We start from the raw sequence: 493091 nt of genomic DNA, 5'->3' as shown, positions 1-493091 counted from the left end.
AAACTGTTTACAGATTTTTCTGTTGCGAATTATTAGAAAAAGTTATTATACTTAACCCTGATAAAACAGATTAGATCCCCAGTTGAAATTAGATTGGAGGGTTTGTATCGATTTGGTCATAACATGTGAATCTCGGTTCTTCTATAATTTGATTTTAGTTTCTCTGTTGGGAGTCTGTTCTGGTTATAAGTGACTAAGAATGAAGATAATGTTTTTGGTTATAGCCTTTTATAGCCAGTAAAGTGACACAATGATCTTGCGGGCCAGTGATAAAGTTGATGTTCAGACTTAGATATTGTTTATAATGAAGTTATGTAAATGCTGGCATTAGATGGTAGGAAATGATTGTGTTCGTTTCAGACAAAAGGTTGAGCTCTTACAGACAAGAAGGTTGAGTGTTGCCATCAATTTTTTTTTTTTTTTGACTTTGTTTATTGGCTTGTTATGTTGGTTTGATCTGTTGATTAGTTTGGTTTGTTTGTGACATTAATTAAGTGATTTTGTTTAGTTAACTTGGTAAGTTAGAGTGATCTGTTGGTTGGTTGTTTGGTTTGATTTTTTGGTTTCATTTATTAAGTGATTTTGTTTAGTTAACCCATTACTTCATGAGCATTTTGTGAAAAATGGCTGTTTTCATTGAAAAGCCTCCTGTTAAAAGTTCAAATTGCTATGAAACTGTAAAAAAGAAGGCTTCAATACTGTTGAAACTTGGCACAAATGTTGACTGGACTGTGGCCTTTGTAACGGCATACTCAATCTTAAATTTCCTGTTACCATGGTGATTTTGTTTAGATAACTTTGTAAGTTAGTATGATCTGTTGGTTGGTTGTTTGGTTTGGTTTGTTGGTTTCATTAAATTATTTTGTTTAGTTTGCTTGGTAAGCTGGTTTGATCTGTTGGTTTGGTTGATTGGTTGGTTTGTTGGTGTCATTAATTAATCGATTTTGTTTAGTTAACTTGATAAGTTAGTATGATCTGTTGGTTGATTGATTTTGTTTGTTGGTTTCATTAAGTGATTTTGTTAAGTTTGCTTGGTATGTTGGTGATGGTCATGTTCAACAATGTTCATGTATAGTTTGATGGTGAACACATGACAGCTTGTAATTGTTCAAAAAGTTCATTTCTCATTTGAAATAATGAGCTGAGCCAACAAATTACCAATGAATTAATTCATTTCTTTGACATGATAAAATTTACTGAAACAAAAAAACAACTCAAAATACAGCTAGAGAAATGACCTATGTTTAATAATTTTTATAGTTTCACCAGTTGTCTCACTAGTTAATGTTGCTTTACCAGACAAGTTTGTATTCATTTCAAAAGAAATATGCAGATAGACAGTTGGCTGTGATTTGTACTGTTGAATAATTTGAAAATTGTTTAAAATTTGCCAATTTTGGAAATTTTAGACATTTTGACTGCATGAATAGGAAACGAATACCAAGTTTAACAGGAACGATGTTTAATTTTTCTCAGGCAGTGGCTCTTTAGTTAGGTTTAGATTTATACAGTGTCTGCTTATTTTCTAATTTGTGTCCACAAAATGAAACTTTTTGACGCCTTCTAGAAATAAGAGATTATTTTTTTCACCAAATCTGAATAACTCATTAAAATTATGCAGTCTGAAACAAAAAGACTTTTGTTCCTAGGAAAAGTATTTCAGATTCTGACAGTAGTTAATTACCCAGTTTATGCCATTTGGGGATTCCAGCAATCCCTCAAATCTCACAAACTCACACACACAAATAAGGCCAAAAAAAATTATTTTGACAATATTATAAACTCTTTCTCTTTTAACTTTAATTAATGCACTCTTTTTGGAAAATGTAACATCGCTGGGGGTTAAATTAAATTTTGATATTTTTGTAGTAAAATCCTATGTATAGACAGTTACAAATCAAAGAAATAGGAAGTCCATTTCACCAGTCAGTGGTCAAAGAGTTATATTGTTTTCTATATTGGCTTTTTTTCTGGACAAAGTTAAGTGCTTGACAAGATTAACATGAGTTTTACATTTGCAACAAAAGTATTTAGTACATCAGAGAAACTCTATCTATTGTATTGCCAATTTTATGTAATTTTATGTATTTTATGTTGAGTGCAATCATGGAATAAGAATTTCGTATTTGTCTTCTGAATTTCTTCACTTTCTATTATAACAATACTGCAAATTTTGTTTTTCTAAAAAAACTTGATTGTAAGCTTACAAAGTCTAGACGGGGCCCCTGGCTGCTTCGGTAAAAAAAAGAAGAAAAAAGACAAACCCTGTGAAACGGGAATTTGTTACCAGTAATTCCTCTTCCAATTTCTTCATTTGGTGTAATCTTAGTGGCTCCGAAATTACAGGGTTGTCGGAAGCTTTCAGATTGTATTTTATGGCTCGCTTCTGGAGACACCAGTTTCCTTCTATATTCTATAATGACCATTGATTTCAAGTAAACATCACTATCAGGAAATATGTTAAGCTTCATTATTTCTGTGGTAATTTCTTACTGCAATAAAATATTGATATATCAGAATTAAGGCACCGCCAAATAAGTTATTATTGAGCCATAAACAGTGCTAGTTATTTGCTGAATAAATAAGAAATCAATAAATGGCTAGTAGAAGAAAGTACAAAATAAATTCATTAATTTTTGCCATATGCTCACTAATAGATAGCTTGTTTAGTCACTGAATTGCCAAGTATCATAGAATCGTTACTGTCAGCGTATCTCCGGGAAGAAATATCTTTTCATTTCATTAAATATGAAAGCTGATATGTTATATTACTAATATATATTTTTTTATCAACAGAGAAATAAGTGCACATGTATAATAAAAGAACATGCTCCATGAACAGTAATAATTGTGTATGTTGTGACAATAGATGAGCTTTTTCTGTCATTTTTATTGTGTCACATATTGTAACATTTGTTAATTTAGGATTGCATTATTCAATTTGAATGGTAACAAGCCCTGTACTGCCAAGCCCTGGTAACTGGAATGAAGGGGGAATGAATTTTCCTTACTACAAATAGCCTCATTTATACCAGAAAAAAAAACAAAACAAAAAAAAACAAAAACAAAACAAAACAAGTAACTTGTTTGCTACTACAGATAGTGGCACACTTTGACAATGGGTATGAATATGCCAGAAGGGTTTGGCAATTTACTGGAGGGTTGTGAAAAAATTTTGCTATTGAAATGTAAGTTTATACATGTATCCGAATCTAAGAGAGGTTTGACATACTAGCCAAATTCCAAGGGGGTCATGATTCGGTCATCCCTAACCCCTGCTCTCAATCTGCACATGAAAAGAATAGTTTTCTAGCTTATATCACATTATTTCACTATTTTTTGTTATACTTTTAACACTATCAAAATGGAAGATGTTTCCAATATGTAGAAAATGAAAAAAAAAACAACAACAGAACATCATAAAAGCATGATAAAAGTTGTATTTCTTTTAATATTACGAATATTATTTTTTAATTTCAGAAATACATCAAGACAAACAATTGGTCCAAGAATTAAACATCGAAAGACCTGATGTAGTGAAAATCATTCCAATAGAAACAGACTCCAAGGATGTTCATACAAACATTCTTCTTAAAGACGTTGAAACACAACACAATCCAAACGATATAGATGTTACATTGGAGGGGAAAATTTTACCCGACATTTCTAGTCAGAAAAATTCACCGGAACAGAATCTTGTTTTAAACAATGTGAAAGAAAATTCAAAACAGTCAGAGAGTGAACTGAAGAAAGTGACATTCGGGGAAGGAGAGATAAAAGAAATAAAAGGTGTTGATTTTGACCCTGTTACTGCTGATTCGGACGATAAGAATTCTAGTCCACATTCTATTAAGATCGTAACTTACGATCAAACACCCGAAGCACCAACTCTTGAAACAGACAATTTACTCAACTCTGAAACATCAGGTAATAATGAAAATCTTAAGAATCTTGTGCCTAATCATTTACCTGCGTACACTCAGTTAAACAGTGGTGCCATTAGTGGGGAAAAGTGTGACGAGTTCTCTTGTTTAAATGATGGGAAATGTGTGGACGATGGAACCATTTACAGGAACAAAGTTAGATGCGATTGCAAACTTGGCACCATTGGATCTAAATGTGAAAAAGGTAAATGCTTAAATAATGAAAACTCTGCTATTGAATCTTTAACCCTCAACCTTCTGAATCTGGAAGTTATTATAAGTCTTTGCCATCAGTTGAGAGTAAATTTTGGACCGGCTGTTCCAAACTCAAAGCTTGGAAAATCCTTTTCATAGATAAATCCATTACATCAGACTTTTGGTGGTTCTACTCAGGTGCACATTAGTGACTTTAGTAATGCATGAAAGGGCAAATAATGTCTTCCTCCACCAGTAAAGCTGAAAAGTCACCATATATCTTATACTGTGTCGGTGCAACGTAAAACCGAACCATTTAATTCAACAGGTTAAAGGTCAGAGAATTATCGGTGTACAGAGGTGGATGATGTCAAATTATCTGCTTGGTAGTTGGTATCATAGGTTATTCAGGGCATTCTCTAGAAACAACGGTTGGAGTATTAAGGCATTAGTTGATTATTGAGAAAAGACAAATGTCGGAGTAACAGTAATGATAGTCTGTGTAGCGACTTTCTGATGAAATTTCAAACCTTAATTAAGTTAAGGCAGGAAAATGTTCTAATTGGATCGCAATCACTTGTCAAGCTTTTTAGAATTGTTGAATTTTAAGGAAGGAAAAAAAAGTATGGTATGTCGGGGAGACATTACGACTCTGAAAATAAGGTTTTATCCTTTTTACCAGGTTTTTATATCAGCAAAACAAATTTTAAGACGTCTTATTTTGTCTTAGTAATGTAATAACAAAAAATTGTATTTTTGGTGGGTTTGATAATTGACATCTCATGATTGCTTTGTTTCAATGCAGAGCAACAAAATAATTTGTTTTTTTCTGCAAAACTTTACAGTACTTGCCAGCACTCTAAAATTGGACATATTAAAAAAAGTAGTCACACTTTCTGCTAAAGACAAGGTTGTCTGTCCAATCATGTATTCTAAAATTGTTCTTTATATTTGTGACTTTACTTTTAGATAGTCTTTGCACAGTTCAAACAGTATGTGCAGGGCCTGTACCTGCTGGAATTGAGTGATTAGCCTTTGTCTTCAATATAGAGCCAGACCACAGCCTGCACACCTGTGTTGTCTGACCGACTCTATACTTTTAGTAGTTCAATTTTTTGTATGAGTGATATTGAAATGCTTTTAATCTGGAATGGACTGTTCCAAATTCAAACCAGTGCAAATCCATTACACAAATATAGCAGGTTGATGGTTCAATAAATTACCGGTACAGAATTTCAGTTATGCAGATATATTTCAGCTAAAAAATTTTAGAAAAAAATAAAAGGCTTCTGTAACAAAACACTATGTTATATTTATTACAAGAGATAAAGTTTTACTTTAGAGATAGATATCTTAGAATAAGTTTACTTTATCTTCATTAGGATTGTATGTCATAAAATGCTGTTAGTGTCGTAGCTTATTTCCCAAGAGTCGCCATTTTTAGTACCGTATAGCGTGCTTCCCTATAGTTTGTCAACATCATCTTTTCAGATGATTTCCTATAATTGTATCTCAGACAGCTAAATTTCTAACTTTATGGTGCTTTTACAATGTACAATGGACCGAACGGTAAATTTGCTAAATATTTTTCACATAAATAATGGAAAATAATGTGAGAAAAACAAATAATGTTAACCCGCCTATCACATGCTGAATTATTTAAGCAGGCAAGGAATTGTAGAATATTTTGAGGAGATTTTTTCAAAATTTTGTGTATGATCATAAATGGACGATTTCACTACTTTTCGTAGTTAAAGTTATTAAATTTGAAGATAATTTTTGCCTTTACTTTTATTTAGTAAAATTTTAAATAAGCATCCTTAAATCTAAACCAGTGGATACCTTCAGCTTCCATTTTTGGATATGTCAATAAACAGTTTCCGAGATATCAAGATGAAAAACTGTTAACAATACAGAATTTAGTCAGATCCCACAAATGTATTGCTATACTATTGGTGTTATCCTGAACTCTGCAAATGTTGGTTTTTCCTATCCCAGGGTACAAATGGCTACATCATGCACTACTGTTAACTTTAGTGTGATCACTAATTATCAATATATTTACAAAGTTGTAACTTTGTACTAAGAAAACGACACATTTTCAGAGTTCCAGAGTATCTCTTTTGGCAAAGGTCAGAAACTAAAGGTTCCAGCCAGTAATGTATTAAATCTTGCAAATTGTCTCAATTATGTTTCTTAGAGCAACAAAAGTGTGGGTTATACAAGAAAAAATTGAAGCATTAGGAATGCCTTTATATACATTGTAATTGGCTGTAACTTAATGTAAAATATAAAGTACCAAATTATTTCATTAACATTGGAGTATAGCAAGGCAGAAGGAGCAAAGCACAACCATGTTTCTTACTTCTTATATTTGATGCTCCAATTACATAATGATTTATTAATTTCCATCAAGTTATGAGTGATTTATTTTATTTTACAGAAGTGGATATTCGTTACCCTCGTTTTTATGGAAACAGTTACCTAGCACTTCCTGTATTGAAGAATGGTTACAAAGAGATGAATATATTTCTTGAGTTTAAACCCACAGGGCAGTTTGGTTTACTCTTGTTCAGCTCGGAGTTTGAGGACGCTAGGTCGGACTTCTTCTCCATCGCTCTAATTGATGGGTACTTGGAGTTCAGGTGAGATTTCTGCAATTTATCTTAAAGGGAGCTCCACTTAAGTCCAAATGCCTGCTTTTATTAAACTTACATTATCTGGTACACTTAAAACTGAAAAATATGCAAAATACATTAAAGAAATATACTCAGATTAAGTAATTTTGCAATTTCAAGCTACTTTTGAATTAAAAAGTGTTAAATGTTTTTTCCATTTTTGGGTCATTTTCCTCAAATTAAATGATTATTCTGGAAAAAAACAGAGTGAGTGAAGGATCTGAATCTTTGCACACAGGCAATTAGTTGAGACCTCCATCAGATGATACACAAACTGTCAAAAAAATATTTTGTTACATACCAAAACCTCAGTGGCGTCTCTTAATTAAATGGTTATTCAGTGTACTTGTGTACTGCTTTAAATAAGGAATTGTTCAGTGTTTGTTTGTGTTTTTCAGTAAAAAAATTTAGAATTGATTATTGCACTCTTGCTTTGACTCTTTGTTTATTGTAAAGGACTGTCTGTATAGAAGTTAAATTTGCATTTACATGTATAGGGTTAATTGATTAATACATTTTATAATTAGTTAATTGATTTTACATGTGATATTGATCATGTGATCTTAAGTTTTCTTTAAACTATTGCATGATTTCTAGTGCTAAACATGTTTCATTAAGGACAGTGGTCTTAATTATGTTGCCAATTAGGTTTGAAATAAAAATTGAACAAAAAAATGCAGACACACTCCGCTCAGCTTCAAAGAATGGTTTTACATCAGTGAATGCCACAGCAGAAACAATACATAACAGTTGATTTTCTTTCATCAATATTTTAGTTAGAGAAATAAAAGGAGAGCTAGAAATAGTAAATAATTGTTTGTCTGTTACAGATATGACTGTGGAACAGGTATGGGTGTTGTTAGGTCATCAAGTCCTGTTGTCATGGATACATGGAACACTCTAAGGATTCATAGACAAGAAACCATGGCAACCATGTGGCTAAATGATGAACAACCAGTTCAAGGGTCATCACAGGTATAAGACAGTGGTCATTGTTAAAGAACCTTGTACCAGCCTGCATAGCTCCTTCGGTTAGAGTTTCAAGACTTGTAGGTTTGATCATCAGGCTTGTCAACTATAATTACTAATCAGTCTTTTGGATGAGCCTTTAAATCGAGGTCCCATGTATAAGTGCTTAAACACTTGGCACACTAAAGAACCAGAAGTTTCTGGAATTGCTGTATCATTCTGTATCTTGCACTAACCTCCAAAATGTAAAATAACTAATACTATTCTGGAGGACTCGCTGGTAACCAGTAAAAATAAACTCAAATACACACACAAAGAACTTCTTTATTTATTTATTTATTTATTTATTAAGCTCTGTGACTAAAATAATGAGCTATTTATCTACTACAGTGTAACCCCGACATAGTGGCCATCTGTAGAGCAATTTACCTCTTTACAAAAACAGTATCAATTCTTCCATTGTAAGATTTCACATTAGTTTGAACCTCTCTATAGTAAAACCTCCCAGCATCAACCAAAGTCTTTGTCTCTCAAAGGGTGTTGCTTTGCAGAAGTTTCACTGTAATGTCCCCTGAGCTATTGAAGTTATGAAAATGTTCAATATTATAAATGTAGTATATACATGTACGTGTTCTACATGAAATTGTTTTCAGTGCACACTTTCCATCAAACAATTTCTTTGTCACAAAACATTTGTTATTCTAGAAACAGCAAATATAATTTAAATACTTTAGTTTTGGGAATATGACAGGATATGGTTGCTGTCAATTCATCATGTTGTATGGAAATAATTCAATTTACAGTAGTTTACATATTTCAAAACAGATGCTCCCTTGTTCTGTTAGACAAGAAAACATAGCTATATGTAATTTTTGCAATGCATGTGTCTGACAAAATTTAACTTATTCAATTTCCTGTACAAAACTTGTGAAAGCAATTAAGTTTTAAAATATACAGCAAGTATAGGATCTGAGCTAGAAATACAAAAAAAACCCAGTTTTTAAGTTCAAAACTGTCTGGAAAACTGTTTTAATTTGAAATGTAATATTTTGTAACCTAGCAACAGAAAAATAACCAGAAAAGTTTTTCAAATGTCGGCCATATTTTTATGTATTTGAATATTTTTACTGGTTAATAACACAATTTTGTTACCATGGTAATCAAAATTAAAATACATTATACATTGGTAGCCTTAGCTCTGCAGATTTGTCCCACTTTGATTTTAGAATAGTCCATTTAAAGTGGAAGGGATTTTGATAATGAAATATGAAAATTGAGCTACCAACAGTATAGAGCCTGGTTTTTACTGACCCTATACTGTTGGCAAAGGCTAATGACTTGCAGTTTTAGCAGGTTAAAGGTTAAATGAGAAAAAACGTGGTTGGAAACTTTTGATTATTTGAAAATCTCCTGTAAAATATAACACTATTCAATTGTGGAATACCATTTTTATGCAAATCACCCGGGAATGAATTGAAAAATAAGAAATTGATAATGAACATTAATTGATAAATGATAATGAATGATAAAAATTGATAAATGATTGATATTGAATGACATATTATATAAATAAATCAATTAAATTCTATTGTTTTTCATTGCCATTATAATTGCTTTTTATAATTCAACTAAGGACTGATGATATATTTGTGCCATGTAGCCATATTTACGATTGATTATGTTGCTTTACAGGGGTCTTATTCTCGCCTGACCTTGAGGTTAAACCTTTACGTTGGTGGATATGTGAACATAGCCCATATCCAGGAAAAGATAGGCACAGCCAAGGGTTTTGTGGGATGTATTGAACAGGTCATCGTCAATGGTTACAAGTTTGACCTCAGAAAGGCGGAACTTGTTGGAGATGCTCAATTCGGTGCTAATGTTGGTATGTTCATGTTTTTCTCATAGAATATTTTGTTATACGTGTGCTGCTTCTACGGTATTGCACGGCCGTGCATATATTTTGATGTTATGTCATTTGAGTTATACAACCGTAGAGTACAGAGATGCTATATGTATGCATTACATTATAAGTGTACTTGTCAATGAAGAATGACTTTATTTTACTGTAAAGTTATAATATTTATAAAAAATTGTTATTGATACTAAGTGGTTGTCCTTTACAGAGAATCATTAACAATCAATGTGGTGCTTGTTAAAAAAAAAAAAATTGTTGACAGAGGCCATATTTTTTATATTCCATCATAATTCTTTACACATTGGGTTGACCATTTTAAGTTTGATGTCACTGTATTTTATAAAATATTTCATTATTTAATTTTTTTTATTTTTACACATTGAATATTACAGGTGAATGTAGTGAAGGCCTATGTGAAAATGTTGTCTGCCAAAATGGCGGGAAATGTCAGGTGAAGTCTGCAGACAGCCATGTTTGTCTGTGCCCTCTTGGAAGTGGAGGTGAAAGCTGTCAGCATGGTGAGTATACATGTACAATCAATACATTCTTGGTAAATCCTTCATTCCTCAGAGGGCTTCCGAGGCCGAACACTTGACATTCCTAACTGCCAATCATTTGTCCCTCGCCCCCAAGGTTAGGATCAGTCCTGGGATTTTGATTTCTTTTATTTAGAAGGAAGTTATTTTATAATAAGCCAGCTTACAGAACGTCTGTGCTTCGGATAAGGTGTCATTCATGCCTAGAATAATTGCTGGTTAGTCTATGCATAAAAACATTTCTTTTCAAATTTGTAAAATAACACTCATTATGGCAAGACATTTTATATTTCCCCCTTCATTCGAGTAAAAATGACATTATGTCCATAAAAAGGTAAATATTGAGTCAGGTGAAAGTCAAAATAAGTTAACATTCGGCCATAATTCCTTTCAATATTATAATCTACTTTACAACAATGATGAATAACTCAAAGGCCCCAGAAGGTAATTTCTGTAAATATCTGTTGAAATTAACTGTTTTCCAGATTTAATTCAGGACACGTACTTAAACAGTAAATCCTGCAAGTAAAGGTAGAAACCACAAAATATTGATTATTAAGTAGTACATGTATTTGTTTAATTATAAAAGTATCTCATTAGGAAAGATTTTTTTTTCTTGACCCACATTTTAAAAACTTAACAATTTACTGCTGACTTAGCAGAAATAATGAATTTTTCAGTCTAGACCAAAAAAAGGCTGTAGACTGTCTTAGATTGTCTGTTTAATATTCAGACATTATGTTCCTAAGTCTGCTAAGACAACTAGTGTATAGTAATGAATAATAAAATGAACCAGTCCTTGTAAAAAGGATATATGAAAAGGTGGAAAAAGGTGCAGTCTACGAGTTTATCCAAAAATGTGTTTTCCTTTGTTTAAAAGTAGGGGAAACTATATTCAGAATGGCTTTTGGGACATGATTTTAGGTCACTATCAAGAACCAATGACTTTAGCATGGACCTTTTACCTGACTATGAACTTTAGATTTTTCATCATATCCTAAAACTCGGAAACTATTATTTTGAAACCTCACACATGGCTAAAGTGTTAGAATTGTAGGTTATTTGCATGACCAATGTAGCATGGATTTAAAGTGAAGTATTCCCTTGTGAGTATATCGCTCTTAGTTTTACCAAGCACTGGGAAGTGCTGTTAAGTGTGCTGTACAGTGACAGTTTTTGTGGTGTAATATAGGATATCTTTGATGCTAAAGAATACATGGACATATATTTAGTTCTTCATGAAGAGCCTTTTATACTTTTTATGGAAGGCGGGAAAAGTGTATTTATTTGTTAAGTTTTTGTATGTAAGCTGGTATCTCCATAACTACTGAAGGGAATGGATTGAAACTTCACACACTTGTTCTCTGTGATTTTCTAAGATGATTGGCACAAGTCCCATAACTCTGATTTGCTTTTTTACATAATTATGCCCCTTTTTCGACTTAGAAATTCTTGGTTAAGTTTTTGTATGTAAGCTGGTATCTCAATAACTACTGAAGGGAATGGATTGAAACTTCACACACTTGTTGTCTGTGATTATCTAAGATGATTGACACAAGTCCTATAACTCTTGATTTGCTTTTTTACATAGTTATGCCCCTTTTTCGACTTAGAAATTCTTGGTTAAGTTTTTGCGTGTAAGCTGGTATCTCCATAAGTACTGAAGGGAATGGATTGAAACTTCACACACTTGTTCTCTGTGATTATTTAAGATGATTGGCACAAGTCCCATAACTCTGATTTGCTTTTTTACATAATTATGCCCCTTTTTCGACTTGGAAATTCTTGGTTAAGTTTTTGCGTGTAAGCTGGTATCTCTATAACTACTGAAGGGAATGGATTGAAACTTCACACACTTGTTCTCTGTGATTATCTAAGATGATTGGCACAATTCCCATAACTCTGATTTGCTTTTTTACATAATGATGCCCCTTTTTCGACTTAGAAATTCTTGGTTAAGTTTTTGCGTGTAAGCTTGCATCTCCATAACTACTGTAGGGAATGTATTGAAACTTGAAGGGTTTGTACCTTTTTGGACAATTTTATGTATTCATAAAGGTAAGCATTATTATATTCAATGAAACACCCTTGTGACAAATTTCCGAATAGTCGAGCGTTACTGTCCTCCGACAGTTCTTGTTCATAAAAGGTCTTTCTTAAAAATAATTTTATTGTTAATGATACCTTATTTTTAATCATTTTTCAGTGATAGATGTTCATATACCAGAATTTCAAGGTCACTCATATCTTGAGTTTGAAGGTCTAGGTCGATCAGCTCTTCTCTTCCTGGAGATAGAAATAGTCCTTAAAGCAACAAAAGCAGACGGATTGATATTATACAATGGCTATACATTGGACAGAATGGGAGATTTTATATCCCTAGCTTTACATGATGGCTACCTTGAATTTAGGTTTGACCTTGGCACTGGACCTGCTATTATAAGGTAATTACTTTAATTTGATTCTTATGTTTGAAGTGTTGATTAAATTCTTAAGAATCTGCTGATTGAATTAAACTTTTTTACATTCTTAAAAAAGGAAGCAATTTTTTCCTCTTAAAAATAAAAGTATATTGATTGTTACCTTTTTATTTCTATGCAACTTTAAATAAAATGTAACAGATCAAAAGCTCATACATGTATCACTTTTATATCACCCTCTTGAATCTTGTACATGGTAACAGGTCTGAAGATCGCATCACTCTGAATAACTGGCACTGGGTGAAGGTGTCTCGTACTGGTATGGAAGGTATATTGGAGATAGATCATCGTATTGGAGCCATTGGTCAGTCACAGGGTGCTTTCACTCAACTCACTGTGACACAAAGCATGTTCATTGGTGGACACAGAAATTTTGATGAAACATCACGCCTTGCTAATGTTTCTATGCCTTTCGATGGATGTATCCAAAAGGTAAACTCTGTTCAGTTAAACTTTTAAATGAAGAATCATAAAATGGATAGTGAAAACCTTTGATCAACATATCTTTTACCTGCTGAATTTATGTAATCTATTTGCCCAGCTTTGAATTTGGAACAGTCCATTCAAAGTTTAATGGATTTTGATTTCCAAAATATAAAAATTGAGCTACTTCTTGGTATAATGCCTGGCCAGACTGCACAAACTAACTGATAAACTTACCTCTGTACTGGTAGCAAAGGCTAATCACTTTATCTTCCAGGAGGTTAGGAGGTTGAAAAACAAATAATGTGGGCATTTTATCTTTCCATTTGAAGCAAAATTATTCTTTGAGAAATTGTAATATCAACAAAGGGCACCTTCTTCCATTTCCAAGGGTAGTTTTTATCTGCAGATTTAAAAGACAAGTTAAATAGATTATTCATGGATTTTCCAAGCTCTTTCTTTTGAATTGAAACTGTTCATCCAATCTTACTGCTGAACTTAAAGAGCACATTCAATCTTGAATGATTGATTGATGATGATTGATTACTGATGACTGATAGAAAAGCACATGGAGGAACACTAAAAATAGTATACTTGTACATGTAATTTAAAAGATTGATTACATCTGGAATCTTGGGCTAGAAAGTTCGAAAGTTTCATTAGTGAAACATTTATGCATTTTTGTAGATAAGACAAGAAATTTTAAACATTTTGTTATGCGCTTAGTTCATATTGTCAAGAATGGGGACTAAGATCATTTTTACATGTACATTTTTGTTGCTGATTGCCAGAAATTTAGACTTAAGTCATTTTTTCAATAAAGTAAATTATGAGCCGCGTCATGACAAAACCAACATAGTGGGTTTGCGACCAGCATGGATCCAGACCAGCCTGCGCCTCCGCGCAGTCTGATCAGGATCCATGCTGTTCGCTATCAGTTTTTCTACTTTTAATAGGGTTTGTAAGCGAAACAGCATGGATCCTGATCAGACTGCTCAGATGCGCAGGCTGGTCTGGATCCATGCTGGTCGCAATCGCATTACGTTGGTTTTGTCTTGACGCGGCTCAATTTATATAGATCAGTGTCTGGAATTGAGACCATGGTATTAATGTTTTCTTTTTATAGCCAGTATAAGAAGGTTAAGTAGAAAACAAATTGATATTGAATGCCTCCAGGATTGTTCTGCAAGTAAAATTACTAGAAAATAACAACATGACTATTAAGGAAGTGTCACTTGGGTAATGAGATAACATGTGTTTTGTGCTACTGCTGCTGTAAATACAGGATTTTGTCAATAAGATATTTTCTGTATTACTAACTGTATATCACTCATTGTAAAATCTTGAATAAAATTTTGTTTGTTTTCCGCTGATACAAAATATCTTACATCAGCATGAAATTTTTCCTGTTTTGTACTCATGCTCTGTGTCTTGCGTATGAAGTATAGTTGAAATTTCACTCAATTTTTAGTGAGATATATTAAAAATTTTCATGTATATCAACGGCAAAGTAAAATTTATAATGTATTTGTTTCCCTTAATGATAATACTGAAAAATCATTATTATTAGCAACTAACTTAAGATTCAATAAAATTTAATTTTGTTTGCTGTACGATAATTTATATTACATTATTTGCATTTTACTTTTTGCAAAAAACAGAAAATTTGGGAACTTAATATACCATGAAAATGTCCTTTTTGACAAAACCACTAAATTTCATGCACATCAAATTTAGTGAATGCACAGTAGTATTAATCTGTTGTTGATTTTTCAGCTTTTAATAAACAATCGACCAGTTGACCTGTTACATGACGCTCTGTCTGGTGTCAACATAGAAAGCTGCGAACATCCATGTGTCGGAAAGCCGTGTTTGAATGGCGGAGAGTGTGTACCGAGGAAAGATGTATACTTGTGCTACTGTCCCCTTGGATTCTCCGGAAACAACTGCCATGAAAGTACGAGCGCACTTATATAACATGTATTACACAAAATATAAATTACTGTATAAGTCAATATTTCCGCGCGTCAAAAAGTTAGCGAATTTAAAATTCCAGACATTTGGCATGAGGAAATATAAGCAAATCATGTAAGGGTAGAATTTAATGGAAGCTTGGTTGATATCAATGTCAATTTGTGTACTTCGCCAATATTTTCACGTCGCTAACTTAACCGCATATACTTGTACAGTATATATAATGTTTTTACAATGTATTTATATATGACCTAATATAATACGATGAGGATTAAGTATTTCAGGCTCTTTTTTGGCCAAAATGTTTTATGAATCTTACAGAATCATGTGCCTACACAGTTTTACTGCTGCCACTATAGATAGTACATTACCATATCACCATTATAGACTTTGTGTGTCTATAAAATGCAACTACAGAAATAATTCATATGGAACTATCTTAAGAAAATGTAATTTTTACACAAAATCCATAGATTTCAGAAATGGTAAGATGAAGACCGTCTGCTCGCATATCCATACATTAAAATACCAATCCTTTGTGTCATCTAGATGCATATCACATATTATAGATGGCATTATTTGTGATTTATTGTCACATTATATAGATATGTAAAAGATGTATCGAGATATTGTCGTCTGCAAATATAAAACGCAGATCGTTTAAAGATAAAGCAGCAAGGTCATCAAAGTAAGATAAGGGAATTATTCAAAGAGAGGAAATAAATTTCAGACTTATCTAAAGTTCTTACAATATGGTCTCTGTGTAAATTACTGTTATCTAATTTGCTAAAACAGTAAAGGAAATTAGAGTATTTCTTTGAGATTGCATAGAATTTTTTTACGTAAATTATATTTATTTGATAAACAAATTTGGCGACAGGGATATTTTGTAGAAAGGAAATTCTATTTAAAGCTTTCTTTTGAGAATAATTGGTAAATTGTTTCTATTTGAGTTACAAATGTAGTGTAAGGAAAAACAGAATAAGAAAATTCTTTCTTCTGTACAACTTTGTGTGCTCGCTGTTAATTATTATTCCCAAACCAGATAAATGTGGAGGGGACTACATGTATATTGGATCCTTTTTGTAGTGTTTGTTGGGCCAGCTGTCCTGACCAGTCTGAGTTGTTCGCTGTAAAATCCTCTACATGTTTTGAAGACTCATCTTCAAACATAGCTAACTAATACTGCTGATGTTCAGACATAAGGTCAAGGTCACCATTGAATGTCAGACCATTTTGTGTCCGCACTATAAATCCTTTACCCCATTCAAGGATTTTCTTCAATTTTTTCAAATGTTCACATATCACCAAGGTGATGTGCAGAACCCAATACCTGGTTGTGCTGCCTCAAATTCAAGGTCACATTCTCAAAAATAATGATAAATAGACTACAATAAATCTTAAAGATGCCATAAGGATGGTGGGGGTATTCCTCACTCCTGTTTAGTTCCGTTCAAATACATGTGAACTTTTTTCGATGATCAATTGGGAGATTTTTCTTCCAAAAGAGGGAGATTTTAGAATTTGCAATAAACAAAGAAGAAGGATCTGACATCAAAAAGAGGTAGATTTCTTTAATTTGTGAAAATACCCCTTATTTTAAGAAAAATCTTTGAAAATATGGCTGCAGAAAGTGGGAGTCTCCCTCTTAAAGTGGGAGAGTTCACATATATGCAATCAGCCTTAAGAAAAGGGCATCCAAAAAGTTCAGTTTTATTGCAAAGATTCTTTTGAAAATACCTCTGCAGTAATGTACACAAACTGTAAATATCAGTTGCTGTTACAGATATTGATCTTACACATTATTTCACTAAAACATCCCACATTTATTTTTGTAGATATAGAAAAAGACATGACTAGACCAAAGTTTTCATCGGAAAGCTATTTGATATACAAGCAAAAAGAAGTTGCAAGAAAGTAAGTTAGCAAATTGTTTCTTTTTTTTAGCTCATATTGTTACAGTACATTGTGAATTTTCTTTGAACATAATGTAGAACATATAGAGGTCCCTTGTGGCTGAAGAGTTGCCTTTAAGGGTTGAGGCATTATAATTGCAGCCACCATTTATCCTTGCATGATGGTAGGAGGCGACTAAATGAGTTTGAATTACTGGAGTCTATGTATCTCTTAGCTCCAGCAGGTGAGATGGTTTTGACCCCTGGTGTAAATTTTGTAACACCTGAGGTTAAACCAATATCATCGTTCCTGTTTCAGCACCATATTGACCTAAATTGTGTTGGTGGGCTATTAGACCAAATACACAAACAAAGTCATTCAGAGATTGGTTACCAGTATGTTTGATGAAAGATTGAATATGAACATACATGTGAACTCTCCCACTTTTAGAGGGAGACTCCCACTTTCTGTAGCCATATTTTCAAAGATTTTTCTGAAAATAAGGGGTATTTTCACAAATTAAAGAAATCTCCCTCTTTTAGATGTCAAAACTTTCTTCTTTGTTTATTGCAAATTCTAAAATCTCCCTCTTTTTGAAGAAAAATCTCCCACTTGATGATCCAAAAAAGTTCACATGTATGTATGAAGATTTCTTTTATTCTACTTGGCTTTCTGTACATTGGCGATGTTGACTTGCCTTTGCTACCAGTCTACAACTATGTCCTCATGACATGTTTCAGGTTGATCATACTGAATATTGATGGCTGTTAAAGCTTAAGATTTTGACTTTGAAATTCCTTAGATAAACAGTTGTCAATGCCAAATTAAAATCATGCCTAGTTCAATATACATGTACATAAATTTATCATGTTGAACTTTAAGTAGATTACCATGATTTCAAGTCTGTATTATGATTGAAAATAAATGAATTTTTAAGCCTGCGAGGATATGTTTTACATGATACAATGTAATTTCCAAATTCTGAAACTTCAAAAATCCGGAAATCTAAACATTTTTCAGGATCCCGCAACCTTTCCTTCTGATTACTATGCAATTATTTCCTGAACCTCTGACATATGGAAATTGTAAATTCCAAACGCTTTTCTGGAAAAATTAGGGATTTATCAATTCTTCCAAAATTCGGAAATTGAAAAAGGTGTGAAGGAATATTTTAATTGAGATTTTAAAACCCTCAAAATGTCAGTATCTTTCAAGTAGCTATTTGAATAAAAATCCCTCAAGCATGTCAAACCCTTAATAAAAAAGTGTGAAAAATAAGAAAGTGATAACTAACATAATGCTATTGTGTTAAAAAGTCATGGGTAAATAATGAAATTTATTAAATTTTTATTTTTTTGCAATTTTATTAATTTTATCCGGTTCATATATTAAACGAATTTTATCAGTTTCATATATTTTTCATCATGTCCTGCTTAAACAATGTTTGATGTATCTAATTATTCAAATAATTCTGAACTTCTGAATTCTGGAAACTTCCAATTCCAAATTTTTTTACTAGTCCCACAAGGGTTCGGTTTTTGGAAGTTACACTGTTAATAATTTGTTATTTAATTTTGACAGAATTGGTGGAGACAACATTGATATAAAGTTTTCAGTAAAGCCTACATCAACAAACGGTCTCTTGTTTTGGTGTGGTCCAGATGTAATGCAAGCAACCAGTGATTATATAGCTCTGGGTTTTAAAGATGGAGCTCTGCAGTTCCGATATAATCTTGGTAGTGGAGAAGCTGTGATTGAACTTAATAATTCCAGATTGTTTGATGGAAAATGGCATAATGTTCATGCTCAAAGGTATAGGAACTTCTTCAATTTCAATTCTTTAGGAATAGTTGGTTTTTTTTTTGCTAATGTTTTGTTTATGCCACCAATAAAGAGCCAGGTTATTGTGCAAATCCATACTGTCTGACTAGACTGTGTTCTGATGGACTCTCAATTTTATTTAAAAAGGCTCAACTTTGCAAATTCTGCAGGGTATAAACATTTACGTATTATAGGCTTTTTTTAGCTCACCTGTCACAAAGTGACAGGGTGAGCTTTTGTGGGCGTCCGTCCGTCCGTAAACTTTTACTTCAAATGACATCTCCTCATAAACCACTAAGCCAATTTCATCCAAACTTCACAGGAATGTTCCTTTGGTGGTAACCTTTAAAAATTGTTCAAAGAATTTAATTCCATGCAGAACTCTGGTTGCCATGGCAACCGAAAGAAAAAACTTTAAATATCTTCTTTAAAAAAAACCTAAGAGCTAGAGCTTAGATATTTGGCATGAAACATCTTCTAGTGAGTGTCTACCAAGTTTGTTCAAATAAAAGCCCTGGGGTCAAAATTGGCCCCGCCCCAGGGGGTCATTGATTTTCCCTATATGCACATAGTAAAAACTTAAAAAATCTTCTTTTAAAGAACTCAAAGAGCTAGAGCTAAGATATTAAGCATGAAACATGTTCTAATGGGTGTCTACCAAGTTTGTTCAAATAAAAGCCCTGGGGTCAAAATTGGCCCCGCCCCAGGGGGTCATTGATTTTCCTTATATGTATATAGCAAAAACTTAAAAAATCTTCTTTGAAAAAACCCAAATAGCTACAGTTTAGATATTAAGCATGAAACATCTTCTAGTGAGTGTCTACAAAGTTTGTTCAAATAAAAGCCCTGGGGTCAAAATTGGCCCCGCCCCGGGGGTCATTGATTTTCCTTATATGTGTATAGCAAAAACTTAAAACTCTTCTGTGAAAAAACCGAAATAGCTAGAGTTTAGATATTAAGCATGAAACATCTTCTAGTTAGTGTCTACAAAGTTTGTTCAAATAAAAGCCCTGGGGTCAAAACTGGCATCGCCCTAGTGGTGTCATTGTTTTTAACTATATGTGTATAGTAAAAACTTTAAAAATCTTCTTTGAAAAAACCCAATGAGCTCAGAGCTTAGATGTTTAGCATGAAACATCTTCTTATGAGTGTCTACCAAGTTTGTTCAAATAAAAGCCCTTGGACTAAAATTGGCCCTGCCAGGGGGGGGGGGGGGGCCTATATACAGGTGAGCGACCTCAGGGCCATCATGGCCCTCTTGTTTTTCTAATTTTTATTCTGTACCATGCTCTATACATACCATTGTAATCCAATCATAGACTGTATTTTCTGTGTAATACAAACTATAATATAAATTGGGAGAAATATGAAGTAAATTATTTTTCTTGTTTCATTACTGACCACTAAGTAAAGGTCATGCGATTTAACGCTGCATGCGTCCAGATGAGCCAAAATATTTGTAGGAAATCAATTTTTAGAAAATTGTACTAAGATTTTAAGAAAAATAATAAGATTTAAGATCTAATTAATAATTTACATGTGCATTTAATTATATACATGTACATTTTCAAAATTTTCATGAACATTAGCATGAAGCTGGATACATGTTGCTTTAACCCATTAATGCTGTAGAATACTCAAACATTTTATTGAATTATAAACAGTACGAGGACCGTTATAATACACTTCTAAGTCTTCTATGTAATTTCTTCTCAAAATGAAAATTCTTTTATTTTGGAAGCAGTACAAATGTGATACAATTTTAACCTCTGTATACAGACATGCTGTATGATGATCACTACATAATGGCATTGCAATCATACCAAAAATGGTAAAACAGTGCTATCACATTTCCATTTCTGATCTTTTTCTCCCTCTCTCTGTTTCTCTCTGGAAATTACATTTTATGTCTCAGTGAAAAATATTTTAATGGCACATCTGCTGCGCTGCCATGCATTCATGCATTGTTTTGAATGATGATCGATGCTGACAATTGGAATTGTTTAAAATCTCTTATTTTGTTTCCCTGCCAGCAGACGTAGTTTACGCAGACATCAATTTTAAGAATTCCTTTCACATTAACACAATAGGAATTGTTGAAAGTCATTAAATTTTCAAGCGTTGCACTGTGGGTGAGGTTGAACTATAAAAGGGAGATGTACAGATATTGACGTCTGCTGGTGTTGAACAACAAAAAGTTAAGCTCGTATTACTACTGATATGATCTGCTCTTTCTTGTTGCTTTTTGTTTGATTGAAATAGCTTGATGTTTTTACTTGAAAAATGATTCAATGATTCAAGTCCCATGGGAATTATTTGCGAATCAGCTGCAAAGAAATGTACATATTTGTCATCAATATATAAATCATTTATAAGGTGCTTGCATGTATTCTAAATATGGTATTGATAGATTTTACCAGTATATAATTCTATACATGTATATAGAATGAGTCAATTTTAATGGTAAGAAAAGACTCGCAATGTAAGCTTTTTGGTATTTTTTAACCCTTAGCCTATTAGCAACCAAATCTACCCATGTGACCTGAGCAAACTAAGATTACAATCATGGTTAACAATCTGATCATGGTCTGCACTGTTAGCCAGTCAGTCAATACATATTTCGTAATTGTCCCTAAAATTGGCTTAAAATGATAAATGGTTCTGTCAGGAATGGAAGATGGACAAGTCCATTTAATTGCAGGGTTAGGGTTAAAGAAATAATGACAATTTTCAGTCACAGTCTGTTTTGAAACTATTCCTTATTCAAAAACAAGACATGTCTGTTAAAAGAAGGTTGATGTCATAGTTTTTATTAAAGCAGGCTTTGATTTAGTAATGTATAATGTTGAAATATTTTCTGTTTTCAGAGATAAACAAAATGGCTTTTTGTCTATTGATGGAAGAGACATAGTTGAGGGAAAATCAAAGGGCAGCTATACCATGTTAAATACAAATAAAATACTTTATATAGGTAAATTATATTTGTATACTTGCTTAATTTTTCTATGGTTACAGAAACATTAAATACAAATAAAATACTTTATATAGGTATAAATTGCTTGTATATTTGCCTAATTTTTCTATGGTTACTGAAACATTAACTTTTAAAGCTTCAGGGCCTCTATGGTCATATAGTTATAGTCATTGACATAGAACCTTTTGCCCTGCCCTTGCAGCGGATTCAAAACCCATAAAGGGTCATTGAAATGTGTTCATGTCATCCAGCTAGCTTATAGAGGGTTGGTATTTCTACTGTTGGGTTGCTGGTGTGCCTGAAATTATGCACAAAGGGGCACTGGAGGTCTTTCCTCACCTGTAAAACTGGAAAATCACAATGTGACCTTTATAGTGCTGTTTTCATTTAAAACCAAACCCAAAAAGCAAAATTAAAGCTTTACTATCTACAGTAGAGTTGGGTTGTGAGAGAATTTTTGCATAAAGGATAATCTTTTTTGTCCTTTCACAATAAAAAAACAAAAGCTTAACAGTGGTGACAAATTAACAGTTTCAAAATTCAAAGCAGTGCAATGGTTAATGATTAGTGAACTGTCTTTTTAATCATTGAATTCTTATTGTAGATTATTATAATCTTATTATGAGTCATTTCTTTTTAGGTGGCATGCCAGATGTATCACAAGGGACGTTACGCAAGTTTAGTTCAGGTTACAGTGGCTGCATTCAGGAAATGGTCCTAGATAACGATTTCTCCTTATCACTCCTTCAGTCCGCAGACAGTGGTAGAAATATTGTACCTTGCTCATAATAGCAATTGCCAGATTTGACGTAAATAGTGATAACTTACTAAACTCTATTGAAGTGACTTATATATACTTATCAGAGATACTTATGTGCAACATTATTTACAGTCTGATTTAAAAAAAACAACAACAAAAAACAGATGTTGACACAAGAGTTAAGCTCATAGTGTAAGGTCTGGAAACAGTGATTTCAGGCCTGTAATGAGTGCTTTTAGAGCACGGAAAAGTGCTTTTAGTAAGGCCTGTAAAGAGTCTTTTAAAAGCTAGGAAAATGCTTTAAAGCATAAAAATAGTGCTTGCGGCAATGAAACAGTGCTTTAATGCCTGAAAACTGTGCTTTATGGCATTGAATCATTGCTAAAAGGTGCTGAAAAGGTGCCCTAAAAATCTGCTTTAAAGCATAGAAACAGTGCTCTTAAGCATCCAAACAGTATTTTAAGGCCTGATAGTTTTCAGGCATTGAAACCGTGCTTTAAGGCCTGGACTGTTAAGGCTTTGAAACTGTACTTTAAGGCCTTGAATCAGTGCTTTGAGGCCTGGAAACTGCATTTTAAGGCATGGAAATAGAGTTTTTAGCTCTTGTAACAGGTTACTGATGAAACAGTTGTATAGTTCTGAGAAAGAATTGTCTCTGTCATGCCATTTAACAAATTTTATTTATACATTAATGGCGATGTTTACTAAACATACTTAAGAATTTTCCTCTCTTTTTTGATATTAATAATGAAACAGCGAAATTTTTACGAATGACTGGTCAACATTTGTATGAACTTGATATAATTATGTTGTGCAATATATTATGTGGGACTGTACTATAGCTTTGTAACATGAAGTTTTATTGTTTTGTTGTATGATCTTACTGTTACTTTGTAGTTTAAGGTAGTCTTACTGTAATGCTTTCCTCGAAAAAAATTCTTACATCTGTCAATACTGTAGCAAATCAAAATGTTTTTTTTTTATAGATTATTTACATCATTCATCCTTTATGGCTATGTACTATATTGCGGTTATAAATGTTTAAAGATAATTGAATACCGAAGAGTGTGAAAAATGACGTTCCAGGAATGATCGATTTATTAGGATATTGGCCGATGTAAGAAATTTTGGCGGGAAATCATTACAGATAATCTACCCCTGTAACTATATAATGCTCTATTATGAAATAGAGTTTTCTTAAAATATACATTTCACAATATACACTGTCAAACCAGTTTTATTGTTAAGCAGAAAATAAGTAGAACATACCTTTAGATTTGATTTGAAAAGTTGATTTTCAACACTCACTTTCAAATTATTTTTTTTCTATAAATTACAAAGAAGTGGCAGCAATGGATGTAATTTTTTTTCTTTTCTGAATCTGAAGTCATTGATCTGCCTTAATTTAATTTATGTTCATGGATTTTGTTAAAGATTTGTTAGAGATATAGAGATACTGGACAATTTCTAAGTCTAACACCTTCTTTTATGTAAAATGTCAGTTCTTGTGTTTTGACTGTGTAAGACTATAAATTTGTCAGCCTTACTTGCCATCAGTACATTTGCTTACTCCTGCGAATATTTGAAATGTGTCATTTTTTTTTTTTTGAAAATATGTGAAAATATGATTATGATGAATTACTTATATGTAGGATTGTATGTTGGCATGTGTATATGAAATATATAATAAGTTCGTTAAGGCTTTATGTTGTTATAATTTTAAGGATGTTTTTTTTTCGAACATAGAAATGAATGTCCTTATAGACAGATTAAATTATTTATTATTTAAGTGGAATTATTGTACCAAATGGTACAGATTGCTTGTAACCAGTTTATAGTTTACAATAAATTATATTTGCGTAAAGTTACTATGTAACTTTTTTTTTAAAATTTATGATAAGAAGATGTCTAACTTATTGAAGATGTCTAACTTATTGAAGATCAGTAATTCAATATAAGTGCTTGCTTGTAAATGAAGTAATGCAACAAAATTGCATTTTGGGTATTTGACAACAACAAGATCTTTAAAGTTATCTTATAACAACAACAACAACAACAACAACAATAATAATAATAATAAAGTCTTTATTTAAAGAGGCTACACAGTTGCAACAAAGGCAATCTACTCTGTGGGCCTCAACAGGGTAGATTAACAACTACAGTATCTTTCTTATGTGTTTCTTTATGATAAGAAAAAGCAGTTAAAAGCAAGTAATTTGTTGTGACAATATAAGATATGGAAATGTGGTCTTTAAGGGCAGGTCATCTTTTAATTAAAGGCAGTTGTGCTTTAAATGGTTTGATTCGAAATATAAAACGATGGCCTTTCTAGATGATCTTTAACACAAATTTTTCTGTAAACCAAATGATGAATGTTGGAATAACCTTTACAGTTTACAGTATACCAAAGACTTTCTCTAGAAAATCTCTTATGTTTGAAAGTTCAAGTAATTATTACACTGTATAATAATGTATAACATGTGATGAATTTTGTAGTGTATGTATTTCGTACAGTGATGAAATGTTTGTGCCATAATCTTTGATTTTTATTTTGTGATTTAAAATTGTATAAAGTATATTAGTATTTGACATACTAGAAATAACATGTGCTATGTTCTTGTAATTTTTTCTAATTGTGCATATAACAGGTTCTGATATCAAGGGGGTCTCCAATGGGTATAGATCTGTCATGTCACCTTAGTGCAATAACTGGTCAACTCCTGTTAAATTTAGGACTTAACCCCTTTCTGCATTAAGATGGCAATCACTTGTCTCTCAATGTTATGGGTTCAAATTCCCTTACATTTTGAATTCTTTCATGTAAAAAAGCTATCCGGATAGCCTACAGAAGGTTGGTGGTTCTCATAAGGTGCCTGCTTGGGCCTTAAATAATGCATATAGGGGTACCTAAGGTCATGGTTCAACTGTACAGGCCGTAAAGTGGTCATATCATTGTAAGAGTATGACTTGAAAAACAAACAAATAAATTAAAATGTTCAGATTTAGATGTAATGCCAAGTCCTGGATTAACCCTCCCATCATATCATTGGTGCTTTTATTGATGATAGTGACGACTTTTATTATTATATCTACATTGTTATTAATATATAATACAATATTGTCACAGGTTTTTGTACAGATTCTTATTCAAATTTTTTTTATTGATCTGTAAATGTACTGGAACATTCTCTTGCTAAACACATCACATGTTAAGTATACTGTGTTTTTTTGTTTCAGAAGGAGGTGTTTATAAACTTCCCTTCTACAGTCTAACTTGCCCATGCGACCACATGTATTAAGCGACTTTTGTCTTAAACGACCACTTTAAATTCCCCCCGATCATTTTCTCTCTATATCCTTAATGTATTAAGCGACTTTTGCTCAACGCGACCAGCGACCGCTAATTAGTCACCTAATTGAGATCAATCTTTTCATTAAACGACCACTTTTACCTGTCAAGTAATTGTGTTTTTAGAGAACGCCACCTCGTAATGTCACAAGTGTCAACAATCAAAACACAACAAATAAACGTGTGAAAAACTCTATTTCCCAAACCGTTTTAGCGTATGCAAATGAAGTTAAGTATACCCGTGACGTGTATTATCCAATAATATCGGATAAACAATGCAACGCTCCGCCCCTACTGAGATGGTGTACACGCTTCGCTTGTTGACATTTAGACTGCATTGAATTGACCTTGAACTTGATCAGCAATTAAATTAATCGTAACAATTAGATGTAGTTTGTTTATTTCAAATGAAAAAATGCACAACAGAAAACATCTTCACTAATAGGGTTTTCGTGTTGCAGACAAGGAAAAACAACGGAGAAGTTAAAAAACTCTGGAAAAAATGTCAAATATGTACGTAATTTGTCAATAAATATCAGAAAGTTATTTTTTACGTTTGCATCCATTTAGATTATCGTAGCGTACTAATTATTTAACATTTATATAAAAATGAAGTTGAAAAACATTACCACTTCATAAGAAAGATGTCATTTATAAATTTTGACTTTTATATCATGCTGACTGTCTTAAGAGACCGTTTCATTAAGCGACCGTTTTGGGTGTTTCCCTTGCGCGGTCGTTTAATACACGTTTGACTGTATATTAAATGGCAGGCATTCAATGCACACTTGGGAAAAACACATTCCAAATTGTTTCTTCCTAAAACTAGCTTTCTGCATGTTCTTAACTGTGAAACATGGGCAAATTTGTTGTTATTTTGTTAGAAATGTAGTATTTACTGGAGAACAAGACTTTCTGAAACATTAAATTCTTCTCGAACTGTATATTCAGTTTCTACTAATTTCCGTATCATTTTGTTATATGTTCAAAAATTTGATTACAAGCAGGTTATATGTTCAAATAAAATTTATTCCGTCTGCAGAGAAGTTATAAATTCCCATAATTCTTAGAGAAAAGGTGGCAAATTAAGGATAAATATGGTTTATGTAGATGTGCAATTTTCTGTAGATGTTCTGAATGTGGATTTTTATGTTCATGTTTACGGAGAAGTGCAATCTAAGGTTTATTTTTTTGTCTCTCTTCAGATTATTGTTCAAACTGTAATCAACATTGAAAATTCACTTTATGAACATTTTTTACATTTGTGATTTAAGTTAATCAAAAAGTCTTTTTTTTTAATTTTTATTTGATATATACATGTAATTATCTTAATTTATTTTGAAACATTCCTTTGTATTACATTCCAATGTTGAAATGTCATTCATTTGATTTTTTTCTGTATATTTCTGTATATTTATATTTTGAAACTTTTGCTATAATATATAAACAAATGGTGTAAATGTATATCAAGGGACATAATTACATGGAAGACAAAGAAAGTATTGTTTTCCAGATTTGTTTCCCTTTAGACACTTACAAAAAAGTTGATCTTCTTTCACATTTTACCATAGCCTGGGATTCAGGCGTTGATATTTTTTTATTTATTCATAACTTACGCGCTATTTCATACTCGATCGCCATAGATAACACAACATCTCTGGTTTTGATAGTATCAACGCCTGGGGAAACCTGCGGGGTTTCCCATGTAATTATCGACTAAAGATAATCCTATTAATAGACCGATTAGCACGTGACCAACAAATAACATGATTAAATGGAAATCGAGGCGAAGATGATAAATGTTGAAAATTTGACGCCATTTACCATTATAAATTGAGTCCAGCACAATTATCTGATGCTCACACACTTTATCTTCTTTAACTAATCACATCTGTTGATCAAATTCACTTATCATGCAATAAACTTTGTCAACGAGTGTTAGTTTTTAATCGGAAATGGTGTTTTGAAAGGGAGGCTCCGTAACTGTTCGTTGAGCTTCGGATCACTTCGTGGAAATTCCGTTTCTATTTTTAGAAACTAGTTTGTTGTTGCATGAATTATTGTTCTTTAATAACACCTGTAATTTTCGGGGTGTATACTAGGTGGCGCTTCGATCGAAAATTGTATTTCCCCAGGGTGTCGATTTGCCGAACAGAAGCACATAAAAAATCGACAGACTGGAACCCAGGCTAATTTTACCATATCTTCATGCAACTACATAATGTAAGAAAATTATCTAAACTTAGAGACTTTAAACTGAATAATGTTTATGTCAGTTCTCTTGTACCCCTTTAATATGACTGGTTCTGAATAATTCTGGCTTTGAATTTTGACTTTATACTTAATATATAAGCATTACATTATAAACTTCATGACATGTATTTTTAAAAATGAAGTTTCTCCTCTTTAAATTTTTTTATGTATCAGCATATCGATAGTATGTAAATAAACACTTGATTAGCGTATTTTTTCATAAGCGAAAAATAAACCTTGCCACTAGTCTTAAACATGCTTTAGATATTGTATACATAATCACTTATATGTACATACAAGATATAAGAGTTCAATAGTTTATAGATACATTTTCTAATCTTTTAAAATATTTTCATTTTCCTATTTATATATTTTGTCTAATTAAATAAAAAATGGCAAACATACGTTTAATAGAAATGTCAACGAAATAGTCAACATACAACGTTAATCACCCCATCTGCATTCAAGTTGCTTAAAGCTGCATGCCTCCAGATGAGCCAAAATATTTTAAGAAACTCATTCTTGAATAAAATGTATTATTATTTTAGGAAAAGTAAAAATATTCAAAATTAAAGAAATAATTTGAGCCGCGTCACAACAAAACCAACATAATGCGCAGTCTGATCAGGATCCATGCTGTTCGCTTTAAGTTTCTCTACTCGTTATAGGGTTTGTAAGCGGACAGCATGGATCCTGATCAGACTGTGAGAATGCGCAGGCTGGTCTGGATCCATGCTGGTCGCAAACCCATTATGTTGGTTTTGTCGTGACACGGCTCTTTTACACGTTACATGCAATTAATGACTGATTTTGCAATATTTATCACCCCATTTCTACTGTGTGACTAACACATGAAGGGCTATTTTTGCATATTCTAACCTATTTTTGGAAATAATCATAGATTTTAAGTGTCGTTTACAATGTATAAATTACTTTCTTTGTTCACCTGACAATACCTTTAAAAAAATTACATACTAAAATTTCATGAAAAATCAGCATGAAGCTGCAGGCATGCTGCTTTTAGCTTTTATATTAGTTTTAAATCCTTAAATAATTTTATTAAATCTAGCTAAAAATAATGATGCCATCAAGTTGTTTTAGTTTTTTTTTTCAACAATTAAAAAAATCCATATGCTTTTTGAATACATGTATTACAGTATGCTTGAAACAATATTAAAATCTGATTCAATGGAAAGTTAAACTTACTTTATTTCTTTAACAAATAAAAAGGCTTTAGTTCATATAAATAAACCAACATAAAAAAGTATTTTGTATATTGTCTCAAATACTTATAAAATAATCACTCCATACAACAAATGGTATTATTTTGAAGAAAAGAATTGGTTTCAGCATTTTAATAATTTCTAAGCATATTTTTTCTTGATTCATTTCATATTATGTACATTATATTGTAAAAAGATGTTAATACAATTTAACTGATTTGTTGTTTTGTGATCTAAACAAATTATAAGTTACAAGAAGTTATATGAGACAATAAATTTGAAAATGCTGGATTTGTTTCTTTCTCCTTTCTTAGCTTTTTAGCTCACCTGAGCATGCTCAGGGTGAGCTTTTAGGATCGATGATTGTCCGTCGTCCGTCGTCCGTCGTCCGTCCGTCGTCCGTTCACATTTAGTTGTTAACACTCTAGCGGTCACATTTTTGCCTCAATCATCATCAAACTTGGTCAGGATGCTTATCTAGTTGATAGCTCGGATGAGTTCGAACATGGGTCATCTCGGATGAGAAACTAGGTCACAAGAGCTAAAAATAGAAAAACCTTGTTAACACTCTAGAGGTCACATTTTTGCCTCAATCATCATCAAACTTGGTCAGGATGTTTGTCTTGGTGATAGCTCGGATGAGTTCGAACATGGGTCATCTCGGATGAAAAAGTAGGTCACCGGAGCTAAAAATAGAAAAACCTTGTTAACACTCTAGCGGTCACATTTTTGCATCAATCATCATCAAACTTGGTCAAGATGCTTGTCTAGGTGATAGCTCGGATGAGTTCGAACATGGGTCATCTCGGATGAAAAAGTAGGTCACCGGAGCTAAAAATAGAAAGTCACCGGAGCTAAAAATAGAAAAACCTTGTTAACACTCTAGCGGTCACATTTTTGCATCAATCATCATCAAACTTGGTCAGGATGCTTATCTAGTTGATAGCTTGGATGAGTTCGAACATGGGTCATCTCGGATGAAAAAGTAGGTCACCGGAGCTAAAAATAGAAAAACCTTGTTAACACTCTAGCGGTCACATTTTTGCATCAATCATCATCAAACTTGGTCAAGATGCTTGTCTAGGTGATAGCTCGGATGAGTTCGAACATGGGTCATCTCGGATGAAAAAGTAGGTCACCGGAGCTAAAAATAGAAAAACCTTGTTAACACTCTAGCGGTCACATTTTTGCATCAATCATCATCAAACTTGGTCAGGATGCTTATCTAGTTGACAGCTCGGATGAGTGTGAACATGGGTCATCTCGGATGAAAAAGTAGGTCACCGGAGCTAAAAATAGAAAAACCTTGTTAACACTCTAGTGGTCACATTTTTGCATCAATCATCATCAAACTTGATCAAGATGCTTGTCTAGGTGATAGCTCGGATGAGTTCGAACATGGGTCATCTCGGATGAAAAACTAGGTCACAGGAGCTAAAAATAGAAAAACCTTGTTAACACTCTACTGGTCACACAATTTTGACTCAATTGTCATCAAACTTGGTCAGGAAACTTGTCTAGGTCATTGCTGGGAAGAAATTGAACATGGGTCATCTCGGATGAAAAAGTAGGTCACCGGAGCTAAAAATAGAAAATCTTGTTAACACTCTAGTGGCTACTGTTGTGATCCAAATATTCTGTTAATTGGTCTGAAAGTTTGTTTTGATGATTTCTAAGTCAAGTTCGAACATTGGTCATCTTGGATGAAAAAAACTAGGTCACACCGCCCAAATATGGAAAAACCTTGTTAACATTCTAGTGGTCACATTTTCGACTCAATTATCATCAAACTTGGTCAGGATGCTTGTATAGGTAATTGCTTGGATGAGTTCGAAATCGCATGTGGAACTAGGTCACCGGAGCTAAAAATAGAAAAAATCTTGTTAACACTCTAGTTGCTACTGTTTTGATCCAAGTATCCTTGAAATTGGTCTAAAAGTTTGTTTTGATGATTTCTAGGTCAAGTTTGAATATGTGTCACCTGGGTAAAAAACTAGGTCGCACTGCTCAAATATGGATAATCCTTGTTAACACTGTAGTGGTCACATTTTTGACTCACCTGTCATGAGACTTGGTCAGAATGCTTGTCTAGGTAATTGTTTGGATGAGTTTGATAAATCAGGTGAGCGATCTAGGGCCATCATGGCCCTCTTGTTTTAGCAAAAATTAGTTGAAATATTCTAAAGTGAACCATGCTCTGTGTACATGACCTTATTGGTAGTCATTGTATATCTCAATATTGTCCCAAAAAACAATGGTGTGTATGCACATGTGAAAAATAACACCAATGTTGTGTATGCATACGTAAAACACTTAAAAAGATACCAAGCTTTTGTAAGCACATGTGAAACACTTAAAACAACACCAATGTCGTGTATGCACATGGGAAACACTTATAATAACAACCCAATGTTGGGTATGCACATGTGAAACACTTAAAATAATACCAAGGTTGTGTAAGCACCTGTGAAACACTTAAAATAACAACCAAATGTTAAGTGGGCACATGTGAAACACTTTAAAACAACAACGTTTTGTATGCACATGTGAAGCACTTAAAATAACAACTATGTTATGTAAGCACATGTGAAACACTTAAAAAGACACCAAAGCGGTGTAAGCACATGAGAAACATTAAAAATAACCAATGGTGGGTATACACATGTGAAACACTTAAAATAACAACAATGTTGTGTATACACATGTGAAACACTTAAAATAACTGTAATGGTGTGTATACACATGTGAAACACTTAAAATAACTGTAATGGTGTGTATACACATGTGAAACACTTAAAATAACTGTAATGGTGTGTATACACATGTGAAACACTTAAAATAACTGTAATGGTGTGTATACACATGTGAAACACTTAAAATAACTGTAATGGTGTGTATACACATGTGAAACACTTAAAATAACTGTAATGGTGTGTATACACATGTGAAACACTTAAAATAACTGTAATGGTGTGTATACACATGTGAAACACTTAAGATAATACCAAGGTTGTGTAAGCACCTGTGAAACACTTAAATTAACAACCAAATGTTGGGTATGCACATGTGAAACACTTAAAAACACAACAATGTTTTGTATGCACATGTGAAGCACTTAAAATAACGTTTGTTTGTTTCATTTTACGCCTTTTCCCAACAGAATTTCAGTCATATACGCGGGTAGTTTCCTAACCGTCGTTCCTGGAGAGTTACACCAGTACTAGACTATCTTCCTTCGCGCTAAACTACCAAAGCATCTCCCAGGGATCACAAACCCACGCCACAGAGGCAACTGGATTAGAAGTCATCGACTCTAACCCCTCAATCACGGAGGCGGTACTTAAAATAACAACAATTTTATGTAAGCAACAATTTTATGTAAGCACATGTGAAACATTTAAAATAACAACAAGTTTGCTTATGAACTTGTGAAACACTTGAAATAACAACAACATTGTATTGAAATAACAACAATGTTGTGTATGCACATGTGAAACACTTGAAATAACAACAATGCTGTGTATGCACACATGGTGACATACTTGAAATAACAACAATGTTTTGTATGCACATGTAAAGCACTTAAAATAATTCGAAGGTTGTGTAAGCACCTGTGAAACACTTAAAATAACAACCCAAAGTTTGGTATGCACATGTGAAACACTTAAAAGCACAACAATGTTTTGTATGCACATGTGAAACTCTTAAAAGCACAACAATGTTTTGTATGCACATGTGAAATGTTTAAAATAACAACAAGTTTGTGTATGAACATGTGAAACACTTGAAATAACAACAATGTTGTGTATGCACATGTGAAACACTTAAAAATAACAACAAAGTTGTGTGTGTACTTATGAAACACTTGAAATAACAACAATGTTGTGTATGCACATGTGAAACACTTAAAAATAACAACAAAGTTGTGTGTGTACTTATGAAACACTTCAAATAACAACAATGTTGTGTATGCACAAGTGAAACACTTAAAAATAACAACAATGTTGTGTATGCACATGTGAAACACTTAAAATAACAACAATGTTGTGTGGGCACATGTGAAACACTTAAAATAACAACAATGTTGTGTATGCACAAGTGAAACACTAAAAATAACAACAATGTTGTGTATGCACATGTGAAACACTTAAAATAACAACAATGTTGTGTGGGCACATGTGAAACACTTAAAATAACAACAATGTTGTGTATGCACATGTGAAACAATTAAGATAACACCTATGTTGTGTAAGTATATGCTTGTGAAACACTTAAAATAACAACAATGTTGTGTATGCACATATGGTGAAACACTTAAAATAACATCTATGTTGTGTAAGTAAATGCTTGTGAAACACTTATAATAACAACAATGTTGTGCAAGTACATGTGAAACACTTGAAATAACTCAAATTGTGTATGCACACATGGTGAAACGCTAATAATAACAACAATGTTGTGAAAGTACATACAAAACACTTAAAATAACACCAATGCTGTGTAGGCACATGTGAAACACTTAAAATAACAACAATGTTGTGAATGCACATACAAAACACTTATAATAACACCAATTAATGTTGTGTAGGCACATGAAAAATACTTGAAATAATACCACTGTGGTGTAGGCACATGTGAAACACTCAAAATAACACAAATGTTGTATATGCACATGTGAAACACTTACAATAACACCAATGTTGTGTATGCACATACAAAACACTTAAAATTACACCATTGTTGTGAAGTCATATGTGAACCACTTAAAATAACACCAATGTTGTGTAGGCACATCTGAAACACTTGAAATGATGCCAATGTTGTGTAGGTATATGTGAAACACATATAATAACACCTATGGTGTGTATTCACATATGAAACAATTGAAATAATACCCATGTTGTGTAGGCACATCTGAAGCACTTAAAATAACACCAATGTTGTATATGCACATGTGAAACACTTATAATAACACCAACGTTGTGTATTCACATATGGAACACTTAAAATAACACCAATGTCGTGTAGGCATATGATTGTATACTCAACAGAATATTGTAAGATATGATTGCAGGCAGAACAGACATGATTGTATACTGAACAGACATGATTGTAATCAGAACAAACATGATTGTTTACAAGTAGAACAGATATGATTGTAAGTAGAACAGACACAATACATGATTGTCACTAGAACAGATATGATTGTAAGCAGGGATGTTTATTATACAAGCTTTTAAGCTTGCAAGTTTATTCTAGAATATTTTGCTGGAACAGTATGTGGTTCGTTTTCACTGACCACAGATTTGACATATTTTGGGTGAAAAAATGTTATCTAATCAAATTTTGACCAATGTTAACCGGCATCGCGGAAATACACTAGACTATTAAGGTCAGGTTGAAAGAGTTATTTAAAGTTTGACATAGACCTCTTACAATAAAGACTGTTTGTATAATTTATTACGTTCACGCCATTATAAACTGTGTAGGTTTGTATTTCCCGCGGAAAAATACTTCGTAAAAACAGTTACGTCCCTTTACAACAAGTGCGCTGTAAATTGACGTGGGGGCGCTAACAGAGAAATTTGACAACTAAAACTTGTATCCAGCTTGAAGTTGTATAGTTAGATGAAACCGGTAACCAATCTTCATATACATGGTCTTCTGAATTTTACTTCCTGAAATATATGATAAAGAAAGACATATCACCGGAAAACTTTTGTTGTTTAAAAACGAATCGATGGTAGGTTTATAAGATTATCTTTATTAATTCAATAGTTTGTAGATGTTTATTGAAACTTTCCTTATTTCAAGAATATTTCGCTTATGAGTTATGTACAAATGAAATGGGAGGGTATCCCAACGTACAATTTAGGGGAATTTTACTTCCTTAAAAATAAGATGGCAATCGACATATATATTTTAAATTAAATGTAAGTTGTTTTCGAAAACTCATAGTCGGTTTAGAGTAGCGGCTTGTTTATTTTGTCTTGCCAGTTTGTTTATAGTCTCACAATCGGAGATCTAAATTGTGTTGTAACGTCTATTTTTAACAGTGGGGAATGGTGTGAACTTTGACTAGTCTTGCAGGGGGAAGCCTTGCAGGGACAAATGGTACCTGACCTGGCTATTGTAAATAAATCAAACAATTAGACAGCCAAAGCTAGATTTCACATTCAAGATCATTTTTTTTTATTTTTGGTCAGAATCTGCTTCTTAATTGAGGAGGAAACATCCGCTGCATTTTTGCTACAAAACTAAAGACAGTTTTCACCTGGCTGTGTGGGACAGTTTGATGGGTTTTGTTAGTTGCACTTTGACTCAATTTCTTTGTAATACCCTTCAACCAAGGTGACTTTAAAACCTGTGATTGATAAGATATTCTAAAATATCAGTGAATACTGGATTGCAGTGGTGAACAGAGGTGCTCAGTTGTGTAGAAAATAATAGTTATATGAGCTGCGCCATGATAAAACCAACATAGTGCCTTTGTGACCAGCATGGATTTCGCTATCAGTTTCTTTACTTGTTATTTAAAAGGGTTTGTAAGCGAACAGCTTGGATCCTGATCAGACTACGCGTCAACTGTGTGGATGCGCAGACTGGTCTGGATCCATGCTGGTCGCAAACACACTATGTTGATTTTGTTGTGACGCGGCTCATATTATTAACGTTCTTCTGGAATTAACATGAACAATAAATATATCTTAAATTGTACTACTGCTATAATCGTTGAGGCCATTTTTCCAAGGTTTTGTAAAAGCTACCAACACCATTGGATTTAGGGGAAAACAAAAAAGCATCATATAAGTCCTATTTGGGAATTTTAGAGTGACTAACTGAAGCTGCTGAACATATAATAAATGAAAAAAATTCTATTAATAATAATAGCCTTTGAATTCATGTTTTCTAGTATATGTAAATTTCAATTGATTCCCTTTCAAACAAGAATACTTTATCAAAGAATACCAACAAAATATTGATACATTCACACTGACCTTTTGGAATTTTGTGATCTACATGTATACTGTTACTTGGAGAAATTCACCTCACTCTATACTGTAACATTGTTTTTGTTTCCAAACGTGTTTGACAAACAAAAAAATAGGTTTAACTGGAAATTTACTTTTACTTTTACAAACGTTTTTTTAACACAAAGGACTAACATTTCGTAGATTAAGTTTTTGTAGGCATGCTTAAATAATGTCCGAATGGTAGGAAAATGTGTTGGTTTGTGATTCAAATTTTTAAACTGTCAAATCTTCACATTTATAGAGATGATACCCAGGTCAATGTCACAATGGCCTCCCTTTAAAAAATCATGCAGGAACTTTTCCAGCTCTTTTGGGAAAAGGCCCCCCCCCCCCCCCCCCCCCCCCGGTTTTAAATTACCAACAGGTTTTAGGTTCTTAAATATATTAAAGGAATGATTTACAGGTTTTAACAGTACGCAGAATTTAGCAGACTGTTAATTATAGCATAAACTGGGAAGTAATGGTACAGAAATTTGGGACGTGCATTATTAAACTTGCTCTAAAACTCAACAAAATAAACACTGGTACGTGTATAAACAAAATTTATGTTTTAAACTGAACAGTAGGAAGTAAAATGAAATGGATAGAATCAAACTTGTTACTACCACTATACTTGCACATTATCTGTAAATGGTCTTGTTCCTCCATTTCAAATTCTTAATCTCTGTTTTACATTTTTGGACTGGTCTTATAACTCCATTTCACATTCTTCCACTATTCTTGTTGCAGTGTTTTACTGAGAGAATGTAGTTTGGACTTGTCACTCCATGTCACGTTCTTCTACTGGTCTTGTTGATTTGTTTCACATTCCTCAATTGGTCTTGTTGCACCATTTCACATTAATGGACTGGTTTTAAAGAAATGTTTTACATTGATAGACTGGGCATCCGTGGCCGAATGGTTAAGGTCGTTGACTCAAACCACTTGCCCCGTACCCCTGTGGGTTCGAACGCCAACAGGGACTTTGGATTTATTCATGTGAGGAAGCTATCCAGCTAGCTTACGGAACGTCAGTGGTTCTACTCAGATGTCAGTTCGTGCCTGAAATAATGCACGGAAGGGCACCTAAGGTCTCTCTCCACCGGTAAAGCTAGAATGTCGCCAAATGACATATACTGTGTCGGTGTGACATAAAACCCAATCAAACAAACAAACATTGATAGACTGGTCTGTCTATTATTCCTTTTTATCTTCGTTTTTATTTTGCCAGTATACTATATATCCAAAACATTTTAGATTTTGACTTGCCTAATAATCGTTAATGCCATCAGCTTAAGTCAAGGCATGCACAACAATGACCCTTTTCACAAACAATGGACAATAGGGCTACATATAGTCCATTGTAGCAAAAAGGTTAAATATTAAATCATTAAGATGCCTAGTTTTCTAATTGACATGTTATAGTAAACCACCATTTTGTTAAAGGGGTTGAGGGGTTGTGATGAAGTGAAGTAAATATTAAGTGGTTGGACATGACTGGTTACTGGCTGTCAAAATACACAACAATATTTTCTATACTTCCTGGTGAAGAGTTCACACTGAAAAATATACCGGTAGTGACTGGGTGTACTGATCGAAATAATCATTGGAAATTATAGTGTTTTACTTTTTTTCATGTGGAATTTTATCTTATTCAGTGCAGTGAATAGGGTTTAAACTCAGGTAAAATGAGATATTGTATTATCAATCTGCTTTTATCTGTATTATACTAGTTTACATGATAATTTTATGATATGATTTTATATATGCTATGTTATAAATTTCTGAATAATCTCTTGTTTAATCATTATATAAAGTGAAAAACTATAGAATTACATGTTGTAGGGTATACTGTATATCAGATTGTGCAAAATGATATAGAAATTTAAAAAAAATAGTTTAATTTGTGCTAAAACCATGTGATTACTCATAAAGAAAATACAATATTTTCTTCGAGCTATTTTTCTTTTATTTAAGTTTTTAAAATCTTACTTATAACTTATGTAAAAAAATTGTGTTTCATAAGATGAAGCTGTTAATTGTAACTGTATAGTATTCAAAATACAAAATGTAATACAAAATAGTATTTAAAATTTTGAAAAAATATTTTCAAATCAACCAATGCAAGTTCAAAATAATGAGTAAAATACGTCAACACTAGGGCAAGTTTACAATATTTTATTAGTGTCTACTAGTTTCGGTCACTTTATGATCTTTATCATATTTTTAAAATAAGTTTTAAGGGAAGATAACGAAGAATAGAAATATTGGATTAGACTCAAATAGCTTACAGGGAGGATTTCCACAATTTTGTTTTGACAAAAGACAATATACTGAGGTATGAAGTGTATTTAAATTTAGAAAAATAAATTGGTCATAATATATGATGTATATATAGACTGGAATTTATTGGGGTTTGTTTGAAAAACTTTATGTTGGTGAATTTAAAATTAATGTGTTTGGAAAAATATAGGTAAACTTTATTATAATAATTAGCCACATTTGAAAACTGTAGGTTTTTTTTATGATTTATTTTTTAACCCTTTCCATGCTAAATATCCTAAATGGAACTTGTCCGTCTTTCAGTCTGATCAAAGCCATTCATCATTTTAGGGTATTAAATATCAAAATAGTACTGTTTACTATTGAACAGTGCTGGCTGGTCTTGGTCTGTACTGTTGACATGAAAGGTTAAGAGATGTAAAAACTTGATTCTATCTTCAGACACAAATTGTTATTTTGATCAAAGAATTGGTTCATATAAGATATATGACATTGGTTCAGAAATGATTTATTAAATTGGTTCATAGAATGCTTTTGAAACATTTTTCAATACTTATAAAATAGCAAATTAAAAAAATACAGTGAAACTTATGTATGTACATTTTGTCCCTGTGTACTTACATACTTTAATAATATTGCCGGTATATTTTCAGAACAGGTCAAAGTAAAACAATGTATTGTCATTTCATATGATAATTAGTCAGATTCACCCACCAGATACTTAACCAAGTAGTGTTATTATAACTTGTAAATAGAGTAGGGCATTATTTACTATATATATATATACATATATATATATATATATATATATGTATATTAAAGACAAAGAGGGAGTGAAGAGGGTCAGATAATTTTGTGGTTTTTCTGTTAATGTCAAAATAAAGGGGAAACACCAGCACTTGAGTTTATTGTTCTAGTAAGCATGTTTGTAAGTGATGATTGATAAATCTAATTGACTAGGATGTAAATTTTTGTTGTTTCATGTAAATTATGTTGTATGCTAGGTTATTTGTATACTGTAAGATAAGCAGGTGTTCCTTGTTTCCGTGTGAAAATCTGTCAAACTACACATGTTTTTTCCTGTGAAAATCTGTCAAACTACACATGTTTTTTCCTTTGAAAATCTGTCCAACTACACATGTTTTTTTCCTTGTGAAAACCTGTCCAACTACACATGTTTTTTCCTGTGAAAATCTGTCAAACTACACATGGTTTTTTTCCTGTCTAACTACACATTTTTTTCCTGTAAAAATCGGGTAAAAACATCTTGTTTTTCCTGTGAAAATCTATCAAACTTCATATTTTTTCCTGTGAAAAACTCTCTTACTACACGTTTTTCCAGTGAAAATATGTCTAATAACACATTTTTTTTTCTTGGAAAATCTGTCAATTTTATATATGTTTTTTGATTGTGAAAATATGGTTTTTTTTTTGTTTTTGTTTTTTTTTTTCATGTGAAAACTTGTCTAACTTCAAGTGTTTATTTGTATGAAAATCTGTCTAACAACACAGTCATGATGTTTGTTCTGTGAAAATCGGTCATTTTTTTCATGTGAAAATCTGTCTAACTACCAATGCACATGTTTTTCTTTTGACAATCAGTCTAATACCTCATGTTACAATCAGTCTAATACCTCATGTTTTATTTTATTTTCATTTATTCTTTTTTGTGAAATCTGTCTTAACTGCACAATCATGTTGGTACCATGATATTCAGACAAGTTTGAACCAGACTGCCCTGTACACCCATGTTGTCTGATCAGAATTCATACAGGTGCCTGTCAATTTTAGTAGTTATAAGGAACTTTAACTAAAGACATGTATATCAGGGAAAAATAGATTTCCTTATCGGGAAAAAGTGAATCATGTTGAAACAACAATGTTTCCTCAATTGTTCCATCAAATGATTTAAGTAAGTCTAAAAGGTCAAGCACATTCAGGCGAATATTTATTACCATGATATAAAAAATGAGGAAGTTTTAAAAAGAATATTTTGTACATGTATATATTTTTGTAAAAATACTTCAAGAAGAACTGATTATGTAAAACTGAAACGATCTTTCAGGAGGATTTACTCTGACATTATATGATTTATTAGATCTGGTTTTATTGATTCAGTCCAGAATATACCATTGATATATCTATATTGGTGACAAATTTCACTTTCTTATGTCAGTAAAATACATGTTCAGCGTGTGTAAAATTATGATGTGTATGTGCTAAGTCTCCTCAGTGAAATCGTCCATTAAGTAACAGCGGTATAGTTTTAGACATTGCCTTTAGGCAAAGTAAATAGCTGCTTTTAGACATGGCCTTTAGGCAAGGTACCAAGCTGCTTTTAGACATGGCCTTTAGATAAGGTACCAAGCTGCTTTTAGACATGGCCTTTAGGCAAGGTACCTAGCTGCTTTTAGACATGGCCTTTAGATAAGGTACCAAGCTGCTTTTAGACATGGCCTTTAGGCAAGGTACCTAGCTGCTTTTAGACATGGTCTTTAGGCAAGGTACCTAGCTGCTTCAGTGAATATTTGTCATTATTTAGTGAAAATTATAAATTTTCCATTTTCTAAATCTGTGTCAGTAATCAAGTGAGAAAAAGATACCAGTTATATGTTATTATTGTTTCTATCTGTGATTGCTGTATGTAAATTAGGTTGCTATGGGCCGTTAGTAATTAAACACTCCCTGATGTTACAAGTATGTGATGGTAATCAAAATTTATGACTGATACAATTAACTAACTCTTTCCTTGTCAATTTGTGTAAATGATTTGCGGACTTCAAATTTGGATGACCATTGTTTTGTATGCAAAGTGTTTGATTTTGTGTTCAGACTGGTTTGGGGTGTAACAAAAGCAGGTTATTATTGCAATGCAGTTGCATTTAAAAGATAAATTTATATATGATTTTACCTTATGGAATCGAAAGTGATATATCTTTGTTACAACTTTAGAGCCATGTCTGCCTGCACATCCCCTGTACATGTATACTGTTTGTAGGTCAATATTTGTATTTTGATCCTGAAGTGTCTATAACTTTGAATGGACTGTTCTAAAATTGAAATCAGTGCAAATCCAGTTCAAAATCCACAGCAGGTTAAGGGGTGATTAGATAATAATAATAATAAAAATAAATATCTAAATGTAATAAAAAAAATTGAAAAATTAAAAGGCAGGATATGCCTCAGAAATAAATGTTACTTTCTTCTTGAGAAAGGGCAAACTTGTAAAATAATAGATTTTAATCATATCAGAGGCTAATCACTGTAAGTAAGTAGCACTGGATGTGAAATAATTTGTCATATAGGTAGCAAAACATAAACAAAATGGAATTTTGTTCTTCCGATCACAAACACTGTACTAATTGCTGAACAATTTTAAATGGTTCTCATCTATATGGCCAATGAGTTCTTCTTCAGGAAATATAACATGACATCAAAAATAAAAAGTTTTAATAAATGAAAATAATTGAATTTTTGGGGCATAATGGGTCTTTATGGTAGAGTATTTAATCAAATTTATATAAGATATCAATATTACATAAGAACTTATATTTTGGTTATTTATTAACTAACTTAAGTAACTTGAGGGGAAAAATACTAAAAGGTCATTGATAAAATATCTTGGCTTGTCAAAAATCACTGATTGATAATATGTTAATAACCAATAATATGTATCTAAAATAGGTAATAAAAACATACACAAATGCTAGTTACATGGAGTGAAAGACATTATTCATTTAGGAATGTTCAGTGTTAACAAACATTGTCCATAAAAGCTGACTTTTATACTGACCAATTTGTCAGAAAAATTAGACCTTTATTTATACCTTGATTAGTTTTATATATGTTTTATTGCCTGATGTGTTACATTTCTCTCATACCAACTTTCACCTGGCTGAATTTGTGCTATGGACTTGCCCTGGTTAAAATTTGCAGTTGTTCATTGTTAATTCAAGATATTTCAATTTTATAATGGTATCACATTAACTTGCCTGAAAAAAAAATCAAAATTAAGGTATTTCACTGTTATAAATGCTAGCCTGAAATGCTCCTACAAATTTTTCGGCAGTAAAGACTTGCAAAAGAAACTTCTTTTAATTTTTCATTATGATTGAATACTGTTCACATAAGTTTGTTGTCTTGCTTTAATAAAATTTTTATAAAAAAACTCTCTAATGTAATTGTATATGATTTATTTTTTTTACCTTGATTACAATTTTCTGTACACCAGAATAGAATATAGATGTTATCCTGAACTTGGCAAATTATGGTCCCCCCACCGGTACAAACTTTATCATCATAGTTTTCACTGTCACTATAGAATGATATATAGCTTTCATGTTTGCCTCTATATTTAGTTTACTCATGGAGCTAAAATAAACTCTTTTCATGAATATATGGGCAGATCTTCAGCAGACACAAGGTCTGAAGAATCTTATTAAGGTCTGACGCATGTCAAGTTTGCTCAGAGATTGACAGCCAGTTTAATAGGAGCTGCTTGCACTGAATTTAAGAAAAAAACATTTTTCTTTTCATGAACAAATAGATCATCACTAAAGGACGCAATAAAATTTTTCCAAATGAAATTGGCTAGTGATAGTCTTTTAGGGGCCAATAATTAAGAGCTGTAAATAGAAAACTCCCGGCAATTCTTTTGAACCAATGGATGTATCCTCAGCAAACTTAATTTTTGCATCCTTTTAATCCTAACCATGTTGAGTCTTAAAGGATTTAACATTGAAGGTTCAATGAACTAATAGTTTGTTATCAATAATAAAGGTAACAAGTTGGTCAGCCAAGTCAACAGTAGTGAGCCTAGTTTATAAGCAGCTACAACTAAAAATAGAAAATCTTTAATCAGTTTTGATTGCCATTTCAGTACAAAATGCTATTCATCATCCTTTAAAAGGTCTTTTAGTAGGTTTTCTAAAATAAAGTTGGCTTAGACATAGACATATTAAAATGGTTACGCACAGAGTAATGGATGGATTTCCTCCAACCTTTGTCTGTTACAAAAAACCTGGTCTTGTTCCTCTATCAAATGTGTTCAAGGAAGATGGCATTTCCTTTCAAATGCTCAATATGGAGAATGAACTAGCCTTGATTTGAATTTTGAACAGTACATTTAAAAAATAAATGATTTTACTTTCAAATTACAAAAATTTAACTTGAACAGTATGATAGCCTGGTTAGACTGCACCAATGGAGGTGACACTGGCTTGCCCGGGCTCTATACTTGTGGTAAAGGATAAAAATAAATCTTTTATAACTAAATTTTTTATAACGGCTACTTGTAATAATAATCTCACCACAAGATAAAATGTATTTGATTATTACCATACAAATAAGATAAATTTACTTCCTTTTTTATTTGCAGATAAGTCAACGTCACAGTGAGGAAAAGCGGTAGGATTGAGAATGTAACACATTCGTTGACTGGATTTTATTTCATATGAAGACGGAATTTTGTAGATTTTGAAATGGGTAATTGTTGTGGCAAAAGTGACCAATCTGAAACTAAAGATAAAGAGTTTGATAATATAAAGGGTAAAGACGATGTAGTAAAACAACCAAGGAAAAACAGCTATACAAAAGATCCAACAAATTTACCAACTCCGGGTTCCGGAAATGAACAGTTCAATGAGCTTGACTTATCTGGTTCTGGAGGTGAGTTTATTTTGGTAGTGAAAGTCACGTCTTTTATTTTTGTAAGTTGATATTTATTGAAGCCCATGGATGTGATTATAAATTATATGTAGGGATAGTTCTAGTGTCCCGAGCATATGAGTCTATACAAATATATGTACATTATAGCTTGCAAATATTTCAGATCAAGAAAAACATATTTATAGATTATATTTATTTTTTAAAACTCTTCCTCGTGAACCTAAACTTTAGACTTGTTTGTTACATTCATGTGTACATTGTATATGACATTAGCAATCTTTTCAAAGAGCTTCAATAAAATTTCTTGCTTTTGGCAAGAGCGAAAGATTGAATATTTGATTATGTCAATTAAAATTTGGGTTTTTTGAAAATTTACTAAACCAAAAATACATTAAGGGAAAAATAAATGTCAACAAATGGGTTGAAAAATAAAAAAATTGGGTTAAAAATTAAATTTTTAACTTTATTTTTTTTATTTTTGTGATCAGTTTTGTAATGAAATGATTACAAAATACATTTTCGGGTTGGGCCCCCTATCATTTCTGTCCTTCCTTAAAATTTAAATTCCTATAATTGTTACCTTTATTTAAGGGCCCTTAAAAACTTAATGATTAGATAATTTTTTTTATATGATAAATTTTTCAAGATGTTTTTAATGTATTTAAAACAAAATATAAACAAATTGTATAAACCTGCCTTGTTTAAATTTCTATGAACTTGATAAACACAGTATCGCTGTATGGGTTGGGTTCAAACCCCATCAGGGGCAAGATGTTCTTAGAAAGTTTGCCCACGCAGGAAATTTCATCTGGCAGATGAGTCAGCGCATGCTATACAATGGTGTTATTTTCACGCATGTTATACATGAACCACGTTAAAATAATGTCATTTTGGCATATTAAAGATTGAAACTACATCCTTAGGATAACATCATTTCGCCGTTATGAATTTATACATTATTGTAAGAAAAAAGTTAATGATGAAATTAGATTATTTTCCTTGAAAATATTTTTTATATTAAGGTAAGGAATTTTTAAAATTTGATAAAGATGGTAAAATATGCAGGAAAAAACATCTGAAAGAATATCCGTCCCTCTGTACCTGCCCAAAGGCAGTCAAGCATCATATGTCGTTTCCTTGAGCAAGAAACTTTACTCTTATTGCTTTGTACTGGTTGGTTCTAGGAATTGATTCATGAGTATATCGATAAACTTATAGCTTCCTTCACAATTGAACTAAAATAAATTCAGTGTAACGGTAAACTATAAACTAACATATTATTATCAGTATATATTTATGAACAAACAGAGTCAGACTAACATGTTTCAGTTTTTATGAACTTGTTCAGTAATAATATTCTCATCAGTTTATATGACCAGTGTTTGAGTTTTTAGCTCACCTGAGCATGCTCAGGGTGAGCTTTTAGGATCGATGATTGTCCGTCGTCCGTCCGTTCACATTTTGTTGTTAACACTCTAGCGGTCGCATTTTTGCCTAAATCATCATCAAACTTGGTCAGGATGCTTATCTAGTTGATAGCTCGGATGAGTTTGAACATGGGTCATCTCAGATTGAAAAAAACTAGGTCACAAGAGCTAAAAATAGAAAAACTTGTTAACACTCTAGAGGTCACATTTTTGCCTCAATCATCATCAAACTTGGTCAGGATGTTTGTCTAGGTGAATAGCTCGGATGAGTTTGAACATGGGTCATCTTGGATGAAAAAGTAGGTCACCGGAGCTAAAAATAGAAAAACCTTGTTAACACTCCAGCGGTCACATTTTTGCCTCAATCATCATCAAACTTGGTCAGGATGCTTATCTAGTTGATAGCTAGGATGAGTTCGAACATAGGTCATCTCGGATGAAAAACTAGGTCACAAGTGCTAAAAATAGAAAAACCTTGTTAACACTCTAGCGGTCACAATTTTGCCTCAATCATCATCAAACTTGGTCAGGATGTTTGTCTAGGTGATAGCTTGGATGAGTTCGAACATGGGTCATCTTGGATGAAAAAGTAGGTCACCGGAGCTAAAAATAGAAAAACCTTGTTAACACTCTAGTGGTCACATTTTGGCATCAATCATCATCAAACTTTGTCAGGAAGCTTGTCTAGGTGATAGCTCGGATGAGTTCGAACATGGGTCATCTCTGATGAATAAGTAGGTCACTGGAGCTAAAAATAGAAAAAACTTGTTAACACTCTAGCGGTCACATTTTTGCATCAATCATCATCAAACTTGGTCAAAGATGCTTGTCTAGGTGATAGCTTGGATGAGTTCGAACATGGTCATCTCGGATAAAAAATAGGTCACCGGAGCTAAAAATAGAAAAACTTTGTTAACACACTAGCGGTCACATTTTTGCCTCAATCATCATCAAACTTGGTCAGGATTTTGTCTAGTTGATAGCTTGGATGAGTTTCGAACATTGGTCATCTCGGATGAAAAACTAGGTCACAGGAGCTAAAAATAGAAAAATCTTGTTAACTCTAGTGGCTACTGTTTTGATCCAAATATCTGGTAAATTGGTCTGAAAGTTTGTTTTGATGATTTCTAAGTCAAGTTCGAAACATGGGTCATCTTGGATGAAAAACTAGGTCACACCGCCCAAATATTGAAAAACCTTGTAACATTCTAGTGGTCACATTTTCGACTCAATTATCATCAAACTTGGTCAGGATGCTTGTCTAGGTAATTGCTCGGATGAGTTCGAAATCGCATGTGAAACTAGGTCACCGGAGCTAAAAATAGAAAAATCTTGTTAACACTCTAGTTGCTACTGTTTTGATCACAGGTATCCTGGAATTGGTCTGAAAGTTTGTTTTTGATGATTTCTAGGTCAGTTTGAATATGGGTCACCTGGGTAAAAAACTAGGTCACACTGCTCAAATATGGATAATCCTTGTTAACACTGTAGTGGTCACATTTTTGACTCACCTGTTCATGAGACTTGGTCAGAATGCTTGTCTAGGTAATTGTTTGGATGAGTTTGATGGGTCAGGTGAGCGATCTAAGGGCCATCATGGCCCTCCGTTGTTTAGTTAATAGTAAATACTGGTTTATTATGTAGGTGGATTGACCACCGAGATCTGTTCAAAGATGTATTAACATTGGTGTAAAAACACCAAAAAAAAACAAGAAAAACAAGCAAACAATGTTTACGTTCATAAATTTTTTTTTATAAATTTATATGAGTATTATAAATAATGGTAAACCAGTTTTGTTTAATTTATATAAATTTTTTACAAAACAAAATTTAGATTTAAAAACATATTTGTGTATTATGTTCAATTTATTAACTTATTCAAAAAATTTATAATGAATATGAAATATTTGTGGTACTTTATACGAGGTATGTCCGGAAAGTTCATATACTTCTTCATTTTTTAATGTATAACAATACATTTGTTGTACTAAGTTTGTCAGCAAAAATATACATATCTGGCGAACATATTTATCAAAAACTACTTATAGTCTGATTTTATTGACCTGTCAATTATGAATACATTATAGCACTCATTTAAATATTCGATCCCACTTCGGTTTTTTCCGTTTATTTTACGAGAATTAATATGGAGTATATCACTTACGTTTGGAAAACTCTCACTAGATTAATGTAGGTTCTTGTAACATCCGCAATAGCACAGTTGGTTAAGTGATTACCTAATGCATGAGGGGTCCGAGGTTCGATCCCCTTTTTTGACATTCTTTTTAGACTTATTCTTTCTTTTTTTTAAGTATAATTTTATGAAATGGTCAAGCGCTTGCAATTTGTCTACACGGATATGAACCAACTAAGAAACACTGAATTGTCACATTTTATATTGTATAATTAACATTTATTGATTTTAATCGGAATGAATTTTCAAGTATTTATTCTTAAAAACATTGTTTATAAAATGTATAGTATTTACAAAAAAGGTGCAAAACATATTAAAAAACGAACAACATAACTTAAAAACAAATGTTGAAAATCGTTATGAATAAAAAAATCTGGACATACTCTGTTCTCGATCCTACAACACGTTGAACATTCAGATAAACTATATCCAGTGGTTTCCCTATTGCACCATATAACGTCAGTGTAACTATTCTAAACAAGATCGAATTTAATCACATTTTACTGCGCACATCTCACGGAATTTACCGAACATTTTCGAATATTAATATATTCTGTTGCATTGACCGTATAATCAGTATGGAATTGACAGGTTAATAAAATCAAACAATAACTGTGACTTACATTTGTATTTTAACAGTAATTACATACAACATACATACCTCATCATGGAGCACTTTGACAACGTCAACGGCGTCAAATTAACTTCACGTTTACCCGCTATTTAATTTCTTCCAATTTCAACAGCCATGGTACCTGTCTGGCGTATACTTAATACATGTTATGTTACTTTTACTTTATGAATTTCATATTTAAAATTATTTAAAATCAAAAATGTCACTGGTTCTCCTACAGTGTGTGAGATGTCTGTCTTTTCAAAGGTTGTTGTAACGCAATACACGATATTTTGCCAATGCTACCTTTGGTAGTCTGTAGCGTTTCTTATACGATATACTGTCATCGCCGCTTCTTAATCTTGTTTGACATTGAAACACAAGTTGCCTAAAATATTTTATGGTTGGTTTTGTTTTTAAAGAAAAGATTAAAATCTCAGTTGTTGCCATATTAGCGTTGCTGTGAAGTTAAATATCCTTACGTTGCTCCGTCTGTGAATTTGACATCATTTTTGCAACTCAAAATTTATGCACCTTCATTGCCTATAATCGTGCGTAAACAAGCTGTTTATTTGCGTATGACGTCATAATTTTTCACTAAAATCATGTAATTGTATCTGCATGATGTCAAAAATTAAAATGACACTTTGCATTAAAATTACAATTTTAGCAATTTATTATTCGAGAAGCTATCGTCGTGAAATCAAAGTGCTCCGTGATTCGATGATCATGTTGCCATGGTGATCGGCGCTTTGCAAATATTACTTTAATCATGTTTTTCAATTTAGAAATATGTAGCAGATAAATACTTTAGCAAAATATTCAATCATCATATTGATATGACTGTTAATAATAATTTTATAGCCTTGTCTACGAACTTTCCGGACAGCCCTCGTATTCAAGTTTATATGAACTTATTCACTAAATTATTATGATATATGAACATATTGTGTGGTACTTTATGTTTAAGTTTATATGAACTTATTCAATAAATTATTATGATATATGAACATATTGTGTGGTACTTTATGTTCAAGTTTATATGAACTTATTCAATAAATTATTATGATATATGAACATATTGTGTGGTACTTTATGTTCAAGTTTATATGAACTTATTAATAAATATTATGATATAAGAAATATTGTGCTGATACTTTATGTTAAATTTATATAACCCTATTATTAATTTTATGATTAGAACATTGAGTGGTATTGTATGTTTAAGTTTATATGAACTTTTTCAATAAATTTTTATGATATATGAACATATTGTGTGGTACTTTATGTTCAAGTTTATATGAACTTATTCAATAAATTATTATGATATACATTGTATGAACATATTGTGTGGTACTTTATTTTCAAGTTTATATGAACTTATTCAATAAATTATTATGATTTATGAACATATTGTGTGATATTTAATGTTCAAGTTTATATGAATCTATTCACTAAATTATTATGATATATGAACATATTGTGTGGTATTTTATGTTTAAGTTTATATGAACCTATTTACTAAACTATTATGATATATGACCATTTTGTGTGGTATTGTGTTTTAAGTTCATATGAACTTGTTTAGTACTTCTGTAAATTGTTATTGAAAAAGAAAAAAAGCAAGTGCATTATTTTTAGAACACCAAAGAAAATTTCAAGTTTGATTGATAAAAGTGGGTATAGAATGTAAAGTTTAACAGTGATAGGATAAAATGATATCAGTTTTTCAAGTTGGATCTTCTCCAACTTCCTTGTTCAGATATTGCTTATAGGTTGGGTTGACTCTCACAGGGGTGTATAGATTACATATGAAAATATTTAAATCTCTATTAGTAAAGAAAAGATGTTGAGATATTTCTTCAATCTATGTAATATCTAAACAGAGGTCAGGATAATCATGTTGTTGACCGAATCGCATGTCAAGCTCTGATTGGCTGTATATTAGGGCACTCTTCAATTTGAAGAAGCTATCCATATTATAGCTTGTGAAAGTTAGGTAGTTCTGTCCAAATTAAAATTGTGATACTATAGCTGGTGCCTATTGCATTTTGGGTAATTTTTCATTTGTGAAAATGGGAAAGTTAGGTCTTTCAATCTTATTAATTGTCAGTATGATATGATAAAAGAAACCCAAAATTCAGAGACAAAACTGAGAAATGCAAATTTACTAAAATAAAGTAGCTTGACAACTAACTGTAAAAAAACCCAAAAACTTTGTATTTTCCTATTTGATACAACTTTACTAAAATTAGGCAATAATTTATAAACAATCTTTTCTAAGTAAATCAAAAAAATCTTGAATAATATTGTTTAATTAAGATTAATTTTTTGTGTAGCCTTTACCTAAAAAAACCAACATATTAATATCATTGTCACAATGTTTAATATATACCGATATAGAGCAACGGTGGGTAATGTCGACCCTCGTATAATATCGACCCCCTCCCGTTAAACTTCATTAATGAGTTTACAATTAAGGTTATGTTTGCTGTCCATCAATTATTATTGATGATGTCATCGATTACGTTTTAACGCGGGCCATTCTTAATGTTCTCTTGAGCAAACAAGATCACGACATTTCATGTAGAAATCGAACAAGGTTTTAAACAGCTCGTTAAGGGGAGTGAGTTATTATTTCTGCTTGTTCAATTTGTAAAAATATTGTTTGGGTTAGATATTTTAACTCCGGATAACTGTATATAGTCTTTATATGTGATTAAAAAATGATCTCAAGGTTATTGCTTTTTACTTACAGAGGATCACGCGGGGTTCGAAATAAAAAGAATATTATTTCAAAATCTAGTTATATCGACCCCATCGTAAAAATTACATAAACTTGTAAATCGAAAAGATTCTTTGCTGGGGCAAGATGATATTTCTTAGTTGCCATGACTAGATCTAAACATGTTTAAAAATATACACAGAGTGACATACAATTTATATACTGCATTGACAAAATATAGATTTTTTTTCTATTTTCTTTTTTCTCATTTTCAGGTATATGTTTGGAAAAAGAATGTCATCGCAGATTTTGTGCTAAGAAAAGGGTGGCAGTACAAGCCCGAGGCAATGGCTTTAGCTATACAGATGGTTAGAAGTGGCCAAATGAGTAGGAAAGGAGCGGCAAAGGCTTACGGCATTACCTAAGACAACGCTATTGGACAAACTTTCTGGTCGAGTACCTGAGTCTACTTCTCTTGGACGGAAAACTGTACTCACGCCGGCAGAGGAAAACGTACTTGTAGCTTACGCTAATTTGATGTGTGATATTGGTTACCCGCTTACAAAGAAGGAGTTTGTTTATGAAGTCCAGCATATTTTAAACCTCGACGGACGTGAAACACCTTTCCGTGATAATCTACCGGGTAAGGACTGGTTTGTTGGCTTTCAAAGGCGTCATCCTGAGATGGCATTTAGAAAGCCTATGTCTCTCGGGCATGAGCGCGCGGCAGTTACAATAGAAAAAGTAAATTAATTGGTTTATACTGGTGTATATATGTATTTACAAAAGGAGTTTTCCTGACACTTATGATTGCATTATTAAAAAGACCCGCGCCGTCTTTATAATGCTGATGAAAGCGGTTTCCCGCTGTCAGTAAAACCTGGCAAAGTTTTGGCTCCGTCTGGTGCAAAAACATGTATATAATGTTGTAGCTAGCACTAAAATGCAAATTACTGTTATGGCTGGCTTCAATGGCTTTGGGGAATACCTGCCACCAATGATTCTTTTTCCTGGGGAAAGACTCCGTGATGTTGGTTTAGCAGTTTCCCGGAAGCCATTTATACGACAACCCCTAATGGTTGGATGACTTCGGACACTTTTGTTGAGTTTTCTAAAAGTCCTTGACCAGTCCTTAATTAAAACAAATATTGCACGTCCTGTACTCCTCTTTGTGACGGACATTCCACCCAACATGACACTAGAGGCTGCTCAATTTTGTAAAGATCATCAAATTATATTTGTATTGTCTTTTGCCAAATTGCTACACATCTTCATGCAGGCAGCCGATGTAGGACTCTTCTCACCCTTTGAAGTCCGCCTGGCAAGCGGGGCTGTGAAAACCTGGCAAATGTCAAACATTGGCCAGGCGGTCACAAAGAAAGACTTTCCAGGCATATTTAAGCAAGCTTGGAGTAAGGTAGTACTACCTTCCAAAAGCTGCAAATGGCTTTCGTAGATCAGGTTTGTTCCCCTTTAGTCCACGGTATAGACAAGACAAAACTTGGTCCTGCTAGATTAGTTTCCAACACTCAAACAGTAACTCAAAAACACTGTTACTGATTCTGAATCAAACTCTGTTGAAGCTGGCAAATTTCAAGCCATGTGTCCGATGTGATTTTGTCAATGTAGTAGGCTCTTTATTCAAGCACGGTTCCCCTTTCTACTGTCAACAATAATATTTCAAATTACGTCTAGTAACAAAAAACGTATGTAAAACCGACGTAAATTCCCGATTTGTTGACACTGCACAACAAACTTTGCCTGTAAGCACTCATTCAGTAGTCTTTTCCTTTGCCAGTTCTATTTCTGCTATAATACAATCAAAAACACCCTTGTGTTCCCCTGAGGTTAAGTACTTCAGATGCTGTATCATCCAGTCGTTTGGCCTTTACTGCCTTATTTCCCCAAACCTTCTTCATTCCCCAAAGGTCTATCAAAAAAAACCCGGCAACGGATATCTTCTTTCTATTTCTGCTCATTTTCAATACTTCTGCATACTACGTGAGCCAGAAGTAAAAACCAAAAAAGAAAATTGTTCAGCTCCGGCATAAGTTGCCGAAACGTTATCAGGGGATGAAGCATTAAGTATGTTGAAAGAAAGAGAAGATCGTAAGAAAAGAGATTAGCGAGGTTGAAGGAAGAAAGAAAGTGTCAGAGAGAACTTAAAAGAAAACAGAAAGAAGGAAGAGAAAGAAAGACGCAAGCGAGAAAAACAGGAAAAACCTTAAAAAGAAATTATCATCAAAACCAAAGAAGCAAAACTCCAAAGAGTAAAAAGGTAACTTATAGCTCTGAAAATCTGATACAGATATGTCAGATAACGATATTCCATACATGGATCACGACAGTGATGATTTTGAGGAGAGCTTTGTCGATGTTTGTCCTGTAGTGCAAAACCTGGAGATCTTCTGAAGAATTACAAGAAAAGATGGTATTTCTTGTGAATCATGTTTGTCGGCAATGGCATGTAGTGTGTGCCGGCTACACAGATTCAGAGGTCAATGAAAGCCACGTTTGTCTTTGTGTGCAATGCGTGTGAGTGAAATGTACTATCGTGCATATGCAACTGTTGTTTTTGTTGTTGTTGCTTGAAAAACTGTTATATTTAAGATAAATTGAAATTGAAAAGAAAAAAGAGAATGAAATAGATATCTTCAAGTGTAATTTGCGTTTGTATTCTTATTTTTTAAAAAAAAAGTTATTCATCATGTTTTTTAGAGGTTTATATTTAAACTGCCTGATATGTGTTAAGGTCTTGTTTATATTTAATAAACATAAATAATGACTACATGTAGTATAATTATAATGAAATTGTTGGGTTGATAATCGCACTGTGTTATTAACGATACACTTTTCTTTAAATCTTATAGCCTTGAATTGTGTTTATTTTTAAAAAATTGAAAGGGGGTCGATATTAGCGAAAAGGAGGTCGATACTGACAGTGTCACGTGTAATATTGGAAAACATATGCCACTGACATTAAGAAGGTAAAAACGGACGACCGTATTGGTTGGAAACAACCAATAGAAAAAGCTGGTTCATATGCTTAGGTCATATGCTACTAAATTCTTAAATCAACATTTCATTGAATAGTATCGCGTTAAAGGGTCGATATTACCCACCGTTGCTCTATTACTACGAAATGTTTATATATAAATATAGTATTTTGATAAATCTTGATCAAAATTATACAGTAACATTCTAATATTGTTCAGTATATAAGCAAAATTTGTTTTGTGGAGGTTTTTATCAATTTTTTGTTCAAATATATCCGAAAACAGATATCATAGGTCAAAAAGTTTGATGTCTCTTGAACAATTTAAACAACTGAAGTAAATTTTTTAAGCTTTTCATTTTTTTTTTTCAACAATTTAAAAGTGTGATTTAAAACAATGTATCATCTATGTGAGTCCCTGTGAGTGTAAATTGTACTTAAAGCGTTTTGTTATATGTTTTGTTTGACAGATATGTAATCATCTTATCAAGTAGCGATGCTTCTATTTTAACATATTGATATTTTAAATTCACATGTACTTAGTTTTATTCCCACTTCAGATTTATAAAATTAAATAGGTGAAATTTCAGACAGTGAGAAAAAAGTCCTACTTCTGAAAAAAAAAACTGTCATGCATCATGTAGGATGAATAGAGTGCAGATTTAATATTTTACATATTCTTAACCTTTTTTTACATACATGGATAGAAATGCATTTTTTTTTCAAATCTGGACGAAAGATTTTAACATAGGATGGTTATTGAGTACAAGCAGCATAAAGAAATCAGGCCTAAGGTTAATCAGATAAAGTTCAGGATAGTAACACTTAAGCGTGCATGACTGTGTGGTTATCACATCGGACCAGTAATCTAAGGATCGCTGTTCGACTAGGTTCAAACCCTGTCAGGAGCAATCATTTTTTCCTTGAGCAAGATATTTACACTTATTACTCAGTATTGGTTGGTTTCAGGAATGGATTCGAGACCTTTTCTATGAGCTTTATGCTTGCTACACAATTGAACAATAATGAATTCAAAAGAAGAAGGAAAAAAAATTTAGTATAAACCAACATTGCAGAATCATTAAAGAAGTAATTAAGCATATTATAAAATATATAAATTGTATTATATAATCATATTTACAAATATAAAAAAGAAGAACGAGGAACCAATGTCAACACCTGGTCAAGTTTAAACTGTATTTATTATTCCACCAACAACCTTCATCAGAAATAATTATATAATCATATTTGTTTAACATGCTGGATCAGAATGTGATTAACCTTTTCCGCCAGTGTAGATTCAGGCTAGTCTGCAGATCCATGCAGTCTGACCAGACTCAATATTGTTGGCTATCGGTTTCTGTAATTTGATTTTGAAATTTCTTTATAAGTAGTAAATCTGTTCAAAATACAAAGCTGGGCATATCCATTACATTAATTTAGCATTTTTAAGGGTTAATATTATCCATACCTCTCACATTTGAGCCGCGTCATGACAAAACAAACATAGTGCGTTTGCGACCAGCATGGATCCAGACCAGCCTGCGCATCCGCACAGTCTGATCAGGATCCATGCTGTTCGCTTACAAACCCTATTACAAGTAGAGAAACTGATAGCAAACAGCATGGATCCTGATCAGACTGCGCAGATGCGCAGGCTGGTCTGGATCCATGCTGGTTGCAAACCCATTATGTTGGTTTTGTCATGACGCGGCTTAAATTTTGTCTACAATATATGTAACCAATGTGATTCAACTGTTCCTCAAGTTTGTCTATTTAATAGTATAATTGTCACATTTCCAGGCTGCGACAAATGTGCATACAAAACAAACCGGTTTGACAAATGTGATTTGTAATAAATATGCTCTGAACAGACTCTAATGTCTACTTTATTGTCATATTTTCTTTATTAAATCCCTTTCACAAACAATGGAAACTTCCAGATTCGAGGTCTATTACACAAATTCTGCAGTTCAAGAGCCAAATTAATGTTATTGAATACTTTTATGATATATTGTTAGTGTCATTTATTCACATTGTGTTTTTCTGTATATTCAGGCCCACAGCGTAAAATACATGCTTTATATGATTACGATGCAAGAACGGAAGATGATCTGAGTTTCAAAAAGGGAGACACTCTTGTCTTACTGGACCAGGGAGCTGAAGAGTAAGTAGACATTATTACCACTTGATGGGATGCCTCTGGCATAACAATAATAATATGAGCCGCGTCATGACAGAACCAACATAGTGGGTTTGCGACCAGCATGGATCCAGACCAGCCTGGGCCTCCACGCAGTCTGATCAGGATCCATGCTGTTCGCTTACCAACTCTATAACAAGTAGAGAAACTGATATCCTGATCAGACTGCGCGGATGCGCAGGCTGGTCTGGATCCATGCTGGGCGCAAACGCATTACGTTGGTTTTGTCAAGACGCGGCTCATATATTCGAGGTTGCATGTGTGTCCATGCCACCTGACCAGATTTTATACTGTTTGCTACTCAGTTATAGTATTTTTAGCTTAAATATTTAAAGAATGGGGAGAGCTATTGTGCTTGCCCTAGCGTCGGTGTCGACATTGCCTTCACAGTTTTGTAAAAATTTTGTGTGCAAGTTGGTATCACCAAAACTATTGTAGGTTATGTGTTGACACTTCACACAGTTGTATTTTTTGTGATTATCTAACATGGTGGAACAGGCCCCATTACTCTGAATTACCTTTTTACAATGTTATGCCACTTTTTTTACAGTCAAGCACTGAGAATAGTCAAGGGTGCTGTCATATAGATAGCTCTTGTTTTAATTAAGGGCAATTCCAAATTCAAAACAGGGCATGTTCATTATGCTTATTCATTAGGTAAATGTATCAAAACAAATTTAAACAATAAAGCATTTCATTTATTCTGTTCACTTTCTTAAAGAGTTTTTAATAGATTTTGGTTCATATTGAATAAAAAATCATTGTTTTATAAGTACTTTCCTCAAAGAAAAGGGAAATATATTGAAATTACGAAAACTTTGGGAGGAGTCATTATGATGCATAAGTGGTTACTCTACTTTAAAATGAGCTGTGATATTGAGATATATAAAAAATCAAAGCACTGAAAGTACTGTAAACCAGCCAAGTTTGTGAAACTGTAAACCAGCCTGAAACTCTGTAAACCAGCCAAGTTTGTGAAACTCTGTAAACCAGCCTGAAACTCTGTAAACCAGCCAAGTTTGATAAACTCTGTAAACCAGCCAAGTTTGTGAAACTCTGTAAACCAGCCAATTTGTGAAACTCTTTGAGCATTTTATAATACTCTTGGCATCAGTACTGGCACTCGTAAACAAAACTTGTTGGTAGCACATGTTCTTAATGACTGCATTAAAGCTGAAGAGTTCTGTCAAATAGTTGAAAGCTTTGTTCTTATTCTGATGATATCTTCTCAGGACATCACAACTGTGTGCTGCAACTATCACATATCAAGATTATTTATTAATATGCTATTTTATTGCAACACATGTCATTCATATTTTTTATCTGTTGCCTCAAATGTACTTTCAACGCTGAACTATTTCAGTACAAAATTGTAACATGTACTCTTGTAGATGGCTTGAGAGGAAGGTTGGTGGAAAATTAAATGAATATTTTAAAATGTTTATCAGTTTTGAGATATGTCTACCAGAGGCAGTAACAAAAATGAAAAAGAAAAAAACAAAAAAACAAAAAAAAAACACGTTTACAAAATAAATTAAACATCTGTATATTTGTTTCTTTTTATTATTTTTTTTTATTTATTTTTTTATTAATCTTTTAAGTAATACCTTCTGATTTTCACTGTAACATATAATCAAATGTGACTGATATTAAAGAAAATTATAGACTGTGAGAAACTTCCTGAATTTGTTATTTCTCATGCTTGATAAACTCTCTTTAACAGAAATGTTTCCTTTAAAGATTATATTAAGAGTATTTGTGAATGATATGTTTTATAGTTTGAATAATTCATACAAGATTATAACTTCATATTTATGTCTTGTATGTACACTGCCACCATTTTTCTTAGCACCTCTGTATCATGAACAGTATCTAAGATATTTGGTATGTAAGCACCTTGTATAGACCTCCAATCTTTGTAGGGGTTTTAAGATAGACCTCAAACCTATGGTGGGAATTATAGGTCATTTGTTTCAAGGTCACTAACACTTTAAAGAGATTCTTCTTCCTTATAATGTGGCTGACCAACATATTGAACTATTTAATAGCATGTGATTTTAATTATCTTATTGAATAAATTGATTTACTACCAGTATGAAGTGCTGAGAATAGTAATTTTTTAATGCACTGTTTCTATGACAGGACTTCTGTTTTCATTTTAGTAAACTACCAAGGGTCCGGTCCGTAAAAAAAAAAAATGAACATTATTAGTAAATTTCCTTTTTTACTTTTAATGACTTTTCTAAATGTTTATGTTTATAGGAATGAAGACTGGTGGTTTGCTCGACATACAGATCCAAGTTACCAGAACAGTAAATATGAGGGATATGTCCCGAGGAACTACGTGGCTATTGAGGATACAATAGAGTCCCAGGAGTAAGTCATCTATATTTATACCACAGAAGATAGAGTTATACCACAGAAGATAGAGAATTAAATTATTACCAATTATATACACCAAATTCTTCTGTATATTAACCCTTACTATGCTAAGTATCTTAAATGGACTTTTTCAAGAACTGACTGAACCGCCTCTGTGGTCGACGGGTTAGAGTCGATGACTTCTAATCCAGTTACCTCTCTGGCGTAGGTTTGATCCCCGGGAGATGTTATGGTAGTTTAGCCCAGAGGAAGGTAGTCTAGTACTGGTGTAATTCTCCAGGAACGATGGTTAGGAAACTACCGCCTATATGACTGAAAAACTGTTGGGAAAAGGCGTAAAATGAAACAAACAAACAAGTACTGACTGAGTAGGAAAAAGTTGTGACTAGGATCAAACATCCTTGCCATCTGATCTTGGTCAGCACTGGTCACAGTGGTAGATTAAGTTTCAGCTAGAAGGTTTAGGTTAATTTGAAACAACTTGCTCTTGACTGTTGTTCTTATAATTGGCTAGGGATATGTAGTTTTAAAGGGACTTAACTGAGGTTGTTTTTTCTTTTACATGAAGGGACTGGAAATATTTTTTTCAAAAATTGGTGTACTGCTTGATGGAAGTCTAGGCTAAGAGTGTGTGTGCAAAATTTCCTCATTCTGTTTTTCCAGAATAATTTTTAATTATGCAAAGTGACCAACACTTTTCACTAAAACTGGGCTAGACTCATACTAAAAATAAATTTTTAAGTTAAGTATATTTCTTAATTACCTTTTGCAGATTTTCCCATTTTAAGTGCATGCATCTCTTGATATATGTAAAAATTTCAAATTTTGTGCTTTTAGGTCTTTTGACCTTTTTGACCTCAGTGGAGCTCCTTTAATATATTCGGAAGCCGTCTGCTAGCTTGTACAACTAAGTAACAGAAGGTGTCGTCTGCATGTGTCTTATAATGTGCATCTCCAGAATATCTAGATGCATACATGAATATTCTTAAAGTTTCACAACTGTTACAGTATTATCACATTTACATGTACTTCATATTATTTATTGGTCAACTTTTTAAAAACAATTGCTTATAAGGAAGTTTTTAAAGAAAGTAAATGTTTTTTTTATGATTTGATAAGAGCTGTATAACAGTGCAATCTCTGCAGATATCATAGTTACTTTCATATTCAGTGCAGGTCACTTTCGTTGTTATTGATCATGATATCTTTTCTATGGTCATTCGCGCTGTACCTCTGCTCTGGCATGTACAGAAGTTATCAGTTCCTTGCCAAAGTGAAGGCAACTACGGTAGTACTGGTAAACTGCTTGGCAGTCTGCCAAAGAACACTGTGGTGTTTGAAAGTTGCTCTGGTAAATTTAAAGTGGCTTACTGCCGTGATCCGGAGTTGAAACTATCAACACACCAGAGCAAACCCCGTTTGAAGACAAAGACTGTGATAGTTGTTTTTTGATAATTTATGCATTGTACTATGATATACGAGAAAAGTAAAAAAACTTTTTGTTGATTTTTAAAAATATTTTGCACTTAAAACATATCATTGCAACTTAGAATCTTTCACCTCTGTTATTTTAAAGAATCTGAGACAGAATTTTTTTTTAATATGCATTGCGCTATGATATACGAGAAAAGTATAAAAAAAAACTTTTCGTTGATTTTTAAAAATATTTTGCATTTAAAACATATCATTGGTGTTCTAGAATGGCACAATTTATTTTGTTTTACAGATGGTATTTTGGGAAAGTGACACGAAAAGAAACAGAAAGGAATTTGTTAGCTAAAGGAAATGAAGTAGGGACATTCTTGATTAGAGAAAGCGAGACTTGTCCAGGTATCAGAATATGTTCTTGTATATTTGACCAGTTAAACCCTTAACCTGCTTGTACTGGAAATGATCTCCCTTTGCCACTAGTATAGAGCCAGGCAAGAGTTGACATCGGTGCAAACAAACAAGACTCTTATACTGTTGGTATCTCAATTTTTGTATTATGATATTGAAATCCCTTGAACTTTAAATGGACTGTCCCAAAAATCAGTGCAGGGCAAATCCACAAGTTAAGCAGGCTCAAGGGTCAAAACTATGATACAACTTCATAAAGTACTCACTATTTCAAATTTGAAGCATTATAATAGAGACATATAGATATACTAGTTTGATCAATTATAAAATTATTAAAGTGCACTTAACTAGGACGGCCTTTTGTTAACGAAAGCTAGAATTGACTGGTGACATTATGTTGAAATTTAATTCTTAAGAGACTGAGTGTGAGGGTGGGTCATTGTTATTTTTGTGCCAATAGCTAAGTTGTTGGTTGATTTTGTTATTGTTGAATTATGTTATATTTAAATTTATTTGACTGGTTCACATGTTTTGTTGGCCTTGATTTGGACATATTTGTTAAGTGCAATAAGGAATAGTATTTTTTATGATGAATTTTACATAACCCAGCCTATATGTCCCTTCATTTGTGGTCTGCATTAAGTGGAGAGGTCACCTTAAAGCATTATTGAAAGCTTTTTGCACCAAGAAGAACACTTAGTTTATCAGTTTTAGGCTTTATGACAGTGTCAAGGGATAATACTCTGTAGGCAAGTTCAATGACCTTCATTATTATGCCAGCCTTCGCACCATGTGCTAAAGATCTTCATGTAACCTGTCCCTAACAGCTTTGGGAACTAGCCTATGTGTGTATATTATAAAAAAAGCATCACCTTAAAGGAACTCCACTGAGGTCCAAAAGTCTAAAAACTTAAAATTTGAATTTTTTACATTGATCGGCTAGGGCACATGAAACAGAAAGCTTTGCAAAAGATTATTAAGAAATATATTCAAAACTGTATTGAAAATTGTATTTTTGTGCTATTCTTAGCCAAATTTGAGTGAAAAACATTTCATCACATTTGGAAGTTTAGGTCATTTTGGCGATAAGGATTATTATTCTGGAAAAACAGTGAGCAAATGATGTGAAATTTTGCACACAAGTTATTGGTCTAGACCTACATCAAATGGAACATAAATCTCAAAAAATTATTTCCAGTCCCATCATGTATAAAAATCTAAGTGGAGTCCCTTTAATGTGAAGCATGCATTCATCCTAAATAACCTGACACTTTTGAATTAAGTCAAGACACTTTATTTACCTTACTTTGGGCTTGATGATTAGATTGAATACTGTGAATTTACTTAATTTCATGGTCATGAAATTTTGTGTTTTTTCGCATAGAACATTTTTTAGGGTTCTAAAATTCATAGATTGTCTGTTTGCTGAAAAAGAAAAGAATCAAATAATGCAATGCAAAATAATCATAAAGCACACAAAATGAAATAAAGCAGGCAAAATGAAATTTTGTTGGATCTTAAATTCGTTGACTGATTTATTCATTAAAACCACCAAAAATTAGTGCCCAATGAAAACTAATGATTTTGCAATACATGAGCTGCACTGGTGGATTATAAATTTAGCTGAGAGACTTTCAGGCTGTCAACAGCATAACATGATGACTGAAAAGTTATGTAATTGTAACTCAATTTCAGTTTTATTTTACCAGATACATTAAACATGTTGCATATGCATGATGTTAATCAATTGTTTGTCTGGACTTTAGAGGTCATTTCATTTTTGATAATTGTTTAATGGTTGAATATCTACTGCATTCCCAGTATCAATTGTAAATTTAACAGAGACACAGGTGGGAACAACGCTAGTCGGGACAAATGCACGAACAGGAGTAAAAGGTGAAAAATTGAGGATGTCTGCGTAATGCGTAAAATTTTTGATATTCCTCATTGTCTATTTGACTGGATTTATGTTGACAATAGTTATATTGTCAATATTTTGTTTCTTATCTGAAAACACTTGTTAAGTAGCACATTGCATGATCAGCTTGATATTTGGATCCTGGTTTGTGCGATATTTCTGTTGACAGCGTTGACATTTTGTGTCCTTGTGTAATTTTCTTCCATCATGTTTACTTGTATAATGTTTGTTTTGTTGTTGTTGTTCTTCTTGTGGCTGTTGATGTCAGTGCTTATTGTGATGTTTTTTTGTTTCACTGTATGGACGCCATTGACTGTTGCCACTGATTGCAGTTGTTGCTATGACTACTTGTGTGCCTGGGTAATTCGTTAATCAGTTTTGATTTAAATCCATGAGCTTTTCTCACACTTTCCTGGCACTTGTACCAAAAAACAATACTGTCTTGATTTATTTCATCTTTGTCAATGAAACTACTGTCAGTAGCTTTTCATTGTAATCTAATGTGACAAATGCATCTTTTGTGTCCATGCCCTACTTTTAGCAGCACTTCATTTGTAATTTTGTGATAAATGCATCTTTTGTGTATTTGCCTTGTTCTTCATCATTGAACTTGCGAATAATGGATTTAATGATGTCTGCACACAACTGCCTTGAATTCATCAAAATTTTTCTTTCAATTATCAGCATCATCATCAGTAAAGGGTTCCCATGTTGCCTGAATACCTTTTCCATTATCATTTACACATATCGGCGAATAAGAAACTTTTCCCCGTAAAATTTTGTCCTTCGGTGGCCCTGTTCAGTTCAACATTATCTACCAAATTTTACCCATAGTTCAAAATTTTTTTTACACCTTCCAGTAAATAACACAATTCAGGTACAAACAGTCCTGTTAAATGAATTTTACTATTCTTTAAACTCCAGTTACAAATTTTGAAACCATGCAATATTATTTATTTTCTTTCTATGTTATTAAAAAGTTGTGTTTTTGTGATTATTGGTACATGTATAATAAATTTAATGTACATTCATATAACCTTTTCAGGAAGGGTCACCTTTGGAATGAATTGTATATGTTAAGTCGTATAAAATTTTTGTCATTTCTAGGGAGCTATGTATTGTCAATTAGAGATTATGACCAAAACAAAGGCGATTGTGTGAAACATTACAAAATGAGAAACATGGACGATGGTGGTGTGTACATTGCAGCTAGACGACCCTTCAAGTCTATTATGGAACTTGTTGAGCACTACAAAGGTCAGAAATTTTTTTTTCTTTTTTTTAAAAATATTTGTTCATTCAATATTAATAAAATGTGCATTTATTCTTCATTACATTAAAGTAACCCTTAATTTTTTACAGGTTTACTATTGTAAAAAATAAATACAGGCCTATGCTACTAGTATAGAACCACCAGACCAGCAGTCTGGCGAGATTCTTTATTGCTGACTGCTTGACACAAGCTTTTTAATGTTAGGACCATATCATATGACCATTGGCAATTTCAAACTCAAAATCAAAACTATACAAATTTAGTAGGACAGGTGTCCAGCTAGCCTACTTAAGGTCAATGCTTCTGCTAAGTTGCCTTCTTGTGATTAAAATGATTCAAAGAGGGTTAGTTTGGGTTGTTTTATGGTCATTGAAATGTCACCTTTATGCCTGGTACACAGTTTGTATAGCATTATATTATGAAAACAAAACTTGTTAGAAGTTCCTTCAAATATTTAAAAATTTCTCTGAAAATGCAGACGTAAATTTTAAACAGGTAGCGCAGACGGTTTGTGTCGATCGTTGAAGAGTCCGTGTCCAAGGGCAGCTCCTGTTATGTCCGACTTGAGTCGAGAAACAAAAGATGCATGGGAAATCCCAAGAGAGTCTTTACAACTCATGAAAAAACTTGGTGCTGGACAGTTTGGGGAGGTGTGGAAAGGTGAGATATTGTGCTTGTTTAAACCCTTAACCTGCTGGACAAAAGTAATTAGGCTTTGCCACCAGTATAGAGCCAGGCCAGCATACACTTCTCCTGCAGTCTGACCGAGCTCTATACTGGTTGTAGCTTTATTTCTATATTTTGATATAGAAATCCCTTAATCTTTAAATGGACTGTCCCAAATGCAAAGCTTGGCAAGTCCATTAAAGAAATTCAGCAGGTTAAGAAGTTCTCTTTAAATGTAATAGTTACATATTTGGTCCTATCTGATACATTAACAGATCTCCTCCTATTTTCTTGGTCAGTATCAAATCAAATTTTAAAAGGTTTATTTTTATCATTTTAAAAGCTGTTTTGACATAAAGTGAATATAAGTAAAGCTTTGAGAGCTAGTGTAGCAATATTATTTATGTTCAAAGTTGCACACTTCCAGATGAGTAAACAAATCATCAAAAAAAATCAAATTATCTTTACAGTTAAAAGAAATGTATAAATATTTGTGATTTAGGCGACTTTTTGCTTCTGCAAAATATTGCAGAATTTTCTATTTTCATCTCACAATTTTTACCCCATATCTGATGGTGTTATGGCAATTTTGAATGTATGGACATGTTTTTGGACAGTTTTTGTGGGGTAGGAAGTGCCTTTGGCAAGAATAGTCAATTATTTATTCACTCGACAACATTTTTACAAGTTTAGGAACTTTCAAATTGTTGTAAGAATTATTGGAAATTTTGTGACATTCTGCTTCTGAATACTTACAGACTATTTGAAGGCCATACATTTTGAAAAGTGAAGTTTGAAAATTCATTTTGTAAATTTATATCTTTAAACATTATGATCAAATTTTGTAGACTATGTGAAGGTCATTTATTTTGAAAAATGAAGTTTTAAAGTACTTCCTGTTGATTTTTTTTTTTAGCTTTAATGTATTCGTATTTTGTTGACCGTGAAGGTCATACATTTCGATTAGGGGAGTGTGAAAATATTTTCGCGGAATTTTTGTTGATATAAAACTTGTCTTGTGTGACGAGAGTATTTGATACATTTACATTGTTGTATTTAGTTATACTTCCTAGTGTTTTAGCAATCGTGAAATCATGACCGCGCTTCATGTAAAATTTCATATTCAAAAGCATCTACTTGAATAAATTATCCTAGACAAGTGCTGTTTCATATTTTTACCATTTTTTCCTTGATAGAAGTCTTAAAACCAATGAAATGATGTGTTTCATTTTAACCTCAGGGATTTCTTTTAATTCTAATTATTTTAAATTACTTTTTAAAAATTGCTTCTTCCTTTTTACATTTTGGTTGCAAAAGGCATTATTATATGATCTAAATATAGCTGCAATCTCATTTGTCCAAACAGTAGTCAACAGAACTATTTATAAAATCATATTCACTGGGTGTAGTGTCATATTCACTGGCTGAATTGGAGTCTAAAAATAGGTTGAGACTCATATTCAATGACCATACATCGTAGACTGTTAATTTTACATAAAAAAGCAATTGTTGCGTTTTGTTGTTTATGTCATATTTCTCGATTATATTTTTATATATTTATCATTACCGCAATATTGTGTATAAACTTGAGTTACTTTTGTTTGTGCAGCGTTCACGTAGTCGTTGAATGCCTGACATCATCTTGTTTAAAGTGCCTCTTTTTCCTTGCGCTTCAAAGAAAACAAGCAAACATTATGTTTTGTATTTCCTATAAGGTTTTACTTTTTGTTTGTGTGTTTTTTACCCCCAAAAATGAAGTTTGGGGGGGTATATAGGAGTCACCCGGTGGTCGGTCGGTTGGTCGGTCGGTCGGTTGGTCGGTCCAGCGGTCCGTTGCATTTTCCTTGTCCAGAGCATAACTTGAAGACTAATGGTTGGAATTCAATATAACTTCATACAATGGTCATGCACATTGAGAGGAAGTGCAGTGCACAAGAACCATAACTCCATCTTGACTAATTACAGAGTTATTGCCCTTTGTTACTTTTCCTTGTCCGGAGCATAACTTGAAAACTACTGGTTGAAACTCGAAACAACTTCATACAATTGTCAAGCACAATAAGGGGAAGTGCAGTGCTTAAGAACCATAACTCTATCTAAGGTAATTACAGAGTTATTGCCCTTTGTTATTTTTCCATTGCTTTCTTTTGTCCGGACTATAACTTGAAGACTAATTGTTGGAATTCAATATAACTTCATACAATGGTCAAACACATTGAGAGGAAGTGCAGTGCATAAGAACCATAACTCTATTTTGACTAATTACAGAGTTACTGCCCTTTGTTACATTTCCTTGTCCAGAGCATAACTTGATAACTACTGGTTGAAATTCAAAACAACTTCATACAATGGCCAAGCACAATAAGGGGAAGTGCCATGCACAAGAACCATAACTCCATTTTGACTAATTACAGAGTTATTGCCCTTTGTTACTTTTCCTTGTCAGGAGCATAACTTGAAAAACTACTGGTTGAAACTTGAAAACTACTGGTTGAAACTCGAAACAACTTCATACAATTGTCAAGCACAATAAGGGGAAGTGCAGTGCACAAGAACCATAACTCTATCTAAAGTAACTACAGAGTTATTGCCCTTTGTTATTTTTCCATTGCTTTCTTTTGTCTGAACTATAACTTGAAGACTTAAAAGTTTGAATTCAATATAACTTCATACAATGGTCAAGCACATTGAGAGGAAGTGCAGTGCACAAGAACCATAACTCCATCTTGACTAATTACAGAGTTATTGCCCTTTGTTACATTTCCTTGTCCAGAGCATAAACTTGAAAACTATTGTTTGTAATTCAATACAACTTCATACAGTTGTCAAGGACATTAAAAGGAAGTGCATTGCACAAGAACCATAACTCCATTTTGACAAAATACAGAGTTACTGCCCTTTGATACTTTTCCTTGTCCGGAGCATAACTTAAAATGTACTGGTTGGAATTCAAAACAACTTCATACAATGGTCAAGCACAATAAGAGGAAGTGCAGTGCATAAGAACTATAACTCCATCTTCAGTATTTATAGAGTTATTGCCCTTTGTTCCTTTTCCTTGTCTTTCTGGACTTATTACAGAGTAATTCAATAAAACTTCATCAATGGCCAACCACATTGAAAGGAAATGCAACATACAAGAACCACAACTATCTTTAATTGCCCACAACCATAACTCTATATTTCAATTCTTTTACAAGGTATTCTGTTACTAGTAACATCCTCTTTTCCGAAGTAGTCTTGTGGGGGTATTAATCACATTTAGTGATAGTTCTAGTTAATCTTTGCCTTTTCATCATAGATTAAAACAATTATTGACTAGTGAGCTATTAAATATGATGTGATATTCACAAGCAGAAAATCATATTGACCTGGGCAGTATATGTATAGGGAAAAAGAGGAAGTTTTAGTGTGACATTCCTCATTACAACTCAATAGATAAAAGTTCATGTAGATAAAACCTCTGACAGTAATAAACTATGCTTTAACCAACAAGGAAGAAAAAGTCTTAGTCCCGGCTTTGTAAACTTGATAACAGTGAAAACATTTTAGTCATAATATAAACTTAAACAGGAAGATGCAAAAGGACACTTTATGTAAAAGAAAACATCGCTTAAGGGTTTTAAGAAATATTCAAGTCCATATTAAGAATATAATGAGGGTGTTCTTATATCCTGATATTGTACACTAGTATATTTCATGTATTAATATTAAAGGGAATTCCCTGATAAGTAATCAACTTAGGAAAAAGAATTGTAATAAAAAGAATGGTAACTTTGGTAGCTTTAAGTGATTATTTAAATCAACTTGCCTGTAGATTCATGGTAGTTTTTGTGAAACTCTAAATAAATATTGCATGTAACGTCAAATAAAAATGCAGAGATTTAAATATTCTTAAGTACCATTACTTTCAACTGAAATTTCCTTATAATGTCAAAATTAAAGATATACTATGCTTTGATTTTTAGAAATATTAATATGAAGTAAACATGTTTCAACTTCATTTAAAGTAGATATGTTATGTTTTGAACTCTACACGCTACAGGTGGTCACAATATAAATATATAGTGTCATTAAAAAAACTGGCAGTTTTTTAAGAAAAGACCAACTAAATTACTTAACCCGTAATAGGGAATGCAGCTCCCTATACATAGTTTATTCATTATTTTATTCAAATTAAACATATTCAGTAAGAATTTCATGAATTTCAATACATTTCTAAGATAAAAATATTTTACCCAAAAATGAGCATAGTATATCTTTAAATATGATATAAAAAATATTGTCAAAATGTGCACAAAATTGACTTATTTGGACCTCCATACAAATTACTAAAATCTGACTTAAAAAAATGTAAAAGAAGCAAAAGATGGCTCAGCCTTATGGCCAATTAGTAACTTCTTGCAAACTGTAACAGGACACCAAAAGTATAAACTTTTGGAGAAATAAAAAAAAAGTGTTTTATTTTTGGTGCTAAATGGGCCTTTAAGTATAATTATAATAATGATGGTTTACAGTGACGGGAAATTTTGCAACATTGAAATAAGGATATAACTTGTAAATTTTGTTTCAACAGTTATGTTAAGATATAATTAAGAGAAATTGAAACATGATCGTGTAATTGGTTGAGTTAATTTATTCGCAAAACAGTAATGTCATTGTTATTTCACGGCATGTTATACCTTAATGTTTATTTTGTTACTTCAAGCTTTTAAATACATGTATAAAATTTTTACCTAAATCACCTTTTCTTTTAGTTTAAACTGTTTGAGTACAAAAAGATTATTGTTTTCTGCTATAGGAATGGATTGTTTTACGCCTTTCAAAGTTAATTTTTTATGCTTTTCAACCATATATATTTTATAGATTTTTTTTCCGAAAATATTGTAATGTTAAATTTTTTGCAGACATGAATGTTAAGCTAAGGACAGAATGACTTATATAAGTACTTGAATATGATCTTAGATAATTACTTAATTATAAATTGAGAACTATAAACTACTAGTCATTCAGTCTTAACCATTACCCTGCTAAATATCTTAACTGAAATTGTTTATCATTAAATCTGGATAAAAAAGCAAAACAAAAAAACTTCATGATTTTTAGGGAAATTTCTGATATATTTACTGACTGAAAAGCGAACAGTGCAGACAATGATCAGAAGGCACAGATATGCCAGCTGGGCACATAGGTAGTATCAGTTGCCGCTAGCAGGCTAAGCAAATGAGCTTTTCACCAAATGAAGGACAGGGCTTTGGTGATGCATGTCTCTGAAATATAATGAATGACTCTCATTAGACATGAAGTCAAAGAAGCTGGGCTAAATTTTATGCTCCAAAAATGGGGAGGCATATAATTTTTGTTGCATCTTTCTGTCCGTCCGTCCATGGGAACTTTGTCCTGTACATACCTGTCATGTGGAAGATCTAGGTCTGAAGCTAAAAAGTAAAGGTCACACTCTGATTTCAAAGGAAAGTTTCAATAAAAATGCACTGATGTTTGTTTCCAATCAAAAATTTTGTCATTGATGGATTAATTTTAAAAATTGTATGCATAAATGTGCTGGGCATAATGACAATGTATCGCACACAAAAATTGTGTCATGGTCATGGTTCCTCTACTAGGCCCTGCTTTGGCATAATGTATAATTGTTGAAAAAATTTTTATTATAATCAAGGCATATTTAAAGAAGAGCAAGAAGGGTTGGGTTTTTTTTATTTACAGTCAATTTCTAAATTTATGATGAATGAGGTCATTGATAAATATTCCAGTATTCCAAATCTAGATCCAAATATTGAAATCCCTTTGAATAACAATGGTCAATCCTGAATTCAAAGTAGAGCAAGTCCATTAAATTTTCAGAAACATAGGCGGGTAAAATTAATAATGTGATCATGATTTAATGCAGAGAAAGGAGTTTGTGCTGTAAATTCACGTAATTCCGTGGGCACGAAATTTCATTGTCTCAAAGAACAATTTCATGGGTAATTGAATTCATGGTTTATTAATTTTTGCCAAAAAAAAAAATGCAAATAATGTAGTGGGGAAGAAAATCTAGCAGCAAATGAAATGAAATTTCTTCAGATGTTGAATTTATGTAGTAACCTATCCACAAAAACCATGAAAAATTAGTACCCCACAAATAATAATGATTTTGCAGTATATGAATATGTATAAATATGAATAAGGATACACAACAGGAAATAGGATGAGTAATTGACATGCAGGAAGGTAATACAGTGTAGGTACTTAAGTTTGAATCTATGTACCAATGTGTATAATAATGAAAACACTCAATGACATAGTTGTATTTATTACCTAATATGATTGCCTTCTCAGTATTGAGTACTTCATATGTTTTCCTTAGCAGTATTGTGTTCCTGGTATGATATTCTTATCAGTATTGGGTTCCTGATATGATTGCCTTAGCATTATTAGGTTCCTTATATGCTTGTCTTAACAGTATTGGGTTCCTGATATGATTGTCTTAGCAGTATTGGGTTCCTGGTATGATTGCCTTAGCAGTATTGGGTTCCTGATATGATTGCCTTAGCAGTATTGGGTTCCTGATATGATTGCCTTAGCAGTATTGGGTTCCTTATATGATTGATTGTCTTAGCAGTATTGGGTACCTGATATGATTGCCTTAGCAGTATTGTGTTCCTGGTATGATATTTTTATCAGTATTGGGTTCCTGATATGATTGCCTTAGCAGTATTGGGTTCGTGATATGATTGCCTTAGCAGTATTGGGTACCTAATATGACTGCCTTAGCAGTATTTAGTTCTTCATATGATTGCCTTAGCAGTATTCGGTTCTTCATATAATTGCCTTAGCAGTATTGGGTTCCTGATATGATTGTCTTAGCAGTATTGGGTTCCTTATATGATTGGCTTAGCAGTATTCAGTTCTTCATATGATTGCCTTAGCAGTATTGGGTTCTTTATATGATTACCTTATCAGTATTGGGTTCCTGATATGATTGCTGTAGCAGAATTGGGTTCCTGATATGATTGCCATAGCAGTATTTGGTTACTCATATAATTGCCTTTGCAGTATTGGGTTCCTTATATGATTGTCTTAGTAGTATAGAGTACCTGATATGGTTATCTATGGTTAAATTCCCTCATTCATTGTAATGCTGAAGCTAAGTTGCTCTTTTGGTATTGTTCATAATGTAATAAAAGCAAAAAATGGGGGGGTATAATAGAAAAAAGGTTTTAAAGCCCCACATTTATGTTTTTTACCCCGGGTTTTTTGGAAATTATTTTTAACTAAATTTAAACACTCACTGCATTTTTTCCCAATTTAAGGAAAGTGGAACAAAACAACAGATTTCCCATCAAAATTAAACCGGGAAATGAAAGGAAGATTTTTAAACCCGGGCTCAGATTATAAAAAAAGGGGCATGATAAATTGTGCGTTTTTATGCGTCTTTCAAAGGGAAGAACCATATAATTTAACAGATTTTTAAAAAGACATTTTGCTGAATTATTTGCGAGAAGGTGATGGGAGGAATCTAAAATTCCCAGAAATGGTTGATATGGCTGGACAGGTAAGAATGATATTCTTAGAAAAATATGTTTATATAAATACAAAATTGATGCGTAAAATTAGTGGTCACTTTGTTGTATATACATGTAACATTGCACAGTGTGTAAATGTCTTTTGGTTGATAAAGGTCAATTCGATATGAAAGTTGTGTTACAACAGATTAATTCAATATATTTGAAAAGTACGGGTTATATTTGGACACATTGTGATGTTATGTTTTAATGAAGAAATTTGCAGTACTGTCACACTAAGAAGACTAAGAAAAGAAAGTTTGAGAAGTTTTATGACTTGCTATCTCTTGTGAGAGAATGTAACAGAAATGATGTTACCTTTCTTTTTTCACAGACACTTGGGGTTACGTGAGTGGCTCCGCTTCTTGATCCGCACTTGTATACACCATGTAAAATTTTTTTGGCAAACTTTACGCCCAACTATTTTTGCATACTATTACAACTTGGTCATATGTCTTGGACATGGTACTTGTTTTCGGCTATTTTGACAATGTTTAAAAAAACTCCCTAAAATATCATTCTTTCAGGAAATTGAAGCATGCGTAAACAATTGAAACGTTTTTAAACATTTTTAAAACATTATGAAATTCTATTCAAACTTGTTCACATGTTAGACAGTAGACCATGTTATACAAATATTTAAAACAAATTAAGACTAGTAATTGCAAAAAAATAATGGTTTTAATTTTTAACATTCAGGGGCGTGGGAAGGGCGTGTCTAGACTCAAAGTGTCTGTGCTTTTCTTACTCTTTTTCAATTTATTTATAAGTTTAGAAAACAAGTATCTTGGGACCTAGTAAAGGTACAGATATTTTTATTTTTGCATATCAGACAGGATTATCTCCTGTTAACACCGGTGGTAGAAAACCCTGTCTTACATCCCCCATGTAAGACAAATCGCGTCGTTAATGATGTCATTGCTTCACACCTTTTATGAATGAATTGCATTCTAAGGATGACATCATTTTACTGTTATGAATGAAGTTTGTAAGTTCATACGCTACTATAAGAAAAAGGTGTGTAATGAAAATATCAGTTTTCGTAATTTCTGTTCGAAAATAATTGATATTTAATATGCAAGAAGAATCAAACACTGGCTGTCGGTGCAGACAGGAATATCCAGCTCATGGTAAACTGCTTAGCAGAATTTAGGCAGAGCCTCATTACCCCCGTAAACAGTTACCCGAGAGCTATTAGATATTCCGGTCTGTACCGGCAGCCAGTGTTAGATTCTTATATTTTACAACTTTTGTTATTGTCATGACATAAAAGTAAGCTACAACTATTTAACACTATGTTTGCATCATATAGATATGTAATGGAATGTCTCATTTTATGAGAAAATGTACATTTATGTTGCAATCATTGAGCCGGTGAAACCTGTGCAACTGGTCTGGAGCCAGACCAGTCTGCACATCCATTCAGCCTTGCCGAGCTTTTTAATTTCTGTCTCATTTCTTTTACCTGACATGTCCTTTAGAATAGAAGTCAGACAAATTGATGTTGAAAATTTAATACATAATGGTTTAAACACTGACCAATTTGTTGAATATTTCAGATAGCAAGTGGCATGGCTTATTTAGAGAGAAATAAAAAGATCCATAGAGATCTAGCGGCCCGAAATATATTAGTTGGTGACAATAATATTGTCAAGGTCGCTGACTTCGGTCTGGCTAAGATTATTGAGGATGATGAATATAATCCTAAACACGGTAATCTTCGCACATTGACGGCATATAGCCATGTTTGTCTTTAGTGGTTAACCTTTGTTGTATTTCTACTACACAGATGTTACAACTGATTGTGTTACACCTGAATGTGTTAGTTTATGTGTTGAATTAATCATAGAGACTTACATGATTGTGTGTTGTGTAAACTACTTTCTGTGCATAGAACAGCATATACTGTAGTTTTTTGGCATATTCTTTCTAGATCGAGTTGAAATAGACAGATATATATAGTATCATGTTTATATATCTGTAAATAATCTATGCAGTAATGTATAGGTATTTTTTTCGACAATTTTTGAAAAATTAGGTATTTTTTTGTGAATTATTGATTGAAAAATGCTGCAAAAATATGGGTTTACACAACTTACAATTATATTATATATAAATTAAAAACTGCTTTGCAAATTCATGTTTATTCAGTTTTAAAAGCTCTGAACAAAGGATGAATATTTTTAACACAAGTATATTTAGTTGATAAACTATTTTGGGAAACATGTTGCCATACATGTATAATGAAAGAGAATATAGGCAATTTGTTGAAGTTGAATTGTTAGAAATTGACATCCTTTGTATAGAGTTGGGTAAAGGATTGTTTTATGTTACTCGGCTGCACCATAGAGCTTTCATTAATTTAGTGTTCTTCTACCCTGATAGAGATTGTTACATACTGGTACCTTTGCAACAAAGTAGGCGGAGCAAAGCAGATTGGCATTTACTTCTTTTGTTTAATAAAATCCCTAATCATTGGATTATGCATTATCAATTACTACAAACTATGTAAACTAAGTAATTACTAAGTAAAGGTCTATACAGGAGAAACACACATGTTCTGTCCTATAACATGGACCTTTTGTAAAGAAGAGTTATCACCTTGAGCTATGTGGGGTGGGAAGTGAAAGTTTTAGCTCAAACTTCTGACGGCAACAGCTTAATTAAAAGTAATCAACATTGTACAGGATTTTTAACCAGGTTTTCAACGGAAACCAGGTTATTGTAATGCCGAAGTCGGCGGGCAGGCGGGCCGGCGTCAACTTTTGGTTTCCGCTCAATAACTTTAGTTTGCTTTGGCCTATTGACACAAAACTTGGTGTTTGTAGGTAGCTTATATCAAGAGGCAGCTTAAGATTGCTACCCAGGTGTCTGTGATCAAGGTCAAGGTCACTGTTACTAAAAATAGAAATTCAGTTTCCGCTCAATAACTTGAGTTTGCTTTGGCTATTGACATCAAACTTGGTGTATGGATAGCTTATATCAAGAGGCAGCTTGGGATTGCTACCCAGGTGTCTGTGATCAAGGTCAAGGTCACTGTTACTAAAAATAGAAATTCAGTTTCCGCTCTATAACTTGAGTTTGCTTTGGCCTATTGACACCAAACTTGGTGTGTAGGTAGCTTATATCAAGAGGCACCCAGGTGTCTGTGATCAAGGTCACTGTTACTAAAAATAGAAATTCAGTTTCCGCTCAATAACTTGAGTTTGCTTTGGCCTATTGACACCAAAATTGATGAATGGGTAGCTTATATCAAGAGGCAGCTTGGGATTGCTCCCCAGGTGTCTGTGATCAAGGTTAATGCATTTAGTTTTCATGTTATAACTGGAGTTTGCTTTGATCTTTTGACACCAAACTTGCTGAGTGGCAGCTTTGGATTGCCACTTAGATATCTGGGAGCAAGGTCAAGGTAATTTTCTTACAATAGAATTTTCAGTATCTACTCAATGACTTCAGTGCACTTTGACCTATTGATTGCTGTCACAACAAAACTTGGTCGTTGAAAACCTGGTTTTCGTCGCATTGCGGCGCTTCTTGTAATATTTATTTTCGAAGAAATATTTTAAATTACTGTTTATATTTAACATACAAATGAAAAAATGAAAGAAAGAAGTAAGGGAAATTTAAGCTTAATTGGCTCTTGTTTGAATGCTGATGTTGATTGGAAAGGTCCTTGTTGTCGTCACTGTTAGGATGAAGGATGTTAAACTGTCTATGTAGAGCTTGACAGTTTGACATTTCTTTTCCTTGATAACTGCTTATTTTAACAATATAGGCTATTCTTGAAAAATTGTTGGTTTGCAGCCAAAAAAGAACACCATTAAGTGATACTTTTTATATTCCTCGCTTGTGTGGCAATGTATATTAACTTTGTAGATCACTTTAATGTTGGCCATAACAGCTTCTTTGTATAATTTAGATCCTTGATAAGTGGAAGGAACATACCTCTAGTCCAGAAGTTAATTTTGACTTATTACAATATGATCTTGATCCTTAATTGACCTTGCCCCTGAAGGTCATAGTTCAAAGTACAGAAAAATTATACTTCATCTTTGACATTTGTGAACAGATGTTTGATTTAGACATACAATGTTAAAAAAGGAACTGTAGCTACCTTATATCTACGTGTACCTTAGTTGTCTGCAAAACAACAATTTTTATGGATGGCCTTATTTCTATTTCTTCTAGAGCAACTGCTTGTAGGACACTATATTCTTCAAACATATAGCACTAATCCTTAATCTGCTGAATTCCACAAATACCCGTTTATGGAATTTTCTTTTGGGGGGATCATTTTGGGAATATCAAGATGTAAATAGACTTACTCCAGAATAAAGAATATTTTGGGGTTTTTTTCCCAGCTAATCCGAGGGTACAAACAAACTTTTACACTTACAGCTTCTAAAATAAGCGCAGTAGGTAAAACAAATCTAATGTTACTGCTAGTGCACCATAAAGCTGTTATGGTAAAAGTTTGTTTTGAATGGGGGATTAGTTCGAAAAAACCCTCATTTGCTGGGTTACAGAGAGCTTAAGTATAGAACCAGGTGAGAAATTGCACTACAAATTGCAACAATGTGTAAACCAATCTGGCTGTGCACTGTAGGTAAGGGTATATTGACTTGGGGTCCAGCAGGTTAAAGGTTAAGGTAGCAAACTGTGTTAATAGTTCATTTAATATTACTAATACCTTACTGTATTATCCCACCCATTATAGATAGCTAGTGGTATGGCATATTTAGAGCAACATAAAAAGATTCATCGAGATTTAGCTGCACGTAATGTGTTGGTAGGCGCAAATGGTGTCGTGAAAGTTGCAGATTTTGGTCTAGCTAAAGTAATAGAGGATGACGAATATACACCGTCATCTGCGGGTAAAATATTTAGACATGATCTTGTCTGTATTGTCATTTGCATTCTTATTCCATTTGATTCAATACTCAACCCTTGGCCTGTTAAATTTGTGTGAAAGATTTGCCTTTCTTTGAATTCGGAACAGTCCATTCCATGTCAAAGGGATTTCAATATCAAAATACAAAAATTGAGCAACCAATAGTATAGAGGTTGGTCAGACTTCACGGATGTGCTGGCTGACCTGGCTCTATGCTGGTGGCAAAGGCTTATCACTTCTTGTTCTAGCAGGCTTCGGGTTTGAACTTTTCATTTCATGGAACAGAGGGTTTTTATGCTCCCCGAAAAATTTCGGGGGAGCATATAGTCGGCGCCTTGTCCGTCTGTCCGTCTGTCCGTCCGTCCGTCTGTCCGTCCGTCCGTCTGTCCGTCCGTTGTCTTGTCCGGAGCATAACTTGAAAACCCTTGGAGATAATTTGTTGAAACTTCATACAGTGGTAGAGGGCATCGAGGGGGAGTGCAGTGTCAAAGAACCATAACTCTATTTTGCCCAGTTTTTGAATTATCTCCCCTTATAGAAAAATCTTGTCCGGGGCATAACTCTAAAACTATAAGAGATATCAACATGAAACTTTGTAGGTGAATAGATCTCAATGGGTAGATGTGCAGTGCATAAGAACAATAACTCTTTTCATCCTAATTTTGGAGTTATTGCCCTTTGTTAATTTTAATACTTTGAACTTTGTCCGGAACATAACTTGAAAACCCTTGGAGATAATTTGTTGAAACTTCATACAGTGGTAGAGGGCATTGAGGTGGGGTGCAGTGTCAAAGAACCATAACTCTATTTTGCCTGGTTTTTGAATTATCTCCCCTTATAGAAAAATCTTGTCCGGGGCATAACTCTAAAACTATAAGAGATATCAACATGAAACTTTGTAGGTGAATAGATCTCAATGGGTAGATGTGCAGTGCATAAGAACAATAACTCTTTTTGTCCTAATTTTGGAGTTATTGCCCTTTGTTTATTTTAATACTTTGAACTTGAACTTTGTCCGGAACATAACTTGAAAACCCTTGGAGATAATTTGTTGAAACTTTATACAGTGGTAGAGGGCATCAAGGGGGAGTGCAGTGTCAAAGAACCATAACTCTATTTTGCCTGGTTTTTGAATTATCTCCCCTTATAGAAAAATCTTGTCCGGGGCATAACTCTAAAACTATAAGAGATATCAACATGAAACATTGTAGGTAGATAGATCTCATTGAGTAGAGGTGCAGTGCAAAAGAACTGTAACTCTGCCTTGCCTAATTTTAGAATTATTGCACTTTGAACTTTTTCCACGGACATAACTCTGAAACTACAAGAGGTGTACTTTCCTGTGTCCAAAACCTATTCGGGGAGCATCACCCGGCTCAAACCGGGCTCTTGTTTTCTTTTTCTTTCTTTCTTTTTTTTTTCAGTGATACTTATTGTGTTTGCATTGTTTATTAATTGCTAGATATTTTGCTGTAATTCATTTTATTTTTACTGAAAAGTTAAGCTTGAAGTCTTGGTCTTTTTTTCCCCATGAACAATGGGCACTTTTCATAGATTTTTTTTCTGCATGCAATGGACAGTTTTCATTGAGTTTTGCTTGGATTTGTCTTTACAAATTGCATGAATTTCATCATCTTGAAAAATTTTGAATAAAGAATTCTTAAAAGCAAACTTCAGATTTGGATGAAATCTATGTATTAAAAAGATTAAGTAATTTATTTATTTATTTAGAAATGTTTACAGTATTTTTCTTTTTCTTAAGAAATTCTATTCTACTGTTAATTTTGAACCAAAAACTATAAAAGATAACATTGAGGCCATGAATATTTTAGGCAAACTTACATAGGACAAAAATAGGACAAATTTTATACAGGACAAGAATAGAGTCAAACAAATAGATACATGTGTAATTAGGACAAACATAAGATGAAACTTATATAGGCCAAGAATAGAGGCAAGAATGGAATCAAACTTATGTAGGATAAGAATTAATGCACATAATGATAAGAATGGGAATAAAACTTACATTAGAAAAGAATTGGCGCAAACTGTCTTAGACAAGAATATGAGCTAACTAACATAGGATAAGACTAGGGACAATGCAACATAGGCCAAGAATATGGCAAGAATATCAGCAGAGTTACTAAGGACAAGAATAGGGGCAAACTTAACTAGGTGTTGGTATGACAAGAATAATAAGGGCAGCCTAACAAAGTACAATAATATAGTGAAAAGATCAAATCTTAGGACAATAATATGGTCAAACTTAAATAGAACAAGAATAGAGCTAAGTTATGTATATTGTACTTCTTAATTACATCTATGCTCAATTTGTTTTTAAAATACACATACTACATTATAAATAAATGAGGAAATTTGCAGCTTGTAGACAAATATAATAAATGTTAAATATCATTGGATACATCTGCATGTATAATAGTGTTTATTTCCACGATCTCTGATCATATTTTATGTCTGTTTCATATAACAGTCCTGCTTTTACATCAGCTTTATTCTTTTAACCCTAATTTCTGCATGCTTGCCTAGAAGATTTTAAATTATTATTCTTATTTTTCATACAGAAATTCCTTTATTTTATTCATTTCAAGGTTTTAGAAGGTTAACATTAATCTTATATACCTCATTCCTTTGATGATAAAAATTATTCAGATGCTTATTATAGATTTATTACGATGGAGAAGAGGTCAAGGTCAAACTTACAAGGTCATTCATTTTCTGGTGACTGTGAGATAGGGATACATTATCTTGATATATACTTACTTTACAGCGTTGTTACTTAACAAGGTCTCCTGTGTTTTTATGCCCTCAAAGGGAGGCATAATATAATCGTACCATCTGTCTGTCTGTCCATCTGTCCGTCCCTCCGTCCCCACTTAATTCGTGTCCAGACTGTAACTTTGTCATACATTGAGGGATTTTGAAATAACTTGGCACAAATATCTACCTCATCAAGACGATATGAACCACGTCCCTACCTCAAAGGTCAAGGTCACACTATCATTTTGAAGTTTCACATTATCGCAATTAGAGTTAATAGGAACACACATTTGTGTCCGGACTGTAACTTTGTCATGCATTGAATGATTTTGAAATAAGGAAGCATAAATGTCTACCACATCAAGACGATGTGTCGCGTTCAAGAATTATGTCTCTACCTCAAAGGTCAAAGTCACTATATCATTTTGAAGTTTCACATTATTGCAATTAGAGGAAATAGGTACACACATTCGTGTCCGGACTGTAACTTTGTCATGCATTGAATGATTTTAAAATGACAAGGCATAAATGTCTACCACATCAAGACGATGTGTTGCATTCAAGAATTATGTCTTTACCTCAAAGGTCAAAGTCACTATATCATTTTGAAGTTTCACATCATTGCAATTAGAGGAAATTGGTACACACATTTGTGTCCAGACCGTAACTTTGTCATGCATTGAATGATTTTGAAATAAGGAAGCATAAATGTCTACCACATCAAGACGATGTGTCGCGTTCAAGAATTATGTCTCTACCTCAAAGGTCAAAGTCACTATATCATTTTGAAGTTTCACATTATTGCAATTAGAGGAAATAGGTACACACATTCGTGTCCGGACTGTTACTTTGTCATGCATTGAATGATTTTGAAATAAAGAAGCGTAATTGTCTACCACATCAAGACGATGTGTCGCGTTCAAGAATTATGTCTCTACCTCAAAGGTCAAAGTCACCATATCATTTTGAAAGTTCACATTATTGCAATTAGAGTAAATAGGTACACACAATAACTTTGTCGTGCATTGAATGATTTTAAAATGACTAGGCATAAATGTCTTCCAAATCAAGACGATGTGTCGTGTTCAAGAATTACGTCTCTACCTCAAAGGTCAAGGTCACACTATCATTTTGAAGTTTCACATTATCGCAATTAGAGAAAATAGGTACACACATTTGTGTCTGGACTGTAATTTTGTCATGCATTGAATGATTTCAAAATGACTAGGCATAAATGTCTACAACCTCAAGACGATGTGTGGCGTCCAATAACCAGGTCCCTACCTCAAAAGTCAAGGTCACACTCATTCTCTCAGGAAGAGTTTGAAGATACACATTCATGTCTGGAATGTTACTTTGTCATGCATGAAAGGATTTTAAAATAACTTGGCACAAATGTCTTTCACATCAAGACAATGTGTCGCGGCTAAGGCTCATGTCTGTCTGTCCGTGTTCACCCACTTACACAACAATCATGTCCAGACTGTAACTTTGTCATGCATTGAGGGATTTTGAAATAATTTGGCACAAATGTCAATCTCATAAAAACATTTTTTCGCATCCAGGAACCACAAGGTCACACTTATATTTTGAGGGTTCATGTTATCACAATTAGAGATTACTGGTACAATAATACAAAGAACAATATTCAGCAATTAGTTACTTTCATTCTCTTTTCTTTTCATAATACCTACATGCTTAAGAAACCTTTTTGGGGGCATTCGTCACTTGGGTGACAGCTCTTGTTTTTATTTATTTCCATATAAATATTTCTAAAAGAAAAATTGATATTGTGATTTTGATTTTAACTTTTGTCACATGTAAAGCAAATTGTACACAGGTTTTTCAAAAGCCATTAAGACATTGAATTAAGTGGTACACTTGAAATTTAACTTGAACACTGTCACATTGATAAAAATCTTGAATAAAACTATTCACTGACAAGAGATTTATTAATGATCTAATTATCTGACATATAGATTGATTTATTTTGATATTAATATATTTTCAGCTCTATACTGTTTTACTGTTGAGTTATCAACTATAAATATCTACTGTTTACTGATTTATTTAAATTTTGTAAATTTACATTCAAATAAATTTTGTTACTAAAATTGGTTAAAAAAGATGTTTTTCTACACTTTTTGATATTTTTATGTTTTAAAAATCTTTGTAGTTTAAAATCAAAGTATAGTAGTATAATTAACATTCATCTCGAAGAACTGAATAATTCTATTTTTGTCTCAGAATCACTTAATCGAGTAGTTATGTATTGATTGTTTTATTTTCTTTTTAAAGGAACAAAGTTCCCAATCAAGTGGACCGCTCCAGAGGCTGCAATGTATCAGAGATTTACTATAAAATCAGATGTCTGGTCATATGGTATTTTACTGGTAGAGCTGACTACACATGGACAAGTTCCATATCCAGGTAAAATATCACCTATTTCAAAAAATTTAACATATGCTACTTCCGTAGATATTGCATTTTGTTCATTCAGTAGTAAAATGTACAGTTTCCTTTAATTTCTGCTCTATGTATGCATTTGATTAACATTCAGTTTAAACCAGCTATTTAGGCAAAACATTGTTTCCATCAGTCTATTTACAGTATAAAAATCTGGTTAATATTTTGTTAATTATATCGTCAATAGCAGAACAAGTAAATTACTTGTAAAAGAATTGTTTTTATAACATGTATATTAGCCTATACTTGAACAGTCTGAGTAAATTCGGTTTATAAATTTTGAAAAGAAGTTGTATTTGTTTTGATATTGATAACTTAAAAGTGCAATATTTTTCATAGCTATATTTATTACATTTGTTATGATTATGTGTTATGCCTGTATGTTTATATGTCTGTCTATTCATCTGTCTTCTGTATACATGTATATCATTATATATTGCTTGTAAACATTTGACTGTAAAATTTAGATAAGATAAGATAACTCAAGAATGCAGGGAGTTTTAATATAAACAAGTTTAATCTGAATTCATCAACAACTAACAAGTCTATGTTTTGTCACCCCAAAATAAACTTCTTAATATACATGTACAAAAAAAAACATACAAGAATTTCAATAAAAACAATAGCAATGTTCTGAGTTCTTCAAAAAACTATAAGTAAGCTTTTGAATATGCCATAATTAACCTTTTGAAAAAAAAACTTAAGTAAACTTTTGAATATACTAAAATAGAGCTTTGAAATAAACAAAAAGAAAGCTTTTGAATTTACCTAGTATGCTTTTGAATTTACTAACATTAAGCTTTTGAATAAATGACAAGTACTCATCTGAAAATATCAAAAGTATTTTTTTAGTGAACTAAAAGTAAGCTTTTAAGTATACCAAAACTAAGCTTTTAAAGAACTTAAAAGTTAGTTGATGAATTAACAAAAAGTACCCTTTTGAATTTGCTTACAATAAGCTTTTGAATGAATGAAAGGCATCTGTAATTTTTTTAATATATCAAAAGTGAGCTTTTGAATTTACCAGAAGTAAGTTTGATATTATCAAAAATAAGTTTTTGAATTAACCAAAAGTAAGCCTCTGAAATTACCAAAAATAAGTTTTTTAATTTACCAAAGAAAGCTAAAAGTAAGCATCTTAATATACTGAAAATTAACATTTGAATGAAGTTAAGGTAAGCCTCCCAGTAATCTGAAAGTATGCATTTGAATTTGCCAAAAGTAAGCTTTCAAAAAATGAAAATTAAGCATCTGCCATTAATATACCAAAAATAAACATTTGAATACAGTTAAGATAAGCTTTCCAGTATCTAAAATTTACCAGAAGTAAGCTTTAAAGTATTAATTCCATAAGCAGTGAGGTTACAAGCTATTTTGAAGCTACTGTTCATATTGACTGTTGTGTGAACTTCACAAGAAAAAAAAAGGCAACAGAATATCCCAAGCTTTTCGCAGTGTTTGGTATTATTTTGCCAAATTTATCAGTGTGTTTATAATAACATTTTTGTGCTCTAAATATGCTAAAATGTGCCGGTTATGATTGTAGCGAAATGTAAGAGCATGGAGAAGCTTGCTTGAAATAAAAAGGAAAAAGGCAAATAGGCTTATAAGAGTTTTTATGCTCCTTTTTGTGGTGTCATACAGTTGTCCCTTTGTTTTTGAGTAGTTCTGTTGCCCTTTTCTGTTGCCCTTTTTTGACAATTCCTCCTAGCAACTTCATTTACAGACTGATATCTTCCGTATTTTGTAATTTATTTGATCCTCTAAATTTGGGTGAAATTAGCATCACTTGGGTCAAGGTCAATGATTCTAAGAATAGAACATTACACTTTTGCTCATAAACCTTCTGTTCGTTCATTGACTGATGTTGGTTAATACCTTTGGTTGTTTTTAAACTGTGGGCAGGTGGAGTAAGGGGTCACATGTGTCAAGGTCATCAATGCTAAAAATAGAACCATTACATATTCCTATAAATTTTGCATCGAAAAATTTGATCTACAACATTGTTAAGAAAGAAAATTAAAATGGCAGACATGGATGAGTTTGTATAAACTAACATTTTAGAATACCCATCCCCCCCCCCCCAAAAAAAAATAAAACCCCAAAAAACCAATACACATGCACAAAAGTAAAATACAATGGTGTGTTAAAACAAAGAGGAAAAGGGAAAGAGGAGCAAAATATTTGCAATGAGGCAGTAAAGTAATGTATTATGATAATTTCATCAGGGAGTTTGGACACCAGGCTTGCTTTAAGCTTATGAATAAAATATATATACCGCATAAAACAATTGATTACAGGAATGACAAACCGAGATGTGATAGATCAGGTGGAGAGAGGGTACCGACAACCGCGACCACCAGTCTGTCCGAAATCCATGTATGAAATGATGCTGAAATGTTGGGACAAAAAACCCGAAGAGAGACCTACTTTTGAATTTCTCTTTGGTTTCTTTGACGATTATTTCATTGCTACTGAACCAAGCTACAAAGAATCTGATCCTTAGGTATATCATTTCTGCATGCTATATGTTATATTTGACTGAAAGCTTGATTTGCTGCCATACTTTGTGTACATTTCCGATGTTACCTTTTATATTTATGCTTCTTTAGTATTATTTTCAAATTCAAGCTTGAAAGAAGACACTGAAAAAAATTGTAACATTGCATGCTGTGTTACTTTTCCATAAATTCACCATTTTCATTCTACAGTTGCTATGGGAACTGGTTATCAAGCTAAGTTGTAAGGAGTTGTAATATCAGTTGACTGTCTTACATAAATCATCTGCAGATTTGAGTCCCTCCAAAAGTCTGAGTTCTTTAATAGAAAAAAGACTGTATGGCTCATTGAAAATTGGTTCTACACAGTTGCATCTTAAACTTTAAATTGATACATGAAGGTGCAAGGTTTTGTTTTTTTCAATCATTGAAAAAGTATAGAGTCACATGAAGACCTGTGATCATCTCATAATTTCTTGCATATCAGACAGGATTATCTACTGTTTACAATGGTTCTTACCCCCCCCCCCCCATTAAGGACAAGTTGCATGTTTGAATGATGTCATTCCAACTTGTCTTTTATGAATGAACTGCATTCTTAATATGACATCATTTTGCCGTTATGAATGCAGTTGTAAACTCATACACTACTTAAAGAAAAAAAGTGCTAAATGAAAATATTAGTTTTCGTAATTTCTTTTCGAAAATATCATAAATTTGTAATATGCAAGAAAAATAATCAAACACTTGCTGTCATAACAGACAGGAATATCTAGCTCTCGGGTAACTGTTTACCGGAAACTTGCTGAAACTTGGCAGAGCCGTGAACTATCAACCTCAAGCTAGATAATCCAGTCTTATGCAGCAGTGAAGATTTATACTTTCATTATACCGTAATGTGAACTCAGACAGTGGTATATAGATTTATCTTTATTATCATTGTATATGAGCCGTGTCATGACAAACAATAATATTTGCGACCAGCATGGATTAGAAGCCGCGCATCGGCAGTCTGATAGGAGCCATGTTGCTTACAACTTAACAATTAGAGAAAATGCTACGAAGATGATTTTGATCAACTGCGCGTACGAGCTGGTCTATCCATGTGGTCGGAAAGCACTAAGTGTTGTACGGCTCTAATTATGATTATTGTTTTCTAGGTATGTCAAACCGTGAAGTGTTAGAACAGGTACCACGTGGCTACCGGATGCCTCAACCGGAGAAATGTTCTGACCACATGTATGAAATTATGTTGAAATGCTGGGACAAGAAAGAAGAACTAAGGCCAACATTTGAATATCTATGGACATTTTTCGATGACTATTTTGTTTCCACAGAACCAAACTACCAACAATCTGATTAAAAGGTTCTCTAGAATAAACATTTGAATGTGTCTTCATAAAGATATCTTTTTTTCTTATCGTAAAAGACTTATATATTTTTTTAGTACAAAACCAAAAAGATTTGTCTGTCTCTGGTTTTTGGATAAATCCCTAGATCATTATTGCTTATTCATTTTTCACCATTTTTCCTGCTGAATAAAGTGATTTCATGAGAAGAATTTCTCCTATTTTGTATGTAGGATTGCACATAATGATTAAATGGATTTTAATATTTGATATTGGTGACCTAGGAAAGACATTTTTGCATTCACAAAGTAAAACATTTTATAGTAACTTTAAAAATATAATGTACTTTTTTTAAGTTAAGATAAAAGAAGGCTATTTGGTGTTTCAAATGGAAGCCAGTGACAAACATTTTGATAAAAATTTTACCTTAAACTGCTGAATTTCTTAAGAAATGATCAATTTTGGGGATATCAAGATGAAAATTGAAATTTATCAGCCGACAGTTTAGAGCCTGGTCAGACTGTATGGATGTCAAGGCTGGCCTGGCTCTATACTGGGGGGCAAAGGCTGTGGTCACGTCCGATTTCAGCAGTGTTATGAAAAATTCTATTTGGACAAAATTTTGGTAGAACATCTTTTTTTTCTTTGTCTGTATTAAATATATGTATAACTAGTGCATAAGATAAAAGGTAATCTTTTTATATGTTTAGTCTGCATTTACAAAAGTTTTTTTTGTTATTTTTTTTTTTCTCAATTCAATGTTGGTCGAAAAATAGGGCAAATACAGTTGCACGATTAGAATGTAATACATAGTTTCATGTTAATTTTTATCTGATTTGAGTATATTTACAGATAAACATTTACATTGAATTCTTTTTTGAATTCATTAGAGCATCATTTACACATGTTATTTAATATAATTGAACAAATTATATAGATATATTTTTATATCAAACTTACAAATTATCTTCTTTTTTCGAGAAATGTTGACCTATTCATTGATATATTTCACTGTTTTATTGATACATTAATGAAACATTTAGACTTGTATATCTCCTTGTAAAGCACTGCGAAACTGGTCTTTAAAAAAAACAGGTACTTTTTACCTAGCTGGATAGTTCCTAATTTAGCAGTCTCTGGAAAGTCAGATACGTTCGCTCACTGCCCTTGCTAAATAGTAGCAGGTTTACAATTTTTTTGACAGCATTCTCTACTGGAAAAGCTGATACTTATTACCAGTACATGTATGTCAAAGTAGCTTTTAGGGGAAATGTGCAGCAGCTTTGATAAAAACAGCCATCATGACCTGCCCTTAGTAACTGCAACAGATATGCTTATAATTGTTATAACTCTTGAGGACTGTTATTTTATTTCTAAGTCATGTTGATAAAGATTCTTCTTTTGTATGTTGCCAAGTAACATGTCTAGATGTATCAATATTTTCCTTTAGTGACTTCTTAATATTGTTTTCACAAAATCAAGTGCTAGGCCCTGTGACAATTGAAACTGATTCTATGTGGATTTTTCAGAAATTAACGATGTTTTATAACGTTAAGAATTTGAGCATTGCATATGAAAAGGTACCTGTTATTATATTTGATAAGTTATCTTTATAACTATAAAGATAAATATCTTTATACATCAAACAATTCCAATCATAACTCCCTCCTAATTCTTTTAATGGACTTGTCCTATTTTGAATTTGGAACAGTCAATTTTGAGTGTAAGAAAAATGTTATAACAAAGTGCTAAAATTATGAAGCCAGCAGTATAGTGGCTGTTCTAACAGCCTTCATCATTGAGAGTGTCAGTTTGTGTGTTGCCATGTCCTTCATTATATTTGTATATTGTATTATTTTTGAGAGAAGAATGTTTAATATATGTATATATTTGTGTTAACAGATAGCTATTATATTATTAAAAATATAAATTTTGTACTATTTTTTGAAAAAATAGGATAGTTGTTAAAAACTTTGTTACATAGAATTTTAATATACATGTATATGGCCAGTTCGTGCCATATTTTGAAATAGCTTCTATTTTCTTGTTTCCTACAAAAGCTTCATTTTCATAACCTATATATATATGCCACACTTGTATATATACATATTTGTATAATTATGTAAATGGATAAATTTAACAATTTATTATGTGATACAAATCTTAAATGATTTGAGCCGTGTCACGACAAAACCAACATAATGGGTTTGCGACCAGCATGGATCCAGACCAGCCTGCGCATCTGCGCAGTCTGATCAGGATCCATGCTGTTCGCTTACAAACCCTATAACAAGTAGAGAACCTGATAGCGAACAGCATGGATCCTGATCAGACTGCGCGGACGCGCAGGCTGGTCTTGATCCATGCTGGTCGCAAACCCATTATGTTGGTTTTGCCGTGACGCGGCTCATTTTTTTTGTCTTACATAACTTCAGGAAGATCAATGTTGCTACAAGTGCAGATACCGTATTGTTTTCTATAAAAAAAAAATTAAATTTTGGGACCTGTAATTTTTCAAGAGTGCAACTTGTGAAATAGGAAAAGGTACTTCATGTAACCACTAAATATGCCATCATATTTATACAGCTTTTACAGATATGGTTTTTGGTGTTAAATGTTTCATGTTTTAGTTATTGGCAGTTTTATTGAATGTATATGTCATAATTGAGGGGACTAATATTTCATAATTAAATTAAGTAATAGTGGTGATATATAATAAATACCCTGCATTTCCTTATTATTGAATTTATTTACTTGTTTTGTGGATTGTATAAAAAGATATGAAAATGCCCTGAAAGGACCCAAAGAGGTGGAAATTTGAGGGGAGCTTTTATATGAAACAATACGGTAGATACAGAATCGGGTACAGTAGTTGCATGTACATGTATATCAAAGTCATTGTACAGTTATATCTCTTTTAGTATCAAATTTTTGAAATAAATTCTTGTATTGTTAATGAAGTTATTTGATTTTTTAGAAATCTCCGTTAATTGTCATATAATAAAAAAATTAGCAAATGTCGTGACCTTAGTGCAGTAACAGGTTAAATCCTTCTTAATTTAATAGGAGTTAACCAGTTATTGCACTAAGATGACAATATGTGTATAATAAATAAGTGGTGAATGTTTATTTTTGTACACAGAATCCATGATTCATACATTGTTATGTAAATATTCACTGTTGAACCATCAATTACAGTTTACTAATTGACCTGAACTGCGTAGGCTACTATGATTTCTGCAGGATAGCTATAAGTAGAGAGTTATTCATTGTTTTGCGCTGTTCATATTAGACTTTGTACTAACAGTTATCAAGAAGTCATAAAATGTGCTGGGCACAGTCACGTTTGTACTTTTATATAGATGTTTTTTGTCTTTTTACAATATATTTACCAGTTTAATGAATCCTAGATAAACATGATTCTATTTTGTGTTTGTTTGTTTGTTTTTTTAGAATTATGTGACTACATTTTTTAGAGAGAATTCCAGATATAGTTATGTAATAAAACCAGAAATTTTCAAGGTAGATTTTGCCATGTACTAGTTATAAAAATATAACAAAATGTTATGACTTTACTGCGTCAAACTTCCTTATTGAACCATTTTTATGTGCTTCCAAAATAAATATTTTCATTATTGTTTGTATCTGATCGGGACAATCATTTCCTGTATTTGTTTTGCAGACTGCTGCACCATCTATGTAATCATGCAAGGGAGATAATTTATAACTTAAAATCTTTCGAATTTAAGACAGCTTTATAAATGTAGCTTGTTAGAGAATCTATTTTTAGCAACTGAAACATACATACCGGTATTTTGTTATTTAGTTGTGACGTGTCATGTGAAAGATACTAGTGTTGAGTATTATCTCTATTATTTCCCTTGACAGTAAGGGACAAATTAGAATAAACCAATCTCATATTACAATAAGTTAAAATTTATTACAATTAATTTTGGTCAGAAAAAAACCCTCGGTCAAAAAAATGTACAATGATTGACAAGATTTTTTTATTCTGTTATTAAAGATAGAAAAAAGTTTATTAATAACAGAATAAAAAAAGTTTACATATATGGTATTTGAATACCAGTTACAAACAAATCCTTCATTTATGATGTTGTTTATGTTATTAAAAACAGGTAAATACCTATCTTGTTTATGTTATTGAAAATACCTAAATATAGCATAACTGGTTTCTGTTCACATGATGTGTCACATTGACATTGATTTAGATTCATGTTGCTATTCATTCATTTCATATATAGCTGAATTTCATAACAAAATATCATTCACCATAGCTCATAAACTTAAATACCAAGTTATTTGTTTCTGCTTAAATTTCATAGATGCCGGTTGCCACAGTTATCGGATGTTTTTGTTTGTTTTTGTATTTTTTTTCCTTCCAGTGTTCTCTTTACATTCCATTATTATTGAGTATAATTCTATGTTAAAATCTGTATTGATTTTTGTACATCCGTCATATTTCCTGTTGAGCCAGTGCTACAAAAATAAACTTGTTATACATCATTAATGATAAACAAAAACACAATGATAATTGTTGACCATTCCAAAAGCAAAATCGCGAGATAATTTATTTTCATTACTTGCAACTGGTTACTGCCCATGAAATGAAATTATCATAAGAAATAATTCATACAAAGTTTATTTACTATAAATTCAAAGACACATGCTTATGATGAACAAAATGAAATTATGCTATGAAATAATGCACACAAAATATGATTATTTTATAAAATTATGCAAAGAGAGGCAACTGTGACCTTTACCTTCACCAGTAAATGCTGGAAAGTCAAAGTACTATGACCATTACAATGTTGCCATGACAACAGACAAGACATAAAAATAGACATGTTATATATGGGTGTAAATATTTAGATTTTTGTAACGATATTTAAAATCTAATATCTTGTTAACTTGGAATGTGAGTCAGGAAAATTGAATGATACTAAAAAAAACAAGGCATCTAAATACATCATGTAAGGATTATTTTATGTGCTATAACATTTTAAGAATGAACAAACTTATTTTACTAATACTTGGATGGTTGGCAATAAATGTGGCCTGTAACATTAAAGCTCAAAAAATATACAAGGTTTATAGGTTTTTACAGATTATTATATAATATAATGTGATCAGAGATTGTAGTTAGTTACTACTTTACCAGTAACAGTGAACAAAACATTTAACCATGCATGAAATGCCATTAACTTTACTATTTCATCCTCTTTTTTTACATCAGTATTGATAAAAATTGTAAATAAAATCAACATATATAAACTGTTATTGTTTTGATCCATGATCCAGAAAGAGTTCAGACAATTCTGATATATAAACCAGTGTCATTTTACCCCAGAGTCAAGAAAATGCTGATATATTATACAAACAACTGTCGTTCCACTCCAGAGTTAAATCAATTCTGATATATTGTACAAACAACTGTCGTTCCACTCCAGAGTTCAATCAATTCTGATATATATTATACAAACTATTGTATTCATGCTTCAGAGTTCATACAATTATGATATACAAACCAGTGACGTTTTACTCCAGAGTCAAGAAAATGCTGATATATTATACAAACAACTGTCGTTCCACTCCAGAGTTAAATCAATTCTGATATATTGTACAAACAACTGTCGTTCCACTCCAGAGTTCAATCAATTCTGATATATTATACAAACAACTGTCGTTCAACTCCAGAGTTCAATCAATTCTGATATATTATACAAACAACTGTCGTTCAACTCCAGAGTTCAATCAATTCTGATATATTATACATACAACTGTCGTTTCACTCCAGAGTTAAATCAATTCTGATAAATTGTACAAACTACTGTTGTTTATCTGGTACCCAGAGTTTAATCAATATTTATAAAATATATATGGCGCTATAGCTCAAGTAATAGCGATAAGTGGCACGATAGCTCAGTTGGTTAGACCACTGACTGTCACTCCTAAGGTTCTGTGTTCGATCCTGGGTTACACCTTGGGATTTTTTAGAAACACTATCAGTTTTTCCCACCTACCTAGAGGTATACTGGTACGAAACCCATGTAATCCTCACATGTATCGGTGCTATACAGTGGGCAGGGATCTATTCAATAAGAGCTAAGGACTGGTTCCCAGATTCCCTTGTATCTCATAGCTGTCTCTAGTGTCTGCTGAGGTGAGGACCCTACTGGAAATAAGTGCTTGCACTTTCGTAGGCTATCCTTGACTGCCTGGTCTAAACAAAATCATCATCATCATATTATACAAACCAAGAATTCATATAAATCTGGTATATATTTACACAAATCATTGTTGTTTTTTTATCCGCCGCCGAAAGGCAGTGGGGGATAAAGAAATAGTCTCTGTCCGTCTATCCGACATTTTTGTTCAGAGCATATCTCAAAAAGTATTTAAGGTATCAACATGAAACTTCATAGGTGGATAGATCATATTGAGGAGGAGTGCAGTGCACAAGAATGATAACTCCACCCTGCATAATTTTTGAGTTATTGCCCTTTGTTATTTTTCAAACTTAATTTTTGTCCAGAGCATAACTCAAAAAGCCTTTGAGATATCAACATGAAACTTCATGGGTGGATATATCTCACTCAGGAGGTGTGCAGTGCACAAGAATGATAACTCTACCCTTCATAATTTTTGAGTTATTGCCCTTTGTTATTAATTTTTCACCTGAGTGAAGCATAACTCAAAAAGTCATTGAGATGTCAACATGAAACTTCATAGGTGGATAAATCTTATTGAGGAGGAATGCTGTTCACAAGAATGATAACTCTACCCTTTATTATTTTTTAGTTGTTGCCCTTTGTTATTTTCATACTTTATCTCAAAAAGTGTAAGAGGTATCAACTTGAAACTTCATAGGTGGATAGATCTCATTGAGGAAGAGAGCAGCACACAAGAATGATAACCTACCCTGCATTATTTTTGAGTTATTGCCCTTTGTATTTTCAGCCATCAGTATTCACATAGGTTTCAAATCTGTAATCACTTCAGCCATCAGTTTTCATTACCAAAAGACCTCTTTAGATTGAATTATTCTGCTCTACTACATATACATTCTTCCAATGAGCAAACACATTTGGCGGGGGATGGCCATGTTGACATGGCTCTTGTTCTCCTGGGTCCAAAAATTGCAGATATACAAACATCTTTTAACTCCAGAGTTCAGACAATTCTGATATATTATACAAACTTCAAAAAGCCTTTGAGATATCAACATGAAACTTCATGGGTGGATATATCTCACTCAGGAGGTGTGCACTGTGCACAAGAATGATAACTCTACCCTTCATAATTTTTGAGTTATTGCCCTTTGTTATTAATTTTTCACCTGAGTGAAGCATAACTCAAAAAGTCATTGAGATGTCAACATGAAACTTCATAGGTGGATAAATCTTATTGAGGAGGAATGCTGTTCACAAGAATGATAACTCTACCCTTTATTATTTTTTAGTTGTTGCCCTTTGTTATTTTCATACTTTATCTCAAAAAGTGTAAGAGGTATCAACTTGAAACTTCATAGGTGGATAGATCTCATTGAGGAAGAGAGCAGCACACAAGAATGATAACCTACCCTGCATTATTTTTGAGTTATTGCCCTTTGTATTTTCAGCCATCAGTATTCACATAGGTTTCAAATCTGTAATCACTTCAGCCATCAGTTTTCATTACCAAAAGACCTCTTTAGATTGAATTATTCTGCTCTACAACATATACATTCTTCCAATGAGCAAACACATTTGGCGGGGGATGGCCATGTTGACATGGCTCTTGTTCTCCTGGGTCCAAAAATTGCAGATATACAAACATCTTTTAACTCCAGAGTTCAGACAATTCTGATATATTATACAAACTTCTGTTGTTTTACTTGAGAGTCTGGAAAATGCTGATATATTATCAAAACCACTGTCATTTTACTTCAGAGTCAAGAATAGGCTGATCTGTTATACAAACTGCTGTTGTTTTGATACAGAGTCTGGAAAATGCTGATAAATTATGCAAACTCCAGATCCAAAACAATACTGATATAATAGACAACAATTGCTGCAAGAGTTAAGAAATGTTGATATATGTCAAGGGGTAAGAAAAATGTGCAGCTTGACCGGGATCCTCGGAATACCGTACCATGGCTCTACGGACTGAGCTATCCGGCCGCTTACACATCTCCCCTTAATAGTGAATAGTCCAGAACCGTGACATACTCCCATGCTATATTTGTCCTCGAATTTCACAGTTACAGAGCAATGCGAATTAAACTCAGCTATATACAGTCACAGTCCTCTGTTGGGTGCCAAATATCACAGGGTAAAAAATGTGCAGCCTGACCAGGACTCGAACCCCGGATTCTCAGAATACCATACCGTGGCTCTACCGACTGAGCTATCCAGCTGCTTACACATCTCCCCTAAATAGTGAACAGTTCTGAACCATGACATATATCTTCTTCTTGCTTTAATTCAGACTTAAGACAATAGTGATATATCATTCAGACTATTGTTGTTTTACTCCAGAGTAGACGATATTGATATCTTATACAAACTATTATTGTTTAACTCAGTACAGAAAATGCTAATAAATTTTACAAAATGATAACAGAAACCCTAGTTGTTACGCCCCCACAAAGTGGGAGCATATAGCATTGCACTTGTCTGTCCGTCCCGAAATCTTGTCTCTTAAACTGGTTGGCAGATTTTGCTTAAACTTCCAGAGATGAACAACCTTAATGTGTATATGGTAGTAAAGGAAGGAATTTTCGCTGCGACCAAATTTAACATAATTATGGCCCTTTGTTGATTTTTTCACTATATACTATGTAGAAATTATGTGAACGCAACTCCTCTTAAACGGGATGGCAGATTTTGCTTAAACTTCCAGGGATGAACAACCTTAATGTGTAGATGGTAGTAAAGGAAGGAATTTTCGCTGTGACCAAATTTAACAGAATTATGGCCCTTTGTTGATTTTTTAGTTTTCAACTTGTGGCACATGTAGTCCAAAAAATGTTTGACCTAGAATCATAAGATTGACAGAACAGTGGCGTGTGGGGGCATCCGTGTCCTATGGACACATTTCTAGTTTTGTTCTAAATTCCAGTCAATACTTACATACACGTATATTATATACAAATCAATGATTTTTTTTTCTCCAGTTAGACTAAACCAAAATACAAAACCATTTTTCTTCAAATTCTTCCATCAGTATAGGATTTATAGAGCGGACACCACATAATGTTTAATATTTGATTGTATGAAAATTTGAAGACTAGACTTAAAAAGGGGCATAACTTTGTCAAAATGAAATACAGAGTTATGAAACTTGACCTGCATATCTTAATTGTGACAATTCATATAAATTTTAAGTTTCAAGCATATACCTTCTCTAGTTTCAGAAATATTCAAATACATGTTAAAATTTAAGAATATTTTCTAAGTCAATTTTTGACCTTCAAGTGTGACCTTGACCTTAAACCGACAAAAGGGTAACATGGGTTCTGCACATTACCTTGTTGAGGTGAACATTTGAGCCAAGATTGAAGAAAATCTTTTAATTAGTGTAGGACTTACAGAGCAGACACAACATACTGTTTAATATTTGATTGTTTGATATTTGACCTTCAACTGTGACCTTGACCTTGAGCTGACACATGGGCAACATGGGTTCTGCACTTCCCCTTGTTTAGGTGAACGTTTGAGCCAAATTTGAAGAAAATCCTTCAATTGGTATAGGATTTATAGAGCGGACGCAATAATGGAGACGGACCGACAGACGCGACAAAGCGAATCCATTATAGCGCCCCCCCCCCCACATTTTGTGGTGGGGGTATAAATATAGGAAAATAGAATTTAAAATTGAAATAAAACATCTTTCTATTTGAATGTTCAAACTACTCATACTCGTAGCCATTTCTGATATCGATAAGCGCTTTTAATGTAATGTAAGTCCAGGGCTTGAGCTGGGTCAAAATTTTAGGGAGAAGTGACTTCTCCCTCCAGCTGATTTAGGGAGAAGTGAGGAGACTTAAGGGAGAAATTGGGAGGCATGTTAGGCGACATCTGGAGAATTATAAGCTATGAAACTTTACCATACAAGAAATAAAAAACACCTCAAATAAAACAATTCTTTTTTAAATCTACTTTTCATAAATGTATACCAATAACAAACACAATATTTACATATACTGTATACATGTAGTGAGTAACTATGTTTAGTTGGTAACAATATTCATGGTAGATAAAGCAACAGGCAAAGAGTCCGACTGGTCAGTGTCTATAACTTTCGTTTAGTGATTTGCCCACAAGCCAGGATGTTAGAGACATTTAATTTATTATAATCAGAGTGTTAACTTTATGGAGTTCAATGTATTAATGAATTGTGTAAAGTGTCAAGCTGATAGGAAGATAAAGTGCGCAAATAAAATTCAAGAGACCAAAGGAACTGTAACAATCGGAAAAGATTTGAGGCTGTCTACGAGAATTTTTTTCTTTTTTCTAAATTTCGTTAAAAAAACAACAACAAAAAACGTAGGGTAGGCGGCAAAAAATAGGGTCGGTCGGGTAGCGTTAACAAGCAATTTCTTTTTCTTGGCCTTATACAACAATGCTGGAAGTTCTTATTTCTTCAAAGTGAAGTTCAAAATAAAACTTAATTTTTTATAAAACCAGAGACTCGGTCATCTTGTAGGTATCCTGAGGTCATCTTTGATATCAATTTGATTTCTTTTTGTGAGTTATAAAATAGTGAAATATTATTTCAAAGGAATAAATAGCCGAGTTCAGTTTATATGGATATCACAGTCTGAAGGCATTTATATTCAGATTAATGAAACAATAACAAACTCTTTATAATATTTCAAATATTAATTTAATCTACAAGAATGAACAGATGTGTACAAACTGTAACATACATGAACAGTATCAACTTTACATAACATGATAAAAAGACCCAACAAACAATGGTGTATTGTTTTACTCCTATACAAAACAGTGGTTGGAAAGTGTAAGAAAATATTCCCTCTATTTTGCATTGAAAGGGCATTGCTTGGTGTCCTTGACATTTTGCATTGAAGGGCATTGCTTGGTGTCCTTGACATTTTGCATTGAAGGGCATTGCTTGGTGTCCTTGACATTTCTGTGAACTGACACTGCATTGACACGGCATCATACTAGTATATATTTATCTAATCAATTAAGCTCACACTTAAATTCCCTTAACGGCACTATACAAATGTTACATTGCTCAAAGTGATCATCAAAAATTCAATAATACGATAAATATTTTATGATAATTACATGAAAACAGTACTAGTACTAGCATTGATTTTAATGTCAAAGAAGAGAAAACACAGATCCAGGAAAACAAGTTAACAGATTTTTTTGATTTTTTTTGATAAATAAGTATAGTTTTTGTTGAATTTGTACAGTATTATATGAAAACTGTTCATTTAAACATCATATATTTGTTTCAATAGATGAAATTTTACAATTAAATTGCAGCAGAAGTCATATTGTCACCTTAGTGCAATAACTGGTTAACTCCTATTTAATTTAGGACTTAATTAACCTATTACTGCACTAAGGTGGCTTTATAAGCATTTAGTATACTGTTAACAATATAATTAACTTTTAAGCAATATACAGCATGTGGTTACAATCACTTAAAATGTGACCTTTGCATTAAGCTCAGATGAAAGTAAATTTGTGTGCACACTGTTCAATGATCACAGAGACTTTAAATAAATGATGGATAAGAAGAAATGGGGTTTCCTCATGGTAACTGACTACTTTTCTTCACACATGTTTTTCTTCATCTAGAAAATCTCCTGTCGAACATTGACAATAGAAATTATTCCCTATCTACCCTTTTCTATCTTCCTTAGGGTTTTAAGGAATTCCACTGAGGTTCAAAAGCCTAATAACAGATAGTTTGAATTTCTTACATAGATCAACTGGGTCACTTAAACAGAAAGATATTCAAAAGAAAATAAAGAATTATACTTAGACATACATTGAAAATTGTACCTTAGTGCTAATATTAGCTGGATTTATGTATCGCTTTTCAATTGGGTCATTTTTCACGATATGAATAATGAAATAATATTCTGGATAAACAGAGTGAGAAAAGGAGCTGTAATGTTGCACATAAATTATTGGTCTAGATCTATTTCATTTGGAATATTAATTAAGGCAATTTATTTCCAGTAATGCCATGTCAAGAAACCTCAGTGGAGTCCCTTTAAAGTTACAATTTTTTAAACAACAAGGCCATTTGGCATTTGACCTTTTCATTCATACATGGCATGTCCCCATTTTCTCCAAACATGATTATATACATACATAACTAGTGAAAGGTGGCCAATCAAGTTTAAGATAAAAACAACCTTGTCATTAACTCATATGGAGGGAAAAAAATATATTTAACATTTTTAACAGTGACTTAATGAGTACTATCAATAGTACTTACTATCAATAGTTTAAACTATCAAACTTTACATCTTGTACAAGAGGCTATAATGTCCTTCATTTGCTCTTTCCAGTACAGTCAAAGAGTAACTGTCTAATATAGAGCTAAATCCATTTTATTAACAATAAATTCTGGTGAGGCAAGTTCATTTACTATAAGAGACGTTTACCAAACTGCCAGTACTAGATGATAATTTTCCTTTCTACTAAATATTTTCTTAAATTGAGCAAGAAATCTAAACAATTGTCTTTCAATTCATAAGTTTCTTGAGCATAAAAAATAACAGTTTGAAGCAGCATGTTTCCAGATTTGACTTAATGTTTTATGAAAATGTTGTAAATTATTTCAAGTGAATAAAAATATTGTCGAGTATTCAAATTAAGTGACTTAACCTAGCCTTACACACTAACTTTTCCAAGAAATTATCTACAATTAGGGTCAAATATTAACGATTTTCCCTTATTCCATTATTAGAATTATGGGGTAGAATTCTGGTGACATAGACAGTAAATTATATCATATTTTGTTTAAAACATTCAAAATTTCGCCCATATTGTGAATACCTATAAATTTCTTAAACTATAAATATATTTTTTTTCAAGTATGATCTTTGGAGGATTAATTCAACTTGTTAGGAGGCATGCCACATTTAAATTCAAACAAACCAGTGCAGTGTTTTGGCTTAAATATGACTGACCACCTTCCCAGGATTTTGAACATTTTTTTTTGCTTTAATTTACAAATCAACAAAAATACATCAAAATATGGATTTTTAATCAAAACATAATAACATCAAAGATAAAATACAAAACGAAAATGTAATTTTAATACAAAACATGCAAAAATATAGAGAAAAAACAACATAGCACAATCATATAAAAATACACAAGAAGAAACTTCAGAAAAAAAAGTTCAATCTTGTTAGAATACATAGATGTAACGCCATCTTATAAATCAAAGAAGTTTTTAATTACTTAATTATGTAACGAAATTTCATGAGAAAAATGAATGAAATTTCAAAATTATGCTACCAGGATACACAATTTTATTCTAGTTCACTACAAAAATATTTCATACCTAATAAGTGTATCAACTATGAGTCTATGAACTAAACAATTCAATGTAATTATTTCAATTATGCCCTTATACTTATAGAGTAAGTTTGACATATGCGTCTCCAGGGCATATTTACGGTAAATACGGTACAGGTAAATTATTTTGCTTTATCAGTACGGAGTGACAGACATAAAACAGAATTAATCTATCCACCTGATAACACATGACGGAGATTACTCACCTTGTCCTAAAAATAAACCCCCAACCAGTACAGTCAGGGGCACATGACATTATCATTATTAAACCACAATGATTTATCTTAAGTGTGTTTGATATTAAATAAACCGATAAGTGGGACATCTCTAACTTATGGAACATTTCATATGATAAACAATTTAAATTTTACTAGTAAAAAAAATGTTGTATTTTTTTTATTATTTACAATGACTCGGTACTTATTTATATATATACAATGAAGTGTTATCACAAGATAATAAAAAATATCTTTGCTAATACACTGTTAGCTGTTTTGGTTATCATTATACAATAACTTCATATATATTCATGATGAATATATCTGCAATTTGATCTGTTCAGTGGTTTCAACATCTAACTTATTGATCTAATATTCTGTGTAACATGCAAGTGTATCCTGGTACAGAAACTGATAGTGTTAGAGTTATTTAGGGAAGGACAAGTGTTACACTATAACAAGTGTAGCTATACAATCAGGAAGTATTCCTGTATGTTTGCAATCAAAGCAGTTTTCAGAAAATAAAATTTCATTTCCTGATCTCTTTTTTGGTTGTAATATTGTTGGTTAGGACTTGGGCATTATTTCTTAAAAATTTTCAGTTACATTCTTTTTGTGTGCAGTTCTATTATTCCATGTAGGTGTAGTGTAGTTATTCAATTGTCTCCTTCACTTAAACCTAATTGTTTAATAGTTCTTGTGTTGCTGTAAATAGTTCTTGTGTTGCTGTAAATAGTTCTGGTGTTGTTGCTGATAGTTCTTGTGTTTGTTTTTTTTATTTCTCTACTGAATCTATTACAAACCACACAATGACTATAAATTCAATAACAGATTTGATTCAGAGAGAGTGCAATCAAATCAATACCAAGAAAGATCTTAAATCAAAGAAGAGGTTCACACACACTTCTTTCAGTAGATAGTCGAGAGATAATTAATGTTTTAGGTTGGTTTAGATTATCTCCATTACATTCACATGGAAAGAAGTCTACCACCAGTGCTAAGACTGTTATATTTCAAGTTCAATGTACCACAAACATTTACAGATCTGGTATGGAATGGTCCATGAATTTTTTCACAATGCTGTTACCCATACTGAAAAAAAACAAAACAAAAAGTTAAGGATCTATTATCATAAAACATTAATGACATTTTTTTTTAAACTGACCATTTATTTTAGAAATGTTCAAAAACAATTATTTTAGAAATGATTAAAACAATTATTTTAGAAATGTAAAAATACTTATTTTAGAAATGGTTAAATAACATTATTTTAGAATTATAAAAAACAACATTTTTTTCAGAAATGATTGAGACATTTATTTTTTGTAGAATATTAAGATATACAGATTAAGGCCAATTATTTTCTCCAAGTATGTCTCAAATTCTCTGAGGGTTTATCATATTATTATATTTGTATCATATTATATTATAGAACTAATTTAATCAATTGCAGGAGACAAAGCATTTTCCTTAGAAACACAACAGAGAACTCAGCAAACATGTAGTTTTGTTATGCTATATTTATGCTCATGTTTTCTGTATATCAATATAAGCTGTTGACTGTCACATCATGAGAATTGAAATAGCTTTGTAATGTTACAAAAAAAACAACAACAAGAGTTCATTGAGGACTTACCATTTGACAATATGGTCATATATAACTGAAGGCATCACTGTGATGGTGATAGTACGTCCACCTGCTTCCATTATCTCACTGATTACCTTATCCTGTAAGTAAAATTATACTTCAAATTCATCCTGATCATCCTAAATATTTGTAATGGACTTGCTCTGTTTTGAATTTCAGAACAGTCCATTGTGATTTATAGGGAAACTAATAAAACCTACATGCTGGCCTGGCTTATACTGGTGACCATGACAATTCACTATTGATGTAATTAGACAAATGAATATGAAACTAAAATCAGTCCTTTATTTGTCTTTGTAGAAATAATATACTTCTTAAATATAGATAAATATGAACACTCAAATATGTACGGAACTCAATAAGCTCAACAAATTTGACCAAATACAAAATTGAAGCATACAGGTCTTTTATGTTACCAATCAAGCATTTTTTCTTCTCTTAATTACAAGGATAAGAGAACAAAAATCCTTGCCCATGAGGTAAATTATTTTTTTCAATGCTTACCTTAACACCAACAACATTCTGACCGTTGACCTCAATCAACTGATGCTCAGTTAACACACCATTCCTTGCTGCGGATGAATCCTTCACTAGAGACTTGATTTTACCATCCTTGAACACAAACCCGATGTAACCATTACTGTCCTTCTGCATTGTGATGGTCCTTTCAAATGGTCTAAAATGAGAAAATAAACATCAGTTTATTTACATAACATTCATTTAAGGTGTTGCAATGTATTATGTACAATTGTATATCCAAACAAATGGTGATACAATCAAAGCCATACAATTTGTTATAAAAACTCTGTTTTAATATATTAATGATAAATCACCTAAAATAGGCAAAAAATTCTGAATTTTTACATTAAATCACTAAAACATCATACCCTACAAAATCAAAACAGCCTAAAATCAAGATCAGCTTCTTATAGAATCTTTTTCAATATTATTTGACATTATATTTAATAATATCTACATGTACCAATATTTTGGAATGTCTAATACAATACGCTCAGCACAAATTTTGCCTTATTCAAGATACCACTGTTAACAATTTTTTAATGGGTGTCTGCAAAGAAAAGACTAACTTCCCCTGTGATCTGCGGTGTCCTGTTGTTTCAACTACAGACTGAAAACCGATGACTGCAATCATATTATCTGTAAAATCAGTCATCCAAATTTTTGAAAATATTACAATTTTCTAACACACTGCTACTCACCTGTCTCTAACAGCAAACGAAATCCTGTCTCCACTAGCCTGTTTAAGCACCTTGTGAGCCTTGTCTGTATCCCAACCAGCAACATTTTGGCCGTTGATCTGTAAAATTTGGTCCCCAAACCTGAGACCTGCAAGAGCGGCTGGCGAGTTCTGCTGTACCAGAGCCACAAACAAACCCTGGATATAAGAAAACATATTTGGTTACATAAACAGATTCTTTTGAATGTATTTGTTTGTCATATACTTTTACAAACTTTTTAAATATGATTTTGTTGAAAGAAATTTAAGTTACTATTCATATTGTTTATTGAAAGAATGGCTAGTTTATATCACAATAAAACGCATCAATGAGATTAGTTTTTAAAAAAAATATATCTTTGCCAAAAAAAAGCAACAAAAAATGCCGGTTTAAAGTTCGGGCTGAAAGAGTATAGTATGTAAAAACTCACATTGTTAACATGTCTGATACGCAGTCCAATTTTCCCTTCACCATCTTTGCAAGCAACAATTTCTCTGATTCCTTGCTTGATTTCAGCTCTCATGATTCCTGTATTGTTGCCACTTACAGGGGCTACTTGCATGTTGCTGGGCCGTGTCTGTGGTATAGCAACTTGCTGATCCTGTAAAAGTTAAAAGGCAGGAAAAATATTAACTTTATCCCATAGCCTGTTGGAAGTTTCAGATATTACCAATGTCCATGCCTTCCAATCATGGTTTGCACTTTTCACAAATCAGTCTGTACATCTTCAATTTCATTTTTTCCCTAGAAATGATGAGTGGTTTGGTCTGGGTATGAAAGATGGACCAGTCCATTTAAAATTATAAGCATGTTAAGTGTTTTCTGAATAAATTAAAGGGAATTAAACTTATATCATTACATTTTTTACAATTTTTTCATTCTTTCAATATTTGCTTTATAGAAGGTTCAGTAAAAAATGTTTTAAATGAATTAAGTAATGAACCTAAAGGATATAATATTCTATTATGACATACATAAATAACAAATGTTTATAGTAAAAAGGAATCATTTTTCACTGACACACTTGCATTTAACGCGCCTTTACATTACGTTTGTATAATGCAAGTGATGTAACATTAATGTTTACAGTTTTACTATACTTACAGAGGCTGGTATATTCTGTTGGATGAAAGCTGGAGTTAACTGGAGACCCATGTACTCATCCAATGTTGGGTACAAGCTCCCAGAGCTACCAGCTGAAGCCATTTGAGGATATGCTGGTGGTGGGTACTGTTGTGGCGCCTGCCCTGGGTATGATATAGGTGCTTGGGCTGTCTCATGTTGCCTTTGGGCCTGAAGAAGTCATAATGAAAGTCTATAAATAGTCTAAATTACTGAATCAAGGAAAATGCTTACCATGAGTTTGATACCAAAACATGATATTCTAACTATTTCATGAACAACTGCAATTCCATCATATTATAATTGCATATTGCCCAAAGCATTCAATCTACATGTATAAACTTTTACTGTACACAAATTGAGATAAAATGCAATTATAATGCATGCATATAAAACATGTTTAAAGTTTAAAAATTGATTAATTAACATTTCAGTAGGAATTGATTCTTACTTATTTTTGTTTTTAAAAGAAATTGGAAACTTTGAATGATGTTCAATTATTTCAATAAATCAATGAAATACATCTATAATATATATATTAAAACAGCATTATAATGGTGCACCAACAAAAATATAAGTAAAAAAGTACAAATCATTTCCAATTAAGTATTAGAATATGTACCTGAGCCATCTGGTCAACCTTCATATCTTCTAATGATGGGTAAAGAGACATGTTTATTTCTTTTTTAAACTTTAGTAACCTGAAAAAAATAATCAACTTTTACAAACTGTTCTAAAATATTATTGAATGTTTTTTTTATTTTATTTAATCTGGAAAAGATGTCACCTTAAATGCAAAGGTAATGCTAGTTTTAATTTGATCTTCACAATTATCAATTGAAATATATGACACAAAACTCTTAATAACAATTACTGTATACAATCACAGTCATCGAATTTAGCACTGACCTGGTGGCCCATGGCCAGTGTAAATTAGTTTGGGCCAGAAAATTTAGTAAAATATATAGCAGAATAAATTCAAAAATTTCTGGAATTCTGGTCAGTAAATTCAAAATCTTATATTCAATGACTGCAATCAGCATTGTAAGGTTAACAAACTGGTTGGAGCACAGAATAAGATGCCATATACAATGTATGCATATAATTACTGAAAGATAAAAAACCAAAACCTTAAGGCACTAAAATATGCATTAATTAATTCTTTTTACTTGAACAAAAATTAACTGAATTGTTTAACAAATTTGGAACAATCCAGATCTAAGTGTGAATAGAGCTATCATCAGTATAGATCCTTGTCATACCTCATTGTTGTACAGATTGGTCTGGCAATATACTGGTGGCAATTGCTAAACACTTTTAGACATTTAATAGTTAACAGACAAACCCCCTAGACCTAATACCCTGCCACCTATATTCTGATACTGGCACAAGACTTGGATATTAAAAAAACATTTATTAATGTCATATAGTTACTAGCTATTTGAGGAGATTTGATTTTTGGAAAATGCCACAAAAGTATTCAATGAACATTGAACCCTGCCTTCACATTCACAGATTAAGTAGAACTATTTAACAGAGTTATTGATTAAAATGTAACGTTATTATAACACTGTATAAATCTTAAAGTTTAAACACAACCTACCTTGAATATTTCTTTAACACAATAGTTATTTCTGCTTCAAAAGATTTTATCAATTTGAATATACCTATGAAAATGTGATATTTATTATGTTTACTATCTTGCGAAATGACAAATAAATGTTATCAAGACACATTCATTAACAGTATGTGTGACGTCATTGGTCATGCGCTCATGACACGAAAATGAAAAAGGTGGCTAAATTTAGCAGTGGTAAACAAAGCATAACATTGTACGGTACATGAGCCTGACAGTTGCACACTTAACAATAAAATGAAACATGTATGAAGAACTACATACTTAACTGCATTACTTACCTAAAAACGACAAAGGGAAATTAAATATTTGTTTCTATTTTCACTTCCTGGAATTCAGACGTTTGCGATAGTCTCCCTTTTTTGTTTATTGGATTTAGCTCAATACAGGATTGGAGCAGTACCTCTAGACGCTTGCAGAAATCATGATCACAAAATAGACAAATATCGTTTTTTTCGCCGAATTTTACATTTTTCCTTGATTATCGTACTTGATTCGGTGTGAAAAGATGAATTAGACCTGTTAAAGTTCATTCCGTTGGGTAAAAAGACAAGATTTTAGCATTTTATCATTCAAGCGCCTTGTCCGGTATATACCGGAATACGGTATTTAGTGTGGTGCTCCAATCCTTTTTTTAGTCACAGCCTTGTTTATTTAGCTTGTTTTAATTCCCGTATTCGGTATATTCGGCACAAGTGATGTTTTGATTGGCAACGCTCGAGTGTTTGACGAAGCAAAGGGACTGCATAGGACTTTGGATTGCGCGGGTTATTTGTGGGGGAGTGAGATAAGTGTGATGTGACCCCAGAAAGTAGGGATTATATCCCGGGAATTGGCCACGTGCTAAAGGTGTCATCAATAAATTATCGAGTAATAATAATAATAATAATAATAAACACTTTATTTCATGAAGGTAACATATTAAGAAATACAATTCTTATTTACAATATGGCCTTCAATTAAACAAGATAATGAAAGTCACAAATATGTACACACATATTAAAAACAACATAAACAACAACCATTCAAATTTACAGACACATGCATGCATCAGATTCATTTAAATTGTATATCAATCAAATATTTTTTCATATTTCTTTTAAAAGCATATAGAGACGAAGACTCTTTAATATATAAAGGTAAATTATTCCATACTTGCATTGCATTATTTCTAAAAGTTCTTTTAACATATTTCGTATTAGATCTTACATGTATTATGTTTCTATTTGTAGTTGATCTAAGTGTATACGTTTGATTTTTCGAAAACACTATGATATCTGAAATGTAGGAAGGAGTTAATCCTTGTATAGATTTAAATACTAATAATGCTGTATGATACGTGCATCTATTTTCGAAAGTTAACCAGTTTAATTTAAGGAAAAGCTGTAAAGAAGGCGTTTTAACTGGTTTACACAATATTATCTTTGCTGCGCGTTTCTGCAGTTTATTCACTTTTTCAAATTCAGTTTTATTACAAGTACTCCATATAATACAACAATAATCAAAACAAGGTAAAATATAAGCATTGTAAAACATTTCTTTCATTTCAGCGGATAAAAAGTACGATATACGCTTTAATAGAGCAATTTGTTTTTGTAATTTATTACAGACGTGCTTTATTTGAACATTCCATTTTAAGTTTTCATCTAAGTAAATACCTAATAATTTCTGTGATTTCGTTTGACTTAGGCATGTACCTTCTATATTTATATCTAAAGAAGGTTTTGATTTTAATTTATTTTCTGACCCTATTATCATACAAGTGGTCTTTTTCGGATTTATTGCCATGTTGTTTAATTTACACCATTTGCTTATATTATCAACATCACATTGCAGAGTTCTCTGAATCACTTCAATTTTTTTATTTGATACATGCATAGTTGTATCGTCAGCATACATGTCTATGTTAGAGTGTGTTGTACTAAAAGGCATATCATTAACGTAGAAAATGAAAAGTAAAGGGCCTAATATAGACCCTTGAGGGACCCCTGATTTCACTGTTCCACTATTTGAATGACTATTTCCATATTTGATAAACTGTGTTCTATTTTCAAGATATGACTTGAAGAGTTTAATTGAGGTGTTTGAAAATTTGTACAATTTTAACTTATGTAACAATATGTTGTGATCTACCAAATCAAATGCCTTCTTAAGGTCTAAAAATACTGTGCCTATCAAACAGCCCTCATCTAAATCGTTAAGGAAGGATTCTATGAGTCGTATTAGAGCTGTTTGACAAGAATGGTTTTTTCTGAAACCCGACTGACTTTCATGAATAATATTAGTTTCGTATATATAACTGTGTAATTGTGATGCAATATGCTTTTCAAAAATTTTTGATATGGTTGGCAAAATTGAAATAGGTCTATAATTATTTGGACCTTCTTTTGGTCCATTTTTGTAAATTGGAAGTACATATGCTTCTTTAAGTTTATCAGGAAAAATGCCATTTCTAATGGAATTATTTATTATAGAAGCTATAGCTATGCTTAAATAGTCACCACAGGCTTTAAGAATACGCGGCCCAATTCCATCATTTCCTGTTGACTTGTTTACATTTAGTTTATCAATAAGTAGTTTTACTTGGAATGGGCTGATTTCATCAATTATAAAAGTATGCCCTTGAAGTTTTTTGTTCAGTTGTTCTTCAAGTGATTTGAAATTTTCTGTTTTGAATTTGGATTTGTTTAGGAAATCAGAAATATTGATAAAATGATCATTGACTGCATTTAAAATATTATTTTCCCCAGTTATTATATTACCATCTATTGTTATGGAATTAGGCAATCTGATATTCCCGTTAGTACCATTATCGTTAGTAATATCTTTAATATTTTTCCAAAGCGTACTCGGGTCTTTCTTATCCTTGACGGCATTATTGAAGTAATTTCTTTTGTGTTGTTTAATTAAATTATTTGTTTTATTCCGCCAAAGTTTATATGAATCGCACTGATTAGATTTTTTATAATTATCTCTTTTCAAGCGTGCATTTTTAATTTCTTCATCGTACCGATGTGGCTGTGTGTCCCTTTTTATACGTTTAATTTTAAATGGTGCATGCTTCACTAGAATATTATTTATCATGTTATAAAACAATTCTATAGCTTCATTTGGATCATTAAATGTCTCTATACAATCAAAATTAGAATCAATTAGATCACGTTGAAACGATTCTGTATCAAATTTAGCAAAACTTTCTATATTTTATAGTGTTGTGATTACATGCAATGTGTGCTAGTATTTCCTCTAGTGAAACATATTAAATAATGGTCACTGACACAAATTTGTGATACGAAGTTTTCATTAATTTTATCAAGATTATTTGTGTAAATGTGATCAATTATTGATGAACTGTTTTTTGTCACTCTTGTAGGTTTATTAATGATTTGCCTAAGGTCGTATTTCAATAAAAGAGATGCCCATTTATTGTTTAAAAACCCTTCTTCTGAACTATATTGTATATTAAAATCACCTAGAATGTGCATTTCTAAATTCATCTGATCAGCCATTTCAAGATGTTTTTCATACAGGTCAGCCCAAACCTGCTTTGAATCAGGGGGTCTATATACAAAGTTTAAGAGAAATGGTTTACATTTCACAAAATTAATTTCTATCCATATCGATTCAATTTCGGCTGTTTCTAAATCATATCTTCGTTTAAAAGGGACGCTGTCTTTTACATAAACAAGTATACCCCCTCCCTTTTTACCAACTCTGTCTTTTCTCTCAAAAACGTAGCTTGATATTTCAATGTCTTTATCAGATACATTCATAGTTAAAAACGTTTCACATAATCCAAATACATGCGCTTTAAATTCGTTTAGAATTATTCGAATTTCATCGAATTTTGGGAGTAAATGCTGTACATTTAAATTCATGACATGAAAACCCTTTTGTTTAAATTTGACTCTTTCGTTATCAATATACGAATTATCGCAATGGTCATTTTTACTTAACATTATATTAGAAATCCCATCAGAGGTTCTCGAGTTGTTATTAATGCTAGATAGTTTGTTGAAATGATTACAGCTGCTTAACGTACTATAAATAGTAGATCCTAAATTATTTAATCTTTTACATGTATATGCAAAAATATATCTTAGTTCAGAGGATGATTGTTCCGAATTACAATTGTTTACAAAGTTGTTATAATCATAAGTACTTTTTGAATTTACCGAAACGGAATCGGAATTGCTCTGTTCGATAACAAATTTGTTACATATATTACTATAATAAATATCATTATCAGTAGTATTTGGTGTTTTAACTGATAGGCAATCGCAAGTACATTGCTCTAAATTGCATTTGCTACAAAGATTTATAAATATGCTATCTGTATCAAATTGATTAATAAACACGTGCCTGTCTGCTTTTTCCTACCATTCACGGTATCTACAGTCAACAGTTTTATGATTGTTCCTACCACATATTTTACACAGAGATCCAAAGATTTTATGTTCTGTTCGGAATTGCCAATATCCATTTTTCTGTTGTTCTTGACGTTTTGTGTTCTGTGTATCTGTATGATATCTACCAGTCATTGCTGGTTTCGTCTTTACAATAGTCAGCGATTTGTTAATACACCTTACCAACGCACTAGACCCTCTTGTATTATGATGAATTCCATCACGATGATACATATGTTTCACTACATTTCCATCTCCATACACAAATGAACTATATGAATCTATCAGTGTTGCACCTGTTTCATAACAAATTTTTCTAATGGCAATGTTCATCGGAGTTACATCGACGTCTATTCTCGGGCATATTGTACATAAATATACGTTAATGCCATGATGATATAAGTAGTTGATGGTCTTTGTTAACTCTATGCTACTTACAGTTGTTGGTGTGCTTGAAGCAACGTCATTTCCGCCTACATAAATGATTACATTTTTGCAACCAGATATATTCCAGTTACACAACTTATGTGATATATCTCTCACAACAGCTCCTCTTATGCAGTATGTCTCTGTAAAAGTGTGAAGCCCGCGTTGATTTATTCCCTTATAATTGAATCGCCTATTATAAAGCGTTTCCGGGATTGATCTTGAAACTGGTTTTTCTGGTGCTGTACTGTCTGATATATCTATAAAAGATCCACGTTGTCGTTTTATCATCTCTGTATTATTCGTGACACTTTTAGTATTACTGTCCGCAATATTAGTTTGAGTATATCGAATAGTTTTTGGTATTGTTCCGTCCATCGTTTGTTTTTCATCATGTTTCGGTGATTTTTCGCTAATGTTGATATTTTGATTTATATCATCCTTAGAGACATTCGTTTCTTGCGAATCCAAAAAACTGCACACCTTCATCTTAAAGAATATCTGTTATAGATTGTAATTTTTTGTGGATAGAATAATCTACCGATTTCACTTGTGTTTCGATGGATTTTGCCGCTTCATTGATCACATCAACTTGCTTAATTAACGAATTGGATTCAAGAGATATCTTTTTCTTCACACTCATGATTTCATCTTTAATGTGCACGAACTGTTCCTTTGAAAAATCAATGTTTTGTGATACTTCCTGACGTAATTCATTTACACTACTTTGTAATGCAAGTACAATTTCTTTCAAAATCACTAACTCAGAATATTCATGTCTTTCACTTACATTTTCATTGTCCTCAGTGATTTCATCTTCATTAGTACTAGTATTATCTTGTGTATCAAGTTCATTGTCACTAACGTTCCCTTCCGAAATTATATTTAAATTTGTAGCCGTTTCGGGCGCTTCGTCATTCTGCCAATTGTCTTCAGAATTTAAATTGTTTAATATCCATTGTTTGATGTTTTCATTTACTTCTGAGAGGGATAAATCGTTTGATAAAAGACTGGCTTCAATATAATCCAACATTTTCGGTAGATCAGTTTCAAGAAAGTGCCTTGTTTGTTTTCCGTTAACAAGGCATGTGCACTTTGAATGATACATATTAAATGTATAAAGATGCGTCTTACCGTTTGATACTTTATATCTTGTTTCTACCAATCTATCTTTCTTGTCATATACGGGAATTATCTTCCGGTTATTTTGTGGAGAACTCACCGCATAAAAATGTTCTGCAGCCGCCTTTAAAAATTCATGAGTTCCAGTATTGAGCGTTATTTTTACTCCTCCACCCGTCTGTTCAATGTTCATCTGAACACGCTCTGTCGCTTGCAATTTCTTTCTCATGGCTGTTTTCTCATTCAAGATGTAGGGTTTTAAATCCGCTGTTTGATCACGCACATTACTATGATTTCTATTAATGCTCGTTTCAATCGCTAAATGTTCATCATCCATTATTGTAAAATTTTGTCACATAACATTCATCAAAATTAATGAAAAATACATGAAAACGATCGTCTTTTAATTTCTCACATTTCTATTGTTTTTTCTTTTGAATTTAACGTTTTTCATACTTTGAATAAATTATTTTTCTTTTTTTACGTCGCAGATTTAAAGTTGTTTACGTCCAACCGGACGTGACGTCATATCGGAATAGCTTATCATTATGCGTTATGTTAAAGATATGCTTAATTATAGTTTAAAGTATATTTTCTTATTCTTCTTTGGAAGGTTTAGATCCATATAAATTAATTTTTAAATGTTTATGTTTGCCATATTTATTTTTGTACTTTGGTGATATCTGTACAGTACATGACATTCTGGAACATTACTGCTTAATGTTCAATCAATTCTGATTATGACTAGCAGGCAACATATTAGAGATGTTGTTTTGTTTTAGTTTTTTTGTGTGTTTTTATCCTTTTTTTAAATATGTTGCCAATGAACGCTATTTTTATCATTTAAAGAAAGAAAGGATTTGCCCATTTAATCTACATTGCATCAACTATGCCCATCAAATCTTCATTGCATCAACTATGCCCATCAAATCTTCATTGCATCAACTATGCCCTGCATCAACTATGCCCTGCATCAACTATGCCCATCAAATCTTCATTGCAACAACTATATGCTGTTAAAATGCTATGTTGAAAAACGTTTCTTGTGTATTTAAACACTCTTTATTTTGGCTTTGTGATAAATAGAATATTATATATTCGTGTAAGTTCAATACTGAATTTATTTAACTCGTTGAATAAAATAATGTTATGCTCGCCAGAGGCTCGATTCGCACAATAAATTCAGTATTGAACTTACACTCGTTCAATATATTGAGGATATTGAATGAGTGTAAGTTCAATACTGAATTTATTGAACGAGTTGAATGAAATTATATTATCACATAAACCGTGGCGCAGGAGTGTAATAAATATACATTATTCATTATACATAAAATTATATTTATTTATACATTCATTTTTCTACCTATGCATGTCCTGTTGTTGTTGTTGTTTTTCTATTTCAGAAGGCCACATTGGAAATAAGATATATATGATTGCTATATTGTATGTTCTTAATGTGTAACCTTTAAATAAAGATATTACTATTATTATTATTATTATTATTTTTTTATTATTAATAATAATAAAGCCATGTAATAAAAACGAGTGTAATAACACTTTGACGTGACGTCATTTGCGCTATATAGAAACATAGCGTTAAAGCGCGCTAATAATAACGTTACACTATAGGCGCGTCATTGAAAAATTACTCATTTTAACATTTGACTGTTCTTATTTTATATATGTAATGAAAAGAATATTATATTCGTGTAGATTCAATACTAAATTTTTTGAACTCGTTGAATAAAACAATATTATGCTCGCCAGAGGCTCGCATAATATGATCTTATTCAACTCGTTCAATAAATTTAGTATTAAACTACACTCATTTAATATTCTCTATTTATGCGAGCCTCTGGCGAGCATTATATAATTTTATTCAACGAGTTCAATAAACTCAGTAATGAACTTACACGAATTTAATATTCTATTTATCACATACTATAAATAATTAAAGACCGTTTTAAGTGAAAAAGATTCATTTTTCATATGACGCTAACATTTAGCGCGTCTTTACACTATGTTTGTATAACACAAATGACATCACGTCAAAATATATGCACGGCTGTGCAACACCATTTTTACGGAGTCGCAAAAGCGACACGGGTATGTGATAAACTCTATTTCATTGACGCGACTATATATAATCAAAGGGCTGCAAGCTCTGTGGTATTTTCTGATCTTTGCAATCTAAATCGCACTGTATGTCTGTATGTATTTTCCTGTATAAGCTTATTTTTATATACTATAATTCATCTTACAGGGCACCGTGATGCAGCGACTGCGTTTAGATTTTTTACTATAACAGTTTGAGTTTGATACATACGGAATTTTGCATGACTTGAGTTGCATCAAGAAAATCATATATGTTCATTTTTTATGACAGCCACACTTTATCCTTGTATATCGTGGTTACTTTCTTAAAAAAGGCACTTAAAAAGAATAGTTGCATCGACTGGGATTTGAACCCAGACCTCTCACACCCTAAACGAGCGCGACAGTGTTACAGACGGCTTTAATAAGCAATCGTATATTGGACCACAAGGGTGTGGGATGGATATAATTTTAATGACTTGTTATTTGGTATAATGATAGCTTTTTCTTCACGATTTGTTCTGTTGACATTTTTATAAAATTAATTAAAGCACGGAACTTGAGGCTTGCTCAAGGGAGGTCATACCACGTGCGTGTATCCCGAAAATTCTGATACCGCGAACACTTTATCAACCGGTATTTTGAACAAAAACGAGTCATGTTAAACAATCAGAATAAATTTGAATTTAATTTCTTTTGCAAAGAAGAAGCCCTTACTTCTAATTTTTGTATTCCAAATGCCTTGACACAACTCTTCCCTTTCTCGTCAGTATTTCGCGTTGAATGCGATTTTGATTCTGGATACTGCACACTCGGCATTGAAATGTTACAGAAATTGAGAAATTAGTACTATGTAATAGACAAAAACAATTAAAAGGATATAATCCCGATGTAGTTTACCATGTAATGATATCCAAGTATAATTTTTGATCCAAATTATAGTGACAATAGGCATATAATGTATAACATCTGCAATGCATGCTTAGCGGCAAGGCGACAACACGCGAACGCCGACAAATTAAGAAAATTAACATTTCTTCGTTCCCAATCGTGTTGTCGCTTTTGTTTTGAATGCAGAGGGCGACAGCACGAGATAACGCCAAATATTTAAGAAATAACATCGGCCTGAGAGGTGTATATCGGCTATTTAACACCGGTTTGGAGTTTTGATGCGTAGGAATTGACCACGAAGGCCGTACGTAGGCCTGAGTGGTTAATTTTGTCGCATCAAAACGACAAAACCGGTGTTAAATAGCCGATATACACCTCTCCGGCCGATGTTTTTTCGATTCTAACACGATATAAAGTTTCCTTTTAAAAGGAAAGGCTTGCTCAGTTGTGCCTTCATCCCAACCCTTTAAAAATTTTTTTTTTTTTTTGTTTCAATTTATTATCACAATTTTTTTTTGAATTACGGTATTTGTATATCATAAAGGGTTTATTTTGTTGTTGTTTTTTGTCAAAACGAATATTTTTTGTCAAAACGATTTGAAATCTATTCTCTATTGTATGAAACTAATAAAGAAAATAATCAATCGTAAAAATACTAACGTGGAGATCTATCTATCATACTGAAGGGAAACAATTAAGTGTGCACATGTTATTTCCACTTTTTTCGCAGAGAAATCATTCGTTTTGGCAGTTGCTAATTTCATTTATATAGCAGCTTTATAGACAAGTAAATGCAATAAAATACTTTGTTACGTGGTACCAATTTATAAGCATGTATCAACTCACGATCACAGATACGATGCGCTATCTGTAGATCAGCACGTGGTAAGGTTAATGATAATTATGCATGGACTATTTTTAGATTACCTCACCAAGACGTTGAATTGCGTTCAGTAGATCTAAATATAACTCGATCATGCACTAATATTCTGTGTGATTTGGTAAGCAGGACCACCCCTTGGAGACGGAATTCTAACTACAGTTAACCATTCTCTATTGTATAAAAGCTAATACAGACAAAAAAAAAAACAATTATAAAAAGAAACTAACTTTTTGCGTCTTTGAAAAAGAATTGAAACGGAACAATTTCGTTTATAATTTATAACGGTTTTAAGTAAAAATAGAAATCTATTGATATAACAAACTGGGATTACGTGAGTGTTAGGGCACCAACACGTCGAATATTGGACGACAATGCGATAATTTTATCTTCGTGTTGTCGCATTTAAATCTGGTATCGGCGCTTTCTTATTTTCGTTTTGTCGTGATGTCGCGTTTGAAAGGCGCTGACACAAAAATATTTTGAATCCAGTGGAACAGATTTCTTTGGATTTTCAGCAAAACTAAATATGTAAATGTATTTTAATGCATTTTCATGTATGAGGTCAAAGTCAAATATCGTAATTGACGTAAATGAACATAGAATCAAGATTTGATAAAAATAGATGCCTTCTATTTTCTTTGCTTGCTAACATTAATGGTCGAACAACGCGGTAAAAATAAAATGTTTTAGATTGCTATGCGTCAAAGCTATGCGGGGGCATTCTCTGTTTTTCAAACGACACAAACTCAGAGTATTTAAAATGGAAAATCTTATATAAGAATCAAATGATAAGTCTGTTTGAAAAAGACCCTGGATCTAATTGAACCTGTTTATTTTCGGCATTGGTTTATCGGAAGAAATAAAGAAACAGTTATGTCCTGCCCTTTTGCTGTGTCACTTTGATTATTCTTCATCTTCTTGGTACGATGGACTGAGTAAGTCACTGAAGCACAAACTTCAAGTAGCTCAAAATAAGGTTGTGCGCTTTATAAAAGACTTCACTCCTAGGACTTCAGTGACAAATAAGGTTCTGTCCGATCTTAAATTATTAAATGTCAATGATAGAGTTAGACAGTTAAGACTCAACCACATTCATAAAGTTTATTACAACAAAAGCCCTTCTTATTTAAAGGAATTGTTTAAGGTTTGTAGAATATCCAATTTAAGATCTAGTAATTTTAATTTTGTTTTGCCTCAAAATAATTCTTGTTTTAAAAATACATTTTTCTACAATGCCATAAAAGACTGGAATTCTTTACCAGACAACATTAGATCAATTGACAATATCCGAACATTTAAAACGAAAGTAAAACTTTTTTAAGTAATGAAAATGATAAACAAGTGAATAATATGTTTATTTATTATTAAATTGATGTGTAACTTATAATAAGGTTTTGTAACATGTTTAATTATGTGTACTTGATATGTTTTAGTTTAAACGAAATTTATTTCATTTTGTTTGTGTACAATGTACTTGTCTTATTATATATTGAAAAATGTGTCTTGATTGTTGAAAACTGTCATTTATTTTAACTTCTTTATAACTCATTTATTATTATGTAAGTTAGTGTAATAATTTTACAGAAAATGGACCCCATTGGAAATAAGCTTTTAGCTTAATGGGCTATCCTAGGGTTACATAGAACTTACGCATTCATTAATCTTATAATTAATTTTTTTTGCATTTATATGTGTGTGTTTTTATATATATGCAAGTTGATATCTGTGATAAAATTGTATGTGTATATGTGTATATGTCTATTCCCTGAATAAATCGATACGATTGGTAAATGCCAATAATATTAAGAAAAGTTATAAGTCAAGTAAATAAAAGAAGACGTATACAAAATGTTATATATATTTAAATAAACAGTAGGAAATGTATAGAGTTTGTTAAAAGTGAAAATTAACAATCCGACATACATGTAGACCTATGTGTTATGGTGGAATGTGCTCAAAACGAAAACTGTTCTTAGAGAGAACGGAAATTCGTAGTAGTCTGTCTGGGTATATATGCTGCCCCTAACGGGGTGAGATAACCTTCCATGGCGAATATATCATGCGTGATTTTGTACATAAATCAAAGCCTACTTCCTGTTTCCGCAAAAAAAGATATAGAATAAGTTAGAATATATAGAGGCTCCCAATAAAGATACACTGATGGGAAAGAAGTCGATATGGTATACATTTGTACACTGACTTCTTTACTGAATTTGAACAATCTTATAAATTTGAGTGATATATTTTAGTGTCAAATATGTTAACTCATAGAGCTAAATATAGCTGCATTTATATATGTGGTTAACTCATTAGGGACATGGGAATTTATAGCTAAAGAGACTTCAGCGAACAGGTTTTATAGTACTGCTAGACCTGTTTACTGTCGCACAACGTCAAAATAAATGCGGCATATAAAGTTATGGAAGCCAGAACTAGGGAATTTAATGATCTGCCATTAAAACAATAATAATGAAAGTGTGATGATTCACGTCATGCAAAATCTCACATGCTCCTTTTTTACGTGCAAAATAGCCTACAATTCTTTTTGAGCGTGAACGATTTGGCAGGACGACAGCGATAGTAAATAATTTTCATTCATGAATAGATTAAACCGGAAGTCAGATAGCGAGAAATGGACACCAAAACAGAAACAGTTGAGGAAAATTCAGTTAATTCAAAGAAAAACGTTAACTTGGATGCCGCTTCGCTTAAAAAGGATTCGTCAAAGCTTGAAAATAGTGAGGGTAAATTTTATTGGGGTTATTTTTAGTGAAAATAATATTACATTTTACAAAATACGGGCAGTCGTAAGTCAGGGGGAATAATTTTTTTGATGAAAATAACGGTAGCAAGACACCTCACCCCCCAGACACTTCACCCCTCAAATTTTGAAGACACTTCACCCCTTAAGACACTTCATCCCCCAAAATCAGTAAGACGCTTCACCCCTCGTTAAAATATAGTGTAAAGACGCGCTAAATGTTAGCGTTATACTATAGGCGCGTCAGTGTAAAATGACTCTCATTTCACTTTAACAGCCATTCTCCTATAATTGAAGCACTTTTTGATAATTCCTGTCTCCACTTTTAAAATCGTAGTAAAATGTACAGACGAGCTTAATCCTTTGTGACAAACATTTAAATAAGTACACCAGGATGTTCTCAGCAGCTTAACTTAAATTTTGTAGCGTGGATGCTCCTCACTATGTTTCCATAATGACTATTTTCCGTAACAAAACGATCATCCGAATTTCGGTACTGTATACGTTTCAATTGATGGTGTGACTTTTTTGCCTATCACCGCTCCCAATGATACGTCACTTAGAGGTATGCATGCAACATCTTAATTGACTTTTATGATACAATTAGGCAACTGGAGGTAATTGGCAATCACTGTACTTTATTTTTATTAGTCTAGACAATGGGTTAAAACAATAAACATACTCAATCACTATTGAATGTATTTAACATTATCTACATAAATAATTGTTAAACACAAAATAAGAAAAATGAGGGGTGAAGTGTCTTAATCAAATTTCTTAAAATAAGGGGTGAACTGTCTGAGGGGTGAAGTGTCTGCAAAAAAGGGCCTAGGGTGAAGTGTCTGGGGGGTGAAGTGTCTGTAAGCCAAAATAACGTATGATCGCGAGACATTAAAATAAAATACCTTTTCATTCCTTTGCAAAACGCTGTTCACGACACATTTCAGTCCAGTTTACACATGTTTAAGATAACTTTTACAGTTAACATTATTCTCATTTCAAGCTGTCAACATTAATTTTTTGTTGAATTGCTTTTTTAATTTTATCATAATTTTTAAGCTCTAATTGGTGAAATTTTGCATTATGTCTATACAATAAAAAATGTGCAGCCTGACCGGGACTTGAACCTGGGACCCTCGGAATACCGGCTATCCGGCCACATTCACATATACTCCCCTAAATATTGAAACAGTTCTGAACCGTGACATACTCCCCTGCTTTGTTGAAATTTGTCCCTGCAGAGCAACGTAAATTAAACTCTGAGCTATATCCAGTCATGAGCCCCTGTTGGGCGCCAAATGTCACAGGGTGAGAAAAATGTGCCGTCTGACCGGGACATTTGGAATACGTTCCACGGCTCTACCGACTGAGCTATCCGGCCGCTTACACATCTCCCCTAAATAGTTAACAGCTCTGAAACATGAAACAAGAAAAATCCTTACTCTTGAAATTTAGCATCAAACTTTGTCATTGTGCTCATTTGTGACATAAAACTTTACCACAATATGCAACTTTGCCACTTTGTGATTTTCTAGCAATCTTATGAATTGTATACAAATAAGGTAAAGTTTTTAATGTGTTTTGGGTTTTTGAACAAAGTTATCTTGAAGTAATACTACTAGTAACAGGGCTTGAGCTGGGTCAAAATTTTAGGGAGAAGTGACTTCTCCCTCCAGCTGATTTAGGGAGAAGTGAGGAGACTTTAGGGAGAAGTTGGGAGACATGTTAGGCATCATCTGGAGACATGTTTCGTGTCATTTTTTGTTTGTTTTTGGAATTAAATGTAGGAAACTTTATAAACCATAAAAGAATTAAGAAACACCTCTCAAATAAAACAATTCCATAATAAATCTACTTTTCATAATTGTTTACCAATAACAAACACAATATTTACTGTTTACATATATACATATGTAGTGATGTAATTTTCGTTGAAATGAAGTTTTGAGCGATTCCCTAGGATGTTAGAGACAATCACATTTAATTTTGTATATTTATGTCAGCGTGTTAACCACGGAGCTCAAAGATTAATAAAATGATAGATACAAATCATCACATAATTTCTACAGTTTTGTGCTGGGTAGGTTTTTAACAATCAAGATTTCGCTTATATTCACAGATTTAAGACGTTGGGCATTGTCTAACATTTACTTGCCAAAACACCGCAACAATTATGTATATGCCGGAGTCTTTAATCATGTAATCAGCTAAAAATGATTGTGTCAATCGCCATTTGTGTTATTGTCAATTAATAGCTGCAAAATTTTAGTATTTCGCCGATTGGTCAATGCGAACTGCCCTAGATACAACGCGTGTTCTGATTCGCCAATCGCATGAATAAATAATGAGAAAGATATACATAGTGAACTGTTGCCTTACAGGCGTGTATTAGCAGTATATTAGACTTTGTTGAGGTTGACACGTGTTCTAAATAAGCGAATTAATGGTAATTGGTTGTAATTGAGATGTAAACAAAATAAAAACAGACCTAGCGCCGTAAAAAGATATGACAGAATATAAAACATCGGGCGACTTCGAAATCACTTTGAAGTTTGTTTTTGGTGAAGTCACTCTTCCAAAGGCAACTTCTTTGCCCTAGTCAACCCCTAGCTCAAGCCCTGAGTAATCACTTGTTTAGTTATTATCTCGGTATAAAATGAATATTGTCTGAAATCCTCAGCATTGACATTGTGGAAAATCGTTTTTAATATTAATTGGTTTTTTGAACAAATATATCTTGAAATTATAGAAATGACTTTAAAATCTCATTCTAAAATGTTTATTGTTTGAAATTCTTGTCTTTGACATTGGGAATATTTGCCAACAGCTAGTATGGTGTATTGTAAATCTCTGCAACTGCAAAGAAGGAAAAATTATTGCCGATTTATGGCAACTGTTAACACACACTGTAATTTGTACACAACCTATTTTGGTTTGAAGGCTAGATACCTTAAATTAGATTCTATTTTTAAACTGAAATAGTTTTACATTGGATTCATTGACTTTTAAGCATAATCTAATACCATAAAAAATTAGCGAGCATGTAAATTTCAACAAGTCATTGCAATTCTCTCCCTCACCCCTTGCAATTCTCTCCCTCACCCCTCTATATTCTAGTATATATCTAGGGTCACATAATTGGTTCATTAAGTGTACTGGACTGAGTCACTGACATATATTGACTGCAATTATGAATAAATAAACTTTGCATGTGTTTCTTGTAAAGATGTGGATCACTATCTTATTGATTTATCTGCCCCTGAAAGTCAGTTTCTTGTGCAAGACATAGTCATAGGTTTGTGGCAAAAAGGTCAAACATGGAGAATCAATATCTTTATTATGTGAAGTCCATAAGTTTGTCATTCTTAAATAGTCTTGAAAGTAATTTTGCACAAATTTCCCTCATTAAATGATTAGAAATCTAAGACAGACTCTTTGACATTGTATGAAATTTGCAGTCTGTGAAATTAGGGTTTAAAAATTGTTGTCATGCGGGCAACAAATTCAAGAAAATCTGGTTGTCCGAAGCAAAAACTGGTTGCCCGAATATTTTTATCAGAACATCTTCAAGCAATTATTGATCAAATCTGCAAACTTATCTTCAGTGAGAAACAGTCATAAATGTAAGCAAACTAATTGTATTTGATATCTTGCATTTTATCACTTTTCGTTGACATTTTGATAAATACTTTCTGCAAAGTTTTACTTGTCCATCAGGCAAGTAAACTTATAAAAATTGTTTGTCCGGACCAAAAAATGGTTGTCTCAGGCAATAGAACAACTGCTAATTTCGCAGACTGAATTTGGGATAAACTTTATTTCGAATATGTAAATATTGGTTGGAAAAAAAATCAAATTTTTTTTTTTTGTTATCTTTAACAATTATATATTATCTTTCCACATTAAAGATTACTTTGAAACTAAGGAAAAACATTTCATTTTGTTTAAAATATACAACACAATAGAGCAAGCATGTATAAAAGAATGTCTGATCAACTGACCCTTAACAATTTTGGTCAAGGAGTCACTGGCTTGTGAGATTCAGACTCTACAGTAAGCCTTGCACATATTTGTCAATTTGATATGTGTTAAAATGATCAAGATGTTTTGAATAGAAAATAGGAGTATCATTGTTTAATGATAGGGAGTTTGATGTTTTCATTCCTTTTAATGCACTAGTGTCTACATTGTTGCATTTTCTTGCAAAATTATCAAGCTTTTTCTCACTCAATAAAAATGTTTTGCCCCCTCCCTCCTTTCCTCTTTGTTGGTGAAATCATGGATGATAAGCTTCTCTTGCTGTCTTTTAACTTTCAAGTTAAACAAAAACTATCCTTTCAATGTGTATATAAATTCTCTTAATGTCTCATTGTCTAGATAGGAACAAAAGGAACATTTTGTCTTATCTCTTTGCAAGAATAGTAGATTCATAAATCAGCTCATAACAAAGAAATAAGTATGAAATAATTAGTTTATATATAGACAGTCATTCTCCAATCCTGAATTCCATTTGATTTACCATAGAGTTTTTGAAGACTTATAAATGTAATTCCTTAAAGTTTTTTTTTGTAATTTTATAATATAAACATGTGATTTAGACCTTAAATCTTTTAATAAAACATAATAAAGTCATAATAGAAACAAAGACAAGACCAGCTGTTTGCTTTCCTGATTTGATCAGGTTTATTGATGAAAAAAAAATGTGTTTTAACTTTTATGACCACCCATTAGCAAAAAGACAATTTTTTTTCTGATTTCAAAAGATTATTATTATTATTATGATATATGGGTTTGATGGTAACTTGCATTTTCCATCTATGAATAGTCTCAATCACACCGAGCCTGCAACATTTTCAATTTTGCCATGTTGGGCTTTCTTAGGGATCCTGTTATTCTCTATTTGACTGTATGAAGAATTGATAAATTCCAGCAGCCCAGCTTGTAAAAAAAGATAAACATGGAGCAGAAGTTAACTTTTAAAATTGTCATTAGCTAGTTTTAACTGGTCCTGACACAAAATGTTGCAGTGGTTTAATATTGTGTAGGATGCTCTCAGCTTTTCAGGAAATTTAGTACTCCTACGCACCACCATCTTTACTGTAATTGCACCATTATATTGCCAGTAGTAGTTTAGTATCATGAAATAATTAGGGACTAAAACTTGCACGTGTCTCACTGAGGACAGCCTACCTTTATAAGAAGCTTAGAATGTTTATATTAAGAACTAATTTTCTCCAGTATTTAAAGTTTACTAGTTTGACATTTATTTCCTTTCTATAATTAGAATATATCTAGAGTGACTACATCCTTTGTGTAGTGATTGCATATTTAATTATTATGTTAGACTAGTACTGCTTTAATTAGTTTTTAAGAAGCTTTCAGTCAGTGCTGCGTCCTACTTTTTTTTATCGAGCCAATTTCTCTCATTGCATAGGCTGCTTAACTGGCTAAAGTAGAGATTGTTTCAATTTGGGAGTGATTAATTTTTGTTTATATTTGTAGAGTTTTGTATTAATGAAATACTTTTTCAAATTCAATGCATAAGAGGTGGAATAAAAATTTTTTTTTTTATATATAGCTAAATGCCGTGTTAACATACTGTTGGAAGAATGTCAATGCAAAGATATGTTATTTCAAGGTTAGCTGTTTTCATTAAGTGTTATATAATAGGTTTATGATGGCACTTAAATGTAATAGTGTGATGTGCAAAAGACCTGTTAGAAGCTTTTGATATTTGTTCGGCAACAGATGATCTCTACACTGTAGTCCTTTACATTAATTTTTTTTTCATATGAATTTATACAACCTGCCATCAATTGGAAATTTTATTGTAAGGTTTCAAAGTCTCGCATATCTTTTTAGGGTTGCTGGTCTATTTCATTTCTTAACTTCTAGAATGATGCATTGAAGACCTATTCATTTATACTCTGTCTGAATTAATCAGTCTTAGCATAAAATGAATTTGATCAATGCCTTAGACAGGTAGTTTCTAATGTAAATACAGTTGCATTTGTTGTATATAAAATAACATGGGTAAGATAAGATTTGGTTTTTCTGTATTAAGTGATGTAAACATTTTGCATGTATATTGAGAAAAAAAAACTTAATATATTCCAAATAGGAGTTAATGATCATAACTTGAAAGTAATTATATACATTCAAGTATAGTTTTTCCTGATAGGTTATTGTCTTATTTGTTACATCTAGAGTTTAGTACCAATTATTTTTCATAATCTACTAGATTTCATAAACAATTAAAATAGTATACTGTACAGTGCTGTTTAGTGCAAAATTTTTATATGACATTCAGCCCAATTCAACTCTCCAAAAAAGTCTATATATTCCACTATTTCTGAAAAAAAGTTTAATATTATTTTCCCCCTGAGATCAGTTTTATCCAGACAGTGGGACAGACACAATATTTTCATGATAGTGTTAAATAAAAATTCCAGAATTTTTCCCAATATTCTCTTCCAGGATGCACAGTGGGCCCTGCCACCATTCCCCTAGAATTGAAAAAAAAATTATGTTTTATGTTGAAAAGGAACCATACACTTTTATAATGTAATGTTTCCTACTGATTTTGAATGAGAGTGAAAACAGGTTTTTTATATGTTAAGTTTTTTTTGCTGAATATATTAAAAGAGTGTGGCTATCTGTCTTTATCTGTCCACCTCATGTAGATAAAATGCATGACACCCCTCCTGTACCTTGCTGAATGTTCACAAGAGTTTTCTTCTTTATTTCTAATTCATTTTTGCTTTGCTTTATTTGCTGTTTTAGACGCTCTTACCAGTCAACTGCTGTAGTCATGTTCAAACTAGGAGGTCACAAATCAGGTTAGTGTATACCAGCAGTTACCTCCCTTGCACTGTTCTCCAAAGAATGCATCTCTGTTGAAGGGAAAGTACAATGGGGGATTCTTGTTTGTTTTGTTGAATGTTTGATTTATTTTAATCAACGTTTCTTTGGAATGGTATTTTCAATTTATGTAAAATGATATTGGTAATATTTTATTGAAATTATTGGCAGGAAATGATATCTGAAAGAAGTTATTATTTGTAATCATTTGAAGGGATATGAATACTTTCAAAATCTGTTTTGGTTTTTCATACAATAATGCAGTATTCAAAGCTGAAACTATTATATAAAGCAGAAATTTGTGAAAATAAATAAATTTAGATAACTTTGAATAAATATTATAGTTATATATTAATGAAGATACGATTCATTTGTGATAAACAAATTAAAAAGATAAGTAAGTCATTGTGGATTTCTAAATCACTGTGGGTTTATCTGAATATCTAATTTTGTTGGGTAATGCCACTGGTTTGAACTTAATTAACCCTTAACCTGCTGGAACCCAGTGAAGAGCTTGTGCCACCAATAAAAGAGCCAGGCCAGCCTGTATGTCCGTGCAGTTAGGTCAGGCTGTATACTGTTGGTTACGCTCAATATTTGGATTTTATATTGAAATCCCTTGAAATTCAAATGAACTGTTCCAGCTTCAAAGCAGGGCAAATCCATTACTTAAATTCAGCAGATTATGGATATTTTTAAAAGTATCTTTGGAGGACATGTTATTCTAATCAGAAAGATGTAGATTCAGCAATGAAACAATATTACTTTAAAACTTTTCCTTTATATTATTAAAAATAATGGGAAATTTTTGAGAACAATCTTTCTGAGAAGAATCCAGCAACATAGATTATATCCAGGACAACTCTTGTTGTGGATTATTATACTGACATACTGTACTGTATATTTCAGCATTACTAACACTTAATGTATCTTGTATATTCTAGACAAAAATCTCCTCAATAATCCATCAAACTTGCACTCTCTGCTTGCATACTATACAATCTTATCTATATTATATATTTATATAAGCTTTTTAATCAGCTAGTTCTCTAGTTAAGTATTAATAGAGTGACAGGTGAGGTAGACCACCAATATGAAATTTGGGTTCTGCATGCAAATGAAAAATACCTTTATTAAGTTTTTAGCTCACCTGAGCACAACATGCTTAAGGTGAGTCCATATGATGAACCTTTTTTCTGTTAACAATAGTGATGATGTTTTACAGGACTGTTCCTTAATGGTCCTCTTTAGAAATTACTCAAATTAGATACATAGAGATACATGTAATGACATGCCAATGCCAATATCTGATTTGTACATCCATGCAAACCGAGTAGGTTATATACTTAGTATTGACTGCTAAATTTCATTCAATAGCTCAATTGTTCCGAGAATAAGACTAATCCGGGCATCTGAGTTGCATCACACTTCATTAAGTTATAACTCCAATATGACTAAAGAGAATAGGTTGAAACTTCACACCTTTGTTTTCAGTGATTATCAGACATGATAGATACAGGTCTCATAACTCTGAGTTAACTTTAAACGGAGTTATACCCCTATATTACTGTCAAGCACTGAGAATTGTCAAGCAGACTGTTTTACGGACAGCTCTTGTTAAACATTGAAATCTGAGAAGTTAATATTGGACAGTTGAAAATTCAAAGCAGGATAGGTCAATAACATTACAATGTAATTTAGCAGAGTAAAAAGAAGAATACACAATGTATTAATAAAAAATATTTTAAGTGTGTTTGATCCCAAAATGTCATGTGGTTACTTCACCTTACCATTATCTGTCACACTTTTCCACCTTTTAAATCAGCATGACGGATTGTAGACTTGTGTATTATAAACCTGCTTACATCATATACAATATTATATATGTATAATATATATGCTTGACACTTGTTTTATGACACGCATTACTTATATACATTATGTACAAAGTTTCTGTAGTCTGTATATCATGTATTCCAGACACTTGTATGAAAAAAGCTTCACACTAGTTTCATATAATTTATATAGAGACAATACACATAAACATGTTTATATATATATAATAACATTAATATACTTATAATACTTATAGTATGTTTATGCAGTAATGTACTTGTATATTCTAGTGTTAGTACTTTTATAGGAAAGCTATTTTAGAACTCCACTAAATTAAATAAACATTTGTTCTTAGTAATAAATGTAAATTTGTTGTTTGTTAAAAAATATGATAATGCACCAACTAATTGTAACTTGTAACCTCCGCCCTGCGCCTAGGGAACATTGCACTAGCAGAGTCTCTTAAATCCCCATTAAAGGCACGACACTTGTGGAGACAATCAGATAGGAAAGTCTCCACTGAATGCCCTCTCACTACAGCATGTGCATATTCAGCATGGGGCTAAAGGGGGTAATTCCCCTTGTCCCCATGGCATTTTGCTAGACTGTGGAACCTCTCTCAACTTACTTTATAAAAAAAGTATCACAAACAACAAACTGCAGCTATTTTGGGGCAAAAATAAACCACTGCATTGAGTTGGTACTGAGTGGATAGTCAGAAGGGAAAATCTGTTTACTTTTCCGTCCATTTTCCCCTGCTTTGCCCTTGCAGTCCCTTGGGTGAGGGGACAGGGTTACAAATGGTGCATTATGGATATTAAAACATTTTATTTGTTATTTTTGTTGTTAACGTATTAAGGAAGTTTTTACCCTTTCATTTTTTTTGTGATTTTAATGTTGTTTTAGAGAATATATTTATCAAATCATTTTATGAAACTTTTTTCTTTGCACTGGGTATGCAGGTTGTTGGCTAATTTGCTCTCTTTTGTATTTACATCTAAAGCAACACTTATCTAAAGCATCTGGTTCAACATTGATAATTTTTGATAAAATTGCCAGTAACGGGTGTGGTCAGGAAATGCTCTAATAGATTGCTGTAAAAAAAGTTTATTTTCAACTGAAATGTATGATTCTGAAGCCAAGAAATAACCAAGAAATACCACACAATCTTGCACACAATGTATTATTCGTGTAAAAATTTACCTGAAAAAAGTGATAATTGTAACAAATACTTATCTTTAAACTTTCTACTAAGTACCCAATTGTTTTTTTTATCTGTATTACATGTATATGGGAAGTATATATACTGTAAAAACAAAGGAATTGAAAAGATAATAATTTTTATTTTAAACAGTGGAAAATATCATTATAAGAGGAAAACAGAATATTATATGAAAATGTTGAAATGAATGGGAATTATGGAGAATCTCAGTTAACCACTATACTTGGTCTATCTTAATGACCATCTTAATTAATATTCATGTGAACTGTAGAGATAGTTAATGTCCTTCAATATAAAGTGATTAATATTGAATATGTGTCTGCATGTAACAAGATAATCAATTTATAATTAGACAGTGAACTGACTGTAACCATTATCTGAGCCGCGTCACGACAAAACCAACATAGTGCGTTTGCGACTAGCATGGATCCAGACCAGCCTGCGCATCTGCGCAGTCTGATCAGGATCCATGCTGTTTGCTTACCAACCCTATTACAAGAAGAGAAACTGATAACGAACAGCATGGATCCTGATCAGACTGCGCGGATGCGCAGGCTGGTCTGGATCCATGCTGGTTGCAAACGCACTATGTTGGTTTTGTCATGACGCGGCTCAATTCTTAATTTTGTGTCATAACCAGCTGTCCTTGTGACAAGTTATAAGTTTACTTCAGCGGTGGAAAAGAATGGTGCTTTGCAGAAAGAGCTGTTTGTAGGTAGGATGTTTTTTAATGTTGGAAAAATGCTACCCAGGCCATGTTTCAACACCTGAAAAGATTCCCAATTCTATTCACGTACCCATGCACCAAACTGACCCAGACAGCAAAGTGGCATTTTCATATCCTAACGCTTCATTAACAAATGCAAAAATTGCTTAATTTTTTGAAGTACATAACAGTTGCAGAGGACATAGCTTGCATTACTCTCTGTAAAGGAGGGTGGGGGGAGGTAAAGGTTCATTACAGGACTGGAGCAGTACCTCTAGGGCCCTTGCAGAAATCATTATCATAAAATAGAGAAATATCGGATTTTTTTCACCGATTTTTACATTTTTCATTCATTATTATACATAAATCTAAATCGGTGTAAAAAGATGAATTAGACCTTTTAAAGGCAAGATTTTAGCATTTTATCATTCAAGCGTCTTGTCCGGTATATACCAGAATATACCGGAATATGATATTTAGTGTGGTGCTCCAACCCTTTTTTTAGTCTCACTCGAGGTTAAATGATTCATTGTTGAATATCTGCCCTTTCATGTTTGTAAGAGTTTTATTCTGAATGTTTATCATATTTATTCTAACATAAGAATATATTTAAGAAGAAAATTTTTAGAGGATATGATATAATAAACTATATTAAACCCTTAGCAGCCCTTAGCCTACTGATGGCATCTGAATGTAACCAGTGCTGATTGATCATGGTCTGCACTGTTCGCCAATCAATCAGTACTATTTTGGAAATTTTTCCTTAAATGTTCAGATTGCAAGATGGACAAGTCTATTTAAGTCATAATGTTTATTTAAGTCTTATTAACAGGGTTCGTACAGTCTTAAAAAGTGCTTAAATTTGAGTCTCTTTCTTAAAAAGTGCTTAAAAATGTAAAAAAGTGCTTAAAAGTCCTTGAATTTGATTACTCTCTTGAAAAGTGCTTAAAAAGTGCTTAAATTTGCTAAAAATGTGCTTGAAAATGTTTGAATCACAGAATGACATAGTTTTGATAAAAATCAACGGTTAACAAAATTAAAAAAAAAAAGATCCAATTTAGTATCAAAATCAATGAAATGTTTACTCAAGGTAACAGTAAGTTGACAAATTGCAGTTGTTTTGAACTAATCTGTACTTGATGCGCCCTTAGTTGTTCTTCTATAATGTTATTCAACAAAAATGGTGAACAAACTATCCATCATAGGTTGAAGATTGTGGCGGTATATGTGCAACAAATGTGCTGGAAAAATGGGAAAACGTGCTGAAGTAGTGCTTAAAAAATCCTTGAATTTTGGCATTGGATGTCTGTACGAACCCTGAATTTAAGTTCATTTAATTTTTATTCATTAAGTCCATTAAAGTCTTATTAAGTCCATTTAGGTCTATTAAGTCCATTTGAGTCCATTAAGCCTGTTAAGTCCATTTAAGTCTATTTAAGCGTGGTTAAGGGTTAAGTACTAAAACATGATAAAAGCTGAAACTGTAAGTATTGTTCGTTTCATTGTATGTTATCTATGAAACATGCAATTTAATAGCTATCAAGTGTTATTTGATACGGTATTTTATTCTTGATATGTTTAAGCATGCAATTCTTTCACAGTTCCTTAATTAGGCTAATTTACGATTGTTTAAAAAAAACAATAGCTAACACTGTGATAAGTCAAGTGTTAAGTGTTATATACAATAATTTGTACAAATGTAAAAAGTATGGAATTGAGTCATTAACTTGTTTGTTTTGTGCGAGTTTGCACGCATTGTTAATATAGGAAGTAAAGTGCCAATTTTAGTATGGAGTTTTATAATAAATATTTTACTAATTTAATGGGACAATCTTGTAAGTATTAATACTTGAAAATTTTAAAATAATAACATTATAAAAGGTTTCATAGCAGATTCAGAAAATCTGTTGACTATGCAGCAAATGATAATGAAAAATTGACTTAAATTTGGTTTGGAAACTCTATAATGGTAAGATCCAGTATGCTTTTATAAGATTTAATTTGTATTTGATCTTTTTCCAGCTATTTTATAGAATTATAATATTTTTTATACTTTGTTAGGAACTTTGGGTGTGAGAATAAATAGTTCACAGTGTCCGACTTTGATTTCTGTCCTGTGAGGAAGTTGTTCAGCTACATTAAGCTATGTGGGGAACTGGTGGGTCTTCTTACATGTACAAATGTAGGTCCCTGCTTGTACCTGGTGAACTGGTTGGTCTTTTCAGGGCCCTTCTTAACCTTTTCCCTTATATAAGCGTGTTTCGACGGCTTTTTGCCCCCCCCCCCCCCCTTTTTGAGGTCTCAAACATAGGAAAAATGTCCTATTTAGACCCCAAACACTGTTTTTCGTTTGAGAAATGTTGTTAAAAAAAGTGACCATTTTTTCGGCGCCATCCCCCATCCAAATAATACATCAGGGGGTTGCCAGAAGGGGGATGTGCCCTCTTCTGTTTGGGGGGTTTGAAGGGGGGCGGAGTCCCCCTCATTGCCAAGAAAATTTTGGACTTGTCAGAGGCTTAAAATGACCACAGGTTGATCATAAGGTAACGTGTAACCAACGCTGAAAAGCCTTTGACTCTATCTCAATCCCTTGAGAAGTTGCAGCACTTTGAAATAAATTTTGATGGAAAATATCGAGGCAAAAAAGTGATTTTTGGCAATTTTGAGATGTCCCCTCGTTGCCATGGTAACAGGAAATTTAAGACTGAGCATGTCGTTACAAAGGCAATGGTCCAGTCAACATTTGTGCAAAGTTTGATTAGTATTGAAGCATTTTTCATAGTTTCATAGCAGTTTGAACTTGTAAGAGGACGCTTTTCAGTGAAAATGGCCATTTTTCACAATATGCTCATGGGGGAAAGGGTTAAGTACCTGCAATAATGCGCAAAAAGGCACTTAAGAAGTCTTTACCAGTGAAAAGTGAAAAATGGCCTTATAAGTTACGATCTTAAATGTGCTGATTCTATTTCATAATTTTACATATATTTATAATTAAGCATATAGATGAAATGACTGCCTCACTACTGACACACATTGTCAGCAACAATATTGTTAATAAATTTATCATTCATGCTTCATGTTCAACGTGATACTATATTTAAAGTATTTTAATTAACATTATTCATTTTATCTTTCAACATTTAGATTTCAACAGGAAAGGAAAACTTCCGACAAAGTTAAATGTAGATCTATAAGGAGGTCTATATTTAACAATTTAAATTATATATCTTTTAATAAACATTATGAATTAACTTACCAGTCAAAATGATTTATGTTGGATATAAAATTTTGATGGGTTAAACCTTTGGGACCATTCTAATGATTACTAAGAGCTAAAAGGGACATCAATAACTTGATAGGCTGAAAGGTGAAAGTTACTAACTTTAAATCATTACAGCTTAACCCTTACAGTTGTAGGTTCGATTCTCACAACTGACCTACAGACTGAATGATTTTAAGAGAGGAAGATATCCAGCTAGTTTAAGCAGGATGGACGGGTCTAAATTTTGCCTTGTACACCGGAGACAGAAAGTCATATGGTTTTAAAGATGTGGTTAAAAAAACTTCCTTGTCTTTAAGAAATGTTTGATAATTAATACAGAATAAATAATTGCATTATTCAGCAGTTTTAGAAGGCAGAATTTATTATCAAATAATATAGAAAATACTGCAAAAAAAATTACATATGATAGTAGATTTTGTTACTGTGATTTTGAAATATTTTGGCTCTGTTTGTTACTTTGTATGGAGTTCATGATTATTTTAGAAACGTTTATAGAAGGTCTGGTTAGCTCAATAGGTAGAATGTTGGACTGTGAATCTGGGGACCCTGGTTCAATTCCCGGACGGCGCAGTTCACTTTCGTTGTGATTGATCATGAAATCTTTCCTACCGTCATTCCCACTGTGTAAGTCTGCTCTGGCATGTACAGAAAGTGAAGGCAACTAGTACTGGTAAACGGCTTGACAGCCTGCCCAGGAACGATGGGGGTGGCTGAACTGTGCTCTGGTAAATTCAATGTGGCTGACTGCAGCAATCCGGGGTGAAAACTACCAACTACCAACAAGACACACACAAGGTTTCCCTGATTCTTTGATAAGTTGAAAGCAACAAAATGTTTGACTCTTTGATAATCACAGACACTTTGGAGGTCTGTGTAGGACCTATGTTAAGGGCTCTTGAGACTCTTGGTAACTTTTATCATTGTAACACAAACGTAGCATCATTCTCTGTCAATAATTAAACATGTTTAAATTCAATTTGCACATTTAATAATTAAATAAAATATTTTTTACCATCAAGTTACAATTATTAATAATTGCAGTGTCTATTCTAGGAGGTGGGATGGGGGGATTCACTCCTATTTTCGAGAATTCCCCTCTTATTTTTTCAGAGGCAGGGTGAAAATTTTACATAAAGAAAGAAGGAAAAAATCAGTAAATGCAATAAATTCTCACTTTTCGATAAAAATCCCCCCTGTTTTTCAAATCCTAGAATAGACACTGTAATTGGATGTTTTAATGCATCAAAATAAGTAAGTAAATGAGACAGATGTTCCATTTGTGTAAGTTTATAAAAAGTTACTAAGGGCTGCCTTGATATAAATGATCAAGGTAATGGGTCAGGGTCTGATCCTCCAAATGGTTATTGAAATGAGTTGCCTATTCTGCTAGTTAAGAACCAATCAGGTCAGTGCACATGTGTAGGCTGACAATGCTTGTATTTTTGGATATAAAAAATTCCTCATATTAACAAGAGGCAAATATACAAAACTTGTCAAGTATACAAATTCTAAAAGGAAGTGGATTGAAATTTCATAGTTGGTCATTCAACTCACTTTAGGATAGTCATGGAAAACTATGTACAGTCATGAATCTGTGTATATGTATACAGCGTATGAGTCAATTAGTACATGTATGCCATATATAGACATATTGCAGCATTCTAATTAGACGTACGTATATACACTAAACCTGTCATGTGGTTTGATACAGATAATTATATTGCTGTAGGGAAAGATGGCTGGCAATTGGTCAGTTTCAATTTAAAATGTCATCCATTTCATTGAAATTGATACTTGCTTAATCGTAAGGACATTTTAATATGCACATAATCAAGAACATGCCTTATGGCAAGTTGGCTTTGTGTTATGAATTCTTTGAAACAAGGTTTGCATACTGTTAAATTTAAATTAGCAAGGGCCTTAGGCTTTGAAAATTAACTTTCTAAAAATGAAAATAAAAATGAATTAAAGATGCTTTAAAGTAATACAACATTACAGTTGATGTTATCTGGAAGATGATGAGATCATGTGAGTGGACAGAAAGCATTTTAAATGATGTGGACTTATTACCGGGCGGTAGTTCAGAATTGTGTCAACACTAGCGGTTTTATTGCAAGTTGATAATGAAGGAGGATGAAAGAGAAAAATCAGCAAAAATCAATCGCAGAATTCAGTGTCCTATCTTCCCTATAGACCTTGTCATCGTAGCAAAAATCAATCGTCTATGTAGTAATTTAATACCTGTTGAACATTCTCTGTCACATAAATTATATATATGGTCGCCTAATTGGCAAAACATCAGAATGAGAAAAGTTTCCCGGTAAGTCTTTGATTTAGCGTATTGTTAAAGCTTTCGTGTCAGCAGTGCATTACTTCAAGTGTTCTATAAGAAGTTGGTGTTAATGCACTAGATCTTTGGCTCTTTAGCTTCATTGTGTCAAACTGCATTTCATTAACAATTTTTAACTTTTTGATAACTGTGTGATAATTACTTGATAGATGAGTCTGATTTAGCATGCATAGTTCTAGCTATACCTTGGTACCTTCTAAATTTAAGTATTAAGTTGTTAATTATTAACGACCCTGAAAATATCTAGATTCTGACATGGCATTATTTTTAACCGTTTTTAACTTGCTGTGACCACAAGTGATTTGTCTTTGCCATTTCCAGTATAAAAGCCAGGCCAGCCTGCACATCTAAGCAATCTGACCAGGCTCTATGCTTTTTGTTGCTCAGTTTTTGATAAAACTTGAATGGACGATTCTTTATTAAAAAAAACATGAATACAGCAGGTGAAAGGAACTTTTTAGTAATCAAGCTTGATGTAGAAAATGAAACATTTACAATGATATTAAGTGAATCTGTTCTATACAAATTGATGTATCAGATTCTGTTTATGTAATGACATTTTGTCATTGATTTCTAACGTTTTTCATTCAACATTGTCATTAACTAGATCTCATATCTTTTTTATGAACTCATTTGCCCCAGCCAGCATTGTTGATGAGGGTCGATTATTAAGCGTTGCATAAGATTTCTGTTATTTTGTCATTTAGTGAATAAAGGTATCACTTTTTTGGTTGAATATGCGTGAACTCAACTTGCTAACTAATTTACAAGTGTCAGGGCTCTCACACTGGCTTTGTTACACTGTGTGTTAATTGTGAAAATTTTTATAAATAATTATGATGAAAGTATGAATGATAATGATATACTATAATTCGGTATTGACAGGATTTGACATAAATTGAATTGACAAAATCTAAACTTGATTTATCATAGGTTCAGGTTGATTAATCTTTGTCTTGGTCCACCTGACATTTTTGACAGATTTGCTTTGTATACAGGTAGATTCATAATTGACTCTTTGTTCTAAAGTCTTAACATTACACTAAATGGGCAAGCTTTATTACACTGGACAGCAGAAGAGGAATGCTGCTTGATCACTCTAGTTTGTTTGTATAGGACAAGTTTGGGTTCATTTCAAGTAGTTTTGGGTCATTTCAGATTGTTGGACTTATTTCAAAATTTGAATACTCTATTATTGTTTTAGGCATTTATTGTTAAAAAAAAGTAAGTTTGTATTCCGCTTACAGAGAATTGAGAAAAAAAATTGAAATTGGATGGATATCAAGTTGTAAAAGTAAATTAATCAGGTGAAACCACTGTACCTTTTATGAGTTATTTGTGACTAGGACACTTACTGATCAATGGGGACTAGTCAATGACAAGCTCATATAGATGGACGCTCTAATATAGATGGACTCGCTAATTGAGAATATAAGATTGATGAATTGGTGCTGTATTGATTCTAATCTTGGATGTAATACAGGGAAAAGAATGATATTGTCCAGGTAGTTATTATACATGAAGCTTTAAGACAGCTTTGTTGTCACTATCATTGATATATATGATATATATGTGATAATGTTTCAAATTTTATCTATGTGACAATTTAATAGGTGTTGTTGTGTTTTAGCCTTAGGTGAAATGAAGGAGCGGAGCTGGTGTGTCTAAATTACATTATAACCATCATATCATCTGTCTATGTTATCAAGTTACCTTCAAAGTTTACTCAACTGTAAAACAGTGAATGTTGGTATAAAGATGCAGTCCGCTTGCCCTGGTTTTCATGTATGTATATAGACAGACATACGGTATGCATGTGGTGGTGAATAGAGAGAGAAGCAATGTTTATATTAATATAATATATATGGCAACAGTTTTAACAGGTTTTATAACATACTTCAGTAGATGTGGGTAGATAATCGTTGCCTAATTACTTTGATATCTGCTATCTAACATTGTCAAGGATGAAACTGTTATACATGCTGGAATGTTGTGGGATTAAGTTAAACTTTTGATAACTTCAAGGAAATATCCACACTCGCACTGAAACACCTGAAAGTATTGTGACCGTGATTTCAATACATGAGGACATAATTATATTTCAATAAACACTTTATGTTACATATAAAGCGTTTTTTTAAAAGCAGTGTTTGTTGTGGTTAAATCTTGTTGTGATTTTGGTCTGTGATCATTTATAACATATTGGATTTATATATTGTTTTTATCAAAGCCGTGGTGTTCAATATATATTAAACATTAGCCTGTGTATGGAATGAGATTTCGAAAGAAAAAGAAGGCAGGTCTGTATGAATTTTACGAATTTTGTAGAGAATTATTACTTTCTGTTTTTAGTTTGATATCAATTTGTGAGTGTAATTTGCCAAGCTTATAATGTGTTAATTAAACATTATAATTTTTATTTTTAATTTAGATGTTGATTTTATTATATAATCTTTTTTTTTCTGAAATTATTTAACCCATTACTTCATATACACGCCTTTTAACGCCTTTTTCACCCCCCCCCCCCCCCTTTTTTTGTTGTCTCAAATGATGAAAAAATGCCTTATTTAGGCCCCAAACACTTGTTTTAGTTTGAGAAATGTTGTTAAAAAAGTGACCTTTTTTTTGGCGCGGCCCCCCAACCAAAAGATACATCAGGGGGTTGCCAGAAGGGGGGATGTGCCCCCTTCTGTTTTGGGGGGTTTGAAGGGGGGCGGAGTCCCCCTCATCGCCAAGAAAATTTTGGACTTGTGAGAGGCTGTAAATGACCCCAGATTGATCATAAGGTAACGTGTAACCAACGCTGAAAAGCATTTGACTCTATCTCAATCCATTGAGAAGCTGCAGCACTTTGAAATCAATTTTGATGGAAAAAATCAACGCAAAATAGTGATTTTTGGCAATTTTGAGATGTCCCCTCGTTGCCATGGTAACAGAAAATTTAAGCCTGAGCATGTTGTTGCAAGGGCAATGGTCCAGTCAACATTTGTGCCAAGTTTGATTAGTGTTGAAGCAGTTTTTATAGTATTATAGCAATTTGAACTTGTAACGGGAGACTTTTCAATGAAAACAGCCATTTTTCACAAAATGCTCATGAAGTAATGGGTTAATGAAAAAAATAAAAAAATCTACAAAACAACACTTTTTCTTCAAATTTATATGACAGGCCATGTTTAAACATGAAAAAACGCGATTTAGGGTAATTTCAAGTATTTTCATCATTTTCTGTTAACCCATTACTTCATATACACGCCTTTTAACGCCTTTTTCACCCCCCCCCCCCTTTTTTTTTTGTCTCAAATGATGAAAAAATGCCTTATTTAGGCCCCAAACACTTGTTTTAGTTTGAGAAATGTTGTTAAAAAAAGTGACCTTTTTTTCGGCGCGGCCACCCAACCAAAAGATACATCAGGGGGTTGCCAGAAGGGGGATGTGCCCCCTTCTGTTTTGGGGGGTTTGAAGGGGGGCGGAGTCCCCCTCATCGCCAAGAAAATTTTGGACTTGTGAGAGGCTGTAAATGACCCCAGATTGATCATAAGGTAACGTGTAACCAACGCTGAAAAGCATTTGACTCTATCTCAATCCATTGAGAAGTTGCAGCACTTTGAAATCAATTTTGATGGAAAAAATCAACGCAAAATAGTGATTTTTGGCAATTTTGAGATGTCCCCTCGTTGCCATGGTAACAGAAAATTTAAGCCTGAGCATGTTGTTGCAAGGACAATGGTCCAGTCAACATTTGTGCCAAGTTTGATTAGTGTTGAAGCAGTTTTTATAGTATTATAGCAATTTGAACTTGTAACGGGAGACTTTTCAATGAAAACAGCCATTTTTCACAAAATGCTCATGAAGTAATGGGTTAATGAAAAAAATAAAAAAATCTACAAAACAACACTTTTTCTTCAAATTTATATGACAGGCCATGTTTAAACATGAAAAAACGCGATTTAGGGTAATTTCAAGTATTTTCATCATTTTCTGTTAACCCATTACTTCATATACACGCCTTTTAACGCCTTTTTCACCCCCCCCCTTTTTTGTTGTCTCAAATGATGAAAAAATGCCTTATTTAGGCCCCAAACACTTGTTTTAGTTTGAGAAATGTTGTTAAAAAAAGTGACCTTTTTTTCGGCGCGGCCCCTAACCAAAAGATACATCAGGGGGTTGCCAGAAGGGGGATGTGCCCCCTTCTGTTTTGGGGGGTTTGAAGTGGGGCGGAGTTCCCCTCATCGCCAAGAAAATTTTGGACTTGTGAGAGGCTGTAAATGACCCCAGATTGATCATAAGGTAACGTGTAACCAACGCTGAAAAGCATTTGACTCTATCTCAATCCATTGAGAAGTTGCAGCACTTTGAAATCAATTTTGATGGAAAAAATCAACGCAAAATAGTGATTTTTGGCAATTTTGAGATGTCCCCTCGTTGCCATGGTAACAGAAAATTTAAGCCTGAGCATGTTGTTGCAAGGACAATGGTCCAGTCAACATTTGTGCCAAGTTTGTTTAGTGTTGAAGCAGTTTTTATAGTATTATAGCAATTTGAACTTGTAACGGGAGACTTTTCAATGAAAACAGCCATTTTTCACAAAATGCTCATGAAGTAATGGGTTAACAGCCTTAGCTACTTACCTTTCGAAAATTAATTGAAAGTTAATTTTATTTAGATAAGTTTGATTATGAGTAGTATTTAGCTTTTTTCATGCAAGGACTCATTGTTCTAATAAATAGATTTCACATGTGCCGGACATTTTCTGAATACATACATATGAATTTGCTTCTTCTTAAATTATACCAAGTGAAACTCTGTTTTTGTTCAGAAGAATTAAATTTGAATTGTTTCCTTGTTGTTAATACTATTTATGTTTCTGCCTCTTTCTATTATAAGGCTACAGGTTTATTATTGTGTTGGGACCCAGGGTCTTTTCTTTGAGCTTTAATACCAAATACAATTTCAAGATCAACTATGGATATGACATTTTGCAGTATCAATATCATTATGGTTAAAATACTGATTATTTTAAGAAATGGACTTTATCAGGAATACACAAGTTTTGTTTTCAGAAGGAATTAGGTTTTTTGTATCTTATCTACTAAACTTGTATTTTAGATACTAAGATAGGTACAAGCTGGCCTGGCTCTGTAGCATAGATATAGAGTGTAATTAGGGATTGAAAAAGTAAATACTGTCAGAGCTGGCTCAGCCCACCTGCGGCAGGAATGGTTGGGAAGAAGTCTTATGAACAGATTAAATGTATTTTCCTTGTCCTGCTGCAAATTCTACTTTTCAATACAAGTAGACAGCAGCTGAGTGCAACTTTCTATCTCTGATGTTAGCACTCAAAAGGTTAAGTATAGGTACTCTGTAGTATCTTTGTATATCATTCTATAAAAGGGTTTGTCTTTGATCTTTATCAAAAGGGATGCATTAAGAATGGGCAATGCTATTTTATGTTCTTGTGAAGTGAAAAGATCTTCTAAATTGTAGAACTATTAAAACATAGAACATATACAGTCAAACCTTGGATTTACAGAGGCTTCCCAAAAGAGAGGCGAAACATGGTCCTTATATACAAGTGGTCTTTATTTGGGGGTTATTCAGGTTTATTTAATTAATGAACTGATGCAGAATATTAGCCTTTATGTAGAGAATGATCTTTATTCTGTGGTTTTACTGTATGTACTTATACTCACAGATCAGCTTGTGAACAAAAAAATCATGTCAACATGTAGTTATTATTTGTATTGAAATCGCATCCAGGTTTTTTGTTACTAGAAACTCAACAGGTGTTTCAGTGAATACAATGAAGTTGTGATGTTTTGTATCATACAGGTTTTATTTAGTTAGGATCTTTTGTAGGATATATTACATGAAATTGACACTGTTATATATTTTAAGGTCATATAAAAACACACTCATTCAGTTGAAAGTCATAGTACCATTGTATCAACATCATGCAGGAAATGTCAAATCTTATCATACAGTTAAGTTATCCTCTTCCATTGATTGTTTTAGGTTACAATAATACAACAACCCGGCATTCAAACTTCCATATTGTTGAGAAAGATGTGAAGTTGTTTGGCATATTTTGCACTATAAACAGACTTGAACAGTTTAGCTCAGCATTTCTGGTAGTTATCACCTAATTAACTATTTCAGGACATGATTCGTGATTGATCTATTTATCTTTGAATCAAGATTGTAGGGAGGCTTTTTTGTTTGCCAGACTTTTTGTATATACAGGTTCCATCAAGGGATGTTGATAAAACAGATTTTGATATTAATATAGAGACTGGAGAGATGATTTGGCATAAAGCTTGTTTCATTAATTGCTAGAAAGCCAATATGTAACCCAATATTAGTATTGTTAATGTTCTATCCAGCAACAATTCCCTGCTCTCTCTTCTGCATGCCAGGATAAAATTCATAAAAAAAAGACTTGCCCAGTGTTTTGAAATTTTGAAGATTTTAATTTCAAAATTCTGAAATTCAGGAACTAATAGTAGGTACAAGCAGTTTGTTGAAAAAACAAATGAGTCGCGTCATGACAAAACCAACATAATGGGTTTGCAACCAGCATGGATCCAGACCAGCCTGCGCATCCGCGCAGTCTGATCAGGATCCATGCTGTTCGCTATCAGTTTCTCTACTTGTAATAGAGTTTGTAAGCGAACAGCATGGATCCTGATCAGACTGCAAGGATGCGCAGGCTGGTCTGGATCCATGCTGGTAACAAACCCATTATGTTGGTTTTGTCATGATACGGCTCAAATGTCTGAGCAAGATCAAACTGTAAGGATAATGACACAAGCTGTCAAGGTTCTATACATGTACTTAAGGCATGCGCTACTCATTATCGCCTCTTGTGCTCAAAGGATAAAAAATGTTCATGACATTTTAAAACTATCAATGATCCTGCTTTTAGATATAAATTGCACCTGTGTTGATTTCACTAATGCTAAATTAGAAGTTGTGCCAAAATAAATTTTCTGTGATGTACTTGAATCCGGGTTTTATGATATGGCAAAAGAAACCTTTTTGATACCTAATGCACTAACAGGATATAGAGATACCAGTCTGACTACATGTAGCAATATGATGTAAATGCCAGCCTCTGGGAATATATTTTGCTTATCTAACCTGAAGGTCAAGGCAGAATATGTTTAGACAAAATGTTTTGTGTGTTACAAGGCACAGTTTGTTTATACATGAAGTTTAAAATGTTAACTTGATTCATTTCTAAATTTAGCCAAAACACATGTTGTATTGTTTAACAACCCAAAAGACAGCAACATTTAAGACTTGCATTAATATATGCCACCAAAAACAGAGTAAAGCCATCATGCACATGATGTTTGTCCATGTACGGTATCTTTGCTTTACACCAGGCATGTTAAAGAACCAGGGTCACCTCTGGATTGGGCAACTACTGTATCTGGCATTACCCCAAACTCTTCAGAGAGACTTTTTGCTGGTAGGCCACACGTGACAAATAAATAATTAAAGAAAAAGAAGAATTGGTCTTAGATCAGTATGCAGTTATAAGCTGGGCCAAGTACCTTACTTAGTTCCAGTTGAACTCTATAAATGGGAGAGACAATGCTTAATAGCTTTTCTTTCAGTTTTAATATATATTAACTTTGAAACCTCAAATATTTAAATTGGCTGTCCCATATCAAAAAGAGAGCAAGTCTATGAAACATAGAACAAAATTAAATAAACCATTCTAAAAAAAAGACAAAATTATTACATAATGAATTTTATTATTTCACCTACATGTACATTGGTTAATATGATTTAGACCATAAGAGTTTTCAATTGCAGAAATGTTTGTATATGATGTTACCATTGTAAAGGGTGGGGATATATTTTTTTTTTGCTTTCTTCAAAATCTGAAACATTCTTTGATTTGGAGAGCCTGTGATTTAACTTTATCCATAATTTGTAATAGAGCTGCATACTGGTGATGTTACCGTGTAATCAAATTTGGCTCTCATGTCTCTGGAGATTATTGAATTATTTAATTACATTAATGGGCTACAATTATGATAATCATTTTTGGCATGGGATGTCTGGGAGGATATTAGTTTATTAAACTAACATCAACGTCCCTAGAACAGCTTCCATGGGAAGATTTTGAAATAAAGATAGAAAGCCATTTGAGCCGCGTCACGACAAAACCAACATAATGGGTTTGCGACAAGCATGGATCCAGACCAGCCTGCGCATCCGCACAGTCTGATCAGGATCCATGCTGTTCGCTATCAGTTTCTCTACTTGTAATAGGGTTTGTAAGCAAACAGCATGGATCCTGATCAGACTGCGCGGAAGCGCAGACTGGTTTGGATCCATGCTGGTCGCAAACCCATTATGTTGGTTTTGTCGTGACGCGGCTCATTTTAAGGATTCTGTAGTTAGTCGAATGATGACAAGAGATTCTAAATACTGGACTTGACTCACATCATGTCACTATGACAGCTGTCAGGCCATGTACAGTGGTTGCAATAAAGTGAGTGGTGAAAAATTTCAGCCAGTCTTGTTTGAATTTTGGCGAATCCTTAGACGCTACTTCCTGAAACATAATGCATCTTAAGTATTCTAGTGAATATTATATTCCTTAATTGTAGTCTTTACGAAATCATTAATACAAATGCTGATTTTATTTCCTTGGTTTTAAGTAGAGTGCTAAATTGCTAATTTTAGTACTGTGGGAAAATTTGTTTTTCTTTTAAGAGTTATGTCTTTCAGTCATTGCTTTTTTCCGGCTCGACCATTAAGACAATATATGGAAACAACAGGCATGGTTTTTAAAAGAAACAACACTTAAATCCTTTCATTTCATCTTTGAAGATTGTGCTGAATTGCAAAAAAATGATTACTTTAAATATACTTTATTACTCCAAGGTTAAGACTATTTTGGGTTTTTCCCATTAAATAGGACATGCAAAAAAACTTATAACTTTGAAAGTAAGTTATAATGAATGATTGTGTGCTTTGAGGCTATAATGGTTCAAGATTGTTTATACTGGGGGATTAGCTTGGAAAAACCAACATTTGCAGGCTGCTGGATAACCTCATTTTGATACCAAATATAGTAAAAAAAATCCTACTAAGACTTATGCTTGTGTAAGAAAGTAAATCTTTGAAGGGATGTATCTGTCTGACATAGTCCTTCAGAAAGAGAAATGGAAAAAATTGTTCAATGAAACTAATAGTATTATCTAACTTTGAATCCAATTTTGGTAATAGAATAACCCTCTGTTTCAAGAATGAAGAACGCAGTGCACAATGCCAATGTCATGTCATGTTGTTGATAGGAATCGGAGACGGACAATTAAGAGAAATGGATTTAGGAATTGGTAATGTTCAGTAAGTGGTTGGCTTTGTTGACAGCGTGTTCTAGTTATTGAGAGGAGTTCAATAACTTCCTGCTTATTGGAGAATGAAATCAATCAATGAAAAGCATTTGTTTCCTATGCTATTATAAGCTGGTCATTTACCTGATTAAAGGTACACGGGACCAATTCATAGTGTTTACTAGTATTTGAAGAAGCAATCTTTGTGGTAAGATTTTAAGAGGCCATGTTAGGTCATTGGTGGGTCGATGACATAGTACTTATCTTATGTTTTCATTTTCTTTACCTATGGAATTTTGTATTACCTAACAGATAAGTAAGTATAAAGTTCACTGAAAGAATTGCATATCATCGGGACTGGTGCTTTATGCAGAAAAATTCTTGAAAAATATAAAGCTCCTGTTGTTTTTTTGCTTGGGAATACTAAGATAGTAAAGATACAGGATGAGGACACATCTGTGCTTGTGGAATAGACTAGAGGACTGTAAGTTGTAACAGCTTGGTTTTCAAGTATTTGGAATAAAGCTTAATATAGAGAGATAAAAAATCAGCAAGAAATTATTGATTCATGAAAGTAAATTTATGAGTTCATAACGGGTCAAGTGCATGATTATTCTTGAGTGCTAAAATTAGTTTTTAGTTTGATTTGACTTAAACAGTTTATTGTTTTATAAGAGGAGTATAAGGACTTAAGATTTTTGAGGCTTTGTGGACCAGACAATTGGTCAGGAATGATGGAAGATTGTAAGTTTTGTTTGTTAGGCATAACAGGTATAATGCAAAAAGTAAAGAGCTGTTGATTTTATATGAGCAAAAGTTACAGCTTTTTGTCTTGACTCACGAGTCACATACAGTGTGTGCATTTGGTTAACTTTTTGGTTAATATTTTGTTTAATGTTATTAATTTGAACATTTCAAACTGCAATCATGTTGTCTAATTGCAAGTACATTTGTATTATGAAATTGTATCGTGATACAACCAAGATAACATGGTAATAATATTATGATACATTTTCAGCTGCGATCCTCAACCCTTGCCAGGACTTTTATTTTCTTATGCATCTAAGGATTCTAAAACACAAGAATTTGACAAGTTGTAAGCAGGTTTAGTGTCCCTATAGCAGGTTTAGTGTCCCTATATAAAAGGTAAAGTTAACACATAAAAAAATCAAAGCTTCCTTTTTTGGAGGGGAATTTGTTACCTTAAGCCACAGTTCTTAAAGAGAGAAGAAAATAAATACAAAGGTTGAAAGCATATTAAATTACATAGGAAGGTCTTGAAGGAAAAATTTGATAGACAGAAAGGCTATTAATGTACAAGAGTTGTATTAAATGAAACATTCACTGGATGCAATAATTGTTACAGTATAGAGGGTATGGTATCTTATGTCATTTTAGGTATCAACTTCAACATTTCTTTGTAAACATGGTTTGAAATTACCAACTAATGAATGAATCTAAATCAAATCTGTGTAAAGTGATAAAATCTCCATCGGATTTATTTTGGTTGTATTCAATTAACTGTTTCCTTTAACAAGGTTTTTCTATTCAGTGTTAAATAAATGAGAGAGAAAAAAAAGGTGGAGAATTTATTTAGGTTTGGAAAGGGTTTACATAAAACCTAACACCACTCGATGAGCATCTAATGTAAGTCCAACTAGTTTTAACTACCATTTATTTACTGTTTTTAAAGAGCAATATTCTGACTTAAAACTAGTCTTCTGCTTTTCTTATATACTGAAATGTAAGTAAAAGAGATGTTATTATCAAACCACATTATTTGAGATAACATTTACTGAAGTCTTTAGATAATCTAACAGATTATCATGCATTCATAGGTTGACATTATATTGTTAAAAGTCAACAGTGACTTCAGCTTTCTGACCTCAAACTACAAGTGACTACATCTTGTTGACCACACTCTACACTGACTAAAGCTGTCTTACCACACTCTATAGTGACTACAATTGTCATTGTCTGACCTCATTCTACAGTGACTACAACTGTCTGACCATATTCTACAGTGACTACAACTGTCTGACCACATTCTATAGTGACTACAACTGTCTGTCCATATTTTACAGTGACTACAACTGTCTGACCTCATTCTACAGTGACTACAACTGTCTGACCACATTCTATAGTGACTACAACTGTCTGACCATATTCTACAGTGACTTCAGCTATCTTACCACACTCTACAGTGTCTACAATATTCTGACCACATTCTACAGTGACTTCAGCTATCTTACCACACTCTACAGTGACTAAAGCTGTCTTACCACACTCTACAGTGTCTACAATTGTCTGACCACATACTACAGTGACTACAGCTATCTTACCACACTCTACAGTGACTAAAGTTGTCTTACCACACTCTTTATTGACTTCAATTGGCTGACTACATTCTACAGTGACTTCAGCTATCTTACCAATTTCTACAGTGTCTACAATTGTCTGACCTCATTCTACAGTGACTACAGCTATCTTACCACACTCTACAGTGACTAAAGCTGTCTTACCACACTCTTTATTGACTTCAATTGGCTGACTACATTCTACAGTGACTTCAGCTATCTTACCAATTTCTACAGTGTCTACAATTGTCTGACCTCATTCTACAGTGACTAAAGCTATCTTACCACACTCTACAGTGACTAAAGCTGTCTTACCACACTCTTTATTGACTTCAACTGGCTGACCACATTCTACATTGACTACAACTGTCTGACCATATTTTACAGTGACTACAAGTGGCTGACCACACTCTACAGTGACTACAATTGTCTGACCACACTCTTCAGTGACTACAGCTATCTTACCACACTCTACAGTGACTACAATTGTCTGACCACATTCTACAGTGACTACAGCTATCTTACCACACTCTACAGTGACTACAATTGTCTGACCACACTCTACAGTGACTACAGCTATCTTACCACACCCTACAGTGACTACAACTGTCTGACCACATTCTACAGTGACTACAACTGTCTGACAACACTCTACAGTGACTACAGCTATCTTACCACACTCTACAGTGACTACAATTGTCTGACCACACTCTACAGTGACTACAGCTATCTTACCACACTCTACAGTGACTACAAATTGTCTGACCACACTCTACAGTGACTACTGGTGTCTGACCACACTCTACAGTGACAACAGGTGTCTGACCACACTCTATACAGTGACTTCAGCTGTCTGACCACACTTTTCAGTGACTACTGGTGTCTGACCATACTCTACAGTGACAACAAGTGTCTGACCATACTCTACAGTGACAACAGGTGTCTGACCATACTCTACAGTGACAACAGGTGTCTGACCACACTCTACAGTGACAACAGGTGTCTGACCATACTCTTGCCAGTTAATTTTAGTGTTTCAATTTTTGAAACTCTTCAACTCTTTTCAAAAAAGGACAAGTCTATAGGTATAGTAGATCTATTAAGTGACACAGCTGACTAGTTTGTTCATGTAAGAGTGGCTGTCCGAATACCTTATTTTATACTCTTCCTTGAAATCTAAATCACGAAGTCTGACTGATGATAGCTATAAATATACTATGATAGTAGATGCAAATTTGAGTGAATTTGTGAGGTAAATTATGATTTAATTTACATAAATTGGTATTCAAACTTGAATTGTAAAACTAGGTCATTGGTGTATTCATGATTCTCTCCTTCAAACTGTCAAGTGTGATTAGTTTTGATGAGAATTTCACTGACATACTCTTATTCATATAATGTAAATTAATGTGCCATGAAAAATATAATAATGTCAACCCTTTGAACTTCTCAAGTGGCTTACATGTCAAGGTTGAACAGGTCCGTGAAATTAAATGATGAAGTCAATCATTGGTTTTCAGAGTCATGGTCATTAATCTTAATTATCGTGCAGAGCGAAACTATCATTCTTTTTTTTCCCCTTTAGTATGATAATTATTTTATTTGGTTTGTATTTTTTTCTATTATTGATGTGTACTAAGTTGAAATAGAAAATGTTTAAATGGAAAATGCATCAGATATACAACACAAAACATGTTATACAGGATTGTTTTGCAACTCATAATTTCTTTTATAATTAATTATTTCTATTCAAGGTGTTACGTAACTTAATGTAGTTTTTAAATTTAAACAAAAAAGTCTTAATCTTATTTTGTTAAATTTTATATCAAATTCTTGAAAAAGAATAAATGTTGAAACTTCCTTTCCTGAGCTTTTATGACTTACCTTTGTTTCCTTTTACTGTATAAATCTTGGGTCTTTTATTGTTGGTTGCATGCTTCAACTTGATATTTAGTTTAGATATTTAGTAAAATCCCTTAAAAAACTTACTTTGTATTGACCCAGTGTGTATTCTATTGCACTTGTATATTTACTAACAATGATCCCAAATTCAAATGCTGTTAACAGGGTTAAGGAAGAGCTTGCACGGGCAAGGCCAAACCACAACATTACTATTAGCAAAATCATTTCAAAACAACATTCAATACTGAAGTTTATTTTTATGTTTTCAGATAAAAAGAAAAATGGTGACTTGAAGTCAAATTCAATGGGAAACAATAACAGCTCGGTGGTAGCTACTCCACCTCCTGAGAGAAAGTCAAAGTTTGCAGCAATAGGAAAAATATTTAAACCTTGGAAATGGAAGCGAAAAAAGAAGAGCGAGAAAATTGAGAAAACAGTTGTTGGTAAGTTAATAAGGGAAGTAAATCTGTAGGGGAATAGATCATTGTTGTAAGAATGTTTGCGAATGTTTTCTCCCTTGAATATATCTTGTAATCTATGAAATTCAGGCTTAAATCTAAAAAAAAAATATACAAACTATGTATGGGAAGCCACATTCCCTACTAAAGATCCAGTCAAGTTGGTCTTTTCTTAATAAAAAACTGTCATTTGTTTTCTTAATGACACTGTATATTAATATTGTGTCTACCTAAAGTGTGTAGAGTTTAAAACATAACATTTCTACCTTATGTGAAGTCAAAACATGTTAATAGAGACTGTGTAGCAATTAGAAACTTTTTCAAAAATCAAATTTTAGTAAAGTATATCTTTAATTAATTGATTAATGATATGAATGACACAGGTTATCCCACTTTTGTTGACAAATTACATCAGAAGTCCTCTATGCATTCTTTGCTTACATGTATTAAACTAGGCCTGTATTCATCATGTCTGGAAAAAAAAAACCCAATCCTTATCACTCTAAATATCTTAAATGGACTTGTCCATCTTTGAGGTTGGACAAAACCATTCAACATTAAAAGGGACAACTTGGGAAAATACATGTATGCAATGACTGAATTGTGGTTAGTGCAGACAGACACTGGTCGCATAGGTAGAGCCTGTAGCAGCCACCAGGCTAAGAGTTAATGACTGTTAAAATGTAAATTTTTTTCATATTGCTCTATTTTGTTGTATAATACACCAACTATTTTAAATTCATCTTCACCTCCTCTGGCCAAGTTAGCTGTGGCTGCATAATATCCAAACGATGATCTTGCATTTTATAGATGTTAAGAAGTAGAAGCTGAATTTGAAAAATTAACAGAAATTCTAAAACTAGACAAAGCCATATGCAAAATAATGTTTATTTGCATCTTTTAATGGAAGTGAGTTTGCATGAATTTGATATTGTTATATTAAACTTGATTTAAATTGGTTTCATAATGGTAAAACAAAGGGGATTTTTATATAGACAATTCATGTCTTTCTGTCGACGTGGAGAAGTGGTGTATGGGATTGCTCAAAAAGTACAAACCAATAATATTGTCTTATAAAACTTTAAACCGCAAAATAAGGAAATAAAATTAAAAACCAAATAGATACGAGTGTTAGTAAATCTATAGATAAGATATGTGCTGATAAGATAATGTTATATGCTGAGCAGTATTCCATGATATTTGAAAAATTATGCTTTTAGTTCTCCTAGAATATGTCATTACTCTTACCCAATCGATAGAGTATAAAATTACATGATATATTTTCTTTATAAAAATCAACATCTTTTAAGTCACTTAATGAATTGAATGATATGACAGTGTGGTCCTTTATTGTCTGCCAGTGATGATAGACCTATACCACTAGTATAAAGCCAAGCCAGTCTGCACTGGCTGTCTCTGCACACCCATGCAGTGGCTCAGCCGCTGCCTGCACACCCATGCAGATGCAGTGGCTGCCTGCACACCCATGCAGATGTAGTGGCTGCCTGCACACCCATGCAGTCAGTTGCTCAGCCCCTGTCTGCACACTAATGCAGTTACAGCGTCTTCCTGCACATTCATGCAGATGTAGTGGCTGTCTCTGCACAACCATGCAGTCAGACCAAGCTTTGAGTGAAGCCATCAGTTCATGTTCTGTACTGTTTACTTTTCAGTCACTTCATATTTTTCAAATTCTTAAAAAATGATTAATGGTTTAGACCATTTAGTCCATATTGAAAAATTTGTCCCTTTTGAAAGATTAACATTAATATGTTTTTCTAGCATGGTAATGATGAATGTTGAAATCCCTCAAATTATCATTGAAATGTCAGGATAAATCTGTTAAACACAATCTTTTCTTTTAATATTAGTGTAAGGTTAAAATAAGAATTACCTTCAAGTTAGTTCAGACATTCAGTTTGTATCATCTTTAAAAAGGGAAACTTGATGCTATTTTTCTACTTACTTATCTCCCTTTTTTCTTACCAAAATAATGGTCGTCAGCATATGATTATACTCTTAGCAATTATTATTGGTACACAGATGAAACATAATAAAATATAGGTCCAGTCCAAATTTGGCTTAAGACAAGTTAATTTTCAAATCCTTTAGATGGCAAGTAGGTTTTATGAATCACCTGTGATAGTTCTAGTTTATGCAGCCTTAATATTGAAATTATATTTAGAAATATTGTATTTGGTCATCATTATTTAGTAATTTAGATTTATTCTGGGAAGGAAGGTTGGTGGGTGTTGTGTTAGCATGTAATATAAGCATAGGGCAGGCAGGAACTGGTACAAATTTCATACATTACCAAATATGGTATATTTTCTTGTATTGTCAAAGTAAAGCCTCATGTACCTTAATAAGGAATACTAGGCAATGGCAAGATTTTACCTTTTGCAGCAAATACTATTATTTCATATTCTGGTTTCTGTGTAGGAGTGATATTTCTGCTAATATAATTAACATTAATGTTAACTAACATTGAATTCTCTTAACTTTCCCTAATAAGGTCTTATATGGAAAATAGTTATGAAACAGTTAACTTGAATAGCCATTTGACATTTACTGCGGTAAAAGAGATGATTGAATATTTTGCTTATGTCATTGTTCTAGCTCCGTGTCCCCCTGGGGGTGACAGTATTTAGTTATCATTAAGTCATTCTTCCGATACCTCCATCTTTTTACAGGATTTTCTCCGAACATAATTATTTAATTATTTTTGTATGATGGGGATAGTTTTGTTATAGCCTTATTTGAAACTGCAAGACACAAACAACTTGATGTGATGTAACAAGTTATATTTTTCTAGCTATTCTTTTAGTTGCATAGAATCTTTTCCGCCATTAATCGCCTGATTTGAAATACTCATCTTTTGGAAATATGAAACCTCTTCATTCTGAATGAAACCATTTTTTACTGTTGAATAAATCACCCAATGTTCCGAGGAAAATCTCTAAAATAAAACAAGATTATGGTCAGTTTTGCAATGTCATCATTTTTTGCCAATTCAAACAAAAGCAAAGGATAACTGCAATATTATTCTGAGTTATTATTTAAATAGCATTCTGAGAAGATAAATTTTCATATATGTTTTGCTCGCAAATCAAGGAACATGTGGGGTTGAGGGAAGGCAAGGTTTGTTAGTTTAAGGAAGGTTGATAAATTTCCATTTGGTTGCTGAAATAATGTATGGAGGGACACTTCAGGTCTTACCTCCAGTATAGCTGGAAAGTCATCAAATTACCTTTATAGGGTAGGTTGCTCACTAAACCCAGTCAAAAAAAAGTTTGTTGTGTTTTTGGAAATATATTTGAGAATTAATGTCCTGTTGATATTTCAGAATTGGAGAGGAAGATATCAGTTCGCTCTACAAGGGAAGAGCTGATCAAGAAAGGTGTTATAAAAGAAAGGAAAGAAGATGCTATAGAGGAAGGGAATGAGAATGCAAGTGCGGAACCCGATTCTAGTCAAAGTCAGTCAACTACAGCAGTTACCATCACAGATACACAAGAACAAGATAGGGGTAAGTTAAATGTTACACTTCTATATTGCCAGGCTTGTTGCTACCAGATTTTGAGAGCAAAACAAACATCTGTTATGAAGTTCTCGTTCGAAACATCCATGGAGTATGACAAGGATTTATCCTATTAAATGCTCAGTATTGCCATAGTAATGATTGAAATTTGAATTGAAAGTAGTTCAGTTCCAACCGTCCTGGACATACATTAATTTATGCAAAATATATGGACATTCGAAACATTAATTTGTGCAAAATATATGGACTCTTGAAACATTAATTTTATGCAAAATATATGGACTCTCGAAACATTAATTTATGCAAAATATATGGACTCTCGAAACATTAATTTATGCAAAATATAAAGACTCTTGAAGGTCAAGAAATTTTGCTGTTAAAGGGACCTAAACATCCTTGACAAGAGCCTTTAGTTTTCAAGAATTCTTGAATAAAAATTAGTTAAGAAGAAGGCAGTGAAAGTTCATTTAAACTTAAAGTCTTGTGGGTTGTTCTGATATCTAGAGATGGAAAAAATATCGAAAATTTCAAGCATTTTTTTTTCCTTCATCATAATTACAATGTTATATACATGTTCATGATACCTGCTTACAGGTGCTTTTCAGCATGCATGTAAAAAGATACATACATTGTAAGGCTTTTGATTGTTTGAGAATCTTTGTATCTCACAAGAGGGTAGAAAACCTGAATTGTATTGATAGTTGTACCTGGAACCAGACATTCTGTTATGTACAAGTATAATTTAAGCCCTTTAAACTTGCTTTGATGTTCCAGGGAAACAGTTTGGATAGCATGAAAATCGAATATTTAGGGCAAAATCATAATAGAAATTTTATTGAACAGAAAAAAAGATGTACAACTATATCCCATAAAGGAATAATTATGTATTGTCTCTTTGGGAAGAGAATAATGTTTTTGACTTCCATCAATAAAAGATGCTCAGGTTATATGAGGAATGGTAGAGCCTTGACTTCATGATATTTAGAGTAAATGATCCCAGGTTGAATGCCTTAGTCAGATTACTGTGTTAAATTGTATAAAGTTATATAAAGAATAAATGGTACAAGTTTCTCCTGTGCTCTGCATTTAGCATTGTTATGTTTCCCTCCCTTAGTCTGACCAGGAGAGGTCCATTGCTTAAACCCATACAGGTTATAACAAATAAGCCTTTTGTCATATGACAGGTGAGGCATAAGTTTGGCTGACCTAGGCTGTCAGTGTAGAGCCAGGCAAGCCTACATAACCAGTCAGACTGAACACACTTCTTCATTCAGCATACTGCTCAGCTTTGACCTTTAACCTGCCTGGGTTATAGGTTTGTCCACAATTGAATTTGGAACAGTCCATTCCTAATGTAAGGGATTTTAGTATCAAAGTTCAAGCAGTATAGAGCCAGGACTACAAGACATGCAGACTGACCTCCCTCTATTCCTATTGGAAAGGCTAATTATTATTTTCGATTCCAATTAGTCTTTTGTTCAAACTATAATTTGAAAATGTCAATTCTAAATATTCAAAGTCGGGTTAGTCAGTTTACATAAAATCTAGAATTCATTGAAATCTTAAGTTTTCTTCCACTCTTGCTTTCCTTAGTTTTGTAAGTTATTGCAAACGTTACAAGTTGAAGATAATAATGGTAACAAATTGCATCTTACAAGATAGCTTGAAGATATAAGGTTGGTATAATTACTATGATTAGCTAATTTACCAGTATATTTAAGTTGTACAGAAAATGAGTTTCCAAGTTTCCCTCTGATCTTATCAATGGTACCTGCTTTCTGTGGAATGTTTTGATGTTTTTAAACTTGAATATAATGAAAATAGATAAAATTAAATATTGGAATCCGGATGCTGTTTGATATCTTGATAATAAGGTCATACATAGGTATGTACAGAAAAGGAAGGAAAAAATAGGCCATGGTTCAAACACCATATAGAATAAGTCTTTTGCTCTATATGGTGAAATGTAAAATTTTAAACTTGAATTATAAATTATTTTTAGGCTTTATATTACAAACTCATATTTAATAAAGATTTAGTAAGAAAATAAATTAAATAAAGATTATTTTTTATCTTGACATTTCAAGAAAAATTAACAGCTAGTTCATGGCGTTGGTCTCATCAACCATTCAACCATTCAAGATGATCACTTAAAATCTTCTCAAACTGTTTCACTGATCATATTTTCAGATCACTGACAAAAGTTTGTTACTCTAGTGTTGACTTTCACTGAAATATTGCCCCTTCAACATTATCCAGGGTCATGTTTGACCATCCAGCACTGAGAATACACTGAACTCTGATTAACTTGTAGGCTCATAGGTCTTGTTTTACTCTAATAACGACTGTTTTCTGCCTCTAGCATAGAGCCAGGTCAGCTTGCTTTACTTTACAATATACATTGTATGTCCAAAGTTTGTACTTATAACAACCCAATTTGATTGCTTTAATTATTAAATCCCTTAAATTTACAATGAATTGTTCCAAATTCAAAGGAAGAAGAGTCCATTGTACAAAGATCAGGAGAAACTGGACATGACAACCTTGTTAATAGTATGTTTAGGGAAATTAATCTTGATAAATAGGCTGTAATCTATATTTACCCCTCCCATTATTTAAATAAATCATAATCTTTTGACATCTGTTTTGTGGGAATGTCATGAATGTAATATAATGGAATGTGATTCATAACCCATGGGTTTTCAGAGAAGCTCTCGGATCATCAAACGTTTAAAATACCAGAAAAAAATAAAAATTACCGTTTTATTATCACCGGCTTCAGTGACCTGTAACATGCTATTTTTACCGCAATAGATGTACATATTACATTGTATTAAATTGTGTCTAGGTGTTGCCTGTAAAATACTATGTTTTACCTGTAGATTGCATTAATTTATCTTTTCCATGGGTTGTTTTTTTCTTTTTATGATATAGTAGAGGTGGAATGAATGAATTCACTGACTGTCGTAATTGTAGGGAAAAGCCAACAGGTGTCTGCTCCAATCTGAACCTATTTCCTTCAAATTTGTTAAACCCACCGAAAAAGCATGGAGCTTTTATGGATAATTGTGAATCGGTTTGGTTTATGGATTTCTTATAATTGATACAAATGAGGAAATTGTTTCAAGAAATTTGGATAACCATGATGTTTTTGGATATTTGGCTGCTCTAAATTTAAAAATGTAAAAAAATAGTTAACATAGAAATGTGGAGTAAAAACAAGAAACAAAATGGATTTAGGTTTAATTGCCTGTGCTGGCGAAAAGGTAAGAATGTTTGTGTGTTTAAAAAAAGAAGAAGAAAATTTGTTGTTTTTGGTAGGTTTAGAAAAACAGAATACATTTGAATATATGCAAAGATTTTCTCTAAGGGGATAAGTTTAATGTTATGGTTGGTTAACATCTTTTAGAAGAGAATTGAAAAGATGGATCTTCCCCCATGACTCTTATTTCACGAGCCAAGATGTATTCATATTACAATAGTTTTCATTCAGTAATGATGACCTACTGTATACATTAATTGTAGATTTAGCATGCAAAATCCCATTTAAGTAATGAATGTTGGTCGCTGTGAAACTGAATAAAATAGACTCTTGTTTGCCTAAATCTACACATTGCATGTAAAACGAATTTCATCAAGTAAAAAAAAAACAACACAGTTTTAAAATTTTGAGGTAAAAATTAGCTATAGCTTAAAAGCTTTTAGTTCAGAGTTTTACCCTGTGGTGATATAAAAGGCACTATTTATAAAAGAACTAGTATACAAGTTATCGCCTACGACCTTGGTATCTTGTATGTCATGTTAAATTCTTCATATGGAGGGCTGAATCTTCACTTTTCAGGCAACTTAGTAACTTGTCTATGCCACTAATGTTAAGCCAGGCTGGTTTGAACAGTTATGCAGTTGCAATTCCCACTGTTGCATAGATCTTTATATATTTAATAAAAAAAATTTGTAAAATCTATTAAATGGTAAAATTTTATTGCTGGTTGAAATTCAAAGGATTGTAAAGGAATGTCCCTGTTTTTTTAACACACATGAATATTGTATGTAAACAGAATACAGTGTTCAAAAACAATTTATTATGCTGCCATTTTAAGTGCGGGTTTAATATTTAGCAATGATTTTGTGCATGCCCTATTTGCTCATGAGAAAATTTACAAATTTAGCTGGGTGGAAGTTAAGCTTTGCTTTATAGTGAAGTGTTTGACTAATGGTCTAGTCTAAGAAAACAGCAAAGTTATTTTAATATTATGATTAATAATCCCAAACAAGCTGGACTCCTTCACTGGAATTAACATTATCAACATTTCGCTGGAAAATTCTGAGATTTTGAGGAGTTCTGGCATTTGTTACCAATAAACAAAGTTGCTCTCTGTACCTGAGGTTAGTTATAAATGTTGCACAATGGTGTGTATTCGCCTTGGAAATCATATTTTTCTGGCATAATACATTTCAGAGGATCAGAAAAAGCTATTAACATTATAAACCTATTTTCTTAAAGAGATCTACAGGGAGACAACTGCCCTCAAAAGATTGTGTGAACAGTGCATCACTGTGTAAGATGAATAGTAATATTCATATTTTATTGCTCCATTTCAAAGTTTCCTGAGATAGGGTAGTATGTGTACTATAATTATAAAGTCTTTGGAAACAACTTGGCTCTTAGGTTCATGGTCTTTTTAGGGGAAAAAATCATAACCTTAATTCCCAGTCTTGGTGCCTGTGAGATTGACTTATAAGTGCAGGGATGCAAAGTTTAAATTATGTTACATAAATTAAAAATATTGAGCTTTGGCGTAATCACTTATGTTAAAGTTTTTGTAACACCTCAAATATTTTCAAAGTCCATTGACATATGGTCACTTGTTCACCATTATGACCCCAACCTGTAGACAAAAGGAGGTAACTCTATCAAGCATTTTGACAGAATTATGCCCCTTTTTCGACCTAGACAGGTTAACTCCTTACGTAATTTAATAGGTAGGAGCTAAAGTGATGAATTCTAAGCTAAAATGGTAGCAAAGGTATTTTTTTAGGGGGAAGGAAGAGGGATGGTGGATTTCTTCTATATTCATGAATCCAACAAATAAATTTACATGACAGATTTGAAACATTTTGTTAGGACAGACTTTTATTTAAAGGCATTAACATTCTGTATGTTATTTTGAATAATTCATAGCTGCTTTCAAAGAATAAAGACAATACAGTAATGCTGCAGTATGAATACTAAAGAAAGATTTGCATGGTACATGTAATTTAGTGGAAATTGTTTGTGTCAAGTGAGTCACTTTGTCAATATGTTTTGTAATGGTATTATGCAGCATGGCTTGAGTAATAAGGCCGGGTTGTAGGGTATTGTTTGTTTCTTAGACAGATAAACAATTAGCCTACCCAGACAAAAGCTAGAACCATCTATAAACCATATGTAAACTGTATGCTAGAACTGTCAATAAACATCCATCTATAAATTTTTGCTAATCTACAACCTGTTGATTTAAAACTTTTACCAAGTGACAACTTGAAGATCTGAAACTATTACTTTGTTACAACCTATAGATAAAAAACTGTTATTAAAAGCTTTAACTTAAAGTGAGTCACTTTGTCAATATGATTTTATAATAGTATCTATCATGCAGGATAGCTTGGGTTATAGACTGGGTTGAAGACTGGAGCTTACCTGAAACATATACTAAGTAACAACCTTTTGAACTTAAACTCTTACGAAGTTAAAACCTGTTGATCTAAACCTCCACATATAACTAAGTGCTGGTTATAGTGCAGATCCTCATTTAATAAAATTCTGGTTATAGAGCAGTTCCTCATATAAGACAGTGCTGGTTATAGAACATTTTTTCATGTAACACAATGTTGGTTTCACATATAACTAAGTGCTGGTTATAGTGCAGATCCTCATGTAACAAAGTTCTGATTTATAGAGCATTTCCTTATATATAACAGTGCTGGTTTTAGAGCATTTCTTCATATAACACAATGTTGGTTATATAGATTAGTTTCACACATAACTCAGTGCTGGGTTATAGAGCATTTCCTCATAAAGCACAGGGCTGGGTTATTGGTCAGCTCCTCATATAATACAGTGCTGGGTTATTGGGCAGCTCCTTATATAACACAGTGCTGGGTTATTGGTCAGCTCCTCATATAATACAGTGCTGGGTTATAGAGTAGTTCCTCATATAATACAGTGCTGGGTTATAGAGTAGTTCCTCATCATATACCTCAGTGCTGTTCATTGAGCAGTTCCTCATATAACAAAGTGCTGGGTTGAAGGGCAGTTCCTCATATAACACAGTGCTGGGTTATAGAGCAGTTCCTTATCCTCATATAACCCATTGCTGGGTTATAGAGCAGTTAATCATATAACACAATGCACGTGTTAAAGAGCAGTTCCTCATATAACACAGTGCTGGGTTATAGGGCAATTTCTCATATAATACAGTGTCGGTGAAAGTGTAGTTCCTCATATAAGACAGTGCTGATTATAGTTTAGTGTAGGAGTAGTTATAAAATATGCTAAATATCTGTCTTCTTGATCAAGATAAGATGAATGAATTAACACTGTTTACCTTTTCGTTTACAATTTAGGTTCATAAATACCAGTATGTTGTAAAGTATTTCTAACATGTCACTCACACATGTTTTAGCTTTGATAAGAAACATCCATCATCTGCAAGATTAATTCATTTATTAAAGCATTTTTCTTGTATTACCTGTTCAAGTGATGGAGGCAATTATTGCTTGCCTATGCTACCAGTATAGATGTCTTGCTGTCTTGAACTTGAGTACAGTCTTTCCAGACTTAAGTGTCGTCTGCTCAATTTTAGTATTTAAATGCTGAAATCCCATAAACTAGTACTGTTCCAAATTCAAAGCAGGGCAAATCCATTACACAAATACTGCAGGGTCGGAGTTAAATCTTTCTCTGATAAGGTTGATCAAGAATTTAATATTTTGTGAAGTTTAATATGGGAAAAAATCATCAGCAGCAATTTTTCAGTGATAATTTTTTTACAGGAAAAGTTGTCAGAAAAATAAAAATTTGCACCTTTTTTCTGAGCATAATTTATTTCAGATTTTATTTGCACTGATTTTATCCTGCTAATGCACAGTATCTGTTACTAGAGGGGAAAATAATCAATATTTGATTTGCTAGAGATAGTATGTATATGGCTGGAAGAGCAAGTGACTGGTGACTATTTAAGGAGGACGCATCGGCTGTATTATGCCATATTATTCATCAGTGTTCAATGTTCTGAATCATAACGTGACGTGCACACAGTGCTGTACAATCTTGTATCTAATTCTATGTTTTGCTGGCTTTTCTAATATTACTTATAAGTGTATTGATTTGTGCCTAGTATTTGAGTACTAAGTATTTTCTTGTATGGATTTGATTATAGTGTTGTCGGTAAATATTTGAATTTTTATTTTTATATTTTCAATTTTGTGATCTTTAAAGATATATATTATATGTATTGATATTATTGTCTTTAATGAAAAATTCTAGGCTAATGTCAGAAATTTGTGATCAGGTTAAATATTAATATTCCTTAAAAAACTATACTGGTGGATGTCAAGTCATTTTCATGGCAGGCAGGCAGGCTTGGCTTTTTACTGGTGCACAGCTAGTCATTTTCATGGCAGGCAGACTGACTTGGCTGACTAATGACTCAATAATGGTGGAATTGCAAGTCATTATCATGGCAGACAGGCTGTCTTTGCTGATTTTGTTCTATAATGGTGGAATGGCAAGTCATTATCATGGCAGGCAGACTGACTTGGCTTTTTACTGGTGCACAGCTAGTCATTTTCATGGCAGGCAGACTGACTTGGCTGACTAATGACTCTAAAGTAGTGGAATGGCAAGTCATTATCATGGCAGGCAGGCTGTCTTTGCTGACTTGGTTCTACAGTGGTGGAATGGCAAGTCATTATCATGGCAGGCAGGCTGTCTTTGCTGACTTGGTTCTATAATGGTGGAATGGCAGGGCTCGCGCTGGCAGGAGCCAATGAGCAAATTGGCTCCAAAATAATTAAATTGGCTCAAGAAAATCACGATTGGCTCAAACTTACTAAAAGTATGACTTTTGGAATCTCCAGTCTAAATTTAGCATTTTCTATTTTAAGAATGGAAAAGTACACATCTGGTTTTTCATCTACAACTTCCGTTTTATCACTTCTTGTCTCAAAACACAGCGACACAGTCTACTTTTTGTGGGTCATTGACTGGTTTATATTTGTAACTTCCGTTCCGAATGAAATATTTATATGAACAGTAACACAGTCTAATACACTGACCTCAGGGTATGTTTACATGTTTATCAGCTGATAAATACGACACTAATTGGTGTGGCAGATTGTTGAATATGCACTGGATAATTGGTCTTAATATTCAATATGAAACAATAACTAGCGGCATCTCCAGATTATCGCTAATCACATCAGCATTTTGGGTATGAAATGGCGACAAATTATGTTCTGCAGTTGGCAACTTGACCAGAAAATTTTATCGTTGTTGATAAACAGATCGAAGGAATTACGAGTTGATAGAGTTATTGTTGTTGATTTTTTTTTTTGGTGGTGGTTTGAGGGGGTGTTATTGCCAATAAAATCCAGGGCCAAAACACCATTTTTGAGGAAGGGTCTTGGGGAAATATGCGTGATTTTAGCATACTTTAGGAAAAGGGGTCTCAAATTTAACACAAAATTTTAACAAGTTCTTCAAAATAGAAAAGCAAAAAGCAGTGGGAATGTTCTTCAAAATAGGACAGCAAAAAGCATTGGGAAAAACTAATAAGGCAGTAAAAGACCTAAATTCAACACAATCATTTAATTTTGTTCTAAGTTCTATGGATAATTTCAAAAGACTGGGGGATTTTTAGGACCAAACTGGGGGAAAAAGAGGCTAGTTTGGTTTGGGAAGCAGCCTTTATTGGGCCACTACAAAGAAGGGTATTTTGGCCCTGAAATCTGACCTAATTATGGCTCCAAAAATATAAAATTGAGAAGGAATTTATTTGACATACAGAGTATTCCTGAAAAAAAAAAAAGATTGACCTTATGTCACTACCATGCCACAGACTTAGATTTTAAGGGAACCTTGCTGCCTACATGTAACTTTTGGCAAATGTTATAGTTACTGACCTCTAAGCTTAAAATTATGATTACTGACTGTAAATTATACTCATATATGTAAGATTTGTTAATGTAATAAAAATGTAGCTACCAAAATTAAGTTGGATAATAGTTAATGCTTTTCTAAATATCCCATGACATACCATTGCCTGATTTGAAATTAAAAGACAGGCAGGCAATTTTCGCTGCGAAGAATTGGCTCAAAGTAAAAAATTGCCAGTGCTAGCCCTGGAATGGCAAGTCATTATCATGGCAGGCAGGCTGTCTTTGCTGATTTGGTTCTATAATGGTGGAATGGCAAGTCATTATCATGGCAGGCAGGCTGTCTTTGCTGACTTGGTTCTACAGTGGTGGAATGGCAAGTCATTATCATGGCAGGCAGGCTGTCTTTGCTGACTTGGTTCTATAATGGTGGAATGGCAAGTCATTATCAGAGCAGGCAGGCTGTCTTTGCTGACATGGTTCTACAGTGGTGGAATGGCAAGCATTATCATGGCAGGCAGGCTATCTTGGCTGACTAATGACAATAATGGTGGAATGGCAAGTCATTATCATGGCAGGCAGGCTGTAGTTGTGGTTTGGTTCTATAATGATGGAATGGCAAGCCATTATCATTGCAGGCAGGCTGTCTTTGCTGATTTGGTTATATAGTGGTGGAATGGCAAGCCATTATCATGGCAGGCAGGCTGTCTTGGCTGACTTATGACTCTATAATGGTAGAAAGGCAAGTAATTATCATAGCAGGCAGGCTGTCTTTGCTGACTTGGTTCTTTAGTGGTGAAATGGCAAGCCTTTATCATGACAGGCAGGCTGTCTTTTATTTGATTCTATAATGGTGGAATGGCAAGCGATTATCATTGCAGGCAGGCTGTCTTTGCTGACTTGGTTCTATAGTGGTGGAATAACAAGCCATTATCATGGCAGGCAGGCTGTCTTGGCTGACTAATGACTATAATGGTGGAATGGCAGGTCATTATCATGGCAGGCTGGCTAATTAAGCTCTGTAATAGTGGCATGGCAGGCAGGCTGTCTTGGCTGACTTGGCTCTATAATGGTGGCATTACAAGTCATTATCATGGCAGGCTTTCTGTCTTTGTTGATTTGGCTTTATAATGATGGCATAGCAAGTCATTATCATGGCAGGCAGGCGGTCTGGTTGACATAGATTTAAATTGGCGGCATAGCAAGTCATTATAAAGCATACAGACTGACATGGATTTATATTTGTGGCATAGCAAGTCATTTTAAAGTATACAGTATATTGGTGGCATATCAAGTATTTATAAAGCATCCAGGCTGACTGGGATTTATAGTCATCATCAGGCATACAGGCTAACATAGATTTATATTGGTGGAATAGCAAGCCATTATCATGGCAGGCAGGCTGACTTGGATTTAAAGTCATTTTCAGGCATGGAGGCTGACTAAGGTCTATTTTTATGGCAAAGGGAATAAGCATTTTGAGGGTTGAAATTTATTTCACTGTAAGAATTGTTGATCTTGATTTGCTGTACATAACATCTAGGTCAAATTCCAAGATTCACTTCCCAATGTTTCTAATCAGATGTAGTAAAGTCTTTGGAAAAAGTAAATTCACCAATGATGATGGTAAGGTTTTAATATATATTTTGTAACATTTTATTAGTGAGTTATGGAGATATTTTTATGTGAATATAAGAGATAAGAGTGTAAGTTACTTTGAATATTGCATTTCTCATGTATGCTGTATTAGCATGCTGGTTTGTCAGGTAATATGTTTTCAAGCACATTTACCTTCTTATATAAATACAGACAGCACATACCCCTGTAAGCTGGCATACAATGTGTAGTGCTTTTTGGATTATTTGAGATGTATGTTGTTAGTTGTGTAGATTTATAGGTAAGTTGAAAAATTATTATTTTGTAATATTTATTGGGTAAATCCAACCAAGACTTTTTTTGTAAAATGCCTTACAAAATTAATGAGATCTGGATAAAAATGATAATAGAATTAAAATAAATATTTCAAATATTGTCTATTGTTAATTGTAGATTAATGAAGTTAAAATGGATATGCATATTAATTTATGCTTACATAGAGAAATGCCTGAAAATCAGCAGTGTATTTTCTTGTAAAGTCCTCTTTCACCATAAAAAAAACTGATTTAAAAGTAGCATTTTTTGCTCCTCTGTCTTAAATAATTATAATCACTGTGTGGCGGTATTAAAACATTGTTGTTGTTGTCATAGTTCAAAATCTTTGATGTAGCCCATAACTCAAATAGCTTTAAAGGTAACTGTTTGAAACTTTGAATACTTGATTATCATGACAAAAGGCAGTTGTAAGACAAGGTGTATAATTATAAAAAGTTATATTTTTAATGTAAATGTGCGTTTTTCCCATCTTATCCTGGGCACAAACAAACTTACAGTTACAGCTTGGTAAATATATTAATTAGAAGCCCAACACACTGATCACCCTCTTGTGATTTGTACTGTGAAGCTTTGATGAGGTTTGCCGAGTCCCGGGATTTTGATAGGGGTAAAACCTGCATTTCCTGAGTCCCGAATATTATCTACTATGAATAGCTTTACATTTCTTAAAATGTTAATATACATCAAGTCAGTTTGATTTTACAAGGTATGCCAATTTACCTTTAACAGCTGTTCTAGGAAGTGTGTATTATTAACCAACTTTTGTCACACTGTTACCCAGATAGTTTCACTGAGAGAAATCATGGATATGTGAATTTCAACAACAAGGATTATTTAATGATGGGGGAAAATATAGATTTGTTTTTGTCTGTCTGTCGCATATGTTCCAGCTATGATAATTTACAAAAATATATATTAACTGATAAACTGTTTTCTGTAAATAAAGGCCAGCCTTATGTGTTTTTCCGTGTTGCCAAGAGAATTTCTATGGCTAAAATTAGCTCAAAATCGTCTTTTGTCGTCAAAGAACAAATTCAACATATCTGTTTATGAATAAATAATTAGATAAAATAGTCTGGTGCTGAGGCAGCAACTTATTTTGGCGTTGCTTTCTTTTTTGCCCTTTTAGGCTTTCACATCTAAATTTCATGGAAAAATCAGCATGTTTAACACTTTTCTGACATGTCTTATAAATAACATAAAAGCCATGATAAGACAGGAGCAATAAAAAATCATGTCATCTTGCCACTTCCCAAATGGAAAGAAATAATATATGGAAATGGATGACGATTGTATAATAGCTACTCTTGGTGGGTTGTTTGCCTAGTCAGTATTTAATGTCTCAAAGGAAACAACATCATTTATCAGTAAGACAATATAAAGAATTTTGTGCCAACAAATTTTCATTGAAGTCTAATAGTTGACAAATCTTGACAAGCTCCCATTGTTTATGACAAGAATTGTTGAATAACAGCGAAGTTGTATACAATAATGTATTCTTGACTACTGTTGTTGTCTGTTATGGAAATCAAAGGTTTATAGTTCAAAGTTAAATAGCCAAACAAATTATTGTTTTCTGCATTTAACAGCTGAGAGAGGATGATAATCTGTATGGGAAATTTGCTTCTGTGCTGTTTTTAGGGTACTTTTTCACTACCACAAGGGGGAAATATATGGCCATGTTCCCATGAATAAAAGTGGTGATGGGTTCAGTAAAAAAAATTCAAATGCAAACAAAAAAAATTAAACTGTTTCAACTTCTGAGAAAATTTTAACAGATTTGACTTGTTTCCCTTAAGAAGAGACTTTTTAATATTCTTTAAATTTCCCAAAAAGGCTGCTTGTTTATTTCCCCAATTTAAGCCAAGGGCCTTTTTCCTAAAATAGCTGGAAAAGGCCCTAACTTTGTTGTGTTTTACAGCTTGAGTTATGCCACAGTTTTTTAGGGGGAAGTCTTTTGTGAGTTTTTTACGCAGCTAGATTTCATATCAAAATTTTTGTGTGCAAAAAATATGTTTTTGGCTATAACTGACTCAAGTGACTTCTGTTTTTGTTGAATTCCACGTTTTAGTGGAGAAATTAGTTATGCAGACTTGGTTTTCTATTAAGAGCATTGAGTATTGAGCTAGTGGAAATGGACAAAGTTGATTATGGAGTAGATGTTTGACAGGGAACTGCTAATTGTACCCTCCTCTCTATTTCTGTTACCTAGAATTTTCTATTTTGCTTCCAGCATTATTGTCATTGGTTCTCTGACAATCGATAGTATCTAGTATTTCCTGGATGTAATCATAATTTGTTCATATAAAGTTCCTCGCCACTGTACAGTGTATATCACAACTTTAAAAAAAAAGAAGGGAAAAGTTGGCTTCAGCTGGTTTGCAAAGTTGTGAGCTTTATGACAGTTTCATAATGTACAGGTGTGTGATAAGACTTGAGGTAAGATGATATTCTATAAGAAAATCCTTGCAATAAACGTTTTCTGATTTATTAGCAGTGAAATTGATTATAATTTTTATATCTTTTTTTGCAGGTGAAGGTTTCTTTTTCGTAATTAATACTAGAATTATATGGAGTTTTGCTACAATTTTCATAATAATTTTTTTTTTTGATGATACCTGTATTTTTCAGTCTTAATTGATACTCTTTGAATTTTGTTTCAACTATGGCATCATTTATGTTTTAAATGCATGGTTAAGTCTGTTTATAAAAAACAGTGGTTTTTGTTGACAGGTGGTCTACTTGAAAAAGAAAATTGTTAAAATGTGAATTTATATGCAGTGGCACTTATTGACAAGTTTTTCTGTATTTGGTCTGTCTCTTAGATGATCTAACGCTCTTATTTGACTGTATATTTCTTACCAAACTAAACATCTTTATAAACGTGAAATCTTGATATTTGTTATTAAAATTTATTTAATCATGTAAAGATCAGATTACTAATATTTCCCTGGTAGTTTTACCTGTTTGTATTGATTTAGTGAAATAGGAAATTAAATCACGACACTTGGGTTACATAATGATATGAGCCGCCTCACGACAAAACCAGCATAATGTGTTTGCGACCAGCATGTGTCCAGACCAGCCTGCGCATCCGCGCAGTCTGATCAGGATCCATGCTGTTCGCTTACAGACCCTATAACAAGTAAAGAAACTGATAGCGAACAGCATGGATCCTGATCAGACTGCGCGGATGCGCAGGCTGGTCTGGATCCATGCTGGTCGCCAACCCATTATGTTGGTTTTGTCATGACGCGGCACATTTGTAATATTGTTGTCTTATATTAAGTCAAGGAATAGCAGGAGCAATATTTTTGCCTAGGATGCTGCCTGCTCTCAGGTAGAGGGAATAATTTGCTCCTTGTCCAGCTTACCAGACCAGGAATTACAAATTTGGCAGTTATAGTTTTAGCTAATGTTATTGAGAAATAAAATGGAGCTATTGTAATGGATAACTGGGCATCGGCAGTTTTGGTTACTGTCATCATTTGTTCCTATAATTTTTAGGTTTTTGGTGAAGTATTCTGTTGTCAATGCTGTTATATTGAATCTAGATAATTATGTGGTCAGTTCTAACTGCCACACCCAATTTTAGGCCAAAAGGTCAATGATCAAGGTCACTGGTATGTGTAATAGGAAAACATAAAATTGGTCATTTAATCAAAGTGCAGTACTATATCCGGCACTGAGAAAAGTGGAGCACACAACTCTTGTTGTAATTTGATGTTGAAATCTCTTTTAAATACCAAGCATACATTTTTATAAGTACATTTGTATAATGTGGCCTGATTGCACAGATGTGCTTGTGATATGATTATGTATAGCATTAAATTTTAAAGGGTAAAGGACTATGATTTCAAATATTTTATATAACTTTTGATATTTTAATAATAAAAAAAACTACAAAAAAAACTAGCTTCCAAGATATTGCTTTTGCATTATATTTCTATTCATTTACTTATATTTTGTTATCATATTATGACTTTGTAGTTTGTAAAATAGTGTAAATTCTAGAATTTGACCTAGTTTGTTAAAAAAAAAAAAAACGAAGATACAAGGTATCTGCGAGGACACCTGCAGAAAATTTCCAGGAAATGTGCAAGAGTAATTTACAGAAAGATTACATAGAAACATTGTTTATACTGAACTATTTTTTTGTACTGGACGTACAATTAATGACTCTATTATCAGGTTAGTTACCATAGGAATGAGGTTTCCAAAGTAAATACTGTTTGATAGGCGAGAAATCTCTGGTTCTTGTCTTGGTGTAATAAAACAAGCTTAACATATCAGGATGAGAGCTGTTTATGATGATACAATAATGAAACTTGATTAACAATGTCATGCGCCTGTTAGAATTTTTTAGATTATTTTTAGAAATATTTTGAGTACTGTTATGTCATTCATTGCCCTAGATTTTAACATCTGCATATTTTCAGATTATCTCCGATAAGTTTCTACTTTTGATAGCTAAAGATGAAGTTAATCCAGTAAAGCTCTTGAGAATCATACACACTCTCATCCTCTTCTATTATTGTGTATACCTTTTCTCAAACAAGTTTAAAGACAGAAAAAATGTAATGGTTCTGGTGGAGATGAGGCGCCAGTGATTGTTGCCTATTTATACAGTGCATGTCCTTTTCACAATTTCAATTGAGTATTGAATGGTATTTCTACTTTGAGGCTTTCCTATTCATATATATATATATATATATATATATATATATATATTATATATATATATATAATATATATATATATATACTATACAATTCTTATGCCTATTTCTTTAATCGAGGGGTTAGAGTCGATGACTTCTAATCCAGTTACCTCTCTGGCGTGGGTTTGATTCCCGGGAGATGCTTTGGTAGTTTAGTGCGGAGGAAGGTAGTCTAGTACTGGTGTAACTCTCCAGGAACGATGGTTAGGAAACTACCCGCCTATATGACTGTAATACTGTTGGGAAAAGGCATAAAATGAAACAAACAAACAATCAATGCCTATTTCTACAGTGTGGTTTTCTTGACTTGCTTCTTCTAGTATGTTGAATGATGATGGCATTTTCTATGTGCAATTTCCTTTGAAAAAAAATTCATTGTTAATGTCTACTTTGCAATTTTTCTTTTGTAAAAAAAAAAATATTGTGACAATTTCATTTGGTGAATTTCTGTTTGTATTTGCTTTCTGCTATTCGAAATTCATTTAAAATGAACACATGTTATTTTCTGTGTTCTATATTTTTGCTGAATGATATTCTTACAAAAGGATGTACTAAATTAAAGGATTCAACAAAACAAAAAACCCACATGACAAGAGTGTTGTATATTTTTATCCTGTTCATAACAAGCTTTTGTTGTAAATAGTATAAGTTCTTACATTAAATGACATTGCAATATGCTCATTAGTTGTGCTTTTAGATACAATTATATCCTGCAGGGTTTTTCTGAATTGAAACTAAATCTCAAGTAATTAATGCATTAAGTTTCCTGGATCATAATTTACCAGTATGATATTAGAACAATACACCACTGCAATTGTTTTCCACTATTTTGAGGTGTCAACATTTTCTCCTGATACCAGCAGATATTGCGATTTAAAACTCAGCACTCAGCTCGCCCACACATATTAATGGATTTTCTGCCCACAGAAGCTGTTAGTAGCTGGAAACAGTGGGTAAAAAAACTATTGTGAAAAAAAAATCTGTTGTCTGTTAAGGTTACATATGCTGCATGAAGACTTTAGTGCTCATTAATGTCTTGTTCTACTCCTATTATTTGTTTTCTGTTAGAATTTATCGTCTTAAAGTTGTTAAAATTGTCTAAGACCGTCTTTATACGGGTTTCCTAGTAACAGATATATTATGCCATTGAGCTTGTATATTTTATACTACTATTACGTACATTTGTTAATGTTAGTTTTCTGTCCCTGTAATTAACGTGTTGAATAGATGCTATTACCCTTAAAAATATTTCTACATGCATCAATATTAGGGATACAATGTATATCATTCAGAGTGCAGAAGGATATAGCTTTGTCATTTTCCATTTATCTGTCTGGAGTTGCATTGTGAAAACGGTTTTTGAAATTATTTTAACAAAATTTGTTTATTTCATTTACAATTATAGGTAAAAACTGATTGTGTTAGTTTTTTCTTTGGATCTCTTGAATATTTCAGGAGTTATCGCCCCTGGACTGATTAATAATTACAATTTTAAGTTTCAACTGCTTATACAAGTGGAAAATTTTGTTATTGAATATATCTGCTTTTGTTTGCAAACAGAGAAATGGCCAAAGGGAATTGCTAGTTGTTTATAAAAACAAAAACAAAAAAAACAAAAACAAAAAAAACAGTAATTCAGGAGTTAGCCCCCCTTCATGTAAAGAAATTACAGACAGAATATCTATCTTCAGATATTGCTGAGAAACAAGTTTTGGATTTAAGTAAAATATGTGTGGTGTATTATATGAAATTATATTCAGGGACAGTGCGGCTCTGTGCCTTGTATTGTATGTGGTGTTTGGATATCAATGAATCAGTTGTTGCTTGTTTTATCAAGAGTTGTTAATTAATCATGTGTGATAAACTTCTTATAACATCTAGTTATTGCATTGATATTATAAAATATACTGTAATAACTTTACATATATTGGCTTTGTTAAAACATTCTATATTAATATGACTGGCAATTTTCTTGCAGAAACTGTGTCCAAAAAAGCAGATGATTCCAGTGATAGTGGTAAAAATGTGACAGAGAATGGAACTGTGAAAACTGTAGACCAGAATGATGCTTCCAATATCATAACAACAACTGCCGAGATATCTCTGTTACAGAGTAGTACCACAGGTTAGTTTCATTAGATATCTCATTTACACCTCTTTATACAGTTACACTCAGATCCCCTTTTATTGTCAGATATCTCACTACCAGAGTGACACTATAGGTAAGTTTTCTTGTCAAATATCTCATTACCAGAGTAACATTACTGGTCAGTTTTCTTGTCAGATATCTTATTTACAGAGTAACAGTACAGGTCAGATTTGTTGTCAGATATCTCTTTTACAGAGTAACATTACAGGTCACTTTCCTTGTCAGATATCTCATTTTCAGAGTAACACTACAGGTCAGTTTTCTTGTCAGATATTTCATTTACAGAGTAACACTATAGGTCAGTTTTCTTGTCAGATATCTCATTACCAGAGTATAATACAGGTCATTTTTCTTGTCAGATATTTCATTTACAGAGTAACAATACAGGTCAGTTTTCTTGTCAGATATTTCATTACCAGAGTAACACTACAGGTCGGTTTTCTTGTCAGATATTTCACTACCAGAGTGACACTATAGGTCGGTTTTCTTGTCAGATATTACCAGAGTGACAATACAAGTCATTTTCTTGTCGGATATTTCATTACCAGAGTAACATTACAGGTCAGTTTTCTTGTCAGATATCTCATTTACAGAGTAACACTACAGGTCAGTTTTCTTGTCAGATATTTCATTTACAGAGTATCACTACAGGTAAGTTTTCTTGTCAGATATCTCATTTACAGAGTAACAATACAGGTCAGTTTTCTTGTCAGATTTCTCATTTACAGAGTAACACTACAGGTCAGTTTTCTTGTCAGATATCTCATTACCAGAGTCAAACTATAGGTCAGTATTCTTGTCAGAATTTCATTACCAGAGTGTCACTATAGGTCAGTTTTCTTGTCAGATATCTCATTACCAGAGTATAATACAGGTCAGTTTTCGTGTCAGATATCTCATTACCAAAGTAACAATACAAGTCATTTTTCTTGTCAGATATCTCATTTACAGAGTAACACTACAGGTCAGTTTTCTTGTCAGATTTTTCATTTACAGAGTAACCCTACAGGTCAGTTTTCTTGTCAGATATCTCATTACCAGAGTATAATACAGGTCAGTTTTCTTGTCATATATATCATTTACAGAGTAACACTACAGGTCAGTTTTCTTGTCAGATATCTCATTACCAGAGTAACACTACAGGTCAGTTTTCATGTCAGATATATCATTTACAGAGTAACAATACTGGTCAGTTTTCTTGTCAGATATTTCATTTACAGAGTAACAATACTGATCAGTTTTCTAGTCAGATATCTCATTACCAGAGTATAATACAGTGTCAGTTTTCTTGTCATATATATCATTTACAGAGTAACATTACAGGTCACTTTCCTTGTCAGATATTTCATTTACAGAGTAACACTACAGGTCAGTTTTCTTGTCAGATATTTCATTTTTTACAGAGTAACACTACAGGTCAGTTTTCTTGTCAGATATCTCATTACCAGAGTAACAATACAGGTCAGTTTTCTTGTCAGATATTTCATTTACAGAGTAACATTACAGGTTAATTTTCTTGTCAGATATTTCATTTACAGAGTAACATTACAGGTCAGTTTTCTTGTCAGATATCTCATTACCAGAGTAACACTACAGGTCAGTTTTCTTGTCAGATATCTCATTACCAGAGTAACACTACAGGTCAGTTTTCTTGTCAGATATTTCATTTACAGAGTAACAATACTGGTCAGTTTTCTTGTCAGATATTACATTTACAGAGTAACACTACAGGTCAGATTTCTTGTCAGATATTTCATTTACAGAGTGACACTACATTGTCAGTTTTCTTGTCGGATATCTCATTAACAGGTCATTTTTTTATTTGATTGTATATTGACAATATCTGAAGCTTCCTCTTTACTGAGGAATTACAGGTAGTTGTTACATGTTGAAAAATCAGGTTGTTACTTATATAGAAATTTACCATTAACCTGCTTGAAACTCTACTATTTAAGGTATCTTTACGTACTTGCTAGATTATGATGGCAAACATACACTGCTTCAAATAAATGTAAGTCCTACTCCTGAAACTTGATTGTCATGATGACTTTTATATGAGTGCATAATTATAATTCCATTTGATGAGATTGTATGGCAACTGTTGAAATTTAGCCTAAACTTTAGAATTGTATCTTTAACTGGTGGTCATATAGCTAAAAGTGCAGTTTTACCAAGTGGACATTTAGGTTGTCCAAAAACTGAGACAGGTCATACATGTGTATTATTTATTTTATTATTGATTGTAGTGTTTATGAAATATACACTCCTTTGAACCTGTCAAGTTGTTAAAAGTATGATAAATTGTTGTCATGACAACAAAAACTTTGCTTTTATTAGTGTCATTAAACTTGTGATGATAATAAAAGGACAATATTTCAAGTGCTCCTCATTACAGATTTTTTTTTCATATGCCCCAAATATCTTCTATCCTTTTGTCATAGTTGTATTCTTACAAACAAAATACTTCACAATTTTGGGTGATCAAAAAGATTTGGTCATGCATCAATCACAAAACAAATATATAAAATTTAGAAGTTTTGAAGCATTTTGAAGCATAGATTACAAAGTTCAACTTGTGATAAGCAGTATTAATGGGGCATCCATGGCCGTTGACTTCAAACCACTTGCACCTCACTGCTGTGGCTTCGAATCCTGACAGGGACTTTGAATTCTGTCATGTGAGAAAGCTATCCAGCTACCTGGTTCTACTCAGTGGCCGTTTTTGCCAGAAATAGTGCACAATAATGCACGGAAGAGCATATGAGCTCTTCTCTGCCAGTGAAGCTGGAAAGTTGCCATATGACCTATACTACCATATACAAGTCTAGCAGCTATAATGGAATGCCTATACCACTGATGATGAGTATAGTAGCATGCAGAAAGTTGAAATCGGACCCAAATCTATGTCATATTAGTATGTAAGCTTTTAACATTAAAGGCACATTTTGCCTCAGAAATGACTAAAAAAATTACTTCTTTAGAAAGGGAAAACATGAATTTTATATTGGTTAAAAAATGGCTTTAGAGAATGTTAGGTGCTTGTTACCTGAAGAAATTAAAGCTAAATGTGAAATTATTTGTCATAAAAGTACTCAAATGTAAACAAAGTAGTATTTTGTCTTCCATTCAAAATACTAAATAATTATAACTTTACTTATTCCTAAAAAGAAAAACAGGAGAAAAACGGTTCAGTTAATTGGCCATTTGTGACATTTTGGAAACTGTAAAAATACACCAAAATTAAAAAAAGCTTTTGAGAAATAAAAACAAAAGCATTTCTGGGGCATAATGGGCATGACATTGACAGAACAGTTCAAAGCTTGGCAAATTCATTATACAAATTCAACATCTAAAGGTGTTCAGACAAAATAATGATTTCTAGTTAATAACAAAGGGAATTTTTATTGTATTCAAACTTGTACATCACGATGGGGTAATCTTGTGCCAAATAATACTGAAGTTAAAAGATCCGACTTGTGATTGTGATGTTTTTATTAAAAGACCGCTTTTGCTTCTGTGTTTCCAGATAATGGGACATCAGTAACTTCACAACAAGACCAAAACACAGTTTCTACTGCACCAACTGGTTAGTTTTCATCATTTTTAACTGTCTCTAAAGGGATTCCACTGGGTTATTTTGACCTGACTAGGACTGAAAATAATTTGTTTGAGATTAATGTTTAATTTGATGTAGGTCTAGACCAATAACTTATGTGCAAAATTTCAGATCTTTCGCCCACTTTGATTTTCCAGAAGAATTATTCTTATTGTGAAAAATGACCCAAGATTGAAAAGCGTTCACTCAAATCTGGCTATGTGTAACACAAGAATATGATTTTCAATTTATTTCTGAGTATATTTGTTTATGATCTTTTGCATATCTTTCTGTTTGAAGTGTCCCCGTTGATCTTTGTAAAAACAAATTTAATGGTTTTTTGGCTTATGGGCCTCAGTGGAGTTCCTTTAAAGTATTTATGAATATTCCCATAGTCAGTTTGCCATCATTCCAATATATTCGAATATTCGACTTTTATGTAAGATTCCAATTGTTATCCGAATTTATTTTGATATCCAAATACTGGTACTGTTTCATTCAGCTGTGTATTGTTTGGGAAACTGTCCAACACTGACAAGATACTGAATAACAAAAGAAATATAAACAAATAACATACATGACTTTATAACCATATATATGTAGATGTGTCGACTTTTATATTTGATGTATCATAAACATACATCATTACATGTACGAGGGACATAGTTATTTAGTTTTATATGTAAGCATTGTGTTAACATTATGTTATCTGGTGTAATTAAAAGTATAGGGGAAATTTAAATAATTATTTAAGATTATCTTCTTCAAAGTAACAAATCAACATTGCAATGTATCTTATTCTTACAAGATAGGTAAATTCTTTAGGATAATAAGTCATTTTTGTACATAAAAATATTTCAAACAGGCAATGTAGACCACAGGTGGCAGTATCAGTGTTTGGACACCCCACCCCTATCTGCCCCTGGACCCCTACTACAACCCTGAAAAAAAATAATTCAACACTCTAAGGCTTACTAAAAGGTACCAAATACAAAACCACCGATGAAATTATATAAAAAAAAAAATTTTTCCACTATCAAAATTATAGTTATATAGAAAGGTGAAAAGCCTACTATATGTTTATTTGCCAAACAATGTGGAACACGGGAAATCGTCGTTTCGGCGACTGAGGCGCATTCCGGCGGGATTTCGCTGCATCATTCATTAACATCAATAAAAAGAACTAGAATTCCACAGCTTATCTAATTCAAGTCCAACGAATATCACTATCATTCCGATTTTTTCTGTTTCACGGTATTTTTAACCAGGTTTTCAATTTTGAAAATCCTGGTTATTAGATTGGGGTATGGCGGGCGGATGGGCGGATGGGCGGGCGGGCGTCAAACGAAATTGTGTCCGCTCTGTAACTCTTCAACCCTTTGAAGAATTTTGATGAAACTTCAGACAAATGTTTACCACATCAAGATGACGTGCAGAACGCATGTTCCGCATGGCTGGCTCCAAGGTCAAGGTCACAGTGACATTAACATTGAAAATCCTGTCCGCTCTGTAACTCTTCAACCCTTTGAAGAATTTTGATGAAACTTCAGACAAATGTTTACCACATCAAGATGACGTGCAGAACGCATGTTCCGCATGGCTGGCTCCAAGGTCAAGGTCACAGTGACATTGGGCGGATGGGCGGGCGGGCGTCAAACGAAATTGTGTCCGCTCTGTAACTCTTCAACCCTTTGAAGAATTTTGATGAAACTTCAGACAAATGTTTACCACATCAAGATGACGTGCAGAACGCATGTTCCGCATGGCTGGCTCCAAGGTCAAGGTCACAGTGACATTAACATTGAAAAATCCTGTCCGCTCTGTAACTCTTCAACCCTTTGAAGAATTTTGATGAAACTTCAGACAAATGTTTACCACATCAAGATGACGTGCAGAACGCATGTTCCGCATGGCTGGCTCCAAGGTCAAGGTCACAGTGACATTAACATTGAAAATCCTGTCCGCTCTGTAACTCTTCAACCCTTTGAAGAATTTTGATGAAACTTCAGACAAATGTTTACCACATCAAGATGACGTGCAGAACGCATGTTCCGCATGGCTGGCTCCAAGGTCAAGGTCACAGTGACATTAACATTGAAAATCCTGTCCGCTCTGTAACTCTTCAACCATTTGAAGAATTTTGATGAAACTTCAGACAAATGTTTACCACATCAAGATGACGTGCAAAACGCATGTTCCGCATGGCTGGCTCCAAGGTCAAGGTCACAGTGACATTAACATTGAAAATCCTGTCCGCTCTGTAACTCTTCAACCCTTTGAAGAATTTTGATGAAACTTCAGACAAATGTTTACCACATCAAGATGACGTGCAGAACGCATGTTCCGCATGGCTGGCTCCAAGGTCAAGGTCACAGTGACATTAACATTGAAAATCCTGTTTACATGATTTTAACTTGATTTGGCAGTCAAAGGTCATATCATCTTTGGAGGTAATTTAAAAAAGATATGATATATTATTTCATGTCTACTTTGTAACTTGTTTTTCATTATACAGAATTATCAATATAATTATAGTGAACAAATTCTTCTGTGCTGAACTCGTCCTACATTTCTCAACGGATTTTGTTCAAACTTTCACAGAAGCTTTGTCATCAAGCACCCTGGCACATATTGTCGGGGTTTTGTGATTGGATAGTTTTTGACCTAATTATGGCCCTTTGTTTTTTTCCTTATACATAATATTATAGTGAACACTTCTTCAGTGGCAATTCCTCCTACATTATTCATGTTTTACATTGCACATAGTTACATTGTTTGTTGCTTGTATTTGTATTTCAAATACAACATATTTATCTACAATGGTGATAATTGAAAACCTGGTTTCATGGCATTGCCATGTTTCTTGTTTGAATTGTCGTAGCCATTTTGCAGTCTGATACCTGGGTTGAAATACGCGATCTGATTGGACGAGCCAAATTGGACGTCCAATCATATTGCGTATAACACATGTAGGTATCAGAATCCAAAATGGCAACGACAAGTAAAAAATTACCGTGAAATAGAAAAAATCGATGTAATATTGATATTCGTTAGACTTGAATTAAGTAAGCTGTGGAATTCAAGTTCTTTTTATTGATGTAAATGAATGATGCAGCAAAATGTCTTCGGAATGCGCCTCAGTCGCCGAAACGACGATTTCCCGTGTTCCACATTGTTTGGCAAATGAACTTATAGTAGGCTTTTCACCTTTCTATAACTATAATTTTGATAGTGGAAAAATTTTTTTTTTTATATAATTTCATCGGTGGTTTTGTATTTGGTACCTTTTAGTAAGCCTTAGAGTGTTGAATTATTTTTTTTCAGGGTTGTAGTAGGGGTCCAGGGGCAGATAGGGGTGGGGTGTCCAAACACTGATACTGCCACCTGTGATGTAGACATGTTTGTAAAGAATATTCAATATTGTTAAGCAAATATCAATATTAAAACAAGGATATTCAAGATATTTTCCAACATATCTATTGGAGAATTTTATCAGGACATTAATAATGTTGTTTCTAAATTTGGTTGGCCAGTTTTCAAATGTTTTCTGTCTAAACATGTTTAAACATATCATATTTATTTGTTGTTCGGTTTAAATTATCTTTATTAGCTTGAAAATCCCAGTGAAGTTCTGGTTGCCATGGCAAAATTTGTTGTTCTTCTTTTTTTATTTAAAGAAAAAAACAGAACAGATGAGATCTGTAATCAGAATTGATACTGTTTTCAAAATAAAGTCCCTTCCAAGAAGATTTTTTTCTCTTAATAAAGAATGCGTTCTAATGAATTATTCAAATGACTTTAAAGCAATTTAGAAGCTAGTTAATTTTAACTAATTGCCTATTCACAGTTAAACGAGTTCCAGGTATGTTGCATCAATTTGACATTATCTTCAAATCATAGGTAAGCGTTTAAGTGATGGTAAAATTATGACATTATTTATAGCATGATATTCATGTATAGTACAAATTTAAACATACATGAAAAGTAAATCTAAATGTCCCATGTTTATATTTTCAGCCTCAGCATCTCAGGCACGTCCTGTGATTATATCGTCACTTCCCACAAGAATCATTCCAGATAGTCAGGACTCGGGACAGGGTCAGGTAGGGATCGGTGCGGGAGATTCCACCCCACAACCATCCGCTGAAGAGACGCGGACATCAGAAAGTAGTACACGGACTGTTATGACAACATTTTCCAATAACGTATCAACTATGGAGACACCAAGATACAGACCTCACTTTGATGATAGTATGTAGAATTTTGACCTTCTCAATTGAGGTGTTAAAAGGAGACACCACCGAGGTTTCTTGACATGAAGGGACTGGAAAAAAAAAATTGAAACTTGTACCATTTAATGTAGGTCTGGACTAATTACTTGTGTACAAAATTTCAGATCATTTCCTCACTCAATTTTCTGAGAATAATTAAATTAATTTGTAAAAATTACAAAGAAATAAAATAAAAGGGTCATTTAAACCAGGCAAAAAATTGTGCCCCCCCCCCCCCCCCCCCCAAAAAAAAACAACTGATGTATCAATTCAATTTATGAGTAAATTTCTTTATTATCTTTTTAATTTAAGTACATTGCTTTATCTATGCAAGAATTTCAGTTGTTTTTAGGCTTTTTGACCTCAGTAGAGCTCCTTTAAAGCCTTTTGACCTCATTGGAGATCTTTTTAAGCATTTTGCCCTCATTGGAGATCTTCTTAAGCTTTTTGCCCTCATTGGAGTAATTTTTAGCTCACCTGTCACAAAGTGACAGGGTGAGCTTTTGTGATCGCTTTTCGTCCGGCGTCCGTCCGTCCGTCCGTCGTCCGTCCGTCCGTCCGTAAACTTTTGCTTTAAATGACATCTCCTCATAAACCACTGAGCCAATTTCATCCAAACTTCACAGGAATGTTCCTTTGGTGGTCACCTTTAAAAATTGTTCAAAGAATTTAATTCCATGCAGAACTCTGGTTGCCATGGCAACCGAAAGAAAAATCTTTAGATATCTTCTTTTAAACAACCTTAAGAGCTAGAGCTTAGATATTTGGCATGATACATCTTCTAATGAGTGTCTACCAAGTTTGTTCAAATAAAAGCCCTGGGGTCAAAATTGGCCCCGCCCCGGGGGGTCATTGATTTTCCCTATATGCATATAGTAAAAACTTAAAAAATCTTCTTTTAAAGAACTGTAAGAGCTAGAGCTAAGATATTTGGCATGGAACATCTTCTAGTGAGTGTCTACCAAGTTTGTTCAAATAAAAGCCCTGGGGTCAAAATTGGCCCCGCCCCAGGGGGTCATTGATTTTCCCTATATGCATATAGTAAAAACTTAAAAATCTTCTTTTAAAGAACTGTAAGAGCTAGAGCTTAGATATTTGGCATGAAACATCTTCTAGTGAATGTCTACCAAGTTTGTTCAAATAAAAGTCCTGGGGTCCAAATTGGCCCCGCCCCAGGGGGTCATTGATTTTCCCTATATGCATAAAGTAAAAACTTAAAAAATCTTCTTTTAAAGAACCCAAAGAGCTAGAGCTAAGATATTTGGCATGAAACATCTTCTAGTGAATGTCTACCAAGTTTGTTCAAATAAAAGTCCTGGGGTCAAAATTGGCCCCGCCCCGGGGGTCATTGATTTTCCCTATATGCATATAGTAAAAACTTAAAAAAACTTCTTTTAAAGAATCGTAAGAGCTAGAGCTTAGATATTTGGCATGAAACATCTTCTAGTGAATGTCTACCAAGTTTGTTCAAATAAAATCCCTGGGGTCAAAATTGGACCCGCCCCAGGGGGTCATTGATTTTCCTTATATGCATATAGTATGGGGCGGGGGTCATTGATTTTCCTTATATGCATATAGTAAAAACTTATAAAATCTTCTTTTAAAGAACCCAAAGAGCTAGAGCTAAGATATTTAGCATGGGACATGTTCTAATGGGTGTCTACCAAATATGTTCAAATAAATGCCCTGGGGTCAAAACTGGCCCCGCCCCGGGGGTCATTGATTTTCCTTATATACATAGCAAAAACTTAAAAATCTTCTTTGAAAAAACCCAAATAACTAGAGTTTAGATATTAAGCACGAAACATCTTTAAGTAAATATCTACAAAGTTTGTTCAAATAAAAGCCCAGGGGTCAAAACTGGCCCTGCCCAAGGGGTGTCATTGTTTTTAACTATATGTGTATAGTAAAAATTTAAAAAATCTTCTTTTAAAAAACCCAATGAGCTAGAACTTAGACGTTTTGCATGAAACATCTTCTTATGGGTGTCTACCAAGTCTGTTCAAATAAACAAATAAAAGCCCTTGGGTAAAAATTGGGCCGGGGGGGGGGGGGCGGGGCTATATACAGGTGAGCGACCTCAGGGCCATCATGGCCCTCTTGTTAAGCTTTTTGACCTCATTGGAGATCTTTTTAAGCTTTTTGCCCTCATTGGAGATCTTTTTAAGCTTTTGGTCCTCATTGGAGTACTTTTTAAGCTTTTTGACCTCATTGGAGATCTTTTTAAGCTTTTTGATCTCAGTGGAGCTCCTTTAAGCTCTGAGTATTTATCATTAGGTGCACATGTTGAAGAGAAGGGCATCATATGGTCGTAAATTTTCAATACTTTTTATGTCGGGTTATAGAAAAATAATTATCTGGAAACTGATACTAACCATGCAACCAGTGCAGACCAAGATCAGCCATATTTGTGATCATGGCCGGGACTGTTTGCTTTTCAATCAGTACATATTTTGAAATTTTTCCCTAAAATTAATGAATGGTTTTGTCCAGAATTAAAGATGGTTCAGTCAATTTAAGATATTTAGCATTGAAAGGGTTAATGTAAAATCTTTTATTAAGGGGATTCATGATGTTACATTCATGAAGTTAGAACATTGACACATGATACTTTTAGTATTTCTATTATTTTCTCTCTGGTAACATATATATATATATCAATATGAATAAAAAAATAAGTTTGCAGTGTAAACATTGTATAACACAAAATTGCTTTTAACTATACAGGTCATTGAGCATTATTTCACAATATTTATTGCCTGTATGTCAATAAAATATGGAGAAATAGGCTAAAATGATTATGAGCCTCGTCACAACAAAACCAACAAAGTGCGTTTGCGACCAGCATGGATCCAGATCAGCCTGCGCATCCACGCAGTCAGATCAGGATCCATGCTGTTCACTTACCAACTCTATTACAAGTAGAGAAACTGATAACGAACAGCATGGATCCTGATCAGACTGTGCGACATGCAGGCTGGTCTGGATCCTAGCTGGTTGCATACGCACTATGTTGGTTTTGTTGTGACGCAGCTATATAAACATGAATCTGTAAACTATTTTTACCTCACTAGGTGAAGAGTCAGAAGAGGAGAGTAGCGAGGAGGAGCCCGAACCCGAGCCCCGCCAGGTTTTAAAAACTCCTCGTGTTTATGAAGCGGAGATCTCGGAACCAAACTTAAATAAACAGCCAAAAAAAAGTGCTTTAAAAAAGACTCCAGTCAGTGTGAATTCTAGAACTCTACAGACTAGTAATGTAGCTGGAGATAATGTACAATCTAGTGTACAAACTAACTTTAGTACCCCTGGGGCACAGGATAATGTACCCCCAGAGTCAGCAAATAATGCTATGCCCTCACCCAAAGCAACACCTGTGAATCAAGGTCCTCCCAGACCAAAACCAAGGATCACACTTCTCAGGTATGTATATTTTCTGTTGTCATGGCAACGTTAATACTAATAAATTTAAAAAAAAAATTCATGGCCACACCTAGACAAAATCAATTTATTATGTCATTGATAGAGTTAATATCATTTACAAAAAACTCATTCTTCTACCGTGTCATAAGTTGTCTTTGGCTCTTAAAATATTGTCTTTTAATGTTCTAGTCAATGTCTTTATGTTTGTTGTTGTTGTTGTTGATTTTTGTGGTGTTTTATTGTGTAGCTGTAAATATCTTCTTCCAATTTTTACCAAACTGTTAAAAACTCCTCATCATAGTCTTTATATCTACACTTGACAACTTTGTAAGCCATAAATGGTCACTATAAACTAACTAAAAGTGAATGGTTTCTTTCATAGGTTTTATTTTGATTTTTCCCAATTTTTCAAATAAATGTTATTTGACTTGAAAGTTTTGGCCCTTTGCAAATTTGCATTGTAATATAAAAAAAATAAAATCACAGCATCTATGTAGAACAAAACTGGCTGGTGGTATTTATTTAGAATTTATAATTAACATTCATAAATTATCTTGATAAACATTATAGGAGGGTGGTTTGACATTGATATGCAGTATTTATTTATTTATTTATTCATTCATTCATTATAAATATCACATTAAAGACATTACAACATTAATTCATCAAGACTGGTGAAATGTAAATTTTGTTTTAAGTGGTATGCAGTTTGGAATTCATTAAAACAAAGAAAACTCAACTTCATGATTGTGAATTTTGTCATAACAAGTTTTGATAGAATTTGAATACAAATGTTAAATCAGTGTGCTCTCGGTATGGCCTAATAAGAAAAAAACATCCCAAAAACTTTTTCCATTACTTATGTACCTTTGCTGACAGTGTTTAGCTCTGCTCATGAATTTGATACTGTTAGCTGCTTAATAAAGGTCAACAATTGATATTGAAGTTTAGTTTAATAATAATTCATTGCATATATAGATATACATCAATTCTTTTACGGAATATACAAAAGGGTTGGGCGAAAAGCTTTTGCAATATTCATTGATATCTAAAAACCTGAAAGTACAGTGAAAATGGACTGTTTCAATTTTATTACAGGACATGTCTTATCTGAAATGTACCTGAACAAGAATGAAAAATTTCCAGATATTTCAAATCAAGATTGGTTAAGCTCTCTGGAAAAAATAGATATTCCTTGAAGTGTTCAACCCACGCTTGCATTGTTTAAAATTTTTTAGAAATTGTTGTTGCTATTGTGTTATATTTGAAACATAAAATAGGTTTGTTTGGTATTAAAGGGGTGTGGCAGCCAGTGATCCTGATAGTTTGCCTGCACCTCCGGCATATCATTCCCAGGCAGTACCGGAGCATCCCCCGCCACCATACCCTGTATCATCACCGGGGGAGGAGTCATCATCGGATGATGAAGAAATACAATATAGGGATGATGATGATCCACCAAGTATGTATATATATATCTATATTTATTTTTTTTTGCTCGGCATTTAAGCAACTATTTCAATTCAACAAGTGTTCAAAAATGGATTTAACAGTATATATTGAAAGCTGCTTAAACAGTGAAAGTTTTGAAATTTGAATTTTGCCATTTGAGGAAGCTATCCAGCTAGCTTTCAGAAGTTGGTGATTATACTTGATGGTTGCTTCTCTTCATATAGAAAACATTTCATGAAAGTTTTACTTAATATTTCTGTATGAATGATAATTTTATATTCCCATTTGAATAATAAGGAAGTAAAATGGCTTGTTTTAGAATGTTCAACAAAAAACATTTTGAACAATGTTTGTTATTAACAGGGTCGGCTAATATTTATAATAAGCTCCTTCCTTAAGTTTTCATCATCTGAGTTTTCGTATAATAATTCAGTTTAAAATGTTTCTAGGATATTGTGTTACCCTGTTTAATTTGTATAAAAAAGCTTGTCCTGTATGGTTAATTTGAAGAATTTTAGCGTCAATGTACTGAAATTTAGTAATCCAACAGTATAAAGTCTAGTCAAATTGCATAGTAATGTAGGTCAGTCTAATTCTATACCGTTGACATAGGTAAAACCACTATCACCAGCTACTGTTGATAGGAAAGAAATCGATTGATATCTGTTTCAGGTTCTTTGGCTGCCAAAGTCGCAAGACAAGATAGTTTAGCAAGGTTTTTAAGTAATCGGCCGTCACGGCAAGAATTAGAAGCTAAAAACATAATTCCAAATAAATCTGAGGATGAAATACATCAGGACAGACAAGCCATCGGATCAAAACTGATACGGTAACAAAAAATTTGTTCCATCCATAAACAAGTAGACCAAGAGTTGAACAGCTTACAGTGATTTTACATTTTGTTCAGTTTAAACATATTTATTTAAGTTCAATTGTGAAGTTCTTACAACTTATATTAATCACTTTCGAGTCGGCTTCCTGGAACAACAAGTTCTGGTGTCATATGAAGAAACATGGTTGTAACACTAGTGGGGCTCAAACCGATGATCCCTGGGTTAAGAGGCAGACACCTTAACTTATAGGCAACTGCTTTCCTCTTGTTTAGAATAGTGGCTGACTATAGTTATTATTTCAATGGACAAAACTAAATTAATCATAAAACACCCAATTTAATCTTGAAACCTCCAAATTTAATCCCAAAATTTCCTGTTTAATCTTGAAACCTCCCAATTTAATCTGAAATTCCCAATTTAATATAAAAACACCCAATTTAATCTTGAAACCTCCCTGTTTAATTTTGAGACCTGAAAACTCCCAACTCCCCCCCACCTTTGATCATTTATTTTTCTGACTTACATGAGTGAATGTAAAGGGACTGCAATGAAAGCTTTTTTACCATACTGGACTGAATTTTTTTTTAGAAATTTTTAAACCATTTTGATGTAGGTTGGTGTTGTTAAATTTCAGATCATCCTTAAGATGAAACAAAATTACCTAAAGATGAAAAGCGTTAAAAGCTTTTAACAAATTTTCATTGAAATTCTGAAAATAGTCTTTCAATAAGTTACTGTTTATGTATTTTAGATGATCTATGTACGATTTCAAATTTCATGTTTTTCTGCTTTTGGACGTAGAGTTCCTTAAAGTTTTGTTTGTATTAAAACTGCTTGTTTCTGTCATTGTATATTAAAGTGATCATATTTATACTTTATTTCTACAGGAGATTAAGTCTACGACCTTCCCAGGAAGAACTAGAGCAGAAGAATATTTTGCACCGTAAGTCCGCTTGTTTGTTTATTACAAGGAAGTTATTAAACATGGTACCAGCAATTTCCAAGAAATATTCTTGTTGTCTGAGAATAAGCTCATGTTACATGTGTGAAAAACAATTTACAAGTTGGATATTTGATTTTGAGAGGGAAGATGTGAAGCCATGATGTCAATTAAATACACTTTGGTATCTGCTTTTAAACCATAGGAAATAATATGAAGATAAACAAGGTCACTGGGTACAAATATTTATCAGACTTTACTTTATTTAGTTGATATTAAGCAGGATGCTTGAATATTCTAAATGATAAAGTCAGTAAAAATCAATTATAACAATGACTGGGCTATTTGATTTAATAAAATATAAATTATAAACTTGAGGACCTCCATGGCTGAGTGGTTAAGTTCTCTCTGATTTCAAATCACCTGACCTTCACCACTGCAGGTTTGAATCCTGTCAGGGACTTTGGAGTCTTTCATGTGACAGAACTTTCTATCTAGCTTATGAACTGAATGTCATCATTTGACTGAAATAATGCATGAAAAGCTCTACACCTGACGTCTTTTGACCCATTAAGCTGAAAATCTGCCATATGACCTTTACTGTTTTTATATGATTCAGAACTAAGCAAAATAAATCAATTCATGCACATATTTACTCCCACTCAGAATACTAACCAATGTTTATTTATTAACATATGCTTAAAATATTGTTGAATGAGAATGAACTGTTTTTTTGTTCAAATTCTATTATTGAATGAAATTCTCACAAATGTTTGGTATATGATGAATCTGTTGTCAAGTTGTTTAGGGATTAAAAGTTCAGATTTCATGATTGTGTCATAAATCATTCTTTCTGAAACTGGTTTTATGAATATACAAGTGTAAATTTAATAACAAACTCAAATCCTTGGAGACAGTCTAAGCACTCTAGCTTCTGATTGGTTGATTTTGGTAATGTGTCATTAGATGGTTCCTTACATGTTTACAAAACTGATCCCCAGCTTTTAGTTTTAAGAAATTCTTAGCCAGTAGAAGATTTGGTAGAATTGAGATACTAAATACATGAATGTAAAAAAAAATCTTCTTTTTTGTAGTAAGCAATGAAGAAACAGCTAAAAGGGAAAAAGAAGAGAAAAAGAAACTTTTGATCAGAAAAGTAAGATTTTTAATGCTCATACTCAACATTTTACAGATTAGCTGAAGGTGTTACACTCACCAATGATTTGTTTATATTTAGCAAACTTTGTAACTTTCCATATCTAATATTTGTAAAAAAAAGTATGTTGGGAAAAGGTTTTTATAAAACCTGTTTATGAAACAACAGAATACTTCAAATGTATTCAATGAAATTTGATTATGATCCTGTTACTAGTAGATCAAATTTAGACTGAATGATTAAAGTGACATTATGCCCATCCAAGGGTATATAGTGAGTGAACGGATAAGATTAAAATAAGTTTACATTTTGCCACAAATCCTTTCAATTTAATGATTAAGTGGTATAAACAATGAATAACACACAGATCCAAATGAAATTTCTGTAAAGATCCATTAGAATTTACCTGAAACGATAAGTTTATAAAAAGAGTGGGGCAGTCTTTTTGAATTTAAGGCAGATTTATAATTCTATTCGTAAATTTACCAATATCAACTGTTGGACAAATACCATTTTGACAGTCAATCTTTTGAAATATAAAGTCAATTCAGCTTAACTTGACTATGAAAATATGAGCATAATGTCACTTTAATATGAGGTCTTATTTCTATTTTTAAAGGAGTGACAAATCATCAGTTATATAAACTGATTTTTAAATAAAAACAAAAATCAATTAGGTAAGAGGGAAATAATAAAATCTGTAATTCGGCAAATGTGTGTATTTCCTAGCTTATCTCCCAGTTAAAACAAACCTTCCTGATGCACTAGCATTTACAATAAATTAGTCAACCTGTTGTGCTTATTTTCCAAGTTGTCACTGTTAAAGTTTGTTTGTACCCTTGGATTAGCTGGGAAAACCCAAAATATTCTGAATTATGGAGTAATCTGTTAAATTAAGCATTTATCAAATCGTAACCGATATGATTTGGTACCAAGGGCAGATTGAAGATTCCAGGCTAAACTATTTAGAAATATTGGCAAACAGTGGTAAAAGTAATGCAAATTTCTAATTTGAAGGCATGTAGGTAGGCCAAAATGGGTAGTATCCATGATCATGCAGGGATTTAAGGGGGCCGTGTTCTTAGATCAGAGCCATAGAAGCATGGGGCAAAACATCATTTATAGATGCTTATATTATACATTTTCATGTAACATTGAAGTTACATAAACAGGAAAGATTAAAGTAAGATGACATCATACTTGAATAATTAACTGATGTGCATGCCAGGTGTGCCTTGCCATGAATCTGCTAGTGGATTGTAATCCAATCACTCTGAAAACAAATCTGTTACTTTGACATTCATGAGTTTAGTATATTTTTTAAATAAAAAATTGGGGTAATATTTATGTACAAATAATGATATTACATTAAAATTCTCTATATTACAGCTAAGTTTCAGACCAACCATTGAAGAATTAAGAGAAAAAAAGATTATAAAGTTCAATGAGTACATTGAATGTACCGATGCACATGAGTATGACAGAAGGGCGGACAAACCGTGGACCAGACTTACACCTAGAGATAAGGTATACTCCAATCTTCCTGTATATAAAATTAATGAAATTTATAGTAAATCTGTGTGTTTAGTTGAAAATGTTATTAGTCTTTTTAAAATCATTCAGTTTTTAGAAATTTTTGTTATTTTTTGTATTCTTTCTTGAAAATTCACATTCAAAAGATTGTGTTATATAAGGGAGCTCTGGCGTTGAGTAGTTAGGATGCTGTTTTGGAAAATCTTCCCCATTTACTATAATTGGTTTGAATATTATCAATGACATCGAATTCTCAAGACAAAAAGTTAATCAAGATGACAATTGAATAGTGGTAGTTCTATGTGTGTGCCTGTTATGACAAAATAATGCCCTACGGGACACCAGAGATCCTGCTCATCAGGTTATACCTAAAAAAATGGCCATTTGACCAACATTTCACAGCGTTAGTGTACTGGTAACTTGAAACCAGATTTTTAAAGAAAGAAAAAATTGCTGTTTGTAAACAGTTTAAATGAGGAAAATTATCTGCAAAATTTTACATATTGTATAAGATTTTTCAGAAATATCAAATATATTTTGTATGGTTTAATGTAGACCTTATTATCTTACATTTATACTATACACTATAGATTTCTGTATTAAATTTCCCACAAACTCTCATTAAAAAGTGACATAAGAGATCGCTGAACTTTACAGCAACTAGGTAAATCCAGTTAGAGATGCTTTTTAAGTAATGGCTGAAATTTCTTTACTTCCTTTTTTGTCAGAATTTATAATACATTTAGCCCCTTATTTAACCTCCACGAATAAAATGACTCTCACAAAGTAGAAATATAATATTACATTAAAATTACATTAAAATGGGTGTTTGGTAGTGTATGTACAATTTCCAGAGACCTTTTTTATATACACATTAATGCTTTTAAGATTATCAAAAGAAAAAAATAGGAGGGAAGGAAAAATCAAGAAAAAAAGAAGAACAGTAAGTCAAGATGAAAATGTAAATGTAGTTGACCAATAGTACATTTCCTGGTTAGACTGCAGGGAAATACAGGTTGGCCTGGCTCTATACTTGTGGCATAGGCAAATTTTATTCCAGCTGGATAAGGCTTAAAAAAAAAATATATATGTTTCACATTATCAATTATATCTGAAAAAGAGATGTTATTGCGTATTCATTTACATTAAAATAACCTGTAAATGTTAAACGGTGAAGTTGTTGCGTTTTTTATGTTTCGTTAAATGAGGAAATATATAGTAAGACTGCCCTGGTGACATTTTATGATATTTATTGGTATTGAGGATATTCCTGGTAATATTACACTTCTAACCTTCACATTAATGGCTTCACATATAGATTTCTTCTCTGCAACATGAAAATTTAAACTGACTGACTTACTGACTGAAGAAATCTTTTATACTCAATTTAAACCATTTGTATCAAAGCATTTTACTCCAAAGCAACTGAAAAAAAATCATGTTTTCATATTATCAGGGAAAGATAGAGAAAGGGAGGAAAGAATTGTTTGAATTGCTGTTTTGTCCAGTATGAACCATTGTTCACTATATAACCATTTATATTAGGCCATATAACCTGTCAACAACAAAAAATCTGTAACAATTACAGTATGTTTATGTAATTGGTAAACAGTTAATTGTAATGAATTATAAAATGAGAATATGGTTCTGTTTCAGGCTGCCATCAGGAAAGAACTGAATGATTTCAAGGCTCAGGAAATGGCTGTACATGATGATAGTAGACATCTTACAAGGTTTGTTGTATTACATGTACATGTTTTATTGTAAAGATATCAGAGAACATTGATTTGTCCGTCTGATTTACTAAGAACTTGCTTAAAATCATTTGTCCTGTATTTCTGTGGGCTGGAATCCAGATGACATTTCAAAGTAGGAAACTAGCACCGGCTATCTTGATTTGCAGCAGCTCAGTTCCATGTTCCAGTTTATATCAAAATTAATTATTTTAAGGAACCATAAGGGATATTATAAGGAACGACAATCAAGAAAATTGCTTGACGATCAATAAAGCTTTGCGGAAAAAACGTTTTTTGAGTTTATTAAATATTTTCTTTACACCTGTTTATTTTTATATGGCTCAGATGTTTCTATATAAAACCACTAATTTTTTACTTATCCTTTTCTTATCTTTAAAGAATGAAGTAAAAATCATTGATGGTTTGTAGAGATTAATTCACATAACTTTATCTGAAATTGAAGTTTGTTTTTGCATTGACATTTTTAGCTCGACTATTCGATAAGAATAAGTAGAGCTATTGCAGTCACCCGAGCGTCGGCGTCGGCGTAACCACTTATGTTAAAGTTTTTGTAATAGTTCAAATATTTTCAAAGTCCATTGACATATGGCTTTGAAACTTTGCACACTTGTTCACCATCATGACCCCAACCTGTAGACAGGAGGAGGTAACTCTATCAAGCATTTTGACAGAATTATGCCCCTTTTTCGACTTAGAATTTACGTTAAAGTTTTTGTAATAGTTCAAATATTTTCAAAGTCCATTGACATATGGCTTTGAAACTTTGCACACTTGTTCACCATCATGACCCCAACCTGTAGACAGGAGGAGGTAACTCTATCAAGTATTTTGACAGAATTATGCCCCTTTTTCGACTTAGAATTTACGTTAAAGTTTTTGTAATAGTTCAAATATTTTCAAAGTCCATTGATATATGGCTTTGAAACTTTGCACACTTGTTCACCATCATGACCCCAACCTGTAGACAGGAGGAGGTAACTCTATCAAGCATTTTGACAGAATTATGCCCCTTTTTCGACTTAGAATTTACGTTAAAGTTTTTGTAATAGTTCAAATATTTTCAAAGTCCATTGACATATGGCTTTGAAACTTTGCACACTTGTTCACCATTATGACCCCAACCTGTAGACAGCAGGAGGTAACTCTATTAAGCATTTTGACAGAATTATGCCCCTTTTTCGACTTAGAATTTACGTTAAAGTTTTTGTAATAGTTCAAATATTTTCAAAGTCCATTGACATATGGCTTTGAAACTTTGCACACTTGTTCACCATCATGACCCCAACCTGGAAACAGGAGGAGGTAACTCTATCAAGCATTTTGACAGAAATATGCCCCTTTTTCGACTTAGAATTTACGTTAAAGTTTTTGTAATAGTTCAAATATTTTCAAAGTCCATTGACATATGGCTTTGAAACTTTGCACACTTCTTCACCATCATGACCCCAACCTGTAAACAGGAGGAGGTAACTGTATCAGGCTTTTTTTTTACTATCAAGCACTAAGAATAGTCGAGCATGCTGTCCTACCGACAGCTCTTGTTTTATTTTGGCATTTCACCTGATATAATGCTTCCATTGTTTACACTTAACTTTCTTTCGGAAAGTAGCATGTAAATGTGGTTTGTAAACATATTTAGGTTTTTTGGTTCTAGTGAAGGACAAATATACGGGAGTGAATAAATTGTACTATTTTATATTTCAGATTTCATCGCCCATGAGTTCATCATGCTAGATTTTCTGGAAGAGTGCTAATAACAAAGCAAGCCGGTTCCATTTGACACTTCATATAAAGTCGGCTTAAAAACTTGTATATATATTTTTATAAATATATATATATATACATATTTATATACAAATTACTATCTGGCATTGATGAAAAAGAAATTGCCGAGACATGCTGAAAAATTTTAGGAACCAGCATTCGGTACCTGATGTATTACATATAGCCAGTATGGACTGGTCACTGGCCTCTATATTCTAGACTGTGATCTACTACTACCAGAAATGGGCACCGGAGCTGCATTCTGTGAACCCTTCTACAGCATTTCATTGTATACACAGGCATTTCACTGTACATGTATAACTTCTCAAATTTTATGATAGTTGATTGATTTAACTTGCGTTTCTCCTCAGTTTGGATTACAAATTGGCCGATTTGTTTTTAACTGATTGATTGAAATGCCACTTTTAAAAGCTGTAATTAACTATAGAATCGGCGAGAAAGCCTAGAATTTAGGGATGGAAAGATTAATTTCTGTTTCTCTCATTAAATTTGTTGAATGAAAAGCTCTGTTATTACAATGCGATGTAAAACAATATCTAACCTGGTGAGATATTGCCTGGAATATTAATGTAATATGTAGATTATTGAATAATATATCTGTAATTAATATATATGACATCAGATTATTGGAACATTGTAACAAACCCATCCCGAGCAGATAAGTATCCGATGGGGTTTTAAACTAACATGAAGTTGAAATATTTTTTATATCATCTTCACTCACATCCATGTACATTGTATACAAATTGTTGCAACAAGTTACATTTAACTCATGTATAATACATTTATACATGTAAAAATCTTCTAGCATAAAATGTGTGTGTTCATAGATAAAAATTTTGTACAGCTTACATTCTGATTGTAGGGAATTTTAATTCCAGTGCTTGTAGTGTAAAAGTGCGATGCTGCGATTTTTTTTATATTACTATTTTTAAGTCGGATGACGAGTTTTCTCACTTTGTGAAATTAAACGGATTGCATGTTAGCAAATGACAGGCGTGGCCACTTCTGGGTATTAGTTTTTGGTGATGTTTCTTGACGGGTTTTTTTTGGGGGGGGGGGGAGTTTGGGTGGTGGGGAGTAGAATTTGTCAAAAACAAAAAAATATTGGCTGACAAGACTTTTGATTCCTAAAACTTGCCTTGAATTGAACCTAAACATGTAAAGATTTTAACTTGGAAATTTTTGATATTATATTCAATTTAAATAGGTTATTATTACACAAAAAAAGCACAACAAATTTTTGAGATTTCTCTCTTTTATAAAACCATAAAGGATATTTAAGTTGAAATTGAAGAAATAATACAATGTATGAAAGTTATCAATGAAATGCAACGTTATGTTATTTGAAATACTTTCATTATTATTTTCACTCAATTTAAGGGTTTTATTATGAAGAAAAAATGCATACATAACAAAATAATTTCGAAAAATTGCATAAACTTTATATGTACAGTGTTGCTGGCCTAAGTTACATATTCGTTGATAATTTTCATGTGTCCCACTAATGGGTATTGTTATTCAAGAAAGTCAGGATGTGATTTTTTTTTTATTTGCTCATAATGATGTAATTTCTATTTTTAGCATAGATCTCTGCACATGATGATGTTATTTCTATTTTTAGCAAATGGTAGTTAGGAAATGTATCTAGAATGGAAATGTTAATGTTAAATGCAGATATACAAGTGCTCCTGTTTTCATGTTTTGCAATTCTTTTTTATTATCTTTTTTTTGTGTAAAGTGATTCTAACTGGACCAAATAATGTGTACAGTTTTCTTTTAAGCTTATTTTGTATATATAGGAAAAAAAAATTGTGTAAAATATTCACCAAGTGTTTCTGATAAATGTAGATGTTAGGATATCAGAAAAATGTTTAAAAATTATGCATATTTTCTCAGTTTGAATCGCTTCTTAATTTGATCAGGGCAGTGGGGGGGGATAATATTTCTGCTGGTTTTTTTTTTTAGATTCTGTTCGATATAATTTTGACACCTTAGTGCAGTAACTGGTTACGTCCATCTAAATGTAATAGGAGTTAACCAGTCATTGCACTGAGGTTATAATATATGCTTTAAATACTACTCACAAGTGAGAAATAATGTAGTCCTGTCAAAATAAAACAAAATATGGTATAAAACGACATAATTGTTTTCAATTCTTAGAACCCTTTTGTTGCAATTGTGAGATTCATTTTGTCATGTTGCTGTCGTGCAACAATTTTTTCTTAAATCCTATAAATATGATAAACTTTTTCTTCATCTTTTTCTATTATGTGGTGTACATTTGTTTGATGTTTATAAAAACTAGCTTATAAACTTGTCATTCAATTGTTGGAAATTTAAGTGTAGACAAAAAAAAATTGTTAGGACTGTGCATATCTCACTACCCATATCTTTTACCCATATCTCACTACATATATTTCACTACCAATATCTCACTACCCATATTTCATTACCCATATCTCACTACCCATATCTTTTAACCCATATCTCACTTCCCATATCTCAGTAATAATGTTTATACTGAATATTTGGGGAAGAGATGTTTTTTGGTCATACACTATGCATATTCTTGATCAGATATCTTAAGTAGTTTACAAATTTTTGGTAAAAAAATTGCTTTGAATGGATATAGAATGCTGTATATATATTTATCATAATTATATAATGAAATTTCCTCAAGATTCATGATTGAGAAACAGTACTGTTTGATTATAAGTCAAATATTTTAAGTTCAAAATTGTTGGTGTTCCTGTTTACTATAGCTTCAAGTTTGCAATGAATTGAAACGTTTCTATGCACAAACACACTTGCACTGACTAATTCATACATATGTTTAATTTCATGTTTAATAATGAAGAATTTAATGCATAATATGTCAAACTTGGGGAGATGGTAATCAACTAGGAATGGCACGTCAGTCCGTCTTTATTTAAATAATCTTGATACATAAAACTGAATTTTTAACATGTTAAAAAGGGAAAAATTCAATATATATCTTTTTTAATCACTTCCCTGCTTTTACAGACCAAGATATGATGAATTAACATATTATCACACGTTCAATTACCATTGTTAAGGCACTTTAAACATAATTCCCAAATAGATTTTACATTATGGACATGGATGGTTTGACTTGGTACTTACCTTTTAAGTTCAGTATCTTGACTTTGTTGATTCGGTTTGAAGTTTAGATGCTAGAATAATTTTTCTGAAGTACGTTTTCATTGAAAGTTAACCATACAAATACTGTGTAAGCACGTTTTTCAAAATAAAAAGAGATGTATTTTCAAATATTTTTTATATTCGTCTTTTTCCAAGTTGCTTTATGCTATGCTGGTTTTTGCCAGGTACCTTTGACTGAACTTAATATATGATTAACAAATATATTAGGTTCTGTCTTGTATATTTTCACCTTAGTGCAGTAACCAGTTAACTCCTTATATTTTTTAAAAGAATTAGCCCGTTACTGCTCTGAGGTGACAATATGTGCATTTTAAATGATGTATATTTTTGTACCTGTATTTAATTATACTTGATTAGAATCAGTCTGCCTTTCATAGTTACAAATACCGTTCAAAATACATCTTAAAGCATGCAACTATCTTACGTGTTACTGTTCATTTATAAGTTAGTCCCTCGGGTAAGATATTAGCAGATTTGAAAGTGTCATAAACTTAGTATTGTACTGATAATTTATTTATGCAGCTCCTCGGAAACTTCCACTATGTTCAAAAAGAACATTTTAAAATTCCATTATACATGACAGTGATATGATTTTCATGTTGTAAGTTCAGACAAGTTCAAAAAACTTTATGTCCCTTAAGTGTTGTAACAAATCTGCCTAGTGATTTCAAATATTCTCTGTATCGTTCAAGATTAAAGGTCTATACCTGAAGTCCTTGTTGTTCAATTTTCTTTTTTCATAAATATTTTATTTGACTGCTGTCAATCTGTGAAAATTTTCTTCCATACAGTATTTTTACTATACAAATATTATTTTATGCATAGAGCCCCACCCCATGCCTGTTCTGCTGCTGGTACATTTACCCCACCCAATTGCCCCCCTCCCCCTTCTTGTTCTCATCCCCCCTAAATATACCCCACCCACTTGAAGAGATAAACAACAAAAGAAACAAAGAAACTTCATAATATGCATTTGTCTTTTCTGTTCAATGTACAATGTAAACAATCAATATAATATATATTTGAGAATTAATTGTATTATATGGGGAAAATATTTGCCATGTTACCATTTTGCCGTACATATTTCATTCCATTCTAATGTTGTATTTTTATTTCTAAATATGTACATGTATCATTGAACTAAAGTAATTAATATATATTGTGTTTATTTTTATGGCATAGCATTACTATGATTGTTATAATGAACGCTTCAATTCTTTTCCTAATATTCCATAAATGAATGGTCTTTTTTAAATTGCTTTTTATCATTTCAACATATACTATAAATATGGATAACAACTTGGTAAAATAAATAAATGGAATTGCATGTTAAAACAAATTACTCCTGTATTTGAATTTTTCGTAGATAAACAAAAAACTGAATTTGGTCTCAGAAAACTGAATTATTTATATATATAAAAAGATATTTTTATGATTACAGATTCTGTAATCTATATGTGATGATTTTTATACTTGGCTGAAAAATAATTTTGTGTCTTTATTGACCAGTTGTTTTTCTGTCACTTTATGTTCTTTTTGGTGTTTACAAATACTTAAGGTTATTTTCTACATCTTCTGCTGCAATATCTGAATATATTACACTTTAAGAAGTGGTTGATTAAGAAAAAAAATGAAATTGGACATTTGGAATAAATTATTGATTTCGGTCAATTTTCATTTCTTTTTTAAATAGATGTTTGCTTAAGTCTTAAATGTAGTGGGTTTTTTCTTGATATTTCAAATTAATTTTTGAAAACTGTTGTTGTGACTTTTTGTAAGTCATTGTATCATTACTGAATTTTATGAATATACCTTTATAAACTTGTGTTGTTGGCAATGTGATGGAAACAACTGGTCATCAAAGCACAAAATTGTTTGTAGGCAACATTTGTTAAATATATTTTATAATTTTGTATAAAAAAATACATGTAAAGAGCTTTTTTGTTTGTAAAATTGTTCATGTTGGTAATATATATTGTTTGTGCAAGAGAGTTTCGTGAATCTAGTGTTTGAAGTCAGAACGTCTTTAAAGTTGTGTTTTTTTTCTTTGTGCTGTTAAAAATTTCATTTTCTATGATTGATACATAATGTTGTTTTGTTGTTTTTTTTACAAAAAAAAAACATGGCTTATCAAATATTTACATTAAATAAGTATAATGTTCATGGTACATACATTGAAATTTAAAAAAAAAATCTTTTTATACAAATTGGTAAAGGCTTATCAAGAATTTTTTCTGACTTTTTTTGCTTGTTAAAATAAGATTTTATATTTCCATACTCTAAATATCTGCTTGGATATGGTAAATGACATTGTCACCTTAGTGCAGTAACGGGTTAAGTCCTTCTTAATTTAATAGGAGTTAATCAGTTATTGCACTAAGGTGAAGATATATTTATTGGTGGACAGGGAGATTGAGTGAAAGGTTATTTCAATGTTTTTTTCAAATAATTGCAATAAGGGTAAGCCTTTTGGTACCAGTGTACTGCCAGATTGGCATGCAGTTTAGTGAACTTTCATATGATTTAACAGTATACTGATGTCTACATTTAAAATCCTGTTTACTTAAAAAATAATTCAGAGAATGATATTTATCAAATTTCACATTTTGTTTTATTTCAGTCTGGTATTTTTCTCCAATTTATTGTACGGTTAATTGTTTGGAGAAATAATATAAGAACTAAGGATTATTAATAATCATAATGCAATAAAGAAGTTATTTTAGAAAGAATACTTGTGAAGTGAATGACTTTTTTCAATAAAAGATTGTCTTGTCAAAATGTACTTTTTATTTAAAGGCCCATTATCCCTCAGAAATGCAGTTATTTTCATTTCTCAAAAGCTTTTTTTATATATCATGCTATATTTTCCAAAATAAAGTTACTCATTGGCCAGTGGCTTGAACCATCTTCTACTTTTGTTGCTTTCTGGCAATTTATACCATTATAGTGTCTTACTATTTTCTATGGAAGTCAAAATACTACTTTGTTTACATTTTGGTACTTTAATGTTAAATTATTTCACATTTAGCGCTACTTTCTTCAGGTAAAAAGCATCTTGCATGCTCTAAAACTATTATTTAAACATTATAAAATTAAATATAAAACATTATTTCCCCATTCTAAAGAAATGAAAATTTATTTGTTTCTGAGGAATGATGTGCATTTAAAGTAAAAGTTGTACACATTTTAATAATTACAGAATATCAGGGTTTCTTAATTCTCAGCTAACGTTTACATGTAGTTAGAAGTAATATTTAAGTCTTTAAAAATCTCTTTTTTCTCTCAAAGATTCAATGTCATTGCAAAAAAAAAAATCATAAACAAAAATCTATCTATTTCTTTAACATTAAAAAGAAAACCTGGTTATCAATGAGAAATAAATTGTTCTGTTTTTAATTATTAGTATAAAACAAAACTGTTTAGATTTTAATGAGGATTTTTTCTGTCAAGAAAAGGTAATTCTGCTTAAATTTAGTAAAAAAAAATAAGTGTTATGTTTAAACTGGAACAGTATATGTTAATAATGTAGGTTAAAAATAGTATCATAATATGTTGAATGGATAAGCCGACGTGTCTTCGGTGATTATGGTGCAATCCATTTTTGTTGACTATACATGTATAAGATAAAAATATTTAAAATTTTCTTTTACAGACATGATTTATTTGTAAAGTATTCTCTTTATTGTGAACGTAAATTGTTTATATGCACAAACACTTCATTTTGCAAAACTTACTTTTATAAACTTGTATGGATTTGTATTTGTTGTATGCAGCTATACTACTATCATCTGAGTAAGAATAAAATAAATACAAATACATGAATACTGTCTTGGTCTTTTTATGCCCCCACAATGTGGGAGCATATAGCGTTGCACTTGTCCGTCCGTCAGTCCGTCCGTCCGTACGTCCCGAAATCTTGTGAACGCAACTCCTCTTAAACCGGATGTCAGATTTTGCTTAAACTTACAGGGATGAACAACCTTAATGTGTAGATGGTAGTAAAGGAATGAATTTTTGCTGCGACCAAATTTAACAGAATTATGGCCCTTTGTTGATTTTTTCACTAGCTACTATGTAGAAATTTTGTGAACACAACTCCTCTTAAACCGGATGGCAGATTTTGCTTAAACTTACAGGGATGAACAAAAACCTTAATGTGTAGATGGTAGTAAAGGAAGGAATTTTTGCTGCGACCAAATTTAACAGAATTATGGCCCTTTGTTGATTTTTTCATTATATACTATGTAGAAATTTTGTGAACGCAACTCCTCTTAAACTGGATGGCAGATTTTGCTCTAACTTACAGGGATGAACAACCTTAATGTGTAGATGGTAGTAAAGGAAGGAATTTTTGCTGCGACCAAATTTAACAGAATTATGGCCCTTTGTTGATTTTTTCACTAGCTACTATGTAGAAATTTTGTGAATGCAACTCCTCTTAAACCGGATGGCAGATTTTGCTTAAAGTTCCAGGGATGAACAACCTTAATGTGTTGATGGCAGTAAAGGAAGGAATTTTTGCTGCAACCAAATTTAACAGAATTATGGCCCTTTGTTGATTTTTTCATTATATACTATGTAGAAATTTTGTGAACGCAACTCCTCTTAAACCGGATGGCAGATTTTGCTTAAACTTCCAGGGATTAACAACCTTAATGTATAGATGGTAGTAAAGGAAGGAATTTTTGCTGCGAACAATTTTAACAGAATTATGGCTCTTTGTTGATTTTTAGTTTCAACTTGTGGCACATGTAGTCCAAAAAATATTTGACCTAGAGTCATAAGATTGACAGAACAGTGGCGTGTGGGGGCATCAGTGTCCTATGGACACATTTCTAGTTTGGAACAATTTTCGTAGTTTTTTTTAGCTCACCTGTCACAAAGTGACAGGGTGAGCTTTTGTGATCGCTTTTCGTCCGGCGTCCGGCCGTAAACTTTTACTTTAAATGACATCTCCTCATAAACCACTAAGCCAATTTCATCAAAACTTCACAGGAATGTTCCTTTGGTGGTCACCTTTAAAAATTGTTCAAAGAATTTAATTCGATGCAGAACTCTGGTTGCCATGGCAACCGAAAGAAAAAACTTTAAATATCTTCTTTTAAAAAATTCTAAGAGCTAGAGCTTAGATATTTGGCATGGAACATTTTCTAGTGAGTGTCTACCAAGTTTGTTCAAATAAAAGCCCTGGGGTCAAAATTGGCCCCGCCCCAGGGGGTCATTGATTTTCCCTATATGCATATAGTAAAAACTTAAAAAATCTTCTTTTAAAGAACTCAAAGAGCTAGAGCTAAGATATTTAGCATGAAACATGTTCTAATGGGTGTCTACAAAGTTTGTTCAAATAAAAGCCCTGGGGTCAAAATTGGCCCCGCCCCGGGGGTCATTGATTTTCCTTATATGTGTATAGCAAAAACTTTAAAAATCTTCTTTGAAAAAACCCAAATAGCTAGAGTTTAGATATTAAGCATGAAACATCTTCTAGTGAGTGTCTACAAAGTTTGTTCAAATAAAAGCCCTGGGGTCAAAATTGGCCCCGCCCCGGGGGTCATTGATTTTCCTTATATGTGTATTGCAAAAACTTAAAACTCTTCTGTGAAAAAACCTGAATAGCTAGAGTTTAGATATTAAGCATGAAACATCTTCTAGTAAGTGTCTACAAAGTTTGTTCAAATAAAAGCCCTGGGGTCAAAACTGGCCCCGCCCCAGGGGTGTCATTTTTTTAACTATATGTGTATAGTAAAAACTTAAAAAATCTTCTTTGAAAAAACCCAATGAGCTAGAGCTTAGATGTTTAGCATGAAACATCTTCTTATGGGTGTCTACCAAGTTTGTTCAAATAAAAGCCCTTGGGTTAAAATTGGCCCTGCCAGGGGGAGGGGGGAGGCCTATATACAGGTGAGCGACCTCAGGGCCATCATGGCCCTCTTGTTATGAAAAAAGGCGGGATATATATTCTGTATATATTTGGGATTGTCCCGCAAAGGACGGACGGCGTCCAGTATTGTAATTGCTTCTACATGCATAAACGTATTTAAGTAATGAGTGTTACTTGACAAAAGCCACCAGACAATAAAGTAGCTAGGTCTATGATAAATGTCATGTTTAAGTAGCTTATAATCTACATAAGTCTATAATTGTATAATGTACAACAGCAGAATGAAACAAGATGGCGTCATTGTCATGAATGTCAATGCTTTGTCAAAGGTCATAGCGCTGAGCCCGTTTGGTGAAGTTAAGTTGTCAACGCGATTTCCACTTGGTATAGATAAAAAAAATATTTTAAAAAACGGGTATGGTTTGAGTCGGACGGGATGCAAATCTTGGATTTATGTCCAAGTGCAAATCTATTCTGAAATTTCCTTCTATCTAACTGGAGTTAGTTCATGATACGTTTGGCGTTACAGAGTTTACAACAAACCAAAACAAACAAAATAATGTACGTTTCACTGTGATTATGATCAATGGCGTGTTTGTAAATGAAACATTTTTTCATCATATAATGACACCATATGTAAAAAAGTTAAAGTCTGTATACCACAAATATAGTAAGAAATGATTTATTTGCATAGAATAAAACTCATAAGTTTGCGGGGCTTCTTACACGAGTTTAGAGTCCCAACTAGTGTTCTTATTTACATGTATGTTGAAGTTTGAGAAGAAAAACAGAAGTATACAAACAGAGTACATCATTTCCCGAGCAATTAACTAACTGTAACCATATCAAATTGTATCTTTGTTTTGTATATATTTACCAAAATTATCTTTAAAACTTTTACATGTGTGTTTGATATGAAATGCATCCAAACTATAACAATTCTATGTTAATTTTCCATGCCAGACTGACACATCATGTCGTCATCACACATTGCTTATGTGTTCATTAATTAGTACCAGTGCTCAATTTCCATGGACACATACGGGCTTACTCAATGATATTCTATAACAACAAACGGCATAGCACGAACAATATGGGTGGCGCCCGTTGATACACATGAATTTAAGTCATTGATTACACATCCATGTTGCGCACTGTCAATTCATTCTTGTCTATTTTAGGAGAAACATTATTATCATCAACACTTCCACTTTGTGATGAAACATTTTCACAGAAACTAATGTCTATTACACTGTCACATTCAATCGCTTTAACTTGGGCATCGTTTTCAGGTAGTTTCTCGCTTTCAGCGTCTTTGTCTTGCAACAACTGACGGCATACCGCAGACGTCGCGCGGATACGTTCCAGCCTGACAATTCTGTCTAATTTCTGTGTATACACCGACGATAAATAGTCTGAAATTTGCATATCCTCGATTTTGGACTCTGAACGACGGTAAATATGTCCGGCGACAAAAGCAGTGATTCCTAAACTATACACACAAAGAGTTACAACAATGAAAATCATAGCACCACTATAGTCTTCCTCCCTTTTGTACAACTCTTTTGCTGTTGTCTCATATGAAGCAGACGCGCTCAATACAATATCCATAATGCCGTTTATCGTTGTCACATTTGAAGAAGACACGTTAAGGTTAGTATCCATATTTTATTTTCATAAAAGTTTGAATAGATTGTTAAAGAAAAAGTAGATGTTTAAGCATATGACACTCTCTTTTTTATCGTGTTAGATTCGTTGACGTGCATTTCTCACTTTAAATGCATTGTGCCTCATGTCAAAAATAATAAGTCTCGATATAATACAGTACTCTCCAGTCTCGATAATTACCCGCCACTTAATCTGGCATTTTAACATTTCCGTTCTATTAATTATTCATCGTCCAAAATCAACACCCCGATAATAACGTGATGGAACATATTTGTACATCAATCTTTTTGTTCGTAATTGAATGGAGAGATTCACTCTTTTTATCATTATGAAATTACATCTATAAATATTAAAAGTGATCTACAATGAGCAGGCGATATTTAAAACATTACATGTATATCTGCATTCGCACATGCACTAAATACGTTATGTTTGTTATTTCATAGTACAGTCTTCATAATTATGAGTAAAAGATATAGACTACAATTAATGGTCTAAGAAAATCTAAAATAAGAAATATATTTTCAGAGTCTTTCAAATAGAAAGACACTGGTATTTTGTGAGTGTGCGTGCACGTGCGCGTGTGTGTATGTGTGTGTGCGCGTGCACGCGTGCATTTGTGTTTTATTTTAATCTTCTGCTCACTTTTCGTTTGTACAAACGACTTTATGACAATTTAACTTCTGTATATAGTTGTGCTCAGTACACGCTTATTGCTGAGTTAATTTTTGATTTGATTTGATAAATCTCAAGTCTGTGAAATTTTGCTGCTCATTTTTGTTAAATTGACCTTATAGTGTGTTTCTAACCATTACAAATATTCATATGATTTTAGTGTTCAAATGAATACAATAACGTCATATTATAGAGATCGTTCATAGATTATGAAATAATTACCTCTAAAAATATGACAAAATGACAATAACAGAAATATATGCAATCATCAGGTACGTATATTCACGTATATATACCTGGCTATGTACAATTTCATTACCGGTTTTTATGTTACATTGTGTCTGTTAAATAGAAATCCTATTTCACCAGAGAAAAACATGTTGTGAATTTAACATGTATGTCGGTTGAAAATTCCGCTCCATTGTATACTTGGTGATTTTTTTTCTGAAAGTTTGATAGTACACGGTCTGGTACGGAGTAGTCTGGTACGGAGTGTGGATTTTATACATATCGCGTTAGCCAATCAAAAGATTAAGCGATGTTTTGAATTGACAATATTTTGAAAAAGTTAATTAATTTAATTTATCCTTTCAATGAAAAATAGATCAATGATAAACTGAATATGGCCGCCTCAGATAATATTCAGGTGGCCATTAGAGTCCGACAGCTTATCCAGAAGTAAGTATGTCGTGCGAATCTAATTTGTAACCACATTTCGCGATCTGCAACATTTTGAAAAAATATTTTATTTACATTGCTGCTTGCAACAATCACATTTAAACAGACAAAAGTGCCCAAGGTTTACTTATTTTGTGGTAAATACAGCTTTCTGTAATAATTTGCCCTCGTGTTTACCACAGGTGTTGGGCATGTTGATTGGTCACTAGTCCAACTAATTAGACTTGTCAAAGAGACACCGAGATAATTTTGGACGGGCGCTGTCTTTTTCCAAGTCCAACCACGAACTGCATTTTTATGCACGGACGCTTCCCAATTAGAAGTTGTTGGGAGCGAAAACTAGAAAAGTTTCAAAGAAACGGTCTACATTACCTGAAAGAGAATCGTTTTTTATGCAAGGTTCCAAATTATCATACTTCAAAGTCGAACAGAAGTCTAAATATTCCACTTTAATTTTTTTAATCGTTGAAAATTATTGAAAGCGGCCATATTGGAAAGCGGTGTCATGGTAAAATTGTAAACACTGGTAAAATCCATGGTGTAACACAGGTATCGGCGGCAATCGATTGTATTTGCCAAGCTTTATTATACAATTTGTTTATGTTATTTATATGAGTTATTGCAGGAATAACTCTTTTATTCACACACAAATATTTCAGCATTAAAAAGAGAATGTGTAAAGGTAATTATGATAACCTTACTTAGAAATTAAATAGTTTATGATGTCCGATGTCAGATCATACTGCATTTAAGTCCGTTTAAATTGTCAAATTAGATATTATTAAGTAGGATTTTTTTTTACATCTGTGATCATTAGGTGAAATTTCTGTACTACCTTTTTATTTTATAACCCTGCCATGATTTCCCACATACGAAAATACAATGTAATTGTAGGTACATCTTAATGAATTATAATTATACTATACATGATGAAGCAAAAAAGAATTTCAATTTATATTACACTCCATATCAATTTCTAGTTTATTATCTTTAAAAGAAATTGAGGACGGTTGTGTATGGGAAGAAGTTCAAAACAACCAAAAATAACTTTAAAACTCTGAAAAAAAAATCTAAAAATTTCAAACTATAAAATGGAATTTCAGACAGTCCTCAGTAAAATACAATTGTCACACAGATTTGACGGGGTTTATGATAAAAACACAGCAAGCGAAAATTTAGTGACCGTTATTTAGATGTTGAATAGCATAAAAATGTAAGACAGATGGAAGAAATGTTGGAACGACTGTCGCAAAAGGCACCAAAACCTCTGATACCCATTAAAAATTCCATGTTATCTAGTTCCCGTTGAACGGCACCTCGAATGTGTCACATTGAAAGTTCCATGATTACCGCCGTATTATGTACACATCTGTGGATGTTGATTAAAAATTTCAACATTATTATGTTTAAGTGATCAATTCTGTTTAAACCGGCGAAAGGGAGCACTTGAACCTACCAGAGCCGTCTTTGGCACTCCTGTGTATTTATGTTTCGATTTTGCAGTTTCAGGCGTTTTTGGTGTTTTTTTTTTGGAGGGTGGATACATGAATGTGGATAAGTTTTTTCTGTTTCTTTACATTTCTTTGCTTGCTTGCCGAAACTTGTATTGATAATCATTATCTGTTTGTTACGGTTCGGTATACATGTATACAATATGATAAACAAGATGAACAAGGAAAGGCGGCGTTTAATGAACGCAAACCCCACACGACCCAGGAACATGAACCATTGGCAAGGAGCCCAGGAGGATCCTAAATTAAAACGGGAAAGGGCGCAAGGGAGAGCACGGTCAGGCTTATCACTAAAATGTAACTGAGAAGGAAATCAAAGAAAATAAATAAATGAATGATTAATAGGACCACTAAGTTAACGAGCACAGGGGAAGGGGATAGGAAATTCGGGGAGGGGCAAAATAAAGAAATAAAACTAGGGGCAAACGGAAGACACTTACCAAAGACGAAAAAAAACAAGGGACACAAACAAAAGTGTCACCAAAACAGTATGAAACAGGACCACTAAGTTAACGGACACAGGAGAAGGGAATAGGAAATTCGGGGGAGGGGGCGAAATAAAGAAATAAAACTAGGGGAAAAGAGAAGAAACTTACCATAGACGAGAAAACAACAAGGGACACAAACAAAAGTGTCACCAAAACAGTATGAAACAACAAGACATACACCTTCAGGGTTGCCAGCGGACTTGAAAAGTCAGGGAAATTGGGTATTTTTTCAAGGTCAGGGAATTGTCAGTGAATTTTGAAATTTGGTCAGTGAAAAATGAAAATCCTGAAAAGTCAGTGAAAAGTCAGGGAAAAACTATTTCAAAGGTCGAAAAATATACGCATTGAAGGTCTTTCTTGGCTATGGCAGTCTTAAGGCATTTAATATTTGACTTTATCACTCTCACAGTTAACCATTAAATTCAAATAACAGTAAACTATTTAGACACTAAGAAATTGTACAAGAGGATTTGTCTTGCAAACATGATGGAAACTGGTTAAATTATGCAATGCTATGTTTTTCACACTAACTTTTTTCACACTAACTTACATCACTCATTCAAAGTCTTTAATTTTATAGTGATTATTTCATGATATGCGAAATGAGCCCTATGTTCTTGTTTTCACAACCAGTGGAGTTTATCATGATGCCTTATACAAGTAACTGTGTTAAATGTTCATGAACACCAGCTATTATATTTTCACTCGTGGCTACGCCACTCGTTAAAATATTACATCTGGTGTTCAATCAGTGAAATTATATTTCAATCTTACATGCAAAACAAGCAAAAATCCTCTATATATTTTGGAAAATAAATACAAGTTTACATGCAAAAATATAATGGGAGGATTGGACGGCTATAGGGGAGGTCAAGAGGCTGTTTATGTGTTTGACGATTTTGGTCAGTGAAAAACATGAATTGGTCAGTGAAAAGTCAGGGAAAAGTCAGGGAATTTTATTTCACCAAAGTGCTGGCAACCCTGACCTTATACATTTATAAGTCTCTTAATCTGTTCATTTGAAAATTCTGATCTTCTCAATGAATTTTTTTTTAATATCCTCTACTTAAAATTTATTTCAATTAAAATATGTGACCCTTCCTTTATAGTTACATAGCATATGGCTGGGTCACAATAAAGTTCCTTTTAGTAAATTAATAAAGTATGTCAAGAAGACATTTAACTTTATCAATAGGTTTAATATGGTATTATATATCGGCAATCGGTGAAAAAAAGCTCTTGAAATATTATTTGTACAAATACTGAATAATTTGAAGTGTATTTCAAATAGTTTCCTTCAATATTTCTTTTACGTTCTTAATTGTCATATAAATATGCATGTATAAATGAAGTCAGTATTTTATCCGAGAGTGACATTTGGCAGTCATTAGCAGTAAACAAGAAGGCAAACCACCAATTGATAAATGTTGAGTATATGTATTAAAATATTTAAAAAATATTAAACAACAGTACTTGTACAGAGCCTATTTGCGACCATTGCATTTTAGGTTAAATACAATGATACTTTTCAATAGTATTTAATAATGCACACATTTATTAAAAAATAATGAATAGATTTATTTCCCCCGATATTTCGTTTAATTTAATCTTCATGCGTAACCCACACTTACCTGCTAGACACACTGGTAGCTACTACCAGCTTTCACGGAATCGATTTTTTACGATGACGTCATAACATGTCCGCCGAAGATAGAGTAGACAGTACAAATTTGAAATAAATCGCATGTATGCGTTAAGACAGGTACAATCTACTATTTTTTCTAGGAGAAGTTAGTACTAAAATTTATATTCTATTGATCTTTAGAGGTAATTGACGTTACTTTCAGGTTTAAGCAGTAAAAATCAGTCCAAACTATCGATAGTGTTACCGGTAGATTTTCCGTGCGTAAAAATGACAGTTAAAATTAGGCGTAACGGTTTGACAGTAAGAAAAAAAAGTCTGTAAAATGGGTCAAACCGATCACGCCGAATTAATTAGGCTAATTGGTCACTAACATCCTACCCCCCTTTACTCACTCTACCCTATCCCCCCCCCCCTTTACTCACTCTATCAGTCTGACTACCTCTCCAAAAGAATATTAACTGTAGTATTTTTCATTTTAAATATGATTTTGATATATCCTTTTAATTCATTTTCCAAAAAAAAAAAAAAATGATACTTTTGTAAAGGTATGCAACTTGTCGCTCATTTTTCAGCAAATTTCAAAATCTGGGTAACAAATGGTAGGGAATTGATTACTCTTAAAGGAAATAAAGCTGTCATAACAATGATTTCAAGCTATAAGAAGATGTCAGGGTTCTCGGGGACGCTTATTTCGGCGTCCCGGTACGCATGTTTATTACAGATGGACGCAAATATTTCAGAGCAAGGATTCCACGTACGCTTAATTTTGCCTTGGGACGCATAAACATTACCGATTGTTTACAACCACAAATACACAAAATGCGTCAGCGCGTGTCAGTCTATAGGTAGGCGGTCCTATGCACATCGACCTGTGAAGCGATTAGCCAATCAGCGATAACGCTTCCGATCATTATCACGCAATAGTGATCAGACCAATGTATACACGCGCTAATTACCAGATATAACACGCGTGATAATTTTATATCTTTGATCAACAGTTGATTGGAAATCAGCAAATTTTACCGACAAAAGGATAAAATTATCGACTATTTACGCCGCAAGTTTACTGTAAAGATTGTTTTCTCAAATTACAAATGAGTGTAATTTTTGAATGATTGTCGAATATTTGCACAATTTTGCTTTAGTTTCATTCTTGCAAAAACTTTATATAAGAGTATTAAGAATTTAATATATTGTGCCGAAATGCCAGGACAACAAACCAAAATACACATACGCTTTTCTTTGATATTTAGATTCTATCCGAAAATTGATCCCGAACATCGGCGATTTCACGTTCGCCAGAAACCCTAAAATTTCGCAAAAATACTCGGTTTCCAAGCCAAACATGCGAATGAATTGTTCCTTTATTATTTAATCAACATTAAATCTTTAAATATCGATCCTCAATTTGCCCCCTTTTGAAGATATTTGCTAAAATAATTGTCGATCGGATGAATCTCTTACACACCGTGTGAAGCTGTACACGATTTTCCTATTCATTTCGCTAAACGCTGCCTATATACATTTACATTTTTTTTTCACAAATATAAACTTTTTGTCTTTAGAGTGGACTTATTTAACCAGAATAAAATTTGATTTTGTATAAAAGTGAAAAAAAAAACGATTTCCCTGTGTTGATGCATTATAATGAAATAATTTCATAATTAATATTTCAACAATATTTTAATTCAATATTAACAACAAAACAATAATTATACTATGTATTTCAGAGTTTCTTTTGAATAACTATAAACTTTGGAGTCCCATGAAGATTCAAAATATCAGCAATGCTATTGTGAACATTGAATGACTAATCTGTAAACATTAATTGCGACGCGCTTTTGGACTCCAACTTTTTCAGGGTTGGGAGTCCACGGACTCCATGTTTTAAAGTCCTAGTGAGAACCCTGGATTTGTAATCTGTAAGTCACAGCAAGTGTAAGACTGTTAGTTGATAGACATATGTGACCGCTAAGTTTTTGTGAAAATTACCCGACTGACAAGCAGTTTATTCAAAAAACGAAAATACCCAATACACCAGGTTTTCCATTGCTAAAGGTAAACACATTGACTATGAGTATACTCTTAAAGTCTTGGTCTTCTACTTAGTCAGTTTCCCATTTTGTCCAATCAGAAAGGCAGGCTACATTTTTCTACTTGTCATACAGTAATTTTTTTAAAGCTCTGAGAAAGAAGAACTTTCCTCAGCCTAATTTAGTAATTATTTAACCTACATGAATGTCATTACAATCTCAGTGATTTTCCTGCCTATATAACAGACTCCAATAAAAGGCCTCTTCCCAATTGAAATTTTCTTTAAAATCATGCAGTTTTACCAAAAATCTGAACTCAAACCTGTAGGTTAAAATCATGCAGTCCAAAAATCTGAACTTAAACCACCTTTTTAACTTCCCAAATTAGCAATTTTTGCGATAATTTTTCCCAAAAACAAGAGGCTTAAGGCGAGGCTTAAGGCCTCTTCCCAATTAAAGTGAGAAGAATCACTGAATCTAAAGATGCAATATATATACGTTTGGTTATATTACATGTTTCTTAATGAAAATAGTTGATATTGCCTGACTCAGATCATATTAAGACATTTTAGTTTTTTACCTGGAAATTTAAAGGAAAATTTAACATTTGAAATATTTTTTAACTGTTTATTTCAGAGAATTTGCAAGTGGTCTGAAGTCACATTGGAGTGTAAATAACAACACTATTTGCTGCGATGAAACTGATGTCAATGGCAGAAAACCATCTCCCTATGTATTTGGTAAATAATGATTGTTCACTATAAACTCTATTAAAATATAAATACTTTTGTGGTAAACAGACATGTCTTTTTTTAGTCATTATTAGTCCCCTACCGGTTTACCGGAGGGGACTTTAGGTTTACCCTCCGTCCGTCTGTCCGTCCGTCTGTCCGTCCGTCCGTCCGTCTGTCTGTCTGTCAGTCCGTCAGTCCGTCCGTCCACAAAACTTGATCCCGCGATAACTTGAAAAGTACTGAAAATATTTTTATGAAACTTGGTATATGGATAGATGGCAGTATGGAGATTATGCACGTCTTTTTCTTTTCTTCCTATGTTGAAAATTCTGGTTGCTATGGCAACAAATAGGCTAAAAAATGGCAAATTTTACACATAAACTGGATCCAGTGATAACGCAAAAAGAACTGGAAATTTTTTTATGAAACTTGACATATGGGTAGATGGCAGTCTTGGAATTATGCACGTCTTTTTCTTTTCTTCCTATGTTGAAAATTCTGGTTGCTATGGCAACAAATAGGCTGAAAATATGGCAAATTTTACACATAAACTGGATCCAGTGATAAAGCAAAAAGTCCTGGAAATATTTTTATGAAACTTGACATATGGGTAGATGGCAGTGTTGAGATTATGCACGTCTTTTTCTTTTCTTCCTATGTTGAAAATTCTGGTTGCTATGGCAACACATAGACTGAAAATATGGCAAATTTTACACATAAACTGAATCCAGTGATATCTCAAAAAGTACTGGAAATAGTTTTATGAAACTTGACATATGGGTAGATAGCAGTGTTGAGATTATGCATGTCTTATCTGTTCTTCCTATTTTGAAAAAATATCAGTTGCCTTGGCAACAAATAGGCTTAAAACATGGCAAAATATAACAATATTTGTGATTAGTCAAAAAGAGCTGAAAATTTTTATGAAATTGCATCTTTAATTCAAGAGTTATCTCCTCCTGCTTTTAAAATGTTATATTTTGGTAACAGGGATGTTTCAAATATTAACTTTAGAGCGTCCTTCAGTCCGTCTGTCTGTCTGTTCATAAAAACTGTTTCCTGTGATCACTTTTAAAGAACTTTTCCAACAAGTTTACTTAAAATAGAGAAAAATTGAAACATAAGTGAATGGCCAATGGCCCTTCAGAATGTTGATGGGGTTCTTACCGGTAGGGGACTTATGGATTGCTTGCAATACTATGATAATTGCTTGTTCAAATTAATTTCTTCATTGATTATTGGATCAAATCAAAAGCTTCTTGATGGTCATTAGATACTAAGTTGAATTAAGTCTAAATATTGTGACCAAAATCTGAAAAGCAACGAGGTTAAATGTAAAATATCTAGAAGTCCTTTAAAAAGTTAGCTATTATAAGTACCTTTATCATAACACACTAGAAATGCAAAATAAAAATAGAAGGAATGAAATTTTTTATTGTTTGTCTGTTTTCTAGATATAAGTGCTTCAGAGCCCAAAGTTTTAAATTCTATATAAGCTTTTGATATTGCAATGGTTTTACTTTTCTTTTCAAAATTTTTCATTTTGGTGATTGGAGAATGGTTCTTTCGATTACACTATCAGTGATTTTTCTCACTTAATTTGGAAGAGGCCTTAGCCTCTTGATTTTGGGAAAAATTATCACTAAAATTGCTAATTCGGGAAGAAAAAAGCAGGTTTAAGTTTTGATTTTTGGGAAAACTGCATGATTTTAAAGAAAATTTCAATTGGGAAGAGGCCCTTTTTCGTAGTCTGTTATATAAGCAGGAAAATCACTGAGACCATTTCCATTGTTCAAATTTATGTAGAGGCGTGTCTGATGAAACATCTGTAACAAATTGTAAAATGCTATACTTTTAACATAAATAATTAAAATTGAAGTTACATTTTTATTCTCTTAGAGGCTTATTAAGCTTTTTTTATTATTTTTATTTGCAGATCGAGTATTTGATGATACTACAGTCACTGTTGACATTTTCGAGGAAATATGCAAACCTATTGTGGACTCAGCCTTGGCAGGTTTTAATGGTATGGTTGAATATGAAATAAAAAGTTGAAAATACATTCCAGGGTTTAATACCAGGATTACATTCTTTCTTATCTTATAAGTTAGTCAAACCTGTCTGTTTAGCTCAGGGAGAGCATCAGATTTGAGCCGCGTCATGACAAAACCAACATTATGCGTTTGCGACCAGCATGGATCCAGACCAGCCTGCGCATCCGCGCAGACTGATCAGGATCCATGCTGTTCGCTATCAGTATCTCTTCTTGTAATAGGGTTTGTAAGCGAACAGCATGGATCCTGATCAGACTGCACAGATGCGCAAGCTGGTCTGGATCCATGCTGGTCGCAAACCCATTATGTTGGTTTTGTCATGACGCGACTCATTTGTAGTCCAATGGTCGCTGGTTTGATCGTCATGCAAGACAAAAATTTCTCCATGACAACTGATCTCAGGTATTGAGTCTAATGATCATATTGTCTGTCACTGTTGATTCACTTCTAAAGAGAAAAATTGGTAATTACTGGTTATATATCCAGCAAAGCCGGTTAGGTAGACTGAGCACTGAGATATGCTGAGAAAAATGTTAAAATCAGTGATAAAACCAGATGAATAAATATTGTTTGTAAAGATAGAGGATTTTCTGAGTAACACAATATCCTTAGCTGTTTCAAATAAACTAAATTAGTATATTATTTAGTGCTCAATTAGTATATTGTTTAAGTACATGTGATAAGTATTTTTAGGAGTAAATGTTTATTGTACAATTCACTGACATTAATTTTGTAATATAATTATATTGGAAAGAACTTGACTTGGCTGAGGGTTTCATGGCAATACAGTTTAATTAAATGTTTTCTTGATTTATTCTCTTTCAAACATTAATGCACTTAAAAAAAGATACTTGCTGTATATCTTCACATCGCACATTATGATTGGTTCAATTGTAGATCTTTAAATTTTGTATAGTACTTTTGTGAAGTACTGATATTTGATGTTGTAGGCACCATATTTGCATATGGCCAAAGTTCTTCTGGAAAGACTTTTACAATGTCTGGTAGCCGTGTCCAACAAGGAATTATTGCACTGGCAGTTGATGAAATTTTTACCCATATTGAGAATGTAAGTAAAAGCATTCAGTACATGTATGTAGTTTCTTTTTTTTTTAACCTTTGAATGCAAGCAGTAAAAGTGACTTAGCTGTAACACCAATGATAGAGACACGTAATCCTGCACACCTTGCCAAGTTTAGACTATACTGAAACAGTGTTGGATGCTGAACTCAGTCTGTTTAAGTTCAGTCTGTTTTTATAGATATAAAAAGTCACCATAACAAAGGAAATTTCCTTTTCAAAGTATCTCCATTGAGAAATTTAGCACATCACAGAAAATGGTAAAAGGATGATGAGTAAATATTTTATTGAAGTTCTTATAGTTAGCAAAACAAAATATAACATGTTGCAGGAAGTATTGAACCACTTAACTGGCTGAGCAGATTCTTTCTTGAATAAGTAGTAAATGTGTTTTAAGATGTTTAATGTTGATGTTTAAATATGCAGATATCTTAATGAGACAACTTTTTTAGTTAATCTTCTTCAAACATAGCTATTGTTTGGTTTTAAAATAACGTATTTTTTCATTCTTCCCTAAAATCTAGCATTTTAGAGCATGGTTATGATTGAAATTATTTGTATCATTTATGTGTATAAAAGGTTAACTTCATGTTTTGATTGTAGATACCTGATCGTGAGTTTTTGATACGTGTTGGTTATCTTGAGATATATAATGAAAAAGTTTCCGACCTGCTGAGTGCTGAAGACAGTTACCTTAAATTACAGGAAGACTCGGTAATATGTACATTCTATAATACACACTTGAATTATTCTCTTCGTATAATACCAAATATACATAGTGCTGTAAATGCTGGTTTCTAGTACCAGTTCAGTGATTTTTCTACTTATAAAAAAGGCCCAATTGAAATTTTCTTTTAAATCATGCAGTTTTCCCAAAAATATGAACTTACACCAGCTTTTTTACTTCCCAAATCAGCAATTTTAGAGATAATTTTTCCCAAAATCAAGAGGCTAAGGCCTCTTCCCAATTAAGTGAGAAAAATCACTGCAGTTTTCAGCCCAGCTATACTACACCATCCTAAGTTTACATTCAATATTTGTTTTGATGGAAGATAAAAAAAAAATGAAACAAACATAAACGTTCTCAAAAGAAAAAGAAAAGAAAAACGCTTAAAATGATTTATTACAAGTACATTTATATATCATTCTTATACAATTCTAAAATTATTTAAATGGTTTGCTACTAGTATATATTAAGATGGATACCACTATAGTTTTTAAGGTTTATATTACTTGGGTGGATGATGAATATTTATGTAAATTGTTTTTGTACAAGCTTTTCATTAAAACATTCAATATAAGTTATCAGCAAATTTGTTAATTTCAGGATCATAATATTCAGGTAATAGGATTGACAGAAGAGGTGGTACAAGATATTCAAGGTGTAACCAAAGTTCTTAAGAAAGGAGATGGTAGGTTTATTATTTATAAAAGCTATGCTTATATTGAAATTAATTTGAGCTGCACAATGACAAAACCAACATAGTGCAGTCTGATCAGGATCCATGCTGTTCGCTATCAGTTTCTCTACTTGTAATAGGGTTTGTAAACGAAAAGCATGGATCCTGTTCAGACTGCACGGATGTGCAGGCTGGTATGAATCCAAACTGGTTTGCAAACGCACTATGTTGGTTTTGTTATGGCGCTGTTCAAATTTTTATATTAGTATGTATAATCTAATATAATTAATGGAAACTCTACGGATTTAAGAAGCCCTTCAGGTATCACAACTATTTTGTGTTATGATGCTCCCACATTGAGGTAAAAACATTAGTTTGTATGATTTTTAGTTCGACTATTGTAACAATAAAATTCCTGTTTTTCTAACCCAGGCGTCAGCGTCACACTTAGTTAAATTTCTACGTTCAAATTGTTATCTTAAAAACTACTGAAGGGAATAAGTAAAAACTTCACACACTTATGAGAGCATAAAAAGAAGTTACTGTCTTAGAAACAAGTTCTTACATGGATTTCGACAGAATTATTGCCCTTTTGAACTTTGAAAAAAAGTTTTATCCAGGCCTTTGTTTTACTATCAAGTACTGGGAAAAGTCGAGCACACTGTCCTACCAACAGCTCTTGTTGTAAAAAAGTTTTTGGGCTGATGTGAAATGTATACATTGAATAGTGTACTTATGATATTTTGTTTTTACAGTAATTGAATTAATGATAAATCTATACATTATTTCAGCTAAACGTCACACGGCTGAGACAAAACAAAATGATAGGAGCTCAAGATCTCATAGTATTCTCAGATTTGTGAGTATTCATAATAAACAATATTATATACTAATTAATGAAATAATGATGAGATAAAATACATATTTTCATTTTCCATAATTATTGTAAAATTTATTTTTAACTGCATTATTTACTGTACTTTCACTGTTGTCTTGTCAGACTAATTCCTTCTAAATTCAGCCAATACTGTGAATACACAAAATTTAGTAGGAAGCCTTTCAAATTGTAATGTCAAAAAAAAGTATATAATAAACACAAAAATTCAAGTTTTTTCAATAAATACAGGATGTATTTTCATATTGTATGAAAACTCTTATTTCACTTGTGGCTACCACCACTCATGAAATATTTATTTCCATACCACTCAATGGAAATAAATATTCTCATACCACTCGATGGAAATAAATCCTGTATTTATAGGAAAAAGAACTGAATATCCTCATTTTATTTCCATGTTAAAAGCCCATTCCCTGTTGAAGTTATGTATAACACTCTTCCAGCAGTGCATTTGGAACAATCTATAGGTGGTTTGAGGCATTTTGTATCAAAAGTTAAGAATTGAACAGCAAGCTTGCTTGGGAAAAGTCTTGTCAGATTGGACATACAAGCTAGTATGACAGTATGCTTGTGACACAGGCAAGGTGTTTTTGTTACAAGCATCCAATGATTTTATCAAGAGTGAAATACTTTATATTGTATATTTGTATTCTGTGTATTTCAGGTCATAGAGAGTAGAGAGACTGGTCACGAAGATGATGCTGTCAATGTATCAAATCTAGTAAGTTATTTCAAAATAAATTATTCAGTTTGAATTATAATGATATTACTATGATAACAGCTATAATTTCTTTTCGCTAACACCTGCTCATGATCTACTTTAATTGTCAGTAGTGCTTCCAAGATCTATTTAAATTGCTTATAAGACCACCATGACCTATTTTGTTTGCCAATAGGACAACAGTTACTAAGCTCTATTTTGATTGCTAATAGGACCATTGTGGTCTATCAGTTTAAACCACTTGCCTCGTGCTGTATTGAGTTGAAATCTCACCTAGCACATTGAATTCTTTCATGTACACAAATTATTAAGCTAAATTGTATAAGGTCTCTCTCATATGCCCTTATCACACAAAATAATTGGGCAATGAAGGTTTTTACTTCCGTGAAAACTGGAAAGACCCTTTATGACCATTTTAAACACTGAGTATCAATATGATTCTACAGAGTGTATGTTTTAATTTATAAAACAAGCATGAATTTTGTTTTTATTGTTTAATATCATATTTCATACAGGTAAAAAGAAATCTAAATGTTTTATGCTAATTTGCAAAATAATAGTTTGAAATTAAACATCTCATCTCTTCTCATATGAAAAGATATGTGTAATTTCAGACTTTGTTGCAAACTTGTGCCTATTGTATATGTTAGTTGCTATACCATTATGCAATACCATTACCTGTTCACTTATATTGTATTTTAGTATTTTGTTGATCTGGCTGGCTCAGAGAAAGCTAATGATAACTCGGGTGACAGGTTTCGTGAGGGATGTGCTATCAATAAAAGTTTGTTTACACTTGGCATGGTTATACGTAAACTTAGTGGAGATGCCAGGTATAACATATATGCATACATATTTGAAATGTTAGATTTTTTATGGTAATTTAGGTGTATGTATATTATAGTAAAAACTCTGATAACCGTTTGTGTCAATATACATCCACTTGCAAGGGTTCCTTCTATTATTTGATCTTTGTTTTAATTTTTGTTTATTTTTGAAGTGGCGGGTAATAGCACGTGTTTGTTCTATTATTATGCCCCCGCCATGTAATGGCCGGGGCATATAGTGTTACCCTGTTCCGTCCTTCCGTCCTTCCGTCATTCCGTCCTTCCGTCATTCCGTCATTCTGTCATTCCGTCATCATCAGTTTCCGTTCATTATCTTAGTAACGGTTGCACATATTCAACTCAAATTTGGCATATGGATATGTCATGAGAAAATACAGGTCAAGTTCGAATTTGGTCATGGTTCGATGATTTTTGGCAGAGTTATGCCCCTTTTACTTTGAAAATAATATGAAATTTTCAGTTTCCGTTCATTATCTCCCTAACGGTACAACACATTCAAATCAAATTTGACATATAGATATGTCATGAGAAAATACAGGTCAAGTTTGAATTTGGTCATGGTTCGATGATTTTTGGCAGAGTTATGCCCCTTTTACTTTGAAAATAATATGAAATTTTCAGTTTCCGTTCATTATCTCCCCAACGGTACAACACATTCAAATCAAATTTGACATATGGATATGTCATGAGAAAATACAGGTCAAGTTCGAATTTGGTCATGGTTCGATGATTTTTGGCAGAGTTATGCCCCTTTTACTTTGAAAATAATATGAAATTTTCAGTTTTCCGTTCATTATCTCCCCAACGGTACAACACATTCAACTCAAATTTGACATATGGATATGTCATGAGAAAATACAGGTCAAGTTTGAATTTGGTCATGGTTCAATGATTTTTGGCAGAGTTATGCTCCTTTTACTTTGAAAATAATATGAAATTTTCAGTTTCTGTTTATTATCTCCCCAACAGTACAACACATTCAACTCAAATTTCACATATGGATATGTTTTTGGAATGCCCAGGCCAAGTTCGAATTTGGTCATGGTTCAATGATTTTTGGCAGAGTAATGCCCCTTTTACTTTGAAAATAATATGAAATTTACAGTTTCTGTTCATTATCTACCCAACAGTGTTACATATTCAACTTAAATTTGACATATGGATATGTCAAAGGAATGGGCAGGTCAAGTTGGAATTTGGTCATGGTTCAATGATTTTTGGCAGAGTAATGCCCCTTTCACTTTGAAAATAAAAAGATACATCTTAGGAAACTTATCTTTCTTGAATATTGGAAAAAATTTGAACTTTCAGTTTCAGCACTCATACTTTTGTGGAAATGTATGTAGCCATTATTTTGGCTACAAATATGAAATATGCTATTTTCAAAAGGTTAAGACTGAATAATTTCAGTGCCTTGAACATTGTATGAAAATGGTTTGTGTAAACGTTGAAAAGTTTTAAGGGCTTTAACTTAAAATGAAAACAATAATTTGTGCAAACAAATTTGGAACTAAATATTATAACATCTGAAATTTTGGCTGCATGCGGGGGCATCCGTGGCATGATGACACATTTCTAGTTAACTTTAAATATATTACACAAAAGTTTTGGAAGCATTTTGCAGTGAGCTACACCATTTTTGAAAAAAAGGATTTGGTATTAATTTCTAAACTCTGCGGTCAAAAAGCAGATTGTCTTGTTACTAACCTACATTTCATATGTGTCAGAGTGTTATGATATACATGTACTTATTGTGGTTCTACATAATGAATGTTTCAAAAATAGTTTAACATAGTTCAGAAGACTAAATACAAAGTGGTGAAAAAAAATTTTAGTTTAGATAGTTTAAATAATTGTTTAAAATTGCTTTCATTTCAGTCAGCAGCATGTGTCATTTAGAGACTCGAAATTGACACGTATTTTACAGAATGCCCTCGGTGGCAACTCAAAAACTGCAATTATCTGTACAATCACCCCGGCACATATAGAGGAATCGGACAGTACTCTAAAGGTATTTAACATATTATTTTACACCTTTATTATTGTCATTTATTTAAGCTTGACTATTTGAAGAATTGGGAGAGCTATTGTTCTTGCCCAACTAAGTGTTGACATTGCCATCACTCAAAGTTTTTGTATGTAAGTTTGTATCTTCAAAAGTACTGAAGTGAATGGGTTGAAACTTCACATACTTTTTAGAGAGCATAATAGGATGTCACTGTCCATGGTCCATAACTCTTACATAGATTTTGATAAAATTATGGCCCTTTTAAACCTTAAAAAATTCTACATTATCCATACTAGATTGTCCAGGCTCTTAACTGAGAATAATCCAGCATTCTGTTGTGCTGACTAGCTCTTGGTAAATATTGTGAAAGCCTTCTGATATACTAATTGAATACTGGGGACCTTTTGTGAACAGTTATAAGCATTTTGTTTTTGCCCCATCCGTTTGTTTGTATGTCATCTTTAAAACATTAGTCATAATATCTAAGTGATCTTTTTGCTGTAAATTTTATAGAAATTAAACTAAAACCTTCATATTTAAATGCTTTTGATAGACATATTGAAATATGACCTTGTCTCTTTCAATGTAAAAATTTCAAGATCAGAGAAATTTCACTGTTATATCAAGATAGGGATATTTGTATTGTATGAACCCATTTTAATTGCACAAAAATGTAGGGTTTTATTTTTTATATACCTGGCAGAGAATATTAATAAAATACAAAAAGTTATTCAATGTCAGACAGGTAAATATTGTTGATGTTTTCAGTTTGCATCTAGAGCAAAGAACATCAAGAATAAGGCTGTAAAGAATGAGGTGATGAGTGAAGCTGCTATGTTGAAACAATACAGGTTAAAAATCAAGGAGCTTGAGAGACAGATTAAACAAGGGGTAAGCATTTACTTACTTTAACTCCTTTACTTTCCCAGTTCATGATGAGGATTTGCCATGCTTTGAATTTGGAAAAGTCCATTCAAAGGGTTTATTCACAGTTATTTTTTATTTTAGTCACAATTGAATGATATTGATACTCTATTAATAAACTCAAAAATAGTGATAGAAAAAAGGATATTTTTTTTAGAATTTTGTCACTGAAATTGATCTGCTTGCCTTACTTGAATGTGCATTGTATTTGATGTTATTTTACTGCAAAATAATGTTTTAGGGTTAGGTTGGACTGCTGGAACTTCATTAGCATTAGGTTTTTGGTCTTATTTAATTGTCATTTGTAGATAAGGATTAAATTTAATGTCACTAGCCTTATAAAAGTGACTTTTTACAAATATGAGTCATTTAAGTAAGGAAGCTTTCTTACTTGCTTGTGTATGTTTGTTTTTTGTTTGTTTATCCTGTAAAACATGTTAAAATTGTAGTTCATATGCATATTTATTGACATTAATTTCAAAGCAGCACGCCTCCAGATTCATGCTAATTTTCATGAAAATTTTTAAAATGTATTTGAACGTGTAATATTGTGAAGTAACCAAAAGGAATCAATTTACACATTATCAATGGCACTTACAAACCATGTAAAATAACCAAAATGTGGTCAAAATATGCATCAATAGCCTTTACTGCGTTAGTAACGCAGTAGAAATATAGTTGTAAATGCTGAAAAATCAGTCATTAATCGCACATAATATGTAAAAGTATTATTTGAATCTTGGAACTTTTTTACTTTTCCTAACATCTTAGTACATTTTTCTCAAGTTTAATTTTATTGAAATAGTTTGACTCATCTGGAGGCATGTAGCTTTAAAGTGGAAGTTGTTATTTTCAGGCGAACAATTCAGACATTCATGTAGAGAGGGCAGAATTGGAGAAACAGCTTCAGATCAAGGAGGAGGCAGAAAGACAACAAGCAGACTTGATAGCAAAACTACAGGCAATGATAGTTACATCTGGCTCCGGTCATATCACCCAGGAACCACCCAAGGTATGATGTAAAGGAAACAGTTATCTTCATTCTACTCAAGACATTCTTATTTGTTTCTTTATTAAAACACATTTGAGATGTCTACATCTGTGCCATTTTAACAGAATTGATAGAAAATGAAATACCTCTTTACTTTTTATTGAATTGTTTTAAATAAAGTCTTTTATACAAATTTAGAAGGGTTAAATTAATGTTAAAATTTTGCTTTAAATTTATTTTAGAAAAAGAGAAGGGAGACATGGTGCCCAGGAAAAGCTAAAAGTGAATTTCATGTTCTACGCCGTAAGTATAATTATGATAAAAAAAATTACTTTAATTTCATTTTGCGCAATATTATATGTTGTGATGTTAAATGCAGATAAGGATAAATCTAGATTTTTACAGGTTCATACATCTTGTAATAACAAGGCTTTCCAGAGCAACAGATAAGCTTTAAAAGTGAATTGGGTATTACTCCATCATTTCCTTTGGCATTGGGTATTGGCTCCATTTAATTGGGTATTCCAAAACTCGATACCCTATGATTTCAAAATCATTTGGGTATTCAATTATGAAGATATTAATTTTATGGTTTCTATCAATAAAATTTAAACTGTTTTAAAAAAAAAATAGGATTAACAATTCAGAACTTTTGGCAATTGTTTTAACAAAGTTGTCAAGGTGAGGTTTAGTGATGGGGCTATGTCCGTCGTCGTGCGTCGTCAACAATTGGGTTGTTAACAGTCTAGCAGTCACAATTTTGATTGGATCATCATCAAACTTTGTCAGAATGTTTGTCTCAATGAAATACAGATCGAGTTCGAAGATGGGTTATCTCGGGTCAAAAACTAGGTCACAGGAGCTAAAAATAGAAAAACCTTGTTAACACTCTAGAGGCTGCAGTTTTCCTCCAAATATTCTGGAAATTTGTCAGGAAGGTTGTTTTATTGATATCTAGGTCAAGTTCGAAGATGGGTCATCTCCGGTCAAAAACTAGGTCACAGGAGCTAAAAATAGAAAAAGCTTGTTAACACTCTAATAATTGGGTTGTTAACAGTCTAGCAGTCACAGTTTTGATTGGATCATCATCAAACTTTGTCAGAATGTTTGTCTCAATGAAATACAGATCGAGTTCGAAGATGGGTTATATCGGGTCAAAAACTAGGTCACAGGAGCTAAAACTAGAAAAAGCTTGTTAACACTCTAGAGGCTGCAGTTTTCATCCAAATATTCTGGAAATTTGTCAGGAAGGTTGTTTTAATGATATCTAGGTCAAGTTTGAAGATGGGTCATCTCCGGTCAAAAACTAGGTCACAGGAGCTAAAAATAGAAAAAGCTTGTTAACACTCTAGTGGCTGCAGTTTTCATCCAAATATTCTTGAAATTTGTCAGGAAGGTTGTTTTGATGATTTCTAGGTCAAGTTCGAAGATGGGTCATCTCCGGTCAAAAACTAGGTCACAGGAGCTAAAAATAGAAAAAGCTTGTTAACACTCTAGAGGCTGCAGTTTTCATCCAGATATTCTGGAAATTTGTCAGGAAGGTTGTTTTATTGATATCTAGCTCAAGTTCGAAGATGGGTCATCTCCAGTCAAAAACTAGGTCACAGGAGCTAAAAATAGAAAAAGCTTGTTAACACTCTAATAATTGGGTTGTTAACAGTCTAGCAGTCACAGTTTTGATTGGATCATCGAATGTTTGTCTCAATGAAATACAGATCGAGTTTGAAGATGGGTTATCTCGGGTCAAAAACTAGGTCACAGGAGCTAAAAATAGAAAAAGCTTGTTAACACTCTAGAGGCTGCAGTTTTCATCCAAATATTCTGGAAATTTGTCAGGAAGGTTGTTTTAATGATATCTAGGTCAAGTTCGAAGATGGGTCATCTCCGGTCAAAAACTAGGTCACAGGAGCTAAAAATAGAAAAAGCTTGTTAACACTCTAGTGGCTGCAGTTTTCATCCAAATATTCTGGAAATTTGTCAGGAAAGTTGTTTTGATGATTTCTAGGTCAAGTTCGAAGATGGGTCATCTCCGGTCAAAAACTAGGTCACAGGAGCTAAAAATAGAAAAAGCTTGTTAACACTCTATAGGCTGCAGTTTTCATCCAAATATTCTGGAAATTTGTCAGGAAGGTTGTTTAGATGATATCTAGGTCAAGTTTGAAGATGGATCATGTCCGGTCAAAAACTAGGTCACAGGATCTTAAAATAGAAAAAGCTTGTCAACACTCTAGTGGCTGCAGTTTTCATTTAAATATTCTGGAAATTTGTCAAGAATGTTGTTTTGGTGATATCTAAATCAAGTTTGAAGATGGGTCATGTCCGGTCAAAAACAAGGTCACAGGTGCTAAAAATAGAAAAAGCTTGTTAACACTCTAGGGGCTGCAGTTTTCATCCAAATATTTTGGAAATTTGTCAGGAAGGTTGTTTTGATGATTTTTAGGTCAAGTTTGAAGATGGGTTATCTCCGGTCAAAAACTAGGTCACAGGAGCTAAAAATAGGAAAAGCTTGTTAACACTCTAGTGGCTGCAGTTTTGATTAAAATATTCTGGAAATTTGTCAGGAAGGTTGTTTTAATCATTTCTAGGTCAAGTTCGAAGATGGGTCATGTCTGGTCAAAAACGAGGTCACAGGAGCTAAAAATAGAAAAAGATTGTTAACACTCTAATGGTTGCAGTTTTCATCCAAACATTCTGGAAATTTGTCAGAAAGGTTGTTTTGATGATTTCTAGGTCAAGTTCGAAGATGGGTCATCTCAGGTCAAAAACTAGGTCACAGGAGCTAAAAATAGAAAAAGCTTGTTTACACTCTAGTGGCTGCAGTTTTCATCTAAATATTCTGGAAATTTGTCAAGAAGGTTGTTTTGATGATATCTAAGTCAAGTTGGAAGATGGGTCATCTCTGGTCAAAAACTAGGTCACAAGAGCTAAAAATAGAAAAGCTTGTTAACGCATTAGGGGCTGCAGTTTTCATCCAAATATTCTTGAAATTTGTCAGGAAGGTTGTTTTGATGATTTCTAGGTCAAGTTCGAAGATGGGTTATCTCCGGTCAAAAACTAGGTCACAGGAGCTAAAAATAGAAAAAGCTTGTTAACACTCTAGTGGCTGCAGTTTTCATCCAAATATTCTGGAAATTTGTCAGGAAAGTTGTTTTGATGATTTCTAGGTCAAGTTCGAAGATGGGTCATCTCCGGTCAAAAACTAGGTCACAGGAGCTAAAAATAGAAAAAGCTTGTTAACACTCTATAGGCTGCAGTTTTCATCCAAATATTCTGGAAATTTGTCAGGAAGGTTGTTTAGATGATATCTAGGTCAAGTTTGAAGATGGATCATGTCCGGTCAAAAACTAGGTCACAGGATCTTAAAATAGAAAAAAAAAGCTTGTCAACACTCTAGTGGCTGCAGTTTTCATTTAAATATTCTGGAAATTTGTCAAGAATGTTGTTTTGGTGATATCTAAATCAAGTTTGAAGAAATGGGTCATGTCCGGTCAAAAAACAAGGTCACAGGTGCTAAAAATAGAAAAAGCTTGTTAACACTCTAGGGGCTGCAGTTTTCATCCAAATATTTTGGAAATTTGTCAGGAAGGTTGTTTTGATGATTTTTAGGTCAAGTTTGAAGATGGGTTATCTCCGGTCAAAAAACTAGGTCACAGGAGCTAAAATAGGAAAAGCTTGTTAACACTCTAGTGGCTGCAGTTTTGATTAAAATATTCTGGAAATTTGTCAGGAAGGTTGTTTTAATCATTTCTAGGTCAAGTTCGAAGATGGGTCATGTCTGGTCAAAAACGAGGTCACAGGAGCTAAAAAATAGAAAAAGCTTGTTAACACTCTAATGGTTGCAGTTTTCATCCAAACATTCTGGAAATTTGTCAGAAAGGTTGTTTTGATGATTTCTAGGTCAAGTTCGAAGATGGGTCATCTCAGGTCAAAAACTAGGTCACAGGAGCTAAAAATAGAAAAAGCTTGTTTACACTCTAGTGGCTGCAGTTTTCATCTAAATATTCTGGAAATTTGTCAAGAAGGTTGTTTTGATGATATCTAAGTCAAGTTGGAAGATGGGTCATCTCTGGTCAAAAACTAGGTCACAGGAGCTAAAAATAGAAAAGCTTGTTAACGCATAAGGGGCTGCAGTTTTCATCCAAATATTCTTGAAATTTGTCAGGAAGGTTGTTTTGATGATTTCTAGGTCAAGTTCGAAGATGGGTTATCTCCGGTCAAAAACTAGGTCACAGGAGCTTAGAATAGAAAAAGCTTGTTAACACTCTAGTGGCTGCAGTATTGATTCAAATATTCTTGAAATTTGTCAGGAAGGTTGTTTTGATGATTTCTAGGTCAAGTTCGAAGATGGGTCATCTCAGGTCAAAAACTAGGTCACAGGAGCTAAAAATAGAAAAAGCTTGTTTACACTTTAGTGGCTGCAGTTTTGATTCAAATATTCTGGAAATTTGTCAAGAATGTTGTTTTGATGTTTTCTGGGTCAAGTGCTAAGATTGGTCATGTCCGGTCATAAACTAGGTCACAGGAGCTAAAAATAGAAAAATCTTTTTAACACTCTAGTGGCTGCAGTTTTGATCCAAATTTCCTGGAAAATGGTCAGGAAGGTTGTTTTAATGATTTCTAGGTCAAGTTTGAATATGGGTCGTGTCCGGTTAAAAATTAGGTCACATTGCCCAAATATGGAAAAATCTTTATAACACACTAGAGGTCACATGTTTGACTCAGTCGCATCAAACTTGGTCATGATGCTTGTTCAAGACATTGCTTGGATGTGGTTGTGTCAGGTGAGCGATCCAGGGCCATCATGGCCCTCTTGTTTATATAAAATGCTCATGTTATATTTCATAATATTTTTAACAAGTTTGTTTTCTGACTGATTTTTTATTAATTACGACAGTTTTGTTTCAAATCATTTTCCCTTTTGTACGACGCCATATTGCTTTAAAGCGTCATTGACAGTCTTCGCAAAATGAACGGTCTCTGCCGGTCTGTAAAGACCGTCGACCTGAGTAGACAAATCGACGGTCTCATGCTTTATTGATATGCCTAAGTCGGTCTTTTGAGACCAGGGACCGTCGAAGACCGGAGACCGTTGATAAGTTAGCATTGATTCGGGAATATTCGGATAGCATGCATATCGATATAATTTGTCCAAAACTACGAGCGTACAACAGATTAATTTTGCGGTGATGAAAATGACAATACGCACGGGTTTTTAAGACAGTTACGTATTTTATTTTTTTTAATGGGTTTTGATATGCATTCCTAGATCAATTGCGTATTTTATAAAATTAATTGCGTAAAGACGCACCTTATCTGTTGCTCTGCAAGCAATAACATTTCATGTAAAAAAAAAATCAGTTTTCACATTTTATCTCCAAGACATTAAATGCAATACCAGTTAAAAGTTTTATCAAGTCTGTTGTTCAACCAGTTATGTCACTACATCCAAATAAAGATTTAGAAATCATTATGTTAACAAGACTGATATGAGCGGTGTCACAACAAAACCAACATAGTGCGTTTGCGACCAGCATGGATCCATGCTGTTCACTATCAGTTTCTCTACTTGTAATAGGGTTGATAAGCAAACAGCATGGATCCTGATCAGACTGCATGGATCCGCAGGCTGGTCTGGATCCATGTTGGTTGCAAACACATTTATGTTGGTTTTGTTGTGACGTGGCTGATATGTTGTTCTCGGTCTTACCCATGTTTAGTCTTTGTCAGACTTTGGGAATAATAAAACTGTCTAATTTTTCATTTACTTCAGCTAGAAGTGGTCCCTGATATATTATTTTTATCAAATTTGGATAGCAATGGCATCCATAAAAATTAAATTAGCCAGTGAGTAACTAAAAAAAAACACCCTCAGTCTCTGGGCTATGTGAAGTATTTAATTTATCATAGTATGGTAAAATTGAAAAACTGGGTACAGAAAGCTGACAACCACCATCGTAAGGAAGACATTCCATTGGCTATGGTCAGCCTTCCTAGGGGTGTTTAAAGAACAGTGTAACTGATGTTATAGATCCTGACTATTTCCTGTTTTATTTTAAAGCTATTTCTGAGATTTCACCACCAAAGATTCAAGATCTGAAAGATAAAACTCTTCCATTTACTACAAGAGTTCAAGACAATACGGTATTTGAGGAGGAAGACTCGTTCCAACTGCTAGAGAATATAATGGTTCCAGGCTCTAGTTCATCTAAGAAAGACTCCCCTGATCCAAATGAGACGATACAGACAAATTCTCACCTGAAAGAACTATTTAAGTTGTAAGTAATGTTTAAATGTGAAATAACAAAAAAAAATGTTAGAATATATTCCGGTTTTCTTAGATGTCAAAAAAGAAAAAATCAAAACAAACATCTGTGTGTGGTTGTTTGACTATTTTGCTTCCCATTTTTATTACAATAGCAAAAAGCATATTACTTGAAATTTGAAAATTAATAAAATACAAAATAGTCTAGGAACAGATATACTTTTTCAGAACTCATTTAAAGCTGTTGATCTGCATTTAGATTAATATGTTGATAACTTTTAGGTGAAAAAGATCATGGCATGTAATTAACAATGTCTATCAATAATGCATTTCTTAATACAGCTTTGTGAAAGTGGAAAAATAAATTCTTGCATAGCAGACTGGCGTTCCCGTGAGTTTTACCCATGCCAGAATTTTCATCTGGCATGGCTGGTGCCAGATGAGTTGCGTGCCAAACATCAATGTCATTTTAGCGCACTTTATGAATGAACCGTTTTAAATGACATCCTTTTAGAAGGGAAATGTGTGCTAAGGATTACGTCATTTCACCGTTGTTATTTAAGTTGTAAGTTGATACACTATTGTAAGAATATAGTTATGGATGAAATTACTTTAATTTCCATGAACATACATCATATTGAAGTAAACCATTTTAAATATGAAATAATATGGCAGAATATGCAAGAAAAAATATCTGAAATATGTTTACTTTTCAGATCGGAATATCTGTCCCTCGGGAACCCCCGTCCATGGGGGGTCCCCTGGGGATAGATATTCCGGTCTGAACCGCAACATATGACAGATAATTATTATGTTGAACCAATAAGCTTTATGTATATAACAAATTTAAATAATAAAATGATAATTTGTTTGAAACTAGGCAAGATGAACACGAGACTGTGCTTGAGGAGTTGAGAAAGAAAGATGCAGAACTGAAAGAATTAACAGAATTCACAAATATAGAAAGAGAAATGGAGGCGGAGGAGATGAAACAGTTAAAAGAGGTACAGTCTAATATGTTCTTGTATGTTCTGTTAGGATGGCACAAAGGTTTATTTGTACACCAATCTGTTGCTTGTTTTTGGTTTAATTATATTTTATTGCAACTATTATTTACATGTTACATGAATAATACAAAGCAAATATTCATAAAGAGATCTAGTGAAAATTGATCGGGCTACAAGTTATAACAACATTAGCAACAGCCCTCCCCACAACATCAGTATTGAAAATACCATATTTATTCTGCTACTTTTCATGCAATTAATTTTAAGGGCTAGTTAAGAGAAATGTAAAATTTGTTTATTGTTAATAATTAATAACTCATACAGGGGGAAAAGTCTTGTATAAAGGACAAGGAAAAACCTGTTGCTTCTACCTATTCTTGAATAATCATTAGGTTATGAATGAAAAACTAATTTATTCATGCAACCTTTGAATTAATTACATTCCTATGAAAAAAATGTAAACATTTTTCTGTAGTTATTGTTACATCTTTTGTTTATGATTTATTGAAAAGCAGCGTGTAAATGTTTGATTTTAGGAAATGAAAAAATTGACAGAAGAGAACAAAGCAATGAAAGAAAGTGTGATCTGGTTAGAGGAAGAACTAATGAAATCTCAAAATGAAAGAAAAAATTTACGACATACTATGGAATCGACAAATGCCCAATTGAATGCTGCTCAAGATGGTTCTGGAATAACAGAGAAATCTCAGCAGTTGACTGTGTCAGAGGCGAAAGTTTCTAATCTTAGTAACGATATAGAAATACAGAAATCTCAGTATGAATTTGCCATCCAGCAAATGAAGCATAAGTTAGAAGTTTACATGACATTGTTAGAGGAGAAAGGTGTGGATTACAATGTTATTAAAGCCAGGCTTTCTAGTCAGTCGGAGGAATTAGAAGAGATTCATACACAGAAAAATAATGCAGTAGAAGAACTTAAGGAAAAACATGAACAAGAAGTAACTGATTTGAGAAATGAAGTCGATATGTTAGTTCTCTCCCTTGAAAAAGAGAAAGCTGATACAGCTGAACTGCAGAAACAATTTGAATTAGAATTTGAAGATCAGAAAGCTCGATTTCAAAAAGATATTGCGGAGGCTAAGGAAGAGATTGAAATTTACCAACAAATGTTAGAAGAGGAAAAATTAAAAAAGACCTCTGATAAAAAAGATGATAATGAAGGAACAACAGTAAATGCTGATGTAGTTAAACTTGCTGAATTAGAATCTCAGTTTGAATTACAAAAACAAACATATGAAACAGAAATTGAAAAGTTACAAAGTGAAGTTAAAAAGCTAAATGAAGCTCAACAAATAGAACAGGAAAAGTCAGATGAAGAAAAATCAGTAACTGCAAAGGACTTTGAGAAATTAAAGGCAGAGTATGAACGTAAAATTGAAGAGTTGTCAGCCCAGTTAGAACTTGCTAGTAGTGGTAAATTAGAGCTAGAAAGCAAATATGAACAGAAGATTAATGATCTTAATAAAATACATGAACATTTGGAAACAGAGTTGAAAGAACAAACCAAAGAGAAGCTTAGTGAATCTAAAGAATGCCAGACAGACAAGGTAGAAAGGCATGTTAACTTTGACATTAATTCTGAAATTGAAACTCAAAAAGAAAGATATGAAGATATGATTAAAGACTTGACAGAAGAAAGAGACGCTTATCTTGCCGTTTTGGAAGAAAGAAGTTTTAATGAATCACAAGTAAGTAATGTAGAACTAGTTAAGTCACAGTATGAAGAACAAATCATGGCTTTGAAATCTAATCTTGATAAATATCATGAAACATGCAATGCAAAATCAGATGACAGTGAAACATCAGTTAGAGATGTAGGGGTAGAACAGGTTGAGCAGTTTAAAGAACAAATACAAGGATTGGAATCTGAGGTAGAAAAATACAAAGATTTACTTGAAAGTGAAAAGGCAAAATCAAGAAAAAGTGAAGGATTTAGCTTTACTTTTGATGAAAGTGTTTGTAGTAAAGATAGTAGTGAATCAGGCTTTGAACATAATACAAATTGCGGAATGGATTTACAGAAAGAAATGCTTCAAGCTGAAATTAACAAACTTAAGGAAACACATGAATGTGAAATCAACGAATTAAATGATGAGATAGAAAAGTATAAGAACTTGTTGGTAAAGAACAAATCCATAGACATTGCTAAAGAAGGCTCAAACAACATATCTCATGACAATGTAGTTATTCATGAAATGAATGTAGATGTTAATGAACAATCACGGAAAGAAATTAATGAGCTAAGAAATAAAATACAGCAGCTTTCTAATGATCTTGATGCTGAGAAAGCAAAGAACAATAGGGCAGCAGATGATGATGTGTTGGATTTGAAATCAGAAATGTTAAAGGCTGAATTTGAGGAATCTGAGACAACACACCTTGAGAGAATCAGAGAACTTGAATCTAAACTTGCATCTTATGAAGAGCAACTACAACATAGAGAAAAGAGTGAAGACGAAGTTATTGAAGCAAAGAACTTGGAAATTGTTGAATTGAAAGTGAAACTTGATTCATATGATGACATGCTACAGCAAGAGAAAGCTAAATTGGAAAGAATTCTTGAGTCTGTTGATGAAAGAAGATCGGAACTAGAGAAACATGAAAGTATGAAAAGTATGTATGAGGAAAAGATTAAAGAGTTGAATGAGGATATAAAGATTTACATGGATTTACTGGAGGAAGGAAGGAAAGAAAATACTGAAAACCAACAGTCTGAGACTGAAGAAAAAGATATGACAAAGTATACAGAAGAAATTGAAAGGTTGAAAACTGAGCTTGAGAAATTTACAAATTTGTATGAAATGGAGAAAGAAAAAAACAGCCGAGAAAACACAGCAGAGCATAGTAACCTTTCTATTGTAACAGATAATGAAAAACTAAAAATGAATATTGAAGAACTAGAAGAGAAACACAGAAAAGAAGTTGAATTTATGAAAGAAGAGTTTGCTAAATTTGCTGAGCAGCATTTAAACAGTAAATTGGAGGGGAATAATGATATTGAAGAAATAAAATCTCTGTATGAGAAAGAAATTGACAGCTTAAAGGAAGAATTAGTAGACTTGAAACAAAGATATGAGAAACTTGAATCAACAAAACCTGAATCAGAAAGTTATGATTTGAAATCAGAAATGCTTCAGTCTGAATTGGATGATCTGAAAGAGTCACACAAGACTGAAGTTGACTCCTTACAAACAGAACTAGAGAAGATTAAATCAATGCAAGAATGTAGTGAGAATCTCTCTCTTACTGAAGACATTAAGATTAAATATGAAAAAGAAGTATCAGAACTTAAAGAGCAACTGGAAAAAATGAGCGCAACAAATTTACAAAGTGGTGCCCAAGAGTCTGTAAATATAGACATGGACCTTCAGAGTGAAATGCTGAGAGCAGAAATAGAAACACTGAAAGCTAAGCATGCTGAAGAAATTAAAGATTTACAAGAACACTTACAACCTGTGGAATGCAAGAAAACAATAGATGTTAGTATGAACACAAGCAATATACCAGGTATGTCAGGTTTTTGTATTAATGCCAACATATGATATCATGAAATTAGCCATGTGTAAAAAGCAGCACTTTCATCCTAGAATTTAAGTAACAAAGAGCAAAAAATCAATTAGAATTCAATAAGATAGTAAAGAAATGTGAAGAGGTGTACTACTATTCAACTATTCTTGATGACACTTATGTTACACATGATGTCATTTGATGTTCAGTGTTGCATCTAGGCCGCGCGATTGCGCGATTTGCGCACTTTTTATGCAGATCGCGCATTTTAATGAAGTCAGTGCGCGCCAAGTCGCGCATCTGATGATCTCTTCAACTTAATTCAGTTTATCTTCATCGTATCTTAAACGCTTCAGCCATGTTTGTTTTCACTCGTGGTTATGACTAAAATACGTACTAAATCGCGTGTAGCAGCCGACTGAGTCATCTCGCATGTGTTTTGTAGTATTCGTCAATATTTTATTTTTTCTACTTCCGTTTTTGAGCGGACAATAACTGTCAAAAATGCCTGAACGTAAAATAAATGAATTCTTTTCGGTATGTCATATTGTAAGGTAAATGTATGTCCCCCACATTTTTTTCAAATCCCCCACATTTTTCAATTGAGTGGGGGACAATCCCCCATAATTTTGAAATTCTAGATGCAACACTGGATGTTGTATTCAATTCATGATTTAGAACTTAATCTTTCAGTGAGCAAGTAAAATTCATAAGTTGCTGGTTAGGGGTGCAATGGTATAGGTGAACCTGTATTGCTATTCTGGCATACCATATTGCAATACACTGATAATATAAAAAAATAAACAATATAAAACTAAAGCTACTTTTTATTTTAAAAATAATAAAAAACTCAAACTATGGAAAGCTTATACATACATATTCAGATATTGAAGTAGTAATGTTAATAATTACATAAATGAACATTTTGATCAACAATGAGAAATATTAAAAGAAATATCATGGTATGAGGGTTCTGTACAGCAGTATGTATTGCCGGAAGCTGCATCGCAATGTACCATTGTGTCACCATATTGTTACTTGTAGTGTTTTCAAACATTAGTGCTAAAAATAGTTTAAACATTATTAAGAGATACCAGTGTGTTAATTATATGATGAGGCTTTTAGAAACTTGGTCAATTCTTTTACAAGAAAATGTATGTATACACCTAGGTGAAGATGATGTACCAGACACAGATGAAGTGAAACAGTTAAGACTGGACTTGGAGAACTGCCAGACATGCTTGCAGGAAGAGAGAGAGAAGTGTTCCTATCTAGAACAGACAATTCAGACTTCTAAGAAGGTAAAACTAATGGCTAATATATGATAACAGTCTGGTAATCACATATAATCTTGATGCAATACCAAAGATTGTACTGAGCAATCTTTGCAGAGCACTCCTTTGTAGAGCAATACCCTGGTTACAACATTGTAAAATTCTTCACATTTATTTTAGGCTCTAGAAACTCACACCTCTCAGCAATAACCAAATTTTTTGTCTCCCAAAGTGTATTGTTCTACAGAAGCTGTGATTTCATTCAATGGTGTTTCCTGATGTATCAGATCTGCCAGAATTGTTTTTATTTATTTTTTTCATTTGAAAAGCTATGCGGTCTGCTTGTGAGGGGAAGTTGAACTTGATTTTATTCAGGAGCTCATCTGTTTGTGCTATAATGCACAGAAAGGTATCCCAGTATTCCCCATTACTTACAAAGGCAAAGCTATTAATATGAGCCGCGTCACGACAAAACCAATATAATGGGTTTGCGACCAGAAAGGATCCAGACCAGCCTGCGCATCCGCACAGTCTGTTCAGGATCCATGCTATTCGCTTACAAACCCTATAACAAGTAGAGAAACTGATAGCGAACATGTATTTAAGATCTTTACAGTGTCAGTAGGATTTGATGCCTGACAAAAATACAAAAAAAAGGACCAATGATGCAATTCTAGTATTGATGTCTTCAAAAACTTATGGAAATAAGTTACTCACCAGACTGGTACATCCATTGTGTTTGAATTTTTCTCAAATGTTCATGAGCAATATTTTTTTTTTTATATTTTAGGAGCATGAGGTATATGAGAGGACTATCGAGGAGATGCAAGAAGACCTGAGTACCATGACAACACAACTACAACAACTTCCTCGAGATATAGAGGTGCTTCAAGCTGCTAACACTAGACTTAAACAGGAGAAACTTGACCTTATCAATGCTAGAGAGAGATTTAGTCAGGTAAGTGACCCTTCCAATTTTGATAAGTTGGTTGGTATTTTTAAGGTTTTTAAATGTCAAGATACTTACACTTAGGAGCTAACTGCAATCTGGCCTGACTTATACAGCTAGCTGTCACAGACAGGGTTTTCTGCTGGTTTCTTTTTTCACCCTACCTTTTACTGAAATAGCTGTATGTTCCCACTTTTTATGTGCCTGTTTGAGAAAACCCTTATGGTGTTAGGTATTGTAGTATACAAAACCTTACTCAAACACTGTTTAAATATGTAGTTTATAATAATTTGTTTTTCTTGCGATTTCATATACCGGTATATGTTAGAAATATAAGAAATTCTTAATAGCATATTACCCTAAAATTCTTTAGTTTATGTTAATGAACACCTATCTCTCTAAAGTTTAATGAAGTTATAACATATTACAGTTATCAGACGAGCATGAAGGTTCTATTCAGGAGCTGCAAGAAAAAATCAAAGATTTACAAGATAACATTGAGCAAACAGAAAATGAAAATGCAGGTTTGAAAACAACCATAGAGAAGCTTGAACAGCATATAAGTATTGGTAAAGGCATGCTGGCTAGCAAGGATGAGGTAATTAATAAATTAACTAATGATTTGGAGGAACAGAGAGACAATGTTTATACTGAAGTGCAAGAGAAAGTAAAGGAGATGACAGAATATGTGAATGAACTTGAAGCAAAGGTAACAGATACTGAAGAGGCTTTGAAGCAAGCAAATGAAAAAGTTGAGGAATTTGAACAGAGTGAAGCTCAGTTCTCTGACAAGATATTAAACCTGGAATCTGATGTGGAATTGTACAAGGAAAAGGAAGAGACCTTAAGTAAAGTATGTATGGAATATGAAGAGAAAATTGTTACACTAGAAACAGATCTGGAATCTATGAAAGTGAAGAATGTTGAGCTGGAAAATAGTTGTACAGGTTTGGAAAAGAAGATAGAAGGGTTGTTAGAGCATTTAGAGTTGGCTCAAAGCAATGACATGGAGTTGAAAGAGGTTCAGAGCCGTTATCAGGATAAGATCACAGAACTTGACACTGAAATTATACAACTTAAAAACAATATCAGTGAAATTGATTCTGACCGAAATGACCAAAGAAACAAGTGTGAAACTATATTAAGTAAAGTTGAAGAGCTAGAGAAAGAGTTAAAAACAGAAACTGAGAAAAATGAGAAGTTTGAACAAGAGAGAGCTGAAATAGTGAAGAAGTTTGAACAACAGTTGGATGATTCCAAAGAAAAACTGTTAGAAACAGAAGAGGCAAGTACTTATCTGAGAGATTTTGTGTTTTCTTTACTTACTTATCTTTTTAAACTTGCTAATTTTTGTGTCGCCTTGAAAAGGTGACATATAGGGGTTACTTTTGTCGGCGGCGGCGGCGTCTGTGTCGGCGTCGTTGTCGGCGTCCCCTAAAGCTTGTCCGGAGCATAACTCAGTCACTATAAGTCTGATTGACTTCAAACTTGGTATGCATGCTTCTTTCAATAACCCGAAGTGCAGTGCACAAGGACCGGTACTCTGCAGTTCTTATTTTTTGAGTTATTGCCCTTTGTTAATTTTCATACTTTAATTTTGTCCGGGCCATTTCTCTTCAACTAAAAAAGCTATGGACTTGAAACTTCATAGGATGATAGATCTCATTAAGAAGAAATGCAGTGCACAAGAACCAGTACTCTGCACTTCCTAATTTTTGAGTTATTGCCCTTTGTTGATTTTCTTACTTTATTTTTGTCCTGGTCATTTCTCCTCAAGTATGAAAGCTATGGACTTGAAACATCATAGAATGATAGATCTTATTGATAAGAAGTGCAGTGTACAGAAACTGCTGCTCTGCACTTATTATTTTTTTAGTTATTGCCCTTTGTTATTTTTCATATTTCATTTTTGTCCTGGCCATTTCCCCTAAACTACATTGTTCACAAGGCGACACATCCGACTCGCGGAGTTCTAGTTTTAATATACTTGTACTGCTTTAACTATGGAACTGTCCAAGTTTCAGAGTGGAAAACATGTGACCTTTTTCTGAAAATCCCTTGGAAAGTCACATATGACAGTCTCGACTGTACTTATGGTATTGAGAGGTTGTAAACTGATAATAAAAATAAATGATTTTGATAATCAAAAATAAAAACTGTCTTAGTTTATACACAAATTAAATGGTTTTTAATGTTGTTTAATGTAGTACTTAAGTACATAAGTACTTATGTCACTTATTTTGGAATAAAATCAAGATTTCTTCACTAGGCCACCTAAATGAAAATGAAAATCAGTTAAAATACATGTTAAGGGTTTGAAAGGGAAGGATGTCAAACCAAATAAACATTCAGACATCTGCGGAGGATGCAATTTTGCACCAATTGTGCTAAAAAAATGAAAAGAAGCGCAGGAGTATTATGTATTCCTAAAATTTAAACAAAAGCTGGCCACTGTTGTTGCTCTATTTTTGTAGTATATAATTAAAATACAAATAACTAATAATGGTTACACTATTTACCACACAGTTAAATATACTTTATAACCAGAATACAATCTTTTAAAGTTAAATATAAAGTTTACATAATTTGGCTATGGCCAATACTTTTTACAAAATGGCCAATCTGACAGTTTTAGACCAAGTGAACTCATGGCCCTGTAATTTCCAATTCTCAGCAAATCTCTGCATGTTTTTAGTTTTATAAGAGAGGACTCTCTGACACTTAAATGGAGATATTTCTCATGTAATAAGATATAATTGCTAACAGAACATCCATTCAGTTAAGATGTCATGAATGAAATGATGTAAACTTGACATTTATCATTTTACAGAAGTTAGGTTTGTATGTGGAGACTTTGAAGGAACTTGAAGATGATGTCAAGTTCAAAGAGGAAGAAAATAAACAACTGTGTGCAAGAATTACTGAACTTGAAGCAAGCATTAATGTTAACATGGAATCACTCACATTAGAGAACAACATACTGAAGGTCAAACTGGAGAATTTGGAATCTGAACTGAAAGAAAAGCTAGACTTGATAAAAACATGTGAAATTGAAATTGTGTCTTTGAAGGATAAGTTATCTGAAGCAGATAACAGTAGTAAAGAAAGAGAGGAGTTGGATAGAGTTAAAGCTGAACTCGACAGCAAGGTCAAGATTGCTCAAGAAAAGGTGAAGGTCATCGAAGCAGAGCGAGATGAAGTCATGAATAGGGCAGAAACTCTGAAATCTGAAAAAGAAATTATTCAGAAGGTAAATTATTACTAGCTAATCTATTGAAAACCTTTCTTCCGATCAATATGTACAGAGATGCTGAAAATAACATATCTGTTTGGCTGTTAATCTAGGTAATGATTATCTTTTTTTAAAGATGTTAAGTAGTTAGTAAAATGGGGACTTTTTAAGCTTTAACAAAAAACATGGAGATTTTATAACTTAACACAATACTTTGATTGTTTTCCAGATTTCTGGCAGTATAACATTTTTTTCACTGTTTATTATTAATACTAGTAAACCAAACTCTAAGCTATGTTAAGCACAATCTTTATAAATACTCAATTATCATTGTTTCAGCTCTACAGTTTATAGCATAGGCAGTGTACAAAAAGTACAGTTACTTGTCACTGTTTTACATATTTCACAATTTATAGCATAGGCAAATTCCAATGTTAAAAAGTAACAATTTACCAAAAATGCATAGTTTTATTTCTGATTTTATACAATCTGTGCGGGATTTTTGAGTTTAAATATCAAGTTAGTTAAGTTTGTATGTAGTTACAACCTGCAAGTCACCTAACTTTCTTCTTGTCCTTAATCTGTTTGAAATGTCTAGTGTTCATATTTAGTCTTGTAGTTTTACATACATTATTGAGAATAGTCAATAGATGTAAAATCTGTGAGATCATTTATATGTCATTTACTTTATACAGAGATTGGTAGCATTGGAAGAGGAGAAGTTGTTACTGGAGGAAGATAATTTACAATTAGAGAAAGGATTACATCCAACATCTCTCAAGTTCCATTCTAAAGTAAGTATCTATATATTGATTTTTTCCTTTTGTTCCTTGTTTTTTAAAATCTTTCTTGCATATCAGACAGGATTATTCTTATATTTACAGTCAATGGTGCTAGAATCTTATATTCTTGCATATCAGACAGGATTTTCTTATATGTCAGACAGGATTATCTACCGTTTACACAGGTGCTAAAAAAAACCTGTCTTACACCCCCCATGTAAGACAAGACAAGTCGCCTGATTTAAATGACGTCATTGCCGCGTACCTTTTGTAAATGAATGATGTTCTTCAGATGACATCATTTTACCATTATGAATGAAGTTTATAAGTTCATACCCTTCTATAAGAAAAAAGTGTGTATTGAGAATATCAGTTTTCTTAATTTCTGTTCCGAAAATAGTTGACATGTAATATGCAAGAAAAAGAATCAAACGTTGGCTGTTGGTACAGACCGGAATTTATGGGCAGAGCCTCGCTGCTACCCATAGATATTCTGGTCTGTACCGGCAGCCAGTGTAACATTCTTATAATCTAGGATAGCTGTATTTCAGGTCATGAAAAGAAATAGCTAGGGTGACTTTTTATTAGCTCACCTGTCACAAAGTGACAGGGTGAGCTTTTGTGATCGCTTTTCGTCCGGCGTCCGTCCGGCGTCCGTCCGTCCTTCAGTCCGTAAACTTTTGCTTTAAATGACATCTCCTCATAAACCACTGAGCCAATTTCATCCAAACTTCACAGGAATGTTCCTTTGGTGGTCACCTTTAAAAATTGTTCAAAGAATTTAATTCCATGCAGAACTCTGGTTGCCATGGCAACCAAAAGAAAAAACTTTAAATATCTTCTTTTAAAAAACCATAAGAGCTAGAGCTTAGATATTTGGCATGAAACATTTTCTAGTGAGTGTCTACCAAGTTTGTTCAAATAAAAGCCCTGGGGTCAAAATTGGCCCCGCCCCGGGGGGTCATTGATTTTCCCTATATGCATATAGTAAAAACTTAAAAAATCTTCTTTTAAACAACCCAAAGAGCTAGAGCTAAGATATTTAGCATGAAACATGTTCTAATGGGTGTCTACCAAGTTTGTTCAAATAAAAGCCCTGGGGTCAAAATTGCCCCCACCCCTGGGGGTCATTGATTTTCCCTATATGCATATAGTAAAAACTTAAAAAATCTTCTTTTAAAGAACCCAAAGAGCTAGAGCTTAGATATTTGGCATGAAACATCTTCTAGTGAATGTCTACCAAGTTTGTTCAAATAAAAGCCCTGGGGTCAAAATTGGCCCCGCCCCAGGGGGTCATTGATTTTCCCTATATGCATATAGTAAAAACTTAAAAATCTTCTTTTAAAGAACCCAAAGAGCTAGAGCTAAGATATTAAGCATGAAACATCTTCTAGTGAGTGTCTACCAAGTTTGTTCAAATTAAAGCCCTGGGGTCAAAATTGGCCCCGGGGGGGGGGGGGGGGGCGGTCATTGATTTTCCCTATATGCGTATAGTAAAAACTTAAAAAATCTTCTTTTAAAGAATCATAGGGGCTAGAGCTTAGATATTTTGCATGAAACATGTTCTAATGGGTGTCTACCAAGTAAGTTCAAATAAAAGCCCTGGGGTCAAAACTGGCCCCGCCCAGGGGGGGGCGGTCATTGATTTTCCTTATATGTGTATAGCAAAAACTTAAAAATCTTCTTTGGAAAAACCCAAATAGCTAGAGTTTAGATATTAAGCATGAAACATCTTTAAGTAAATATCTACAAAGTTTGTTAAAATAAACGCCCGGGGGTCAAAACTTGCCCTGCCCCAGGGGTGTCATTGTTTTTAACTATATGTGTATAGTAAAAACTTTAAAAATCTTCTTTTAAAAAGCCAATGAGCTAGAACTTAGATGTTTAGCATGAAACATCTTCTTATGGGTGTCTACCAAGTCTGTTCAAATAAACAAATAAAAGCCCTTGGGTAAAAATTGGCCCGGGGTGGGGGGCCTATATACAGGTGAGTGACCTCAGGGCCATCATGGCCCTCTTGTTTCTGCAGACCTTATTCATTTGTCCCTGCATGCTGGTCATTCTTGCCAGTTACATTGCTTGTTAGTCCCCTACCGGTTTACCGGAGGGGACTTTAGGTTTACCCTCTGTCCGTCTGTCTGTCCGTCCGTCCGTCAGTCAGTCCGTCCGTCCACAAAACTGGATCCCGCGATAACGCAAAAAGTACTGAAAATATTTTAATGAAACTTGATATATGGATAGATGGCAGTATGGAGATTATGCACGTCTTTTTCTTTCCTTCCTATGTTGAAAATTCTGGTTGCTATGGCAACAAATAGACTGAAAATATGGCAAATTTTACACATAACATGGATCCCGCGATAACGCAAAAAGTACTGAAAATATTTTTATGAAACTTGATATATGGATAGATGGCAGTATGGAGGTTATGCACGTCTTTTTCTTTTCTTCCTATGTTGAAAATTCTGGTTGCTATGGCAACAAATAGACTGAAAATATGGCAAATTTTACACATAACCTGGATCCAGTGATTACACAAAAAGTACTGAAAATATTTTTATGAAACTTGACATATGGGTAGATGGCAGTATGGAAATTATGCACATCCTTTTCTTACCTTCCTATGTTGAAAATTCTGGTTGCTATGGCAACAAATAGACTGAATTTCAAGATTTCTGATTCTAGTTTTTAAGTTTTTTCACTATAAGTTCTTTATTAGTCTTAAGGTATTTCCTTCAAACTTTAAATTTAAGTTGCTTGACATCAACCACATCATATGTGACAAGGTTTACAACTCTAGCACAAAATTTATCAGAATTACCTCCCTTGAACTTAAAATTTTCATGAAAAAAAACATTGTTTTTTTAATAACTTCTTTTTCTGAATGTATCTACTTTAAACTTCATTTAAATGTTTCTTATTGTCACTCAACAATTGTGAGTGTTCAATACTCTAGCAAGACAATTTCCAGAATTATGCCCCTTTTGAACTTAGACTTTTTTTGAGAAATTGGTAATTTTTACTCCAACTTCTTCAATCATGATAGGATTTTAAAAATGTTATATTTTGATAACAGGGATGTTTAAAAAATAACTTTAGAGTGTCCTTCAGTCCGTCTGTCTGTCTGTACATAAAAACTGTTTCCTGTGATCACTTTTAAAGAACTTTTTCAACAAATTTACTTAAAATAGGAACCTAAGTGAATGGCCAATGGCCCTTCAGAATGTTGCTTGGGCTCTTACCGGTAGGGGACTTATGGATTGCTTGCAATACTATGATAATTGCTTGTTTTATCTAAGGAAGCTATCCAGTTAGATCTTGAAGGATTAGGGGTCCAATTTAATGAGAATGGCGTACATTTGTCAATTAAACTTACTGATTTTATCAGTGCAAAATTAAACCAATTCACCAGAATATATATGTGAAGCAAAATTTAACCAATTCAGCAAAAGTTACCAGTTAAGCAAAAATTACCAATTCAACAAAATTTACCAGTTAAGCAAAATTTTAATTATTCCATAAAATTTACCGGTTGAAGTTTCGATGTTGTTTCTGAGAAGCTTGTAATATTACAATTAGTGTAACAATTGAATATTAAGATTAATGTTATACTTTTAGCCAGAAAATGTGGACTGGGAAAACAAATGGACAGAATATTGCAGAGAAGAAAAGAAGAAGGTATGCATTACTACTTAATGTTTTAGGTGAAATGAATAATAAATTTTATAATATAAAGTTTTGACATGTATATTCTATCAGTTGTATGGGTAATAATAGGGCACCACTATGCTGGCATTATTAAGCCATTCCAAACATCTATCCAGTTTTATTATTGCATACATTTTAGGACTGATTTTGAAATATTTGTTCAAGATTGACATTTTGAAAATGAAAGTTATGTAAGTCTATTTATTGCATAGCTACAGCAGAATAAATATTGATATCTCTTTTTATAATGCTTCTTTCCTTTATCTTCATTAATAGTTATTTATGCAAAGTTTTAAAGTGAGTCTGGAGATAATTACAGGAATAGAAATACTGATTTAAAACACTGAGATTATGTTTTTCAGCGTGTAGCAGTGTATGCAACTGTTAGATCATTGAGAAAAGAAGTACAGAAAGCACAAGAAAAACAAAAGAATGCTTTTGATGAAGCACTTGAGGTAAATTTCTAAATTAAGAAATAATATTGTTCTCGGCAGTGTTTATCGACTATTTAACACCTGTTTGGAGTTTTGATGTAAACAAATTAACCACAAAGGTCGTAGGCCTGAGTGGTTAATTTTGTCGCATCAAAACGAAAAACTGGCATGATATAACCAATGGACACTGCTCAGACCAATATTATTTGATTATGACATGACACAAATAAGGGAGTTCACCTATATCAATGGTTGGTTGTTTTGAAATGTAACCCAAGCCACAAGGCGAGGTATTGCAAATAACAGTTTATAACCTGTCTGGAATATTTATAATGAATTTATAATACAGCAAACTTACTTTTTTCAGAGGAAAAAATTAGATTTCTTCATAAATTAACAGCAGCCTTGTATACAAAAATAATATAAACATCATGATTATCCAATGAAAAGCAATGTTACAAACGTGAAGTAATATAACTCTTTATGTAACTTAATTGTATAAACAGGTAGTGTATGAAAAAGAAAAGAATACAGATGTATACAAGAAACTAGAGGAGCATCTGAAAACGGTCAATGATGAAGCTAACACACTATACTTTGATCTCGAAGCTGAAAGAAAAATAACTAAAGAATTGAAGGACAAAATGGAGAAGCTTGGCAAAGGAGGTGTTGAGAAAAATGGTGTGATTTATACTGTAAAATCATTATTATTTGTGGGGCACGAATTTTCGTGGTTTTCATGGGTAGTTCAATCCACGAATTTAAGATCTGACGAAATTTTATCCCAACAAATACTTCTTGCCATGTCTCTAGTCTATATATTACGAACATGCATCTGCGCTTTTCCACAGATTTTTGTGTAATGAATGCCCAGAGGCAAGGATTAAATTTATTGACAAGCGCTGTATGATACGTAAAGATATGTACATGCGGTAAGTAAAATGCACGGCTATTAAGTGTAAGATTACTTTGCATTAGGTTATTATTGTTTTACAAGAAATTGAAAATCCACAAATTTAAGAACCCACGAAAATGCCCGTTTTGATAATACCACGAAATTTCATGCCCACGAATATAAGTGAATTCACAGTAATTAAAATATAGATAAAAGAATTGTAAATTATCTTAATGAATGTTATACTCTGTCAATGCTGACTTAGTACAAATTATTGCATTTCTAAATGAAACTGTTTCTGATGAATGATATTAACTTTCATTTTTGTTTGGATAATTTTGAATTAGATTAGAAGTAGTAAAAGATTAATTATTTTTAATGTTACTATTTATAGATATCAACTTCATGACTCAAGATCATCCATGTAAATACAAGCTGGAAGGTTTCAGTGCCACACAAAAGCTCCAAACAGCTGTTGAGGAACACAATAAAAGGTAATACCTTATATTGCCTGCCTATGTGATCAATAATTTGACAATTAATCACAATGGAAGTATGGTTTTATGGAAGTATGATTTTTAATAATTATGTACATATGATATAAAATTGTGATGGTACAGACTTGTGGTTTTTAATAATTGGCCATTTTATATTATTATTCTGTTTCAGGCAACACTTATCAAATATGACAAAATGAGTCTAGGAGTTTCAAAACAACATGTTGACACTAATCCACTGTTATAAGCAAGATTTCTAATATTGTCTACCACCACTATTATACCACACATAAACATATTCTAATACTTATGAATGCTTATAAAGTTGATTTATTTAATTATTGAAAGTTGTGGCACTTTTATTACCTGTTCACATGTATTCTGAAAAAAATTATTGATAAATAAATGATAAATAAATTTCACCCAAAGATAGCAATAATTGTGAAGTACAATGTATTATGAATTTTTATACACTTTACAGGTCATATGGTCATACATAAATGATTGTTTTGCTATATAAGCATTTATAATTGACCATATAACCAGTCCAAAAAAGATAAGATTTAACCAGTCCAAAAAATAATAAAAGAATATTTAAGCAGTCTGAAAAAAAAATAAAAAAATTATGACTTATATATTTGTTATTGTAGGATATCACAATATGAGGAGACGATAAAACAGTATGAAGCACGAGTTGCTCGCATGAAGAATGAAATGAGGAGACTTCAGAGTAACCTAGACAACACATGTAAATAATAACTTTAACTGTTTACAATATTAGGGGCCTCCATGGCAGAGTGGATAATGTTGTTGTCTTCACTATATTTTGTATTATGTCAAATGATGCTGAGTAATAGAAACCAGTCTAGTAGAATTTAAAAATATTTATATTATTTTATCCCTCAACATAGAATTGGGTTAGAATCATTAGGGCCTGGAATATGGTCTGTGTTTTATATTTGATTGTATCAGGACTGATGCCAGTAGTCAGGGACCTTTGACATATTTTCTTTTAAAGGAAATATCTTAAGCGAATTAATTCATGCATCAGATTCTTTGTAAAATTTGTTGATTTCAAATAGGGAATATGATTTATACCTATAATTGACAATTTCTGTTGTATATCATATATATAAATAGTTACTAGAATTTTTTTATGTCCTGATTAATTATTTGAATGAGTAATTAACACTTTCCCATATGAGCTTGTCACACTTGCTGTCTGCCATTTTCTAAATATAAATGCTATATGAGATTAATATGCAGTAACTATAAAGTCAGATCAGCCTACGCTTTTATGTTGTCTGACCAGACTATGTACCCTCGGTTGCTTCATATTTCTTGGCATAGAAACCCTCTTCTGGTAACAGTGAACAGTTGAAAAGTCATAGCTAGGAGACTCCCATTATGAAGGTTTAACATAAGAGTCAAGATATAATATCTTGCACCAGCATTGATAGTGACATTGTGTGAGGTTTATTTATAGATATCTACATTATCTGTTTGTAGTTGAAACAAGGTCCATGACACAGCCAAAGTTTGAGAAAGAACAAGTTAAAGCTCAACCTTCACCAGCGCCATCTGTCACAGAAAACCTGTCATTAGGTAGCAGCATGAGGAGTGGAGTTATTGATCATTTTAGGGTAAGATAGAAATTATGGATCATTTTAGGGTAAGATAGAAATTATTGATCATTTTAGGGTAAGATAGAAATTATTGATCATTTTAGGGTAAGATAGAAATTTTTGTAAGTATGACAACAAGTATGAATAAAACATGTGTATAGAAGGAACACATTTCAATACAGTCGACTCTCGTTATCATATAACAATTTTCATTCATATTTCATATATCGATTATTTTTTCCGGCTAATATTTTCTTACTTTTAGACTCAGTAGTAAAGATAAATTATTTATTGTTTCCTTTGAAATTTTCTTTAAAAAAAAAATCAACAGGAAAATAAAAGTTTTTTTAAATGAATATGAATTTCTGATGTATATACACCTCTGCAACATAAATGTTACATTTCTTGTCTGTTTTTATGAGCTCCATAACATAATACTTATATTTGCTCATTAGTCATTACTACTTATTTATTTTGCATAATGCTTCCAAAGTATTCATTTCTAATTTGTAAATTTCTCAATATATTTTTTTTAACTTATTATATTATGGAGAAGAATGTTTTAATAGCAAATTTATACAGTAAATAAAGTTCTTTTATTTACAAATAAACTGATTTTATGTGAAAATCTTCTTTATTTTATTGATAATAAATTCAGTCCAACATGTTGCCACAGTAGATGGAAGTTACACCACTGATTAGGTAATTTTATTGCCAAACATTTATGTGTCATTTCAGCGTTTTTGGATTAAAAATGAGATTGCCAGCAAGCAAATTTACTAGTGACCCCCTATTATTTATGACCTCTCATAAAACAGTGCAATATCCCTTCAGGAGACAGTTTAAAAAATCAATAGGTACCTAGGAGTTGGCTTATCAGTTATCAGTAGGGTTTAAGTGGTAGATAGTGTACAGGGTTGAATGAGTTAAACAATCTTTGTACAGAACTATTCTGAAATGGTGTTGTTTTTTTTTTCTATGAATGTAGAATAGGAAAAATAAACTCAGTAGTACCATAAGAAAAAGGTATATTTTGTCAGCTGATAAATAGCAAAGCCTATGATAAAGCTAATCACCGTAAATTATTCCTCACCCTTTAAGAAAACATTGTCTCAACACAAATTCTCAATTTGACACGTTCTTCCTAATTGGTTGGCCATCGATCAAGAAATCAGGAGGGCATATTGTTTTATATCTGTCTATCACTAAACTTTTTTTGTTATGGTCCCTGACTTCTTAGTACTTGGCAGTCTCTCTGATGATTAAGACTGGGCTTGAGAGATGGATTGTTTTACATTAGAATTACATTATAAATGAGCCGTGTCACGACAAAATCAACATAGAGCGTTTGCAACCAGCATGGATCCAGACCAGCCTGCGCATCCGCACAGTCTGATCAGGATCCATGCTGTTCGCTTACCAACTCTATTACAAGTAGAGAAACTGATAGCGAACAGCATGGATCCTGATCAGACTGCATGCGCAGGCTGTTCTGGATCCATTCTGGTCGCAAACGCACTATGTTGGTTTTGTCGTGACGCGGCTCTAATGACTTGGGTTGATGATCACTGCAGGTGTGTGAGATGTCAGCTGAGAATAAGAGATTACAACAGGAGATCGAGAAACAGAAAAAGAAACTGTCCCGCGTTGAAAATCTCGAACAAGAGAATACAAAGGTGAAAGAAGAGTTGCAGAGTTTCCGGAAGAAATATCATCAGGTTGCAGAAATTGAGAAGGAGAATCAGTATTTGAAAGAGGAACTTAAAAAGTATGTTATGTCTGTAAATTGTAAATTACATTTTCTAACACCTGTCACATTATTTCCATATCAAACAGATAGGGCAGTCAAGTGCATCATTTCACGATATATGCACAGCATAAAAAAATGAATGCATCAGGAAAATTACTTCTATGCTCAATATAGTACAATACATCTCCATTTTTGTATGAAATTCAATACAGTATAGGTATAATAGTATAATTTGTAGTATAATTTGCACCATAAAAGTCATTTTCATAATTATAAATACAAAAGATATCACTACTCAAAAATGACCAAGGAAATGGTAATATTTTAGTACCATATGATTTCTGGAAATAGTACTGTTCAGCACTGAATATCATAAGCCCAAAAAAAAACAGATAAAAAAATGGCAAACCCCCCCCCCCCCCATTGCAGTTTCCTGCAGTGTTTTTGGTAATTTTGGACTACAATAATGGGTAAATAATAAAATATTTGAAAATTTGTCTTTTCATTTTTAGCTCAACTATTCGATAAGAATAAGTAGAGCTATTGTAGTCACCCGAGCGTCGGCGTCTGCGTCGGCGTAACTACTTATGTTAAAGTTTTTGTAATACCTCAAATATTTTCAAAGTCCTTTAACATATGGCTTTGAAACAAGTTGAAATTTTATACTCTTCTTTGAGAGCATAATAGGACTCTCTCCAAGGCCTATATCTGTAATATGGATTTAAAGAAAAAATTTACCCTTTTCTTTACTTAGAAAATTTTACATTATCAAGGCTTTTTTACTATCAAGCACTAAGAATAGTCGAGCGTTGCTGTCCTACCGACAGCTCTTGTTAATTTGGATCCCATTAAGACAATTGTATATTGAAATTACAGAGCAACAGATAAAGGCAAGGACTGCAGTAGGAACACTTCATTACTAGGCAATTCCAGTTTCAGAAATCCATTGGAAGGTAAAATTTATTTTGTGATGCATTTACATAAATGAAACAGAACAAAATTTCAAATGCATTAATCATGGTTTTAATTGAATAAGAGAATTTTTTTATTTATCAAGTAATCAGCATGAATTGATAATGTTTCACAATTCACCATGGTCTAGGTGTTGTTGTTGTTGTTTTTGTACCCACTGATTTATCTTTATTGATAAAGGACAATCCTGTTCAAATAACTTCTCTCTCGGACTTGTGAGAATTTGATTTTCATGTTGGCCAATTGTCAGCCTAGCTTACAGATGTTTTGTTTTTGTTCTTCTCAGTAATCTGTATAAAGTGGTAGTATTTGTTTGAAAAGGTATAATTATATATAACAACACCGTTGAACTTAAATTATATCTTTAGAATAAATGTTGAAAAAAGAGTATCATCATTAACTGTATATCAAATTAATATTCTGAAAGGATATTATGATGTACATGTAATTGTATGCAAGATTTTTTTCTGAAGAAATTTATGTTTGTAAAAAAAAAAAAAAAAAATTATCATTTTTCTAAAAATGAAACAGAAAAAACACCAAAAAAAACTCTCCCTTTTAATAATTTCAGACATGTTTCTTACCGGATCAACCACAGTGACAGAACCCATATCCATACCACCAAGCCCAAAGAAGGAACCAAGGTTTAAAGTGCCAGATCTGAATCCTACAAAGAAGGAGGACACTTTGATAAAAGAATGTAAAGAAGAAGTTAACAATTGTAAAACCTCTTAACAGTCAATAAATATCATTAGTTATATTGATTGCTGACAGGTTATATGGCTCTGAATAATCTATATATCACCCAAGCTGCTAATGGGTAATGTACAGCAAACAAAACAACATTAGTTATAAAGATTTTTGTCAGGTTATATGGCCCTATATAAATGATTGGTTGGCAATTGAATATAATCACTAGGTGACAGTTATATTGCAAACAATCATTTATATACCGTCATATAACCTGTCAGGAATATTTATGACAAATTTATAATACAGCAAACTTTCTTTTTTAAAGAAAAAAGTAAGATTTCTGCATAAATTGACAGCAGTTGTGTATATAAAACTATATAATTAATATATATTAATCTAATGGAAAGCAACGTTACAAACTTGTTATTATAAACAGCCCTATAACCTGTAAAATGTGGCCACTAAGAAATTCATAAAACAGTATGGCTGCTTTTTGTAATGATATAAAAATAAACTTGTAAAACTTGCAGAAGCCTCGTGTATAGATATTGTGAAATGAATATCAACTTGTAAGGTACTGTAAGGTTTTTAGATGTGGCTGAAGAAATAGGATTTAACTCAATACAGTGTTGGAGCAGTACCTCTAGATGCAAAAAACATGATCACAAAGTAGAAAAAAAATGACTTTTTATTTTTGCCTATTCTTACATGTTTCATTCATTATTATATAAATTAGTGTGTAAAGATAAATTTGACGTTTTATAATGCTTTTCGGTGGATAGGCAAGATTTTAGTATTTAGTCATTTAAGAGCCTTGTACAGTATATGCCGGAATTCAGTATTTAGTGTGATGCTCCAACACTTTTTTTAGCTTAATATTAGCCTCACTCGAAGAAATACGCAGATATTAAGAAGACTGTATTTTGTGCAAAATTGAATGTTTCACTTGAAATAAATATCAATGTTTTTATTTCCTTGTGAACAGTCATTCGCTGAGTGTTTTCAAAGTATTTTGAGATAAGTTGCCACTATAACCTACAAAATATGTATTTGAATATGAAAGGGTGCATTGTTATTTTAAGAGTTTGGTCATATTGACCTTTAACCAAAGCGTCATTTTGTATACAGTAGAATTCTGAAGGAATTTTCACTTTTCTATGTGCATAATGTTTTCATTTATTTAGTGTGCTATGTTTTTACATGTACATGTGTATGTTCTTGATTTGGTCAGAAGAAAAAGAAGTTGGATGTGAGTGCATGTTTACTAAAGTCAAAGCTTTTTTTTCTCTTTAGAATCGTATTGTAAAACAGATGTGTACATGTATATCATAATTCATTCTATTTTACTGTGCTTTCTTTTCTGGCAATATAGAACAGTGTCAATAAAAGTTATATTTTAATGATGAAACAAGACAGTTTTTAGCTCGACTATTCGAAGAATATGAGAGCTATTGTAGTCGCCCCGGCGTCGGCGTCCGCGTCGGCGTCTGCGTTGGTTAAAGTTTTTTGTAAAGTCAAATATCTCAATTATTACTTGAGATATTCAATTGAAACTTACAATACTTATTTATAGTAACAAGGTACATCAGATTGACAAGTTGGATAACTCTGCCTACAATATTGACAGAATTATGCCCCTTTTTAACTTAGAAATTTTGGTTAAAGTTTTTTGTAAAGTCAAATATCTCAATTATTGCTTGAGATATTCAATTGAAACTTACAATACTTTATTTATAGTAACAAGGTACATCAGATTGACAAGTTGGATAACTCTGCCTACAATATTGACAGAATTATGCCCCTTTTTAACTTAGAAATTTTGGTTAAAGTTTTTTGTAAAGTCAAATATCTCAATTATTGCTTGAAGATATTCAATTGAAACTTACAATACTTATTTATAGTAACAAGGTACATCAGATTGACAAGTTGGATAACTCTGCCTACAATATTGACAGAATTATGCCCCTTTGGAACTTAGAAATTTTGGTTAAAGTTTTTTTTATAAAGTCAAATATCTCAATTATTGCTTGAGAAATTCAATTGAAATTTAAAATACTTTTTTATAGTAACAATGTACATCAGTTTGCAAAATTGCATAACTCTGTCTGCAAAAATTTGCAGAATTATTTGCCCCTTTGAAAGTTAGAAATTTTGGTTAAAGGTTAAAGGTCTTTCAAAGATATTTACTTGAAACTTTACACACATGCACTTAGGGTCATAATTGGAGGGTCATAATTGTATGTCACTGACCAAGTTCCATAACTCTATCTTGCATTAAGGCTGATTCATATTCCCTTTTCTACTTAGTCTCTTGGTTAATGTTTACATGCAAGTTTTACATATCTCAATAACTATTAAAGATATTTATTTAAAACTTCACATATGCATTTAGGGTCATAATTGTAGGTCACTGACAAAGATCCATAATTCTATCTTGCATTTAGGCTGATTTTTCTCCCCTTTTTCAACTTAGAAATTCATGGTAAAGTTTTGCTTGTAAGCTGTTATCTCAATAACTACTGAAGGGTTTTGTGCCTTTTTGGGACAATTTTATGCATTCATAATAATAAAGCAGTGATTTACTTGATAAAACATCTTAATAACAAGCCTTTGTACCTTTTCTGTCAAATTTATGTATTCATAGGTTATTAGTATTATTATACTCAATAAAACACCCTTGTGACATTACCTTCCGAATAGTCAAGCCAATACTGTATAATTGGCCTATAACATGAATTTATAAAAAAAAATTGGCCCTTTAGTGAACTTAAAAGATTTAACATTATGAAGGCTCTTTTACTATCAAGCACTTAGAATAGTCGAGCATGCTGTCCTACTGACAGCTCTTGTTCTTCATGCTGTAGGAATGTGAATTTTAGTATCTCCCTTAACTTGAAAATTTTAACATAAAATGAACATAAAACTGATTTTGTTTAACGGTTATTCAGGTTAACCATTTTCTTACTGAATTTGTATAAATAAGGTAATGAACTTGACCATCTTTGAATTCAGAACTTTCCATTAAGGGATTTCAGTATTAGAATAGAACAGGGGATAGTAGTCTGGTTGAATGCTCAGCAGTGTGGACTGGTCTGACTGAATATTGGTGCCTTGATGCCAAAGACGACAAACCATTGTTGCTGACAGCCTTCTAAAGTTACATTTCCTACTTTGTCAGAAGATCAAATATTGATTTTAATATTGATTCTTGGTATATTTGTAGTTAGTGCTGATGTTGAAGTGTTTTTTTTTAACTTTATACTTTTGTTTAACTTGTAATTAGCTGCTGTGTATGTTGATGTTTTTTGTTGTGAGATGTTTTTGTTTTTGGACTTTTCAAGTAGACCTTCACAAAATTTTGTGTATGGTTGTAATTGTCACAATTAATTCCACATTAGCTGTATCAATGTACAAATGTACATTGATCTTAGTATGTAATTATATATCATGTATAGTTTTTAATTTGTGTAGAAATATTCATAATTTATTTATCAAATTTTTATATCATTTGATACTAAAATAAGTAATCTTCTATGTACATGAACAATATATATATTCTTAAACTTTATTCTCCCTCTCTGTCTAAACTCATTTCATTTCCTGTAAAAATAAAATTTGAAAAGTTTAAACTTGGTTATTTTTTTTCTTCTCCCAGTATGCAAGTCTTTTTATGCTAATTTAATATATTTTAGATGCTTCCTGTTCAGATATAAAAGTTTGTATATTAAGTATGACGTTACTTCCTGTGATTTCCATTTTGACTATTATTTATATGATTATATATTTCTTTATATAAGATTCCTGATGGTGACGTCAGTCAAAAATATAACTAGGAGCTTTGTGAATAACTCCACTTGATTGTCAGCGTCAATACTGCTTTCTTCGAATGGTTTTCGTTTAGACACTTGTAAAAATGGTGCTTTTTGTTTATTAAGCTTTCTATCTGGCTTATTGAAATTTGATGGTTCTACTCGGATGCTTGGATTCTCGTGCCAATAGTAAAGTGTGAAGCCTCTTAGACTTCCCAAACATTAAAGCTTGGAAGTCAAAATATGAACTAAATAGTGTCCGTGTGATATCAAGCCAAATTACAACAGTTTCATTCAAGGTGTTATTCCCGGACATCATTTCAGGGGAAGTAATCAATTCGACAGGACATTTGCGTGACCATCTTACACATCATCTATTTATAAAGATATTGTCAATGTTGATTATCTCATACATGATAAAAAAAGAAAACAGTGTGTTTTGTTTCATATTTAATCATAAAAACAAGATATAAAATGCTGCGTAACTTAAACCCTCGGTGTACGTAGCATAAAAACATATACATGTGTATACATAAGATATATACATGCCCTATATTCACATAAGAAAACAGCTAGGTCTTCCTTCAATAAAGCTGGAATGTCCCATGACCTGTAACACATTGCAAATGTGGAATTCTAAAATTAAGTCACTTAAATATGTTCCCACAAAAAGAGTGCAACAGTCCATCTGATGTCGACGTTCTGTAACCCCATCCCAGTCCCCATTCACATGGTAAAAGGTACAAATGTTTTCAGTTTATGTTCGCTTCTATATGCTGATGTTTGGTCGTGCACAGATGATATACAATGCCTGGTCCAGTATAAAATCCTCCCATTTTACATCCCTGAAACATAAAATATAAAAAAACATTGAGATAGAAAAATGTTGTTTTTATTTAAAGTTGGACAAAAGACCTGGATGAATCTATATATTCAACAAAGACCTTTGAGTTTATACTTTATCATGACAATCAATAGTGTGCGCTTTTTACAAAACATGTACAAGATGGGTGTTTTGGAACAGAATTGTCCGTGAAATTGATAGACCCCTACTCTGAGCTCTAAGTTTTTCATTGAATAACATTGACTTTATTTTTGATTAACACAAACATTAGCATGACAGTAGCATAGTGTTACTTTATCGAGTCCATTAAGGTTCTATGCATGAAGAAGACAAACTTAATGGGTTATCATATGTTATATGCAAGCACGATCACATACCCCTGCTTGTTATTAGATTCCATGATAATGTCGGTAAATACGCTAGCGTGTAGGTCCAATATGTCCGAGTCTTTGACAATTTCATTCCTGTACAATAAAACAACATGTAAGATACGTAGATCTAAGTAAAACAACACAACATGTTAATTAAATAAGAATACACATCTAAAATAATGCAACACTTAAAACAATCATAGAAATTAAGAAGAAAAAAAAACACAACATGTAAAATTATTAAACATGTGAAATAACGAACGATACACTGTACATCTGTAGAAATAGATTTTTTTGAAACACATTTTAAAACACGTGCAAAGTTACATAGAGAACATATTTCAAATAAGTACAAAAACCTGAACCAGACGTCTTCAATTGTCAAATTTAATGAATGAAATGCATAAAATGTAACTGTGTTCGAGATTGTAAATAATCTGTTGTTGTGTAGCAGTCCTCATATTTCTGTCTCTGTCTGAGTCCTCACATTTCTGTCTGAGTCCTCACATTTCTGTCTGAGTCCTCATATTTTTGTCTGAGTCCTCATATTTCTGTCTGAGTTCTCACATTTATGTCTGAGTCCTCATATTTGTGTCCGAGTTCTCATATTTGTGTCTGAGTCCTCATATTTCTTTCTGGGTCCTCACATTTCTGTCCGAGTTCTCATATTTTTGTCTGAGTCCTCATATTTCTGTCTGAGTCCTCATATTTGTGTCCGAGTCCTCATATTTGTGTCCGAGTCCTCAAATTTGTGTCTGAGTCCTCACATTTCTGTCTGAGTCCTCACATTTCTGTCCGAGTTCTCATATTTTTGTCTGAGTCCTCATATTACTGTCTGAGTTCTCACATTTATGTCTGAGTCCTCATATTTGTGTCCGAGTTCTCATATTTGTGTCTGAGTCCTCATATTTCTTTCTGGGTCCTCACATTTCTGTCCGAGTTCTCATATTTTTGTCTGAGTCCTCATATTTCTGTCTGAGTCCTCATATTTGTGTCCGAGTCCTCATATTTGTGTCCGAGTCCTCATATTTTTGTCTGGGTCCTCGTTTTTCTATCTTAGTCCCCATATTTCTATCTAAGTCAAAATAATATTGAAAATGTGAGTAATATAATCGATGACGAACGGAAATGAGCAACTTACGTGAGGCTGAGTTTACGCTTTTCGAAATTTCTGTACCAATTTTTGAAAGCTTCTTTCACCTCGTATTCTTTTACTCTACCATCACCGTCTATGTCCATTATATTAAATGTTGCCTTGGCTGCACATAGTTCCTTTTTCGTTAAGAGATCCACCAAATCGTACTGCAGGTATATGAACACTTTTTTACAATACTTGAAAAGATATACATGCATTCAATATCAACACCCTTACACCATATATGATAATGCATGTATGTTATTCCGTATTTTAAAGGAGCAAAGGATAATCAAGAAATATACTTAGAATTAAATTGAAAATCGATATTGCAATTTTAGAAAGCTTTGCAACGCTTTTTATTTCTTAGTAATTTTTGCGCAATAAGATAATTTGGAAAACATTGTGAAGGAATGATCGGAAAATTTGCAGTTTGGGCCTACATCAAACGGTACACAAATCTCCGAAAAATATCTCTGGAGTCCCTTTAAAATAATTTGGAGAGAAAAATGTAATTGCCGAGAAATTTCGATTGAGAGAATTCGTCTGGACCTATTTCATAACAGTAAGACCACGGTCGGTTTTTCCGAATTACAGAAGATAGATCTATATATCATATACTTTTTAAACAAATTGCTTATCAAATCAACCACAAACTATTGTCACTCATGTATAAACTATAATTTACTTTGTTTTTCTCTGCGAGGTAATGTTTACTTTCATGGTTGACAAATTCCCACCAATCCAGTTTATTGTCATTGTTCATGTCCATGTAACTAAACGCACGTGAAAGCCGTGCATTTTCAGCTTCTAATAATTTGCCTTGTCTATTTGTCAATGAACGCCGGCGGGAGTAATGGTGAAGATATTCTGGCAGGGAAATTTGTAAATCTGAAAAAATATGTAAGAAATACTTTTGTAAACTTTTTTGCTTGTTTTTTTTTAAAGCTAGCAAGTCAGGTGAAAACTCACCTCTCGCTAGCAGAAATACTTTTCGTTTTCTCTCGCAAACAAACCTTATACATGTACTAGCATTCTAACCCCTCGCTTGCGTATTTATCTCTCGTAATCTCTTGCTAGAATACCTCTCGCTAGCGCACTTACCTCTCGTTACCTCACGCCAGCATACCTCACGCTTGTGTACTTACCTCTCGTTACATCACGTGCTATTGTACTTACCTCTCGTTTCCCCACGCTAAATATACTTTCGCTATGTACTTCCTCCCCACCCCAGCCGCATACCCCGCCGGGGGGGCTTACCCCTGGTAATCACTCATTTTACTGACCCCTCGTTTCATCCGCAGAACCCGCCGAGTGTACAACCTCTCGTTTTCTTCGCTATCCCCCCCTTCGCTACGCCGAAATGAAAGCCTTTAAACCTTTTAAAAATGCCCGATGTTTACAAATTTTCCCCTTTGAACTGAAAACTTTGCTGTTTTTTTTTATATTAAAATCAGAAACATTCCAAAACCAAAAAATGACACAAAATCAAAAATTTTATAGAAGGAATTTTTAGAAAAAAAATCATTATTACAAAACCCCGTTTTAAAGTCGATTTTACAATAAATTGTCATCCTTCACTTCCCCGGATGTTAATAGCAGGGATATATTTGACTAAAATGAGAAATGAAAAGAAACATAATAAATTTCATCTAAACGAGCCAGCTATTTCTTAAATCTGTAAAATATGGGTATGGATTGCAACGAAAATTTAAACGAATACTTCTCAATAATGTTTAATTTCTAGTTCTTTAGTTCTATATAGGGTCTTTATTTATATACACTACGCTTATTTCCATAGCAACGCGGGAGATATGAGAGCTGACCAGAACTCAACCACTCTTTTACGTACGCAATGAGGACAGCTCCATCCAACATTGGACCTTGCTTTATCCATGTTATATTTGTCTGCATCGGACAGATCCCCGCATCTCAACAGACAGTCTTGGTGAAAAACATCCACATACACAAATGGTAACGTCTTCCCGTGAAATACCGGGAAAAACTTGAGACAAATTTGCACACTTGGAATTAAAGGGGGGATCTCTTAAATGGGAAAAGCCCAAAAAATAGAAACCCGGATAATATTGACGAAAGTCGGGAAATTTTTTGTTGATTTTGAAAAATTGGGAAAACTTTTTAAACTTTTTTTAAGGGAAGAAAAGAAAAATATTTTTGCATTTACATTCAAATTTTCAATTTCGGGGGAAAAATCTTAAACCCAACTTTTTTTTTTCCAGCGCCCTAAAAAAGATGCAACAAAAAACCCATTTTTTAATTTTTTTTTAAAAATCATTTTTGGCCAAATTTGAACACATTTAAGGGTCAAAAAAAAATTGTCCATTTATCTATGTTTTTGTTTCATTTCTTTAAATGAAATAAAAAGTGTTTTTTCAAGTTCTCTCGAACAATGTGCAAACCATAAGTGCCCTCTAATTTCAGGGAATGGTGATACATATACCTAACAATATAATTGAGCCGCGTCACGACAAAACCAACGTAATGCGTTTGCGACCAGCATGGATCCGCGCAGTCTGATCAGGATCCATGCTGTTCGCTTACAAACCCTATAACAAGTAGAGAAACTTATAGCGCATTATGTTGGTTTTGTCGTGACGTGGCTCATATAGTGTTTTGATGATGTCATGAATATCTAATGAAAGTGAAATATTTATATAAAGAACCTTACCTTCACGTAGGTTGGAACGTCCGGGTACGGTATTTTACGGGTAGATTGGGGAGGAGATTTCGGTCTTATTGTGTGTAGACTAGGACACTCATTGATTGTATACTCCTGCAACTTTCTGGATAGTTCATCTTTGTCGTTCTTCATCCGATTCTTCATCTTTTCCATAAAACTATTAAGGTATAACATCCATCATTAAATAGTAAAATTGGGTTTTAAATTCCGTAAATTTTCGTTTTTTTAAGGGGGGTTTGAGTGGCCCCGGGTTTCCATTTCACCCTAAATAAAATCTTTCTAAACGGAGAACGAACATACCGAACTTTTCTACAAACCTTAAAAGGTAAAGAAACCAATTGTTGAATTTCAAACTTGTCAATAGGATAAATAAGATGGTTAAACAAATTTTATAGTTACACGATAAAATATGCCGTAAAACATAAAGTCAGCCATTCATCCGCATCAGAATTTAGTTTTATTGCGATTAAATTTTTCCCTCAAATTCCCGATTAATTGAAAAATTGACCTTTTTTGAAACATTAACTTTAACATTACAGCGATGCAGAAATACGCTTGCCAAAAATGTTTGTAAAAGGCAGTAAATAGTTGAAGTTACAAGCTGGTTAATATATATATATTTGATTACATTTTTTACGTAAAATTACAGAGTCTATGTTTATAGACATAAAATTTTTGACATATTTTTAATAAAAAAAACCCATTTTAAAGTAGAACAGTTTGTAAACCGCAACTTACCTTGTAAGCACTTCACGTTGCTTCGATTTATCTGACACGTGCCGACAAAAAAAACCCAAAGCCACAGCCTTCGCTTTTGTTTGGTGCCAATGGTTGGTGTGGCCACTTTTAGTTTTTCTTACTTCGTTTGCCATTGTGGTTGAACAAGTTGAATATCCTTATAGAATTTAATGTCTGGGTAGCTCGATGCACTGCATGCAAGTATATCAAATTTTAGAATGAAATTCAAATTACCAGTCCAGGGATATACGAGTAGGTGCGTGAATTGTATTAAGCTTACGACGTAATTCTAAGTAAATTGGTGTTAGTGACATTTTACCTTGTGTGTTGTTTACGCTATATTGACAAATAATGAATATAACTAATGAATAATTCGTTAATCCATAATAATCTGCTGTAAGCACATAAGTCGGTGATCGTGTCATTATAGGCCTTACTTATATTGCAAACATGTTAATCTGTACCCCACTTGACTTAAAAACATGTTGACCTGAAAAAAAAGAAATAAACATCAATTGTTTTCTTTACTAGATATAGAATTTATTTTCATCGAGTGTTTATATTTAAATAACTTATGATTGGTCTTTTTCTGTTTTCTTTCCGCATATTGCGGAGTTCGTCAAAGATGTCGTATTTAGAGGTCTGTTAATAGTTCAGTGTGTGTTAAAATATTACTGTTGTTAATAAGCCAGTTCTCCTCTGGATCTGGCTCCGGTTGGCATAACTCCGCCTTATTTTTGTTTACTATTTAGGTCCTACGAAGAAACGATCTGCAAATAAGTGTTTTATCCTTCACTTTTTAGGTTTTGTTTTATAATGTCAGTGGGAGGAATTTAATCAATTTTTCATAACTTTTTTTCTGATAGACAGGGGATTAGGCAGTTTGTGAAACTTATATAGTATATATTATTTTTTACAATTGCTTCAATGTGTAATATTTGAAAATGCAAGCTAACCTTAATCACTCCATTAAAAAAACGGTGTATTGTAACTTGGGCTTAAAATTTTAAATTCCAGATTGTAATTGACAATTTTACGAATATTTCATAAAAAAAGATCACTAAGCAAGTTATTTTGATTTTACGAATATTTCATAAAGAAGATCACTCAGCAGGTTATTTTGATTTTACGAATATTTCATAAAAAAGATCACTCAGCAAGTTATTTTGAACATCCTTGGTAATCAATATTGGGATGGTTGGTTTATACAAAATACCCGTAATGCCTGTAAAGATTCCATAGTGTAAATAACCATTGCACCCCGTCCCGTGTTTATATTATCTATTTCTCTCTTAACCCCTTCTCTAAATTTTAGCAGTTTTACTGCACGTGCACCCGGTCCCCAATAGTATGGAGCACTTACTGATACGGTGAAAAGCAGTTTCATGTAATGAACAATTTATTATATCACACTTATCATACTTTCAATAATTGTAAAGTTAGTGTAATAAACATACATAATATTAAAATTACAATGTATTCGAAAAACAATTGGATTTGTAGCATCACGAAATTGAACATTCGTACTTCAAACTATCCAAATGGATATACACATTAAAGTTTCCTTGTATTTAAGTTTACTATTGTATAAGATGTTTGTTTAAATCAAATTATTAAAACTATTGAGTTTTTTATAAAGTAAGTAGCGTGCCCTTGCTTTGTCCTAAAACATCTGTCTTTCTTCGACCTTGTAACGCATTCTATCAGATTTCACTCCTATTTTTCCAGACTGCCTCAGAACTCCTTTCTTATTTTCCTTTTGCTGCGGTGCTCTGTCATCAAGTTATCGATTCTGAAATATTTTATAAATGTAAAAACATTTTAGTTTTAGTTCAGAAGGCTAAAAATTCAGGATGATAAATATTTTACCTATTCAATACAAAGAAAGTTCAATAAATGCCGTCAGCAATAAAAAAAGAACAGCAAAAACGCTGTTAGTAAAAGAAGATTATTTATGGTGTAAAGATTTAAGTAGCTATTTGCTTTGTCAAAATTATCTAACCTTCGTAGCGTACAGTTATCTTATTGCACCAAAAAAACATCGTACACATAAATATTCGGACAACAAGACTTCATATATATCTTTGCACAAAAATATTTGCTATGCAACTCAATAACGAGTGTCTACATAAGTTGTAAGTAGAAATAGCAACTAACATTCACGATAAGGGCTTTGATCTTATGACTTTTTCACCGACACAAAATCAGTTACTGCCAAGTTACCTTCAATATTTTTTTTTCACTTGAACCTAAACTTGTATGATTTCGAGGAAATATATGTGTAGGTCAGAGCCCCAAATGATCCACAAAAATGCAATTTTAATAGAGTATTGCTCTAGTCAATGACTCTAACATTTTTATAAAATACACTCACTCTGACGTGTGTTTTAAATGGCCGTTTTAAATACATTCTAAAATCCGCCATTACTCCGAATCGTACCATTTTCACCTCGCTTCAAAAAGTATCAAATGATTTTAATCTCTATACGTTCGACTTCCTGATCTACTTGCATAGATATTATAAACTTATCTGAATTTTATTTACAAGGATTTTTTACTTGAAGAATGCCAATATTTATTAATATCTTGGAATTCATTAACAACACTTCTTATGTCGTGTACCTGGAAATAAATTTAGATACGCAATAACAAACAGAAAGGCATGGGGTTCGAAACATTCTTTATCTTAAAATTAATTCATTAAAGTGGATTGGTCTAAAATCGACACAATTTCCATTAGTATTTCAAAATGTTGATATAAAAACAATAGGAATATATACTTTTTATATACAAATGTACTCATAAAATATTTCCAGCATCATCCAGATGTAATTTTTTCGTGGTTTGTTGTTATATCTGATACTAAATACTGTAAGTTGTCGATGTCATTATTTATTGTATTGTAACTATATACATGTACCAGGGGGCGTTTTATCAACGTGCCGTAGTCAAATAGAAAGACAGTTCTAAAGGCCTTGCAAAAATGTTACTAACTGGCACCTTTTACTTCTTGTTTTAGGTTACAGTACAGTAATTTAGCATCCGTCGGAATAGAGATATCATTTTTTGTTTACATTTTGACACGGATTTGTAATATAAATCCGTGATTTTGATATCTTTGCGACATGTGTTATTTCAGTCAGCGCTTAAAATTTACCACATGTACTTCATGTTAAAAAAACAAACTTTACAGAAAGGAAAAACTATCATTAGGCTTATGTGCCTAAAGGGTTAATTAAGATGTACTTGTTTATTTTAAAAAAAAAGAACGGAAAAATCAAACTTGTTATTTTAAAAAAAAATAACGGAAAAAGGCAAAAACTACAGGGGACACCCGGGTTCGAACCGGGGACCTCTCGATCTGCAGTCGAATGCTCTACCACTGAGCTATATCCCCTTGATGTTATTAAGGAAAATATAAATATATAAACAAACATTATTGGCAAGTTTTGTTTAATTGAATAATTACATTTTCCAAGATAACTTATCTTTAAGAACAAAACCGTCTTTATTCAGTAAAAACAGCTGCAACAGTGACTATATGTAAATCTAGAACTATATAACAATTTCTGTTTCCACTAGCGACAAATTTCAACAACATCCGGTCGATTTCAATATGGCGGCGCACTAAGGACGCAAACGTTTGTTTATCAACTCTTTTTGAATTATATAGCTGATTTAAAAGGTATGATGAAATACCAATATGTTAAATTAAAAAGAAATAAAAACTTAAAGGTTATCATCGTTTTAAAAATCCTTCTAATATAGATATTTGAAGCTAAAGTGAATAAAACGCTTTGCCATCCAATGTAAACTGCATGTTTACGGAACGGGCACCTGTCAAATAAAAATTAATCAAGTTTTCTTCTTTAGAAGGAATGTTTAACTTTCATTTGGCCACAATATTATTGCACAACAGATTATATCTTTTGGAGTCCAAAATATTGTTTTAAGGATGTTAGATTTGTCCAATTTACACACATCATCAGTTTGTTTTTTTAACAGATGTGTTGAAAGCATACAAATTACTAATGATTTCCTTGTTTTGTTGTTTACACCAGGGCTGCCGATTTTCCGCGGATTCGCAGAAATCAGCGGATTTCATGAGCTCCTGGGTCATTTTTGAGATCGATGTAAATTTGACAAAGACAATAAATTCATTCGTCATATTTTATACAGTACCCAAAAACCGGCACACTTCGGCTTTTATCGTTACGCTAGCCGCCTATGGTATGTCTGTAAGCGCTTTTCTCATTGGTCAAATCGAGTCTTTTCAGGCATTCTATTTTAGAATAACCAATCAAATTACAGTTTACATTGTCGCTCTTGTCTGTTGTCAAAATGTCGGATAAGGAAGTCAAATTTAGAGTCCAGGAAATTGATTTTAGGGCATACCAAATCATCAGAATCCAGGAGCTTTAGGGGGCTTCGCCCCCTGGGCCCCCACCAGGGCTCTGCCCTTGACCCGCAATGGGGGCTTGCGCAGCCCCCTTGACCCCCGGCGTATTTTCCTCGGATTTTGCAATTTGCTGTTGGCAGCCCTGTTATACTCAGTACCAGAATATACTCTAGGACTGGGATATATGGCTTATTGTCGATATTCATCTGTAGCTGCTTTGATGATGCATTTTACTGCCTCTCCAGACTTTCTGAAATACGTCGGTCCGACGGACATGCAGGGCCAAAACACCTTTTTTGGGGAAGGGGCCTTAGCCTTTTACTTGGGGAAAATAAGCGCGATTTTTGCATATTTGGGGAAAAATTGGGCTGTTTCATAATCATCAAGAAAGGGATATATAACATTAATATGGAAAAATAAACAACATAGACTCTCTTATAACTAAAAAAAAACAAATTTTATTCATTGATTCTTGCTTTATAATAACATTTTCCTATTCTTTCTTGATTTTAACTCATCCACCAGAGCGTTTAAGTCATCGTCAGAGAAGTCTCTGATCTCTTGGACTCCGTTTTATCAACAATGACAACATCATCAACAGTGGTTGAAGATGTACACTTCTCTATCTCCATGACTTTAGATCTATTGGTATCTGAAGGTGTATCTGATACTTTACTTGATTCACTTACGTTTTTCTTTTGAAAAAAAAAACGTGATATTTTTGGTATTTTTGGAGTCGGACAATTTAATTTTTTTTGTGTAATGTGTCCAGTTACGCGTCCAGTTATGCGGCATTTTGAACTTTGCCGTAAAGCGCCGGTAAACAAAAACATATATGTTGTAAAAATTTAGTTACAGTTCTACTAATGAAACCGATGTTAAGTACTCGAAATTATTAGTTAAACTTCGTACAATAACTTACCTTTGTAGCGGTAAAATAACTCTTCAATTTCCACCGTAAATATCTTTTTACATCTAAAGATAGATTTTCGTTTTTTTACTGGAGTTAAGGTCATCTATTTTTATCTTTTGAAAAAGTACAGCGTCATGTTTCGCGAGACAATGAAATGTTAACAACTATTATGCATACCCCTCTAGGGTATAATACAGTATATTACGTCATGCCTAGCGAGTCAATGAAATTCTATACGATCAATGTGCACACCCCTCTAAGCGGATATTAATAGGTCACGGTTTATTTTTACATACGGGGATTTCATGTTTTCAACGCTGTTCGGAAGAAATCATGAATCTTTTCCTTTTTTCTGTTAATTCAATTCTTAATTCTGCAGGGAATTTTCAAGCGATTGGGGAATTTTTAGGACCAAATTGGGGAAAAAAAGAGGCTAGATTGGTTGGGGAAGTAGCCGATATTCGGCGTCTTTAAAGAAGGGTTTTTTGGCCCTGGACATGTCCGATAAATTTTGATTAGGTCCAACGATTTTTTATTCAGGATCGGTAAGAATGTCGGGCTTTTATCCAGGTAGCATTCATATAAAATGGCGTTGCTAAAGGTGCCAATCCTGGGAAAAAACGAAAATCTACTTCAGAGGAGTGCGCAGAACAGCAGTAAAAGGATGTAAAGAATTGACCTGAGACAAAATTTAATGAAAAATGGAAGCAGGACCGTGAATTGTTGGTGTATGACTGGGAGGAGATGAAAATGCGCTGTACGAACTGTGCCGATTTTTACGGAGAAAAAATAAAAACTGAAAAGTGTCTTAGAAATACAAACACAAGTTTACCTTTGATTTTGATTAAATTTATTCGGTCTGACAGATTTTGTTTCGGTCCGACAGATTTTCATGGTTTGTCAGACCGAATGTCTGACACTTTTTTTTAACTCTCGGGAAGTCTGCCTTTCTCTAGTGTTTGTTGGTTGTACATTGAGACTTTTGTGTTCCACAACACCAACCTCCCTAGTTAGTTTATTGACAGGTGGCATGATAGCTCAGTTGGTTAGACCACAGACTGTTACTCCTAAGGTCCTGGGTTCGATCCTGTTCACACCTAAGGTCCTAAATTTGTTCGATCCTTCGTAACACCCTTGGGATTTTTCAGAGACACTTTCAATGGTTCCCACCTACCTACACAATGTAGTGGTGTACTGGTAAGAAATGCAGATAATCCTCCAAAGTATCAGTGCTATACACTTGGCATGTAAAAGAACCAAGGAGTTTATTTATTAAGAGCTAGGGACTGATTTAAGGATTCTTTTGTAACTCATAGCGCTGTCACTCAATTCAATGTACATGTTGTATACAATGTATATCTGTTTAGTGTAATCGTAAATGATTTTGAAGCAGTATTATGTAGACGTGTAGAGACAGGTCTATCATCACTCCTCAGTTCATGATGCTGTTACACAGCCTTACATTTTATATGCGCTGTCCTTGGCTAAAAAATGAGAACTGTTTTCTTGCATACATACAGATACATACTCCAATTTTTACACATCACTTCAAAATATTTTATCTTTTAGGGTAAATATGTCTGAGCCAGAGGCAAAAGAAATTTCTGAAAAAGAGAAAGAGCAAAAAGAAGAAAAGGAGAGAGTATGTTTTGTTTCATTGTTTTCTTTTTAAGTTATAAATTTTACTTTATTTTGTAATTGATTTTGTAATCATAACACAATACGATTCTTCTTTAAGAGTTGCTTTAAGTTATAATGCTATAAGTGTTGTTTACTTTTGAAAGGACAGCACCAAATCTCCAAAGAAGACTCCACCTGGATCAGCAAAGGGGAGTTCTAAAGGAAGTGCAAGAAAATTATCAAGTGCAAAATCAGGAACAATTACCCCAAAAAGCCCTGCTCCAAAACTTGGAAGAGGAACTCCCCAGAAAGGTTAGGTCACGTAAGGTGATACTCATCTTACTAGTTACACATGTAAATACAATCATTAAAAGTTGCTTTGTCTATAATGAGCACATTTTCCAAAAGCAATTCAAAAATTGATAATAGATAATAGTAATGTATCATTTGGATATTCTTATCAGGCCTCGACACTAACTTTTTAAGCAAGTGGTAAGCCAGACCACTAGATTTGAAATTTAAGTGGTCCTTCCAGAAGTCAGGTGGTCAATTATTATTATTATATCATTTTACTGCAAATTTAGAAAAAATGCTGAGAATTGATGACAAGGTGTATTATTAACCTTTAAAGAAAAAACAGATATAAATGATATAAATGATAATATTTTAGTGTCTATTATCTAGATATATATATCTTTTTTAAATCAGAATTTAAGAAGAGCAAGTCAGTAGGTATTCTATCGTTCAGTTATTTGTTGTTGTTTTTTTTATCTCATTCAAAAATACACAACATAGCTCTTAACTTATTTAGTAAATAAGTTATGTTAACTTTAATATTGAAGTGATTTCTTACGGAAGCGTATCAGGGCCTACAGTTGGTGAGATGTTTTTACGCTAAGACGACTTATTTTTATTCGCATTGATAAGATGTTTTTGCATTTCTCAACAAAATTTACTGAAAAAGATGAGAAGCTTTTAGGCATTACAACTAAATTTTTCTCGTTATGCTTGAAGCTTTTGTCTCTTCGACAAAAATCCTGTCGAAACTTCTTGATTTCACGACTTTGCTGAAGTATTTAGTAAGACGCAAAGACGTTACTCGCATTGACAAATAGCTCACGTAATTCAACAAATTTTTTTTGCAATGATTGAAAACTTCTACGTATAACGTATTAATTATAACGTCTTCATGGAATGTTTTTGATTTAAAGGAGAAGAAACAAGTTGACATGACGTGAAACTTTTATATAAGTGGAGGCCCTGATAAGCTTCCGTATTTTCTCTCTCAACTCAAGTTAGGTAATATTTAAACAATTTGTGCCTGTTATTTATTTTTTACTGTTATTTAAATATTTATTGCTGATACGTGGTACGTCTAATAATCATGATAATTACAGGTATCTTTTATAGATTAATATGTTTAACAAAACTAAAACATTATCTTATTCTTGTCTTTGAAAACAAGGAAATATCTAAAGGATAAAAAAATAATAACAAGTTATATATAACTATAATTAAGCTTATTTTTCTCACTGATTCATTATAAATAAAAATTGTTTACCTCCCTGTTGCTTGTTGATTAAGTAATAGAAAGAGCATCGAAACACAAGGCTATCTGATTTGTACGAGGGGGCATAGCCCCCGAGTATAAATCAGATTGCCGAGTGTTTTGATGTTCTTTCTCTTTTGTATCATAGTCAAAAATAAAAACACGTTCCCTGATGTCACAATATGAAACCCCAGAAAAAAGGAACCAATGAACGAGCGTCTGAATATGATATTTCTATCGCTTTCCCTTTATCCTTCGTCACAATATGTAAACCCCAGACAAAATGAACCAATCAATGGGCATGCTCTGCAGTGCGGGTAACTAATACCTACACTCCAGTTAACGCACTGTGCATGTATATGTATACGATTTAACTCTGACACATTTTCAACAGAAAGGTCCCCAAACTATGATACAATTGATATTTATTTTTGACATTGACTATTTTTAGCTCGACTTTTCTATGAAAAGGGGAGCTATCCTACTCGCCCCGGCGTCGGCGTTGGCGTCGGCGTTGGCGTCACACCTTGGTTAAGTTTTTCGTACCACCCCACTTTATTTCAGAAGTATTACAAGTATGGCTTTGAAACTTACCATACTTGTTCACCATCATAACCTCCATCTACAGACAAGAGTACATAACTCTGTCAAGGTTTTTGACAGAATTATGGCCCTTTTTTGACTTAGAAAGTGTATTGAGCTTGGTTAAGTTTTTTGTACCACCTCATTTTATTTCAAAACCATTGGAGGTATTGCTTTGAAACTGACCATACTTGTTTACCATCACGACCTTCATCAACAGACAAGAGGACATAACTCTGTCAAGGTTTTTGACAGAATTATGCCCCTTTTTGACTTAGAAAATACATTGAATATGGGTAAAATCCACTTATTGCCTTAACCCTTTGAGATATTGCTTTGAAACTTTTAATGCTATTTCACATCATTACCCCCATCTGTACGCAAGAGAAGGTAACTCTGTAAAGGATTTGTTTTAAAAATTAAGGCCTTTTATCGACTTAGAATCTTGGTTAAGTTTTTAGTACCAGTCCACTTTTTGACTGAACTGTTTGAGATATTAATTTGAAAGTTGGAATACTTGTTTACAATCATGATTCCCAAACATGTCCAGGAGAAGGTAATTCTGTCAAAGATTTTATTTGAATTATGGCCCTTAACTGTCAATGTTTTGTATTATAGGCAAGCACTAAAAAACTTAAAAAATCTAAAAAAATTCATTCCTATCCACTTGTTCACTTTACCATAAATTATGTCATATAAACATTGCTGTAATATTCAAGGGTATCAAACAACTAGTTATTTTTCTCTTTTTGTACTTGAAATTAAAATCAGTAGTTCTGAGTGACGTAAAAATACCTTATTCTCTCAAAGTGGGTTTAATACTATTAAATTTATTTAAGGCTCAACTCAGTTTTTTTTTCTTTCTTACCAGCCCTCTTTTGACTTAAACATTTCAAACTTTGCTGCAGTGTTCAAGGGTATCACACAATTCAGTAAAATAATTCTTCACTAAATATCTTAATGCTCATGGCCATTGTTCACTTTAAAAATACAGAGATTCTTGTATTGCCTTTTACTGCAAAAACTTTTTTTATTGGCAAGCAATAAAAAAGTCGAGCGCGCTGTCTTACGGACAGCTCTTGTTAACATTTTAAAGTAATTTTAACTCTGGAAGAAATGGATCTCTTATTGTTAAACATAAGTAGCAAAGAATTACTTGATGCATTTTTCCAGTTTCTTTCATTCGCTGCCATTATTTAAGTATCTGAAATTTAAGTTTATCCGATATCTACAATATCGTAATTACCATCGCCAGATACCCACGGTTGATAAAAATGCAACATAACATAAATGGCAATGGTTCCACTGTGGGAACCCGACGATGCATAATAACTAGCATCATTTGAATGAATTTGTACCTAAATTAATATCACAAATTCTTAACTCTTTTAACTTGCATAAACAAAATTTTGGCGACTTAAAATGAAAGTTATTGATGACTCAACTTATTTAACTATCAAAATTAATGAACCATATACCATGTAATCGGAAAAAGTTGTTTTTTAAACAAAGTATTATAAAAATTTTTTTGGGCCCAAACCCAAAATTTGTTATCCAAATAAGCCCAGCAAAAACCCAAAAAAGGGCAATTTGGTCCGAGGGGCCAGTGGTTTTTTAAAATGGGTGGGCCCTTCCCAAAAATCGGGTTGGTTGGACCAAACGGACCCCCCCGCAAAATGTCGAGGCCTGCTTATAAGATAATGTATATATATACAATGTATGATTAACTGTCTTCATATCAAGTTTAATATGGACAATTTCATTTATTCTGCATCAATGCAGTATTGATCAAATCAATGGTATTTTGATAGTATATATAAATTTTTTTTGTTTGCGTTTCTCTCTATGGAAAGTGAGTTCTTTGAAAGTTATGTTAAATTATCAATATGATCAATAACAGAATTCACTGGTTTTTTTACAAGACCTTTTATAGAACTACTGGTACATGATCAAGCAATCTTGCTGCAAAAACAGCGGCTGGTCAGTGACTGATGAATAATTCCCGAGTTGCATATATCTATAATAGACTAGCTATAGTCTGTTCTTGAATAATAGTAAGGTAAATATAAAACATACTGCAATATATTTCAGGTAAAAAGAAAGAAGATTCAAAGGCTGAAACTCCTGCCCCACCAGATGAGGAAGAGAACACAGGTAAGGTTAATATTCTTAAAAGTGTTAGGAAACATTAAGAAGATTTGTGTATGCCTGAAATAAATTACTAAGGTTTCAGAGATATTCTGCCATGTATGTAGCGGGCAATAGTAACATCAAAACTAATTTATGATAAAACCAGAGACATAGATAACATATGTTATCTATGTCTCTGATAAAACTTATCAAATGGAAAGATGCATACAATGTATAAACATGTATAAACATTAGTTGGAACATTAATTTAAAGTAAATGTGTTTTTTTTTATTTTTTTTTTTATTTTTTTTTTAATTTTTTAATTTTTTTTTTTTTAAAGTAAATGTGTTGAAAAGTTTAAAGTCTTTTTTTGAATCACTTGTTGCTTAAACTACATTCTTGTATATCATAATATATGAATATCTTGTTAATGAGTGTGTTCCACATTATGAGGCAAACAGTGGTTGTCTGGACACTCAGAACCCACATTCTTGGTTAGTGAGGCAATCACTCTTAAACCAGTCACTAGGGCATAATTGTATTGCTAAATTTATAGGCTAGGTTCATGCTTCTGACATATTTACAAAGGAGTATTAGCCAAAACCAACTTTGATTGGACAACAATCATAGTACAAGGGTCTTCCAATTACTTAAGTAACAATAGACTATTTCCTAAGTTATGCCCTTGGTACAATGCTTATATATCTTTTTTGTCAGCCTCTAAATATAGATTTAAGTTTGTTTCTAAAAATATAAGTTATTTGAAAATCCTAATTTCAAAAGAACAAATTAAACATGGATTAATGTTGTTTCATTGGTATATTAATTGTCATTCACATGATACCTGTGTGTAACCATTGACAGTTTCTGATGTTGCTGTATTGTTTTACTTTGTATTACAATTTCTTGCACAGGTCCACCTGAAAATGTAGTGCCGATATTTCTTGCATCAAAGACCCAGGCTATATACCACTGTGTTTGTGATGAAGATGTCACTAAGGAAAATCCTTTTAAGATTGTAACAAAGGAAGAGATCTTGGAGGATCTACACAATAGGGCAGCCATCTGTGACTTCCATCCAATGAAAGATAAAATCATTGTAAGTCATTCAGAGAACGTCAAGATCAAATAAAACTTTGGAATTGCAGTCAATGTTAAAGCAGCACACCTTCAGATTTCTGATAATTTTCATAAAAATTTTTAATATGTATTAAAATATTGTAAAATGAACAATGAAAATAATTTACACATTGCAATTGGCACTTTCAACCCATGTAAATTACCAAATAAAAAGGTGAAAATATGCAAAAATAGCCAACACAGTAGAAATAGGGTGAAAAATACTTCAAAATCAGTAATTTATTGCACATAAATGTAACATGGACATAATTACTTTTATTATCAATCTTTTAACTTTTCTTCAAATCTTTGTACATAGGCATGCATTTAGTTAACTAACTCTGCTTTTCTTTTTTAGTTTTAGTTATTTTTAATTTTGATTATTTTTCTTTTTCAGAACTATCCTGGTACAGAGTTGCTGTTGGTATATGACTTTGACTTTAAATATGGTCAAAATTTCTGCATTGCTCTTACTGAGGAAGCTAAGGAACTTCTACTCAATGTAAGTTAACAAGAAATTCTTGGCATTATGTAAGGTTTTATTGAAGCTTGTAATTTGTATATAAAAAATTAAAAAATACATTTCTAAAAGCCAGAGATTGAAAATTTATGATTTATGGTAAATTTAAATACACAAATGTGATGGATGAAAAAGAAAGACATGCTTGGCATTTCAAGCCTTGATATGCTGAATTTCTTAAATGGACTTATCCAGCTCTCATTTTCGGAACTGTCCATCTCAATTTTAGGAATATGACAATGAAGATTTTAAGTTAATTAGCCAAAAGTATAAAGCCTGGTCAAACTACACTGAAATGTAGGTTGTCTTGGCTCTTTACTGGTGGCAAAAGGTTAATCATTTTAGGTTCCATCGGTTGTAAGGGTTAAGTTACTGCAGTAGATTTTGTTTTGATACTGACTTGATGAATTTTCTCATATTGTGAGAAAAACCTATTATGTGAATATTTGACATTTTTTTAAAAAGATGTTGTTTTAAATAGGATTTTATGGATGCAATGGTATGGTTAAATATTGTCATTGTTGTTCACTTGTAATAAGGCAGATATTTTCACAAGAGTTATTATGTTGTCTAAAGCTCATTGTTTCCAAAGGGAAAATTTGTATATCTTTAATTATATCTGTTGTAATTTTAATAAAAATTACCAAATTTAGAACTATAGGATATACACATGTACTAGCAAAACTAGATCTTATCAAAGTGAGTGTACAGTAAAAGTGATTTTCAGTCTCAAAATATATACATTTAGATATTTTTGCTCAACCTCATTTTTTTTAAATTTTTTTTTGTTTTTTCTTCCACTGCATATAATAATTTAAATTAGTAAAGTGATACAATTTTGAATTTCTCATTTATAATTATTTTCTGATTAAACCTTGTTTAAATTTTCAAATGAAATTGGATTATATTTGATGTAAATCGTTCAGGTGATAACTACAAATTATGAATAAAGATGTTGTTTTATTTACTATACAGCCCCCAGGCCAGGAGGGAGAGGAAGGTGAGGGTGGTGCTCAAGGTGAGGAAGAAGATACCACTGTTTACAAGTATGTGCCCCCTGAGTCTAAGGAATGGGTCTCTCTAGGCAGTCAGAAGGAGATTAAAGAAGAGTCAGTGACAGAAATGAGAAGACGGGTATGCTTTTAAGTGCTGTTATTTCATGTTTTTTTTTTCATAGACAATTCTTACAATGCAAATTATACTACATGTACTATTGACATACTATTATGAATAATATCATGTACATCACAATCTTCTCAGCATTTAAGTTAAAATATCATACAGATTGCTAATTTTTACTGGATATATTACATTTGCCTTGACTATTCAATAGCAAAATAACTTGTTAATCAACTGCTACTCACTGTTGTGGGTCTCATTTCCAACAGGGACTTTAGATTCTTTTATGTGAGAAAGGCTGTGGAAACTGTCCAGCTAAGGTCTGGGGTTCTACTCAAGGGCCAGACCATGCCTGAATAATCCATTCCAACAGACATAATGCTGGAAAGTTGCTTAATGACATGTACAATGTTGGTTTTACTCCAAGCACTTGAAGAAAAAAAATCAGTAAAATACATACTGATAATAAGGCTATGTGGTTGTGAATAATGTAAATTGATTGTAAAAAAATTGTAATTCGGATAGAGGTAAGGTCTTAGAAAGTTTGCAAATCAAAATCAAATGATGCAAAGGAAGTGTATAAATGCCAGAGAATTATTTTCTGGTAATAATGATTTTGAATAGTGTAAAGTACTTATGTATTTAAGTATACCAAGGCATTTTTTCCAATATACATGCATGTATATAATGTTATAAACTATCACTGTGGAATAGAGTAACTCAACTGAAGAAAGGGAAGAAAAAAATCAAATTTAAACTGATGAGCAATATTTTCAGCTGGCCATTGGAGAATTTCAAGGTAAAAGTGTGAGTGAATGTACAGATGTACAATCAACAAATGAGTTGTAAAATTGATTTTGTTTCTACAAGATAGTTACTGGACTCATTAAACTGAAATTGGAAGACCAGTTTCAAACATAAACTTGTGATTTGCTGATTTCTGTTTAATGAATGGACCAAATTGCAAGATGGTGTACTGGTCTTCAAAATCAGTTTTATAAAAGAACCAGATATCTTTTCACACACAAAACAAACAACACAGCAACTCTTAGCATGTTTCCTTTTCAGATTTTAAAGCACCTCTTCACAAAATATTTGCTATTTTCCTCCTTTTATGACATTTTGCAAGGAAGACGTTAATAGGTCTCTTGATAAGTACACAAATTTTGTGCTATTATAAACTGGCTAGTGTCTTCTGTTGGTAGACATTTTTGACCATAAAAAGTTTTTTCTCCTTTGTGGAGCATGAGTTTTTGCCATATTTGTGTTATTATTTTATGCATGAAATAATCCCTGGCATGTAAATGTTGTCGCTTTTTCTTATTTTAAAAAAATGAGGAGTTTTATATTGTTTTGAATGCCATTTGAAACAAACTATACTTGTATTATTTCTTAAGATTTTTTCATACTTCTTTTTATTTGAATATTTCAGATTTTCATTTGTAAAATTATGATTTTAGTGAATCTTCTTATGGCATTCAAAAATACTTTATAAAACAAAATCATCAAAATTAAAGCTGATTTTGATACCAAAGTCATGATAAGCTATATTTACTCTAATAAGACATATTGGCACTGATACTTCTTCAGTGCAGATCATAATTTAACTATACTACATCATTATAGAAGTACATATTTATTTGATTAAGTTTATATATTATTTTCCACCTCCTTATACATATAGAGACGATAACTTATGATGATATAGTGTCAATATAACAAATTAATTAATTAGTTAAAAAGAAGATGCATTTTTAACTATATATATATGCTCTCCCTCATTAGTTGAGATTCATATACTTATCGCAATCTACTGATTAACTTATAATAACAGTTCTACGAGAATAATTGCCTTTGAGATACCAGTGTGTACATTCCTAAATATCACGAGTAATCATACGTTTCTCTGTTGTTCTTCTAAACATAGATGACACTTGATGGGACAAACTACCATTACCATCTATAACAAATATACACATCAGTAATATTAAAGAGAACATAATAACAAGTCAGAGTGACATTTCCATGCAAAATCTGATCCAGTATCTCTATTATGATTTTCGAGTCATCACTATAGATTCTAGTTACTCATGAAATCTTCCTCAACTAAAAAGGACTCCTATTTCTGCAGGCAGGTACAAGTCATATTTCACATAATTCAATGACGGGGATGAGTATTTTATCATCCTGTTGATATACTACTAGTCTCTAAAAGCTGTTGACATTTTAGCTGGAATAATCATGTTGTATGTTATTAGCAAACTGAGTATTTAAGTTATCAATCATTGAGAAAGGGTATTAGCTAGAGGTGTTTAGACTCATTAATTTAATACATTAAAACATATGATAGATAATTATTAACTATTTCTAAGTTTATTTCACATTCATAACAACTTCATAATATATTACAACACAATCGATTAGATAATTATTATCTCATGACAATATCACTTTGTGGTGTTACAGTTTGAACAGAATTGTCTAAGTGACGAACGAAACGTCCTGAAATATTGAGAGCGCGCAATCCTTAATGCCGAGTTTTAGGATAGAAAATGCATGACGATAGATTAGCTTGAGCGATGGTTATATAGAATCGTACCAGTCGAGTACCAAGAAATAAACATGATGAACACTGAAGTAAATGGAACTCGGAATAAGAGGAAACTCCGAGTATGCATTTCTACTAAGTTCTAATTTGTTATCTATGGAAGGTGATGTGGTCATTAATTAGACTACTAAAATATATATATATTAAAGCATAAATGAATCGCCAGATTAATCATTTGTATTGAGTATATTTAACAAGTCAAAGGCGTAAGTAGATTTACAGAGATTGTTTATATTACAAATATAATATCTTAATGTAGCCCAGGTTTAACAAAGATTATAATTATTCTTATTTATTATCCTTTACTGAAAACTTTATTTTAACGTCTGCATCAATATTCCTGTTATAATTAGCTTGACTGTACAAAGAACTACGGCGATAGCTTATTACATATATATATATGAGTAGTCAGTATAGAGCTGTCACAACTTTGAATATCAAGTTATATGTTTGAGCACAGGATGTATGGTATACTTCACCTTTGGCAAACTCATCTTGAGAACTGAGCAGAATTGAGGATTGGACATTCAACACATTTTAAGAATTTACAACATTCTTCTAACATGATCATAATCACCAAAGACTAGAGCAATATGTTCCATGGGCAGTATATCTTGAAGTATTTAGTCAAAGTCACACTTTGATTGGAGATATGCTCCTTGAACCTTCTTGATTACTTCGTTATTTTGTTTCTGCTGCTTTTAAATAAGTTGGTACTATTAAAGTTGATAGTATTAAGCATTGACTTTTATTAAGGCTTATTACCATACGGTTCCATAGATATCATTGGAACACAATATATCAGAATTGATGAATTGATCCAAGACAATAGCCAACACTTTCAGTTCTAGCACATAGGAGTTCAGCATCATCAGTAGTTATAGTTCTTCCAAAAGAAAAAGTAGGACATACTATAACATATGAAACGATATTAATCATTTATTAACTGAGTGTTGCTCCTCATAAGTAATCATACCATATTTATATTATATAATATATTCGTTAAAAATATCAATTATTTAAGGATTTAAGATAATTTTGACATTATTGTTAATTTTGATGTGTCATTGTGATTATACGACAAACCTGTGTTTTTAAACCAGCTATGGAGAAGTCAAGGCTTATTCCAAAATATTATGTCAAAATCCCTTAATTTTATTTGTTCATGCTTTTAAGAAGTATTTTGTGATGCAACCATTCGTATTTTCCAAAATGTACATAAGTAATACATGATTCAGTTGTGTTAGAATACACTTTACCTGTTAACAAAACCAATATTATTATATTTCCACAGGCATATGGTTTAATTGAACACTGAGTATTCCATAGCAAATGGATATGCTTCTATGGAACCTATGATTCTTGACATGTTCATCCAACTTATTATTCACACACAAATGTTTCACACACATATTTCAACACAAGTTTCCGCTCACATATATTATATGAATATATATCACATAATATTCATGTATTACAACTCATACATATTTCCATGCACGTCATATTTAGTTATCACAATATATTTCAATCACTTGTTTCACTCATATTCACACATGTATTATCATACACACACTTTATTCATCAATACATGTGACAGAGAGTAACATAAAAAATTCTTAATACTTACTTTAAGTTTACCACATATTTTTACACAGGTGTGATCATACTATATTCAATTATATTCACGTATGTGTTTCTGATTCAGCAGTGTGGTCGCCTTAATCGCATAGCTAGAATAAATTATGTGATTTATGTTGTTCTTTAAGATGGCACACTCTGGAGATTAGACAAGTACTACACTTTGGTAGTAATGCAGATAACATCTATTACTATGAAATAGTAAATTATAACACATTACAGTATAAAACTGTTTTACATTAAATGTGTGTATTGCTATCCAAGACATAAAAACACCTTAAAAGTCCTTTATATTCGAGAGATATATCGTAATACACACATCTAAACTCAAATCACAGATATCATGGAGTAATACATTTGATCGAGTAATTATGTATTGTTCTTTTATCAGTTCTCTCCCCATGGATAATCATGTCCTTTTCACACGAATCTTATATCAGTGTCAGTATAAGAGAAGAGTAACTTGTCTATAAACAGTGCACTCCCACTATAACGCCGCTGCGTAGCGTGGAATAGCATGAGACAACTTCATTCACAGTTGATTGTAGTAAGGATTTGATCTATGCTGCAAATATAATCATCAGACACCATCTCATGCTTCTTATATTATATTAACTACTGACGAGCTTCACTAGATCCTATGACATCCATACAGATAATAACATTGTATAATTGTACTATTTTAGTTCTAAAGGATTGGATTTTCAGGATGAACTAACGAAATAATGACCCTTCCTTAATATACAGTGATATATTTTCATATCTTTATTCACATGTATGCATTTCATTAACACTGAGCAATTATTTTTAATTATTATCATATTAAATTCAGTGTATATACAATGATCATACAACACGGTACCTAAATATTTTCATTTGTTCATAGGAATACTATAATGTGTTTATGTCAATAGAGAGCAAGCCGAAATTATATCTAATCAATATACATCTTTATCGCGAATTTGTCTTTAAATTGGAACCACTATTCTGTGTTAAGCTAAATTCTGTTATTCAAGCATCAGCCTCTCGTTGGTAAACATTTTGGTATAATATCTCATTTATATATAATCATTCTTATTCTTATCAATATTTCTATAAGAATGATGTATATTCTGAGTTATTGACTTGATACAATTCAGAAGTCATCGATATACGTAGTAGCAGAGAGGTATCCAGATTCTTCACCTTCTGATCCAATATAAATCCGCACGCGAGTTGTCAGAATGTGCCCACGCTCTCGTCATTAGTGGGGATACATTCAGCTTCATCCGCTGACAGATTAAAACAGCCAAGAGGTTAATAGGAATACGAAAAGCCAAAAGTAGCTGGTAAGAATATCATATTACAATCTTCTATACACAGAACATTAATGACGCCACTCATCTTAATTCGAGTCACGACAAATAAACTCATTCTATGACATTGAATTCACTATGCTTACAGAAAGAAATATACCTTAAATATATTATTCATTGTATCAGAGAGTTATTTTGATGCTCGGTCATTCAGACGATATTTGACGGTATTCATATGAGAATATATACATAATGTAATATATACAAAATTTTATAGTCATTTGTGAATCAATATATCTATTGTTTGGATTTTAATTCAATTTATAAATGTGTACACTTACAATAAATTACGTATTATGTCAGATTTTTTTATATGAGTTATAATACTACAAGAATGTGTTATTGCCATGATTGGTCCGCATTTCTTTGTTCATATACTTGATGCTTACATCTTCAGTTCCTCTTACTTGTAAATTACCTCAAGACACTTAATATATACTGCATACTATACAACAAAGATTTGTCTTCAATAGCATTTAGACTATAGGTTCATATATGACTGTGCATTACAATATAAAGTAAATCACTATTAATATCTTATCACTTTATATCAGGATATCAGACAAGCACTTTGAGGATTCCAATGAATCTGAAAGACATCCTACTTGTACGTTATAACTATTAAGACATCTTGTGTCCAGTATAATGAAAAGCCATCATAAAACACGAAATTCACAGATCTCGCAGATGGCTTCCATACTCTATATGGAGGTAGATATCATTGTTTGAAATTATGTTATAATGACTATAATATATTAGCTGATGCACGCTCTGTTTTGGTATCACAGACAGATTAAATTCAATAATATCAGGTTTAAATCTAGACATGGTCTAACTTATTTGTGTAATTCATGAGACTCGGTCTAATGATGATTTCGTTGACTTACACCAAAGAATTTCTTACCAACTTATAAGTACTCTATTTACTTATACCCTCGAGTAATACACCTCACACCTGAAATGGATTTTATGGTTATACCAAATTACAAAGAAGTGCAATGATAGTTGTTAGTAGAAATAAAGCAGGGTTGTGTTTTTAGTTAAGACTCATTATCAGATAAATGGCAGATTGATACGTTTGTGTCGTGCACTTAGATATAAATAACTACAATAGTTATAATATTTTCTAAATATAATGATTAATTGTAATCATAGAGGAGATCGCGGTCTCTAGTTAAGAATCTTTGTGAAATATAATAGTATTATAACATTATTGTATTTTTTGGAAGTTCAGGTAGTCAAGTCTTTGGATTATTGTGACCTGATCACACAGTACGCCATGATCTTACAATATCTAGAGAATTTAATACTAATGTTAAGAGCGGGAATCAATATAACGTGTGTCATAACTCATTTTCTATTCAATTTCAGAGAATATTCAAATATGGGAATATTACACTATCATAGTTTCAACAAAATAATGCTTTAGGATATACTATTAGATATATTACTTATTAGATACTACACGTGAAAAATAAGATTTAATTATTCTCTCAATCATTAAAACAAGGACATTTCTGTTTTTTACATATATATTATCCAATTGGGAGTTTGTACATTATATAAATTTAGGTGAACCCGAACATTGATACAATTTAACATCCAGCTACTACTAATCATCTTCTTACATATATTTCCAGATTAATCAGAATGGGTACACTCAGTAAGAACATAGTAGCCTTTACAGTTGCTTGTCAAATAATTTACACCTGTGCTACTGATAGTATGTATTACATGTATAGCGCAGACACACACACATGACATAATCCATACATAAGATGGGTGGTTATAGGCACAGTAATGTCGGTCAGATCCGACAGCAGCGTAATCCATATATGAGAGTCTTGATCCAGGATTCGAATAGCTTTACGCTACATGAACCTATTAATAGTAAAAGAGAACGATAATTGACGTTCACAAGCGCCCATTCTAGGATATCTTCTGATACATTGATATCCGCGTATCGAAGCTAGTTGCGACTTGTCTCATTGCTGGTCGAAACGGCATATATATCGTATAGTATTTGTAAACTTGGCAGGCTCACTATTCTTTCGTCTATGATACATTTCGTCTATATTAGGGACATCTTTTTATACTTATGAGAATTCAGAGTAGTATCAGTTTTTGAGTAATCAACTCCAGCACATACTAATAAATCTACAAGTTTGGTCAAACTATCACATGACACGATTAGATATCATCGACGCCATCAGGATACAGATAGAGGTATATACTAATTATATCAAGTCAACAGATATCACACAAAATACCAGACCATAGACACACTAGTATGTTATATATAATATGGTAACAGATATTTCAGTTGTTTGATAGATAAATTTTTGTCGGCTATAATAGCCCTACAACAAGCTCTGTTCTATTTTTTCATGTTCAGACAGCATATATTAACCGGAGATATTTTTGAAAGAAGTACACTGTGTTCACTTGCTGTTTTTTCACCCTTTTTTGTATAAGTGTTCAAAGCTAATATTCTTAAACTTGTCTTTATATACTATTCACAGTTGTGCAACCTGGTAATGGGATACAAGAACCACACATAGAGAGCAGCTCTGCACACAGTCACAAGGAACTTATACGAAACACAAGGACGCTTAGAGAATCCAATATGGGAAGTTCCTGATACATTTAAACATGTAGCATCATGACTTATGGAAACCATCATGAAGGTAAAAAATCATCAAAATTGTTAACCCCTACACCAAATAAAGATCAGGAGTTATGGAAGTACTATTGATGGGAACTCATCCAGCTATCTTAGAGTCTACCTAGGTGTGAACCAAGGCCTAAAATAGATTAAAGGACCTTCCTCTACAAGTAAAAGCATGATTATGTTCTTCCCCACAAAATTAAAAACAACAAGTTTATATTAATGCTAAATTGTAGTAAATAATGTAAAATGAATAACAGAAAAGACTAAAGATAAATTGACACGAATATGCTCTGTTTAAAGAGAGATCATTTGGAAATATGAATGTACAAATATAGAATTAAGATGACAAGAGTTTTCAAGAGTAGTAAATCAATTTTTAAAATTTATTAAAGGTACATTTACACAAGTCCGAACCAGGAGGTGACCACGCCCCTACCAAGTTCTCCATTGCAGAAACACAGGGGGAGCGAGGAGCATGTAAGTACAAAAACAAACCTTTTTAGACCTTGTAGATTGGTAAAATTTTAATTGCAGGCATAAATTTTTAATGTAAAGATTGTATAGTTATACATAGCAAAATTTACAATGTACATTAATTTCAAAATTGGTATTTTTGTACACCTACAGTTGATATTATAAAGATTGTCTAAATCTTATATTGAATGCCCCATATCTTTATGAGGTAATCAAAATAAATGTTCTTGAATAAAACATTTCATTGATATTTTAAATGGTGTTTAGTGATAATTTGTTGCGGGCACACCAAACACTGTTATTTTCAAACCACGTACATGTATGTTTTTAATATATACATCTATGCATAAAATATTAGGTGTTTTTTTTTTACTAGGTAACTACATATTACTATGTTGAAGTGTAAATTGTACATGTACATGTAAATGATTGATCAAATTACGATAAAACTTTACATTTGGTTAACAATGTGTCTTATTTCAGATATCATGGAATCATTCCTAGAAATTTGATTAAATACTATGAAAATATATTTTATATATCAAATTTTTATTTAAAAGAACAATGATATTTTTATCAATGTGTTATAGATAAGTCTGAACCAGGTAGGGTTGCACAAGGGTGATATTGATATTGTTGGAAATAGTTTGTGTGAAACATAAAGAATAACATGTTAACTTTTAAAACAGAAGAAAAAATAGAATTTGGATGTCATATTTAGCATGACATAGAAACATAGCAGTGTTTTTGCCACCTCCTGACCTTGACAATTTTTTGATGAAAGAAAAAATCAATCTATTAAATTGAGCTCCTCCAGGTATTGAGTGGTTGTCAATGGAGTGTTGAATTTCTTTTTCTATTCCTCAAAAAAAAGTCATATAAACATACTATTTTGGTTGTCTAAATATGAAGAAAAAAATGTGATAGAAAGTTGGTATCTTTTAAGTGATAGATTCAATTTATGGCCATCATGGCTCTCTTGTTTAGATAATTTATTCACAGATTCAAAAACATATGAGCCGCGTCACGACAAAACCAACATAATGGGTTTGCGACCAGCATGGATCCAGACCAGCCTGCGCATTCACGCAGTCTGATCAGGATCCATGCTGTTCGCTTACAAACCCTATAAAAAGTAGAGAAACTGATAGCGAACCCATTAAGTTTGTTTTGTTGTGACACGGCTCATATGCACTTAGCACACAATGAAACTTTGATTGATTTGTACAAATATGTGTTATGGTTTTTGTTGGAAATCGAATATTCAACTGAAATTAAACTTTAAACTTTGCATGGATAGTTAAAAATAAATCATAGATAAACATATTTGTCAATGAATGTCATAGTATAAATGTTTTCCTCATTATTTCTCTATCTTAAGACCTTTATTGTTGGTATATATTAAAGTAATGTTACCTTTTGCCACGTGAAGCTATCTTGTAGGCAGTGGCTGGTTCTTCTTAGGTGCTTGACAGTGACATTTTAGGCCTTCCTTCACCAGAAAAGTTTGAAAGTCTCTACATTACTTTGACAGTGTCAGAGTGCTTTTAAACCTTAAAGTGAAAGAAAATCATCTCTGGTTTCTAGCATACATTTTAGTTAACATATTGGCATGTTTTACAAAGCGAGAAATACATGTAGTTAAGTGTTTAATCCTAATTGTATTAGGTCTCAAATTTGAAACAAATTAAATGTTTGATTGGAAAATCTTGTATCTCTTTTATATTTCTTATTTGTCACACTAGATTAGCACGGGTCTCTTTTTAAAAAAAAAAGAGATGTTAAGCAAAGTAGGTTTTAGAAAAAAAAGTAGTTCATGTCATAGTTGAGCAAGTTGTTTGGCAGTAGTAATCATATTAGAATTTGTACCTACCTTGATTCAATTAGAATAAATGGAGAAATATTGCTTAAAGTTTGTTATTAAATAGGGCACTGCTATTTTCTTGCGTGTACAAAATTCATTATTAATTCTATTACAATGTAATACACTGGAATGAGGCAGGCTTAAATTTGAGTGAAACTTTGCACTACTGGTACATCGTAGTTCTAACTTTTAAAAATGAGTGCATGGTGTTTTTTTATTATCGGGAAATGTAGTGATAAATTGCTAGTTGTATTTACATTCGGAAATATTTTTTATATTTTGCACATGGCATTTTATACAACAAACAGTAGTGATTTTCTTAGTTTTTATTCATGTATTATATATAAATACCTTAATTAAACATGAAAGTTTGTGTAAAATGTTTAACTTATACTTAGAAATATTGGTGCAACTGGAAAGGATTGGATGAAATATCAAGTTTTCTTTTATAGAACTTTTCTTCTTTGTAAAGAAACATAAAAGTGTTCTTTTAAAATCAATATTTTGCCTTTCTTCTTTAAAGTATCCAAAGCAACAGAAGGTGGGGTATCAGACAAAGAAGCCAGTGTTAGTGGTGGCTATTACTCATCTGGAAAGCCAGGATCCGGCAAAGAGAAAAGAACATTACAGAGTGTTAAAACTCACTTCTATGTTGGCACAGAGGTAAGTAAATTCATGTGAATTATCTTTAGAGATAATAAGATTTAATGATGACAGCTCTGTATGAATTTAAACATTATACCCACAGTGAAATGAAAATTTAAGTTGCTCATTCAGGGCAGCATTGACAGTGATTGATCTGTAATGATTTAAGGCATTTAGAAGTTTTATGCTATACCGGTACATTATGAATTTTTTTAAAAGATAATGCATGTGTTTATGGTGAAATAATTTTGTTTACAAAATATTATGGTGGATTCTTGAAAGATTTATAGCATAGAATGTCTCTGCTATTTAACACACATAAATATTATACATGTACTAAACATAATGAAATGGTGTGGAGGGTTTTAACTCCTTAGCAATAGCTTTGTGCATGCACCATTTGCTCTGAAGGAAGTACATGTATACAAACATATTTCTTCAAACAGGTATTTTGGAAGAATTGTTTCTCAAAAATTCAAACTAAAATTTTGTAAATTTTTGCAGCAGATGTATAGCTGTATACATTTTAAGAAAGCTAATTGATGGAAGACTTATAATGATGATATTGTTATTTATATATGTCAGCCTTATTAAATTCAAATGAGTTACAAACAATTGTTTATTTTAATGCTCCTACCCTATATGACAGATGTTTGTAGTTGTTGACAGTTGTAATTAACTTGTTTTGTTTCTGAATTTAGGATGGTGAAATTGTGTATGTTGACTGGATGCCTCAAAAAGATCAGGACACTGGAAAAATACAAAGTAATTCAATTCTTATAGTTCTTTGAATAGTGAATTTGTTTGAAATAAATCATGTTTAAACTAAGATCAGTGGTTCCGCAGGTGCAGGTTTTGTCTGAGATTGAGTGGTTCCACAGGTGTCAGTTTGAGTCTGAAATAATGCATTGAAGGGTAGCTGAGGTCTACCTTATCAACATTATCACAAAAAACATAATAGCCCTTATAACATAAAAACCTTGCAATTTGTATTTACTTCTTATATGAACAGAAGCAATCCTATATCCCTTATATGAATTTATTTTAGTTTGATTGTATTGTAAGCTATAAGCTTATTGAAACACTCTCAAATAATCTCTCCATTATGCCTAGGTTAATATTCTAGTGAATTTTGCTTTCCTTGTTCTTTCAGCTCCAAAGCCTGACTTTTACCATACAGTGCATGATGGGCCTTTGGCAACAGTTCAAAGGTCACCATTTTTCAAGGACGTAGTTTTGTGTGTGGGTGGATGGAATTTTACTATCTGGAAGGAAGGAGTTATTGTAAGTTATGCTTGGTATTAACATTATGATAATGATTTTAGTACATAGTTAATATAATAAATTTAAAAATAACTTTCATTATTATAATATCTTATTCATGTACATTTTATACTTACTAATTATATAAAATGTTGTTCATATCAGTAACTGCATTATCAATGATCATTTATCAACAAACACCAATCATAAACTTGATTTTAAAATATTTCAACAATCAATATAATACTTATTATTTTTAATAGTTTATCCAACTTTTTGTCAGATGGTTCAAATCAGTTGCATTATAATCAAATTGAAAAGATTGTTGAACAAAGAGTTTTAACATTTTTAAAACTTTTCTACAAGCAAAGAAAGTGACATCACATTATACAATAATTCATTTAGGAGGCAAAAGAATAACTTATGTGCTAATGATGTCATTAACACACATTTTGGTCTTGTGAAAACATTGTTCTTTAAGATAGGTAATACTCTAACAATTACAAACTAGTTAATTGCCAAAATGGTGTTCACACAAAACATTTTACAAAATGTCTATGAGTAAACAAAGTGAAAAAGTGTAATAATAAGTATTGTTGTTTCTATGTTCTATTTTTAGCAACAGAATGCACCGGTACTTTTATTTTAAAGCGGGAATATGATTGCCGCATAGTTTTCTCGCTTTCAAATATACTCCAATTATTTTATTAGAAAAAAATGTATACAACTGTTTGAAATTCTTATATAATCACTGACACTGTATCAGTGATTTATACTGTATTACTCTTGTCTTTGACTTGTATTGAATAAGTATTTCATTCTAGAACTTTCATTATTTTAAAGTGATATATTTTAGTCAAATCACTTTACAAATGTGTTGAATCTTTCACTCTTGAACTGTCAACTTATTAGAGTGATATATTTCTAGATGAGTGATTTCTTTAATGAGTGTTGTATCTTTCACTCTAAAATTTTCCACCTTCATAGTGTGATATATTTTTAGAAGAATGATCACTTTTAAACATGATGAAATCTTTCACTCTAGAATTTCCAACTTATTAGAGTGATATATTTCTTGATGAATGATTTCTTTTAAGAGTGTTGAATCTTTCACTCTAAAATTTTCACCTTCATAGTGTGATATATTTTTAGAAGAATGATCACTTTTAAACATGATGAAATCTTTCACTCTAGAATTTCCAACTTATTAGAGTGATATATTTCTTGATGAATGATTTCTTTTAAGAGTGTGGAATCTTTCACTCTTGAATTTCCACCTTCATAGTGTGACATATTTCTAGAAGAATAATCACCTTTAAACATGATGAAATCTTTCACTCTAGAATTTCCAACTAATTAGAGTGATATATTTCTTGATGAATGATCACCTTAATTTAAACATACCCGGTAATGAATCTTTCACTCTAGAATTGTCAACATTTAGAGTGATATATTTTTAGATGAATAATCACCTTTAAACATAATGAATCTTTCACTCTAGAATTGTAAACTTATAAGAGTGATATATTTCTAGATGAATAATTTCTTTTAAGCATGATAAAACTTTCACTTTAAAATTTCCAACTTACTAGAGTGTGTTGTTTTTGTCCTAAATGAATGATCACTTTTAAACATTTAAACACGTTGAATCTTTCACTGTAGAAATTTAACATATTAGAGTGATATATTTCTATAAATCACTTATAAACCTGTAGCTTAACCCTGTGTGAAACCTTGTCATAATTTTATCAGCCTTTGCATGTTTTAGCCTTGGTGACGTCAGATTTTCACTGATTTAAAATACTGTTGAATATGGATTTATTGAAACAGTGTGAATTTTCACGGATTTTATGTCAGTTATCATAAATGAACTTTATGTTATGAAATCGTAACAGATATTTGATAATGTATATTGTCATATTAAGGTTAATTTATAAGTATTATGAACCCTAATGTAAATAATCATTAGAATTTGTCATTGTCATTATATTGGAAGAAATAGTTATGATTATTGAATCATTATGTTTTTTTTTTTTTTTTTTTTTTTTTATTTAATTTAGTTTGAACTACCTGATCAAGCTAATGAAAGAATTTCAAACTTGAAAGTTATATTTGAAAAAAATAGGTATGATCATTTCTGACATCAAATATATTGGGATATATATTTAAAAAAAAAGTGAAATCTGATCCAATTGAGTGCGAAATTGTAATATAGCAGATAATATAATTAACAACAACAAGAACAACTGGACTTTGCTGGTTGTTGATACAGCCGCAAATAATTATCAGTGAAATTCTGAATATTGTTTTATGAGTGAATTCTGTCTGAATATGTATACTATATATATTATGCAAATTTTTCTATTTAAAACAATAATTATGCCCGCCATTTTCATACCCGTGTGAGTTATAAACCCTGTATATCATCCCAGTTTTGCTTGCGTTTTCAGATTTATGAAAAGATATTCTTTTAAAACACGCTGTGTATAATAAAAAAAGGTAGCCTGCGAAAGGTTTTGTGCATCCCTATAATTATAACATATTGTATAAATTACTTTACTGGTTATATCAGCATTACAGTGATTAATTTTCAGTAATAACCGTTCAATTTTATCATGAATTTATAGCCATTGTTCATTTGAATTAATAGTACAAATGTATTGTTAATAAATATATATATGCCATAAACCATGCAATATATATAAAAAAACTCTCAAAGTTGTCAATTCTTAAACATTGTTAAAAAAAAAGAAAGAAGGTGTTTTGGTTTATTTAATGTAAAGAAGACATTAATAAATATCATTAATAGAATGTAACTATATACATAGCAATATCTATATAAATAGCAATATGCATGTTTGGGTACATGTAGACACATTGTATGCAAGTAGATTTAATTAAAATGAAATCTTACTAACACATGTAACACTGCCTTTTTAATGCTGTCACACATCGTTATAGAAAATACAATTACATGTACATGTATTAGGTCACTAGCTTTTTCATTATCCTCACATGCTTTGTAATACTTTGTAGTAATTTGACTGTAGTCCCCTTAGGTTTGAAGTGTTTTTGTTTGAATCCTATCTGTTAACACAAGGAGTTTGACAGGAGAGCTATTAATACTCCCAGATAGTTGTGTATTCAAGTCCCCTTCCCCCCAAGAATGTTTTGTGATGGATGTTCAAATTCAGAAGAGCAAGCTTATAATCCATCTACAGTTTGTGAGATCTGCAGTTCTACCCAGATGTTAAATTGTTTATGTTAGATTAAAGAAAGTGCTTCATGGTCTTTCAAGGACTATAAATGCTTGAATGTTGCCAAATAACTGTAATGAATAATGTCAAATAGATTTGTTGTTGTTTTTTGACTACCATATGTATGAACATAGAGAGTTGGTTTTAAGATATATCAGTGTTATAAATGATATATATTCACATGATGTTTGGTATCATATATACAGATAGACAAGAATAATCCTAATGCAGCAGAGATGGTAAGTGTTAAAATGCACAGTCATTTAAAGATTCTCAATGTCAGTTACAATCATTACATATTTTGTAGTATAGGACAAGAAAACAGACAATATAATGTTTTTTTTTTTATTTCAATGTATAATTTATTTCGATATTTTCAATTCATTTAAGACAATGAATATTACTTTGGTTTTTACTAAATGCATTAAAACAAATGAAGGGTGTCTTGTAAAATAGTTTGGAATTAAGAAAATTAAATTAAGAAAATTAAAAAATTGGGTCCTTATAGAAAGCTTTGAAATCATCAAATTGACAGAGCACATTTTTCCTAAATTTATAAGTCAAGTTTTTTTTTTTGGTAAAAGATCAAATAAAATAGTTTTTTTTTTCTTTTAGTTTACTGTTTTATATTTTAGCAACCACAAATTCAACATAAAAACTCTCCATACATTTTAAATTTCATGTATTCTGCAACTGTATTTTCTTTTACAATAAACTTAATTTGTCAGAATCTGACAATGATTTTAAGACATTCATATCTGATGATGGGTTGCACAAAACAGAAGAGAATCTTTAACAAGCCAGTTTTGAGTCTGAAGAATTTAATTAAACTATTGCAAAAAAATGGTTTTTAGATTGTATAGATTTGTTTTAACACTGGTGTGCTTTTATTTTTGGTATTGAAATGTTAAAAGTTTTCAATGATAATTGGTTCCAAAATTTGCATAGATAATAGGGGTGTGTTAATATATTATATGATTTGAATATAATGTATGTTTGATTGATGTGAATTTTTTCATTGAAATGCTTGATTGTAAACAGTTTATAGGCTAGAATATGTTCTTAATTTTGATGTCATTCTCATATTTTGTATAGGTAGACAAAAACATATTTTGGCCTCAGAAGTTCATTAAATTTAACCCCTTAACCCGCTAAATTTGTGTAATGGATTTGCCCAGCCTTGAATTTGGAACAGTCCATTCAAAGTTTAAGGGATTTTAGAATTAAAATGAATGTACACAAATTTGGCTGTGTATACCACCAGAAGTTTACCTATACATATCTGAGTGGATTATAAATATATAAATACAAGCTAGACATTTAGTTTTAGACATTAAAAGAAAAGTTAAAATTGTTATTATTGTTTAAATTATTTAAAATGGTATACTAAATCAGTTATGATCTCAAAATTTATAATTTGTAATATGGCCTATATGTCAATATTCCCAAGATGCGGTTATAAACATTGCATAATATTTATAGGCGAAATTGATAGATCCAACAGAAAATGCAGCGTTGAAGGTATTATAGTGCCCGTGTATTTGTTGATTTATGACATATCTGTTATAATATTAAAAGTAGCTAAATGTTGCAAATAACATACCGGTAATGCTTTTGATGTTTTCAGGTTTTTGGTTGCTTGAAGTATTGAATTTATTTTTTGTGATGACATAACTTATTTTCTTCAGTGTGTTTGTGACCATTGTACAGATAGTAAGAGTTCCATGAGTCGGCATCAGGCTATATGATAAATAAGGAATTAGGGATCAGTTGTGTTTAGTCAATTTTAACATAACTTTTTGGTGTTATTTTTTATGAAACGTTAAGTGTAAAGTTTGATCAGAATTGAAATATAATTAAAGGAGCTCCACTGAGGTCAAAATGCCAAAAACATAACAAATGAAATGTTTTCATCGATCAATTGAAGCACTTAAAGATGGAAACAGTGCAAAGGATAATAAAGTAATATACTCAGAATTAAAGTAAAAACCAACCCTTTTTTCTTTGCAATTCTTAAATCGATTTGACAGAAAACTGTTTCAAAGCATATCATTTTTAGGTCATTTTGTACAATAAAAATTAATGTACAACTGTACTAAAAAAATAACGGGATGAAGGAATGATCTGAAAATGTGCACACTACTAGTTATTGGGTCAGATATATACATTAATGATTCACAAATCTCTGGAAAATATTCCCATGTCCGTCATGTAAAAAAATGCAGTGGAGTTCCTTTAAGGTTATGATTTGAGCCACGTCATGACAAAACCAACGTAATGCGTTTGCGACCAGCATTGATGCAGACCAGCCTGCGCATCCGCGCAGTCTGATCAGGATCCATGCTGTTCGCTAGCAGTTTCTTTACTTGTTATAGGGTCTGTAAGCGAACAGCATGGATCCTGATCAGACTGCACAGATGCCCAGGCTGGTCTGGATCCATGCTGGTCGCAAACGCACTGTTGGTTTTGTCATTACTAGGATCATATGAAGATGTCTAATTGTAAGCTTAATTTTGATAGTTTTGCAATATCCAGACCAGAAAATTTAGTTTGAATTTTGCTAGAATTAACATCATGGAAACCATTTATATAACAAAATCATCAGTATTTTCAAAATAAGTATAAGTTGGATTTTTCACCATTTTTTTTTGTTTCAATCAGCAATAATAAAGATAAAATCCAAAACATAACAACAACAAAAACAACAACAACAAAACCAGAATATACTCATAATGAGAGTTTATAATGAAAATGATCTTTTTCAGGTTTTTGTGTGTGATAAAAATGCTTGTTTCAGATTTAAATTGTGATGTATGTCAGCCAGAATATTCATACTTGCACCTGTTTTTAAAATGACATATTTTTATGTTATATTATTTAGGTTTTTTGAACTGCACACTGCATGATTGTGATGTTGATTTTTTTTTGTATTCAGAAATGTCCTTTAAAAGATGTGTTGTGTATAAATATCTATTAAGTATGATAAAAGCTTGTTTCGAAACCATATCCCATGACATTAAGTTCATATTAATATACATGTCTTATTAAGTTTATGTTAATATACATGTTAAGTGTCTACTAAAATATAATAGTCTGTGGTCTTGTGATCATTATAAAAAAAAATTGCAGTCTTTTTGTTTATTTAATATCTGCTAACAAAATCAATATTTGCATGACAACTACCATTCCCCACCCACATTCATCCGTATTAAACCCTTTGACACCCTTTATCCATTCCAGAATAGTTCAATACTATTTTCTATGAATCTTTGACTTCTATACCATCTTATTCATTTGTATAAATTTTTCAGTCGGGACCAATTTTACAATCAGCACCAAATCCTGTACGCCTGACATCTGGGCACTGGTCACCATCACGTCCTGGCGTGTTCTACATCTCCAAGGTTGATGGTAGTGTTGATGTATGGGACCTGTTAGACAAGACACACGAGCCTTCAATCACACAGAGTGTGTCACCCGTAGCCATCACCTCTATCTACCCGTTCCCAGTATCTCGTAAGTTTATAATTATCAAAGATTATTACATGAATAAATTCATTAATTCAAGGCAAAACTCTTCTATGTTCATAATTACTTATTTGTGTATAAATTCATGTAAAATTAGTTACATTTAGTGATTTTTTATGATGATCGTGGAAAACAAGTGGTGGGATGGTCGAGTGGTAAATGTATTTGACTAGTAATGAGTGGTTGTTTCCTTGAGTATGAAACTTAACACTCATTGCTCAATACTTGTTGGTTCCAGGAACATATTTGAAAATGTTTCTAGCTTCCTACACAATGGAACTAAAATAAATTATGTACAAATGGTTTGTATTTCAGACAAGCAGCATTTACTGGCTGTAGGTGACAATGCTGGTACTCTACATATACTAGAGATACCATGGAGCTTAAGATTATCTACACCTAATGAGGTAAAACTCTTACCATTTCTACTTTATTGTCTATTCTTTACCCCTTAGCCAATTTATAAAATTTAATATTTAAAGTTCAAAATCTGTAAAGCGATAAGTGTTGCTACTTATTAACAAATCATTAGAATTGTTTTAACATGCTTTGTCAGAATGTTTAATATGCCATATCTATTAGCTCTATAAATACTTTTTGTTGCTTTCAATATTATCAGCAGATAAAGATATAAAAATTTCTAAAAAATAAAAAGTTCTTTCAGAGCACTGTCCTTGCCCTGACTCAATTTAGAACTATTTCTTTCATTTCAATTGATTTCAATATCAAAAGACTGGAATTAAACAGCTAAAGTGTAGTCAGATACATGTAGAAGGCATGGATGTGTAGGCTGATTGGTGGTCTAAAGAAGTTTTAATTTCCACCAGCATTACGATGGTCAGTACCTGAAAGTATTGCACAGTTGTCCTCTTCTATTTCAGCTGACGGGTGTTGCAAATTATATAGAGCGTGAGGTTAAGAGACGATCATTTGTTGTTCAGAGATGGGACTTCAGAGAAACTGAGAAACGTGAGATTGAGGCGGAAGCTAAAAGAAAGGCTGGTGTAAGTATTTATAAACCACAACTATTACATTCATTTAAAGTTTTATCATATTGAAAAATTGATACAGTGATCAAGAGACCTACCAGGGGTCAATTTTAATTTTTTCATGCAATTGTTTTTTAAATTAATCAAATATTGTATATATTATACAAGTAATTGTAACATTGTTTAAATAATTAACTATGACTTTATGATATCAACATTTCAGCATTTTTAAAATACAATTGAATCTGTTCTAATTTTAGATTGCGCCGAATGTTATCCTGACAGATGAAGAGGTTGAATATCGTCAGAAAAATGAATATCAAGCTTATGTTGAGGTGGAAACCAATTTCCTACGAGAACTAGGAATATTGAAAGAGGATGCAGAACCTCTCCCAGAAACGTAGGCTGTATTTATAATTAGGATCTGGTGACTGCCAATAAACTACCATCTTTTTCAGTAAATAGGAATGACTTACATGCATTGTATATGGATTTGACTAGGTTATAAAAAGTGATAAAACATGGAATAATTTATTTTTTTTCTTATTTTTTTCACTTTTGGTTGTTTCTCTCCGTCCATGAAAGACATCTCTGTGATACAATGAACTTGTCTAAACTGTGCTTTTATGTACATACATTATTATTGTACTTGTTTGAAAATATTTGTGTTATTTATGAAGAAATATTTGTTACTTGTTATGTATATATGTATGGAAGTGTATTTTCAATAAAACTGAAAAATTTCCTTCACTCAAAGGTGCACACTGAGAGATGGGAAAACAAAAAAAAACAACAACAATTTTACATGTCAAAAATAGTTTTTTATTAATTTATATGAATAAACATTTGAAACAACAATCAACCTTTTTTCATCTTACATCACAGAATTTACACATTACAGTGTAACCTCTGCAGTGTGGCCCTCTGTAGAGTAACAACTTTCAAGAGTAAGCATTCATAATAAATTTAACCTCTCTAGAGCAAACACCTCCCAACAACAACCAAGATTTTATTGTATCCAACACGATGTTGCTCTGCAGAAGTTGTTTTGAATATCTTTTGGCAAAAATCATAACATATCTGAGCTACATTTAGTTTCAGTCATTTTGGTCCATGTGGAGATTAAAGTTTGTCAGTCAAAAAAAAAAAAAAGCCCATAAAATTACGACAACATCAATTGTGTATTATTGTGAAATTTGCATTGTGCTTATACTTAATTTGTTACACATTAAAATTTGAACAAAATGACTGCAATAAATAAAAATCCATTCTTTTAACCTCACTAGACATGGTTTATTTATATACTTTGAAAGTTAGTTTGTAGCTATTTTCAATTTTTTTAAAATAAGTGAAAATAACCGCTAAATAAACAAAACAACTACATACATTCAACAATGAATTACACTTTTTTTTACATTTTAATTGGAAAAAAATAAATATTTAATGATCTCCCAAATCCAAATTATTTTAAGTCACTTTTCATACTTAAATAGTAACAGTCAGAAAAATTTATATCTATTCTTGTATTGTTTAAAGTATTCTATATTCTAATGATTTGATTACCTATCAACATATGTAAATAGCATACATAAATGAATTTGCAAGTTCTAAGAAAAACTAGGCAAAATATCATTGTAATTTGAATATTGTTTGAATAGTAGATTATTTAAAAAGATATAAGTTTATTAATTTGAAAATATCAAAACAAACAATAGAGCATAATACTATTTCAATAAACCTATCTTATAAAAACTACAGACTAAAATCTGGAATGTTAACACTTAATGCAACCAGAATATATGCAACTTTTTCTGTTTTAAGACTACAATATTATCAAAAGATGTTAAAAATGAATATTTATCATACAATATTCTCACGGTTTGCTGGCACCGACTGTTTATCACATTTTTGGTCATATCGCTGCAGTCAGTCAACCCATAGACTTTAATTGTCAATTAAAGTCTATGGTCGACCTAACTGGCTTTTACTAACTAACCAATAATTACCAATTTCTCAACAAGTGATAAACTACTGATCCAACATGATTTCTTAGTCGTGAGACACAAATGACCATAAGATTCAATGTAAAAGATCCATTGTCACCGAGACATAACATACCGCCCATGGTTCGTACAAGCGACCACTTAATTACAAACCTGGTGCTCTTAACTATTGAGCAGGCGATGAATGTATAAAATGTGTATTTTGTGGAACATAAAATATATGGGCACTGTATATATGAATAACAACTCTACATACTCAAAGAGAGCTTAAAAAAAATTTCACATTTATTCTTGACATTGAATTTCTTTACAAAAAATATATAGTGAAAAATACAACCATATTTCTGTATAAAGTGCAGCAAAAGTTACTGCTTTGCTATTTATTACATTGTTAATACACATATGTCATAGTAGTTCGTTGAAAAAAAACACAACAAAGCAGCCATTTATTTTTATAAATTGTAAAATCTTCATTGCATACACATGTGAACAAGAAATGGCAATGTCTACAGTACAATACATGTAAGTCAAGATAATGATTCATTTTGAAATGAAAATAAAGATAAAAAAAAGTAAACATAACTTCAGTTAAAATGTGAAGATAGGTAACTGAGAATGTAAAATATGGTGGTCATAGGTAGGTAGCCGAGAATGTGTATAAAGGTTTTGATTGTAAAAGAAAATATGGTGGTCATACGCACAAAACATCATTTAAAGGTAGTAAAAGGTGCAAATATTTTAAGGTGTAAGGTGCATACATTATTTAAAGGTAGTTAATGCTAACACATGACAAGGAGGAAGGCTTCTAACATAATTTAAAGGCAGTTTTTAATATAGGTGTGGAAGGTGCAAATATCTTTAGGTAACATATAAGGGTTAAAAGGTGTACACATTAAGGTTAATTACAGGGAGTGATAAATACTAACTAACTATTACTACTATGAACGTCATAAGAGACGGGTTTTTTTAAAGAGGAGGTCTCATTGAGAGGACTTTTAAGTAATGAAAAATAATAGTAGTTATCTAATTATTGCAAACATGTCAATGTAGTTTAAGAATTTGATAATATGGTCTCTAGTGATGTACAAAAAAACGAGGGGAAAAAATACAAAATGAAATGAGCCGCGTCACAACAAAACCAACATAGTGCGTTTGCGACCAGCTTGGATCCAGACCAGCCTGCGCATCCGCGCAGTCTGATCAGGATCCATGCTGTTCGCTTACAAACCCTATACCAAGTAGAGAAACTGATAGTGAACAGCATGGATCCTGATCAGACTGCGCAGGCTGGTCTGGATCCATGCTGGACGCAAACGCACTATGTTGGTTTTGTCATGGCGCGGCTCAAATATTCCTACACGTCCTAGATCTGTCTTGAATCTGATTCATAAAGATCATACAACAGTAATGAATACAGGGCTTTAATATGAAGGTAATATAATGGTAACTTGACAGGTGGAAGCGGACCTTTTGGTCCCCTCTCTGCAATCAGATTAGAACCAGCGGGATAGTTTCATCATATGACAGAATCTTAAGTCCTTATTGAAATTGATATACAGGACTGCGACAAAAAAAATATAATTTATAAGACATGAAGAAAACATCACATATATCACACAAAGAAAACACTGAATATATCAAACAAAGAAAACATTGAGTCTATCAGAAACAAAGAAAATACTGGATACAAGTAGAAAACAACACTGAATCTATCAGAGACACAGAAAAACAATGAATATATCAGATATATAACCATTGGATACATCAAAATATGATAATTTGGGTAATTTACTTATAACTTTATGAGAAAAGAATGTAATTTACTTATAACTTTATGAGAAAAGAATGTTTCTAGTAACAATATAACATCCAAGGTACAAATAACACACAAATATATTCACAAAGTTTCATTTACATGGGTATCAATAATGAAAAATAATATATTCATAACATTGTAAGCACTATTAACAAAGTAAACAAAATAACAATATAACAACAAAATTAATGGAGAAATATCATGAGTATTGGAAACAGGTTTTTGTTCACAGTTCAATATTAAGACTTTTGTCCTTTCAAGTACATTTGGATTAAAATGCCCCTCAAAGTATAGTAAAATTTACAACTGTGCAGTAAGATTTAATGAATTTTTAACAAAATGTTTTGTCTTTTTTACAAATAATTCATTTCTATTTATAAAGTTACAAATAAACATGGTCAAAACGATGTTCAAAATTTCAATTTTTAACTACTAAGAAAATATTTCTTAATTTTCAAGTTTCTTTAATAAAAAGAAAAATAACAGCAACTTGCAAAAAAAGACCATTTGAATACATGTATGTCTAATAATGTAAAATGATTCAGAACAATTCATTTTATTTTCAGTAAAATTACTTTTTAACACTATGTAAACTGGTTTTGTAAATTAACTGAAAAGAAAGCCGGACATGGAAATTAAGAAAATATGTTTTTATGCCAGGGGTTTCAAGATTAAAAGTAAATCACATGGCCAATATTTTGGTCTGACAACATAAAAATGCCAACCAGTCTTGCTCTGTACAAATGACAAAGGTATGTCTATATGCTAGCACTACAAATTATTAATATCAATTAACTTTCACAAAGTTTGATAAATAAATGAAAAATGGCCATACATGACCTTTATATAATACAAACATTGCACAAGTGAAAATATACTATCACAATAAAGCATTTTGACTTTTTTTTTCAATTTTATAATTTCACAAATCACATTTTGTTTTACAAAAAGTGCAACTTACATAAAAGCACCATTAACATACCTCTAATTCTGTTATTAAGAGTACTTTATAATGTAATATGACAATATTAACCATTAACATACATTGTAAATAATAAACAAAGATTCTGCAGTCAAGAAAGGCACTATTCTAGAACTAAGGCATGTATCATGCTAATGAATGCACCTGTATACCACTATGTCCGTGCTAAAATCCTTACCAAAGAAACAAAAAAATATAAAAATCCTCAATTTTTAGCCTTAATGCCTCCCATCTTCAACCCTTAGCAAAATGGAGTTATCTATACAAAGTAACATATCAAGATATGACAGTTCTTTAAGAACAAATTATATGCTCCTACCAAAAAATAAAACATACAAGGAGTGCTAAAAGCCCGAAGTAAACTTATTCACACTATTTACTTGAATCAGGAAAACTGAAGTAATAGCAAATGCATACATCTTTCAATTTACCATAATTCTACCTTGCTTAATTTTTAAAAATTATCTCCCTTGATGATACTAAAAAATGTTTAATGATACTTTTCTTGAGTATAACTAAACTCCTAGCCAATGCATATATCTTTCAATTTACTCAAGCAAGAAAATAAAATATTGACCATGTTATGTACTATTCTATTGTATATACACAAGTAAAATATTTCAGAATACAAATGTGGAAATGCATAGTGCATTGCTGTGTTATTTCTGAGACTAATATCAACCTCAAGTCCTCTTTCTTTTTTTACAACTTCATCAAAACTGACCATTGCTACTTAACCAAGTAGTAAGAACTGGCCTATAAAGTTACCAAGTCCAATCAAAATGAGAAATGAGTGGAAGATGATAATTGGTAGAGTTAATGTCCCTGCTTGGTGTCGTATCTTCATGAAAACAAGACAAGGTAGGGCAATAGCATAGGAAAACCCACAGAATGCACCAACAAACCTAAAAATACATCAAAGAAATAATACAATGAGTATGGTTCAAAACTTTAAGACCTAAAGAGGTACATATATATAAGTAGAACTTCTATGAGTCAAACTTCGATTAGTCGATTCTTTCGCTGTGTCGAAGTAAAATGATGTCCCGATTTTCACCCCAATATATTCCTTACATGAGTTTAATTTTTATGTGTCGATTTTTTCGATGTGTAGAAGTTATTCTGTGGTCCATAAAGAATAATAAATCAAGTACAATCTACCACTAAGAAGATGAAGTCCCTTGAATATTTTGACACCTTTGGTCTCGAGACATTTTCACACCTTTTCTGGCCACGAAGATGATTTCAGATCAACTTGTGTGACAGGGTATAATTACACAACTGCGTGCTCTTCAACTTTGGCTTACCGAAGTTCTAATGTAAATAATTTGCATTGACACACTTATAGTCATTTGACAAGTTTCCAGCTTTGGAGCTAAAATGGCGAGTTTCCAGCTTTGAAGCTTAATTGGCAAGATTCCTAGAACTCTTTACATTATATTTCTTCCAAACAAACACCATGTTTGGTGTCATGGCCGAGTGGTTAATTAAACGCGTCGGACTAGTTATCTAATGATCGCTAGCTGCATGGGTTCAAGCCCCGTCAGGGGCAAGTCGTTGTTTCCTTGAGCAAGAAACTTCACACTCATTGCTCAGTACTGGTTGGTTCCAGGAACGGATTCGAAAGTGTGTCTATAAGCTTATAGCTTCCTACACAATCTAACTAAAATAAATTCTGTATAAACCAAACAAACACAATCTGAGATATAAAATAATAAATATAAATAAATCGATTCATTATCTGAGATAAAATTCAATCATTACAATACAGGTGTACTTACCCAATGATTTTCCCAATATGTGGCAGAAACACAGCAAATATTATACAAACACCTATCAGAGCAGAGTTGAGCAACAGCACATGTGTTAAACTGAAATGTGATGAAAATCCTGCTTTTAAAGCGGAACAACTTTTACAACTAATATTCAGTATCTTATAATTTAGTTTCTACTTCTTCACTTGTAAGACTGTTATTCCTTTTACTATTCAAACAAGAGTTCATGAATTGTATTGCAAATGTATGATCTATCCTTTTAACCCTTGGCTAAAATGAAACCAAAAAGAGTTCATTGTAATGATCTAGTTTATAAATAACCTTGGCCAATTCGTGACCAAATCATGATAATGATTTAGCTTTATAACCTTGGTCAAATGGAACCAAATAAAGAATCATGATAATCATCTGGTTTTATAACCTTGGTCAAATGGAACCAAATAAAGAATTATGATAATGATTCTAGTTTTATAACCTTGGCCAAATGGAATCAAATAAAGAATTATGATAATGATTCTAGTTTTATAACCTTGGCCAAATGGAACAAGAGAGTTCATGAGGCAGCAGTTATGATCTTATATCTTAACCTTGGGAAAATGGAACGAAGTAGAGAATTAATTCCATGGCTAAATGAAACTGAAAACAGTGTTCATGAACTAAGCCATTAAGTGCATGAATCAGTTTTCCAACCTCTGCACAACAGGACCAAAAGCAGAGTTCATGAACCATAAATAATATCATGTTTTCTCACCTTGGCCAAATGTTACTGAAAAAAGAGTATACAAGAACTGTCAATATTATAAAATGAATGATCTAATTTTTTCCTTTAGTTAAAATAGTACCAAACATCAGGGTTCCTAAATTGTAAACTGCACAGAGAATTAATCATTTCTACCTTGGCCAAATGGAACCAAAAAGAGAGTTCATGAACTGTAGGCGGAAGATGAAAACTAGAAGAGGGAAAACACATATCATCTGGAAGAAGAGACCAATTCTCGCAACAAATGCCATCACATTTGTGTCCTTCAAGTTGTTGAGAAAATTCTGAAATCAAAGGGAATATTTTCTTATCATAATGAAATTAACTGTTAGAATTTTAATATCAAATCAAGGCGTTTGGAAGAAAGTTCATTTTAATTAATATAAAGCAAGAGATTTGCAGTAACATTTAGAACAATTGGATTAAAGGAAATACCCTCATCATCATAGGTAGCTATATTTCATCAACTAGTGCAGTAATGGGTTATCTCCTTCTTTAATAGAAGTTAAAATTTATCATTCAAATCTAATATCTCAACCTGTGAGAATTTAGAGAAAATAGATTTTAGAGAAAATAGTTAGCTAATGTCTAAACAAAAGGTTATCAAAAAGATTCGAGCAAAGTCATTTGACATGTAGAAGGCAACTTACGTCCTCTAGACAGTCCTTGTCCAGACCAAACGAGACATACACAATCACACCCATGTAGATGTAGGTCAAAGCTACTAGCACATATGCTATAATCAAATCACGAACCTGTAAGAATACAAAACTTGAATTACCACAATGATATAATTTTATATATACTCTTTTATAATACTGCACTTTTGTTAAGTTGCTTTTCATTGGATAATCGTGACACTTATGTAGTTTTATATACACGGCCGCTGTTGATTCATATTCCTCTAAAAAAGGATGCTTGCTGTATTATAAATTTGTTATAAATATTTCTGACATGATATATGGCAGTATATAAATGGTTGTTTGCAATATAACTCTTGCCTAGCGTTTATATAGGGCCATATAACCTGTCAAAAATCTTTATAACTAATAATATATACATTGACTCTAAGCCTGCAGGTGGCAACTAATTCTACCCATGTGACCAGTGCAGTCCAAGATCAGCCGTCACATCCGTGTCATCTGATAATGGTCTGCAGTGTTCACTATTCAGTCAATACTTCTTATGAAATTTTCTCTCCATTTAAGATATTTAGTATGGTAAGCTTAAAGAGATTAAAGCTGGCATAAGGCCTTAACTATGCAATAGAATATTTATAACATGCAAAAATATGCAGAAATATGATGATAAAAATTGTAAACTCTGCACGGTTACTTGTATTTTGTATAAAACATTCAAAATTAAATGCAAATTGTGTATATTTATATATTTTTTAACTACTAATTTATCTTATTTATATATTTTTTAACTTATACTTATCTTGATTAAGTTTGGTATTTCTACAATTTATCAATATATTTTTTCAAAAATATAATTGTCTTATCCAAGGCATATAATAAATTCTCCCCTAAACACAAATTCAAATACTTTCTTTCCATACAAAAAGCTGTATGCATGACATAATTTAATCTATAGTCTTCACGAAAACTTTTTGGCAAAAAAATTGTTAGTTATATTAGTAAGAGCAGCGGGCAATCTAACTTGAGATTTCTGGCTTTGTTGTCAGACTGTGTCATCACTGGACCATTGCTTAATAATGAATGACATCAATAATAGTAGAATGGTATCAATATTTAAAATCCCTAGACTGATGTAACAAAAGGTCATTAATGGGTCATTTTTACATTTTGTCAATAAACAGAGATTGAATCAGACAGGTAAGCAGTGGCCTAGTGGTTAAGTTGTATGCCTCTAAACTCAGCGTGGGTTACATCCCTGACTACGAATGACAAAAGTACTGCTTTCCAGGAATCACGCTCAAAATTTGTTGGCAAAGATTCAAGCTTTCACAATCACAATCAATGGCCCAAAAAAAAACATTATTATATACCTGTCCATTTATTTTTCTACATTTACTAAATGTATCGCATTTACAAATAGAATCCGACACAAAAAAGGTCTTTATCACACTCAAGTGCACTCCAGAATGGTGTAACTGGCACTTTTCAAATTACGTTATGGCGTGAATATGTAGTCTCAATTTGAAAAGGTATATAATAAAAGTGTTATAACTGGAGTTTTCTTGATCATGTTACATGTATTAAGCTCTCATACATTTTACTAGAAAGGATCACATAGTTAAACGTTCCAGATCAAGTTACTTATCGTCACTTTAGTGCAGTAACAGGCTAACTACTATTAAATCATATAAATAGTTAACCTGTTACTGCACTAAGGTGACCTTATATAATAACCATATTATTATAAACACAGCATTGCAATGATGACTGAAACAAAGGTTAAAATCTAAGTATTGATTCTCACTCATCCAGTATAGGGTATCAATAAATGGGCACTTTGTTTGGACAATAGTGAGTGGATGTGGTCATAATTTTAAACACAAATTGAAAGTAAATAATTCTCCAATGATCAATCAATTTTGCTCATCACGCCAAGTGTTAGTTAAAATTTTATCCAATGTAATTATAATCTGATAATAAATATCACCTTAAATGAATTGTATCACCAGTTATTAAATTATGCCATATAAATCTTGAATTATCAAAAACTGCAGCTAGCTTTTATTTTCTTTTGGAATACGGAACAGTATACTTGTATATGAAAAAGTGTAACAGGAAATTCAAATAAACTAGATGTATATTTTTCATCTCATATAATTAATTATACTAGTACTTTAAAGTAATTAAAGTACTGATAAAAGTTCTTTTAATAGGATTAAAGTTTTTACAATACAAAGTGACACTAGGATGTAACAACTTCTGCACCACTACAAGCTATATATAAACTTTGGATTTTAAACTACAAATACTCCTAGATTGTATTTGGTATAACAAAAAGTGCACAATTGATTTTTTCTTCAATGGATTATTCATTTATGAATACTTCATTAATCAATTTAAATCAATACACCACTTGTGATAACCAATTAAAAATAGAAGTTTTCAAAGGAGGATTTTTTTTTCGAAAATGGCGAAAGAAATTCTTGTACTACTGAAGGTACCTATACCACTACTCCTGTTTATATTAAATGAATGTGGGAAGGTAAACAGCCAGTCATATGAAAATGCAACAGATCTAAAAAAATCACTTTTGACATCATATGATGCTGACATCATTCCATTAAACAACCAGAGTGAAGTTATAAACGTTGGTGTCACATTATTACTCTACAGTCAACCGGATGTGGACCCTATACATGGATCTATTTCAACAGCTTTGGTTCTTACATCATACTGGATTGATGAGCGCATCACATGGATGCCAGCCCAGTATAATGGAATTGAAAATTTGAATATCAAAATTAGTGCTGTTTGGTCACCAGCGATTACTATAGCTCAATCAATGACATTTGAACCTTTATCTGGATCAGGGATGCGTATAAAATTCACCTCTGCAGGATTTGCCGAATTTACTCCCGGAGATGTTTATGAGACTTCTTGTAAATTCAATATGAAATACTGGCCTTTTGACAAGCATGCATGTTATTTAACATTCGTTTCTGTCGACTATACCATGGACAAGATGAAGATTGTTGCTAACAACATTTCTGTTTCAACTCAATACTATATTCAAAATGGTGGATGGTTCTTGAAAACAGATTCGATTCCGTACAGAATTGGTGTAAATAATCCGCCAACCATAACATACAGACTGATTTATGAAAGACAACCTACTTTTTATATTCTAACTATCATCATTCCAATGAACGGAATTGGAGCCTTAAACTGTTTTGCTTTTCTTATACCAACAACGGAACGCATAGATTTTTCTTTAACAATTATGCTGTCTTTAAGTGTGTTTTTGACTGTCATCACGGATGAATTACCAAAACAAGGTGACCCTGTCCCAATTATGTGTGTTTATATTCTTTTTGCTACACTTTTTAGCATGGTATCAACTGTAATTGTCATTTTCAATAACTTTCTTTATGAAAGAGATACAGCTATTCCAATCTCATCGCCTTACAAATTAATATTAAAAATTTCCCGACTTGGTAGAAACAGGATAGAGAGCAAACAAAACGGTATTGAAAACTCACAAAACAAAATTAAGGCAACAGATCTGCAGGCAGTCAAGAAGGAAAGGAGTGACAATACTGTTATTTCTGAAGCAGACAACACTGAAAATTTAACATGGCAGGAAGTCGGCAAGGCAGTTGATAAGATAATGTTCTGTGCATTGTTTGTAGTGATAACAATTACACCCACTATTATAATTATCTGTTTGGCAGCTGTTTCAGAGCATGAAGAAGAATCTATTTTCTGGACTTTCTAGATGAACTGTTTATTTAACAGTTACCTCCCTTGAATCATATCTTACACAGACTCTTTGAAATTTCATAAATACCGTAATACATGTATTGAATAACTATACATGTGAATTTACAGGGCTGCCAAAAAGCTCCCATATGTTTAATGATAAATAGAATGAATTGTATGAATGTTCAGTATATGTGTTAATATATGTTAAAATTGTGATAACCATTTAATCATTTCTTTTTACATGTTATATTTTCTTTGATTGATATGTGTTCTTTTGTGTAAGTGTGTTTTTTATTTTTATTTTAGAAGGCCGCATTGTAAATAAGATGTTGCAACCTGTATATGTCTTAATGTGTTACCTTCGGTAAATAAAGTTATTATTATTATTATTATTATTCCTTGCTTACTGGGACCAGTAGCTAGTCATTGATCATAAAAAAATAGGTTTCATATACCAACATTGTTGGCTGGGTCTCTTGATTATGAAATCAGATTTACTTATACCTCAAAATGGTTGGGGAACTGAGGAACTTAAGATGGCGTTCCAGATGGCCAAAAATTTATTGTACAACAACTATAAACATTTTCATTCCAGACTATTAAAAACATATCTAACAAAATATTACAATTGTGGTTGATGCAATACCCTATAAAATGCATAAAATTGTCATGTGGTAGTTTTTAAATTATTGAATTATCAGCATAATATCTATGCAAACTCTTAATTCATATTTTTCATCTTAAATAAATATTTATACTTTCTTGTGTTTTAGCAAATGCTACTATTATGCAATAAATGTTCAAAACTGCTTATATGTATTACAATATTTTCAAGTATTTTAGTAAACAAGCAAACTTTACAACTGCAATAAATGATCAAAAACTGCTGATATGTATTTTCAAGTATTTTAGTGAACAAGCAAACTTCACAATTGTTCACTAATACGGTACTTACATATCATTTCTGATAGTTTCTGTAATCATGTTAAAACCAATACACTATTATTATGAACTATTCTGGAAAACATGCAGAAGTAAAAATCACAATTAACCATGATATTTTCTGGGTGTTTATTGTCATGTGTTAAAGTAAATACACTATTGTCTATAAACTATTCTGATAAACATGTAAAACAAAATATCATCACAATTGTTTACAAATACTTACAGTATTTTCTGGGTGTTTCTGTAAACGTGTAATAGCAGATACACAGTTGTGTACAAAATATGCAAGTGCTGATATGCCAGTTAACGATGGGAATGTGCTCTTTACTTCTGAAAATAAAATATCATGTGCGTATGGTATGGGGGTAAATGTGCACAATAGGTGGGTATCCAATCTTTGTATATACTTGATAATCATTTTATAAACGAATAGTTAATGTTTACTACAAAAATAAAAATTCTGAAATTGACAATTTCATCATTATATGTATGTACTAATTAAATAAAGAAGTGATATTTTAGGTCCTAATTTATAAGTAAATAAGTAGCTACCCTATTTTTCTTCATATTGTTTTATTTTTAGCCATTATAATGTCTTATTGTCTTTTTGTTAGCCAAATAAAAAAAATTCCTAATTTAGTAAAACAAAATTCTATTTTTTAGTCAATTATATAAAATTCCATTTTTTAGTCAAATAAACAAATTTCTTTTTCTTCTTTTAAGCCAAATAACCAAATTTCCCTTTTACATGTATAGTCAAAAGACAAATTTCCTTTTTTAATAAAACAAACAATACATTTCCTATCCGAAATAAGTAACAAACTGAATAAAATCTTAAAAAGATTTACTGTTACCCATTGTTTAAAAAGTCACTCAACTATCCATTTCATACTGCATTATTAAATCATCATTGCTTTAATATATTCTATCTTTTTTCATTTTTTTATTTACAATCTTATTTGATATCTGCTAAAATAAACTGGAACTATTGTTTGAATATATACAGACAAGGAGAATGTGCAATTATTATAGAGAGGAAAACAAATATTTTACCAACATAACATATGAAATCTATAGCCAAGACCATAACAAGACAGTTATGATAGAGAGGGTCATAATTTCCTTACATTACTTACAAGATATCAAACTTGATTAAGACAAGGTCATTCTACAGTTAAAGATATCTTGAAGAACGCTAGAATCTTTAAAAGACGTAAAAATCAAGAACCAAATAAATCTATTCAATTTAAATGATTATTTCATAAAAAAATATCATTTTATCTAATATACAATGTAACTACCAAGTTTTTAATCTCAAATTAAAACGTCAATATGTTATTACTTATTAATAAGTACACTTTTTTTTCTGCTATTTTTTTTCCATGTGGGTCACTATAGTCTTCAAACATAAGTCACTGATTTCAAATTTAACCTCTACCCTCCTAGAACAGAACAAGATTAGCATTTACCCACCAATATAGAGCCAGGCCAGACTCAATACTGTTTGTAGCTCAATTTTGGTATCATTATATTGAAATCCCTTCAACTTTGTATGGACTGGTCCAAATTCAAAGCTGGACAACTTTGAATGGACTGGTCCAAATTCAAAGCTGGACAAGTTCATTTTTCAAATTCAGTAAAACATGGATTAAGGTAAACACATACTATAGAATCTGAGTGTAAAACAGGAACTTAGGTAAAAGGAAAAGTTGAGGTTTATGCTAGCCCCTAAAATATATTCGAAAAGAACAATTCAAAATTTGGAGAAACATAAAAAAAGGGAAGTAATGTACATTGAAAGTGCATACCTCTTGGGCTTATACTTAGCCAGTGATCAACAATTCATTTTTTGTCATGGTACTTACTATATACTGAGGGTATTTTTGAGCCCTTGTGATTGATAGAACACAATTTTGAACAAAAAATGCAAGGGCAGCAACTCCAGTTAATGCAGGAAATGAATTCTTGTATTCTGTAGAAATACATTGTAAATAAAACTACATTGTAGCTATAAGAGTTGTAAATCATAGTAAAATTGTGCATGTGTAAATGGTGATACAAGAAAATATCAAAATAGTATCTACTATATACTACAAATATTTATCAGTTTAGTTTCGCTTTGTTGTGAGGTTGGAAAACCCCTCACTATAAACCTGCATGAAAACTAATTCAGAATCTGTAAACAACCATATTCAGCAATAAACATCTGGGATAAACTTTATCTAAAATTTCTTCATAAAAACAAATTTGACCTTTGACCTTATTTTTTGCTTATATTAATGTCAAGGCTACAATAAGTTGTTAATAAGAGTCCATACAAATATTATATACTATAAAAATGTGACCATGAACATTAAATTTTTTTTACAAATCAAATCAATGTATTCACAATTTATGGATTGTATTGGAATAAATCATATCACAACTACTGTGACATTGACCTTTGACATGCTGTCATCTACAAATGTAACATTCAACAGAAAACAATAAAGCAACATGATACAAAGATTGAGACTACAGGGTTACAGAATTTTCTAGTTAGAAATTTACATTCCCCAAATATTAAGGCCATTTCAACCATAAACTTTGAACCTTTTTTGTATACACAACAAATAATCAACTCAATTGATTAAACAGTGGCAGCATTCAAATCAACAATATATATGAGGAAGAACAACTTCAACTTTGACCTTTGCCATATTTAGTAAAAAAAAAAACAGTGGTCAAAATAAAAAAAATACATATTAAATAGTGTGAATGTGTAAGATTTACAATTAAAGCTTACTGAGAGACAATATTGTTTTCTTTATCAGGGTATTTTTGAAGATCCAGTTAATAAATGTGATAAGATGATCTTAAATGATAAAGAGCAGGAAAGATTTTGTCCAAGGTGACTTCTGTCCTAGCTAACAAAGGAATAAGGAGAACTATATCTGGTTCATGTCCGTCTAACACTTTGGACATCTCTGAGCCTTTACACAAAAGCAGGTCAAATGCAGGGGGTCTTTGTGAGTACACATTTCGTACTTACACGACGCTGAGGATATTTTTGAGGTCGTGTTATAGCTATAACACTGTTTTGACAAAAGTAACCGAAGACGGCTACGCCAGTAAATGCAGGAAATGTATTCCTGTATTCTATGTGAAGAAATACATATAACATTTGTAGATAAACTCATGATACAACTAAGCTTATGATAGAACTTGTTAAAGTAATGGACCATTTTAAAGCAACCTGTATGTTGAATGATGAAACATTTTATAGTATTTCATGCATTTCACACAAGGTCAAATCTTCACCTCAGCATAAGAGGACTGGTGTGTCTGTTTTTTGAGTGATTGGTTCATCTTTCACCTTGAAATTTCTTTAAAACTAAACCATTCTAAAATCAAAGAAGAACAATTCCATCGGATGTTTTCAGCAGAATTTCAGCATTTTATGTCAACTAAAAGTAGGTCCATTACCTTACACATAATGTGGAAAAACTACTTCCCTAATCAACAGCCATTCCTCATCAAAATCAAATGTAAGAGTGTGAACAATGATTAATATTAAGAACAACGCAAATCAAAATCAATAATATAGTATAATACATTGCAAAATGTTCAACAAATTCATAAATTTCTTTACTCATATACACCAACAAGTAAATGGTGCAATTTTTCAATCCAGAGATAGAAGACATTTGCTTGTAGGTATTGTTTGACAGTATTAAACAGAATTTAGTCGTATTCAAAAACCCATTTATTATAACATTTTTCTTGAACTTAGTTAAACAGAAGTTCCAAATACATATATTTGTACAAAGCTCTCATCTATTAATGAAGGAAGACCCAAATTTCATAGCCGTAAAAAATTTTACGCAGGAGCAAGCAGAAACAAAGTTTTATGCTCAGAAAAGCTAAATAAAAGTCCTGATTATTATCTGACCACATGAAATTCACATTAACCATAAAGCACAGGTTTTTCTGTTAACTTACCATGTACATATACTGGACTAGATGTGTTGTGGAAATCTAGATGAACACCCCAACTGATGGCATTTTTCATAGCAAAACAAACCAGGTATGTTACTGATATAGTACCTGAAATAATACAATAATATCCCTCATGTTTAATGCTTTCTTATAACTAAAAAACACAAAATTGAAATACATACATGTACCTGGATTGAAATACTTGTTAATCTTTTCTGGTGAGATTTGTAAGATAAAAAATTAAGAAGGACAGAGTAAAGATTCTTGTGCACCACACTTCAGGTCATTGAAAGAAGCATGCATACCAAGTTCACATTTTGATTTGAAGTAATTGAAAGAATATAAAAAAGATAAATTTGGGCAAAAATGTATATGAAATAACAAGTGACCTTTACCTTCTGTAAACAATCTACTAGAAACTTACACAATTCATTCTTCATAAAAAAGGCCTACAGATTAAGCATTCTTACATCTTAAATAAAACAAGCAAATTCGTTGAATTTATATCCCCTGCCGAGTACTGGTTATTATTAACACAACAACTGAAGACATAAGGCTTTATTTATATATTAATCATGGCATAAACAGTAATATTCTTTGAACTTGATAAATATTCAGGGCAATAACAGAGCCATAACTTTGTGTTAAATAGTAAAATCTGGAAATGCCAATGAGATGTATGCATACTACATAACTAATCAAGGGCCATAAATCTGAGTTATAAGTATCTGACCGGAACAAGGCGACTATATGCACATCTCCTCTTAGTATCCCATAAAGTTTCATTGAATTCCAGCCAGTAGTAGCAGAGAAGTAGCGAGGAAACAAATATTTTTCTATATTATGGATACTGCATAACTAATCAAGGGCCATAACTCTGAGTTAAAGTGTCTGACCGGAACAAGCCGTCAATATGCGCATCTCCTCTTGATATTGAAGGTTCCCATAAAGTTTCGTTGAATTCCAGCCAGTAGTTGCAGAGAAGTAGCGCAGAAACGATTTTTACTCCATATGCATACTGCATAACTAATCAAGGGCCATAACTCTGAGTTAAAGTGTCTGACCAGAACAAGCCGACGATATGCGCATCTCCTCTTGGTATTGAAGGTTCCCATAAAGTTTCGTTGAATTCCAGCCAGTAGTTGCAGAGAAGTAGTGCGGAAATGATTTTTACTCCATATGCATACTACATAACTAATTAAGGGCCATAACTCTGAGTTAAAGGGTCTGACCGGAACAAGCCGACGATATGCGCATCTCCTCTTCATATTGATGATTCCCATAAAGTTTCATTGAATTCCAGCCAGTAGTTGCAGAGAACTACTCCGGAAACAATTTTTACTCCATATGCATATTGCATAACTAATCAAGGGCCATAACTCTGAGTTAAAGTATCTGACCGGAACAAGCCGTCGATATGCACATCTCCTCTTGGTATTGAAGGTTCCCATAAAGTTTCGTTGAATTTCAGCCAGTAACTGCAGAGAAGTAGTGCAGAAACGATTATTGCTCGATATGCATACTGCATAACTAATCAAGGGCCATAACTTTGAGTTAAAGTGTCTGACAGGAACAAGGCAACAATATGCCCATCTTCTCTTGGTATTGAAGGTTCCCATAAAGTTTCGTTGAATTCCAGCCAGTAGTTGCAGAGAAGTAGTGCGGAAACGATTTTTACTCTATATGCATACTACATAACTAATCAAGGGCCATAACTCTAAGTTAAAGGGTCTGACCGGAACAAGCCGACGATATGCGCATCTCCTCTTGATATTGAAGGTTCCCATAAAGTTTCGTTGAATTCCAGCCAGTAGTTGCAGAGAACTACTCCGGAAACGATTTTTACTCCATATGCATATTGCATAACTAATCAAGGGCCATAACTCTGAGTTAAAGTATCTGACCGGAACAAGCCAACGATATGCGCATCTCCTCTTGGTATTGAAGGTTCCCATAAAGTTTCGTTGAATTCCAGCCAGTAGTTGCAGAGAAGTAGCGCGGAAACGATTTTTACTCCATATGCATACTGCATAACTTATCAAGGGCCATAACTCTGAGTTAAAGTGTCTGACCGGAACAAGCCGACGATATGCACATCTCCTCTTGGTATTGAAGGTTCCATAAAGTTTCGTTGAATTCCAGCCAGTAGTTGCAGAGAACTACTCTGGAAACGATTTTTACTCTATATGCATACTACATAACTAATTAAGGGCCATAACTATGAGTTAAAGGGTCTGACCAGAACAAGCCGACGATATGCGCATCTCCTCTTGATATTGATGATTCCCATAAAGTTTCGTTGAATTCCAGCCAGTAGTTGCAGAGAAGTAGCGCGGAAACGAAATTCGGACGGATGGATGGACGGAAGGACGGACGTTCTAACAGGAGAGTAATAATGTGGCTACTCTATTGTTCTCTCTATTGTTCCTTTTAGCCACATAAAAGAAAATAGTCACATAAAAGCATTACGGAATGAATGACATCAAAAAGAAAGAACAGTTACCTATTGTCCCTCTAGCCACATAATTACTGTCCTGTGAGTGCGGAAGGAAGGACGGACGACGGACGGACAACGCCAAAACTATATCCCCCTCCCGATTCCATCGGCGGGGGATAATTATAGACATACTTACCTAAGGCATTAAATTTTGTGAAGAATGTAGGTGATTTAAAATTTATGAGAGGAAATACAACAGCTATGAGCATTATGGGAACCGTTTTCTGCTCATCCCACCATCTTGAAAATGTTGCATCATGGGAATGGTCCCCAGTTACCATGGAGATGTTTGGTGAAGTGTGGTTAGGATTAGGTTGTGGAGATCTTGATGGACATATAGGATCTGCAAAATATAAAATAAACATTGTTACATTTTACTTATGATGTACAGTAAAATCTGTGACATTTTGATAATGAATGCCAATAACGAAGGTCATTTTAACATATTTTCAGAGGCCAGTCCTTGAACACAAGTTGAACTGTAACTCTAACCCTGTATGAAAGTATGTGAATCAAACCAGTCTCAACTTTGACCTATACCTTACTGGTAAACTATGAATCATATGGATAATTAACCAGTAATTACCAAATATCTCCTATAGTGACTGACTTCTTTTTCCATGTGATTTCTGAATCATTTGTGAAAGACTAATGACCAAGAGACTCAAAGTCCTCATCTTGCTTAAGGATTGAACCAGTGACCCCTTGATTACAAAAATTTAATGCTCTCCCTATTGAGCTAAGCAGGCCAACTAAAGTAATTTTTAACTACATGTATAAATGGTTGATTAGTTTCCAAGTATTAAGTTTTATAGTTAAACATACCAGTGCTTCCAGAGGTTGATATGTCTTCACCCTGAGACTGATCTGAAATATAACAACATAATGTACAATCTAAAATAACCTAAAAAATAACAATATACAGTCTAAGATAACATAATTTATAACATAATATATCTGAGGAAAACCATGATTCTTTACCCGAAATATTTTCACAGAGCTAGTTTGTTACTTACACTATATCTTTTAATGATTAAAGATCCTGTATGTTGTAATTAAGGTTGTATACCACACTTAAGTGAAATAATATATATATGTATATAATTATGCTTATAAAACAATTTTCAAACATCAAAGAATATGTAAAGTTTGTACTGCAAATATTTGTACATATTATATGTAATCATTAAATATGCATTTATTTCTTATTGAAAAATATGACTTAGACTTTATAGAAAATAACTATTTTATTATCTCCCTTTATTTACAAGAAATGTTTAATTCCATAATATCTTTATAAATAATGCTTTTTGGAACTTACAAAATTGACAAATCTTAATTTGAGCATCATATTTATGATATATAACCATAAAAATGTGTGTTACAGGATCTTTAGAGCTTTCTGTGTTGAAGAAATTTGACAGAAACATAAAATTTACTTTGATGTTTGAAAAAAAAAGAAAATATAACAATTAACTTCGAACCTCTTTACATAACAATTGAACTTATGATACATAATTGTAACAACTGAACTTACGATATATAATTGTAACAACTGAACTTACCATATATATAATTGTAACAACTGAACTTACAATATATAAATGTAACAACTGAACTAAAGATATAAAAACGTAACAACTGAACTTAGGATATATAAATGTAGCAACTGAACTTAGGATATAAAAATATAACAACTGAACTTATGATATATAATTGTAACAACTGAACTTACGATATATAATTGTAACAACTGAACTTACGATATATAATTGTAACAACTGAACTTACAATATATAAACGTAACAACTGAACTTAGGATATATAAATGTAGCAACTGAACTTAGGATATAAAAATATAACAACTGAACTTAGGATATATAAACATAACATCTGAACTTATGATATATAATTGTAACAACTGAACTTACGATATATAATAGTAACAACTGAACTTAAAATATATAAATGTAACAACTGAACTTACAATATATAAATGTAACAACTGAACTAAAGATATATAAACGTAACAACTGAACTTAGGATATATAAATGTAGCAACTGAACTTAGGATATAAAAATATAACAACTGAACTTACAATATATATATGTAACAACTGAACTAACGATATATAAACATAACAACTGAACTTAGGATATATAAATGTAGCAACTGAACTTAGGATATATAAATGTAGCAACTGAACTTAGGATATATAAATGTAGCAACTGAACTTAGGATATATAAATGTAGCAACTGAACTTAGGATATAAAAATATAACAACTGAACTTACAATATATATATGAAACAACTGAACTTACAATATATAAACATAACAACTGAACTTACAATATATAAACATAACAACTGAACTTACAATATATAAACATAACAACTGAACTTACAATATATAAACATAACAACTGAACTTACAATATATAAACATAACAACTGAACTTACGATATATAATTGTAACAACTGAACTTACAATATATAAATGTAACAACTGAACTAAAGATATATAAACGTAACAACTGAACTTAGGATATATAAATGTAGCAACTGAACTTAGGATATAAAAATATTACAACTGAACTTAGGATATATAAACATAACATCTGAACTTATGATATATAATTGTAACAACTGAACTTACAATATATAAATGTAACAACTGAACTTACAATATATAAATGTAACAACTGAACTAAAGATATATAAACGTAACAACTGAACTTACGATATATAAATGTAGCAACTGAACTTAGGATATAAAAATATAACAACTGAACTTAGGATATAAAAATATTACAACTGAACTTACAATATATATATATGTAACAACTGAACTTACTATATATAAACAAAACAACTGAACTTACGATAGATAAACATAACAACTGAACTAACGATATATAAACATAACAACTGAACTTACGATAGATTAACATAACAACTGAACTAACATTATATAAACATAACAACTGAACTTACGATATATAAACATAACAACTGAACTTACGATATATAAACATAACAACTGGACTAACAATATATAAATGTAACAACTGAACTTACGATATATAAATGTAACAACTGAACTTACGATATATAAACATAACAACTGAACTTACGATATATAAACATAACAACTGAACTAACAATATATAAATGTAACAACTGAACTTACGATATATAAACATAACAACTGAACTTACGATATATAAATGTAACAACTGAACTTACGATATATAAATGTTACAATGTTATATAGAAAGTTTGAAATAAGTATCCAGTAGACGATCATCCCTCCGAGGAGTGTCAGAAGAGATGAAACAAACGCAATAACTTCGGCCCAACGACCCAGATACTCCCTACACACGTCAGAAAACTCTATCACTTCATTTGAACTGTCTGCAAAAATTCAAATATATGTTTCTGTTTGATAACTGCCTAAATCATGTATGTATATATGTATGTTCTGTATAGATATCAGCTTCAGAAAGTAGGAATAAATGAGAAAAGTTGTATATAAAGTCTTTTTTTTTTTTGAAATTATGCAGCATACTTTTTTAAATAAAACTTTTTTAACATAAGCAATATACTAGAATTGACCTAGTTAAACATAATGCCATCCCTGCAATTTGACCAGACTCTACATTAATGATTACATAACTTTAGGCAGCTTCATGCTATCATTATTACTTTCCAGTAACACCAGTATACATCCAGTCCCGCCTTCACCTCTATGATTTCTGGTCAGACTCAAGTCCAAACTTTATTATTAGCTACATTAATGATGACTTTTGGCACCTATGGCACCAGTATAGAAACAGACAAGCCTTCTTTTCCATTCTCTGTAGGTGGCGTATAAAGTTAATATGATACCCTTTTCAGTTACCTCTTAAACTAAATGCTTCCATATATATATCAGGGCATGTCCATAATATATGCGCAGTCTGATCAGGATCCATGCTGTTCGCTATCAGTTTCTCTACTTGTAATAGGGTTGGTAAGCGAATAGCATGGATCCTGATCAGACTGCGCAGGCTGGTCTGGATCCATGCTGGTCGCAAACCCATTATGTTGGTTTTGTCATGACGCGGCTCAATTATTTAGAATAGGTAATTGAAAACCTAATTGTATTTTATTTTATTCCTTAATGTTACCAAGGCTTAGGGCATTAAAAATTTAAGACAACAGAGTTTATTATACTGAATATAAATACAAACTTACTGAGACATTTAACAGAGTGTAAAATTCTGTAACTGGTGTATAACATCAGTGCTGCCATAGCCAATAATAGTAATATACCACATGTAAAACCAGCCTGTAAAAATACAACAAATATTAAAACCATCGATATTACCTGAAACATAGCAAATTTGTTGTCTTTTTTTATTTAATCAAATCGATATATCTTTGCTAGGCATCAAATTCTTGATATCAATTTAGCTCAAAATGCGATTACATATGGTCAAGATAATGTATAGCTGCTCAATTTTCTTCTTTCTTCAACATAACCGTCAGTGGCCACTCATTTGAACTATGCTGTCACAAATCTCTGTGCAATGTTAAGTTTATAGTATATCCCTTTTGAATTTCTTAAATGGACTTGTCCAGGTTCTGTTTTTTAAACTTTCCATTTCAAATTTGGAGATTACCAGACATTAAGATGAAAAACTTAAGTTAGTCAGTCAACAGTTTAAAGCCAGGTCAGACTGCATGGATATATAGGCTAGACACTGATGGCAAAAGCTTATACTTTTTTTTAGTTCCAGCAGAAAAAGTGATATACTATTATATACACTATATAATAGTGTAAGGCGTTACAGGATATTTATTAAAATTTCAAACAAAACATAAAAGTAAATTGTTGAAATTGGACTCCAAGGAATAAGATAATCCTAAAAGCTCACACTGAATATTTTTCTCTGGTGATATATAAATTCATTTTAATAACTACAATAATTACATTACATTACATCATTCTGTTAATAGTTTAGTTTATGTGTTTTCAGCAAAGTTATTATGTTTTATTACCCCTCACTTTTTTGTAATGTTAATTTCCCTTCCCACATGGGTAAATCTCAAGTTGCAAGGTAAGGACAGTTGAGTTATTGTTATTCTTGGTTCAATTTTGTTACAATATGATTTAGTTGAAATTTTCAAACCATTACAGTATTTGTTCAGGGTAATTAAATAAATAACACATGGGTATGTGAGCAACCCTAAAATATCATACCTCGTAAAAATACAGTACATTTTCCTCAGGATGATATTTTTACTGTTACCCACAAACGCATGTGTTATTTATATAATCTTTTTTTTGTTATTTATATAACCTTTTTCAACAACAAGAAAATACTAGTAGCGAAGTCAGTTTATACCTAGATACAAGTTTAAACCTAGTCTATGAGCACTTAAACAGTTTGTCCTCAACTGTGACTAAACAGGACTATTTTTTTTAAACAAAATGAACTGACAGTGCAATAAAATAAAATTTTCCACATAAAACATCTAAAATCAACCAAAATATGAAGTATAACACTATATATTATGAAAAAACTTCAATCACATGATGGGAACATTTTTATTTTTTTCAAAAAATTGAAAAACCATAAACTTTATTGTTATATTAATTACTTATTTTCATCCCATTAACAATAAATTATAAGATATATTTCATATCATGAAAATCACAAGGTGCATAGACATTATCTCTTACATGATTTATTATTTTCAGCTTATGTAACAAGAAATAAGGCCAAGCATAATAATTTGTTTCTACCAAGTATTTTCAGCGGTTTTTTTTCCAATCAAAACATCATGACTTTTAAATTAAAAACTGAAATTTTTCAATCCTGCAAAAACCCTTTCAGATGCCTCAAATATTATGACCTTTACCCAGATGAAACTGAAATAGATAAGCATTGGCTTGCAGTCTGACCAGGCTCTAGACTTTTGGCCGACTTAACTTTAATTTTACATCTTGAAATCCCCAAAATTGATAATGCACAGTTCCTAAATGGAAGCTGGTTAAGTTCATTTAAGAAATTATGCAAATTATGGGTTAAAGAGGAGACAATTTTAAAAATAATGGTTACAAACCTGATTGATAGCCCAAGGCATACTCAATAAAGATGTTCCCATCATTGTATTCCACAGTGAAAATCTGAAATGATTTATCAAAATTATGACCTTCATTTTAAAAAAAATATATGTTGATTACAAAAACATACAAAATGACAATCATCTTTAAGTTTTAACAATGAACATGACCTTCGCTTAAGAAAAATACTTCAGGTTATATATATGACCTTCACTCTAAAAATATATGACCTTCAAATTTGAATATTTATCTCTGACCTTCACATTCAAATATATATCTCTGACCTTCATATAAAAAGGTTGTTTATCAACAATCATACACCAGAAATGTAGTCAAAAATACTTTAATATTAACTTTGACGAATCAAGTTTTATGCAATTTGAGGAAATATGAAATTCTTACAAACTTACATTGTTATAATACTGGACTGTGATCCTTGAATCTTTACTATCTCTGTGATGATAAATAAACCAGGGACAACATGATCTGGCATAGTCTGAAATGTAAGCAAATCAACCCTTTCCCTGAATCATTTAAAAGAACAGTCCTCAGTACTATTTTCACCTTGTTATCCATAAACTCAAATTATTTACAATGTAGAAGCTTTCCAAGTTTATTTAAGAAATTTGCAGTTTAACCGTTACAATGCTGAAACCGAAAAAGATATAGACTTTGCCACTAGTAGTCAGGCAAGCTGTGTATTCTGATCAGGCTCTATCCTGCTGGCTAACCAACTATATATATTTCATACTAGTATCCTCAAAATTTATAATGGACAGTTTCAAAAATGGAAGCTGGACAAGTTCCTTAAAGAAATTCAGAAAGGGTTAATATGAAACCACTGTCTCTCTATATGTTGGAATAACAGATATGAATATACCAGACTTTGATTTTGTCCATTGCTTATTTAAGGTGTTCCAATACTTAAATGCAAATATTTAAACAATAAAGGTGATTCACAGAGTATCTAAAGCCTAAAAACATCAAATTTGAAATTCTTACACGGGTCATCTGGTGCATTTGAATGGCAAAAGGTATATACATGGATATTCGGTAGAAAGGGCTAACATGTGTTTTATATATTATTATATCTAACATGATTTCTTTCCTATAAAGCCTTACGTGGCATCAGAAAGTAGCAAAATGTAAACAAAGTGGTATTTTGACTTCATATAAATTCTGAATTAATGTTATTGTATTATTTGCCAAAATTCAAAAAAAGCAAAAGTCGTCTCAATGCCAATGAAACTCTGACAGGACACCAAGAATAATTTTTAAAAAAATTGTAAAAAAAAGTTAATAGCATTTTCAGGCTTAAAGGGCCTTTAATTGTACTATTTTACAATAAAATTCACAACTTACAAAAGAACTATCACTATGAGGGGCAAGTTTAGTATAATACTTGTATCTGCTGACAACAGCAGACGTTTCGCTGTCATGACTACCATAACTGTTGCTGCTAATTGAATTATAATTAACAGGCTGTCGCTGTCTTCCGTCAGATACCCGTCTATCTAACACTGGTAACAGTTGTCTTGGTGAAGGTCCTCTGAAAATAGATCATTCAAAATAACAAGAACAAAATGAACATTCAAACATTTTTTAAAAACATATTATGACATTTCAAGCTTAAGAATTTTTCCGAAAAAGACACCAGAAGTTAAGCAGTTGAGGAGACTGCACTTTACCACTTGTCCTCAACAACTGCAGGATCGAAGCCAGCTAGAGACACAAAAAATTCATGAGGATATTTTTTCACTATTTAAATTGAATATTGTGGGCCATCCGTAGCCAAGTGGTTAAGGTTGTTGACTTCAAACCACTTGCCCCTCACTCTCAGAGCTATAGGTTTGAATCCTGACAGAGACTCTGGATTCTTTCAGCTAGCTTACCGAATGTTAGTGGTTCTACTCAGGTGCTCGTTTGTGCCTGAAATAATGCACAGAAGGGCACCTGAGGTCTTCCTCCATCAGTAAAGCTTGAAAATTGCCATTATATATACATGTACATGTATTCGACCTACATGCCCTATACTGTGTTGGTGCAACAAAAACCCTACCCCCCAAAAAAATAAATTAATAAATATCACGAGAATGATTAATGATGTTCAACTCATGAATTTCTGAAATGGACTTGCCCTGCTTTCACATAGGGAACAGTCTATATGAAGTTTTGAGGGATTTCAATATTACAATACATGTGCTAAAATTGATTTATCAACAGTATAGAGTCTAGTCTACTGCAAATATGCTGACAAAGCATCATTTTGTATTTATATAAACACGCGATATAAGTGTATTATTTTTATTTTTTAGCAACATATACTTAATTATGAACTGTAACTGTATAAAATAAAGTACATTGTAATTAACTTAATTGAACCCTGATATTTGTACTTAAACTAGACTCACATGACAATGTTATCAGCTACAACAAGTATCTTATATAATATGCCCATTAAAAATCATCTTAAACATTAATAATAAAATTGCTAGCTGAAACATTTTGTAGAAAATTTACTGGGTATAATGTAACAAAACTTCTTGAACCCCTACAGTAAGGCAATTTTCGAGAACTACTTGTAAAGAAGAAAGAGTGGCAAATAAAGATTTGTTTGTGGATGTACCAGGTGACTTAAATCTGGTTACTTGATGAACATTTTGCCAAATCTTCTAAGAACCTGACAACTAGAAATTGTTATAAATTTAGAAATATGATCTACTAAAAGGTTTCTGAAACATCCAACATTTTTAGAGACCAAAGTGTTCATATTAACAATTTCTTTCAAAAACTTTAATATGATTTTATTTAAAAACAAGGGCAACATTGTCGCAATATATGCCCGTCAGAGATGTGGGCATTATAGATATGCATATAGGAGATATTCTCTGGGCAATATCCGGAAAATATCTGTATATATTATCATCTCTAGTGATTTTTTTATCTGAACTTTGACCCCTATGTGTGGCCTTGACCTTGCACATATTACCCTAAATTACATGTTTCACACCAGTAGTCATGATAATGACCATTTGTGTTTCAATCCCTCAATTAATGATGACTAAATGGTCCCAATACACATTTTCATATTTTTATCTGAACTTAGACCCCCATGTGTGACCTTGACCTTGGCTGCAGGGACCTAAATTTTGCAGGCGACACTCTGCCTCACAATAGTGAACATTTGTGATAAGTTATATTGAAATCCCTCTATGTAGAAGTTTTGCACCGGACAAGCGTTTTTCTATGACCTCTAAGTGTGACCTTGACCTCTGACTAAGAGGCCTGGTTCATGCGCGCGACAGTGGTGAAGATTTGTATGTAGTTTCATTAGAATCCCTCCCTATGTGTCGGAGATATGCTCTGGACAAAATCTCCATATTTCATCATCTTTAGTGATCTTGACAAACATCTTTAGTGACCTTGACCTTGCATATATTAACCTAAATTACATGTTTTACACCAGTAGTCATGATAATGACCATTTGTGTTTCAATCCCTAATTAAATGATGACTAAATGGTACACATTTTTATATTTTTATTTTTTCTGAACTTTGACCCCTATGTGCGACCTTGACCTTGGCAGCAGGGACCTGAATTTTGCATGCGACACTCCATCTCACAATAGTGAATATTTGAGCCAAGTTATACTGAAAACTCTTTATTCATGTAGAAGTTTTGCTCCTGACAAACGTTTTTCAATGACCTCTAAGTTAACCTTGACCTTTGACCTAGAGGCCAGGTTCATGCGAGCGACACGGCTTCTCATAGTGGTTAACATTTCTATGAAGTTTCATAAAAATACCTCCTTGGGTGTAGGAGATATGCTCCGGACAAAAATTGTACGCCGCCCGCCTGCCCAGTCGCCCCCCAAATTTTTCAAATAAAACAATAGTTATATATTTTTAAATTGAATCTTGAGTTGATTTCTATATTCAAACTTACAATACAATGTACAATATATGTAGAAAGTAAGCAAAACTAACAGTAAGGAAAAAAAAACATAATTTCACTTTAATTGGTGTCACACAAATAAAAAAACCCATCAAAATCAACCTTTAAAATCATTCAACAACATTTTATTTAGATGTCATAATACTCTCAAGAAAAACTTGAACACTGGGAAAAAACAGCAACACTTGTTCAAAACTTCTATATATCTGAAGACGTCATACCGGTATGATGAATCAAAACAAAATCATAATAGTAAATAAATTATAGTCTAAGATAGAATCCTGTATTATTTTAAGAAAATTTAACCCTAATGAACATTTTACTTACTCAGTCATATTTATCTTTTCCATTTATATCTATTTAGGTGCACTTGACACAAACCAATTTTCAATGTAACAGATCTGATTTTAACTTCTATTACTACTGTATTATTGAATAATAAGTTTGGGTATACTGCTTGGCAAAGCATAAATTTTCCATAACTATTGGGAAGAATGATTTTCCTTAAGGCCATATATGGTTTGTTTCTTATCCCATGGCCAACAAATATGCCTTGTGATGTTGTTAATTGAATCAATATCCTATATTTCTGACCAATATTGATTGATGATGAGAAAAGATGATGCATTGATATTGTAAATCCAGATGATGCACCTGCCCTTACAGGCCTTTTCCTAGCAATTTTGGAAAAAATTACCTTGCCCAGTGTAGGAAAATTTGCATTGTAAAATTGCTTAATTGAGAAATATATTTGGTACCTTTCAAAACCTCCTTCATGCTCTTTTGACATGGTATTTTCAATTGTGCAAAATTGTTTATTCCAGCCAATGCAAATATTATTCAAAGCATAAACAAGATTGTATTCCTGAAAAAATGCTATGCCACCACATTAATATAACAGAGGTTGATTTTTTCGCTTCTATACAATTGAACTTTGCCATAATGCAGTAGTGCCTAGTGAATTGGGGGTCAAGGTCATATTTCAGAATCTCAAATGAGTGACAATGTGCAGATGTGTCTAATGTTAAGATACAAAGGCCATAGTGCAATGATTGATTCAAAAATAAAAGAATTTTGATCCCAGGTGTATAATTATAATTTTGGTAGCATGTAAAACAAAAAAATACTTTTTTTGAATAGCTGCAATATCATACATATTTAAACACCAATGTTTTAGCCGATTTGAAAAACCAATTTAAAATATTGGTATGCATCAACCTTAAGCCATCGACAATTGTCATGTAAATTGCTGCATCCCTCATACTTATTACACTATAAATGTGCTACAGCCTATCAATTTAATAACTCTGGATTATTTAATACCTTCAGTTCATATTTTGATATTTAACATAAAGTGATAATGAACACACTATGCATTGATCACACTTTCATGCGAAAAGAAATATTGCACCCAAGTTCATAAGCACCTAAATGATATAAATTTAAAAGCACCTAATGACATCTAAAATTATGAGCCTGTAAATTTGACTAATGTGTAATTTTAAATATATCATTAAAATAACTGTCCAAAACTAATAGCTTAAAGAAAAAAAAATTAACGCAATGCAAGTTGTCAAAAATTAATAAAAAAATATATATGTATCTGCCATTTTTTTCTTCTTCAAACATGTTATTTATCTATTATTTATTAATGTAGAATTTTTTAAGTTAAAAAAGGGTCATAATTCTGTTAAAATCCATGTTGATGTTATGGGCCTAATACAGTGACCACTTATTATGCTCTAAAATAAGTGTGTGAAGTTTGAACTTTGAACCCATTCCTTTTAGCAATTTAGGAGATACCAACAAACAGACAAAAACTTAAGTGTGATGCTGATATACAAAAGCTCTGTGAATAGTCAAGCTAAAAACTACATCCTTTTTTACCCATAAAGATTCTTTCCTAACATTAAGAAAAATATTAACAAAGTGTTTTTTTGTGTGCGTGTGTGCCTCCTTCCATCATACCTTTTGGAGGATATTGGTCTGACAAACATCTTTTTTGAGCAGAAAATTTTTAATTCTTATTATGTCCAGTTTTTAATTAGACGCAGTAAAGGATATTATATGCAAGTGAAGATGTCAATAGAAATTAAACAGACGTTCCTATGCTCAAATGGAAAAGACAACAATTTGAAATCGGAAATCAATCCATTCAGAAACAAAAATGATAGAGCAAAAAGTATCTAAAGTTTCTTAAGTAGAATTATTATAAGTTCAAAGAGGAAACAACTCTTAAAATAAAGAATCTAGAGTTATGAACCTTGTCAAACATGATGAGAGTAATGAGAAGGAACAATGATAAAATTTTATAAAAAGTCTTAAGTAGATACCTATTGTAATAACAAAAACAAATGATGATAAAAAATAACAAACATTTTTTAAATAAACCTCAATTTCAAAAAATTTATATTAAATGGAGATAATTCTGGAAATACAGGAGCTAGAGTTATGAATTCAATCACATATGATAAAGGTGTTTATAGAAGAGCCATGTATTATATTTACAACAGTTTTATTGACATAATCTCAATACTTATAATTCAAGAAAATGTTTTTATTTATTTTCTTTAATTTTTCAGTACTTAAATAAAATTATATTAAATACAAAAGTCAGTAAATCACCTTTTTCAATATCTTTAAAAGAGTAATTTATAAAAAAAGTTAGGAGCACATGCAGTTTTTTTTCTTAACTGTCCGCGCTAATTAACCCATAAAAGTCAATCTCTTAATCACCTGGTCAAACATTTTGGCAGCCAAATGCTGATTTTTTTACCTATCAGAATCTTTTAGGTTGTTTCCAGTCTGTTGCTTTTTTATGTGCTTCTGTTTGGCAAATCGATATTGATAGTACCAAAAACACAAATGAGTATGAAATAGCACATATGTTAATATGAATAAGCAAAAATTATCAACACCTGAATTGCAGGCTAGTAGTTCATAATAAGTTTTGAAATATGTTCATCCTCGTGACGTCTTATCAACGGATTATACAAAGCTTTATCAAGGTATGCTTCATATTATTTCATTTCTTATGATCAATGCTGGCCATTATCCAATTTTCTTTCTCTTTTTTAACAGTTAAAGAAAAAATAAAGATAGAACCCTACAAAAGGACTATGAAGTCACACAAAAAACGAACCGCAATAAACTTATTAAAGTCTAGCTATAAAGACAAACACAAAGAAATATTTCTAAAAGGGTGGGAATACCACATCCAAGAATATCTACAAGTTTTTAAAATTGAAACTTCACTGCGACAAAAAATTCTAATAGCAATGATTGATGGTAAGTTATCAGAATAAAAACTAAGAAGTGTAGGAATACAAACTCCAATGACCAGTGAAAAGTTGTTATGATCAATGCTAGGTAACTACAGCTAGAAATAGAACTACGGAAAGCAATTCGGCCTATTCCGAAAAATTGCCAAATGATATAAAAACAAGTTTCAGTGTTGTAATAAGTTATTTTAAAACTTAAAATAATTCTTCATTTTATTTCATGACATGCTCCATGAATGAATACGAGGTTGTCAGATTCCTGGCAAGACTATCTACAGGTATGGCTTCACTTAATTATGAAATAATAAGAGTAAGTTGAAACAATGTCAATTAGATTACTTACTCCCTAGCATGATTTACCACTAAAATGATGCAAATAGAAGGGTAACCCTTAACCTGAACGTAGGAAATCACATGATTATTTAAAACCAAACTTATCCGAATTTCCTACAGTCCGAGTACTATATCACCTTTTGGTAAACAAAGGCAAAAATCACGGAAAATAAAACAGTTATACCTTGAAACTTCACTTGGATTGTAAGATGATAAGAGGGGACTCTGATCATCCTCAACACTGTTCACACTAAGGCTCATTCTGTGATATTTATCAAATTTTCATTTTTCTTAACTTTTTTATTCTTCTTCGGTGAAAGGTCGAGAGGCAGAACACTGCTTCCGGGTGAACATTTCCGGTGTCCTCCAATAAAGGTCAAGGCCGTATGCAGACGCTTTAAGTTATAGGATACTTTAAACATTTCGTGGCGAATCGTGTAAAAATGGCTTTGACAAGCAAAACTATTCAAACTAAACCTTTTGATGGACAAAAACCTGGCACAAGTGGTCTAAGAAAAGCCGTGAAGGTGTACCAGGAGGAAAATTACACAGAAAATTTTGTGCAGTGCACTTTGACAGCTGCACTTGGAGAAAAATTGACAGGCAGCACACTTGCAGTTGGGGGTGATGGCAGGTATTTTGGCAAAGAGGCAACTCTAAGAATCATACAGATCTGTGCTGCAAATGGGGTGAGATTTTTTTCTTTAATAATAATTTGATGTCATTGTGGTGTAGAGACTAGAGTAGCTTCTCAAATTAACTATTATTTTAATATGTTATAAGCAATTATTTAATGATACTTTTTCATCATTTTTGTGTCGCTCTACGGAATAGTTTCAACACATAAGGATCACTTATCCGTCGTCTGTTCATCCATCTGTTTGTCACAAAACTTGTCCAGCCTATTCGCAATTTCATCCTGGGCACACTTTATAGAAATGATATATCAGTACCAAGTTTAAATGTGCATATCATCACAGGAGATTGACATTCTATCAATAATTGAAATATAAACAAATAATTCAAAAATAACGCCAAATGTACCCCTCTATACTATAAATAAACACAAGGAATGCAACGCCTTTTGCACACTCGATACACATTTTATCGAATTACACACGTGGAAAATCAATGTCAACAAACTAGTTTAGCAATTTCGATACACAATACAAAATTATTCCTTTTTACAACCGCTGATATTTTAAATCAAAGCATTGTATAATAATAAATTGGCAATATTTACTCAAATGTCAACAAATAATTTTGTCTGGCACTCCATGCCCTTTACAGGATTGATCGATAGCTCAATTTCTTGTGCATATTAAACAGGACTTTACATTGAATGATTTTTGCCCTGTTATGTCTATCATGAGGCGACACATGTGATCAGTGATCGCTCTTGTCTATTTCAAACTTGATAAAAATACTAGACATCAGATCTGATATGAAAGTGGTTTTCTTACTGCAACATAGTGTTTTTGCAATTCATTTGGAAATGGGCCAGTATCTTTTAGTAGGGCACAACAAAAGTCAAGTATATAGGTTACATGCAGCAGGAATCATACAAAAGTATGTCAGCAACAATTTCTGCTCTTTAACAGTTTCTGTTGTTGTTTTATGTTGATGTTTAAGTATCTCATAATAATCTTAAGAAAAACAACAACAACTTGTTGTCATTTAAATTCAGTCTTAGAATATAAATTTGAAGGTACTCCCACTATAATGCTATAAATGTTATTCATTTTATATACAAAACTTTAATATTTGTCTAAATATTAAAAATTTTGAAAATAATATTGTTTATTTTTTATTCTATATTAAATTTCTATCAGATTGTATTATTCAGTTTGTATTAGATTCTTCAAAAATAATATAGCTGTTATTCATCAGGGGGTTGCCAGAAGGGGGATGTGCCCCCTTCTGTTTGGGGGGTTTGAAGGGGGGCGGAGTCCCCCTCATCGCCAAGAAAATTTTGGACTTGTGAGAGGCTATAAATGACCTCAGATTGATCATAAGGTAACGTGTAACCAACGCTGAAAAGCATTTGACTCTATCTCAATCCATTGAGAAGTTGCAGCACTTTGAAATCAATTATGATGGAAAAAATCAACGCAAAATAGTGATTTTTGGCAATTTTGAGATGTCCCCTCATTGCCATGGTAACAGAAAATTTAAGCCTGAGCATTTTGTTGCAAGGGCAATGGTCCAGTCAACATTTGTGCCAAGTTTGATTAGTGTTGAAGCAGTTTTTATAGTATTATAGCAATTTGAACTTGTAACGGGAGACTTTTCAATGAAAACAGCCATTTTTCACAAAATGCTCATGAAGTAATGGGTTAAATTGTCATTCAAACCTAAATAAGGTACTGTGTAGTTCATAAAAAAACAACAGATTTGACAAAGAAAACATTAAAAAATATTTTATATTTATATCAGTTAATTGCAACAACAATAAAATAATAATTCAAATTTGTTTTTAATAGATATGTCCTTTGGCAACTCAGATGTTATCTGACCCTAAGGGCCATGCAGTATCTACTATCTGATATACCTTATTAGTAAAGGAAAATAAACATTGAATGTCCATTAAATTTCTGTTGCATCATTTTTTTCTGTATTTTATGTTTGTTTACCTCTTGTCATGTTTGTAAAGCCCCAGTCACACTAGAGCTTACGACCAGTGAAGACCAATTCACGATCACCAGTGACCTCTGGTCGCGGACAATCTTTAAAACGTCTTACGACGGTCATCGGTGATCTTTGACAGTCGCAGGTTATCTTCTTTAGGTCCCACGACCAATTTCAGTCGTAGAGAGGTTTTTGAGCTTGCACAAAAACCTCCTTGCGATCAAACAGGTCGCTAGTGATCTTATAAGGTCTTAAGGCTGTCGCACGATGGTCGTTCGGAAGTGCGACAATCTTACGACAGTCTTTACAAATTTCCACTAGTCACTGATAATCTTAAGTAGTCTTTAGTTATCGTGTGATGGTCGTACGACAAGTTGTAGGTGATCGCATGTTATGTCACGCGTAGTCTTAAGTAATCCCAGGTAATCTTGAGACCATCGTACGTTTACTTATGACCTGTCGTGCGATTGTCAATGATGACTTGACCTGTCGTGCGATTGTCAATGATGACTTGTCTTACGATACTAGCAAAAGTAAATTTATTTGTGCAAAAATCGTTTTAGTCGCAGACAATCGCTGATGATCGTCAGTTTTACAAGTCGCCGGTGGTCGCAAGTAATCCTAAGCTCTAGTGTGACTGGGGTTTAAGATCATACTGAATTCATATCATATTTTCTTTAATTCTATATCTTACTAGGTGTCCAAATTACTTGTTGCTCATAATGGTTTGATGTCAACCCCTGCAGTGTCATGTGTCATAAGGAAGTACAAGACAGATGGTGCCATTATTCTAACAGCAAGTCATAATCCTGGAGGCCCGGATGCTGATTTCGGTCTCAAATACAATATTGCAAATGGAGGTATCTATCCATTATTTAAAACTACATGTATGCCCAAATAAAAATACACAAATTACAAAATATTAATATTTTTTTGTGTTTTTATATAGATGAAAAGGAAGCCTTTAGAATTCTAGAGGCCTCTTTTCTTTTAACATATTTCATTAAAGCTGCATGCCTCCAGATGAGTCAAAATATTTCAAGAAAATACAACTTGAGAAAAATGTATAAAAATTATAAGAAAAGTAAAAAGATTCAAGTAATGATTTGTATGTCATGTGTGATTTATGACTGATTTTTTCAGTATTTATTGCTATATTTCTACTGCGTGACTAACACAGTAATGTTTTTTTTGCATAATATGACCTATTTCTGGTCAATTACTTAAATTGTAAGTGCTGTCTGCAATGTGTAAATAACTTTCTTTTTTCACTTCACAATTCATTATATTTTATTGTAAATACATTGACAAAATTTTCATAAAAATTAGCATGAATCCAGAGGCATGCTGCTTTAAAGTGTTTCAGTTGTCAATCATCTCAGTGTCTTGCTGTCACTTTTAGATATAATTTCCTCATAATTATTTTATCCTTGAAAAACATGGTGTTGTAAGACTGTACAGATGTAACCACTTGTTTTAGCTTTTATATACTAATTGTATAGGCCTGTCCTTGTATAGGCCTGTCCTATTTAAAGTAGAAATTATCTCACTGATGCCTTTGTGGTCAGTTTGAGAGACAGGCCTCTTGGCAATTTTCTGTGGCCTTGCCAGACACCATATTTGTACTGCTTTAAGTATTTTAATATTAAAAAAACCTTTAAATTAACAATGGATTGTTTTGTATTCAAAGCAGGACAAGAATGTTATGCAACTGCAGAAAATTAAAGATTGAAAAGTAAACAATAAATGTATAATTCAAATGAACATAAAAAATTGTTTGAAATTTATATACAGGTCCAGCTCCAGAAGGTGTCACCAATGCTATATTTGAAATGACAAAAACTATTACATCGTATAAAGTCTGTCCAGATCTTACTGTTGACATCTCAAAACTAGGAAAACAAGAATTCCAAGTTGATGGAAGATCATTTACGGTGGAGGTATGCTTTAATATGATTGAATATAAGTTTCAACATGGATAAGATATAAGTTTTAACATAAGTGAAATATAAGTTTCACTTGAGTGAAATATAAGTTTCACATGAGTGAAATATAAGTTTCAACGTGAGTGAAATATAAGTTTCAACGTGAGTGAAATATAAGTTTTAACACAAGTGTTTTTGACACAAAAATATTTGTTTCCAAGTTCCTGATACAACAGTAAAATTCAAAATTTCTTTACTCAAAACAGCACTGATTAGCATCAGTGCCCTTTTTACAAATTACATATATGCTATACAGTGTTAAATTTGCATTTTAAAATGTATACATATGATGACCTCCTGACATTCAAAATTCTTCAAAATTGGTGTGCCATGTATTTTTAGATGATTTATACAATAATTATTTCAGGTGATAGATTCAGTGTCAGACTATGTAGCCTATATGAAGGAAATATTTGACTTTGGTGCCATCAAAGGTTTACTGCAAGGAAGTGGAGGCAAACCACCACTAAATGTTCTCATTAATTCAATGCATGGAGGTAAGATTAAGCAAATTAAAGACTATTGTCCTTTACTGTTATTGCCTGTAATGGGGTAAATTTGAATCAGAAAAAAATAAGATCAAATTTATGAGAATATATCAAACTAAAAGTAATCTACACACAAAAAAAAATCCTAATATTCTATGACAGAAAGAAGTGTTGAATATTTCACTACCAGTTTAATCTATTTATAGATTTTGACAGAATAAATTCAGATTATTTCAGGAATTACAAAAAAAAACAAAAAACCACTAGATATCGTAATTAACCTTATATCTGGTCTTGATACCTTTTGTTTAGAGGTCCTTACATTAAATTGTTAATTAACTTTTTTGGCATATTTATCTCAAGGGGGTATGTATTCATTACTGCTGTGAGCAGTACATAAACCTTGGGCAGTTATTGTCTACTGTAGACAAATTAATCTGTCTTACATTTTATGTCACATGAAAATTAAAATCATAATTTTGAAGGATTAAATTGATCTTAGGAGTCAATTGTTTAATTATAATTTTTTTACTGGCCTCATCATCTCCTTTGGAAATCATTTGCCCGAACGAAAGTTTTAAGTTCCCTTGCCATATCAAAATCAACCTTTTTGAAATCTTGTCTGGACCTAAGTTTTAGTTGTCAAGGGCTAGTAACTCTTGGACGGTAAATAATTCAATTTTTTTTTACGAAATAGAAACCAAACATTTAAAAAGACTTAAAAGGACATGTAGAACATTACAGTTTTGTATTTATAGAATTTACAAAATTGAATGTGAAAATTTATTGAATTTATGAAAATTTTACCCTAATGTAGTAATGGGTCCTTATGCAAAGAAAGTGTTTCAAGAAGAACTTGGGACCCCTGCAAGTAATACTGTCAACTGTGAACCAAAGGAAGATTTTGGTGGCCTTCACCCTGACCCAAATTTGACCTATGCAGCTGACCTTGTAAAGGAATTAGAGAAAGGTCAACATGGATTTGGAGCTGCATTTGATGGAGACGGTGTAAGTATATCATATTATATGAATTGATAGCTTGATTGGATTTTTTAGCATCCTCGTATGCTTTTATTTTTTATGGACATGTACTTGAAAATATTTTGAGGAAGATTATTTTTTAGTGTATCAGTGCCCCCATATTATTATTCCCTATTAAAAACCAACAAGATCAGATAAATAAAATAAATTCTTAGCAAACTCCCTCATGAATAAATCTTGGTTCATCTAGTTTTAAAACCTAAATGTAAGACAAATGAAACAAGATTTTGATTCCCTTTGTAAGATACAATGATTTTATTTATTTCCATTTTATTTATTTCCATTTATAATGAACCTTGTTTTATTTTTTTTCTTTATTACAATAGGACAGAAATATGATTCTAGGGCAGAATGCCTTCTTTGTAACACCATCAGATTCATTGGCTGTACTAGCTGACAATTTAGAGTGTATACCGTATTTCCAAAAGACAGGGGTCAAAGGTTATGCAAGGAGCATGCCTACCAGTGGGGCTGTAGACAGGTAAATGATGTTCTTCTTTAAGGTGACAACAGACACTTTCCATGGTACTCACATAAATGTCATTTAAACCAACTTATTTCAGTAATAATTGTTATTTATTTAATCTTTGTGCATTAAATGTCGTTGATCATCATAAAAAATAACATATTTGAAAAAAATGCCTTTGCAAATGATTGATTTTTAATAAAAATCCTAAAATTTTAAATCGTCATATCAAAGTCATTTTTTATCTTTTTGTCATCAAACTTTTGGAAAATAAACATACTTATAATATCTGGGGAACCGTGTCTCAAATTTTTTTCTATCTTTTCTCAAAAAAATATTACGTAACGTCAAACGTTTTATGCGACTTTTTTCACCATACATATTACGTAATTAAAGATAATTAAGTCGCTGATTGAGCAAACAAAAATCCCTGACATGGTTCCCTCCGTAAATGAATTCTCTTTCATGTGCTTTAAACCGCATGTTAATTGCTTGATTATTAAAAAAGTTATGCCGATTCAAAGTTAGTCCGACCCGCATCAAACGAAGTGTCATAAATCGGCTGTTCTCTCTCGGACCCCTACGTATCACGCTAAATATTTGCATAATACACAAATATCGCACCAGAGAGGGTCACAAGTTGCGGTAACATACTCTAACAACATTTTATGACCCAGTGACATCTGACCAATTAAAAAGTTGCTGATTAATATCAGTTTATAACAGAAATTTCTTCAAATCTTAATGTGATTTACCGTCTGTCTGGTATCGGTCGCACATGTCACGTGACTTTCGGTAAAATTTGAGGCACTCGGTGGGGGGAAATGGAACGTATTTGTGCACCGCTAGCGGGGTATTTAATTGTTTCACTTTTGAAGTTTATTATTATTATCATCAGCATTATTATTATATTATACCAGTGTCACTCTGTCTGTGTATTCGTGTATGAAACTCCGTTAAAATATAAATTAAAATAACAAAAAAACTGAGCTTCTGACGGTCTTTTAAAGTCCATGGTAGATGTACAAATAAGAACGGGATATTATATATTTTTCCTCCAAATTGATATGAATGCTTCACATATTTTAATAGAAATATAAGGTTTCACTCGATCATTATGATCTGACCTTCTTGACTTCTATTATCATGAATACAAGTATCATCTATGCACGGCATAGATATCCAGTTTCTACTGGGATATACAATAAAATCCATACTTAGTCCCAGGTTTATTAGTACTGTGTTCGATTTACTGGCGAACAATTTATTCAAAGCATTCACTGATAATATATTTTATTATCTTTTTTTATTGATTCATGGAGAAATAATCATCCTTAGACAACATAAAATGGTTTAGAAATTTGTCAGGGACACCTTACCACAAGTCAGATAGGCGTTCACATAAAAAATGTTGTCTGTTTTTGTTGCTGTTTTACTTGACAGTGTTAAAAACGAGGTTGAATGTAAAGCAAGCCCTTGAATCCGTACATAAGTCCATAAACTCAATGTAATATCTATCAGATTAACGGGACAGACAAATTATTTTCACACATTATGGATATTTTAGCAACTATATTTTTAATCAACCCCGTGGTCGTGCGATTTGCCGCTATGCTTAATTATTTATGTTTCATACATTATGTTACGTACATTGGCCGACAATTTCTTATTTTATAAAAAAGGCTAAATGAAAGACGATGTTCATAAAAGATGTACGGTATTTGTACGATACATGAATTTAAACAATGGACCAGTATGGACTAGTAATTCACGCATATATGGAACTACCGATTTCCCTCATTGATGCCTCAACAGGGGGTGGAGCGTTATCGATAATTGACAGGTTACGTGAATAGCAGATAAAAATGGTACAGGTACCGTTTTAAAACGTTAAAAAACACATTTTTTGGACTAACTGCTTTCAAAATTAAATCACGAATGTGTTCAGAAAAGGTGAAATATATTTCAATCTTACACTAAACTAAACAAATTTTCTTTTTATTACATGCAAAGAAACGTTTTAAAAAGACATTTAACCTAATACAGAATGAAAAGCGCGAAATAATAATACAACGTGACGTCATTTACGACGTCACGTCATTAAGCTGGTACCCAGTACTGTGCACGCTGGTATTTCACTGAAACAACGTAAGGGGCTTAAATTCAAAACAGTGAAATTATCAAAGTGGTAATTTCACTGTTTCAAACAGTGAAATTACCAGTTTTATATCACTTATATATTTCTATAAACCACCGAAAAGCATGTAATAAATGATAATTATAGTAAATCAAACATGTCTGTTTTCAAAAAAGCAATATCGAGGCCTTCAAATTAGATCTTAACTATGCGTACATTTGTCCAGAGTCAATAATGTGATATCATAATTTTGAATATGGTATTTATTTCACTTTGAAAGAAGTAAAAAAAAAAGTTTAGTATGAGTGTCTGACTGACCTTCTTCACCCATTATATGCAATAATATTGTCAGTAATTTGTTTAGATTTTTAGAGATTTCTATACAAAAACAATAGTCTAACAATACAAAGTCTTGTTAGACTGTACGAGTATGCAAGCTGGCCTGGCACTCTAGCATAGGCCTAGTCATTATTTCAGCTAGCATTCAGAGAGTTAATGAGATGTAACTTTTTGATTTATGCACAGCTTACAAGATATTGATGTTTGTGTGAAGTTATCTTTTATAAACTATGGCATGAATAAAGTTAGTTAATCTAGTACAAATGAGACAGCTGGTGCTTTTATTTATCCCATTTCTTAACCTGTCAAATTCAAGCTTCACTGAAAGTACTTTTAAGCCACATAAATAATTTTTTCATTCTGAAGAAAGGGCAAACATGTATTTTATATTTTTCAATAATAGATTTAGAACATGTAAGATGCTTATCTTGCAAAAAAATTGCACTGAATATGACATAATTTGTAATAACATTATTAAAAGTAAGCTATTTCTGGTTTTACTCTTACACTATATTGTTTCTTCAAGAAGCTATCCTGAGAAGTAACTTACATGCGTTTGTGATGTTGATGAACAAAATAATTGTAACAAAAAATTCGTTTATACTTGTTGTTATGGACACTTCTTCACTAAGGTCTTATTCTCCTATGTTGTCACAACATAAATAATAAGTACATTGTTATTTTATATAGAGTTGCAAAGAAAAAAGAGAAGAAATGTTTTGAAGTACCCACTGGATGGAAATTCTTTGGGAATCTAATGGATGCCGGACTACTTTCACTCTGTGGAGAGGAGAGCTTCGGTACTGGCTCAGATCATATCAGGTAAAGTCTATAAAATATGTTGGTTTTTTTGTTGTTTTTTTTCATTTCTCGTAAAAAAAATTACCATTGAATTATATTACCCTAGCTTTGTATCTGAATATCCCGGATACTTTATTTACAATGATGACATAGAAATAAAAAAAAATTCTAGGTCTGCACATCTAGTATCAATTATAGTATCATAATTAGTGAATACACCCAAAATAAATAAAAAAATTTGAATCCCAATTGAAGAAGACCCCCCACTCCCAAAAAAGAAAGATTAGATTTACAAAGCATTTGATTTTTGGGGGCCCAAGCCCCCAAATCAATGGCATTAATTGCTGTAATTTTTATGTAATAATTAGATATATACATGTTACAGGGAGAAGGATGGATTATGGGCGGTGTTAGCCTGGTTATCAGTTTTAGCTAGTAAGAATAAGAGTGTAGAAGAAGTTATAAGACAACACTGGAGTCAATATGGTAGAAATTTCTACACTAGGTAGGTGAACACTTTAATACAGATCATATTGCCCTTATAATGATTTAGGTTCTAAACTAGGTTAGTGAACACATTTAATATAAATCTTGTACTTGTACTGAGAATTTCTTTTCACACAGATATACATGGTTTCATAGCTTAGTAACTTGGCACTCATTAATTTGAAGATAATTCTAGAACTAGTTTTTGTTATTATCATATGACAGAATGCCATGTCATGTTTATGTAAATATGTCAAAACAGTGTTATAACGTTGGGTTCTGTGCTCTCTACTTCATCATTTATAGCTAGTTGAAGACTATTGCATTTCATAATAAGATCAAACATACAGTGATCATACTCCTCTAACAATATGACTGCTGGCACAAGAAAATGACCCATTAAGTCATTTAAATGTAACCATACTGTAGATAAAACTTATTTTATCAGTCATTGAATGTAAGATTTTTTAATTTACTGGCCCGAATTCCAGTTTTGAATTTATTCTAGTCTACATTTAACTAAATTTTCTTAAAATTTACATTGGCCCGAACTGATTTTCACTGGCCATGGGCCACCAGGTCAGTGCTAAATTTAATTTTTTTTTTATATAGAATTAATAGGTTTTCTCCTTCTAGTTTTACTTGAAAGTTAAACATTATAATAGCATTTATATTATGTTATTGAGAATGACTCACATCACATGAAGAGTTTTAATTTTATCTGAAAAAAAATTGTCTTGAAGGTATGACTACGAGAATTGTGAATCAGCCCCTGCCAATAAAATGATGGAAAACTTAGGAAATTTTATCTCAGATAGCTCAAACATTGGCAAACCATTTTCATCAGGGGACAAAACCTATACTGTAGCCAAGATAGACAACTTCTCCTACACTGATCCCGTAGATAACAGTGTTAGTAAAAATCAAGTAAGTTTCTACGTCTTTATTTCATGTTGATTAATAATACTGTGTTCTATTGAATTCATGTTTATTTATCACTTTTGCTTACCATCAGTGTTTTGATTTGAAGGGCACATCCTTAAAGATGTCTATTCCACTGTATCTTTTTGTTGTAGAATATTTTATTTATATTTAAGATTTATTCTTGCATTCATTGATTTGATGTCTCGGCACTAAATCACTGTCATGCTATATAGACCAATATAAGAGGGGTTTGTGTTTGTTTGTTTGTTGTTGTTTTTTTTTGGGGGGGGGGGGGGGGGGGGGGTGGGTGTTCATCCAATTATTTTTTGCAGTTATAGCTTTTAAATTATATTGAGTTTTCTACTGACAACCTTTACTAACTGGAAACATTTAATCTTGTTTAAATACTTTTAAACTACTATTGAACTTGATTTATTTTTATCATGGGTGGTTTTGTTCTTACTGCAAATTCTTTCAATTTTGATACAGATTATTTTTTTGCTGAGGATATGAAAAAAAAAACACTCTTATTTATGTCTTAGCAAATCGTCATTTTTCTTCAGACCTCAAGCTAAAATAAATTTTAATTGAAAATTTTCATTATTTCAATGATATTGTCCGAATCCTAAGAAAACATAGAATTTTTAACTTTATTATTTGTTGATTTTTAGGGTATTAGGATTATATTCAGTGATGATTCACGCATTATTTTCCGGCTGAGTGGTACAGGAAGCAGTGGAGCCACTATCAGAATGTATATTGAAGGCTATGAATCAGATACCTCTAAATTTAACCTTAGCCCTCAGGTAAATATTATATATATTAAATTAGATGTAGCGTAAATCTTATAATCTATACATGTATGCACTGCCATGAATTTGAAACTACATATAAATCAGAAATTTAATTGCTGTAACGTTATGCAACCTATGGTCAGACTGTACAGAAGTGAAAGACTAGCCAGGTTTAGGCAACAAACCTTGGCTTGCATTCAGTGTGTGGAAAGTGATAACCATTTTATTTTATTTGTAAAGATGTGTGATAACCTATAATATTATTTGATTGTAAAGATGTGTGATAACCTATAATATTATTTGATTGTAAAGATGTGTGATAACCTATAATATTATTTGATTGTAAAGATGTGTGATAACCTATAATATTATTTGATTGTAAAGATGTGTGATAACCTATAATATTATTTGATTGTAAAGATGTGTGATAACCTATAATATTATTTGATTGTAAAGATGTGTGATAACCTATAATATTATTTGATTTGTAAAGATGTGTGATAACCTATAATATTATTTGATTGTAAAGATGTGTGATAACCTATAATATTATTTGATTGTAAAGATGTGTGATAACCTATAATATTATTTGATTTGTAAAGATATTTTGTCATTATTATGTTGATATTGTTGCATGTTGACCTCTGACATGTGTCAAAGGTTATAACGTAAATTATGAAAATGTGTTGAACCTTGCTGGGCAAATCTTTCCGGGTTTTTCATTAGTATAATTATGACCTTATAAAGCATATGCTTTGGAAATATATGCATTACCCTTGCACCTATATATTTATTTCAGGTTGTGTTGAAGCCACTGATTGATATAGCATTGAATATTTCCCAGTTACGTGAGATTACAGGGCGACAAGAACCCACAGTAATTACATAAACTTTAAACCCACAAAATTTTGTAAATGAACTTGCCCAGCATATCAGTGAACAGTGTCGAGTCTGGTTAAACTGCAAGGGTTTACAATTAATTAATTCATTAAAACAGGTTGGTCTGACTCTATACTGATATCAGAGGCAAGTCTTTATTATTTGCAGTAGTCACAATTACAGAACAACAGAAAGATCTGATATCATATGCTAAGCCTGTATATAATATGTAAGTCTGTGGCTGAAACATTTAGTATTATAATGTCATTATATTAATGAAATCAACAACTTATTTATACCTGTATGTCATAAATATTCCATCTTTAAAACTGAATGATCCATTGTTGTCAAGTCAGTTTGAAAATTTTAGTTAGGTATCTAATTAAATATGTATGATTAATACAAATGAATTGACTCTCTGCATAGTAAAGTATCTTTTGTTTACCTGTTTTGCTTTCATTGCTTTATACACTTTTTGATTAAATTTCTGGTACATTTAAAATTTAGTCATTTTTGTACAATTGAACTGCAAAAATTGAATCATATATATACAAATATTTGTATTTTTTTCTAGAATGAAAAGGCGAATATAAAATAAATGTTCTAAACAGTTACTTAAAATTTGTTTTGTTACTTATAATTTGTTAAGTATATTTTACATCATAAATGTTGTCCAGTGCTTGAAAGAATGATAGTCCTTTTTTTGTAAGACTAAAAGAAATATTGTAAGAGATACTTATTTCATATTATTTCATATATTTGAAACATACAACTTATTCTCAACTAATTTATCTGTAAGACAATAATAATGGTTGTGTAAGACTTAAGGAAATATTTTACAATCTATTCTCAAGGTTTTAATTTAAATTATTGCATCATACAATAAACTTTTACATAAGCTGAACAAATAAAATAATGCAACAGCATATATACCCAGTCTACAGTTGAATGAATGTGCATGGAACTATATATCGTGAAATATTTCTTTACAGTAACTGTTGACATTATGTACTGTTGGGTTGTGAAAATGTGTTGAAAATATGATATTATACCTGTAGTACCAAAGATATTTTGCATAATATAACCATTCTACAAAAGATTCAAATAAAAGTTACACACTTATTTTCCATTTAAAAAAAAGGTATTTTCATTGAAAATATTGCAGACGAGGCTAGAAATGTTGGACATTTGTTATCTTGTGCTTTTAGGTAATTTAGGGGGCAGTTTTGATTTGAATGTGTTCTATTCATCCTGTGTTTTTTTGGTGCAAATGTTTAATAAATTATTACTGTAGTTTAATCCAGAATCCTGTATTCTATTGTTATACAATTAACTGATGTGATCATATAGGGATATATAGATCAAATAAAAGTAAAAAAAAAAAAATTGTTTGTATCTTTTTTTGTTCTATATTAGGTTTTTCCTGTACCCTAATTTGAATTTTAAACTATTCACTGTCATCATTATCTAATAGCCTGCTGGAAGCTACTGTAGCTACCCATGCAACCAAAGCAGACCAAGATCAAAGAAATTGTCTACACTGGTTGCTCTTCAGTCAGACCATATTATGAAATTTTCCCTGAAAGTTATGAATGGGCTTGACCAGATAGAAAGTTGAGACAAGTCCATTAGAGTTATCAAGGTGGGCAAGGGTTAAGATACAAAAAGTTCCAACAGTATTGGAAAAGCAATGAAGAGACCTATTCATAATTACAAGAATATCAACACTGAACTGTACAATACAAAAATATATTTGGGTGAGTATACAGCTGAGGAAACCATATTGGATGAGTTGCAATGGGAATCCAATATGAATTTTAAAATAGTGCAAAAGTCCAAATATATTGCATGTTGTATAGACCAATATTAAATGACCCACTTTATATCCAAAATATATTGGGGGACGAAATATTATATTCTTATACAAAATACCAGTCGGTTTCTTTTTCTTACAACATACAATGTTCTATATAAAAATTATTCAAGAAACTTTCATCGCTAATGACTTCTAACTTATCTGGAAAGGGTCATATGCAGTCCAATACAGAATATATTAGATATTAAGTGTTCAATACAGGAGATATATTGGATAGTCACTTTGTAAAATTCAAAAGAAGCAATTGTTAAAGAAAATAATCTGTAAAAAGATAAAAATTTAAAGTAATATAGCAAAATGTATAATCTGAACATTCCATCTGGACTTCACTCAATACCTATGACATAGGTCTAGCTCTATGGCTCCTACCTATAACCATTAGGAGCAAAAAATATAAGTTGATACATCAATTCTTATAAAACATCTTTGTTTAATTATGCTGTAATATTTTCATGAAAAAACAATGACATCTGTAATGAAGCTGCTTTTAGCACTATGAAATGTATAATTGTACAGTAGATGTACATAGTACTAATATTTTTATGTAAAATTGTACCATAGTTGTACATGTACTAATATTTTAATCCACCTTACTCCAGTGATAAAGTCTGTCACAAATTTTAATATTCACATAGAGTAGCATGTACACTGGAATCAGTCACTTTTGTAACTTCACTGAATGCTTTCATCTCACAGTATGACTGTTTGAAGTAAATTGTATGTGCAATGCCAGAAAACTTGATGACAATCATATGTTACTGTTCTTCTTGTACTAAACCACATCCAGTTGGAACAATCATGAAGGTATTACTATATGCTCTCAGCACAGCTGAGTGATCTTTTCTCATTTTTCAAGTACATCTTGTGTCACCTTATTTTCTGTCTTTCCTTACCCTTGGTGGCTCAGTCAACCTATCAGCCTGTAAATATATAAACCATCATAACTGTATTGCTAATCTCATTTGAATAAAGGAAAAAAAAAAAAAAAAAAAAAATGAAAGCAAAACTGATATGGACAACTTACAGTAAGCAAATGTGCCACGGGGCATAGTTTCAGGCAAAAATGAGCAACAGACCTTTCATAAGCTAAATAAGACTTTCAATATGAAAGAAATAAGACCTTTTCAGAATTTGAAACAGAGTCATCAAGTGGTTTTAAACAGGCAAAATAAACCAATGAAGCCTCATATTTATTAACTAGTTTGTTAATTACAAAGTGCTTAATTGTCACAAGTCTTCTCAAAAATATCAAATAAAAAAAAATATGACTAGAATGTGAAGTGGTGAGAGATCTAAAATTAGTACATATGTATTTTATTAATGAGAAAAAATGTCTTACCGAAGGGAGATTTCTTGCCCTCATAAGTGAGTCTATCTTCTGATTGTAGAGATCAAATACAAACTGGGCCATGTGAGGCATGTCATTTATCACCATTGGATTGTGCCCTGGCTTCTCATCAATCTAAAATGTTAATGTAAGCACTATATACTAGTTCAAATTTCAAACTTATTTAAATACATATCCACTGACCTAAAAGGAACTCAATCAGATTCTAATTTAATGTAAAATATTTATGTCTGTAGACAAACATCTGTAAACAAGTATACATCTCAATTATTTCATGTTAATATTATCTTTAAATTATATTTTAGTAAATTTGATTTTTTTATGTGTCTAATCCAAACTATATAGAAGGAAAAATGGTAAAATGACAGTAACTAGAAATGTATCAACAGGACACTTCTGTTCCCACCTCATTTGCCTGTCACAATGGCATAGCAAACAATTTGTTTTTACACAGTCACTGCAACCTTTGCCCTCATGACTTTAAACACCATGTTTGAGACACTTGTTACCATATCTAAAGTTTGAATAACTAGCATACCTTTCTGGAGGTAGGAAAATTTTCCTGTGGATCTATATGTAGCTCTGTAGGTCTTGAACACAACTGTAAAAAGATAGATAATAATATAATAGATGCCTTTTGTATATCTTTAAAGCCCTTTTTTCTTTCCTATCTAACACTCAAATGGTCACCTTTTTCCTTTTATCACAACTAAGGAGATTTATCAGCTAAGACAGTGTTCGAAATTAGCAGTAGTCCGATAGCCCCTGACTACTAAATTTCTCCTCAGGCTACCAACTTTTCACAGTAACAAGCCCGACCAGGCTACTGTATTTTCAGAGGCAATATAAACAACTGTTTTGAATAAATGAATCGTGCTAGTGAAATGTCTTTTTGGCTAGTGAACATTCCAATCTGGTAGTCCGACCAGCCTAGTCGATTCAAATCCTAATTTCTTACACTGCTAAGAGATAAAAATGTGTATCAAACTTATAATGCAGTTTTCTTTCACAATAGTTTGTTTTACTTCTTTTCTTTATCTTTTTTTTTCACTTTACAAAAGTTAGATTGTTTTATAAATTTAGTAAACATGGCCTGTATTAATAACTAACACTTCCACAACTTAAATGCTACAACAGACAGACATTGAACATACGAGAAATAAATAAATAAAACCCCATCAACTTGACTTACTCTATTAAAAGCTGGTGTGAGTTCAAAACAGTTGCTGAAGAGTGAGACTCTAGCAAACACGTACAGTCCGAGCCTGGCTCTAGACATGGCAACAATCAATCTTCGTACATCTCTGTTATATACAGATAAAATTATAACATTATAATAAAGATCACATGACATTTTATTACAGTGCATGTCATACAAATATTTTCCTAAAATTGCTGATAGAATGATAGTAAAAATTGTTAAATTTAATTTATTTACTATAAATTATAATGAAGATCACATGAAATTTGTTCCAGTGTATGACATACTGTATGTGTATTTAAATTCGCGGAAGCAAATTTTCGCGGAAAGGTCCATTTTGGGGGTATATACAAATATTCGCGCCATTTTGAATTCGCGGAGGTGACTGCAGAAAATCATAAATTCGCGTACACCCATCAGGTTGAAAAAGTAGGGAAATTACTCTTACACGATTATGCAATTTTACATACTTTTTACCCGTATCAATCATTGTGGGACTTCACAGTTATTTTCAACACCTGGTGTCAAACAATACGCTATTGTACAGAACAAAGACATTCAATTTGTCTAGCGGACAAATGATGGCAAACAAATGAATTGTCCGTTAACGTGCGTGATTTTTCACAGTTTTAAACAGCACTGAATGATAATCTTTTCACGGAATTTGTTAAAATGTTGACTGAGTAATTGTGTTTTGTTTATCACGTTTTCATCAGTTAAAATCGTTAATATTTGTGTTGTTTGTACTGTGTACAAAATATTATCTGATCAGATGCGAAGACTCAGACTATGAAATAAATAGCGTGGTGCAATGGTATTGTTCAAACATGTATATTCTTATACAAGAATCCGATAATCATATCAGTCAAACAATAATGGTATTGTTCAAACATGTATATTCTTATACAAGAATCCGATAATCATATCAGTCAAACAATAATACACTAGCAAACTGATTTAAATACAGAGCTGAATGTTACATGTACAGTTTATATAACAGTAAAATCCCTCGGATACCATCTTATGGCAGCCGTTTACACACTGATATTCATTGTTCTATAGATGCGCGTAAATATGACTATTAAGAAATTATTTGTGTAGAAATATTCGCGCTGAACATGAATTCGCGGATCGAATGTCAGCGCGAAGATCGCGAAAATTTGAAGCCCGCGAATATTTCTACACATACAGTACATATGTTATCCTAAAATCACAATAAATTTGACATTTGAGAACTAAAGTTATAAAGTACCTTAAAAAATGAGAAACGTATATACAATACACTTCAAAATTTTAGATTTTAAACAGTATATCTTGCTACTTTACAAATTTCAAGATAAAGGTTAAATCTTATGTTTCTTAACTAAGTCAAGTACACATGTACATGTATTAACTATTCATTATTTATCTATTGTTATACAAGTACATTACCTAAGATGTCCTACAGTTCTAGTTCTGACAAGAGATAGAAGGATATAATCATTCTGTTGTCCCTGATATCTGTCTACTGTAGTTACCTACAACATATATTTTACACTCGTAATATTAGCAAATATTCCTACAAAATATACTGAAATTGTATTTGTACTTCAGTAAAGAAACTATCATTATCTGATACTGAAATTTCATATAAAAGCTATTGACAATTCCAAAAGATCATTACATAAATTCAGCGATGTAAACAATTTCATTGGGGGACATGAAGTCTAATATTTATTACTAACATTACTTTGTTTGATTTGGTTTTACTTCACACTGACACAGTATAGGTCATATGGCGACGTTCCAGCTTTACTGGTGGGGGAAGAAACTCAGGTGCCCTTTCGTGCATTATTTCAGGCACGAACGCGCACCTGAGTAGAACCACCAACGTTCCATAAGCTAGCTGGATAGCTTCCTCATATGAAAGAATCCAAAGTTTTGTCGGGATTCGAACCCACAGCGGTGAGGGGCAAGTGGTTTGAAGTCAACAACCTTAACCACTTGGCCACGGATGCCCCTACTAACATTATAAAACAATGATACATACAGTATAAGGTCTGCCAATGAACGGGTTTTTGGAGCATCTCTGATTGATGACGTCTCGGATCAGATGTTTCTGACCATTATATGTGGTCAGTATGGAGATCTTCTCTGCCGGATATCCCATCAACCTCATGTACATAAACATAGCTACCACATACTCTGCTTCTCCTAAATTCTACAATGTATAACAAATCAAATGAGTACCTTAAAAGTTTGTTCATGTCAATTTCGAAAAAAAAATATTACAAAATCCTACACTTAGCCTATTATCTTTCTGTGTTTGAAATTAATCTTGTGTGGTTTTCCAATTATTCTCAAGCTCTGACAAAGACTCAGCTCATCTATTAAAGGCACATTATGCCTCAGAAATCCATATATTAGTTCTTTAAAATGTCAAACATATGATTAATAATGTTAAAACAGAGTAATATTTTTACTTCCATACAAAATACTAATTCACTATAATTATACCAGTTGCCAACAAAACTAAAGATGCAAAACATAGTTCATGTATATAGCAAATGAGTATGTTTTTGGAAACTGTAACAAGATACCAAATATAAACCAAAAATGATAGCATTTCTGAGGCATAATGGGCCTTTAATTTGGGTATATTTAGGGTCAAAATATAATCATTAAGCATTAACTGGTTTATTCATTTGTCATAGTTATAATAATTGGCTCAAACTTTTCTCATTTAGCTTTTTAATAGCTTTCACACAATCTTAAATACATGTAGGATTATCTTAGGCTTTTACTCTATATATATATATATATATATATATATATATATATATATATATATATATATATATATATATATATATATATATATATAAAATTATAATGTTTAAGAAATAACAAACTCTATATGTAAAATCGGTAGCGCTTTCAATGCTTTCTTTGCATATCTTCAGCCGAAACTTTAATAAACATATAAACAAATGACGTAACGTCATGAAAAAAAGCGGGAACGTTAAATGATAACGTATTTCCCGGCAAACACAATATGGTTATTTATACTGAAAAATAGAGAATACGGACATTGAGCATAATCCGTACAATCTGGCAGTGAATAAATGACATTTATTAAAGGGAGGTAATAAAATTCACAAGTTAATGATTTTATGGCCACAAATTGTATGGTAATTAACAATTTTTACTAAATAAATATTGCTAAATAAACGAACAATTGGACTGAATAAAATCGCAATCATTTCTTTCATAATTAAAAATGAAGAGATTGTAATAAATATGAAGTACTTGTATATATATACCTTGTTAAATGATTTTTAACAATGAGCATTTAGCTGTGGTTTTAATAACTTGATTAAAAGTTTTTCTTTTTCTTCTCTAAAATTATCACTTTCGATTAATATCTTATATAGAGGGAAAATGCTAAATTTACCTCCTGAACAATTATGTAAATGTTTATTTACTTGTAACATTCTGAGTTCTTCAGTGTTTGTTTGTTGCCTATGTAAAGTCATACGTTTACATAATTCATTTTTTGTTTGGCCAATATAAAACTGTTTACAGTTGTCACAAATTATTGAATATATCACATTTTTTGAAACACAGTTCATACTTTGTTTTATCTTAAATGTCTTACTGTTACAAAATTGTATTTCATTTCCTTCTATTAGAGAAGGACATGTCTTACACCTACTCCTGTTGCATTTAGAAACTGTTGTTACAGTATTATTTGTCATGTCGAACTTTGAAGAGGTTAAGATGTTTTGAAGATTTTTTGCTTGTCTTTTACTGTTTATAATGCGCTTCTTTTCTAAAACACTGTTCATCCTTTCACTTTTTCGTTACACATTCTCACAAGATCGAATTGCCTGGGAAATATTGGTATTTTTGGGATTAAATGTTGTTACACATGGGATAACGTTGTACTTGTTGTTAGCTGTTATGTTTTCTTCAGTTTTGATGGGACCTTTCAATTTGGCTTTAGATATTCCGTATGTAATAATTTCATCTGGGTAATTCTGATTTTAAGTCTTGTAGTTAGTTCTGAGAGGCGCTTTTCTTGCAGTGTTTCTCCTCTTACTATAGTTATGATTCTTGACGCAAGGTTGAAAGGAATGTTTAACTTTGTATGTTTCGGATGACACGATTTAAAGTTGAGGTAGTTGTATGTGTCCGTCGGTTTACTGTAGATATCTGTTGTTATATGTGTTCCAGATTTCATAACTAATACATCTAAAAATGGCATGCTCGTTTCACTTTTATTCATCGTAAATTGAATACAGGGGTGTAAATTGTTTATTTCTCTTAATAAATCATCTGTGTTGATATTTTTTCCGACTATTAAAAAACAATCATCCAAAAATCTCTTCCAGTTCATTTTAATGTAGTTTGAAAAGTCGTTTCCGTGTATTGTTGATATTCTTTCGTAGAGTGTTTTCTCTAGATATCCAAGTACCAAAGTAGCATACGTTGGGGCGACTTTAGTACCCATAGCTGTTCCTTTATTCTGGATATAATATTTGCCGTCAAAATAAAATACGTTATTCTTTAGGATAAGTTGCAGTGATTTCAATATAAATTGGTGTTGGAATCTTGTATCTATTTTATCGGGAAAATTTTCTATCCAGTGTTGAATTGCCTGTAAGCCCAGATCATGTGGAATGTTTGTATACAAATTTACGACATCAAAGGTAACTAAAATGGAATCTTCTTCTACATTTTCCGGCAAGTAATTCAGGAAATCTAAGTCATCTCTAATGAAACTTGGAACTTGTCTGCATAATGGTTTTAATATGAGGTCTAAAAAGTGGCTAAGTCTCTGTGTAACACTGTTAGGTCCCCCTACAATAGGCCTAAACTTTAAATCATCTGGTGCAGAAACTTTAATGTATTCAGATTTATTATTATTAATTGCCTCTTCAATTTTCCTACTTTTGTGAATTTTAGGTAATCCATAAAAAAAGCTAGTTGAACTTTCAAAATTAGTCAAATATGTAGATTCCTCCTTTACCAATCCTTTACCGTGTTTATTTACAATATCATTTAATTCTTTCCGTGTCCTTAAATCTGCGTTTATATCTGTCTCTGAATAGTAACTTTCATCACTCAACATTTTCAAAATGTGATCTCTATAGTAGTTATTGTCCATACAAACTACAGCACCGCCTTTATCTGCTTCTTTTATGATTAATGATTTTTTTGATAATATACTTTTCAATGCTGATCTATCTTTCTTCATTAAATTAGAATGAACATCAGATTTATTTTCAAGTGGGATTTCCTTTAATGATTCAATAGCCTCTTCTAAAAAGATATCTTTACTTTTAGGAGGTTTCCATCCAGTTTTATTTCGTACTAAGGGTATATCGTTTCTATCATTATCTTTATCATCTTCATGGAAAAACTCACTAAGCCTTAATCTTCGGCAAAATTCTTTTATATCAGTTTGTAATTCTGTTTTATTTTCCATTGGAGTAGGAGTAAACTTAAGCCCCTTGCTAAGTAATTTTACTTCACTTTCTGATAATTCTATAGTGGAAGAAAGATTTATTACCTTTGGGTGTATTTCTGAGCTTTTAGTAGTATCTATGTTATTTAAAATAGATCCATGGTTTACATCACTTCCTTCCGAAACGTTTCTTCGCTGTTCACAAGTTTGTTTACATTTGCATTCCCTCCTCCATCTTTGACGAATGGAGTTAGTCCTAAAAAAGACTTTCTTGCATTTTTTCCAATATACGTTGTTCCATTTTCTGTATAAGGTCTTGATGGTAGATTTTGACGGTTATTGTATCGATATTGATATCCATTTGTTTCATTTCCTCTATTATAATGACCATATCCCCTTTGAGTGTTGTTTTTTCTTACATCATTGTAGCTATTAAATTGTTTATATCTTCTTTCGTGGGCCTTCACTGCTGAACTAGTATTTATTGATCTATTTGTGTTTTCAGGTCGGATGATTGTTGAAAATCTAGTTTGTTGAATTCTTTCATTTCTATTATTTCTTTCTTGCTTTTTTTCTTTTTTGTTTCTTTGCCTATCTTCTGTTAGAAATATATCGTTACCATACTTGATTTCATAATCATTTAACCAACCTTTTTTCTTTTCCCAAATATTCAATGACTTTTCTTCTTCATTCTTACATTCATTGGTCCACATTTGTTGAAGTTTTTCACATATTTCTCCATTTGACTTCTTTTTGAAGATAACGATCATCTCCTTGTCTATTTCATCAAATGTATCTTTGTATCTTTTTGCTTTATTTTTCATTATTTTGATTTCAGATTCGAACAATCGTACAGCTGTATCTCTTCTTATTTCTTTGTCATCTGCATGTTCATTTGCGATAAGCTTTGGTCGATATTTTCTTGGTAGAATAGGTATTGTCTTGCACTTCCAACTATCGTAGATATCTGCCGTGTTTTGAAATTTTATATTGTTCCAATATGCTTGTTTTCTTTCATTAAGTGAGGTTTTCCATAGTTTTATCATAGATTTTCTTATTTTCCAGGATTGACTACTAATACTTGTGTCATCTGGTGTGTCACATCTCACAGTAACTCAAATAAATGATGAATTCATACCAGATGACACAAGTATTAGTAGTCAATCCTGGAAAATAAGAAAATCTATGATAAAACTATGGAAAACCTCACTTAATGAAAGAAAACAAGCATATTGGAACAATATAAAATTTCAAAACACGGCAGATATCTACGATAGTTGGAAGTGCAAGACAATACCTATTCTACCAAGAAAATATCGACCAAAGCTTATCGCAAATGAACATGCAGATGACAAAGAAATAAGAAGAGATACAGCTGTACGATTGTTCGAATCTGAAATCAAAATAATGAAAAATAAAGCAAAAAGATACAAAGATACATTTGATGAAATAGACAAGGAGATGATCGTTATCTTCAAAAAGAAGTCAAATGGAGAAATATGTGAAAAACTTCAACAAATGTGGACCAATGAATGTAAGAATGAAGAAGAAAAGTCATTGAATATTTGGGAAAAGAAAAAAGGTTGGTTAAATGATTATGAAATCAAGTATGGTAACGATATATTTCTAACAGAAGATAGGCAAAGAAACAAAAAAGAAAAAAAGCAAGAAAGAAATAATAGAAATGAAAGAATTCAACAAACTAGATTTTCAACAATCATCCGACCTGAAAATACAAATAGATCAATAAATACTAGTTCAGCAGTGAAGGCCCACGAAAGAAGATATAAACAATTTAATAGCTACAATGATGGCAGAAGAAACAACACTCAGAGGGGATATGGTCATTATAATAGAGGAAATGAAACAAATGGATATCAATATCGATACAATAACCGTCAAAATCTACCATCAAGACCTTATACAGAAAATGGAACAACGTATATTGGAAAAAATGCAAGAAAGTCTTTTTTAGGACTAACTCCATTCGTCAAAGATGGAGGAGGGAATGCAAATGTAAACAAACTTGTGAACAGCGAAGAAACGTTTCGGAAGGAAGTGATGTAAACCAAGGATCTATTTTAAATAACATAGATACTACTAAAAGCTCAGAAATACACCCAAAGGTAATAAATCTTTCTTCCACTATAGAATTATCAGAAAGTGAAGTAAAATTACTTAGCAAGGGGCTTAAGTTTACTCCTACTCCAATGGAAAATAAAACAGAATTACAAACTGATATAAAAGAATTTTGTCGAAGATTAAGGCTTAGTGAGTTTTTCCATGAAGATGATAAAGATAATGATAGAAACGATATACCCTTAGTACGAAATAAAACTGGATGGAAACCTCCTAAAAGTAAAGATATCTTTTTAGAAGAGGCTATTGAATCATTAAAGGAAATCCCACTTGAAAATAAATCTGATGTTCATTCTAATTTAATGAAGAAAGATAGATCAGCATTGAAAAGTATATTATCAAAAAAATCATTAATCATAAAAGAAGCAGATAAAGGCGGTGCTGTAGTTTGTATGGACAATAACTACTATAGAGATCACATTTTGAAAATGTTGAGTGATGAAAGTTACTATTCAGAGACAGATATAAACGCAGATTTAAGGACACGGAAAGAATTAAATGATATTGTAAATAAACACGGTAAAGGATTGGTAAAGGAGGAATCTACATATTTGACTAATTTTGAAAGTTCAACCAGCTTTTTTTATGGATTACCTAAAATTCACAAAAGTAGGAAAATTGAAGAGGCAATTAATAATAATAAATCTGAATACATTAAAGTTTCTGCACCAGATGATTTAAAGTTTAGGCCTATTGTAGGGGGACCTAACAGTGTTACACAGAGACTTAGCCACTTTTTAGACCTCATATTAAAACCATTATGCAGACAAGTTCCAAGTTTCATTAGAGATGACTTAGATTTCCTGAATTACTTGCCGGAAAATGTAGAAGAAGATTCCATTTTAGTTACCTTTGATGTCGTAAATTTGTATACAAACATTCCACATGATCTGGGCTTACAGGCAATTCAACACTGGATAGAAAATTTTCCCGATAAAATAGATACAAGATTCCAACACCAATTTATATTGAAATCACTGCAACTTATCCTAAAGAATAACGTATTTTATTTTGACGGCAAATATTATATCCAGAATAAAGGAACAGCTATGGGTACTAAAGTCGCCCCAACGTATGCTACTTTGGTACTTGGATATCTAGAGAAAACATTCTACGAAAGAATATCAACAATACATGGAAACGACTTTTCAAACTACATTAAAATGAACTGGAAGAGATTTTTGGATGATTGTTTTTTAATAGTCGGGAAAAATATCAACACAGATGATTTATTAAGAGAAATAAACAATTTACACCCCTGTATTCAATTTACGATGAATAAAAGTGAAACGAGCATGCCATTTTTAGATGTATTAGTTATGAAATCTGGAACACATATAACAACAGATATCTACAGTAAACCGACGGACACATACAACTACCTCAACTTTAAATCGTGTCATCCGAAACATACAAAGTTAAACATTCCTTTCAACCTTGCGTCAAGAATCATAACTATAGTAAGAGGAGAAACACTGCAAGAAAAGCGCCTCTCAGAACTAACTACAAGACTTAAAAATCAGAATTACCCAGATGAAATTATTACATACGGAATATCTAAAGCCAAATTGAAAGGTCCCATCAAAACTGAAGAAAACATAACAGCTAACAACAAGTACAACGTTATCCCATGTGTAACAACATTTAATCCCAAAAATACCAATATTTCCCAAGCAATTCGATCTTGTGAGAATGTGTTACGAAAAAGTGAAAAGATGAACAGTGTTTTAGAAAAGAAGCGCATTATAAACAGTAAAAGACAAGCAAAAAATCTTCAAAACATCTTAACCTCTTCAAAGTTCGACATGAAAAATAATACTGTAACAACAGTTTCTAAATGCAACAGGAGTAGGTGTAAAACATGTCCTTCTCTAATAGAAGGAAATGAAATACAGTTTCGTAACAGTAAGACATTTAAGATAAAACAAAGTATGAACTGTGTTTCAAAAATTGTGATATATTCAATAATTTGTGACAACTGTAAACAGTTTTATATTGGCCAAACAAAAAATGAATTATGTAAACGTATGACTTTACATAGGCAACAAACACTGAAGAACTCAGAATGTTACAAGTAAATAAACATTTACATAATTGTTCAGGAGGTAAATTTAGCATTTTCCCTCTATATAAGATATTAATCGAAAGTGATAATTTTAGAGAAGAAAAAGAAAAACTTTTAATCAAGTTATTAAAACCACAGCTAAATGCTCATTGTTAAAAATCATTTAACAAGGTATATATATACAAGTACTTCATATTTATTACAATCTCTTCATTTTTAATTATGAAAGAAATGATTGCGATTTTATTCAGTCCAATTGTTCGTTTATTTAGCAATATTTATTAAGTAAAAATTGTTAATTACCATACAATTTGTGGCCATAAAATCATTAACTTGTGAATTTTATTACCTCCCTTTAATAAATGTCATTTATTCACTGCCAGATTGTACGGATTATGCTCAATGTCCGTATTCTCTATTTTTCAGTATAAATAACCATATTGTGTTTGCCGGGAAATACGTTATCATTTAACGTTCCCGCTTTTTTCATGACGTTACGTCATTTGTTTATATGTTTATTAAAGTTTCGGCTGAAGATATGCAAAGAAAGCATTGAAAGCGCTACCGATTTTACATATAGAGTTTGTTATTTCTTAAACATTATAATTTTATATATTTCAACACTGCACAAGGAACATTCATCACGTTTTAATATATATATATATATATATATATAGTATTCTAATTATAGTTTTTACAAACTCTAAAATCATAAGAAAGACTTTGTTTATTTTTCTGTTTTTAAAAATCGATTTTAACACAAGTTAAGTTATATCTTGTCAATAATAAATTGATCCACATTAACTTGTTTCCTGGATAACTAACCAATTATAACTAATTCCTCCACAATTGACTGATTACCAATTACTTCTGAATCTGTAGTGAAAGATGAATGACCATTAGACTCAATGTCCTGAGATCATCTGTCGAAAGAATTTGGAATGATGATAATTATAAATAAAAGACTAACCTGGTAGAAATATGGGTTAGGTTCAGATTCTCCAACACCATTGAAGTCTTCTACATTAATCAACTGGTAATCAAAAACAAACCCAGCGTTAGCTAGACGGTACTCTGGGTTAGTAACGGCATGAGGAAGATTTCCTAGTTTCTTGTATCTCCAGTTATACAAGCCAGCAATACTGTAAACATAAAATAAAATGAAAACATCTACAAGAGATTACACATGACTGTCTTGTTTATAAATGCCCAATGCATGATTTTTGCTGACCAATTTTTGTCATCACTGCCCTGAAATATGCTTCTGCATATGTTTTGGGTGAATTTTCATAATTTCTGGACATTAAATTATAGATGTTTTGGGTGAATTTTCATAATTTCTGGACATTAAATTATAAAGTACAAATTATTACTTTTCAATAATGTGTACCAACCATTGATCAACAGGAAAATATCAACGTAAAACGTTATCATTTCTATTGATGACAGCTCTATCATGCAACAATAAAATATTAAGAAATATACATATATATAAACATAATTGAGCCACGTCACGACAAAACCATCATAATGGGTTTGGGACTAGCATGGATCCAGACCAGCCTGCACATCCGCGCAGTCTGATCAGGATCCATGCTGTTTGCTATCAGTTTCTCTACTTGTTATAAGGTTTGTAAGCGAACAGCATGGATCCAGAAGACTGCGCGGATGCGCAGGCTGGTCTGAAGCCATGCTGGTCGCAAACCCATTATGTTGGTCTTGTTGTGACGCGGCTCAATTATAATAATAAACCCACCTTGCTCTGGCTCTTCCTTGAGCGTCTAAATCTACCGTGGGGACACCAAGTCTAACCAGTCTCGTGAATAATGACTGCTCCATGTTTGAGAACTTCTGGAATGCCATGTTCTTGATGACCGGTGGCAACTGGTGATGATCTCCGATCATTATCCAACGCTTTAAGCGATTGTTGTTAAACTCAGGATTCTAAAACATAAATCATTATGACAATCATTCTGACATATTGACATCATTAAAAGTATAGAATATAGCTACAGTGAACTTTAAGGGACTTTAATTTACTCATAATAACAACAAAGAGCAAATCTCTCTTCACTTCACACTATTCTTAAAAATCTATACTTTTGGATTCTGCACTAATAGAATAATGTGCTTACTGGTATCATAATAATCTCATACATTCAGACATTTCAGATAAAAAATATTATGTCAATTAGTATTCAAAACAATTTACCAAACATACCTGTAGTAAAAGAGGTATAAAGGTCTCAATTTCTAAAATCTGTGCTGCTTCCTCCATCATTATGTTGTCAAACTGAAATATTTCAAATATACACACACATGTATATATCTATTTGAATATGTTTCTATAATTATAATAATAGGTAAAAACAGTATGCTTGTAACTGATGAGAGAGTTTTATTACATGCTTTTCGGTGGTTTATAGAAATATATCAGTGATATAAAACTGAATTTCACTGTTTAAAACCGTGAAATTACCACTTTGATAATTTCACTATTTTGAATTTAAGCCCCTTAGGTTGTCTCAGTGACATACCAGCGTGCACAGTAATGGGTACCAACTTAATGACGTGACGTCCTACATGTTAATGACGTCACGTTGTAATATTATTTGGCGCGCTTTTCATTCAGTATTAGGTTAAATGTCTTTTTAAAACGTTTCTTTGCATATAATAAAAAGAAAATTTGTTTAGTTTAGTGTCAGATAGAAATATATTTCACCTTGTGAACACCAAAAGTTCATATTTCACTCGTGGCTGCATCACTCCTGAAATATACCTTTTGGTGCTCACTCGGTGAAATATATTCCGATCTTACACTGAACTTAACAAATATCCTCTATTTATTATAACTTAAAATTAATCACATGTTCAGTAAACTCACCGTAATTGCAAAATATTTAAAAGCTATGAAATAACAATGCATAACATAAGCAATATAGTCAATTATTCCATAAGTGTAAAGGGAATGATTTAGGGAAAAATAAGATATTAAAAGAAAGTGAGATCTCATTTTCAAAAATTTCAAATTTTTATTATCTGAAAGAAAAATATCAATATTTTTAATGAAAAAAAAAAAGTTTTCAGTTAAACTTGATTTTTGGCAAATATACTACCTTAAAACCGACATTGACAAGGTCACGACGTTTCAGTGCAGCATGGGTACAGGTCATAGCAATAATCTTAGCTTCCTTGATCAACAAGTAGTCCGCCCTGTCAGACCCACTACGTAGTAACTCAAATGCTCTGTATTCCTACATATAGAATGAAAATAAAAAATAATCCTTCATAGATTTTCTTACACTTACTAAATTGTTATACAAATTTCCTTCCCAATTTTAATAAGGTTTTTGAAGAAAACAAAAAGGTTAGGAGCTTTTGATAAGAAACAATACTGTTTAGAGCAACAGTTGCCTCCCCTTTTCCTACTTTTGCATTTATACTCACTGTTCAACAATTAGTACTGGGCACATTTCAATATTATGACCAGAATTTGACACCACCACAAAAAAAGTGGCAGGGAAATGTAATTGGAAGTAACTGACAAAAACACTCTTCAAAGACATCAGTTATTTCTAATTTCACATTTTTGTTATGTTAATTTGCGTACCTCAAGTTGAGTGAACATTTTCTTGACGTGTTTGAAACAACCCTCAGCTATATCCATATCTTCTGTATAATTTCTGCCTTTAAACAAAGGCTGAGGTGCGTTTTTGAAGAATTCAGTAAAGGGAAAGAACTCTCGGATCTTATCAGTTGTCTTTTCCTGAAATATTAAAGTGATGTAATTTTGTGAATTATTTGCTGATTTAAGGCAGATCAAATACTGATCTATAGTCACGGTTCACATTAAAAAGTATAACGATAAGATGGTGGAAAGGTTTCATTTACAACAAAGTTCTTTTAGATAATGTAACAGCTTTGACAAGCAGCAATTTTTGTAATGATAAGTATCTGCTTATTATATCTACTCCAAAACATTAAAATTGCAATAGTGCTGGCAAAAAATAAGGTAACAATTTTTGGAGGGTGAAGTGCCTTAGGTAATGAACTGTCCCCAAATTTTGAGGTTGAATTGTCAAAGGGGTGAAATGTCTGTCTACCACTGTTGCTGATGAAATCTTTATATTTTTATATAAAAGACCCCTTAATTTCAAAATTAAAGTAAATCATAAATATTCAACTCTACAAAGATAAAATAAATCATATTATTTATACAATCATCTTACTTTGAGTTTCCGGATTTTAGCCTGGAATTCTTCCCATCTTGCCAACACCTGGTATATATAAAAATACCCTGCTGTCTCACAGGTGTATGACACGTCACCTGGTACCTTCAGACTCTCCTGTAACCTAGCAACCTCCTGTAGAAGTTCGAGTCTCTGTGCCAGTACATAGTTGACACGACCATAGCGACTGTAATCTTTCTCCGTCTCGAGGGCTTCTTCTCCGTGACCAAGACGTAATAGATGACGTTCGGCTATATCCAATGCCATAATCTTCTCAAACAGTTGATTCAAAGCCTAGAATTAAGATACAAAAATATACACACTAATACTATATATGTATACCAATACAATGTAAACTACATCATTTGACCCCAGTGTAGATCATATTTTTTAAATTTGTTTCACTGTCATTATTTCATTAGCACTTTCCCAATGACTATATCAATATATTTTGTTTGTTTGTCTGATTTTAATGCTATTTTTTTTAACACTTTTTTGATCCTGCAGGACAACCTTACTTGATTTCCTGGGTCACTAATCAGTAATTAACATTTTCTCTGCAAGTGAATAAGTACAAATCCAACATTATATCTGAAATAGTGTTGAAAGACTTTGCCTTGTCTGAGGATCAAATCAGAACCCCTGATTTACAAACCTGTTGCTCTCCCTATAGAGCTGAGCAGGCAGACCATTACTGATAGCGTGCTTAATATTTGTATTTTGATACTGTAAACTCATAAACAAACAAATATATTATTCCCAAAAATTTCAGCAGGTTATGTCCATTTAACCATTTAAATGGAGAAAAGGTTAAATAATGTAAAGAGATGTATTTTATAATTACCTGGTTAGAGTGAGTAACAATAAGAGTTCTCTGGTCTGGAAAGTTATGGTAGATATTTGATATGATCTGTACGGCTACGTCAGTTTTCCCAGTACCAGGAGGTCCAACAACCATAGTGAGTCCAGGCTGCATACCGGACCTGATAGCCTCGATCTGGGTAGGTGTGAATCTTATACTATTCCTGTTATAATCATTCAATCATGAATAATTTGTTCTCATAAAAACTTTCTTATTCATTAAAGTATGTTACTGCTAAATATTTATGTGAAAAAAAGACGCTTCAGAATTATAGGCATTCATAATACAGTAATGTTCAGTCTCTTTGAGGAGACAAAATAATTGTTTAAATGATGGTATAATAAAGATGGTATAATGAAGATGGTATAAAATGATGGTAAAAAATGATGGTATAAATGATGGTAAAAAATGATGGTATAAATGATGGTATAAATGACGATATAAAATGATGGTATAAAATAGTGGTATAAAATGTAGGTATAAATACTAATAAAGAATGGTGGTATAAAATGATGGTATAAAATGACAATATAAAATGATGGTATAAAATAGTAGTATGTAAAGTTGGTATAAATGCTAGTAAAGAATGGTGGTATAAAATGATGGTATAAAATGACGATATAAAATGATGGTATAAAATAGTGGTATAAAATGTAGGTATAAATACTAATAAAGAATGGTGGTATAAAATGATGGTATAAAATGACAATATAAAATGATGGTATAAAATGACGATATAAAATGACGATATAAAATGACGATATAAAATGATGATATAAAATGATGGTATAAAATGATGATATAAAATGATGGTATAAATGATGATATAAAATGATGGTATAAATGATGGTATAAAATGACGATATAAAATGACGATATAAAATGATGATATAAAATGATGATATAAAATGATGATATAAAATGATTGTATAAAATGAGGTTATAAATGATGGTATAAAATGATGATATAAAATGATGTTATAAATGATAGTATAAAATGATGGTATAAATGATGGTATAAATGATGGTATAAAATGATGGTATAAAATGTTCATACTTTTTAGGCTGACTGTAAGAGTAAGGTCCTCTATTTGGTATAATATGAGGTTGTACAACTATTTTCTGTACAGGAACTGGGGCATCTTCCCCTTCCTTTCTCTTTCCAGTCTGTGACTCCTCTTCCATAAAAGTTAACCTGAAATATTTAAATCATATACAATTTTGATAAAGATTTCACAGTACAATAACATTCTAAGAGACTTATATTCGCAATGGAGATAAGATCAAATATTCCTGTGTCTTATTCCGCAGTAAGTGTCACAGAATCTAGGTTTTATTTAATAAAATACAGGATTTATTCATTATCTATAACTGTGCTTTCTTTAAACATGAAAGCCCAACTTTTATTTAGAAAGTTAAATAAATAAATAAACTTATATTTTATAAGCGAAAAAAGTCAAACTTATTTTTTGTCAGCAAAACCTGCTTTATGTTCAAAGCAAAAAACAAACAAAAAAAACCCCAAGGTAAATGTATTTGATAATGCTAAAAACAATTTATTTTGTAACCAAAAGCATCTAAATTTCAATTTTGTTTAAAAAATTAATCAAACTAACAAACAAAATTATTCTATTAAAACACAAAAGAGTAATTGGAAAATAAAAACAGTAATATAACTCACCTAAATGGAGGTTGTGCCTTGGCAGCATCAGATTCTAATTCTATCTTGTAACCAGGGAAACTATATAACAGATGTTCCACTGACAGGAATGTATCGTTCCAATCTAAACTGTTTATCTTATTCTCCATCCTGTAAACAAATGAGCCGTGTCATGACAAAACCAATATAGTGTGTTTGCAACCAGCATGGATCCAGACTAGCCTGCGCATACGCGCAGTCTGAACAGGATCCATGCTGTTCGCTTAAAAACCCTATTACAAGTAGGGAAACTGATAGCGAACAGCATGGATCCTGACCAGACTGTGCGGCTGGTCTGGATCCATGCTGGTCGCAAACGCACTATGTTGGTTTTGTCATGGCGTGGCTTAAATAGTATTTATACATAACTAACAAAAAATGTAAGCTGATCTTGGTTAGGATCAATTTTTTTTTCTTTGAGTAATGTAATAAATACAATGTCAATTCAAATACAAAGCTGTGATGAGCAAGTCAAGTGCTTTATATTGACTTGCCAATAGGTGGGTAGGCGGGTATACAAAAACGGTGTCTTTGGATTAATATAAAAGGGTTAGTATTCAGGAGTAAAAACAAGGGATTTAACTCACTACAGTGTTGGAGCAGTACCTCTTGACACCTCTTGACCTCGCTGATTTTTAATTCATTATCGTATATAAATCTGTTTGAACAGATAAATTAGACGTCTTAAATGCATTTTGGTGGGGGGGGGGGGAGTATATATCAGACTACAGTATTTAGTGTGGTGTTCAACACTTTTTTAGTTTCACTCAAAACAAGTCCTTTGTTTATTTTCTATTTTGGGGCTGGAGGAAGTATGATCCAATGGTAAATAAAAACAGACTGACTTACTGTCTGTAATGAGCTGAATCTGGACTGCCATATCCTAGGATTAAATCATGTAACCAGTCTGGCACGACACAGTCTGTATTCATCAGGTCCCGTATAGTCTCCAGTACCGCCTTGAAGTTGTTCTCTTTAGGTTTCCTCCTCATGATTATATTGAATGTTTCATAAACATCCTAGAGAGAATGTTACAATTTTTTTTCATTCCATGAAACATTGATTGACAACATGCAACAAAAAGAAATTAATTTACAGCTGTGATGGGTCTGTAGGTGATAATCAATCCACTAAATGAGTAATGGTCCCAAAGTCACTTTCAAGCCAGTCTCCGACATGTAATGATGTCTTTAAGACACTTATTGATAAATGTTATAATATTTCAATAACACAGACCTGTTTCAGAGGTTTTTGAGAGCCCCTCTGAAGTTCAGACAGAGTTGCTTCCCATTTTTGTAGAATCAAATTGCAAATTCCTTTTTCTCTCAATACATGTTAAACGTTTTTTCTTTCTTTTACGTTTTAGAAAAACAGTAAGTTTCAATAAAACAATCAAGCTATCTATTCCTAAAAATCCCCACTTACAATCTATAGTTAGCTTGTTTTGATGATGTTAAATATGATATCACACTTGACCACAGAACTAAAATTACATTGTTGCCACGGTAACAAACATAGAAACAAAAACAAACCTCAGTTCCATCTTCTGTAGCTACCATATCTTGTTGATATTGGTTAGGATCTAACCATACACGAAATGTACGTGTATCACCAGTTAATTCTGGTTTTGGCTCTGGACCTGAATACAGTAAAACTTTAATATTATTTCACAAAATGTTTGTTTGTTTGATTGAATTTTACATCACACCGACATAGTATAGGTCATACGGCGACGTTCCAGCTTTACTGGTGGAGGAAGACCTCAGGTGCCCTTCCGTGCATTACTTCAGGCACAAACGGGCACATGAGTAGAACCACCGATGTTCCGTAAGCTAGCTGGATAGCTTCCTCATATAAAAGAATCCAAAGTCCCTGTTGGGATTCAAACCCACAGCGGTGAGGGGCAAGTGCTTTGAAGTCAATGACCTTAACCACTCGGCCAAGGATTCCCCTATTTCACTAAATGTTATTAACATTTAGAACTATACTGTTTAATACTCATACAATATTTGTTTATGTCAAATAGTTATAAGAACTGGATTACAACATATTACAAGGTTTTTAAAAATCAAAACAAAGAAATAAGTATAATTTAACAAAATTCTTAAATATATAAGATACAGATTATTTTCTCCTAGACAATTTCTCATTAATCAAAAAGCCTTGCACAGGAAAAAAAACAGGTATCATTTCCTCAAGTGACAGCAGATTTTATTTGTGCTTAAAAGATTATTTTTTGTACTTATGTATGATAACAAATATATATACATGTATTTACCTTCTTCTATTACTTTGCCCTCAGCATCAAGCATTCCCTCTATTTCACAGCCTCGAACATACATGAGGCCAACTTGAGGTATGAAAGGTGCTTTTATATCATATTTGTGGCCTATATTGTGAGGAGGTTGCACAGAAATCAAAAATGCAACATCATGTTTCCTCAAACCTGAAAATACATGACGAACAGTGTAAGGGTCATTATGACTTTAGTCATGTTCTATGGTAAATTTAAGGAGCATTTACAAAATGTCTACTAATTAGGATTTTTAACAGGATTTGTTAAGTCAATATTGTTCACTCTCTATTATTTCCTTACAGATTCTTTTTCAGGGATTTTTTTCATAATCAGTTTAGAATGACAGCAATGAGACAATATTTGATACCCTGAGAATCAGTATATTTGTAAATAGTACCTGTAACAAGTCTTTATGTGATCCAACTAATACAATGAGAAATATATACCAAAATTTTACTACAAAAATTTACTACTGTGTCTGCATATATTGGTAATGGAAAAAATACAGTCAGATAAATTTCTTCCCCCTATTTATTTTAACCATTTGTAAAATTGTGTTTGTCTCCTGATTTCTTAATTTTACTTGCAAACCTAATACATCTGATGATTCACTTGAAAATCTAAAATAATATTGCCCTTTTATTTGCATAATACCTTTTTTGCATCACCTTTCACAATCACAAAATATCACAATAACATAATAATGTACGACCTTACCTTCCCATTCATTTTTGATGCTTTGTACAACACTAAGAGTAACTGTAACATCTGCCCTCACTTGAGCTGGGTGACTCTCACCGACCCTTGGCTTGGCTACCTGAAATAATTTAATCTCTATGAAAAACTTGTATCTTAGCATTTACATGGAAAAGGGGGGTGGGGAATGGCAAAAATGAGTAATGTTACAAAAAATAATGTATTACTTATGTTACCTTGGGATCATTACAGATCTCAAAATATTGACTGGATACATTGACTTACTACAAGCAACCTGGTTATTATCCTCACATGAAAGAATTCAAAGAATGCAACCAATAGAGATTAAGAGCGTGTACCCAAAAAAGGGTCACTGACCTTGCTCAGTTTGCAATATAGAACTGTATCAAATTTCATCCAGCAAAATGCAACATAAATCAATTATGGCCTGACATTATATATTTCTATATACATTATAAATTTATGTTAGTGATAATATCATTACAGCTGATCGTGACTAAAATCTTTCTATATTTATCATGTATATTTTACTACTGAAGAAAAGTTCTACATTTTACTTACCTCTACAACATTAAACCCTGCAATAGGCTGAGCCATTCTTGCCCACCCTCCGAAATAAGTGGACCCATCCTCAGCTTTCCATGGTTTCATGTGTGTAATAGCATCTTCAATATCCTGTCGTATCTCATCTGTCAATATTAATAATTAAAATCTAAATCTCAAAATCATTAATTTCCCCTTAAAATTTGCACATTTGACTAGCATTGCTTTAAATATTGAAATGTCCATTATAACTTACAAGAATTTTAAAATCAAATTGCTACAATTTGGGCTGTCAACAGTTTAAATTCTGGTAAGAAGTGCTGCTAGGTAATGCTCTAGAATGGTGGTTTGTCATTCTATTGTCATCAAAATTACAAATCACTATACATGTATAGAGCTGGAGTCAGAAATAAATTATCCTTTTGAAAATTCTGTATTAACAAAATTCTTTTTGTTATCCCTTAAATGAATTGAAAATCGATGAACTCAAAGTTTAGTATTGAACATTATGTAAAATCGTTACTCAATACAGTTGCATTTGTCATTATGAATCATTAATCATCAGCTGTCTTCACAGATATCAGAACAGAAATAAAAAATAATACTTTTCTTTCCAATCATTCAATATGAAAATTGCCATTAAACATATTGATTTATTAAGATAATTTGAACAGAATTTAAAGTAGAACTTACATGTAGATTCCAGTCTAAACAGATTGAAGTTTCTCAGTAGGTAATCATGTAACGTCAGGAACTGTAGGTTGATTTTTGGTAAGGCAAGTGTTCCTGTAAAAACAATATAAAATGAGTTAAAATACATGATTTTATTATATGAGTACATAATTCGAGGGCTTGGTGCGAAAGGGTTGTAACTCATATTAGATAAAGAAGGAGATACAACCCTTTCACACTAAGCTGTTGATATATGAAATATCTTTATTCTTACACTGGTACACTTGTCTCAAATGCCCCGTAAGAAATAAAAAACTTAATAACCTTATAGCCTGTCCTATTTAAAAGAGTATTTTTCTATTAATTCAGTTACATCCATATTTTCTGAAGCTTACAAATGAACCTAGAGTCTGTGTGAAAAATATTCTGATACCTACAAGTACATGTACTTGCAAATTTTTCTACAAAATCAAATGATCATTATTTGAGCTCATGAATATCATATCTGTAAGATTAATATAATTTTGTTCTCCTTCAAGCTAAAAAGCTTTCAAGACTAAGGGGTTAAGAGAGTGCCCACTACAAATCACTTGCTGTTCATAGGTTTAGATTCACACAGTGATTTTTAGATCTTTCATGCTGATAAACTATCCAGCTCATTAACAGAATGAAGGTGACTCAACTAAGTTTACTCATACATGAAATAATGACAGTGGGTCACATCTGGGTTCAAGTTAATAAAGGAATTCAATCTTGGAACTAAGGAGGTTTTTGGTTGGTCAGAATTACCAGTATAAAATTGATATTGACCAATCATGATATTCGAGACAAAACTCACTCAGAAGAACTATGAGGTCTTCCTACATCAGAGGAGCTGAAAAATCTATAACATGATCTTATCTAGTATTGATGTGTCATGTTCAAGATAGGACGACCAAACTACATAATCTTACCTTCACCATTGTAATACTCAGTTGGCACTATATTTTCATCCCAGATAATGTCTTCTGTTGGGTACAATGCCATCTCATTAATCTGTTCTAACTGAGATTTCTTCTTCTCATGATGACTCACCTAAAATAGATAAAAAATGAATTATACACATAATATTATCTTGTCTGCTCTGAGGGCTAGAATTTAACATTTTTTCCACTTGCAAATTTTTGCGGGTACAAGAAATTCTAACTTGCAAAAAAACAAATAGAATTAGCACTTTTTTTAACACAGTTTTTACCAGACTGCACAGAATATACAACAACTTTAATGAGCTGATGTTTTTTTGTTTGTTAAATGAAAATATTGATTAGAAAACCTACACTAAACAGTAAAAGACATGTAACATAAAGGGAAGATAGTTATACATACCAAGAGTTCTAGAAGAAATTCACGATCCTTTGTTGACTCCTGCCCTTCCTCTAGCATAGGTAACATATTTAGATGACCTAGTAATTTGTGAAGGTCACTTGTGCTATAAATAGATAAATATAACATAACTTTTGCTATAAATAGATAAATTTGTGCTATTTATAGATTAATGCTTACAACAGCCATGCTCATAATATCACTTTTGCAATAAACAGACAGACATTATTCCCTTGTGCTAGAAATAAATAAATTCAATATCACTTGATCAATAGATAGATAGCAAGTGGTTAACACATATAAGGATAACTGACTGTGTGTGTTCAAACCCCAACAGATGCAAACTGTTGTCTCTGTGAGCAAATTACTTTACACTCATTGCTTAGTTCTACTACATGATTACTCATTGCTTATAACCCAGACACATTTCCTCTTAAATGTGGAAATACCTTAAATAAGTAATTGTAATATGTTGTAATGTGAATTCTTTCCTTTAACAAACAAAAATTTCAAGATATTTAACAGTGTGTCAATATATAAGAATAATCATTTTATAATCACTATTGTTTGTTTGTTTGATTGGGTTTTACTTCACACCGACAGTATAGGTAATATGGCGAGGTTCCAGCTTTACTTGTGGAGGAAGACCTCAGGTGCCCTTTCGTGCATTATTTCAGGCACAAACGGGCACCCGAGTAGGACCACCGACGTTCCATAAGCTAGCTGGATAGCTTCCTCACATGAAAGAATCCAAGTCAACGACCTGAACCACTCGGCCACGGATGCCCCCTATAATCACTATAAAACGTGAGATTTACCTGAGTGGATTGAAGTATTTCAACAAGGATTTTCTACTGTCTACACTGGCTACATTTGCTATAGCAAACTGATGTAGATCTGGGAAATGCTTGAAAGCAACTTTCTGTAAATATACAACATTTAAAATATGATTACTTTTTGTTTTTTATTACTGATATAAGAAATTGCAGAATATGATTTTGTTTATCATCCATAGTAAAATGACTTTTGTACAAGATTTTAGCAATTCTTTTAATTTTCAAATCAAAACTTCTGGTTTCAAGCTTAATGGACAAGCTTTATTTGGCAGGAACATTCTCTAAAAGAACAAAGGTGCCTGAATATTAGAGACAATTAAGTTGTAGTCACAGAAATAATTTAGTGAAACAAACAAGAAATGCATTTTTCTGAAAGCATATTCATCCCTTTCTTAGTATAGATAAAGAATAAAAAACACTTATTTCATTTTTGTTTGGTTTTTGCAGCCTCACCAACACTTGGTCATATACTGACTTTGTAGCTCTATTGGTTTAGGAAGACCTCAGGTGCCCCTTAGTGCATTATTTCAAGCATGGGTACCGATACCTGACTAGAATCATCAAGTTTTCTAAAAAATTGTACGAGTCTCATTGTTATATTTTACTATCATTTCTCTGACATGTTACACAGCATGATGGTTCCATTTACAATAACTAACATAAGAAGATATAAACCTGTAGTGCTAGAACTCTGTTGTAATGAAGATCTATCCTATTATGTATATTTAGGGCCTCCCCTGTCCCCTCATCAATCTCAAACTCTGCATACGCTTTCAGCATGTCCAGTAACTAAAAAAAGACATAATATTTTCATTCATGACAATTATAGTAAAATAACTTCAAAGTGTTTGTTCTTTGTGCTATAAAGCAAGTTAAGCTCAACACCTCTACATTATCTTCATTTGTATGAAAGCATTGATTAAACAGACATACATGTAATAAAAACAAAACTGAACTCAAAATCATTCTGCCAAAGTTTCCTTCATTTATAGATTTTTGTATCATTAAATTTCAGCAATAGGTTGCAAAGACAAAAAAAAATAACAAATTTTGGGGATGGAAGAAAAGAAAATACTTTTATGGGAAAATAAAATGTGATTTTTATAAAAAAATTTTGTTTTTAAGAGGAATAATATCGAACCATGTTAATAAAATTATATATAAATAAAATATTAAGTTTTTTTTTCTTACATTTTTTAGTTAGTGAGGTATATTAGAAGTATCAACAGTAAAAGATCACATGATGCTGTTTATCAACAAATGAATAAATTTTGAAAACTTTACCAACTTGTCTTAAGAATTGTCATTTAGATTCTTTTCATTTGTAATTGCTTAACACTCACCCTGCTGGAACCTTAAGTTAAGAGTCTTTGCCCACCAGTACAGAGCCAGGCAAGTGCCGCCCGCACATCTGTGCAGTCTGACCAGGCTCTATACTGTTGGTAGATTAACTTTAACTATTCATCTTGATATCCCCAAAACTGAAAATGGGCAATTCCAAAACTTGATATTGGAAAAGTCTATTTAAGAAATTAAGGTTATAAGGGTTTATTACCTCTGAGAATAATTTTCCGTCCTCACGTTGATTGAGATTAGAGAGTAATGAGACACTGAGGACATGGCTATCATCCATAAGAGCATTGAAGAATCTCCTTGTAGGTAACTGGGCCTCGATGTCAACTAGAAACTCTACAAACCTCTCACAATACATAATCCTCTCACCTGCAACTTTACCTGTAATATTTATACATGTATATTCTTTTGATCATAATTATATGTAATAATCAGTCACACTGAATTTGACATGGTCACATCTTTAAATGATAAAGGAAGATCGTAGATATTCATGTGGGCATAATTCTAGGCAAAACAAGCATTTAAGTAGATGTTAAGCAAGTGGTTGAGGGTAAAATGATGCATTGACCAAGGGTTAGATAAATCTAAAGTGGTGTATGATGAAAATTTATTCAAAGAGGTAGGTCAAAATAAGTCAAAGTGGTCTAGGCTTCTAGGGCAAGATCAACCCAAAGTAGCGGAGAGCAAAATGACCCCAAAGTGGTGGAGAGCAAAATAAACGCAGAATGGTGGAGGGCAAAATGAACCCAAAGAGTGGGTAGGCAGAATGATTTTAAAGTGGCAAAAGGTGTCTTGGCAGTCAAAGCCAGTAACTATAACCACTTGGCCATGATGTACTGTTATAACTTGGAGGTTAAACACATCAATTTATCACTATAAGCAAAATATTTAACAATAAAAAATATCAAAAAGTAACAAAACTGTTTTCCAAGCAATATGAAAATTAAAACCTTGAAAAAGACTACCATTCTATAAAGCTATATATCTTCTGAGTGCAGTTTACAAAATATTGCTTTAGAAAAAGAATATCTAAAATACCAGTACAAAAGAAATATGTTGGTATATTTTCTTTTGAGTAAATGGAGCACGCATGAAATCTACCAAGATATTAAACAAAACAACATACCTTTCTCTGGTATTGCGTTAAGAACAGAGATGTATTTATGTATGAGATTGTTCAGGAAAGATCTTTCAAATTCCACCTTGTCTCTCTGTTCTGCTGTTAATTTGCCATCACTTTTCTTGATGAAGTTGTAAAACTTTTTGTACTTTGGATAGGCTTTAAACAGTTCCTCTCTTTTACCCTATGAAAAAAAGAAGAATTCATCAAAGTAAGTCCACAAAAATATGACAGTGAAAAAGAATACAACCAGTTTAAATGATGTTATTGAAACATGCTGATTTAAAACAACAATCAAAACAGAAGTTTAGGTATGCCTGGCTCTTTTATATTGTTTTTTTGTTGGGTTTTAAGTCACACTAACAAATTAAAAGAAATATGGAGACTTTCCAGCTTTACTGGTAAAGGAAGACCTCAGATGCCATTCCATTCATTATTTCAGCCTGAACAGGCAGAGTAGAACCACATATATTCCGTAAGCTAACTGTATAGCTTCCTCACATGAAAGCAGGATTCAAACCCACAGAGGTGAGGGGCAACAACCTTCACTAAGGATGTCCCTGACTCATTATACTAAAGGTATGGTTGATCAACATGCTAACTTTACACAATGTTATGATGGTTGCCATATTGTAAGCTGAAATCACTATTGTTGACTGTATAAAACAGTGACATACTTACAGGTAAAAGACAAGTCCAGATAGGTAAAGATACCAATCTCTGTACCTGCTCTCGTATCAGATCCATTTCCTAAAATTGATAAATAAAAATAGACTGTTACAAGATAAATGTTCGTAACTTTAATATCTATTATAACAAAAACAAACAAAAAACAGGCAAACAATAGAAAAATGTAAATCACAGGTTTTCAACGTAAGGATTTTTGCACAAGTTTTACTGTTGAATGACAATTTATTTTATTGATTTTGCTTGGTTTTTCAGTGAAATGACTAAATTTTAATGACCACTTTCTAGTTGTTTTCCACTTTCTAGTTGTTTTCCAGCTTTTTTTTTATGGAGTAAAAAATCAGGTGCTACTATATTCATTATGACAGGCATGGGTGGCAACCCGACCAGAACTATCGACCTTGACTATACAAACATGATAGTTTCCTCACACTATAGAATCTTAAGTACCTGACTGAATTAAAACCCCCAACACATTGAGGGATGTTTTGAAGTTAGCAAATGTACCATTACATTTGGCCACACATGCGTCAACAATTTATCATTGTTTTATAGTTCAACACATAATATGGAGAGGACAATTTTTTATTGTATTGAACATGAGCTTACTAGACTTCTAAAGCAGTGTATCAGAAATATAATCAGAAATGATTGCTCCTTGAGAGACCTAACATCGGACAGTGTCGTCTCCAATATGTGGTGAAAAAATGCTGCGAAATGGTCTGATTTCTTCTTGAAACACTGAAAATATATAAAAACAAAAATTACTTTTCTTGTATAAGTTTTTTCTTCAGAGTGCATCAAAAATGAAAAAATCTAAGAAATAGTTACTGTTTAAAACTCTAAATTTTTAACATCCATTATATTTTTGAAATCAAAAAGCATTCAATATTCCACAAATGAAATGTTATCTAACATATCAGTACATGGATTCAAACTAATGATTATGTTTAAAATTAAAGAGTGAATCATAGTATTTTTTCTAGTAAATTAAGATAAAAACTACCCAGTACATTTATCTCCTTTAGGTTACATGTAGCCAGATAGTCCAATTATCTATAGTCATATTTAATCTTTATCCCTCAGTAAAATGGGTAATGGACAATTGGACATACTGGTCTTTAAAAAGTAAATTCTATTAATTTCAATATTTAAGAAAATGCTAAATTTAAGAAGCCAATGCTATGGTGTCTGACCAGATGCTATTTCCATGGCGTGGGCAAATTATTAATCTATAAGCACCAAGAGAAACAACACCATGTAAATTGTACCATAATGAAATGTACAATATGTAAATAACAAGCAATTATCATAGTATTGCAAGCAATCCATAAGTCCCCTACCGGTAAGAGCCCAAGCAACATTCTGAAGGGCCATTGGCCATTCACTTATGTTCCTATTTTAAGTAAATTTGTTGAAAAAGTTCTTTAAAAGTGATCACAGGAAACAGTTTTTATGTACAGACAGACGGACTGAAGGACACTCTAAAGTTATTTTTTAAACATCCCTGTTATCAAAATATAACATTTTTAAAATCCTATCATGATTGAAGAAGTTGGAGTAAAAATTACCAATTTCTAAAAAAAAAAATCCAAGTTCAAAAGGGGCATAATTCTGGAAATAGTCTTGCTAGAGTATTGAACACTCACAAATGTTGAGTGATAATAAGAAACATTTATATGAAGTTTGAAGTAGATACATTCAGAAAAAGAAGTTATTAAAAAAAAAAAAGTGTTTTTTCATGAAAATTTTAAGTTCAAGGGAGGTAATTCTGATAAATTTTGTGCTAGAGTTGTAAACCTTGTCACATATGATGTGGTTGATTACAAGCAACTTATATTTAAAGTTTGAAGAAAATACCTTAAGAAATAAAGAACTTATAGTGAAAAAACTTAAAAACTAGAATCAGAAATCTTGAAATTCAGTCTATTTGTTGCCATAGCAACCAGAATTTTCAACATAGGAAGATAAGAAAAGGATGTGCATAATTTCCATACTGCCATATACCCATATGTCAAGTTTCATAAACATATTTTCAGTACTTTTTGTGTTATCACTGGATCCAGGTTATGTGTAAAATTTGCCATATTTTCAGTCTATTTGTTGCCATAGCAACCAGAATTTTCAACATAGGAAGAAAAGAAAAAGACGTGCATAATCTCCATACTGCCATCTATCCATATATCAAGTTTCATAAAAATATTTTCAGTACTTTTTGCGTTATTGCGGGATCCAGGTTATGTGTAAAATTTGCCATATTTTCAGTCTATTTGTTGCCATAGCAACCAGAATTTTCAACATAGGAAGAAAAGAAAAAGACGTGCATAATCTCCATACTGCCATCTATCCATATATCAAGTTTCATAAAAATATTTTCAGTACTTTTTGCGTTATCGCGGGATCCAGTTTTGTGGACGGACGGACTGACGGACGGACAGACAGACATACTCACAAAATGGTACTTATGTGACTTTTCCTTTGATCTTTTTGGCCATTTTTAGTCACACAAGGCTTAAAAAAAGACACACAAGTAAAAACGGAATGAATAGGATCAAAGAGAATTTACTGTTACCCATTGTTCTCCAAATCACACAAGTACCTCTGGGTTCGTACGGACGGACTGACGGACGGACGGACAGACGGACGGAGGGTAAACCTAAAGTCCCCTCCGGTAAACCGGTAGGGGACTAATAAAAGTACTAACAATCCATGGTGGTACCCGCTCTCTGAATTTCTCATTCACTATCAGTATAATAGACATCAAATGACTTTGACTTGACTGAAAATAACAAGATAAATACATATAGATTATGCATAATTTGCAGCATAAATGAAATAATATTTTCTTAACATCTGTATAACATGAGAATACACTTCATAGTATGTCAATGGGCAATAAAAATAAATTGAAAGGCAACACAAATGTGACCCAGTTTTGCAGTTTTCACTCCGGATCACGGTTGTAAGCCACAATGAATTTACAAGAGGAAAGTTTAGCCGCTGCATTGTTCCTGGGCAGGCTGCCAAGCAGTTTACCAGTACTAGTTGCCTTCACTTTCACAGGGAACTGATAACTTCTGTACATGCCAGAGCAGAGGTACAGTGCGAATAACCGTAGAAAGAATTTCATGATCAATCACAACAAGTGATCTGCACTGTCTGGGAATCAAACCTGGGTAGCCCTATTCACAGTCCAATGATCTAACTATTGAGCTAACCGGACAGTGCCTTGTATACTGGTATAAAATGATTATACTGTTGCTATTAATGCATAAATTTAGCAATAAGTAAATATTACTGTTCAATTACTTATACAAAAAAAGAAAAATAACTCTTAAAATAATGTCTAACATTCAACATGAATATAATTAATTATAATATTAGTCACATACCTTTCCAGGATCATAATTTGGCCAGAGATAATTCTCTAAATATTGACTGAAAGAAGTAAATAAACAATAATTTTGAGACTTTGATGTAATATATTAAAATTAATGTAAACATTAATGCATTTAAACACATTAATTGTTAAACAATCACTGAAAAGACATGCACACAAATTAGTTTAAACAAATTTAGTATAAAACCTTAGGTTTTCATTTTTATCTAAGGCAACAAAAACAGCCAATTTGGACAAGGCTCAAGGGGGATAATTTAATCTACGGGCTGAAAATACAACTTATTTTATCAGCATTTCAACCAATGATATGGATCGCCAATATGTTACGAATGAAAACTTTGACATCTGATCTCAACCTCTTTTGATTCTGCTTCTTAGAACTTTGTATGACTTATTTTGTGCTGCTAAGACTTACAGTTAACCAGAATTTGTGTCATATAAGTGTGGTCACTCATAAACTTAACTAGAACATATACCATGTATAATGATTGATAAAGATTTCATTTTAATGGCAACAAAGGGGCTCTTTTGACTATCAAGGCTTTTGAGTCAAATCAAATTTGTTACTGCCACATAACTACTTTCTTGTAAAGTGTACCTGGCCTCCTTACAATACATGCACTGAGTTCTTAAGGGAAATAAAAGCCAACAATGAGGGGCCAGTGATTCAGTCAGAAACTTTACCACAAGGGTAAAATGGAACCATATTTGCAAATACTTCATAAAGGAACCTTAATGCTTATGCAAATAAAAAAGATATGTGTCAATTTATATGCAGCTCATAGCTTAACCCCTGCTAAATTTTTTAAATAGACTATTCTAGCTGCTTTTTTTTTTGGAACTGTCCATTATCAATTTTAGGTATAACAAGATGAAAATTTTGAAGTTTAAGCCAACAATTTGGTCATGCTGTATATATGTGCAAGCTGGTCCGGCTCTTTAATGGTGGTGATCAAGGCTAATCACTTTTGGTTCCAGCAGGGTAAGGGTTAATATAATGATTACATTTAAATACATGTATACTTAAATAACATCAATATGTTTAATATTTACCTGAATTCAAGCATCATTACACGTTTTGTTGCAAAGTTGGTTTTAACAAGCTCCTTAGTGTATATCTCTTCAACAACCTATCAATGGTAATAAAAATTTATCATATTGTCATGATCTTAGAAATAAAGATTTTTAAAATAATGCATCAAATTCTATAATGATCTCAAGAAATTTTGACATATTTAATCACTTTTATGTTGTATCAAGATGAAACAAACGCTTTAATATCCATCTTAAATATTTCAAATTAGGAAATGTATGTAACCATAAGAAAATTTGAAAATAAAGCAATTTAAACATTTGAGCCGCGTCGTGACAAAACCAACGTAATGCGTTTGCGACCAGCATGGATCCAGACCAGCCTGCACATCCGCGCAGTCTAATCAGGATCCATGCTGTTCGCTTACAAACCCTATAACAAGTAGAGAAACTGATAGTGAACAGCATGGATCCTGATCAGACTGCGCATTACATTGGTTTTGTCATGGCGCGGCTCATTTAATTCTTTCAGATTATAATACATATATATATAAATTATTTAATAAGGTCATAGTTGCTTAAAAAGTTGAGCTGACTGGTAGAATTTTTTTGTAATTATTTGGAATACATGTATTTAAATTTTCAACAATTTTGTCAATTGTGGTCTCTTTTTTATGCAAAAAAATCCACAAAACAACAACAAAAACACTAAAGAAGTAAATTTACTTCTTTCCAAAACAACCACTTTGTAATAAATAATAAAGCCGGCTAAGTATACACTGGTTATTGATAAATAAAATACTTCATCTAAACTTTTTGGAAAAATTATAAAACTATTTTTGTTACTTAGTTTACAATAATACAACCTGCATAAAAGTGCTATAAAAGTGCTATGGTCGTAATTAAGTATACCAAAATTACATCCCTCAAATATGACTGTGTAAATTACCTTTGAGTAAGCTGAATATTTTTACCAAACACTGTATTTTTTTTTTAAATAGTCAAAGAATGTAACATAAATAAATCAAATTTAATTTTGTGCAGTTATGATGATAAGCAATGTGCAAGGAAATCTAATATGAGAAAATGAAGCATGGTATAATACACCTATAAACAAAAAATAATTAGTTCTGTACCTCTGATTTGAACTTGACATTTTTCTTCAATGCTGTTGGAGACCAAAGTTCAGAGGCCAACTGTAAATAAGAGAGAACAGTATAGTTCAAACATATTTAAGCATGGTTGTGAAACAAGTTCTTGCAACATATATTAATCACTTTCGAGTCCGCTTCCTGAAACCAACCATTTCTGGTGTCATATGAGGAAACACACTGATGACCCAAGTAGGACTCAAACCCATGATCCCTGGCCTGAGAGGCAGACACCTTAACCACTATGCCACTGCTGCCCTTCATTATAAAGTATCTATCTGAATAGAATATAGGAAAGTCTTAACCACTATGCCACTGCTGCCCTTCATTATAAAGTATCTACCTGAATAGAATATAGGAAAGTTTTAAATCAAATAATTTCAGTGACATGTACAACCATGACCAACTAAAATAATGTTCAAGATTTCAGCTCAAAATATCCATCTCATCTCATATTTTGTTGTATGGAAAGGAAAATAGAACAAGAGCGATCAGTAATCACATGTGTCGCCTCATGATGGCCAATTTCATGTTTGGACAAATTTTGTGACAGACGGACAGACAGACGGACAGTGCACAACTAGACTTGGTACTGATCATTCCTGTAAAGTTTGGATAAAACCAGTAGTTTATGAGGAGTAGTCCGGACAAGCTTTTGCGTATCTGGCAACACACAGAAAAAAACACCTTTTTATCAAAGGGCCATAACTCGGCCAAAAATCATTCAACCGGAAAACCCGTGCAATATGCGCAAGGACTTGAGCTACAGATCAATCCTGTAAAGTTTCATTGAAATTGCATTAGTGGTATAAGAGAAGTAGTCCGGACAAACTTTAAAAATAAAAATTATTAAAGGGCCATAACTCTGACAAAAATCATTGAACCGGAAAATGCTGACAATATGCACAACTAGACTTGGTACTGATCATTCCTGTAAAGTTTGGATGAAATTGCAACAATAGTTTATGAGGAGTAGTCCGGACAAGCTTTTGTGTATCTGGCAACACACAGAAAAAAACACCTTTTTATCAAAGGGCCATAACTCGGCCAAAAATCATTCAACTGGAAAACCCGTGCAATATGCGCAAGGACTTGAGCTACAGATCAATCCTGTAAAGTTTCATTGAAATTGCATTAGTGGTATAAGAGAAGTAGTCCGGACAAACTTTAAAATTAAAAATTATTAAAGGGCCATAACTCTGACAAAAATCATTGAACCGGAAAATGCTGACAATATGCACAACTAGACTTGGTACTGATCATTCCTGTAAAGTTTGGATGAAATTGCACCAGTAGTTTATGAGGAGTAGTCCGGACAAGTTTTGTGACGGACGGACGGACAGACAGACAGACGACGGAGAAGTGATCCCTATATGTCGCCACTACTCCGTAGAGGCGACACAAAAATCATTATAGTCATTCTACATTTGAAGGAATGTAAGTTTTATTTCTTATTATTCTTCAATTATTTCCAATCTACCTCATTACATTTGTACTGTCCATCTAGATTTAAGGACCAACTCTGAATAAAGACCACAAACAGAAAATCTGTCTTAAAGGCCAACATGGAACAGATAACGGCAAAACCTGATTTGTGTGACCTTTTGTCAATATTTTTATTTCCTTAATTCCTTTATTGCCAAAATTTGACAACACTTTTGATCTGTATGATAAATATAGTGATTACAGTTTTCTGCATTATTATTTTATTGTAATTCATTTTATAGCTAATACCTGTGTTATTCTATCCTCTTGTATTTGTTCAACTGTTAACGTCCCAACTCCCTTAGGCCCTGGTCCTTTCTGTATATTCTTTTCACTCATCTTGTGGCTTAAAAAGAAAAAAAAATGTACGTTGTATATTGATTATTGAGCACTGTAAATATGCGTATAATAATTAAACTAAAGAACTTATTAAACTAAAGAGGTCTATACCTAATACTGAAAAAAGCGACCTTTTATTAACAAACACTAACTTTAAATTTTAAGATCTATCACATTTGTCTGTCTGTGTATCCTAGAGTCAATTTCTCACTAAAGTAAAAAACTTACTTTTGTCCCTCTGTGTGTCCTAGATACATTCTCAATTTAGTCAACAACTAAGAAACATTGCCATTATTCAGTTCAAGAAGTCAAAACGTTTTTCTATTTCTAATATATGTATAAATACACCGATAAACACTTTCAGAACTAGCAGACGACAGGCTATTCTGGTCAGCAGTATTTCGAGTAAAGATAACGGGTTGCGTATCTCACTGTATAAATCGTATGTAAAACGGTCTGACATATAGTAGATTTAACAGTTAATTTAAATACTTTGGAATCAAAAGATGTGTTGAAGTTTATACTGTGATGAAGCTAAGATCCAAAGCTTTCTATTGGTGTAATACATTTTAAAATCGGACATTTAATCGCAACAAACTAGCGGTTTAAAAACGGCTCATTTTGTATTGTTTTAGCATAAGCGGTATCGATTTTACTCGAAGATAAGGGAAGCAACTCGTATTTTTCACTCGATATACCTCGGTTATTTACGTAGATCATATTGAAAGTGTTTATGCGTGTATTCTAACGCACAGAAATCTCCATTATAAACAAGTAAAAAATGTACTCAACTCTTTGCCTCTAAGTTGTTATTATTATTTAAAAAATATTGTATATTTACATCAAATTCAAACGGAAAAGAGTCAACTCGGCCCTATACCAACTCGGCACGGGTCAACTCGGCACGGGTCAACTCGGCCCACTTCACAAAAATATGTATAACGTATTAACTTTGCTATGCATGTTGTTACGGTAAATGAATAATAAGAAATATCTTATTATTATATAATTATACATTGTACTTCTTCTGAAATAAAGTATATTTAGAAAAAAAAAGTAATTTATCTGTCTTGCAGATTCGATAAAATTTATATAGATCTAGATTCTAATAAAATGTGTTTGTAAAGTAATATTTAAAAAAAAAAATGAAACAAAAACGTGTTTACTTAATATCATAAGCTTCCAATTAAATCTTCCGTATAAGCGCATTAATTGTTGCCGAAATTCATTTACACGTGTCATACGTTTTTTTTCTTCTATCAAATAGAAAGACCTTGTCTGTGCATTATCTAGTTAAAGTAATAAAGAACAGAACAGAAGTTAAATATGTAGAAATACAGTGAGATACGCAATCGTTTATCCTTACTCGCAATGCTACTGATAAGAAAAGCTTGTCTGCTGCTAGTTCGAAACTGTCAATCCGTGTATTATAAATAATTACAATAATTACAATAAATATTGTTAACACAAACCTAAATATTAATAATTGAAAAGTGGGCCGAGTTGACCCGTGCCGAGTTGGAATAGGGCCGAGCTGACTCGGGGGCCGAGTACGTTTTAGGGCCAAACAAACCACAAATTATGTATCGATAACCGATATTAAAATTTTTAAATACATGTGTTATAATCTGCTAAACAATTTTAAAGATGTTACTTATTCAATAATTTTAAAAGTATTAATAATATATTCCATACTAATATATTCCTCCAGAAAAACAAGCGAGATTAATTTTGATATTTTTTTATTTTCCCAAAGAGTTTAGAATATCACAAACGTCGATTTTATGGAACTATCCGAAACACTGTTACTTTCATAAAGAGCGAGATAAACTTGATAACAATTACCTGACGATTAAATAATAGTCCTGAAATAACCAAATGTGTCTAGGAAGATAAAAATTAGCACTGGCAGGAATAACATCTATGTTTTCATGATATCGTTAAGTTTTTCATACAAAACATGTAAAATTCGTTTTCCTTTTACTCTTGCTCATGTAGACGCTTTACAAGAGCGTGTGACTGACTAATTTGCGCACTTTTAAAGTGTATGACTAAATTACGGAAAGGTGATCATTCATTCATTCATTCATTCATTCATTCATTCATTCATTCATTCATTCATATAATATACTTTTTTTGAAAGCGCGCAAAATACAATAGTAAATACACAGAATCCCTAAAGAAAGTCTAAAACGGCATAATCGATATAGGCTCCGTTTGATTGTGCAAGCTACATACATGTACTGTCCACGCCCTTGCATCGAGATACATGACGAATTATACAGTAAAACATGGTGAGGGTGAAATTTTCAAGTTAGAAACATCTCCAAATGTGTTCATGCAGCGGTTATGGAACTGGAAACTTCAATGAAACTTAGTAGTGTCATTCCATGAAAAAACAGCGTATGGTCCTAAAGGGTGATAATACAGTATTTAAGTAAAAATTGATTATATGAAGGCAAGATATTTCAATTTATTAAGAACAGGTGAGTTGCATTTATAATATACAGACGGGTTATATGCTGGTGAAATTGACATTTTCTTTGTGAAATAAATATATTCTTTTCTCTTTTTTGCAAAACGGGCACAATTTGTGTTTAATATTGACTTAAAGATAATGTAACTCATTTTTTATGGTTTTATATCATAAATATAATGCTCAAATGAAGATTTATCAATATTGTAAATTCCAAAAAGCATTATTTGTAAAGATATTACCAAATTTACATTTTCGTTTTAATAAAGGAAAGTAATCAGAAATTTATTTTCTATAAAGTATAAGTCAAATTTTTTCAATTAGAAATGAATGCATATCTTTTAATGATTACAAATAATGTGGACAAATGTTTGCAGTACTTCTTCGATGTTTGAAAATTGTTTTAGAAGCATAATTATATACATATATAAAAGTTTAATAATATTTCATAAAGTGCTCTATCTGCTTGTTATTTTGGAAGCCTCCTATTATTCATCCGATAAGTAAATGAGGAAAATTCTGATAATTCATCATATCTCTTTTTGTATGCAAAATAGTCACCCCTGTTGACAGGAATTTCAAAAGACTGTTTAAATTCAAACAAAATTCACCTGCCTTTAAGCTTTCCGTAGGAATAGAGAAAATAATACCGACTTTAATTGGCAATTTTAGTCTGTGGTAAGAAATAGTATATAAATTAACCCATTGCAAAAATTGTAATAAATATCTTTACAAAAACATAATCATAAGTTTTCATCTAAAAGAAAACACAGGAGATATTTTGATCTTGATAGAATATAATTAGGTAAACCAGGGTTTTCAAATAGATTTCTATTTGAAAGACCCTGGGTAAACACGTGTATCACATTCATATAAACATATTCTTTTATCAAATATAAATAATACAATTTGTCTCATCAACAAACTCAATCACAATAGTTTCGTCTATCCATATGCTAGCATTAAAATCATTACAGTGGTAATATTCATCATCAAGCAAATATTCAAGCATTAAGGAAGATCTCAGAACTTGTGTATAGAAATTATGCAAATAAATGGCGATTAAATCATCATAGTGATTTTTTTTAAAAGAAACAGTATCAGTCGCTAATAATATACGTCTACAAATAGAAAATTCACTGTAAAATTCTATTAAAACGGTACAATTCAAATTTCAAAAGTCACTTTGCTCACTTTCGTCAAAAATCTCACTTTCGTATTTTAGGCATACCGCTCGAACAGGTTTCATGCTATGCAAATCGCGATTTTCAGCTTGCAGCCCCCGAATGTTACTGGCGTCAAATGAATATGTTGAGTTTATAATCAAAAACGGGGCCGGGTTGACCAGATTGACTTGGGGCGGATTGGCTAATTGCGGGCCGGTTGACTTGCACCTTGCGTATATTAGTCATACTGTGCTTAGATTTCGTACGGTGCACGGGTAACTTCTTCCTCAAGAACAAAGGCCTTTTATGACTTAGACCCCTTTTTGAAGTATTTTAAGCCATAAAGGTAGATTTTCATCGTTATCCCTAATTCTTTCCATTGCTTGTATATTGTGGATATAAAGTAGGCGTGCCGATTGTTTTCTTTTCCATTTTAATTGATAGTTTCGTATGCTATGTCCTTGCTAAATATAGCAACACCACTAGCAGCCGACGTGTAACTTACTTGGCTTAATTATTATCGTACCCAAACAAAACTTTGAACCCTTGGGATATCATTGTATTGTTGACACGTGTAGTTAATCAAGTAATATACAGTTATATATTGTGTAGAATTTACTTTTGTCACCAAAATCTTACAGTGATTAATCATGAAAAGGTAATCATTTTGTTTTAGATAGCATCATCAGTGGCAGTGACTTATCAGATATATTTATTGTTTTATGAAGTATGGATGCATGCATTACATGTTGAATACATTGTTTCTTTCCTTGTTTTCTTAAACCTTGAGTAGTCAATTTTCTCAAATTGAGTGCTTTATGTGCTTCATAATGAAACAATATAAATCATTGTTCATTTAAGTTGTATGTAGGTCATATTTGTAAAGTGGATACTTTTACATGTTTCTCTAAGTGAGTTATTATCATTCCATGTTTAAGTGTTTTTCTGTAAGTTAATATTGGTAGTTAGATGTGATTCTTATGAAATTTTAAACTGTTCTTAAATATTGATGAGGATATTTTGTTTTTTACTTGTAAAATTATTTGTGTGCCATTTTTTTATAATGAAAGATGAAACCAATGAACTTTTGAAGCCAAAATTTATTTTTTTCAGTCTTGGGTTTACTCATATATATGTGCCTATTTTACTTTTTCTTTCAAACACTGAGAAGACATATATATGTAAATACTACTTAAGTTTAGATAAACATCTTGCCAGAAATATATCATCAATATAATTTTAACATATTTTAAAGATAATGTAAGTTAACTTATGGTAAAATTTATTCTAGAAAACAATTTAAAGCAGTAACATTCAAAGGGTATTAGAAGCTTTTATATTACAAGTAAATTTCATCATCTAATTAAATAGCCCTGAACTGAATTTTGTTATATTTCTATAGCAACACATCTAAGGAACAATGAAAATAAGTGTTTATCCAATGTTATGTCAAGGCTATATGCTATTTTCTATAATATTTTACATGAATTTGGCCATAATAGATTTTTGGCCAGGGTAAGGCCTTTGTTTGAATTTGATTCATAGACAAGTAAAAAGATTATACATGCCTAGTGTCCCAAACCCTCATAGCCTACATTAGAAGTAGTAAACAAACACTTACTTAAGAATGGCCTTACTTGTACATGTAGCTTAGAAATAGGAAGTACTTAAATTGCTTCTATAAACAAACTGTCAGAAATATAAGTGTGCATTTATGATTACTTTGTGTATAGTATCCTATTAACTTAAGAATCTGTAAAACTTGGGAGAAACTTTATTTATCATTTTAACTTAGCAGATAACAAAGCCCCATTTGTTAAATGAACAACGTTCTCAAGAACTATAATCAAGATTAATTTTCTATTAATAATGGTCTGTGAATATTGCATTACAGTTCAATACTGTAAATTAAGGTATTGGGTAACAAAATTTAAAAAAAAGTAACATAATAAAAGAACTCATTTTGATTAAAACACATTAATAGATTGAGTGACATAAATGCTTTTAAGTAGTATTGGTAAACTTTACAAAGATAAAACCTAATAAATGTACACATGTAATTTAATCAGTATAAGCAAGTATGTGTTACATTTGAAAAATGCCTTTTTGTTTTTCATGACTTGTTGCATAAAATAAAGCATTAATGCAGTGATGAAATTATACCAAGTTGTACACTGAGTAACCTCTGTCAAGAGACCCTTCTGTAAAACAATTACTTCTTTTTACAGCATTATCAGTTTTTCCAAAAGTAAGACTTCATGTTAAAATTAACCTCTGTAGAGCAACATCTCTAGAAACAAATCAAAATCTTTGTTTTCAGAGAGGGTTTCTATGTAGAGGTTGCACTGAAGTTAAAAGAAATTTAATTTATCAAAAAGATTGATAATATTTTGCTGATAGAATGATAATATTTTGCTGTTTCAATAGCAAAATAAGAATTATCATTGAGGGAATTCTTGTCACTATGTCTATAATTTAAAGTGTGCTTGCTTATCTTGCCAAAAAAACAGTACAGTAGCTTGTGGTCAGTGGACTTTTAAAAAACAACAAAAAAGCAAGCTCTCAAAAAAAAACAACAAAAAACCCTATAATTCTGTCATAGAGAGTCCAAATTATGTAAGAGTTAGTGTTAGTGTAAAACATGTATATAGAAAGCTTTTTAAGTTTTTCAAAAATATATCATGTTGTATCAACAATGCTGTTCAGAAACCCTTAGGCATATTGTATTTGGACAATTTCACACAAAATATCAGTTAAATATAAAAAAATCAATTACTGTTACAGGTTATCTGATAAAAGAAATAATTAGTCAAAATTAATGACATGACAGGCAGCATATTGTGTGTCGTGCATTACACCGATTGGCTGATGAAGTAATAAGAAATGTTAATAGCCACTCAAGCTGTTGTAGGTCATTTGCATAATTATTTTGAAGTAGGGGATTAAGTTATATGTAGCTACCATAGTGTAACATTGTATGCCTCCATTTCTTTGTAAGAAATACATTGTTAATATTAATAGGATCCTGGAAATTTTGTAATATTTACGATTTCTTGGAAATTAAAAGTTTTAGACTTTTGAATTTGTTTTTTTTTTCAATAAAGCAATTAACTATAATAGGTAAGTTTGCTGACAGTAAAACTCACATCATCTTTGATCTATCACTACATTTTTTATAGATTTTATGAGTTGATAACATTGACGTGCGGGTGTATAAAAGTGAAGACAATGAGCGATTGCATCACTTAAATTTAGTAGAAATAATGGCTTCAAAGTACATACATACAAAATTGTACAAAATATATTCAACATGCCTTGTGCAGTATGTAAATTGAACAAAACTTTCAGATAAGAAAAATCAAACGTATATTTATAAAATACATGTCCATTTAACATGTACAAAAGTTTACAAATATATTTCAGGGAACTGATGTGGTCAGGAGTAGTATTTCTAGCTTTGATTGTGCTGGTTTCCGGCGGGGTTGCCAAGGCAACAAAAGAGGATGTAAATCATGGTGCTGGTTCCCCAGAAAAACATGGGAAACAGGAACATGAGGTAGATGGTCATCACAATGTCCATTTTGATCACGAAGCTATTTTAGGTAAGGCCAGTGAATCATTCATGATTGCACCTTTGTCTCATACTATTAAAATAGAAATTAGGGAGGCAAATTTAATTTCAATCTTAAAAGATATTTTTACATCACTGAAACCCAGAAACTAATGACATATATACAGGTAGGTAAGTTGATAAAGAACTTACTTCTTTTACTTTAATTTAAAGAGGCGATCATGGAGAAAACAAGGTATTTTGCTCTATGAATATATGTTTGTAAACCATGCTGACTATATGTGATGACAACACTTTTCATGCTTATAATGGTATTATAGTATTAAAATTGAGCAAGCCAACAGTATAAAGTCTTTTCAAACTGTAGACGTTAAAGGTGGTCTGGCTCTTTACTTCAAACTCGAGTACCTTATAACACGAGTGCTTATCATGATCGCTGCTGACATACATGTATAAGAACTAACTTAAAGAGTCTGTTGATATATTTGATTGAGAATACTGGTGTTTTCAGGGTCATACAAGCTTGAGGAAGAGTTTGAAGACCTCCCTCCAGAAGAAGCTAAGAAAAGATTGAGTTTACTAGTAAAGAAGATGGACAAAGACCATGACATGTTTGTATCAAAGGAGGAGCTTACAGACTGGATTGTTATGTCATTCAGGTAGGTTTTGTCATCATTAATCATATATGATCTTTACCCTGATACATTTATGTGATGGACTTGACCTACCAAGATTTGAGACTTTCCCATAATCAGTTTAAGTATTCAATTTGAAAGAACTAAAATTTTAGCACCAAATAGTTCAGAGATTTGAAGGCACATTATGCCTCAGAAGTGAATAAATATTTACTTCTTAGGAGAGGTTAAACATGAGTTTTATAATGTTTAAATAATGGTTTTAGAGCTTGTTAAATGCTTGTTACTTTTGAAGAAGAAAGCTCTAAATGTGACATAATTTGTCTTAAATGTAGCAAAATGTATACAAAGTAATATTTTGACTTCAATACAAAATACTAGATCACTATAAATATACCAATTGCCAAAAAACAGCATAAGAAGATAGTTTAGATATAATTGGCCAATTAGCAACTTGTTGGAAAATATATAAAAATACCAAAAAATAAAGACTTTGTGAAATTAAAATGAACACATTTCTTGGGCATAATGGGCCTTAATATGCAGACTGACCTCATCCTGATGCAGTAATGGTGATATAAGATGCTTTACGAGACACACAGAATTGATTCATTCCCATAAGTTTATATAATGTACATACAAATAAACAACAAACAAAATATTTTTACATAATGGAAAAGGATGAGAATGGAAGACAAGTATAAAAGAATCAATTAAAGAATTGATACTGTATAAACTAACATTTTGGCCATGTCTTTATACAGGTTACTGGACGAGGAAGAAGCAATGGAAGAGTTTGATGAGAAGGATGAGGACCACGATGGTAAACTTACCTGGAAGGAATACTTACACTCACATTTCAGCTACACTGAAGATGAAATCAAAGAAATGAGGAAGACAGATAGAGATGATGTTTTACATTTTCTAGTGGTTTGTTACTTTGTGCTGTTCTACTGTTGTGAGGGTTTTGTTTTGCTTTATTTTGCTTAATTGATAGTTAATAGTTACGCATTTTTCTGTGTGGGTCAGAGTTCATTAACTATGCAAGTTGAATAATTTATGTACCCTTTTATGCTCTCATGACTTTTTTGTAGAGCATTAAGTTTCCAGTTTATCCTTCCATCCTTTCCTTCAGCCAAACATACATGTACTGTATCTTATAATACCTTGATTAATTTGCTGATATGTGGTGTTTATGTCTACCATGGACCTCTACAATTGGATGGAGTTTCAGGTTATTAAGGTCAAGGTCACTGCAACTAAAAAAAGTAAGGCCATGTTTTTTAGTCTCAGATATTCATGAGTCTCCATCAGTGTCAGTCACTTGTGGAAAATTGGTAATTACTGGTTAGTTATCCAGGAAAGTCGGTTAGGTGAATTGACTGCCAATATATGACCAAAAACATGTGTTAATTTCTGCAAAATAACAGAAAAACAAACAAAACGAAGTGTGTTATAACAATTGATTTTGTTCTGTGTCAGGGTGTAGATGAAGAGGAGAGGAAATTTGAAGCAGCAGACGTTAACAAGGATGGTATACTGGAGAAAGAGGAGTTTGTAGCCTTCTATCATCCCTACAACTATGAACATATGCACCATATAGAGTTACAGAGAGTTATGAATGATCATGATAAAAACACAGATGGTTTCCTCTCTCTTGAAGAATATATTGGAGATAGTAAGTTTAACAGAAGTGCATGAAAATGTGTTTTTTGACAATTAGTAGTTTGTATTATGTAAATGGGGTCAAAATTTATTACTCAGCCAGACTAAGATAGATAGATGGCTTTGTCTTATTAGGCTAGTAAACAGCTGCAAAGGACAAGGAGGCTTTGAATTTGGAATAGATGATTTTAAAGCAGCATGCCTCCAGATTAGTGCTAATTTTCATGAAAATTTTTAAAATGAATTAAAAAGTAAAATATTGTCAGATGAATAAAGAAAGTAATTTAAACATTACAAACAGGTTCTACAAAAAGTATCAAAATAAATCAGAAAATGGAAAAATAGACCTTAAAGTGTTAGTAGTAATCACTCATTAGTTGCATTCTTCATGTTTTTTTCTTTCTTAAATTGTGAATACTTTTACTCTTCTTAAAATCTTGGTACATTTCTCTCAATGTTAATTTTCTTGAAATATTTTTTGTTCATCTGGAGGTATGCAGCTTTAAGTTTATAGCATTTAATTATCAAAATACTCAAAACTAAGCAGTGTGAGCATGGTCAAACTGAATAGATGTGCAAGATGGCCTTGGTTAATGAATTCTAGGGGTATTTAAGTAATTATAGCTGCTTGCATTCAAACAGTTACTGAATTTGATTTTTAACTACTTTTTATGACAGACATTTTCGTATTATAATGATAGATGCGAGTTTAAGTATTGATGCAGTGTAATGGCTGTTATTCTTGTTATTTTTATCTGATTTTCAAGTTAAATAAAATATATCAGGGTCACAATCATATTTTCTTTATGACGCCAATACTTCACCAGTACTGGTTTGTTCAAGAAAACAGTCTCCTTACTTGTTCTTAAAGGGACTCCACTGAGGTTTAAAAGCCTAAAAACATAACATTTGAATTTCTTACATAAATGAGCTGGGGCACTTTAACCATTTTTTTTTCAACCTTTTTAATATGATATTTTTAATAGTTTTGTTCGATTCTTTTCTAACTTTAATTATGTGATATTTTTAGGCAGCCATGATAAAGAATGGGAAATAGTTGAGAAAGAGAGATTCAAGGAATATGATGTAAACAAAGATAACCTACTCAACTTTGACGAGATTAAACCGTGGGTGTTGACAGATAATAAAGAGGAGGCTGTGGACGAGGCGGAACATCTGATAAAACAAGCCGACAGTAACGGAGACGGACGGCTAACTGAACGTGAAATCGTTGACGCACATGAAGAATTTGTTGGTAGCCAAGCCACTGACTACGGCAGACATTTACATTTTGTAAAACATACAGACGAGTTATAATGTAGTAATGTAATTTTTAAACAGCAATAATTTATGATTCATGATATTTATTACTGTATGAAAACCAATGTTATTATATTACGAAAACTAATGTTGATTAAATGTTCAAATGTGCATTAATTGAAAAATAAGTTTAAAATGTAATAATTTAAGCTTTTAAATATTATATTTAACATTTTTTTCTCATGATTATAATTATACTCATTTTTAATTGTTTCTGAATTGCATCCACCGTTCATACTTGTATGGCGACTGAATGTGTTTGAATTACTGGAGTCTATGCATCTCTTAGCTCTAGCTGGTTAGATGGTTTAGACCCCTGATGTTGCTTTTAGTTTGTAACACCTGAGGTTTAGCCAAAATAAACTATCTTGTTTCGTCGAAATATGACCTTAATTGTGTTGATGCTCTGTAAAACTGAACAAAAAAACAACAAAAACAAACAAACTTGGTTTAGAAAGATAATGCTTTGTTTAGCTTGAAGAGAATATGATAAAATGTTGTATTTTTGCCAGTGTTTCTATGTTAAGGTAAATTGCTTTAAATCCTTTTTCTGTTAGATCAGAGAGAAAAATCATTAAATAAGGTGTGTTATTATGGGAAGGAAGTATTGAATAGGGACCAAAGAATACATGAAAAGTATAATTTTAAATAAATCTATAACAGAATAAAGAATGACCAGATGTATTTAAGCATAATGATAAAATTTGCCTTGTAAAAGTTTATATGTTGTGATGAATACGTCTGGTATTTTGTGTTTGAAAAATAAACATGAGTAGGGTTTGATGCATGTTGTAATGTTAAATTAGAATATTCCATGACTTTGTATGAAACTAAACACCTTTGAAAGTTTTGATGTGAGTCGGTTTTGTATAGAAAGTTTATATGAATGTTATTTAATGAATGTATCTTTAGAGTGCATAGTGAATTTGAAAATTCCTGCCGAGGACTGACTTCTTCATTGGGTCTCAAAGTCCTCATTCAACTCCAATGGTAGGTTCATTTTATGAATGTATATGTATCGATTTTTACTAACAATTGAATATAAAGTGATGATAAATTTTTATATTAGAAGCAGACACTGAGTTTAATCCCCCTTAACGTTATGTCAAAAACATAGGTTTTTACTTATTTAGACAGTATTATGTGTTAAAGTGTTTTAGTGTTTGAATTAATAATATTAATAATGATTTTTGTGTTATTAGAATTACTGGACCCACCCACATTATCAGATATGACCTACTTAAATTGTTTATTTGTCTTTGTTGTTGAATTAATTACCAAAGAGTTATTTACTTGATTTTCTACAAGTCACAAATGTTTTGTAGTAGGATAAGAATGTTAATTGTATTATTACATAATAAAATCTTAAAAAGACCTGATCATTTTTAGCATTGGCCAGGCATGCTTTAATTTTTGGATTTTTTTCAGAGGCATTTCTACCATTTACAATAAAACAATCTTTGGATACATTCTTATTGTATTTTATTGATCAAATTCTTAACGTTATTGTAATAATTTTTGAACAAATGGAGGGAACATTTTACATAGGTTTGTGCAATAAACAGCAATCATGTTGCCATGGAATTTATTATTGAGATTGTGTTCAGATATATATATTCAAGGTGCATTTCATCTTTATTTATTTATTTTTTGGCCTATCAGATATAAAAAGTTTCATCATTTACTTTTTCCCTTTATTTTTGAGAATTTCATGAATAAAATTTGTGAGTTGGACACCAACTTGTAGCGAATAAACAGTATTTGTTTTTAAAACACATTGTTTTTTATGTTGTGTACATTTTATCATAGATATAAGTTGTGAAAATGAGGGATAAATAAATTATACATGTAACTATGTATTCGTCAGTTTTGTTTTGCTCCTTATGGCTTAAGTGTCGACCTAAAATATGTTTTACAAGTGACATGACATTAATATTTATCCCACTCCCCACTTTACCCTAAGATTTTGTCTTACAGAATTGGAATTCTCTGACTTTAATACTGTTTAATGTTTTAAGAAACATTATAAGATTTCAATATCAAAATGATAACACAGTTAGGGTTAATCTACCTTCAGACTTGTCAAACTTAGTAAGGGATGGCTAACCTAGCATCTGACTTGTAAAACTACATGTATATGAAATGAGCCGTGCCATGCCATGACAAAACCAATGTAATGCGTTTGCGACCAGCATCCGCGCAGTCTGATCAGGATCCATGCTGTTCGCTATCAGTTTCTCTGCTTGTAATAGAGTTGGTAAGCAAAAAACATGGGTCCTGATCAGACTGTGCGGATGCGCAGGCTGGTCTGGATCCATGCTGGTTGCAAACTTATTACATTGGTTTTGTCATGACATGGCTCAAATAATGGTGAAAACTAGCAAACTGTTGTGATGCCTGTGAAACTACACAAAGGTGAGAATCAGACTCAATAGTGAGGGCTAACCTGGTAACCGGCTCCTTAAATTACCAAAAACTGAGAGCAAAACTGCCACCAGACTTGATAAATACATAAAACTGAGGGCTTATCTGGCATCAGATTTGGCAAACAGCACAGAAGGGAATGTAAACCCAGCAGCAAAATTGTCAAGCTTCAAGAATTGATGGATATCTGGCATAAGACACAGAAGTGCCGCCTTACCTAGCATCAGACTTGACAAAATACTTTAAAAGTTTTTAATCGGCATCAATCTGGCCTCAGATGTGACAAAGTACAATGTACATCAAAGCGCGTGTTAACCCAGCATTAGATGCTACACTGACTGGCATCAGACTTGTCAAAGTACAAAGAAATGAATGCCGACCTCCCATCGCTAAATCTTAGGAATTTCTTAAAATTTTCTACATGAACTCTACAGTGTTGGTGTGGCTTAAATAATAATCCAGATCAATAAAGAAAAAAAAGTGCTATAATACATCTGCACCTATTTACCTTTTTTTTAAGAAAACTGAGTACAAGATTATCAAGCTGCAATAATTTTATATTAAACTATCCCTAAATATACAAGAAATACATGAAATACATATTCCTATGCATGAATTTCAACTAAACTGAAAATAAATAATACAATGCATAGATGTTTTATTTTAACGACAAAACCAACATAGTGCATTTGTGATCATTATGGATCCAGACCAGCCTGCGCATCCGCGCAGTCTGATCAGGATCCATGCTGTTAGCTATCAATTTTCTACTTGTTATAGAGTTTGTAAGCGAACAGCATGGATCCTGATCAGACTGCGCGAATGCGAAGGCTGGTCTGGATCCATGCTGGTCGCAAACCCATTATGTTGGTTTTGTCATGGCGCGGCTCATATATTTGTTTATGCAATCCAGCTTGAGATCATCTCTCAATATGACCGCCTCCGTGGTCGAGGGGTTAGAGTCAATGACTTCTAATCCAGTTACCTCTCTGGCCTGGGTTCGATCCCCAGGAGATGCTTTGGTAGTTTAGCACGGAGGAAGGTAGTCTAGTACTGGTGTAACTCTCCAGGAACAATGGTTAGGAAACTACCAGCCTATATGACTGAAATACTGTTGAGAAAAGGCGTAAAATGAAACAAACAAACAAAAATCAATATTCTAGAAATAGATTTTTCCAAGAAATGACATCACATTTAAGGGTTGAGGCTATATGACCTATTTGTGGTAATATGTCCACAAAATTGTATTTTATTTCATGGAAACAAAACATAGAAACTTGCCTTTTTTAATCAAAGTGAATCTACATTAGAATTTATTTCAGTATGTTCTCTCTGCAGCTTTAAATGTAAAAATATAGAGAAGACATGTCAAATGGCCTGGTTCCATGCTAATTATATAAAATGGTGCACAAACTTACAAGTAAACAAGGGAGTTAATTCTAATGAAAACTATTTCATCAAATGTGTATTTTTTAATTCCCTTAGACTATTTGTAAAACAATATCTAATTAATTTATAGACTGAATTTTCTAAGATATATGTTGCCGGTTTAGGGCAGATAACTAAAAAAAGTAGAATTGTGACCCCTATTTTTTCTTTATAAATTTGTTTCATTTATAATTCTCTTTTATCAAACAAAGTTTTTAAACAAATGTGTTCATTTTTTAGAATTGTTTTCTTTGTCTATGTATAAAATGAAGAAACTATAGGAAGTTTGGGATTTTCAAAATATGTACTGACTGAATAGAAAACAGTGCAGGCCCTGGTTAGATGTCACTGGTATATTCAGTTGCCACCAGCAGGCTATGGCTTCATACATATATGTTAGAATGTTCACATAAACATAAGAATGTTCATACATGTTAGAATATGCATGTTGAATTCTTCATATAATACATAAATACAATAAAATATTCATATACAAATGTTACAATTTTCATATACACATGTTAGAATGTTCAAATACACATGTTAGAATGTTCAGATTCACATGTTAGAATGTTCAAATATTCATATACACATGTTAGAATGTTCATGTACACATGTAAGAATGTTCATGTACACATGTTAGAATATTTGAATACACATGTTAGAAATTGTTCAAATACACATGTTAGAATGTTCATGTACACATGTTAGAATGTTCATGTATTCATGTTAGAAGGTTCATATATTCATGTTAGAATGTTCATATTTACATGTTAGAATGTTTATATTTACATGTTAGAATGTTCATATACACATGCTAGAATATTCATGTACACATGTTAGAATGTTCATATATTCATGTTAAAATGTTCATGTATTAATGTTAGAATGTTCATTTTTACATGTTAGAATGTTCATGTACACATGTAAGAATGTTCATGTACACATGTTAGAATGTTTGAATACACATGTTAGAATGTTCGTATACACATGTTAGAATGTTCATGTACACATGTTAGAATGTTCTTATATTCATGTTAAGATGTTCATGTATTCATGTTAGAATGTTCACTTTTACATGTTAGAATGTTCATGTACACATTCATGTACACAGGTAGTCTAGTACAGGTGTAACTCTCCAGGAACGATGATTAGGAAACTACCCGCCTATATGACTGAAATACTGTTGGGAAAGGCTGTAAAATGAAACAAATCATGTATTCATTATAGAATGTTCATATTTACATCTTAAAATGTTCATATTTACATGTTAGAATGTTCATATACACATGTTAGAATGTTCATATACACATGTTAGAATGTTCATATATACATGTTAGAATGTTCATATATACATGTTAGAATGTTCATATACACATGTTAGAATGTTCATATACATATGTTAGAATGTTCATATACACATGTTAGAATGTTCATATATATACATGTTAGAATGTTCATATATACATGTTAGAATGTTCATATATACATGTTAGAATGTTCATATACACATGTTAGAATGTTCATATACACATGTTAGAATGTTCATATATACATGTTAGAATGTTCATATATACATGTTAGAATGTTCATGTACATGTGTAAGAATGTTCATATACATATGTTAGAATGTTCATATACACATGTTAGAATGTTCATGTACACATGTTAGATGTCATTTTCACATGTTAGAATGTTCATGTACACATGTTAGAATGTTCATATCTTCATAAACAGCCTCTGTTGTAGAGGGGTTAGAGTTGATGACTTCTAATCCAGTTAACTCTCTGGCATGGGTTCAATCCCCCGGAGCTGCTTTAATAGTTTAGCATGGAGGAAGGTAGTCTAGTACAGGTGTAACTCTCCAGGAACAAAGGTTAGGAAACAACCCGCCTATATGACTGAAATACTGTTGGGAAAAGGCGTAAAATGAAATAAACAAACAAATCATATATTCTTGTTAGAATGTTCATATTTACATGTTAGAATGTTCATATTTACATGTTAGTATGTTCATATTTACATGTTAGATTGTTCATATACACATGTTAGAATGTTCATATACTCATGTTAGAATGTTCATATACACATGTTAGAATGTTCATATACACATGTTAGAATGTTCATATTTACATGTTAGAATGTTCAGATACACATGTTAGAATGTTCATATTTACATGTAAGAATGTTCATATTTACATGTTAGAATGTTCATATACACATGTTAGAATGTTCATACACACATGTTAGAATGTTTATATACACATGTTAGAATGTTCATATACACATGTTAGAATGTTCATATACATATGTAAGAATGTTCATATACATGTATACATGTAAGACTGTTCACACATATGTGTTAGAATGTTGATATATAGGTGTAGAATGTTCATAAAGACATGTAAGTATGTTCTTATTTACATGTTAGAATGTTTATAAAGACATGCTAGAATGTTCATATACACATGTTAGAATGTCTATGTATTTGTGTTAGATAGTTGGTATATACATGTTAGTAAAGTAAATTACATAGATAACAACTAATTAAAAATACAGACTTATTTATACTTGTATCATATTATATGATTCATATACAGTCTGTTAGATAAAGGTATAGTAGGTCAAATATTATTGTCATCGGTTAATGACATGAGTAGGTGAAATGTCGTTCACACCAGGTTATTCTTGTCTGCTTTCAATGTAACAAATTGAATAATTATGATTGGTATGTTAATACTGAAAAATAACACAGTATTTATTGGCTATGATAATGTATTGTTAAACTGAAGTTTTCATCATATTTATTATTTATAGTTTATAATTATAGCCAATAAATATTGTGTCAAGTTGTAAATGAAATGTTTTAATATAGAATGGTTATATGATTTGATAATAAATTTTAAATCAACTTATAATTGCCACAAAAGCTTAATTGGTAAAGCATTAAGATCAGAAGGCACAATTATTTCTTTAAAGCACAAGACTAACAGCTTTCCAGAAAAAAAAAATTTTTCTTTCTTTTTTCAGCAATATTCTTACATAAGAAACAAAATAATTATAATATGGTTATTTGATTTTTTTAGCTCGACTATTCGCAGAATAATTGAGCTATAATGCATTCACCCATTTGTCGGCGTCCATGTGGTTTTTGTATGTAAGCTGGTATCTCCATAACTACTGAAGGGAATGGATTGAAACTTCACACACTTGTTCTCTGTGATTATCTAAGATGATTGGCACAAGTCCCATAACTCTGATTTGCTTTTTTACATTATTATGCCCCTTTTTCGACTTAGAAATTCTTGGTTAAGTTTTTGTATGTAAGCTGGTATCTCCATAACTACTGAAGGGAATGGATGGAAATTTTACACACTTGTTCTCTATGATTATTTAAGATGATTGATGATTGGCACAAGTTCCATAACTCTGATTTGCTTTTTTTACATAATTATGCCCCTTTTTCGACTTACAAATTCTTAGTTAAGTTTTTGCGTGTAAGCTGGTATCTCCATAACTTCTGAAGGGAATGGATTGAAACTTCACACACTCTTTCTCTGTGATTATTTAAGATGATTGGCACAAGTCCCCTTACTCTGATTTGGTTTTTTACATAATGATGCCCCTTTTTCGACTATGAAATTCTTGGTTAAGTTTTTGCGTGTAAGCTGGTATCTCCATATCTAATGAAGGGAATGGATTGAAACTTCACACACTTGTTTTCTGTGATTATCTAAGATGATTGGTACAAGTCACATAACTCTGATTTTCTTTTTTTACATAATTATGCCCCTTTTTTGACTTAGAAATTCTTGGTTAAGTTTTGCGCGTAAGCTGGTATCTCCATAACTTCTGACGGGAATGGATTGAAACTTCAAACACTTGTTCTCTGTGATTATCTAAGATGATTGGCACAAGTCCCATATCTCTGATTTGCTTTTTTGCATAATAATGCCCCTTTTTTGACTTAGAAATTCTTGGTTAAGTTTTTGCGTGTAAGCTGGTATCTCCATAACTACTGAAGGGAATGGATTGAAACTTCACACTCTTGTTGTCTGTGATTATCTAAGATGATTGGCACAAGTCCCATAACTCAGATTTGCTTTTTTACATTATTATGCCCCTTTTTCGACTTAGAAATTCTTGGTTAAGTTTTTGTATGTAAGCTGGTATCTCCATAACTACTGAAGGGAATGGATGGAAATTTCACACACTTGTTCTCTATGATTATTTAAGATGATTGATGATTGGCACAAGTCCCATAACTCTGATTTACTTTTTTGCATAATTATGCCCCTTTTTCGATTCATAAATTCTTGGTTAAGTTTTTGTGTGTAAGCTTGTATCTCCATAACTACTTAAGGGAATGTATTGAAACTTGCAGGGTTTGTACCTTTTCAGACAATTTTATGTATTCATATAGGTAAGCATTATTATACTCAATGAAACACCCTTGTGACATATTTTCGAATAGTCGAGCGTTACTGTCCTCCGACAGTTCTTGTTTTCTCTGTTATTTGTTTTTTAATCAAATCATCTCATCTTTCTTTCTTTCCATTTGAGTATATCTCCATTTCATAACAGGTTTATAGAAAAAAGATATTTTAAAGATTATCATCGGTATCAAATTTTTATGTTGTGAGGCAGTACATTACTTTTTAAAAGAAAAAATGATTGCTGGATAAAAAATGAAGTATCCACCACAAAGCAAACAGGAGCATTAATTTTCTGGAAAGAAAATGCACTTGAAATACTTTAGATATATTTTTGGGAAGTATTAATCAGTTGTGGTGGTGTTTGTAGTTTGCACTCCATATCACGGCAATAAGCCACATTTAATTTACCAGAGCACTTTTCAACCACCGCATCATTCCTGGGCAGGCTGTCAGGCAGTTGACCAGTACTAATTGCCTTCACTTATGCCAGAGCAGAGGTACAGTGTGGATGTACATAGAAAGGAGTTCATGATAAAAAAACAATGAAGTGATCTGCACAATCTGGGATTCAAACCCGGATCACCTGATTCACAGTTTAATGCTCTAGCTTTTGACCTAACTGCACTGTGCCAAAGTTTTAAGCACCAAAGATTTTATGCAATTAACGGCATCTAGCAGCATTTCCAACTATATATAAATAAAGTCAGGCATTCTTTTAGTTGTTGACATAATTTACTAAATCAATAATTTCAATCACAGTAGTGTGTCACAGGGTAGAAAAATCCTTACTCCTGACATAATTTTATTGTATATACAAAATGTATTAATATGAAAAAAGAAGCCTAAAAACAAATACATTATCATGAAACATGTTAATGAAAAAAAACAACACAAAATACAACATTACAACGATTGAGCAATAAAAATTTAAGAATATTGAAAAATAACCACAAAGAAACGACAATTGACACATGCATGGACATTGAGCATAATTTTCACCCTGTCTTATTGACAAACAGTTTAAGGCAAGATGAGCCTAAAAAGTTACAAATAAACTGCCCATGACAAGTGTTAAATTCAATATGAATTTGCAAAAAATTCATTTAATTGCTAGCTTTTAGGATTTCAGTAAAGAAAATGTTAGAATATCAGGGACTCCCTTTTAAAATTAAGCAACCAACAGCTTTCAAAAAACTAACCCATCTCAAAGAGAAGCCTGGCCTAATAGTAGCTGTTGTTTTATACTGGTGGCCTTAAATCAACCTTTATTTCTTCCATATTTAAAGGAGTTGATTAATTATAATAATCATACGATTTATATTCAAGAATTTTAAATACGTAGGTCAGATTAATAGATTAATCAATTAACTTTTCATGTCACTTTCAAGACTTCTATTCAAAATATATTACAGGAAATAAGCTATAAATAATAATAAAAAGAATAACAACAGACACCAAGGAGTCTAAGTATATAATTAGAAATAAATAAGCTCATTTATAATGTATTTGAGTGATTATCTTTTATTGATCAATGTACCTGCTGTCATCTGATTAACTGATCTATAACAACAGGACACTGATCTTACAGCAAGACACTTAACCGTACTTCTGTCAGGTGTAGAATGTCACTGAACCTTACTTCTGTCAGGTGTAGAATGTCACTGAACCTTACTGCTGTCTGGTGTAGCATGTCACTGAACCTTACTGCTGTCAGGTGTAGAATGTCACTGAACCTTACTGCTGTCTGGTGTAGCATGTCACTGAACCTTACTGCTGTCAGGTGTAGAATGTCACTGAACCTTACTGCTGTCTGGTGTAGCATGTCACTGAACCTTACTGCTGTCAGGTGTAGAATGTCACTGAACCTTACTGCTGTCTGGTGTAGCATGTCACTGAACCTTACTGCTGTCTGGTGTAGCATGTCACTGAACCTTACTGCTGTCTGGTGTAGCATGTCACTGAACCTTACTTCTGTCAGGTGTAGCAGATCACTTAACCTTACTTCTGTCAGGTGTAGAATGTCACTGAACCTTACTGCTGTCTGGTGTAGCATGTCACTGAACCTTACTGCTGTCTGGTGTGGCATGTCACTGAACCTTACTTCTGTCAGGTGTAGCATGTCACTGAACCTTACTGCTGTCTGGTGTAGCATGAATATCATCCTTCTGCTGTCAGGTGTAGCAGAGCACTGATCATTACTTCTGTCAGGTTCAGCAAGTCACTGATCTTTCTGCTGTCAAGTTTAGCAGATGACTGATCCTTACTGCTGTCAGGTGTAGCATGTAAATCATCCTTCTGCTGTCAGGTTTATCATCATTGTCCACATAACCATCATTTGGCACCACAACAATCATTTGCCAACACAACCATCAATTACCAACACAACCATCACCATCATTTGCCACCACAACCATCATTTGTGACCACAACCATCATTTGCCACCACAACCATCATTTGCCAACATAACCATCATTTGCAAACATAACCATCAATTGCCCCCACAACCATCATTTGCTAACACAACCATCATTTGCAAACACAACCATCATTTTCCACCACATTCATCATTTGCCCCCACAACCATCATTTGCCAACAAAGCTATCATTTGTCACCACAACCATCATTTGCTTACACATCCATCATTTGCCAACACAACCATCATTTGCCACCACAACCATCATTTTCTAACACAACCATCATTTGCCAACACAACCATCAATTACCAACACAACCATCACCATCATTTGCCACCACAACCATCATTTGTGACCACAACCATCATTTGCCACCACAACCATCATTTGCCAACATAACCATCATTTGCAAACATAACCATCAATTGCCCCCACAACCATCATTTGCTAACACAACCATCATTTGCAAACACAACCATCATTTTCCACCATTCATCATTTGCCCCCACAACCATCATTTGCCAACAAAGCTATCATTTGTCACCACAACCATCATTTGCTTACACATCCATCATTTGCCAACACAACCATCATTTGCCACCACAACCATCATTTGCTAACACAACCATCATTTGCCAACACAACCATCATTTGCCAACACAACCATCATTTGCCACCACAACCATCATTTGCCAACACAACCATCATTTGCTAACACAACCATCATTTGTTACCATAACCATTTAAAACTACCATTGGTACCATTACCAGCATTCTGACTTAATTTATTTATCTTACCTTAAATGTTACCAACATCATTACCTTCATCACCATTTTCACTACAAATTATCATGACCATCAACATAGTTAACACATTATCACCACAACTTTTAACAGAAACAATATGTCGGTCAATGTTGTATTTCATTTAACTAAAGAAAAATGAACAGCCTCACTTGACACTCAATATATTATTTATTGCATAATGTGTTTTTTTTTTTTCTTTAGTACTTGTCAGTTCTGATCACATATTCATTTACACAAAAAATCAAAGACATAAAATACAGTTCTTTTTTGATTATCGTGGCAAATTTAATTATGTTAATTTTATTTTCAGTTCAGAATGCACAAGTGCTGTCGCCTTAATTTTTTTAGATATTGCATCAATGTAGGTTGACATATACCAGATGTAATCATCAGTTAAAGAATGTTATCAATGTGTTACAAAATTCAAATACAGCCTTTTTCTCCTAGATGATAAAAATCACGGAGTTAATGTATATCACTAAAGGTGTATTACCATATATAAATTACGTAGTTACCTATTTTACCTGCGTGTGGTCTAATATTGTATCATTATTTTGTTCCTGCGGCCATGTTGGGGTCAAATTTACATGAACGCCCCCAAGCTAAACAATATGTCTTTTGAGGCAAACATTCTCTCCCATGCATATTGTATACCTAAGTTATACACTCATATAGGTGAATAGGTAAAAACACTTGATAACAATTATTTATTACAACGACTTTTGTGTATATCTCATATTTCCCTCAATCAATAAAAGAAAAGGAAATTGCGATAAAATATTCTAATTCTTTCAAATTTTAACTAACAGTAAATACAATTTTATCTCCATGTATTTTCATGGCTGTAGGGGTTTCATTTAATTTGTATCTTTATTTTGAATAATAATTTGTTCAAAATATAGACCCCTACAACAAGGTTATTCATTCCTTATAAGTAAGTCAATTATTCAAAACTAACGTAAATTCCTTTTTTGATAAATTAATTTGACCACAATCAGCTCAAAGCAATATATGAATGTCAATGTATCTAATATCTATATATAACTAAGTAATTATTTGTTATTTTATTGGGTTAAGTTGAAGTTCAACAGTGTTTCAAAACATATACCTGCAGGCTGTAACTTATCAAGAGAATCTAGATTAACTGTACCAGCACTTAATTTACTTACAAGTTACCACCAACCTAGCCTCACTAAATCAATTTAAAAAGAGACAGATGACTGGAATTTCTTTATTGTAAATCAAAACTGAAAACATTTGAAATGCCCAAGATATGTCCAAGAAAAACATGTGCTATGTATAAAGAAAAGGACATGCCCCCCCCCTCCCCCACACACACAAATGTGTTTAATGCCCAAGAAAGAATGTGCAACTCAAATAATGCATTGCAATCCTTAAAAATACATCTTAAATGGCTCAAGAAAAGTGTGTGATGCCCAAGAAAATATGTGTAATCTACTTTAAAAAACATCTTCAATGGCCCAAGAAACATGTACAATTCCTTCCTAACAAAAACATGAGTCATGCCCAAAATAATCTGCATTGCCTAAGAAAAAAATTCACAATCCCAATGAAACCAAGTGGCATTCACAAAGAAAAATATGATCCCCCAAAAAATGTGCAGCCCAAGAGGAAATGTCCCATTCCCTTCAAAAGACATCTTTAATGGCAGAAGTAAAAAATATACAATACCCAAGAAAAACATCTTCAATTGCCAAAAAAAGCAGTGTTGCCTCAAACAACATCTGCATGGGCCTAGGAAAATCATTTGCAATGCCCAAGATATACCAAGAAAACCAAGAAAAATAGTGTCATGCATAAAGAATAATCATTAGCAATCCCCCCTTCCACCCCCCCCCCAAAAAAAAAAAAAAAAAAAAAAAGAAAAATTAAAAAAAAACAAAGTTCAATGTACTAAGAAACATTCCTCAATGCTTTAGAAAAACATCTTCAATGACCCTGGTCAAATCCTCAATGGCCCAAGAAAAATGTGCAATGCCCAAGAAAAAATATACCCAAGAATAACAAGTAGCTACCCTAAGGAAAAATGTACCAGGCTCCAAGAAAAAACATGTGCCAGGATAAAGAAAAAACTGTATTGCCCAAAAAAATTGCCAAAGAAAAACATGTGCCATTCCCCAATTTCCAAAGAAAAGCTGTTCAATGACCAAGGAAAAAGGTTCAATGCCCAGTAGAAACATCTTCAATCAATGTCATAAGAAAAGGATGTGCCAATTCTAAACAAACATCCGGGTTTTTTTGCATAAAAGAAAGATGTACCATGCCCCAAGAAAAACAAGTGACATTCCCCAAAAGGTACATATTCCATTACCAAATTACCAAAGAAAATCATGTGCCACACCCCCTACGAAAAACATGTCCCCCCCCCCCCCCCCCAATAAAAAAATATGTGTAATGCCAAAGGAAAAATGAGCAAAACATCTTCAACTCTCCAAGAAAAACATGTGCCAAGCTCAAGAAAAGTGTGTGCCTCACAAGAAAAACATCTTCAATGGCCCCAGAAAAAATGCAATGTCTAAGAAATAGTCTTCAAGGGCAAAGAAAAACATGTTCTATCACTATGAATAAGGGCCCCGGATTAAAAAAGTGCATTACCCAAGAAAAGCATGTATCATCCCAAAGAAAAAAATCTGCAATGGCCAAAAAAACACATGTGCCATTTCCTAGAAAAATATCTATAATGATCCCCTAAAAAAATGTCTTGTGGGAAGGAAAACAATGTGCCATACCCAAGAAAAAAAAATCCTCAATTTTTGCACCAGAAAAAAGTACATTGCCCATGGGCCAAATAAAAACACATGCGTCATCCCAAAGAAAAACACCTGTAATGGCCAAAAAAGAGCACAACATGTAATGTTTCCAAGAAAAAAAAAAACATTAGCCATGCCCATTTTCACAAATCACAGTTTACAAATGTTATGTGTACCTAATGCTCTAACTTTTAAGCTAATTGAGCTGGCTCTTTTGTTGTTTTTTTTTTAAAATTTAGAAAAAAAAACCCACATTATATTATAATGAACACACCAATGAATGATAATTATATAATTATATAATATCTGAGTCAATCTGTATTTAATCTGTATATCATTTCACATGTAGTATATATCGTGTCATGTAGTACACATATCTTTTTCCCCGTATCAATCCGTGTATGTACAGATGTCAAAAGTCATGATTATTTCATCAAAATTTTATGGACTTGGTTGCGTCAGTCAATGAAATTTAAAACCCAATGAAAAGATGACATTTTGATTTATATCATTACTTAAAGTTTTAAATACATAATTTTATGTCCACAAAAGAAATACATGATACACCGCAATTTAATACCAAAGAAATTAAGTGACTAAAAGGGTTTGTCTAGCTTGCAAATAACATTCTATAAATATTATATACCAGAAATGAACGATATTAACATAAGAAAAAAGAAAGACATTGGATTCATGCAATAAAGACAAAACTATCACAGATTAATTGAACATTTAGATGACTGGGAGAGGGCCACTGGTTGAGATGGGAATGGGGAAGTGGGGAAAGGGGTGACTGGAAGAGGGGGCATGAGGAGAAACTGGGAGAGACGAGCCTTGGAAATTGGGGACTGGTAAAAAGAAGGGGCTGGATGAGGGGTACTGGGAACAGAGGATAGGGAAAGTGACTTTGGGAGAGAGGGTACTGGGAGAAATAGATTAGGAGAGGGAATGGAGAACTGGGAATAGGACGGGGAAATTGAAGACGGCAGGACTTTAATTAAGAGAGGGACTGGAAGAGGGGGAGGGGGTTCAAAGCAACCTCCAAAAATTACATACCACCCCAAGTTGTCAAACAAAGTTTAAATTGAAAAAATGTGTTATAAGGTACATATTCACAGTATATAAAGCACAATTGAATTTACTTTTTTTAATCATCATATTTCTACCCTTATTACACATTGTAGGTTATTCATTGTAAATGACTTGTGCAAGATCAGATTACTTGATATGTTTACTCGATAAAGTCCCGACTATTTAAAACACTTTCTTAATTTTCATAAGAAGAATAGGTATGCTGTTTTGAAAGAAACCTTGATCTTGAACCTGATGAAATATCAGTAACAAACAAACATGTTGAGGTCAATAAGACTGGGCAATATAAACCGCAACAGAATTATGATTACATCTTATATATGACGAAGAAAGGAGGGGAGGGGGGATGTCTTAACATGGTTTGAGCGGACAACACCTACACATTTACACGTCTTGTGACCCGTCATAATGTGTCGTACATCAATCAACCAACACAGAGACATCGGTAAATACGTGGGTTTTCTACTTCACCGACTTTTATATATTTGTAATAAAGCCTGCAGGCCTGCATTCACCTTTTGTTTTATGAAGCAAACCATAATGACTGCATTATCTGAATAATACACATTCAATCATGTGCTCTGTCAAATCCAAGTTAATAACACATTTACTACATTCCTTTTTTTTAAAAAACAAACACACAGTATGTCTACTTTGTTAGTTACTTGTGGCTTGTACATGCACTGAAAAGATTATCATACAGTTATATATGTAATGTAACCATATAATTTAAAAAAAAAACTAAGTTCATTTGCATTTCCAATTATTTTCATATAAACAGAAGGTAATCAAAGTGCTGCAGCACTGAATGCGACGGACATGCAACCGGAGGGACATTTAGGCGTCTTTTAGAAAAAAAAAAAAAAAAACACAAACAAAACACAAAATATATAACAGAGAAAATTTGTTCCATACAAGTTCGAGATTTGTAGAGCAATATATTTTGTGTCCCAAATTGATATAATTCAGATTTTCGATTTCAATTAATATTAAGCACTTAAATACAGAATGAAATTTATGCCTAAAAACTCTGGTCAAACTTGTAAATCAGTGTCCTTATCGATTTATTCTAAGAAATGATATGTAAATAGAAAAAAAACTATCAACGAAATATTTCTAGAATAAATCCAGGCAAATAAACTTCAAACATAATACATTATACATTTGAGAATGCTATTTAGAATTGCTTCGTATTATATCATAGTGGGCATACAGACAATAAAATATAAGTCATTTGTATTTTTATTTCTCTTGGATATGTCTCATTAAAAAAAAATTGGTTAAAATCATCAGCAATTAATAGTGTATTTCTTAGATTTTTTTTATTTACAAGGTAAAGATGTAGAGGCCAGAGCACATCGTTTTAATTTTAATTTAAATGTCACTTAAGCACTACAGTGTTTAGTTGTCCTTTTCAACTTCACACTAAATTCCATTTTCAACTAGTTTGCTTCTTATAATTGTATAGCATTTCTAAAAGTATTGCATTACAATCCGCTGGTTTATTAATTACATGTTTAATGTGTACTTCCTAATCGCCTGTCCAAAAATCAGAACAGGTGAAGCAGAATCTATTTTTAGAATAGCGAAGGTTAACTCATATCATGACCTAGTAAAATATGTAAACAAACCACAAGAATCGGAAGTAGAACTGATATTACAACTTCCTTACCATGAAAGACTACATGGCGGTAAAGTGTCTTACATGCATTTTCAAAAATAAATATTTATACTAACCATTGTACTGTATCTAATATATTAATAACTGCTGAATATTCAGCTAAACCCGCGGTATGAGTCACGAAAATAGTTCTTCTTTTATTAATGCGCGAGTTATCCTAGAGTCACGAAAAACTTTTGATTTGTTAATAATAATGTTTTGTATAATGTAGAAATATTTATGTCCTACTAATAATGTCTTGGAACTCAGAGGTTACACCTTTATTGTAGTATAATTTGCTGTCCTACTTTTTCGACAGCGGTAAATCGTTTCAGCAGTAATTTGCATATTGCGCAATAATACTACGGGACAACAACGTTTTTATCAATAATATACGTTCATATTTTAACTTGGATAACTTAATTTGAAATTGAAAAGGCTTAATATGGAAGACATTAAGATATCCAGACAAAGTATGGGAGTTTTGAAGGATCAAATTCATGTACTATTTCTTGGGCTGTTAATTGGTTTAGGACACATTGCGCGATAGTAGCCAACGAAATCCCATGTGTAGATGACTTAGCTCTGAACGCGCCTGAGGGCGCGTCCGTCGCAAAAATTGATTGTATTTTCTGAATTTATATACAATTATATTTATGTAGAAGTAAAGCAAAAAAAAGTTATGTTTCTTACTTTAAATATCCATCTTCACCAGCTCATTTTTATTTAAGTGATTACATATTTGTACAGTTACTGGTAAACTCCTATTAAATTTAGAAGGACTTAACCCCTTATTGCACTAAGTTGATAATATATATAGCTGCGGCATTCTGGTTATACTGCATTATAAGTTGTACCAGCAGACCTGGCTATGTTTGTGGGGTCTTACCAGCAGTGTCAAAGATCATATGCCAGCTTTTCTACAGGAACACTTTGGGTGCACTTATAAGCATTGTTTCAAGCACCAGAGGGAAGATAGTAGTCCAACCAACCAACCAACCAACCAACCAACCAACCAACCAACCAACCAACCCCTTTCAACAATACTCATGCAATAATACTTGAGATGCCCTTATTTGTATTGTTTTGAGCACCAGCAGGAAACTGTCAACCCTTTCTTTTACTAACTTGATAACCTCCTCAGATGAAAGAAGTTCATAGTCTCCCCCACCCCCTCAAGAATCGAACCCACAGCAGTGAGAGGCAAGTGATCTGAACTCAGTGACTTTAACAACTTCACCAAAAAGGTCCCTGGTTATGTATATGTAACAATAAGCAATTATTTACATCTTCCTCTTTGTTTTTTATTTAACTAAAATAATGGTGATGTTGTATAAACAATATGACATTTAATTACAGATAATTATTTTGACATTTTTCAGTATTCTATTTCATTTCTATTTATAGATGGATAGGAAATTAATATGCTGGGCAAAACACATTAAAAGAAAGAAATGATAGATGCTTTTGTTTGGTTTTGTAAAGGAACAGAAATTAAACTGGCGGAATAAGTAGAATGTACTTTTATGATTTGAAATTTGAAAAGTCTGCTGTTAACTTTAAGAAGATGATATGCCAATGGCTTGATATTGAATATCTAATGGTATAAAATTGTGTCTAATATAAAAACTTAAATGCCATTCACTACATTAAATTTGGAGTTCCCAATGGAAAAAGAATCTGGTCTGATTACAAAAATACAAAATCTGCTCAGAATCTAATGGTATAAAATCTGGTCTGATTTTAAATTGGGCAGTCATTGATACAAAATCTGGTTGGAAACCAATGGTATAAAATCCAGTCTGATTTTTGCATTGTCCAAGCTTACAATAATACAAAATTTGGACAGAAACTAATGTTATAAAATCTGGTCTGATTTTTAAATTGAGTTTACAATAATACAAAATTTGGACAGTACCTAATGGTATAAAATCTGGTGATTTTTAAATTGAGCTTACAATAATACAAAATTTGGACAGAAACTAATGATATAAAATCTGGTCTGATTTTTAAATTGAGCTTACAATAATACAAAATTTTGACAGAAACTAATGGTATAAAATCTGGTCTGATTTTTAAATTGAGCTTACAATAATACAAAATCTAGTCAAAAACTAATGGTATAAAATCTAGTGATGTTTTAATTGTGCTTACAATAATATATATATAAAATTTGGACATAAACTAACGAAATAAAATCTGGTCATTTTAAATTGAGCTTACAATAATACAAAATCTAGTCAAAAACTAATGGTATAAAATCTGGTCTGATTTTGAAATTGAGCTTACAATAATACAAAATCTAGTCAAAAACTAATGGTATAAAATCTGGCGATGTTTTAATTGTGCTTACAATAATATATATATATATAATTTGGACAGAAACTAACGAAATAAAATCTGGTGATTTTAAATTGAGCTTACAATAATACAAAATCTAGTCAAAAACTAATGGTATAAAATCTGGTCTGATTTTGAAATTGAGCTTACAATAATACAAAATTTGGAAAGAAACTAATGGTATAAAATCTGATGATTTTGAAATTGAGCTTACAATAATACAAAAATTGGATAGAAACTAATGGTATAAAATCTGATGATTTTTAAATTAAGCTTACAATAATACAAAATTTTGATAGAAACTAATGGTATAAAATCTAGTCTGATTTTTAAATTGAACTTACAATAATACAAAATCTAGTCAAAAACCAATGGTATAAAATCTGGTCTGATTTTTTAATTTAGCAGGCATTGATACAGAATCTGGCCAGATCTGGTCTGATATTGAATAAGATTCTGACAAGAAGATTTTTAAGTTTCTCCTTTGTATAAATTTATGTTAGAAAAGTGAATCCCAGGACAGAGCAAATTCTTATGCCAAGCCAATATTTTGAAAATACTTTGTTCACTATACAGTGTTTCATGCCATATAAGCTATAGCCCTTTATTTGCAAGAGAAGAAGACTTTTTAAGAATTTACTTTATACATACAAAGGAAAACCATTGGCATCCCCAACCAGTGCTAATGTTGACTCAGAACAGTGATTACAGAGGTCCACATACCTAATATCATAGCTTTAACCTTTAGGATTTTAAGTTTTTACAATATACATACATGTATAAGTAAAATCCATGACCCTTAACGAAGGGCCAAATTTACCTTCTTGAGGACCTCTAGATGATGTTTCATACAAGACATCAAAGCTCTGGTCCTTTCATTGTTTGATGAGAATATTTAAACAAGCTTGTAGTTTTCTTTACAGCCTATCTAGAAGCAAAATTTTTCAAGAAGTTGTGTAAATACACTTATATCCTTTATTCCTAGAAATCAAATATAATTGAAATTTTCACCAGATACCAAGGTGAGTTGCTTTAGAAGCTGTGCAGGTTTAACACAGAGTCACCTTAGTGCAGTCCTTCTAAATTTAGTAGGAGTTAACCAATTATTGCACTAAGGTGCCGATAGTCGACATAATTTCTAACATGGGACATTTATCATGTTTACAAGTCTGTACCACTGACATTCAACAATGCCCTGCCATACATTTACTTTATTGATGCTGAAATATTTTTTGTACTTTCAACACATGTTTTGGCTTTCAACACATGTTTGTGTTTTAGGGTTACTGGAACATATTTTCTGTATTGGCAACATAACATTGTACTTTTATGGTTATTCGGTTAAAAGTTTACAGTAATGTTAATGTCATTCCAGAAATAACTTGACCTTGTGTAAGGCACAGTTGCATTTTTAACATTTTATAAAACTGAATAATACTAGAGATTCTAAAGGGAAAAGCATTTACACCATATGGTTCCTTTTTACTTATGACAATGCACAATTTAATTGCTTCTTTTTTAGATGCAATTTGCAGATGAGCATAGATTTTATGATTTTAAACTCATGAAATGCGGTGACATTTGCCAGTGTTTAAATCCTCCGGCCTGTCACAATACGGTCTTTTCTTTTCCCCTTAACACTTTTAATGAACAAATAATCTCACTACAAATGTTTCCTGTTAACTCTTACATATCTATGATATCTTAATTTTTGGGAAATTAGGGTTTAAAATTTTGCATAAAAAATTAAAAAAAATGTTCATAACTTTTTTGCAAAATTTTCGGAGATCAGTTTACATGAAAATATTGTCAACAGACCAATGTTACTTAACTTTCAATAGTTTAATAGTTAATATGCACATTCAGCACTTTCTAAGTCTTTTTATATTTTATATTTTTTTGTATACCGTTAAAAAAAAAGATGTTCTTATCTTACAAGAGCTGCCTGTAAGACATTGCGCTCGACTTTTTTAAGCGCTTGACAGTAAGAAAAAGGGGTATAACTCTGTAAAAGGGTAAGTCAGAGTTATTGAACCTGAGTGTATAATTTTACATAATCACAGATACCAAATGTGTGAAGTTTCAAACAATTCCCTTCAGTAGTTTTGGACATACCAACTTGCACGCTGATGTGAAAGCTGACACCGACAGAATACAAATTTTAAATAAGTCTTGCATGTAAAGAACAGAGCATATATGCACTTAACCATGTTAAATGATTTTAAAATAACCACATAAATTTGACAATATAGTCACAGAAATAACCTTACAACTTTTCTAAGTAAATTTATGATTGATGGCGGGTAAACATTAAAGATACATTAATGGAATCCTACAAACAAGCCTTTTTGAGACAAAATGACACAGTTAAGACAAATATATGCTTTCCTGAGATAGAAGGCCATCCAGAGTGGCCCCAATGGAGTAACCTATTATATATTTTAACAAATTAACTTTAAATATATATGTATATAATGTATATATAAACATGTCCTATAACAGCTTTTCACTCTCTCTCTCCCCCCCCCCCCCTTTTTGAGGCCTCAATAAGTGAAAAAAATGCCCTATTTTGGCCCCAAACACTATTTTTCGTTTGAGAAATGTTGTTCAAAAAAGTGAACACTTTTTCGGCGCCGCTCCTTATAAAAAAGGTACATCAATGGTGTACCAGAGGGAGGATGTGCCCCCTTCTGTTTGGGGGTTTGAATGGGGGCAGTAGCCCCCCTCATTGCCAAGATAATTTTGGATTTGTGAGGGGCTAAAAATGGTCTCAGGTCGTTCTTAAGGTAACGTTTACCCAATGCTGAAAGCCTTTGACTTCATCTCATTCCATTGAGAAGTTGCAGCACTTTGAAATCAGATTTGATGGAAACAGGAAATTTAAGATTGAGCATGCTGTTACAAAAGCTATGGTCCAGTCAACATTTGTGCCAAGTTTGATCAGTATTGAAGCATTTTTTATAGTTTCATAGCAGTTTGAACTTGTAACAGGAGGCTTTTCAATAAAAACAGCCATTTTTTCAATATGCTCATGCAGTAAAAGGTTAGATTGAGTTTTCTTCATTTATTTATTATATACAACATACAGTATGTTCTAAATGACATTTACGGCAGCTTAAGATGTTGTATGTACTGTTTAACCTTTTTATATCAACATCTAAGTATTAAAACTCCATTCTTCACTTCTTCATTCAGCTTTTCAAATGAAACAATGGGTGCAAGCTCATAGCCAGGTCAGAAACTTGTACATTTGTAAACTTTGACAAACCATAAAAACATACAAAATATATTATCAAATGAAGTTATATATCATAAGTTTTTACGAATGACCAGTTATTTTTAATTTCTTATTTTCATTTGTAATATTTTTTATTTGAACCCAAGTGACCAAATTTACCGGTAGGTAGGTTTGTTTAGTTTATATGAATTTATTTTTAGTTTGATTGTGTTGGAAGCTATAAGCTTCTTGAAACACTCCTGAATCCATTCCTGGAACCAACCAGTACTATGCAATGAGTGTAGTTTCTTGCTCACAGAAACAACATAAAGCTTATGCTGATATGGAAAATTAAAATGGTGGTCCTCATGCTTATTTCCCTTCTTGTACATACTTGACATTAAACAATCTTAATTGTTTGGACTACTTGTTTTTGAATGATCTGCTTTTCATAAAACTTTGGAAAAGGAATATTCCATATTATGTATTATGTTCATAATTATTAATTTCATACATCTGAAAATTAGATCAGTCTAGCTGAATATGTTTCTATTCAAATTAGTTCTAGCTTCCACAACTTGATAAGGCACTTTTTTTAACATTTTGCCCTTTTGTGCATTATTACGCACAAAAGAGTAGAACCACCTGCCTTCAATGAGCCAGTTGGATAGTTTCCTCCCATGAAATAAAACAAAGTCCCTGATGGGATTCAGGCCCACAGTGGTGAGTTTCCCCAGAAACTATTTAGAATTCCGCAACCTTAACCATTCTGCCATGAAGGCCTCTAGATTGACATCATATCAAATCTACTTGTGTTATTCTGATAAAACACCAAGCAGTTTTTATAGAGCACCATGCAAGGTATTGTCGGACACCCATGTTTGATCAACACATACTCAATGTTAATGGTTCGGCCGTGGGTATCCGATGATGCATGCAAGGTAGCTGCAGTATTTGTTATAACTGCTTTTGGTATAACCTTGTCAGAGAATTGATAACACCACCTTCAGCATACCCTTCATCTAGGCCTTTATTGTTGCTTCATCCTGGTCTCAAACTCGCAACCCCATTGCAGATCTTTATCTCATTTTTTGAAGTACTAGTATACAGTACATGTAATAATTGAATTATATGTGGTCCAATTTTGAAGTACCAGTATGCATGTAAAAATAATGGCAAGGATGTAAGTGGTCCAATGGTACATGTGTCTGCCTCTTGGTATAGTGAACATTGATTCTAACCATATTTCTCCATATTACATTGTTTGACGGGAAGATTTAAACAAGCGTGTAGCTTTCTTTACAGCCTATCTATAATAAACCTTTAGCCCACTGGCAGCCACTGATTCATCCCCATGCAACCAAGATCAGTGGGCATGTCATAAGACTGCACATTTGTAACGCTGGTTTTCATTGGATAATCGTGATCTTTAAATTAAGTATTAATACAGCCAAGGTCAATTTATGAAGTAATTTCCTCAAGTAAGGTAAGTTTGCTGTATTATGAATTCATTATAGATTCTAGACAGGTTACATGGCTGCATATAAATGACTATTTTGCTTGTACAGAATTTCTCCTAGTTTCATTGGTTAGAAAGTTTATTTACAGCTTACAGACACACTCTTGAATCTGTTCCTGGAACCAACCAGTATTGAGCAATAAGTTTCCTGCTCAAGGAAACAACAGCTTGCCAATAACGGGATATGAACCCACATGGAAAGCGATCCGTAATTTACTAGTCCAAGTCATTACCCACTTGGCAATGCTGCCACTCTCACAAGTGGTTATATATTTGCATAACAACCATAGCCAATGAGTATGCAAGCAACAAACTATATAGGGCCATATAACCTCATATAACATTTTTATAACTAATAATCAACAGAATAAAATCTTAAAAGTAAGTGACAACAAAACAAATATTTTATTTCGATGTATTTTTTTTTTTGTATTTTTTCCTATAAAATTTTCAATCAATAGACAAGTTCAATAGTTAACAATGTTGAGAGAACATAATTTACAATCTTTATGCACAATAAACAGATGTTGTGTAAGCCACATAGTTCTAATGCTACAGTGTCATATATGCCATTTGTGTACAGTCGGTATATATACACACTATGTTTACATATATATTTACACACATTCATACAGTTTTTGAATCAATTGCACAAGTGCTTATTCGTCTTTGCTTATACTTTGACCTATAAAATAAATATACTATGTTTTGAATTTATAAAATCTGTAAAACAAAAATAGATGACAAAAAAATAGGGTTTATTTTATATAGGGTTGGTATTTTAAACATTAAAACTGTTCCAAATAATTTTGGACCAGATCATGGCCAATAAATAGGGAGACTAAACTATGAAAATAAACATTTTTTATAAGCAAATGGCAGACTGATGACCAAAAATAATATTTTCTCATAACTTTTATACACATTTACCCCAATCTTTCATTCCAACTTATAGAAACAAAAAAAAACCCAAAATACATCTGAACATTTCTGTTTTTTTTTTTATCACCAGTTCATAATAGCTAGCACATTTTATACGCACCAATCAAATACCAGTTTCTTCAACAAGCATTAAATGTCCAAGATTCACAAACAATCACTGTTGTTTGACTACAGTAAAAGCTACATTTAATAATATTCAACAACTTGATTAAGCAAAAATTTCCACCCGTTACAGAATCATTTGTAAGTTAACCTGATAAACAAAAGGTGGGCTTTACATGAAAGTAAGTCTTTAAAATAAAATCATTTGTGAAGAAAAAACTAAAAAAACTTAAAAGATGCATGAATTTGAATAATGCGGCCTGTATCCCCACATTTCTGAGCTAGAACAATAAAGTCAAAATCAGACTGTTAATTTTTTGCAGCTAGTTTTATCATCATGTCTACATTATTTCAGTAAGATATGTCTTATTTGCATGTCATGAGCCTATTTTAAAGTCTCTACAGCATGCAATTTTATAAAAATATAATGATAAAATTCAACACCTAACAATATTCTTAAATATTTATACCTAAATAAGTTAAACATTGCACTTTTTCAGCCACTGTTCCTCCCTTTAATTTCATCAATTCATCTACTTTCTATGGCAGATAAACTTTAAACAGTATATTAAACAAAACTTTCACAATTAACAATGCACCAAAATGTGTACATGATCTACCTACTGATTAACATCAGACAATAACAAAGTTTTCTATCTTGGTCATTATAGTCAACATCACTAACGTTTATACATTAACAAAAAATAGTTAAAAAAAACTTTCTTGGCTGCGAAAATTTAAAAAAAAAAAAAATTAATGCTTTGTCAGTTTCCGACATTTGAGTATAAATAACATTTTTTTTATAGCTCTTTCTAAGTAAGAATCTCTAGTTTTTATAATATTATTGAAGACAAGAGAAAAAATTCATATAAAATATCTAACTGTATAAAAATCACTTTACGCAATCCTATATAAGGTATAAAAGAATAATGCCCAAAAAATCCTTAAGTTACAGTCAAGTAACTTTTATAATTGTAGGAAAACTAATAATTGTGTACAAATGAAAACAGTCATCAAAAGCATATTTGATCATTTATCAATCAAATCGTAACAAAAGGATCGCCACAATGACTGATGATAAAATATTAACATAGCGGAAAACCGGTACGCACTTTGAACCCTCGTCAAACGAGGCAGGAATATAAAGATAGCAGTTAATATGATGTCCTGTCAATCAATCTTAAATTCGAATAAATTTTATTTTTTCTTATTCGTTAAATTCAGTGTGAATAAATCAAAACAATAACCATACATCACGTTCTTCTGTGAACCACATGTTGAAAACTTCAACTTCCCAATCATGTTCAATTCATATAAACTGCCGTGGATTTTAAGGAAATTTATAAGCATATGCACCAAAATTGTTCACTAATCTCTTTCTAGACTGGCAATAGCACTAAAACCCTAGCACATTATAATCTTTCTATTAATCTTCTAATCAAATCAATAAGAATTTTCAGTTCGGTTGCAAGACATAAAAACATGTTATTAAAATATTAAACATAAAATGTCAAGCGAGACAGAGTACTGTGGTTAATCTATGTAAGAAACAGAGATATAATTGTTGCTGAATGGCAACTAAAATGTCTTTGACCTAATTGCACTAAGACATAAATCCGATACGAATTGTGTTCTGTTTAACAGAATATAAATAACGTTATACATGTACGATGACTAATACAAATGCTGCTTTTAAACATGTACTTCTTATATCACCTACTCTTAAAACTTATATATAGGTTTTACAGAAATGTGATTTAGCGAAAGTCAACTGACCCCATAAAATATAGATTTTTATTGTTTATACAGAAATTTTTCAACACTTTACATAATTGGAATTTTACGTGATAATATCATTTTATTTTAAGATGCACTGTTTTTCATCAATTTTTCTCATATATAGGTGGTTTCTTATTGTTAATAATGTTATGTTAATGAAGTGTTTATGGTAAAAAAAACAAAAGACAACATGTAAAAGTATCGCTTTTTAGAAAAAAAAACCCAACTTACATTTTTCATTTCTATAAAAACAGAAAGTAATGAATAAAAAAATTTAAACAAAAATCTGATAATTGTTGGTATTAGTATACTCCAAAAGATCCGTGTTTAATTACAAATATACATTAAAATATGCGGGTTTAAATACCAGTATACTTCAAAATATCTGGGTTAAATTACCAGAATACTTAAAAATATCTAGGTTTAAGTCAATTTACCTTAAAATATATTCTGAGTCTATGTAATTATTGGATTTATCAAACAAAACCCCCAGAAAAGAGTCAGCCAACCGCTTATACATTATCAGAAGTATCGCAAACATCATGTATATGTCATTGATAAATAAATCTAGTTTGAACTACTAGTATTGTTTATGAACGTGCATTTTTCAATCATCTAAAATGACTATTGTATGCAATGACTATTTTCTACTTCGTGTGGACAACAAAACTAACACAAGATTCAGCAGCCATATTAACAGAGGTAGTTTTGCACCAAAATTCAGTTTATAAGTTCGTAACATTTTCTTCATTGCTGATCATTTCAAGAAATACGAAACAACAACATGTACAACAAACCTAACATACTGCAATGTAAACAACCTTGAAACAACATTCACAATTTTGTTCACAAATCATTATTTGACTGTTATCTTTAAGTAATCAATCAATTTCTAGACTTGATTTTTTTTTTTTACCACAAAATTCTCAAGACACGTAACTGTCATAGAGAATTTTTTGATACAGACATTTCAATTTCTAAGAACACCACATGATTTTCATTAACTATTTGATAATAAATAACAATTTTTACAGAATTTACATAACTTAAAGAGGAAATGTTAAGAAACCTAATTTTCTTTTTTTCAAAATATAAAAAAATAATGATATGAAAAGTTTATCTTCTAAGCTCATTCCCATAAAGTCCATCAAGCTTAAAACATGCAAGTCACTTTTGATGACCAGTTCATGAAAAGTTTATTCAGTCCTTCTATCAAAAACATAACATGGAACTGTGCAGCAGCATCAGTTATAATCCTCTCTCATGTTCAACATGGAGTTACTTCCCTTTAGTTGCTGTACTCTCCTCTTTGGAGGTGAAGAAGCTGTACTTCATTTTCTAAAACCTCCGTTTTGAAGGGTAAAGTTACAGAACGGTGTGATTTTATCACAATTTACTGGCAAATAAATGGTCCATAAACAATAAATCACAATATCTTTTTGTGTGCTTTTGTACTACACTCACCAAACAATTTTGGCACTATTTTCCTATATAAAACTATGCAATATTTGATGTGTTTTGAATTGAATAAATTCCTATCCATCAGTCGCTGCGTCTAATTATAGTTTTGGTTCATATGTAAGTACACAGGTTCCCGGCTGTAAAGAGTGTCATGAGCAGCCCGCACGGGATACAGTAATCGAATATCTAACGTTGGATTATGGTCCTTTAAAGATTCTTGCTGATAATGTAGAACTAAATGCATTAATGATGGATGCTTAAAAAACGGTTCCGCAAACCCATAGCCAGTCTTTTTGTGAAGAATTTTACAATGTCCTATACTCCCTTGGCATCTGAAATGTAAATAAAATTATTTTATGTCAGTTTCATATAGAAATGATAAAATTATTATTTTTTTTAAATTGTACTGCCAGAATAGCAAACAGTTCTGACAATATTCAAACAGCAAGGATGCCACCTGCAATGATGGCATGGGTGTTTTCAGTTGCTGCCAACAGGTTAAGTGTTAACATAATACCTCGGCAAGGAAACTTTAAAGACACTAACTATTGTTATTTCAGATAATAGTGCTTGTTCTCATCGAATTTCTTTCATATCTGTTATTTAAAAGTTATCATTCAGTTATTATAAAGTGACATAACAGATTATTGTAGAAAGCACACTTACGAGATTGAGAGTACGTAGACATCACCCTCCTCCTGTTTAGGACGGATTAAGAAAGTACCGTCGGGTTTATCACAGAGCATAGCCTCTGCTTCTCTTCTGTCGCAGTCAATAAACCACGACTCCTTGTTATTGTGAGGTAACACCTGTGCATCGTACGTGGACACATTCTCCGTGTCTTTCTCTTCCAAGATACTGTCCAGATCTGCAGCAGGTACATTCTTCTCCAACAACCACCTGAAATCATTATAAACCATTACCATAAGTTTGTATAAGACTTGTTCTAAAGACAATTTAAAAGCTGTTCATTGTTAATTTGGTCAATTTCAAGCATTTACAAAATTAAATTGGTCCCAAACAGATTAAAAACCAAAACCTTTTACAGAGCAACTTTTGTATAAAACTTAGTTCCGACATGCTCTTCATTAGATTTTAATAAATTTTGAAGGAACGAGAGAAAAAGATCTGTCCGAGTAAACTGTGTTTTCATAAGACAATTTACATTTTTAAAGCATAAAACAGTAAAATTTTTGTCTAGTTAAAAAAAAAACAAAAAAAAAAACCCAAAAAAAACCAGCATTATGCAGATTGACTTCTATTTTTCTAATTAAAATTTCTAGACATCCCCGCCAGATGTCACTTATGCACTTCTGTAGCATGAAATGAAAACCTGACAGTTTGTCTATTAACACTTTAAAAACAATGTCACGCATGCCTTCAAAAGAAATCAAGTTTAAAGAAAATATCAATATAGCTATCAAGAAAATATGCAGACTTCAACCTTATGTTGCCCTGATAAAAGACACATGCAAAAATATGTCTAGACTTGATTAGCCAGTGTTAACATCCATCCAATTTTATGACCGTATTTCTCAGAATGCAGTTCTCAACAGCTGATACAACCGTTCAGTTATTTATTCATTTTCAATGCACTCTTATTTTCCTCCTATATCCATCTTACTATATAACAAGTTTAGTTCGGCCAGCAAACCACACATACAATGAATTTAGAGGTGAAGATCTGATGCAAAATACCCTTACATTCATCATTTTACTACCAGGGGGCACATTGAGCAAAAAGACAAATATTCGGCCAGCTAGCTACACAGGGTTCTCAGAAAATATTCATTGTCAATATTTTAACCCTCCTTAGGAAGCATTAATGTTAAAACTTACTTTTTCAGTTGATCTCTTTGTCGACTAAGTCGTTTTATTTCCGGTTTAAGGCTGTTCATTTCACTGATTAGCGCCCTATTATGCTGCGTTTTCCGTTTAATATCCACCTCAAGCTCGCTCTTATTTTCCATAATACTCATCAGACGTCCTTTCAATAGTTCAAAATTTTCGTGCAGTCTGAAATATATTAAAGAAATAATTCAAGTCAAGTCATTTTTACTTTATAAAGTTGGCTACACAAATTACGATACAAATCTTTGCCTACATGAAAATCTGACTGTTTTAAGTCATGAGTATATTTCAACACATTTTCAACTTCATAATTATAAGCAAAGAAAACAGCAGAACTGGGCATTGTCAAGAAAAAGCAAAACTGCACATTATTTAGATATCAGCTGAATTTTTTTTTTTAAACGGACATGTCTAGCTTCTATTTTTGGAACTACACATTGTAATTTAATTATTGGGGTATCATGATAAAAAGTACAGTTTGACAGGCAGCAATTTTGAGCTGCAGGCTGCCCAGGCTATATAATGGTGGCAAAAGGTAATAACTGCTTTCAAACAGGTAATGGGTAAAGAAAATTATGTGAGATGTCAACCTTACTTTAAACTGTTGTTGACTTTTATGGGACTGATGCCCTTTTTATATTATGCAAAAAAACACACCAGTTAAAATCCCAGCCAAAAAATATATATATCGGTATGTAAAAAAACAAAGCAGTCAGGTTCGACTAATGCACTTTTTTAGTCTGTGTTCTTCTTTGTTATTATTCATTTACATGCATTTCCCTTATTAATATTGGCACTTAAGTTTTGTTTATTACAATGTTATATATAGTGCAAGGAATCTCGTGACATCCAACAAAATATTGCAGTGTATATTTCACACTTTTAGAAAACTGATAAACAACTTCTTCACTTTCTCCTAATGCATCATTTTTATTGAAACAACACAATTTATATACTATAAATAAACAAAAATCCTTAATAACTTTTACATCCTATGATCATTTCTATTTTCGCAACTTTTTTCATTTAATATATTGTCAACATATTACCACCGCAGTGTTGATTTTACGTAAGAACACGCAAAAAGAGCAAATACATTTAAGCAAAAATCCTTAATAATTTTTACATGCTATGATTATTTCTATTTTCGCAACTTTTTTCATTCAATATATTGTGAACATATTACCACCGCAGTGTTGATTTTACATAAGAACACGCAAAAACGAGCCAATACATTTAGAAAAGAACAACAAAATCTTTAATAAAACCCAGGTCATACCTTTGAATCTCATGTGGTGATGCCTCGCCATGGAAACGTTTATGTAACTCCATCTGCTCCTCAAACACGGCAATTGTTTCTTTGAAAGCATCAAGCGCCTGATGTTTGAGCTGCAGATCCAGCTGCGTCTTCGAGTGTTCATCGTACAGGGAGTCGTACTCCAGTTCCTTAGTCTGGAAATCCTTATTGATTTGTCGCAGACGTAACTTCTCTTGTTGTATATCATCTGACGGGGCATTATCCTGAAACATGCAAAATTTCAATAGTTCACAATCTGAATTTCGTAGTAAATAAACTGCTGAAAGACTATTTACATAAAAATTATCAATCTATTCGATTACAACATTAAAAATCTATTATCTTTTGTCAACTAGTGTATAATTAAAAGATTTCTGAATGTTAAATTTCCCTGCAGAAAGTAAACAAAAAAGAAAATTAACACTGCTTAAATAGCAACTTTAAATGCTTCTGAAATGGTTCAGTAATAATCAACATGTTAAGGTAAAAAAAATGTTTTGAAGACTTACCACTGCTCTACTATGGCACACAGGGTATAATAATTTTATATCTAGTGTCCGGTTATATATTGCCAACGAATATTGCTTGTAATATTGAATTAAATCCACTACAGAGTCACTTGTCAAAGGCTCCACAAATCCGTATTTTCCATCCCTATGAAATATTTTAATAAGTTTGTTAGCTCCACCTTTTCTAAGCGTTAATGTGTAATCCCCAGGTGTGGATGCATCACGCACCAGAAAAGTGCCATCCGGCTTGTCACGTAAAAGTTCATTCACTTCCTCTCTTGATATCGTACCCCAGTACCACTCAGCTTCTTTAAGCTGATCTTGTGGAGACATCGTGTTATGCTTTATCGAAGAGGGATGTAAATCCTCCGGGATCTTAGGGCGAGGTGGTATTGGGGGTGGGGAAGGAGGGGTGGATTCACCCCAACTCCCATTTCGTAATAACTCCTCAAAAATGTCTATGTGTAATTTGGTGTTTTCAACAATTTCACTGCAAAAGAACAAAAAAAAATTCTTTCAATGATATTACATACACATAATGCATTATGACTAACAGAAATGAGTGGAGGTTCTTTTTATAAACTTCAATCTGCTGCAAAAGTTAATACTTATCCTTAAAATACTACCCAATTTAATTTTGTCTCTGTTTCAAAATTATTTAATGAAAGCAACATATCTTACATTATTTTTTCCCATGGTGGTCTCAACAAGATGTGGCAAAAAACATGTGAGAGTTTATCAAGGCCATCTTCCATTCCAGAATCATGTTGTATCCGCCACAATCGTATAAAGTGACCCATGAGATAGCGCAGAGTTGACTTGTGGGCAGAAGGCATTTGCTCGACTAATTCCAACAAGCGTTTCACCAATTCTGCATTCTCTGTTATATTTCCTGCAAAGAAAAACCATATATATACATCCATATGTACGTATATCTGTAATATCTACAACAATTTTGCGGGCACTAACATTTAAGTACTGTAAATACAACGTAACAAAACCTTCTTAGTTTCATAGGGGACGTAATTTCTTTAGGTAAAGGAAGCCTGAAAATGCATTTTCCCACATGCATGTCATACTCATTTAGTAAGTTATATCCTTTCTGTTTACTTTATTCCCAGACAAAGATGAATAAATAACTTTTTGCCATCAGAATGTCAAAAACAACAAAGGATATTTTGGAAGCCTGACAAGAGCAGACTGAGATTTCTGACCGACAACATGCTTATCACAGAATGACATAAATGTCACAATGAATAAACAAACGCAAATATCAACAATTTCATCAGAACGGGGAGAAAAGAAATGACCGAATTCTTTTCCCTTCTACAATATTATAGTCAGTATAAGTCTGAATTTTTCAATATAAAAATTAAAATTTCAAAGAAAAAGTGTTAAAATATCAATTACATATCAAATTCGGTTAAATACAAATATATAATGAAGTTCAAAAGACTTGGCACATGGAATTTTCCATCATGCAATTGAGGTTGGGATCAGATATTCTAAATTGTTTCTTCCTTGGTAAACCACAACAGAAAAAAGTAGGGCACCACAATTATGAAGTAAAGTGAAGTCACACGGAAGAAGAATAAATTTTACACGCTAATTGGTAATTTTTAATACAGTTTGTGGTTTTGCGTTTTTGACTTGCAAATCGCAACACAATGCATGCAAAAAATATAGCCAACAAATATATCAACCCAAATAGTCCTAATATGCTTGCTATTGACACTCCTGTTTTTTTTCCCTGTCTCTTTGAGTCATAAATGCGTTAACTTATTCTGAAATGTACGTAAGATTTCTTGTTTTTCTTTTTTCCTCCCTCTTGTTATATTTTATGTCCACTCCCCATGAAATATAGCCAAAGATATCAGGCATGATCACAATATTGATTTGTTACCCATTATAACAACTTAATAACATGCCATTTATTTTCACATGAAGTATCGAATTTCAAAATCAGTCATGGAACTGTACAATGAAAGTTTAACGGTTTTCACCATCAAAATCCTGCTATTTATAAGCCATATTGTTGTAAAATACTGATATTGAAAACCTATAGAATATACTGTGGTCGGACTGGCCTGGCTCTATACTAGTGGCGAAAGATTTTAACTCGAGGTTTGCACGGGGCTCAAAATGAAAATACAAGCATCAACTTACTGGCAGCATCTATAAAGTAGCTGTACATTTCAACTGGTATGACTGGGTTTGGTAACTCCCGCAAGTATTTCTTCAGAACACCAGCTACGCAGTGCACATTGAAATTATCCAAATTCAACTGGCTGACATCACTCACTGAAATGAAAATACAAATTATATGTTAATAACTTCTTTGGTCATAATCTATTTTTATGTATTATGAGTTAAGGCAAAAATAAAAATATGGGTACTGACTTTTGTATTAAATATGTTGCTACTGTTGCTTCTTCAAACATGCAAAAAATAATGGATCAGCATTCCGAGTGTCATATAAATCTGATTATTTCTTGCCAATTTCTTTTTTCCTCATCTCAAAATAAAATCATTTATTTCTCTGACAATTCCCTCCCTTACCCCCCACCACCAGCGAAACTAAATAAAATTTGAAAATCATAAAAGAAAATCCTATAATCCTTCATAAATTACATCAAAATTCTTATGACAAAAGCCTCTGTTTTAAATCTGTTACTTTTTTCTTCATATTTTTTTAATCTTCCCAAACTGTTTCAAAACAAATGTTCTTTGCTAAGTTACTTTTAAACAGAATTTATAAACATATCAGACCACTTACTATGTACAGAGACTGTAACACGCATTTTGTTTTTTTGTAGAATCAGAGAAACTTCAAGATTATTTAGATAAGTAAATAGACTGGGGGGTTATTAAGTTTCAGACACTGATTCTAATACTTAGAAATGTAGGAGAAGAAAACTGTGTAATGCACGTGGGACGGGAGTGCCAGCAAGCAAGCAGTGATTCCATACATATTATTACAATCTTCGCTGCACTCAAAAACTCCCTCCATATCGACATTCTTTCTACGCATGCAGCATTTCATTTCTTGTATAAACTGTTTACCCCTCTGAATATTTAGTTACAGAACTTCCCCTGCTTTGGATTGGAACCGTCTATTTTCTAGTTTTAGGTATTTAAATGTCAGAAGAAAGAAAAACAATCTGTTAAAGTTTAGTCAGACTGCAAAAAAACAAAAACCCCAAGCCATTCTAAACTGATTGCACATTTCTGTTTTTGTTCAGGTTTTAAATCTTTGGCATGGAATTTTCGTTCTGAAATTACTGTAGCCAGTATAACTGTAATGTTTATAAAGTTTAAATGAGGAATACATTTTATTCAATATGGTATTAAATACAGATGATCAATCATGAATTTTTATTCCTTAATGAATATTCATTATGAATTGGGAGATTTTTTGCCAGAATTAGGCCGGATGTTTTTGTCATGAAATGAATTATTTAAATTGTGTATTGTTATAACAGGTCAAAACATTGTACAAAACTTATTTCAAGTCATCCTAACATATTTAAAAGCCAGAGAGTTCGGAGTAATCACACCAAGGAACAGCACGACCTGATCTTTATAATACAGACACACTATTTTCCTGGATCCATTGGTTCCCAGTCTTACCAACAGTCCCTTAACCGATTGTAAGTTATTCAGTTAATACAAATTTTTTTAATATATATTAATTTTATGAAAATTGAATTCATAAACCTTTATGCATTAAGGCTGGGCTTCATTTATGAATAAACATTTTAATATAGTTATATATGTCTTTTCTATAAATAGCTTCTACGTACAGGCAGGAGTTATTGACATGTATGTTTTAGTCAGTATAAATTACGAGATCAATAAGAAGATTTGGCATTCAGATTCAGTTACAAGTTTCGTAATAATTTACATACAACTATATCAAAGTAATGTGATCCTTTTATATATCATACATGTATGCCCTTTCTAATACCCTACCCTGCCATAATCAATAGGTTTTACCCATGCAACATGCTCTCCAATGTAAGCTATACAGTCCAGTTGAACCAAATTTTAAAATTTTCCCTAAAAATGATCAATGGTTTGGATGGACAAGTCTATTTAAGACATTCAGTTTGGATAAAGTTATAAGTAGTAAATAGAACTTTACCTTTGTTGAATGCTGCCTTAATTTCATTTATTTCTTCAGTCTTTGCTGAAATTCTGTAAACACTAAGGGCTTCAGATTCTGAAATATAGAATATCAATTTCATAATAGTTGATTTTTCACCATTAAATTCTTAAAACCACAATTTTAGTAAAAACTCCATAAAAACATAGGGATTTTCTTAAATCCTAACTGCACATACAAAATTACGATCATTATTTTGTCCTTGTTTTGTAACATGTCCATTTAAATCAAGGCAGAAAATAACTTGTTAATTTAGGCAGATTTAATTCACTTACCATGATCGCTGCAAGCTTTCTCAATTTCTTCAACACATTTCATAACCACTATTGGGGCCTCACCATGAGATCTACTCATCTCATCTGTCAGGTCTGCTCCAAAAACAGAATCTGTAAATCAAACAAAACCCCATGATTAACTTCACTTGTTTTTGTAAATTACTTTCAGTAGACTCATTTTAGTTCAGTTCACACAATGAAACAACAGCACTGATCATCTTGTCTAGGTTATGCAACAAATCAATGTGTCATAAATCAGGCTTCTCTTTCCCTTTGTAAGACCCAAAACAGCCAACATAAATTCAATATGAAGTAAGGTAACTCTTGCAGTCAGCAAGTGTAAATTAAGCTGTGAGAGTAGTCCCCCTTTGCTTACAAAATGTCTGGTGACCCAGTAACCTGTATCTGAAATACATGACCCACATATAACAAAGACGAGCTGTGTTACACAAATAGAACAGGTTTCAAGCAATCTACAGTCATTATCATAATGTGTTGGAGCACAGTCAAAATTTATTAACCAGACTTCTTAAATGCTTTTACAAAATAGCAGTGTCAATATTCTTTGAAAAATAATGACTGACTGTTCAAAAGAAAGGAAGGTTCAGGTTACAGACAAGTAATTAAGTATTGACCTGCACAAATTAAGAGTTCAGAATAAAAAGAACAAAATGCAGTTAAACATGCACAGTTTTTGCATAGAAAAGTTAATTGAAAAACTGAGAAGTTCCACAAAATTGCACTAAAACAATTGACTTGCACTGGGATTGAATTGAGAATGGTATTTTACCTTTACTATATCTGACCTGTGAACTTTTTTTATTTCTTTGCGCTTTGAGGGGGTATGGACTTAGTTTTACATTAGTCAGAGTCAATACAATGGAAGTCTATCAAATGTCAAAGGTTTTCAAGCAGATCTGTGATAAGTTCATGTTAATTAAACCAGCCGTTCGACAAAATGTCACCCAAATTTCTTTATAATATGCTTTGACTAAAATTCTTTCAAATTTCAATTTTAACAGGTAATATATATAATTCTAAAGGTTACAGTCTTTACTATTCTGTATATCTGCCTGACTTAGGTGTTTAAAAAATCAGGCAAGATCTTGAAACTCGGCAATAATCTGTGACTTACTTTGCGTAAAACTGGGTCTTCGGTGACGTTCTAATTTTGGTGTACTGCATTCGGACCCTTTCGTTGAAGAGCAGTAACGGTGACTGCAGATTCCACATTCTTAAAACAGAAATTAAAACACCATATACAAACCTGTTAACATCCAGGAAATTATTAAATCGTACATAAATATCAAAAAAATATCAACTAAAATATCAAATCACTATTATGAACTGTAGGAAATTATGTAAGTTTTAATCGTACTTTAGTTAAGGAAGTAACAAACTTGAGTCATTTGTTATATTGGCCTATAAAAGTTACTACTTTCATCTATCACAAGTGTCATATACTTTAAATGCATACATTTTGAAAACTACTCTATAAAAAAAAAAATTGAGCCGCGTCACGACAAAACCAACATAATGGGCTTGCGACCAGCATGGATCCAGACCAGTCTGCGCATCTGCGCAGTCTGATTAGGATCCATGCTGTTCGCTATATCAGTTTCTCTTCTTGTTTTAGGGTTTGTTAGCGAACAGCATGGATCCTGATCAGACTGCGCAGGCTGGTCTGGATCCATGCTGGTCGCAAACCCATTATGTTGGTTTTGTCGTGACGCAGCTCAATTGATGAAACTAAACCTTAAACACTTTCCAGCAAAGAGACTTAAATGTGAGATCTCTGGCTTCAGGAGAATTAACGAAGCCATATATTAGAATATTTATGTAATATCATGTCAACTGGCACGGATCATTTTTAGCTAAATCGGGACATAGTCATGATTAAAAAAATGTGATGAAGACTTTCACAGAAAAAAAAAAGTTGACAGTGGCAGGTAATTAACAGCTTAGAAACGCTCCTGAATTTTCATATATCAATTATTTTCTATCCTTTACAGATCTATTTTCCAACAAGTCATCAAACGATGTGGCCAACAATGTGAAACATTTGATTTAAATAATTATGTAACCAAGATAGAAACCGAGATATCTATCATTAAAAATATGAACAAGTAATGCAAAACCTAAAAATTTTGATGGAAATTTTTTTTCCCTACAATAAGGAGGTTTTGGGGAAGTTTGTGACCATAGTGTATATAATACAAGCAACTATTTCATGTTGATAATTTTAACATTTATATATGATCCTTACCTCGGCATTGCACACCTTGTCTCATCAACCCATAAAGAAATTTGTCACACAGATGGCATCTCTGGAGAGATGAGAAGTTATACTCTGCAAATCTGTGATTCTCTGAAGCCGCACCACCGCAGCTACTTGCTGCTGTAAATATGAAAAATACATGATGGTTTTATTAACGACATCAAAACATTATTAAAAACTATTCATTTACCACTTTCTCAACATTCTTAAAATAGTGAAAAGCATTGTTAATCTATGGAAATTAAATTGTTTACCAACATTTTGCATAATATTCACTTTGCATTCTGGGTTTTATGTAACAGAAATTTGACCAAATGATGTGATCAATAATACAAAACTTCAAATGCTATTTTAATCGCTCGTTTCAAATTTCAAAACAAACTGTATATCTATTTCATTTTTTGCATTTACCAAAAAATATGTTGACTAAAAACACTTACAGAGAAACAAAGGAAATTTACCACGCCATAATATGTTATGACCCGAGTGGTAAAACTAATAAAAAATATTGAAATGGTGAAAAATGTACATTCAACTTAATGACAGAGAGTAACCCTATTTCCTTTACACCCTTTACTTTTGTGACACCCAAAATACATTTCGCTATAAAAAAACCCCAAAAAAACTAGTATGAAAATCTATGCTACATATGGATTGGAATGAAAGGGGAACCCTATTTTGTTCTGATGGTAAATCGTTTAAAAATGGAATTAATACTCTAAATATTTCAGCGTTACATTTAACTAAATTTTTGTTTACTTTTATGTCTTCAAATACGATTTTTTTTCCTTTCTCTGCCTATAATAGTAGATGGCATATAGTTCTTAACTGGACCTGTATATTATTAGTAATTTATTTAGATTAGCATTATTTTCTTCTCTGTTTACATTAATGCATGCCATATAACAAACGTAAATTGCCGAATTGTTTTAACCCTATCAAAATCATATTTATAGTGTTAAACTTGGCATAAATTACTCTATATTTTTGTCATAAACTAAGACACTTTTAATACTGAAAATTATGCGGGCTCCAGGCATGTCAAAATACCTATTTCAGTATTCACAAAAAGCTCCTGCTTTAAAAACAACAACATTTAAAACACATTACAACACAAAGGCATTAAGTAGAAACTGTTGCACATGTATGCATGTCTGTTTTACAACAGGAATGAATTTTAAAATCCTTTACGGAGCCCCAGTGCGAAATTACACATGTATAGCTTTGTAACATAAAAATAAGTTAAAATAGTTCTGTTTCAACAACCCATTTGTAACAGTTAAATTGCTTTTGCTGAATCAAAACGATTAAATACAGTATACACAATAAGTTGTCTACACAAATGGAAAATAATATTTAAAATAAACCAACAATTAATGCGATTCTTCAAATTCAAACAATCTCGTGCAATTCATTTCTTAGCTATATAGTTTTACTTAAAATTATTTTATTAAACTCACAAGGTCTCTTGAATAATCACCAGTTTCATTTGTGAATAATTCACAATGACTATAAACCATCGAACAATAAGTCACGCTTCAGAAAATTTTTTTCAAAGCTTTAATTTTTATTAAGTAAGATTTATACATAAAAAGCGGAGTATATTATAAAAGTACAGACATAAAATTGCTATTTTTGGATCTTATTATGCCAGTGATTTTTTGGTATCACATGCGAACTTTTTTATTAATATTCACTAAAATTCTTACCTTCCATGTCTGACATAAACTGTCCTGGGGGTGGGAGTGTGGAGTTGTATGGTGCCTGTTCAGGATAAAAAGAAAACGCTGCAGATTGGGAATATCCAGTGTATAAATCCACACAACAAGAACATTCAGACTTCTCGCAAAGCATATTTTGACATATCGCTAGATCTGAACTAAATTCAGATCTACTGAAGTAACATAAATTACAGTCTTTATTGTTAGACTCTATTGATGTCATTCAATTGCCCGTGTAAAATTCCAAAGATCTAAAAATTCTTGAATTCCAGAGAAATCCGTGCACAAGTTTATCCTATTTTACTCGCAAGATTTATAAATTCATTAAAATCCGACAGTCATCTGTTTAGTTTATATTATTTTTCGACAAATTTCCACCACATTTAAGTAAATATTTAATAAGATTTTCAACGCCGGCAACGTGTTTCACTTCAAAAACGCCGCACGCCGCTATACGTCTTTATACTGTGGTGGTAAAATCTCTTCTGACCGCTATACCGATGTGTAGAGGCAGTGAAGCGATTACATGTAGAGAGAGAGAGAGAATTATTGGCAAGTTCCCAAGTAGTTTAACCCACTAGCATATACACCAGGTAATGAACATTTGACCTAGAAACGGTCCGACAACTTGACGTGAGGCTCCAAAGAGATTTGACAGATTATAGCCCGTTTCAACGTAGATAATTAATCCTACCTGTGCAAATTTAAAGTGTGTTTCAATATTTGAAAGATTGTGTATTGCAGATACGTGCGGTTTGATATTTCACGAGACAAACAGTTGGGAAGTGCGGTAAGTATTTCAACACAGTAAGATTGGCAATTAATTTTTATAATGTTCCGGGCATTCGTACAAAAATGTTTGTTGTTCATTCCTGACAAAAAAAAGTATTGAGAAATTACTTATAATTAATCTCTAATTAAACTACTAATAAAAGAAAATCTCTTTAAAAATTGTAAAAGTAATATTTTATGTTTTGGATAATTATGAAAATTGGATTTTAAAGTTAAAAGGAATTCAAAAATCATGGATGGCGGTATATGTGACTTTAGAAACATAATTGGCATTCCATCTAAAAACAATTTATATCAAAGTACTTCAGTATCTGGAATTTTTCTTTATGAATTTGTACCTAGAGCAAGAAGAAACAAGAGCTGTCTGTAGGACAGCACGCTCGACTATTCTAAGTGCTTGATAGTAAAAGAGCCTTTATATTGTTTAATTTTTTAAGTTCACAAAAGGGCTAATTTTTTGTTATAAATTCATGTTATAGGCCTTAGAGAGAGTCTAATTATACAGTATTGGCTTGACTATTTGGAAGGTAATGTCACAAGGGTGTTTTATTGAGTATAATAATACTAATTACCTATGAATACATAAATTTGACAGAAAAGGTACAAAGGCTTGTTATTAAGATGTTTTATCAAGTAAATCACTGCTTTATTATTATGAATGCATAAATTGTCCCAAAAAAGGCACAAACCCTTCAGTAGTTATTGAGATAACAGCTTACAAGCAAAACTTTACCATGAATTTCTAAGTTGAAAAAGGGGAGAAAAATCAGCCTAAATGCAAGATAGAATTATGGATCTTTGTCAGTGACCCTAAATGCTTACATGAAGTTTTAAATTAATATCTTTAATAGTTATTGAGATATGTAAAACTTGCATGTTAACATTAACCAAGAGACTAAGTAGAAAAGGGGATATGAATCAGCCTTAATGCAAGACAGAGTTATGGAACTTGGTCAGTGACTAAGGGAGCGTACATACAATTATGACCCTCCAATTATGACCCTAAGTGCATGTGTAAAGTTTCAAGTAAATATCTTTGAAGACCTTTAACCAAAATTTCTAAGTTTCAAAGGGGCAAATAATTCTGCAAATATTGCAGGCAGAGTTATGCAATTTTGCAAACTGATGTGCATTGTTACTATAAAAAAGTATTTTAAATTTCAATTGAATATCTCAAGCAATAATTGAGATATTTCACTTTACAAAAAAACTTTAACCAAAACTTTTGAGTTACAAAGGGGCATAATTCTGTCAATATTGTAGGCAGAGTTATCCAACTTGTCAATCTGATGTACCTTGTTACTATAAATAAGTATTGTAAGTTTCAATTGAATATCTCAAGCAATAATTGAGATATTTGACTTTACAAAAAACTTTAACCAAAATTTCTAAGTTAAAAAGGGGCATAATTCTGTCAATATTGTAGGCAGAGTTATCCAACTTGTCTATCTGATGAACCTTGTTACTATAAATAAGTATTGTAAGTTTCAATTGAATATCTCAAGCAATAATTGAGATATTTGACTTTACAAAAAACTTTAACCAAAATTTCTAAGTTAAAAAGGGGCATAATTCTGTCAATATTGTAGGCAGAGTTATCCAACTTGTCAATCTGATGTACCTTGTTACTATAAATAAGTATTGTAAGTTTCAATTGAATATCTCAAGTAATAATTGAGATATTTGACTTTACAAAAAACTTTAACCAATGCCGACGCGGACACTGACGCCGACGCCGGGGCGACTACAATAGCTCTCATATTCTTCGAATAGTCGAGCTAAAAATAGCAAGTCAGACAAGTTCTGGCTTCCAAAACTCTATAAGCCGCTTTTTAACATTTTGTTTTTTCATCTGATGTGGCATAAACCTGTTCTGTCATAGAAATGGGTCATTAGATAAGTAAAACACTAAAAAAGGATCCACATGCCAGACATGTTAATTACAGTTGTCACTGGTGAATTCCCTATCAGACAAACCTATAACAGTCTCATGTATTTATGGTAGGCATAACAGGCTATTATTGTATATAATAAAATAAAAAGATAATGATTGTTCTAAAAATTTTGAGGATATTTCTGGGTTTACAAAGATTTTGTTATTCTCCATCCCAGCAATTCTGTCATTCATGCAAGCAATTACACTTGCTAATCATAACTAAGCAGGACAGCCAATTTAAGAGCTCAGACTTGTGACCCCTGGATTCATGTGGTCCCACAGTGTTACCACAAGTTGACCTGCTAAAATATCAGCTGATTAAATAAAGTTGAACTGGTAAAATCCTAGGCTTACAGTCTGATCCCCTTGATGGTAATGTCTTGAACTTTTGAATTAAAAAAATATGATGTGGTTTCCTTACCAATGAATTATGTTAACACCTTAATGACTCATACAGAGAAGTTCTTAACACTCCATTACACCATTCAATATGACTTAATACTAACACTCTGTTAAACCAGTTTGGCTTTTCTCACACAAAGAATAAATAGCTCGGCCATCTAAACTACTTTGGAACTTGCATTGTGGTAGACCAAGGTATGATCTTATTGGCACTCATTGAAAAAACATCAAACAAGAAACTCTTCATTTTAAGTCGAGTGAATGGAAAATTCTTTTTACCGATCCATAAAATGCAAAACTTCGCTCCAAAACGAGATGCCGTTCTTTGGCAATTTCGTTGAAGTAACTCAAGACACAGGAAATGCACACTTTCAATGGCAATTAATTATTTAGCGGAAGTTGTATGCCAAATACCAAGACGTTTCCGCCAATATTAAAATCACTTTGTAATAAACAGTTTACAAAGTAAAATAATACACTGTCTTATTACATTATCTTTCCCTTTTCTCCGTCAAATGTTTTAATTCTTTTTTTTTCTTTAACGTTTACTTTGGTAGAAATACAGATGTTACAGTGGAATAAATTTTGTTATTTTTCGATTTTTTGGTCTTTATATTAAAAAAAGAAATTCTGTCATAATTTCATTTATAAAAACAATTTGTGTAAGTTTCTACAACAGCAAAATTAAAACTTTCGCTATGATTTGATTTGGCCTTAATTAAAGTAAAAAGCATTTCTAAAATTTATATAGTAAAAAGTATTTCTAAAATTATAGCAATTTTAAAATCAAGTCACTTTTTTATAAAAAAAGTCAGCTTAATTCTAACTGGCTTTTTTTCTCCATGTTTATATCATTTTTCAGGTTGAATACACACTTATAAGAGATAGGCAGTGGTGCGTTTCACAAGTTAAATACACCATTAATGTTGATATTACAAAATCTGATGTCACTATACATCACAGCAACAATCTGTTACAAGTGTTTCAAAGCTTTTTATAGAAAATAAGTCATGTACAGTAAAATGTCATTAACCGATTTTTTTTTAGATAGAAAAAAAAAATTCCATAGTTTTTCACAGTTAACCAAGCTAAATGCATTGCAATGGGCCAATGGTATAAGCTGGTTTTAGGAAAGTGTAAGAGTGTTTAGCAGACATCTCAGTATAAAACAAGAGGGCCATGATAGCACCAGATCACTCACTTGAGATCTATGGCTTGAAAGGTCATAGTAATATGTATAATTTTATGCAGAGTATAAAGTAAAGTAAGTATAGCTGTCTAAGCTCTTTCGTGTCAGAACCAAGGAGATTTTTAAGATATCTTTTGATAGTAGTATCATAGTACACAGAAAATTTTCAAGAAATGTTTTATAGCTACACACAATGCTTTATAAACTAAGCCCTAGTTTCCAAGGAGAAAGATTTTTTTAAAGATTTCTTCTTAAAGTCTATTTTTAGCTCTTGTGAACTACTTATACATCAGACTGTATCCATTTATGTAACTTTTGTATAAGGCCTATTATTATAAGGATTATTTCAGTGAAGTTTTTTCAAATTTCGGAGATTTTAAGAAGTTGTGAATAAAACGAAAACAACAAAAACTCACTTTTGAGCACAAAGTGCTCAGATGAGCTTAAATTCTACAATGGGTCTGCAATGGTCATGCAAACTAAATGAGCTGCGCCATGACAAAACCAACATAGTGGGTTTGCGACCAGCATGGATCCAGACCAGCCTGCACATCCGCGCGGTCTGATCAGGATCTATGCTGTTTGCTTACCAACCTTATTACAAGTAGAGAAACTGATAGCGAACAGCATGGATCCTGATCAGACTGTGCAGATGCGCTGCTGCTGGTCTGGATCAATGCTGGTCGCAAACGCATTATGTTGGTTTTGTCATGGCGCGGCTCAAATGGAAGTTTTTTTTGAGTGATTTAATTTCATTTTCATTTAAAATGTATACATGTACATGTATACTGTTATCAAGTTTTAATTAAATGACATTATCAGCATAATACTTAAATCTTATACATGTAATTATCAACAGTATGATATAAATGTTAAATATTTCAACACTTACACCATGCTAATTTGAATCTTGGAAAAACATACTGTCTTATATATCATAATGCCTTGTAATTATTCTTGTTTTAACTAGCTTTAATGTTTATGTTTTTCAATGGAATTATTTCTGTATCTGAAATATGATACAGTATTATTAATTTAATAACACATATGTAGTAACAAAGCAAATAATTACCATGGTAACCAAATGATTTCCAGGCTTGACCATATTGATTTAATAGCATACTTGACACACATTGCGAAGCTTACATGTAATTTTTTTTCTGAACAACTTACAGTTGAGCGATAATTATATACCAGTTAAAATATATGAGGCCGCACAGTATCTCACCAGACACAAACTGCTGGCTGGCTGGTACATGCTGGAACCAGCCTGCATGTCCATGCAATCTGACAAGGCTTGCCTACATGATATTTTTAGTAGATGTACATAGCTCTATTTTTGCACCCTGATACTGAAATCTCTTACACATCAAATGGACTGTTCCAAAAATTATAAAATATTTTGAAATCAATTTGATACTTAGTTCCAAATTCAAAGTAAAACCAATAGGGTAAAATTTAAATTCAACAGGGTAAATGTACATCAATATTGTATGGAAATTTCTAAAAAAAAAAAAAGAGAGAAAAAAAGTGTTATATAAACAACTGTTAATCATTCTCAATCCTTCGCAGTAAAATGAAACCTTTGTGAACTACCTTTGACATTTTTTTCTTTAGACTAATAAACAATATATAGATCTTCACCTGTAACATTTTCTTTTTATTACCTAAAGCTCTTTAGCATTTAAGGAAGAACCATTTAAAATCAATTCTTGAATGAATTAAAGAATCCATGGACTAGTATAAATTGGGAGTAAACCTTTAAATGCCTTGGTGTCTTCTAAAACAGTGAGTGGCAAAAGTGGTGTTATACCTTTGATTTTATAAAAAAAAGTTCTATCTTAAAAAGTTAAATGTACAATATTATCTATGACAGATTAGTTTATACAAATTTATTTTAGTTTGATTGTGTTGGAAGCTATAAGCTTATTGAAACACTCTTGAATCCGTTCCTGGAACCAACCAGTACTAAGCAATGAATGTAAAGTTTCTTGCTCAAGGAAACAACAGCTTGCCCCTGACAGGCTTTGAACCCACCCGGTCAGCAATCCTTAGATTACTAGTCCGACGCGTTAATCTATGATATATTAACCTTCAATCTACTGAAAATGTGTAATTGACATGTCCTGCTATGAATTAGGACTGAGTTGTCTTGCATTGAATTAGGACAAAGTTGTCTGGCATTGAATTAGGACTGAGTTGTCCTGCATTGAATTAGGATGGAGTTGTCCTGCTTGGAATTAGGACTGAGTTGTCCTGCATTGAATTAGGACTGAGTTGTCCTGCACTGAATTAGGACAGAATTGCCCTGCACTGAATTAGGATGGAGTTGTCAGGACAGAGTTGTCCTGCTTTGAATTAGGACTGAGTTGTCCTGCATTGAATTAGGACTGAGTTGTTCTGCACTGAATTAGGATGGAGTTGTCCTGCATGGAATTAGGACTGAGTTGTCCTGCATTTAATTAGGACAGTCAGTTGTCCTGCTTTGAATTTGAAATAGTCTATTCATACAAAATCTGAAGTACCCAACAGTACAGAGATAGGTCTGGCTGGAAGGACATGCAGACTGGCCTCAGTGATTTTATACTGGTGACACAGGTTGATCCCATTTGTTTCCAGCAGGTTGTTCCCGAAGATTAAGGTTCTATTTGATGTAGGTCTGGGCCTATAACTTGTCTCCATTTGCTCACTCTGTTTTTTTCAGATTGTGAAAAATGTCCCAAAATTGAAAGCATTGCAAATCATGCTAAGAATAGCACAAAAATATAATGATTTTTTATTTATTTCTGAGTATATTTCATATTTATCTGTTGCATATTTGTCTTTTTTTTTAAATACCCAGTTGATCTGTGTAAGAATTTCAAATTTTACATTTTTAGTATTTTTGACCAATGTGAAGTTCCTTTAATGGCTAATATCCAATGTTTCTTTGCCATTTGTTGTTCATTCTTATGTGCAGACTGGCCTGGCTCTATACTGATATCATAGGCTATGAATACTTTAAATTCAAAGGGTAAGGTGAGGGTTAAGATTTAGTCGTTTTTTTTATATTTCTGATCTGGTAAAAATGAGTTATTGACCATGTACAAATATAGTTTTTATTTTAGATGAAATCTTCAATGACCCAAATAATGAAACAAGAAGATAAATTAAGAATCTGCTACACAACGGTAACTTATTTGACGTTTCGTCATCTTGATGCAGACGACACGTTCATTTTTTTAATTACCTTGGCAGGATACAAACTTACGACCTTTACGATTTATGGACGCAAGTTAGGACTTTGTAATGTTACTTTGCTTTTATCTATTGTTCGAGGCTCTTTGCTGTAACTTTTTTTTTTAATCGCATCAACGTAAATCATAACTGTACATAAAGGGTGACCTAGTTTCCCTGTATATACATCGCATTATGTAATATGACTGAATAAATGCGGCTATTAAACTGGCCCTATACATCTTGGCTTAAGATAACATATTCTATAATTAACATTAACTGCTCTAGGCCAGAAATAAATTATAATGACTTTTCTGCCTGTTTGTGCAATTCCCGTTGGCATGAAAACAAATTATTTATCTAAAACACTTAAAAGTAATGCCTTGGGTGGCTTCAAATGTAGCTCAGATTAATTATAAATTTAATGATAAAACATACTTTATTTAAAGCTTGCTTTTTATGTGTTGAAGAACTTGAAGTACATATTAATTCTTAAAAAGGTAAAAAAAACTCAAGATTAAGAAACGACTAAATGTCAAACTTTGGCCTGGTTTTCATCTGGTTATAAAAATTACAGTTTTGATCTCTTAACCTTTTATGAATTTCACATTTTACAATCATAGAACTGTTGTTCCAAGATTTTGATATGACTAATTATATGAGGCAATGGTCTAAAAGATACACCATAATTTTTAGTAATGCTGAACTTTCATAATTCATTCAAACTTAAACCATCTTTTCATCATTTTCTTCCTGAAATAAAATTTTAGCACAGGAATGTTATAATAGGAGAACCCCCCTCTGACCTCAGACTATAAACTGCTGATAACCAATCTCCAGTCCACTTTTTATCTGATGAAAAATTTTGCTGGTTTTTGTGGTTTAACCAAAACTGGGTCAAATTTCTATCCATTTATGATCTGACAATAGCTTGATTTTTCATGCATAAAATAACTACAAATATTTTGTAATCCTTATATTTGTATGTCATATATATTTTAAGGAAAGAAGATTCTCCCAAATTTAATTTGAGGACAAGTAAAAAATAGGATTAAAATGACATATATCATGGAAAATAACAAATGTTATTCAGGAACCCACAAATGGTTTCCCCCCATCTAATCCCAGGGTTACATACAGATTTTTACCATTATAGCTACATGATGGCCACTATAGGTCTCAATAGAGTGATCAATGAGTAGGGCTTATTATTGATATATTTACCAAGATGTAACTGTATAAAAGTTTGAATCCCAGGGTTGGATGGGAAAGACTGAAATTTGCCAAGTTCCGGATTATCTCTATTTGTTTCAAACCTAACAGCTTTCTATACCAAATGACCAAAACAGTGAATTGATCTCTTTTTGCTAACACAAAACACTATTATTAATTTCTAAGAAACTAATGGGCAATTAAACACAATACACAGACACTGTAATAAAATATGCAATATTTCACATCATAACTATGAATAATTGTATATGGTTGCCAGTAAAAAGAAGGTAAAGCAGAGAAGTTAAGCTTGAGGAGGTCAGAAGTTCAGAAGAATCTTTTATGAATTGAGTTTCTTGGCTTCCATCTTTTATTATTAACAAACAAATTTAAGAAGCGAATTCATTGACTTCATTGATGACTTAGTTACTTGAATTCCACAATGTAGGTGGTACTAGTAATAATTTTGCCCTTATAAGTGACCTAATTACTCTGGCTCTTACAGCTAAGCATTCAGCACAACAAATTGCCAAAAAAGTATACATACAGCTACATTGACCGAAGCCATTGGCTTTGCTTATACCAAAAAATAAATTCCATCAAAAAGTATTTATTCCCTTGATTCATTCATACCAAAAAGTAAATTTCTTTGGCTTTCATTTGTATTGAAAGCACCGTAACCAAACGAAAATTTGCTACCAGTTTATATTTGCAGATGGCAACGAAGCGCGAAAATAAGTTTGATCAGCAAATACGACCGGCGGATTTTGCAAATTAATTGGTGGAAAAATGTCTTCATAAAATAATTATCTTGTCCGGAAGTTGTTGGTGCTATCTACATGTCCGAATATTCAAATTTTATGGGTATTAGTTAAAACACAATAATTATAATACTGTTGTCATTAAGCATTGAAAATAAATAAATAGATTTTTTAAAAATATCAAACACAATAACATAATGTGTATTGAAATATAAATATACATGCACATTGTAGTCAAATGTGTATACTATACTATACGAATCCTGCATCTAAGTGTCTTTACATATCAATAGAATAACTGTAAATGAAAACTGTTTAGAATCATAAATAAATATCGTCTTAGGTGTAACAAACAGTGATATACAAGACGTAACTTACTAACACAGTTAATGTCATTTTAACTTGAGTGTTAATTACAGTAGACAGTGAGATCATATTGTTTTTTTTTTTCTTTCTTCAATTTTTAGGATACACAGTCGATATTTGATTTCGATGATAATTTGTGTTCACCATTTCACTTAACAATATACTATATAAATTCTGATGACCCCCGGAATCGCCAATATACAAGTTTTTTTATTCGGGGAATCGAAAATGTGAAAATTATATTAACGAATATGCTGAATTGTGACATAACGCGAAAATTTATATTTGCAAACATAGATTGGGTAAAATTAATTTCTTTGGCTTAATTGTACCAAAAAGTAAGTTCTTTGGCTTCATTTGTAACAATTAAGTAAGTTATTTGGCTTCTTTTGTATCAATAAAGTAAGTTATTTGGCTTCATTTGTATCACTAACAAGACCATAGTAATAAAATAGGCGCATCCAAATGTTCAGTCTGAAGATAGTGGACATTTATATTGAAATCTCTTTTGTGATCACTATAATGGTCAATACTATTGTTTTTTTTCATTTTTCTACCTAACATCTGACCTGGCACTTCTGCATGTGACCCTGACATTGGCAAAAGGACCTGAATTTTGCGATCAACACAATGTCTCACAAAGTTGAACATTTGTTCCAAAGTAAACATGTATATACCAATCCCTCAATGCATTATTCCACTATGAACAAGTGTTTACCTCTGACTTCTAAGTGTGACCTTGACCTTTGACCTAGAGACATGGTTCATTTATGCAACACATAGTCTTGTGGTGGTGAAGATATCCTACCGACAAAATGTGGACATTTCATCATCTCTGATGATCTTGACCTTGCATATATTTACCTGGATTATGTTTGTGACACTCAGTTTCATAATTTTGTACATAAAAACAACTTAATTGTTAAAACTCTTTTCATAATTTTTATCTAAATTTGACCTTGACCTTAGCCACAGGGTCTTTAATTTTTCATGTGACACTTGGTCTTGCTATAGTTAAAAACTTGTTTCATGATAAATTATAATACCTCAGAAGTTTTGCTCCAGGCAATCATTTTCTCTGACCTCAAGGTGTGATCTTGACCTTTAACGCCCAGGACACATCCTTTTTTTGTTTGAAAATTCGAATCAAGTAGGCCCTCAAGTTATACTAAAATCCATGCTTGTAGAATGTAATTTATGCTTCTAACAAATCTGAACATTTCATTGTAACCATGATCTTGCTTATGACCAGGATTATGCTTTAACAAGCATTTACTTCTAAGTATGACCTTGAACTTTGACCTGCTTCATGGATATGACAATACATTCTAAGGGGTTGAACATTTGTATTAGGTAATTTCTCAATTCGAAGAAACTCTTCAGACAAAATTGGACACTGCCATCCTACCCGCTCTCTTAGAGCTTTCCCAGTTTTTTAAAGAGGCATAAAAAAATCTGAACACAGATTTCATACATACACTTTTATCTTTCAACCCACTTTTAACCAAAGGTAAATATGTTACTGTTAACCCATTACTGCATGAGCATTTTGTGAAAAATGTCTGTTTTCATTGAAAAGTCTCTGGTTACAAGTTCAAATTGCTATAAAACTATGAAAAATCAAACTTGGCACAAATGTTGACTGGATCATTGCCTTTGTAACAACATGTTCAGTCTTAAATTTCCTGTTACCAGGGCAACAAGGGGACATCTCAAAATTGCCAAAAAACACTATTTTGCGTTGATATTTTCCATCAAAATTGATTTCAAAGTGCTGCAACTTCTCAACAGATTGAGATAGAGGCATTGGTTACACATTACCTTATGACATACATGTGACATCCCGGCGGGATTTTAAAAAATCCCGATATTTCAACACTGATCCCGATTCCCGATATTTCAGCTTGAATTCCCGATATTTAAAAAAAAAAACAACAAAAAAAAAAACAAAAATCAAACACAGCACCTGTATCTAAAATGTAAACCGTGCCTCCGGGCATTGATTGTTATCTGTCCATATCCTAAATTATAGCGGATTAAATGTTGAGTCACTAATTGACAGCAAGGTGACGTAATAAACAATCCTATACCCAAAGTTATTCTCACATGTTTAACTTATCACGTGTGTGTCGTGTGTCAATCAATTGACCTCTTTTGTAATTTGGCAGTAGGTATTACACGCTATGTCATCAAAACTACCCTGTAAATTTACATGTATGAATTCGGCTCAACCTTTGATTTTCTTTGATTAGTGCCGCGCTGATAAAGATAAAAGGTGAGCAGAATCATTTAAAGTGGATCATTCAAAAACCTGTTCGAGATGTCTAATTAACCTATTTTTAGTGAGTGGGTAATTTTTTTGTTTTGTTTAGGAATTACACTATCATCGAGGCAAAAATGTGGATTTAATTAACTATGTTACGTTATTTAACTGTCAGAGTCTTATGTTCATGAATAGTTGTTGCACGTTTTCAAATAGCTTGTAGACAATTATTGAATGACTGAAAAGACAGATATAATTCTTCAAACTGAAAATAATGAAATGTGAAAATGTGACTGTTTTGAAATAGCCTGTATGACTACACTTATTTATTTATCTATTCATTTATTTTTTGGTGAAATAAATTAATATTGATCCGCAAAAAATCATAAAAAGTATAACCATTTAATGATTTTGAGTGTAATAAAGATTCTTTGAACCAAATGTGCCAAACACGCTTAGAAATTCAAGTCGATAAAAAAATCCAGTTTTGAGCCTCAAAATCCAGCTGAAAATCCAGATTTGGCCCATTTCATTTGTCACATGTATGTTATGATCGACCTGGGGTCATTTTTAGCTTCTCACAAGTCCAAAAATTTTTTGGCGATTAGGGGCAAAAAAGGCATGTATATCTGGTAATGGGTTAATAACACTAAATCAGGCCGTGTATAATGACACCATGTTATCTATAAAATTTCTATATAAATCTACATTATCTCATACCATGTGCTTTATAATTTAAACTGTATGTCAGATGTACCACAGGCGGTAATTACTTACTTTCCAATATGTGACCCATTTCTAATCACAATTAAAGTAACATATGTAAACTGATCTTTATTTAAGATTAAGCTATAAACTTATCTACCTCGTCAGGATTTCGTCCACACAATTCATCAACACACACCAATATTGCTTTCTGGTGAAACTCATCTCTAATTCCAAGTTCCTGAAATGAAAAATTTACACAATTTAAATGTCCTTATTCAAGTATATACATTTAATTACATATGCATAATATTGATATGTATTTACATATACAGTTCTGTCTTTGACAATCACCTCTATATAAAGACCATTATACAATTACTGCATTGAAGACAAGCTCCATATAAAGGTATATTACATGAACAACAGAAGGATGGTTTCATGGATGATTTGGACAAAAAACCTACTATGTTATTAATATCTCTTTTTTGGAACATTTTAGTTAGCATCATAACCCATAGTATAATTATGTGTTGTAGTTTTAGCAAGGTGACCTGGTTAAGGTTTGATTTAATGATTGAGTTTGTATGAGAATTGAGACCTCATTTGTTGTCATTGTTTATTACTATAAATCTGTTGGGGCTAGACTGTGTATCAGTCTGGGAGATTTTATTTTGGTAACTCTGTCAACGGGGTACCTGCATAAATTATGAAAAGGAGGCCTGCAATTGTTGTGTTTAGGGAACTCAATCATTGGTTATCATCATAAATATTCCAGGAATCAGTCTGTTTGTTTCTGGTACAGTTACTTGATCAACACTTGTCGTCATAATTATAGAAGGCTTAAATTTGTCAATTAACACTAAGGTAACCTCCAAATATGGAGAGTCAAGGTATTTCATATAAATACTGGGACAAGATTTTCTAGGGGCAGTCTAGATTGAAGATTGAAGAACAAGATTCAAAATGCAAGAGTAAGATTGTAAGAGCTAGAGTCAAGATTCAGGATTCGAGATTGAAGTTTCAAGAATGAGATCTTAAGAGTTAGAAATAAAATTCTCAGTGACTTATCAACCATGTGTGAGGAAGAAAAACTCTGTAACTTTAAATATTAATTGTAGATTAGAAATTTAGGACATTTTCAAATAAATAAATGATGAAATGAAACGGAAAACAGTTATTGTTTATTTTATGCAAATATGTGAAATTATGGAACTAGTAGAAATTATAAATTACAAGAGAGAAGAATTTATAACATATGTTATCATTGTTAAGTATTATTATACAAAATATCAAAATTAGTTCTTATATTTCATTTTGGCTTCTATCACATTTCCATTATGGTAAGTATAAAAAGTCCTTTAGCTTAATCTTATACATAGTATAAGGCATAATCATATCTTTTGATGTAAATAAAGAAACCTATGACTACATGACTAATATCATAGACATACTATTCAATTACAATGTACAATGTACTTAGATACTGCACTGTAAAAAAATTAGAGGTGTCTTTTCTTAAACCATTGTTCATAAAATTATGTCTTGTAACTAATCCAAGGTGATCTGTTGGACAATACTTTGTATTGCCTCTCTTATTAATTATTACATTATGATAATGTAATACAGAAAAAATAACCCTATGTCCATTTATTAATAACTAGACTTGAAAAGATTATATTCTACCAATATTTGAACAGCAACCATTATGTATGTACTTTATTAAAGCAAACAGACAGGCAAGCTATTGACCAAGTATGTGTCAGATTGTCCTATTTCCTGACCTGTCCATATACAATTATGTTTCAAAGAGCCACTTTTTACAGCATTTAATTTGAAGACAGATAAAGTTTTCAACAGTTTTTGCATCTTTTATTTTCACAATCATTTTTGTGGGAAGAAAAAACATCTGTTTCTTGATAAGAGTGTAAGGCAGCAAGAATGACAGGCTAGTAGGTCTTGTAAATTTATGCAGTTTCAGCAGAATTTTAATTGTTGGTTGACAGAATCAGAGCAGTCCTTGATTGTTAAACAGGAGTTGTCTGACCAATGTCATGGAGCAGTCAACAGTGCCATATACAACTGTTCTCAGAGGTGCTCATTTTTGTAAAAATCTTGTATAATTTTATGTATTCATTTATATATGGGCAACACTGAATTTATGGGTTTTACAAGTCTCTGGACTGCAACTATGACCCTCATGGCAATGGTTTATATAAGACTTACATAAATTTGCTTAAAGAAACATATTCATTTAAGTGATAAGCTGACACAATTTACATCAATAACCCTTCGAATATAGGTCAAGCTAAAAAACTTAAAAACATTCAAACTTTCAATGCTGACTTTCAATGTCCCAATCGCTGATTATGTAAAATTGATTGTATCACAATATAATGGATTTTCAAAGTCTGTTTTTTGTTATGTTTTTTTTACCTTCTGGGGTTAATAGCCCAAGTCTTTCACCCATCATCAAACAAATGGAGAAAAAATGCTTTTATTGCCTTTACATCATCAATAAAATCAGCTGATATATTTTGCGGTTATTTGGAGTTCAAGCTTTAATAATTTCTTTCTTAAACCCTGTCAAACATTTTAAATAATGTACTGCTGAAAGTTATAAATAGCTACATAGAATATATGAATATATCATTTACATGTAAAGCAATCTTTTCTAAAATAGGCTACCAAGCATACAAATTTTACATTTAATGTTAGTGTACTTCAAAGTTAAATGGAAAGAGTTTAAAAAGGTTTTTGTATATTTTGGTCTTGTCTTTTTATTTGAACTATGAATTTGTGTGATGGACTTGGCCTTTTTTTACTTTGGAACAGTCCATTATAAGTTTTTTAAGGGATATATGAATATAGCAAACTTGGTATAAAATCGTCTGGTCTTACTCCTTGTTACGAAGCGGCTGAGATTATGAAGTTAGATACTGGTTTTTTGTGACCTCCCAGTACTGGGTCTGAGGTTATAAAGAAATTCTCCAAGTACAAACTCAGATCTGAGATATTTGATTGGTCAGAAACTTCAAAAAAGTACACTGAACAATGAAAAACTTGAGATTTGAGACAAGACTCAGAAAAAAATTTGATAACCTCAAGGCAAGTTTGAAGGCGCGAAAGGTGGTGCCCTTCGTTAGGCGTTTAATATCAGGACTAATTAACCTATTATTTCATATTGTCATAAGTTTCTGTAAATTCTAATATCTCATTTTTTTGCTGTACAGTGACCAGAACTTTAACTTTAATGCTCAAAATTCATTTCTTTGACAAATCCTAGTAGCTCTTTGTTAATTCAGTAGAGCTGTCATCGATAGAGACAATATCGATGTATCGTTGATATTTTTTTGCCGATCAATAATCGATAAACATTTCAAAAAATCGATACTTTTGACTAATTAATTAAATGTCTAGAAATTATAAAAAAAATCACCCAAAACATATATGGAACAGTTATTTATGTCTAATGTTATGCTTTTGTTATATAGTGGAAATATTTCATAGCAATGGTGATAAAAATGGAAAAAAAATGCAGTGGACAATACACTGTACAGAAAATGTTTTTAACTGAAATAATTTAAACAGGTATGAAAGTGAATGACAGCTAAGTAATTATAGGTTATTATCGATATATCGGTGTATCGTTGATTTTAGTCATCTGATATAGATATATCGTTGATATGCTTTGCACTGAATCGATGACAGCTCTATAATTCAGGGTCTTTACTTTATTGTGTAATAATACTTCTCATGCCTGAAAGGGTGAATGGACCGTCATTTAGCCTAGTAAAGAAGTAACAAAAAAATTATAGTTCATAAACACAAGGGAAAAAGGGGCAGAAGAACTGCCACGATCCCGGTTGGGGATATCCCAGTTAAATGGTAGTTGGACATCAGTCAGTACTGACGCTGTAGAAATAGTTTAAGACACAAAAAATCTTATTCATAGTCTCAAATCAAGATTTTTAGAGAATGATATATATATCTATATATATATATATATATAGCTCAAAAAGAGATTAAAGTTTCAACTTTATTAAAGACCAGTCTTAAAATAGTGGATTAGTTTGTAAGTAATCCACGACTATATGTTAATTATATATTATCCTTGATCAATGAAGCCTGAATTGACGTCAGTCATGTCCACATTCTCTGTACAACTTTGACATGTTTCCACCACTTGTCAAACCAATTTCCTCTCATTATAATTATAGTCCACAAAGGTCTTTCTCATTTTTTCGTTTCTTTTGCCTTTTTGGAGCATTTTGTACAGAGGTATAATGTTACAATTGAATAATTCAGTGTAAGTATAAAATGCAATGACTTTACTTGTATTTGTTGTGTTGCTTGAGGCTTTACCATTGGTCTTATGTGGCTGTGTATTTTTGGGGGGGGCATGACACCCTTCATGGTTAAAACCCTTCATGATAATTTTAACTTAACTCTAATCAAACAATAGGACTACATATACATGTATAATGTAAATATAAGAACACAATTCAATGTATCTAAATTTTATATTCCTTCCATTTCATACCAATGGACTAGTTTGTGCTTTTAATACTATGCATTAATTCTGACCATGCACATTCGATACTCCAATGTTTAGCATTTTGACACTGAATTTTACAATGTAATAAAAACACAGTTCAAAGCTTTAACTCTTAGCCAGATGGCAGTGGCTGAATCTACCCACGCAACTTTTTCAGACCAAGACCTGCCTGCAAAAGGCAAAATCTGTATCGTCTGATAATGGTCTGCACTGTTCACTACTCATCAGTCAAAACATACATGTACATTGAAATTTCCCCTAAAAATAATAATAAATTTTTTGTCCAGCTTGAAAGATGCAAGTCAATTTTTTTTATATTCATGTAGGTAAGGGTTTTAAAAACTTTGCTATACTCTGGTTTCACACAGACAGAAACATCCTGGCTGTTTTCTGACAAGCATAAGAACTGTGTAACAATATTTCCCGATCTTTTCCCTATGAAAATACTGAGCCACCTGCCAACTGTTGTAGACATAGAGACAAAAACCATTTCGTGAATCTGTCTGGTAAGTCCAGAAATAGAAACATCGGCCCTAAGAATACTGTCATAACCAGACCTACCTCACTACGCCTCATGCCAAATCTCATTTGAAAACTTCATGTTAGTTAAAAACCATATGCTTTCACTTTTTTCAACCCTCTGTACTGATACAGAAAACCAGAAAACAGCATATGTGACTTCTTAACAATATTAAAGAAACAAAAACAAGGAAAATACAAAACAAGTCATGAAAACATTTTTTCATACCCTGTAAGTCAACTTAAGCACGTTTTTTGTTCTTAATAACAAATGAAACTGATTTTTTTTGTACATTTACAGTTTACATTTACTTGGCTGTTAAAAAGAGATTGTGGTTAAAATGTGGAGTAGATTAAGAAGATAGTCTGAAGGTACAGAAAAAAAGAAGAGAAGATAAAAGGTGAGAGAATTTGAAGTATTTCAATTAAAAGAATAAAATGAGAAGATGGTTAAAAAAGATCTCTTTTTTTTAAGCAGGGCGAAAAGGAAATAGAGGTGGAAAATGTGGAGAAAGACAAGTGCCTCTTTAAAAACTGTAACCATCGAAACTACCATAAACTAGCTAATTATAATCTTCTTCACATGAAACAACCCAAAGTCCCTGATTGGATCTGAACCCATGGTGGCAAGGGGCAAAGATACCAGGTCAACAACCCAAACCATTGGGTCGATAAAGAACTGATGACTTGAGCAAGAATCGTTGGTCAAATGTCCCGTCCAATAATACATATTTTGGACTAGGAGACAAGACTTAGTGTCCAAGGGGGTAAATATCCCAGTTTGATTTTCCAAATGTGACCAAACTCTTAAATACATTAAACCATGCCATTATGGCTTACGAAATGAGTTCTAGCCAATAAGCAGTGTTATGAAACACTGACACAATGGTTATTGCTTTTATATTGACAACAACCTAAATAATTATGAAGCTAAAAATGATGACATGTTTATTGGCAAACCCGTGCACAATAGATGTTATCCGGAACTTGGCAAATGTGGGTTTTTCCAGTCTAATCCTCCGAAACAAAAAAACTTTTTTTTATAGCTTCACAGAGCACTACTGTTCATAAAAGATTAGTCAACCTGTTGTGCTGATTAATTTCGAAGCTGTAACTTCTACGCCCGGATAAGCTGGGAAAAACCCAAAATATTCTTTAATTCCGGACGCAAGTCTTTTACTGTTTCAGGTTTTAACAGATTTTTTATTGAAAATAATGGCAATTTGCAAATCTTTAGAAAATTGTGAGTCTAATGTTTGTTATGTAATAAATTACAGTCTATCATGTTCACTGATGAAAGATGGGTATTAAGATGTTTATCTATGAACCCAGATGACTGGTAAGTAAACACACATTTATATGATAGGGTTCAGGTGTAATTTTTATCAGCAGATTACCTTGATGTACAGAAACAATAGAATTATTAACATAGATTAGTATCAATCAAATTATTACTTATATACCAATAACACCCGGCAGGTTGAAGCCGGCAGAAATTAAAGCAAATGGGTTCTTCAAGTAAAAAAACAAACTTTTATAGTTACAACTTTGAAAATAAGCACTAATCTCGTTAAAGTATAGTGCACTAACTGTTAAGCTAATTAACAGTAACAAATTGTTTATACAGTGGCAATGGCTGAGTTCCGAGTAACAATTATTAGGCCTGGCCTTGACACACGTCAGACTAGTAATCTTAGGACCACTTATCTGCATGGGTTCAACAAGCAAGCAGTCCAAATGCACAAGAAACTTTACACTCATTGCTCAAGACTTATTGGTTCAGGAATGAATCTGAGGGTGTGTTTTTAAGCTATTAAGCTTCCTGTACAACTGAACTAAAATAAATTCTGTATAAACCAACTAAAAGGCTGCAAGAGCATTTTAAAAAAATCCCATCTCATCAAGAGAACTTAGCTTAATTTTGAATTAAGAACTTTTTTATCCTGACAGGGTCATGAACAACCACTTGACAAGAATGGTTCTTTTAGCTCTTTAGGAGTAAAGCCTTGCCAAGGATGGTGCAGAGAATATATTTTTTTGACAATTTGCTCAAATATGGAAGAAACAGATACATAATTGCTGGGTAGAAGCTTTAGGGACAAAGAGGCGTGGAGCATAATTTATTATAGGTGGGTGGAACAATAAAAGCTGAATAAATACTGCTAAATTAACCAAATGAGTGAACAAATAATGATGAGAACCACCACTAACATCTTTAACTGCAGGTTAATGAATTCAATGAATGAAACTAATTGACCACTACATATATAATTCATAAATTAGTGGGAGGGATACTAGAATAATTATCGTCAATAAATGTATAACAATAAATGTTCTCGGTCATAATGATGTTTCTCATGTATAATTTTATTTCATTACCTTACCTTCTTTCATGTATACATTGGTCTACATGTACAAAGGACGAGGTGTAAAGGTGGGGTGTTAACACAGTCATGTTATAACAGTCTGTTGTCTATAGGGTCGGACATAAAACACTGATTTACATGACGGCATGGCCTGCTCAGACTTTAAACAGTAAAAAGAGGTTACATTGACAAGATATATGGGCTGGTAACCTACTTACATCTAATTTATTATCTCATTTATATACAGAGAGTGAATGCAAATATAGTTCATGTCAGCAATTTCTACAGGTTTTTATTGTTAACATATAAAAGACAAATTTTACATAATAATTTTGAGACATTTATATGATAAAATCTTTTGCAAAACTAAGGGTTAACTCAAATAGATGTAGGGGCGTAGCTTGGTCAAAAATTATGTGTAGGCCAACTTCTGTGGGGAGGGGGGAACACACACCCACACCACACTTTACTGCAGCCTACATGGTGTATTATGAAGCCACACCACTGTCAAAGAAGGCTAAATAAGTAGTAAGGATAATCGGCCTTGATTGTGCCAATAGAAGAGAGCCACACCTAAACGCGAGTCTGGATGCAAGGCCGTACATCAAACTCCTGTTTTGCTTTTTGTTTGAATATATTAATATTCCTATCTAGAAATTCCTTTCAATAATGGTGCTCCACTCAGTGTGATTCGAAAGTCTACAAATAAAACATAAAAATTGATCAACTGAGGCATTTTATATTTGGATTTAAAATCAGAAATGGATTTTTTTGTACAATTCTACATTGAACAATTTAAAGTTTTCAATTTTGGTCATTTTGCGCAATTATAAGGTGTATTCTGGGAAAACAGAGTGACTGAAGAAATAAAAGTTAGTAGACATCAAATTGTACTTAAATTTCGAAGAAGAAAAAAATCCAGTCCCTATCATTTTAAAAACAAAGACATTGGAGTCTCTTTAATAATGAACAGTTGGACCTGTCCATTATGGTAATTTAGTATAGCAAAAGGTTAACAATACACAAGTTTGCCAGACATACAAAAATTGATGGCTGACACAGATTTTCCCCTGGCTTGTAAGCCACATAATGATACCCTGAGGTATTTAGCTATAATTACATACTGGTCTATAACACAATTATACAATGTTAGGTAATTATTGACCCAGTTGCAAAAGATCTCTTTATAACATAAAGATCATGTTTATGACAAATTGGTTATAATTAGATATTAAGGTTTATACACTGTAGTATAAAATGACATAATATATGTTAGGCAAAATGATGAAAATTAATTGTATGATTTGTAGCACAACCTTTTCCCTAAACTTTTAAATAACAATTATCTGCCAATCTACAAAATAATCCTGTTCATTATATATTTTGAAATGAAGCAACTATCAACAATTAACTATGCAACACAGAAAGATAAATCATCTAAAATTTCCCAGACAATACTTATTACCAGTACTAAATATTACCAAAGATGATCCAAGTTTTTGACCTCATGACCTATTTAATCAGCAAAAACAATTTTTATTTAAAACTGTTTATCATCTCAAATGTCAGTGACAGAAAAAAGTCTAACAAAAATTGCTGAAAGTCATCACAAGGTTACATAGCTCTTATCTAAGAGGCAAATTTAATGTAATACAAAATGTTTACTTACAAGAGAAATGGTAAATTTAAGCTTCTAAAATGTGATGAACTGAGTTAGTTCTTTTTGTGTATTTAAAACTTGACCCCTTTTATAATCACCTGTGAAATCTAGTGGCTGTAGATGGAAGGACTTCCACATTAGTGGCTGTCGATGGAAGCACTTCCATGTTAGCAGCTGTAGATGGAACGACTTCCATGTTATATTTTGTGACAGACAGCCACAAAAAATATGCCCTCCACCCTACTGCGCCTAATTGAATTCATCAAATCCGGGGAGCATGAGAAAAGGTTCTGTCTACTCAAACGGTAATTCAAGTTTTTGTTTCTTTAACATGGTTTATGAGCAATTAGAATAAAAGACATACACAAAAATGTTTTATTGAACCTAAGCTAAGATTTGTTAGTTCATATAAACAGCCATCTGTTTCCTAAGTAAAATCTGATAGAGATAATGAAACTGAACAATGTTTTGTAATCAAATAGCCCTTAGGGAAAACGATATTTTCTTAATTTTGAAATTTTCCTCACTGTATGATTCACCATTCAGACGATAATCTGAAACTGATAGAAAATTTCATAGCCATGGTACATGAAATAAAAAAAACCAACAAAGATATCGAAATGACATAATGTGTGAAATTTTCCTTCGTAAATTTGGTGGCAATTTGACACGCATGCATGTCAAAAGATATCATTTATGTCCATAAATCATTTTCTTTCTGCCTTACCTACAATAAGTAATTTCAACACTAAGGTATAAAGTTACAAAATTTACTTTAATATACAAATAATATGCACATAAAATTGCAGACATGATACAATGGTATTGGAATTCAATCTTGGTCAACATTGTTCCACTACTGTCTGGTCTTTAAAAAAAAAAAAAAATTTTTTTTTACAATTACAATACTTCACTGGCAACATTCTTCCTTAATCAGTATGAACAGGTTTAAACCTGTTTTAGCTTAGAAAATGACAAGGGAATCCTGCAACATTAGGAGGTGGAAGTACCAATCCTGGTTGTGAACAACTCATGCTTGGCATATATCATGAAATAGGAAACGTGACGTTTTAGCTGCAAAAGGCCCCCTCTGATAATTATATCTATATGAGTATTCTAATCCTGCATGTATTTAAATATAGGTGTGATTAAACAATCAATAAACAGACCAAAGCAAAGATATATCCATGCTTTTTTTGTACATGATACCAGTGGAAGCTGAAATCACTGCGGAGGTCTATACAATTGCATCAAATCGGAAGGTGAAATCACCGCTGAGGGCTTTGTAAAACCGAACTTGTAGCTAAAGATATCTTAGATGGACATGTCTGATGATCTTTCAATCTGAACAAAACCACTTGTCAGTTTCAGAGATAATTTCAAATTAATATACTAAATGAAAAGCACATACAGTACTGACCATGATCAGATGTCACAGATGGCATGTGTAGAAGCAGTTACAGCTACCAGGTAAAGGGATAACTAAATATCCCATACAAATAAAATTGACAGGGGTGGACAGCACATGAAATTGACAGTGAGTAGGACTAACCTCAACCTCATCCACAATACGAGTAAGCTAGGGTAGTGGTGCTGAGTGCAATAATAACCAAGGGTAAGGCTATTTTGCATATTTGCAAATCTGACCAGTCTTATTGGAGATACATTTTTCAAGATAAAATCTTTCATATAAATTACAATGAACAGCTGAAAATAGATCAGAAAGAACATTACAATCAGGACAGATGAGTCTCAGCCAGGTATATTTTCCATTTGAACAATACATATAGTTACAACAAACTTTCGTTTAATCAGCAGATTTTAAACGTTTCACTAAACATAAAAAGATTAATACCTCAATGCTTCAAAATTATAGTCTTATTGTGGTTATATTTAAACCATATCCAAATATTGATCTTAAATCAGCTGATCACAAGTTTGAAATAGTTACGAGACCGGCCTACTTACAAGACAATTTCATGCCACATTCTCATGCACATTATAATTTAACTAATGAAATGACCTCTAAATATAGCTTACTCTACCCATTATTGAGTATTTAAGATGATGCCATATGCCATAATTCTCCAATATGTGCTATAGTGTATAGTTCTATTTATAGCAAATAACTCACAGATAGCACCTGTTTGAATATGATTCAAATAAATGATGCTGAAATTTTCCATTCCTTATTATCAGGAGCCGGAGGCATGCTCAGTTGGTATTGAAAATCTCAAAAATTTCATGTGCCTGTTAAGAAAATATAAGTGATATAAGGGAGTGTGTGTGTGTGGGGGGGATAATTATAAGGGGGTAGGCAAGAAGACTGTAGGGGGAACAGTAATAAGCTGCTTATGGAGAGAGGAAAATGTCACGGACCAAAATTTTTCCTAATCCCGATGGTTGTGTTACAAGGACAATATCTGATATACATGTAATTTATGCTCATGTAAAAAATAAGAAGAACAAAGTCTTTCTGACAGTATTATGATACCAGTGGTCTAATTTCTTCCATCTGTACTTAATCATCGGTCACTTATCATTTCTCTTTACATATTCATTCATTAGCCTATGTCTTAAATATTATTATGATAATAATTAATATCCAAAAGTCGGGTTTATGCATGGTTGGGACCAAGGTCAAAGTCGCTGAAACTAACATCATCCACATAGTTTGACCATGGGTTTAGAGCTGGGTTAATGGGAAGAGACTATATAAGCCGCGTCACAACAAAACCAACATAATGGGTTTGTGACCAGCATGGATCCAGACTAGCCTGCGCATCCGCGCAGTCTGATCAGGATCCATGCTGTTCACTATCAGTTTCTCTTCTTGTAATAGGGTTTGTTAGTGAACAGCTTGGATCCTGATTAGACTGCGCGGATGCAAAGGCTGGTCTCAGGATCCATGCTGGTCGCAAACGCATTATGTTGGTTTTGTTGTAACGCGGCTCAATGTATTGGTGTCTCTTATTATTCTCATCTTATTATGCATGGCATGACTCTATAGATAGATTAAACCCATGTGACCAGTACAAACCAAGATCACTATTTCTTATTTAGTCAGTATATATTTTGATAATATTCTCTTAAAATGATGAATAGTTTTGTCCAGATTAAAAAATGGAGTCCATTTGTGATATTTAGAAGCATATCATTTATTTTGCTGTATATCTAAACAATTTTCTGTTTTTGAGAACATTTTTTTTATTGTTGTTTTTTGTTTTATTTTCTGTTACATTCTCCTACAAATGTTTGAATAACATCTCTAAAAACCAACATTTTTTTTTAATTCAAATTTTGATTGGACCTTTTATTTCACAGACTTCTACATTTATTTGAAAAAAACCTAAAAACTGTTTAAACAATAATGTCTATGCTTTCATAAAAGTATGAAAAAAAAAGAAAAAAAAGAAATTTCTGTATTTTCAATGAAAATTTATGGCACCATACAGGCTACAGCAGACGGTTACTATCAAATCTAAAGACAACCTCATTTGTTGGACGCCAGCTACCTGATGATCCGCCAAATACCTACCGCCTCAAAATATTTTTATGCCAATTCTTCTTTACTAAGCTTTTTCCACAATCTGCCTTAATTTCAATATGCCATAAGCTTGCCAACTCTGTTAAGATCATACAATCTCTCTGTGTTTTAATATGAGAAGTATTTAAAGCCAACCTTTTTTTTGGTACACTATATTTAAACCAAATGAATTTTAATCCCCTTTAGTACTAAATCCTAAACGAGCTAAATGAAGATCATCTGGATTACAGACATTTTGCCCTACATTTATATACAAGGTAATCAAATTTTGCCATTAGCACTCAAAATTTTCCAGTTTCATTCAGACAATCGTTATTATAAGCTAACAATAGACACTCCACACTCAACTTTTTCTGATTTCTAAAGTCAAACACATCAGAGGAAGAACATTGTATATAGTTAAGATGTATAATTGTTTTAATTTTATAAGTTAGATTTAATGTCACACCAACACTATAAAAATTAATGGCAACTTTCCAGCTTTACTGGAAAAGGAAGACCTCAGGCTCCCATCCATCCAAAGGGCTCCTCTTCTGCCAAAGACCAATGTTCCTGTGAAGTTTGAGCGCCAAGATCTGATTGGTTGTCAAATTATTTTTTCAAAAATCATTCAGACAGTCAAGCTTAATATGACCTTGACTTTTGACCCTGCAACCCCAAAAGCTATACACTTGTGGATTTTGAGGACCAAGCACCAAGACTTTGGTGCCCATAGGTTTTCGAGTTATTGGTCGGAAACCATTTGACGTTACCATTGACCCCTTGATCCCAATATCAATAAGGCTAATCTTCTTGCCAAATACCATTAATGCACCTGTGAAGTTTGTGAGTAAAGGCCCCTGGGTTGTTGAGCTAGAAACCATTGTGATATAAAAGGTCAATGTGACCTTGACCTTTGACTTAGTGACTCAAAAAACATTAAAGTTTGTTTACTTGTCATGACCAATCGCCATACCAAATTTGAAGTTCCGAGGCCCTGGTATTCTTAAGGTATTGATCAAAAACAGTTTGGTCTACGGACCAACATGTGCACAGCAATATAACCCCACTTTTTTGAAAAGAGGCATAAGATGTAATCAATATCATCTGCAAGTGTGTTTACTTTAAACCTGGGGCTCATGGTTGTCAACCGTGATGCATCCTAAGCCAATCCGAGCGCAAGTTTTTTTCCAAGAATCCAGTTTATTTCTGTTGAGGTTGCTTGTTGAGTGATGAGAAATTGGAATGCGACAAATGCAGTATATTCAATCAGAGTTCACTTAAGTGTTGATTATATCAACCTTCTGAAGTCATGAATGCTGATTTAGATTAATTCAATGTTAAAAGGATAATTGTTGGGAGACTAATGTGTACGCATTTTTTCACAGGTTGGAAGTTTCCTTAAAAGACCATTTAATGCTTCTCGATTTTTGATTGCTATTAATTATTTTAACAATGGATGCATTAACTGAAATTAATCATCAGCACTATTATATCAAATTGCAGAGTGACATACCATATACATTGTAAAATGATTACCTGTTTTAATGATCCCTAATGCATTTCAGGATATAATCAGCTAAAATAAGATGTTTAGGCATTTTGTTAAAAGTTTGAGTATTGCACATTTTGGCCCAAACTCGAAAAATACTACGCTCCCACAGTGCAATAATAAAGAAAACTATCAGTAAACTTTTACATCAGCAATATTATTGTTACCTACTTAACATAACTCTAGGAGACTTGAGGGGATATCAATTATGATACATCCATTTAATGTCACCCTAAATTACTCAATAAATGTGTAATTGACATCTCAAAAAGCACTATATGCATTGAGACCTTTTTTGTGCACTCAAAGAGCTCATGTGGCATCTAAAGAGACATAACTGCACTGCTATAGCAATCTTAAAGTCTCCCCTTGCACTCTGTACACCAAGACATGGCTTTAGTTTTTTGTTGTTGTTTTGTTGTTGTTTTTTTGTGGGAGGGGGGGGAATGGGGGGAGTGGGGGATGAATTGGTTTGAATCCAATGTATCTACTGGCGATGCTACTGCAACGCTGTAGCGATTCTTGCTATTGTTCACAGCATTCTGAATCTTTCAAGAGGCATTTAAATGGTTTAAATCATACAGATTAATAACAATACTTACAATGAAAACTATCTTAACACTGTAAAAGTATAGACTGAAATGTGTGTATTTAAGGATATCACATTTGACAGTATTTAGCCTTCGTCACCCGTGTAGCCTACACCTCCATGTAGTCTGACCAGGGTTGATACTGTTGGTAGCTTTGATACTTAATATTCCTTATACCTTGAAAGGACTATTCCATAATTCAGGACCTATCCATTACACAAATTCAGCTGGTGAAGGGTTAAGCAAAATGCTGTGTTCTACTGAACTTTCATCTAAATGAAGAACACAGACCTTGTCCTGGATATAAAACTTGAGACCATGGCATTCACATCTTTGTTTTAAGGCATTGAACTCAGGTTTGGTTACTTAATCCAGGCTTCTTAATAATGTTTTTTCCTGTCTGCTGTAGAAATAAAATTCTGATGACAAAAATATTGTTTATCAAATCAATACTGCCTTTCATTTGTTAAAATGTGGAACAAATGCTTATCAAGTATCAGTGAGGGACATCATGTAAAAGTGGGACATCTGACAGATGACGGAGAAGTGATCCCTAGAGGCTCCGTAGAGGCGACACAAAAATGGAGTCCATTTATGATATTTAGAAGCATATCATTTATTTTACTGTATATCTATACAATTTGCTGTTTTTGAGAACATTTTTTTTATTGTTGTTTTTTGTTTTATTTTCTGTTACATTCTCCTACAAATGTTTGAATAACATCTCTAAAAACCAACATTTTCTTAACTTCAAATTTTGATTGGACCTTTTATTTCACAGACATCTACATATATAAAAACCTAAAATTGTTGATACAATAATGTCTATGCTTTCATTAAAGTATGGAGAAAAAAAAAGAAAAGAAATTTCTGTATTTTTAATGAAAAGTTATGGCACCATACAGGCTACAGCAGACAGTTACTATCAAATCTAAAGACAACCTCATTTGTTGGACGCCAGCTACCTGATGATCCGCCAAATACTTACCGCCTCGCCAATTCTTCTTTACTAAGCTTTTTCCACAATCTGCCTTAATTTCAATATGCCATAAGCTTGCCAACTCTGTTAAGATCATAAAATCTCTCTGTGTTTTAATATGAGAAGTATTTAAAGCTTACATTTTTTTTGGTACACTATATTTAAACCAAATGAATTTAATCCCCTTTAGTATGGACTACTTTAGTACCAAACCCTTACAAGCTATATGAAGATCATCTGGATTACAGACATTTTGTCCTACATTTATATACAAGGTAATCAAATTTTGCCATTAGCACTCAAAATTTTCCAGTTACATTCAGACAATCGTTATTATAAGCTAACAATAGCCGCTCCACACTCAACTTTTTCTGATTTCTAAAGTCAAACACATCAGAAAGGAAGAACATTGTATATATAAGTAAAGATGTATAATTGTTTTAATTTTATGAGTTAGATTAAATGTCACACCAACACTATAAAAATTAATGGCCACTTTCCAGCTTTACTGGAAAAGGAAGACCTCAGGCTCCCATCCATCCAAAGGGCTCCTCTTCTGCCAAAGACCAATGTTGCTGTGAAGTTTGAGCGCCAAGATCTGATTGGTTGTCAAATTATTTTTTTCAAAAATCATTCAGACAGTCAAGGTTAATATGACCTTGACTTTTGACCCTGCAACCCCAAAAGCTATACACTTGTGGATTTTGATGACCAAGCGCCAAGACTATAGTGCCCAAAGGTTTTCGAGTTATTGGTCAGAAACCATTTGACGTTACCATTGACCCCTTGACCCCAATATCAATAAGACTCATCTTCTTGCCAAATACCATTAATGCACCAGTCCTGTGAAGTTTGTGAGTAAAGACCCTTGGGTTGTTGAGCTCTTGGTTAGAAACCATTGTGATATAAAAGGTCAATGTGACCTTGACCTTTGACTTAGTGACTCAAAAAACATTAAAGTTTGTTTACTGGTCATGACCAATCTCCATACGAAATTTGAAGTTCCTAGGCCCTGGTATTCCAAAAACAGTTTGGTCTACGGACCAACAGACCAACATGTGCACAGCAATATAACCCCACTTTTTTGAAAAGAGGCATAAGATGTAATCAATATCATCTGCAAGTGTGATTTTAAACCTTGGGCTCATGGTTGTCAACCGTGATGCATCCTAAGCCAATCTGAGCGCAAGTTTTTTCCCAAGAATCCAGTTTAATTCTGTTGAGGTTGCTTGTTGAGTGATGAGAAATTGGATTGCGACAAATGCAGTATATTCAATCAGAGTTCACATAAGTGTTGATTATATCAACCTTCTGAAGTCATGAATGCTGATTTAGATTAATTCAATGTTAAAAGGATAATTGTTGGGGGACTAATGAGTACACATTTTTTCACAGGTTGGCAGTTTCCTTAAAAGACCATTTAATGCTTCTCGATTTTTGATTGCTATTAATTATTTTAACAATGGATGCATTAACTGAAATTAATCATCAGAACTATTATATCAAATTGCCGAGTGACATACCATATACAATGTAAAATGATTACCTGTTTTAATGATTCCTAATGCATTTCAGGATATAATCAGCTAAACTACGATGTTTAGGCATTTTGTAAAAAGTTTGAGTATTGCACATTTTGGCCCAAACTCAATAATTATTCGCGCCCCCAGAGCAATAATAAAGAAAACTATCAGTAAACTTTTACATCAGCAATATTATTGTTACCTACTTAACATAACTGTAGGAGACTTGAGGGGATATCAATTATGATACATCTCGGAAAGTATGATTTAATGTCAATCTAAATTATTCAATAAATGTGTCATTGACATCTCAAAAAGCACTATATGCATTGTGACCTTTTTTGTGCACTCAAAGAGCTCATGTGGCATCTAAAGAGACATAACTGCACTGCTATAGCAATCTTAAAGTCTCCCCTTTGAACTCTGTACACCAAGACATGGCTTTAGTTTTTGTTGTTGTTGTTTTTTTTTTTTTTTGGGGGGGGGGGGGGGGGGGATGAATTGGTTTGAATCCAATGTATCTACTGGTGATGCTACTGCAACACTGCAGCGATTCTTGCTATTGTTAACAGCATTCTGAATCTTTCAAGAGGCATTTAAATGGTTTAAATCAAACAGATTAATAACAATACTTACAATGAAAACTATCTTAACACTGTAAAAGTTTAGACTGAAAATCCATGATTGAAATGTGTGTATTTAAGGATATCACATTTGACAGTATTTAGCCTTTGTCACCTCAGTAGCCTGCACCTCCATGTAGTCTGACCAGGGTTTATACTAGCTGTTGGTAGCTTTGTTACTTAATATTCCTTATACCTTGAAAGGACAATTCCATAATTCAGGACCTATCCATTACACAAATTCAGCTGGTGAAGGGTTAAGCAAAATGCTGTGTTCTACTGAACTTTCATCTAAATGAAGAACACAGACCTTGTCCTGGATATAAAACATCAGACCTTGGCATTCACATCTTTGTTTTAAGGCATTGAACTCAGGTTTGGTTACTTAATCCAGGCTTCTTAATAATGTTTTTTCCTGTCTGCTGTAGAAATAAAATTCTGATGACAAAAATATTGTTTAACAAATCAATACTGCCTTTCATTTGTTAAAATGTGGAACAAATGCTTATCAAGTATCAGTGAGGGACATCATGTAAAAGTGGGACATCTCTCCTAAGGTCATGTACCCAGGTATTCGTCATTTAAAGATATTGAATATTTGAGATGGCTTTAATATCATTACAAAAGTACAGAGCTTCTATAGGCTTGTGAATATAATAGACAATCTGTGAACATCAGAATCAGGAAAAACAAGCATGATCAGCTGATTTGAGAGATAAGTTCTAGTTCTCACACTGGTTCCCCCTCGTATTTATACAGAACATCTGTTACTATATTTGGAATGTACTTCAGATTGGCGGCTTAATTGGTTCTCAGCTTTAATCTAAGTTTATAAGAATATATTTTCATTTAGGACAGAAGGATATGTGTCTGACAGAGAAAAAAACAGACCAGGCGTTAAAAGTACATACTCATATATGGTTTGACTGGATTGATGAACTTCTTTACAGTATGACATTCTAAACTTTTAACATTACTTTATAATAAGAAATGTAAGAAATGTTACCACTTATGAATACAATATATCTTTAACTTTTGGGCAACTGAATCTACCTACATCTGTGCCACCTGATCATGGTCTGCACTGTTCACTATTCTGTCAGTTAATGTTTTTCCACAAAAAAAATAAAGTTTCCTTTTAAAAGGAAAGGCTTGCACAGTTGTGCCTTCATCCCAACATATTTATTTGTTTTTATTTTTGTAAAAACGAATATTTTTGTCAAAACGATTTGAAATCTATTCTCTATTGTATAAAACTAATAAAGAAAATAATCAATCGTAAAAATACTAACGTGAAGATCTATCATACTGAAAGGAAACAAGTGTGCACATTTCATTTAATTAATAAGCATGTTCCCAGATACGATGCGCTATCTATAAATCATCACGTGGTAAGGTTAATGATATGCATGGGCTATTTTTAGATTACCTCACCAAGTTCAGTAGATCTAAATATAACTCGATCATGCACTGTGTGATTTGGACCACCCTTTGAAGACGGAATACTACTACAGTCAACATCCTCTATTGTGTAAAACTAATACAGACAAAAAACAATTATAAAAGAAACTAACTTTTGCGTCTTGAAAAAGAATTGAAACGGAACAATTTCGTTTATAATTTATTACGGTTTAAATCAATAAATCAAGTAAAAATACGAATCCTATTTATATAAACAAACTGGGATTACCGAAGTAACTAAAATAGCTTAGATTTCCGTAATATTACTTCGTCTGATTCCGCAGTATGACGGAATCGCCCGAATTGTCACGATTGCAATCGGAAGTACATCGGCTATTATCATTAATCCGAAGAGTGACGGAAAAGGCCGAAAAGTTGCGATTGGCACGATTTCAGCTGGTTTCCCGTTCAATCATGCACTTATAAATGTAAGCAGAAAACCACCTAACCGGAACAGGTTTTCCAAATGAAATGGCTTGCAGCCGTGGCTGCAAGCCAAAAAAAAAAAAATAAATGGAAATGGTTTTGTCAAGATTAAAAGATGGATGAATCCATTTAAGACATTTTCATGTTAAGGGTTATAGCTGTGACATACAACATTACTATTATCAATATGAAAGCAAAGATCAACAAGGGATAAATGTCTGCTAAGTTTGCAGCATTTTTTCTATTATGAAAATGATGTTTTGGAAGAATATTAACAGTGAAAAATGGAGCCTGGCAACAAGCAAGACATGGGTTACTATGGTTATGAGTATTTTGGGCCTTTATAGAGAACTTTCTTTGATCTTTACCCAAAGTTTATGTAGTACTACAATATATAATAATGGTAAATATAAAGAGAAAATATTACAAAATGAAAGAGTTACTGCAAAAATTCTTCAAATTTATCGAACAGCCCTCCTACAAACAATTTCTTAAGAAAATAACTTGAATCTAAAATTCTATCAAAGATCTTCAATGAATCGCAAAAATTTAGAGATTTTTCTACCAGTTGATATCATAATGATGCTTTTAAAGGTTGTAGATGTATATCAAAACATCCTAGATGCAAGTCTTAATAAAAACTTAATAACTTAAAATGTATATCATTGTTACTAAACTGTTGTTGTTTTATTTTTTTGTATTTTGTTTTGTAAACAATCGGTGTACAATTAACAACCATGTGACCTTCTAACACTTATTTAAAAAGAGGATAGTCAGTATTTCTGTAACATTTCTGCACTCTCAGACACAGTAATTATCAACAGCAAAGAACATAAACAGCATTTTATCATGTCATGAATAATTGACAACTAATAAGCATTTTACAAGGGTCAACACTAATGCCTTCACATTATTATTAATAAGTTTGGTTTGTTTTGGTGGGTTTAAAGCTACATGTATATCAAGACTGTAAAAGCCTTCTGGAAGACCTTAGAACCTTCTAGAATAAGATGTCATAACAGGGCACCTGAAGAGGACCACCAACCTAATACCTAAAGCTAGCTGGATAGAAGCTGGATTATTGTAACTTGTACATTACAAGTACTAGCATTTCCAAAAAGGATTTACATACTGTATAGCCATGTATTATATATACATATTTATCATGATGGCGTTGAATCCTGGAGTGTATAGCTTTAACTAGTACTCTACACACAAATGGTTGACCATCAATGAAGTATCAATAAAGTTTGTCTTACCTCAAGCATTTTTTCTTCCATCTGTGTAAGGTGCCTCCCTGTTATTCCCTTGTCACGGAACAGTTCTGCATACCGGTAAAGGTTAAGGGCTGCCATCCAGTCCATCACATTCTGTGTTGTCCAGTCTTCCAGGGGCTACAAGACACAGAACAATTAGAGTAGTAAGACATACGTACTAGATTAATGAATGATATAAACATGACAAACCTGATTAATGTGTAATATAAACATGACATCAAAGGATAATGTGACAAACCAGATTAATGTGTAATATAAACATGACATTAAAGGATAATGTGGCAAACCAGATTAATGTGTTAGAAAACATAGCATTTATACTAATGTGGCAAACCAGATTAATGTTTGATATAAACATGACATTAAAGGATAATGTGGTTAACCAGATTAATGTGTAAGAAAACATAGCATTTATACTAATGTGGCAAACCAGATTAATGTTTGATATAAACATGACATTAAAGGATAATGTGGCACACAAGATTTATGTGTCTCATTGAATTTTGTGATGACATGATAGGCAAGATTATATCATGATGTACCAGACCAAACAATAGCTTCATACATAGAACAGAACATAACAGATATTGTAAAGGTGCAAAATATTGCTTTTTATGATTATAAGTATAACATAACTATTTAGCTGAATCTTAATAAACAAGAGGGCCATGATGGCCCTAGATTGCTCACCTGACCCAGCGAACTAATCCAAACAATGACCTAGACAAACATTCTGACTAAGTTTCATGACAGGTGAGTCAAAAATGTGACCACTAGAGAGTAAACAAGGATTATCCATATTTGAAAAGTATGACCTAGTTTTTTTAGTATTTTTACCCAGGTGACCCATATTCAAACTTGACCTAGAAATCATCAAAACAAACTTTCAGACCAATTTCCAGGATACTTGGATCATAACAGCTGCCACTAGAGTGTTCACAAGATTTTTTATTTTTAACTCCTGTGACCTTAGTTTTTCATCTGTGATGATCCATGTTCGAACTCATGCAAGCAATTACCTAAAAATGTGACCGCTTGAGTGTTAACGAACAAGTGTGGACGGACGACAGACAACAGACATTCAATGATCCTAAAAGCTCACCCTGAGCTAGCTCAGGTGAGCTAAAAAGAAGCTAATATGATTAAAAACTAGAAATGTGTCATCATGCCACGGATGCCCCCGCATGCAGCCAAAATTTCAGATGTTATAATATTTAGTTCCAAATTAGTTTGCACAAATTATTTTTTTCATTTGCAGTTCAAAGCCCTTAAAACTTTTCAATGTTAACACAAGCCATTTTCATACAATGTTCAAAGCACTGAAATTATTTAGTCTTAACCTTTTGAAAATAGCATATTTCATATTTGTAGCCAAAATAATGGCTACATACATTTCCACAAAAGTATGAGTGCTGAAACTGAAAGTTCAAAATTTTTCCAACATTCAAGAAAGATAAGTTTGTCCAAAATCATTGAACCACGACCAAATTCAAACTTTCCACAAAAGTATGAGTGCTGAAACTGAAAGTTCAAAATTTTTCCAACATTCAAGAAAGATAAGTTTGTCCAAAATCATTGAACCACGACCAAATTCAAACTTAAACTGCTTATTCCTAAGATGTATCTATATTATTTTCAAAGTGAAAGGGACATAACTCTGCCAAAAAATCATCGAACCAGGACCAAATTCCAACTTGACCTGCCCATTCCTTTGACATATCCATATGTCAAATTTGAGTTGAATATGTAACACTGTTGGGGAGATAATAAATAGAAACTGTAAATTTCATATTATTTTCAAAGTGAAAGGGGCATAACTCTGCCAAAAATTATTGAACCACGACCAAATTTGAACTTGACCTGCGCATTCCTTTGATGTATCCATATGTCAAGTTTGAGTTGAATGTGTTGTACCGTTGGGGAGATAATGAATGGAAACTGAAAATTTCATATTATTTTCAAAGTGAAAGGGGCATAACTCTGCCAAAAATCATCGAACCATGACCAAATTCGAACTTGACCTGTATTTTCTCAAGACATATCCATATGTCAAATTTGAGTTGAATGTGTTGTACCTTTGGGGAGATAATGAACGGAAACTGAAAATTTCATATTATTTTCAAAGTAAAAGGGGCATAACTCTGCCAAAAATCATCGAACCATGACCAAATTCGAACTTGACCTGTATTTTCTCATGACATATCCATATGTCAAGTTTGAGTTGAATGTGTTGTATCGTTGGGGAGACAATGAACGGAAACTGAAAATTTCATATTATTTTAAAGTAAAAGGGGCATAACTCTGCCAAAAATCATCGAACCATGACCAAATTCAAACTTGACCTGTATTTTCTCATGACATATCCATATGTCAAATTTGAGTTGAATGTGTGCAACCGTTACTTAGATAATGAACGGAAACTGATGATGATGGAATGATGGAATGACGGAAGGACGGAATGACGGAAGGACGGAACAGGGTAACACTATATGCCCCGGCCATTACATGGGGGGGGGCATAAAAATTAAAAAGAGGATATAATTTTATCACAATCCATGTGAGAGTTATGGGCCTTGCAACCCATTCCCTTTAGTATTTTTTTAAGATACCAACTGCACCCAAAACTCAACTAAAGTGAGATGGCAATGCGGAAGCAAGTACAATAGCTCTCCCTATTTTTCAAATAGTTGAGCTAACAAAACATAGGTATTAATTGCACATTGGCCCACGTAAGGGATTTTTTTTACGACGGACTGATATTGTTTCTGTTTTTATATATTAATTAAAACATAAATTAAGATATTCTAACTGAATTTACATTTTTCTTAATTAAATGTATAATAATTGCGCATTTACTGTGAAATTTTCAGTAGGTCAATGTCTATGTCGATATGACATAAAATGTCAAAATGACATTTTCACTTAATGTACAGATAGTCTACCAAATTCATTAAGTCTAACTTTTAAGATCTTTTCAAATGCAAAATCATTTCAAATTTTTTTTATTATCTTAATTTATTCAAGTTATATCACTTGGGTTTTTTGCTTATCAGTAACTGAATGAGAGATTATTTCATAAATGATGATACCCATCAAGGCTTACTGACATTTAAAACTAGAATTTATCTGACTGTGAATTATATATATATTGTGTGGTTAATTTTTATAAATCTCAGAAAATGACACATAAACATAATTGAGCCGCCTCATGACAAAACCAACATAATGCGTTTGTGACCAGCATGGATCCAGACCAGCCTGCGCATCTGCGCAGTCTGATCAGGATCCATGCTGTTAGCTTACAAACCCTATAACAAGTAGAGAAACTGAAAGCGAACAGCATGGATCCTGATCAGACTGCACGGATGTGCAGGCTGGTCTGGATCCATGCTGGTCACAAACCCATTATGTTGGTTTTGTCGTGACGCGGCTCATATAATTCCCTTGATTAAGAGAACACTTCTGCACATTCAGCATGCAACAGTTTGAGGCAAAGTTTTTAAGATGATCAGATTGGCCACATTATGACAATGTATAATATGCCGTCTGTCATTTATTCAAAGAATCTCAGCCGATATAGAAAGATAAAACCTGGTACTGATACAGAATGCAGACACTGATTTTAGTTTACTAGAACATGTTCTACCTTGTAAATTGATTCTAAAATTGCACATCTTAGATGTTCTTTTCTTCTGCAAAAAAAACTAATACACACTCAGCAGAAACTTTTTGTTTGGCTAAAAAAATTGTTTAATACTTTTAAAATGATTTTTTTTACTTCTTAACTGCAAAAGCCATCAATGATAATAACTTATGCAAATGATTGAATACTATATTAGAACATTTAAATAAATTATGAATTTAGCTTTTGCATGGTGACCACTCTCCATACTTTTTGCCTACTCTGTAAGTTTGATCATCTCCAAACCAATAAATGTTCACCGTTCAAATCAACAGGAATCTCTTTAACCACCAGTATCAAGCCTGCCACCAGCCTGCACATCTGTGCAAACTAATAAGAATCTCTACTGTTAGCTAAATTTTTGATGTTCTTAATGTTTTTCATCTTTGAATGGACTGTTCCAAATTCAATGCAGGGTGATTCAGCAGGTTTCCGGTTACAGTTGAGCAACCATAAAATAACAATGTATGTTTCAAATGAAATATATTATAATTCACAATAATGTCAACCCTTACACATGTTTCACTTATTAGCTAGCCTAAAGGTTAACAGTACTTGAACCTTATTTTAGCCTTATATTTAAAAGCAGACATACTATGTGTTGTCATGGCAACTGAGATGATGATTAAAACTTTACTTTATAAACTTTGATAAGTCTTTATCACTGTTGAACATTTGTTTCAATTGTTTGAATCTGAATAGCAACATTCTTGTGCTTTGTCTTACAGCATGATACAGAAAGACCCTGACTCCCGGGCCCTCCCTCCCAATTCCCCCCACCCCCAATTGTTTTCAGCAGAACCAATAGCTTTCTTTGAAAGAGCTAAATCAATGAGCTGGATCAAGCTTCCGCCCTTTAAAATTTTACCTTAATGCAGTAACAGGTTAAGTCCTTCTATATTTAATAGTGGTTAACCACTTATTGCAATAAGTTGACAAAGTTGCTTTGTATACAGAAACCCTGCAATTTAGCTATGACCTCATTCAACTTAAACTATGACTTTGTTTGGATTTTTTACATCTCAAGAATTTTTATAAGTGACTAATCTCATCTTGAATGGTTTTGTACAGGGATCTCAAGGACATTATCACGGTGCCAAAGTGACGCCTGTCAATCAAGGCCGGATGCAATTCAGAAACTTAAAGTTACTCTCTTAATTACATCTAGCCCTTATTTCCTAAAGGCAAATTACTATCTCCTTAAGAATAAGGTTACTTTTAACTGCTGAAATTTGTTCATTTATATATATAAGAGCATATTTATAATACTTATCTAAATAAAGGTCAATCAACAATGTACGAAAGAACCTATACATAATTGTAACAGAAAACAAAATATTGTGCATTTAACAACAATATATTATGCATAAATTTTATTTTAAAATAAAATTACAAATAAACACAAATTAAATTGAAGGACATACCTGAGGGGCATGCTTTTTTATACCTTGTTTAAAGGAGCAATTAAAACATTTTACATGCTAGATATCTAAAATCTTTGGCATTCAAGAACTTTGAAACAAGTGTTTTTTATGGTTTATGTTGACAAGCAAAAATTCACAACTAAAAGAGACTTAGAAGTGTCATTTACTCCATACAATACTAGATGGGAACCTGAGTAATACTGGTTGGGAGCCAGTAACTGGACTGGAACAGTTTCTGGACAAGTATAATAACATCTATATTTCAGCTTTATCATTGCTAATCTTAAATCTGTATCATCAGAAAGGTTGGTTTAATTATTTAAGAGAGACGATTTTCTTTTCTATTGAATATCATAGACATACAGATGTTTTACCCATGTTATGAAAACAATTTTACCTCTCTTTAGGGCATATTGAGTCCTCAGCAAATGCATAGTATTTTGTTTACTTTGGTTAGCAATAGCTGCAACCTCATTCACTACCAAATCTGTATGAATCATCCACATAGCAGGAAATGGACAAATCATTGATGGCAGTCTCTGATATTTATCATTTAACTGTTCTGAACACAGTGCAGCATATTAGTCTACATCATTTTGGAAGAGCCTTATCAGGCATTGATAATATGTAATCAAAACTTAATTCCTTAAATTGTTAAATAAGTTAATTTGAAATATGTTAATTAGTCCCATAATTGTCACTAACTGAATCCATGTCTCAGACTTCTGATGTTTTGGAAACATGCTCAAATGACTCACGCACAACATTCTGACGGGGTAAAAATTGTCTACACCACATTATGGGCCGATACTCATTGACAAAGTAAAAGCAGAGTAAGTTTGAAGATTTTTAATTTTTCTTTGATCTGTTGAAATAGCAAAATCAGGAAAAAAGTTGGCAATGTTTTAAATGGCTGAATCACCCTGGGTGATGATTTTTTTTTCAATTTCTTAACAAATTAAAACCAATTAATAAATATTAAAGTCACAATTTTTCTTTCCTTCCTAATGCTTGCTATTTGACCCCATTTTTCTTTTTGTTCATTTGCATTTTGTAAGTTTGCCAGTTGTAAATTTGAGCCCAGAACATTCTTGATTTACACATTCAATCATGCAGACATAATTGATCTAAAGTGTTTTTTTCCCCCAAATGTTCATTTGGCTATACTTTAACAACAAGCCTTCATTTGGGTACTCAAACATGTTCAATTGGCTACTAAAGCAATATATGCATGAAGACACATCTAGTAGGTAAGTCTATTTGTTACAACATATCAGCCAATATGACTTTATCAACAGCCAATTATATGTCTGGAAACTAGTTCTCTATGAATGTGACACATCAGCTGACATATTTTAACCCCCCCCCCATCCCTCCCTTTATCCATTGCTGGTGTCACTGGGTAGTTAATTGATTGCTCATATTCAAAATTTCATATGGTTAACAGTTCCATTAGCTATGACATTAAAGGAATAAGAAAATTTTGTCCAGAAACTGGTTCCCAACCAGTAAGTGATATATTATATCAATAATGTGCCGGTGAAACAATTTAGTCATTAAGGGTCACTAAATTAGGTTCTGAACTAAAGGAAGCTGTGGCCTATTGGTGCTCAACTCAGGTTCGAGTTCTACTGAGGTCAATGCCATGTTTCGCCATTATGAAACCTAAGAACTGGTTAAATCTAGGAAGATTATAATCAAGATTTAAGATGAGTTATATGATATAAGAATAACTGAACATTTATAATATGCTTGTATGTAAGTAACATTTTAAAGATTCTAAATTTTAAAATTTGCTCTTTTTGGTCAACTATCGAAGCAGCTCAAGGGAATGATCATCAGAAGTTTTTGTTGAATGTAACCTTGACCCTTGTCAGAAATATGGCACAAATTTTCAGTCCAATAAAATCATGTATTATCACTTCTGTGCTCGCAAATATGTCAACGTTATATAAGTAAATGTTTCACATTTAAACTATTTTTTATTATGTAAAATGTATATCATTTTATAATTTAACAGACTGTTGTAACATAGTTACTAAAATCCTGATCTTTAAATGCACAGACAATGTACTATTAGAGTCTCCAATAATCTTTATGCATACCAGCATGTTAAATATTACTTCTATTTTGGCGTACAAAATCTAGGTGAGATGGCGACCTTCCAGCTTTGATGCAGACGGAACAAACATAATTCTGTTACATGCAGATTATTCCAGAACTATCAATATTTACACACTGACAACAAAATACAACACCATTCATGTCCTAAAGAACTTACATATGTATTATTTATGTCAAGTTTGATTTTAAATGTAAAGATCTAACAACAACATTTATTCTTGTAAAACATACAGAACTATCACTATTTACACACTGGCAACATTATTCTTGTAAACCTACAGAACTATCACTATTTACACACTGGCAACATTATTCTTGTAAACCTACAGAACTATCACTATTTACACACTAACCACATTATTCTTGTAAACCTACAGAACTATCAATATTGACACACTGACAACATTATTCTTGTAAACCTACAGAACTATCAATATTGACACACTGACAACATTATTCTTGAAAACCTACAGAACTATCAATATTTACACACTGACAACATTATTCTTGTAAACCTACAGAACTATCAATATTGACACACTGACAACATTATTCTTGTAAACCTACAGAACTATCAATATTGACACACTGACAACATTATTCTTGTAAACCTACAGAACTATCAATATTTACACACTGACAACATTATTCTTGTAAACCTACAGAACTATCAATATTTACACACTGACAACATTATTCTTGTAAACCTACAGAACTATCAATATTTACACACTGACAACATTATTCTTGTAAACCTACAGAACTATCAATATTTACACACTGACAACATTATTCTTGTAAACCTACAGAACTATCAATATTGACACACTAACAACATTATTCTTGTAAACCTACAGAACTATCAATATTGACACACTGACAACATTATTCTTGTAAACCTACAGAACTATCAATATTGACACACTGACAACATTATTCTTGTAAACCTACAGAACTATCAATATTTACACACTGACAACATTATATAACATTACTCCTGTCCAGTATGAGTGTATGACTTTTCCCTCTACAGGTTCATTATTGTAGATGTAACTAAGTCCAATATGGAAATACATGTATATTGTATGGTCATGAGGTACAATTCAGAAGCAGTATTAGGATTGAAATAAATAATAAAGCAATGCATGCATATAGAAACATTTATTTTCAGATACAGAAACACAATATAACAAAATACTGTATTGTTTCCATTTAATGCCACCCCCTCTCATAAGCGCCCCTACCACATTTTGTAGAAGAAAAAAAATCTTACCTTAAAGATTTATAATCCGTAATGAAAGAGCAATCCAAAAAATCAAAGTACTTTTTATCTAAAATATAATAATTAATTACACTCAAGTAATGTAAAATCATTTTAAAAATCCTGTATTATATATTAGATCATAATAATGAATAATGATTTTTATATTTGAATTGTATCTTTAATAAGCATATTTCAAAGCAAATTTTTATAATTCTAATTAGCACCCCCTTTGGAAAAACTGCAAGCCCATAGGGGCATTAAATGGAAACAACACGGTACTTATTTAAAAAAAAAAAATGGATGTGCATGCAATGTTACAATATCTAGACCAAAAAAAAATTAAATCTATATGGTTAATCATTTATAAAACAATAGAATTCGGTGACCAATATATTACTGCACTAGAACAAGCTTAACGTCCCAGTGCTTCTTTTGTGACTGTATAAAGCCTAGTTAGCCATTTAGTCAATTTATATATATATATATATGGATAGGTTACAATGATTCTATGATAAGCTGAATATAGAATATGTCTTTTATAATTATAATCTGATCCATAGAGAGGCAATGAAGTAAAATTAACCGTGCATTGAACAGCTGCGTGACTCTGAAGTCGGGGATTATGGTGCACTAAACTAGGTGCATTCTAATCATAATGCAATTATAGTGTAAACATTATTTATTTAAGTTCCATTGCAGTGCAAGCTTTGAATTATTTTTTGAACAATTACATGAATTTTATATCTTAATGACATCATCAGTATGAGGCGGCAAATAGCAGATAACTATACTGTCGCTCAGGCTAGTGCTAAAATCAGATTTAAAGCTCGAGCCCCAAGTCTTGCTAGAACTTTAAGCATGCAAAATATATTAATACAAAATAAGACAATTACCAATCTAATTATGTGACCTTGGCACTGCAATAAGTATACTTCTGGTCTTGCTTTTAAAGTGCCTGCAGCTCAACAAAGAATCATTGGTATAAGAGGTATTGTGTCTCGACCAATATGGAACAACCAAGAAAATCAATCAGTATTAGAGGTATTTGGTCTCAACCAATATGGAAACAACCCTGGAAATCATTGGTATAAGAGATATCGGGCTTTAACCAATATGGAAACAACCCTGAAATCATCTGTACAAGAGATATAGGGCCTCCATCAATATAGAAACAACCCAGATATCATCAGTATAAGAGGTATTGCGTCTCAACCAATACGGAAACAACCCAGAAATCATCTCTATAAGAGATACCGGGACTTAACCAATATGGAAACAACCCAGAAATCATTGGCATAAAAGGTATCTGGTCTCAACCAATATGGAAACAACCCAGAAATTGGTATCAGATATAATTAGGGCCTCAATCAATATGGAAACAACCCAGAAATCATCAGTATACAAGGTATCGGGCCTCAACCATTACGGAAACAACCCAGAAATCATCGGTATAAGAGATATCGGGTCTCAACCAATATGAAAACAACCCACCAATATGGAAACAACCCAGAAATCAACGGTATAAGAGGTATTGGGCCTTAACTGATCTAAATTAACCTAATAGGATATGTAACTATATTATCAAGCATGCTGATTCACCAATTCCTGTGACAGGTGTGTCTGCTCAATCTTTACTTGCTTCATTTCTTACTAAATCTATTTCATGTGATACTAAAATCCCTTGAACTACTACTGGACTGCTTCAAATTCAATTTGGAGCAAGTACATTAAACAAAATTGACCATCAGGTTACAGGGTAACCAACATTAGAAAGAGACCATTGAAATAAAGATGATTTGTCATATCTGTATTTATACTTTAAGCCGAATTTGTTGGTGATGAAATCTTTAATTAACTATGTGTCAACAGTACCACGCACACATGTGCAAAAATAGAATAAAAAACAAACTGAAATGAATTTAAAATGCACTTTTAAAGATATCAAAAGCTCTTAATTTGGTTAAGATGTATCCCAGCTGCTTGACGAACAAACCACCAAAAAACAATGCTTTAAGGTAAACAAACCTTTTTGGTATAATTAACACATTAGCAACTTCATAATTATTCTTAATTAAGTTTGTTTTAAAAACAACATATCTTCGGAATTCAAATCAGTTTGTAAAAAAAATTTGTTAATGATTTTAGCTTGGCTGGCTCTCAATTTAAACAGAAACTATAGACAAACATCATAAATTATAATTAATTTAGATGAAGACAATTGTTTTATATATTTAAGTTTGGTTAGATTTTAAACAATTATAACAGGTAGACCCCACAACTGATTGACACAGAAGTTTTAATTGAATATTATCTTTTAAACTCTGCCATGACATTGAATATTTATCTTCAAAAGCTTTGATATTTCTATAATAATACCTATCTAGATAAAAGGTAAATCTGATACGTTTGTTTTTAATTATGTCTTTCAATTAAAAATACCGATAATTTTTTCTTTGATAGCACTATTGTACACTGAAAGAACAAAAGGTACCATTATAATCATAATTATAGAAGCTATCACAGATTTAGACTAAGATCTCTGATCTATTTTTGTAAGCCTATTCTAGGCTCGAGAACTTGTACCCATCTACCCTCAGTATGAATTCAGCTAGAATAATGTTTGAAGATAATACAAAAAAGGGCGAAATGTTCGAAGATCAGTCTCAAATTTGATTGTACCAAACAAAGTTTTCAAGTTACTTTAAAAGCACTGTATACGGATTATTTACAAAGCTGTAATTTACTGCACATGTGATCTTGCTAAGGCTTAAAGGTGTGAGTTTTGAGTGCATTGCCATTAATTCAGGCAAAGATTAAATTTTCAACCATTGGTTAAACCAAATTTAAACATGACTTTGTACAAATATCCGGATGCAATATGTCATAAAAGTTAATCGGTGACACTTTTTTAAGATATAGAATGCATCTCAATTACAGAATTTTTAAAAATGGGCTTGACCGGTGTCCAGTTTTGTGACTGTCAATGTCAGCAAATGTCCATTAATCTTGGGCATACAAGTAAATGATGGAAAATTTGAAGTTATACAGTCAGCCAAAGACAAGGATAAGCATTGCGCTCATGTTAAACAACCTGTACAATCAGCAGAGTACCATTATTTTGACAAGGTTAAGTAGAATTGGGAAATATTTTATTAACTGTGATATTATGTCTAAACTGAATTAAATTTCTTAAGTCAGCAAAACAATTTGATATACCCTATAACTTGTACAAACTTTTTTCAGTCAATTTCATAACAACTGATACTTAAACAGTATTGAATACTGTGTTGAGACTTTTGGAAGCACTATAGAAATATTCATATCCTGCCATTCAATCACTGACTGACAATCACTGACTCACTCACTCTGTGCTGTCTGGTGCTTGAAGCAACTGCAAGGGATCTCCATCTGGTTCTATCTACAGCTTATAAGGAGGTGCCATTTCTATTATTTCAGGTCCTTCTGAACAGTTTGTCTGCAGGTTTCTCTTGGTCGGTCTCTGCTCCCATGCCAGTGTCCATGAAAGAGTAAATCTTAAGGAAATGTGTCAGGAGGCATTCATAGGTCAATTGATAAAGCATTGAAAATATTTTCTATGGAAACGGAGGGGTTAAATCACTCTGATCCCAAGAGAAGATCACAGAGAACATTGCTGTTGAAGATCCTGACCATAGTATGAGTGCTGAGTACAGTAGATCTCCACAGCTTGTCAAATTCTTTGCTATAGTCTCCCATTCTTCTGTTGCAGTAACTTCAATTGCTGCCCTGGAACATTTGTATGTAAATTTCTCTACTTTCTCTAGTGGTTTCCCATTTGTTAGGTTGTTGTTGTATCTATAATGGTGTAACCTTCAGGCCACTCAAACTTGCTGTAGCACTGAGGAAATATTGTCTTCTTTTTGGATGTTTGGGTTCCTCTTAGGTAGAAGACAAAGGTCATCAGACAGTCCAGAACCTTTAGGACAGAGGTCAATGTCCACTGTACATCTTGTCTAATACCTTGTGTAATGTTCCTTGTCGACAGTCTTCATGTCCTCGTGTTCAGCAATTGTCTATTCTTCTCCAGCCAGTTGCTCAGTGTACTGGGGTTTCATTCTTCGATCTTAGAGGTCATTACTCCCATTAAACCTTTAAGCATTAAATTACCATAGACTCTGGGCTTTTTAACCTATTAATTTTACAGTTTATATGGCAAGGCTGTATGGTAATAAATATACAATGTAGGCCATAAATATTGATTGTTATGATGATATCAGCATCATCTTCTCTAACAGATTGCTGTCAAATAAACCACACCTCCATGATACAGACACACCTATCTACATCACTCCAAAGAACAAATTAACACCCATTCAATCTTTTTAAAAAATATTCACACTGTTTATTTTTATTCTTCCTGGTATGCATTCTCACAGAGGGTTCCCTTTTTGCTACCATTACAATGTACATTATTTTACAAGAAAACATAAATACAACTTCAAGCATTAAAGAAATCTAAAAATTATAAGGCATAGGCCAACCTGAATCTTCATTGAATTTTTTTAGGATTACCATACTCTATAACTAAATGTTGGCTGCTTTAGATTTTAACATTTTGACAGACAAGTCCCTTGGACTAAAATAACCATTCATAGCACTGCCATTCATAATGGTTTAGTCTCAGAAATAAAAAAACACGATTGTCGGAAATGATCTAAATCAGGCCATATAGGGGGAAAAATGGTCAGTATAAACTCAGTCTCTTTCCACGCCAGATGCTGTATTGGAAAATGAATAACCATTACTGCTCCTACACAGTCACGTACACATATATCAAGAACTGGTCATACGGCTTGACCTCTATGCCGAATATATTCGATTCTATACAGAGCCAATCCCTCCAAGCTCTTTTTTTTTTCCAATAGGTTAATGACATACAGCTAGCGGACAAAAATCTCTGTATATAAGCTAGATTTAGATAAATCTGGCAATGACATCATGTGTATGTACATGTATGATATATTCTAGAAATATAAAAACATTAACAAAATCTTTCTACTTCATCAGATGAAATGTGTTACAAATCTGCCATGTGTTCAATTTGGAAATTGTCCATTGTTACTTACCTTAATCATTTCAGAGTGATCTTGAGACTATGTCCCCCCATACCATAGAAAACTTTACAGGTTTTGATACTAATGGTAAAGGCCCTTCCAAAAACCCAAGCTTTACACCTGACACTGTTTTGTTTGTATGTTTCATTTTACACCTTTTCCCAACAGTATTTCAGTCATATAGGCGGGTAGTTTCCTAACCATCGTTCCTGGAGAGTTACACCAGTACCTAAGACTACCTTCCTCCACGCTAAACTACCAAAGCATCTCCCGGGGATCGAACCCACGCCAGAGAGGTTACTGGATTAGAAGTCATCGACTCTAACCCCTCGACCACGGAGACACTGCCAGTTGCACATATCCCTTGCTATTTTGACAACAAATCAAAACCTAATGACTAACACTTAAGTACATATACAGAAGGTTAAAAAAAAACCCTCTGCTCATTTCCCTTTTTTGCAATGAACAATTAATAGTCATTTGCTTTGAATTTGAAACAATCCTTACAGTTCATGAAGTACAAGAAAGTGATTTTAATAATGAAAATTCAGAGATATTTACACAAGACTTGGAGAAATGTGTTTTTAATGGTATTGATAATCTAAATTGAATCAAATGTTGGATGTCACAATACTAAATGACAGTCCTATAGAAAACACATATTAGCAGATATAAGAGTCATGCAAAATTACCCATCAAAAGATTCACGCAATAAGTTCATGCAAAATAACACTCAAAGGTTCGTGCAAAATGAGCACCCAAAGGTTCATGCAAAATTAGCTCTCAAAATTAGCTATCAAAGTGTTCATGTAAAATAAGCATTCAAAGGGTCCATACAAAATTAGCACTCAAAGGGTCCATGCAGAAAAGCACTCATAGGGCTCAAGCAAAATGAGCACTCAAAATTAGCCATCAAACTGTTCATGTAAAATAGGCACTCAAAGGCCGTCAATACAAAATTAGCACTCAAAGGGTTCGTGGAATACAACACTGACAAGGAGCCATGACAATAACCTCCGAGTATTAATGCAAATTATGCTTGAAGTCAATCAGATAAAAGTTATTACATCAAAATAATTTTTCATTTCACTTTTTTTCAATAGGACTGACATTTTAGAGAGTTCAATATGAAATAAAAGTCCCACTGAAAAGTATGCCAGTCTGGTTTTTTCTGTTTTCTGTGTCCCTTTTAAGAGTTGAGCTTGTCTGTTTTTCCTTCTTGTCTGTGTCCCATAGCATGTCACATTTCAAATTATCACAAAAACAAGCATCTGTAACAAACATTCTTACTAGTTATTATCATGTCCAAAAAGGGCACTTACCACGCTTCTATCTGATGTAAAATTTTCTTCTGTCCTAACTCTTTGGCAGGTGCTTTTGGCAGATTCTACGCAGCAGTCATGGCAACAAGCACCACATGCTACAAAATAATGATTTGTAATCAGTTACATAGTAAACAATACATAAAATATAAATATTATTTAGTATTTGATATTAAGTGTCTGGAAAGAAACTATTTAAGTTCAGAGGACATTGATGATGTCCCCCACAATCCACTACTTGAGGCAGCAGGATCAGAAAGAGCAAATCTATATGACCTCTCCTCTAAGTCTGTGGGAGGAGGGGGGGATGGGGAGGCCTTTAAAAAATCTGTTAAATTTGACATAAGGTTAATGATTGATCTATTTTAAATAAGATGACTATTAGATAATATATACACACCAAACATTTCAAAAGCTTTGGAATTTATTATTTCATTTATCAAAGAGTAAGTTTTTTTTAATGTTTTAACCAACTTAAAGAACACAGCCATTATTTGACAAAAGGTGAATTATTTGTGTAACTTTTGCATAGGTTTATTATACAGTGCTATACAACATTATATTCTATGTGCTATTTTGTTTTAGTTTCACAGAGAAACATTTCTTTGCTCATTCAAGTATCAACAAACATTATTCAAGCAATTGTAAATACAGCTTTTGACTCGTGGTCATTCAAAGTTTGTGCCTTTGTGGTAGTAGTCACAAAATCCATGTCTGTATTAATATTCAATAATCTGTATTTGAGCCTTGTCATGACAAACCAACATAATGGGTTTGCGACCAGCATGCATCCGTGCAGTCTGATCAGGATCCATGCTGTTCGCTTACTAACTCTATAACAAGTAAAGAAACTGATAGCGCACAGCATTGGATCCTGATCAGACTGCGCAGATGCACAGGCTGGTCTGGATCCGTGCTTGTCGCAAACCCATTATGTTGGTTTTGTCGTGACGCTGCTCATTTGTATGTGTAAATTCATTGGCATGTTTATTTGCATTTGGTCTGCTAGCAATTTCATCATGCATATTGTACGTGTTCTAAGTCTTTTTCTGTAAACATGTTTGTGAAATTTGCTCTGTTCTGTAAATATTCATTGTCTTTTACTTCATTGGTTTTCAGTAACATTGGTTACCAGTATCATGCCACATTGTTTACGTGTTACTTCACATACTACTAATAGTGTTGACATTTTCTTTGGTTTCAGCTTTCGGGCAATCTATTTTTGATACAGTTTTAAGAAATACCTATAAGTAACATTTGTTCCATAAATTCTCCTAATACCAGTGCTGATTATGACATATTTCAGCTTCCTAATATTGAAAATAATAACGGAAGTTCCAAATTTAGTCGCCTTTAGGCATTAGTTATACTGAATAATTGATAATCATTCTTCTTTTATAACTTAAAACATATGAAAGTCTTATATTTTCAATATTAAAGTTCCAACAAGTTCATATAAAATCATGATAGAAAAGAAAATAGCTTTCTCGTTCTATTTCAGGCATAACATTTTCCAAAAATAGAACTTATTTTCTCTTCTTAGATTTATATGGAACAAAACCGTAAAACATATTTTCTGCTGCTTGATTTACTGCTTGTTAGAACAAATTAGCAGATTTTCATCACAACTGTCAATTTGAAGTATTTACATTAAAAGAAAAGATAAGACTTAGCATGAAATTTATTTCTTAATTCAATAGTATATAGACTAAACTACATGTATATGAAAGCCCGACAAGTTTATTGTACACTAGCAAAAATCAGTCCAATATAAATGTTACCTGCTAACAAATGGCACAATAAATGTATCAATCAAGTATTCAAGAAATGTTAGATGGAATGTGATTTTGCAAATATTGGCAACATATAATTTATTATTTATGATTTTAGATTTCACTCAGTCTTAAAAAAGGCATCTTGATCTTTTATTCAAACCCTTCCCTGCACAGTGACTATGTCATGCTGATCAGGGGAGGAAACTGCAACAATAAGCTTATATTCTGTTTGTTTTTTTGTGTACAATAAAACAAATATAACAAATGTATACCAGTACCAGCAATTTTAATGAAACATAAAAAAATTAATGATTAGGTTTGTTTAGCATTTTCAATGAAATGCAAATTTTTCAAAATTCTTTTTACTAAAATGGCATCAAAGTACACTTTAATGACATCTCACTTCCTAATGTACATGTTGTTGAGAAGGCACAGGGCATCAGCAGAAGATTTGAAAAACATTGGATGTTAAAAAAAACAAGACCAGAACATAAACTGCTGACCAGCTACCTGTGTCCTGACTTATGCCAAGGGGAGTGTCCCTATGATGTACACAGAGACAATGAGGATGGTGTGCTAGGGTGTGTGAGCCCGTAGCACAGATAGACAGCTTGTAAGGACACTATCAGCCTTTTGAAGGGCTATATCCTTTCATTATTGTCTCAGGTTACTTTACATTTAGGGTCTCATGTGAGTGACATTTTTTTGGCTCAAAATTCATATACAGTTGACTCTCGGTAACTCGAAATCCAAGGGACTGGGCATTTTACTTCGAGAGAAACGGAATTCGAGTAACGTGGAACTGCCGCCATTACGTTGACATTCGTACATGTATATACATGTGCCTGATTAAATGTGCAAAGAAGTAGGTTTGTTATTGTTGTTAGCGGCAATGCTGCAATATTTAACCGTTGAAATGACGGTAAATCACTTACAACTACAAACAAGATATGTTTGTAAAACATGTATGCCCCCTATCAGCAGCCAATTAGTCATGTAAAAGGTTATTATGCATGACTTCTGATCCAGTGATCAAACAATTAATAAGGGTTATCAAGTATCTACTAGTCATGACCTTAACCTTTGACCCCTTGACCCAAAACTCAATAGGGGTCATCTGCTGGTCACTACCAATCATCATACAAAGTTTGAAGTTCCTAGGCCTAAGCGTTTTTAGTTAATTGATCGGAAACCGTTTTTACCTACAAGGTCAATGCGACCTTGACCTTTGACCCCTTGACCCCAAAATCAATAGGTCATCTGCTGGTCATGACCAATCACCATACCAAGTTTGAAGTTCCTAGGTCTAAGGGTTCTTTAGTTATTGATCGGAAACTGTTTTTACCTACAAGGTCAATGTGACCTTGACCTTTGACCCCTTGACCCCAAAATCAATAGGGGTCATCTACTGGTCATGACCAATCACCATACCAAGTTTGAAGTTCCTAGGCCTTAAGGTTCTTTAGTTATTGATCGGAAACCGTTTTTGCTTACAAGGTCAATGTGACCTTGACCTTTGACCCCTTCACCCCAAAATCAATAGGGGTCATCTACTGATCATGACCAATCACCATACCAAGTTTGAAGTTCCTAGGCCTTAAGGTTCTTTAGTTATTGATCGGAAACCGTTTTTGCTTACAAGGTCAATGTGACCTTGACCTTTGACCCCTTGACCCCAAAATCAATAGGGGTCATCTACTGATCATGACCAATCACCATACCAAGTTTGAAGTTCCTAAGCCTTAAGGTTCTTTAGTTATTGATCGGAAACCGTTTTTGCTTACAAGGTCAATGTGACCTTGACCTTTGACCCCTTGACCCCAAAATCAATAGGGGTCATCTACTGGTCATGACCAATCACCATACCAAGTTTGAAGTTCCTAGGCCTTAAGGTTCTTTAGTTATTGATCGGAAACCGTTTTGACTTACAAGGTCAATGTGACCTTGAACTTTGACCCCTTGACCCCAAAATCAATAGGGGTCATCTACTGATCATGACCAATCACCATACCAAGTTTGAAGTTCCTAGGCCTTAAGGTTCTTTAGTTATTGATCGGAAACCGTTTTTGCTTACAAGGTCAATGTGACCTTGACCTTTGACCCCTTGACCCCAAAATCAATAGGGGTCATCTACTGGTCATGACCAATCACCATACCAAGTTTGAAGTTCCTAGGCCTAAGGGATCTTTAGTTATCACTCGGAAACCATTTGGTCTACGGACCGACGGACCGACAAGTGCAAAGCAATATACCCCCTTTTCTTCGAAATGGGGGCATAATTATAAATGAAAAAAAATATATCATTCAAAATTTAATACATGTATATTAATAGTGAAACATATACACACAATTATATTTGATTTAATTGATCATCGGACGAAAACGAAAGTAGCAACTATTGTGAACAAGGAGTACAAATAAATGTATGCAAAATGACGGAACATTAATTATACAAATGTCATTTACGTTGGTAACACACATCAATACATAGGCTGTTATTTGACTAACACCCGTCAGACTGGCACGAGTCAACTTTCTTAAAGAAATGTAATCAAATTTTAATTTAGTTATCTAACTGTTAAAACCAATTAAGTGCTGAAACGGATTAAAGCCACTTATACGACGTGTTAATAATACATATGATGACCGGCAATTAAAAAATAATTACTATGAAACGTGTAAATCACGAGTGACAACATCACACCATGATGTTGCCGACCTTTGATCAGTCGGCTGATTTCACACTTCGACTAATTGAGATGAAAATATGTTGGACTTTAATCGACGGGACCAAATTTTCTTTTCGACTAAACAGGAGTCTCGGTAAGTCAAAATTTGACCTAAGCGGAGTTAAAATACAAAGATAAAGAAGGAAATTTGACGGGACTTTAGAAATTCTTCGACTTACGCGGAATTTTGAGTAAAGCGATTTTGACTTATTGAGAGTCAACTGTATTTGGCTAATACTCTGTGGAATTGCATGGAAATTGCATCCTTTAAGGACACAAGTTGTGTCATAACTGGGGTCTGTACTGGACAGGGAACGCTGCATTTTGTACCTTAACAGTTTGATGGACCCTTCTTAAACACAGACTACATACATTCAATGAGTATGAGTGTTACTATTATTGGGCATCATGTTAAAAAAGTCAACCATTTGTTACATATAAAAGTAAGTAAGTAAGTAAGTAAGGATATAACAACTTTATTTAAAGAGGCTTACACATTCAGTTTCCATGTGGGCCTCAGAAAAAACAAGATCGCCTTGGTAACTACACTACCTGCCCTTAGTGACCATCCTCTATTACCTCTAAATACCTGTATTTAGCTTTGTATTGAAAATTGTTGCCTAAATAGTTGGGTTTTTTTTCTGATATGTTATATAATTATGTCTACCACACCTTTCTGAAAATCCAATTATCTTACTTATAAATAGTGTTTTCAATATTTCCAATGAAACATTTTATTCTGTGTATAATTTCATATGACCAAAATAACTTTCAATGATCACATAATAATGACCACTGTCTCCTTTTTTGTATCATTTTAATAAAAAAAAATGATAACTAATTGTTGCAAAGGTTCTGTAAATTCACTTAATTTCATGGAGATGAAATTTCATGGTTTTGTCACAGGGTTTTGTTAATTTTCCAAAAGGTAAAACAAGAAAATCATTGATGCAAAGCATCAAAGGGCGACGCCAAAAGAATTTGATCCAGATTTGCACCTAAATACTTAACAAAAGATGTGTACTTTATAGCAGTACCATTACATGTGACCTGGAGGCTAGGGCCAGTTTAAGTTGAAACTTAAACCAAAGAAGAATAGACTCTGTCTTGCCAAGATGCAAAGACAATTTATAGTCAATTAAGCAATCTTATAAGACTTATGCTATAAGAAAGAATTTCTTCAGATTTATTTATGAGACACAAGGATTCCTGAGTCATCAGCATATAATCACTGGCACGAGTATCGGACCTGGGAAGAAAAAATATGACCAATTGATAAAAAAACTGTGTTTTATAAAAACCAAAACAAAAAATGTAAATAATGATCCCCTTTAAAATATACTATCAACTTGAAGTATATTTTTAAAGGGGGTCATTATTTACATTTTATTTTGGTTGTTGACACTTTTAAGATGAACACAGGTTTTTTTATCAATCTGGCCATATTTTTTTTTCCAAGGTCTGATACTCGTGCCTGTGCATTATAATAAAAGCTTATTGCTTAGGGTTGAAGACATGTAATTGACATATATTAGACATAAAAGAGGACCTAAAATGAACATCAGGGGGACAGCATAGGTACTCCCAGAGCAGTAGTAGAATGAGTACCAGCCACATCAACCAGCTACTATCAGAGATAAGACTTAAACCATGTAAGAATGTCATTATATATGGCAGATGCTTGAAGTTTCATGAAGAAGAAGAAAAACAACTTCTTCATGTGCAGGATAGTGTGTTCAACTGTATCAAATGCCCTTTGTAGATCTAAAAGTATCATGCAATACTGCCTTTGTCCATTTCAAATAATGCAATCTGTTAAATGAATCAAACATGTGTCAATTGAAAAACCACTTCTAAACCCTGACTGAAACTGCCTGACCATGACTCGAACCCATGACTTTCAGAAGACCAACTGAGCTATCCGGCCTGCTACACATTTTCTCTTTAATAATGAAACAGTTCTAAACCACAACATATTTCCCCACTATATCGATTTGTGTTCGTGAATTTCTTATGTTACAGAGCATAGGAAATTGAACTCATGCTTATATGCAGTCACAGGATGAGAAAAACTTTGAGCTTGACCAGAACTCAAACCTGTGACCAACATAAGAAATTTTACGAAGGACTCAGGAGACCTGGAGGTTGAGACCGGTGTCTCTTCATTACAAATAGATAAGACAGAAGCTGTCCTTTTCAAACTATGCACATGTTAGAAAAAAAATAGAATAACTATTCAGAATATGATTTTTTGAGACTTTATTAATTATATTGCTTGATCCAAGTTTAAGGACATTTTCAATCAATACATGTTTTATCATTTATAACTTTAAATGAAAGTCTCATCCCTTTAATAATAATGACATAACTGTATCTCTTTAAATGCAGAAAAATTATAAGTCTCAACATATCAATATACTACTGTCTAAGATATACATGTATGCACATAACATTAATAATTCCCAGTTTATATTAAATAAATATGAAATCCTAACATTAACATTAACATGCTTTTGATGACCTTACAACTGGTGAATTATATACAACAAAAATAGTATTATAAGTAATACCTAAGATAGACAGAAAAGAACAAATAATTTAGTAAACATGAGTTACTTCCCCTTAAAAATAAAGAAAACCTGAAACCCAAAAGAACACCCTAAACAGCAAAATTATGAAATGCTGCAGGTTCAGTTTTATCAAGCCATGCAAATTAATGGTAATGTATTCATAAAAAAATAGATGGCCATGTGTCAGCAGTAATTGCAGAAAATCGGATAGCTTTCAACATCCGGGATACTGGTACACTTTGTAAAAACAACCATTCTGCGCAACAGATAAATGTAATAAGGATAAAATCAATAGGATAATCGTTTACAACAGTTCCATTACCTATCCTTATACTCAATTGCAGGTGAACTTTCTTCTTGTAGGAAAATTTTGAAAATGTATAAATGAATGAATGAACTGATACGGCCTCAATCTAGACCACAACGATATTCGAAATCCGGGTTTTAGTATTGTCATTAAAACTAAGGGACAAGCTGTTAAACTTAACCTGAAATTTCGTGAAAATAATATCACAATGCACATGCTTTTTATAAAAAGTTATTAAATACAAATATAATAACACATTTGTTTACTTGATTTTTACGAATCAAAATAAAACTAATTAACACAACATGAAATTAACTGCTAATAATAACAGCTCCTTCCATAGGCAAAAATAAAAAGCGTTCCATAATAGACGACGCCGCTCACCGGCGTCGCCAATAAACAGTATATGTGATGCAAAATACTCTTGCAGCAGACGCAATGAAATTTCTTGGATCATACATTTGTGAACTGACCTATTCCTGAAAACCATGAAAACTTGTGCCCGACAAATAATGATTTTGCAGTATCTCTGTTTCTCTTGTCTTTCTCTTCCTCTGTACCTTGTTTAATAAAGTTAAAAGTACATATTTATGTCTTCTTACTTTCCCCCTCAAAACTTATTCTTTCAAAGCTTAATTGACAGCTTGTAATTTTCTATGGTTTAAGGATTTTGTAATTATTGACTTTTCACATTAATGCTTATGTAGTCAAAGGAGAGAAGTTTTGCTTCCATTAATCATTAATAGAAAGTAATTAAGATAAGCAAATTTGTACTTTTCCTGAACATACCGTGACCTAGTTCTTCAAACAAAGCAAACTTAAAGCAATATCAATCTACAGTGCATTGTCAGAACTATTTTGGCACTGAAAAAAGGTGTTTGAACAATGCTTATTATTTATTATTTTATTACTATTTTAAGTTTCTGGGCTTGTGATCATCAAATGGCAAGACTTAAGTCTTTACTAGTTTCCAAATCATGCAGTCTTCTCTTTTCCTGGTTATCAAGACAAACGTCTGGAAACCCAAGATCACCATGTAAGCATGCACAGGGGCTTGTGTTTTCCTCTGACCTCTAAGTGTGACCTTGACCTTTGACCAAGAGAGCTGGTTGCTTTGTGTAAACCCAATTTCATGATGGTGAACATTTGTGCCAAGTAATACTATGACCTTGATGCATTTTAAGTACAAAATCTGGACATTAAATTATCTCCGTTGACCTTGACCTTTATACACATAACTTGAATTATACTGGCAATACTCTGACACTATTATTCATGTGAACATTTGTGATATAGACTACAAATTGATCATACACAAATTTTCATATTTTTTACCTGACCTTTGACCTCTTTAATAGTGACCTTCATCTTGGTGACTAGTACCCGTATTTCCCTAAAGTCTAACCCTGACCTTTGGTCCATGCAAACAATACATTGTACTATGTCTCATGGTGGTGAAATTTGCATCAAGTAATACCTGGGGGTCACAATTTTTAACATTTCCATAATAAAGGTTAAGAGAGTTATGCCAGATGCAAATCATCTAATTCCTCATGAAAAACTATGTCAAACAAAACACAAAACTAAAGCAAAATAAACCAAGACAATTTCTTTCTGCCAGTGTCTGTTAGATGCTTGCAAAATTTAATCAAAGTCACAAAAAAACAACAAAAAACCCCAAATTTTATTTTTAATTATGTTTAATTATGTATCTTGTAGCATGTGCATTTAAATGCGTTTATCAACCTGATGCATATATTAGGTAAATAAAATATCATACACCTGTAACAAGGGGCGGCAAAATCAATTGTCTGTATTGCCCAGGTTGTCCCACAACCTGTACGGACAAGTGAAAATATTCAAGAAATAACTATGTCAATATCATAGGGACAAGTTAAAAAATGCTTCACATAAAAATTGACAAGTAAGTCAAAATCAGATTTTGCTGGCCCTGACTGTTTGGTAATGACCAAGGAGAATTTTGTGTAAGTTTCTCATTTAGATAAATTCCATGAAGTTCTGTATCATAATTTATACAGACTTAATATTTGCCTAGTACAAACATTTCAAAACATCTGCAATACAAAAACAAAACCCAGACAACAGAAAACTAATTATTATTTGTTTTTGCTCCCTTACAGCTGTTGTCATAAATAAAAGAAAATGAAATAAGATATTTTCTATTTGGGTTAGAGGAAAAGTTTTCATGTAGGCTTTGAAACTGCAATTGTCCGTAAAAGTAAAATTTTACCTTTTGAGGTACATGTATAGTAGTGCCTGCAAGATGCAACCAGTCTAATTTGTATAAGTACTTTGACCTTTGAACACAAGTCCATCACTTATGGCTTACTGAGGTTAAAACTGGCAAGGTCTTGAAGCACAATCCCTTCTTCTTATTATCACTTAAGACCATCATTACTTATGCTATGGCGATAGCATGGTAAGAAAAGCTATAGGTCAGCTTAATCTTCCCATAATAATTATATACATAGATCACTGCATTACAAGATACCTTTATCTAAAATACTTGTTTCACCTACCTTCACATTTTTTCCCAACTTTGCCTGTTCCCCATATATAGTCATTACCTGAAAATAGAAAGGAAAGCAATCCATTAGACATTTCTAAATGTATATAACATTAACCAAGTTATATTGTAATTGTTTAGTTGACAAGTCCTTTGGTTGTCCTTAGCCTTCTGGCAGCAACAGACCTTCTACCGGAGCAAAATAATATGGTGTAATTCTGTGCTGCCTGATCATTGTTACCACTGATCAAGATATAATTATTTGGTTTTGTCAAGCTTGATAGATGGACAAGTTCATATTTTGTGTGATGTAGGTTACATAATAATAGCCAAAAGAAGGCTATTAAATATACACATGCAACCAGAGCTGACCAAGATCAGCCAGCACATCCATGCCATATATGATCATGGTCTTCAGTCATTAATTATTGTAAAACTGACCCTAAAAGTAGGGGAAAAAAAATCCATTCGAAATTGTTTTGTCCAGATTGAAAGATTGACCATTTAATTAAAGACATTATCCCAGTGTGGCATGATAATCATACATTCCATCGACTCATGAGAATGATTGTTAATTGCCATCTTTCTATTTTAAGCCATATGAAATGGTCCATTATTTGAGCATACAATAGGATAATACTTCATGGCAAGTTTGAAGTATATCTGACTAGCACTTAAGAAGCAGAAGACAGGTCTGTTGACAAAGAGGAAACCTGATTCTTATCATACTAATACCTAGATTGTCTTGAACCCGAAAAGCTTAAAATAAAATTTAAATGGCTGGTAAACTGAAGTAACCCTGTAACTATAGCCTAAATACACATGCAACGCTCAAGTGTCAAAAATAATAAATCATACCTCTTTATATTAATGTAAAAATGACATGTATTTTACAGTATAAAACTTAATTTCTAGCAATAATTAATTACGGCATTTATGTTGCAGACAGTACATCTGAGATGCTTCACTATGATTAACATTTTGGTAAACGACTGCAACGTTAAAATAATACATCATCGCTGACCTACATAAACTGAAAAGCGTGCAAGTCGATCAAGAAATGTTCTATATATAGCACGACATTAATTAAGTTTTTAGCTATCTGTCTTCTTAACGTCGACATGTCTATGCAGTTGTACTATTTAAAAAAAACAGAAGCGTGTTACATATTCATTAAAATTGTATCAGTCATCTTTTATGGACGTCAGTTCCGATATGTCAATTCAAATTATCGTACAGGTAGACATTTTTTTTCCATAGGATTATATAATGAGCTTTTAAAGATGAGTAACGATTTTGTCTCTGACATAATAAATGAAATAATAATCTTATTTTTAGAAATAAACATGTCATTTTAACCTACTTTTAGACATGTCCCAATGACCTATAAAGGCACATGTAACATCAAAATGTGATAAAAAAAATTATAGAAATAATATACATTATACGAAATGTGATACAAATGTACACCAATAACATAATTAAATGTTAAATAGGTAAAGTTACAGGAATTTTTACAAGAGCTGCTGAAATGCCTCTTGAATAAATGTCATCCTAATTCATAATTAGCACTTTTAAGAAATATTATGCTTGAAGTCTAAGTTTGACCTATGTCTCTGCTATAAACAGTGGAACAGCTAAAGATATGCACAAAGTGACTATAATTCCATCAATGTTGACTGGACAAGAACATCAATCCACTTTTATGGAAAATTTACTTTCAAGTTAAAATGTGTCCTTGACCTTTGGGCTAAAAACCTTAATTGCTTATGACTGAGTGACACCATCAGCTCAATGTGCCATAACATGAATTATGTTTAAGACACTACCTGTTGATGACTTTGGACATACAATGTGGCTTTGACCTTTGAAATGGAGATCTACTAGACTGTGATATCCTCATCATTTTCAAAACATTTTTGCCAAGCATTTTAACATCAATCAATGGATGGATTGGAGGGGATTTTTTTCAGAAATGTAGGGAAAATATATACTTTAAAAGGAGGGGAATGGGGCTGTGTATCCTAAAATTACTGCAAATGGCCATTTTAACACTTTATATAATCTGCAACATTTTGTCATATAATGCTATATATCCATACAAGAGCTGTCCGTAAGACAGCGCGCTCGACTTTTTTATTGCTTGCCAATAAAAAAAGTTTTTGCAGTAATAGGCGAGATAAAATGTGAAATATGCATATACTACTGATTTTAATTTCAAGTACAAAAAGAGAAAAATAACTAGTTGTTTGATACCCTTGAATATTACAGCAATGTTTATATGACATAATTTATGGTAAAGTGAACAAGTGGATAGGAATGAATTTTTTTAGATTTTTTAAGTTTTTTAGTGCTTGCCTATAATACAAAACATTGACAGTTAAGGGCCATAATTCAAATAAAATCTTTGACAGAATTACCTTCTCCTGGACATGTTTGGGAATCATGATTGTAAACAAGTATTCCAACTTTCAAATTAATATCTCAAACAGTTCAGTCAAAAAGTGGACTGGTACTAAAAACTTAACCAAGATTCTAAGTCGATAAAAGGCCTTAATTTTTAAAACAAAATCCTTGACAGAGTTACCTTCTCTTGCGTACAGATGGGGGTAATGATGTGAAATAGCATTAAAAGTTTCAAAGCAATATCTCAAAGGGTTAAGGCAATAAGTGGATTTTACCCATATTCAATGTATTTTCTAAGTCAAAAAGGGGCATAATTCTGTCAAAAACCTTGACAGAGTTATGTCCTCTTGTCTGTTGATGAAGGTCGTGATGGTAAACAAGTATGGTCAGTTTCAAAGCAATACCTCCAATGGTTTTGAAATAAAGTGAGGTGGTACAAAAAACTTAACCAAGCTCAATACACTTTCTAAGTCAAAAAAGGGCCATAATTCTGTCAAAAACCTTGACAGAGTTATGTACTCTTGTCTGTAGATGGAGGTTATGATGGTGAACAAGTATGGTAAGTTTCAAAGCCATACTTGTAATACTTCTGAAATAAAGTGGGGTGGTACGAAAAACTTAACCAAGGTGTGACGCCAACGCCGACGCCGACGCCGGGGCGAGTAGGATAGCTCCCCTTTTCATAGAAAAGTCGAGCTAAAAATCAGGCTATCATAGTCATATACCAGGGTCTGTGCAATTATTCAAAATTTAACTTCAACCACTAAGTTTGTTTTGTTTGGCTTTACAGCGCACCAACACAATTTCGGTCATATTGCACGGAAACAGGAAAGATGATTTTGGCTAACCTCGGGTGTTATAAACTTAAAGCAACACCACAGGTAAAAGCCACCTCACCTGCTGGAGCTAACAGATATATAGACTCCAGTATTCAAATCCATTTAGTCACCACTCACAATCACCAAACCCAATTCTAATGCCTCAACCCTTAAAGGCAACCCAACCACTAAATAGGTAAGTGTTTGTAAGGTTAATTCCATTTTGATTATGATGCCCAGCTGCACCATTCAAAATTAATACATGCTAACAAATATCATCCTATATACATGTACATTAATCACCTTTCAATATGTCACTGGAATATATATATATATATATATTTATTTATTTATTTTTTTTTTTTTTCTTTGGGAGTCTTTATGGGTGGTATTTCTGATAAATAAAACACCATGTATAATTGAGTGCTTTCAATATAATTATTATAGTCTACCTGTCCAATTGTTTTATCTCTTCATTATTGAATGTATTTATTCTCCCATTGATCAACACAACACATCTCTGCATCAAAGTCAATGAGGTCAAAACAGTAACACAGGTTTTAAAATATTCACAAACTCAATTAGGTTAATTATATTACTCAATTATACCTGATTTAGCAAATACAGGCCCGGAGTATAACCTTTAGCTACTGTATCATATAACAGTAAAAAATTATAACCTTTATCAATCATCTTTTATTTTCAAGTACAGGAACCATTATTATCATATCTTCCTATACACATTACTATTGTTTGTCTTGCTATGACAAATAAAAGGCAAGAGCCACTGCCAAGTGGGAGCAATGTTCGACTTTTTCTTCCTTCAACAGTCAAACACATTAGAGGAAGATTATTGTACTTAAAGAATACTCCTTAGAAAACATAATTTTCTAGAACAAAATATAATTCAAAGGTCAAGGTCATTTATGAGTCAAGTTAGAATTGAGTTTAATCTTCTTTAACAAATTGTCCTTTAAAGGAAGTTGTGCTCAAGAATGAGGACAATCCATTCATAAATGACCAAGTTAGAGCCAATTATATCAAAAGTTAAGCAAAAATACACTTTAAGGTCAAGGTCACTGATGAGTGAAGGTCATAGTCTACTTGAAGGTCTTGTCCAAAGGATTGTTGTGTCCATGTATAAAGACAACCCATTCACGTATAACAGTTATAGCCAATTATAGCAAAATTCAAACATTTAACCTTGAAGGTCAAGGTCATTTATAAGAGAAGGGTTCAACTTTGAAAGTTTTGTCCAAAGAGTTATTGTGGTTCAAGTATGAAGGCAATCCATTGAAAAATAAATAAATTTTGAAAATGTTAAAGTTTGCGGAGCTACTCCAACAATAGAACCTTTTTTCTTTGAAAATATAGCGCTTGTAATAACTTCTATATTCACAGTCATACATAAAAAGATTGAAACTACTGACATTAATCAAACAAATAGGTCACAAAGAAGAGTTCAGCCTTAAATAAATCATATCACGATACAAAATACTGTGTTTGTTGAACATGTATATATCCCAAAAACTGCATCATCTGATCTTTCTTTGAAAAGAAATCACTGACAGGAATACATATCTGCTACTCAAAGCTTATATTTGTTGATAAGTACTGAAGGGTACCTCCAAATATGGAGATAAAGGGTAAACTCCAAATATGGAGATAGATAAAGGTATTTTTACTATTTTACTATATATACTGCTGCAGTATGATCATTGTTCAAGAGGCATTATAATTTTAACTTTTGATTTGGAAGCTGGAAACATTGAAACAATACTTTTGTCATAATCATTGAAACATGATTTGTGTCATGACAAAACCAACATAATGGATTTGCGACGAGTATGGATCCAGACCAGCCTGTGCATCTGCGCAGTCTGATCAGGATCCATGCTGTTCTCTATCAGTTTCTTGTCTTGTTATATGGTTTGTAAGCGAACAGCATGGATCCTAATCAGACTGCGCAGGCTGGTCTGGATCCATGCTGGTCGCAAATTTAACCCATTATGTTGGTTTTGTCATGATGCGGCTCATATTTCAATGTTGAAATTCAGTCTCGTTACCATGAAAGAGAAAGAAATCCAAATTGTCATGTATTCATTAACATTAAGAAAACTGATCATGTTTGGAAATATTGTTAAGACTTTTTTTAAGTATGGGTAAGAGTTCGTATTAAGACGACCGTAGGGAGTCTTATCGGACTCTTACCCATATAACTGCAAATCGGCTCTTACAACTCGATATCAGATAAAAATATAGAAAGTGTCACCTCTTTAATTAAGCATAACATTGTTTTTCCCCAGCAGTCACGTACAAACAAGGATGGGGTCCAATTACTTAATCTGGCATGTAACAATGAGTTTTCAACAATATCTATGATTGTAAATGCAATTCATTCCTGTCATATGAAACAAAATAATGTTTTGCTTACTTTTTCTAGAAAATATAAAACAGTCAGCAATTAATAATTGACATTTTTGATAGAGTTTAAAGGATATCAAAATGTTACTGTGTTCACATTTGTCTCTGCGAGCTGAGCTCCACGTGCATTATCTATGTAATAAATTTGAATGTATCCTCACATTGCTACAGTGTTATCAGCCTTTTTAGAAACACCTGACCTGGCTAATTAGAATATGCCAATCACAATTTTCAATATCAGCACTGGTTTCTTCATGAAATAGCGGCTACACTAATTACTGCCGAGTAAGAGCCGATTTGCAGTTATAACCTTCCACAGAATTTTTAATAATTTGCGAACAATTACATGGATCACATGAAAGAAGAAAGCCGGAGATAAAAGCCAAGCCGGAGATAAAATGTGGGGGACTTTTGTTCAATATAGATTTTACCCACATTTTCACCTGTTCTACTAACCCATATTAACTCTTATCAAATTAGGTCAAACATTGTGCATGACATATAAACTGTTAAGGCTTACCACAGTTTTATCAGCTGTAAGGTTACCCTTTAAATTCATCCCGCTGTTCAACTATAAATGTGTTATCAATTATACTTGTTTAATAAAAGAAAACCAGTTTCAATGGCAAACATCTTCATTTTGGTAATAAAATTATAAATCATTGCAAGATTCTAGGGTACAGTGGAACCTAAAATAACAGACCACATCAAAGTGAATTATGGACAATGTGATTTTATTAATTATATTTAATCAATCTACAGAGACCCAATACCTTAATTTCTAATCAATAAGGTAAATAATATTTTATATTTTTAAGCACAGATAGGTCTTTACGAACAGGTTTGAAGATATGAATCGATTTCATTAACTTAGTACAGTAACAGGTTAACTCCTATTAAATTACATAAGGAGTTAATCCGTTACTGCATATACCAGGTTACAATTTATGTAATGAAAAAAAATGAATATAAATGTGTCATGGAAAATATCTATGTTACCAACCCCCCCCCCCCCTCCCGCCACCCCCCCCCCCAAAAAAAAAATAAAAATAAAACAAGATATGTTTGTAAAACATGTATGCCCCCTATCAGCAGCCATTTAGTCATGTGATAAGGTTATTATGCATGACTTCTGACCCAGTGATCAAACAATTAATAAGGGTTATCAAGTCATGACCTTAACCTTTGACCCCTTGACCCAAAACTCAATAGGGGTCATCTGCTGGTCACGACCAATCATCATACAAAGTTTGAAGTTCCTAGGCCTAAGCGTTTTTAGTCAATTGATCGGAAACCGTTTTTACCTACAAGGTCAATGTGACCTTGACCTTTGACCCCAAAATCAATAGGTCATCTGCTGGTCATGACCAATCACCATACCAAGTTTGAAGTTCCTAGGCCTAAAGGTTCTTTATTTATTGATCGGAAACCGTTTTAACATACAAGGTCAATGTGACCTTGACCTTTGACCCCAAAATCAATAGGGGTCATCTGCTGGTCATGACCAATCACCATGCCAAGTTTGAAGTTCCTAGGCCAAAGCGTTCTTTAGTTATTGATCAGAAACCGTTTTTACTTACAATGTCAATGTGACCTTGACCTTTGACCCCTTGACCCCAAAATCAATAGGGGTAATCTGCTGGTCATGACAAATCACCAGACCAAGTTTGAATTTCCTAGGCCTAAGCGTTCTTTAGTTATTGATCAGAAACCGTTTTTACTTACAAGGTCAATGTGACCTTGACCTTTGACCCCTTGACCCAAAACTCAATAGGGGTCATCTGCTGGTCACGACCAATCACCATACAAAGTTTGAAGTTCCTAGGCCTAAGCGTTTTTAGTTTATTGATCTGAAACCGTTTTTACCTACAAGGTCAATGTGACCTTGACCTTTGACCCCTTGACCCCAAAATCAATAGGGGTCATCTGCTGGTCATGACCAATCACCATGCCAAGTTTGAAGTTCCTAGGCCGAAGCGTTCTTTAGTTATTGATCAGAAACCGTTTTTACTTACAATGTCAATGTGACCTTGACCTTTGACCCCTTGATCCCAAAATCAATAGGGGTCATCTGCTAGTCATGACAAATCACCATACCAAGTTTGAAGTTCCTAGGCCTAGGCGTTCTTTAGTTATTGATCAGAAACCGTTTTTACTT

The 493091-nt window shown here is 32.5% G+C and overlaps 13 protein-coding genes and 1 non-coding gene across 27 annotated transcripts; 7 read left to right on the top strand and 7 right to left on the bottom strand.

The window, feature by feature from the left end:
• Positions 1 to 3492: 3492 nt before the first annotated feature.
• LOC132758581 (pikachurin-like) lies at positions 3493 to 24154 on the top strand (the record flags this gene model as incomplete). The annotated part of the gene is given in 12 exon segments (XM_060750270.1): positions 3493 to 4128; positions 6562 to 6763; positions 7627 to 7771; positions 9458 to 9650; positions 10076 to 10201; positions 12426 to 12663; positions 12903 to 13131; positions 14899 to 15079; positions 16935 to 17013; positions 18574 to 18804; positions 21681 to 21784; positions 22428 to 24154. Coding segments are annotated over 12 exon segments (2513 nt in total), but the record flags the coding sequence as incomplete, so codon positions are not given.
• Positions 24155 to 34958: 10804 nt separating this feature from the next.
• Positions 34959 to 91412, top strand: LOC132758584 (proto-oncogene tyrosine-protein kinase Yrk-like). Its single transcript, XM_060750273.1, has 12 exons — positions 34959 to 35115; positions 44046 to 44335; positions 56348 to 56456; positions 58755 to 58868; positions 60601 to 60704; positions 63739 to 63888; positions 64400 to 64564; positions 71884 to 71988; positions 72049 to 72125; positions 73695 to 73848; positions 82103 to 82234; positions 85929 to 91412. The coding sequence occupies exons 2-12, from the start codon at positions 44149 to 44151 to the stop codon at positions 86129 to 86131; spliced, it is 1500 nt and encodes a 499-aa protein (XP_060606256.1). The 5' UTR covers positions 34959 to 35115; positions 44046 to 44148; the 3' UTR covers positions 86132 to 91412.
• A 5579-nt stretch (positions 91413 to 96991) lies between these two features.
• LOC132758580 (syntenin-1-like) lies at positions 96992 to 105932 on the bottom strand. 2 transcript variants are annotated; one of them, XM_060750267.1, is made up of 8 exons: positions 105841 to 105932; positions 104546 to 104624; positions 103906 to 104094; positions 103232 to 103402; positions 102784 to 102959; positions 102068 to 102239; positions 101552 to 101643; positions 96992 to 101007 (listed from the first exon to the last, which is right to left on the bottom strand). In XM_060750267.1, exons 2-8 carry the CDS (start codon positions 104594 to 104596, stop codon positions 100953 to 100955), a joined length of 906 nt encoding a protein of 301 aa, XP_060606250.1. In that variant the 5' UTR covers positions 104597 to 104624; positions 105841 to 105932; the 3' UTR covers positions 96992 to 100952. The 2 variants fall into 2 exon arrangements, with proteins under 2 accessions (XP_060606250.1, XP_060606252.1); XM_060750269.1 differs by lacking the exon at positions 105841 to 105932 and adding an exon at positions 105527 to 105682.
• Positions 105933 to 117989: 12057 nt separating this feature from the next.
• On the top strand, positions 117990 to 197703 carry LOC132758578 (phosphatase and actin regulator 4B-like). Of its 9 annotated transcripts, none has more exons than XM_060750260.1 (16): positions 117991 to 118122; positions 124929 to 124984; positions 128705 to 128779; positions 148285 to 148458; positions 151820 to 152002; positions 169783 to 169929; positions 173480 to 173539; positions 177566 to 177799; positions 180894 to 181239; positions 182538 to 182701; positions 183364 to 183520; positions 184412 to 184467; positions 185559 to 185620; positions 187010 to 187147; positions 188810 to 188886; positions 190615 to 197703. In XM_060750260.1, the coding sequence occupies exons 2-16, from the start codon at positions 124957 to 124959 to the stop codon at positions 190628 to 190630; spliced, it is 1917 nt and encodes a 638-aa protein (XP_060606243.1). In that variant the 5' UTR covers positions 117991 to 118122; positions 124929 to 124956; the 3' UTR covers positions 190631 to 197703. The 9 variants fall into 9 exon arrangements, with proteins under 9 accessions (XP_060606242.1, XP_060606243.1, XP_060606247.1 ...); XM_060750261.1 differs by having other exon boundaries at positions 117996 to 118128; XM_060750264.1 differs by lacking the exon at positions 128705 to 128779.
• A 4924-nt stretch (positions 197704 to 202627) lies between these two features.
• On the top strand, positions 202628 to 247927 carry LOC132758583 (centromere-associated protein E-like). Its single transcript, XM_060750272.1, has 30 exons — positions 202628 to 202780; positions 209094 to 209197; positions 211128 to 211217; positions 212196 to 212314; positions 212929 to 213039; positions 213653 to 213737; positions 214517 to 214584; positions 215288 to 215344; positions 216047 to 216177; positions 218071 to 218203; positions 218969 to 219091; positions 219981 to 220136; positions 220358 to 220418; positions 226174 to 226390; positions 227258 to 227381; positions 227921 to 230912; positions 232083 to 232213; positions 232977 to 233144; positions 233566 to 234420; positions 235966 to 236385; positions 237063 to 237161; positions 240768 to 240827; positions 241220 to 241312; positions 241798 to 241972; positions 242581 to 242680; positions 243334 to 243431; positions 244193 to 244326; positions 245883 to 246076; positions 246935 to 247011; positions 247602 to 247927. Exons 1-30 carry the CDS (start codon positions 202725 to 202727, stop codon positions 247763 to 247765), a joined length of 7395 nt encoding a protein of 2464 aa, XP_060606255.1. The 5' UTR covers positions 202628 to 202724; the 3' UTR covers positions 247766 to 247927.
• Positions 247928 to 251979: 4052 nt separating this feature from the next.
• LOC132758577 (uncharacterized) lies at positions 251980 to 254704 on the bottom strand. The gene is made up of 4 exons (XM_060750257.1): positions 254571 to 254704; positions 253889 to 254049; positions 252754 to 252840; positions 251980 to 252377 (listed from the first exon to the last, which is right to left on the bottom strand). The coding sequence occupies exons 1-4, from the start codon at positions 254652 to 254654 to the stop codon at positions 252302 to 252304; spliced, it is 408 nt and encodes a 135-aa protein (XP_060606240.1). The 5' UTR covers positions 254655 to 254704; the 3' UTR covers positions 251980 to 252301.
• Positions 254705 to 254717: 13 nt separating this feature from the next.
• LOC132758582 (dynein axonemal intermediate chain 3-like) lies at positions 254718 to 292426 on the top strand. Its single transcript, XM_060750271.1, has 17 exons — positions 254718 to 254785; positions 264203 to 264275; positions 264418 to 264565; positions 268476 to 268538; positions 269430 to 269614; positions 270032 to 270136; positions 271130 to 271297; positions 279935 to 280025; positions 282410 to 282549; positions 283233 to 283296; positions 283685 to 283815; positions 287258 to 287290; positions 288534 to 288572; positions 290363 to 290567; positions 290895 to 290986; positions 291461 to 291583; positions 291829 to 292426. Coding segments are annotated over exons 1-17 (1806 nt in total). The 5' UTR covers positions 254718 to 254783; the 3' UTR covers positions 291973 to 292426.
• Positions 256070 to 257719, bottom strand: LOC132758570 (uncharacterized). Its single transcript, XM_060750246.1, has 3 exons — positions 257322 to 257719; positions 256572 to 256740; positions 256070 to 256126 (listed from the first exon to the last, which is right to left on the bottom strand). The coding sequence occupies exons 1-3, from the start codon at positions 257453 to 257455 to the stop codon at positions 256070 to 256072; spliced, it is 360 nt and encodes a 119-aa protein (XP_060606229.1). The 5' UTR covers positions 257456 to 257719.
• Positions 260647 to 260718, bottom strand: Trnac-gca (transfer RNA cysteine (anticodon GCA)). The gene has a single exon. It is a non-coding gene; the product is annotated as a tRNA-Cys (tRNA).
• Positions 292427 to 293844: 1418 nt separating the features above from the next.
• On the bottom strand, positions 293845 to 324780 carry LOC132758576 (neutral amino acid transporter 9-like). Of its 4 annotated transcripts, none has more exons than XM_060750255.1 (14): positions 324596 to 324780; positions 318205 to 318391; positions 317253 to 317338; positions 316842 to 316905; positions 314967 to 315060; positions 313977 to 314144; positions 311553 to 311594; positions 310864 to 311070; positions 308234 to 308338; positions 307284 to 307390; positions 299555 to 299659; positions 299040 to 299188; positions 298151 to 298240; positions 293845 to 297274 (listed from the first exon to the last, which is right to left on the bottom strand). In XM_060750255.1, exons 1-14 carry the CDS (start codon positions 324670 to 324672, stop codon positions 297103 to 297105), a joined length of 1653 nt encoding a protein of 550 aa, XP_060606238.1. In that variant the 5' UTR covers positions 324673 to 324780; the 3' UTR covers positions 293845 to 297102. The 4 variants fall into 4 exon arrangements, with proteins under 4 accessions (XP_060606238.1, XP_060606237.1, XP_060606235.1 ...); XM_060750254.1 differs by lacking the exon at positions 307284 to 307390 and adding an exon at positions 306118 to 306224; XM_060750252.1 differs by lacking the exon at positions 307284 to 307390 and adding an exon at positions 304476 to 304582 and having other exon boundaries at positions 324596 to 324775.
• LOC132758575 (phosphoglucomutase-1-like) lies at positions 324766 to 337486 on the top strand. Its single transcript, XM_060750251.1, has 11 exons — positions 324766 to 325100; positions 327737 to 327899; positions 328834 to 328979; positions 329392 to 329521; positions 330330 to 330520; positions 330880 to 331034; positions 334186 to 334317; positions 334682 to 334801; positions 335526 to 335709; positions 336378 to 336512; positions 337300 to 337486. The coding sequence occupies exons 1-11, from the start codon at positions 324855 to 324857 to the stop codon at positions 337387 to 337389; spliced, it is 1692 nt and encodes a 563-aa protein (XP_060606234.1). The 5' UTR covers positions 324766 to 324854; the 3' UTR covers positions 337390 to 337486.
• A 2179-nt stretch (positions 337487 to 339665) lies between these two features.
• Positions 339666 to 377259, bottom strand: LOC132758574 (RNA helicase aquarius-like). The gene is made up of 35 exons (XM_060750250.1): positions 377089 to 377259; positions 375154 to 375250; positions 373405 to 373464; positions 372290 to 372366; positions 371229 to 371274; positions 370541 to 370615; positions 368446 to 368577; positions 367831 to 367899; positions 367156 to 367333; positions 366229 to 366407; positions 365349 to 365462; positions 364656 to 364759; positions 363841 to 363943; positions 363429 to 363549; positions 362497 to 362589; positions 361822 to 361949; positions 361261 to 361360; positions 360526 to 360693; positions 359780 to 359886; positions 359097 to 359266; positions 358230 to 358358; positions 357606 to 357743; positions 356531 to 356711; positions 355687 to 355980; positions 355068 to 355223; positions 354574 to 354711; positions 353679 to 353750; positions 353214 to 353401; positions 352428 to 352599; positions 343834 to 344004; positions 343236 to 343321; positions 341796 to 341907; positions 341142 to 341204; positions 340595 to 340717; positions 339666 to 340175 (listed from the first exon to the last, which is right to left on the bottom strand). The coding sequence occupies exons 2-35, from the start codon at positions 375241 to 375243 to the stop codon at positions 340128 to 340130; spliced, it is 4185 nt and encodes a 1394-aa protein (XP_060606233.1). The 5' UTR covers positions 375244 to 375250; positions 377089 to 377259; the 3' UTR covers positions 339666 to 340127.
• A 1819-nt stretch (positions 377260 to 379078) lies between these two features.
• On the top strand, positions 379079 to 386827 carry LOC132758572 (calumenin-like). Of its 2 annotated transcripts, none has more exons than XM_060750249.1 (6): positions 379079 to 379231; positions 382309 to 382487; positions 382968 to 383115; positions 383856 to 384021; positions 384574 to 384769; positions 385787 to 386827. In XM_060750249.1, exons 2-6 carry the CDS (start codon positions 382316 to 382318, stop codon positions 386071 to 386073), a joined length of 969 nt encoding a protein of 322 aa, XP_060606232.1. In that variant the 5' UTR covers positions 379079 to 379231; positions 382309 to 382315; the 3' UTR covers positions 386074 to 386827. The 2 variants fall into 2 exon arrangements, with proteins under 2 accessions (XP_060606232.1, XP_060606231.1); XM_060750248.1 differs by lacking the exon at positions 379079 to 379231 and adding an exon at positions 379366 to 379543.
• A 23762-nt stretch (positions 386828 to 410589) lies between these two features.
• On the bottom strand, positions 410590 to 485346 carry LOC132758571 (phosphatidylinositol 3-kinase regulatory subunit alpha-like; the record flags this gene model as incomplete). The annotated part of the gene is given in 16 exon segments (XM_060750247.1): positions 410590 to 414802; positions 415137 to 415370; positions 416310 to 416486; positions 417601 to 417842; positions 418128 to 418617; positions 418809 to 419019; positions 420294 to 420428; positions 422272 to 422349; positions 422568 to 422678; positions 423703 to 423801; positions 424834 to 424965; positions 426555 to 426609; positions 439569 to 439649; positions 460451 to 460585; positions 475378 to 475475; positions 485299 to 485346. Coding segments are annotated over 16 exon segments (2564 nt in total), but the record flags the coding sequence as incomplete, so codon positions are not given.
• Positions 485347 to 493091: the final 7745 nt, after the last annotated feature.

This window comes from Ruditapes philippinarum, unplaced genomic scaffold (genome assembly GCF_026571515.1).
Source record: "Ruditapes philippinarum isolate M1 unplaced genomic scaffold, ASM2657151v2 ctg336_1_1_1_1, whole genome shotgun sequence".
NCBI lineage: Eukaryota > Metazoa > Mollusca > Bivalvia > Venerida > Veneridae > Ruditapes > Ruditapes philippinarum.
Note: the sequence above shows the minus strand (reverse complement) of the source record. Positions and strands in the feature narration are given on the sequence as shown.

Bases quoted from the DNA above. Each gene is read 5' to 3' on its own strand.
- LOC132758584 (XM_060750273.1), top strand. From the start codon at position 44,149: ATGGGTAATTGTTGTGGCAAAAGTGACCAATCTGAAACTAAAGATAAA. The intron at 56,457-58,754 runs GTAAGTAGACAT...TTATGTTTATAG, and splicing joins CTGGACCAGGGAGCTGAAGA to GAATGAAGACTGGTGGTTTG. The intron at 60,705-63,738 runs GTATCAGAATAT...TGTCATTTCTAG, and splicing joins AGAAAGCGAGACTTGTCCAG to GGAGCTATGTATTGTCAATT.
- LOC132758580 (XM_060750267.1), bottom strand. From the start codon at position 104,596: ATGTCTCTTTACCCATCATTAGAAGATATGAAGGTTGACCAGATGGCT. The intron at 102,960-103,231 runs GTGAGTTTTTAC...TCTTATATCCAG, and splicing joins GTATCAGACATGTTAACAAT to GGTTTGTTTGTGGCTCTGGT. The intron at 101,008-101,551 runs GTAAGTCCTCAA...GTTTTTTTTCAG, and splicing joins TATGACCATATTGTCAAATG to TATGGGTAACAGCATTGTGA.
- LOC132758578 (XM_060750258.1), top strand. From the start codon at position 118,017: ATGGACACCAAAACAGAAACAGTTGAGGAAAATTCAGTTAATTCAAAG. The intron at 118,129-148,284 runs GTAAATTTTATT...TTATGTTTTCAG, and splicing joins AAAGCTTGAAAATAGTGAGG to ATAAAAAGAAAAATGGTGAC. The intron at 148,459-151,819 runs GTAAGTTAATAA...TTGATATTTCAG, and splicing joins AATTGAGAAAACAGTTGTTG to AATTGGAGAGGAAGATATCA.
- LOC132758583 (XM_060750272.1), top strand. From the start codon at position 202,725: ATGGCCGCCTCAGATAATATTCAGGTGGCCATTAGAGTCCGACAGCTT. The intron at 220,137-220,357 runs GTATGATGTAAA...AATTTATTTTAG, and splicing joins TCACCCAGGAACCACCCAAG to AAAAAGAGAAGGGAGACATG. The intron at 247,012-247,601 runs GTAAAATTTATT...TAATAATTTCAG, and splicing joins TTTCAGAAATCCATTGGAAG to ACATGTTTCTTACCGGATCA.
- LOC132758577 (XM_060750257.1), bottom strand. From the start codon at position 254,654: ATGGACATGAACAATGACAATAAACTGGATTGGTGGGAATTTGTCAAC. The intron at 252,841-253,888 runs GTAAGTTGCTCA...TTTATTGTACAG, and splicing joins AAGCGTAAACTCAGCCTCAC to GAATGAAATTGTCAAAGACT. The intron at 252,378-252,753 runs GTATGTGATCGT...TTTATGTTTCAG, and splicing joins GAATCTAATAACAAGCAGGG to GGATGTAAAATGGGAGGATT.
- LOC132758582 (XM_060750271.1), top strand. The intron at 269,615-270,031 runs GTAAGTCATTCA...TTTCTTTTTCAG, and splicing joins CAATGAAAGATAAAATCATT to AACTATCCTGGTACAGAGTT. The intron at 270,137-271,129 runs GTAAGTTAACAA...TTTACTATACAG, and splicing joins CTAAGGAACTTCTACTCAAT to CCCCCAGGCCAGGAGGGAGA.
- LOC132758570 (XM_060750246.1), bottom strand. From the start codon at position 257,455: ATGGCAAACGAAGTAAGAAAAACTAAAAGTGGCCACACCAACCATTGG. The intron at 256,741-257,321 runs GTAAGTTGCGGT...ATACCTTAATAG, and splicing joins CAACGTGAAGTGCTTACAAG to TTTTATGGAAAAGATGAAGA. The intron at 256,127-256,571 runs GTAAGGTTCTTT...CATCTTTTTTAG, and splicing joins ACGTTCCAACCTACGTGAAG to GGCGCTGGAAAAAAAAAAGT.
- LOC132758576 (XM_060750255.1), bottom strand. From the start codon at position 324,672: ATGAGCCTTAGTGTGAACAGTGTTGAGGATGATCAGAGTCCCCTCTTA. The intron at 311,071-311,552 runs GTATGTTTAACT...TATATTTTGCAG, and splicing joins ATCAACCTCTGGAAGCACTG to ATCCTATATGTCCATCAAGA. The intron at 298,241-299,039 runs GTAGAAATGATT...ATCACATTTCAG, and splicing joins TTTGGTTCCATTTGGCCAAG to TTTAACACATGTGCTGTTGC.
- LOC132758575 (XM_060750251.1), top strand. From the start codon at position 324,855: ATGGCTTTGACAAGCAAAACTATTCAAACTAAACCTTTTGATGGACAA. The intron at 331,035-334,185 runs GTAAATGATGTT...TATTTTATATAG, and splicing joins ACCAGTGGGGCTGTAGACAG to AGTTGCAAAGAAAAAAGAGA. The intron at 336,513-337,299 runs GTAAATATTATA...TATTTATTTCAG, and splicing joins AATTTAACCTTAGCCCTCAG to GTTGTGTTGAAGCCACTGAT.
- LOC132758574 (XM_060750250.1), bottom strand. From the start codon at position 375,243: ATGAGTGAAAAGAATATACAGAAAGGACCAGGGCCTAAGGGAGTTGGG. The intron at 367,334-367,830 runs GTAAGTATGTCA...TTTTTTTCATAG, and splicing joins TCTGGACTTGTCTTTTACCT to GGTAAAAGAGAGGAACTGTT. The intron at 361,950-362,496 runs GTAAGTTCTACT...TAATATTGACAG, and splicing joins GTTTAGACTGGAATCTACAT to ATGAGATACGACAGGATATT.
- LOC132758572 (XM_060750248.1), top strand. The intron at 383,116-383,855 runs GTAGGTTTTGTC...GTCTTTATACAG, and splicing joins TGGATTGTTATGTCATTCAG to GTTACTGGACGAGGAAGAAG. The intron at 384,770-385,786 runs GTAAGTTTAACA...TGATATTTTTAG, and splicing joins TGAAGAATATATTGGAGATA to GCAGCCATGATAAAGAATGG.